This window comes from Podarcis cretensis (genome assembly GCF_951804945.1).
Source record: "Podarcis cretensis genome assembly, chromosome: 1".
In the NCBI taxonomy this organism is placed as follows: domain Eukaryota; kingdom Metazoa; phylum Chordata; class Lepidosauria; order Squamata; family Lacertidae; genus Podarcis; species Podarcis cretensis.
This window is the reverse complement of record NC_137170.1, coordinates 127,227,033-127,714,619: the sequence shown is the minus strand read 5'-3', so window position 1 is coordinate 127,714,619 and position 487,587 is coordinate 127,227,033. Positions and strand designations below refer to the sequence as shown.

Below are 487,587 nucleotides of genomic sequence, written 5' to 3'. Positions count from 1 at the left end.
TACAAGGCAAGCTGTGTGTGTTGCATGTAGTATTTAATGAAGAATGACAAAACAGTTCAAGTGGACTTACTTCCAAGTAAGCGTGCACTGGAAACCAGAAGCATTCTTACTGGGCATTGTAGGAACTGATATAAATAGAAAAGAATGTAAGCTGTTTTTATATGCAACAACGGCAGCAAGAATATTATTGGCACAAAAATGGAAGCAAGAAGAATTACCGACGAAAGAAGAAGGGAGGATGAAATTAATGGACTATGCAGAACTAGATAAACTAACAGGAAGGATTCGAAATCTGCGGGACCAGAAATTCACAGAAGACTGGTGTAAATTTACAGACTATTTGAAAAGTAATTGTGATGATCAGACTACGTTTGTAGGTTTGCAAGAAGTTTTGTGAGGTGAACTATTGGAACTATTGCAAAAATGGATAAAGGGGAGGATGGTTAGTTAAGATAATTAAAGGCAATATGAATTTTAAGAAATGTATAAGTGGTTAAAACGGTGGATCATCAGAGGTGCTGATGGAAGTCCAAAAAAAAAAGAAAAAGAAAAAAAGATTGTATAAGTGGTGAAGTTTTGTGGTATGTATTATAATTTATATGTTAAAAGTAATAAAAATGATTTTAAGAAGTAAGTAAGCGTGCACTGGATTACTAACCATTCTTACTATTAATTCTGCAGATGCAAACCAATAAAATGGGAATTGCCCTATTGCAGCCTTTAGATCCACTGACCTGGGATAGCTCAGGTACAGCAAGAGACCCCTCAACCTCAAGGTGGCGGGTTCGAGCCCAAAAGATTCCTGCACTGCAGGGGGTTGAACTACATGACACTTGTGGTCCCTTCCATCTCTACAATTTACAAATATTTAGTAACAGATTTAGGGCAGTGTGTGGACCTCCCCTCCCCCCACCCCCAAACAGGGCACCAATCCGAAGGGGTGCAAAATCGAGAATATTAATAGTTAAGAAGATCCATTTGAGGGTGCCAAATTTTGGCCCTGCTTAAGGCCATATATTACCTTTACCTTTACCAAAGTTTACCACTGGATTCTGATATCAAGCTTAGATTTTAGAATCAACATGATTAAGACAGAGCTGCAAGCTGCAGGGTCTAAAAATAAAATAAAGAAACCCACATTGTTGAGCTTACAGTATATGCAATATATACATAGATGGATGGATGGATGGATAGAGGCAGTGTTTTTTTTCTAGGGGGATGCAGGGGTACGCATACCCCTAAACATTTTGTGCATCTTTGTACTTTTGTCCATTTACTATATTTATTTCCCCCGGTTTGGACTATAAAACGGTGATTTTCTTGAGCCAAAATTGACCCCCGAAAATTTTTTTAAAGCACTGTATGTAGGCTTATATTATATATATATATAATTATTATTCTTTTGCATGTGTGAGATACCTATAGCTGACTGAAGGATCTTCAGCAGTGGAAATGGAAAATGCAAAGGGCAGGCTTCGGGGTGGTGGTGGGGGGGTGGGTAAGGGGGCGAAAGCTGAGAGAGGAACAAAGGATATAGAACGGGAGCAGCAGGCGGCAGCAGATTTCCGGAAACGAAAGGGAAAGCGGGGAGGCAAGGGTGCAAGTGGCCAGAGGTGCTTTTCGCGGCTCTGGCCGGCAGGGGGTGGCTTTGCGCGCAGCGGTGCGCGCCCGCGGCTGGCCGGGTTTTGTGCAGCCAGCACTTCCTGCATCCGAGCAGGCTGGGCTTGCAAGACCAGCAGCCTTTTTCTGCTCCTGATCTAACAAGCGGCAATCGCAGCAGCAGGAGGCGGCTTGTCCAGCGCCGGTCTCCCTTTCTGGACCCTCCCGACCCAGCGGATCTGCATGCTCCCGGAGGGACAGAATGGCCGTGCTCAAGCTCGCCGACCAGGTAGCAGGAGAGGCGAAGGGAGAAGAAGCTACAATGGGGAGGCTGTGGCGGGGAGGGGATCCAAGGAGCAAGCGGCAAGCGGGCGATCGGCTGCCCTCCGTTGCTGTCGAGGGCCGGAGAGGAGAAGTCGCAGGGGAAAAGATGGGGGGCGGGCGGGTCATGGATTCCCCTCCTTCCATTTAACTGAACGCCAGCCCTGCCCGCCCCTGCGAGCAGCATTTTTTCATTCCTTGCAAGCGTCGAGCCCCGTTGTCCTTTCCCAGGCGGTTTTGCATTGTTGTTGTTTTGCAAAGGCCTTTCCCCCTTTTGCAGAAGCGGCATGTTTCTGTCTAATGTAAATCCAGAGAGAGAGAGAGAGAGAGAGAGGAGGGCCGGGGGTGGATTATTCTTTTCAAAAGGCCCTTTTGCAGAAGCGACATGGTTGGGGTTGATTTTTGCTCCGAAGCAAACATACACACAGAGTCAAGTTTCTCATTGTCTTGGGGGGGAAACGAGCAGTTGTCAAAATACTCTTGCGCGGAGGGGAATCTCACGACATCCGTGCATTTGTGGGTTTTGTTGCCCTTCTTTTCGGAGGAGGAGAGATGGCTGTTGGGAATCGCATCGCCCAGCCATCGCGGCCTTTTGTCCTGCTTTGCGGCGAGGGAGCATTTGTTGCCTCCCCCCCCCCCCGGACGAGAGATTCCGCCACATTTTCCTCCTGGTCCCTCTTCTTCCTCCTCCTGCTCCACGATTTACCTGCGCAGGGAGGTGGCGGTGCGGATGTCGGGTTTTAAACGCGCGACAAGGGGAGAGAGACTGATGCTGTCAGTTGCAGCGCCCCGTCAAGCCAGCCTTTGGCATGGCTGGCTTCCCCCCGAGGTTTCTAACCTCCCTCATTGTTGTCCCCCCCCCGGTTCCCCCCTTTTAAAAACGTGACACTTTACAGCTGGCTGCATTCAGGGCTGTTAATTGGCTGCTCAATCAGGGCCAGTCCCCAGTCGCTGGAGAAGCTCAAATATTTATGCAGCCTTTTATAAGCGAGAACTCCAAAGGGGAGCCTCTAATAGGCTGTTTGTTTAACCAATCCACGGAACTGTTGGATCCATTTAATCCCCAAGTCTGGGACTACTGGGTTTTAGTGGCGTTAAACTGTATTAATATTTGTGTTTTTAGAGGGTGCTTGTTGCTTTCCAACTCGTAGAACAGTGTTATGGCAACAAGATCAACAGCCTTGCTCCTTCCCGCCCCCCCCCCCCCCGTAAAAAGAAAAATGAAAAATTGAGCAGCATGATTTGTGCGTTTGGTGTGGGATACCTAGTATGAAGGCCCATTAAATTGCTTAACACAATATATAAGCAGTGAGTTAGTCAGAGATAGGTGCTCCTTATTCAATTGACGGGCTACATCATGGAATGGGGAACGTCAGCTCATCATCTGCTTTCGCTGTATGTTCCACAATGCAGATATGTGTACTTTTAATTATTATGCTGGCACCTTGAAGTCAGATTCCTCAGTGAGTATTGCGTGTCACTGAGCATACCCCTTTACAATTATTTCTACGATTGCAAATTACCCTCTTACATTTGCAGAGTAGGATGAATACTGTAATGTGATACGAAAACCACATTATAAGTGTTCCTGGTGTCTTTTAAAGTTCTGTTGTTGACTGTGCAAACAATATTTGTTTTTGTAGCTATTTTTGGATTTGAATAGCACTTCAGAAGGCATATGGATTTTATTGCTTACTCCTTCACTGCATATCTTGATTGAACCGGTACTTCCATAGCTCACTTTTTTTCTTACCAAGGCTTCAGTTCTCTGTTGACCCACCCATTGAATTGAATGGGTCTTGCTTCCGAGTAGGCGCGTGTGGGATTGCGCTGCAAATCTCTTACCATTAATAGCACAAAGCATTAAAAAGGGACATTGTGGCTCTTATATATAGTGGCCTCATTTATCTACTGACTGTACCAACTGTTTCAAGCTTGCCTGGTTTAATCTGCTAATTTTGGTTTAACTTGGTCTGTTTATAATCAGTAGCATGGATATCAGCCGAAATCCCCCACTGCTTCTTAAACGGATTATCAAGTTCTTCTTAGATAAAGACCACTGTGGTGCACCTTTCTCAATTTATTGCTTTTTAAAAGTATATTGCCTGCTGAAATCCGTTGTTTCGTTGCTTCTGCCATGCGTGGAAAGTTTGGAATGGAAAGTTTCCTTTCGATCTGATAAAATAAAGGCAGATATTGAAAGTAGACTGCGTTGTCTTCTAATAGCCAGATGTGTGTTTGTAATTGTGCAGTAAGCAATGTTTATAGCGCTCTCTGTGGCACATGCCCCTTGATGCTGCCTTGTCTTCATATTTGATGCTTCTCACTAATGGCGAAATTGTTTCACGCCAAGAGACTTTCTCTGTGCGCTGCAGGGTAGCACAGAGCCTCATAAATCAGAAGAGCCAGGTAGGCTCTGCAAATTGAACATCCCGGCTGCAGTTAATATTGGAGGTGTCTGTGCTCTGGCTGATAAAGCGCGGCGTTTCAGCAGCGCTTAAAGTCTTAGCCTGAAATCATGTCTTCAGTGCAGTCCTCTGGGGAATTATGGCTCTAAAGGTTTTAAACCTTTACTAAACCTGGGGGTGGGGGGCAGAAGAGAGAAAATGAAATTTGCTTCTGACACACTTTTGTGATAGGGAGAAACTGGCTTTGCTTCTGCTTTAAGAGGCCTATGTTGTAGGGCAAACCCTGTGCCCCTTCTCCTGTCAGCCGACTGGCCAGCTTCCCGCTTGGATTATCGTTTCCCCCACCTTTTTACCTTGTTGGAAATGGAAGCTATGAAGACGGCCAGGAGTAAGGAGGTGTGTCGCGTGATCCACACCATGCATTTCAAACCCTCTCGCACCATTTTGACAGTCCTGGCTTCCCCCAAAGGATCCTGGAAGTTTGCTAAAGAATATTGTCGTTTGTGAAAGGTTGTTAGGAGAATCTTCATACAGTTACAGTTTCATAATAATAATAATTTATTATTTATACCCCGCCCATCTGGCTGGGCTTCCCCAGCCACTCTGGGCGGCTTCCAACAGAACACTAAAATACCATAACCTATCAAACATTAAAAGCTTCCCTAAACAGGGCTGCCTTCAGATGTCTTCTAAAAGTTTGGTAATTATTTTTCTCTTTGACATCTGGTGGGAGGGCGTTCCACAGGGCGGGTGCCACTACCGAGAAGGCCCTCTGCCTGGTTCCCTGTAACTTGGCTTCTTGTAGCAAGGGAACCGCCAGAAGGCCCTCGGCGCTGGACGTCAGTGTCCGGGCAGAACGATGGGGGTGGAGACGCTCCTTCATTGGTATACTGGACCGAAGCTGTTTAGGGCTTTCAAGGTCAGCACCAACACTTTGAACTGTGCTCGGAAACGTACTGGGAACCAGTGTTTCAAGACCGGTGTTATATGGTCTCGGCGGCCGCTCCCAGTCACCAGTCTAGATGCCACATAACTACAGTTTCCAGAACAGTGAGGAAATGCAGGTGCTCTTGCTGAGAGCCCCTGTAGTTCTATCTCCATTAAGACTGCACTATAACAGAAATTAATTATTGGCCATTATCGACACTGGGCTTGTCTGCACTGGATTTTACAGTGTTTTTGCAGCTGTTTGCATACCTGTTCAAATTTGCGCAGCCCGCATGATGTTACCTTCAATATCAATATTTATGCTATATTTATGCAATCTTTATGCTTTATGTGTAAATTTGGGTCTACCTGATAATGGGGATAATATGATAATTTGGGGAAAATTGGGCTGCAGTCTGCTCCGTAAAGAGTGTCTCCATCGTTCAGCCCAGGCACTGAGGTCCACCTCCAAGGGCCTTCTGGCGGTTCCTAGGGAACTAGGCAAAGGGCCTTATTGGTAGTGGCACCCTCCCTGTGGAACGCTCTCCCATCAGATATCAAGGAAATGAACAACTTTAGATGTCTTCTAAAAGCCAGATAGTTGTTCATTCTGCAGTGCTTCCATTTCTTTTCCAGCTGTGCTTTTAACTGTTTCCTGTGTGCTCCTGATCCTGAAGAATATTTTTCTTTTGATTCCTCAGTTTTGCACAAAGGCACAAAGCTGCACAGGCAAACCATTTTTTTTAAAAAAAGTCTACACCAGATTTATTGCGCAACAATTTGAAAAGTGTGCGCTGAGAATTTACAATTGCTTTCATTTCTTTTCTACAGTGCCAGCAAGCATGTGCCAGGAATATAGCGATACATAGATAGATAGATAGATTGATAGATAGATAGATATTTGTTTGATCCCTCATATTTGCCCCAAAGCAGAAAACTGTAGAAGCAGATTAACAGTTTCCTGACTGTGTACTTATGCACACTTCCTGCGGAGGGAAATTGTTTAAAAAACAAGATGTACAAGCAGATACTTGTGCGCATGCCCGTCAGTACTTCATCAGCATAATTAGACACACAATAGACACATACAAATTTTGATATAGAATTGGCATGGGGGAAATCCTTTTGCATATCAGCGCTGCAGGAAATCTGCAAAATAAGAAAACAAGTACAGTCACACCTCATGTTGCGTCCGCTTCAGGTTATGTGTTTTCGTGTTGCGTCCCATGGCAACCCGGAAGTACTGGAACGGGTTACTTCCAGGTTTCGCCACTCGCGCATGTGCAATTCCAGAATTAGCCCTATTAAAGATCTTCCAGGACAACAACGCACATTCACACGACGAGGAACTCATTAAGTCACGTACTCTCAGAAGCTAGAAGCATCATAACTAGAAACTGGAAAAACCTATCAGGAGTGAACATACACCACTGGTACGAAAATGTATGGGAAACCACCTTATTAGAAAAGTTAACCAACAAACTTGAACTGGCACGGGGACAAGTAAAGGAGGACTCCGCCCCCCCCCCCCGGTGTGGCTCCCCTTTATCACATATACAGCACAACAGCATACAAATTGATATGGCTAATCTGACACAACAATGCCGCCCCCAATACAAACAAGCCACACAGCAACCAACCGAATGCAACTAACCACGTTCTAGCAATGCCAACAAAAATAAATAAATGTACATAAAGGACCTGTCCATGTGACACTGACAGAAATATCATAATCGCCCTCCATCTCTCTTTCCCTCCCCACCACATAATGCATATGAGAGGGTGGGAGAGTGACATGTATGTACATCACCCCCAAAAACCCCAGAGAAGACATATTTTCCTTCTCAAAACAGTACATTTCCTTCATAGGCAAATGAAAAGGGATTTCAAGGAAGAATCGGCTAAAATTCATACTGTGAATCGACCAAGATTTCTGTAATTGGCAGGCAGTCCATGTTTCCACTGAGCTAACATCACATTGTGCAATAGAAAAGACCTACCTAGAGTTATTAGTCTGTGATGGCTTATTATTTGCATGTGTGAGACATGAATGCATGCCACATTCAACAAGTGGCGAACATATACGTGTGAACCGGCCCCTCGGGGCTCCTAGCTACTGTTAGTGGTAGTCAGCATCTTTTAATCTTGCTGAAGTAATGGGTTTCATCAGGTGCTTTTTTTGGGCCGCAGGCATCTGGTCTTTGATTGCTCAGCGTTTGTTTCAGCACAGCTGAGTCAAGTGTCAGGTTGAAGGTTAAACCCTAGCCCCACTGAACTCAATAGTGAGAAACGCAGGAGTGTGCTGCAAGTCTCCTTTAGAAGCCATGGGCCCAATCTTAGAACCCACTTCTGCTTGTTGCTGAGGGTGAAGGACGAGTGGTTTCTGCAAACATCCTGCTTGTGGGCTGTTGCACGGAGGTTGACGCAAACCCTCTTGTGACTAATCACTGGTTACAGCAATGTGTGTTTCCATGCAAAACAAGACACTTCACCCTCTCTGCTCCACAAGCAAACAGCCTGAATTTTATCTGAGGCACGTGGCTTGCGGCGCAATTGTGTGCAGGTTGTTGTTGTTGTTTAGTCGTGGAGCCCAAAGCATCTGCAAAATTCATTTCTTCCAACAAGTCACAGATGAAAATGTTGTTGTTGTTTAGTCGTTTAGTCGTGTCCGACTCTTCGTGACCCCATGGACCAGAGCACACCAGGCACTCCTGTCTTCCACTGCCTCCCGCAGTTTGGTCAAACTCATGCTGGCAGCTTCGAGAACACTGTCCAACCATCTCGTCCTCTGTCGTCCCCTTCTCCTTGTGCCCTCCATCTTTCCCAACATCAGTGTCTTTTCCAGGGAGTCTTCTCTTCTCATGAGGTGGAGTCTCAGCTTCAGGATCTGTCCTTCCAGTGAGCACTCAGGGCTGATTTCCTCCAGAATGGATAGGTTTGATCTTCTTGCAGTCCATGGGACTCTCAAGAGTCTCCTCCAGCACCATAATTCAAAAGCATCAATTCTTCGGCAATCAGCCGCCTTTATGGTCCAGCTCTCACTTCCATACATCACTACTGGGAAAACCATAGCTTTAACTATACGGACCTTTGTTGGCAAGGTGATGTCTCTGCTTTTTAAGATGCTGTCTAGGTTTGTCATTGCTTTCCTCCCAAGAAGCAGGCGTCTTTTAATTTCGTGACTGCTGTCACCATCGTGTGCAGGTTTACTGAGAAGTAAATGGTGGTTATTTCTATTTCCCAAGTAGGTTGATTGCATCCATAAACTGTGTTTGCTAGTGTTTCTTCTCCCTTTCCTCTGAAGAGTCCGTCCCATTCTCGCCCCACTGCCCCCTGGACACTATGTGTTGAACCTAAAGTGCAGGAAAATTTTCAGACAGTAGTAAAGCACATGGCTGCTACATGTTGCAATAACTGATGCAATTCAGTTCAGCTCTTTTGCAGAAGGAGCAGCGAAAATAAATCTTCTTTTCCTCCAGCTCTGTCATAACAATGCATTGGGGTTTTTTTTGGGGGGGATAGCTTGAGAGGATTTGAGGTGTATAAATTAAAGAAGCTTGCAGCAGTGCTCATTTCTGTTAGTGCTGTTTAGGATGCTTACTCACTCGGGTTTTGAAAATACGGCCGTGTTCTATGTTCAAAAGGTTCCACTTCTGCTTCCTCATGCACAAGACAGTTGCACAAGTGAAATTGAGCCACCTCCTGAAGTCCCCTTCTGCATGCAAAGGCACAAGCTACGTGCACAGGACAACCAGTTCTGCACACAGAGGGTGCAAGCGTATGCACTCTCAGGTAGAACTGTGCACGTGATACTTTTCTGTTTCCCCAGCCCTTTCATTCCCAGTCTGAATACTAATTTAGAAAGCAATGAGCAGTCCTTGCTCTGTGTCATGGTTTTTGAACTGTGCTCTGCAGCTGCCCCTTTAACTGCAGTTTGAGTGGCATCAATTAGCAAGGTAATAGTGCCCATGAAAGTGTCACCTGCTGCTTTCTGCATATCAGACCCCTGCTAATGGCTCAGGAACAGCTATAAGCCCAGGGTAGGCCTTTTTTCACCTCCTTCTGGTCAGCTGGCAAGCTTACTCTGTGGATCAGACATAAAAATACAGTGGTACCTCAGGTTACATATGCTTCAGGTTACAGACTCCGCTAACTCAGAAATAGTGCTTTAGGTTAAGAACTTTGCTTCAGGATGAGAACAGAAATTGTGCTCCGGCGGCGCGGTGGCAGCAGCAGGAGACCAGATGTCAAAGAGAAAAATAATTACCAAAGGGGCCTGGAATTGTTAGACAGAAGCTGCTGCCCGGGTACAGACTAGAAGTCATGTTTCCCTGATGGCCCACATGACACAGTCCGACCCTACCATTAGGAGTGAGGAGCAGTGGCAAAAAGTTGGTGGAGCAGGACTTGACCTGCACTCCTTAAGCCAGGCACAGTGGAAGGCGCCAAATGATGGTGTGGAATATATAGCCGGTTCGATTGGCTTCTGTACATGAAAGGAGGTGCTTCTCCTTAACCTTGCAGAGCAGAATGTCTTGGACCAGACTTGGGAAAAACGTACCCTTCTTTCTCCCTCATTTTAACATGCACTTTGCTGCTGTCACGGAACTGCTTGTGCAAATAATAATAATAATAATAATAATAATAATAATAATAAAATAACCATGCAACCTGATCACGAATGCAACTTTTCTTTGTCTTCGTTACTTTTTCGGACTACAGTTGGTTCTAGTTTCAGGGTTCCCTGCAGTTTGGCAACCTTACTAACCAAGAAGGCTTCCGTCACCATCTTTGCTACTTGTGCCCAGTGTGATTTGTTCTCACGCTCTCAATTAAAGCTGTCATTGTGTGGAACCAATGGCTATCCCAAAAGGAATCGAACCAGGAGATATGCCTCTTCCAGAAAGCGACCGCATGAACCCCCCAGAAACAGTTATAATTGGACAAATGGGGGGGGGGGGTTTGAGAAGTGATCTATACAAATCTGTTATGTTGCGTACTTAAGTCTCCCTGGGTGTGTATGTCATGAGGTTTCACTGGCTCTTGAAATATGAGTGGCATCCAGCAAAACCGCATGCTTCTCAAGGTGTGGTATTTCATCTCCGCATGACATGTGGCTTTCAACCTTCTCCTGCTCAACTACAAAATAGGGACATGGTTGTCATGGTGACACAGGAGCTCTGTCCTGCCTGAAAGCTTATAGCTGCCCAGCGGTGATCTAAGGGTTGTGGTTGACCTTAGGATTTGTGCATGTTGGATAGGACCGGGGCAGAAAGGTAAAGCTTGCTTATTCCTGCTTTGTCCAAGGTTCATTCTTCTGGAAGAATTCAGTACATCTTGACCTTTTGAAAATCAAACCATGGGGACTGCAGGGTGGGGGAGAATGTTCTACTTCTCCTTTCAGCTGTGCCAGTCTGGGTCAACGGTAGACCTTGCCAGTAGTGGTGAGAGCCAGTGTGGTGTAGTGGTTAAGAGCGGTAGTCTCGTAATCTGGTGAACCGGGTTCGCTTCCCCGCTCCTCCACATGCAGCTGCTGGGTGACCTTGGGCTAGTCACACTTCTCTGAAGACTCTCAGCCTCATTCACCTCACAGAGTGTTTGTTGTGGGGGAGGAAGGAAAAGGAGAATGTTAGCCGCTTTGAGACTCCTTCAGGTAGTGATAAAGCGGGATATCAAATCCAAACGCTTCTCTAAAAAGAGAGCCAGTGTGGTGCAGTGGTTAAGAGTGGTGGACTCGTAATCTGGTGAACCGGGTTCGCTTCCCCGCTCCTCCACATGCAGCTGCTGGGTGACCTTGGGCTAGTCACACTTCTCTGAAGACTCTCAGCCTCACTCACCTCACAGAGTGTTTGTTGTGGGGGAGGAAGGGAAAGGAGAATGTGAGCCGCTTTGAGACTCCTTCGGGTAGTGATAAAGCAGGATATCAAATCCAAACTCTTCTTCTCTAGGCTCTGGGGGCTTCTGTAAGTCAGGGGCAGCCCGCTACGGCTCCCAAAACCCCTGACCGTTGGTGGCACCTGGTGGCAGTGAAGGCCAATGATAGCTTTGAAAGAGGATTAGTCAAATTCATGGAGGATAAAGCTATTGTCAGGGAACTGTCATCAGCTCCGAGGCGAGAGGTGGAAGGGCAGTTGTGTTATAGGGAGCCTCCAAAGCTCTTCCTCCTGCGAGGAGGGGAGCCCCGCCTCCAGTGGGGAAGGGATGCAGGGATCAGAAGATGCTAGAGAGAGCCGCAACACTGAGCCTGAGCAAAGCGGAGGGGAGGCAAGTCCCCCTTTGCCAATGCCCTCTCTGCACAGTTGATTTGTGCGCAGAGAGGGGAGGAGAAGGATGGGGGTCAAAAGACTGTTATGCTGGGGAAGGTTTAAGGACCGCTCACTCCCAAATTCTGCTAGCAACTGAGCAGACATGGACTTGAGACGCTCTGCACTGTAAATGGTTTTGTACGGATAATAAAGCCTGGAAAAGACAGGTGGGAGTCTTGCCTGTTCTCTCTCGAGCAACCACGCCGGCACATAACAGCTATCACTAGCTTCTAACCCTGATGGTTATGTCCCACTGTTGGAGGAAGTATGTTTAGGATACCAGTCTCTGGAAACCACAAGAGGGGAGAGCGGTGATTGGGTCCTGTTGTGGTTGGCCATAACAAAAAGTTCCAGGCTTAGGAACTCAGATATATAACCTAAGCACCAGCTGGCCCCTTAAACCAAGGTTGCAATTGCTAAAATGGAATGTCTACTTACCACTTTGGGGCAAAACTGCTCCAAAGTCTTATTTTTCAAAGGATGGACTGACTGTGGTTGATTATCAGTTAAACATCTAGCTAGTTCAGAGGTCCCTCCTTGAGCTCAGTCAAGAGCTTTGAGAACTTAGAGAAGAAAAGTCACTTGATCCCGGGACAGTTCACATATACATTGGCCTACCCCCAACCTCTTTTTCTTGATGGCGACTGCTCCTTCTCAGGCTGCACAGAAAAAGAATTTTGGTTTCAGAAATACACTCTGATTGCGGAGATAAAATATAACTGATAGAATTCTACAGTGTCGGAGTACAGCATGTGAGAAGTCCAGATCCAATGATCCTCAGACAGTGGAGATATCAGGCACTATCTTGGTGCCCAGGAATCTTCACTTGGTCACAAATGGTTGGTAGTCAGGTGCAAAATTGATGCTTTTGAGTTATGGTGCTGGAGGAGACTCTTGAGAGTCCCATGGACTGCAAGAAGATCAGACCTCTCCATTCTGAAGGAAATCAGCCCTGAGTGCTCACTGGAAGGTCAGATCCTGAAGCTGAGGCTCCAATACTTTGGCCACCTCATGAGAAGAGAAGACTCCCTGGAAAAGACCCTGATGTTGGGATAGCTGGAGGGCACAAGGAGAAGGGGACGACAGAGGATGAGATGGTTGGATAGTGTTCTTGAAGCTACGAACATGAGTTTGACCAAACTGCGGGAGGCAGTGGAAGACAGAAGTGCCTGGTGTGCTCTGGTCCATGGGGTCACGAAGAGTCGGACACGACTAAACGATTAAACAACAACAACAAGGGCCTCATTCACTCTCAGCTAATTCTCGAAGAATCACGTGTCAGCTGTGTGTGTGGCCAAAACTCTAGCTTTTTGACTTTCTTTCTTTTTTGCTGCCCCCAAAGTCAGTAAAGGTCTATGGGTCCTGAGAAATTTGCTTTGGGGTAGGGGCTGAATGAGCCCCACCCCCAAAACTTTGATTCACCAGCTTAGGTTTTAGAATGAAACATGCACATGTCGCAATAGGCGTGATTTTCAAAGAGAGATGGGAGAAGGAATCTTTTGACATAGTCCTTCCATCTGCAGTTTTAATAAGTCCTTGCATCATCATCATCATCATCATCATTATATTATAAAAAAAGCTTTTAAAAAATCTGTTGCCTAATTAATTAGGGTTATCTTTTGAGTCAATCCGAATGTTCCTAATGAATTAATCAACTCCATTAATTGGCCAAGATGTTTTTCCCCCCCTTTAAAGTCATTTGATGTGAAATGGTAGGGTAAATGTTGTGAAAGCTGACCCAAATCTCATGCGCTGGTAAATTGAGTTCACTTACAGGTCTTGCAACAGAAGCTGAGTTTAAGTCAGCACTGTGCCATTTGTCGTCCTCAATTATATAAAGCTCTAAGAATTTCCTCCCTCCCCACCCAAAAAACCCTCATTTTCTGCTTCCTCAAAAAGATAATTTGGTATGCAAGTGTAAAAGAGGAAGTCGAGGTTCTGCAAAAACATTTTGTCAAAGTGAGTTTCCCCAAGTCTTGTGATGCCTTAAAGATGAGCAAGTACATGACAACACTGTATTTTACAGGCCATTTCATCAAAAGCAGCCATTGTGAGGTGGTTATGAATAGCGTGAAGCTATTTAGAAATCACTAATAACTTGCACAGTAAGGATCTCACTTACTTTGAGTTTGTGTCTGTAGCCGTGAAGGCCTGGTTTAATGCCCTGAACCCACCCCACTGTTCACTGATGCTTTTATGCACTTACAGATTTTTTAAACCACAGCTTCTTAATTTCCCTTCTGCAGAACCATGGCTGATTTGATAGCTTGCGTATATCTCAGCTGGACGAAACCAAATGAAACAGCAGAAGTCGAAAGATCCTTGTTGACTCTGCTTTATGCCTTCAACTTATTTCAATTATCTCCGCCCTGGATCCTTTCTCTTTCTTCTTTTTTTTTAATCCTAAATTTATTAAGCGAATGGATTCTTTGTATATTCATCTTTGGTCCTTCATTCACATGGATGGATTAGGCAAACTAGAATTTCTGTTATGCTCCCGCCCAGTGCTATTTTTCTAGAAAAAGAGGTGCCGGAACTCACCACAAACACCTCTCCTCGTTCCCTTAGAATGGCAATGGCGCCCACCTCAAAGGTGCCGGAACTGAGTTCTGGTGAGTTCCCCCTGAAAAAAAGCCCTGCTCCCACCCCCTCTATTGCTGTGTGCGCATTACTGGCATAAAATGTTGTGAGGTTGGCATCTCCTGCTGGGTTTCAAGTCAGATTTGCATGATGTTGAACACGTCAGTACGGTTTGATGTGCCTGTTCACTTTCTGTCTTCACCCAGTGGATGCAGAGGGGGCTGGGATGTAATCTATCAGGAACTCCTATTAGCGAAGCTCTCATCTGCACATGTGCAGCAGCTCTCTCAACTGTACACACCTCAGTTGAACTGTGACTTGAATGTGCCTTTAAGTTTCCAGGTCAAATCAAAGCTGCTTTGAGGGGAGGGAAGTCCATCACATTGCAGCCCTTCACAAGACACTAGGATAGCTCTGCATGGCGGATAACAACATGGGTAAAGGTAAAGGGACCCCTGACCGCTAGGTCCAGTCGCGGACGACTCGGGTTGCGGTGCTCATCTCGCTTTACTGGCCGAGGGAGCCGGCGTTCAGCTTCCAGGTCATGTGGCCAGCATGACTAAGTCGCTTCTGACGAACCAGAGCAGCACATGGAAACACCGTTTACCTTCCCGCCAGAGCGGTACCTATTTATCTACTTGCACTTTGACGTGCTTTTGAAACTGCTAGGTTGGCAGAGGCAGGGACCGAGCAACGGGAGCTCACCCTGTCGCGGGGATTCGAACCGCCGACCTTCTGATTGGCAAGCCCTAGGCTCTGTGGTTTAGACCACACCACCACCCGTGTCCCTTAACAACATGTGTGTACAGATTCAAAAACCTGCAGTGGGAGTACTCTGAAGTCAGAGTAAATGGTGATATGTACACAGTCTCTCTCTCTTTCTCTCTCTCTGTCTCCTTGGGCAGATGGAAGCTTTCCTGTAATGCAGTACAGTCATACCTCGGGTCGAATGTGCTTCAGGTTGAGCACTTTCAGGTTGCCCTCCGCGGAAACCTGGAAGTAATGGAGCGCGTTACTTCCGGGTTTCGCCGCTCGCAGACGCTCAAAATGATGTCACGTGCATGTGCGGAAATGGCAAAACGCGACCCGTGCACGTGCCGACGCACCATCGCGTCTTATGTTCCATTCAGGATGCGAACGGGGCTCCGGAACGGATCCTGTTCACATCCTGAGATACCACTGTATAGTGGTACCTCAGGTTAAGTACTTAATTCGTTCCGGAGGTCTGTTCTTAACCTGAAACTGTTCTTAACCTGAAGCGCTACTTTAGCTAATGGTTTTATGGCAGACTAGGGAAACCACAGAGCCTAGGACTTGCTGATCAGAAGGTCGCTGGTTCGAATCCTCGCAACGGGTGAGCTCCCGTTGCTCGGTCCCTGCTCCTGCCAACCTAGCAGTTCGAAAGCACGTCAAAGTGCAAGTAGATCAATAGGTACCACTCTGGCGGGAAGGTAAACAGCATTTCTGTGCGCTGCTCTGGTTCGCCAGAAGCGGCTTAGTCATGCTGGCCACATGACCCAGAAGCTGTATGCCGGCTCCCTCGGCCAATAAAGCGAGATGAGCGCCGCAACCCCAGAGTCGGTCACGACTGGACTTAATGGTCAGGGGCCCCTTTACCTAGGGAAGCAGTAGCCCTACCTTACCCTTGTTAGACCTAGGCCTGTTGTCAGACATGGTGGGAGTTGATAGGTGTAGATCAGTATCTGGTGGGTGCTGGGTTGGAGAAGAGTTGCTCACATCTCCAGTTCAGATAGTGTTGTCATTTGCCAAGAGTGGATGCTTAGAGACAGCAGTGTGGTGCTCGTCTAGTAAACCCTAGCAGTGGTACATCCAGTTATAGATGTAAGTTTCCACTGAGATGAAAGTGGAAGCTATTGTTCTGTGCAGCCGATAATATCCTCTGTATCTCTGTCCTGATTGAAATGCTGAGGTTCACATATGGCTCCTGGACCTTTTGCAGAGACCACCCAGAGCCAGCGGTGAAATCGGAATCTCTCTCTGATTCTTTTACACCGTACATTAAAACCTGCTGACCTGAAAGAGGGATGTGTGGGGCCTCCTGGGGGGCTTCGTTGTAACAAAGGAAAGCCAGAAATAAAATACAATAGGAAGAACTATGCCACGCGTGTGTCAAGGAACAGGTTTGAAACAGCGTGCACCAATGCGAAAAAAGGCTGTAATTCGGGCAGCGTATTTGCAGCACAGCACACACCACCAGTGAATGGATTCTACCCCACCCCTCTTACAATTTGTAAAGATAATATTAGCAATACACTCGGCACACAAGTTTTGGCTGCCTGACATCTGCTTGCAGTAATCTGCTTTCAATATGTGGTAGGCAGAGTTTAGATTTCAAGCCGCAAATGTAGCACAGAGAACTGTTTACGGGTGTAGAGACACACACACTGTCTGGCCATGTGTGCTCATTCTTAGGTGGGGAGACTATACATAATTATCTGTGTAGATGTGTACTGTGCCTGAGCTGCAGGGCAGTGGTAGAGTTGTCAGCTTTGCATGCGGAAGGTTTCAGGTTCAACCTCTGGCGTAATAATAATAATAATAATAATTTATTATTTAAACCCTGTTCATCTGGCTGGGTTTCCCTAGCCACTCTGGGCAGCTTCCAGCAAAATATTAAAATACAATAATTCATCAAATATTAAAAGCTTCCCTAAACAGGACTGCCTTCAGATGTCTTCTAAAAGTTAGATAGTTGTTTATTTCCTTGACATCAGATGGGAGGGTGTTCCACAGGGCGGGTGCCACTACCGAGAAGGCCCTCTTCCTGGTTCCCAGTGAGGGAACCGCCAGAAGGCCCTCGGAGCTGGACCTCAGTGACTGGGCAGAATGATGGGGGTGGAGACGCTCCTTCAGGTATACTGGGCCGAGGCCTTTTAGGGCTTTAAAGGTCAGCACCAATTGAATTGTGCCCGGAAACATACTGGGAGCCAATGTAGGTCTTTCAGGACCGGTGTTATGTGGTCTCGGTGGCCACTTCAAGTCACCGGTAGGTAGGGCTGCAAGAGTCTTTTGTGAATGACATTCTGGAGAGGCACTGCCAAAAAGGCAGCTTCCTATGTTTTTTGTTGTTGAACTCTGTGGACTTTAAGAAATGCAGCTTCGGTTAAAACAGGGTGCAGTGTCCAGCCAGATGTTGTTGGGCTACAACTCCCTGGTCCAGCTCTGACCATTGGCTATGCACCCTGGTTACCGTAATAGGATGGCATGGCATCACCACAGACTGCAGTGCGGCTTATGGCAGTAAGTCGCCGGACAGCCTGGAACAGTTTTGCACATCAAATCAAGTACTCAGCACTTTCATCAGTGACTAAGTGGTAGAAAGGATCTTCTCTTGAATACCTTGGAGAATTTCCATGACTCTCAATATATGGCCAAGAGGCTTTTGAAGTTTGGGCCTCATTACTCCGCAATCTCCATAAAGCGAACACAGTAATTGTCCATATGCTAAAATATGTGTTTGCTGGCTCGTTTTCCTGTCCGAGGAGTGTTGGCTTTCAAAGTTAACTTCCTATAAAAACCCCAAACAAAGAGTAAGTCATTCCTCTAAGGTTGTTCTAACTGCTCCAACATAACTAGGTGACCTAGTTATGATTCAAGGAATCAACAGCCTTCCAATATAATCAAGGAGGCACATTCTTAAATTAAAGGAGATGAGCTGCTGTTACCTGAATCAAGGGTAGCTAATAAACAAAAACCAAGTTTGAAAATTCCTTACGCAACTTAACTTTGAATCTAGTAGGAATAGCCAGAATTGCAAGGTTCCAGTATTTTCTTTTAGAGGCTATTGTACACATCCTGCAGTGGTTTCTGAATAAATATGTTTTGATTAACTAAGCTTTGAGCTCTGAAGGATTCTAGTTTAAAAGTTCAATGTCTTAAAAGAGAATATTATGAAAATGATGTACAGGTGGTACATGACCCCAGTCAAGCTCGCAAAAATTTATCATTTGCCCGATAATAAATGCTGGAAATGTAAAGAGACTGAAGGTACATTCTTTCACCTTTGGTGGACGTGCCCAAGGATTAAGGCTTTCTGGGAAATGATCTATAATGAAATGAAAAAGGTATTTAAATATACCTTTCTGAAGAAACCAGAGGCTTTTCTCCTGGGCATGGTTGGCCAATTGGTGTCAAAGAAAGATAGATTTTTTTTTATGTATGCTACAACAGCAGCAAGAATACTCATTGCAAAATATTGGAAGACACAAGATCTACCCACTCTGGAAGAATGGCAGATGAAGATGATGGACTATATGGGACTGGCAGAAATGACCGGCAGAATCCGAGACCAGGGAAAAGAGTCGGCGGAAGAAGACTGGAAGAAATTTAAAGACTATCTACAGAAATACTGTAAAATTAATGAATGTTAGAGTGATGTTGGACAGAAAATAAGTGGTTTCCAGCTGTAATGCTTAAGAATATGAAAAAAAAGGTTTAGAAATAAGTAAAAACTAATGGTGAGGATTTGCTGAACTAACAATTTGAATTGGAATACAAGAAAGGGAGGTATGAGGAGGTTGGGAAAATAAGTTAAAAGAAAATAAGTAATGGAAATTCTATTTGTTTTTAATTATTTTTGTATTTTTGTTGTTTTTTCTCTTTTATTTTTTACTTTATATTGTATTATTTTCTGAAAACCTTAATAAATATTTTATAAAAAAATAAAAATAAAAGTTCATTCTATCCAACGTTTGCGTGGGACTTTTCACCCACCTCCCAATAAAGTGAACGATGGTGATCTAATTGCATGTTCAATTCTGGGGGGCAGGGAGCCCATAACTTTCCACAGGGGATGGGAATTATTATTTCACCATGGCTTTATGGAAGGTTTAGCCATAGCAGTAAAGCAAAGTCATTCAATCCGTTGTAACCCAGAGCTGCATTTCTGTCACAATTCCATTGCTTTCTCGGTTCAACTTAACTGTAGGAGCCAGATGTTGCCACATCTGGCTGTGTTGCTTTTCTTCCGTTGTGGTTGCTCTGCATCATCGTTTGCTTGTTGTCTTGGAGCTGCCCAAATAGTCTAAATCCTCTCACACGTGCATATTTTGCGAAGTTGGCTACACTGTGCCGGGAAAAGAGTACTTCCAAGTTGTTGCCCTTACGCGAGAGACAATGGAGCAGCAGTACGTTGGGGATTAAATAACTACTAGACGTTGAAATTCCATCTTGAGATGGAAATATGCTATCGTTGAACATTACAGGACATCGTTAGTCATGAGCGGGGTTTAAAAATACTGTGCGACTCCAGAGTGTGCTTTGTTCTGGAACCGAAACGCTAATAAAGTTATTCCTGGAAAATGTGCAAAGGAATCCTTGAGCTTTGTGGGATTCAGTAAGGCTGTCTGCAGTTTCAGAACAATATTATGATTAAACCGAATTTGGGTCAAAATATGCGGTTTGCTGTTTTAATTCCACAGCAGTCCTTGCTCCTCAAGAGAGGTAGGCGAAGCAGCAGGACTGCTGTTATTACTCATGCCAGCTGCTGAACAGTCTGCAGAAGTTATTTGCAAATGCAATTAATCCAAGAGAGAAGTCTTCGCAGGCAATGCTTTTGTTTTGCATGATGATCGGGAACACTCACGGGGTGCCCTGGTCACAATTTCAGATCTGTACCTGCTACTATTCCTGCTTTATGTCAGGACCTCACACTTTTCCTTCCCTCACTTGTGGTACTGTGGATATTGGCCTTCCTCTTCTTCCTGATATTGCATTTCTACCTGTGAGAAGCATGCTACTCTGGTCGCAGCAGCCCCATTGGATTCGTCAATGAATTTTCCTTGGTTAATGCTAAAGAGGATAATAAGACTTGTTTTGTGCAAGAGGAGGGGACGCTGAAGACCTCCATGTCATTGAAATTCTATTCAGTAGTGATCCAGACTAGATTCCAATGTATAGTTAGCAGAGTAAAACTTAAACACGTTGCAGGATTCCCCAAAAATAGACCAGAGGCAATTATATTTCATTCAGCAGAGCTTTACTGCTACTGAAGGCAAATGAGCATAATGGTTATAAATCCAAAACATTCAGGATTGGCACTGTCCATAAGAAGTCCTCAGCTTCCGTACTCAGCTTCTCTTATGAGTTTGACTAAACTGCGGGAGGCAGTGGAAGACAGAAGTGCCTGGCGTGCTCTGGTCCATGGGGTCACGAAGAGTCGGACACGACTAAACAACTAAACAACAATAAGAAGTCCATTTGCAGCAGACTTACGGTAACTTAAACTTACAGTAACTTATAACAAGACTAAACCTTAACACTATATACATAACACCACACCAGAAGGAAAGAGAGATAGAAAAGAGTGAAACCCAGGCTCCTTCTGGCCTTACTATTATAGTCAACATGACCTTGACAGAAGAGGTAAGAGAACCAGTTTAAGCCAACTGTACTCAGCTTCTCTGAAGGAATAACCCAAACACCATGAACCTTCTGTTTGCTTCCACAGACAAGCTTCCAGAACCCTCTTGAATTAATTAGAATAGGAAAGATCTCTACACATCAGATCAGTCCTTTCTGCACCAAGAAATGCAAACTGACACTCTATCACTCTAATCCAGCCCAGCCAGCAAGGTCAGTGGTCCGACATGCTGGGAGTTGAAACTATTGTTGGCATTCCTTAATGGATTATTGCAGGTTGGCTCTGGTTACATTCCACCATTAGGTTAATTGTTTGTTCCTCGAAGGGTTTGAGCTCCAAAAGGTACCTTTCCAAGCTATCCCGTTGCAGTTCGAACCAACAGTGAAAGTTGCGTAGGTTGTTTCTTGCACTGCTGATAGGGAGCCGTTGTGACTTGTTATCTAACCCCTCAGGGGGAGAAGTCAGTTCTGCTTTACTTCCTATTTATTCCTCCCCCCCCCCCCCCGCCGGCAAAGGAAGTCTGAGTGAAGTATAGTCATACCTTGGATTCCGAACGCCTTGGCACTCAAACGTTTTGGCTCCTGAACGCCGCAAACCTGGAAGTGAGTGTTCCGGTTTGCGAACGTTCTTTTCGAACCCAAATGTCTGGCACGGCTTCCGATTGGCTGCAAGAGCTTCCTGCAGCCAATCGCAAGCCGCGCCTTGGTTTCCGAGCGTTTTGGAAGTCGAACGGACTTCTGGAACGGCTTCTGTTCGGCTTCCAAGGTACGACTGTATTTTCCCCCCGGGACCTTGCTCTGGTGATGGTGACAGCAGTCTATTTGGGGTCAGCAGCATCTGATTAGTTCAGTTTAATATTGGGATAATGAACTTCTTCCAGTGCTTAGGAAACGTACTCTGTGTTCATAAATACACGGCTCGCTCCAGTAACTCTTAATTGAGACGGCTTATAGCAGCATCATTAAACTAACCATGTTATCTTTTAACAGCAGTCATCTATATGAACCTGATAAAATTAAATGATCACGGCTGTAAACACTTCCAGGAGCAAACAAATTGCTGCTAATATCAGTTATGGCTGTAAGAACTGTAACTTCAGGAACTTCTGTTTGAGATGGCTTTCCCCTACTCTTCCTTTTCCCTTATTCATCAAATCTTTATAGAGATTGTGCCTTTGTAGTACAAACCTTCTTAGGAATGATTTCTGTAAGTCATTCTGAGAGCTAAAGGGCAGGGTATAAATTCTATTAATAAATAAAAAATGATAATAAAGAAACAATTGTATAGATATCCTGTCAGGACAGGTTTAGCAGCAGCATAAAAGTGACTAACCAGTGTGGTTTTTATGCATGTTTACACAGGTGGCGCTGTGGGTTAAACCACAGAGCCTAGGACTTGCCGATCAGAAGATCGGCGGTTCGAATCCCTGTGATGGGGTGAGCTCTCATTGTTTGGTCCCAGCTCCTGCCAACCTAGCAGTTTGAAAGCACCTCAAAGTGCAAGTAGATAAATAGGTACCGCTCCATCAGGAAGGTAAACGGCGTTTCCATGTGCTGCTCTGGTTCGCCAGAAGTGGCTTAGTCATGCTGGCCACATAACCCGGAAGCTGTACGCCGGCTCCCTCGGCCAGTAAAGCGAGATGAGCGCCGCAACCCCAGAGTCGGTCACAATTGGACCTAATGGTCAGGGGTCCCTTTACCTTTACCTTACAATTTCCTTGGTAAGTGCATACCGTCAAAGCCTGGAACCAAAAAGTTGCTAGCATAACTTCCCCAGTGACTGGTGAAATAGACTGTGTAGCTATAACTGCTTGAAAACCCAGTATGGCGTTTGTGCTTAAGAGCATGAAGAGCACCTTTCAGTATTGCAACATTGACCCTCTGCTTGCGCAGCACCATAATAACATCCACAAACAGGAAGCAACACATGGCGTCCGCATGCAGTTGGGAGATCTCTGGGGGGAAGGAACCCTGAGACATGCAAGAAATTTCTGCTTAACCCCTTCCCCATATTACCTCTTTAAAAAACTGGTAGGGATCAAGCCTGTGTAGATGCTTTGGCAGAAGAGAACAACACAGAGATGTGAACCAGCAGTTATTTTGAAAGGAACCAGGTATGGCAACAACCACTTAACACATCACAAGAAGTCCGCTTCCACCATGTTGGACTTTGCTGAATGGGTTGACACTTCCTATTTTGCGTTTGGCAAATAGGAATTTGTGTATTGCTTTGGAGCGTCTGATTTTTAATAAGTGCTAGGGTATTTTTTTAACAGACAAGCAACTAAATTTGTTAATAAGTACTAAATGCCACTACATAATAAACATCACTGCTTACCAACTGTCAGAACATTGAAATCTTATGTTGGTCAATGAAAGTCGAAGTTAAATAACCAATTCCGAAACACAGATACTATATCATCCTTGAGTATGCAGCAGATATTCCGGTTGTCAGAAAATACCAGAATATTTGACATCAAGTTTTATAGAGGTGAATTTTTTAAGGCCAAGATTGTTTAAGCTCGGACTGCATAAAAAATTTCCACCAGGTGTTGAGCAAACATTAAACATGGTTTCGTACAGTGGAGAAGAGAGACGTTGATTCACCAAGTTTCCTACTTCAAAGAGGCTTAGGAGCATCCTGCAAGTTTCTATGTTGAGTAAAATATCACGGTGTGAGAGGATATTTCAGACAGAGAAGTTGGTAAGGGTTAAAAACGTTTAACCTGAGAAGTGGCCCTGAATCCTCTGAAATAGTACTTTTCCATCCCAAATGTGAGCAAAATGAATTAAACTCATTACGTTACTGATGATAAATGGAGATAAATGGCTTTTTAACTCCTGTGAGTTTTGAGCGATGGTTCACAATGTATTTTTAAAGCCATAGTGCGCTCTGACAAAGGAAACTTATGTCTCTAATGTTATACTTCCCTGGGTGCAGTTTTATATAAGTAATGAATTCAGGGAGCAGAACTGCAAACTCCAGAGCGCCTTCAATCTTCTGCCGCGTGTAGAATCTGAAGCTTTGTGGAAATGTGATGCAGTAAAGATCATACAGAAATACGTGTCTTGTATGACGTTGGCACAACTCCTTTGACTTCCCATTAAAGGTAAAGGTAAAGGGACCCCTGACCATTAGGTCCAGTCGTGGCCGACTCTGGGGTTGTGGTGCTCATCTCGCTTTATTGGCCGAGGGAGCCGGCGTACAGCTTCCGGGTCATGTGGCTGGCATGACTAAGCCGCTTCTGGCGAACCAGAGCAGTGCACGGAAACACCGTTTACCTTCCCGCCGGAGTGGTACCTATTTATCTACTTGCACTTTGAGGTGCTTTCGAACTGCTAGGTTGGCAGGAGCAGGGACCGAGCAACGGGAGCTCACCCCGTCACGGGGATTTGAACTGCCGACCTTCTGATCGGCAAGCCCTAGGCTCTGTGGTTTAACCCACAGCGCCACCTGCATCCCATTGACTTCCCATTACACTCTCACAAATCTCTTCCTGGAAAAGGAATTCTTCTGTCCAGGATCCTGGAGAACTACTGCCAGAACATAGTAGACAACGCGGAGTTAGTCTATATAAGTCGGCTTCCTGTATTCTTGCAAGGTTCCAACTTTATGGATATCCAATGCATGCATATCCGTAAAATGTAACTTGCAAAGGGTCCTCTGAGAAAGGATATTGCACTCGTACAATATATTTGCATGGTTTTGGTTTCACATTTGCGGTGTGCTGGCGATCAGCCAGTTAGAACCTTTGCATCATGTTGCTGTCTTGCTTTGTGTGCTGGGATAGCTCTGTTGGAAGAGCATAAAGCTCTTAATCTCAGGGCTGTGGGTTTGAGCCCCAAGTTGGGCCAATTTGCTAATCCAGCCTTCCACAACCGAGTGTTCAGTTTTTGGATTACAGCTCTCATTATCCCTGACCATTTGCTCTAATGTCTGGGGCTGACAAGAAGTGACGTTTAACGACATCTAAATGACAAGAAGTCCAGGAAGGTTGTACTGAAACACTACTTATTGAATACTAATTGGTTTCTTTTTGAAACAATAAATATTTCTTTCCTTTTATTAATGTTACATAATAAAGGTAAAGGTAAAGGGACCCCTAACCATTAGGTCCAGTCGTGACCGACTCTGGGGTTGCAGTGCTCATCTCGCTTTATTGGCCGAGGGAGCCGGCATACAGCTTCTGGGCCATGTGGCCAGCATGACTAAGCTGCTTCTGGCGAACCAGAGCAGCGCACGGAAACGCCGTTTACCTTCCCGCTGGAGAGGTACCTATTGATCTACTTGCACTGGCATGCTTTCAAACTGCTAGGTTGGCAGGAGCAGGGACCGAGCAACGGGAGCTCACCCCATTGTGGGGATTCGAACCGCCGACCTTGTGATTGGCAAGTCTTCGGCTCTGTGGTTTAACCCACAGCGCCACCCGTGTCCCTTATGTTACATAATAGGTGTTACCTAACATCCTAGTTTACTAAGAAGATGAAAGACAAAGTAGGAAAGAAAGGCTACCCAAATGTGTGTCTGAGTTATAATCTATTGCAGAGAACTCTGGAATGTCAATGATGGAAGAAACCAACAACTTTTTTTGCAGTGTATGAATGAGTTCTTCTGTGTTTGTGGAATGTTGGGTGCCGATAGCGAGTTAATAGAAAATTTAATATAGGATTTCTTTTTGGTAATTCCAACGGTGGGGAAAACTGACATTGAGAGCAGACGCCTCCTTCTGGGTAGCCCATAGGCTTTTGTTATCGGTAGGATGATGACAGGACTTGCACAGGTTCAGGCGACCGTGACCAAATGCATTATTTGTGACTTGCAGATATAGCAGTTTGGAGAGGCGGTTGTCAAGATAAGGAGAAAATCCGCTAATGCCTGCCATTTGCTATTGAAGTACATATAGCAGAAGTATATTTGAATCCAGAAAGTCAAACCTATAATTATCTTTATTGGAAAGAATAAAGTTATAGAATTGGCCAGGGCTAGCACCAGGGGGTGGCATTCTTGGCCACCTGTTGAGCCCAGCAGGGGCCTCAGTTGCTGCTCTCCAGAGCCTTCCAGCCCAGTTGCTTCCAATTGAGCCCACAGGGAGGGCAATTACATGCACAGAAAAAGCATTTTGGTTCCTGAAATTCATTTTGATTGTGGAGATAAAATATAACTGATCCCCAAGGCATGCACCTCCAGATGTCAGGCGCCCTCCTGGGGCCCAGGCATCTTCACCTGGTCGCAAGTGGCCAATAAAAAGGTAAAGGGACCCCTGACCGTTAGGTCCAGTCATGGCCGACTCTGGGGTTGCGGCACTCATCTCAATTTATTGGCCGGGGGAGCCGGCGTACAGCTTCCAGGTCATGTGGCCAGCATGACTAAACTGCTTCTGGCAAACCAGAGCAGCGCACGGAAATGCCGTTTACCTTCCCGCCGGAGTGGTACCTATTTATCTACTTGCACTTTGACGTGCTTTTGAACTGCTAGGTGGGCATGAGCAGAGACTGAGCAACTGGAGCTTACCCTGTTGCGGGGATTCGAACCGCTGACCTTCTGATCGGCAAGTCCTAGGCTCTGTGGTTTAACCCACAGCGCCACCCGCATCCCTCAAGTGGCCAATAGCCAGGTGCAAGATGCGCCTGGCGCCTGGCTAATTTCAAACACAGATGAAGAACATGAGCAACAGCGGGGCAGTTGCTGTACCTTCCATTAAGGACAAGTCGGTGGGTAGAGAGAAGTGTGTCTTCTTGAGGAGGGAAATAATTGGCCTTGTGGGGGAAGGAATGAGAGGGCTTCGGAGAGCAAATTTCCGCCTCTGTATCTGAATCTTGGTTTGTCCACATTTGGCTGTTTTTGATGTAAGCAATGCTCACTGCGAGGAACTGACAAGTCGCTTACAACTCATGTACGTTCCCATTTCTGGCTGTCAGTCTGGGTCAGTAGGAGAGCCCCGTGTATCTCTGAACTGCTGATTACCTTGCTCAGTTACATAGCGTATCTCTGCTTACAGTTCATGGGACAATCCATCATTTAGTTGGAAAAATCAATCACTATGGCAGAATGCTGCTGCCTTTTAATATTAAGGGGGCACTGTGTACGGTATGTCGGCCACACTGCGATGACAGCATTGATTGTAATCCAGTATTGATGCTGTAAGTATATAGAAGCAAGCAGGCTGCTGGGAGATGCTCCTGTAGAACCTGCGTTGCAAATCTGTTGGATTGCTTCTCCAAAATGAGATCTGCCTCATAGCTTTAATAATAATAATAATTTATTTGTACCCTGCCCATCTGGCTGGGTTTTCCCAGCCACTCTGGGCGGCTTCCAACAAAGACCAAAAATACAGTAAAATGTCACACTTTAAAAACCTCCCTGAATAATAATAGGTTTTAAAGGTCTGCGAATACCAGGGCTCCCCCCCCCAACTTGCCAGAATTCAGTTCCAGCACCTCTCAGGTGGGCACCCTTGTCATTATAAGAGAGCATGGGAGGTGTTCATGGTGAGTTCCGGCACCTCTTTTTCTAGAAAAATAGCACTGGTGAAAACTATATATGCCTGGATTTTTAATTGCTATGGTTTTGCATGAGGTGTGCGGCTTGTTTAGGAAATGTCTCCACAACATTTGTTGTTGTTGTTTAGTGTTTAGTCATGTCCGACTCTTCATGACCCCATGGACCAGAGCACGCCAGGCACTCCTGTCTTCCACTGCCTCCCGCAGTTTGGTCAAACTCATGTTAGCAGAACACTGTCCAACCATCTCGTCCTCTGTCATCCCCTTCTCCTTGTGCCCTCAATCTTTCCCAACATCGGGGTCTTTTCCAGGGAGTCTTCTCATGAGGGGGGCAAAGTATTGGAGCCTCAGCTTCAGGATCTGTCCTTCCAGTGAGCACTCAGGGCTGATTTCCTTAAGAATGGATAGGTTTGATCTTCTTGCAGTCCATGGGACTCTCAAGAGTCTCCTCCAGCTCCATAATTCAAAAGCATCAATTCTTCGGCGACCAGCCTTCTTTATGGTCCAGCTCTCACTTCCATACATCACTACTGGGAAAACCATAGCTTTAACTATACGGATCTTTGTCGGCAAGGTGATGTCTCTGCTTTTTAAGATGCTGTCTAGGTTTGTCATTGCAGTGATCATGGAGCCCAAGAAAGTAAAATCTCTCACTGTCTCCATTTCTTCCCCTTCTATTTGCCAGGAGGTGAAGGGATCAATGGCCATGATGTTCGTTTTTTTGATGTTGAGCTTCAAACCACATTTTGCGCTCTCCTCTTTCACCCTCATTAAAAGGTTCTTTAATTCCTCCTCACTTTCAACACACCTTGGTCCAATCCAGTGAGATGTTCCCATTGTGGTGATGTCAAGCAGATCAGGGCAGAACCTCACACGACCGTGTTAAATGTGGATTCTTGAGCCCCGTCCCCTACATCATGTCCCTGTTCCATCGTGTGCTGGAGGACAAAGGTCTTCAGCAAGGAACTTCCTCTATTTGCGGAAGCTCCTCATAAAATTGAAAACCTTGATCATGTGGGGTTCTTAATCATCCCTGCCCTCCTGCATGCAATTCTAACCACGTGGTGCTACTGAATTGAGGGACATCACCTGACCATTCCAGACTCCTTGGTCAAATCCAAGACTCTGGGCAGGAATTATTTGGGGCTGGAATTGTCAAGGTGGCATGCCTGCAGCAATACAGTGGTTCCTCGGGTTAAGTACTTAATTCATTCCGGAGGTCCGTTCTTAACCTGAAACTGTTCTTAACCTTAAGCACCACTTTAGCTAATGGGGCCTCCTGCTGCTGCCGCTCCACCGGAGCACGATTTCTGTTCACATCCTGAAGCAAAGTTCTTAATCCGAGGTACTATTTCTAGGTTAGCGGAAACAAAATAAAAAAATTCCTTCCAGTAGCACCTTAAAGACCAACTAAGTTAGTTCTTGGTATGAGCTTTCGTGTGCATGCACACTTCTTCAGATACACTGAAACAGAAGTCACCAGACCCTTCTATATAGTGAGAAGGTGGGGAGGGGTATTACTCAGTAGGGTGGTGGGATTGGGTGATTGACAGATAGCCATTTTTCACCTTCTCACCCCTTGCTTTTTCCTGTAAGACCTATTGCAGTCGTTAAGAGTCGTCAACAGGCTCATCACAGCTATCTGCCAATCACCCAATCCCACCACCCTTCTGAGTAATACCCCTCCCCACCTTCTCACTATATAGAAGGGTCTGGCAGACCAACACGGCTACCTATCTGTAACTAGGTTAGCGGAGTCTGTAACCTGAAGCGTCTGTAACCCGAAGTACTACTGTATTCCTGTTTTGCAGAAATCTGATAGCAAAGCTCCCAAAGAACCATTGTGTTGCTTTTCCAGCAACTGAAAGCAAAACATCAAAACAAAATTACCCAGTGCAGCAGCTATTCGTCCCAGAAGGCGATGCTAATGGGGCTGATAGCCATTTTTCTCGGTACCGCGGTGGGGGAGAAGACTTAAACCCATCCCCTCCCATGCACTGTGGTCCCAGTAACAAACCCCTGACAAACCCAGCAACTCACATATCCACAGCGGCCATCTAACCACAATAAAAACCCGGCATCAGCACTTTAAGCAATGTTGTTTAGTAGCCGAGTTTGGCTCCAAAATGAGCTCATACCTCAGTTTCATTTCAGAGCTCTTGTGTGTTTTTGTCTAAAGTGGCTTGCCCGAGGCTGCTTGCCAAATTTCCTCTGCCCAAAGGCTGCCCTGTGTGCAACAGCTGAATGGGCCCTGCTTGAAGCAAGGTCTCTGCCCTGCCAATAACGCTGTGCTTTGTGAGGCCTGCTCTCTTTTGAAGAGAGAACCCTTCTGTATTTCGTACATATGGAACATATTTTATATGTTTACCTGCTGCTCCGGCGCTTTTGTCTCACAGCGACTCTTTAATAATGAACGGTATAAATAATAGATTGGGCTAACAGCCCTGCGTGAGGCTCTCTAAACAGAGAGGCCTGGATCTAATATGCCAGGCTTACAGGAGGGAGCAATGCCCTTGTTTCTGAAGCCCAATTTAAGCTACGCAGCCCCCTGATGTTAATCACATCTGTGATGGGGCAGGACATAGTGTGCGCATCTCACCCTCTCTGTTGCATGTCTGGGTATCCAGTTGGGGGGCAGGGACTCATCTGTAGCCCAAGGCCTGCTGTGTGATATAGGCTCCCCCCGTCCTGATATTTTAGAACAAGATTAAATTGCCTTTACTAAGAAACCGGCTGCCTTTCGACCTTCCGTCAACGGCTGCCTCGCAGCAGCTGTTTCATCAGACTGCCTAACTGTTCCCATCTCAGTGGTTTGTTCTGTTTAGTTTGTTTTGTGTTTTATTATTGTGGGTGTTATTGTATGGAAGCTGTTTTGGGAAGGTAAAAAGGTAAAAGGTAAAGGTACCCCTGCCCGTACGGGCCAGTCTTGACAGACTCTGGGGTTGTGCGCCCATCTCACTTAAGAGGCCAGGGGCCAGCGCTGTCCGGAGACACTTCCGGGTCACGTGGCCAGCGTGACATCGCTGCTCTGGCGAGCCAGAGCCACACACGGAAACGCCGTTTACCTTCCCGCTGGTAAGCGGTCCCTATTTATCTACTTGCACCCGGAGGTGCTTTCGAACTGCTAGGTTGGCAGGCGCTGGGACCGAGCAGCGGGAGCGCACCCCGCCGCAGGGATTCGAACCGCCGACCTTTCGATCGGCAAGCCCTAGGCGCTGAGGCTTTAACCCACAGCGCCACCTGCGTCCCTCGTTTTGGGAAGGTAGCTACCCTAAAAGGTGCCTGAGCTTGCCCTTTTCTTTTTCTCCTCCCTCCCCATCCTTTTTCCTTTGTGCATCATTTTTTTTATTATTATAAGCCTGTCGACAGGGACTGGCGACATATCGCCATAACACATCATGATTTGCAATATATTGCCAGGTCAAAAACTATGAAACTGATATCACAATATGAACTTCAAACCGGTTTTGGACGATATATCAAGATATCGCTCAGCCCTAGAAAGCACCAATCTGAACGGTTTTCCCCTTTGCCCCGCTCCTTTCCCAGGAAAAACCTGCTCTTTACTGCTAGATCGGAGTAAACGACAGTCTGGAGAAAACCCAAATTGCCATTTGTTTCCATTGAGCACAAAAGAGCAGTTTTCCCTGAGGGGATAGCAGAGGGACAAGAGGTTTTCATGTCAGAGTGTCCTGGCTGTCAGAAACAACCAGTGTGGCACCTTTGACGGAAGGTCGAAAGGTCTGGTTAACAGAAGGAAGACAGCATGTAAAATAGGTAAAATTAAATAATTTTACGTAAGCACAATATGGCCACTCCTTGCCCTGCTTTAAGCAGTTATCTTTTAAAAGGTAAAGGTAAAGGTACCCCTGACCATTAGGTCCAGTCGTGGCCGACTCTGGGGTTCTGGCGCTCATCTCGCTTTATTGGCCAAGGGAGCCGGCATACAGCTTCCAGGTCATATGGCTTCTGGCGAACCAGAGCAGTGCACGCAAAAGCCGTTTACCTTCCTGCCGGAGCGGTACCTATTTATCTACTTGCACTTTGATGTGCTTTCGAACTGCTAGGTTGGCAGGAGCAGGGACCGATCAACGGGAGCTCACACCGTCACGGGGATTTGAACCGCTGACCTTCTGATCGGCAAGTCCTAGGCTCTGTTGTTTAACCCACACCGCCACCCCTGTCCCAGTTATCTTTTAGCCAGGTTCTAATACAGGGAGAAAATGGCTTAAAGCAGCAGAGCCCAGCAAGGTCAGAAGGCAGCCAGGTGAACACTCTGCTCCCTTCCCTGCATTCTCCTTTCAATAGAAAAACTTAATCCCACATATTACTGTTTGATAGCCAGATAGGCAAGCATAATGTGAATGAATAAACAGGCATAAATCTGATTTGGTAATAGTAACAACAACAACAACAACAACAACAACAACAACAACAACAACAACAATACAGAACTGGATCTTGTTTGTTGCTTATTGGGATGAGGAAAAATTGTGATCATGTAAATACAGTATTTTAATGTTGGAATCCACTTGTTGCATTTAAACAGTAAAACAAATGTTACTAATAACTTACATAATAAAAACCACACAAGGAGCTCTTTACGGCATAAACAGAAGAGGAACGCGCTGAAATTATTATATAAATACCCCTTGAGTGTTTTTCAATTAAGAGGTTTTTGTGAGGTGTTTTTAGGAGCCAAAATGCGTTTAAATTAAAATAACTCCTGTCCTAAATGAGTTTTTTCTATAAGCAAGAATAACAAGCCTTGTCACGTGATCCTTAATGGATTTAGCATTACTTCCAATACTTCCTTGTGGATGTGTGGGTGTCTGTTTTTGTAAATTTGGAACTTAGAACTTTGGATGTGCAGGGAATGTCTTAATGATAAAAGCCTAGGTCTAGGAAGAAAGTTAACCAATCTTTCCCAAGATGGAAGCTTTGGAGCATTCTATTTAATTGCACTCCATCCATCTTTCTTTCTTTCTTTCTTTCTTTCTTTCTTTCTTTCTTTCTTTCTTTCTTTCTTTCTTTCTTTCTTTCTTTCCCTCCCTCCCTTCCTCCCTCCCTCCCTCCCTCCCTCCCTCCCTCCCTCCCTCTAGAGAAATCATGGATGAGCACAAACAGGAAATAGTATTAAACAATCAGGTCCCTTCACCCTCCGAGTTCATGTTCTATTTTAGGATCAGGCTTGAGTTCAACAGAATACGCTGTTCCCATAGGAGCGAACTTTCTTTACATAATAGACAAACAGGCAATTTTAATAGTAGGCAAGCGGAATCATACACTTCCATGAGGTGGGAACAAAACAGTCTGGAGTTCTATGGGGCTTCCATGGGGTGTCCACCCATTCCTTGTTACACTGTTCGCTATTATTAATTTTTTTCAGTTATATTTGTGTTTGCATTAATCCCGTAACACTTGGATTGCTTGTTGCCTACTTTGCAAACCTGAGATGGTTAAAAACCCGTATCTCCCAAGACAGAATCCATCCTTCTTCTCCCTTCTGGTCTCCCCAACTTCTCTTCGATGAAGGCAGCATGTTGACTTGGTACAGTGGTACCTTGGGTTACAGACGCTTCAGGTTAAAGACTCCGCTAACCCAGAAATATTACTTCAGGTTAAGAGCTGATCTAGTCCATACCCTCCCAGCTTTTCTCTCCGATGTTAATAGAGACGTCCTGTTCCATTATAAGTATTCGGCCCAACGGATTGGGTTGCCCCATCCACAGTGGGTGGCTTCCAACATACACAAAAACATAATAAAACATTAAACATTTTTTAAAAAGTTTCCCTATACAGTGGTACCTCAGGTTATAGACACTTCAGGTTACAGATGCTTCAGGTTACAGACTCCGCTAAGCCAGAAATAGTACCTCGGGTTAAGAACTTTGCTTCAGGATGAGAACAGAAATTGTGCGGCGGCGGCGGAAGGCCCCATTAGCTAAAGTGGTACCTCAGGTTAAGAACAGTTTCAGGTTAAGAACGGACCTCCAGAACAAATTAAGTTCTTAACCCGAGGTACCACTGTACTTGGGTATCCATGATGCTATTTCCTTTTGCAAGCTAACGTAGCAGACAGAAAGGACCACGCGAATGTTGTGCGAGTGCTTATGAGCAGGTGAGGTGCCAGTGAAGACCATTTTAGAAACAGGATGTTGGCAACCCTATAGTTGCACCAGACTACCAGGTCTCTAAAAAGCTATGACCTGGGCACATGGTCAGGAATTGGTAAAAGGAAGCAAGAGAATGTTGCAACTTTTGAAGAAAGGATTTGTGTTTTTTCGGTGCTGAGCATGGGATGTTTTTCTCAGATCATCAGGCCTTGTTTCTGCTTTTTTTCTGCTTTGCTGTACAGTACTTAGAAAGAGAACCCTGCTTCAGTGGCGGAAGTAGTTTTCAACCTAACTACCACATGTCAACACTGTTTGGTCTGTTGCTAATCCTGGCTATTTTCAGAGATCCAATATAACTAGAAGCTCAGGAAGGCCTTGGGTCATGCACCCTGCAAACGAGGCATCTGGCCAAATTGAGGATTTTTACATATATATAATGTGTGTAGAGTGGTCTGTGCTGTTGAATGGATTATTAATGTTGTCAGAAGACAAAATGTACTACAGGAAATGGCATCAAATGGCTTCGTTTATTCCTGTAGTCCTTACTTGCCCTTGCCAGCTCCTTTATTTCTTTTTTACATTGCTATGAAAGAAGAATGTGTTCATGGTTGGGGGGGGGGACTGCAAGCGCTAACAGTTTGTCGGTTTCAATAGTCTGGCTTTTCTGGTTGTTAGCATCATTTTTTACTGAGGGCTTTGATCTCAGAAGGTGTGTCTTCATGTTAACACAAGTTTTAAAGGGGAAAGCTATTCATCAATATACCTGCTGTAATCATCGTGTAAATTATCTGGAATAATTTAAAAAGTGTGTAGGCAGGGTTAAAGGTGAAGAGCCAAATTAATATATAGGATCTAGTTTCATATTAAGTTGCTTACTTGCATGTATAAAATGGACACACAAACTTTAATAAAAGAAACTGATTATTTTGATTGGAATGGCTCAAATTGGATTGGAATACACCAGTTTTAATTAGGGGTTGACTACCCCTGCTCTAACCACTATACCATATAGTGCAATACAATAAAAATTATTTTGTAGCTGCTGCTCAATATGTTCTGCAATTTTAAAAAAATAATAATGACAACAACCCAGGAACTTCTTCTTGGACAATTTGGCATGTTTGGTTGATGGGTGTGAATACCTATGCTTTTAAAAAAGTTCCTAATTCTTTGGACACTTTTAATGTCTCTAGATTAGTAAGGCATATACTTTAAAGACTTTGGACAAATTTATGTGCACATTTGGAGCCTCAATGCTTTCTACAGCCAAGGTTTATTTTGGAACAGTTTCTCCCCTTTCTTGGCTTCTTGACAGCAGCTATGATCACTTCAGTTCCCTCTTGAAATAAAAATGCATGTTCAGTGGCGCTCAAGAGTCTGTAGCTGAACTCTTCAGACATGATAAGGCGTCATCCTGCCAAATTAATGAGAGCAAAGTCCACTGCTGTACTTCTGCAAAGGAGCAGCTTTGGTTTCCAGTTTTGAGGCACTTAAGGCAAGGGTCGGGAACCTGTGGCTTTCCAGATGTTCCTGCAGCTCCCATAATCCTTGACCCATTGGCCATGCTGGCCAGGACTGATGGACACTGGAATCCACCAACATGGCATGAGCTCTCCACCCTTGCGCTAGTGGCAGAGAACGCTTGATCTGTAAAGTTTTGGCTGAGTTCCCCCCAGAGAGTTGCGATGTTCTGTTTACCTCTTAAAACATTTTATGTTTCTGGGTGTGTGTGTAATACGCTCCGAAATCTGCCCACGCTCCTCGTGCCAGAATGCTGGAGAGAGAACCTTCTGTACTTGCTCTAATCCGTGTTTGTGAGATGGTGATTGTACTGGACCAAAGGAAGAAAAGGGAGGCCTTTTAAGGCACCTGAGGCCCAGCATGGCTGCATCCACACTGGTACATTTAAAGCATGGGAGTGGGTGGCACTGTGGTATAAACCACTGAGCCTCTTGGGCTTGCTGATCTGAAGGTTGGCGGTTTGAATCCCCGTGATGGGGTGAGCTCCTGTTGCTCTGTCCCAGCTCCTGCCAAGCTAGCAGTTTGAAAGCACGCCAGCGCAAGTAGATAAATAGATACCGCTGCGGCGGGAAGGTAAACGGCATTTCTGTGAGCTCTGGTTTCCGTCACGGTGTCTCGTTGTGCCAGAAGCGGTTTAGTCATGCTGGCCACATGACCTGGAAAGCTGTCTGTGGACAAACGCTGGCTCTCTTGGCCTGAAAGCGAGATGAGCGCTACAACTCCATAGTCACCTTTGACTGGACATAACCGTCCAGGGATCCTTTACCTTTTACCTACATTTAAAGCATGCCCTCCTCTAAAAAAGCATCATGAGAACTCAAGTTGACCCTTCACAGAGTCACAGTTCCCAGCACCCGTGTATACAGCCTAAAACAATATTGAATGCTTTTACTCCCAGTAATCCAAAAAAATCCAAAGCATTCTAATGTCTTGAATCAAATGATAATTTTTGTGATTATGTATGATAGCTATAATCACAGTCCTTCCCAATTCATCAAGAAACTGTAGCCTGTGTCCGTTACAGTGGTACCTCAGGTTACATACGCTTCAGGTTACATACACTTCAGGTTACAGACTCTGCTAACCCAGAAATAGTGCTTCAGGTTAAGAACTTTGCTTCAAGATGAGAACAGAAATCGTGCTCCGGCGGCGTGGCAGCAGCAGGAGGCCCCATTAGCTAAAGTGGTGCTTCAGGTTAAGAACAGCTTCAGGTTAAGTACGGACCTCCGGAACGAATTAAGTACTTAAGCTGAGGTACTACTGTACTTCTATTCATAGACATAAGAGAGCCTAGCTCAGCAATAATGCCTTGCATAGACCTGTAAATTAAGGAGGTTTTGGAATGCCAAATTCAGGGACATATTATGAGCCTTTCTAATTGAAGAAGTTAATTGCCATTTATACAGGGTTCAGAGGACAAACTATGGGTCTCTATGGATTAACTGCTTGTTGTATTATCTAATGCACATTGCCCTAGATTCCCCACCTCCCCAGCAGAGCTCTTTAAAGTGTGACTAATCACAAATCTTAAGAGTAACCCTGCTAGTCTGGAAAAATTGGTTCTGCAAATTGGCTCCTTCAGTTTCTTCCTTAATATCTTTCCTGAAACATCCATTATTATATGACCCGAATAAGCTTCTGCAATTTAAGGGCAATGAAGTAGATGTTCAGATTTAAGGGCTTATGTGCATTCAGAACTTACTGCCTTCCTCCCCCTCCTTCTTCTTTTGTCTATATGTCTATCTACTACCAACTTTTTCAGCAGGGGGCCGGTCCATTGTCCCTCAGACCTTGTGGGGGGCCAGATTATACTTTGAAAAGAAAAAAAAAAAAGAACGAATTCCTATGCCCCACAAATAAGCCAGAGATGCATTTTAAATAAAAGAACACATTCTACTCATGTAAAAACACCAGGCAGGCCCCACAAATAACCCGGAGATGCATTTTAAATAAAAGGACACATTTTACTCATGTAAAAACGCGCTGATTCCAAGGCCGTTCGTGGGTCGGATTTAGAAGGCCTGAGTTTGCCTACCCATGGACTAACCCCTTAGTTTGTTGCAGGGTGGATAAAAATCAATGATTTTTTTTTTAAATCGATTTTTTAAAATCGGATTTTTTCGATTTAAATTGGTTTTTTTAAAAATAAAATGCTTTTGGAGGAAAAATATTTCTAAAGATAGTTTTCTATTTATATTACATTGTAGTCCAAAGGCTATTCCTCAGGAAATAAGGATTTGCTTTTAATTATGTAGCATGAGGCTTTAAATGCAATGTTTAAATTGTTTGGTAAATGAATTCTATTAATCCATTCACAATGTCATGCTGTTACAGAGGTTTCTGTAAGATTATTTGGGGAAGTTTTTCTAACGAGAAGGTATGTATTTTTTTAAGCGAATTAATACGGAAACAAAATGCAGCTATGTAAAAATATGTGGAAATGACATGGATAGGAAACAAACAGACTTGCCCTTCCCTACTGTTAAAATATTGTAAAGACCAGCCATCATCAATCAGGTATGGGTGTGTGTGTTTGCATGTGAAAGGTCCCCGTTTCAGTTGCCAGTGTATCCAGTGAAAAGTGTTCAAGGTTTGCCTATCTTCCTATATATATATAAATGTAAGGCTGTTGTCACTCTGCAGTTGGCATGGCCACCAATATGCAGCCATGCCAACTGTAGCATAAGGAGCAGTAGGCAAGCAAGTTAGCATTGCTATTTAACAGTGGGGGAACCACTGTGACATGCCTCCCCCTCTGTCAAGTGTGCCTAGCAATTTAGCAAACAGCTGTGTGACGTGCCGGCCCCCTCCATTAAACATGTGGAGGGGAAAACACATTTAAAGATGTGGGGAGTTAGTGAGAGGTGAGTGAGGTGTAAAGGGAGGAGGGGGTTGGTCAGGCACAAGGCAAGGGAGGTTGGCAAAGGGTAAGCGGAACTGGTGAGTCGAGTGAGCATTGGTGGCATTCCCTAGTGTTTGCATTTGTGTGTTTTGTGTGTTTAAAGTAATAGGGGACGCAGGTGGCTCTGTGGTCTAAACCACAGAGCCTAGGGCCAGCTCATTTTGATATGGGTTTTAATTTATGTGTTACCAGAAGATTATTACTGGTGATTAAATATGACCCAAGTACCAAAACACATTGACTTTTAAGGCCTTGGTATAATTGTTGTATGGGACGCAGGTGGCGCTGTGGGTTAAACCACAGAGCCTAGGACTTGCTGATCAGAAGGTCAGCGGTTCGAATCCCCGTGACGGGGTGAGCTCCTGTTGCTCGGTCCCAGCTCCTGCCAACCTAACAGTTCGAAAGCACGTCAAAGTGCAAGTAGATAAATAGGGACCGCTCCAGCGGGAAGGTAAACGGCGTTTCTGTGCGCTGCTCTGGTTTCGCCAGAAGCAGCTTAGTCATGCTGGCCACATGACCCGGAAAAACTGTCTGCGGACAAACGTCGGCTCCCTCGGCCAGCAAAGCGAGATGAGCGCCACAACCCCAGAGTCGTTCGTGACTGGACTTAACTGTCAGGGGTCCTTTACCTTTTTATTCCTGCTAGGGTGGAGGATTTCTTTCTCAAATGCGGAAATGTTCCTAAAACTACACTCAGGATATTTTACGGTTGGGAAAACTCCAGTCTTCCCTTTTCAGTTTGCAGCTATTTTTAAAACGTTTTAATGTTTTGCAAGTTCAGCAAATTCAGTTATTCCAGTTTACTTGTCATGCATAGCAAAAGCGGGAAGTTTGGTTCCCACCCTGCCCTGTGACCTCTTTTGCCTGGTGAACATGGCATTTCAGTGTCCCAGAGAGGTAGCCACGCTGCAGCAAATGTATAAGGTGCCACAAGACATTTTTCTAAGATGAAATGAGCTATTGTGGCACATGCTTTCATGGAATACAGCCCACTTCATCAGAAGCATGAAGTCTTATCTGCAGTTGGCAGGTTTTATATAAATATATCTTATGTACGATGTGTAAAAATTGTAAACAGTGTGGCCAGAAGACCATGAAATGCAAAGCTCAGTTGTGTGCAAGATAAGCACAGTGACCATTCTCCAGTGATTTCATGCTGTCTCCTTTTCAAGCTCTGTAGCAGAATTTATCAGTAAGTTTAATTCTATTTGTTTAGAACTTGTCTGAGGCCAAGGTTTCTGTCTCTCATACACATTGCATATGCTAAATTAGCAAAGCTCTCGTTGCATCACGCCTCTTCCTGTTTGGTGCAGTGAATCGATCTTGTGAAATTGCAGCTTCTTCCGTGGTGGAAAGTGCTCCAAAACTAACAACTTTTGAGGTTGTTGGAAATGCATGATCTGGTCATGCACACCAGCACTTGTAACACGAGACCTGTTACTGACCTTGTGGCATCTTCCACCTCGAAATTCAGCTATGTCCATCAAGTGTACAGTGGCAGGGAAGACGATGGGAATAGCCTTCAAAGTGCATCTGCTTTATGATGTCACCAAACAAGTAGGAAACTAATAAAATATCATGGACTTCTCTTGGCAGCTCTCAATAGAAGCAATTTGGCTTGCATCCCCTTGGTTTTTTTCTTGGTGGTTTGAGATTTGCAGCAGGAAGAACCCTGATTGAAAGAAAAGTGGATATTTGTGTGCTGTCTTGTAGTTTATATATGCTGTCGTGTCTCTTCTTTTTCTGCTGCTGCTGTTCCAGAAATTGCATTTTATTATGTATTTATTATAATTGTATTTATATAATTGGTTTGATTTTATACTGTACAGATATTATGTTATGTAGTGACATATGTTGTATATTGTAATTTTCCCCTGTGGTCTTCTACAGCTTTCAAAATTCGCATTTTGCATCTTTCTAGGTGCTGTTTGGACGCGGGTGGCGCTGTGGGTTAAACCACAGAGCCTAGGACTTGCCGATCAGAAGGTCGGTGGTTCAAATCCCTGCGATGGGGTGAGCTCCCGTTGCTCGGTCCCTGCTCCTGCCAACCTAGCAGTTTGAAAGCACGTCAAAGTGCAAGTAGATAAATAGGTACCGCTCCGGCGGGAAGGTAAACGGTGTTTCCGTGCACTGCTCTGGTTCGCCAGAAGCGGCTTAGTCATGTTGGCCACATGACCCGGAAGCTGTACGCCGGCTCCCTCGGCCAATAAAGTGAGATGAGCACCGCAACCCCAGAGTCATCCGCGACTGGACCTAATGGTCAGGGGTCCCTTTACCTTTTTATCAGCCACTTGCAACCAAGTGAAGATGCCCAGGCCCCAGGATGCCACCAAATGTCTCCCCCATCTGCAGGTGCATGCCTGGGGATCCTTGGATCAAGACCGTTTTCAGACACTAGCAACACATCTTATAGGATTCTATCCACGATGTTTTATCTGCACAATCAGAAAGAATTTCAGGAACCCAAAAGTCTTATTGAAAAATACAGTATGACTTTCGAGCCATCTGGCCCGAAAAATGGCAACTAGGCATTCCGTTTTGGCGACTGAAACCCTGGTTTAAGGAATCGTTTGGCGCCTAGCTTTTATATCTTGAGTTTCTAACACTGGTTCTGATAATGGTGATAGTGAATTAGGGGACAGCATAATGCAAATATTTTAAAGGATGTTGTCAAAAAGGTGGTTTTTATATCATAAGTGCATGTAGGTTTACAAACATTTTTTATACAGTGGTACCTCGGGTTACATACGCTTCAGGTTACAGACTCTGCTAACGCAGAAATAGTACCTCTGGTTAAGAGATTTGCTTCAGGATGAGAACAGAAATCGTGCTCTGGTGGTGCGGCGGCAGCGGGAGGTCCCATTAGCTAAAGTGGTGCTTCAGGTTAAGAACAGTTTCAGGTTAAGAACGGACCTCCGGAATGAATTAAGTACTTAACCTGAGGTACCACTGTACTGTAAAATGGCCTATCTTCCTTATCCATTGTTTATACAAGTTGATAGAATTTGTATGTTGCTATACTGAAAAATAATAATAAGGGACGCAGGGGGCACTGTGGGTTAAACCACAGGGCCTAGGACTTGCTGATCAGAAGGTCGGCAGTTCCAATCCTTGCAACGGGGTGAGCTCCCGTTGCTCAGTCCCAGCTTCTGCCCACCTAGCAGTTCGAAAGCACGTCAAAGTGCAAGTAGATAAATAGGTACCCCTCTGGCGGGAAGGTAAACGGCATTTCTGTGCATTGCTCTGGTTCGCCAGAAGCGGCTTAGTACCACTGTAGTTTGCTGCCATTTAGGTATGTATCCAGGCTTTTCAACATTGGACTCTAGTATAGGGTTCCTGGAAATTCCCTTCATATGACCTTGGAGGTTCCCATTCTCTAAACCGTCTTTAAACCGTGCAACATCAAATCCTCTCCTGGATTTTCTTAAGGGTGGTGATGTATCAGGAATTTTGTGTGATGAGAAAAGAGAGAGACAGACAGACAGACAGACTCTGGCAGACTCTGAATGGCAGTGCTGATATTTTTTCCTTTGGAAGGGAGTAAAGAATAGAGGAAAGTGGGAGGTTTTATTCTCCTGCAGATGGGAGACTGCACATGTGGAAAGGCGTTTGGACTGAGCACAGGAAGGAAGCCATAATGAGAGGCAAATCTGGTCATGTGGCTTGTGAGGTGGCAAAATGATAAATTGCTTGGGAGAGACTAGTTGAAATGATCTGATGCCCCTTCAGACTTTCTGGAATCCATCCAGCATTTGTGGCAAGCATGTGTTATGCTTAAAAAAAACCCCCAAACACCCACACACAGCCCCCATCATGAGAATTCATTTCTTAAAAATGAATTCCATGCTAAGAGAGAGAGAGATTATTATCATCATTCTTGGCAAGGCCTTGCTCTTACATAGTTGCTCTTTTACAACCTATAGCCAAATATTGTTCCTATTCCCCTTTCTGCCTTTCCAGAAAGATTTGCTAAATAAGCCAGCATGTTGCAAGGAGAGTTGCCGGTGGCTGACTCTCCTCGCTTAATGGTTTTAACCTCAGTAGATTTAATCCTGGAATCAGTTAAGTGGGAACACTACACAAGGCTATGTAATAGTGCAGTACAGTCATACCTTGGGTTACAGACGCTTCAAGTTGTGCGTTTTCGGGTTGTGCACTGCGCCAAACCCAGAAGTACCCGGAAGTGCTAAATCGGGCTTTGCACATGTGCAGACGCGCTGCATTGCGACCCGCGAGTGAGCAGACACGGTGCTGCGGGTTGCAAACGTGCCTCTCGCACGGATCAGGTTTGCAACCCGAGCGTCCCCTGTCTTCGCTCTTCTCTGTCCAGAAAGAAATTCTGAAGAGCTGTTTTTACTAGTTTTCTTGAGGTTGGGGGGGAATGGCTGGGCTGGGGGGGTGATCATTACACGCTTGGAGGGGGCATTTAGAATGGTCTAAGGGATATGGAACAGTATAAAGATGTTCAAAGGTACAGATTTAGAAGGAATACCACAGTAAGCATTGGTGACTATGTTATTGCATCAGTGCAGGATGCCATAATGGTTGGAAATGTTTTCCAAAGCCTCATTACACATCAAAGAGGTTCAGTCCCAGTGCAGGTTTTATTAGGACTTCAGGTCTAAAACTGAACTAGTACCCTACTTCAGTTTTCCCTACAAAGCGTATGGGTCTTTCACGACAGAGGTATCAAAGGAAAATGTGACTCCACTTTAAAAAGGTAAAGGGTAAAGGGACCCCTGACCATTAGATCCAGTCATGGCCGACTCTGGGGTTGCGGCGCTCATCTCGCTTTACTGGCCGAGGGAGCCGGCGTACAGCTTCCGGGTCATGTGAGCAGCATGACTAAGCCGCTTCTGGCGAACCAGAGCAGAGCACGGAAACGCCGTTTACCTTCCCGCCAGAGCGGTACCTATTTATCTACTTGCACTTTGACGTGCTTTCGAACTGCTAGGTTGGCAGGAGCAGGGACCGAGCAACGGGAGCTCACCCTGTCACGGGGATTCGAACCGCCGACCTTCTGATCGGCTAGTCCTAGGCTCTGTGGTTTAACCCACAGCGCCACCCGCGTCCCTCCCTTTACTTCCATTAAAAACACAGGCCACGGCAGCTTTGGCTTTTTATTAGATGATCGGGCTGTGTGTGACTTTCCTCATTTTCTATCTCTATGTCAAACACAGCCAGTACAAAATGAATTCATTTCTCTTTCTCCACTTACTTGTGCACCACTTACAGGAAAGTCATATATATTACCTGCAGGCTGGATAGCCAGAGTACAGTTGGAAGGTCACTCCCATCAATTTCAGTTGCTCTCCTTAACACATGGCCCCACCTTTGTGAGATGAGGATCTCAAAGAAAGAAGGCAAGATCTAGCTGTGGTGTTAACACTATTGTTTATGAATTTGGAAGCAAATTACTATGCAAAGTCCCTGCTATTCTTATAATCATTTTCAGTCTTGAATTCAGTTTTCTGTGAGGCATAAAATAAACAGTACATTCGGATATGGAGGTGACTTCTGGGTTCTTTTAAACATGCCGTCTGAATCCATAAATATTCTTCATCCAAATGCAGAGGTGACATTTCTTTCAGGACTATCTTGCCAGTATATTACTTCATCACTCGGGGTTTTTTTCCCCAAATAAGGAGAAGGTAACTGCTCCTGGAAAGAATTTAATTAGTCCTTAATGCACATCTTGGGCATACTGCGTAAAGTAGTAGAAAGAGCCTTCACTTCTCCCTCTCTGTTTCCCTAATCATCTTAAAGAGAAAGGCCCTGAAAATGAAAGTGTCTGAGCAATAAACCAAAATTAGAAGTTTTATTTCCCCCTTACGTTTGCAAACCGTATTGACAATTTGAACTAGGTTCATGTTGACGTATCACAAATGGCTTCCTAGCCTTTCATGCCAAAGCTGTAGGATCTGCAGAAGGTGATTTTGAACCTTAAAACCATTTTGGCTCATTCTCTCTGTAAATATCATCGGAACGTTTCTTGAGCACTGCGGCTTAGTAATGCTGGCCACTTGACCCGGAAGCTGTACGCCGGCTCCCTCGGCCAATAAAGCGAGATGAGCGCCGCAACACCAGTCGGCCATGACTGGACCTAATGGTCAGGGGTCCCTTTACCTTTACCTTTACTGTGGGTGGTGCTGTGGTCTAAACCACTGAGCCTAGGGCTTGCCGATCAGAAGGTTGGCGGTTCGAATCCCCGCAATGGGGTGAGCTCCCGTTGTTCGGTCCCAGCTCCTGCCCACCTAGCAGTTTGAAAGCACGTCAATGTGCAAGTAGATAAATAGGTACCGCTCTGGCGGGAAAGTAAATGGCATTTCCATGCACTGCTCTGGTTCGCCAGAAGCGGCTTAGTCATGCTGGCCACATGACCCAGAAGCTGTCTGCGGACAAATGCCGGCTCCCTCGGCCTATAGATTGAGATGAGCGCGCAACCCCAGAGTCATCTGCAACTGGAGCTAACGGTCAGGGGTACCTTTACCTTTATTGTGGGTGAAAAGGGAAAGGAAGGCCTCTGAATGGTGTGGGGCCTTATTGGTTTTAGGCCTTTGGCCTTCTGTAAGGTTCCCTTTCCCCAACTTTTATTTTATTTTTGCAACATCAAAGACTAGCCACATAAGCCTAGTGATGGTTATATCTCCGGAGTGATGGGCTCATCCTATTACAAGGGCACACATGGCTGCGAAGTTACAGAGGAGACCCTGGAACTGCAAAATAGATTAATCAGGAGAGAATGCATATGTAATTTAAGCTGGGGAAGTTAGCAGGTGCACTGAGAAGTAGGAATTTAAAACATCAGTCCTCTCCTTGTACCAAGATTCCAGTATAAATCCCTGCAGTAAATATATTCTCTCCTTTTTATAGCAAAACACCCACTGCCAATGGTAATGAGTAAATGCTCACTGGGAAGGCGAGACTCAGGAGGAGCAGAAAATAGCAGCTAATATAAACGCTTGCAGTGGAGTCTGTTGCTAGTCATGCAGATCACACATTCATCATGGACTGCCTTTGGATGATGTTCCATTTGAATGCATTTGGATTAGTGACCTACCCCCCCCCAACAATTAGTGGTGATGGAACTAGGGAGGTATGTGGGATTTCTCCATCCAACTCTGCCAACCATCTGGCTTGTATCATCTATGACCCATTACGTTGAATGCTGCCCTACCAACAACAACATACTGTGGACCTGCTATAGACTTGACAACCCCATTGAGGTCCTCTATTAATACATAGCTGTCAACCGTCCCTTATTTGGCAGGAAGTCCCTTATCCCAGCGCCATGTCCCGCTGCTGTCCCTTATTGATGATGTCCCTTAAGTTTCCCGGGTTTCAAAGGAAGCAGCTCCTCTCCCTCCCTCCCCGCCGGCCAGGGAGGAGGGAGGCTCCAACTGTGTTGCTTGGCTGCATTGCTCACCCAATAAGGAGTCTAAGAAAGACTGGGGGGCGGAGCTTGCATGCCTTGTGCCAATCAAATAGGCCGCGTTGCCTGGGGACTTGCCTTTGCTCAGCGCTTCCCAGCGGAGAGGTGATGGTGGTTTTCCTTGCTGCATCCCCTTTGCCGGGTTGCTGCGCTGTGGGAACCACTGCTTGAGGCTTCATTTGGCTGCTGGCTGGGCTTTCTGCCTTTGGCTCAGAGGGGCTCAGAAGCTGAAACGGAAAATCCCTTATTTTGGCTGCTGATCCCTTATTTCGAGGCTGCTGCTCCCTTATTTTCAAATCTGTAAGTTGACAGCTATGTGTTAATAGTCAGAGGCCTCCGTTTGGGTTGGTCGATCACAAGTTGTACAAGCTGGTGTTGCCTCCTGATCTGTAAGGCCTCTGCCTTCCTCCCTGGAGACCACTCCTCCACTTCCTTGAACTAACCTTGTTTTTGCTAGAGCACAGGTCTTTCATTCCTTGTATGTGGTCACTAGACATCTCCATGGAGTTGCCTTTTATGTTAATAGAAAAGGCTCATGCTGGTGTGATTTACATAATTAGGTAGCCAGAACTGTGCAAACATATCTGAAGGTTAAATGCAGCTACTCTGCCATCCATGCAGAACCATGAAATTTATTTTACTGGTGATGGTAGATTCTTTCAGGTATGGCAGGCAGGTGCAGCTATGACAATATATTGCTGTAGTGCATTTATCTTGGTTGCGACTGCATCCTTTCAAAAACTTGTAAATGTCTCTGACTGTATTCCTGAAACTTAGTATATAAAAGCTAAAAATAATGTGTATTATTTTTAACAGAATTCATGTACCCCACTGAGTATATGTTCCTGTATTGATTCCCTTGTGACTGGGAAAATTAGGAAGTACGTTGTGAGTAGTAGTTTTATCATAATCAGGGTTAGGAATATAAAGTTTTAATTAAAAACTCAACATAACACCTTAATGGGCATTACAGACCGTGAATATCCTTATTTCACAAAAAGCTTACACATTTTGGGCATCAGATTGTAATTTGTGAACCACCAGTGTTCTGAGGTGTGTCTGTGGATTTGGTTGAAGGTGGGAATCAACTGTTGCATTAAATATCTAATGGTTTAATAATCAGTGTTTTTTCTCATGGAACTCTGGGAATTGTCACTCTGTTAGGGGAATAGGTGTCCCCTAGAAACTCCCAGCACCCATAACAAATTGCAGCTCCCAGGATTCTCTGAAGGAAGCCATGTCTGCATAGCCTCCAACATTTCTCTGATGAAATTAGGGAAGTCCTATTCCATAATTATTGTTATTGTTATGATTGTTTTATTTATACCCCACCCATCTGACTGGGTTGCCCCAGCCACTCTGGGCAGCTTCCAACACATATTAAAACATAAAAAAACATTAAGCATAAAAGAACTTTCCTATGTAGGGCTGCCTTCAGATGTCTTCTAAAGGTTGAATAGTTACTTATCTCATTGGCTTGGAGATTGCATAACTCCATGTCCTCCGACATATCTCCAATGAAAATAGGGATGTTTAAACCCATCTGATAACTCCAGGAAGAGAGGGCTGTACACACCACAATAAGGAGTGTATCTTTTGATTTAATTGTGATCCGTAGCTTATTTTTTTTAAGTTGTTGCTTTTTTATATAGGTTGTTATCGTTTTACTGATGATTTGTTAATTGTTCTATAAGATTTATGCTGCATTTGTGATGTCCTATCATGTTAGTTATTGCTACTTAATTGTTTTTAAGCCACTTTGGGATTCATTTGAATGAAAAGCGGCGTAGAAATATAATAAGTCAAATCAGACAAATCAATTAAATGCATAGAAAACAACAACATGGACAATGACTCGCTTGAGCAGGTTAACATTTTTCATGTCGGAGGCTTTCTATAGACAAGGACAAGGATTGTGTTATAGGTGTTGTGTCCACAATTCATGAGGTGCTCAGCAATGAATGTTCTGGTGTGTGTGGGTGTGTGTGTAAGAAAGAAAGAGAGAGAGAGAGAGAGAGAGAGAGAGAGAGAGAGAGATAGATATGTTTCATGCTCCATTGACCTGTATACACCTTGCCCAATTTAAGAGTTGACTTGGTGTGGTCTCGGTGACATTTCACTGGGGCAAAAAGTGCAGTGTGTCCCTTTAAATACTTGTCCTCTCTCTGTGGTTGTTGTGCCCATGCTGTGTTGGACTCAGGGACCTGATTCAGACAAGTATTCCTCATTTGTGAAAAGGCTCCGTCAGCCACCATACCAATTGGGGCTTTTACCCCTGTGCATGTGGCTGTTGTGCTACAAGCGTGGCCTCTACTGCAAGGAAAGCTCAGATAAGTGGATAAAACCTTTCCTCCGTTTTAACTCTGTTTGACAAGCTCTAATTACAAAGGGCTGCAGTGTATCATCAGCAGCACTTGGTGCAAATGCAAGATTGCAGAGGTTTGATGATCTGAGACAAGGCTTAGGTCTTGTGTGGGAAGAAGGAAAGGCATACAGATGTGTGAGATCCGGCGCTCAAAGTTTCTTGAGTTTCCTGAGGGTTTTTCTCTGAAATTTTGAGAAGAAATCTCTACGAGGAGTTGGGTGTGTGTGTGTGTCAGTAATATTGTTAACAGCTGAGGGCAATAAGAGCACCAGTCCCCCTTTGCAGCTTGGACCCAGGTGCAAAAGTGGAACCTCAGGGTTTCTGTACTAATATTTTATGTTATTTACAATAGCGATAAATTGATTTCATGCGTTCGGTTTTGAATAACTAGAGGCCTTTAAGAGATAGCACCAAGCAGAACGATAGGATGGCAGCTTCTCATTGACTCTATTTCTGCCCTGTAACACAATATAGCCATTGACTATGGCTTGAATACGTTCAGTCGTTGAATACAGCGCTCATAATCCCTGATCATTGGCCATGCTGGCTGGGGCTGATGGGAGTTGGAGTTCAGCAATCACTGGAGGAACACAGGTTTCTCACTCCTGCATTAATGTAGTTAACAGTTTCATGACTTGCATGAAATCCTGTCAATTACAGTTCACAGCAGTCAGTCTAGAAATACCCGGTCTTGATATTTTAGTAAATTTCCATATTGAAAATTTTGCATACAGGCAAACCTCATGTTGTGTTAGGTTCATGTTGCGTCTTTTCGGCTTGCAAACGCGGCAAACCCAAAAGTGTATACTTCCAAGTTTTGCTGTGCATGTGTGCACAGAAGTGCTCTATTGTTCCACGCGCATGCGCAGAAGCGGTGCTCTAGTTACAGACTTTTCTGTGAATGGCACCCCGAAACGGGTCAAGTCCATAACTAGAGGTACCACTGTATTTATGTTCATCCAGAAGGTAAAATGAATGTGTATACAGCCGTACCTCGGAAGTTGAACGCCTTGTGAGTCGAACATTTTCGCTCCCCAACACCGCAAACCCAGAAGTGAGTGTTCCAGTTTGCAAACGTTCTTTGGAACCCAAACATCCAACGCAGGTTACGATTGGCTGCAGGAGCTTCCCGCAGCCAATTGGAAGCCGCGCCTTGGTTTCTAAACATTTTGGAAGTCGAACGGACTTGCGGAACAGATTCTGTTAGACTTCCGAGGTACGACTGTATTGCTAGGTCCTGGGGGAGAACGAGCAGGATTGGAACCCCGCTGTGTAAAAATGTAACAGTGACTGCACAAGACCCCCCCCCCCAAGAGAATAACTTTGCTGCAGTTCACAAATAACCCAGAGCCAGCTGCTGAGCTTTTCGATGTATATTTTCTATACTGTTGCTTGAAACTTTTGCTAGGAGTGGAATGGCGGAGAAAAGACAAAATGGGATTTGTAGTCTCAGCTGAACACCAGCGCAACTCTTTTTCAGGGATTTGTTTGTGCTGAGTACATCTGATACCTGCAGTGTATTTGGCCAGAGGTTTTGTGGGGAGCTGTGAAGATCTCCTGCCTGGAGGTGATTGCAAGCTGGGCAGTTTGCAAGGTGGTGGTTTCCTGGTTTCAGCGTTGAGGGGTCGTGGGATGAAAAGTTACTACTTCCGTGGCTAAATTAGCTGTGGCACTAAATGCCTGGCTGCCCCTGAAAATGGCATCTGTTTTTTCTTTCCCCTCGGTAACATCTGGTAGAACTGATCCAATGCCTGGTATGAGGCTGCTAGTAGTGTTATTGCAAAGAGCTTAAGTTTATAACGCTGTGCTGGAGTCATGCGAGTCTACGACGCACATGAGCTGTAGCATTGTTTATAATTTCTCTATGGCTTTGCGGTGCCCAAAGTGTGTGAACACATCTTATTTAATGACTTAGGTCTGCAAGGGGACCAGGCAGCTTAATGGGCAAATAAAGAGATTAGTCTTGACATATCTCATTAAGCTGTGGTGCACACATTCTTGGTGTGAAAGAAAACTGTCCGCTTGCAAAATAATCTCTACATTTGAATCTTGTTAGAACTGGTGATCTTTATGACTCCCCTCTCCCCTCTCATTGAATGTAGGGCAAATTGACACCAGGTGTTCTCAGAGATGGTATAAGATTGGTTTTACGGCATGAGTCCAGTGCAGAATTACGTCTTGAAAGGTTTTTAATAAAAACTCTGTTATGTGTTGCTGCTTTCCATTCAATTACTTTTTCTCCCCCCCCCAGCTAAGATTTGAACCCCAAATTCTTTCCTCCACAAAATGACTAGTTACAGCTAGTCCAAGACATTTTGTTTTTTTAAAGTAATATTTATTAAAATTTCCACAAGAAAAAGTTACAAAAAAGATAAAAAGAAAACACAAAAAATACAAATACTAAGAAAAACAAAAACAATTAAAAACAAATCCCTCTTTCTATATCTTAGAGTTCATTTACTTATTTTCCTGACTTCCTCACACCTCCCTTTTTTGTATTCCAATTCAAATATTTAATTCAGCAAATCCATACCCTCTCTATTTTCTCTTAATTCTTTATCTTCACATATTATAATTTCAAATTTTCATCTAATATCAATCCCTTTTTACATATTCCTTATATTCTGTTATTCAATTTACCGTTGTTTTCTTTAACCTTGTCTTACCTTAAAAACCATAAAATTTCAAAATTTAAACCATATTTGTGCATACCTCCTTCAAACCTTTCTACTAAAGCCAATTAATTCCTTTCCAGCATATTTTGATATTTCATTAGTATCACACTAATTCCAAAAAGTAAATATATAAAAAGAAGTTCTCTTCTAATTAAATCCAACGTCCCTTCTTCCTGGTTTCCGAAACTAGTCCAAGACATTTTGGTGCCTGAGGCAGAGATCAGGATGGTGCCTTCCCCCATCTCATGTGCAAAAGCCAACTAGATTGGCAATTGCTTCAATGCTGGTGATGCGACAGTAGCCTTGGCCTCTACTGTACAAGAGGGCAGCAATGTAGCTGAGGGGACACAGGGCACACTGCCCAATACAGCTCTGTCTGCCCCCTATCTGTCTGCCTAAGGAAGCTGCTTCTCTCTGCCTAATGACAGAGCCGGCCTTGCGTTTGCATTCTTCTTTATTTGTGTTTTGGGTTTGCCATTGAAGGGAGGGGAGGGAGACTCAATTCTCAGTACAGTTGTACCTCGGGTTAAGAACTTAATTCGTTCTGGAAGGAACAAAATCATCTTTAGGTGGGAGTTTCCCCAAGGTCTATCCTTCAGTTTCAAAGGAAGGAAAATAAAAATAAGATCAGTAGAAGATAAAGTAAAGTTTTTGTATAAATATGAAGAAGATCTGCAGAAGGGACTTGGAAAAGAGCCAAGAGCATCAGATAGAAGATCACCAGGATGAAGTTGATGGACTATACGGACTATACGGAACTGGCGGAAATGACTGGCAGATTCCGAGACCAGGGAGAAGAGTCGGCGGAAGAAGACTGGAAAAAGTTTAAAGATTATTTACGGAAATACTGTAAATTTAATGAATGTTAGAAAAATGTTGGAATGAAGTTATATGGCTTTAGTAGAAATGTTATAAGGAATTAAGTATAAATAGATTAATAGAGTATTAAAGATGAATGTTAGAAAAATGTTGGAATGAAGTTATATGGCTTTAGTAGAAATGTTATAAGGAATTAAGTATAAACAGATTAATAGAGTATTAAAGGTAAAATAAGGTTAGAATGTGCTAAGATAATTATAGGATAGAAAACAGAGGAAGATGGAAAGGAATTGTTGAAACAATTAACAGAAGTGGAATACAAAAAGGGAGGTGTGAGGAGGTCGTGGAAATAAGATATTGAAATTATTTGATGTGCTTTAGATTGTTTTTGTTTTGTTTTGTTAGTTTAATGTGTTGGTGTTGTGTGGTGTTTGTGTATTGTATTGTATTATATTATATTGTTCTTGTTTTTTGTGGTGTTTAAATTGTTGGAAAAGTAATAAATATTATTTTTTAAAAAAGGAAAAAAAGAACTTAATTCGTTCTGGAGGTCTGTTCTTAACCTGAAACTGTTCTTAACCCGAGGTACCACTTTAGCTAATGGGGCCTCCCGCTGCCCCTGCGCGATTTCTGTTCTCATCCTGAAGCAAAGTTCTGAACCCGAGGTACTATTTCTGGTTAGCGGAGTCTGTAACCTGAAGCGTCTGTAACCTGAAACTGTTCTTAACCCGAGGTACCACTGTAGATTCCGTGGAGTTGTAGAGGACCAAGTAAATTTGCTGCACGTGGCTGGCAAGATAGAGAAACTTGTCTTTCTTCCAGAAAACTGAGGTCATCAGGGTCAGGTTATACCCCTCCAAAATGGTGTCCTGGAGTACTCTTCTTTGCTTTCTCTCATTTTCTCCTTTTGGGGAAAGATACAGCACAACATTTGGCGATGCAAAATTTATTATACGTTCCCCCACATGCACCAGTTGCGATGTGTCTTAGTGGGTGTCCTTGACCCATGTGTGAAGGGTGTTTTGCTAATTAAGGAATAGCTGCCACTGGGGAATCCCAAAAATGGATAGGACGGCTGGGTGCAGAAGCTATCGGTAAGAGATCTCCTTGTGTTGTTGGTGCTTGGGGCTGCATTAACAGGTTTTTGTCATTGTAGTTTTTCTTGTGGGTTTAGGTGCTGAATGTTCCTCATTCTATCAGAGCCCTGATGTGAAAATTTGGCTTTGGTTTTTGCTCCCCATGGGTCTCTTGAGTCCCCTAAGTCCATCATTGGTCAGAGAAGAATGGATGGAGGCAGGATCCAGTTGAAAGCAAGGCAGATATTTATTTTTCCGTTGCATTGCAACAGAGTTCCCTCCCCTCCTTCAAAGGAGGGAGCGACACTGAACAAAAGTGTGCAGGAACCTTTAAAGACTTTTAACACTGCCCAACCCCCTTAGTCAAAGACCACCCCAAAATCATCATACAGTGGTGCCTCGCAAGACAAAATTAATCCGTTCCGTGAGGCTCTTTGTATAGCGGTTTCTTCGTCTTGTGAAGCAAGCCCATTGACAGCTTAGCGGATTAGCGCTATTAGCGGTTTAGCGGCTTTTAGCGATCAGCTGTTAAGCGGCTTAGCGGCTTAGGAAAAGGGGGGAAAAGGGGGGGGAAACCCGCAGGAACTCGCAAGACATTTTCGTCTTGCGAAGCAAGCCCATAGGAAATTCGTTTTGCGAAGCACCTCCAAAACGGAAAACCCTTTCGTCTAGCGGGTTTTCCGTCTTGCGAGGCGTTCGTCTTGCGGGGCACCACTGTACATACATCACAGGAGCTGGTCTACAGCAGAAATCCTGTCTGCCAGGATACCTGATAATGGTCACTAATTGCATTACCTGGGCAGCCTGGCCATTTTTTTTGCAATGGTTAATACTTTAGTTCCTGAATCCAGGTCACAGGCTGTCTTTATTCATACACAAATATGCCCTTAAGACAGGATTGGTAAGCAAAAAGACAATGGGAAGACTTTCCCCATTTGCCTCCCTTACTGCAGAGGAATATTTGAGGTCATTGGGAGAGTCAAAATGGCTTCAGGATTGCTCTTCTGTACTATTTCAGACACGTGGTTTATATCATGGGTAGGCAAACTAAGGCCCGGGGGCCGGATTTGGCTCAATCGACTTCTAAATCCGGCCCGCGGACGATCCAGGAATCAGCGTGCTTTTACATGAGTAGAATGCGTGCTTTTATTTAAAATGCATCTCTGGGTTATTTGTGGGGCCTGCCTGGTGATTTTACATGAGTAGAATGTGTGATTTTATTTAAATGCATCTCTGGGTTATTTGTGGGGCATAGGAATTCATTCTTTTTTTTCTTTTCAAAATATAGTTTGGCCCCCCACAAGGTCTGAGGGACAGTGGACCGGCCCCCTGCTGAAAAGTTTGCTGACCCCTGGTTTATATATTTAGATATGTGTGCATTTATGAATATTTATTCTATATTTGAGATCTTAAAATTCTTATAACGGCCCCAAGTAAATAGCGGAACTGTGTTGCAAGATCACACCTTGCAGCTGTTGCTCACAAATTTTCTCTCAAAGGCAAACATTCTCCATGATGTCTGTAGCACAAAGCATGGAAAGCTGGTTGGCTGGAAACTTGCTAGTCTTTTTAATGCCCTTTGCAACTCTGAGGAAGAAGTGGGGAGGGAGGAGATTGGTCAAGCACTGAGTCAGCTTCGCCACAGAGTCTGAGGTGACCCTCACCACATATGGCTTAACAGAGCAACCATATAGGATATTTTCAAATTATTGCTATACGTCAGCCGGGTGCTTCCTGGGTATGCTGTTCTTAAAATCACATTGCACCCATTTGCTATTAAATTTCAAAATCAAAAGCTTGCCGAAGAGGTTTATAGGGTGTTGTAGTCTTCTTACAAGGGGCGCGGGTGGTGCTGTGGGTTAAACCACAGAGCCTAGGACTTGCCGATCAGAATGTTGGCGGTTCGAATCCCCCGACGGGGTGATCTCCCGTTGCTCGGTCCCTGCTCCTGCCAACCTAGCAGTTCAAAAGCACGTCAAAGTGCAAGTAGATAAATAGGTACCACTCCAGCGGGAAGGTAAATGGCGTTTCTGTGCGCTGCTCTGGTTCGCCAGAAGTGGCGTAGTCATGCTGGCCACATGACCCGGAAGCTGTATGCCGGCTCCCTCGGCCAATAAAGCGAGATGAGCGCCGCAACCCCAGAGTCGGCCACGACTGGACCTAATGGTCAGGGGTCCCTTTATCTTTTCTATTCTTCTTACAATCAAGTCAGTGGGTGGGTTCCTCAAGTGGGGGCATCAAACCTTTAAAGCACATGGCTCCCACAAAGAATCCTGGGAACTGTAGTTTACCACTCACAGAGCTACAACTCCCAGCACCCTGAGCAAACCACAGTTCCCAGGATTCTGTGCAGGAAGTCGTCTGCTTTCAGTGAAAGGTGTTCGCTGTCCCCAGTTTACATTTCCATGACCCCTGTGAGTAAGACACTAGTAGGACACTTCAAAATGGCTGCCGTACATTAACTTTTTATGTGAGCCGATTGTTGAGTTTTCTGGATTTCTAACAACTGAGCTCAAGGCCTGTGAACATTAAACTTACGATAAATCTCTCCACTTCTATTCATTTCCTGCCTAAATGTGTTATGCTTAAGGAATAAGCAGAAACTGTATTCTCCCAAATTGCTGCCATTTGGAGATTGGGATAAGTAGAGAGTAGTAGTAGTAATAATAATAATAATAATAATAATAATAATAATAATAATACAGCTGCTTTAATGCTTCAGTCAGTCTTTCTCCGCCTCTGCGCATGCATTTTAAACATGGACTGGTGGTTTTTTTTTTTAAAAAAAAAACATTACTGAGAGAAAAGCCATACATATGGCATTAGTGTAAAACTAAAATGCTCAGCTTGTAGTCTTTAGTTAGAGAAAACCTCATTGCGTTAATTTCCTGTTATCACTGAACTAAGCAGAGAAGAGTGAAGCATCGGTTCCTAGTTTCCGGAGTTGAAACATTCTGAGAGAACCATATGTGCCAAATATCTGTGGCCTGGCTTTTAAAAATGTCTGTCAGGTTGCTGCTCAGCACAGTAGATAAAGGAAAAAATATATAGGGAGTTTAAAAAGAAATTACAGAGAGGAGTGGGCGTTGAGACTTCTTTGGGGAGCACGGCTTGCAAGAAAAATGAACTTGTCTTATTCACGACAGGATAATTCCCTTCAATATTATTGACAGCTCTTCTAGACTTTGAGATTTGTTTGCTTTACAGATAACATGTTACTGGGATTTATGTTTTTTAACTTCTCCATTCTTGGCACTAATCTCAAGTTGCATTCATTATTTGCTTCCATTTATAGCCCACCTTGTGATCAATATTCCAGACTGGTATGAGAAAGAAAAAGCAGAATAAAATTATTGAGATTGAAAGGAAGGTCACTACTGAGCCTCTTTTGTAGGAGGAGGAACAGATAACCACAAACTAACTCACTAAGATAACAGCTGAACTGGGATCTGAATCTACCTTTTCCAAGTCTAGCACTTTACCCAATGAAGTAAATATACATTTTCTGTATCTAAGATATGTAGTCTACTGTTCTCTATTTATTTTTTTATGAGAAAAAGAGTGTGTAATCTCTCTCTCTCTCTCCCTCTCTCAGTATATAGAGATCTCTATATAAATACAACTTTAATGAATAATAATAACAATCAGTGCTATTTTTATTGAAAAAGAGGTGCTGGAATTCACCGTGAACACCTCCTTTGTTCTCTTATACAGTGGTGCCCCGCAAGACGAACGCCTCGCAAGACAGAAAACCCGCTAGACAAAAGGGTTTTCCGTTTTGGAGGCGCTTTGCAAAACGAATTTCCCTATGGGCTTGCTTTGCAAGACGAAATGTCTTGCGAGTTTTTCCGACTTTTTTCCCCTCCCCCCCCTTTTCTAAGCCGCTAAGCCACTTATCAGCTGATCCGATAAGCCGCTAAGCCGCTAATAGTGCTAATCTGCTAAGCCGTCAATGGGCTTGCTTCGCAGGACAAAAAAACCGCTAGACGAAGAGAATCGCGGAACGGATTCTTTTCGTCTTGCGAGGCACCACTGTAATGGCAATGGCACCCAACTGAGAGGTGCCAGAACTGAGTTCTGTCGAGTTCCGGCTGAAAATATATTGCCTTCTCTTCTCCCTGTGCTCTCTTGAAAAGACTGGATGTTTGCAGAAATTGTCTTTGCTCATTTCTTCGGGGGGGGACTTGGAATGATGATGAGGAATAGGAGATCCCCTTGGCCCAAGTGCTGCTCTGGCCGGCTGCAACCCATAGTTATTACTACTGTGGAAAAGGAAACAGGATGGAGTTGGCAGCAGGAGCACACCATTAATGGAAAGGAGCGAAAGTGGCTGAAATGGTCTGGGATTTCCTGCCCCAGTAAATGAATAAAACCTCCGAAACAGCATCCCGTATTCCCGATTTGTGTAAACGAATCTTGCTTCAGTTTGCAGATTTCACTGGGGGGGGGGGGGAAACCGCTCCCGAGTTAGAGCAACGCATTTTTATAACAACAGGAAGCCCAAGATTAGGGAAGTTAAAGCCTTTTTTTGCCATGGGTCCTATTTCTCAAGAGACTTTCTCAGCCGACATGCTTTCAAACCCAGCAGATGAAACCCAACTTGACCACAGGGGGATTTCAGTGCAAACGGGCCTTGCCGAGGAGATTTCTTATGCCTTCAGAGTGTTGCTGCCTCTCCTGCATCTGGCAAAGCAAGTGGAAAATGTTCTTGTTGGCTTTTAGTGGGTCACTAGAGAGCAAAATGTTTACATCCTACCCTTTAAAGAGAGGAGGTGGAGGGGAGAGAGAGACAGAGAGGTTTCCAGATCGTGTTAATAGAAGCAACACAATGCACTTTAGTTAACTGCAGTAGTCTGCGCTTGTGAAGAAGGCAAGATTGATGTGATATGATGTGTATCACAGCTCTCTTATTCGCTTCAACTTGCTTTTCCTTTAAACTCTCCGTACCATCCAAAGTTTTACAGAGACACTTTCAAGGATCCTAAGCACCCCTCCTCATCTTATCTCCTGAACATTGCATTGCATTCATTTTCTCCCTATTAGCCTGTCTTGTGTTGGCTTCTGAATCAGAGTGTTTTGGCAAACTAAACTGTTAGGGTTTATTTATTTATATTGACTAAACTTATTAAGACAGGAGTGCCTGGCGTGCTCTGGTTCATGGGGTCACAAAGAGTCGGACACGACTAAACGACTAAACAACACAAAACTTACTAGTTCACTGGTCACCCGAAGCTTTCCAAGCAGCTTGCATTATAGAAAAATACACAACAAATGCAAAAATGAGGGGAATCCTATGATACATTAACATTTCAGACATCCTGCAACTTAGGGTTCTAGCTACTGCTAGGCCTAGTCAGAGTAGGCCTATTGAAATCACTGGGCATGACTAATTTAGGCCTATTAATTTCAGTGGGTCTACTCAATGAGTAGGGCTCAGTTGGCTACAACCCATTATCTTTTTTTCTTTTTAAACCTACAACAATCTCACAATGAACATGATTGTACACGACTACTTAATAGAGATCAGATGTAAGCTTTTTGCAAGCCAAGCAGGACGAATGATTAAAAAAACAGGTTTCTGGAGGGGTGTGTGTTTGTGTGTTTAAATAACAGTTTGGAAACTAGATTTTCATGCTATAGTGTACTTTTATTTCCTTTTCCTTTTGGATCCTTTTGGATTGGTTGCCGTCATCCTTCGAAGCTCCTAATAAGGCTGGTAGCTTTAAAAGAGATTAGCAAGAGATTAACAAAGCTGGTGGCTTTAAAAAAAAAGGGGGGGGGTTGGGAAATCTTGTGAGGAAAGGCCAGCCAAAATGTCCAGTGAAACATTTTCCTGGTGAAGAAAAGTGTCAGTGAGAGGATAATGATTCTCAAGGCCAAAAGACTAGATATCTCAAGAAGGAGGAAAGCAGAGTGTTGTGTTGTTGTCATCGTCAAGGTTGTTTATATTGTGTTTGCTGATAATACATGGTGGATCATTCCCCTGCCTGGGAAACAAGAAATCGTGGGTGGGGAGAGACCCTGAGTTTTACTCCTTAAAGTGCCTGGGCCATAAATGCTCTGCTTTTCATTATCCAGCTGTTGGAAGAGCAGAATTGACATGGACCGCTTTGGGGGGGGGGGCTTTGGCTGTGGGCGTACCTGGTGACATTGGTAGATAGCCATTTTTTAGATTAAAAAAAAAAACAACCACAGTGCCTCAGGACAACCAGTGTTGCGTTGCTCTGGGGCATACTGGAAAATCCTAAGCAATTTTAAATGCTATTCGTAGTTACCCAGGGAAGGCGATGGGTGGACTCTGTTGGAGCCCTAGAGTGCTGGTTGTGGATGGTGAGGCCTGGCAAGGAAAGGGGCAAAATACAGGTTAAACAAGCTGGGTATGTTAGTTATAGTTAGCCCATTCATTTCCCAGGTGAACCTGGGTTGTATTTTAAAAAATAAATTGTACAGTTAAAGGTTCTCATGAGCCCAAAACCATGTATGGTGTCTCCAGCCATTTTCTTCTGGGGGCAGGGGGTGCTGTGTGAGAGAGAGATTTTCCCTGCTTGCGACTTCTCCCCTCAAAATCTCTCCATCCTCCCCTGAGCTGACATTTTGCTTCTGTAAGGTGGATAATGTTGTGGTGCAGATTTGAAGCAAAAAAAGAAGTTGGAGGTAGACGGATTAAACGCCCCCTCCTTCCTCCTCCCCGTCTTCTCTGTTCAGAATGACATCCTCCCAAAGCTGCTTAGTTCTGTTTTTGGTTACTGTACTGTACTTCGGATTCTAATTCGTCTTGAATGCTTTATAAATACCTGATTTTCACTGTGCTTTCTTGATAATTTCAATCTTGGCGTGTGAACCGTTTCATTGTGTTATCACAACCAAGTTGGTATATAAATCATGTCAAATAAATCTCTCTCTCTGTTGTTAAAAGTTTGGAATTAACTGCCCTAAAACATTTTCTTTGAATTTTCTGAGGTCCGCCGCCCCCGCCCTTAAAGATTTTAGAATTGGAGATGATATTTTAAGAGTGGATCATAATTACATTTATTCCACTCCTTCGCCTATTGAACTACCATAAACTATGGGAGAGGGTTGGAATTGCCATCATGAAAAAGAGTGAGTTGAAAATGGAATGGAAATTCATCTCTGCTCTTTTTCCTTTTCAGAAGTGGCACACACACTTCAAAAATGCCTATTTTCAGAACCCCACCCGCTTGGTTTGAAAAATGTATGCCTGTCTTGTTGTCAAAACACACACAGCTCAGTTGTTGCAATTTTCTGTGGTAGGAGAATGGCCAGATTCCAGGGGGAGAGTGCAGGAATTGGCCTCTGTTTCACCTGGAAACATTAGCAATCCTGAGGGCAGGAGTCTGGTTATACACAGAAAAATGGAAATGAGCCATTTTGAAGCCAAGCTTCTGGCCAAAATTAGCTCAGAAAGCCGAAGGGGAAAATCTGTATTTACTCAGTGTACACCTCTAGCATACTGAGCAACCTGACTGAAGATCTATAATGTTATTTATAGGGCTTCAAGACCTATTATTATGAGGTCTTATTATTAGGCTTGCTCTTTAAGGGCTTACAGACTTTTGTGTATGTGTAAAGGATGCGTCAGCAACTAAGCAAAGGCCCTCTATGAACATCATGCTCCCTGTTAGCCAATTTGTGGTTTTAGATTAGGGGGTCAGTGTTACTCCAAGTTAAGGGGTGAGATGAACAGTTACTAGCAGCTTGAGTAAATAACCAGGTTTTAACCAGGCACCAAACTGAATAAGGTTGTTGCCAAGCAAATATCAGATGGGAGGGCATTCCACAAGTGGGGTGCTGTCGCAGAGAAGGCCCTGTCCGGTGTCACTAAGTAATGTGTAATACCCAAAGGTGGGACTTTAAGGAGGGACTCCCCAGAAGATTTCAGGACACTCAGGTACCAAGGTGACTTCAGTGATCCACTATATTAGATGACTTTAATGATACATTTTACATCCCTGGGTAATACTGGCCAGATCTGATAGAACGGGGAAAGCATAAAATTATTTATTTTAAAAAAGGTGTAGCACAGCACTGATTGTCAGCTGATCATGGCCTCCCAAGCGCCAACCATCAGCTGATAGTGCTTGGGAAGCATTTGATGTCAAATGGCATACAGGTGAAACTCGTAAAATTAGAATATCGTGGAAAAGTTCATTTACTTCAGTAATTCGACTAAAAAGGTGAAACTAATATATGAGATAGACTCATGACATGCAAAGCGAGATATGTCAAGCCTTTATTTGTTATAATTGTGATGATGAAAACCCCAAATTAACAATCTCAGAAAATTAGAATATTAAATGAAATCAGCAGAACAAGGATTGCTAATAGGGCAATATTGGATCTCTGAGAAGTAGAAGCATGCCTATGTACTCAGTACTTGGTTTGGGCCCCTTTTGCATCAATTACTGCCTCAATGCGGCATGGCATGGATGCTATCAGCCTGTGGCTCTGCTGAGGTGTTATGGAAGACCAGGAAGCTTCAATAGCAGCCTTCAGCTCTTCTACATTGCTCGGTCTCATGTCTCTCATCTTTCTCTTGGCAATGCCCCATAGATTCTCTATGGGGTTCATGTCAGGCGAGTTTGCTGGCCAATCAAGCACAGTACTCCCATGGGCATTGAACCAGGTTTTGGTACTTTTGGGAGTGTGGGCAGGGGCCAAAGTCCTGCTGGAAAATGAAGTCAGCATCCCCATAAAGATTGTCTGTGGAAGGAAGCATGAAGTGCTCCAAAATCTCCTGGTAGATTGCTGCGTTGACCCTGGACTTAATGAAGCACAGTGTACCAACACCAGCTGATGACATGGCTCTCCAAATCTCTTTTCTAATGAGAGCAGCTTTTGCATCTCATTTGAAAACCAAGGACCCAGAGTCTGGAGGAAGAATGGAGAGGCACACAATGCCAGATGCTTGAAGTCCAGTTTGAAGTTTCCACAGTCTGTGTTGATTAAAAGATGCCTGCTTCTTGGGAGAAAAGCAATGACAAACCTAGACAGCATCTTAAAAAGCAGAGACATCACCTTGCCAACAAAGGTCCGTATAGTTAAAGCTATGGTTTTCCCAGTAGTGATGTATGGAAGTTGAGAGCTGGACCATAAAGAAGGCTGGTCACGGAAGAATTGATGCTTTTGAATTGTGGTGCTGGAGGAGACTCTTGAGAGTCCCGTGGACTGCAAGAAGATCAAACCTATCCATTCTTAAGGAAATCATCCCTGAGTGCTCACTGGAAGGACAGATCCTGAAGCTGAGGCTCAAATACTTTGGGCACCTCATGAGAAGAGAAGGCTTCCTGGAAAAGACCCTGATGTTGGGAAAGATTGAGGGCACTAGGAAAAGGGGATGACAGAAGACGAGATGGTTGGACAGTGTTCTCGAAGCCACCAGCATGAGTCTGACCAAACTGTGGCAGGAAGTGGAAGACAGGAGTGCCTGGCGTGCTCTGGTCCATGGGGTCACGAAGAGTCGGACACGACTAAATGACTAAACAACAACAACTTCTCAGAGGTCCAATATTGCTCTATTTGCAGTCCTTGTTTTGCTGATTTCATTTAATATTCTAATTTCTGAGAATGTTAATTTGGGGTTTTCATCAGCTGTACGCCATAATCATCACAATTATAACAAATAAAGGCTTGACATATCTCGCTTTGCATGTCATGAGTCTATCTCATATATTAGTTGCACCTTTTAAGTCGAATTACTGAAATAAACTAACTTTTCCACGATATTCTAATTTTCCGAGTTTCACCTGTAGGCAAACATATGTTACCTGGTGTCATTAGGGCAGGAGGTGAAATGGCATGTGGGTGGCTTTGCCCATGTGCCAGACTTGGTCCTCGGGGGTGAACGGAGATAAGGATCTGGCGCCCCAGCCCCAGCCAGCTCCCCACCTCTGCTTCATGATCATGCTTTTAAATAAGTTTAAAGGATGTTAAGAACCACGGATAGATCTCGCCTCTAAATATAGACTGAAATGGGCAGCTTATGGTGAACTCTCGGAGCAGATGTTTCTTTCAGTCTCATCAGTAATAGTTTCCAACTACTGAAGGACCAGCTGCTTAATTATTTCCTGCTTTAGCCATTCACACTATACCCTAGATTCCATGAATGCAACAGCAATGATGTCAGTTTCCCAAGCACCCTTCCACTGCATAGAAACATATGAACATTGTGTGTGCGCACTTATGGTTGTAAGTGCTGTGCAAAGGCAAATGCTGCTTTTTCTCCGGGGACAGGCTATGGGTTCAAGTGCCCCCTTTCTTACTCCAGTGCAAAATCACTCTCCCTTCTCTGGCCTTTGTTAGCAGACAGCCAGGAAAATATGGTATTTAGAGTGCATATATTTTTAAAGTTGCAGAAGGATGTTGACCAGTTTTCAGAAATCTAGCAAGCAGTTATAAAGAACCATTGTTAGCAGCTGAGATAGTAGCGCATAGAGGGTTGTTGGTGTAAGTCAGTCTTGGCCTGTTACAGGGTTCAAGTTGGTTCACAAGATCATTTCCCCCAAGCCACCCAACCATCAGTTGATGTCACTTGCGATGTCTTATTGTTTCCACTGATGTATGTTTTGCACTTTAATTGTATATTTATTTTGTATTAATATGGTACAAGGTTGCCGACTGATTTTTTGGGGGGAAGGATTTGCACTAAAAAGCAGTATATACCATATTTTTCGCTCTATAAGACTCACTTGACCATAAGACGCATCTAGTTTTTAGAGGAAGAAAACAAGAAAAAAAATATTCTGAATCAAATGTTGTTGAAGAGGCTTTGCGCGGCTATCCCTGAAGCCAGAACAGGAAGAGGGACTGCTGCGCAGCAATCCCTCTTGCTGTTCTGGCTTCAGCGAAAGCAACACAAAGCCTCTTCAGTGCAGTGGGAGGAATGCTCCCGCTGCGCTGAAGAGGCTTCGCGCAGCATTCGCTCCATAAGACGCACACACACTTCCCCTTACTTTTTAGGAGAGAAAAAGTGCGTCTTATAGAGCGAAAAATACGGTAAATAAACCAGGCCATATCAAAACCATGCCATCTGATGGGCAGAAGAGCAGCTAAAATCCTGTGTTGGTTGCATGCCTCTTTCCCTTGCAGGAAACGGGTGTGGGCCAAAGCAGCAGGATTTAATGCCCCCAATCCTCACCCGACTAGCGGGCAGTTGATTTAGATTTCAGGGCAGTCTAGTGTAAATACAACATTTAACATGGCTGGAAATATCTTGGAGCGTGTAATGGCTTTGACATTCAATCATTCCCCCTTCTCTTATTTTTTGTCTCTTCTAGCCCCCGCTGGTCCAAGCAATTTTCAATGGTGATCCTGATGAGATACGTATGTTGATCTACAAAACAGAAGATGTCAATGCTCTGGTAAGTGACTGTGTCTAATCCCCCCACCAAAAAAACCTCGTCTTACAAGATTTGACCAGCAGAAATGCTGATTCATATTTTTTTTGAGGTGCAGAGGTGTTCCTCTACCCAAAGTCTAGAGGCCTATTCTCAAGATTTTGGGCCCCATCCCCAACAAAGTACACTTGGGATCATTTTTATACCGTAATAGCTAATGGGACCAACAGTCAAGAAGGCGGTTTCTGACACATAAAACACGAAAAAAGAATTAATAAAAGGCAAAAAAGAAAAAAAAAAGGGAAAACATTGAACATTTACATTACAGTATACATTTCAGTATACATTTCATATGTGTAAGTGTACTTGTTTTCTAATTCACTTTTTTTTTCTACGTTTATGTCGAGGTCTATGTTTATGTTATGTACGTGGCAAATGAAAATTAATAAAAATATTTGTAAAAAAAAAAGAAGGCGGTTTCTGCATGTGCTGCAGAGAGAAGTCAGGGGCAGATGAGCCTCATCAATCTGAGAAGGTAGCCTATCTAGGAGAAGGAAAACTCTGATCCTCAACCTCTGCTTCCTTGTGGGACATCTTTGGGAGAAGAAAAGGCTAAAGAGTAAATTCTACACAAATTCGGAGTGGAGTCCCTAACATGGTTGGATGACATCTTGTATACCTCCTGGCAACTCTTGCAGCCAAGCTGGTGTTAAACGTATTGCTGTGCTTTCCTTTGGACCACACCAGCAAGGCCGAGCGGGGTGGGGTGGGGTGGGGTGGGGGTCGTGTTGTCTGGGCAGGCCAGGGCCTCCATACACACTGCCCAGGCTTGCGCACTTTGAAAGGTCAGTGCAGCAAAGGCAGACTCCATTGTCTCTTGAGACAGACAGATGCCAAAGACAAGCTATGACAATTCTTCCTTCCCTGCTTTTTTTCAGTGGAGAGATTTATGTAGGAGTGGCTTGCCTAAGGAATAATCCCAAGTGGTATGAAATTCTCCCACTGGTGTTGGCCAGAGAGAGAGACTTAGTTGTTGTACTTAATCAGCAGCTGAAAAATGCAATTCTCTAATTATCATGATTTTCAAATTCCAAGTCTAGCAACAGCCCTGTTGGAAAGTGTGAGTGGAAGATGAGATGATCATTTTCATCCATTTTCATGTGTCTGGGTTTGACTGTCACCTGTGATCTGTTTTTACTGGCTTTCTGCTTTCCTCTCTGTGAGGAATTTGCTGCAGTTTTCCTGATAGTCCAGTATAGCAGGGTTGGGGAATTTTTCTCCTGGATCAACTTAGACAGGTGAGTGGGACGATCCAGTTGTTTAAATTCCACGGTGAGGTTCCCAAGTTCCTGGCAGCCAGGCCACCACAGAATAAAACTTTGTCATTTCAAGCCATGTGAGAAAAGGCTGCTGTTCCTTTAACCGATGAAGAACTGTTGTACGGTTTAAAACTACAATATAATTGTGGTGTGTCGTTTTTGTTCTTTAGAGTGGTCATTGTCGTGTTTGCTGCTTAATGTGCATGACTGCCCTGGGGAAATTGGAACAGAATTCTTTGTTTTCCTCCCTAATCTGCTTGCATGGGTTAAAAATATTACCGTATGTGGACATAAAACAGGCTTCTCCTTCGGCAACATACTTGTTGGGGTTTGGAAAACCACTTGTTTCGTTCATGCAGTTAAGACGGCTCCATTTTTCTTACTGAACATGAGGAGAAATGAGATGCTGGTTTTTCGTTTATGGCATTGTTGATTTCTTATCTGTCCACTCGTCGTTGTAAACACACTGTTCCTGCATGTGGCTTCACTGGCCCACTGCCCACAGCTACAAGGAAGTTTTGAATTCCTGTTATCGAGTTTTGTAGAGCATTATTGTCTTGTGCCCAACCTAAATAATGTGGATAGTTCAGGGAGCCAGCTAAGTAGACTCCCTGACTTTATGAAGGCTGCCAGCTAGCCTAATTAAACCACATCTCGTCCTATATCTTAAGGAACCAATGCTTCATGGCTAGATTAACCTTCTTTATCAGTATCACAGACCCAATTTTCTGATCTGTTGTTTTCCCAGTCTGACTTAGACAGCATGTGCACCATAGCTTTAAAACAAATTATTTCCCTCAAAGAATTCTGGCCCTTTAAATCTCCCCCTCACAGAGTTACAATTCTCAGCAGCCCTTTATATCAAACTGCAGTGCCCTGAATTTCTGGGGAGAAATGTGCTTTAAAGGTGCAAAGTCTATGCAAGTTCAAAAAAAAATTTGTGTTTCTGAGAGAACACAAATTAGGTATTTTGTGTGCATGTAGTGGCTGCTCATTCAATTTCTTTAATGTGTCAAACTGGCAGTGCCCCTCTTTGACATGCATAACAATGTATGAAAGGTGCTGAGTTTGAGTCATTTTGATGGAAGCCAACCACCAAAACGCAATACATGTTTTGGAGCATTCTTGTGATTAGTTCCCAACTCGTCATCACAAAATGATTTTTGTTGTTGACTGTGCCCTGAAAATTGCCACCTTGATATAGTTTTGTGGATTGTGCCAGCTTTAGGTTTATTTTCCCCAGCCATGACTGTAAAAATTAAAATAATGAAGTAGCCATTTAGCTAGTAACCTTAGAGTTTCTCGTTCTACAGCTGATTTTAAAAACGACACCGAGAAATCTCCATTTTGGAAATTTTCTTGGTTTGTTGACACCTTGCTTGAAACAATGGCAGGACTGATCGTCTTTACACATATTACTGTTCTAATTAAACAATTAGACAGTTAGGCGCAGGGATAATCAAAGACTTGCCTACCTTTCAGAAGAAGAAAGTATACAAATGCTGTTTTTCATGAACTGCTTTTCACTACTGTTTATTGTCAGCAAGAAAAATAGTCATTGTGATGCATCAGTCTTGAGACAGAACAATGAAAAAGTTCAGCAAGGCCAAGAGATAAATTAATCCTGCCTCTTCCTTCAACAACTATATATTTAGCCTTGTTTAATGGTATCTATTGTCTTGGACAGGCCTTTTTTGTTCTTTTTTTAAAGGACTGTATACTTGAAACATGGCTCTACTTACACTAACAACATGTGCAGTCCTTCCTTCTTCTGTTGTTTTAGACCTTTTTGTGTGTGTGGGGGGGTGGTCATTTATCTGGTGGAATCACCTTCTTATGTTGGAAGGAAAAGGTTTGCACTATTTTGGAGATTGTGAGATATTCTAGAGAAGGGGAAAGCAGCTTCCCAGCTGCCAGACTTAACTTTTTTGGGTTCTGGTGGCTACTGAATGTCTGAAGTTTTGCAACCCTCACAATAAATGTGCATGCACAGAACTGAGTTTATGGAACGAACCATTGACTGCTTGGCCCTCGTACCTACGGGACTGCCTCTCCTGGTATGCCCCACAGAGGACCTTAAGGTCCATAAATAGCAACACTCTAGAGGCCCTAAAGAAGTTAGATTAGCCTCAACCAGAGCCAGGGCCTTTTCAACACTGGCTCCAGCCTGGTAGAACGCTCTGTCTTATGAGACCAGGGCCCTGCAGGATCTGATTTTTTTCCGCAGGGCCTGTAAGACAGAGTTGTTCCACCTGGCCTTTGGCTTGGAGTCAGTTTGATTCCCTCCCCCTCTTTCTTTTTCTTTTCTCCTCCTGTGATGAGGCTGCATTTTAATTGTTTTAATGTTGTATTTTAATCTTGTTTTTAAGTTGTATTCATTCAACTCATTTTTATTATTGGTTGTTGGCTGCCCTGATTCCGGCCTTGGCTGGGGAGGGCGGGGTATAAATAAAAATTATTATTATTATTATTATTATTATTATTATTATTATTATTATTAGATTGGACTTTGGGCTGATCCAGCAGGATCTTACTTGTTGGTTGTCCTTTATAATTTTTGCATGAGATTAATAGTGAGAGCAAGACAGTGTGGCAAACCTAGACATCAACATCTCTGCTGCTTGTTGTAGCCACCAACTGCTTTCAGGAGAGCCTTTCTCCTTTCACAGCAGGGTTAGCATCAGGTGTGGGTATTGCTGGGCACCAGCTAAGGCCCACACCTCAGCAGGGAACCCACTGCCAACCCTTCGGGGCCCCTGGCTCTGTCGTTCCTTCTCCATACTGTTGCTGCCTGCACACCTGTCTCCTCCAAGTGAGTTCGCAATAGAAGGAACAAGAAGAAGGAGCAGCAACTTCCACTCATTTTGCCCTCTCCCGAAGCTCCCAAACAGAAGAGGGCAAGCAAATGAGCAGCAGGGACAACAGCAAGGAGGAGCTGGGCTCACTTAGGGAGGTATCCGTTTGAGGACATTTTGTCCATCTTGCCTCCCAAAACCCTGGAGCTAATACCATTGTCACAAAGGCACCATGCTGTAGAACCTTGCCTAAATCAACAGCAACAAAGGTTTATCCAGAAATCATGTCTACTTGCTCAGTGCTTCATAAGCGGTTATTTTTCTTCTGCTTGCTGCCTTTTCCTTCATAATTACCATTCTGCTATCATAATTATCATTATGTTTAGGTGGAATACAGGTGGAGAGTAAGATGCAGATAATTGCAGAAACCTTTTGGCAAACGCTTGAAATTTAGTTTTTTTTTTTTTTCAAATAATATTTATTAAAGTTTCAACCATTACAGAAAGAAAAAGTAAACATACCACATTAAACATTAAACAAAAACAAAACAACACATCTCAATATATATAAAAAAGGGGGGGGGAACAGAGAAATAAAGCCCATTAAACAAAAGAAAAAACACAAAGAAAAATACATCAGATCTCCTCATTACTATTCTTTCATTAACTTAATTCCTTGACCTCCTCACACCTCCCTTTTTTGTATTCTAGGTCGATTATCTATTTCAGCAAATCCTTTCCCTCTTTTAAAATTTCTGTCCTGTAAATTGTCTTAATATAATGTAGCTTTACTTTTCCTCCTTTCACCAATTAACAGTCAGTTATTCCCAAATCCTTTATATCATTCCTGCTAAAATCATATAATATTATTCCAACATCCTTCTAGCAAATATTAATTTTACAATGTTTCTGTAAATAGTCTTTAATTTTCCTTCGCAAACGCTTGAAATTTTGTGCTCCAGCTAATGCAGATCATTGCTACTTAAAAAATGAGACCCAGCGTGGATGAATGCTAGGTACATGGATATGGAAGCGAAGTCTCCGTTACTCATAGGGAAATTCAGTATTCATGATAAATTTAAATATCACTGTTGTATTTCCCACACATCTTACTCTCATTTCCTTCAGTTTAGATCCCACTTTCATAATCAAAGTGGTCAGAAGTGAACCAGTCTGGTGTGACCAATCAAAAGTTGGTCAGGGGGCAACCTGAATTACAAAATGTAAAAAGCCTATAAAAAAATGCTGCCCCACACCCGTTGGATCTCTGACTTCTACAGTTTTAAGTCATAAAGTGAAAAGGCTGTATTGTGAGCAAAATATTGCTAACAAATCTGTTCTCCCATCTGCAAAAGTGCAAGAGGCCCAAAAAGAGCAGGTCTGGATTTGATATCAGCCAAAGTTAATGTGAAGGGAAAATGAGGTGAAAAAAAACATATAAACAAATGCATTATATTAGGAAAATTGCATTGCAAACACTTGTGTATTAAGCAAAATTGCATACAAAAATGTGTATGGTAGGAGAAATGAATTTTCATGAGGCCTTAGAAAAAATGCCAACTGGTGTGGAAACGTTCATGAGGTTGGAAAATGAGAAACTGAAACCCAAATTGACAAATTTGCCCATCTCTACAAAAGACCCAACGCTGTCCCAAGAATGCTGCCATATTCACACTGTGTGGAGGATCGAAGGAGTTCAGAAGTGGCATGATAGAAATATCTGTTTTGTGTGCCTAACATAAAGACCCCTACCCCCTCAAGTCCCAGAGCCAACTCTGTAGGCGGCAGCAATTGCCCCATCTTCACACTTGGGGCACCCTGACTGGAAGCAGTAGAGGGTGAAGCAAAACGAAATTTGAAGACCATCTGCTGGCAATCCCTAAATCTTGAACTGCATTGAGGGAGCTTCCCAGGAGTGGCTGCAGTCCACAGACCTGCTACAACGGCAGCCTGTAGGCCTTTGGTTAGTAATTCTGGGATGACCATGTCTCTTTTGCTTTTTAGGACACAGAGAAGAGGACCCCTCTTCACGTTGCTGCTTTCCTGGGGGATGCAGAGATAATTGAGCTTCTAATCTTGTCAGGTACGTAGTTCCTGTGTCACCATTAGGAAAGTAAAATGGCCATCGGTGCGTGTAGATGTTGGCTGTATATCACAAACAGCTCATTCAGATCTGAGTTTTCTGTGTGCATGCTCCGCACCTTGTCCCATCAGCTGTGATAGTCCCATAAGTCATAATATTCATTGCCCTCCTCCTGGTCACTGTCCACACAAGTAGGTGGAGCTTGATATTCAGGCTGAGTTTCTTTTGTTCCTCTCCTCAGTCATTTCGAGAGCCAGTGTGGTGTAGTGGTTAAGAGCGGTAGATTCGTAATCTGGGGAACCGGGTTCGCTTCCCCGCTACTCCACAGGCAGCTGCTGGGTGACCTTGGGCTAGTCACACTTCTCTGAAGTCTCTCAGCCCCACTCACCTCACAGAGTGTTGGTTGTGGGGGAGGAAGGGAAAGGAGAATGTTAGCCGCTTTGAGACTCCTTTGGGTAGTGATAAAGCGGGATATCAAATCCAAACTCTTTCTGGCGAGAGGCAGAGGCCAGAGGGCCCAGCAGGCTGGGAAATTATCCCTACTCTGGGCATGCGAGGCAAAACGCCACCATTGGCCAGTTGGTCCCACGCCCCGGGGAACACTCTTTCCTGCTGCCATTGGCCAATTTGGTGGCAGGAGGACAATCCGGCCTGCAATAGTCCAGTTCACAGAGGAGGCCTGGGGGCCTGCCCGCAAAGTCACCCACCCAAGAAGGGGCAAACAGACTTCTCCCCTTCTCTTCACTACCCTTTCCCGAATTTTGGTGTTCCTCTGCCTGTGTACATGCATCTTTTTTAAAGAGAAAATTCATTTTTAAAACAATTTTTAAAAAGAACATTCCCAGGGAAGTACACAAGACCTCAAGAGCAAATGTTACCAGCCTTGAGTAACCTGCTCCCTCAATGGACAAAACTGAGGTTTGTGTTTTTCAGGGGGTAGAATGGAGGCAATCTCCATTCCTATGATTCTGTTTTTTAAAAGGGAGGGAAGCCTTTTGGAACTGTGATATTGACCTGACCATGGCTTGCACCAGAGGTAAGACCTCTATATTTACAAAATAAATAAATCTCGATGTATACACCGTGATGACAGTCTTCAAGATCACATGTGTTGAGATCTTGCTTCTTCAAACTGGGTTGTTGATCTTTGGACGTGCCTTCAATATGCAGCAGTCGGTAGAAATATGCATGAAATACTGCAAAATTAATGAATGCTAGGAAAATGTTGGAATGAAGTTAGTAGAAATGTTATAAGGAATTAAGGATAAATAGATTAAATAGATTAAAGGGAAAATAAGGTTAGAATGTGTTAAGATAATTATAGGATTAAAAATAGAGGAAGATGGAAAGGAATTTCTGAAAAAATTAATAGAAGTGGAATACAAAAAGGGAGGTGTGAGGAGGTCACGGAAATAAGTGAATGAAAGATAAGATATTGAAATTATTTGATGTGTTTTAAATTGTGTTTGTTTTGTTTTGTTAGTTTAATGTTAGTGTTTTGTTAGTGTAGTGTAGTTTGTTTTTTTTTGGTATTGTATTGTATGGTTTTTCTTTTTTGTAGTGTTTAAATTGTTGGAAAAGGTAATAAATATTATTTAAATATTATTTAAAAGAAAGAAAGAAAGAAATATGCATGCTTGTATTGTTTGGGATTTGTTACCTTGCTCAAGGTGATTTTCTGAATGATGTGGATACATTTTGGATAGCGATGGGGTGATAGTTGGCCGCCATACCCTCCCAACATTCCTCAGATGAAAATGACCCTACTTCACCTGAGGAACGTTGGCAGGGTATGGATCACACATCTCAAAAAGGAAAGTGAACTGCAGTACAGCTCTATCTGTGCCACCAATATTCCCCTTCATCTGTGACCCAGAGTGCAGACTGCATACAGTACAGCTTTGATGGACCTGGTGGAAACATTGTTTGTATAGGTTGTTGGAAAACTCAGAGTTGGTGCAAAGTCTTTGTTCTGAGCAGTGGTACAAGTAATGTTGGACTTTGAAGTTACTGTTCCTATGTACCACCTCTTTAGGTGGTAATGTGTGTTACCTCAGTTACTGCAAAATGTGGTAAGTCTGGAGGCCCTCCTCCTCATTCTGCTGAGTCGGCCCTTTCCTCCTTCTCTCTTTGCTTGTTACCTACGGAGGCCTTGTCCTGCTTGGGCTACACAATCTTTATTTGAGATCCTTTAGTTCGGGGTGAGAATCCTCAAGCCCTCAGGCCTAATGAGGCCTGCCAAGCCTTCTGAATTGGCTTTTGAATTATGGTGCTGGAGAAGACTCTTGAGAGTCCCATGGACTGCAAGAAGATCAAACCTCTCCATTCTGAAGGAAATCAGCCCTGAGTTCTCACTGGAAGGACAGATTGTGAAGCTGAGACTCTAATACTTTGGCCACCTCATGAGAAGAGAAGACTCCCTGGAAAAGACCCTGATGCTGGGAAAGATGGAGGGCACAAGGAGAAGGGAACGACAGAGGACGAGATGGTTGGACAGTGTTCTCAAAGCTACCAGCATGAGTTTGACTAAACTGCAGGAGGCAGTGGAAGACAGAAGTGCCTGGCGTGCTCTGGTCCATGGGGTCACGAAGAGTTGGACACAATGAAATGACTAAACAACAACAAAGTGTTTTGGCCAAGCCACACCAACTTGTAGTGCTCCTAATGCCACCAAGCATCCCTGGGCACAGGCCGTAGAGTCCAGTTCAGCAAGGCAACTTTTAACTTCAGACCCTTTGAAGCCTTGGTGGTAATTTGAAACACTGGTGGTAACGCTACATCTGACATGGGGTCTTCTTTCATATGGACATGATGCATGTATTAGCATGGAATTGTTTGTCTCACACAGTTTGTGCCACCATGGCTTGGATTTGAAGATGTGGATGACCACATCTATGCCTTGGAGACAGTGAAGCTGGCAGCTGTTGTACCAGTACAAACTATGGGGATCAGATATGCAATGCAGAAATACAACACAAGGGCCATGTTTTCTTTACCGAAGGTGTTAGAAACAATTATTTCCCCTCCCTGTCAAATCCTTTGCACAGAAATCAAGGACATGTGAGAAAGCCTTTTGACAATTAGTGCTGGTCTTAAACATATGCTATTAGACTTCATAAAACATGTTTAAATGTGTAGTGTCTTTGGCAATGTACAACATTTCCTGTTTCTTGAAAGCTTTAATTTTTAAACAGCATTTTTCATGATACAATTACAGTGGGATTATCTGCAAAGCTTAAAGACAATCTCTATCTGCTTTATAAAAAAAATATATTCCAGCTGTTGCTACTTCATCAATGAGCCTAGCTGCAAAAATGGACTGGAAGGGCATGAAGTGATAGAAACATAAATTTTGAGAAACGTTAGAATAGAATACAGCAACTATGAAATTGGTGGCGCACCCAGGACGTGTTGTGTTCTTTAAAGGATTTCGACACACACATAGGCAAATGTATGTGTCGTCGTCTGTTATTCCTAGTAACATAAGATCAAATGCTCAAAATTATAAGCAGAAGACTGATCTTGAATGTCAGAGAGTCACACACCTACATTATAGTTATTGTTTAAATTACGGCAATATTCGAAAACAGAAACATCTCATAAGACACATGTCAGATCCTACCAATACAAACACCCGCAAAAGTCTGGAAGCAAATAAATGACATCTGTTAAATAATAACCAAATATAATAATTTACCGAAACTTGTAAAATATGCAGGCAAATCAGAGTAGACTTCTGAAAAACTATTATTAGTTGTAACTTTTATTTGCTTGCCTCTTGCCGGCCAGGGAGGAGGGAGGCTCCAACTGTGTTGCTTGGCTGTGTTGCTCACCCAATAAGAAATCTAAGAACGACTGGGGGGTGGAGCTTGCATGCCTTGTGTGTGGCTAGTTAATGCAAGCTAGGGGTTTTTTGAATGCTGGACGCCATTTTGTTGCACATGCTGCTGCAAACTTTGCAGTGCAAAGCCAGGCGGGGGAGCCATCTTAAGTTGAGGCTGCATAGGCCTTGTGGTGCATGTGATTCAGATTCTATTCAGTTGAACCTCTGGTTACAAAGTTGGTTGGACAGTGTTCTCAAAGCTACCAGCATGAGTTTGACCAGACTGCAGGAGGAGAGGAAGACTGGAGTGCCTGGAACAGGTGAGGCTGCAGGTCCCTTATTTTGGCTGCTGGTCCCTTATTTTCAAGGCCGCTGTTCCCTTATTTTCAAATCTGTAAGTTGACAGCTATGCATATAGACAGGACTTAAAAACCCACAAACCCCTCTCTTCCTGCCCTACTTCATCATTTCACTCCAACTAGGCCATAGAAGACCCTCAGACAGCATGAACTCACATCGCCACAGTGACTTCATTTTCACAGTGCCATTTCAACACAACTGGCCGCAGGTCTTCTACTTTACCCCTGAATAATTTCTCTTTTAATGGAAACCTAGAGGCCCATTCCTGACATGTTTCAGTGCACAGGACATATGCTTTATTCATTAGATGCTATGTTTATTTGTACTGCCACCAGTTCATGTGCCACAAGTCTAACTATGAGCATATTTCACAGAATGTCTCTCCTGAGCCTTGTAGGAAATTCAATGGGCTGATTCTTTTTGCAGCGCCTAGCCCCGCCGACAATATCGCTGCTGGTTGTAAATCTTTCTTGCGCTCCCTTTAAATTAAAAAACAAAAGATGCAGAGAGTTATGCCGCCTGCTGTTCAGACTTGCCACATTCATCCAATTCCAACCTTTCTGAAGCATCGTTGAAAACGTAGGCCTAAAAAGAAAGAAATTTGGCTTTGCTTCTCATCTAACAGGTTGCTGCAGCAAATAAATTCAAAAGTCATATAACCTTGGTGGTATTCCAGAGGGGCATGAGCAGCAATGTGCTGTGTGAGAAATAATACTTCAGAGGTTTTTTTAAAAAACAGCAGCTAGGAAACACACAGAGAATATATAGCATCAGTCCCAGCGCTATTTTGCACAAGGCCTCATAAAACATGATTGTGTCAAATTTCTTGCTCACAAAGGAGCTGAATCATTCAGGCCCGAATTCCACACAGTGCTCTGCACACCAATAATAATAATAATAATAATAATAATAATAATAACAACAACAACAACAACAACAACAACAACAACAACAATAATAACTATTATTATTATTATTATTATTATTATTATTATTATTATTATTTATGTATACCTCACCCATCTGGCTGGGTTTCCCCAGCCACTCTTGCCAAAGTTGCTGGTAAAAAAAATTGATCCCCCCCTCCGAATTATGTTTGAAATAATCTTTATTACGTTTCTAATCCTTATGCTTTCAAAAACATGCCTAAATAAAGAAACGAAGGCATCTTACTTAATTATCTAAGATACTGGGCAAATATAATCCCCACATATTGAAAGTACATGTTATCTATTTTTTGAGATCCACTGCACAACACCCACCACAAACTAGAGGGCGCTAGAGGGTTTTAAGAAGGCTAATTATTTGTGTAGAAGGTGGCATTGCAGCAATGGGCTCCGCCCTCCATAGGATGCATGCAGAGTAGAGGGCATGTATGTAGAGAAAACTCTATTCACATATCTGGGAAACTCTGCAGAAGTCAGGAGTGGCATGTTAATCATGTTTAGTGTTTGAAAAGGGCTCCTTTCCTTCTCCAACAGCCTCCTGGAGGTTAACTTGGTGCAGCAGCTAAAGACCAGTTCATAAGCTGCTTCCTGATGTCAGTTTCCTCTTACGCAAGCAGTGAGCAACATTACAAATGGACACTCGCAGGTTTTGGCTGCAGCAGCTTCTTTGATCAGTGAGCTTCACGGTGGTGCTGAATGAATGCAGTTGCTGTGCCTGACATCCACACGTTCCCCACTCACTTATTACTCTATCCATGCATGTAGACTCCTTGTGTGAAAGGAACATTTTTTTAAAAGCTTAAGGCAGGACTGCAGAATCTGTGTGTCCTTCCAGATGTGGTTGGAGTCCTGTTCTCATCAGCCCTAGCCAGCCTGACCAGTATTCAAGGACGATAGGGAGTTGTAGTTCAGCAATTTCTGGAGGGCATCGTATTGGATGCCCTGAATTGGAGTGTAGGATTGTGGAAACCCAAGTTCAGCTTCTTACTCAGCCATGGAGATCTGCAGATAACCTTGGGCCCGTCAACTACCACCAGCCCCTGCCATCATGGCCAATGGTCAGGGATGTTGGAAGTTGTAGTCCAGCTGGAGCAGTGGGTTAAACCACAGAGCCCTAGGATTTCCTGATCAGAAGGTCGGCGGTTCGAATCTCCATCATGGTGTGAGCTCCCGTTGCTTGGTCCCTACTCCTGCCAACCTAGCAGTTCGAAAGCACATCAAAGTGCAAGTAGATAAATAGGTACCGCTCTGGCGGGAAGGTAAACGGCGTTTCCATGCACTGCTCTGGTTCGCCAGAAGCGGCTTAGTCATGCTGGCCACATGACCCGGAAGCTGTACGTCGGCTCTCTCGGCCAATAAAGCCAGATGAGCGCCACAACCCCAAAGTCGGTCACGACTGGACCTAATGGTCAGGGGTTCCTTTACTTTACATTTGAAGTGCCACAGGATTGCTATCCATCCTGTAGCCCAATACTGACTTCTCCAATGGGTGGTATCAGCAGTTTTCTTCCGGCAGAAGTCTAGACACAATCTGCTACCTGATCTTTTTTATAAAAACAACAACAACACCTAGAGATTCAAAACATTTAACATGGGACTAGTGAGCTACAGCTCTGCTCCAAAGTAATCAAAATTACTTTGCAAAAATCCAGAGGGTGGAGAACAGATTCAACTGCATGCTGCTACTCTACTTGAGTTCAGTCTACCCTGTCCCAAGAGTGGCCTACGTCTTGAGTGAGGGACTAAGTAGCTCAAACTCTTAACTACCTTGAGTGAGGGACTTAATAATAATAATAATAATAATAATAATAATAATAATAATAATAATTTTTTATTTATACCCTGCCCTCCCCAGCCAAGGCCAGGCTCAGGGCGGCTAACAAGCAATAATAAAAACAAGCTGAATGAATACAACTTAAAAACAAGATTAAAATACAATATTAAAATATTAAAATGCAGCCTCATCACAGGAGGAGAAAGGAAAAAGAAAACAGAAAGAGGGGGAGGGAATCAAATTGGCTCCAAGCCAAAGGCCAGGCGGAACAACTCTTGTCTTACAGGCCCTGCGGGAAAGAAATCAGATCCTGCAGGGCCCTGGTCTTGAGACAGAGCGTTCCACCAGGCCGGAGCCAGTGTTGAAAAGGCCCTGGCTCTGGTTGAAGCTAATCTAACTTCCTTAGGGCCCAGGACCACTAGGGTGTTGCTATTTATGGACCTTGAGGCTCTCCGTGGGGCATACCAGGAGAGGCGGTCCCATAGGTACGAGGCTCCTTGGCCGTGAAGGGCTTTAAAGGTCAAAACCAGCACCTTAAATCTGACCCTGTACTCCACCGGGAGCCAGTGGAGCTGGAAAAGCACTGGGTGAATATGCTCCCATGGCAGAAACCCCGTGAGGAGCCTCGCTGCAGCATTCTGCACGCGCTGGAGTTTCTGGGACAGCTTCAAGGGCAGCCCCGCGTAGAGCGAATTACAGTAGTCAGGTGACCGTCACATGGATCACTGTGGCCAGGTCGGGGCGGGAAAGTAGCTTAGTAGCTCAAACTCTTAACTACCATACCAGCTCTCCAGTGAGGATGGCTTTGCTATACTAAGCAGTCTCCCGTGTGTAAACCAATCGTGTAAAGAAGTTATCAAGTTCAACACAAGTTCTGAACGATAGTCATGCAGGTCAGTAGTGCAAACAAAGAGGAATAGTTCTGCTTCCTCTCTTCAAAGCCGTTCATGAACAAACATTGCGAAGTCGGAGAAAAGGCATGGTTTATGACTGCAACTATCCTGTCATGGCTACCTCCTTTCTTCGCATTATTGTGGCAAATCCTGGGCCTGCTCATAACGAAAGCACGCAGAAACAGAAGAGAGGTGCAAGTCTCGAGTGAATTCACAAGGAAACCACTGTGGAATATCAGTTGCCTAGCATGGGCTGAAGTTTCCTGCAAGCCTAGTAAAGAGATTTTATAAATATTAACCTTCAAAACAGTAATGGCCCTATGGAGACATAACCACAGTTAAGTCTTATGTCTAAGGCATGGTTGCCTACAAAGCAGACTCACTTTCAATAATAATACAGTGGTACCTCAGGTTAAGTACTTAATTCGTTCCGGAGGTCCGTTCTTAACCTGAAACTGTTGTTAACCTGAAGCACCACTTTAGCTAATGGGGCCTCCTGCTGCTGCCGCGCCGCTGGAGCATGATTTCTGTTCTCATCCTGAAGCAAAGTTCTTAACCTGAAGCACTATTTCTGGGTTAGCGGAGTCTATAACCTGAAGCGTGTGTAACCTGTAAGCGTGTGTAGTGGTGGAAATATATGAAGATATATTTTGGGTTGTTGTGCCCACATCCTGCTTGAAGACTTCTCAAAGGCTGCTGTAAAAACTGGACCAGATGAGTTTGGGAGCTGATCTAGCAGGACTTTTCTCACGTTCCTATGACTTCTGCTCATAGGAATAAACACATCCAAGCACACCCAGTGATAAATAGATCTTCTGAATTTTAAAACTCTTACTTAAATAGCCTTATTAAATGGGCCACGTTCCTCTGGGGAAATTAAATTAATGAATCTAAGTTTGTCATGTCCATTAACTTCAAAGGAGTCTTGGTAGAACAAGTATTGACTACCACTCATAGGATGTGTCCAATGCTAGCTCTACTCAGAGTAAACCCATGGACAGTAGTGGACATAACGATCTTATACATACATCCTTTTATGTCCATTAATTGCAGTGAGTCTGCTCTGAGTAAGGATAATGTTGGCTCAAGTGATTGGTGAGGCTGCAGATCTTGAGATGAGGGTCAAGGAACCTCTTTGGCTTTTAAAGAAGGTGGTAATGAACTGCAATGCCTCTTTTGTGCTTGACTGAATTTTTCATAGGCTATAATAATTGCTTTACAAATACATGTCGATTGAACGTGCAGATCATTCCTCTCGGTTAGGTAAACGGCACCTTGCAAAACGGGAAGGAAGAGGATGTGGAAGCCAGAATGCGATGAAACAGATAGTGTAGTAGCTTATTTCAGGACTGTGGTCGTTTGACTGTTATAGTTTACCGTATTTTTTGCTCTATAAGACTCACTTTTTCCTTCCTAAAAAGTAAGGGGAAATGTGTGTGTGTCTTATGGAGCGAATGCAAGCTGCGCAGCTATCCCAGAAGCCAGAACAGGAAGAGGGATCGCTGCTTTTGTTGCGCAACAATCCCTCTTGCTGTTCTGGCTTCTGAGATTCAGAATATTTTTTTTTCTTGTTTTCCTCCTCCAAAAACTTGTGGTCTGGTGCGTCTGATAGAGCGAAAAATATGGTAATCTGTTTTCTTTTTTGGCAATAGAACTGCAGCAACCAACGTTAAACTTATTATTGTTGTTTTTTTGAAGGGCCTACCAAATGATAAGTGAACAAATGTCACAACCACCTTATAAGGCAGTCTTCAAATTCCTCTTCAACGACAACAGCATGCTGTTCAGTTTGAACATAGGGTTTGAGGTGGGGATTATGGTCTAGGTAACTTCTTCCCCCTCCTATTCAGTACTAAACAACAAAAACCACCCTGAATTCACTGTGGTGAAGCCGTATGCTTTATACAGGCAGTAAATAACATTTAGAAACCGTCCTGAGAAGAGTTTTTTAAAAAAATACAATAAAATAAAACCCACAGAATGGTAAGGCTTTTCTTGACAGGTGGGGTAGAGGATAGTATTGCTGGAGGATAAGTGCACTTTTATAAAAATGTTAGATGCAGGAGTGCCAACTTGGCCCCACAGTCGTGGGTGCCATGCGGCGTGCAGGGCCCTGGCACCAAAATTTGTGGGTGCTCGAGCACCCAGGGCCCCAGGGAGTTGGCACCTAGGGTTAAATGTACATATTTACATGGGAGTGGTAGAAGCAGGATGTGTTCAGCCTCTTAAAAGCTTTAGCCTTAAAGCATTCGCTTTATATCCAGCCAACAAAAAGTGGTGTGGGTTGAAATACTTGCCCCTTCTTTGTCTTTTGCACTCTCTGCTGTTGCCCAGTCGCCTGGCCCCAGGTACGGATGGCCACATAATAGGAGCAACTTGGCTAGCTGTGTGAGCATTCAAGCTGCCTACGCCAAGGGCCTTCTCGGTGGCTGCTCCCAGACTTTGGAGCTCCTTCCCTGGAGAAGTTAGACTGGCTCTCCTCCCTTGTTGTCCTTCCATCGGCAGGTGAAGACCTCTTCTTATTGCAGCAGGCTTTTGGGAACTGACTACTTTTATTGAAATGGCTGGTGCTGTGCTCTTTTTATTGTAATCACCTGTATGTTTTTAACAGTTCTTTCACATTTCTATAATTTTTTATTCTATGTTTATTTGGTCTTCAGTTATTGTTTCCACCCCTGTTTTTAGCTGTTCCTGTTTTATCTGTAAGCCGCCTTGGGTCCCTGTCAGGGGGGAAAGGTGGGGTATAAATAAATAAATAAACGACTACTAGGATCATAAGGGACACGGGTGGTGCTGTGGATTAAACCACAGAGCCTAGGACTTGCCAGTCTGAAGGTCGGCGGTTCACATCCCCGCGACGGGGTGAGCTCCCGTTGCTCGGTCCCTGCTCCTGCCAACCTAGCAGTTTGAAAGCACGTCAAAGTGCAAGTAGTTAAATAGGCACCGCTCCGGCGGGAAGGTAAACAGCGTTTCCGTGCGCTGCGCTGCTTCGCTAGAAGCGGCTTAGTCATGCTGGCCACATGACCCGGAAGATGTACGCCGGCTCCCTCAGCCAATAAAGCAAGATGAGCGCCGCAACCCCAGAGTCGGTCACGACTGGACCTAATGGTCAGGGGTCCCTTTACCTTTACTTTTACTAGGATCATAGAATTGTAGAGTTGGAAGGGACCCTGAGGATCATCAAGTCCAACCCCCTGCAAGAATAATGATACAACGCTGGTTTCTGAGCTTCCCATGCAGCTTTCAAAGGGAACAGTTGGTTCTTAGCTGCTCAGTCCTCTTCAGATTGCTTGAAATATGATGAGTGAGCTTTTTGGATGTCTTTGCAATCATTCAACTTGAGTTGGGCCATAGCTGTCAACTTACAGATTTGAAAATAAGGGAACAGCGGCCTTGAAAATAAGGGACCTGCAGCCTCACCTGTTCCAGGCACTCCATCTTCCTGTCCTCCTGCAGTCTGGTCAAACTCATGCTGGTAGCTTCGAGAACACTGTCCAATCAACTTTGTAACCAGAGGTTCAACTGAATAGAATCTGAATCACATGCACCACAAGGCCTATGCAGCCTCAACTTAAGATGGCTCCCCGGCCTGGCTTTGCACTGCAAAGTTTGCAGCAGCACGTGCAACAAAATGGCATCCAGCATTCAAAAAACCCCTCAGCTTGCATTAACTAGCCACACACAAGGCATGCAAGCTCCACCCCCCCAGTTGTTCTTAGACTTCTTATTGGGTGAGCAACACAGCCAAGCAACACAGTTGGAGCCTCCCTGCTCCCTGGCCGGCAGGGAGAGAGGGAGAGGAGCTGCTTCCTTTGAAATTTAAGGGACATCATTTAAGGGACATCCATCAATAAGGGACAGCAGTGGGACATGGCGCTGGAATAAGGGACTGTCCCTTCAAATAAGGGACACTTGACAGCTATGAGCTGGGCCGTTCTTTCCTTCTGTCTTCCCACCACCACACGCATACAAACATGCTCATCTCCAGGAGGAGGCGCTTATATTAGGGATGGCGGAACCAATCTAACTTGTTCGTCTTTTCTGTTGAGCTCTTCCTAGTTGAATTCTCTATAGAGGATCCCCTGAGGGCAAATTAGCTGTGCTATCAACCCTGTCAATGTTAAAAATGAAGCTGCAAAGTCTGGAGCGCAATCCTGCATCGTTCTGCACCCCAACTTACATGTGTGCAATGGAATTATTACCAGTTTTGTTTCAGATGGTCTGAAAGATGTTTCTCTTTCCATTTTAGGGGCACGTGTCAATGCCAAGGACAACATGTGGCTGACCCCTCTGCACCGAGCAGTTGCTTCAAGGAGCGAAGTGAGTGATATATATATAAACCATTGAGCCTCTAGGGCTTGCCGATCAGAAGGTCGGCGGTTCGAATCCCCGCAACAGGGTGAGCTCCTGTTGCTCTGTCCCAGGTCCTGCCATCGTAGCAGTTCGAAAGCACACCAGCGCAAGTAGATAAATAGGTACCACTGTGGCGGGAAAGTAAACACCGTTTTCATGCGCTCTGGTTTCTGTCACGGTGTTCCATTGCGCCAGAAGTGGCTTAGTCATGCTGGCCACATGACCCGGAAACCTGTCTGTGGACAAACGCTGTCTCCCTTGGCCTGAAAGCGAGATGAGTGCTGCAACCCCATAGTCACCTTTGACTGGACTTAACTGTCCAGGCATCCTTTACCTTTTAGCTTTATATATCCAAGATATTGTGAAGTGTTGGTTTCATGTATTTCGTTGACAAAGTAAACCTCAGCTGGTTCAGTAGCAGAAGCGGGGATATATTTGCCTGCTTCCACCTGGTTGGTTAATTACCGTATTTTTCGTCCCATAGGACGCTCCGTCCCATAGGACGCACCTAGTTCCCTTTATTCCCCCCCCCCAAACCAGGTCGGGGAAACCGAACCAGGTCGAGGAACAGCGGGATGGCGGCGCTGCGCCTCCCTGCTGTCCCCCGAGCTTGTGGGGGTGGCCGATGTCTGCCCGGCGCGCAGGGCGCTCTGCTTAAGCGCGCCCTGCCCGCCGGGCGGCAGGCTGCTATCCGCAGTGTGGGGAGCCCTGCGGGGAACTCCTGCAGGTCTCCCCACGCTGCGGATGTCTGCCCAGCGGATGTCTGCCCGGTGCGAGGGGTGCTCTGCTTCAGGGCGCTTTTCGCGCCGGGTGGCAGGCTGCTATCCGCAGTGTGGGGAGCCCTGCGGGGAACTCCTGCAGGGCTCCCCACGCTGCGGATGTGTTCCCGAAGCGCCGGGTGCTCTGCTTTCAGTGTGCCTGGCGCTCCGGGAAGCAGGCTGCTATCCGCAGCCTAGACAGCCCTGCGGGAGTTCCCGCAGGGCTGCCTAGGCTGCGGATGTCTTCCTGAAGCCTGGAGAGCGAGAGGGGTCGGTGCACACCAACCCCTCTCGCTCTCCAAGCTTCAGCGAAAGCCTGCATTCGCCCCATAGGACGCACCCAGATTTCCCCTTCATTTTTGGAGGGGGAAAAGTGCGTCCTATAGGGCGAAATATATGGTAATTAGCTGTAATCAAGGCCTCAGGCCACGAGGCTATAGCTAAAATTTCAGCTGGAACATTTAAGAAAGATATACCTTTGCGATGCTCGCTGGTCACCCATTACTTACCTTGTATTATCTTTTTCCTGTCCACTGCCACTAAGGCGCACAGTCAAAAGCTGCAGGAAGGAAAAGTGTAGGTTTTGCTGAAAGCAAATTTTATTTTTAACTGAAACAGAAATAGTTAGCCACTGCCTTCCAACATCCCAGCAGAGGACCTTCGTTAATGTGACACTTGATTTGTAGCGTAGCAGGAAGCAGAACACGGAAGATAATAAGACGCTGGAATAACCTTGACATAAATGGGACATTCCCTAGAGATTTGCTGGCTTAGGCTGCAGCCCTGTGCACAGTTAGGTTGGAGGCACACAGCAGTTTTCCAGACAGAGGGTATGATATAGCTGTTTTCCTACATACACGTTTCATTTGTCCAGAGTTGTCTGTCATCAGGCTGGTTTTAGAAGCACTGGGAAACCTTGCACAGCCTGTTTGAGAAGGATGATACTGAGCTGAGTGTGCACATCCTAAATCAGGTCACCTTCAACTCTGGGCAACCCCACCCCACCCCGATCCCCATCGTGATCTGGCTCCAGCCTTGGACTGCCTTAAATGCTATTGATGTCTAAGGGAGTTAAGTGGTTTAGCTGCATGCAAGACTACTGCCATCAGCATTGCTAGCTTTTAGGAACAATGAGTGCCGCATGCTTTTAACTAGTTTGTTTTTATTACTCTGTATTCTATAACTGATATTTTTTAATGGTGTAAGCCACCGCAAATCCCAGCTTGGAAGAAAGGCAGGATATAAATACAGTAGTAACTCTGGTTACGGACGGGATCTGTTCTGAAGGCCCGGCCATATCCCGAAAAGTCCGTAAACAGAAGTGCCTTTCTGCGCATGCGTGCGTTGCGATAGAACACTTCTGCGCACACACACAGTGCACAGATCGCTTATGCGCATGTGCGCTGTGTGCATATTTCTTGTGTACATGCGCGCTGCACGCAGATTGTGCACATGCACGCACAGCAAAACCCAGAAGTATACACTTCCAGGTTTGCCGTGTTCACAACCCGAAGATTACGTACCCAGAGGGATACATAACCCAAGGTACCACTGTATATTAAATTATTATTTATTTATTTGTACTTTCTGAACCAACGCATGAACCAAAATTATGCTCTCCTTTTAAATTTTTCCTTTCTCTAAATTTTGCAAAATGTGTAAATGTGTACAAAAAAAAGCATATTTAGGGGAAGTGGGCACAAAACGTTTATGTTAGTGAAAACAGCATATGAAAATGTGTTATATTAGGAAAAAATGACCTGAAAAGGGGATATCTTAGGAGCAATACATATACAAATGTGTACAAATTTTCATGTGAACTTAAAAAAAAATATATTCACAAGTGAAGTGGAAATGGAGGAAGCCGAATTTAAGATTGAGAAAAATGAGAGGCTGAGAGAAGAACTGGACAAGATTTGTCCATTCCTAAGAAAAACACAAAACAACCAAGCAGGACAGAATTTTCAATGATTCCATCCTCTCATTCTAAGCTGTCGTTTTTGTGTTTGTGTTTTCATCATCCAAACACTGAGTCGAGGCAATGCGTGCCGGTGAATTGGCTGCTGAGTGTGTCTTCTTTTGAAAAAGTTGCTAGCTGGCTTTTCTCCAGAGATGGATGGAATTGCTTCAGCGACCATTGGAGCACTTGCCAAGCCTGGAGGCACAAATCCTTGGAGCTCATTTCTGAAGTCGAGGACTGTCAGGTCACTCCTGGAGTTTCCCAGCTGCTGGCTTCTGACAAAAGTCCAGTGAAAGAAATCTCTAATGGAATACAAATGCTTGGAAAGAAATGAAAGTTGGGGGGGGGGGTCTACACACATTAATAGCAAAGGTTAAACATCCAGCTATAAAAAGCAAAGAGGTACAGCTATTATCTTTATGACCCAGAATTGCAACCTACTGGGTTTGTTTCGTATGTCAGAGCTGATGATTTCAATTTAATATGACAAGTCTGGCTGACAAGATGGATTTGTAAACCCTTTAATATATATTGATTCTGAAGTGTAACCCTCCCTTTGCTGTGAAACACTAAAATAGTGATGGGGAATGCACATTGTGTGACATAGGTGACAACTCCCTGGGGCCCTGGATGCCCGAACACCCACAAAATTCCCCATGAAGGGGCAGGGCACCCACAAATTTCAGTGCCAGGGCTATGCACGCTGCATGGCACCCACAGCCCGGGGCACCCACAGTTGCTGGGCTAAGTTGGCACTCCAGTTGTGTGCACACTTTAGGCATAGCCTTCTTCCTTTCAGTACATGCATTCATGTTCACTTATCAGTCTCCTTGTGGAGGGCAGTTGGGCGTGCTGTTCTCCCGGTCCATGAGGTCGCACAGCTCCCCAGGCCTGTCCCACCAAACATCCATCAATATTAAGGTGCTTGATGTGTGATGGTGGCACACGACTAGAGGCTGTGTACACATACCGTATTATTCGCTCTGTAAGACGCACTTTCCCCCTTCAAAAATTAAGGGAAAATATGTGTGCATCTTATGGAGCGAATGCAGGCTCCTCGGCTTCAGTGATAGCAACGCGTAGCCTCCGAAGCGCAGAGGGAGAGCTCCCCCTGTGCTCCGGAGGCTTCGCGTTGCTTTCACTGAAGCTGCCTGAAGCCTCCGGAGCGCAGCGGGAGCTCTCCCTCTGCGCTTCGGAGGCTTGCGGATAGCCGCCTGAAGCCTGGAGAGGCGCTGCACAGTTTTCCCTCTCTGCTCAGCGCCCCTTCAGTGAAGCAGGAGGAGAAATGGAAGGGGCTCCGTTTCTCCTGCCGCTTCGCTGAAGGGGCGCTGAGCAGAGAGGGGGAGATTTTTTTTTTCTGTTCTCTCCCTCCTATGGTCCGGTGCATCCTATGGTCCGGTGCGTTTGGAATTACCTTATTTTTTGCTCTATGACTCACCTTTTCCCTCCTAAAAAATAAGGGGAAATATGTGTACGTCTTATGGAGCGAATGCAGGCTGCACAGCTATCCCAGAAGCCAGAACAGCAAGAGGGATTGCTGCTTTCACTGCGCAGCGATCCTCTTGCTATTCTGGCTTCTGAGATTCAGAATATTTTTTTTCTTGTTTTCCTCCTCCAAAAACTAGGTGCGTCTTGTGGTCTGGTGCGTCTTATAGAGCGAAAAATACGGTAACTCAAAATTCAGCTAGGTCCTTTTTCTCAGTTCGGATCGAAGCTGGGTGGTGGTGGAAGGGGGGGACCCCACACATCAAAATGCAACATTTGATGAGAAATGACAGGATAGATACAGAATAGATATGGATTGTGGCTCACATCATGTGGCTTCCCAGCGCATTGGATGCAAAGTGAATGGGTTGTGTGCACAGCCGTTATCTCGAATACCAAAGGGTTTTTTGGGTTTTTTTATAGCGGTGGAATGATGTGGCCACAGTGCAGGAGATTTGAATGTCTGATTTGCATTTATAATAAACGCTTGCTTGTAAGAATTTAACTGTGCTGCCTTTGTAGGAAGCAGTGCAAGTATTGATTAAACATTCGGCTGATGTGAATGCCCGGGACAAGAACTGGCAGACACCCCTGCATGTAGCAGCTGCGAATAAAGCCGTGAAGTGTGCCGAAGTGATCATTCCGCTTCTGAGCGGCGTCAACGTCTCTGACAGAGGGGGTCGGACCGCGTTACACCATGCAGCTCTGAATGGCCATGTCGAAGTGAGTGGGCTTAATATCGTGGGCTGCTATAGCTCGGGGCCTTTTCATGTCAGTGCGTGGGAAGGCAAGCATTCTTCTTAGTTGCTATTCGTGGTACTAGCCCTGAGTTGAGTGCCAGCATTATTTTATCGCTCCCCATGTAATGGATCAGGGGATAACTTTGTTGCAGGGGATAATAATAATAATACAACATCTGCTCTCTTTGGTCATAATTGGCCAATGACAAATTGTGATGAGCTTGATGTGGAAGTTATAGAAACTCTCCATGGAATCTCAAAGGTTCCTCTAGAATGAAGAGGGGAAAGAACCCCTACCTTTCCCACCCCGACCTGGCCACAGTGATCCATGCAACGGTCACTTTCAGGCTTGACTACTGTAATTCGCTCTATGCGGGGCTGCCCTTGAAACTGTCCCAGAAACTCCAGCGGGTGCAGAATGCTGCAGCGAGGCTCCTCACGGGGTCTCTGCCATGGGAGCATATTCACCCAGTGCTTTTCCAGCTGCACTGGCTCCCGGTGGAGTACAGGGTCAGATTTAAGGTGCTGGTTTTGACCTTTAAAGCCCTTCACGGCCAAGGAGCCTCGTACCTATGGGACCGCCTCTCCTGGTATGCCCCACGGAGAGCCTCAAGGTCCCTATATAGCAACACCCTAGAGGTCCCAGGCCCGAAGGAAGTTAGATTAGCCTCAACCAGAGCCAGGGCCTTCTCAACACTGGTTCCGGCCTGGTGGAACGCTCTGTCTCATGAGACCAGGGCCTTGCGGGATCTGATTTCTTTCCGCAGGGCCTGTAAGATAGAGTTGTTCTACCTGGCCTTTGGCTTAGAATCAGTTTGATTCCCTTCCCTTCTTTCTTTTTCCTTTCTCCTCCTATGAAGAGGCTGCATCCTAATGTTTTAATGTTGTATTTTAATCTTTTTTAAATTGTATTTTAATCAACTTGTTTTTATTATTGCTTCTTAGCCGCCCTGAGCCTGGTCTTGGCTAGGGAGGGCAGGGTATAAATAAATTTTTATTATTATTATTGCTTAACTGTAAAGGTTTGGCTTATTTACAGGAAAAGCTTTAGTCAAAAGATAACCGGCACAGTTGAGCTGCACTTTTCTAGAAGTTTTTAAAGCCTCACCTAAGACTGATTGGATGCTCTAAAATTTTGCTCATAAGAACTGATTGAATACTATATTATAAGAATTGATATTATGTTTCACAGCTATTTTTCATCAGAGCATTACATCACAAGCACCTCTATGACATAGCAGTCTTCATTAAATGGATTCCTGTGCTGTCCACAACAACTGATAATCGCTTCTTCTTTTTTTGACGTTCCTTTGTTTGCTTGCTTTAGATGGTGAACTTGCTTTTGGCTAAAGCGGCAAACATCAATGCCTTTGACAAAAAGGACCGGAGAGCTTTGCACTGGGCTGCGTACATGGGTAAGAGCTTCTTTTTAACTCTTTGACAAAAATGGCAATAACAGGAGAGGCAATGAGATTCTTTTAAACCCATTTAGAAATATGCAGATTGAAAGTTGCAAGCTCTTGAGAATTTGCACCATCGATATACTAGCCAAAACAGCTGGAAAACGTGGATTGCATTCCTTTAGAAAAAAATCCTTAGCATGAAAAGAAAGATGGTAATGGACACTACTGAGCAGCTGTCAGTTGAGCCTTCATGCAAGTTGTGCTTAAAAAAAATCCCAACTCTTCTTTCTTGAACTTAATTAGCACATTTCTCGCACTTTTCATTGTTTATGTCTTACTGCAGTTCATGTTACGGACGTGATGATTTTTCCAAGGCCATCTTCTGACTTGGATGGTTTCATAGTGACCCCAGTCTGATTCTTCAGTTTTTAGCCATTGAACTACAGTGATATTTGAATGGGGAAGTAGGGTTAGGGATGGATCACGCATACACATTCATTACTTGTTGACAGTAGCCTCATGTGCGAACTTGTATGAGTCCTTGTAGATTAATCCACACAAATTGAATTTTCGTATTATTTCATGCCAGCTCAAGCACAAAGGTATTGAAATAATATCTTTCAACTGAGACAGTTAACACATTTGGCTGAGGACTGTCAAGACAGAGCAACCAGGTTACGATAGATTGAAGAATGTTGTGAGAGTTGCCCTGTACTTACGTGAATGTTAGCAAGCTGAGTGTGTAAGGTTAATACAGTGGTGCCCCGCAAGACGAATGCCTCGCAAGACAAAAACCCGCTAGACAAAAGGGTTTTCCGTTTTTTGAGGCGCTTCGCAAGACGAATTTCCCTATGGGCTTGCTTCGCAAGATGAAAATGTCTTGCGAGTCTTGCGAGTTTTTTCGCTCCCCCCCTTTTTCTAAGCCGCTAAGCCGCTAATAGGGATGCTTCGCAAGACGAAAAAACCGCTAGACGAAGAGACTCGCGGAACGGATTATTTTCGTCTTGCAAGGCACCACTGTAATTAAAGCAGGGGTCAGCAAACTTTTTCAGGAGGGGGCTGGTCCACTGTCTTTAAGACCTTGTGGGGGGCCAGACCCACCCCCTCCCGAAATGACCCCCCCCTAAAAGGACCCCCTGCTGCCACTCACGCTGCAGCTGCCGCTGACGCCTCGTCTTTCTTTGGCAGCGTCATCGTCGTCCTCTGCCTCGGCCAGGGGTCCGCGGGATGCACAGCCCATGCCGCTGGCCTGGGCAGTGGAGGCAGCCTCCTCGCCGCCACCGCTTCCTCCTGCTCGGCTCTTGGCCATACGCAGCCTTCTCAGCGCGAAAGAAGGGGCTTCGCCCAGAGGCGTCGCAGCTTTGGATTGGCCGCAGGAGCTTCCTGCAGCCAATCCAAAGCCGCGCCAGCATCGCAGAAGTCAGTCTTCGCGTGGCGAGGCTGCCGCACCGGTTTAGCCCAGGGACTGACTGAGCGGGCGTCAGGGTCCGCAAGGTTTGCAGGCCGGATTAACGAGCCCAGTAGGCCACATCTGGCCCACAGACCTTAGTTTGCCAAACCCTGAATTAAAGGAACATGTTGGTTCTACCAGTGCTCAGCTTGGGGCTCAGGCAGAAATCACAGATTGTACAAACGCAAGTCACTTACGTCTCTGTATAATCTGGGTAGGTACAAAGTGAGGACGGAAATTAGATGCAGTGACAAATGGGGGTCTTGCTACAAAAAGAGCAATTCTCCCTCGTTCACCCATAATGTGTACTTGTATGATATCATCATGTAAAAGTTACCTATTGCATTTCATCGCCTCTGCTCTAGTCTTTTTGTTGCTGCTTGGGTCTTAACATGGTGATGTCATATCACACATATCTTTAACTATTTATTATGGACACAGAAGAGGTGGAACTTATCCATGGATGGCCTTTTCTTTTTGGTGGAATGTTTGTATTTATTGTTGGGTTCAGTTCTGCCTTCACTCATTGGCAGACCCAGGTAGGTAGCCATGTTGGTCTGATGCAGTTGAAATAAAATTAAAATTTTTTTAAAAAAAATTGTGAAAGCTTATACCCAGAACAAACTTAGTTGGTCTCTAAGGTGCTACTGGACATTTTTTTAATTCATTGCCAGACCTTCGGAGATGGTTTAATAATTCGGTCTTTAAGTCTTGCTAGTTGATCAGTGCAGCAGCCATACTAAAAAGCACTTGCACTCATTGTTTGGACCAGCTAAGCTCAGTGTATGTGGACAGCAGGGACAACATTCGCTGCTTAAGGACTTGTCGTGAGCCTACCTGGCTCCTCACTGGCACAGAGCAATCTTCACAGTGGGAATGATCATTTGTCCATTATTGCTGGGCTGTTTCAGAGAAAATGTGCCCATGTCTCCCAGGGAGACTTCCACTTTCTGTGGTAGTTTATTTCTGGGCTCAGCGGGTACAAAACCATCAACTAGGTGGATGTCAAAGATATGCTAGTGTACAGAAACACTGGAGGGGAAATGCACCATTAATTCAAAATCATTGCCATCCTTTGAACGCTTCTAATTTTAGAATGCTAGGGAACTCAGTCAGTAACCAACCTTTAAGGGTTAGCGGTAATTAACAAGAGCATCGTCGATAAATAAAATAAGAAACAAAACGAAAACCCTCTATATCTGTGCACTGTGAAATTTAGCAGAACAAAAGCAAGTCATTAGTAATCCTTTTCTGAAATCTTTACTTTTCCAGCTGTGCATTCAGCACATTCCCTCGCAGTTTTACTGCTAAGGCCATATGTTACCAGTCTTGCCGTTATTAGAAAAATAATCCAAGTATTTTGCTAGGAATATTTGGTAACAGCGAGGGTGTTTTGATTGAAGTTTGAAGCTTTTGGGGGACCTTTTCGTGAATAGACTTTCTGCATGCGAAAAGAAAAGCCTCATTATTGGGATAGTTCTGTGTTGTGTATGTGACTTGAGGAGAGGCTGAAACCAGAAAGACACAGTTAATGATAACCAGCTGTGAGCGTTTCTTTGTCTGAATGAATGAGTTCTTGAATCTGAGTTGCATTGAAACATGAAGCAAAGCTGAAGGTGGAATTCAGTAGATGACTACTTAAAATTATTTCTATATTTCTATATGCACATACTCATTCATAGGAATACCTGTTTTAGTTCTTTGAAACGTGTTGGTTTTGCACCCCTTTTTTCCTTGGCTTAGGATTCTGCATGTTCATTCCACCAAAAGTTCCTTTAGACAAAACTGTTCAAGAGAGAGGGCTACAAAAGTGTCTTTGTCTTGACTGATGCCATTCATGCAGCTGGTTCAATAGATGATATTAATAATGTACTATTTTTGGAGCCTCCTAATGTTGTCATACTAGGACGCAGGTGGCGCTGTGGGTTAAAGCCTCAGCGCCTAGGGCTTGCCGATCGAAAGGTCGGCGGTTCGAATCCCTGTGGCGGGGTGCGCTCCCGCTGCTCGGTCCCAGCGCCTGCCAACCTAGCAGTTCGAAAGCACCTCCGGGTGCAAGTAGATAAATAGGGACCGCTTACCAGCGGGAAGGTAAACGGCGTTTCCGTGTGCGGCTCTGGCTCTGGCCAGAGCAGCGATGTCACGCTGGCCACGTGACCCGGAAGTGTCTCCGGACAGCGCTGGCCCCTGGCCTCTTGAGTGAGATGGGCGCACAACCCCAGAGTCTGTCAAGACTGGCCCGTATGGGCAGGGGTACCTTTACCTTTACCTTTAATGTTGTCATGCTGACTTGTCACTGGCCCATTGAATAAAGGGAAAAGTAAGAAAAGATTGTCAGCAAAATAAACAGAGGGAATATGGAAGAACTGGGTAATATAGACCTGCTCTATGGGTCTGTGTCCCCCTCTCACCCTCCAGACAAGGCATGACACCTGTGATTATTATTTTATGCCTGGTGTACACACCCCCACACCCCCCCATCCACACCCCAATCTTGTGTTAATAGAGTTGGCCAAAGTATTTCACTACCCTAGACAGAGAAGCAAATCTCTCTCTCTCTCTCTCTCTCTCTCTCTCTCTCTCTCTCTCTCTCTCCATGAAAGGACCATAGTTCCCAATGCTACTGAATATATTTTGACATCTAAGGCAGAAAACCTCCCTCCCTGGCAGTAAAAATACAATAAGAAAGAAATGAACAATGAAGAATTTGCTGCCCTTTCATGACTTCTACAATCTGTGTTAATGAGAAATACATTCAGCTTGCTTCCTAGTCAACCTGTGAACACACTAGAATGTGGTTTGACATTTCTCCAAGGCAAATACAGTGTGTTTATTCAAAACATTTGCCCCCGTTTCGAAGTTTCTTGCTTCCGGACTGTGTAGAAGGGAGAAGGTCCAACAGTGACCCACAATACAATTTTTGATGGATTATCTAGTAACTACAGATTTTTGCATTTTGCTACATTGGAGGACCTTGATCAGAGCCACGACATAACTTCAAAGAAAGATTTTAAGCAGGAATGTATACAAAGGATCACAATTATATCTGCTATGCGTGTTGGAAGATTGTTTGCTCCGTATACATTTGGGCAGCTCTTGACATATCATAACCAAATTTTGTATGGTGGTTCCTGAGATCAAGGAGCAAGTTTTTGTCTGTTTGGATATAACAGGATGCCATTTTAAATCAAGATGGCAGACTGAAACTTTCAAAACTGCACTGGTTTTTTGTTTTCTAAGAATTCCCAGGTAATGCTGGGTACGAGGCTGCCAGTTTGTTGTAACTTGATTGTTAAGAGATCTCTTCTTTGTGAATTAAAAAAACCGCAGTGGTGGACCACTGGAATTTTTGTTTCAATCAAATGGGTGGTAGACCACATAAGTGGTGGTATGCCCCTTCTGCCAATCTTAGCACCCAAGAGGGTGTGCAGGGAAGGAGGTGGAAATTTTGGGTTTGGGGGTCTGAGTCGTTTAGGGCTTGAAACGCTAACATGATCACCTTGAGTTACTTGATTTACGAGTAATTCCCCATTTCTCTTTTCCAAGGCCACTTGGAAGTTGTTGCATTGCTGATCAGTCACGGTGCGGAGGTGACATGTAAAGATAAGAAGGGTTACACTCCACTTCATGCTGCTGCGTCGAATGGACAGATCACTGTGGTGAAACACTTTCTCAATCTTGGTGTGGAGGTAAGAAGCAATTAATAATATTTTTTTAACAGCTAGTGAACACAGGGCACACTCTGATTTTAATCGACATAATTCCTTCCCGTTGGAATTTTCATCCTGCTATGAAATTAGATTCTCACTGCCTTTTTAAAATTTATTCTCTCATTGGTAAGGTTTATGGAGGAACCCATTTTGTCACCTGGGTTATTGGTTTTCTCATATTTCTTGCCCATGATGCTAATATACCATAGCAGTTGAGAGTGACAGGTTTAGGTGTGATTATCTTGCCTTCCTTTCTCCACCAGGCTTGAAATAAAAATTGGAATTCAGAGTGTGGGTGAATACATAGGGGGAGGTACCTCTGAAACCTATTATATATACCAGTTGTACTTCTGGAAAATGAGGGTAATAACTTCCATGTTGATGGGCAGACTTTTTCCATATTTTGGAGTGTCATTCCCTCATCTGACCAAGTAGATAATCTATTCAGCAATGAGCTAGAGTTCTTTTACCTAGATGAAGTGTGAGGACAGGGAAACCTCTTTTTTCTAATTATTTTTCTTCAAAATTTATATTGAAGGCCAGAAAAGATCAGGCAGTCTAAAGATTCTCCTTGATGATTTCCATCAAAACATTGAAGACACACGTTCCATCAAAAAAGATAAGCAACACAATGGATTTTGTTTAAAAAGTTGCATCATGAAATAAAAGGTTCGAATAAAAAGAGAGGGAGAGGTTTCAGAACAAATATTTCCTTGTTAGGGGCATTAAAGTTCAATTGTCTCATTTGGAAATAAACTAGAACAATGGGAGTTGACACCCCTAGCAAAGTAAGTTCTTTACAATTATCACATTTATTTCGTAGTGTGATTTTGATATTTCCTAGTGTTGGTTTCTGATTTTCTTGAAATAATGCTTTCTTCCACTTAGAAAATTTTCAAGACTTGTTGTTGTTTAGTCGTTTAGTCATGTCCGACTCTTCGTGACCCCATGGACCAGAGCACGCCAGGCACTTCTGTCTTCCACTGCCTCCCGCAGTTTGGTCAGACTCATGTTTGTAGCTTCGGATACACTATCCAACCATCTCGTCCTCTGTCGTCCCCTTCTCCTTGTGCCCTCCATCTTTCCCAACATCAGGGTCTTTTCCAGGGAGTCTTCTCTTCTCATGAGGTGGCCAAAGTATTGGAGCCTCAGCTTCACGATCTGTCCTTCCAGTGAGCACTCAGGGCTGATTTCCTTCAGAATGGATAGGTTTGATCTTCTTGCAGTCCATGGGACTCTCAAGAGTCTCCTCCAGCACCATAATTCAAAAGCATCAATTCTTCAGCGATCAGCCTTCTTTATGGTCCAGCTCTCACTTCCATACATCGCTACTGGGAAAACCATAGCTTTTACTATACGGACCTTTGTTGGCAAGGTGTTGTCTCTACTTTTTAAGGTGCTGTCTAGGTTGGTCATTGCTTTCCTCCCAAGAAGCAGGCGTCTCTTAATTTCGTGGCTGCTGTCACCATCTGCAGTGAGAGCCGTGGAGCCCAAGAAAGTAAAATCTCTCACTGCCTCCATTTCTTCTCCTTCTATTTGCCAGGAGGTGATGGGACCAGTGGCCATGATCTTCGTTTTTTTGATGTTGAGTTTCAGACCATATTTTGCGCTCTCCTCTTTCACCCTCAATAAAAGGTTATTTAATTCCTCCTCACTTTCTGCCATCAAGGTTGTTGTCATCTGCATATCTGAGGTTGTTGATATTTCTTCCAGCAATCTTAATTCCAGCTAGGGATTCATCCAGCTCAGCCTTTCGCATGATGAATTCTGCATATAAGTTAAATAACCAGGGAGACAATATACAGCCTTGTTGTACTCCTTTCCCAAGACTTATGGCTTGTTATTCTTCACTGTCATTTCACATAATTTTTGAAGGGGAAAAAAACCTCCTCCCCCACCCCCTATTTATGGGTCTAGTTAAAAGCTTTCTAGTTCATAGCTACATTGATTTATTTATTATTTTCCACGGGGAACTAACTCTCTCTCTCTCTCTCTCTCTCTCTCTCTCTCTTGTCTAAAGGGAACTACATACCTAATTAATTGCTATTTACTGGAGTATTTTTGTCAATGAAATCTCTCACATACAGTAAAAAATCATGTCCTGGAACTCTCTTGCTATGTCAACATGCAGTCAGCGGTGGGTTAGGCAAGGCCAGGGAGCTGATGTCTGTAATTTAATTAAACTGGCCTTGTTTTGTTGCAGATTGATGAAATGAACGTCTACGGAAATACTGCTCTTCATATTGCTTGTTATAACGGGCAGGATTCTGTGGCTAACGAGCTGATTGACTATGGAGCTAATGTCAACCAACCTAATAACAGTGGATTCACTCCTCTGCATTTTGCTGCTGCTTCTACACATGGAGCTCTTTGTCTGGAATTGTTAGTGAATAATGGAGCAGATGTTAACATTCAGGTAAAACAATAGATTTTACACCTTTAGTTTTAATTGCCTGAACTTGATCTCGGCACACTGGGTGAAAATGGAAGCAGAAGCCCAGAGGCAACTGTTGGCTACCTCCTGGGATGCTTCCACACATTGCATTTCCTTCTCATTCCACTTTTAACAGAATATGGGATTGCGATTCGAGGACCTTCCCCCCACGCTTGTGGATAAGAAAGACACACGGACACAGGTTTAAAGGTTAATGGGCTAGAAAAGGCCACAACTTTATTGATTACAGTATGTGAGAGGTATGGGCTTAGGCATTGGAAGAACACCAGCGTTGACTCCGCCCCCTCAGGGAGGGGCGAGTCTTCCAGGGGTTATCCACCAGTTGGGGGAGCCTGCTGATGCAAATACAACTGTAAGCTCTCCCCTGATGTCACCAGCGGTCGTGCCATGGCCCCCAGCCACAGTAGGGCATCGGACAGGATCCACGACCGCCGGATTCCTTTAATGGAATACCCATAAGGAAGGGGTAGGCGATGGCCACACCCTGCCCTTCCATACACCAACCACAGATTCAAATGCCTAACTGCCAAATACCGTAAAGCTCTGACGAGTTGCTACGAGGTAGGCGAACAAACCAAGAGGCCGGTGCCAATTTGTCAATTGGGGAAAAATTCCTACCAGGCCCCTTGGACAACCAAGGCAACCGACCAAAGGTCCATAGCAAAGTCAATCGCAAAGAACTAAACTAAAGGGAGGGTGGGTGACCTGAAAGAAACTGGCAGCACAATGAGGGAAAAAGCTGCCGCAGCCACGGCGGCATTTAGGCGGCTAAACCCCGCCCCTGAGCTCCTAGCCGATTGGAGGACTAGCCAGGGACAGGGTGCGACAGCATAGATGACGGGCAGGGGGCTGATACGCCCCCTGCGAAGCACGGGAAAAGGCTCCCGATCACAACCCCTCCCCTCCGGGAGGAGGAGAGGCTTAGTCACACCATCATCCACACCTCTTTGCATTTTATGTTTTTACGTCCATGGTATCCCATCCACGCCACTGGGGCAGTTCATGTCTGAAACGGCCTGTTTTTCTCATGCACAGACTGTCCCCTTTCTCCATGCTTCCCATCTGCTACACCTCACTTGTATCCGTAAATACGCCAAAACCAGCACTTTGTGCTTAGCCCGGTGGTTCATTAGCAGCCTATGCAATTCTTTCAACAGTGGGGTGACATGTTGGCAATATTCTGCTCCGGTGAGCAGTTGAGCCCCTGCATTTTGTACCAGTTGCAGCTTATGGACTAACCTCAAGGGCAACCCCACTTAGATCACGTTGCAGTAATTGGCCTGAAGGTTGCCACCGCGTGGATGACTGTGGCGAGGTCATCCCGGTCCAGAAACAGACGTAGTTTTCTTTCTGGCCAAAGCTGGGGAAAGGCACTCCTAGCTACTGAGGTCACAGGGGTCTGTAGGGAAAGAGGGGGGATTAGGAACCTCCTCCTTCAGGGGGAATACGACCTTAACTAAAGTAGGGAATTGACCAATTATCCAGACTTGAGAACCACCCACCCACAGCCCCTCTGTCTTTCCAGGATTCAGTTGTAGCTGATAGATTCACGTAGTTTGCCCAGCCTGTGATTCTTTTTATCCCTTTTGGGTAGAAGTGAGAGCAGCCTGTAGAAAACAATGGAGAAATCCAGGATTTTATCGTAGCTGCGGTATTCTCCCTCACAGCAAAGGTGAGGGCTCTTTCCAGGAAATATCTCTGCGCCCTCAACGTTCTGTAGGTCCGGGAAGCATACAATACCATTTGGCTGGTGCCTTTAATTTACAAATCAAATAAAACACAAACTTATGTGTTTTCTGCACACCTAGGGAGACCTCTGAATGAAACCACTACCTTACTTTTGGGTGGCTCTTTTTCACTTCAAAACTGATAGATTTCAGGTTTCCTCAACCTCGGCCCTCCATATGTTTTTGGCCTACAACTCCCATGATCCCTAGCTAGCAGGACCAGTGGTCAGGGATGATGGGAGTTGTAGTCTCAAAACATCTGGAGGGCCGAGTTTGAGGAAGCCTGTTTTAGGTGGTCAAAGATGAATGGCTGGATTTACTAACAACTCGTAACATTTCGGGACACCTTGCAACCCCGTGCTTCTGATTAAACTGAATTGTGGTCAAATGGCAGCGGTCAGTTTGGGGCATTTTGTTTTGTTTTTGACAGAGTAAAGATGGGAAGAGTCCGCTGCACATGACAGCCGTGCATGGGAGGTTTACGCGGTCTCAAACTCTCATTCAGAATGGTAAGAAGGTTCTTCCTGTTTTCTTCCTGATCCAAATAAAGCATTAATTGGGGGGGGGGGTTCATTGAGTTTCAATTAATTTGAATTTATTTATAAGTTTCTTTTCTGCAAAAGTTTTCAGATCGGTGTACAACTCCCTCCCAGTTCAAATCAGATCAGCCAAAAGACACAGCAGAAGCTGCAGATAAGATTGAATGATCTTCAGCTTTTAAGTTTTTCAGACAAGCCTGTTACAATTCAAAACTCAAAGCAGCTAAATCATCACATTACAAAAGTAACCCATTACAAAAGCAACCCTGGGAATTGAATTCAATGGGGCATAATTCTGAGTAGGCATATATAAGATCACCCTAAAAACCCTACTGAGCAACCAAGTTTTGACTTCCTTCCTGAATTAAGAAAGAGCTGGTGGCTCCCTATCTTTCTACCCGGACACTGAGGTCCAGTGCCAAGGGCCTTCTGGAGGTTCCCTCGCAAGAAGCCAAGTTACAGGGAACCAGGCAGAGGGCCTTCTTGGTAGTGGCACCCGCCCTGTGGAACGCCCTCCCACCAGATGTCAAAGAGAAAAATAACTACCAAACTTTTAGAAGACATCTGAAAGCAGCCCTGTTTAGAGAAGCTTTTAATGTTTAATAGGTTATTGTATTTTAGTGTTTTGTTGGAAGCCGCCCAGAGTGGCTGGGGAAACCCAGCCAGATGGGCGGGGTATAAATAATAAATTATTATTATTATTATTATTATTATTATTATTATTATTATTATATCTTGTTCAGGTAGGGCATCCCACAGATTAGTAGAATGATTGTATATTGGATTGTGTTGTTGTGACCATTTATCAGCAGCAGACTGTGGAATGCTTTCCATTCGTAGGCGATGACATGCAGTCTTATTTTCTAATACAGAGCATAAGCCCTTCCCAGTTGAGTAATTCTAGCAGTCTTCTACCTGCTGCTTTGCTTTATCTTGCCACTTCCTCTTAACAGTTGTGAATCAATACAGTCAGTACAGGCCAATCGGAGTCAGTTTAACAAGATAGTACACCCAGGTATGGAAGTGTTATTGCCTGATGGTTTAGTTGTATGCAGGCTTGGCCATAGATAAACCAGATGACAGAGGTGGTTCTTTCTAATTTTGTCAGTTCGTCGTCTGACAAAGCTGCCGAGGGGCATGATAAAGAATGAGTTTTATGATGTATATATGGACATTGTAGGTCAGCCTCCCCTAACTTTGTGCCCTCCATGGTAGATTGGGGGTTTAGATTAAAGCCATCATACCTAGTTCTGCCCTCAAAAAATATTTTCTGCCAAAGAAAATTTAAGACAAAAAACTTAGATATTCATTTTGCCTAAATCTGAAAAAGAAATTTTATAGCATCCTTTACTGATGAGTAGAACATGTTGTTGTTGTTGATGATGATGATGATGGTGATGAATTATAATGTACCATAAGATGTGTTACCAATGTATTGACACTTACTGGAGAAGCAACGTGAATAAAATATCTCAGCCTATTTGGTAGAAATGTGATACACACACACACACACACACACACACACACACAGAGAGAGAGAGAGAGAGAGAGAGAGCTAAATAACTTCCACAAAAGAAGAAATCTTACCTAGAAAGTTGCAAGACAGAGCTAGAGGTGAACTTGCTAAGTGCATTCAAAACTTAGCATATATCATTAAAAGTATGTTAGCTTTCTATCGAAAGAGATTATTAAATGCTCTGAAGTTGAACGGATATATTTGCCCTATTTATATGAGTGAGAGGGGAATTATTAAGTAAACTTTCACAATTGCATGGCAATAATTTTCTGGTGTGTCTGTATAATAGAACATCACACACTCACTCATTATTTCTGCTGTAGGAACACAGTGAGTGCGTGGCTAATGCCTAGCTTACCCTGCCCCTGAAATAGTTTATATTGTGACTAGTGAGAAGACTTAAAATAACTTGCATCATCTCTTCAGGCAGGTGTTGATGAGTGACCTATATTCCTAGTGAGTAAGGTGAAATCTTTGGTAGCTGAATTGCACTTGATCCTTACGTGTTATTTCTGCGTTAAAAATGTCATTTCCAGGAGGTGAAATTGACTGTGTTGATAAGGATGGCAACACCCCTCTCCACGTGGCTGCAAGATATGGACATGAGCTTTTGATTAACACCCTAATAACCAGTGGAGCTGATGCTGCCAGGTACGTTGCTTTTTGGATGGTTTAGCAATGACTGACTGTATAAGGTTTGTTGTGAATATGCTAGCACAGGGGTAGGCAACCTAAGGCCCGGGGGCCAGATGCGGCCCAATCGCCTTCTCAATCCGGCCTGTGGATGGTGCGGGAGTCAGCGTGTTTTTATATGAGTAGAATGTGTGCTTTTATTTAAAATGCATCTGTGGGTTATTTGTGGGGCATAGGAATTCATTCCCCACCCCAATATAGTCTGGGCCCCCCCCCCCACATGGTCTGAGGGACAGTGGACCGGCTCCCTGCTGAAAAAGTTTGCTGACCCCTGCCCTAGAATATAGGATCTATGTTTACCAATAATTCATTGGAAAATACTAGATTTTTGGTTTTACTAATCTCTCTAGAGCATGGGTAGGCAACCTAAGGCCCGGGGGCCAGATGCGGCCCAATCGCCTTCTCAATCCGGCCCGTGGGCGGTGCGGGAATCAGCGTGTTTTTACATGAGTAGAATGTGTCTTTTTATTTAAAATGCATCTCTAGGTTATTTGTGGGGCCTGCCTGGTGTTTTGACACAAGTAGAATGTGTGCTTTTATTTAAAATGCATCTCTGGGTTATTTGTGAGGCATAGGAATTCGTTCATTCCCCCCCCCCCACAAAAATATATAGTCCGGCCCCCCACATGGTCTGAGGGACAGTGGACCGACCCATGGCTGAAAAAGGTTGCTGACCCCTGTGCTAGCACATAAGTCCTCATTCAACATGTAACCATATGGATTCCGCAGTTGCAAATTCTTGTTTTTTAAGATACCTAATTCCTGGCTGATACCAAATAAATGTCGATAAAACCACAGAAGGTACAGAATAGCATATGCTTAACTATCTTTACTGAAACCACTGTGAATTAAAATGGGTGTTTAACTTTGGTTGGATTATATCAGGGGTCAGCAAACTTTTTCAGCAGGGAGCCAGTCCACTGTAACCTCAGACCTTGTGGGGGGCCATATTTATTTTAGAAAAATAAATAAAAAATAACAAATTCCTAGGCCCCACAAATAACTCAGAGATGCATTTTAAATAAAAGGACACATTCTACTCATGTAAAAACATGCTGATTCCCGACTGTCCACGGGTCAGATTTAGAAGGCGATTGGGCCGGATCCGGCCCCCGGCCTTAGTTTGCCTACCCATGGATTATACTGTATATAACATTTGCAAAGCTAATTTAGTTATGTCGCTGTCTTTTGGATCGCACAGTTTAAGAACTTTTTATGCTTCTATTTGCAGTGGAAAACGGAAAATTATATAGTGTTTAGATCGTTGCTCTATATAGATTTAGAGGCGAGGTTGGTCGGGAGATGACCATTTTGAGAACTGCAACCTTTTTGGCTTCTTCCTTTATAAATTTCAATCTACTCCTTTTCTAAGTGTTTAAGGTTAAAAAAAAAAAAAAATGGAGAGAAGAACGCCAGCATGAAATGAAAACTAGGTTGAGCAATCTGGGTTATCTGCTCAAAATTTCTATTACACGCTTCAGTGACCTGTAGGTTGATCAAATAAAACACCTCTGTCAGTGGCTGAAATGCCCAGTGAAGTGAAAAGCCGGCTTGGAAGTATTGGGAAGACAGCCATTATAGAAGGAAATTAGTTGCCAGGGATCTAGAATGAAATTCTGAGACACCCATTTGTCAAGATCCTATTGTGATCTTCTAAGTAGATGTCGAGCAGTAGGGATTTTGCTGTGGAATGAGCAGAAAACAAAGCAGAAGGTCATTAATTAAGATAGTTATGTGTTATAAAGGGATATGGGATAAAATCAAGACGCGGACAGCTGGGTCATCAGCTTATCCTTGGTGTAGCAGAGGGAGCGCATTGCAGGAGAAAGACCGGTTTATATTCAGATGGGAATATTTTTAGGCTGTAGACAGAAATTATGCAATAGCTGGTCGATCAGAGGACAAAAGCTGCGTTGGACCATTTATTTATTTTTTGCAACATATGGAAGAGCTCTGCAGATTATTGCAATGGTTTTGCCAGCCTGTCTGGCCTCATATTTGTGTGTCACAGAGATTTCAAAGTGTTTGATATGGCAGACTTCTTGCTAGGAGTTGCGTTAGCATGAAAGTGGTCTATTAAACTCAGAGCCGAATAAGGCACCATTAGGAAACTCACGGTGCTTGTTTGCTGCATTCAACCTAGCATTAAGCAGATCATTCTGTCGGGCAAGGATTCCAGATTGTATATTAGAATAGTCTCCCCCCTCTCCTCCTCCAGTTCACCCCCTAAATTTCTTCTGGGGATTCCCCTGACTCTCCAGAGCAGATTCGAGGACAATAGGGGGGCATGTCTGGGGAGAGGAGAGGGACAAATTCCAGTTGTTTTAGTTCTGGCACAACTATTTACCGTATTTTTTGCTCTATAAGACTCACTTTTTCCCTCCTAAAAAGTAAGGGGAAATGTGTGTGCATTCTATGGAGCAAATGCAGGCTGCACAGCTATCCCAGAAGCCAGAACAGCAAGAGGGATTGCTGCTTTCACTGCGCAGCGATCCCTCTTGCTATTCTGGCTTCTGGGATTCAAAATATTTTTTTTCTTGTTTTCTTCCTCCAAAAACTAGGTGCGTCTTGTGGTCTGGTGCGTCTTATAGAGCGAAAAATACGGGTAGTTGAATACTACTCCCTGACTGTTGAATTTGCCTAGGTTTCCCTGAGATGACAGCCAACACTTACCGTATTTTTCGCTCTATAAGACGCACCAGACCACAAGACGCACCTAGTTTTTGGAGGAGGAAAACAAGAAAAAAAAATCTGAATCTCAGAAGCCAGAACAGCAAGAGGGATTGCTGTGCAGTGAAAGCAGCAATCCCTCTTGCTGTTCTGGCTTCTGGGATAGCTGCACAGCCTGCATTCGCTCCATAAGACGTACACACATTCCCCCTTACTTTTTAGGAGGGAAAAAGTGAGTCTTATAGATCAAAAAATACGGTAAATAACTTCCCTCTTGAGTAGATTAAAAAAACAACAACTTTTGAGATGGCTCCACCTGATTTCTTTCTGAAAGGGTTTGCACAGAGGTTCCTTTGTGTTTTTCAGATGCGGCGTCCACAGAATGTTCCCCTTACACTTGGCAGCACTAAACGCCCATGCCGACTGCTGTAGGAAGTTGCTGTCATCAGGTAAGCAAATGAGGAAGAAAATGCAAAGCTCAGTTAACGTTGCAAGTGAGCTGCTTATGGGTCCTTCTTTTGGTTAGCGTTGTGTGCTCATGTTACTAAAATTTAAAGGCCTCATTTCCTGTTTCATGTTTGTGGTGCTAGCTGCATGTGCTTATGTGTGCAAACCCATACCTATGTGCATGCATGTGAATTCCTATCATCTGCTTGTGTTTGAAGCACAATGTATGCTTTTTTCTTCCCTGATGGCCATAGGGAATTAGGAACTTTTGTCTATGGTATGTTCCTGGTGGTGGAAGTGGGGAGCAATTTTCAAGACTTCACCCTGCAGTAGCCTGAAAATCTGCTCCATAGGGCTAGAAGACCCTGCTCCAAGAGCGTGGTGGCATGCTGCAAGGAGGAGAAATTGGAAAAAAAATTGCTACCCCCGCTTCCCTGCCATTGGAAACCTGCAATGGAACAGCAACTTGGGATCCAAGGCTTAGATTTCAATTCTGCATCCACATAATCTGGAAGTAAATCTCACTGGATTTAGGCCCCACCTGTACTTCATATCTAAAGCAGTATCATACCACTTGAAACAGTCATGGCTCCCCCCCCCAAAGAATTCTGGGCATTGTAGTTTCTTCAGGGTGCTGAGAGTTCTTAGGAGACCCCTGTTCCCCTCACAGAGCTATAATTATCAGAGTGGCTTAATAATCAGTCCTTCTCCAAAGAGAACTCTGGGAATCGCAGCTCTGTGAGGGGAGTTAGGGGTCTCCTAATACCTAAGGGACGCAGGTGGCGCTGTGGGTTAAAGCCTCAGCGCCTACGGCTTGCCGATCGAAAGGTCGGCGGTTCGAATCCCTGCGGCGGGGTGCGCTCCCGCTGCTCGGTCCCAGCGCCTGCCAACCTAGCAGTTCGAAAGCACCTCCGGGTGCAAGTAGATAAATAGGGACCGCTTACCAGCGGGAAGGTAAATGGCGTTTCCGTGTGCGGCTCTGGCTCGCCAGAGCAGCGATGTCACGCTGGCCACGTGACCCGGAAGTGTCTCCGGACAGCGCTGGCCCCTGGCCTCTTAAGTGAGATGGGCGCACAACCCCAGAGTCTGTCAAGACTGGCCCGTACGGGCAGGGGTACCTTTACCTTTACCTTTACCTTTAATACCTAACAACTCTCAGCAGACAAGTATAGGATCATGTTGCTCTTGTATTTTCAGAGTGAATGATAAAACTTCGGTGCATTGTAAGATTAGGAAATTGGTTTTCCCTTGCTGCCTTTTTTTTTTAAAAGCTAATATTTTAGATTTCTAATTTGGATGTAATACAATTTTTATTATTATCTTATGGATGTGTAAGAGCTCAGAAATATTATAATCCATATTATTTATATAATATTAATATTATTTATAGATGAAGTTGGCTAAAAGGATATAGAAACCTTGCGTTGTACCAGTTTTAATGTCTCTGACTGCATATATCAAGTCTTAAGCTCAAATGCAGTGGGTGGGAACCAAATCCATCGCCATCAGTTTTGATGTGTGAGTGGAGGCCAGTAATAGAAGCAGTGACTTGGTTAAATTTTATTAAAAATGCCCCAACTATCCCAAGCCAATATCCCACCTTTCTACCACATCTGACAAAATTCCTTTATTAGCATTAGCACTATTGGTGTCTTCATGTGTTGACTCCCCACATCTCGGCCTGCAGCGTCAGTTGCCCCACCATTTTCAGCCCCCCCCCCAAAATGTACTGCTCCTCCTCCTCAAAATTACTAAAACAACCGAACCCTTCTTGCCAATCTAAATAGATCTTGAATCTTAGTTTTGTTTCCTGCTTTTTGCACTTGGCTGCAAAGGTTGGCAAACAGCAAGACTCCACGCTCCTGGATCATCATAATCACTGCAAATTTAAATGGAATGGAGAAGAGAGCAATGCGCTCTGCGTGGGGCTACCTTTGAAGGTGACCCGGAAACTGCAATTAATCCAGAATGTGGCAGCTAGACTGGTGACTGGGAGCTGCCGCCGGGACCACATAACACTGGTCCTGAGAGATCTGCATTGGCTCCCAGTACGTTTCCAAGCACAATTCAAAGTGTTGGTGCTGACCTTTAAAGCCCTAAACGGCCTCGGTCCTGTATACCTGAAGGAGCGTCTCCACCTCCATCTTTCAGCCCGGACACTGAAGTCCAGCGCCGAGGGCCTTCTAGCAGTTCCCTCATTGCGAGAAGTGAGGTTACAGGAAACCAAACAGAAGGCCTTCTCGGTAGTGGCGCCCGCCCTGTGGAGCGCCCTCCCTTCAGATGTGAAGGAAATAAGCAGCTATCCTATCTTTAAAAGACATCTGAAGGCAGCCCTGTTTAGGGAAGTTTTTAATATTTAATGCTGTATTGTTTTTAACACTTGATTGGAAGCCGCCCAGAGTGGCTGGGGAAACTCAGCCAGATGGGCGGGGTATGTATGTATGAATGAATGAATGAATAAATAAATAAATAAATATTATGATGATGTTAGTTGAGGCAGGTTCAAATGCTGCTGTAGGACAGCCCCTGCTTCTGAACGTAAAGGTTCAGTAACTGGTGTGGAAATGGCATCGTGAACTGCCATTCGGGCTTTTATTTCTGACAGCCCTTTCAAAAACCATAAGCCACGCTTACGAAGCCACGCTACTGGCTTCGCATCCAGAAAGTTGGTGCCACGCAAATGTGATCACACATGGTTTCATCCAGCTCCACACCCGAAACCTTTGCACAGGCAGCGGCCTCTCCTTCCTGGTGACTAGGCCACGGATGTTCTACATTTTCCGGTGGCGAAAACGTTGGGGAAGTAGGCCATTTTGTAATGCGGGAACAACCTCTGCGTTACGAAAACGGAGCTTCTCTTCCCTCTGGGGGAAAAACGTGTCGTTTAAAACGCCCCACGTGTTGTTCAGTGTATGGTTAGAAACTTGTCAGCATGAATCATTGACGTTCCAGCTTCCTAAGCATGGATAGAAGTTCTTTGTTTAATCTGAGGTACAATGGCAGCTTGCCTTTCTCTGAAGAGGCCACCTCTGTGATTTGACTGTTCCTTTTTAAAGCTGCTGCGCTGAGGGAGGCATAAGCCACTCTCACTCCTTGTCCTTGCATTTTTAGCAGCCCAGCTGTCTGCTTAATTTTAAGACCACCAATACTAGAGCGAACCGCACTGGCAGAGAGTAACTGGGCAGCTGCACCTCCAAATTTAGGAGAGTAGTGCAAGAGTATTAGAAACATGGTTTAGGATTGCACCTCTCCATATCTCTTAGGGATCGTCCATACTTTCCCCAGGGAGACCCACTCGAATGCTGAATCGCAACAAACATCACTCTACACCAGTGTTTCCCAACCTTGGGCCTCCAGCTGCTTTTGAACTACAATTCCCATCATCCCTGACCACTGGTCTTGCTAGCTAGGGATGATGGGAGTTGTAGGCCAAAAACATCTGGAGGCCCAAGGTTGGGAAAAACTGCTCTACACTATTGATGTTTGCTCTGATTCAGTGGTAAAGAGCAGGTTTGTTATCCCCCCCCCCCCATTTTTTTAAATTCATTTTATAACAAATAAAAAACACAAACAGAAAAGACAAACAAATTCTTGTCATATCCTTATTTTTCTAAACATTGTTAAGTGGGCTTCCCCAAGTCCCACCTATCTGATTTTCATTTTACTTCATCTTTAGCAGTTTACACATATGATAATTTCTAACCACCTTTTAGGTTTGTCATTGTTATTGTTATTTATTAGATTTATGTACCGTCCTTCATCCATAATATCTCAGGGCGGTTCACAGAATAAAATACAGGATAAAGACGAGTAAATAAGTAAAGCCAAGCAGCCAAATAATAACCTCCCCCGCCCTTCCTACAGAGCCATTTAAAAGGCTGTGGAATATTAATCCGCCAAAGGCCTAGTTGAAGAGGAATGCCTTCGCCTGGCGCCTGAAATATATGTAATGCAGGTGCCATTCTAATCTCCCTGGGGAGAGCATTCCACAAACGGGGAGCCACCACAGAGAAGGCCATGTTGTCACCCTCTGGGCCACATGTGGACGAGGAGGCACACAAAGAAGGGCTTCAGATTAAGATGGTTTATATGAGGAGATGTGGTCCAGGTATCCTGAGCTATTGAAGGCTTTTAAGCCATTTAAGGTTTCCCTGTGGGAAAGTGGCCGGGCAAGCAAAAGTGTGGACGAGTCCATAGGTGACTCAGAAGCATATAAGCTGCCTTATACTGACACAGGCTTTTGGTTCATCTAACTGAATAGTGTCTACACTGATTGACAGTGGCTCTCCAGGATGTGTTTATTTATTTCATAAAATCTATACATCACTTGATTGTAAAAAACACACAAAAAAACCCCACCTCAAAGCGGTTTACAAACAGGAGTCTTTTTTGGGATGCAAAACATATGTTGTACAACTGTACTACTATATTCTTTATAGAGATGGTAACAGTAGTATGATTATTATTGTGCTTGGGTGTAGCCTTTTACTGCCCTCGCCCCCACCCCGATCACTGAGGAAACACTAAAGGTAAAAGTAAAGGTACCCCTGCCCGTACGGGCCAGTCTTGACAGACTCTGGGGTTGTGCGCCCATCTCACTCAAGAGGCCAGGGGCCAGCGCTGTCCGGAGACACTTCCGGGTCACGTGGCCAGCGTGACATCGCTGCTCTGGCCAGAGCCCGAGCCAGAGCCGCACACGGAAACGCCGTTTACCTTCCCGCTGGTAAGCGGTCCCTATTTATCTACTTGCACCCAGAGGTGCTTTCGAACTGCTAGGTTGGCAGGCGCTGGGACCGAGCAGCGGGAGCGCACCCCGCCGCAGGGATTCGAACCGCCGACCTTTCGATCGGCACTAGTCTTCTACTAAACTTAAAAAAATAAAATAAAAAATCAGTTTACAACTTTTCCAAAAATAGTTCCAAAACTGCTCAAGCATAAGAGGGAATTGTCCGCTCGCCCATCAGTTAATATGGTGTCACAGGCATATAAATATGACAAGGACAGTAACAGTAAAAACGTACCATATTTTTTCCACAGTAGCACCAATTGAGCTGTGTTTGGGATTTTTATTAGGTACCTCCTCAAAAAACAAACAAACAAACAAACAAACAAACAAACACCCTTTCCAAGGAGTAAAAATGGACAAAAACCTTTCTCCCAGCAATAGGAAATAAAAAATAAGCCCATGCGCATGATGCACAAAACAAAGCAGACAGAAATATTTCCACATCTGTGAGAATGTACTGTCCGTATGCACCCTTAGGGAAAAATAATCGCAATCCCTTTCCCAAAGAATATCCATCCACTCTACAACTTAACGGTGAATTTTTTGCCGTGCCCTTGCTTCAATAAACTTTTGCTGTTTTCCATATAAAGCGTTCGCATTTTCCTAGAAAGTCACCCTTTCGCCCCTGCCCCCCCCCCCCGGCACAGAATCTGAAGCCATCAATAAATAAAAATCCTATTTGAGGCCTGCTGAGGCAATCTCTGCGACTCCCTTGTTTCCTTTGCAGAGCTTTCTGCCTTCGTGCCCTGCTGTCAGTTCTCTCGATAGCAATCTGCCTCATAAATGCCTGCTGCATGATTTAAATACTTATTTAGCACAGGGCTGAATGTGAAAATAGATTCTTTCTGACTTTACGGTTCTTCTTTATGCAGCTGCCAAGCTTGAGCAGCCCCTGTCCGTTTCCATGACAACCTCTTGCTGACTACAGTTGTGTCTGCATTCTCTAATTTTTGTGTTGTTGGGGTTTTTTTCTGACTAACTGATTTTTCTGTCTCTGCAATGTTTCTTGCGGTTTAACTAGGACAAAAGTATAGCATAGTATCCATGTTTAGTAATGAGCACGTGCTGTCTGCAGGCTTTGAAATAGACACCCCAGATAAATTTGGAAGAACGTGCCTCCATGCCGCTGCTGCAGGAGGGTAAGTGGTTTTGAAATCGTAACTGCCAAGTTATATATAATTTCAGTTCTGTGGCCTCTCCGCAAAATAAATTGGTTCCAAATAAGGAATAGCGAAAGACTGCATAAAAACGTCGTTTCCGAGGATTGGTATTTTGTGTTTCACGCATGCGAACTCACACTTGAGGGAAAAATAAACTCTGTGCCTGTTTAAGCAAACACCACCTTTCTCCTATCATAGATTGCTCAGCCCTCATTTGAGTCTTCCCTCCTCTCCTGAGTCATTGTATTCTCAAGCACTCATGTGACTGCTGTGGTTTATCATGCAGGAGATCCTATCTGCAAAGCTTAATCTTGCAAATGAATTGTGTGGCCCGCGCAGTAAATTGGGTTTTGTGGGAGCAGCATTAAATTAAAAGATCCGAGGCCTACTTGGAATTCCATCTTCTCCCTGTCCCATTTGTCCATAAATGCAGAAAAGAGAGCACCATATCCTATACAGTGGTACCTCGGGTTAAGTACTTAATTCGTTCCGGAGGTCCGTTCTTAACCTGAAACTGTTCTTAACCTGAAGCACTACTTTAGCTAATGGGGCCTCCAGCTGCCGCCGCACTGCCGGAGCACGATTTCTGTTCTCACCCTGAAGCAAAGTTCTTAACCTGAAGCACTATTTATGGGTTATCGGAGCCTGTAACCTGAAGCGTATGTAACTTGAAGCGTATGTAACCCGAGGTACCACTGTAATCCTAAACCACAGCATAGAATGCATTGCTTCTCAGCCGGCTGCTAGTTTAATACATCATTTTTCTCTCTCAGCGGGGAACAGTACAGTGGTACCTCGTCGAGCGTCCGGTATCCATTCTGGAGCCCCGGACGCTCGACGAAAGAGTCGCTAGGCAGAGCATCGCTCTGGACGTGTGTGTGGAGCGGTTTTGCACTTCTACACATGCATGAAGCAGCAAACCCGGAAGTAACCCGTTCCGGTACTTCCGGGTTTGATGCGGTCGTCTGCCGAAATGGACTATCGAAGGAGCAGACATTCGCAGAGGTATGACTGTAGCTACTCCTTCCATGACAAGGGAGTTGCCACCATGACCTGATCTATGTGATACTATGTGAGACCTAGCATGTCTACTGTGTTAGACAAGGAACTATATTTTAACCTGGGCCCTCTGCTATACCATACTTAAATACAGTGGTACCTCGCAAGACGAAATTAATTCGTTCTGCGAGTTTTTTCGTCTTGCAATTTTTTCGTCTTGCGAAGCACGGATTTTGGAAAAGCTTCAAAAATCACCAAAGTCTTCAAAAACCTCAAAAAAGGCTACCACACCGCGTGCTATGAGTTGCTCCTCGAAGTCAAGTCGCAACTGCACCCCCTGAATGCACGGTTTTAAGAAAAAGGAAACAAACTTGCAAGACAAAGGAAACAAACTTGCAAGACGTTTTCATCTCGCGAAGCAAGCCCATAGGGAAATTCGTCTTGTGAAACAACTCAAAAAACGAAAAACTTTTTCGTCTTGCGAGTTTTTCGTCTTACGAGGCATTCGTCTTGCGAGGTACCACTGTACCCTAAAGGTTGATTTAAACCTGGATGAGAATTAATAATAATTGGCCTTGTGTTAGAGGGCACAAGTTGCACTAGATAGTTGTTTACTACCTCTTCTGCCTGAGCAGATTTTTTTTTTGTCCTGTCTTATCCAGGCCAGACCAGCTCAAAGAAGTGAACACTTTGTTCTTTTTTCATACAGGCCAAATAACTAAATTGCCATTCTGGAAGGCAAGTTGCCAGAAAGAGGGGAAAGCAATCTTTATCCTGTAATTCTGTAGCCAAATTTTTCATTTTAACAGACTGTGCCCTCCCCTTGTATCAAAGACTAGCCGTAAAACAAGTCTTAACTTCCACCGTTCCCACATTTGTGCATATCAGGACTTAGGTTTTAGCATGAGAGAGGCTAAACAGGCAACAGATTTCAAGGAGTTTGGTACAGTTCTGATGTTTAAGAGACAGACCGATTGAAAAAGGATGTCAGCTTAATTCCATCTCTTCCATTCATAATAAGCCTTGCATCCAACAAACGTCAATACTGGGGGAGCCAACATACTGCTCCCCAAATGTTGGGGAGCTGAATGGTATGAGATGATGGCAGTTGCAGTCATCTGAAGGGCACTGCCTGAGATACCCATTTAGCAAACTGAAGGCACCTCCCACATTGAAGGAAGTTCTCTTGCACATAATAAACTTGCAGCAATGAATGGGGACTGTGATTTCTTGACCACAGTGAGGGTTGCGAAGGAGAACTTCCTGATAGAACGTGCCTTTAATGTCTTAACAAAGTTTTGAAATGAATTGGCTGCAGTGGTTCTTTCTGATTAAACGGTTGGGGTTAAATTTGTATAGATTAATTTAAAATAGTCCTTTGTTATATGCTCTGAAGAAAATCACATTGGTTTATTCAGTGGCATGTATTATGACTTAAAGTAGGTTAACCGGGGCTCCCAATCCTTTGGAAGAATTATTCATTCATTATTCACTGGTTCTTCCCAGTCAAATGGAGAAACTCCCTGCCCCTCCATCAATGCGAAGTGTCTGTTTTATTTCAATTCATGCATTCTCTTCCTTTCTTTGTCTTTTCAGTAACGTTGATTGTGTAAAACTCTTGCAGAGCAGTGGAGCAGATTTCAATAAAAAAGACAAACATGGAAGGTTTGTAATTTACTGCACTTAAAAAAAAACCGAAAGACAAGAACTTTAGCCTTAACAATACATGAGTACAACAGAGAAAACTAAAGGAAGCTCATCCTTGACTTCTAAAACTCCATCCTTGATGAAAGCCACATAGCACAATTCCTGATGCTGGCTGTTAAGTTGTGGGTGAACATATCAGACGACACAGCGATTCTTCAAACAGCTCTTGTTTGTTCACAGGCCAGAACAGAACTGAACTGAAGGGTTCAGTCAGCCTGCTTATATGGAGCTCCAGTACAACGTAACTGTAACAATTTTCTAAAACTATCCAATCACTGAACGTCACTTTCGATCCCTTATTTGCATAACTATCTACAGTATCCCCCTGCTGTCCCAGGATGAGAACTTCAATACATAACACTGGCATATTTCTGCTCAGATCTAGAATGCCACAGAGAAACATTGGGCTTCTGCATCCAGATCTCAAATCTGCCTAAGGGCTCTGAGTATGTAGCACGGTCCTGATTTCGTAGCACTGGGTTTTTTCCTCCCCTTCCTCCCTCCTGAAGTTTTAGGTTATTTTTGATAGGCTGAAGTGTGAGCAGAATGTGACTGAGAAACTGAGACAGATGGTGGCAGTGGTTATACTTTGCTGTGGGGCTGCCCCTTATTTACATATCCGCCTGAGCAGGACAGGGAAAAGGCATCCCCTGTAGTATATTGCTGCCTCAAGTGTAATGCCAAAAAATACAGGTGCAGTCTACACTGAATCCATAAAATAGATTTTTGTTCTTTCTATTAAAAAAATCACCTGCCACCAATGGCTTATACTTTCCTCTTTCTTTCCCAATACAGTTTGGATTCTTGAATGCTTTTAACTGCAAGTGCTTTTAGAATACTTTTGACTGCAACAGTGTTTTGAATGTTTTAACTGGTTTATAATGTTTCTGCTCTTAAATTGTGTCTCTGTTTGCTTCTCTGGGCTCCTTCCGGAGGAAGCTTGGGATATAGATTTGATAAATAAAAACTAAGCAATTTTTGTTTTGCTTTTGCCCCAAACTGCATTAATGTGCCAATGTATAAAGAGGTCATTGAGCAGCACTGATTTTTTAAAATATTGCCAAGCGTATGTATAACCAGTGTTCCCTAACCTTACATGCAGTGCTTTTTTTCTGGGGGGGGGGTACGCAGGGGTATGCATACCCCTAAACATTTTGTGAATCTAAGTTTGGCCTCATTGAGGGGCAGTATTTCAGTATGATTAGGAAAATGAGAGTACCCCTAAACATTTTTTTTAAAGAAAAAAAGCACTGCTTAAATGTGTTTCTGGATGTAAGATATACTTTTCACAAGTCTTGGTGGAGAAAATGGCTAAGTTCCTGCCCTAAGTCAAGCAGCAAAGTAAGAGGGCAAGCTTTGTTGGAAAGGCTAACAAAGAGTCACAGTGAAGAAAGGCTTCATAGGGGAGGGATAGAGAACCCATGGCCTCCCGCATGTTCTGGGTTACAATCCCATCTCTAGGAGGATGGCCACTGGTTCTCTACCCCCACCACAGAGAAAGCTCCTGGATCTGCAGTTGTTATTATGGTGAGTACAGTGGGACTTCGGGTTAAGAACTTAATTCGTTCTGGAGGTCCGTTCTTAACCTGAAACTGTTCTTAACCTGAAGCACCACTTTAGCTAATGGGGCCTCCTGCTGCCGCCGCGCTATTTCTGTTCTCATCCTGAAGCAAAGTTCTTAACCCGAGGTACTATTTCTGGGTTAGCGGAGTCTGTAACCTGAAGCATCTGTAACCTGAAGTACCACTGTACAGAACTAAGCAGGAGGGTGCTCCCCTCTCAGTGAATGCACAGGTGCTGAAAATAATGTTTACATCCTCAACAAGATAGAGAGGAGACCAGCTCTGGAATGCCCTTATAGAGTTGGCGTATTGCAGGTGCAAAACCTATAAAGGGAATTCACAGGCACAGCGTAGGAGAAGAATCATCATTATTTTTCCCTATCCTCCCTCCTCCCTTTCAGAAGTGTGCCTTGTTTCTTGTTTCTTTTTAGTTTTTAGTGGGTTTTTTTGTGAATAACATTCCACATCCCTCTGTTTGTTCAATTCTTCTCCCCATACCCCCCACCCCCCTTTGCAGCCCATGGTCTTTTGCATATCCCAAGTGCCTACTTCTAATCTTCACTGCAGGAGAAAGAATATGTTCTGCATTCAATTAAATAGCTGCTATTGTTACCTCGAAATGGGATGCCCCTATAGTAATGTTGCTGTCAGGAGCAGTTAATGTAACGCACGCTGTTACTCAAGGTAGTGTCTGAGCTAATTCGTTTCTATTTCTTTTTCAGGACACCTCTGCACTACGCAGCTGCAAATTGTCATTTCCAATGTATGGAGACGCTGGTGACCACGGGGGCCAATATTAACGAAACAGATGACTGGGGACGGACGGCTTTACACTATGCTGCTGCCTCAGACATGGACAGAAAGTAAACAAGCCTATTTGCATTCCTTGTTTCAACTTCAGCGCTAAGCCAGTGTCATTTCTGGTCTCTTTATGCAACAGTCTTATTTCAGAAAAAATACTCCCAGAACCAAAAGTATTCCCTTTCCCCTTCATGAATGCATTCAGCTACTTTGATTACTTTGAATAACTTATGTCCTCTGTGTATTGAGAAGCCTCACAGTTCCCTTCAAGTTGCCGTCATATCTGCAAATGCAGCAGCTTGGACTTTATTTATTTATTTATTTCATAAAATTTTGATTGTAAAAAACAAAACAAAAAAACCCTCAAAGCGGTTTACAAAAAGGATAAAATGATAAAACCGGGGGAGAAAAATCGCAACCATACATACAAAAGTTAAAATGCTAAAACAAATTGAAATCGCCTCACTTTCATTCTGTCTAAACAGATTAAAATTACCCCACTTCTTTCTAATACCATCTTTCCATAGAATTGTTCCCTCTTGAGGTTAGTTCCTCACACAGGTAAAAGCTGTGTGTGATATGTAAAAAATTCACCTAGAGCCATTTTAGATTTCATGAGCCTATTGGTAAAACCAGGTCCTTAGTTACTAAGTTATATAGGGCCTTTTTTCATGCAGACAGAAACAAGAGGGACTCTGTTTACTGGAGAGGAGCACTGTGGATGTTTTCTCCCTATGGTAATGTTGCTGTGATGCCATTCCTCAAGTTTCTGATGTCAAAGTGGTGGGTGGGTTTGCGGTATATGGCTGCTCTTCTCAAAAGGAGAGAACACAAAGGGCCACAAGTGTGTGGCAGCAAAGATGATTCAGTCATTTGATAATTCAGGTATTCGAGCCCTGCATTAGGCCGTAAATTCCTAGGTGACCCTCATGGTCCTTTCCAACCCTACAATCCTTGGGTTCTGATTCTAAGAACCCATTGCAATTCAGAATATTTGTTGTATACCTGGAGATGCAGAAATATCAGCCGAAACATGCATTAGGGGAGGCATTGAGACTATTCTGTCATAGGGCCCCATCATATCCATGCACTCAGGAGATGGCAGAAGGATTCGGCAGGAACCTTGCACTGTGGCAGAAATTAAAATATCCCCATAATACTGCTCTTCCTCAAATCTCCTGGCCCAATGACTGAGGGCAGGTCCACTCCACACGTTTAAAGCACATCCAACTCACATTTGAAGCATGTGGCTTCTCTCAAAGAATTATGGGAACTGTAGTTTTCCCCACACAGGGTTACCATTCACAGCAACCTTAGTATACTACAGTTCCCAGGATTCTTGGGGGGGGGTGTCATGTGCTCTAAACGTGCATCGGATGTGCTTTAAACAGTTGGTGTAGATCTGCCTGAATTCTCTTTTTTCTTGTGTATGTATGTGTGTAAAATTTACCACATATAATAGTCACAGCTGGGTGAATTTGTATCTTTGTAGCCTGCCATGATGTATTGGTACCAGAGGATTTGATTATAATCTCTCTTCCTGTAATACCCAAGTCAACGTAACATGATTCCTTTCTACCTAGCTTGCTACAGATTCCATAGCACCCGGGGACGTACCCTGTGCTTAAAGTCTCCAGCAAAGATAATCTCAAAAGCTATGCCAAAGGAATGGATCTATCTGGACTGCCTATGAATATCAAAGAAAGAAAAGGGGTGGTGTGGGACCTGATGGAATAGATTTCCATGATGTAGAGACAGAAAGGAGTGTGGTGGAGTCTCCTTCTTTGGAGGTCTTTAAGCAGAGGCTTGACAACCATATGTCAGGAGTGCTCTGATGGTGTTTCCTGCTTGGCAGGGGGTTGGACTCGATTGCCCTTGTGGTCTCTTCCAACTCTATGATTCTATGAGAAAATATTTTTAGGGGGGAAAGGAAAGGATAAGATGAATGCTCTTTCAAATTGGCTCCATACAGCAAGTATTGGTACCACTTGTACTTACAAGCAAGAGGTTTAGCCAGTCCCAGTTCCCTGGCACATGCAAATATCCGACACACGTATCTGAAAACATCAGTGTGCGCTGTACCTGTGCATGCTACTTACATGGGGGCATTTTAAAATGTTTTAGCTGTAAAAGGGGGGGGGGCAAGTTGTGATGGGCCTTAAAAACTGGACATAGTCATTTTTCTCCAGTCAAGGGTTTGCAAACAGAAATATTTTAAGTGGACTTAAAATGTTAAGGTATATACTGTGGCAGAATTCTTTCCTCGGGTATTTAAAACATTCCACTGTGATTGATTGATTGAGTGAGTGAGTGAGTGAATGGTATGGTTCAAGTGTTTGCTGCCTTTAGTTTTGTGGCATCAACCCTTTGGAATTCGCTTCCCTTAAATATTAGATTGGCACCACCTCTTTTGTCATTTTGGCGCCTGATGAAGACCTTCCTCTTTCAACAGACCTTTTAAGTTGAGATATTTACCTTTCTGCATTGTATTGGATATGCTTTTTATAAGTTTCTATAATTTTATCATTTGTTACTTGCTGCCCTAGACTCTTTGGGAGGAAAGGTGGGATATAAATTTAATAATGAATAAGGTTCTTACCAACTACTGAAGTGGCAAATGCCACAAACAACAGCACTGGGTGCTTAAGAGAGAAGACCAGACCTTCTGGAGAAACAATTCTGAAAATAGGAGTGCTGAACTTTTTGTGCTTTTTCTTCTTTTGCCTCTCTTTATAAAAATGGACATACCAAGCTTCTCATTTCTGCTGACCTGATTCGTTAACGATACTCCTGGACAGGGAGCCAATTATGTATGAGGAAATGCTTTTGGGCCGCATTCAGGATTTCTGCTAATGAAACAGAATGCATTCATATTTTAATAGTGATAAACCCCAAGTCCTCATTTCTTCCATTCTATTTTAAGAACAGGAACATTCTGAACTCCCAGGGAAGAGTCTAGTTAGAACAGGTTTGCTGCTAGTGGCATCATGAGCTACCATAGAGTTTAACTTTCTTGTTTTGTGAATCTTCTTTAAGAATGGAAAAGGCCAGGAACAAGTCCATCAGTGGTAGATTAGGTAGATCTCGGTTAAACATGAAGAATACAAAAGCAACCTTAGGGAGTCAAACCCATGGTGCATCTAGCCCAGGAACCTCAGTGAAACATCAGTTTAAAGTGGTTGATATAGGATAGCTGGTTGATCAGCTGCTACAATTCTAGGAGACACATATTTCTCCAGACAGGAGTTGCTGGATTACAGCTCCTTTTATCCCTAACCATTGGCTATGCAGGCAGAAGTTGATAGGAACTGCAGTCCAAAAATACCTGGAGGTATTGAAACAGTTGTGCAGGCACTTACAGCCAACATGACAGTAACACCTGCCCTGTGACAATAATTTTGCAAAATTTCTGGAACGTTTGTTGTGGAAGCTTGATGTGACTCTTAGCCTTGTCCATAGGTCAGACAGTCAGTTATTATTATTATTATTATTATTATTATTATTATTATTATTATTAAGATTTCCTGGTGGCACCCATAAGTATGTACACTGCTCTGAAGTGAAAATGATGGCTGGTCGCTTATGCGAATCTCTGAAGTGTCAGTTTTCAAAATGAGTTGCGTTTTTCTGTCCCTTATGTTAAGAAGAAAGAATATTTTGGGTAACTCCCATGAAAATGCTGAAGAACTTGAAAGAGCCAATGAAATGAAGGAAAAAGCAGCTGCATTGTAAGTTTGGTGTCAATAAAGCAGTTTGACTCCATCTCCGTATAATGCTTTTGCTTTTGTGGGTTGCAGTTATGTGCGTTCCTTATTTTTGCTCACCTGCTGTGCTGCCGCATACAACCGCTGAGGCGATGAATCGCTAACCTTTGAATTATGGTCTATAGCTATTTGTGTATGTGTGTGTGTGTTTGTGTGTCTTTTTAACTTTTCCGTTCTGGCTGCCGCTGTAGCGTTCCGAGGCACTTTAAACGTGGTGTGCTGTTGTCCAAATCAAATGCATTGTGATATCATGCTGCAAGGAATATATGTCCTTCACAAATTTAATATTCATAGCTGATGTTCCTTATGCTGTGGTTTTTGTGGTAGTGTTTGTGTCGATTGTCAACGAGGTAGAATATGCATGAAAGGAAGGGACACAGAAAATGTTGTCGAATCTCTTTCCTATGGAGTTGTTCCCAAGTAAATAGACAACATGAGGAAAGCTGTTGGTTTTGAGAAATGCATAGGTTGACATTTAGAATGTGTGGGGTTCTGTAGCTGAAGCAGCGACTCTACTACAGCAGCTGATTCTTCCAAAAGAATGGGTTTTAGAATCTAGAGCAGTAGTGGAGCTGATCATAAGGGATCTTATGACTTACAACTTTTAGAAGACATCTAAAGGCAGCCCTGTTTAGGGAAGTTTTTAATGTTTGATATTTTATCGCTTTATTATTATTATTATTATTCTGTTAGGATTGTCCTACTCACATGTAGGACCCTGGCAGAGACACATGCCTGATTGGCATGTTCTCTCCCTCCTGGTCGGTTGTTCGGGAGCTTCAAAACCTTTCTCCAGCCCGAACATCACAGCGACTGATACCAAGTGGCATTAGCACGCTTAAGGATCCTGCAGATTGTTAGCAGTTTGCGTTACAAACTCAGTAGCAACATTTTGGCTAATCTTCTTTATTTACATATAATACACTCTGAGCATTCTGACTTAGCTCCTTCCCCTTTCTCATCAGACAGCAAAGAGAAAGAACAAAGGACAATAGTCCCGCATCATGGAAACACAGTAACATAAACATCCTGTTTCCATTACTTCCCACTATGTGGAATGAAAACATACACCGTTATGTGATAGAAAACAATCCCATGACTGCAAGCACGGAGCAGGAATCCTTACAGGGAGCTGCCAAGAGTGGCTGGCGAAACCCAGCCGGATGGATGGGGCATAAATAATAAATTATTATTATTATTATTATTATTATTATTATTATTATTTCCCGGAACATTGGTTATTTCTGTGCAAAATCTAAGTGAATATGAAAGAAAAGCCAGCATATAACAGGTGCAAGATTCTGTGCACAATGAAAAAGCTAGCTAGTTTATACTCAACACCAGAAAATGTTGTCATCTTGGCATCAGTGTTTATGTCCAATCAGCTGGTACAACTTAGCACTTATACTTACAAATATTCCACAGGTGTCTAGAATTCCTTCTTCAGAATGAAGCCAACCCGTCAATCCAGGACAAAGATGGGTACAATACCGTGCATTACGCTGCTGCTTATGGACACCGGCAGTGTTTAGAACTGGTGAGTAGGCTCTGACTGCTACTGAGATGCTGCATGCCAAATGTTAGCTTCTGACAAAACACAGTTTGTCATGTTCTTAACTCTGAAGGGCTGTGGCGGTTGTTTTTGAGTCCTATTAGACTTTAATACTGGGTATGGGAAGGGAAGGGTGGTTTCCTAGAACAGAAAGAATTCCAGACTGCATCCTCATAAAGTAGAGCTTGGAAATGGGGAGATAAGTGGCTGGCTAATCAGCACGAAATCTCTCAAAACCCTTTTAGACTGCAGATGCTGAGTGGAAATGCCTGAGGCCAACTCTGCTGATTGATGGCCACAGTCAACAACTGCTTCTGTAGTTTGACAGTACCATTGGCATACCAGCTGCCAAAAGTGAAGTGTTGTTTTCCATATAGGGTTGTTGATTCCACGACTCTTCATGAACGGGCTAGGTATTGTGGGCCACTACAGAGCCTAGGACTTGCCGATCAGAAGGTCAGCGGTTCGAATCCCCGCAACGGGGAGTTCCCATTGCTCGGTCCCTGCTCCTGCCAACCTAGCAGTTCGAAAGCACAAAGTGCAAGTAGATAAATAGGTACCACTCCGGCGGGAAGGTAAACTGCGTTTCCGTGCGCTGCTCTGGTTCGCCAGAAGCGGCTTAGTCATGCTGGCCACATGACCCGGAAGCTGTATGCCGGCTCCCTTGGCCAATAAAGCAAGATGAGCGCCGCAACCCCAGAGTTGGCCACGACTGGACCTAACGGTCTAGGGTCCCTTTACCTTTACTTACAGCAAAAGGCACATGGAGGGGAAGCCTCGTTTTCTTGAGTTACACCGTAATGACTCTCTTCCCTCAACGCTCCTTGTCACAGAGCACGTGTTGAAGTCCCCATTGCAATAAATGTGGTATGCACCATGCTATCTATGAAACTTAATTGACTAATAAGCTTCATTGCGGTGGGGAAACCAGTTCATTTCCATGCCACAGTCCGTCCGTCCCCCCCCCCCCCGCTCCAAAGCAAGTCTTCTGTGCGTTAAGTTTTGCTGTTCCTCAGTAGAGAAGCGGTGATATTTAAAATACTGACAGATGCAGCCTTTAGCAGAGTTTCACAAGTAACGGCATTTGTTATCACGGTACTTCAGTTTTAATATAAAAAGTGTCGAGAAGGCTTTGTCTACCAGACTTCGCGTAGTCTGGGAAGTAAATGAGGCAGCGACACCATCTTAAATAACATGTCACAAAAGGAAAAGGAGTGATGCTGATACTTGGATCTCATTCATCTCTATCTGTGGTCAACCATTCATAAAGCGTTTGAGTGACAGTCCCATGTATTAATGGATAAATGAGTGCCAGTCATTCCCGCTTGCTTTTGCTATACTAAAAATAGCCTCTCCCCCTAGTGTATTCATTCCTCTTTGGGCTAATTCTTTTGAGCCTTCATTAATCAGAAATAGAAACTGAGATCATTTGATAATATTTCATGGTTGTGATAAGATTAACATCCTTGAACTGTATTGGTTTTTTCCTAAGCTGCCATTCCAAAGAAAAATCTAATTATAAGTCTGATAAGTATGACATGTTGATTGCTGTCAAATGATACATGGAAGGCTATTGAACTGATAAAATAGCCTTTTATATTGTGTATAAAATAAATGTCTTTCTGCAGTGCTTCTTAGCTGGCCTATAGGACATACTGTATTTTTCCATCTATAAGACACCCCCATGTATAAGACGCCCCCTATTTTGGGGGCAACAACCAATTGCCAGTCCACCCTTGGCACTATCCGTGTATAAGACGCCCACTGATTTTTAAATTTTTTGAGGGGGGCCCTAGTCTTATACATGGAAAAATACTGTACTTCTCCTGCCCTGTATCCCCTATATTTTCTGTGTCAATATAGTATAAATAAACTTAAAATATACTTTCTTGACATATAATTCCCCATTTTTTTGGCTCTTGGAGAAAGAAAGTGCAGCTGAAACAGTCAAGACTTTGGGACAATATGAGAGAATAAGTTCAAATATATCAGTTTTAATGAGAAATAAGATTAAATAAAGTAAAAATGGATGGATAATTGGTGAAAGAGAGAATGAAAAATTACAGGATATCAAATTATTAGGATAAAAACAAGATGAAGGATTTGCTGAAATACCTATCTGAACTAGAATATAAAGAGGGGAGGTGTGAGGAAGTCAAGGAAATAAGTTAAAAAAAGGAAAATATGTAAAGGTTTGATTTGTTCTTTTTTCCTTTGGACTTTTTGATTGTATGTATTTTTAACTTTTTTTTTTCCTGTTTTCGCTCTTTTACTTTTTCCTGGATGTGATTTGCTTTTATGTACTGTTTTCTTTTCTTTTTTGATTCTTTTTGTAACCTTTAAAATTTGAATAAATATTATTTATACAAGACTTTGGGACAATATGATGGAGGCATGAAATCACTTGTGAGCTAGTAAATCAACCAAGTTTGTTGAGCTGTGCATTTGGACATTTCAGTCAACATAATATTTTCAAAACTGCAAATTATGTAGATTTACATTTAAATGTGAACTGAGTCAAATTCCGCCCCGCCACATCCCTAGGATAGGATGAGCGATGTACGTGGCTAACTAAGCAAATTTAGTTACAGATAGGTAGCCGTGTTGGTCTGCTATAGTCAAAACAAAATAAAAAAATTCGTTCCAGTAGCACCTTAAAGACCAACTAAGTTAGTTCTTGGTATGAGCTTTCGTGTGCATGCGCTCATACCAAGAACTAACTTAGTTGGTCTTTAAGGTGCTACTGGAACGAATTTTTTTATTTTGTTTTAAGCAAATTTAGATTGGCCTTGCAACTTTTTAATTATATTTTTTACTTGCTTGCTAAAGTATGTAGTAAGTAATCTAGTTACCAACTGCCAAAATGAAGAAATGTTCAGAGGAAGGGGAGAAGACAGGAAAACAAAATTAGAGAAAAGGGAAGAACAGGATCGTGTTTGACACTGCAGTTTTAAAACACACTGACTAGAGAAATAATGAAAATAATAATTTTATTTAAAATATAATTTTTTCCCTATACCCTTTTAAAATGTGGGGGTTTGGGGGGGGGGTTATTGGGTTGTTGTTTTTATTTTGATTATGTATTTTGTGGTATCATATTTTGATTTTGTTCTGTGAACCACCCTGAGACTTCCAGGTATAGGGCAGTTTAATAATAAAATAATAATAATAATAATAATAATAAAATAATAATAATAATAATAATAATAATAATAATAATAATAATAATTGTAATGGTTATGAGGGGGTTACTTGTGTGTAAATTGCCTTCAGCTTAGTCAGCTTGTTTGCTCAACCATGTTTAGGGTTAGAGCTCGCCCTCCGTGACCTGTTAGTCACTTGCAGAATCCGTCAGTGGGCGTTCCTTGAATCTCTTCCAGCATAAAAGCTGTTTGACCCCAAGTCTCCTCCTATGTTCCCTGCGCGGAACGCGTCTGCGCAAGTAAGGGGAGGGCAGGGGCGTGCCAGCACTCTCTCCGCTAGTTTCGTTTGAAGGGTCTTGGAGCCCTGACACCGATTCCTCCACCTCCCTCTCCTCTCTATTGGTGTCACGCTGAATTCCTTCCCCCCTGCTGGTTCCCTCTCCGGCATCGCTCTGGAGCCCTGCCTCCGCCTCTCACTTTGATGTCAGTTCCCTGACAATAATAATAATAATAATAATATGGCTGGGTGGCTTCCAACATATATAAAAACATTAAAAAAAAACATTAAAAGGCTTCCTGATACAGGGCTGCCTTCAGATGTCTTCTAAAGGTTATATAGTTACTCATCTCCTTGACATCTGATGGGAGGGCGTTCCACAGGGCGAGTGCCACTACCAAGAAGGCCCTCTGCCTGGTTCTCTGTAGCTTCACTTCTCACAGTGAGGGATCCACCAGAAGGCCCCCAGAACTGGACCTCAGTGCCCGGGCAGAACGATGGAAGAGACACTCCTTCAGGTATACATTAGACACAGTGCCATTGGACTTAACGGGAATAATAATAATAATAATAATAATAATAATAATAATAATTTTATTTATTTCCTTCCCATCTGGCTGGGTTTCCCCAGCCACTCTGGGCGGCTTAAAGCACATAGAAAAATTGTAAAACATTAGACATTAAACATTTCCCGATACGGGGTTGCCTTCAGATGTCTTCTAAAAGTCAGATAGTTGTTTATTTCCTTGATGTCTGATGGGAGGGCGTTCCACATGGCTCAGAAATCATGATGTTGAAAATCAGATATCGCTCAGCCCTGTTAGGTGCTTTGGAAGCTAAGTTTGAGAGAACTGGTGAGATTAGGAGGCTGATACCTTTGTCCCCGTCACTGGCTATAATCCACAACTGTCAGGAGTGGCAAAATGCATTGGCAAGGACCCATCTCATAAAAACCCACTTTTAGAAAATTGGAATGCAGGTTTTATTAATTGAAACAGCCAATCTGACAATTTTAGCATAGTCTTAATACAGATAATTAATTTTAGTGTTATTATATTTGAGAATCAGATATCGTGGAATGAGTTAGAATCATAGCTGCATTCCCTAAAGGCAACCCATTATTCCATCACTTGTTTGTTCCTCTATCAAATGTGGCAATACAGTCATACCTCGGGCTGAAGTAGCTTCAGGATAAGTATTTTTGGGTTGCGCTCTGCGGTGACCCGGAAGTAATGGAGTGCGTTACTTCCAGGTTTCACCACTCGTGCATGCGCAGACGGTCAAAATGACGTCATGCGCAGAAGCGGCGAATTGCAACCCGCGCATGTGCAGATGTGGGTTGCGTTCGCTTCTGGATGCGAACGGGGCTCCGGAACGGATCCCGTTTGCATCCAGAGGTACCACTGTAATAATAATAATAATAATAATAATAATAATAATAATAATAATAATAATTTTTATTTATACCCCGCCCTCCCCAGCCAAGGCCGGGCTCAGGGCAGCTACTATCAGCAAGTGTTGAACCCTGTATAGACTGGTAGACTTGAAGCTTGAAGGCATTTACATAGTAACAGATATAAGCATTTCTCCACCGTGTCTGTTTCTCTGGCGCAATATATACCGTATTTTTTGCTCTACAAGACTCACTTTTCCACTCCTAAAAAGTAAGAGGAAATGTGTGTGCGTCTTATGGAGTGAATGTAGGCTTCCCAGCTATCCCAGAAGCCAGAACAGCAAGAGGGATTGCTGCTTTCACTGCACAGCGATTCCTCTTGCTGTTCTGGCTTCTGAGATCCAGAATATTTTTTTTCTTGTTTTCCTCCTCCAAAAACTTGTGGTCTGGTGCGTCTTATAGAGCGAAAAATACGGTAATTATAGAAAATCCCCATGGTAATTTATCCTCAATTAGCATGAAGAATTACGCCTGGCAAGAAGTACTGTAAGCTAGAGAGCTATCAGTTTTGCTGGCAAATTTTGTGTTGACGTTAGAGCAGAGGAATTTAGCATTCTGGGTAGTAATCTCATTAGCCTTTCGTTTCCTCCCCCCACCCCCGCATTCTAATCAGGGTTAAGATTAAAAACCAGCGCCACTCCCCAATCCTGCCTTTTCTTAAATAATAAACTCCCCACCCGCATTATATTTCAAATTGCCGTCTCCCCAGTTACTCTGAAGTAAGGAACTTTTAGCTGCTTTGCTTGGAAAATAGTTTTCAAGTTTCTGGGTTAATCTTTGAACGATTGGGTGATGCGCTGATAAATGTTATCACCTTGGTAATTGAGATAAAATTAACTTTTCATTTCAGAAGGCCTCTTGGAAGAAGTGCATGCTAAGATGACAAAGAGAATACAGTTTACAGTCATTTTATTTATGTGCCCACTAGAGAGTGATATTGTCATAGCCCATGTAGTTGAAGACAAGCAGTCAATTGCTTACATATAGGCAAAATCTAATCACTCATCTGGTTGGTGATGAGGGCAGCTTTGCCAAGGATTTTAACAGGAAAGGAAATACTTGTTAAATTTGGGGACTAACAAGGGTTTGCAATCAAGAGTCAAATAGCCTATAAAGCAATGAGAGTCAGAACCTTATAACTTCAAAAAATAGTGACAAATAGTATAGTACAGTGGTACCTCGGGTTACATACGCTTCAGGTTACAGACTCTGCTAACCCAGAAATAGTACCTTGGATTAAGAACTTTGCTTCAGGATGAGCACAGAAATCGTGCAGCAGCGGCAGCTGGAGGCCCCATTAGCTAAAGTGGTGCTTCAGGTTAAGAACAGTTTCAGGTTAAGAACAGACTTCCAGAACGAATTAAGTTCTTAACCCAAGGTACCACTGTATTCCGAAAGGTTAAGCATATAGCCTTTGTTTCAATTTTTTACAAAGGTTGGGATCTAGGAACAAGCATGCTGGTGCTAGGGATGCCAAAAATACTGTTGGAACATCTATAGTAGTAGTAGTAGTAGTAGTAATAAATCTTATTATTTATTCAGTGAAAATTCTGGCCCGAGTTGGGCAAACCTTCTCAATTTTGGTTTCTCTCAGGTTCTCATTCTTCCAGCCTTATGCTGAGTTCTATACATTTCTGATGCAGTTTGCGAATTATTTTTTAAAGACCTTGTGAAATCCTGACTGGATTGTAGTGCAAATTTCGTCTAATATACGCATTATTTTTAGGCTCACTTTCCCCTAATACACACATTTTGGTACGGTTGGAGAATCACTCTGCAAAATTCAGAGAAGCACAGATTTCAAAAGATAGCTGGGTTTCAGATATTGTTTCAGGAAGTGCAAAATGTGTATGTTTGCATTAAAATCCTAAAGGAAGCAAATTTCTCCTCCATCCATGGCTCTGGCTGCCTGTCTCTGTGATATGTGTGTGTTCCTTTTCTCAATTCTAGCTGAAGACTTAAAGTTCACTGAATAGTAGATAGCATTCCTATGTGTGGTAACTTATAAGGAAATGGTTATAGGAATGAAGCTTATACACAGGCAAAAAGTTCATAACAATAACATTAGTGTTGAGTATAATCATAACGCTGGCTTTATTTTTTGTTTTGGAAAAGTGCCACCATTAACGGTGAAGATTCATTACGAGATAAGCTGATTAAAGGCTCTGTCCTGCTGTCACTGAAGTCAGTAGTATCTAAATCCAGTTGTCTGTGTGGTTTTGGTTTATATTATACATTTTTTAAAAATATTATTTTTAGGTACTTGCACTCCTCTTTCCTTAGCCCAAAGCAGCTTACAATATCAAACTGGTATAAATACAATATAAAATAACAGCAGCAGCATCAACAACAGGTGTTTTCCGTTAACTCAGGGGGGTATTATTTAGCCTGAAGACTAAATAAAATTAATCTTTTCTGATATGCCCGCTTCCCCCAAACATGCATGTTTTGTCAATCATCCTCTTTCATGTGCATTATCATTTCAGCAGAGGTACAAAGCTCTGTCACTTCTTTATTTGTTGTAGCTTCTGGAGAAAACGAGCCACATTTTTGAGGAATCCGATTCAACAGCTACAAAAAGCCCTTTGCACTTAGCTGTAAGTACACAGTTTCAGTATTATATTGCTGCCTAACTCAAATAACAACGTACAAGGTGTTTGGCTGTTCCCTCCCCTCTCCTTAGGATTCTCCCCCATCCCACCCCCGCCAGTATTTTGTTTTTTGTACTTCTACAAACCTTGGGGGTTCTGATCCCTTTTTCAAGTACATGGTCGGTGCCATCTTGGTGACAGCAGCACACGTGCACTTGAGAATACATTTGCTATCAATATATAGGATTTCTTGCTGGAAAGAAAAAGGAGGATACTAAATGAGGTACTCAAAATGCCCATTCCCCCAGTGTTCCTTTTGTGTATGGTCATAGAATCATAGAATTGTAGTGTCTGAAGGGACCACAAGGGTCATCTAGTACAACCCCCTGCAATGCAGGAATATTTTGCCCAAGGTGGGACTTGAACTCCCAACCCTGAGATAAAGAGCCTCATGTACCAACTGAGCTATCCTGACCACCGACCATATTAGCTGGATGTCAGGAATGAGCCAGCTCCAAGCAATGCTTTGCAGCCAACTACAGAAAGCAGCCCGGAACAGAGAAGCTTAGATTTTACTCAGGCAGGAGAGAGCCGACAGCTGCAAACTTCGGCTCTTCCTGATCTTGAATGGCAAACTGATAAGGCAGTAGGTGAGAGCAGGCTGGAACATAGCCAAAGCTCTCAGGAAGCACAAACAGGTGTGAACGAGAGACAGTCTTTCTGAACAGGAAGAGGCTGGAGCTGATCTACTAAGTCTGAAGAGTCGGCGAATGGGAGGGCTGCTAGATAGGAAGCTAAACAAGAGATGTAAGGGTCCTAAATTCAGTATCTTCTGTTGACACCGGAAGGAGTCTTCAGAAGGGTCATCTTGAGTGATGCTGCCAGAGGCTTTGTTAGAGCTGTCCGGAGCTATCTGTTTGTTTTTGCAATTAAATCCTCCTTTTTAATTAGCTATGCTCACTGTGTCATCAAGCTGGAAACCTGGACTCCTGACACTGGGACTCATGGTAATTGTAGTCCAATTCCTTCCTCTGTACAATGAGTACACTATGCTAAGCTTTGTAGTGCCCTCTTAAGCATCAACAAATAAGGGGGTATCCCGTTTTGCAGCCTGCAAACAAGGCTACAAATTTTGTTTTGATGCAGCCCTAAAATAAAAATTAACTTTAATCTCAGGTGGTGCTGGGAATCAGATTGCACATTTTTAATACCCTATTATCACATTGAAGGCCTCGTTTTCTTTTTCATCTAGTTTATGTCGCTACTTGAAATAAAGGAATGTAAATTGAGTTAATATGAATATACTTCCCCGCAGAAAAGGATATGAACATGAACACATGTCATCTTTAACCAACAGTCTATCTCATATGCTTAAAACATAAAATTCAATATGAATTTTAATGCATACCTTCCTGCATATTCTGTTCTCATTAACATTCATAGGAATTGCACATCAATGAAATAATTAGAATTTTTAATCCTATTTGAAATGCTGCAGCTTTTAGCTTTGATGAAAATAAGATTTTAGAATGAATGTAAGATAGAAATAATTTTGTATTTGCCTCTTCAGCATTAAAGCCCTATTTTGTCAACTGAACGGACAAACCCAAAATTACAACAACACTACAATTACAAGCTACCCTGGATAAATGCAGAGAATACACATCCAAATTTAATTTTCATAAGAGATCTTCATCTACACTTGTGCTGCAGTTGTATGCAGTGACCATTTCATTTTTTAAAAACCCTTTTAAAATGAGAGTTGAAATGTCAGATAACAAAATACGTGAATTTCAATGATAATTTCACAAATTTTCATGTCTGTAAAGGAGCATTGTTCTTGTTCAACTGAGAACCAGAAAAATTGTGTTAAGCTGTATCTAGCCACAACTGCATGCAAACTAAGCTCAGTGCTTCTTAGATATCCAGTAGCAGCTCCACTAAACGCTCCCATAGGCAACCCATTTGTTGAGCACCCTTTCTGATTTGCATCCGTTCCTTATTGAGCATTCTTTCTGATTTTTTTGCTAGGTGGCTATATGAAAATGAGCATTCACCCCACATTCATCCTGATTTGCTTGCAGGATGTCTTGCCATTCATTCATCCCACACTTTCCCTGTCACTTTCCTAACTGCAAAAAGTCTGCTCCTTTTTAAAAGTGTATCTGTTGTGCTAGGGTGACAGAGCCAATTAATGCACTTTAATTGTGTAAAACTGAAGTCTGGTGTGTGCTTGGATCCCACCTACAAAACATTGAAAGTCTGGAGGTGCCCTTAGGCTGCAATCTTAAACATAGGATTGCATAGGATTAGTAAGACTACCAGAACATAGTGGAGTAGACAAGCACAGGATTGTGCTGTTAAAAGTATCTGTTGTTTAGCTTCTGACCATTTCCCATTTTGTTTTGTTTTTTTAAATTAACCTAAAGTTGATCAAGATAATATAGAACTGGCCATTATATAACCTAAATCTCTTGCAACATAGATCTCATAACTTGTATGTGGATTGTTTGCAATTGTACGTACTTAGACTCCCGGCCTCTAGAGTGAGATGAGCGCACAACCCTAGAGTCTGTCAAGACTGGCCCGTACGGGCAGGGGTACCTTTACCTTTTTATGCTTCTAGAGGAGAGTATTTGTAACTTGATGTGTTTCCTGTAATCACTACGACCCAGTTTTCACTAAGTCATTGCATAATGATTTTAATCAGTTTTTCATGGTATCTTGCAATAGTGTCATGTCAGATAAAAGCATTAGAAACTAAAAGTTGGTGTGGTAAATACTAAATGCAATGAAACCGGATGCTTCAAGACAAAACAGGATGAAATGAGCTATATCACCGGTATAATGACTTGTGTTCACTGTTTAAATAAATAAATAAATAAATAAATAAATAAATAAATAAAATTGTCCAGTAGCACCTTAGAGACCAACTAAGTTTGTTCTGGGTGTAAGCTTTCGTGTGCATGCACACTTCTTCAGATACACTGAAACAGAAGTCACCAGACCCTTATACATAGTGGGAGGGTGAGGTGGGGTTTTTCTTCACTGTGTTCATTTTTGATTATTATAATAAGGACTATTTGTGGTTCGAGGACCCGACACCCGCAATGTGAAATGAATATGCAAGGACACGTGATATAAGGTTAATGGGCAAGAAAAGGCCACAACTTTATTGATTACAGCAGTGAAAAGGTATTGGCTTAGGCATTGGATGTCTAAAACAAGGGGGTTTATTCACCAGTAGGTGGAGCCTGTTGATGCTAATCCAACTATAAGCTCTCCCCTGATGTCACCGAGGGTCATGCCATAGCCTCCCGCCAAGCAGGCATTGGACAGAATACACGACCGCCAGATTCCTTTAACGGAATACCCAAAAATTGAAGGCATAGGCGATGGCCACACCTAGCCCTTCAACACCACAACACATTATTCCAATGCCTAACCTACCCACCAATACCACAAAAGTTGTGACGATTGCTACGAGGTAGGCGAAAAAACCAAAAAGCCTAATGCCAAATGGAAAAACGCCCCCTGCTAGGGGCGGAGCTCGGGCTCCCGCCCACAACCACTCCCCCTCTCTTCCAGGGAGGAGAGTCTCTCCCATACATAAAATGCTTATGAAGTGCTTTGGCCTGAAGTAGTAATTTTTTGACCTCTAGGCCTATAATGGTCATCATCAAACCTTGGAGGTACTTCTCCAGTCTCTGGGAGATCTGGATATTAAGGATGAGAAAGGACATACTGCCTTGGACCTGGCTGCATTCAAGGGACACACTGAATGTGTGGAAGCGCTCATCAACCAGGGTGCTTCTGTTATGGTGAAAGATAACGTCACCCAACGGACCCCACTTCATGCCGCAGGTCAGTGAGATGCTGTAATTTGTATGTGTTGGCTGCAGGGCAAGTAAGCTGCATGCAGAGAAGAGAAGAATGGGCTAGGGTTGTAGCCTGGTGATAGTGCAGCTACTTAGCTTGAGAAGAGATCCCTGTAGGGAGTGCTGAGTCAGATGGACCGATGAGCGTGACTCAGCGCAAGGCAGCTTCCGATGTTGCTAAGAACATGTACAGTGGTGCCTCGCAAGACGAAAAGAATCCGTTCCGCGAGTCTCTTCGTCTTGCGGTTTTTTCGTCTTGCGAAGCAACCCTATTAGCGGCTTAGCGGATTAGCGCTATTAGCGGCTTAGAAAAAGGAAGAAAAACGAAAAAAATCGCAAGACTCGCAAGACGTTTTCGTCTTGCGAAGCGCCTCGAAAAACGGAAAACCCTTTGGTCTAGCAGGTTTTTCGTCTTGCGAGGCATTCGTTTTGTGGGGCACCACTGTATAGAGTGTTTGCTGTTGAAGAGGCAAGTCGCTTTTTTAGACCAAAGGGTACCTTACCTCTTCAGCAGTGGGAAACAAATCCAGCAGACACCGAAGCTATGGTTGGGCCCCTTCCAGTAGTAACATAGATTGAACCTATTTCATTGCCTGTGCTAGAAATCTTGATCAAAGATCTTCAATGAATTGTACTCCTTCCTTACCCCCTTGAGACTATTACCAGTTATCATTACTTACTGAACTGGCTATTAGGCCTTTTTTGAAGCAGTCCATTCTGTATTCACACAAACTCACTTGTAATTGATGACTAAGTGCTGACATGTTACTTTTTCCTATGTTCTGGTTTGGTATGGAATACATGCTGCTGTTTCTCCAGTGTGTTTATCTGCATTGTACCAAACAGACAAGTGCAATCTTTTGTACTGACATATTGCAGCACCTCAGCATGGTCTGACAGAGACCTCTATTGGCTGAATAAAATTTGTACACCATACACTAGTGGCCAGACTTGTAGAAACCTTTTGGAAGTGCATTTCCAATCAGGTGTCATCTTGTTTTGGCAATGATGGCTCATAAATTCTAGCATTTAGACCATATTCCTGCAGACTGCGCCAAACAGTCCTTGCACTCAACTTCGTATTACATTGCGCCATGTCATCTTGTATACACCCAGATGATTTTCTTATATCACATAGGCACAGTCTCTCAATTCTTCTATCGTCACTTGCTGTTGTGCACCTTTTCCTGCCTTTACCAGTTTGATTTTGTAGTGACTGAGTCTCCTTATACCTCTTAAGAAATTTAGAAATGCCACCTCTGGTTAAGTTTCCACCAATTTTTCTTCTAATTTATTCACAGCTGTGAGCCTTGCTCACTTAATATTACTATTTTACATCACTTTCTGGGTGACCAGTCAATGCTTTGCGCCATTTCTTTAATTTTATTACGTTTTACAAGCTCACTAAATGAAAGAACAAAAAACCCCAACCAACTTGATAGCAATCACATAACACACTGACAAATGGCCTCCTTATTTATGTTGTAATAAATAATCCTCCATAAAAGTTATTGTATTGTATTGTATTGTATTGTATTCTTCATTAAACTATCTTTCCATTGATATATAATTTTATTGAATTACTCCCCCCACCCCAAAAGTGGTGTTATGAGCCATCATTGCCAAAACAAGATGACACCTGATTGGCTCTCTAAACACTCCTTTTTCTGATTATTTGGCTATAACATTTGATAGAATACAGATAATTGAAGAATCCTTGTTGAATTACATTCTTCATTAAATTATCTTTCCATTGGTATATAATTTTATGGTATTACTCCCCAAAAAGTGGTGTTATGAGCCATCAAACTTCAGAAATAAACTTTTTCTAAAAGGTTTCCACAATTTTTGCCACTAGTGTATGATAATATCAGTTCACTCAGACCGAGTTTGAGCATGCTGTGTATGTGCAGGCACACACTCAACATTTTGATGCTCTCTTTATTACAACTGGTGGCGCAATGCTACGTTTTTTGACGTCAGGAGCTTGTTGTGGCTCTTTGGGGACACTGTCCCCCACAAGATGTTTCCATTGCTATGCCACCAAGGACAGTCAAAAAATGCAGGCACCTGTGTTGACCCACTATATACAAATAGGTACATTCTCTACCTATATCTGGGACGCAGGTGGTGCTGTGGGTTAAACCACAGAGCCTAGGACTTGCCGATCAGAAGGTCAGTGGTTCGAATCCCTGCGATGGGGTGAGCTCCCGTTGCTTGGTCCCTGCTCCTGCCAACCTAGCAGTTCGAAAGCACGTCAAAGTGCAAGTACATAAATAGGTACCACTCCGGTGGGAAGGTAAACACCGTTTCCGTGCACTGCTCTGCTTCGCCAGAAGCAGCTTAGTCATGCTCGCCACATGACCTGGAAGTTGTACGCCGGCTCCCTCGGCCAATAAAGCGAGATGAGCACCGCAACCCCAGAGTCGGCCACAACTGGACCTAATGGTCAGGGGTCCCTTTACCTTTATACCTATATCTACTGGGGGAGTGCCCTCTTGTTCAGCAGGCCCCCTCTCCCTGACTCAGTCGCGCCCCCCCCCATTTCCTTTTCCATCTCTACAATATCTCCTTGTCTGCCTTCGTTTCCCCTCCATATGTGTTCCCCCTGCACTATACCAACTGATCTTTTGGTCATTTGATTCCCGCTAGATATAAATCCATATATTCAAGTGCTAAAGGGAACATCTCTTTCTTCCTTTGGGGTACACTTTAGGAGAAAACGCCTAGAATCTGGGACAGCTGTGAATAACTAGATGTAAGAGTGCATGAGCTTCTAGGCTTTATTTTCAGAATGCTAAAATGTTTTCCCTTTTTGTAGTTATCAACGGACACACTCCATGTTTGCGGCTTTTGTTAGAAGTAGCAGATAACCCTGATGTGACCGATGCAAAAGGACAGTAAGTCGACTTTGTTTTTATCTGTTTGCGTGACATGTGTGGTATTGGGAACACCTTAAGCACTAGCGTTCAGATCATAATCAAAATAATGTAATAGACTCTTGGTAGTCGCTGCTTCTGTTTCTTATAAAGTTAGCTGCAGCACGGAAGCAGCTTTGGGTTTGGAATTGTGCATTTTGCACTAATTATTTCAGTCTTGGAAGCACACAGATTAATTCTGTGTTTAGAGGATATTCTGATCTTTCCAGACTTAGGCAAAACAGCTACGCTGAAAATGATTGGGGGGGACAGTACCTCGACAACCTGCTTCTGAAGCTACCAGCAAAGATTCCCACAGGCAGGAAGAGCCGGGGGGGGGGTTGCCAAGACCCCAAGGGGGAAGCATGAGTACTGTTCTTGCATCTCCATTACAACCTCTCTGTGTGGTCTTTTGTCAATGGAGACCAGGCCACTGCTGGTAAATGGGGTGCAGGTGCTAAACGTTTTGCAACGGTCTCCCTGAGGGCAATGCTTTATTTACTTTTGCACATTAAGAACGTACAGAGGCAAGAGTAAGGGGGTGCATTGAAGGATGTTGTTGACATAGTTGGGATCTGTTTCCAAGGCTGGCCCTTATCAGGAGGCTGAGTGAGGTTTCCGACACTGGGGAAAGTGGGGTAGCCATAGCATCACTTCTGATGTTTCCTCCTGAGCCTCCAGGCTTTTGGTTGGAGGCAGAGCAGTTTGTGTGAGTGATGGCCTGCTCTGCACTCTCTGATCTGTTTCTTGGGGCTAGTTTATTCAATGAGCATATGTAGTAGTTTCCTGAAATGTGCTACTTTAGGCTCTGGCTGGGTGGGAAATTTATGTGCAAATGTTGCTCTGCGAAAAGAAAGAAAGAAAGAAAGAAAGAAAGAAAGAAAGAAAGAAAGAAAGAAATAATGAAAGACCCCAGCACTTGGAAATATAACATGCCAGGGAGAAAGGGTTTAGCCTGTTTCTCTCTCTTCCCCCACACTCCCATGGGACAATATCAGTAAAACTCTGAAATTGTTGCAGTGTATAAATACCTTCACCACTTGATTTTCCTGATTGAATAAACAGACTCTGATTCATATTAGAGTTTGGAGTTTGGATTTGATATCCTACTTTATCACTACCCTAAAGGTAAAGGTAAAGGTACCCCTGCCCATACGGGCCAGTCTTGACAGACTCTGGGGTTGTGCGCCCATCTCACTTAAGAGGCCAGGGGCCAGCGCTGTCCGGAGACACTTCCGGGTCACGTGGCCAGCGTGACATCGCTGCTCTGGCCAGAGCCAGAGCCGCACACGGAAACGCCTTCCCACTGGTAAGCGGTCCCTATTTATCTACTTGCACCCGGAGGTGCTTTCGAACTGCTAGGTTGGCAGGCGCTGGGACCGAGCAGCGGGAGCGCACCCCGCCGCAGGGATTCGAACCACCGACCTTTCGATCGGCAAGCCCTAGGCGCTGAGGCTTTAACCCACAGCGCCACCTGCGTCCCCTTTATCACTACCCTAAGGACTCTCAAAGCAGCTAGCATTCTCCTTTCCCTTCCTCCCCCACAACAAACACTCTGTGAGGTGAGTGGGGCTGAGAGACTTCAGAGAAGTGTGACTGGCCCAAGGTCACCCAGCAGCTGCAGGCGGAGGAGCGGGGAAGTGAACCCGGTTCACCAGATTACGAGTCCACCGCTCTTAACCACCACACCATGCAGGGGTAACCCAATACGATGGCCCTATGTGTTGTTGGTCTTCAGTACCTATTAGCCCCAGGCAACGAGGCCAGGAATGATGGGGATTGTAGTCTGTGGAAGGCTACACTAGCTGCTCAGTTTAGAAATATCTGTGGATCGGATATCTGGAATTATGTGTAGCAAGTATGTGATGCAATAAGAATGTTGGAAAGAGGGAGTATCATTGCAAAGTCTGGTGAAAATGGCAGGTCCTTTTGGATAGCATGTTGAATAAAAAAAACCCACAGAAGTAAGATTAAAACTGCTGTTGTCTCTCATTTCTTAGAACTCCCTTGATGCTAGCTGTGGCTTATGGGCACATAGATGCCGTCGCCTTGTTACTTGAAAAAGAAGCATCAGTGGATGTAGCTGATTCCTTAGGATGCACTGCTTTACATCGAGGGGTAACTGCTGATTTTAGAACATTTTGTCCTATGTGTCTGCTGCATGCCTTTTGAAATTCTGCCTGAAACATACATAATAGTGTCCAACATGAGCACAGACCACCAAAACAAAGTATAAATGTTGTTGGATCAACTCCCATCACCCCAACAACTAAAGTACCAACATCTAGAGGACAATAGGTTCCTCATTCCTGATCTTCCAGATGCATCTGGGTCCAGTTCAGCCAAGCAACTTTTATGTTCTAATAAAAAAAACCAAGGCAATTATTTAAAAGAGAAGGAGAAGGAGAAAAACAACAACAATCAGGGATATGGAATATATGTAGTAAAATGAACTTTTCTTCTTAAACAAAAAACTCCACAAGTCGTGTTTTCTATTGAAAAGTTGTGTGTGTGTGTGTGTGTGTGTGTGTGTATGTGTTTAAATTGCTGACAATTAAAAGCTTCAACATTTTTAACTGGAGGAGAGAATAATAGGTAACAAAAACTATGGGAGGAATCCAACATAGTGCCATGGCAATTGTGCATCACCACAAGCTTTTCAGCATGCCAGATGGAATTGTCTGCCCTCTTTCCCTCCGTATGCTGTTCTCAAGGTTACCCTGAGCCCCCCAAGCCATTTTGGGGGAGTGGGTGGCTCAGGGGAGACAAGAAGGAGAGTCCAATTGCGCACACTTCCATTAGCAGTATACGTTACTTGAATCCCGCCCAGTATGTGTACATGTAACAGTATGTTGTGGTTTGAGGACCCGACCCCCGCGAAGTAAAATGAAGACACAGGGACACATGATATAAGGTTAATGGGCTAGAAAAGGCCACAACTTTATTGATTACAGCAATGAAAAGGTATTGGCTTAGGCATTGGATCGCGAAACAAGTGGGTTTATTCACCAGGGGTTCATCACCTGTTGATGCTAATCCAACTATAGGCTCACCCCTGATGTCACCGAGGGTCGTGCCATGGCCTCCCGCCAAGCAGGCTTCGGACGGAATACACGACCGCCAGATTCCATTAATGGAATACCCCTAGAAATTGAAGGCATAGGCGATGGCCACACCTAGCACTTCGACACACCACAACACATTATTCCAATGCCTAACCTACCCACCAATACCACCAAAAAGTTGTGACGATTGCTACGAGGTAGGCGAAAAAACCAAAAAGCCTAATGCCAAATGGAAAAACTCCTACCAGGCCCCCCGGGCAACCGGGGCAACCAACTTAAGGTCCATAGCAAGGCCAATGACCTAAGCCCTAACTCAAAGGGAGTGGAGGGTGGGTGACTCGCCCAGGACGACAAAGAGAAATGAGGCCGGGGGGGGGAGGCTGGCACTGCAGCATAAAGGCTGCTGGACACGCCCCCCCATGGCACCTGGTTGGACGGCCACCGGGGGGGGGGGCGTGAGTGCCAGCCAGGTGAGCTGGAGGCAGGGGGCAACGCCCCCTGCTAGGAGCAGTGCTTGGGCTCCCGTCCACAACCACTCCCCTCTCTTTCAGGGAGGAGAGTCTCTCTTGAGAAGTGGACTTGGGCTTGTTGTTTTGGTGCTGACACTGTGGAACACGGTCCCAGCATTTCCTGTCCCTAAGAAATGTTTTATGTGCATTACCCTCAACATTCTTGTTGGGTTGTAATCTCTTGTTTGAGGTGGTAACCTCTCTCTGAGGTGGTAACCACAATGATCTGTGTTGAGTCACCATGTGGTGTGGCTGCTGACGCTACCAATTTAATTCATTTAGGCAAGCAAAGTGGTAACTTCACTGGCCACATAATTTGTGTAAAGTGTGGGTGTATACTTATAAACAACACTATAAAGAAGCCAGGGATAACATTTATCAGAAATGCAGACATGGTGCTTTCTTTTGCATTGAGCTCTTTAAGTCAGGCAGTAGTATCCTTAAAAAGGCAAAAGCCATGTTTTCCATGCATGTGAAACAAATGGGCAACAGGTGGCTTATTTGTGTATGCCGCTCCACTACATTTGCTATGATGAATCTTTCCTTTTATTTTTAAATTAATTTTCTTACATAATTTTCTTACAACAATGGAACAGGAATATAGAACTGGATTGCATGTGATGGCCATCAATACTTATCACATTAGCCATTTCTAACCATGCTGCCACTACTTCTTGGACAAAATTGATTTGTTACATCTTTCAAACATACTAAGCAGGACTATGTTTAAGGGTCTCTGTGAGTAATGGATGTATTTTTGCTGTGATTTCTGGCCTGCCCCTGTAGCTCACCCACCACTGGACTCTTCCCACCACATATGAAAACAAGTTGTTTGCAACCTCTCCATCATTCTCATTTAGTTTCCCTCATGATTTAACTTCAGGGGCACAATCTTCACGAAGTTGCCCCCTTAACTGTGTCAAACACCAATTTAAAATGTTTTTCTTACATATCCCCATCCAGTTCTCTTCTGAATGTCCTCCCCCACCATATATTTATGCATGTGTGTTTTAAATCAGATTATGACAGGGCATGAGGAGTGTGTTCAAATGCTGTTGGAACAAGAAGCATTGATAATGTGTAAGGACGCCAGAGGCAGGACACCTCTACATTACGCAGCAGCTCGTGGTCATGCCACATGGCTGAGTGAATTGTTGCAGTTGGCGCTTTCAGAAGGGGACTACAATTTTAAAGATAATCAGAGTTATACACCTTTGCACTGGGCTTCTTATAATGGTAAGTCCCCCCCCCTGCAGCGTACTATTGTTAAGGTTGATGTGGAGTTCAAAGTAAAGTTGAAGCCAGGATTGCAGCCTTTTCTAAACTCAGAAGAGCAGTCAGGCAATCTTGTAGGTGTGAGACTGCGAGTGTGAATAAATGCCAGGCACCACATTCTAATAATCACAACACAAAGCAGAATTAAGGAGGGATGGAGCAGCTTGTTCCATGTCACTTTAGCGTGGACTCAGTCATAGCTCCATTCTGTCTCTTTGTTATTCCTGCATTTCAGGGGGTTGAACAATTCTATGTTAAAAGGTACTGTATTTCTATTTTTTCAAAAGCACCAAAACTTGCACTTCTTTCCGGTCATTCATTCCCCTAAAATACACATTTTTACATGTTTCACAGTGCAAATGTATGCACTTTTATGTGCATCTTTTGAACCAAAGCTTCATCAGAAAATTTGGAGAACATAATCAAAGCGATAGCTGTGTTCCAATCTGAATACAGGTAGATGAACCAGCAGTTTGACTCTGTATGAGGCACCTTAGTACAGTGGAACCTCGGAAGCCGAACACCTTTGAACTCAAACATTTCGGCTCCCGATCGAAAACTGAAAGTGATTGTTCCGGTTTTTGAATGATTTTCGGAAGCTGAACGTCCGGCGCAGCTTCTGATTGGCTGCAGGACGTTCCTGCAGCCAATTGGAAGCCGCACCTTGGTTTTCGAACTGTTCCGGGAGCCAAACGGATTCCCATAATGGATTAAATTTGAAAACCAAGGTACGACTGTATGCTGAAGTGCTAATTTGCGTTATATAAGCTATTTCATTTATTAAAATAAGCTATTTTAATGTTTCAATATTTTAATGTTGTATTTTAATCTTGTTTTTTAAGTTGTATTCATTCAATTTGTTTTTATTATTGCTTGTTAGCTGCCCTGAGCCTGGCCTTGGCTGGGGAGGGTGGGGTATAAATAAAAATTATTATTATTATTATTATTATTCAGTTGCAAGCAATCCTGAAGCACTTTTGTAACATGAAATCACCCAATTTGTTACAGGTAATGAAGGCTGTATAGAGGTACTGTTGGAACAGAAACCTTTCCGCAACTTTATCGGGAACCCTTTCTCTCCATTGCACTGTGCTGTGTAAGTAGAAACAGCTGCATCAAATCTTACTTCTTGTGGCTTTAACGGAAGGTCAAGCTAAACTAGGGATACAGCAGCAGAAAATTTCTAGAGACGATATGGATCATGTCCAAAAATACATATATCTGTCTGGTGTTAAAATTCTCCCCTTCTCAAATCATTGGCGTAGGAATGTACATTTGTCACATAATAACCTCAAGGCATTTGGTGTTAACTAAAATTAGGGCAAATTCATAAATGCGGGTTTAGTCACTCTAGGGACAAAAGGAATAAAGGTTGCAGAATGTCACAGCCCTGCCTAATTCCCCTGCTTGTCAATTATTGTGTTATGAACTCTTCACTCTGTCACGTCAATAAATATAATCTAGAAATGATTATAGTGTTCGTATTTGAGAACACACCACCATAATTTTCGGATTTGATTGTCAGCTTTTCTGTTACATGCTATGTTCCTAGATTTCACATTGTGCTCTGATCTTTTAAATAGAAACGGTATAAAGCCCTCTGTAGAACCAGTAATTTTACTTTTGCCGGGGATGTGTTGGATAACATTACTGCTACCTCCCCACACTGGCCATGTTAACTTGTCACACTAAACTTAGTGCAGCATGCATGGGCTCTAGAATGAGCCTCAGGCTTGCACCCTCCTTGCCACCCTTCTTTCTCCCACGTAGCTGGAAGGTGAACTTTGGAAAAAGTTACTGTTTCCTTTAAAATCAGCTTGTTGCTGCATCTGAACTGGGGGTTGTGGTTTACCTTAATTAGGGTCAGTTTAAACAAGCCAGCTTCATGGCCAGTGGTTTGAAGTTAGCATGTTTCAAAACTGACCAGAATTCTAGTTCGTACATATCACACTAAACTATGGTTTAGTGGGAAATGTGAATGTGGACAGTGTCTCTTTTTTAATAACTAGAAGGAACTAACATCTCTTGGTGTGAAGTACCAAGAAAAGTCAAATGCCATGACTGCGATCCTATACATATTTACCCATGACAAAAACCCACTGAAATTAATAGCATGTACTAATTAGTAGCATGTAGCACCCACGCGGGTGGCGCTGTGGGTTAAACCACAGAACCTAGGACTTGCCGATCAGAAGGTCGGTGGTTCGAATCCCCGCGACGGGGTGAGCTCCTGTTGCTCGGTCCCTGCTCCTGCCAACCTATCAGTTCGAAAGCATGTCAAAGTGCAAGTAGATAAATAGGTACCGCTCCGGCAGGAAGGTAAACGGCAATTCCGTGCGCTGCTCTGGTTCGCCAGAAGCAGCTTAGTCATGCTGGCCACATGACCCGGAAGCTGTACGCCGGCTCCCTCGGCCAATAAAGCGAGATGAGCGCCACAACCCCAGAGTCGGCCACGACTGGACCTAATGGTCAGGGGTCCCTTTACCTTTACTTTACCCATCAGAAATGGCGGTATTAGTATTGCCTGAAATCTTTACTTGCACAGAGAAGCTTAGGAATAAAGAATGACATTTGAACACTACAACTTATTCAAGTTCATATAAAACTAGCTTCTAATTCATCAGGAGAAGAAAAGCACTTCAGTCAGATTCCTGCCAGAGTTTTTACTGAATGTGAATCCTCATCTGTGTGTCAGAGCTATACACAGGGAGCACATTAAAAAAAAAGAGAGTGGGACTGTGCCTACATACCTTTGCTGGCTCCTTATACGCATTCATCATAACTTGTGGAAGAGCTTTTCAGGTACAGTTTATATCCGCAGGTGCAAACTCCCTCCTCTATGCATATTTTTCTATGCAGGAACTGAGTGCTACAGCATTGGAAGCACACAGCCTCTGACATTGACAGTAGCCCTTGATGTAGACTTGTTGCCTAGGCTTTGTTGAGTCAGAAGTACAACCAGGGGGAAAGGATGTATGTTTATGAAATGAATGACTTATTAAAGGAGAGTTCCAATTTGCAAACCTGTTTTCTCAATAGAATCAATGATCATGAAAATTGTGCGTCGCTACTCATTGGGACCATTGGTGTTGGCATTGTCAATTGTAAAGATGACAAAGGAAGGTAAGGACTGCTCGGATAATGATTGTGTGTTTGTTTTCAACTGAACCCATTAAGATATGTTCAAAATACATTATTGATGGTCCCCTGAAAATATCAGGGCTTACAGATTTCTCAGTTCTCGAAGATAAGACTTAGGCCCAACCATACTTTCTTTGGTCCCGCGATTTCAAGTCAAGGGACTGAGAGTGGGTTTGTTTGTTTTTGTCCTGTCACTTTCCCTGTGATAGCCAGCTGTTTACTGCTGAAATGGGGGGGGGGACTTCAATCCACAGAAAACCCAATTGATATTTGTTCCGTTTCAGCAGTAAACCACGGGATTTTCCGGATAAAGCAGTGGGACAAAACAAGCAAACAAAAAAACCTTCTTGAACTCATTACTTGAAATCATGGGAGAAATGAAAGTGGACTTGATGCATCCCGTGTGTTCATGTTTCTTGTGTCATCCACAGAACAATGCTCTCATCCGAGTAGCAGCCTGCCATCCCACCCCCTTTAATGTTGAATTATTGGGTTCATTGTTTTGAAAAGTTGTTAGCTTGGACTTAGCAGTGGAATAGAACTACCGTATTTTTCTGTGTATAAGATGCCCCCATGTATAAGAAGCCCCCTACTTTTGTGGTCCCCAAATTTAGAAAACGGGCATATGCACTATCTGTGTATAAGACGCCCCCAGATTTTTAACCTTATTTTAAAGTAAAAGAACCTAGTCTTACACACGGAAAAGTACGGTAAGTAATAATACTAGTAAAAAATTCTCTAGTGTCTAAAAAAAAGGTGTTATTTCTTCTTAGAACACCACTTCACGCAGCAGCCTTCGCGGACCACGTAGAATGCTTGCAGCTTCTCTTAAGCCACAATGCACAAGTGAATGCTGCGGATAATTCAGGGAAAACACCACTTACGATGGCTGCTGAAAAAGGACACGTAGGTGCTGTAGGTAAGTACCTGGCTGCTGGGAACTGATGAGAATGAATACCTTTGTACAGGTCTACAGATATTCTGTATGCGTGTTTAGCAAGAAAAAGCCATCTTCGTACAGCGCTGCTGCTGCTGCTGCTGCTTATGTCACCGGCAGACACTCCAGATTTCACTTCAAAACACTACTTTGCCAAGACTTTCATTAGGGTGTACAGGACTAGAGTCTCGTTAGTTTTAGGAAATGCAAAGAGCACACTAGGAAATGGGATATTCTGTGAACGGAGATTGAAGGTAATTTAACTGCCTGAGAGTAATTGTGTGGTCTGTTTTCTTTCTGTATCTTAGATTTTTTGGTGAACAGCGCGAAGGCTGATCTAACTTTGAAAGATAAGAACTCGAATACATCCTTGCACTTGGCTAGCAGTAAAGTATGTTTAAAAGCATTTGTGTGTGTTTGTGTGTGTGCATGTGTGTAGAAGACATTATTAAAAGTGTGGCAAAATAATGATACTTGTATCAGAGGCACTTGGTACTCAGTAAAGTCATCCCATGGACTTTTGATTACAAACTTCCCCTCTTTCTTCTCTCCCTGTGCACCCCCACCCTGAATTCCCTCTCCCTGACTGTCCAGAGCAAATTTTGGGGTGACAGGTGGGGAGGGGAGGGGAGATGGAGTGGAAGTTGCATTGCACATATGGAAATCCTTTCGCAAACCCAGATTTACCACGTGAATTGGGCTGTGTGTGCAATGAAGACATGATAAAAAGTAGTTTCATTGTTTGTTGCTTGCCCTTCATCATAAGGCCTAGAGTGGGTTACAACATGAAAAACAATTTTAAAAAAACCCAACACCATAAAAACAAGGGGGGTGTACCCCTCTGATTGTGTAGTTAGTTTCTTCCTAACGCTTTTTGCAAATCTCAGTGAACCAACTGAATGCTAAACTTAGCCAGTATATCTTCTGAACACTGGGAATAATTTTGAAAACTAGTACTGTCTTACGAAGGAGGGTTATGGAAAATCAATCAGTGACTGACATGGGTGAGTAGGTGGGGAAGAGATCAAAAGTGCAAACAAATAAGCCTAAAACAACACTGCTCCAAAATCATTACCCTTTATTTTTGGTGCATTTTGAGATAAACTGAAGAGGAAATTGTATTTTATTGTTGACTTTTGCTATTTGCTAGTGGCAACACCAAAGGCCAGAGAATAAACTGGGCCGAAGGATTCCGCTCATAGTTGTTGTTTTTTTTTCATTTTGGGGAGTAGGCGGAAAGTGGAATAATCATCACAGATTGGATAAAATATACTCATATTTATTTTTTCAGTATATTGGGGCTCACCATTGTATATGGAGTGGCAGAGGATATTTACCGTATGTTCTGGCATACAAGACGACTTTTTATCCCTGGAAAATCACCCCAAAAGTTGGGGGTCGTCTTATACGCCGGGTATACATGTTGGGAAGGAGGAGAGGGAGCCGGTGAGCAGAGGTGCTCCTTCTGCCGTCGCTCCTCCTCCCTCCCCACAGAAGGGGGCGCGAAAAGTCCTTCGGAGCGCGGCGCTCCCCCGCTAAACGCCTCGCCTGGGCTGCTGCTGCAACGGCAGAGAGGTGCGCGCTCTGCCCCTGGTGGCGCTCAAACTCTATAACTCTAAAACTGAACAGCAAAAGTTGGGGGTCGTCTTATACACCCAGTTGCCTAATACGCCGGAATCTACGGTACCGTATTTTTTGCTCTATAATACTCACTTTTTCCCTCCTAAAAAGTAAGGGGAAATGTGTGTGCATCTTATGGAGCGAATGCAGGCTGCGCAGCTATTCCAGAAGCCAGAACAGGAAGAGGGATCGCTGCTTTCACTGCACAGCGATCTTTCTCGCTGTTCTGGCTGCTGAGATTCAGAATATTTTTTTTCTTGTTTTCCTCCTCCAAAAACTAGGTGCGTCTTGTGGTCTGGTGCGTCTTATAGAGCGAAAAATACGGCACTTTCTTTCTCAGATTTATTCTCGGATAAAAGCTTTGTTGCAACTTGACACAGTGGCAGAGCTGGTACCAGCAGCCCAGTGGCTTTCTTCGTACTTTGCGATGGAAAAAACCAATGGGAATGAAGCTGGCGGTAGCATTGTCCCCCTGACACTGTTGCCAATTAGGGGGGAATCCCCTGGGGTGCTGAGGGCAGCTCTGTCGCCTCGTCAAGCTGGTGGCACAGTTTTTTGCTGGGGGGAAAACATAAAATGGTTGCAACTTGACCGTGTCTCCAAAATATGGTTCCATGACTTTGGCTGGGGAGTGAACAACAGGCTTGTGGTTAGCATATGTGCTGATCTGAGGTTAGCACTGCTCAGAGATTACACACACTTACAGATAAAAGATCCACCAGGTGTTCTTGCTCTCATTCTAATAAATTTCCCCAGTTTTCGTATGCAATTCACTCCTCGTCTGCTCATATCTGATAGCGTTCCTTAAAAATTGGCCTGGATCAGATTACAGAAAGCTAACCTGTGATGGCATAAAAGGGGGCTGTGCATACTGATTCTTAAATACTGTCAGATTCTCATCATTTCCTAAAGCGAGAAGATAAATGCATTTATGTATTCCAGGGACATGAAAAATGTGCCTTGTTGATACTTGACAAGATACAAGAACAGAGCCTTATCAATGCAAAAAATAATGCATTACAAACGTAAGTATAACCTAATGAAATTTTATTTTTTGTTGACCCAAACTGACATTTAGTGTTTTTAAAAGTCTACTTATTTTTTGCGTTCTATAAATATGGCGTTCATGTTTGGGTTTTGTTTTTGGGATGTTTTTAAGCAGAGGTTGGGTGGCCACCCCTCATGGATGCTTTAGCTGAGATTTCTGCATTGCAGGGGGTTGGACTAGATGACCCTTGGGTCCCTTCCAACTCTTAAGATTCTATGATAAGTACATGTTGAAATTGTCCAGAAAAGAATTTCTGGTATCCTATACTTTAAGCACGTGAGAATGCTCTGCATAATATCCCAACAGACCTTTTGAAATGCATCAAGCCTACTTGAATCTAGATGTTATGTTTTCTAGACCTCTTCATATTGCTGCACAGAATGGCTTGAAGATGGTAGTTGAGGAGTTGCTAGCGAAAGGGGCATGTGTACGAGCCGTAGATGAAAATGGTAAGTGAAAACACTCATGAAGAATAACTGTCCATCATTATTCAACACGTGTGTGTTTCTAAAATACAGACCAGTAGGTTAGACAATGCTGATTGTAATAAGATGTTCAGTATGACTTTGTTAAACAGTTATTTTTATCATCACCAAAGCACATTTTTCTTTAGCGTAGATAAAACACAATAGCTTATTTTCCTTCTTTGCTTCGTTTTGCCCTCCCTGACGGTTACCAGTCATTCTTTAACGCAGTAAGAATTAGAATCTTCTAGTTGCACAAAAGGCATCAAAAATTTTTAACTTCTTTGACTGAAGAGTGCTGTGTTTTAAATGCCTAATCAAAGCATGCTCAGGAGAGGGGAGAGATCCAGCAGTTTAACTGTTTCCTTATTCATTCTGAGATCATACTGTCTCCAATTCTGACCACATGTGGTACGCAAAGAAAGTTACTGCCACCCTATGGACGTAGATGCAGAAAATATGACGTGATTTTAAGTATTCAAATAGCGCTGCCATTCATTGAAAGCCTCTTTTGAGTTCCATCTCTCAGTAGTATTATGTCAAACTGAATTCTGTACAGCCAATCACTTTTTGCTTTGAACTTTTTGCACTGAAGCAAATTGCTGGATGGATGGCGATCTGATACTGAAAACGCCTTGAGCAGGATCCAAAATGCCATGCGATAAACTCTACACACTCACGGTGGTTTTGGATGTAGGTTTCTTATACAAAAGTCCTCCAGTGCTGCATGGCAAACCACTTTTAAGTTTGAAGGAAGTTTCAAAACCCTTTGAGGTATGGTGTAAGGGGTTTTGGCATAAAAATATAAATATTAAATGCGCACTGGACACATGCAAGTCTCTGAGCACACTTAAGGCCACGCTTTCTATCCCATCCTTGAACACCTAGAGATGGCCAGTATTAATGATGTAACTAAATGCAGGCCAAATGCAGGCCAAATAACAGAGTAATTTGGAATTTAATCTCATACGAATATTTTTGTAAATATTTTTTAAAACAAACATATAGTTTTCTTACAAATTGAACCTGCATAGTATTCACACATGAACACTAATTCAGATACAAATGGATATGCACAGAATGAGATGGTATGCCTACTAATAAAGAGGAAAATAAAGGGAATCAGTCAAGCAGGGGTCTTTTGTAGTAAAGCAAAAGGAGATCATGGCCGAACGTTATCATGATGCTTGCTGTTCTAAAACTTCTCAGAATCCATTTCTCAACAGACTTACTCATTCCATGCTCATTTGGCAATCTTCTGTAATAAATTAGCTTAGATAATATTGTCATGTTCCATACTTTCCTATAACAGACCAAAATGAACAAAACAGCTCCCCCCCCCACCCACAAATTTGCCACAGTGCACATTTGAGCAGCTGTAAGTGGGTTAACATGGGTTAACCTGACACGAGTGGTGCTGTGGGTTAAGCCACAGAGCCTAGGACTTGCCAATCAGAAGGTCGGTGGTTCGAATCCTTGCAACGGGGTGAGCTCCTGTTGCTTGGTCCCTGCTCCTGCCAACCTAGCAGTTCGAAAGCACGTCAAAGTGCAAGTAGATAAATAGGTACCGCTCTGGCGGGAAGGTAAACGGCGTTTCCGTGCGCTGCTCTGGTTCGCCAGAAGCGGCTTAGTCATGCTGGCCACATGACCCGGAAGCTGTACACCGGCTCCCTTGGCCAATACAGCAAGATGAGCAACCCCAGAGTCGGTCACGACTGGACCTAATGGTCAGGGGTCCTTTTACCTTTACCTAAGTAGGTTAACAACCACTTCTAAGTCGGTGACATTGACTGGAGCCTTAAGATAACCTAAAAATATAACACTAGGTTCCTTTGGTAATAAATATCTTGTAATTTCCTTAATTAAGAGCAGAAAGTGTTAAAAAAAAGTGTATTTTAGAACATTCCCAAAAGATAAGTAGAGCACCAATAGGTGCCCTGTATGAATGGATAATTCTTGCTCAATCTATGGAGGTTCATGTACCATTGGTCCTGGGATTTTAAATTCATTGGCTTAATTAAAAACCTTTATATAGTCTTGTTGTGGGGAGGACCACAGCCAAGCTCCCTAAAAACTTGTGCAGCATTCTCGTCATGTAGATAATGCTTGCCCACAGCCCACCAAACATAACCGTGAACTGTAAAGGATGACATTTTTGCTGGCAGAAAACTCTCTCCATTGCATCACAGGGTTTAAAAACTAGAAAGTTGAATTATTTTCATGAAGAATTCATCAGCATATACCAAAGCCTGGTTCACAATGTATATAAGCAGTTTATTATTGTATTGTTTCTACACTTTACAACACAATAATAATCTGCTTGAGTACAAAGAGATCCAGCTCTTATCACATTTTGTTTAAAATTACTCAGCTCTAGTTGAGATTAAGTATTTGGATTCTGTGCAATGGGTTCCATGTAGGCTTCAGTAGGGCCTATGTTACATTTACTGTGTATTTCAATAAGTTTTGCAATCTTCCTTAATGAAAATACTGTTTGCTTAATGGCAGTGTAAATAGCCTAGAATTAATCATCCATCCATTCCTCTCAAACGACTTACTTTCTGAAATTATTTGCCCATAAAAATAAATGCCTCTATGATTCTAAAACAGTCAAATATCATTACGCAGTTGCTTTGGAATGAAAGTCATTGTTCTCAGAATGAGAGTTAACTCACATGATATTTGAGGCTAAATACGTTTGATGCATTAAAGTTGCTTTCAATTTATATTGTCCTCGTGGAATGTTGGTTCACCTGTGTTTATTTCATTTTCGTGGAGGCTGTAAGTTGCCTGCTGTTTTTCTTTTTTAAAAAAATAAAATTGCTTGTAATGAGATTAGCTTAAAACCTCTTTGTGAATTGTGTACGTCCCCAGCATGCCTAATTTCAAAGTGTAACACTGCCTTGCCTGCTGTGATTTGTGACTAAACATACATCTCCAGGCTATAAACCCATCTGGAGATGTATCTGAGGAATGCTCAGGTCTTCTTTTCGTAGTTCCCCAGTACTAACCATTGCTTTGTCTGCATTTGTGCCCAGGTCATACGCCAGCCCTGGCTTGCGCTCCTAACAAAGACGTGGCTGACTGCCTGGCACTCATTTTGGCTACCATGATGCCTTTTTCTCCTTCCAGTACAATGACGGCTCTCAACTTCGTTTCTTTTAAAAAAGACAATTTGAGCAGGACTCACCTCTGCAATAGCTCAAATGCGAGCAGCGCCATTGACTCCTATAGCAAACCCTTAAGTAACGATGTAGGAGCAGAAAATGGATACAATGAAAACGATTCTGATTCGGAAACATTTTGACTTCGGCATTCAATGCCCTTTTCCTCAGTTGCATTTGGGATCTAAGTTGGTATTCTCCTTTAAAAATAAAAAAAGAATAAAAAAGGACAATGAATCCCAGAATTACAGTTGACCTTCACTTTTGACTGGAATGAGTACAGTTAGGCAACGGAAGGCTTACAGTTGCCGTTAAACAGAGCCTTTAAGAAAACTGGTTTTTATTGAAATGCATTCATGTTAATGTTCTGCTCCTTCCAGCTGTCCTGCTTTCCATAGGTCCTCGTGACTCCTGTGGAAGTCTCTACCTCCTATTGTATGCAGAAAGCGAAAGCTGCCCTATTCCTTTTGACAGCACAAGTAAACAGGGGAACTGTTGTGTACATATCACGGTGTTAGCTAGGGTATACTGCTAATATGAAGACATTTTTTTCCAGTACAGTATTTCTAGATCATGGGAAGAAACTCTCCATCTCTCTTCACTTTTATTACCTATAGTTATCTAGCCTTCGTTTTTAGATATCTTTGTTATACAAACCAAAGATAAAGCCACAGGTTGTTTTTTTCGTTTCGTTTGTTGTTTGCAAGCACTGCACTGCCAGTATCACCACTTTCTACGGAAATTAAAACTTCTAAATTCTACATTAGATGTATTAAGCACTTAAGTACACAAAAGGCACTTTTAAAAGACTTCAGCCACAATTTCATTTGCAATTTGAAAGTTTTAGGACCAAATCTTGCTTGCCTCAGTCATTGCACATATCCACCCGCAGCAAAGAGATTATCGGTAAAGCAGACATTATTTGCCTTCCTTTTTCATTATTTGGCACAATCTTGCTTGGCTATTTGCACTTCGCAGTTAAGAATCCCTGGAAATGTGTTGCCTGTGCTGTCAAGGCAATGATATGTTTGAGAAAAATCAGCTATACATTTATAATGCACCTAAATGTTTGTTGTTTGCCAAAATGAATTATCCCCCCCCTTTACTTTAGTGTTTATAAGTTGTATTTTTTTTTATCTTGAGCATTTTCTGGTTTTAAAATTCTGCAACATCTGGGCTACATCATGTTGCTGTTGTCTCTAATTACTATTACTGTGCTTAAGCTATACACAGCAGATAAAACCAAAACAGGCAAAGTAAAAAAAAAAAAAAGCCAATCATCTGGAACTACATAAGGCAATTGCAATATATTAAAAAGGCCTGCTGACATCAGCTTTCTTATTAAACATCTGCATTACGAATATCTACTCCTTCTGCCAAAGTTTCTAGGTCAAATGGACCCTGTTCCTCGCCTGAGAAAGATGTACGGAAAGAAGACTGAGACTCTTAAAATACAAAGAACTAACCAGCTATACCACGAGGACCAAAAGGCTTCAGTATCTTAAATGGGAAGATGTATTATTTTTTTAATAATGCAAGTGAAAATTCAAATAACTTTTCTAATCACACGTGCACACAAAAGTCTTTTATGTAATTAAAGAGTCTTCTTTGGCTGTATTGTACACTTTAAGACACAAATTTCTAGTAGACATTTTGACATTTGTAACTGATGGATGATGTGTTGATCACAGTTTATTTTTCCAGACTAGAAAATGTTCATACTTTTAATGTTAAATGTGTTTATATTTATTTGAAATGAAACAAGTGCCCAGAAAAAAAAGACCATGGTTTGTTCCTCTTTTTTTTTTTTTAGTTTTTTTTATGTCTTATTAGCTATACATATAGGCAAGCCTAGCTACTGAGTTTTTTGTTTTTTGGTTCTCATATAGCAAGCTGGGTGAAATGTGAAAGCAAAGCTCTGTTTGTGCCCAGTATGGCTTGGGGAATGGAGGTGTATATTGCATGATGCAGTAGAATTGGATGCCAGAGTAGAGGGGTCTGCATTTAAAAAAGTCTATAGTGTATTGGTTTTCCCGGTGAGGAAATGGTGTTCCACATCTCATACCAATTTGAAGACTAAGGAACCAGGAGGTTCTCATGAAAACAAGTTATATTTTGGGTCTGGGGTGGAAAACCTCAGGCCCAGGGACTATATGTGGCCTTGCAACCGCCTCCATCCTGCCCTTGAGACTCACCCCAGGCTATACCTTCTCATCCCTTCTCCCTGGGCTGTACAATTTGCTGGCCCTACTTGCACCCTATGTGTAGAAACGTAAGCTACCATTAAAAGGTAATATTTGCATTCCTGGCTCCTCCCACTTTTGCTTCTGGCCTTGCTCACTGCAGGTATATGACCTCCCCTTGGGAAGTTGCCCAGAGGGGAATGTAACCCTTGGTCTGGAAAAGGTCCCCCATCGTTGCTTCAGATCAGGGTTTCTAGCTGTTTTTTGACTACAACTCCCATCATCCCTAGCTTGCAGCCAGCCTCTTTCCACCACCTCCTTTCCTCGGCCCTCTTTCACTCATTCCTGCCTTTCCTCATCTTCTCTTCCTGCGCTCCGTATTCCTTCAGAAGCTGGAGGGTTTCATGCTACGTGTGCAGAGCATGAAAAATGGGTGTTGAGTGGCTAGGACTAAGGGGGACATGTTTTCTTCTCCTTAGTCCTTGTCCTGGTTTTGAGCTGTCTTCCTCTTATCTTCTCCCTAGGCTCCTGCCTAAGAACTCCTGCCTGTCTTTCCTCCTCCTGGCTTCTTCGGAAGTCTTACCTGTTTCTCCAGCCCACATTCCTGGAAGTGCAGTTAGCTGAAGAACCTTGTTAGCTGGAGAACTTATGCTTTTTTCCTTTTTTTTTTAAGGAAAAAAAGAGGCTTCCTTTCTCTAGGATCAGATGGTACTGAGGGCCACAGCACCCAGAACATTATTTATGTTGCCACGGGCCACTTATGCCAGCAGGTTCCCCATCCTAATACAGTGGTACCTCAGGTTAAGTACTTAATTTGTTCCGGAGGTCCGTACTTAAGCTGAAACTGTTCTTAACCTGAAGCACCACTTTAGCTAATGGGGCCTCCTGCTGCTGCCGCTCCGCCGGAGCACGATTTCTGTTCTCATCCTGAAGCAAAGTTCTTAACCTGAAGCACTATTTCTGGGTTAGCGGAGTCTGTAACCTGAAGCGTATGTAACCTGAAGTGTATGTAACCTGAGGTACCACTGTGTGTACTTCTGCAGTAGGAAATGTAGTGTGAGAGCTCTCCCCCAGTTACAGGTCTGGTCTCCAATAACATCCAAAGAAAACCGACACAGGATGATTCATAACCCTCACTGTTAGGCTCGACAAGGAATAATCTACCTGCAAGTTCACAGGCTGACCAAGTAGTCAGCAATTAGAGCTCCTGCTTTTATGGAAAACAACAACCTTCCAAGCTTTCTTTGAGCAGAACAGTTCTGGTAGATGTGTGATACTACTGGGAGGTTGTGCCGAAAGGGAACAGGCTAATGTGAGGCTCTAATAATTTCTGTCTACGCTGACCATGCATCTTAGTCTGTTTTGTCTGGAAGGACTTGAGACTGTACTACATCAGATCCTGTAACAGGCATGGCGAAAAACTCAGAGGTTTTGCCACAATCGGGTGGTAAAGAAATTTTGTTAAGGGAATAAAACAAAGGAGCATCATATAGACTGGGAGGCCACTGATTACCTACTTAGGGCCCTCGTATTTACGGGACCGCCTCTCCTGGTATGCCCCGCAGAGGATCTTAAGGTCCATGAATAATCATAGTTTTAGAGGTCCTGGGCCCCAAGGAAGTCAGATTATCCTCCACCAGGGCCAGGGCCTTCTCAGTGATGGCTCCGACCTGGTGGAATGCTCTGTTCCATGAGACCAGGGCCCTGCAGGATTTAACTTCCTTCTGCAGGGCCTGTAAGACAGAGCTATTTCACCTGGCTTTCAATTTGAACTTAGCCTGATTTTTTATTCCCCTTCCCTCCCCTTCCCCTTTTTATGAAAATTACCCAGTCTGGGATCCCACAGCTAATTCTCCCCTGGTCTCCTTGCTGGCCCAGATAGGACTAATTTAGCCAGCTAGCCCATCTAATGTTTATTGGATGGATTTTCCCCCTAAATTGATTTTTGAATTCTGAATTTATTGTTATTCACGTTTTATACTGTATTTTATTCTGTTTTTTGTTGCATCAAGTAAGTGTTTTAAATTTGTTGTTAGCCGCCCTAAGCCCGGTTTTCTGAACCGGGAAGGGCGGGGTATAAATAAAAATTTATTATTATTATTATTATACTAACAATATTCCGTAAGTCATGTCTGAAAATCCCTTTTTAATGAGTGGTAAGAATGTTTACTGCTCAGAGCCATAGGCCTCAATACATACAGAAATACAAAGTAGATATAAAAATGCACCTCAATCTAACATATTGCATCAAACTTATTCCATCAAACAATACACATAAAAAAGAACAAATAAAATAAAATAAGGTTTATCCTCCAGAACAAAAGGGACACTGGGCCTCCCTGTAAATTAGCGCATAGGTACTAGAGCAATCTTACTCCTTAGAAATTACCTAATTAAAATATGCATTGTCAGAGTAGGGCCCGAGTAGAACAGAAATATAATTTAGTGCCAGTGAAAGACAAACAATCAGTAATCCAATGTACTGTATTTTTACCAGCTATTATGGATCAGATCGGTGGTGATTGTAAAATGGAACATTTCCAACCCTTTAAAACTGAAATGCAAAAACCTCTTTTTTAAAGATTCCTGTTTCCTTCTTTCTTTCTGGGTCAGCCGCACTGGGAAAACTGAGCATCTAAACCATGAGTTTTCCCTCTCAGTACTGTAACTTTTTATAACCGAAAAAACAACAACATTCTAGTATATTGCTGAACAGAAATAACTGATACTTGGAGCACTTAAAATGAAAGGTGTCTGCGTAGAACTGAGCAGAAACCGCATACCTGCTTCTTCTTATTTCTAGGCTGATCACTTGTTTAAAGAGCAGGGGTGTGGTATTGCTTTACAGCAGATAGAATATTTACTCTTCTTTATTTCTTCTTTAGAGCATCGAGGTGTGAAATCCAACTTTGTGTGAGCCGACTTCTCCTCCTTCTCCCATGTGCCCTCCAGATCTGCTGTAGAGGGCATCCCAATCCTCTGGAACAGATCCTAAGGTTGTGCAGCGGGAGCAGAGGAAGGAGAAGCCCCCTTATACAAACAGAAGTCTGGCAGCACTAGATGCCATCCCACTGTTTACTGACAGCAGCTGGAAGTACCGTATTTTTTGCACTATAGGACGCACTTTTCCCCCTCCAAAAATTAAGGGGAAATGTGTGTGCGTCCTATGGAGCGAATGCAGGCTCCTTGGCTTCAGCGATAGCAACGCGAAGCCTCCAAAGTGCAGAGGGAGCGCTCCCTCAGCGCTCCGGAGGCTTCGCATTGCTTTCGCTGAAGCCTGGAGAGCGAGAGGGGTCAGTGCGCACCGACCCCTCTCGCTCTCCAGGCTTCAGGAATAGCTGCCTGAAGCCCTCGGAGCACAGCATGAGTTCCCGCTGCACTCCGCAGGTTTCAGGTTCCTTTTGCTGAAGCCGGGAGAACAAGACTCTCCTGGCTTCAGCAGAGAGGGAGAGCTGCGCAGCGCCCCTCCAGCCAAGTGGGAGGAGAAATGGAAGGGGCTCCGTTTCTCCTGCCGCTTCGCTGAATGGGCGCTGAGCAGAGAGGGGGAGAATTTTTTTTTTTCTTGTTCTCCCCCTCTAAAACAAGGTGCGTCCTATGGTCGGGTGCGTCCTATAGAGCGAAAAATATGGTACTTGCAGGATTGCCTTTTCGGCTGCAACCCTTTGCATCCTTACATGGAAGTAAGCCCCGCTGAACCAAGTGGAACTTGCTTCTAAGTTCATGTGTTTAGGTCTTGGCTGCATATTAGGAACCTAAGACACTGCCTTATATCTAGCTCCGCAATGTTCTCTGGGGTTTCGTCTTCTCCAGCATGGGACCAATCTACGCTGGTCAATTTAAAACATTATAGATGCGTTATAAGCGTGTGGCCACCAGAGGGCTCTGTAGAGCAATGTAAAACCATCAATGTAAAATTCCATTGAGAGCTACGTAACGTTTCTTTTTTTACCGTTTTTACAATCAGTATAGATCCAGCCTTGGAGAACCCAGTGGGCTGTCTTTCTACCCCAGATGCCTTTCTCCCCTACCGCTAATTCCAAGCCTATTGGAAAGACAATGTTTTAAATTAGACCCAATATTTTTGATAGTGTACCATTAAAGTGTAAAAGAACAGTGCAATCCACAGCCATTTAAAGAAAAATATAAGCGAGATACTGGCAATCAACTTCAGTGCGATGCGGATTACACTGTTAACTATTCTCTAATCTGAATGGCAATACTGTTTTGTAGCAGACAAGGTACTGTATTTAAACTATAGGTAAGATCAGGTTTGATCTGGTTTTTTTATTTGCTAAATCTGTCAGAGGCTAAGCGCTCTGTCTGTTCCATTGAAATTGGTGGGACTTGCTTTCAATTAAATGTGTTTATGACTGAGAAGCATGAACTTGATTGTGAGTAGTAATGCATGCGTCCCCTTCAATGCCCACATTTCTGTGTTGACAACTAGTATTTAATTCTTGTGAAACTTCAACTGCAGGGTTATATTGCATGGCACTTACCGCTTGCTGGTCTCTATTGTTTCAATTGTAAGATGAACTAGCTCAGGGTTTGGTTTGGTTTTTATCACTACTAAAAGGGCACCACATTATGTTTTGGTACTTTTCCGCAGCAAACATCTGCTGTACTGAACTATGAATCAAATGCTTAAACTCAATTTCTTGTCTACTCTTGTTCAGAAACTTGACAATGTGTTTGGGTTTTTATCATCTAAGAAACTTTTTAGAGTGCCTTTTTATATTTGTGTATGCTGGTATGTTTTGTGACTTGTCTTTCATTTGAGTGATACTGAAGCAATATAATACATGTACATTTTCATTTCAAACCTTTCTTTGAATGTTTCTTTTTTAAATCTTGTGTTAAACATGGGAATTAATATGCTAAATTTGTATAGAAATTGTGCATAACTTTCTGCAGTGCTGCAAACACTTTCTTATTACACAAAACAAACCTTAGGTTAGTGTTATTGAGAAGGGTGTTTTAAAATGGTGACAATCTTGAGTGTGTATAAAATACAATTATACATGGTTGTAATGCAGTGATATAAATATTTAAAAAGCCAATATCTAATGTTTTTTGTAGTTTTGTCTTCATATTCTATGCTTTTAGCATGTGCAATATATCTTTACAAACCATGGTGATATGAATCTGGTGCCAGTGTTACATTTTGTAAGAACTGTTTGTAATAAACAATATGAAATATTGTTGAATGGTTTCAGTGTGTTTGTTGCTGGTTATTTTTTTTTAAACATAAACTGAACTTCAGTGACATAACTATGTAATTAAATGACATGGTTGCACAAAATGGGTATAAGAGATCAATTTAGACCCTAGGCACAGTTCAATATCTTTTTCAGCTACTGAATGCTGTGTTAGTTGTAACTGAATAGCTTGATTCAGATGGATATTTTTACAACTAAATGGTACGAGTATCATGGCAAAGCTTGAGTCCATTTGTTAGTACTTCTGCATATTTTCAGGTTTCTATAAACATGCACACATAAAATTAAGCAGGAAAATGCTGATCCAATCCCAGGATTAAAGACTGCTAGACAACAAATAAAAATGTATTTATATAAGCACAATCAAAATGTGTGAAAACATAATTAAAAAGCATGAACTATCATTATGATAAAATCATCAGTGTTCTATGGAACCAATAATGATTAATAATAAAAGCACATCTAAATTAGGATATTTATTTACATAAAATACATACCCTCGATAATAAAACAGCAATCTGAAAACTCAAAACTCAAAATCTACCAAGGCATTCAATTAAAAATCCAAAACATATAGAAGAACAACTGTCCTTACGTGCTGAGCTGAAGGGGACCAAATGAAGAAGGGAATTTTCATGGTCTACAGAATGTCCTGCTCCTCATAATCATTGATTTAACCTTGGATGGAAGTGGGATGCAGAACAGAGTGTCTCCTGAAAATCTTAATGCATTGGCATTGGCAGAATTGTGTAAAAGCAGGCAAATAAGTACATGTTAGACTGAAAATGTTTAGGGTAGGGCATGGGACGCGGGTGGCACTGTGGGTTAAACCACAGAGCCTAGGACCTGCCAATCAGGAGGTCGGCGGTTCGAATCCCCGCGACGGGGTGAGCTCCTGTTGTTTGGTCCCTGCTCCTGCCAACCTAGCAGTTCGAAAGCACGTCAAAGTGCAAGTAGATAAATACCGTATTTTTCGCTGTATAGGACGCACTTTTTCCCCTCCAAAAATTAAGGGGAAATGTGTGTGCGTCCTATAGAGCGAATGCAGGCTGTGCGGCTAAGCCCAAAGCCAGAACGGGGAGACGGAGCTCTGCAGAGCGCTTCGTATCGCTGTTCTAGCTTGGGGTTAGCTGCGCAAAGCCTCTGCAGGGCAGCGGGGTGGGGAATTCCCCCACCTCGTAGAAAAGCCCGCAGGAGCTGCGCACCCTTTAAAGAGCGTGCCACTCTCGGGGGCTTTTCCCCGAGGGGGGACAAGGGACTGACTGGCCGCGTCAGTCCCTTCTCCCTCCTCGTAGAAAAGCCCGCAGGAGCTCTGCACTCCTTAAAGGGTGCGCGGCTCCTGTGGGCTTTCGCTGGAGATGGGGGAATTCCCCCACCTCCCGCAAAAGCAGGGGGAAGGCCTGTCCGCTGCTCCCAGAGCTGGGGGGGGGATCATATTTTCCCCCTTGATTTCCCCCTCTGAAAACTTTGTTTAGTCGTTTAGTCGTGTCCGACTCTTCGTGACCCCATGGACCAGAGAACGCCAGGCACTCCTGTCCTCCACTGCCCCCCGCAGCTTGGTCAGACTCATGCTGCTAACCTCGAAAACACTATCCAACCATCTCGTCCTCTGTCGCCCCCTTCTCCTTGTGCCCTCCATCTTTCCCAACATCAGGGTCTTCTCCAGGGAGTCTTCTCTTCTCATGAGGTGGCCAAAGTACTGGAGCCTCAGCTTCACGATCTGTCCTTCCAGTGAGCACTCAGGGCTGATTTCCTTCAGAATGGAGAGGTTTGATCTTCTTGCAGTCCATGGGACTCTCAAGAGTCTCCTCCAGCACCATAATTCAAAAGCATCAATTCTTCGGCGATCAGCCTTCTTTATGGTCCAGCTCTCACTTCCATACATCACTACTGGGAAAACCATAGCTTTAACTATACGGACCTTTGTTGGCAAGGTGATGTCTCTACTTCTCAAGATGCTGTCTAGGCCTGTCTGAAGCTCAACATCAAAAAACGAAGATCATGGCTACTGGTCCCATCACCTCCTGGCAAATAGAAGGGGAAGAAATGGAGGCAGTGAGAGATTTTACTCTGAAAACTAGGTGCGCCCTATGGTCAGGTGCGCCCTATGAAGCGAAAAATACAGTAGGTACCGCTCCAGCAGGAAGGTAAACAGTGTTTCCGTACACTATGGTTCGCCAGAAGCGGCTTAGTCATGCTGGCCTCATGACCTGGAATCTGTACGCCGGCTCCCTCGGCCAATAAAGCGAGATGAGCGCCGCAACCCCAGAGTCGGTCACGACCGGACCTAATGGTCAGGGGTCCCCTTACCTTTTAATGGATATAATGGAAAAAACAGATTTAAAAAAATGAATACAGAATATTTGTTAAAGAGAAGCATCGAAGCCACAAAGAGAGAGAGGGAAGTCAGCTAATATAATAGGGATCCAAACTAGTTTTCCGCAGCAGAAATAGTGACCGGAAAGAAAAGAAGGATTAAAAACCTGAGAACCTGCTGTATAGAATATTCAAATTAGTGTTTGTGTCCTTTGAACAATTTTATGTACTTGACTAATTCTTTTTCGTTTTTCCTTATTATTTATCAATTTTCTCCCCCCCCCCCCCTCATTTTTCCTTTTTCATTTTCGGATGTTTGGAGGTCATGTTTAATTTATGCTTTCTTTGTAATTCTTTTAAAAATGCAGTAAAGGTAATTAAAAAGGAAAAAAAAAAAGAAACTATTACTATTATCTTCTTATGCTGGCGGAATATATATATAAGCGCGGCCCCTTTAAACGCCGACCCTGCCAAGTAGCTCTCTCTCCTTCCCCCCCCCCCACCCAGTATTGCCAGCCCTCCGGGAATCCCAACATGGCGCCTAAGCCGGCCCCTCGGCCCTCATCCGACCTTCCAAACATGGCGACGGGTCCACCCACGCTTTTCTCCTTTACGCTTCGAAGCCGGCCCCGCCCCTGGCCCCGCCCCAAAGAGCTTGGCCCCGCCCCCACGCGGGGCGTCTGTGTGTAGCCCAGTGAGGCGAACCGGGGGAGAGGAAGCGGAGGGAGACCCGGCGAGCGGAGACGCGGCGGCGGCGGGGGGCGGCATGTGGCTGGAGGCGGGCAAGGTCCCCGGAGCCGCGGCGGTCTTCTACGGGGCTCTGGCGGCGCTCGTCCTGCTGGGCGTCCGGGACGTGCTCTTCCAGTACGAGGAAAACCGGTGCAGCATGACCTACATGTTCGAGTACCCCGAGTATTTGGTGAGGGGCCGGTCGGAGAGGGAGCGGCGGGCCGGTTAGCGGGGGTGTTTTTTTTTGGGGGGGGGAGTCGCCTTCTCCTCAGAAAGGGCGGCCGGTGCTTCGCCAGGAACAAGACCCTGGACGGTTTCAAGGCGGGGGGGGGGGAGGAGGGGAGGCAGGACCTCGCTTGACGCCTTCCACCCCCCTGCTTCCACAATTATTATTATTACTACTACTACTATTATTATTTATTAATTTTGTTATTTATACCCCCCGCCCGCCCATCTGGCTGCGTTTCCTCAGCCGCTCTGGGGCGGAGAACTGGGCAAAAGAAACAATCTGACTTTTTAAAAGGCAGCCCCCCACTGTGTCGGGAGCTTTTTAATGTTTGATGCGTTACTATGTTCGCATATGGACTGTAAGCCAGCCCAGAGTGAGATTAATAATAATAATAATAATAATAATAATAATAATAATAATAAAAAATTTGTAAGCATGCACTTCCCTCTCTGTTCGTGTGAGAGAAGTACGTACTAAGATTCCACTGTCTGCATACCAGCCTTCCTGCATTTAGGGGGCACACCTTATTATTATGATTTTGAGAAGCAATGAGATGTCACTGTCTTTATATCAACTTTTTTCCATTTTCTGGTGTGCCTTTCCTATTATTATTATTATTAGCAGCACTAAGATCCCACTGTCTGTAAATCAACTTTTTCCATTTTTTGCCGTGCCTTTCCTATTATTAATATTATTATTAGTAGTAGTAGTAGTACTAAGATGCCACTGTCTGTATACCAACCTTGCTGCATTTGGGGGGCACATCTTATTATTATGATTTTGAGAAGCACTAACACTCTGCTCGGGGACGCAGGTGGCGCTGTGGGTTAAAGCCTCAGCGCCTAGGACTTGCCGATCGAAAGGTCGGCGGTTCGAATCCCTGCAGCGGGGTGCGCTCCCGCTGCTCGGTCCCAGCGCCTGCCAACCTAGCAGTTCGAAAGCACCTCCGGGTGCAAGTAGATAAATAGGGACCGCTTACCAGCGGGAAGGTAAACGGCGTTTCCGTGTGCGGCTCTGGCTCGCCAGAGCAGCGATGTCACGCTGGCCACGTGACCCGGAAGTGTCTCCGGACAGCGCTGGCCCCTGGCCTCTTAAGTGAGATGGGCGCACAACCCCAGAGTCTGTCAAGACTGGCCCGTACGGGCAGGGGTACCTTTACCTTTACCTTTAACACTCTGCTGTCTATACGTCAACCTTTTTCCATTTTTTGGTGTGCCTTCCCTATTATTATTCTTATAATTGTTATGAGAAGTACTAAGATGCCACTGTCTGTATATCACCCTTCTTGCATTTTTGTGCAAGGAACATGAATCATGTTCAATAACATCAAAGGGAACTGTCAACAGGGGTGTGGGTGGGTGTGTCAATCTGAAGTTATTGTATGGTTTATCTCTGCAGATCATAGCACAAGTATAAAGATGGACCTAACTGAAATATGACAGGGGGCCCTTCATGATGAGCTCTGGCGACCTTGGTACAAGTCTGGTTCCAGCCTCATGTCCTGAAAGGCATTCAGGCATATCTTGAGTTCCTCACATGTTGCATAAAGGTCAACACATGCAGATTTGGTTACCAAGTACAGTCTACAAGATAATTTCATAGAATCATAGAGTTGGAAGAGACCACAAGGGCCATCGAGTCCAACCCCCTGCCAAGCAGGAAACACCATCAGAGCACTCCTGACATATGATTGTCAAGCCTCTGCTTAAAGACCTCCAAAGAAGGAGACTCCACCACACTCCTTGGCAGCAAATTCCACTGTCAAACAGCTCTTACTGTCAGGAAGTTCTTCCTAATGTTTAGGTGGAATCTTCTTTCTTGTAGTTTGGAACCATTGCTCCGTGTCCGCTTCTCTGGAGCAGCAGAAAACAACCTTTCTCCCTCCTCTATGTGACATCCTTTTGTATATTTGAACATGGCTATCATATCACCCCTTAACCTCCTCTTCTCCAGGCTAAACATGCCCAGCTCCCTTAGCCGTTCCTCATAAGGCATCGTTTCCAGGCCTTTGACCATTTTGGTTGCCCTCCTCTGGACACGTTCCAGTTTGTCAGTGTCCTTCTTGAACTGTGGTGCCCAGAACTGGACACAGTACTCCAGGTGAGGTCTGACCAGAGCAGCATACAGTGGCACTATTACTTCCCTTGATCTAGATGCAATACTCCTATTGAAGCAGCCTATTTGAGGGCAGGCAAAAGATAGCCAGTTCAAGTCACAGCCCACCAGGGTCATTTTCATTCAATTCCATTATTCTTTCTAGTTGAGATTCCTGCATTTCAGGGGGTTGGACTAGATGACCCTTGGGATTCCTTCCAGCTCTACAATTCTTTGATTCTTATCATGAGAAGTACTAAGATGCTACTGGCTATATATTAACCTTGCGTTTTTATGGCACGCCTTTCTTTTTATTCCTCACTTCCAATATATCCTCTCCTTGATTTGGTATGGTCTCAGTTGCCACAATCCCAGACATGACTGTTCAGAAGTGAGCTCCATTGATTTCAGTGGGGACTTCTTCCCTAGGATGCATGTGTTGGATCGCAGCCCGAAACACACATTCAGGTTGGAGTCCTGAACATGCTTGCCAGTCTTGATTCCGGGGTGCTAAACCCGCTGATATTTTTCTCTTCTTCATAATATTTTATTAAAGCTTTTTATAATACAATAATATAAAAGAAACTAATCTAAAATGAAAACAAGAACCAAGAAAGAAAGAGAAAACAGAGTCCTCTCTCAAAGGTAGCTGTTAACCAGTGTCACGTACAGAAAGTGGTGGACCCTCCCAGTCTCTCACCCTGGGAGATCTTCCCTTCCTTGTGTCTTCCCTTCCTTGTGTCTTTCCACCAACCATCCACCACATTCATAGGTGTGTTAGGGATTTTCTTCAAAGGGTGTCTCAAATTGCACTGCAAGGCTACATCCCTGAAAACTCTTGCTTGTAAGTTTCATTGAACTCAGTGGAACTTCAAAGTAAACATAAATGGGGCCTTCTCATTTTGCACAGAAGTGTGTGTCCATCTACTCTGTTTGGAGTGTGGTTTGGATGGTTTTTGGGGTTTTTTTTACCAAAATTCACCTGTGTAACCTGTTCCAAGGTTGTTCAATTCAACACATGGAGTTGTCTCCAACAAATTGCTTCGGTCTGTGAAAAGACAACAGGCTCTACCTGCCACAGTTCCCAGACAACATGTCTCCAAGGTTTTATTGAACCCTGCCATCTCTCCAACCAGAAACTGAATGCTGTATTTACCGCTTTGTAGCTTCCTTGATTGTGAGGCTGCAGGGTTCTTAAAGGTATGAATGTTGCTAAAAGCATATTCTTTGCTCCCAGAGTGTACTCCAGCATTCTACTTCTGGTACAACAGGCTTTTCCAGTGCTGGCATCGCTCAAAACGATCACATTTTTTCACACCCAGGTGGATCCTGAGATCTGCTGCTGATGGTTAGTGCTACACGGCATTGCAATTTAACAACTATATGAAGCCACTTAGGAAATGTGAAGCACAGTGTTGTCTGTACACTAACGACACACAACTCTGCGATATCTGAATCTGGAGATGCTGTGCAGGTCCTGAACCAGGGTCTGGACCCATACTGGACTGAATGAGAGCCAACAAACTGAAACTGAATCATATATAGACAAGGGCCCCCCTGTGGGTGAGTGGATTCCAGGTTTGGGAAATTGGTCAGTTACCTGCACTTCTTGTGAATTCCTTGAAGGGTGCTCCTTGATCCAGCATTGTCACTGTAGACCATAGCTGTCAACCGTCCCTTATTTGGTGGGAAAGTCCCTTATCCGAGCGCCGTGTCCCGCTGCTGTCCCTTATTGATGATGTCCCTTAAATTTCCTAGGTTTCAAAGGAAGCAGCTCTTTTCCCTCCCTCCCTGCCGGCTAGGGAGGAGGGAGGCTCCAACTGTGTTGCTTGGCTGTGTTGCTCACCCAATAAGGAGTCTAAGAACGACTGGGGGGTGGAGCTTGCATGCCTTGTGCCGATCAAATCGGCCGCGTTGCCTGGGGACTTGCCTTTGCTCAGCGCTTCCCAGCGGAGAGGTGATGGTGGTTTTCCTTGCTGCATTCCCTTTGCCGGGGTGCTGCGCTGTGGGAACCACCGCTTGAGGCTTCGTTTGGCTGCTGGCTGGGCTTTCTGCCTTTGGCTCGGAGGGGCTCAGAAGTTGAACATACCTGTGCTGGGAAAATCCCTTATTTTCGAGGCTGCTGGTCCCTTATTTTCAAATCTGTAAGATGACAGCTATGTCTCACAGCAGCCAAACGGATGCCTCTGGGAAGTCTGTAAGCAGAAGCTAAGTGTAACAGCACTCTCCCCACTTGTGATTCCCAGAAACTTGGTATACAGAGTTATATTGCCTCTGACCGTGAAGGTAGAACATAGCTGCCCGGCTGGTAGCCGTTGTATAATGTAGAGTGGTCTATAAATTATGATACAAAGCCATGGTAAAATATTGTGCCAGTTTGCACACAGCGATAAACTACGGTTAATGGCTTATCAGCTGTGTGCTAAGTGCTCTCTCCTTGATTGCTTCTGCTTTGCTCTTTCCCCCTTTCTTTAGTGCAGGCAGGAGCAGTGAGCCACGAAGCCTTGACTTGGTGTTACACGCAAACTGAGATTGTGCTTTGTTTCTCCCTAGCAGACAATGGTTAGCAAGTGAGCAGCCTTCCTGTCGACTTCCTCGTTGCGTTTTGTTGGGGAGAAGCAAACTGTGATTCCGGTTCGAATATCTTGTTGCTTGCTCCAGCAGAGGAGCAAATCACAAGCCATCAGGCATCCTGAATTAGCGTGCTGTTCTGTCTCAAAAATCCTGACTTTCCGTTATGTGGAAACAAGACCATTGTTCATTAATATCTAGATCAGCCCATCTCTCCCAGTCACTCTTTCTGCTGGCCTTTCCCCCTTCGGTCTTCAGAAAATGGCTGTGGTGCTAGCAATCCGACCTGTTGTAGGTAAGATCATGCTCCCATTTGTGGACCAAGATCTACCCAATGGAGACAGTTGCTGCAGAGGATAGTACTCCTGAACCTTGAAAAGAGAGAATTTTGCAACTTGTTATTGCGTAACATGGCAAGCACGAGAAAAGCTGAACCTGCCAACATTTTCTCCTCCACAGCAATCTTCTATTAATTGGGTCATATTAGGCACAAGAGGTCACCCATTTTATTTCAGCCGCCAGTTTATTCTGGAGTGCTGATTGTTTCTCGGATGTGCGTTAGGTTTCCATTCTGTCTGCTTACATACCTCTGTTTCAATAAGGATTCGGGGGCAGGGAACCAGCTTCAGCACAGAGTAGGGAGAACCATGAGAATTTTAATAGGCTTGAGAAAGGACACCCACACAGTTTTCTGCACCTGACTTGGGTTGCAATTTGGGTGTTGAAATCTGTTTTATCCTCAGGATATTCAGTGCGATAATAGCTAGGTTTCATGTGCAATGGGTGTGGGAGTGCCAACTATAAATACTGTATTTGCTGCATGTTGGAAATGGAGGGGAGTGGGGACTGGTTATCTGATGATTTAAGCGTATTGGTCTTTATCTCTGCATTCCTAAAACCCTTCAAATAGTGGATGAACTGAAATAAAGTAAAAGATAACAGCTGTTTTAATATAGAAAGGGCTGATCCTTAACTTTCACATTGCTGTGATTTTGCTGAGCCCAGTTGTTGGGTTGGAGGGGAAAAATTGTTACAACTTCTTTTAGGTGTGCAATAGGATCACATCCTGTGCTGCAATGACAGGTATATGCAAAATCGTGTATACTCTAATTGCCCCCAAGCAAGCATCCTTACCTTCTGGAGCTGGCACTCCAAGTGGGCCTTGCCCCCCAAAAGTTTACTGGGCAAGTCCTGCTCAGCACATGGGCGCTGGAATGCTATCTATCGCAACTTCTCAGAAATAAAGAAATAAGACTATCCTACATTGAGGTTAGCCGAGTATCTAAGTCAGAAGCTCCTAAAACCTGAGAAGCCTAGGGTCTAACAAATACAAATATGTCTTGTACAGAATAACCATCTTGTCCAGGGGCTTTCCCGGACGTCATAAGTAACATCCCTAATTTCTTTGACCTGTAGTGGTTTTGTGAGAATTTCATTTTGAGAAATCTAACAACTGATGGAGAACCAGCTGCAGGAGGGAGAAAATTCAACGTCACAGCTCATAGGATCCTTAACCTTAATTTAGAATAATACTTTGAGAAATGTAAATTTATTTCTTTTGATGTTGTCTATACTATATTATACCCACCAATAATCAAAGGAATAACATTCTGGTTTTTTTCTTTGCTTTAAGCAATAAGACAAAATTTTACCCTGCCTCTGTCCACTCTCCCAATAGCTGTGGTGCAAAAATACCAGAGTAAATTCAGCTCTAGCAGAACGTAGATTATCCAATTCATATTTAATGTGTTGCAACCTTCAGTGTAGATCCAAAGAATGGAGTGCTGCAAATTGTCTTAAAAGATAGTTCACGATTTTCTCCAAATTTTCCTCTTGCGAAATTCTAATTCATTTCTCATGAGAAGCTTATGCTATAAAATCTTACCTCAGTTATAGGCTTTACATTCTTCCCATTCAGTAGCCTAAAAGTAGTCCCGTCATTATATTCAAAATACTCTTGGCGTTCAACACTAATTTGTGTTTTAAAGCAACCATAATTCAAAAGTAAAATTTTATCAGTTTGACATCCTGTTTGTTGTTGTTGTTTAGTCGTTTAGTCGTGTCCGACTCTTCGTGACTCCATGGACCAGAGCACGCCAGGCACTTCTGTCTTCCACTGCCTCCCGCACTTTGGTCAGACTCATGTTTGTAGCTTCGAAGACACTATCCAACCATCTCGTCCTCTGTTGTCCCCTTCTCCTTGTGCCCTCCATCTTTCCCAACATCAGGGTCCTTTCCAGGGAGTCTTCTATTCTCATCAGGTGGCCAAAGTATTGGAGCCTCAGCTTCAGGATCTGTCCTTCTAGTGAGCACTCAGGGCTGATTTCCCTAAGAATGGAGAGGTTTTATCTTCTTGCAGTCCATGGGACTCTCAAGAGTCTCCTCCAGCACCATAATTCAAAAGCACCAATTCTTCAGCGATCAGCCTCCTGTAAAATATTGTAAAAAAGGATACGAAACAGAAAAGCAATGCAACCTAAAACAACATTGGTCTACTTATGTGGGGCGGTGGGGAGGGTAGGTGGGTAAATTCCTGTTGTGCCCCATGTAATACATGCCAAACACCAACCAATCCCGATTCAGCCATACATCCCTTCAACAATCCTATCTAAAACTGGATCTAATTAACACAATTTAGGGCCATAATATATATCTACTGGTATACCCAAAACCTTCAGGACACCTCTTAGGGCCTCAGCTAAAAACAACAGCCACCCCCATATAAGTCATACTTCCCCTCCCAAATATATTTGTAGGCACCCATAAGAATGTGTAAACTGGCTCTATGATATATAACGATTCTTAAATCAGGAATATTTTCTTTTGTTTTATGCCGCTGTACCTGGCTGCTTATTGCACATCCCAGAACAGCTTGGTTTGTTGTTGTTTTTTTAAAAAATCCATTTGCCTATCGGCTGTTCTCCATTTTATGTGATTATGATTTAGCAAGTTATTTAATCAGTCTAATCTTGTGGCATGAAATAAATGGTAGACTTTGCTCATAATCTTAAAGCTGGGACCTCCCCCCTGTTTTGTAGTGCTTTGAAAGTATAAAGCTTTTATCAAGGGTATAACTGTAAAGGCTAATTGCTGGAGAGCTTATCTTCATTAAACAAAACCATTCAGGTGATTAGGCTGTACAAAAATACACAATGCTACAAAAGGGGAATACTACTGATATCTCAAAAGCCGAAGTGTCTAATTTCATTTACATCAGAACAATTATAAATTGAATCTGACAATCCTGAACATTCAGTACAGTTATCTTTTAAGCAAATCTGACCATACTCAAATAAAAACGCATAGTAATGGATTGAAATTTCTTATTTTGCATTAATTGGTAAATTATCATTAGTATTCATATAGATATTGTTCAAGTTTCATAACTTGCCAATCCTTATCTGCTTTGTGAAGCATAAACCACTTCATATCTTCCTAATCGCTTTGTAAGGTAGGCAAATATTCTCCATACAAGGCTAGAGTCTGGAAGAAAATTGTGTGAGCTTAGACAAGGCACTCAGTTGAAAGCTGAACTGGGATTCCAGTGCATAGCTCATGCTTTAAACCATTGATTCATAAAGTAAGCCCCCTTGGGAGGCATGGGACAATGATTCCTTCCTTCCTTCCTAGCCAAGACCTGAGTTGATTGTATCTCACTTGCCAATGGACTCTCACTCGTTTGGGGAAGAAAAAGAGCTGCTGTTCATAGCTAGTTTAGGATGAGGCCAGAAAGATCCTGTACAGCTTTCTGTTAACGCTCTGCAGGGCATCACATGCAGCAGCAGGCTGTATTCTGTATTCTGGGGAGCAATCCCTAGAAAATAGCAGAATTGTAGGTGAGGGACAGGTTCAAAAGGGTTGAGAAACCTTTCCAAACTAAACCACCCCTGTTTATACTTTTGTGGCTTCTGAAAAGTGATTCATTTGGTGGAGAACTTAAGCATATACGGTGGTACCTCAGGTTACATACGCTTCAGGTTACATACGCTTCAGGTTAGAGACTCTGCTAACCCAGAAATACTACCTCGGGTTAAGAACTTTGCTACAGGATGAGAACAGAAATCGTGCTCCGGCGGCTCGGCAGCAGTGGGAAGCCCCATTAGCTAAAGTGGTGCTTCAGGTTAAGAACAGTTTCAGGTTGAGAACGGACCTCCGGAACGAATTAAGTACTTAACCCGAGGTACCACTGTACTCATTTCTACCCCACCTTTCTACAAAAATATTCAAGGAGGCTTCCAATCAAAGTGGTAAAATAGTGGTAAAAACAAAGCTAAAAGAGACTGAAATGTTAGCAACAGCAGTCACCCAAGTTAATGACAAAATTCTAACAAAGGTCCCTGAAATTGCACTGTCGGCTGTTCACCTGAAGGCAAGCAGTAATGGCCCAGCCAGGTGTACCCCAAATTGAAAGCTATTATAGAATTTAGGGGTCACGGCTGAGAGGGGCTTCTTGGGTAGCTGCCAACTGTGATTCCCGCTGCAGGGAGACCTCAGGAAGGAACTCCAAAGTAAGTTTCTGGACACGTTTGCATGGGAAAAAGCAATGTGATTCTTGAGATGTTCTGCAGAGAGTTAAGAGTAACGTAAGCGTTTTAGCCAGAAGAAATGAGGTATATCTGGCTAGGCTCCTAAGACTCAAGATAGAATTACAAGGCCACGACAGGTTATCTAAGCCAGAGGTGGGCAGAAGATTAGGCACAATCTAATGGTTGGCTACTGACCAGTTTCTGAGTTTCTCACAAAGAATGCTGGACAAGCTGAACCACAGTTCTTAACCAAGAGTGCGCATTCAAGATCATTTAACCATAGCTGTCATCTTACAGATTTGAAAATAAGGGACCAGCAGCCTCGAAAATAAGGGATCAGCAGCCAAAATAAGAGATTTTCAGAGCACATGTATGTTCAATTTCTGAGCCCCTCCGAGCCAAAGGCAGAAAGCCCAGCCAGCAGCCAAACAAAACCTCAAGCGGTGGTTCCTACAGCGCAGCAACCCGGCAAAGGGGATGCAGCAAGGAAAACCACCGTCAACCCTCCACTGGGAAGCGCTGAGCAAAGGCGAGTCCCCAAGCAACGCGGCCGATTTGATCGGCACAAGGCATGCAGGCTCCACCCCCCAGTTGTTCTTAGACTCCTTATTGGGTGAGCAACGCAGCCAAGCAACACAGTTGGAGCCTCCCTCCTCCCTAGCCGGTGGGGAGGGAGGGAGAGGAGCTGCTTCCTTTGAAACCCGGGAAATTTCAGGGACACCATCAATAAGGGACAGCAGTGGGACACAGTGCTGGGATAAGGGACTTACCCGCCAAATAAGGGACGGCTGACGGCTATGCACATAACACATGCTATAGCTTAAGATATCCTGACAACACCTCTTGCATTTAAAACACATTGGTTAACCATGAAGATTCTAACAAATCAAAAAGGTAGACCACACACAAATAAGCAAACCCCAGCCTAATTGATTCCTTTTTCTTCTTATTTCAACCATAGGTACCGCTATCATAAAAAGTAGCAAAACTGTACTCTAAAAAACAGAGAAATCAAATTGTTTAGAACATCAATGTAACTGTCCAGTGAAAGATTAATCCATAGGTGTTGTTTTGTTCCTGATCTGATCTTGCACATATGGATGTGTTATATGTATATACGCACACATGTCCTTGCCATCTGTAAACATGACCAAACAGCAACAGTTACACTGCTGTATTTAGAACACAGTTCTTACTCTAATATCTAAGTAACTGCTAAGATGCATTGAGAGGATTTGAAGTGGAAATAAGGTCTCCTTCCTTTACTGTACCAGGAATTCTTGTACTATACTGGTGCATGTTCGCTGTACATGTCTGTTTTAGCCTTGGGTGGGACAGATATGAAAGGTGTGAAGAAGTGTGCATGCACACGAAAGCTCATACCAAAAACTAACTTAGTTGGTCTTTAAGGTGCTACTGGAAGGAATTTTTTTATTTTGTTTTGACTATGGCAGACCAACACGGCTACCTATCTGTAACTAGATATGAAAGGTGTTTGTCTTATAGTGAAATCCTAACCATATATTCTCAGAAGTGGCGTTGGTTCCTAGAGTAGGTGGGGTTAGTATTGTATTGTAGCTCTAGTTGCTACCTTTTAAAGGAATTCTAGCTAGAACTACTTAAATCTGTTAAAACCTTACAATGTCTAAGATCCAGGTGTTTATTGGTCCACCTCAAACAAAGGTAATTATCTGAGTCTTTCTTCTGGGTGCCCACATCTTCTGAAGTGTGATGGGTAGTGACCAAAGAAAGGGCTTTTTAAATATAATGGCACATTGCTTCTGGAATGCCCTTACATTTTTTCCATGACCTGGAAAAGAACTTATTTTCCCTGACTACTTTTTAATTGGAATGTGTAACTCTCCTTGACTGGCTGATTTGGTTTTTCCACTTATGTCTTTTTTATTGATTGTATTGATTTGTTTACTTTGGAAGGTGCCCTGAGAGCTCCTATTCCTGAAATTCTGGGGTATAAATTTAATGATAGCTAAGGACGCAGGTGGCGCTGTGGGTTAAAGCCTCAGCGCCTAGGGCTTGCCGATCGAAAGGTCGGCGGTTCGAATCCCTGCGGCGGGGTGCGCTCCCGCTGCTCGGTCCCAGCGCCTGCCAACCTAGCAGTTCGAAAGCACCTCCGGGTGCAAGTAGATAAATAAGGACCGCTTACCAGTGGGAAGGTAAACGGCGTTTCCGTGTGCGACTCTGGCTCGCCAGAGCAGCGATGTCACGCTGGCCACGTGACCCGGAAGTGTCTCCGGACAGCGCTGGCCCCTGGCCTCTTAAGTGAGATGGGCGCACAACCCCAGAGTCTGTCAAGACTGGCCCATACGGGCAGGGGTACCTTTACCTTTACCTTTAAAGAAAATAAGCAAAAACCCTATGGTACTTCGGCTATATTTATTGGCTTTCAAATATAATAACTTACCCACCTGCCCTTTTTCAAGACAAACAAGCCACCGCGAGGTTCAGATTGTCCCATTTGGTTTCCATGTCTGCTACTTCCGCATCTGATACTTAATATTTTATTTGAAAAATAGGCTAAGAGATAAAGAAGGAGTAGTGCATATGCCAAGCATATTGGGCTTTTACCCGAAAAGCATCATGAAAGGAGGCCAAAAACGAGATGCATAACAAAACAACTTCAACGTAAAACTGTTATGGAGGAAACGAAAACATGCAGCAGCTTTCCTGATTGCAGTGCAGAACTGAAAGTAAACTGCAGAACCTGAGGGCTGACCTGGCAGTTCCTGGTTTGGCAAGCCAGGTGGGCCAATGCACAGCATCATCTGTGCAATTGGGGAACAGAATTTAGTTGCTTTACTTTTACATCTTTCAGGCTTGGATTCCCCCCCCCCCCCCAAAATAAAAAATAAAAAATTATGGCTTTCTCCATAATAATTTATTGCTTATATTTGGTATGCTGCACTTATTGTGCTCAGATGTGTCACTAGAGCAGGGCTGAGAAACCTCAGGGTCTGGATCTCTCCCGAGCCACCCCCCCCCCACACACGTATTTGCACCCTCCATGATTGCTTTAGCTTGGCTGGAATGTGACCTTGAATTCTGTTAATGACTTGCTTGCCTAGCAGAAGGATTGAGTGGGGTGTGTGAGTGTTATTAGAAATTACCCTTCCGTACAAAGGCAAAATGCCATATAGTGGTTCCCTGGCCAGGGCAGAAATAAACCCAACTCTGTTTAAGCACATGTAAGAATGTGTACAGCTAAACCCAGGGGTCACCAACGTGGCAGGCACCAAGGTGCCTGAGAAAGCTTTTGTTGGCATCCCCAGGCAGGAGTCTTACTCTGAACTTTCATTTTTTTAAAAGTAAGTTTCTAGCCCTCCTAGAAACCATGTTATGGAGCAAAATGTGCAGATACCCTTCTAAGTGATTTCTGTGAAATGAGCAAGCCTGGCTGCTTCCCTTGGCAGTATTTTTAAGCAATGAATGAAGTCAGGGCTGTGATTCGTAAGCGAGTTGTTCTGACACTCGGCCAGGGGTAGGCAACCTAAGGCCGGGGGGGCCGGATGCGGCCCAATCGCCTTCTAAATCCGGCCTGTGGACGGTCCGGGAATCATTGTGTTTTTACATGAGTAGAATGTGTCATTTTATTTAAAATGCATCTCTGGGTTATTTGTGGGGCATAGGAATTTGTTCACCCCCCCCCCCAAAAAAAAATATAGCCCGGCCCACCACATGTTCTGAGGACGCTGGACCGGTCCACGGCTGAAAAAGGTTGCTGAACCCTTCACTAGGCAATGGAAGCCCCCTGTGTTCCGAAGACCTGCTTTTCTCATTCCCCTTTAATGTACTTTTTCTGCTTCGAATTTCCTAGGCTGAAATTCAGTAGGTTAAGCCTTTTCTCATATGGAAATGCAATTCTGGGGAAAGCGTTACAGAGACCCAAATCTCTAATTTTGTGTTGTGCCGCGCCTCCCTTGGCACCCATTTTGTAACTGGTGCTTCCAGCACTCTCAAAATTCAAAATGCATCCTCTCGTCCAAAAAGGTTTGCTGCCCCTGACCTAAATTTTTGAGAAGTATATTACTTTGATTTTCACACACATATCGCCGTCACCCATTTATAGTCTATAAAATTCAGGGGTTGGCAGCAACCTTTAGCATTTTTAGAGCAAATGTCTTTCAAGCTAGCTGCTAAGTTATGATGTGCTTGTATTGCAAGAAGAAGCTGAAAGGCTGCGTCCTGAATTGTTATAAGTGTTTGAATTCATCTGCAATTCATGTGTTGGCTGATATTTATCTAGCTGATGACGTACGTATATGCAGTTGACTGGTGCCAAAGCAGCAAATTTTAAATGAATCCAATTTCACCTCCCCTGACATTTTATTCGTTATGATGTAAGCCTATTAAGTTAGTCAGACAAAATTACATTCTCAAAGTCAACACTTTTTTGTATTCCTTCTGGTATGCAAAATGCTTTTGGATTTTTATTTCACTCATTGTTGCAACAACTTCCAAGTAGGCCCCCTGTATTTCTTATATACATCTGTGTGTGTGTGTGTGCGCGCACACACGTTCATGTGCACACACACACATACAGAGACTAAGATATAAATAGAAGTGATTTGCTGGTCCAGGAGTCATGGGGTTGAAATGGGCCTTGTACCTAGATTTCCTACATAAGAGAACCAGAATGTCTTCCTTTTCAGCGAGATAAGTACAGTGGTGCCCCGCAAGACGAATGCCTCGCAAGACGAAAAACTCGCTAGACGAAAGAGTTTTCCGTTTTTTGAGGTGCTTCGCAAGACAAATTTCCCTATGGGCTTGCTTCGCAAGACGAAACGTCTTGCGAGTTTTTTTCCTTTTTCTAAGGCGCTAAGCCGCTAATAGCGCTAAGCCGCTAATAGCCGTGCTTCGCAAGACGAAAAAACCGCAAGACGAAGAGACTCGCGGAACGAATTAATTTCGTCTTGCGAGGCACCACTGTACTGCATTGAAACTGGTGGATAAACTGATGTCGGTGGAAATAACTTTCCTGGCTTCTAACGCTATCCTATTAGTAGGTTCAGTTTCTTGTGTGTAGTTGAGCTGAAATGGGGTGGAGGGGTTGAGAGCAAGATCGTTTAGGGTGATGAAAAAGCATCTGCATCATTTCAAAACTCCCAAAGCTGTCTCTGCTAAATACAAATATACCCCAGCTTGAAGTTGCCCAGCTACCTCCTTTTGTAGTTAACCGTTTCTGTACTTAAGATGTACATTTCAGATTTGAACAATAAATTATTACCTCTGGCATGCATAAAATATTATTTAAGTATAATTGTATTTTAGAATTATAATTGTATGCATAATTGTATTTTACAGAAAATAAAACTTCCTAGGAAAGTATCCAGGCGTTATCCAGCCTATGAGCTCTATCTTTACGGGGAAGGAAGTTATGCAGAAGAAAATAGAAATCTGCTCTTAACTGGGATTCCAGTACTCTTCCTCCCTGGCAATGCTGGGAGTTACAAACAAGGTAAGCTATATCTGAAGCAATACTGATGTGTGTCTTTCATAAAGCAGGAAATGCATGAAGATCTATAGAATGTTACCTTTTTTTAACATAGGCCTTTGTGGAAGTATGTATTCTGAATATTTTGTTTATACTTATAGGATTACCAACTTTCTTTGTTGATGTATTTGCATCATTTAATAGCGTAGGGTAAAATGTGACATCATCTGAACAGTTAGAATACCCACATTATGTAAAATCGCATAAGATAAGCTAAAAACAATCAAAACTACAAATCAACAAAATATATTGAGACTGATCACTATATTTACACTATATCTTGATTGGCATTTATTTTGTTGCACATCAAGCATGTAAAAGAGTTGTCAAGGAAAGTGGTATTGGGCAAGGTTTTAGAGATTTATCAGGAAGCGATCCTTAGCCCTGGGCTTCTAAATAGATTGAGAGCTAGGCAAACCAGCTCTGCTACAGGCGTCAAAGAGGATTATTCAAATAATCACAGAAGATACCATATGGGCATCTGGAAAATGAACAAAATCCCATGTGAATCATGCTCCCAACTGCCATTTGGAGAAACAGAATGTGATTTCAACCTGCCAAAGATGGAATTTTATCTGAGAACTGGGGAAATATATTTTACAAGCGTAATACAAAAATTAGTGGTACAGGCAACTCCTGTTTTAGGCATGTGAGCGCAATTGCACAGATGCGCACAGCGCTGAACCCAGAAACATAATAAAGATGTCACTAAAAAGGGCGGGGCAGGGAGTTTGCAGGCTTTTTCAATGGGTTTCCGATTTCACGAAGATGCACAGTGACCCCGGAACGCAAACCCCACGTAAATGGGAGTTGTGTGCACTTGACTTAGCTTCAGTTTATGTAAGTGGCTTGAATGAATGAATGAAATCTTTGTTGCTAAAAGCTATAATCCGCCACAATTGGTCACAATGCGTAGAATATAAATAATTGATTTAAAACTGAACAACAACAGCAGCTAAGCAAACATACAAAAATGCGAAAATCACAGCTGTATAAGTTAAGCGCTCCACGTCTCACACTCTCCCTTATGATACTTATCTTGTTGCCTAGCTCTCAACTTACTTGCAGCCAAGGCAAATTTTGCAACCAGTTCAGTAATAAATGTAAGTGGCTTGACCACCCAGTGCCAGAGGGCCATGAGCAACTATGTTGATATGTACGTTGCGATGTCTCAGAAGTGCCATATGAAACCAAGAGGCTATAGCAGTCAAATTGGAGGATGGGCAAATATAAACTTGGACCACCCTCTGACTGCATATCATCAAGAGATCTACCAGTCGAGTTCAAATACTACAAGGTGTAAGACCTGTATTCCTTACTGTTTGTATTATTTTTGCCCTCATAATCCATAAATACATTCAAGGAGTGCTCTCCATTCATAATTCAGTTTCCGTAATAAAAGCTAGGGCAGGAATAGCAAACATGATGCCCTCCAGCTGCGGTTATCACTGGCAATAGGCCATGCTAGCTCAGGGTAATAGAAGTTGTAGTCCAAAAACATCTAGAAGCACCACTCCTGATCTAGAATAATTAAATCTTGACCATGGATTCCGCCCCCCTCCCAGTGTATTCTGGGTAAGGGTTAAACTCTTTAGAATTTGTCTCTGTCTTCCAAGAACATGTTAGTGTTTTAATATGATGGACCAGTATCCTGTTAATTATGCTGTTTTAAATGTGTATTTTATATTTGATTTCATTTAGCAGTGTGGGGTTTTTTTCTTTTTGAAATGTTTTAAGTTTTTTTTGTTAACTTTGTTTTAAAGGTGTATACTGCAGTTGACCTCCTTTGTAATATTATGTTTAAGATAATATTTTAATTTTCTGTTAATTATGTTGTTTTGACTGTATACTCTATATTTGACTTTCTTCAGAAATGTTTGATTCTGGATTGTTTTATTGATGTTTTAATATGCTGTAAACTGCTTTGAGATTTTTCTAAATAAATAATCTCTACTATTTATAAGAATTTCCGAAGTAGCTGCTGTGACGAGAGCCTCTTGTCATTAGTTCTTGTCTTCATGGAAGTAAATGCCGATCAGCAGCTATGTTGTGGTTTTTTTAATCAAACTATAGATCAGTATAGGGTTATGAAAAGAAATGGGTATCAGAACGCATTTGAGAATGGTGCCGATCTCTGTGGTGGAAAAACACCTTTCCCATGCTTCTGTATTGTGAGCAATATTGATGCAGAGGCAGCAAGGCTTTTTCATGATCTGTTCCAAAGCTCCTTGCATAAATAATATCCTTCTCAGGTAATACCTCCATATTGTATGTTAGGCCAGGGTTTCTCTAGCATGGAGTTTGGTGACACCAAATTACAACCAGTTGCGTATTCCATTCCATTTTAACAACAGATCTGTATCTTTTCTGTCCCCTGAGGCCAAATTTTAGTGATCTGCCCTAGCATCCAAATTTAGAGATATTAAACTACTTGCTGCTAATAATTCATGTGTGCTTTTTCAGTACGTTCCCTTGGGTCAATAGCACTCAGAAAGGCAGAAGATGCTGACTTCAAGTATCATTTTGATGTCTTCAGCGTCAACTTCAATGAGGAACTTGTTGCACTCTATGGTGGAAGTCTACAAAGGCAAACTAGATTTGTGCATGAGTGTATTAAAGTAATTCTTAAATTGTATAAGGTATGGAGATAAGCATTGTGCACTTATTTAATTCTGTCAAATTATTAGCTGTATTGGATATGACAGCTGCAGGTTGGGAAAGAAATAACTGTTGCTCTGTGTTTTATGGTTGGGATACCTATCTATATCTATCTATCATCTATCTATCTATCTATCTATCTATCTATCTATCTATCATCCATCAGCTCCATGATTTGGTATAGGGCCGTGTTTCCCAAACCTGAGTCTCCAACAACAACTTCTTCTTCTTCTCCTCCTCCTCCTCCTCCTCCTCCTCCTTCTTCTTCTTCTTTTGAACTACAATCCCCATCATCCCTGACCACTGGTCCTGGTCAGGGATGGTAGAAGTTGTAGTCCAAAAACAGCTGGAGACCCAAGTCTGGGAAACACAGTGTTTGAAATTCTCTCTCTCCCTCTACATTCAGTAGCATTATTTGAAAGTTGGGTCCTTGTCTATCTATACTGGTACCACCCACACTAAAGCGGGGAGCTATCCACAGCCTCAGAGCCTCAACATTTGCATAAATACAGCCATGAGGATTTTCGTATGCTTATTGTGTATACGATATCAGTGGGACATTGGTGGACTGTTGAGAGAGGGGAAAGTAGAAAATGAGTATGGGTGCGGCGTGAAGCATCTAGGGAGATGGTAAGGAACCCTGGTGCTCCTTTCTATCAGCTTGCAGGTTGGTACATTCAAACATTAGGGTTGTGCATTTCTGATACTGCATTTCTGAAACCTTTCTGCCTTTTTAAAAAAATCAGTAAGACATTTCTATATTGGGGTGCTCAGCTTAATAGTACAAATTATGAAACAAAACAGATTTCTCATGCTATTCACAAGATGCCAGTAAAAGGGTTTAAAAAAACCTTTTATTGTCATCTTGTGATTAGCATAAGAAATTTGCTTTCTTTCACAATTTGTACTACAGTGGTACCTCAGGTTACAGACGCTTCAGGTTACAGACTCCGCTAACCCAGAAATAGTACAGTGGTACCTCGGGTTAAGAACTTAATTCGTTCTGGAGGTCTGTTCTTAATCTGAAACTGTTCTTAACCTGAGGTACCACTTTAGCTAATGGAACCTCCTGCTGTTCTGCTGCTGCTGCTGCGCCGCTGCAGCATGATTTCTGTTCTTATCCTGAAGCAAAGTTTTAACCTGAGGTAATATTTCTGGGTTAGCGGAGTCTACTATACCTCAGGTTAAGAACTTTGCTTCAGGATGAGAACAGAAATCGCGCAGCAGCGGCAGCAGGAGGCCCCATTAGCTAAAATGATACCTCAGGTTAAGAACGGACCTCCAGAATGAATTAAGTTCTTAACCTGAGGTACCACTGTATTATGCTGAGCACCCTCAATATAGAAATGTCTTAGATTTAGATTCAAAATCCAAATAACTGTACTTGAATTGCAGTCTTAGTCTTTATAAAAACTTGATTTTCGGCGAACGACAATAAAGTACATCGGAATTCAAATACATCAGCTATTAAGCAGGAGGGTGCCTGTGATTTCATACAATCTCAGTGTGTTTGATGTCAAATCATTTCTTCCTTATGCTTCCCTTTTCTTTTTTTTAAGGGCCAGGGGTTTGCTCCACGTAGCGTTGCAATAGTAGGTCATTCCATGGGTGGCCTTGTTGCAAGAGCACTGCTGACGCTTAAAAATTTCAAGGTGGAACTCCTCAATGTCCTCGTTACTCAGGCCACACCTCACATTGCACCTGTAATGCCTTTAGACCGATATCTTACTGGTAAGTTTACTCCTAATATGACCACTCGGTAGACATCAGCGAGATTGCTATACCTTAAAGCGCTATAAAAAAATTGTTAATGTGAATCAATATCCTTTTTATGTCATAATACAGTGGTACCTCGGGCTAAGTACTTAATTCGTTCTGGAGGTCCATTCTTAACCTGAAACTGTTCTTAACCTGAAGCACCACTTTAGCTAATGGGGCCTCCTGCTGCCGTCGCGCCGCCAGAGCACGATTTCTGTTCTTATCCTGAAGCAAAGTTCTTAACCTGAAGCACTATTTCTGAGTTAGCGGAGTCTGTAACCTGAAGTGTATGTAACCTGAAGCGTATGTAACCTGAGGTACCACTGTAATTTTAAAAGGGTACTAGATAACTCTGATATTAGTCCTCCTAATGCTTTTTAATGTCAGCTCAGGCAAAAATATCTTGCAGTTCCCCTGACAAAGCTCTGACGAACTCCCAAGGGAAGGTTTCTTTCAGTGTAAGAGGGGCAAGGCGCCAAGAATGTCTCTACTTGCCCTCGTTGTTTGATCATGGCATAGGAGTGGAGCTGGTGGGTCTTCTTTTTTAAAAATTTAACTAAGAAAAGAAATGGCAATCTTCAGTTTTGGAAGGCCCAGTCCATTCAGGGTTTCATAGGTCAAAACCTTGCATCGTACCTGGAGCAGCCAAGGAAAGCTCTACAGGCCACACAATGTTTCATATAAAATGCTTTTGGAACTTGGCAGTCCTAGGAGGTGAGGTATTGCCTTCAACATCAGCCACCAAGCGTTTTCGTACAGCAGTTCTGTGCGTCTTGCGCTTGCCATCCTTTCTTAAATTATAAGTGGTGACAGTAATATCTTAACCCAAGAAGGCGAGCAGAGAGCATTGCTTTCGATCGGGTTCAGCAAACTTTTTTCAGCAGGGGACCGGTCCACTGTCCCTCAGACCTTGTGGGGGGCCGGACAGTATTTTGGGAAAAACAATAATAACGAATTCCTGTGCCCCACAAATAACCCAGAGATGCATTTTAAATAAAAGGGCACATTCTACTCATGTAAAAACACGCTGATTCCCAGACCGTCCGTTGGCCGGATTTAGAAGGAAATTGGGCTGGATCTGGCCCCCGGGGCTTAGTTTGCCTACCCATCCTTAAGATGGAGCTGGTAAAAAGCTTTCCTAGATTCTGCTATTACTTGGACACTGGGGTGGACAAGGAGTGTACTGTCCAAGGGAGTTCTCTCTCTTTTCTCTGGCTCACTGTGTTTGTCAGTCATAAACACTTTGGTCTTCTCCAGATTTGGCTTCCTTGATTTGCCTGCAGCTTAGGGCTTGCTGATCGGAAGGTCGGCGGTTCGAATCCCCACAACAGGGTGAGCTCCCGTTGCTCAGTCCCAGCTCCTGCCAACCTAGCAGTTTGAAAGCACATCAAAGTGCAAGTAGATAAATAGGTACCGCTCCGGCGGGAAGGTAAACGGCATTTCCGTGCGCTGCTCTGGTTTGCCAGAAGCGGCTTAGTCATGCTGACCACATGACCCAGAAGCTGTCTGCGGACAAACGCCGGCTCCCTTGGTCTATAGAGCGAGATGAGCGCCGCAACCCCAGAGTTGTTCGCGACTGGACCTAACGGTCAGGGGTACCTTTGCCTTTGAGCTTTGAGCTAGGCACTGGAGGCAGGACTGGGGCTAGGATGAGAAGGGAGACATAGGATGGAGTAGTATCAGCATATGGGTGGAATCTTGCCCCAAATCTTCTGTTAGTTTCAGCTGGTAGCTTTTTGCACCTTAAACAGGAGCAGGGGCAAACAAGAGCAAGAACAAGGGAAGCAGTCCAAGAATTATCCTGTGAGCAACCCTCCTTAAAGTTCATAACAAAGTTCCCAGAATATCAGCAGCTTGCTCTTCTGATTTCTAAGCATATAAATTATCAACCAGGATCGCATTCAGTATCAAGCCTACAAAGCCAGCGTAATCTACGCTCGGGTAAATCGTGCCGGTGCAACTTAACCCTATTCCAAACATTTCAGGAGTGCGGCTACTGACAACTGAGCCAGCCCAAACTTGGCAGAAGGAAAAGAAGCCTTTACTGTAGAACATTGCTTTTAGAAGGCGGCATTTAAACGTGGGCATTAAACAGCTATAGTTTAGCTTCCATTTAGAAACCTGTATTTCCTGTACAATACCATGTTCTTAATAGGTTTTGCTCAAAGCCTTTGGAATGAGTTCAGTCAATGTGTAATAAATGAAATGTTTTGGCTGCAGGCTACACTGGCAGTGGGCCTGAGAATCCCAATGTGTCCCAGCTTAAACGTTAAGCTTAATTGTCGGTTTCATTTTGGGGAAGTGTTGGTAACTGGCAGAGAGACTTAAACACAAGAGTTGGTTATTTGGTCATTTGTGGCAAGTTGGTTATCTGAGTTTTCTCGTATGTGTGGATGCTCTGATTATTCTATTATCCTGATGCCTGAGCTTTGACAGAACTGGGACACTGAGAGAATCCCTTGAATATCAAAGTCTAATGGAATGACTTGCAGCTTTCTAAACTCAGATTCTTGACTAATGGAAGTATTACAAAAAAATGAGGGACTTTGAAATCTAGGCCACTTGAAGGTTTTGCCAAGTGTTTTTGATGCAGTTTCCTCTGTGCAGGATTCTTTTGTGTTAGAATTCTGATGGCCAAGACCTCTGTCACCTTGACTAATCCTGTGCATTGTTTTTCATGAGCTTACCCCTCATTCCCCAAGCAGCTTGAAAGTTAGGCAATAGCCGATATGCATAATTGCTAGCATCAGGTTTATTGCAGCATGAGTGTAAACGAAAGACTCCGAATGGAGCAGGAGTCCGTTAGTATGGTTGCCATGGCGAATTTATGAATTTATTTCTCACAATCAGAATTTGGAAGCAGCATCCAACAAGAAGCAGCTGTGCTATTTTGCCCTATAAAAAATAAAAGCAATCTGCCAGCATTTTCTCTCTCTTTAAAAAAAATAACTTTTTTATTCAAAATTAAAACAAAACATATTATCCAGAAACATACCATCCTTATCCCCCCCATTTTTCCTCCCTCCCCTCCCTCCACCCACAGAACCCACCCACCCCCACCCCCCGACTTCCCTCAGTTCCAGTCTTTGATTTCTCTAAAAGTGCTGTTTTCTGCATGTTACACAGTTGTATAGATCCTCAAACTATTTAGCTGATTATTATCAATAAAAAGTTTGTGAATGTTTATTCAAAACCAGCCAAGGAGTCCAGTTCGCTTTGTTACGTCTTTCAAATACTTTGTAAAGGGTTCCCATTCATCTTTAAAGTCACAGTTATCCTTGTCCCGTAGCTTGTATGTCAGTTTTGCCAGTTCTGCATAGTCCATCAATTTTTCTTGCCATGATTCTTTAGTTGGGGTCTCTTCAGTCTTCCATCTTTGTGCTATTAAAACTCTCGTGGCCGTAGTTGCATACATGAAGATGTTTTTCAGCTTTTTTGGCAGATCTTTCCCTACAACTGCCAGCATTTTCTCGATTGAGCAGGTAGCCCCCAGGCTGCCAGCAGTGGCGGAGGGCCAGTCCACCCTGGGTGCCATCTCTAAGGGGGGTGACAAGAAGGCACCCCGTGGAGGGCTCGCCCCGCCGCTCCCGGACGCGGCGGCGTAAGCTGCCACCATCGCACAGCCGCATGCAGAGGATCCTCCGTTCATGGCAGGGCGGCGGAATCCTGCAACTGTCCATACGGCGCTCGGGCGGCACCATTAGCAAACCACCCAGCTGCACATGCGCTGTTCGTAGCAGTGCTGTGCATGCACCGCAGGGCGGTTCGCCGCCACCGCCGCTTGAGTGCCGTACGGATGGCGGCAGGATCCCTCCGATGCTGCTGCAGCTGTGAGCTGAGGATCCCGCTGCCGTCCATACGGCCCTGCGGCATATGTGTGGCGCTGCTACGTACTGTGCATGCGCGGCACCGCTGTGTGCGGTGCATGCACCACCGGGCAGTTTGCTCCAACACCCCACACCAGGTGCTGGTTAGCCTTCCTTCGCTCCTGGCTGCCAGGTCAACCTCCGCCATTGTGTTGTTAATGCTGCCACACCTTACAGTGTGGGAACTGTTTGCATCATTTTTGTTTAATGGCATCTGTGCCCTTTTTGCTGCTGCTTCCTGTCACTTCAGCAGTCCTCTTCTCCTCCTTCAAGTCTCCTTTTCTTTCTCCCGGACTTTTGCCTGCAGCCACAAGGGAAGAGTTGCCTCAGTGGTTGGCCTCTTTCCCAACCTCTCATTTATGTCTGAGAAAATGGAAGGTTTTTTGTACTCCCAAAAAAGAGAAATAAAATTCCCCAAAAGGAGAAGTAAAACATAGCATACTGGTTTTATTACTTAAATATACCTAAATATACAGTCATACCTAGGGTTAAAGACGCTTCAGGTTGCATTTTTTTCAGGTTGTGGACCGCCAAAACCTGGAAGAACCAGAATGGGTTATAGTGGTACCTCGGGTTAAGGACTTAATTTGTTCCGGAGGTCCATTCTTAACCTGAAACTGTTCTTAACCTGAAGCACCACTTTAGCTAATGGGGCCTCCTGCTGCTGCTGCGCCGTTGGAGCACGATTTCTGTTCTCATCCTGAAGCAAAGTTCTTAACCTGAGGTACTATTTCTGGGTTAGCGGAGTCTGTACCCTGAAGCGTCTGTAGCCTGAAGCATATGTAACCCGAGGTACCGCTGTACTTCAGGGTTTTGGCGGTCGCGCATGCGCAGAAGACACGCCGCTGCGGGTTGCGAATGTGCATTCCGCACGGATCACGTTCGCAACCTGAGCGTCCGCTGTACTGCTCGTTTTTGTTTTTTTAAAAAAAGCCTGCTTGACATTTACAATTTCCGAAATTGTATTGGGAAGTCTTTGCAGCCTCATTCTAAACACATTCCCTCCGAGCTAATACTGATTTTTAGTTGGGACTGCTAAAGCTGCTGCCTTAATTTGCATTGTGTGGGCTGATTCACATGTCATCTGTTGATGGTTTTGCATAAGTGGGAGCCAGCCTCGTCTCTGCATTCCCAGAAAAAAGGTACTGTTTGAGGTGCTAATATATGGATCTCACTTTTGGATAGATTCCTATCCATTATTGAGTATGTGGGCCTGATCAGGAAAGAGGGAGATGTACTGAAACCTCAATTATTATTTTCTTTCCAAGTATGCAGACGTGAGAGTGACTCTCATTTGTGCTAACCAAGAAGAATGCCGTGTCTGAATCAGCCGTGAGACTCGAAAATAAATTGTGCTCATTTCGTTTGAGTAGCTCGCCTTCCTTTCCCTTTTACTGTGTATTATTTAGCTGGTGGTTTTGATACATATCTTTTTGATGCTGCTGTCCTCAGATGATTCTTAATATCCGGTGTGAAAGTATAGCTTTTAATGTACGTTGTGGTTGATCACTTCAATTATTCCAGATTCAAAATTTGGACTTCTCTAAACAAATGCTGCTAAACTAATGTTTAAAACAATTTTTTTCCTCTGGAAGATTTTTACAGAGCGATAAACCAGAAATGGATTCAGAAGGCTAAAGAAATAAAGAATCTAACGACTCTTTCTGTGGCGGGAGGATTTCGAGATTATCAAGTTCGTTCAGGACTGGCTTTTCTGCCCCGAACAAGTCATCAAAGCAGTGCCTTATGTGTTGTGGTAAACTAAGCACCCATTCTTTTAAAATTAAAGTAATATTTACAGATTTGGGGAAAAGTAATTTGCAACCCTGGGGCTCTTGTACATACTGAAGGATTCTTGTTTAAGGTATTGCATATTTAATCCTTGCCCTGGCATTTACTATAACTGGAATAAGTTGTATTCTAGATTTAGCTCTCGGTCCCAGTGGAAACAGTGACACTTGTTACCAAACAAATGTGGATTCCCTATAAGATTAGAAGTGTAATGCTTGGGCCAGTATATAAACATTTTTCTCCCAAATCCTTTTTCTGATAAAAGGGACTAGCAGGAAGAAATAAGAAATCCTACTGGACATGACTAAGAGATTGGGCTTTCCTAAAGTACCGTATTTTTCGCTCTATAAGACGCACCGGACCACAAGACGCATCTAGTTTTTGGAGGAGGAAAACAAGAACAAAAATATTCTGAATCTCAGAAGCCAGAACAGCAAGGGGGATCGCTGCGCAGTGAAAGCAGCGATCCCTCTTGCTGTTCTGGCTTCTGTGATAGCTGCGCAGCCGGCATTCACTCCATAAGACACACACACATTTCCTATTACTTTTTAGGAGGGAAAAAGTGAGTCTTATAGAGCAAAAAATACGGTAAATTTTTGGATTCTGTCTAAAGACTGCAATCCTGCATTCAGCTGGCTGAACAGAAGGATCCAAAGAACCACACATCAAATTTTACATATCCAAGGACACTTTTAGCGTTCCCCTTCCCGAACAGCCGCTCTCCGTTCTACATGCCAAACCAATTTTGACATTGAGTCACAATTCTGAGGCATAGTGATCTGCTATTACGGGACGAAAGGGAGAAGTTCTGCTGTGCTGTGCTGTGCATGTCTAAACTAGCCCTTTGAATCCCTGCCGTTGGGATCTTAGCCGTGGGCAGGATTTCAGCAATGTGCTTTCTTCATTAAGATAATATTTAATGTTTCTCATTAGTAATTTTTGAAAAGAAGTAACAGAAATCTCTTCTTAAATAGACTTCAGCCATTCCTCGTGTTTGGGCTTCAACAGACCATCTCTCCATAGTTTGGTAAGCAGCTTGAACCAGACTAGGTACCCAAATTGACTTCTTTTGTTGCTTGATTTCATCTTTATCTGTAGTTTTTATAACTAGCCTTTTCCCCTTACACTCTTTTTATAGGTGTAAAGAATTGATCTTGGCTACCATCCGAGCATTTTTTGACCTTATTGATGAAAACACTAAGCAGGTTTGTATTTCTCTTGTAAATAGTGATGGCATTAATGTTAATTTGAATCCATATTCTGTCTTGGGTTTAGTACAACTAATCCAGAATGCGGCAGCCAGACTGGTGACTGGGGGCGGCCGCCGAGACCATATAACACCAGTCCTGAGAGATCTGCATTGGCTCCCAGTACGTTTCCGAGCACAATTCAAAGTGTTGGTGCTGACCTTTAAAGCCCTAAACGGCCTCGGCCCAGTATACCTGAAGGAGCGTCTCCACCCCCATCGTTCTGCCCGGACGCTGAGGTCCAGCTCCGAGGGCCTTCTGGCGGTTCCCTCATTGCGAGAAGCAAAGCTACAGGGAACCAGGCAGAGGGCCTTCTCGGTAGTGGCGCCTGCCCTGTGGAATGCCCTCCCATCAGATGTCAAAGTGATAAATAACTACCTGACATTCAGAAGACATCTTAAGGCAGCCCTGTTCAGGGAAGTTTTTAATCTGTGATATTTTAGTGTATTTTTGGTTTCTATGGAAGCTGCCCAGAGTGGCTGGGGAAACCCAGCCAGATGGGTGGGGTACAAATAATAAATTGTTGTTGTTGTTGTTGTTGTTGTTGTTGTTGTTGTTGTTGTATAAATATGCTTCATTGCGACCAAAACCTAAGTTAAAATTCTTCTGAAATCACGTGTTAATTCTTAGATAACAGAAGATCCACAGAAGAGAATGCTAGTGTTAAATCATCACTTTCTGAGGCACCCTGCAAAATTATATGAAGAGAGCCCTGAATCTGTTGCTGAACTAACAGGTTAGCTTATCTTTTTTTTTTTAAATACAAGATCAGGGTTAGTAGTGAGTCTAAGCAAAATGGGTTTGAAATAAGCTGAGATCTCTGGTGAAACTAAACACTGGCAGCTCCTTCTCCCACCTGCTGCTTTACTTGGGCTTTTCCCATTTTGTGCACATAGCACCAAACCATGGTTTAGCATTGTATATGTCAGGCTCCTAGGTCTCGGCTTCCTCCCCCCCTTTGGCCGTAGATAAGCAGGACAAAGCAAAAAGAGTCCCTTACCATGTAATGATCACAGCAAATGAACAAAGCATCCATTCTCGGAATGAAGGTGTTCCCAATTAAGGATACCACCCACTTCCTTCCTAGTCACTTCCGCATCTTGCAACCTGATCTTGCAACCACCCTGCTGTTTGTGTAGCCATCTTATCTGTTGTACGTGATCTTGGACTGATAGGCTGAATACTTTCCAGCGAGACAGAGTCTGTTAGCTCTCTCTCTTCCTGTTCTTCTTCACTTTGTTGTTCACCCCCCAGCTCTTCCCAACTTTTGTCTTCAGAACTGTGCCCCTCTGTAAACCGCTGTTCCAAATCTATACTGCTCCACTGATCCTGGGCAGCCTCAGAATCCTGGTCAGAGGGAGGGGGAGACTCCCACCATTCCCCATCAGAGTAGTACTCCTCAGCCTGGTCTCTGACAGTATATGAACATGGCCTGTGTGTGGCTTCTCTAACTTCTTGAACCAACTTCATACTGCATCATCACCACCACATTATTTTAGGGGGAGAGTTCGCAGAACGAACTAGTTCTAAGTTGGTGCTATACTTTTATGTCACTAAATATTGGGTGGTTTAGTACAACACCATCAGGGAAATGGGTCTTCATATATTCTTAAGCTTATTCCTTATTTGTATGAAGTCCGGTCCTCGGCAGATATCATGGCTTGATACTATTTGAAGTTAGAAAGTGAAAAAAACCAAAACGGTGGTGGTAATTTTGTAGGAAGTGAGGAAGAATTTTATTCCTGGATGTGTGAAGAGTGATGTTGCTTGATTGCAGGAGAAGTAAACTGGATCCAGATTAAAACTTCAAAATGGTCCTATACAGTGTACAATGTGAGTTGCGTTGATTTCTTCTTTTAACTGTAAGTTATTTAATTTGGGATAGATGATATGGGAAGCTGCCCAGCGGGCAAATGCAGCAACTTAAGGCCTCCTTATTTGGTCCCTGGAACTCTTCACGGACCACAACTCCACTCCACCAGCCAAACTCTTCACTGGCCTTGGTCCACACTCACGTGTTTTCTGCCTGCCTGAAATGCTTGTTTGGATGGAGAATAGGTGTGTGTGTGTGTGTGTAGAAACCAGCCTACTGTTGTACTGCCCATTTTTGCCTTTGGCCCCACTCGCCTCTAGCATACGGCCCTTGTAAGGTGGCCCAGAAGGGAGTTTAGCCTTGGGCTGCTTTGATGAGGTCTCCAACCCTAGGTAAAGGTAAAGGGACCCCTGACCATTAGGTCCAGTCGTGGCCAACTCTGGGGTTGCGGCGCTCATCTCGCTTTATTGGCCGAGGGAGCCGGCGTACAGCTTCCAGGTCATGTGGCCAGCATGACTAAGCCGCTTCTGGCGAACCAGAGCAGCACACGGAAACGCTGTTTACCTTCCCGCTGGAGTGGTACCTATTTATCTACTTGCACTTTGACGTGCTTTCGAACTGCTAGGTGGGCAGGAGCAGGGACCGAGCAAGAGGAGCTCACCCCGTTGCGGGGATTCGAACCGCTGACCTTCTGATCGGCAAGTCCTAGGCTCTGTGGTTTAACCCACAGCGCCACCCGCATCTCCAACCCTACTTTATACCAAATCAGACTCTCCAGGGTTTCAGACGGGTCTTGTTTCACAGCCCTACCTGGAGGTACTAAGTATTGAACCTGAGACCGTCTCCCTGCAAAGTATGTGCTCTACTTCTGAGCTTTTGGCCCACCCCCAGTAGACTCTCCTAAGACTGTACATGGCTGTACATGACTGTCCCCCCTAGACTGTACATGGCTAATGGTGATTGGAAACCATGTCTGCTCGATCCCATTCCAGCAGTTCTCCAAACTACTACAGTTTCAGTTCAGCATGTTTTTGTCCTTTTCTGAACAGGAATCGGATGGAAAATACTTTACTTTCCCTCTCTCAGGCCATCGAAAACCATACAGTCATGTCTACTGTCAAAGCAGTATGTTGGTGAGAAATTGCTTTCCTTTGCGGCTCGACTTAACTTATGTATTTATAGTAAGAAAATGATTTAAATGCTTTCACTATTTTGTATGCCAAGCTATAATGTGTATTCTTACCTCTCTTTCTCCCCCACATACCTGTTTTATCTATCAGGACACAAATAGTTGGATATATGGCTGTATAAACAGTTCCTCACCTGTGTGGTAAATATATTTTACGTTTCATAAACAAGTAGAATAGAACTTTGCAGAAGATACTTGTGCAAATTATTGCTGTTTTTAATGTTCTTTTAAAAATAAGGTTTGGTTTTGTATTTGCTTAAAACGAGTAGTGCTTAGTTCTGTTTTGTTTTCATTTTTGTGTTATATTTTCTGGCCTCTTCCGACTGTTGTGACATACTAGGAATTTAAGCCACCCTTAAACCTGCCTTAATCCACTTCTTGGATTAGGAGAATCCCTATAATCCCACGGTTAGCTGTGTATTTGGCTTTAATGAATAGGATTCCCCAGGGGACTGGTGGATTTTGAACATATTCAAAATTAGCTTAAGCACCCTGCAGTTATATTTAAATACTGAAGAAAGAGGAGAAAAGATCATTAATATAGCCATATTATAATACCACATTTAGCACTGTAACACTTTCATATGGTTTAGCTAGTACATGAGAAAGCATTTCCAGTGCTCAAAATAGTTCTTGCTTAAGGAAAGGCCTTCCAGTATTTGTTTGCGATATGCCAATTTATATATTAACAGTCTTCCATGTATTCCTTAGCTATTATTTTATTATTTCCACTGACCGGTAATCAAAATGTTTGCACAAAATAGCAAGTTAAGAATTTTTAATTTTTTTGTTTTTTGGTAAAACATCCTTAAACTTTCCCTAAGAGGATGTCAACAATATATAGAGGGAGTTTATGTCTGCTTGCTGCCTTCCCTTTATAACTTCCATGTAGAAATCTGCAGAACAGCTTATTTGCTAATTAGCTGTTGTGCAGGAACATCAGACACAGTCAATGTCTGGACCAGTGGTAAAGGGTCGTTTCTGCAGAGAAGGAAGGGAATAAAAGCTTGGGGGGGGGGCAAAGTTGTTGTGTTTGTTTTAGTTTTGCCAAAAGTTATTGAGCTTTTTGGGCAAAATTGCAAAAAGGAAAAAGGACATTTTTGAGCTTTTTAAAAAGTAAAAACGCCCAAAACAACACTGCTGACATGAGGTGCCATACACCCACATATCCCTGGACATTTTGCCGATTTCCGCCTAGACACTGCTTCCGACAGCAGTATTCCGGTTATGTCTGGGAAATTCCGAACGTATGGCAACCCTATTCACTATGGTTTGCTGAAACAAGCCAACTTCACAAATTACAGTTGGAAGGTGGCTTATTTCAGCAAAGCACAGTTAAAATTAACCACAGTTAGTCCAGATTAAAAAATTGCAACATGTTACAGTGAATCTGAATTGATGCTTTTGAATTATGCTGCTGGAGGAGACTCTTGATAGTCCCATGGACTGCAAGAAGATCAAACCAATCCATTCTTAAGGAAATTAGCCCTGAGTGCTCACTGGAAGGACAGATCCTGAAGCTGAGGCTCCAATACTTTGGCCACCTCATGAGAAGAGAAGACTCCCTGGAAAAGACCCTGATGTTGGGAAAGATGGAGGGCACAAGGAGAAGGGGACGACAGAGGACGAGATGGTTGGATAGTGTTCCCGAAGCTACCAACATGAGTTTGACTAAACTGCGGGAGGCAGTGGAAGACAGGAGTGCCTGGCGTGCTCTGGTCCATAGGGTCACGAAGAGTCGGACACGACTAAATGACTAAACAACAGTGAATCCAAAATGGAAGTGAAAGCTTCTAAACACTTCAGAATTGTGGCCAGAGTCAAACTTTTTATGTCTTATCTCCATAATTTTAGAATGTGGTTATTGTGTTACAGTTTCTTGCCTGAGGGCATTTAGACCTTACCTTTCCACAAAGGCCTAATTTGACACTCTGGCCACTACACCACATTAGCTATAGGTATCAATAATAGTGATATTAGAGTTGCTTTCTAAACTTGCTTAACAATTAAAATATAGCATTGTGCATAAGAAACTTGAAATAAATATTCATGAGCATCAACTCGCACGATTCTCTAATCTCTAATAATTTTTATCTTAATTTTCTACAGTCTGCAAGGTGTTGATTTGAGTTGGAAAACTGAATTACTGCCAACAGTTAAGGTAAAAATTGCACCATTTCCTTGAAAACCAAATTTATTATTTATTTATTTATTTATTTATTCATTATTTATTTATTTATTCATTATTTAAGAGAATATAAATGTATTGTGCACTGAAACACTGCTGAATCCTCTTAATCCACTGAAACACATTTTGAAGAGCTTCTGTGATAAAATTAACAGTTCCAGTTTTTCCTTGTGGTTTAAGTGCTCTGTTGGAGACTTCAAAATTATTTTCGCCATGATTTTTTTAAAAGACTCAAAATACACTTTGCAGGCCAGTTAAACATTGCTTTTGCATGTATTGTCTTTCTAGACTGTGACTCTGAAGCTTCAAGACTATCCTTCTTTGTCTCACCTTGTGCTTCATATACCAGCCGTCAATGGTAATAAGGTAATAGAGAGGGGTGTCTAGTTTGTGTGCGTTTAAAGCCAATACACCTGCGTATTTTACGTAACTTTTCCTGAAATGTTGTATTTTTTAGCGCATGCTATAACTTGTGATGAGAACTGTTGCTTTCTTTTAACAAATGAGCCAAGTCTGTGCTGTTAGACCAGGCATAGGCAAACTCAGCCCTCCAGATGTTTTGAGACTACAATTCCTATCATCCCTGACCACTGGTCCTGTTAGCTAGGGATGATGGGAGTTGTAGTCCCAAAACATCTGGAGGGCCAAGTTTGCCTGTGCCTGTGTTAGACTATTGATGGATTGACTGCAAGAGTTGTTTGCCTCTGTAGTATCTGGGCTAAAGCACAAACCATGCTTTAGGCTCCACAAGAGAGCCTAAAATACGCCTTAGTTCCAAATGACATGTTTGAGAATCTGCAGAACATTTGCAGGTAATACAGAAATGACCACTATGCTTATTTCTGTTTACTAATACAGTGGTACCTCGGGTTAAGTACTTAATTCGTTCCAGAGATCTGTACTTAACCTGAAACTGTTCTTAACCTGAAGCACCACTTTAGCTAATGGGGCCGCCGCGCTGCCAGAGCACAATTTCTGTTCTCATCCTGAAGCAAAGTTCTTATCCCGAGGTAATATTTCTGGGTTAGCGGAGTCTGTAACCTGAAGCGTCTGTAACCCGAGGTACCACTGTAAGGTGATTTGTTAAGTTTATAGTTGAGTCAGTTCCTGAACCCAGTTCTCCTGGTGTGAAGTTTAACACAGTGGAACCTCAGTTGCCGAACATAATCTGTTCTGGAAGACCGTTCGACTTCCTAAACGTTCGACAACCAAGGCGCAATTGCCAGTCGGTAAAATCTATTGAAAAAATGGAGAAACGCACCTCTGAAGCCGTTCGACTTCTGAGGCGCGTTCAAAAATGGAAGCGTTCACTTCCGGGTTGTCAGCGTTCAAAAGCCGAAACATTCAACTTCCGAAGCGTTCGACAATTGAGGTTCCACTGTACCTTGTCTTGGTTTTCGACTTTGTGAGGATGAAATGCTATGTGGACCACTGCCAGAAATTCTAGAAATCACATTGTATTTCTTTGTTGCAGTTTACTTTGGACTGCGAGTTCTTTAACGAAGCTTCAAGAACAGTACAGCTTCCTGTGACCCACCTTTTTTCATTTGGTAGGCCTCCTTCGCTGCATTTGGCAAAAGCACGATTCTGGTTTCCGTGTATTTAAATAATTATTTCTTGTTAATTGTGACTCTAAAGACTGAAATCTTTAAGATATTATATTAGTTTTCTGTTATGTTGCTTTGACTGTATACTTTATCTTTGACTTTCCTCAGATTGTTTTATTGATGTTTTAATATTCTGTATACCAGTTTGCGATTTTTCTTAAAAATATAAAGCGTTATAGAAATGAAATAAGTAATAATGATAATGTACTGACTACTTCTGACATGAGGCATTAATTTCTACAGGGCTTTCTTCAAGCAAAATCGTATTAAATTCAACTGGCCTTATTCACAAGGTTCAGCTTCAACATTTTGGTCAGGTATAAATGCTTATTATTATTATTATTATTATTATTATTATTTCAGGTAGTTAAGTTTTCTGTTTTGGGTTACTTCTTTTGGGGAGTTCTAGTAAACTAACATGTATTGCATTGTTACGTTTGTTTAGATATACCAAGCTTTTAACATCCTTATAGAGAGCCGCTGCCAGTCGCTTAAAGGTAAATTTATTTCCAAAAATCACTTTTAAACCAGTGTTGGGGGGCGCACGCGAATCCTTTGCATGTACCTCATTACTCACATATTTTTATTTTTGTAATGTCATTCATTATGTAGTCTTCAGTTCTAAGGTCATTTTGTAGTCTGACTTGCTTGTAAAATTAACCTTATTTGATTTTTTAGGGGCTTTGTTTACTGATGTGTACAGTACAACTCCATGTACTATATTGAAACCTACTGATTCACATTTGAGCAAGGCACATCCAATATTAAGGCTCACCTTGCTCTTCCCTGCTGTTAAAATCTCCCAATTTTTGTTCATTTTTCTTCTGTTTTGCTGAGATTTCATAAGTCGTCTTCTTTTCTTGAAGTATAGTTTCAGTAGCTGAGCTTGCCACTTCATTACAAAGCACTCTACCGTTCAGTTCAACTTTTCTGCAGTATCCCAGCTTGATTTCATATTATGTTAACTCTTTTAGCTGATAGATATATATCAGGTCTGAAAGGTCTGTTAATCTAGAAGATTTGATCTGAACTATTATCTCAAGTTTAGCAGGTGAACTAGTGAACTACAAATAAGCTAAGGTATCAGCATGTGGAGATGTTTGCTTAAATCAGCCATTTAGAGTGTGTGTTTCAGAATCCATTATTTTTTGTTTGCTCTGATCATGGGTAAGGGGGGAAAGGACTCTGTTACAATAACTTTTTTTTTTTAATCGGTTGATTTAAAAATTGATGGGTACTTGAGAGGCAAATTTAAGCTTAGTTTTAATGCAAAGGCAAAATTCATTTTAGTCCATAGATTTTAATATTATTAATCCCTTATTTATTGGGGTATTTCCTGAGCATCACAAGATTAGGGTGAAATGTTTGAAAGAAAATAAGGGGTTGGTGTGGGTGTTTCTTCACCCCAAATGGAGCTAAAATATTTTCTAATGTAAGTGGTAACTGAGATGTGACAGTTGATTCAGGACTCTGCTTCATTAATGGGGTGTGGACTGAGAATTTTATTTGATGATTTTATCACTGGTGAGCACCTGGTGTGTCCTGGTAAACCAGCTAAATGTGTGATGCCACTGAGCTAAGTTTTATTCTAAACTCTGTTCTGATTGTTTAGATGTGGTATATATAGATCCCTGTGTGGGCAAAAGAGTAATTAAATGTGTGCAAATGTAGGTGGTATCCCTAAGATGCCTAAATTTGTTTTCTAATCTGCTTACCGTATTTTTCGTCCCATAGGACGCTCCGTCTCATAGGACGCACCTAGTTTTTTGGGGGGGAAATAAAGGAAAAAATTTTTTCCTTTATTTCCCCACCAAAAGCAGGTCGGGGAAACCGCCTCCCTGCGCCTCCCTGCTGTCCCCGAGCTTGTGGGCCTGGCCGATGTCTGTCCAGCGCACGGGGCCCTCTGCTTCAGGGCGCCTTGCCCGCCGGGCGGCAGGCTGCTATCCGCAGCGTGGGGAGCCCTGTGGGGAACTCCCGCAGGGCTCCCCACGCTGCGGATGTGTTCCCGAAGCGCCGGGCACTCTGCTTTCAGGGCGCCCGACGCTCCGGGAAGCAGGCTGCTATCCGCAGCCTAGACATCCCTGCGGGAACTCCTGCAGGGCTGCCTAGGCTGCGGATGTCTTCCTGAAGCCTGGAGAGCGAGAGGGGTCGGTGCGCACGACCCCTCTCGCTCTCCAAGCTTCAGCGAAAGCCTGTATTCGCCCCATAGGACGCACCCAGATTTCCCCTTCATTTCTGGAGGGGGAAAAGTGCGTCCTATAGGGCGAAAAATACGGTATGTTTCAGAGGGAAGCTTTCAGTTCATATGTATGAGATGGTATATGTGCTGTGTGTGTGTGTGTGTGTGTGTGTGAGAGAGAGAGAGAGAGAGAGAGAGAGAGAGAGAGAGACCCCCATTGGAAACATGGTGATGTGGATAGTGTGAAACGATCTTGATAAGATCTTAATTGCACTGGCCATCTAATTGCTTTATGGCCCCAATTAGCCCCAGCATAATGCGGTCCGGCACGCTTCCCAGCCAAGCTGCTCTCAGACCTTCGTCTTCTCCGGTTTCGTCTAGCAGAGTAAAAACACAGCGGATCAAAACTGTCGCAGTCTGCTTCAGATCCAGACAAACACACGAAGCACCTGTGTGTGTCCAAATTTCGTCAGTTCTTTATTGTAGCAAATATTTACAGCTCAGCATTTCCCAAAATCTCCTGGACTGCTAGCATTCATGGCTTCCGTCCGTCTCTCTCAGAGACACAGAGAGAACAACAAGTAGAACTCCTCCCTCTTTCCACACGTCAGAATGTGAGGCGTCACAGAACATCTTAACCCTATAAGTTCTGAATCCCAACACCCCCTCTCGCTGAGCATTCTGACAAGACCTGTGGATGTACCTTTGCAGACCTCTGTGAGATCAATCCCTTCCCCAATGCCTTGCGCCCTCTCCTGGCGTCCCTGTCAGGCATCTGTGGAACATCCTCACAACTCTCAGATTCGCACTGTGCGAAACTTACCCACGCACCTGTGGCCTGATACCTCTCAGGTGGAATTCCCTTCGTTGTGCGACTGGACCTCCTGGGCACAAACTCAGGCACTGCCTCTGACTCACTGTGGTCAGCAGGTGTGTCCTTTGCATCCTGGGATTCCCCCTCTGACTTAACGCGTCTTCGAACCCTTGGAATTACCCTCACAGGAGAACTAGGCTCACTCTTGGGCTCTCTTTGTACAACTTGCGGAGATGCCCCATCCTGCTCCTGACTTTGGTCAGTGAGCTGATCGTCATCAGCAGACTCAGCCCCTGGCTCTCCTTCCTCCTCATCAGAACCTTCCTGCTCTGAATCAGAAAGACATTCTGAAAGAATATCGCGTCTGGCAGGGGTCTTTGACCTTTCCTCCTGCTTACAGAACTCAGCGTGTTTACTGATCAGCAGCTTACTCTGATCACCTGACGGGTACGCAAACCTCCACGCACGAGCCGTTGGCTCATACCCACAGAAGATCATTTTCTGGAACTTGGGTTCACCTGGCCCTCGCAAAGCTTCAGGCACCAGCAGCGAGGCCGTTGATCCGAACTCACGGAGGAAGTGAACCTGTGGCTTCCTCCCGTGAAGCATGAAAAACGGTGTGTCTCCTACCACTGAATTGTAGGACCTATTCCAGGTGAAGCTCACATATTTAACTGCCTCCATCCAAAACTTTGGAGGTAACCCAGAATCTAACAGCATCACCTGTGCAGCTTTAACCAGAGCCTCACTTCTTAGCTCTGCCACCCCCCTCTGTTGAGGAGAAGTCACTGTGTGACTTATCCCTTTCTTGTGAAAGAACTTCTGCAAAGCAGACCCAGTAAACTGTGAACCTCTGTCACTAGCAATTTCCCTGACTCTGGTGGAGAACCTTAGTTCCACCTCTTCAATCCAACGACTAATCAGCTGTGCTGCATCTTCCTTGGATTTGAGACCATGTGTCCAGGTGTTCTGCGAGAAATCATCCTGCAGTGTCAGCAGAAACCTGGCCCCTCCCAAACTTGGTTCCTTCATGGGACCCAACAGATCTATGTGCACAAGATCAAAAGGTTTTGTGGTTACCCTCTCCACCCTGGGGTAACTGCACCCTCTTACCTTTGCCTGTCTGCAAGCCTGACAATCTAGGACTCTTGCACATTCCGCAATTCTACAGCCTTTGGAAACCTCAGGTAGCACCTGTAGTTCTTCAAGACAAGCATGAGCTGTCTTCTTATGCCACACACACGAACATGAAACATGAGTGGGAACTGTAGCACGCAGGGCTTGTGCTTTCTCAACCTTCCCCTCACCCTCCAGAGACGTTTTAAGAATGAAGAGATCATTCTGCCCCTTTGCAACTCTGACCAGTTGCTTCCCTCCTTTGGAGATTGTACAAACATCGTGTTCAAAGCAAACCTTAAACCCCTTTTTCAACAAATAAGGCACAGATAAAATACAGTGTTGCACTCCCGGCACAATGCAAACTTCCATCTGCTCCTGCAAAACAGAAAACAATACATTTGCAATGTTAGTCACATTTTTCTTTGTCCCATTTGCAAACTGAACAGTTTTCCCAGCCGGAATTGCCTTGCAATTCCACATCTCGACTGCAGGGGTCTCTGGGATCAGGTGGCAGTTCGCTCCTGAGTCGATTAGAAAACGAAAAACAGTGTGTCCCTCAGAGCTGTCCTCAAACAAAGCCATACTGGCAACAAACGTATCGCTGCCCCCTGTCTTTGGGCTTCTGCAGCAGTTCTGTCTGGTTGTCTTGGCAACCAACTCCCCCTTGCTCAGGACCTTGGCAGCTTCCGTAGAAGTAGCCTCCTCCGTTACCTTGGAGACCGGCCTGGCCTCTGCGTTCCCACACGACTCTTTAGGCCTTATCTTCACTTTGTCCAGGTGGCCGACCTTGAAGCGTCTAGCTCTCCGGAGCTTCCCAGCCTTTGGCTGACGAAGACGATCACCAGTGGAAAAATACTGCCCAGGGCTCCTTTCAGCTGGCCTGGCCCCCCTTCTTCCGGAAGAGCACTCTGTGCCAGCCCTGCCCTCGCTGAAACTGCGTTTCACTTCAGCACTCACAGTGGAAAACTTTTGAAACTTGCCTTTGGAATTCTCAGCCCCCCCGACTTGCACTTCAGGGACTGGGGCTACAGCCATTTCTAGGCTCTTCGTGACTCCTCCAGGGCTCTGGCATCCTGCTGAAGTTTCACACAAACTTCTCAGCACCTCCCAGGCAGCCCTTGCTGACTTTACGCCCTCCAAACTGGGCAAAAGTGATGCATGTACGCATGCTTTTAGCATAGCAAGCTCTCTTTGCATTCTCTGCTGGCTTTCTTCAGGCAACTCAGCCTCAAAGCCTGTAATGTCTGTCCCTTCAGGACCTGAATTTAGGGGACGTGGTTCTCTCTGGCTTACATTCCAAAGCCCAGTAACCAGAAACCAACCCCTTACTCTTCTGGACCAGGTTGCCCAACTTCTTAAAGTGAGCTTTTCAAGCGGAACGTCTTCAAAGACCAGGCTGTCTGCCATTCTCTCCTCTTTCCCGGGGCCCAGCTGTACTCACGTTTCACCAGTCAGCCCTCCGGCACCCGATTTCTCAGCTGCTTTTTCAGCTCTCTGCCTCAGCAACTCTTGCCTCTTAGAAGCAGGCAAAACACAGAACGCAGACCTCTGCCCTGCTTCAGTAGCGTCTTCCAGCTATTGTGAAGCTGACTTCAAGACTTCAAAGCTCACCGGCAGACTCTTAGCAACAGTTTTATTAGCGGTAATTAGGTCCTCCCATAACCTGTGAAACGATCTTGATAAGATCTTAATTGCACTGGCCATCTAATTGCTTTATGGCCCCAATTAGCCCCAGCATAATGCGGTCCGGCACGCTTCCCAGCCAAGCTGCTCTCAGACCTTCGTCTTCTCCGGTTTCGTCTAGCAGAGTAAAAACACAGCGGATCAAAACTGTCGCAGTCTGCTTCAGATCCAGACAAACACACGAAGCACCTGTGTGTGTCCAAATTTCGTCAGTTCTTTATTGTAGCAAATATTTACAGCTCAGCATTTCCCAAAATCTCCTGGACTGCTAGCATTCATGGCTTCCGTCCGTCTCTCTCAGAGACACAGAGAGAACAACAAGTAGAACTCCTCCCTCTTTCCACACGTCAGAATGTGAGGCGTCACAGAACATCTTAACCCTATAAGTTCTGAATCCCAACAGATAGGATGCAAATATTATTCCTTTTGTTAAAGTCAGCAGCTTTCAGGGTTCACAGTGGTAAAATGACCAGTTCATTATGCTGCAGGCACACAACATTTAAAATGAAGCTGGATTTCTCTTGAAGTTCTCCTCTTGCCCCCGCCCCAGATGTTGCAGGTTAGCGTTAATAACAAGGCATGGTCTTTCGTTGTCCATTGTGTTAGCAGACTACCAGTTTGTTACTTGATCTTTTGTAGTTATCCTTTCCATAATCCAAACTGATTTGCTTTGTCTTGGGTAGTACTTGGATGTTAGGCATTACAAAGGCAGATTTATGTGGCTGGGTTTTTTCACTTTATGATAACAATCGCACACCAGCTTGGCGTCTTGAAATCTCCCATTTATGCCAGCAAGGATGAGTAGAACCTTAATCATCCTCATGCCCAAGAAGTGCCTGTCAGTGCAGAGAGGAAGCTTATGCATTGTAAGCCTGACATTTTTAAATTGCCACTTGAACTGGGTGCACGACACTCTCCTTAAAGTTGGCAATCTAATGCCACTTAAGAGTGAAAACGGATGAAGTGAACATACATTTCCTGTTCTGTGAATGACCTTCCCATTTATCTTGCTAAGTGGCAGTTACCGTTTCTCTTTGCTCTTGTCGTACTTCATAAGCCTCTTTCTATTTCTTTCACTGTGCCTGCCTGCAGAGTTGGAATCGGGTAAATGATGATATCACACAGCCCTAATATTAAGTCTGCCGTGCTGCTTGAGTCTGCAGTGTGACGTGAATAATGAGAAGTGTGGCTCAATACAAAATTGAGATAGACGAGACACATTGGCAAAGAAGCAAAAAAATTAAAATGCCGATCATTAGAGATTGTGAGCAACTGGGAGATGGTTATTGGAAAAAGAGAATTACACATTATCGTTATTTCAGTTGTTGTTACATTTCAGTATAATTCTACAACCTTACATTATAGCTGTTTTATGACAAAAAGAGAGTCAAATGACATTTGGGCCTCATTCTTGGTCTCTCATGTCACAGCAGAACCTAAGGTGTTGCAAAATACTCCTTGGACTTGCTTTTTGATAGCGTGATACGTTTTGAGAAGTTTCTTTGTTTGTTGTAGCAGAGTCCTTTTGTAGTGGCCTGATTTAAACTGTATTTCATCACGTGCTTGGCTCTTTGTTTTATTATGTACTTTCATTTGCTTCTTTCAGAAAGGAAACCTTCTGTGTACCAGCTTCATATACCATGGTCCTATGAAGACTCTTTAACTTTGTCACAGTAAGAGTTTAACATTATTTGATTTCTTTACATCACTGAAAAGTGTCACACCTTAGGACTTCCATATATGATATGAATGCGTTCTCACAATATGCAGGTGAATAGGACCACAAAATTTGGGATAGCAAATGATCTTAACGTCAGAGTTTTTCAGGAAGGGTGAAGGTTTCGTGTGTAACAACTAAACACCGAATAATAGTTAAGTAGCCAGAAGATTCCTACTAATGCCCGTTTCTTCACAAGTCCACATGAGACATGGGTTTGTCATGATGCTTCCATGTGTATGCCTCTCCTAGAATAATTCCAAAAAGGTATCAATTGGAAGAAGCTTGAGCAATGATCTGGAAAAGATATGTTGCATAGGTTCAAGTAGTCTCTTCACTGCCTTGCTGACAGTGTTATCTCCACTGGTTAAAACCACGGCCCCTATCCTAATCAGAGTTTGCAAACTAGCTTCAACCATAGTTTCAAAGTCTGAATGATATGGGAACTTTGATAAGCGGTAGATAGTGCCACTTGTTAAATAAATGACAGTTCTGAATGTCTCATTTTTAGCTCGTCATTAAAAAACAACCACCAGTGGAACATGCAGCAAAAGCTAGCAACGTATCCTCCTGCACAAAATGAGTTCTCCTGTCTCATAATGCCATGCAGACTTAACAGGATCGCATCAGACTTTATTTTAGATTGGACAAGTGTTCATTGCAGACCAATATTTTAAAAAACATAACCTAACCACCACAGGGTTCCATCTTCGACTGAGATTTCTGCAAAGCTGCACATTGCCCAGCCTGAAAATGACACTGCTGTTCCATCGTTGAACATTTATTCATCTTCAGATTGCCAATATGAAGTAAGTAAAAGCCTATATGAAGTAAGTATAAAAAAGAGTTACATTTCTCCTGCTTTCCTTCAAAACAAGGGGGGCCATTTTCTGTATTGTAGTAAAAGACAGTCAGTGGAAGACTTTTGATGCACAACTGAAGTGAAGTTCCCTTGGTTGTATTATAGCCAACTGATGTTTGTTATATGTCAGAGTAGGAGAGGGCCTTCTTGGTAATGGCACCCCAGTTTGGGAATTCTTTATTTTCCCTGGTCTTTGCTCAGTAATTAGTGCCTAGGCCTGTTGTTCAGTGTTTCCTTATGATTGCAAATGGACTGCCTTGTTTTACCAGATATGGTTGCATCATTTTACATGGATCCGAATTTTAAATCGTAACCCGCTCTGGAATTGCTTTGCAGTGAAGTGCGGGTAATAAAATATTTTAAATAAGATCAATCGAGCTTTCACCTTTTGTGAAGTGAGCATTTTAAGAGTGCTGTATTTATTTATATTCCACTAAAATGCACATTTTGCTATTGTTAGTAATTCTGAGGATAAAAAAAATAAAATATAGTTGCCTGTCATTTAAAAAAAACATAAAATGACACTTAACTAGGTGACGCTTAACAAAGGCCTGGGCAAATATTCTGGTGCTGGAAAAAAATCTTACCATGTTACTGAAAAGGCATAATGATTGTACTAGGTGGACCTCGCAGGGAGGGACATTGCTACACACAATGCTAGTAATCCCCCACCAGACCTTAGATTGTTGTTGTTGTTCAGTCGTTTAGTCGTGTCCGACTCTTCGTGGCCCCATGGACCAAAGCACGCCAGGCACTTCTGTCTTCCACTGCCTCCCGCAGTTTGATCAGACTCATGCTGGTAGCTTCGAGAACACTGTCCAACCACCTCGTCCTCTGTCGTCCCCTTCTCCTTGTGCCCTCCATCTTTCCCAACATCAGGGTTTTTTCCAGGGAGTCTTCTTTTCTCATGAGGTGGCCAAAGTATTGGAGCCATAGCTTTAGGATCTGTCCTTCCAGTGAGCACTCAGGGCTGATTTCCTTCAGAATGGATAGGTTTGATCTTCTTGCAGTCCATGGGACTCTCAAGAGTCTCCTCCAGCACCATAATTCAAAAGCATCAATTCTTCGGCGATCAGCCTTCTTTATTGTCCAGCTTTCACTTCCATACATCACTACCGGGAAAACCATAGCTTTTACTATACGGACCTTTGTTGGCAAGGTGATGTCTCTACTTTTTAAGACAGCATCTTAAAAAGTAGACCTTAGATACTTGGGTACAAACATGTGGTAATTGGGCAAGCTTTCAGGTTCCTGAGTCCTAAACTGTTTAGATCTTACCCATTAACACCAGATGTTTAAGAACTATGATCTTAATGGCCAGTCCACATAGGAGCTTAGCATCTGTATTTTAAGTTTCCAAACAGTCTTCCGAGGCTGAACAATACATTGCAGCAGCCTGATCTGGAGCCCATAAGAGCATGGGTCCTTGTGGCCCAGCAGTCAGTGTCTAGGAGGGATTGCAGTTGGTTCACCAGCTGAAAATAATGCAAGGCACTTTGTACAAACCAAGGCTATTTGGGCCTCCAGGGATGCTTCTGGGTTGTTAAACTGCACACCTTATTTTATCATAGTAACTGAGAGTATTCTCATTATTTTGTTTTTATGCTATATTATTGTTTTGTGTAAAAAAAAAGCTACTTTTTTAAAATGTGTGTTGCAACTAGGTAACCGTCAAGACCTCTTTTCTGCAAGTCCTTGGTCAGGTAAGAAAGTTTTCTTTCACTTAACCTTAAGCTGATAATGCGTAAAGATAACAAAACAAAAATAATGTACCTGGATCTGATAAAATGTATTCTGTGTGTGTGTGGCATGCATCTGTAACAATAGGGTGTACAGTGGTACCTCAGGTTAAGTATTTAATTCATTCCAAGGCCCGTACTTAACCTGAAACCTGAAGCACCACTTTAGCTAATGGGGCCTCCTGCTGCCGCCGTGCTGCCAGAGCACGATTTCTGTTCTCATCCTGAAGCAAAGTTCTTAACCTGAAGCACTATTTCTGGGTTAGCGGAGTCTGTAACCTGAAGCGTATGTAACCTGAGGTACCACTGTAGTTCATAAAAGATAGTCCCAACTGTTCTAACAGATGCCTCCCCAAAATAGGGGTGTGGTGTCTACATTGCCAAATAATTCCCATCCATGGAGCCTGGTGGGTCGGGTTGGGTGGGTGGAAGCAGAAAATGGTCCAGCTATTGCATGTGTTTACAGGTTTCCTGCCGCCAGGCAATACCATCCACGCATCCCGTCAAGAACAAACAGTACTGTCTACATCTGTGGGAATTTCTTGGGAAGCAAGAAATAACTTGAATGTAGACCAAACAAATGACTTGCTCAAGGCCATATTCTCAATTCAGTTCCCAGAACATCAGACCGCACCTCTCAGCCAGCACTTGCTGCTACTGCACTGTGCCTTTTTTAAAAGAAGACAAAGCAGTTATGAAAAATCGGAAGCAGACTGAAAAGCCTTAAATAGCTGTCTCTAAAGCAGGGCAGGTGGGACATGGGTGGCGCTGTGGGTTAAACCACAGAGCCTAGGACTTGCCGATCAGAAGGTCGGCGGTTCGAATCCCCGCGACGGGGTGAGCTCCTGTTGCTCGGTCCCTGCTCCTGCCAACCTAGCAGTTCGAAAGCACGTCAATGTGCAAGTAGATAAATAGGTACCGTTCCGGCGGGAAGGTAAACAGTGTTTCCGTGCACTGCTCTGGTTCGCCAGAAGCGTCTTAGTCATGCTGGCCACATGACCCGGAAGCTGCACGCCGGCTCCCTTGGACAATAAAGCGAGATGAGCACCGCAACCCCAGAGTCGGTCACGACTGCACCTTATGGTCAGGGGTCCCTTTACCTTTTTTTAAGCAGGGCAAGTCAGCAACAGAATAGCAAATGAAACTTATTTGTGCAAATTCAGTTTTGCTTAAATCCTATTAACTTAAACCAGGTCAACACAGCTTGTCATGCTTCAGACCAGCCATGATTTATTGTGTTGGTAATTTATTTTTTTGCCGCCTGCCTTAGATGGGTAAACAACCAGCAAGTCAGAACACATGTTTGTGGATCGCAAGATAATTCAGGCCTGATTTGCCCAGGCGGCTAAAGCTACAGTTCTGATTATAAAGTGGCCATCTTTAATCACAGTCTGAAACTTGATTGTGCTAAATTTGATGTGTACAATTATGGGAGCCTTGCTGCTTTCACATCCCTACCCCTTCATGCTAATGCTGATGTACTTGATTGCAACTTGAGATTTGAGTAACAGATTGATATGTCTGCGTGCTTTTTCTTGGCACTAGAATGTGTGGTACTCATACCTGTGGAAAAGAAACTGAGCCCATTTTTATCTTGAAAAAAAGATATCCTGAGAGCTAGCGTAGCATATTGGTTAAGAATATAAATTGGGAGTTTTTAATGAAATTTAATGAATTTGCTAAGTGGTATTGAGCAAGCCATTTTGTTGTCTCAGCCCTTCCACCTGTTATATAAGCACGTCTCACAGGTTTTTAATAATTACTCAGATAATGTATGTGAAGTATTTAGAAAAAAGCACTATGTAAGTACTGAATTGTTGTGGACATTGGGTGATATTTGCATGCTCCATTTTTTTCCATAAACATTCTTGTTTTGTAGGTAATAAGATTCCATGGTGGCACCCTACCAGTGTACATAGTTTCTAATATTCTTCTTGCTTATGGAAGCCAGTTAAGATCCCTAATTTCAACAGGTAACATTTCGTGAAAAGATTTTTAAGCGCAGGTTTGTTTATTATTATAAAACTAGAAAACAGAGTTTCATTGTACATTTCATTTGTAGTTCGGCAATCGTTTCGTTATTATTATTATTTTTTTAATGCTGAGATTTGTTGTAAAATGGTTGATAATCACGTAGATACTGATAGGAATCTGGGGAGGGGAGCTATTAACTGGCAAGAATAAACAATAGTTATTGTATAGCTTATTGACTTGAATTTATTTTAAAGCAAACTCTTTACAATGCTAAGTAGCACTTTTAAAAGTCAGTACATTTTTAAATCTTGAGTTATATTTGATTTCCCAAATCATTAGGGAAATATCCACCAGGAGCTTCATTTTGGTCAGACCTGCAAGCTGGGGGGAAAACACATTTAAATATATTCATGGAACTGAGAATTCTGTGTCACAAATATTCAGTGTCTAAAATTGAATACAACTATTACTGTAAATAATTTCTGTCGGTCTGTTTCCCCACATCATCAGTGCATTATTAATGACATTATATGACAAATAGAAGTTTTACTGCAGTGGAATTAGCATTTAACAATGGTTATAATATATCCTGAATTTTGGAACATTTATGATTTTTCTGTTAATATTTTAATTTACTGGCCACATCTGATTCTTGATATACGTTTTTCTTGTTCTAGGTCATTGCACAGATTTTGTACCTGCGCTTACTAAAGCAGCCAGGCCCTATAAAGTAGAACCAATAGTGAATATTGTTAAATTCTTGTTGGGGTAAGTTCCTTGCTTGTATATTTTTCCACTACACAATGGAATTCTTCATGCAGCAATAAAGGTCCTCATCAGTAACATGCATACTAAAAAAATATAGCATTTGAAATTAGGATTAATTATAAATTTTTGATAAGCAAGCAAAGCAAACAACTATAATCTTGTGTTTTCACCCCCCACAGGCTTAACTGGTTTAAAGGAATCTGGGATATATTATCCTTGCCAGAATTGGATGCTGTTACACCGAACAACCAGAACTTGTGGTTTCCTTTTGTATCTCTAATCCTATTTATGTTTGGGACCGGCATAGCCTATTGGTGTGGCAAACTCTTCAGTTCATTTCTAAGGATCTCATCCTCATTGCATGTAGCTTTGACCAGGTAAAAAAACCACCAACTGCTCTTATTTTATGCGTGTGAAATGATAAAAGATGAAAATATCATGCCTACTTATTCAACAGTGATTATACTAAACCTGGGGATAGTTCTTAACTAGCTGAGAGAATGGGTTAACTTTCATGGGGACTGTAGAACATTGTACAATATTTTACTAGCTTTTAGTGGCATCTTTGTGAGATGGTGGCTGTAAGGGAAATTTGGTTAACTTGCATTTAAAGAGAGGTTTTTCTGCGTAAGGTAGAACCTTATCAAGTGCTACCAAAGAATACTAAATGGTCAGAGGTAATAGGGTTAATAGTTGGGTACTTGTTTAGTCCAGGACATTATTCACAAACTGACCATTGCCAGTTTGTAATTTTCCTTTCCAATTGAAATGCCATTCTTTTTCAATCAAATTCTGAACAGGGCATAAATGCTTTTTTCATTTCATGAAGGAATAAACCATTTATTACATTTCTGTTCTAGTTCTGCGGTGGTTTTCTTCCGTTTTTGTTCCTTGGCCTAATCATATCAGATTGTGTTTATTATCCTTTTATTTTTTTAAAGGTTAGATAGGATAGATATCATTTGTGGGCTTAAGGATGTCTTTGATTTTGCTTTCAATTTTAGTTCTTGGAAACTGGAGCAAATTTCTGCACTTATACTTATTATACCAGGCAGAATGAAACATACAGCTGCCAAAATTCATGGCCCTTGACTTGATTAAACTTGATTTTTCCTTTTTCTTTCTGTCAAATTACTCTTTTTAAATTCTTGGATTGTACGGTTGATCTTTCTATTTAGGACTCCTCTTTTTCAAAGTAACTTTGCTCATCTTATCCGGGCAAAGTAAAAAGTAATCATGCTTTAATTTAGACTTTGACCCAGAAAGCCACAGAATGCTTGATTCCTATCTCAGCGTTTGTCCATGAAACATTTTTTTCTAGAAACTGCCCCCCCCCCCAAAGTAGCTAAACCATTCCAATGTGTTTGTGCTGTTATAATTCTGTAGTACTAACATCTGCTTTGGGAAATATACATAATTGAAAAACAGACTGGATTCACTAAACTTCAATATACAAAAGAGATATTTGGTAATACTGTAACTCCTTTTCCTGAAAGGTGAAATGTTTAGGGGTAACATTATTTTCATAAAACTAGGATGTGACATCTATAAGTAGTATTCATAAATACCAAAACTGTTAGTTTAAAAAAGAAATGGAAGGGAAAGAATACAAAAAACAGCAAATTCGGGACTCTGTGAAATGAATTGTCCCTCATAGTTATGGATTTTGGTAAGCCTCCAGATGCAGCTGCATTATAGATGTTGTGCCAGAGTGAAATTGTAACTTTTCCCTATGGACACCAGGACACCCTCCGAAGGGCAATGTGTACCTCCTTTTGCTTGAGCCAGGAAAATGTCTATTTCATGTGTTCTAAACTATGGTTAGCACAGATCGTAGTTTGGCAAGGTGTCTGAGCTGATCCGTTATACTTTATACATGATTAATGTTTGGCTTCTCAGGGTGTGAGCGGGCGGGTGAGGGGGATTCCCTGGTCCTGAATGGGGTAACTGTGCCCCTGAAGGACCAGGTGCGCAGCCTGGGAGTCATTCTGGACCCACAGCTGTCCATGGAGGTGCAGCTTAATTCTGTGTCCAGGGCAGCTGTCTACCAGCTCCACCTGGAATGCAATCTAAGACCCTACCTGCCTGCAGACTGTCTCGCCAGAGTGGTGCATGCTCTAGTTATCTCCCTCTTGGACTACTGCAACGTGCTCTACGTAGGGCTACCTTTGAAGGTGACCTGGAAACTGCAATTAACCCAGAATGCGGCAGCTAGACTGGTGACTGGGAGTGGCTGCCGGGACCACATAACACCGGTCCTGAGAGATCTGCATTGGCTCCCAGTACATTTCCGAGCACAATTCAAAGTGTTGGTGCTGACCTTTAAAGCCCTAAATGGCCTCGGTCCTGTATACCTGAAGCAGCGTCTCCACCCCCATCGTTCAGCCCGGACACTGAGATCCAGCGCCAAGGGCCTTCTGGCGGTTCCCTCATTGCGAGAAGTGAGGTTACAGGGAACCAGACAGAGGGCCTTCTCGGTAGTGGCGCCCACCCTGTGGAACACCCTCCCTTCAGATGTGAAGGAAATAAGCAGCTATCCTATCTTTAAAAGAAATCTGAAGGCAGCCCTGTTCAGAGAAATTTTTAATATTTAATGCTGTACAGTTTTTAACATTTGATTGGGAGCCGCCCAGAGTGGCTGGGGAAACTCAGCCAGATGGGCGGGGTATAAATATTATTTTATTATTATTATTATTATTATTATTATTATTATTATTATTAGAATTAAATTATGGCTGTTTGCATTTGCCAGACCCTCTCGACTTCCACCAGAGCCCAGTTTGATTACGCGAAGAACGTTGTGCATAGCTGTTTGCATGTTTTTCCTTAGCTGGACTACATGTGGAGCGTTGGCTATATTAATGACATATGCTCATTACACCTTCAAGGTATTTAACCAGCATGTGGCAAATACAGTGTGTGAATAAAATGCTTTTAAAGTTTTTAAATCATGGGTTGGTCTGGGCAGTCTTCACATAGGTTTGGTGCCGAGTGTGATGTGGCGTGGAAAATGAGAGGAAAAGATGGCCAAGCCATGCCTCCAAGTCATCCAGCTACCCCTGTTTTTGGTGCACAAAAAATCCAACACATTTTGCTCAGATTTTCTTGGTTGAATACTTTTTTTACTGTTACCGTCCCCCTGGCCTTCTGTGCCAACTGAAAACCTACTTCAGAGGGTTGGGGAACCCTTCAGAACAACATGGGAGGTAGTACTGGGGGTGGGAGGGCAAGCCCAGGTTTCAAACCCCGTCTTTCTCAAGTTGCCCAAGTTTGAAAGAACGAGAAAGGAATTACCGTATTTTTCGCTCTATAAGAAGCACCAGACCACAAGACGCACCTAGTTTTTTGGAGGAGGAAAACAAGAAAAAAAATATTCTGAATCTCAGAAGCCAGAACAGCAAGAGGGATCGCTGCGCAGCGAAAGCAGCAATCCCTCTCACTCTTCTGGCTTCTGGGATAGCTGCGCAGCCTGCATTCGCTCCAAAAGATGCACACACATTTCCCCTTACTTTTTAGGAGGGAAAAAGTGAGTCTTATAGAGCAAAAAATACGGTATGTTTTAGTTGGATTATGCAGAATTGGCAAAGTTGACAGCTAAAATAAGAAAACCCTAGTGATATAGGTTTTGTGGAAGAGCGGAAACCCTTTTCAAATTATTTAAAGAAATATTATTATGTGATGAACTCGCGAGCAGGATTGGGACTATGAGCAACAGAAGAGAGTAAAGATAACAGTAGTTTTGTTAAGGGTTAAGAGATAGAAGGAAGGGTGTGACAGAGTGAGAGAAACAAAACCATGGAGAAGGGGGTGGGAAGTAAAAGAAAAAAAGTTTTTATTATGTACTGAAATGTATGTGTGAAATTTTTGAAAACTTAATTTAAAAACTTTAAAAAGGGAATTATGTTTTAGTCTCGGTGATGAAGATAAGTTGCACTTACAAGTTGATACACTGCAATTCAAAAAGACTTTTTTTTTTACAGGTTATTAAACTGCATTCAAATGTCAGAACAGAACTAAGTGTCCTTGATACGGTAGGTTTGTTCAGTTAAAGTTATCAATTTAAAACATTGGAAGTTAATTTAAACCAAAAGTAAAAGAAACATAAAAACATCTCAAAATTTATATGTCTGGATAGGCTTGCCTAAACAAAAGTAGTTTTGGCATTTAATGTTTTCAAGTGTTTGTGTTCCCCCACAAGTCTCTCCTCTTCTACCTTTTGTTTCCTTTGTGATGATGATGATAATAATAATAAAGCCCACTGGGTGACTTTTGGCCAGCCAGTCTCTCTCAGCCTCACAGAGTTGTTGGTGAGGGTGTTGGACTACAACTCCCATCATCCCTAGCAAAAGGACCACTGGTCAGGGATGATGGGGATTGTAGTCCAAAAACAGCTGGAGAGACCCAAGTTTGAGGAACCCTGGTGTAGTGGTTAGAGTTCTGGATTAGGACCTGGGAGACCAGGGTTGAAATCCTGAGTCAGCCATGAAGCCCACTGGGTGACTTTTGGCCGGCCAGTCTCTCTCAGCCTCACAGAGTTGTTGGTGAGGGTGAAACGGAGACAGGGAGGGTGCGTATCCCACCTTGAGCTCCTTGGAGAAAGAGGTGGGATATAAATTAAATAAATAGCACTACAGTGGGACCTTGGGTTACGTACGCTTCAGGTTACGTACGCTTCAGGTTACAGACTCCGCTAACCCAGAAATATTACCTCGGGTTAAGAACTTTGCTTCAGGATGAGAAGAGAAATCGCGGCGCGGCAGCAGCAGGAGGCCCCATTAGCTAAAGTGGTGCTTCAGGTTAAGAACAGTTTCAGGTTAAGAACAGACCTCCGGAACGAATTAAGTATGTAACCAGAATTACCACTGTACTTGATATTTTTTTTTTTACCTTCCCCATGAAGCACTTTTAAGTTCACGGTTAAACTTTTTATCAACCTATTAATGCCTACGCTTGTATTTTATAGTGCCCAAAGAACTCGGAACAAAGCTCCGCTTGTTCCAAAAGAGAAACGGAAGAGAGCTGTGCATCATCAGCAGATGGCCTTTCAGAAGCAGCAGCAGCAGCAGCAACATCATCACCTACGGGCAGCGCAGCCGTTGACAGCGTTGTAGACAGTCTTAAGATGCACGTCACCGTCCTCAACTTGCTCACGTTGATTGTGCTGCTCAGTTGCCCGTCTTTAATTTACTGGCTGAAAAATCTCAGGTAACCGCCAGAAGAACTGGCAGGTTTTATACAAGAATCCACGACGGGTTGGTTTCAAACTCAGCTACTCCATCAAAAGGCGTTGATTTTAAAATTGGGGAAGCTCATAGCAGCATCAGTATATGAAGTTTGTTGTATTATCTTTTACTGCGTTGCATATTGTTGTTCCTTCCCATGCCATAAAATCTATTTCTGCTTGTGTAATCATTTAGAATCATAGAATTGGAAGGAACTCTGGGGGGCATCTAGGCCATGGGTAGGCAAACTAAGGCCTGGGGGCCGGATCCGGCCCAGTCGCCTTGTAAATCCGGCCTGCGGACGGTCCGGGAATCAGCATGTTTTTACATGAGTAGAATGTGTCCTTTTATTTAAAAATGCATCTCTGGGTTATTTGTGGGGCCTTCCTGGTGTTTTTACATGAGTAGAGTGTGTGCTTTTATTTAAAATGCATTTCTGGGTTATTTGTGGGGCATAGGAATTCGTTCTTTTTTTCTTTCCAAAATATAGTCCGCCCCCCCACAAGGTCTGAGGAACAGTGGACCAGCCCCCTACTGAAAAAGTTTGCTGACCCCTGATTTAGTCCAACTACCGTATTTTTCTCCCTATAGGACGCACTTTTCCCCCTCCAAAAATGAAGGGGAAATGTGTGTGCGTCCTATGGGGCGAATGCAGGCTTTCGCTGAAGCCTGGAAAGCGAGAGGGGTCGGTGCGCACTGACCCCTCTCGCTCTCCAGGCTTTGCGCAGCTCTCCGCAAGCCATGGGAGCCCGCGCTGGGCTCCCACGGCTTGCGGAGAGTTGCCTGCATGCCGAAGGCTGGGCGCGCTGAGCTCAGCGCACCCCAGGCTTCGAGCTTCGCGCAGCTCTCCGCAAGCGGTAGGAGCCCGGCGCTGGGCTCTCACTGCTTGCGGAGAGCTGCCTGTTCTGGGGGCTGGGGTCGAGGGCAGCTTGGGCTTCCCCCGCCCCAGCCCCGTGCTGGGGGGGAAATAATTTTTCCCCCTTTATTTCCCCCCCCCCCAAAAAAAAACCTAGGTGCGCCTTATGGGCCGGTGCGTCCTATGGGGCGAAAAATACGGTTTATCATACATGACAGATGGCCATCCATCCTCTGCTTATGCATTATCTACCACTTGTGTCTACAATATTCTGTTGCTGCTACTTTGTGTTTCCTTTGCAAAATTTGATTTTCAGTTTATTACCATGCTCTTTGTTTTTTTCTCCCCCAAATAGGTACCATATCAAGCTTGATCCTGATCCATGTAGATCAACTGCTTTTCTGCTCATAGCCATTTTGGGTATACTCATGAACGCAAGCACTACAAAAGTTAAAACAAGGTACCTTAGTTCATTATCTTCATTTCCCCCACAGTTTTGGTGTGTGAAGGTGCAGTTTGGGGGGGGGTGTTTTAAAACAAAACAATCACAATTATTTTAGTCACATACAGTACAAGCCTTTAAGAGCATCTTCTGCCTGTTCCCACCCTACCTACTATGTATTATCAGGATCACTTAGCAGTTCTTCCCAGACTTGGGTCTCCAGCTGTTTTTGGATTACAGTTCCCATCATCCCTGACCACTGAGTCCTGCTAGCTAGGGATGATGGGAGTTTTGTGTTTTCAAGCTGTTTCCTTACTCTTTACTGTTTGGCGGGTGCAATTCAGAGAGGCTTCTCAAAATTGGAGTGTCGGGGAAGATGTCTTCTGCCAATTTCCCCCATGCGAGCCCCACATGTTCTTATGGGGCATGCACCCCTGACTCTGTAAACCAAAAACAAGCCATGGTTGCAGCTCACCACCTATTTGGAGTGAGACAAACCACAAGCCTATGTTTGTGCATACAGTGGTGCCTTGCAAGACGAAAAGAATCCGTTCCGCGAGTCTCTTCGTTTAGCGTTTTTTTCGTCTTGCGAAGCAAGCCCATTGACAGCTTAGCGGATTAGCGCTATTAGCGGTTTAGCGGCTTTTAGCGGATAAGCGGCTTACCGGCTTAGAAAAAGGAGGGGGAAAGGGGGAAAAACCCGCAGGAACTCGCAAGACATTTTCGTCTTGCGAAGCAAGCCCATAGGAAATTCGTTTTGCGAAGCACCTCCAAAACGGAAAACTCTTTCGTCTAGCGAGTTTTCCGTCTTGCGAGGCATTCGTCTTGCGGGGTACCACTGTAATGCTAAGCTGAACTGTGGCTTAGCTCTGGGTAGTGTGGCAACAGCAGGACCCAGGGAAGAGCAAATAAGCTGTGATTTTTCTCTTCCAGCACCAAAAGGCTTGCACATTCATGATAAACCATAGTTTGGGTTACTGTTACGTGCCAGGCCCTGAGTGCCCCCCCTACATCCCCATTTTCAGGGGTGATGATGGTTCAGGTCAACGCTTGCCATGTTAAGCCTCCATTTAAATGAGACTGGGATATTGAAATGTCAGGCTAGGATATGCCAGAAGCTTGGGTGGTTCAGTCCGAGTCTTTCTTTCCTTTTTCGATTTTTTATGTGTTTATTAAAAGTACATTCAGTGCATGGGAGTAGCCAAGAGGGGGGAAGGGAGGCAGCTGCCCCCCCCAATCAATAAAAATACATAGCAAGCTGAGGTTCTGCCCCCTTCTAACAAAAGGCCTGCCCCCCCCCAACAAAAATCTTGGCTACGCCTCTGATTCAGTGTCTCTGTTTTCAAGTCTTCAAGTAGTTCATGCAGGCCAGTTACATTCAGTTTGAGACGTTTTGTTATGGGGTTGCTGGGAGAAGAAGTGGGGAGACAGAGAGCTGAGGAAATAGGGGGGAAAGAAACTTTCATTTTTTTCCATAATATATGAGCGGACCTTTTGTGTCAGCCCCGCGTGGGCAGGTATCTTAATTTTGCTGGCTTAACGAAAGATCAGACGGCCCAGGAGATGGTCTGTTGCAGTTGATGGGTTGCCGTGCACTTTGTTTATGTAATATGCAGAAGTACTAGATACTCCCTGGTATTTTCCTGGAAATATCTGCACTCTTTATTATGCCACACAGCTTGCAGCCTTAATAATGGCAGAATTGTTTTACCTTGTTTCCCCTTTCTCCACAGTAAACTGCTGAAGATTGCTGCACATCTCCCACTTCCTTTGTCTGTCGCCGCTGTGGTGTTTGCACCAATGCACTTAGACAGAATGCCATACTTCGTAATCATTCCCCTTTTTCTTCACGCGTTATGCTGCATTGTGTAAAGACTTGAGTTTACCAAAGCACCAAGCACACCAGGAAGCGCTGGCGGGAGGGAGTTGAACCAAGGATAATCTGGGACAACGTGAAAATATCATAAACATTATCTTCTGTCCGTGGCAGAAGTGAAAACAATGCTGGGCACATATTGTGAAGGTTGATCCAGTTAGAAAGCATAGGGTTTTGTACCTTACTGTTAAAAAAAGAATCCTTGTAGAAACTTACAGCTCAGTTCTGAATCTGCCTCTGACAATGATGCTTTATTTTCATGGTGTTGGAGCAAAGTTTCGGGGTTTTTTTAAAAAACAAATGTGCACTTGTGTGTCCCATATGCTCTTCGGGATGAAGCACCTTTACTGTTGGCAAAATCCATAACCAATAAGACAATCCGAAAGTTCTTATTCCGTTAAAGGCAGCGGAAGTTATGTTTGGTTCTTCCTTGGGTCTGTACTAAGCTACAATGCCGATGCTGCTCAACTTGGTGACAAATCAAAAACTACTTCCCAGCTTCCATGTTTGTGAGATTATTGAAAGTGGTGGTGGCCCAGTACATCGATACATATTCAGCGTAACATAGTTTACTAAGTATATCAGCAGACGTGTATGCTCTTTGTACTGTTACACTGCAGTGTGAAGCTCAGGGCAGATTCTCGGGCGACTTTTTGTACATAGAGATTCATGCTAGTGTACATGGAAACACGTAGACAGTTACACGGATACCTACTTTAGCAATACTTTGTGTCGGGAATAACACACCCATATGAGCATCCCAGTATGTGCATATGTTCAAGACCAAAATATGTATCTGTGCAGCTATTTAAATGTGAGTGTTTTAGTAAGGCACTTCTGGCTTCAGTAATCATCATCACAATCATACGGCTTCCAGCCGAATAAAAACACAGCAAAACATCACACATTAAAACTTCCCGATACAGGACTGCCTTCACATGTCTTCAGAAAGTTGTTTATATAATTTGACATTGATGGGAGCCACTGCTGAGAAGGCCCTGTGCCTGCTTCCCTGTAACTTCATTTCTCACAGTGAGGGAACCTCCAGAAGGTCCTCAGAGCTGGACCTCAGTTGTCTGGGCTGAATGATGGGGGTTGGAGACACTCCTTCAGGGCCAAGGCCATTTAGGGCTTTAAAGGTCAGCATCAACACCTTGGAATTGTGCTTGGAAGCCAGTGTAGAAGCTCAGATGACTAGGAGATGCTTCCCACATATATAGGCAGTTTCCTTGAAGGGCAATGAAATCCTGTACCATGTAAGCAATTTCTCTGCCTCAAGATCATATCAGTCACCCACAATATTAGCTTTAATTCTACTGTACTGAGCTTGTTTTCTTTCGTCCGTAACAAAAGGCCCCCAGAAAGCCGTCGGCCTGAATTCTGGACAACCTCCAGTGGTTTCGTACAGACATTATTAAAACAAAATGGACCCCTGAGGTACTCGGTAAGATAATGTCCTACTGATAAGCTGCTCAACACCATGGCGGTAACAGGAATCACTTGAAGGCAGAACTACACATTGGCACTCCCATCTCAACAAGTAGTCGGTGGATATGAGAAGCAAGTATTTATCTCTATGTACAAAGAAGTTTTAAAGGAATCTGCCTTTGGGCATAACTGTTGAGTGGCAAATACAGATCACCTATATAACCATTTATAAAGGAGCAGCACGTTTTCTGGTACCTTCTGGTGAATTGTACTGGGTATGAATCCAACAGCAAATGTTGCTCCCCTTGCATTGCACCATCACCTTGGGGGAAAAACTGCAGTCATTTTGCAAATGTAGCCACTTACCTGCAAGCCTAGCTGGTCGGCTTACCTGCATAGACACTTGTATATTTCGTTATTTATTTCTGATGCAACCATTGCCTTGAGACCTGAGTGCTGATCTTACACGATGGCTCGCTTCCTCTCCCTTTTGTAATCGGGGAAGAGAGCCATTCCTCTGAACCAAGTTAACAGTGTACACATGTCTGTCTTGCCTTTAACCAGTTTGTACCATTCCTGCCTGAAGTGCCTCAGTTAATTCTGGCTTGTATATATAGATATATATATATTAATCATTCAGTTTTCTTGGATGCAAAACCTCTGGATTTAAAAAGAAATTCTTTTAACTGTAGAACTGGTACCGCAAGCCTGCTAACAAGTTTAGTACTTCAAAGCTGTTGTATGAACCATGAAGAGCTTTATAACTAGATCAAGTATTTTAAAACACTTCAGCTAGTTTTATGGTCTCAGTATCTTTACATAATTTTTATCCTATAAAAATTATATCCTTGCTACTCTTAAGAGGCCTTCGGGCAAACAGTACTCTTATTTCTTGAGATCTAATTTCCAGCTGATTACATGGAATTTAACTTGGTGTGCAAGTGACAAAAATTGAGCTGTTGGTGTCCTCTGTGTGTGCACCTGTCCCTTGTTAGCTGGATTACTTAATAGGCTGTGCTAGGAGTTAGTCCTGATTGCTAAGTAGGGCTTCTTGCTTGCCATAGCTGGCGATGTGAAGAGAAGCTACAAGGCCTCCTGTGTCTCTTAATAGCTGTATGCTAGGGAGAATTTTGGCAGAGGCTTTTGCTCTCCTGTCAAAGTACTGCTCCGATAGAAAAGACGCTTGCCAAATGTTCCGTTGTACCAAGGGCACCACAGTGCTCTTCAAATCCATGTGTTGGCCTGGGTACTTGGAAGCCTGCTGCTTCCACTCGCGATGCTGACAAGAGCTTCTCCTTCATAACAGGTCCAGGTGCTTCTGAATCACCTGGCTTCGCTTCACAACTTTTATGCTGCAGTTGGGGCAGGGGCAAAGCCACGCCCAGTTCCTAATTAGGTCATAACGGCACTGAACATAAGTTCATCTGTGAAATGGGTGAGTTGACTGCTCTTTGAATTAACTTCATATATCCTGTGTGGGTTCTACGTAGTTCAGATACGTAAGCCTTTTTAATTACCTTTTCTATGCGAATCAGTATGTTTGTAGTACGGCAGTGTGGCTTTTGCAATTTGGGTCTCTGATGTCGTTTGCCTTTTTTGCACATGGGACCATTTTCTGCAACCCATAAATAACACACACACCCCTTTTTGGCTTTTTTATTTGGAATTGCTGCTGTTCGAGAATTGAAAGACACCCGGTAGCACAAGCCTGTCCCAGGAGTTCAGTGTAGTTTACTCCCAGATAAGTCTGCAGGTGTGCATAAGGCATAGCTGTCAACCGTCCCTTATTTGGCGGGAAAGTCCCTTATCCCAGCGCCGTGTCCCGCTGCTGTCTCTTATTGATGATGTCCCTTAAATTTCCCGGGTTTCAAAGGAAGCAGCTCCTCTCCCTCCCTCCCTGCCGGCCAGGGAGGAGGGAGGCTCCAACTGTGTTGCTTGGCTGCGTTGCTCACCCAATAAGGAGTCTAAGAACGACTGGGGGGTGGAGCTTGCATGCCTTGTGCCGATCAAATCGGCTGCGTTGCCTGGGGACTTGCCTTTGCTCAGTGCTTCCCAGCAGAGAGGTGGCGGTGGTTTTCCTTGCTGCATTCCCTTTGCCGGGTTGCTGCGCTGTGGGAACCACCGCTTGAGGCTTTGTTTGGCTGCTGGTTGACTAAAATCCCTTATTTTGGCTGCTGATCCCTTATTTTCGAGGCTGCTGGTCCCTTATTTTCAAATCTGTAAGTTGACAGCGATGGCATAAGGTTGCTATCCTACACAGCACTGGGTAGTGAAGGCCCAGACTAGGTGAGTCCTTACGAGGCCACTTAAAGTGGCCTGCCAGTCCCTATCTTCCTTCCCACTGCAGCACATGGCTGAGAGGATAGCCTTAAATCTCTGCACCAAGCCCAGCACTGATTGGGAACGAGTGTGATGGGTACCTGTATCTACATTTGAATTCTGCTCTCTGTACGTGGCGATACATGTGTAAGTGCAGAGCATGTACTTTGGCAACGGCCACCATTGTTGGCGTGTGGCCCTCAAGAGGGTGGGCCCAACCTTAAAGTGGCCCTCAGCAAAAAAAAAATCTGCTTATACGAGCTACCCAGGGAGTAAGTCTCATGGAACATCACACACTTCTGAGTAGACATGCATAGTGTTGCACTGTGAAAGGAATATGGAAATTCTGCAACTGAGTATTTTGTTTAAATGGAAACATCACTGAACTTTAAGCCACATCCAAGGTAGCATGTGTCTGTCTGGTTCCCCCTTGCTGCCGCCATCGCTGCAATTTAAGAAAATGCTCCCCTGAAAACATTTGAATTGCTTTTTGTATGTTCAGAAAGCAGTTTGGGGATTATGAACGATAGCTGCCTAAAGACGAAGTGGTGGGGGTTTATTCCCCCCTTCCCTTTGGACTGTTAGGTATGGGAAGTCAAAAGTGGTGGGGATTTTTTTGAGGACAACCAGGAGTGCCTGTCATCCACAACTTTGCATAACTAGTTCCTTTGCCCCAAAGAGGTTCTTCTTGACTTAGGTTTCTCAGAAAGCAACCCCTTTCCCCCTCACCACTGCATAGCAAACCATTTTTGAAACTTGGGGAGAGGCTTTCAAAAATAAATTTATGGTGGTTTGAAGCCCTGCTATTCAAAGGAAGGATGCCTGAGTTCTTAAACATTCCCAGAATAGTTCTTTGGATCCCAGCCTAGGAATCCTTTATTATTATTATATTATTATTGACCAAATTTGAGCATATTGCTTTGCCATTAGGTTATATGCCTCAAAAAATGATTTGTTACCTCCACAAAGAGATGCTATGTATATCTAAGTTGTGATCACAAATTCTGCTCTGGTGCCTGTGAACAAATGTCAGAAGTACATGGAAACCATGTACTTTGTGATGATGAAATCACTTTAAGCAAAGTGATGACTTGCTTGCGCACTTGAACCTCAATGTCATTTTACGATGCAAGCATTTCATAAACTTCAGTTCTTAAGATATGGTGTGTGCGCTCTGTACTATTAGTACAGCAATGCTTTGTCTGCTCGCTGCTGTATATGCTATGAACAACTTGAGAACTGTTAGCCACTAAGCAGCCTAAAAAGTTCATTTTGTAATTCATTTATGTTTAATATGATAGGTTCTTACTTAGTTTAGTATTAGATTTTTATATCCCTTTTTAGAAAGAAAGAAAAAGCTAGATCGCAACAGGAATTAGCATTCTCTATAATAACACTACAAAGTTTTCATTTCCTAGAAACTCATGTTCTTTACTAAATTACCATCAATTAACATACCTCTGAATATTTTTGCCAATGAACTATGCTTGATAAATGGATTTGTACTTTTGAAGCAATGTGGCAAGTGGATTCTTTATTCATCTTTACAAGTGCCTGGTATTCTGATACCAGTCTGCATAATAAGGATTTATGATAGTTCAGATTATCTACAGGAAAACCTTCCTTAGGAAGCATCTTGTTTATATACTTGATATAGAGTTTTACAGAGCACTTTCACGCATATCTACTTAGAGGGATGCTCCATTAAGTTTAATAGAACTTACTCACAAGTGAGCAGAGTCTGTAGGATTTCAGTCTTAGCCCAGTTTTACCAAAAGTTTAAATTCAAAACGGCAGCGCTTTCCATATCCCAAATAATGCACGTTATATAGGAGCAAATTCTACAGTCTTTCAGTAATGTGTGAAGATTGTATGAAAGCCCAGGTACCCTAAGTCCCAATCCATAGAACCGACACATTCAGACGCACTTTTTAAATAGCGGCTCCCCTTACTGTGCATGACATACTACTAAAACCAAGTAGCATTTTCATGCAGAACGGAGAGGCATTTGTAAAGATGGAAAGTCAGAACTACAGCAGTCGTGTGTGAAGGTCCTGGAACACACCTTACAAAGCTCTCTCAGTTGTAGTCATTATTCCACCAAAATGAGTTGGCTGTTCATGTATTTAAGCAAGACACAAAGCTTAATTTAAGGAACTCGGCCCAATTCTGTGCAGCCCTCTGTAATACAGGCCATTACTTGTTGATGTGACACTTGAGGAATTGGCAACCTTGTCTAAAAGAATTTCTTGTTTTAGAATCTCACTAAAATGTCTTAAGAGTTTTACAGTAGGCCTTTGCAACGTGTAACCCGCCAGCCACATATGGCTTCTTTATTAGGAGCTTGCAAAATTTACTGGTTTTGACGCCGGCCTTGTGATAGCAAAAAACCGGGGTGGGAGGAAGTAGTAGAAGGAGAAACAACTGACAAGCTGTGGCGTATAGGTCTTTGTTGAGTTTGGACCCGTGTCTTGCTCTTAAACTGCATGCTGATAAACCTAATGCGTTTTGTATGAAGAAATAGCTCCACTTCAGTGTGTGGATTCAGAAGTGAAATAAATATGTGAGAATACCGTGCAAAACCCTAAAGAGTGAAACCTGATTTAAATCCCCACTTTTCCAGTCAAGCGCATGCCTTAAATTAACTAATTGCATTTGTAAATATCTGTAGCACTAGACTGAATTGTTTGAGTCCAGTTTAAAGCTGAATGTATTGTGCCACCATTTGGTAATAGGAAACAGGGACTTCATAAATGCCCTGATCCCTGATGCATTATCAAAGTTGGGCCACCCTGTTTCAACACTTGGTTATGGGCATGGTCACTACAGTGCACATACAGACCTACCACGCCCAAAATGTCTTGTTCCTCCAGTGGGTTTTCTGTAGATGGAGTCAATCCATACATGTATTTCATGGTATGTGCAAATTTGCCCCCCCCCAAAAAAAAACACATTGAAAACATTGACGGCTAACATAAACAGGAGGTCTGTGTTTACACCTGAGACACAGATCTGTTAAACTTCTGAGTCAGTATTGCACAAAAGATGTGTTCCGTTATCACAGTGAGCTACGGTTTATTGTGAAATGAACGAGCCCAGGCAAGTCTTAGGCTCCTATCGCCCTCCTTTAGCGCAATCACGAGTAGGTGATTGAAAGCTTTCACTTTGTCCAAATCCGACAAACCAGTTCATCTTAACGATGCTTTGTTTGCAAATAAATCAGCTTCGTAGCACATGGTTTGAAGGTGGCCTGTTTCAAACAGGCCATAGCTTAAGCGCCTCATAGTTTGCTGGGTTCAGATGAGATCGTAAACTGCAGTTTATCAAAAACGAACACAAAGGCTTCCTCAGCTGCGCCAGAAGGGGAAAAGAGCACAGAAGCCCGCGGCTAATTATTTCTATACTGTCTTTCAATCAATAATAAAACAGTTAAAGTGCCAATACAAAAAGAAAAAAAACAGGACGAAAATTGCATCTTAAAAGTTCTGAAAGTAAGAAGGCCTTTGCTTGTTGCCAAATGGACAATTAAGTTGATGAACCTCTGAGGAGAGCATTCCATATACAGGGGAACCTCACTGAAATTGCCCATCTCAGATGGCATGGGCACCTACACGATTGTTGCCAAATACTGCTTTAAAATCTTATGTTTAACCTTTCAAGTTCTTCACAAACTTCGTTAACAGCTGTGTTCTGGGGGGGGGAAAGTGGGGTGTATTTTTAAAACCCTCTTATTGCAAATAGTTCCTAAAGTTTAAATGCATTTGTGTTGGATTCTTCTTCATCTGTTTGCTTCCAACATTTCTTTAAAATACTAAGCTTATTTATTCTCTTCATTTGTCTCCTTTCTCTATAAAACAATCCCTTTCAGTGTTTCATCTCTTCTAAGCATCTTTTTTAAAGTAGATATTCACTAAAGATGCGTATGTTCATTCTTATATCTGAAATAATTAAAAGAAATGAATGGAACAACAACAACAACTTTTGCCAAACTATATTATCATTCCATTTTATTAACTTGATAATTTTCAATACAAGAATGAATTAAAGATGTATGGTTATTTAGTGGAGTATCCAGGAAAGAGTTGTGGCAGAAATGATCTTGAAACATTTTGATGATAATTTCAGTTTTAAAAAGCTGATGTGATCCCTTTCAAAATTATTTTTTCCATACAATTTAAAGACAATCATTGGCTTGGAAGCAGCAATGTTCTTGTGTGACCAATGGTGTCTTCTACTGGTGTAAGATCCAAGCTCCATTCCACGCCTCCAAATTTCTTCCAGTTCCTTCTCTCTGCAGCCAGCCTTGCGCTGCATCCCACACGATTGCGTGGCGTCTCTCATGCTCTACTTAACATGGTCAAAGTGACCTGGGGGAATAGGTCAACTTGTGGGGATATCTTTTTAAAAAAAAAAAAATATTTATTTATTTTCCAAAAAACAAAAAAACATCAAAGTAACACATAACAACAAAAACAACAGATACAAAATAATTTTTTTTAAAAAACCCAAAATCTCCAGTTTTCAAAACTCACACTTACAAAAGCTTACTTTCTTGACCTCCTCACACCTCCCTTCTTTGTGTTCCTCTTTGTCCAAACAGATACAGCAAATCCTTACCCTCCTTCGAAACTCATTTCTAATTATTGTAATCGCTTCTATTATGTCTCCAATCTTTCCTCCTAATAGTTAAACACCTTTAACATATTATTTACTTTGACATAATATAACCTTGTTTTTCCACCCTTTTTCTATTACATTTTTTGCATATTTTTTAACACTGTATCACTGATGCCACATTAATTCATATCCTACATCATTTAACATTCATACACTTTACAGTGTTTCTGCAGATAGTTCTTAAACTTCTTCCAGTCCTCTTCCACCGCTTCTTCTCCCTGGTCTCGGATTCTGCCAGTCATTTCTGCCAATTCCATGTAGTCTATTACTTGCATCTGCCATTCTTCCAGGGTGGGCAAATCTTGTGTCTTCCAGAACTTGTGGGGATATCAAAGCAGTGTAATTTTGCAAATTTATATTGGGAGTGGGGGAGTTGGTATGAATGTTGATGGAATTGGGCATAGGCACAATCAGTATGACTGATGTGCGCGTGACTCTGTTGATGAACCTACATGAAATGGTAATGAACACCTTTTGCACTAGTGGAAAACTGCACATGCGCTTTGACACTGATTTTGGGAGTGAACCGTTCATGTGTTCCATAACAGGCTTACTTCTACTGTATACATAAACATTTGTTTTTTAAGATGTGCATACATTATACAAAATTTTGTACAATCTGTTACGACAAAACATTCATGCTCTCTTTGTACTGTATAGTGATACTTGTCCTAAATTATACTGTTTTTATTTGAAAAGTGTCATTCAACTGACCATATGCTGTCGTCTGAATATTATTGACTGTATTTCTACTTTGCTCAAGTGCTTTTAGGTGTCATAATGTACATTTTTTTGCCTTCAGTCTTTGCTCAGGTACTTTGTGTTGGAGCATTTGGGTGCTTTTCTTTTTCTCATATGTGGTATTTTGTGTCATGAGGAAATAAAATACCGAAAAGGAAAGAAGTGTGTTAACAGCATTGTTAAGCTATTTTATTTAGAAGTTTCTATAGCACACCATAAACAAAGCATCTAGTTGGTGAACACGGCACATTCATAAAACAGCATACAAATATTTAATCAGCATTTAGACAGTATTACACAGTAACAAATAATTGAGCCATGCAATACGATTGCATCTTAGGTGTGTAACTTGCAATGTTTCAGCCATACATAGTTGAAGGCCGCTGGTTAAAATCTGACAAGTTAAATGCAAGCGAGGCATGGAGCTTTAAAGCTCTTTCTGTGCTGGGCAAACCTAGTGCAAAAATAGCTTTCAAGCTCTCTGCTTTGCTTGTGGGAGAACAAAGCCCTATTGGTGTGCAGGCTTAGTTCCAGTTCACCTCTGCCAAAAAGGAACTAATTCCATTCCAGTTCAATTCATTCATGTGGTCCTCCACATTTTTTCACAGCCTTCAGTGTGTTACAAGCAGCTCTGCTAAACTATAAAATATCAAGACGACCATGGGTCGGCAAACTAAGGCCCAGATCCGTTCCAATAGCCTTCTAAATCCGGCCTGCGGGCGGTCCGGGAATCGGCGTGGATCTGATCGTTTGGGCTGCACCAGCACGCGCATTCTTTCCCTCGTGACGGTGGCACCTCCTCCCTCCCTCCCGGCTTCTCCCCACCCTGCGGAGGAAGGGGGCTGGGCTTTGATTGGTGCCAGCAGATACAATATGTGTAGTGGGGGTAGGGATTTGTTCATTTTCCCCCTTCAAAATATAGTCCGCCCCCCCCCCCAAGGCCTGAGGGACAATGAACCGGCCCCCTGCTGAAAACGTTTGAGGATCCCTGAAGAAGACGGAGAAAACATCACTGCACACTTAGGGTGCTATTCACCTAATGAACTTCGTCAGCAGGTGTCCTAGGCAAGAATTTCTGCTTGTGCAATGCCCCCCCCCCCAGTCCAAAACACCTATCATGTGTTCGTGCAAAGAATATGGAAGTAATGTTAAAATGTGTCCATCTTTAACGTTTGTGTCCCTCATTCAAACCTCTGAAATTAAAATGTTCCTTATTTCCCCCCCAAAAAACACCTCTGTATGATTCTATAATAAATCTCATCCTTTTTCCTGTTGACTATTACCTTGCTCCAAAATTTTGAAAGCCATATGTTTTCTGTCTTCTACTGCTTTTTCAGTTACATTTTCTTTAAAAAAAATAAATAAATCCATATTTATTTTCGGACTATAAATTGATTCTCCAATATTGCCAGTCTGTTACCCAGTCTGTTTTCTGCCGCCTTAATCGTTGTGACTGTATCTTGCTTTAAAAAATAATTTTCAAAACTCTGAAATTCCCAAGAAATTAATTTCCTCATATTTTTGCTAGTGTTAATCTGTTTCCATATCTCCTGTTACTTTTCAAAGATGTCTTCTTGCCATCTTTATTTTTCTGGGGGAAACAAATCTGTTGTGTTGTTGCGTTCTCCTTCTACTCATTCCTTGCAGCAGTCAAGCCAAAAAACAGCAAATGTTGTCTGTCCCCTTTCTTTCCCTTCTCGCACAGGAATGGTGGGGACGATAGCATTAATCAGCAAGGCAAGCAATGAAAATAAGGGGCAGGAGAAAACCCCCACAGGGTCCTGGTTTACTCTTCTCAGCCCTGTGTATCCCAGTCTCCTCCAGCCATTTCTTGAGGGCCACCTTCTGGTGGTCTGGACAGAAGCAGTAAAATGTGTCCCCCTTTCCCAGAGGGATGGTGGGATTACATTTACCCAGCCAGCAAGGTGATGAAAAATGCTGCCAGGAAGACACATTGGAGCTGATGGGGCGGAAGGCAAGGAGCCCGACAGTAGATGGCGCCAGAGCCAACGAAAGGCAGAGCCAGCTGATTCTAGTTTTGTCCCCATCCTCCACTACACGAAGTCCTACAGTGGCAACACACAAAGGAGAGGTAAGCTTGATACGAAGTACCACCACTGGATTAAATGTGCACAAGAAGACAGGCAGGTGGCTGCTGGCTAAGGGCAGACTGAGATTAGTTGGACAGTTCTTGCCCTAATAGACCAGCCGCCTCTGGGCCCCAACTGAGCATAAGAAGTGGATATCTGCCCCTCTTCTTGGTGGGGCTACCTGGATCCAGCAAGCAAGGGATGCTTTTTGTTCTTGCCCCTATGCACATCAGGCTTTTTCCGGAAAGCAACTCTGAATGTGACCCAGGAGGGGGAAGCAGCAGCAGCAACAGCATCCAATATGCTAAAAGGTAAAGGGACCCCTGACCGTTAGGTCCAGTCATGGCCGACTCTAGGGTTGCGGTGCTCAGCTCATCTCGCTTTATTGGCCAAGGGAGCCGGCGTACAGCTTCCAGGTCATGTGGCCAGCATGACTAAGCCGCTTCTGGCGAACCAGAGCAGCGCACGGAAACGCCGTTTACCTTCCCGCCAGAGCGGTACCTATTTATCTACTTGCACTATGACGTGCTTTCGAACAGCTAGGTTGGCAGGAGCAGGGACCGAGCAACGGGAGCTCACCTAGTCACAGGGATTCGAACTGCCGATCTTCTGATCGGCAAGTCCTAGGCTCTGTGGTTTAACCCACAGAATGCCCATCCTAGAGACTGGAGGTTTGGACACCTCCCACAGAAGGGATGAAACACTCGCAAGCCAAAAGATGGGAGAGAAAAGTCTCACCTCTTCCCAAAAGGAAGCTGTTCCATCTGTCCAGAGGGAAGAAAATCCATCTCCGTGGAGAATAGGGGAATTTTTTTTTTTCTTTTAAGGGAGCTCTGGAGATCCTGTGAAACCCAAAAGCTCTGGCCCCACATAGCCACCTGGAGAAAACATAAGGAAGAGGGAAAGGGGAAGGGAGAAAGGAAGAGGGGAGGGGGACAGAAAGTAGAGAGATGTGGGCGGTTGTTTTACAACTGTACGTAATCATCAAGATCCTCCATCAGCACGTCACCTGAGTGGAAACGAAGAGAAGGCAGATTGAATGATACCAGCTTCATTTGACTTAGGAAAATGTTTGGGAGGGGTCCGTATAGATCGTCAACATCATCCCAACCCTCCAAGGAGATCACAAACGGTAAATTAGGTGGAGAGAGAATGATTGGCCCAAGGTCACCCACAGACTTGATTGGAGGTTTGAACCCGGCTCTCCTTGGTTCTAGTCCAAACCTCTAACCAGTTGGCCACCGTGGATTGGTGCTAAAATGTGGACGCGTCTGTTATGGGTTGATGTTAGCAGGCATGCATTTTTATGCACACTTTACCTGAGTGCATACCTTTTTGTACACATTGCGTGGTGTGATAGGAATTTTGAGGTCTTAGATATATGGTAATGTTCATAACCGCACATACATAGATCAGCACAGGAAGACCGACCTGAAGCCATTTTGATTCCTAAAATGAGCAAATGTTTTCTCTGCAAGGTCAAAGTGGAAAAGCCTCCCCATTGTCTTTTCCTTCACAAATCCTGTCTTAAGGGTATGTCTGTATTTGAGTAGGGCGTGAGCCTGTGACCTGGCCCAGGAACTAAGTATTTATCGTTACAAAAGACTGGCCAGGCTCCCCAGGCAATCCAATCAAGTAACCTGCTAGACAGGAGATAAACAAGGACAGGAGAAAAACAACATTCAAATTTCTGTTTAGACCGCCTTTTCTGTGATGTAAGTATGATGTATCGGAGGGGTGGTCTTAGGTTATACCCCTTCTGTGATGTATGTATGATGTTTCTGGGGGTGGTCTTGATCTACAGGGTGGCAATTTCAAAAGTCTTTATAAGGCCTTGCAGCCATTTTTCTGGGTTCCTCCTCTCTCCTGCGGGTGAGGGGAGCACCCTGTTGCAACAGATCAATAAAGATCAAGCTTACTAGCTGCTTTTCTCTGGTTGGCCTCTGTTATTTTCTCCTACCAATAGGGAACCTATGTAAGGACTCTATATGGGCTCTTGGATACTCCATAAGGGAAAAGGGCAATTTTTATTTACAACAGTGGCTAGAAAATGGCACTGCAAAATTTGGAGAAACTGAATTTCAACTGTTTTGAAAAGTGTGAATTAGATAGATTCGCCTTTAATTGCACACCGAACCTAATTCCTCCTCTATCTGGCTCACACACAATACAACAATAAATTTAGGCAATTTGTGTCTTAAGAGACTGGTTGAAGCTATGGATAGTGGTCTTTTATAAGTAGATAATTACAGCTTGTAATTATTCCATATCTTTGGTAGTGTTCCCCGTAACTGGAAATAGACATTACCTTTGCTTGCAGAGAGGCTTTGTACCGCCACAGGCAACTCATTGCAAACTCGAAATTTGTGGAGCTGATGCCATATTTTTTTCTTTACTTGTTTTTCCTGGAGAGATTGAGGGGTGAGGGGAATCCCAAAACAGTCAGAAGTCTTTTTTTCCCATCATCCTGAAAGAAGACTTGTCCTTTATAATATACTTTTTCACAGAAAGCTTAATTTAGTAACTTACCTCCACATCCATTAGTTCTTCTGCATTCCCAAGGATAGAATAAACAAGGAGGATCCCTGCTTCACTGACCCTCCGGTCCGGACTATAAATAGCTAACAAAGCTGTTCTTAGAAAGGATCTTCTTTGCTGTTCATTGAAGAACGTCCCAAACACCTAAAAGCAAAGAAACCAAAATGAAGCAATCTTTGGATTGCTGCATGTTCATTAAACGATCCCTGCTTCTTCTTTCCCCCTCTCTGTTATCACAACTTTGACATCCTTGAGACAGGATACTGTCATGATACTGTCAAGGACTGCATTGCAATTATATCTCCCAATGTGTCTCTTCACACAATTCTGCCAACAACCCCTTAAGCTGATCCTGGTATTTCCTGGAGGCAGAGAAGGGTAAAAGAAAACAACCCACATTTCTCAGGTAGAGCAAGAAATCTTATCAGACACTTGAGTGGTTTCGTATTGAAAGGGGGGCTTCTAGCATCGAAGGGACACCTTTACCTCTCCAACTTTCATCATGTTTATGTAAGAGAGCATCTTCTTCTCTTCTTGGTACCTCCTGCACCAGAGTTCTTCGGCATTATTCATGCGTATCCCTGACAGTAAGACACCAGGAGTTAAAAGCTTTGTCGTTCCATACTTAAAGGTTTGGGGCAGGGCTGGGGAATCTGAGAGCCTTCAAGTATTTTTTTTTTAAATATATAAAATTTTTATTAGTTTTTTTTTAACATATCATTTTCAACAGTAATTAAACATACTTTTACATCTTATTGAAATTTTTGACTTCCATCAATCCTGTCTGGAAATTTTCCAATCTAATCTCTCAGTATGCATTTCTTATCTTCCCTATTACATTTCAAACTCATAACCAATATCTCTATCTTTTTCTACTTTGTAACACTTCGTATATTTCTCCTTACAAAACTTCTTGTAGTCCTACTAGCGTAATTTGTTGATTACTGTTGCTCTTCAAATAATTCATATACTTCTTCCAATCTTCTGTAAATCTCTGGTCCCGCAGGTTTCGAATCCTTCCTATCATTTTGTCCAACTCTGCATAGTCCATTAATTTCGTCTTCTTCAAGTATTGTTGAGCTACATGTTGCGACTGACCACTGGGCATGCTGGCTGGGGTTCCTGGGGATAGGATTCTTAACAATATCTGAAAGAGCCACAAGCTCCCCATTTCTGGGTTTAGGCTTTTCAGACCTATAATTTATTCTGATGGCTTTGGAAACATTTTTTAGACTGGTGGGATTATATGTTAACGTCAGCTGGTTCCTTAAAATCCTTTTTTTATTGTATTGTATTTTTATGAGCAGTAGTCAACAAAGTAGTCCCATTAGAACAAGGATGTCTTTTGCGCAACAGGACTTCCTCCCCTCTCTTTTTCCTGTACACCCCTTGTGCCCTCCCCAATCTCCTCTGGAGCATTAAGGAAGCCCCGAGAAAGAGATTTAGGGGGCACACAGGTAGAGGAGGTGAGGGAGTCCTGTAGAGCAGGCAGAAGACTCTGCCAGAGCACAACTACGTACTTTGGTGGATACCTGTTCTTACAATTTGTTCACCACCTTGGGTGCATTTAGTCAAGATTATAAGTATTTAAATGAATTAATGAAAATGAATTTAGTCCTTTCTGTTTCCTTTGGATAATATTCGATTAAATTTTTTTATGAAAATGTTTGCAAGATGTATCTCGAGAGTTCCCTCCTAGGGAATTTCTCTGGCAACCTTGCTTCTCATTTTGGTATCAGCCTTTGAGGCAAGTCTCAAGAAATGAAGGTCAAATTCTGGCTTATATGGAGGAATGTCAAATGCTCTTGCATGCTGATCTCCCACCAGCTTTGCTCAAAGGGTGGGCTCTTTTACTGGCAAAGGGGAGAGTATAGCATTGTGAAATACAACTGAACAAGACAACAGCTTCTTCCTTGCCAGCTGAGTCAACTTTGTGGGAAATGCACCATTACCAGAGAGTCAACATGAGACTCAACTGATATTAATGGAATGGGAAAACACACTATGAACTGAGACCAGAAGTTCTAATCTTATTTCACTAGCGCGTAAAACTAAGGTGTTTAATGTATTCCATCATGTTTAAGCATGGAACTGCTGTTGCAACTTTTCCAGCTTACTTGCCTTTCTGGTGCAGGAGCAGCTCATAGAGACGGAAGATACTCTCCCTGGCATGTCGGCTGACTGCTGCTTGGGGATCCCCAATACAAATTGCCAGCTCTGCCACATGGTGCCCCAGTTCTGGGAGTTTGCAGGTAGCCTAGCAAGAAGGAAAACCAGAGAGATCTTTGTCCCCCACTTCTTTCTCGGATCCTCTCTGTCTTTAATGGGTACGCCTAGCCTCAAAATCTAAACCCTTCTCAGAAACTCTTAAAATAATACTTTGCATCTCCAAAATGGGCAGACTAGGTCATAGCTGTCAACTTACAGATTTGAAAATAAGGGACCAGCAGCCTCGAAAATAAGGGATCAGCAGCCAAAATAAGAGATTTTCCAGGCACAGGTATGTTCAACTTCTGAGCCCCTCGGAGCCAAAGGCAGAAAGCCCAGCCAGCAGCCAAACGAAGCCTCAAGCGGTGGTTCCCACAGCGCAGCAACCCGGCAAAGGGGATGCAACAAGGAAAACCACCGTCACCTCTCCGCTGGGAAGCGCTGAGCAAAGGCGAGTCCCCAGGCAACGCGGCCGATTTGATCGGCACAAGGCATGCAAGCTCCACCCCCCCAGTCGTTCTTAGACTCCTTATTGGGTGAGCAACGCAGCCAAGCAACACAGTTGGAGCCTCCCTCCTCCCTGGCCGGCAGGGAGGGAGGGAGAGGAGCTGCTTCCTTTGAAACCCGGGAAATTTAAGGGACATCATCAATAAGGGACAGCAGCGGGACATGGCGCTGGGATAAGGGACTTTCCTGCCAAATAAGGGATGGTTGACAGCTATGGACTAGGTTAGACAGATACTTCCAGAGAACATGGCCTCCTCTCTGTCCTTTGGATGGGACTCTGAGAAGATGGATGTAGGGCCTCTGTGTATTTTGCCAGAACAGCAAATCCACACAGTTCAAGCCAAAAGAGGAACCCCAATGCACCTATCAACAACCTGGAATGCCAGGAACAACTCAGTGGTATGGATGGGAGCAGAGAGGTAAAAAGGTAAAGGACCCCGGGACAGTTAAGTCCAGTCAAATTCGATTATGGGGTGTGGCACCCATCTCCGCTTTCAGGCCAAGGGAGCCGGCGTTTGTCCACAGACAGCTTTCCGGGTCGTGGCCAGCAGGACTAAACCGCTTCTGGTGCAACGGGACACTGTGACAGAAACCAGAGCGCACAGAACCACCGTTTACCTTCCCGCCGCAGCAGTACCTATTTATCTACTTGCACTGGCGTGCTTTCAAACTGCTAGGTTGGCAGGAGCTGGGACAGAGCAATGGGAACTCACCCCATTATGGGGATTCGAACTGCCGACCTTCTGATCGACAAGCTCAAGAGGCTCAGTGGTTTAGACCCCAGCGCCACCCGCATCCCTGCGAGATATGGGCTATCACTCAAAGGGACCCAAGAAGAGCATACTAGTTTCATGCAAACAAAGCCATTCCTAGCTGCCCCCACCCCTACTATTATTGGCTTCCCCCTCTCCTATTCCTCTAAGACTAAGATACTGAAAATAACATTCAGCTCTCAATATGAATTGGCTCTGGAGGGTGGGATAAATCTAAAAATCAGTTGTAGCGACAAAGACCAGCTCTCACATTTGCTCCCTAGAGCAAAAGGGGGCAGCGTATGAGGTCACACTTACATCAAAATCTGGCATAAGGACAGCGAAACGTAGGAGCGCAGCACTGCTTTTGATAGCTCTGATTCTCTCCACTTTGTATTTCGAGTGTATCCAAAAATGGATGTGCTGCAGGAGGAAGCAACACCTCAGGAATATCGCACTGGTACAATGTCTCATGCAACCCTTTTGCTCAAAACAAAGGAAGCAGCAGTGATCCATAATCCAAAATCCACAAGCAGTGGGGTTTTTTGGTTTTGTTTTTAAGGTAAAGGTAAAGGGACCCCTGACCATTAGGTCCAGTCGTGGTCGACTCTGGGGTTGCGGTGCTCATCTCGCTTTATTGGCCAACGGAGCCGGCGTACAGCTTCTGGGTCATGAGGCCAGCATGACTAAACCGCTTCTGGCGAAACCAGAGCAGCGCACAGAAACGCTGTTTACCTTCCCGCCAGAGCGGTACCTATTTATCTACTTGCACTTTGAGATGCTTTCAAACTGCTAGGTTGGCAGGAGCAGGGACCGAGCAACGGGAGCTCACCCCGTTGCGGGGATTCGAACCGCCGACCTTCTGATTGGCAGGTCCTAGGCTCTGTGGTTTAACCCACAGCGCCACCCAGTTTTGTTTTTAGGACCAACCAAAATGTCTCAAGATGGAAGATTGTGCATCTGACACATGAGTTCTCCTAGGATTAATTGTTCCTCTTCATAGATATGCCTTAGTTCAGGAATGGGCAGGAAGTAGATCAGGATCTACTGTTTTATCTCTGGACGATTTGTGGTGGACTTGCAATGCTTCGTGCCTGATGAACAATGTGCCATTTTAGCTTGGATGTACCCTATTGGCATGAAATATACTCGGAATCCAGAGTGGATTTCATGCTCTTTATTCAGCTCATAGTGGTGAGGAGGAATGGAAGTTCCCCCAGGATATCTGCTTTATATACATTATTTACACAATGGGCCCCACATGATTGGCTAATTGCGGGATTCACCTGTAGACCAATCAGGTTGCGGATTCACTTCCACCTGGAGCTGGATTGCGTGGCTCCTGTGGACCAATCAGACTGCTGCATTCTGAATCCTATTGTTCTAGGGCTAATCAGACTGCTGCATTTTGGATCCTATTGTTCTAGGGCCAATCAGACTGCTGCATTCTGAATCCTATTGTTCTAGGGCCAATCAGACTGCTGCATTTTGGATCCTATTCAACTCAGTACATATCATAGCATGTGGCCACATATGCCAGGGATAAGGCTTGGCAGAATCCTCGTAAACGCACTAATTTTCTGTGTTCAAGCATTTTTTTTAAATAAATATTATAGGAGAGCAGCTATTTGGTTGCCCGAGGTGGGGCAGCAGACAGTGCTGTCCCACTCAGTCAAGGTAGAAAAGAACGAGTGCCCTTCCCTGGCAACAAAAATAGAATAATCTTAATTGTTAATTTAATGTGCCATTGAGGTAAGCTGGGGGATATGCCAAGAGCATTGATTTTGAGGAGATATGGAGGGTGTTTGTAGAATATGTACTGTTAAAACGGAAAGGGGTGTTGAAATTTTGGGAGGTGGGATAGTTACAATGGAATGGTCTCTTAGGTGGGGTGCACATTTTTATTCTCATTTATATATGGTTATTACCTTGTGAAAATAAAATAATAATAAATAAATGAATAGAATAGAATAGAATAAAAATAAATTAAATGACTAACTATTCGTTGCCATTCTGTGAAGGCCAAAGCCAGCTACCTAATGGCAGGGGCAGCTCTGCTAGGGTATAATCTCTCACCTGCACCCTAAAGCTTCACCACTGTTTGATTCTGTGAGTGTGTAAGTGGCCCTGTGTGCCCAAGGGCCAGTGTGGTGTAGTGGTTAAGAGCGACAGACTTGTAATCTGGTGAACCGGGTTCACGTCTCCGCTCCTCCACCTGCAGCTGCTGGGTGACCTTGAGCCAGTCACACTTCTCTGAAGTCTCTCAGCCCCCACTCACCTCACAGAGTGTTTGTTGTGGGGGAGGAAGGGAAAGGAGATTGTTAGCCGCTTTGAGACTCCTTCGGGTAGTGATAAAGCGGGATATCAAATCCAAACTCCTCCTCCTCCTCCTCCAAGGGAGAAAATAATACCTCCTAATAGACTGGAATGGGAGATATTAGTCTACTTGGTTGTTTCTCCCCTGAATCTTTGTTTTGAAACCTGTCTCAGTTCAGTCAGTTATTCATGGGCCTGGAGATCACAATATTATGCCCAAACTCTGCCAATGGAGGAAACCCTACAATAATGCATGGCGGGTGATTTTGCAGACCAACTGTTGCTTAGGTTGCGATATCTCCTTGCCAGGCCTTCCTTTGCTGCAATTTCTCTTAGATGCACTTACTTTTAAGATCCTCAGCAGATGCTTGGTGGTCGGATCCTCTGCTAATAATGACCTGAGCAGGATTTCGAGTGTCGCTGAAGTTGTTCTATACAGCGCCTGGAAGAAAAGGGAAATCCCTGCGTGAGAGCTGGATTTTCTCCCCCAAAAAGCATGCCTGCAAATAGGCTTCATCCCAGAGCCGTTGAGGTCTGGCCATCAAAGGGAGAACCTCTCACTAGAAGTGGTTCCACAGATAACATGCTGTTATTGTTTAGCCCGGAGACTGAGATCCAGGGCCGAGGGCCTTCTGGCGGTTCCCTCATTGCGAGAAGTGAGGTTACAGGGAAGCAGGCAGAGGGCCTTCTCGGTAGTGGCGCCCTCCCTGTGGAACACCCTCCCTTCAGATGTGAAGGAAATAAGCAGCTATCCTATCTTTAAAATACATCTGAAGGCAGCCCTGTTTAGGGAAGTTTTTAATATTTAACACTGTACTGTTTTTAACACTTGATTGGGAGCCGCCCAGAGTGGCTGGGGAAACTCAGCCAGATGGGCGGGGTATAAATAATAAATTATTATTATTATTATTATTATTATTATTATTATTATTGAGTAACAACTTTGGGAACAACACACACTGCAGCCTATTCTGTTGGGTACAATAGAATGCTTCTTTCAAGTCTAATTTCAATAAGGGGCCGAGGAGATGACCCTGTGGGTGCCAGGGAATGCCATGCTGGCAACCCCATGGTTCGTGGGTTCAGCAAGAATTTACATACATAAGAGCATAAAAAGAACCTGCTGAATCAGGCCAATGGCCCATCTAGGCCAGTATCCCTGTGCTCACAGTGGCCAACCAGATGCCTGTGGGAACCAGGGAGCAGAACATGAGCACAAGAGCCCTCTTCCCCTTTCCAGCAGTTGGTATTTGGAAGCATGGCAGCCTCCAACTGGGGAGGCAGAGCCATAAAGGTGGTGGCCCATCGCTGCCTACCTGTTTGGTGGCGTCCCCAGTCCCAAAGTCCATCGTGAAAACCCCATGCATAGCCAACCGCAGGACACACGACTCCAGTTCTGGATCAAGTGGAGGCTTGATTTTACTGGTGGGGTGGAGGAAAAAATATTAGATTATGCACTGCCAGAATTTCCTAATCTCCCGCAGGGAGGCTCCTCCTGGAACCTGAGAAGCAAAGGACTTCAGATCCCAAATGCCAGGATGAGCACTGAGGATGGGAGGAGAACAGGCTCCCCTCCTTGGGCTTGGAGACTACCGTATTTTTCGCTCCACAAGACGCACCAGACCATAAGGCGCACCTGGGTTTGGGAGGAGGAAAACAAGAAAAAAAATATTCTGAATCCCAGAAGCCAGAACAGCAAGAGGGATCTGGCTTCTGGGATACCGTGTGGCTGTTCTGGCTTCTAGGATAACCACGCCAAGCCTCTTCAGGGCAGCGAGATGAAGGCTCCCCCTGCCCGAAGAGGCTGCCTGTGGCTAAGGCAGAAGCCAGGACAGGCACGTCGCTGAAGGGGTGCTGCGCAGTTCTCTTTCTCTGCGCAGCACCTCTCCTTCGCAGGAGAGGCGCTGCACAGAGAGGGAGAGCTGCGCAGCGCCCCTTCAGCGAAGTGGGAGGAGGAACAGAAGGGTCTCCTTCTGTTCCTCCTCCCACTTCACTGAACAGGCGTTGCGCAGCTCTCCCTCTCTGCACAGCGCCATTCGCTCCATAAGACGCACTCACATTTCCCCTTACCTTTTAGGAGGAAAAAAGTGCATCTTATGGAGCGAAAAATACGGTATATTTCCCAAGGTGTGGAGAAAACAAATGCCTTCTAAGATCTGTGTGGGCACTTCCAAGGGGAGTCAGTTGCTCCTTTCTGGAGCCTCAGAGTACCAGCCTCTCCACTTCTTCTTTCAACCATTTCTGTTTCGAAAGTCTTTGACCTATTGTATTCGATTGTCTGGGCTTCTCCCGGGCCGTTTACCATGTTGCATCTGCTTTCCTGGAAATACATTATTTTCTACCCTCATTCATCACCAATACAACGGTCTTCGCACGCGCTAATTGCTTCTTAGTAGGATCAGGAATCCCTGGTCTTCAAGAGGCATACCTCAAGTTGTAAATGGCCACCATGCAGCATGGTAGAACTGATGTGGGCACAGAGTGAATCGGGAGTTTCTCCATCACCACCTGGAAGAGACCAAGGGCCAGAACAGAGCAGGTGAATGACCTCTTTCTACAGATTTCAATGGGGCACTTTCATCCCAAATGGTTTCGTCTAAGCTCTTTCTCATTCACGAGCCTGTTACCAGCATGCTCCCATTTTGTCCCCGCACCTCTATCTTGTCTCACAATCCGTATTAGCCCAACAGGCAAGTATAAACCCGCATTCCTTTCTGGCCATTTACCCAAAGCACCCATAAAACATCGGATGCTCCCTTTACAAAGAGGGTCCCTAGAATCTCCACCTCCTTTCCCTGGAAAATCTCCTGCCTGGATCTAAGCCTGCCGTCGAGAATTCCTCATTTCCCGGCTTTCCTCTATGCATTTTAGTAGACTTAAGGATATAGAAACTCTCTCTGTTTCTCCTTTCCAACCATCTGATCTTTCATCTCCCTCCCTCCCTCATCAATGCAGGAATGTTGCTGAATAGGCTTAGAGCCACTGTAGGCCTCCCCACTTTTTAAATTCATTTAAATAATTTATACCCCATCTTTCTATCAAATTATTCTCAAGGCAACTTAGAAGCAAAAGGAAATACCCCCACCCTCTCTCTCACACACATTTTGTCACCCACCCACCACTCATTTTCTTTTTTCTTTTAAAATCATTTTTATTGATTTTCCAATAAAAATAGCCAATTAACATATCCATATCATAATTCATCCTTGATGAGCGAGAGAAAGGGCTGAATGGATGTCTAGCAACCCCCCTTCTAGGGCCCAAAGGGGGGGATTGTGTGGTCTCTGGGAAGGCTGATCGATCGCTAGATAACTTATATCTGTGGAATACAGTTCATTTACATTGCAATATTGCAAACAGTATGCTCAACAATTTACAGTAACATCTTAACAAGGTGGAAGTTACTACACCATTAAATTTCAAACGAAAGGCTTGGACAACAGCCCGGAATAGAATGATTTAACAACTTGGGAGTTGTTGAGTCATTAAACTTCAGACGATAGACTTGGACAACAGCCCGGATTGGAAGATTGGAATGAAGTCAGGAAAAGCTGCGCTGGTTAAGTAGACAGTTGAAAAAAATATACATACACAAATAAAGCTGTACTCAATGAATGAAAGGATATATGATTTCTGACATGATTGAGAATCACATAGCCAGCGATGGAGAACTTTAAAGTGTTAAGATCGGATTGTGGAAAATATGAAAACAACAAGAAGAGGCAGGAACGAAGATATAGGAGATACACTTCATAGGTCCAGACTATGGGGAGCCCGAATTTCCCCCCCATAATTAATAATTTGGACTGTAATTTGGTCGTTTTTTAAATTTTAGTTTATTGTTTTTAATTGGCTCATTTTCCACCACCACCCCCTTTCTGGGATGGTTTTCAGAAACATGGCTGTGCTTCGTCTTGTTCTTCTTTGAATAGAAACTTCTTTGGGGAATTAAGTCCTGTAGTCTCAGCTTTGTTTTCCCACCTTCGGAACTTGAGGGGAATGCTTCACTATCCAAACAAAGACTGGGCCAGCTCTGCCATGCCGATTAACTGTCTGTCCTCTGTCAGGAACAGAGCCAAGAGCTGCACGGAGCAGAGGTTTCCCTGGCAGCCAACTCAATTTCCCCCAGCCACCTATTACCCCAGAAGGACTTGTTGCTGAAACATGGGTTTCAGACACAGAGACAAATACAACTACAGAGAAATACAGAGACAAGGGTGTCCCAAGCAAGCTTAGCAAGGGGGTCCTCTGCAGAACACCTTGGGGAAGGAATTACAACTGCATGCTTGTAGGGTGTGGTGTTTTCAAGAGGATTTAGTGACCCTATTCCAAATGGTTTCATAGTCCTTCCACGCTTGCCAGGTTTATTTCCACAGAACTAACCCCAAATCCAGAACTCGTGCCTCTCATCTACTAGCTAGCTGCCACCTCCTGACTGGATTTCTGATGCTGCACCTCACTTACCACGACAGCCTCTGTTAATTCGTCTTTGGTGTACAGAAGTTTCAGTTTGTTCCGTCGTTTATGCTGTGTAGCAATGCATAAAGCGGAGATGGCGCTGAGGAAACTAATGTCCCCGTTCTCATCCTGTTTGCTCTGTAAGTTGAGAGAGAACCGGGGCTGTTAGGAGAGGGCAATATCGAGCCTTTCTTGATGTTTCCTAGACATCCTTCCTGGTTGGCTCGGAATGAGAACTGAACTGCAGAATTAACCCACCTATTTCACAACTGCTCAGAGACGCTACAGAACTAGAAAAGAGATGAGCAATAAAGAGAGTAACTGGGATCTTGCATTCCCACTTTGTAGCGAAAACAGTTCATTCCTTTTTTTGATGGTTATAGCTACACAACCCTCCACGAGAAAGAAAATAAGTCCGTGTCACTGTGCATTCCTTGGGAGAGCAGATCTACTGCCACCTGAGGCAGTCGCCTCATCTTGCATGACGGGTGGGCCGGCCCTGTATCTTCCTATGTTTCGGCCTAGTGGAACTCCTACTATGGCTAGATTTATTTTCTCCTGCATGGTGGATGCCCCACTGCTGCCTGGGATTCTTGACCTTCCTGCATGGGTCCAAGCCTGCCCCTGTGGAGCCTGCTCATCCTCCCTCCCTCTGTGCATCTCAGCAAACTCAGGGCTAGGTAAAAGCTCTCTCTTTCACTCATCCTCCCTCCTGCCCCATCTTTCTGGTCACTTCTCACCCAAACCCCCTATTCTCATCCTCTCTGGGTGTGGTCCCTTCTGGGAGAACCTTCAGTAAGGTGAATGTAATCTTGTAGAAGAAGAGCTTGGATTTGATATCCCACTTTATCACTACCCTAAGGAGTCTCAAAGCGGCTAACAATCTCCTTTCCCTTCCTCCCCCACAACAAACACTCTGTGAGGTGAGTGGGGCTGAGAGACTTCAAAGAAGTGTGACTGGCCCAAGGTCACCCAGCAGCTGCATGTGGGCGAGCGGAGACGCGAACGTGGTTCACCAGATTACGAGACTACCACTCTTAACCATTACACTACACTGGCTATTGTATACTATTTCCTTTAAGCAAGTACTCCTTTCCTGGTTAAGTCCTCAGATCCCGGCTCCGTTTTCTGTCCCAAGACTCTACATTACTGGTGATGTGTTCGTGTTCATTTGGCCAAAACATGCTTGTTTCTGGGCCAGCTCTTCCAGACTTGACAACAGCCTGGCAAGGATATTACAGTAGGAGCTGCTACTAGCATCCAACTTAAGTCTCCCAAGCAGCTGCTATTTGTGAAGAACTCACTGCATGAACAAAGAAATAGGCTTCAGACATCTGTAGAATCACGTTTCCCAAGCAAGCGCATTAGTAGTACTATAGAAGTACCATGTGCAGGAAGCATCATGTGCTGAGGGGTTTTGTACCTTGTCTTCCTCCTCCATGCGCTTGAGGATGATGTTGACAGCATCACCATCTAGTTCAATGCTGTCATTCACATCCGACCCGTTGGAAGTAGATGAAAAGACAGAGGAGGTGGAGAAGTGGTTGAGGCTTGTTGATGTTGAATCTAGGAATTGAGAGAGGTAAACAGAGAACAGGAAGGCATATTAGTATCTCCTACGTTCTTATTAGTATCTCCTACCTTCTTGAAATGGGACATGGGTGGCGCTGTGGGTTAAACCACAGAGCCTAGGGCTTGCCGATCAGAAGGTCAGCGGTTCGAATCCCCGCAACGGGGTGAGCTCCAGTTGCTTGGTCCCTGCTCCTGCCCACCTAGCAGTTCGAAAGCACATCAAAGTGCAAGTAGATAAATAGGTACCGCTCTGGTGGGAAGGTAAACGGTGTTTCCGTGTGCTGCTCTGGTTCGCCAGAAGCGGCTTAGTCATGCTGGCCACATGACCCGGAAGCTGTCTGCGGACAACGCCGGCTCCCTCGGCCAATAAAGCGAGATGAGCACCGCAACCCCAGAGTTGGCCACGACTGGACCTAACGGTCAGGGGTCCCTTTACCTTTACCTTCTTGAAAGAGACCTAGCTTCTTCTCGTTGAATAATTTGCACATTCCTGACAACACCCTAAGCCTCTGGCATCTTCATAAAATCCTCCACCTCACCCACCCTAGGGATGGGTGAATCCATTTCAGTTTCTCTCGGTTTCTCATTTTTCTAATCCTAAATTAGGTTCCCCAAATTTCCACACCAGTTTGCAAATTTTGTTTTTAAATTCCTTGGGGAAATTTGTTAACGTTATAGTGCAAATTTCTCCTAATACAGTCGTACCTTGGGTCTCGGACAGAATGCGTTCCAGGAGTTCGTTAGACTTCCAGAACTGTTTGAAAACCAAGACGCGGCTTCCAATTGGCTGCAAGAGCATCCTGCAGCCAATCAGAAGCTGCAGAAGCCGCACCAGACGTTCAGTTTCCGAAAATCATTTGAAAACCTGAACACTCACTTCTGGTTTTCGGTCGTTTGGGAGCTGAAATGTACAAGTTCCAAGGCGGCAACCAAGGTATGACTGTAGACACATCTTTTTAAAGGAAGTTACTGTAACACAATAGATTTGTATCTTATCTCCACTAATATATACATTTGTATACACACTTTATCCTAGTACATGCATTTTTGTACACTTTACTGCAAAATTCAGAGAAGTGTGAATTTCAAAAGATGGTTGTGTTCCAGTTCACATATTGTTTCAGATAAGTGTGAATTAGGTAATTCCATTTCTCTTCCAACCCTCTCCTCCCGTGCAGAACCCCTCTCAAGAACCCTGGGCACCTCCTCACCTAAAACCGTGGACAAGCTCCTTGACTCTTGCTTAGTTTCCAGAACCTTACATTCTTGGGACCAGACCTTTTGGGTTCCACAGCAGCTCCAGAACGTGCTTAATTTATCCCAATTCCTCAGCGTGATAGAATTCTTTCTCCTGGACAGATGGAACCATTTCAGCTTGGGAAGGGAAGAGAACGCAACTTTGCCCACACTGCTTTCCTTATGGCTATAGAAATGTTCAAACCTCCGGTCCTGGGACTTGGCTTTCGATGAAGCTGCAGCATCTTGGCTGTCGCTTCCTCCTTTCCCCAGATCTTGCTTGGAGTTGCTCTTTGAAAACAACTTCTGCAGCTTTGACAGCCTAAAACAGAGTGGGAGAAGATAGGCAGTATCCTCATACTCTACACACCTAGATTGAACCGGGGCCACATGTGCTTGCTATCATAGGCAAATAGGCTATCTTGTGAAGGAAGTGCTTGAAGGTCTAGAGCAGGGCAGCAGGGAGCTAATACATTGTTGGACTACAACTCCCATCATCCCTGGTCGTGCTGGCTGCGGATGATGGCAGTCGGAGTCCAACGACATCTGGAAGGCACTGTGGTGGTAACCATGGTTAGGATTATTGACTATTTGCTATCGCTAGCTATGCTGTGCACAGAACCTGCATTGCCTGGGGAGAAAGGAGCTCCCCATAGACTGCCCTAGACAAAGCTGGAACCAGAAGGCAGAATCAGCTAAGAAATGCAACTTACATTTCCACCCCCCTCACACACTCAGTCACACACACTCTCTCTGTCTCAATATAGAAATGTTAGAAGCGGTCACAAAATGGCCAACAGAAGCATGAAGCTTCTCTCTTGCCAAATCACCTTGGCTCACCTGACATGTTCATGAGGCGTGTAGGGTGTGTCACAATGACCTTAGCAACCTAGCAACCGCGGCCATTGTTCCTGTGACATTACATTCATTGATACAGTGAGGGGGAAAGTATTTGATCCCCTGCTAAAATTGCCCGTTTGCAAAGAAATGACCAGTCCATAATTTTAATGGTAGGTTTATTGTAGCTGTGAGAGACAGAATAACAACAGGAAAAACCCCAGAAACCCAGAAAACAAAAGTAAGAGTTTGATACACTGCTGTATGTATCAATATGGAGAACTGCAAGAAAGTTGAGAAAAGAAGAAAGGGGAAAGACAAGAAAAAACAAGAGGTAAAAAAGAAGGACTCCTGTTTGTCTATGAAATCTAATAAATGTTAATTAATTGACAAGCCACTATTTCCCCTAAATATACTACATATAGAAGCCTACATTTTGCTTATGGTTTTTATTTGCTTGACTCTAAATAAAGTAGAAATTCAGATTATACCCAGCAAATATCTGTGACTTGAATATAAATAAATTGCACCTCAGATATAGTAAATTGCTATGCGAATGAATGTTTTTAAACAGATATCACCTGTTTCATAATTAAGTTACAGTCCAGATGCCTTCTGAATATAAATCAAAACATCTCTGGCCAAATTGTTGAGTTTTACAATTCCATAAAATTTTGTGTGTGGTGACAAAACTCTTAACAGGAGAGCAGGGGTGCCAACTTTAATAAAATATGGGGGGGCAGGCCATGTTCACATGACACCATGCATGCACACCATTTGAATGGCAGTGCCCATCAACTGGGGGGGGCAGTCCCCTCAAATATTTTATAGGTGTGAAGCCCCTTGATCCCTAGAAGTTGACTCCTCTGCGTGGGAGAAGCTTCCTGCCCTTGCACAAAGGCATGCTTATTTTTTTGCCTTCACTCCAGATGCTTCAAGGACTTGGGCTGTGTAAAAGGTAACCATTTCAAATATGGTTGTTGCATAAAGTTATTTATCCCCCCCACCTCCCAGGACAAGACACCAATACAACTCCTAGGTACACCTCTGTGCTTGGTTGCACTGTACAATTTTTATTGAATTTTCTGTTCTACATTTTAGAACATTCATCTAAACTACCTTAAAACATTATTTATTATTAATATTAATACCCACCCATCTGGCTGGGTTTCCCTAGCTACTCTCCTTCTCTTTCCATGGTTCATTTTGCATAACATAAATCTCAGCATATTTTATATAAACTAAACCACGGCGTGTGACATTTCTGGCCAGGTCAGGTCATTTCTGCCCAGGGGAAAAAGGTGGCCATTCTCTTGGGGAAGGGGAAGAAATGGAGGCAGTGAGAGATTTTACTTTCTTGGGTTCCATGATCACTGCAGATGGTGACAGGAGTCACGAAATTAAAAGACGCCTGCTTCTTGGGAGAAAAGCAATGACAAACCTAGACAGCATCTCAAAAAGCAGAGACATCACCTTGCTGACAAAGGTCTGTATAGTTAAAGCTATGGTTTTCCAAGTACAGTGGTACCTCGGCTTAAGTACTTAATTCGTTCCGGAGGTCTGTTCTTAACCTGAAACTGTTCTTAATCTGAAGCACCACTTTAGATAATGGGGCCTCTTGCTGCTGCTGCACCGCCAGAGCACAATTTCTGTTCTCAGCCTGAAGCAAAGTTCTTAACCTGAGGCACTATTTCTGGGTTAGCGGAGTCTGTAACCTGAAGCGTATGTAACCCAAGGTACCACTGTAGTGATGTATGGAAGTGAGACCTGGACCATAAAGAAGGCTGATCGCCGAAGAATGGATGCTTTTGAATTCTGGTGCTGGAAGAGACTCTTGAGAGTCCCATGGACTGCAAGGAGATGAAACCTATCCATTCTTAAGAAAATCAGCCCTGAGTGCTCACTGGAAGGACAGATCCTGAAGCTGAGACTCCAACAAAGAGTCGGACACAACTAAACGACTAAACAACAATAGAGTTGTGCATGGCTTGGCCATCCTTGCCTCTCTATCCATATTGCCCTTTCACTCCTCCTCCTAGCCTTAGTAACTTGGTTGTCTCCTGCCCTCTGAAACAAGAAGTCAGTGTGGTGTAGTGGTTAGAGTATCAGTCTAGGATCTGGGAGACCAGGGTTCAAATCCCAACAGAGCACGTTACTTCTGGGTTTTGGTGCTTCCGCGCATGTGCAGACGCTCAAAATGAGACTCCAATACTTTGGCCACCTCATGAGAAGAGAAGACTCCCTGGAAAAGACCCTGATGTTGGGAAAGATGGAGGGCACAAGGAGAAGGGGGCGACAGAGGACGAGATGGTTGGATGGTGTTCTCAAAGCTATCAGCATGAGTTTGACCAAACTGCGGGAGGCAGTGGAAGACAGGAGTGCCTGGCGTGCTCTGGTCCATGGGGTCACGAAGAGTCGGACATGACTAAACAATAACAACAAATTTAACTTTCATCCCACCATGAGTGGGGCCAAGAACTTAACAACCAGCAGAGCTGACTTAGAATAGATGGATGGCAACCCAGCCAGATCAGTGAGGTATTAATAATTCTTCTTCTTCTTCTTCACTGTCACCCTTAACCTCTACCAGCATTGATAGCCCTGTTTATGGCTGACTGTGGAGAAAAGGCGTTTTGCAAAAGTCTTCGTAAGAGTAGCACGACTGTTGTTGTTGTTTAGTCATTTAGTCGTGTCTGACTCTTCGTGACCCCATGGACCAGAGAACGCCAGGCACTCCTGTCCTCCACTGCCCCCCGCAGCTTGGTCAGACTCATGCTGGTAACCTCGAAAACACTATCCAACCATCTCGTCCTCTGTCGCCCCCTTCTCCTTGTGCCCTCCATCTTTCCCAACATCAGGGTCTTCTCCAGGGAGTCTTCTCTTCACTGCCTTGCCGTGGCGAAGGGGCTTGAAGAACTCAGAGAAGCTATGAACTATGCCGAGCAGTAGCACGACTAAACAACAACAAAACCACGGCGTGTGACATTTCTGCCCAGGTCAGATCATTTCTTCCCAGGGGAAAAAGGTGGCCATTCTCTTCCAAACACCAAGCTTCAGTAATATAAACGCTGATCACGATGTGCTACTGACGTCCCCATCTTCCCAGGGCAGAGAAAAGCTGCCCTCTTCTCTCTTCCTAGCGCAGGTTTACAGAAGTGCGTGAAACGACGGCCCTTCACGTGCAGTAGTGGCGCATGCGCAGACAGTCGCCGGCGTCCTCCACGCTCCCGGCGTCCTTCCTTGTTTCAGCCCGGACTACTTTCAGTGCCGGACCGTTTGGTCCCTCGCATTAATAACTCCCCCAGCCTCCTCGCTCTTTGCGGAAACCAGGCTTTCTGGATTGTTGTTTCCTTCGCCCCTCGCTGCAAAAATGTCGGGGTTCAGCCCCGAACTTATCGAGTACCTGGAAGGGAAAATCTCCTTCGAGGAGTTTGAGAGGCGCAGGGAAGAGCGCAAAAGCCGAGAGAGGAAGGTGAGATTTCACGACACCCCCCCCCCATTACCTTCATGTTTTGGTTGGGGTGGGGGTTTTTTTTTTGGCGGGGTGGACTCCACCCTTCTATCCCCGAGTCCCCTCCCTCAGTATTTTCAGCTATCGTGGCAACTTTTAAAGTCACTCAAGACAGACAGTCGTTTGCAAGCAAGCCTTGCAATAAAACCCAGCTAAAACCGGGGGTGGGCGGAAAGGATGATGATGGTGATTTTTGGTAAATTTATTTATTTGTGGGTTTTTCAAATTAAATTTTTACTATCACAAATCAACATAAAATATAGAAACAATATTCCACATAATCTCCTGGACTTCCCTCTTCTGCTTTGTGGGTCCTATTGTTACTCATTTCCCCCTGCATCTTTTATAATGATCCATATCTTTTGCATCTCCCTTATGTCCAAAATTCACCATTAAACTGTAAGTGTTATTCCATTCCCCCAAACGAATTTTGGCTGTTTACAATGGTTTTTAAGATAGATTATAAATTTTCCCGAAATGCATTGTGCCCATCATAATTTTTTTAATTATCTGCATTACAGATACAAAGTTGCACACTTGTACTTTGGGATAACGACTCCTGTTTTTATACTGGCAATTACAGAGTGGTTTTCAAATCCCACTTCATCTGCTAGGAACACACATTGAAAGGATTAGTAAAATACACTCACTCACAGCTCGGATGCATTAAGTGCCTTGATTACAACTACCTGCTTTTTGCCCAGCTACCCACCCCAATTGGGTGATTTAATTTGAAGTACCTTATTTATCTGACTGCAAGCAAAGTGATAGCTTTTGGGTTCTGGCTTTTTAGGATAATATAACTGAATAGTAGGGATACCTTGATAAAAGGCACTGTTTATGATACTCTGTATTAAGTGTAATACACAGGGTAATGGACTGTGCTGATTTGGTTGTTGCAACTGAGTCTAGCAGAAAGTGAGCCTCCAGTTTTTCCCAGCCTAAGTGGGCAATGTAGTTTTAATTTTTAAAATAGATAAAAAGTGGTAGTTGAACTGGCCTGCTGGGGGGGGGGGGAGGGAATGAAAAGTAACTAGATATTCCCCTTACAGATATACATATGAATAGCATCATTCAATATGCTGAAAAGACAAAATATACAACACACTATCCAGAAGCAAATATAGTATTCTAGGATCAAAAACTTTTGGTTAAGAGGGGAGGCAAGATGCTTACCAATTTATGCTTGTATCAAAGATAATGGACTGGATCTCAAGCATATGGGTTTTGTCTTGGAAACAGAAATCTGTGTGGCAAGTCTCATGTTATTTTTTTCACATAGATTTATGCAACTAGCTACACTAGTGTACACAGTGCTTTTTTCTAAAAAAGCACTTCTCGTGTTTTGGTTGGGGTGGGGGGTGTTTTTTTTGGCGGGGTGGACTCCTCCCTTCTATCCCCGAGTCCCCTCCCTCAGTATTTTCAGCTATCGTGGGAACTTTTAAAGTCACTCAAGGCAGACAGTCGTTTGCAAGCAAGCCTTGCAACAAAACCCAGATTTTCCTTCTCATATTGAAATACTGCCCCTCAATGAGGCCAAACTTGGATTCACAAAATGTTTAGGGGTATGCATACCCCTGTGTCCCCCCAGAAAAAAGCACTGAGTGTACAAGTTTTTAATGATATTCAGTGGAGTAGAATAATGTGTGTTTAAAAATTTGTAGGGCTACATTCATACAACTGTCTTAAAGACTAGTGATACGTAAGCTTATATGATTTATTCTGGGGAGCAAAAAACCCCAGCAACTATACAATGAAAGAGGTGGGAAAGGGAAATGTGTATGTCTTACCCATATATATTTCCTGGAAGTAAAGGTAAAGGTACCCCTGCCCGTACGGGCCAGTCTTGCCAGACTCTAGGGTTGTGCGCTCATCTCACTCTATAGGCCGGGAGCCAGCGCTGTCCGTAGACACTTCCGGGTCACGTGGCCAGCGTGACAAGCTGCATCTGGCGAGCCAGCGCAGCACACGGAATGCCGTTTACCTTCCCGCTAGTAAGCGGTCCCTATTTATCTACTTGCACCCGTGGGTACTTTCGAACTGCTAGGTTGGCAGGCGCTGGGACCGAACGACGGGAGCGCACCCCGCCGCGGGGATTCAAACAGCCGACCATGCGATCGGCAAGTCCTAGGCGCTGAGGTTTTACCCACAGCACCACCCGCGTCCCTTCCTGGAAGTAGTTCACTACAAATTTTTGTTCACAATTTCAATGGAACAATTTATTCCAGCATGTGCAATGTACACCTTTGATAAATGAGTTTCAATTTAATTTTGAATAACAGTCCCTGATTCAATTGTACAACAGCAAACCAAAGTCTAATTGCCCAAAATCAGTCCCATCGCCTATGCAGGTAAGTTGTTTTGGAACTGCAGTAATGTTATAAAGTTCATATTTTCTCTTCATCGCATTTTGCTGATCTTTACAGGATGGAGAAAATGCACTTACTGAAGAAAATGTAGAAGATCCTGACGCTCCTTCTACATCTGCACAAGGACCATCTGTTGGACCTCAGGGTCACAATGAAGCAGAAGGTACATGTTAAATGAAATGTTTAACTGGAAGGATTTAAAAATGCCATACCTGTTCAGTGGTAGCTTTTAGGTGTAACAATAAGCATTGTTAAGCAAAATATTGAGTGTGCAAGCTCTCCAGCTTTGCTTCTCCTTTAGGCAAGCAGGAAAACAAACCCAGGAGCAGCTTGCTTAGACTAATGTACCAGCCAGTACTTATGGTTTATTTTTCTCCAAGCAAATCATGATCCAAAGTCAAGGTTTGCTCTTGGCTTCCCTATAATGATTTGTGTGAGAGAAACAATGTTTGCTGGTACATGCTTTGTATACAAAAGCACCTAGGTTCAATCTCTGCTGTTCAGTGTGTAGTAGAGAATACTTCTACGGGAACCCTTAACCAACAACACTACAGCATTTGATGCTTCCAGACTATTCACTGATTTTCTTATAAGACTGGAGTTGGGGGTAGGTCTTCTTAGGCTTGCTTTCAGGTGCCAAGTTGCCTTCAGCTACTGGTGAAGAAGGCATTACTTGTTATTGACTATAGCCAAAAGTGATCCATAGAACCAGATTGTTTGGAGATTCAATCACAAAAGATCTTGTTACCGTACTTTTCTGTGTATAACACGCCCCCATGTATAAGACGCAATTTTCAGGACCAAAAATTAAGAAAATAGGGGAAGAGAGATTACCCAGAGTTGTTGAGCTTTTTTACGGAAGATTGCAGAGAGTTGTTGAGCTTTTTTTTTTGGGGGGGGGGCGGATTGCCAAAAATCACTCACTCACCCGCCTGGCCAACTCTAACACTCACACACGTTGCAACAGCCTCCTAACATCTGTCACCTCGCCAGCAGAAGCAGCCTATTGCCCGCCCCTTGCTTCTGATACCAATAACACGCAGCAGACCATCTCCGGCTCACGGCATCAACCAACCCCACTTCCCCCCAGGCACTACCCTTGTATAAGACAACTCCCTATTTTAAATATATTTTTTCAGTAAAAAAAAACCCTAGTCTTATACACAGAAAAGTATGGTCCGTTTCATGAAATAGATATTTGTTGGTTCAATCACTGTTTCTAGTAATTGGCTTCTCCATTATTTTCACAGACTTAGGAAATATATCAGTGGGCCCTCTGTAATTATTGAAAAGGTCTTAATGGCTCAGGCTGTATACAAATAATGTTTTTCAAGCAAAGGGAGCAATTTCTTCTCAACTACTACCCATATTCCTATCTCTGGCGTGGTAGGACCTACACGAATGCAATGTGGCAATTTCCCCAAATACAGGCACTTCCAATAACTTCCATGAGTCTGTGGAATTGATGGCAGCAGATTGTAGGAAGTGTCAGTTGCAGTCAATTTGTGCAACTTTTTTTTTTTAAAAAAAGAAAATGTTATTAAATAGGGAAAGATTGCTGAGAGGAGGAGGTAATTTTGCATGATTTCTCATTGTAGAACATTGTAACCTTTTCTCCCTCCCAACCAGAAGAGACATCGGATGGAGTCAGTAAATCTGTCCATCGAGTTTTTGCTTCTATGATGGGAGAGAATGAAGAGGAGGAAGAGGATGAGGAAGAAGAGGATGAAGATGAAGAGATCTCTGAACAGCCTACAGCGGGAGATGTTTTTGCCCTGGAGATGGTGCTTAACAGAGAGACGAAGAAAATGATGAAGGCAAGGGTTTTCAGACTGAAGAACCTCCAGGGGACTTGGCTATTGCTGAAATGCAGCGGTGAAAGTTACACTTTGAAAGAGATACTCTTTCAGCAAGAAATGTCTGCAAGAGATGAAAGGGGGCTTCTCACACAACTGTTGCATATATCTTTGTTTTACTGGACATGTATTCTGATAGTCATTTCAGCTCCATTGAATTCATTCTGTATTCTGAGGGGAATTCTCATTTCTCCCCCCGAAGTTACTAATTGTTGCGTATGACTCAGGTGTGGTCAGGCCACAGTATCTAATATTAATTTCCCAATGGAGATTTTATCATATAACATCTCCCCTGAGCCTGATATGTTCACGTTTTAAAAACTAAATGCTGATTGCAGGCGTCTGATTAAGGTGGGGCTGGTGACGGGGAGAATCACCCTAAATTTTTGTTTCGTTTTCTGAGTAATTTGTGGCGTCAGCCCAAAATACCAGAATTTAATTAAGGGATACTCTTGGTTCATGCGCTATTCTTATTAAGAAAAAAATAACTTACATACCATTGCAAGTTGCAACTTAATGCAAGTTGAACTCTAATGTCTAGTCGCCTTATTGAAATAAAAAACTGTTAATCTTTTTACTAGGAAAAACGTCCCCGCAGTAAATTGCCCCGTGCCCTTAGAGGCCTCATGGGTGAAGCAAACATCAGGTTTGCTCGCGGCGAGCATGAAGAAGCCATTCTGATGTGCATGGAAATCATAAGACAAGGTATTGTTTGGGGAGGGGTGTTGAGTGATGTTTTTGAACTGGCGACAACTTGAAAGGACCAATGAAATAAATTTAATACATAAAGTGCAGTGTATATGAGTGTAAACATTAGCAGCAGATACAGTGGTACCTTGGTTTAAGAACAGATTAGTTTATGAACAACTTGGATTAAGAACACTGCAAACCCGGAAGTAGGTGTTTTGGTTTGTGAACTTTGCCTTGGAAGCACAACATGTTCCGCTTCCTGTTGAGTGTAAATTGAGTCCCCCGCTGCTATGGGAAAGCACGCCTTGGTTTAAGAATATTTTGGTTTAAGAACGGACTTCTGGAACGGATTAAGTTCGTAAACCAAGGTACCACTGTACTGTGTTTGAACATCTTTCTTTGTTTAGCATATATTGTATTGGCTTACCTAATTATATTAGTTAGGATCTAAGGAGATCGTCAGGACGCGGGTGGCGCTGTGGGTAAAACCTCAGTGCCTAGGACTTGCCGATTGTATGGTTGGTGGTTCGAATCCCCACGGCGGGGTGAGCTCCCGTCTTTCGGTCCCAGCTCCTGCCCACCTAGCAGTTCGAAAGCACCCCTAAGTGCAAGTAGATAAATAGGTACCGCTTTATAGCGGGAAGGTAAACGGCGTTTCTGTGTGCTGCGCTGGTGCTGGCTCGCCAGAGCAGCTTCGTCACGCTGGCCACGTGACCCGGAAGTGTCTCCGGACAGCGCTGGCCCCCGGCCTCTTAAGTGAGATGGGCGCACAACCCTAGAGTCGGACACGATTGGCCCATACCTTTACCTTTAAGGAGATCATCAGTAGCATGCTGTGAGTACCTACAGATAATCTGGGACTTTTCAATTTTATTTTCTCCCTATAGCTTCCTATATTTAATTGGATACCTTTCCCAGAGATTACCTTAAGAAGAAACTGAGTTTAAAACCTCTAGTTGGTGTGTGTGCATTTTTTTGGGTGGGGGGCGAATTTTCTGCACAACCTTATAAATTTTTAAATTGACTTTACACAGATTTCTTCTTATGTATGTTCTTTAGTCATATATTCTAGGACAAGAAACAGGAACTGATTTAGGTTGTCTTGCCATATTATAATGCACCAGTTTGTAGGCCCATCTGTGAACTACTTATTGTTAAATACATTTTTATCTGACCTTTCAACCCATATGGTCCTCAGATAGCTAACAAAACTTATTTGAAACAAAATCACAATCTAAATAAAATCTGAAGAGACCGATAACTTTAAAACATTTCAAAAGGGAGCACAAAACAGCAAATTAAAATGTTGCTTTGAGATAAGGTAAACAACATCTTTTCATCTGGTGCAAAAAAAGAGATAACAATGTCAGCAAACAGGTTTCGGAAATGGTCGTCACAGGTAATTAACCACTTCTTCTCAAGGCTGGGCAGCCAGAAGAGGAAATGCTGCGAAACAGCACCTGAGTATAACAGCACTTAACTCCTCAGGGCCTCGGATAATGATCTTAACAATTTGGCAGGTATATATATAAGACCTTCAGATACTTTCTGAGTCTCACACCTTGGCTTACAGGTCAAAACCAGCTGTTTGAATGGCATTCAGAAACAAATTAGTAGACAAGGAATGTTTGAGCAGCGGCAGAATATGCGCAGTCCTGGTTGTATGTACTAATGTTATACAGAGAGATGAGTTTCTTTAATGTGCTAGCACGTTTCTGTTTTTGATCTGAGCAGCGCCTCTTGCTTATGAACCATTCTCAACCCTCGCCATGATTTATGAAGACCAAGGAGACATGGAGAAATCATTGCAGTTTGAATTGATTGCCGCTCACTTAAACCCCAGCGACACTGAAGAGTGGGTTAGGCTAGCTGAAATGTCTCTTGAGCAAGACAATATTAAGCAGGCTATCTTCTGCTATGGAAAAGGTAAAGAAATGGATTTTTAAGAAATAGAACATCCTTTAGTTGCATTTTCTTTTCTACTATTGATAGTTTTGCATTACTTACAACAGCAAGTTTATTAGCTGCTAGAATTTGGTTGTTGGCAGTGTTGTTGAACCTATTTTCACTTTGGATGATTCTCCCAGTCCCTCTCGAATCAGATTTCGGGTTGTGTGTGTTGGGCGGGGGGGGGGGGGAATGCACAAGTGAGATGGGGGGGGGGGAGCTATGTCTCACAAGCAGGTCCTTTTCCAAGGCTTCTGCTGAGGGGTAAACCACACCCAGTGTATTTATATGCAAGCTAGTTTAACAGCTTAGCTGGTTTAGCTAAAAAGTAACAAGACTTATCATCAAATCATTCCTCTTGGTGTTCTGATAAAATGACCCATGAGAGCTAATCCTTGATAGCAACTTCATAATTTCAAGAATTACTGATAGGCTGCATGATAGTTTGAAACCACAACGCATCTTCCCCAACGTTATACTGTATGCAACAATAATGTCTCACAACAAATATAACTGATCTGTAGAAAAGACTCTAAAACCTGAAAAAGGAGACAATGCACGTACTTTTGTAAATCAAGAAAATCTTTAATAAAAATTATGTTTGTGTGTATATGATTTTCTCGATTTACAATATATAAAATAAACTTGACCATGTTGTAGTGGGTTAGCATTCTTCTATAAACCTTTATTTCAATTTTTTTAATGAAATACTGGGAGAAAGATGATTATAGTGATGCAAAGAGATGCAATATTACATGTGTGAGAAAGAAAAACCACCTGCCATAAATTGCACTGGAGCCTAAGAACATATTTTGCTGGTTCAGACAAACCTGTCTGCCAAACCTAGAATTCTGTTTCCAATGGAGACAAGTCCAGATTCCTTTGTGAGCTCATAGCATTTGATACATAGAGGTATAGCGCTTCTGAAAATTGGTGTTTCCACTTAGCAACTAATGGGAACAGTTTCCTCAGGCTGTAAAAATCTGATTTTGTGCCTGTTTGTCTTGGCAGAGTTCTTAATACTGTAGTAGTAGTAGTAGTAGTAGTAGTAGTAGTAGTAATACAATTGTTTTGTTATGTTAGTTTTGGTATTATCATAATTATTATAACATTATTGAATATAATAATGCCTCTTCTTATTTTTATAGCTCTGAAGTATGACCCTACCAATGTGCGTTACTTGTGGGAGCGATCGAGTCTCTATGAGCAGCTGGGAGAACATAAACTGGCGATGGATGGCTACAGACGCATTTTAAATCTTCTAACTCCTTTTGATGGGGATCGCTTTATGCATCTGGCTAGGGATATGGCAAAGTAAGCATTTAGTCAAACATTTTACAGCGTGCCAAGGCGAAATGTTGCATTGCTGCTGCTGTCCCAAGAATGTGTGTGCTTCTTGAGGCAAACAAGGGTGACCCCAGTTTTTGGGATTGAGACACACCAGGAAGGCAGGAAAGAGGTGAAGGAAGAAAATAGCACTTGATAATGTATAAATGACAAGAGGATGCAAGGGTGTTAGAACAGAATGGTTCTCTTTATTATTTACATGTCAGATTTATTGCACAATAGAACCCAAGGAATACATGAGATTCCCAGGTTGTCTCCCAGCCGGGCACTGACCAGAGTTGGGCCGGCTTAGCTGACTGGGCCATGTGCCCTAAAACCATGTCGTGATCCTTTGGCGTGGGGACAGTTTTATAGAAATGAGCTTTAAGGGAGACGGCTTTATACAGAAGGCTAATCGCACGCAAAAAGAAATGGATATTGCTGAAGTCATAACCATTAGATGGAAATTGGCAGAAATTAGTGAAATGCCAACTTCTCAGCTCATCAGGAACCGCTCTAGACTGCTTGCAATAAAACTCCTGAGAGCCAGGGTGGCACTGGGGTTCCAGAGCATCTGGGGGTCAAGGGCTCAAACTTTCAGCCTTCCAGGAAGCTCAGTGGGCAATGCTGGACCTCTTGGTACATTTCAGCCCGAGCCTACCCCACAGGGTTGTACTGATGATAAAATAGGGGGTTAACAGCTTTGTTAGTTAATCAAATAATCTCAAGGCTAATTGCATGTAGGCAAGATACATACATCGGAGAGGAATAAAAATGTGGTTTGTGGACCAGGAGCAGATGGTCAACACATTTCTTTTATTTTTATTTATTCAATTTATACACCGCCCTATAAGGGACGCGGGTGGTGCTGTGGGTTAAACCACAGAGCCTAGGACTTGCTGATCAGAAGATCGGTGGTTTGAATCCCCACGACGGGGTGAGCTCCCGTTGCTCGGCCCCTGCTTCTGCCAACCTAGCAGTTCGAAAGCACTTCAAAGTAGATAAAAAGCACTATTAAGTAGATAAATAGGTACTGCTCCGGTGGGAAGGTAAACGGCGTTTCCGTGCGCTGCTCTGGTTCGCCAGAAGCGGCTTAGTCATGCTGGCCACATGACCCGGAAGCTATAGACTGGCTCCCTCGGCCAGTAAAGCGAGATGAGCGCCGCAACCCCAGAGTCGGCCACGACTGGACCTAATGGTCAGGGGTCCCTTTACCTACCTTTAGGGACGCAAACAGTAAAGATGGACACATTTTAACATTACTTCCATATACTTTGCACGAACACATGATAGGTGTTTTGGACTGGGGGGCATTTTGCTTTACGGCTTGCCTAGAAAATTCTCTAATGGCTTTATATGTTTTCTTTTAATTTTTAAAACAAATTACAACCTGCATTTAACTATATTACCTTACTGCCGTTTCTCATAGGAGCTATTACGAGGCCAATGACATCACTGCTGCTATTGAGATAATGGAAGAAGCCTTTGGTAAACACCAGAACCTCGTATCCATGGAAGATGTCAATATAGCTGCCGAGCTGTATATCTCTAACAAACAGTATGACAAAGCCTTGGCCGTAAGCATGTTAAATTAATTTCCTGTAAGGGCTAGCTGTGTTAGGCACATTGGAAGGGGCAAAATTTATAGCTGTCCTTGCATTTATACCCCACCTTTCTGGTGTCATGGGGACCAAGGCAGCTAGGTGGGCCTCCCAGGTGGCCAGTTATCCAGGTACTGGCCAGACTCATACTTGCATGGCTCCAGAAAATTGGTGGCCTTGCATTCCTTCAGACCATACCCCCCTTTTTTAGGGTCTTGGGGTCACATCCGCACCATACCTTTCAAGTACTATTATACAACAGTCATGGAGAATCTAGAGTACTATAATGTGTTAAGCATGCTGGGAATTGTAGTTCTGAGAGATCAGCGCCCATAACAAACTACAGTTCCCAGGATTCTCCAGGATGGTTGAAGCAGTATAATAGTGCTTTATGCATATCATGTGTATGTACCTGACACTCGCCATCCAAGAAGCCGGATAGCAAGCAATACGTTAAACAATTAATGCAATGTCTCCAAAATAAAACCAATTTACTATTGTAACCTCCTGTACTGCCTTAACTCCTGACCATTCAAAACAGGCTGAACAAAAAGTGGTTGCGAAGCTTCCAGAATATTCTTGAGCTTTCGTAATTAGGCAGATGAAGGAGTTGTACAATAGTCAAGAGGAGCGCTTAACTTTGTGCCCTTGCTGGTGTTGGGAGAAATTTTTAAAAGGGTTGCTAGACTGGAGATATCCCTCCCAGAAACCACAAAGGAAAAGAGGCAGGCTCCAAATGAAAATATAGGCCTTTACTGAAATGCAAATGCACTCTGGGGCAGCCTCAAAAATAAGGAGGAAGGCTGCAGAGAACCATATCCAAAGCAATGTTTCTTATACACTTCCAGATCGCACACATGATTTCTGTTCACCAATCTTAACAGTTGCATCCCTGTGTCATCATCCTGAACCAATCAAAATCATTTGGCTCTTCAGATCAGCCTTCATCATTAATATGTGATTACATATAATCTTCCTTTATTAAGACTCTGACTAATTTTCCTGTTCTTTAAACGTCTCCCTATATCCTTTTTCACCTGTATACAAAACAATTCAAGATAAATCACAATGGCCATACCTGGCTGATTCTCTCTTCATGCATACAATGGCCACCATAGATCATAACAGTTTATTCTTTTCAGAGTTCTGTGGCGGACATTCGCTGCATACAGTACCTAAAAACAGCTAGTTCTGTTTTGTGAAAGATAGGCAGGGGTAGGCCTGTTCAGTGTAGCTAGGCGATAGGCTCCAAAGAAAATGGAATGGTCAAAACGATAACAGTTTGACGAAATCTCTATTTGCTCCATCGTTGGCACAGCGTTCTTGGCTGAGCTTAGGGAAGGTTGCTGTCCTTTAGTTACATTGAGCCTGAGCAGGGATCTAAGAACCATCTAAGACAGGAGTCAGCAACCTTTTTCAGCTGTGGGCCGGTCCACCGTCCCTTAGACCATGTGGTGGGCCAGACTATATTTTTTAGGGGGGGGGGGCCGAAATGAATGAATTCCTATGCCCCACAAATAACCCAGAGATGCATTTTATAATAATAATAATTAATAATAAAAAATTATTTATACCCCGGCCTCCCCAGCCAAGGCTGGGCTCAGGGCGGCTAACAACCAATAATAAAAATGAGTTGAATGAATACAACTTAAAAACAAGATTAAAATACAACATAAATCATTAAAACAATTAAAATGCAGCCTCATCACAGGAGAAAGGAAAAAGAAAGAGGGGGAGGGAATCAGGGAATCAAATTGACTCCAAGCCAAAGGCCAGGTGGAACAACTCTGTATTACAGGTCCTGCGGAAAGAAATCAGATCCTGCAGGGCCCTGGTCTCATGAGGCAGAGCGTTCCACCAGGCTGGAGCCAGAGTTGAAAAGGCCCTGGCTCTGGTTGAGGCTAATCTGACTTCCTTAGGGCCCCGGGACCTCTAGACCTTAAGGTCCTCCGTGGGGCATACCAGGAGAGGTGGTCCCTAGGTACGAGGGTCCTAGGCTGTGAAGGGCTTTAAAGGTCAAAACCAGCACCTTAAATCTGACCCTGTACTCCACCGGGAGCCAGTGGAGCTGGAAAAGCACTGGGTGAATATGCTACCATGGCAGAGACCCCGTGAGGAGCCTCGCTGCAGCATTCTGCAGCCGCTGGAGTTTCTGGGACAGCTTCAAGGGAAGAGCGAATTGCAGTAGTCAAGCTTGGAGGTGACTGTCCCATGGATCACTGTGGCCAGGTCGGGGTGGGAAAGGTAAGGGACCAACTGCTTGATGCGGCGAAGGTGGAAAAATGTTGCCTTGGCTATTGCTGTAACCTGCACCTGCATGGAAAGGGAGGCGTCAAGGATTGCACCCAAACTCTTAACGGAAGGCAATGGCACTAATTGGGCCCCCGCAAGAGAAGGGAGTTGGTCCCTCATCCCCATACCATCCTGACCCAGCCAGAGGACCTCTGGATTTAGTTTCCTAAATTTATTTTAAATAAAAACACACATTCTACTCATGTAAAAACACGCGGATTCCCGGACCAGCCATGGGTCAGACCGAGAAGGTGATCGGGCCGCATCTGGCCCCTGGGCCTTAGGTTGCCTACCCCTGATCTTAAGATGTTCAAGGAAATGCATGGTATAGGCCTCCTTACTGCTATGTTTCTCCTGTAATCTCTGCCCTTGGTGGGGGGCAGAGAGGGGCAAGATTGCATAGCTCCAACATCTAACATTTCTTGATTTTGTGGTCATTTCAAACCGTGACTCCTCCACTTACGTTCTGAGTTGGTGTAGTCCTATGACAGGACTGTACCGTTAGTCGCTTCCAGCTGTGGTAGGCATCGTGGGGCAGTACCACAGGGCCGCACTCCCAACTGTGGCATCACTTCTGATTATCAGAGGGGAGGGGAGGGGTGGGTGGCAACTAGGATAGGGCTGTCTGGTTTATCCCTGGAACCCCACCCCCTTCCCATAGCTGTCAACTTACAAATTTGAAAATAAGGGACCAGCAGCCTCGAAAATAAGGGATCAGCAGCCAAAAGAAGGGATTTTCAGAGCACATGTATGTTCAATTTCTGAGCCCCTCCGAGCCGAAGGCAGAAAACCCAGCCAGCAGCCAAACGAAGCCTCAAGCGGTAGTCCCCACAGCACAGCAGCCCGGCAAAGGGGATGCAGCAAGGAAAACCACCGTCACCTCTCCGCTGGGAAGCGCTGAGCAAAGGCGAGTCCCCAGGCAACGCGGCCGATTTGATCGGCACAAGGCATGCAAGCTCCACCCCCAGTCGTTCTTAGACTCCTTATTGGGTGAGCAACGCAGCCAAGCAACACAGTTGGAGCCTCCCTCCTCCCTGGCCGGCAGGGAGGGAGGGAGAGGAGCTGCTTCCTTTGAAACCCGGGAAGCTTAAGGGACATCATCAATAAGGGACAGCAGCGGGACATGGCGCTGGGATAAGGGACTTTCCTGCCAAATAAGGGACGGTTGACAGCTATGCCCCTTCCCCAAGCTCACTTACCCTTGTCCAGGTAAATTTCTGGTGGCCTTATTTTAAAAAGTGTCCCCCCCCTCATGCCTCCCACTGCCCCAGGAAAGCTGGTTTTCTTTTCAAATGTCAATGATTGCTTTCTGTTTTTTTAGGTCATTACAGATTTTTCAGGAATTGTACTGGAGAAGACAGAGGGACCAAACGATTCTTCAGAGAATCAAGGTACAGTACTAAGGTTATCGGTTCTTTCCGCAGTGAGCTGCACCAATGGTACATAATCTCCCCAAGTATTCTGGTTTTCTGGTGTGACTTGGAAGATAATGTCATTAGATTCACAATGGCATTGTGTCGGTTCACATTTTGCCTTTATTTTTAAATGCCTTGGAAAACGAACGACTTGGCAGCACATCTGTACTGGAGCCAATGATGCCTCTGGCCACTCTTTCCATCTGCTAGATGAAGCATTGTTATTATTTGAGTAAATAGGGGGGATGGAAATTGAATTGCAAGCCCAATTATGTTATGGAGACATCCTGTTTATAGAGCAGTAGATCAGTCCCTTATAGCATTTGCAGGAAAGGAACTATTGGTTGGTTTGTTTTCATTTGGAAATTTTATTTCAAGTGCCTTCAGTGACTTACCTACCCTTCTGGATTTCAATGTCCTTCAGTTTCTGATATTTTCCTTTACCTAACGCAGTTGCTGCAAAGCAGGCGTCACAATTTACCAGCTAAATGTGAGATCTGCTCCTGCACTGCCTTCAGATACAAAACCTTGCCTTAAGCGATTGGGATACTGACTTTCAGCTGCCATGGGATGGCAGGATAGATAGAAAATCCAGTTAATAATCATGTTATTAATAATGAATTTGAACTGTTTCTCCCCTTCCCCTCCATCCCGAATCAGTGTTTTAACTGGACTTTGTCTTCTGTCATGTACTCTAAGAGCAAAAACATTTTTAAATTGGTTATTTAACAAACCATATACAGTGGTACCTCGGGTTAAGTACTTAATTTGTTCCGGAGGTCTGTTCTTAACCTGAAACTGTTCTTAACCTGAAGCACCACATTAGCTAATGGGGCCTCCCGCTGCCACTGCGCCACCAGAGCACAATTTCTGTTCTCATCCTGAAGCAAAGTTCTTAACCTGAAGCACTATTTCTGGGTTAGCGGAGTCTGTAACCTGAAGCGTATGTAACCTGAAGCGTATGTAACTTGAGATACCACTGTATACTGCTTGGTTGTAGTAAAAGCTCCAAGTGAAGGATTGGAATAATCTGGAAATATAACCTAGGTCCCACTTGTAAACGATACCATGCTGGTTAGAAAAAAAAACCTGCTGTTATCTTCTAGTTTCAGAAAAGGTTACCTGCTCCATACCTGAGGGTGTTCCCATAGACATCACAGTGAAACTTATGGTATGCTTGGTGCACCTGAATATTTTGGAGCCCCTCAATGTAAGTCCAAAAGTGAATGAAGAAAAACAGAGAGGCTTTCTTGGGAGTCAGTGAGATTCCAATGAAGTTACAGTAAAGACAGGGGTGGGTTTTTTTGCTTCTATAAAAATATGATCTGGGATCCAAGGAGCAGCTTGGGCAAATTGTACTAGCTGTGCGGACAGTTTCTCGTTTTAATGTTTCTCTGTAAAGGTTATCCTCTTGCCAAATCACAAATTGTTTTTCAATCTTCCTTTGTCATGGGGCATTCTGGGGCTGTAACTTCTTTTAAAAAGAGGAGAGGTCTAAAGTCCATTTGAGCTCATGAATTGGATTTAAAAAAAATGATTTTTAAGGGAATTTTATTTTAAAAGGCGGGGGGTGGCGAGGTTCTGTCCATGAGCTATAATAATGCATAGCCTTTATAGCTTTGTTATGTCAAGGGATATTACCATGAGTGTTCTAGAATGTAAGCGATTCAGTTGACATTGGGAATATTTGCACCCTATGTGCTATGGCTCATTCCTAGTCCAGCTATACAAGTCTAAGCCATAGAAATGTGGTCAAAGCCTATCATTCAACCTCTGACCCTCTTGCTGTTGTTGGAATCCAGCTCCTATTATTATTATTATTATTATTATTATTATTATTATTATTATTTATATGCCGCTCTATACTCAGGAGTCTCAGGATGATTCACAGAATAAAATCAAAATATAAAACCATGAAATACATAATAAAAATAAAAACAACAACCCAATAGCCGTTCCCCCGCTCCGCACATTTTAAAAGGGCATAGGATGTAAATTAGGTCAACCAAAGGCATGGTTAAAAAGGAAGGTTTTTGCCTGGCGCCTAAAGGTGGCGCCTAAAGGTGTATAATGAAAGTGCCAGGCAAACTTCCCTGGGAAGAGCATTCCACAGACGAGGAGCCACTGCAGAGAAGGCCCCGTTCTCATGTTGCCGCCCTCCGGCCCTCTTGACCTTTGGCCATGATGTCTGGGGGTGAAGGGAGCTTGTGTCCAACAACATTTGGGGGGAGCATAGGTCCCCTGGCTCAAATCCCTCTCTTCCATTATCATGGTTTCCTCTACAAGGGTTCTTTGGAAAAGCTTGAAGGATGTATTTCACTGGATAGTTTTCGCCACACGGGCGTTTTTGTCCATCTGATGGGTCGGATCCTACAGGAATCCACCATCTTGCGTATGGAAAATCTCTGGAGAAAAGCCTGCATCTTGCCATACCCTAAAGCAGGCGTAGGCAAACTCGGCCCTCCAGATCTTTTGGGACTACAACTCCCATCACCCCAAGCTAACAGGACCAGTGGTCAGGGATGATGGGTGTTGTAGTCCCAAAACATTTGGGGGGGCCAAGTTTGCCTATGCCGGCCCTAAATCAGGGCTGTGGAACCTTTGTCTCTTCCGATGTTGTCAGACTCCAGTTCCCATAAGCCCCTGCTTTCATGGTAATAGTTAGGGATGATGGGAGTTGTAGTCTTGTAGCATCTGGAGGAACTAAAAGTTCCCAAGTCCTCCCTTAAATAGTTAGGGTCCTTTCATGACATTTAAAAAAATTAGTTGGTTTTTAGGAGAATGGGATGCTTCAATACATGGTTGGGATGTTTAGTCTGCATTTAATGTTTTCAATTAGAAATCCAGTTAATCGATCATTTTATTATAATTTTTGTATCTGTTTACGATTAATGTTTTCGTTTTCATTTTTTTGTGCTTGATTTTGTTGTTGTTGTTCTGCCAGCTCCTATTGACCACACTAGTGGAGCAGAACCCAGAGGATATGGGAGATTTGTATCTCGATGTTGCAGAAGCCTTCCTTGATGTCGGAGAATACAATTCTGCACTCCCCCTTCTGAGTTCCCTGGTGTGTTCAGAAAGATACAATTTGGCGGTTGTTTGGCTCCGTCATGCAGGTAACAACGCTGCTAAAATTGCTAGAAAGCTCTTCTGACACGCTAGATGGGTCGCATTTCGTAGTGGAAGATAAGGTGGCTGGGTTTTTTGGGACCCTAATACTAGGAGTGCCGATTTCAGGGGTGGCAAGATTCACAGTGAGGCTGAAAGACCCCGTCCTGGATAGATTCAAGAGTCTCTTGCAGAAAAGCAATTTATTTAGGAGCATTCCTTTTAATACCTTATAATGATTACCGTATTTTTTGCTCTATAAGATTCACTTTTTCCCTCCTAAAAAGCAAGGGGAAATGTGTGTGCATCTTATGGAGCGAGTGCAGGCTGCGCAGCTATCCCAGAAGCCAGAACAGTGAGAGGGATTGCTGCTTTCGCTGCACAGTGATCCTTCTTGCTGTTCTGGCTTCTGGGATTCAGAATATTTTTTTCTTGTTTTCCTCCTCCAAAAACTAGGTGCATCTTATGGTCTGGTGTGTCTTATAGAGCAAAAAATACGGTAGATTTTATGTATTTATTAATCCTTATATTTATATGCCACTGGTCTCCTAAAAATGCATCATAGCTGTTTACAACAGAATAAAAACATAAAACCAGAAAGTAAACTAATAAAAGCTAAAAAACAAGCTAAGGTGCAAATCTGAAACGCATGTATGTTGGGAATGTAAGGAAACGAAAGGAACATTTTTTCATATGTGGTGGGCATGCAAAATAGTTAAAGAGTATTGGGAAAGGATATATATTGAGATGACAAATGTTTTTAAAAAACATTTCCCCCCAAACCAGAGGCATTTCTTTTGGGAATGGTGCAGACATCAGAAGTACCCATATGTCAGAAAAATTTATTCTTGTATGTAACGATAGCGGCTCGGATTTTGCTAGCCCCAAAATGGTGAGTGAGTGAGGACCCCAATAAGGAAGATTGGCAACTTAAAATGATAGAATATGCAGAACTAGCAGGTCTAACGAATAAAATGAGAGAGCGAGAAGATCAAGTATATAAAGAGGAGTGGGAAATCTTTGTGGAGTATTTGGAAAATAAATGTAAACAAGTGAAAACAAGGTAGCAGGATCAATTCAACAGTGTAATGTAAATACAGGGAGAAATTGAATTAAATGGATACATAAGAATATGCAGGAGTGGAGGGAAATACAGTGGTACCTCGGGTTAAGAACTTAATTCGTAGTAGCAGGATCAATTCAACAGTGTAATGTAAATACAGGGAGAAATTGAATTAAATGGATACATAAGAATATGCAGGAGTGGAGGGAAATACAGTGGTACCTCAGGTTAAGAACTTAATTCGTTCGGGAGGTCCGTTCTTAACCTGAAACTGTTTTTAACCTGAAGCACCACTTTAGCTAATGGGGCCTCCTGCTGCCACCGCGCCGCTGCTGCACGATTTCTGTTCTCACCCTGAAGCAAAGTTCTTAACCCGAGGTACGTTTTCTGGGTTAGCAGAGTCTGTAACCTGAAGCGCCTGTAACCTGAAGCGCCTGTAACCCGAGGTACCACTGTAAATAATAATTTACTTAGCTGTACCTCACCCATCTGGCTGGGTTGAGTGAGGCAGCAATTCTTTGCTTTTCTTTCCAGAGTGCTTGAAAGCCTTGGGCTACATCGATCGTGCGGCGGAGAGCTATGGCAGAGTTGTCGAACTCGCCCCTTTGCACCTGGATGCCAGGATCTCTCTTTCTACCCTTCAGCAGCAATTGGGCCGGCCTGAGAAAGCCCTGGAAGCACTCGAGCCCATGTATGACCCAGACACGCTGGCACAAGATGCCAACGCAGCTCAGCAAGTAAGCGCTGGTCTCTCCTTTGCCCGCCTGCCTGCCTGTCTCTTACTTCATTTATTTTTTCTAAAAATCCAGCCACAATTGCCTATCAAACCTGCTTCTATGGATGTGGAGCACACACCTTTTGCCTGTTTCCAAACAGCATATATAACTGAAAAAGCCAAACTCCTACCTCCCCGGCACTGATCCAATAGAAGACACTGACTTACCAGCTTTTATCTGTGCTGAAAATGCAAAGGAAACTTAAGAGATTACGTATCAGTGCAATTTAGCACTGTGTAGCGCAAACTTCGGGAGGCAGTGGAAGACAGGGGTGCCTGGCGTGCTCCGGTCCATGGGGTCACAAAGAGTTGGACACGATTAGACGACTAAACAACAACAAGCACTAATCTACTTTAGCAGGAGCCAGTTGGTTTGCAGTTGCAATGGAAACTTGGCTAAACACATTCTCCTCCCGGAACATAGTGAACAGGTCCCTTTCAAGTCTCCGTTTCAATAATCAATCTGGTATCAGTTTGATATTGAGGAGTGGAGAGGGAAACTTTCAAAATGGTAGATTGCAGGCTGTGTTAAAATCATTTGCCTCAGTCCTGTATACCTGAAGGAGCGTCTCCACCCCCATCGTTCAGCCCGGACACTGAGATCCAGCGCCGAGGGCCTTCTGGCAGTTCCCTCATTGCGAGAAGCGAGGTTACAGGGAACCAGACAGAGGGCCTTCTCGGTAGTGGCGCCCACCCTGTGGAACAGCCTCCCTTCAGATGTGAAGGAAATAAGTAGCTATCTTCTTTTTAAAAGGCATCTGAAGGCAGCCCTGTTTAGGGAAGTTTTTAATATTTAATGCTGTATTGTTTTTAACACTCGATTGGAAGCAGCCCAGAGTGGCTGGGGCAACTCAGCCAGATTGGTGGGGTATAAATAATAAATTATTATTATTATTATTGCATTCCTATCTCAACCTTTTCTCCAAGGAGATCGGCTTGAGCTGCCTTTTGCATCTGCGCAGTCGCCACGCGCCCAGCAGTTCAGCATCTCCATGTGGACAGGCCAGCACTTCAGTGCTGCATGAGATCTGTTCAGCCAGGCAGCCAGAAGCACACAAAAGGGAACAATTGTAGACATCTGTTCCTACTTCCTGCATTGACATTGAGATTGTGACTTGAGAATTCTGATCTTGGCAGTCAGGCAGATTTTTGTGGTTTGCAGCCAACAGTCATTGCATCTCCTTATTAGGAACAGGGCAAAATAGTAACCCTCTCCTTTCATTTTTACAATCCACCTTGCTGTCTCTTGAGCTTTCTTGTTTACATTGCTCTTCTGCGTTTAAATTATTTGGAAGATGCTGTGCTGTGTAATTCAGTTGTTTTCTTTACCATATGGATAAATGCAATAGCTGTTGCAAGTAAAAATATACTTCTCTTTCTGGTCCCTAAGTCATTGGGGGATGGAAGGGGACAAACTTCTTTCTAATGCCAGTAGTCTATTGTTAATGTTTGTAAAGTACTAATAGATGGAAGAGAGGACTTAGTGCAATCTAACTATCTCCATGTGGCGCTCAGGAACTGAAACTGCTGCTTCATCGTTCAACGCTGCTGTACTCTCAAGGCAACACATATGGCTACGTTGATTCGTTGCTCACCATGTTAGCCATGCTGTTAAAGGTAAGCGAATTATTGAATCTCCTCTTTCACATCTTGTCTAAAAAAAACCCTGCTAAGTACATGATATTAAGTGTTTATGGACATGATGACAACTGGGAAATTGCTATTACTATTTTTAAAAGAACGTGTGCTGTGTTTGTTGACCGCCTTATAGACATTACCCCTTGTTTGGGCCCAGTTTCTTTGGTTTCATGCAACAGGAACCTGTGGATAATGTTCAACTGTTGACAGCTATCTGATTCAATTACACCAGTTTTATTTATTTTACATAAACCTTATTCGGCACCAGCAGACTTTTCAGCTTGAGTTTGGAATACTTTCACAAGTTAAAACGGTTGTCTGTACCTAGCCATGAAATTGACTGCAGCATGGCTATTCAACTAGCTTCCAATGTGCTCAACATCTTTAGACTCTCCTTGACTGTCTTCCAGGTTGCCATGAACCGAGCTCAGGTGTGTTTAATATCTAGTTCCAAGTCTGGCGAAAGGCACCTGTATCTTATTAAAGTGTCGAGGGATAAAATATCCGATAACGATGATCAGGAAACTACGAACTGTGATGCAAAAGGTAACGGCAGTGTGTGTTTGTATGTGTTTTTGTTTTTAAAGAAGAGCTTTGTCCTAGAAAGCACTTTTGGCATGATAAAATTGCCTCTTGCCTCCTCCTCCTTGTATTGTGAAGGTAGGGAATCCGACTTCTGATATATGAGGCTAGGCTATTTCTGACCTGTAATGTTCTGATTCTGTGTTGTTCTGGAGTTTTGCAGAGGCCTACATCTTTTAAATTGTGCATGTTTGTCAGAGGTATATTTCTGCTCTTCAATTGCAAGAATGGATAACTACCTGGTAGTTCTGTCAACTGGGTTGGATGCCATTATGAAGGTTTTCTTCTTATTGACAAGCATGTTATGGAAACAATTGTCTATAGATTATTTCTGCCAACAGTAGGCTTGCCTCCTTCAGATAGTTTTATTTGTAGCTTTTATCGCCTTAGGTTTTATTTTTGTTTTCCGCCCTGAGATTTGTCATACTGAATGATGAGCTCTTGATGTTCTGAGTGGATTAAGATATTGCTTATAATTCTATTGCAGCAATATTTGTGGTGCTTACAAGCGTGCTGACGAAAGACGACTGGTGGAGCCTCCTTCTGAAGGCAATCTATGCTTTGTGCGATCTTTCTCGCTACAAGGAAGCAGAACTCCTAGTGGACTCCTCGCTGGAATACTATTCGTTCTACGACGACCGGCAGAAGCGTAAAGAACTGGAATACTTTGGTCTCTCGGCTGCAATCCTGGACAAGAATTTCCGAAAAGCTTACAATTACATCAGGTGAGTCGCTCCGAAGGGCTTCATTGGGCTGAAGGTTGACTGCACAAATAGCTCTGCCTGTCTGGCATGCATCTGAACCAGACTCTTGTATTTAGTGATTAAAGAACGATTCCTTTGGTCACTGTGTGCAGTGTGACTGGTGTTTGCTTCCTCCATAGGATAATGGTCATGGAACATGTCAACAAACCTCAGCTTTGGAATATCTTCAACCAAATCACCATGCACTCGCAAGATGTGCGGCATCATCGCTTCTGCCTTCGATTGATGCTGAAGAACCCTGACAATCATGCACTCTGCGTCTTGAATGGCCACAATGCCTTCGTATCTGGTAGCTTTAAGCATGCTCTTGGTAAGAGAACATTAGTATTGCTTGATAAACATCACAAATGCAAACTCTGATGAAAGTGTGTGATGTTGAACTTCTCCACCCATCCTTTAGAATGCAGTGTTTCTCAAACTTGGTTCCCCAGACATGGTTGGACTACGACTCCCATCATCCATCCCTAGCTAGCAGGGTTGATCCAAGTGGTCAGGGTTGATCGAGGTTCTAGTCCAATGGTCAGCAGACCTTTTCAGTAGGGGGCCGGTCCACTGTCCCTCTGACCTTGTCAGGGGCTGGACTATATTTTGATTTTTTTTTTAAAAAAAGAACCAATTCCTATGCCCCACGAATAACCCAGAGATGCGTTTTAAATAAAAGCACACATTCTACTCATGTAAGAACACCAGGCAGGCCCCACAAATAACCCAGAGGTGCATTTTAAATAAAAGAACACATTCTACTCATGTAAAAACAGGCTGATTCTCGGACCGTCCGCGGGCCGGATTTAGAAGGCGATGGGGCCTTCTAAACATGCCTACCCATGTTCTAGTCCAACAAGTGCTGGGAACCGAGGTTTGACAAACAATGCTTGAGAGAGTGAGTGGGCTTAATGTCCCTGATTAGGACACTGGAAGCCCTGCAGAAGTCTGCATGTCTGTGGGTATGCTCAAGAAGCTCTTATCCACTCAGATCTGATGAGCATTGTCAAAACCGATTGCCTGTTAGGCAGATACCTGATAAACAAGACTCTAAACCAAAATAGCCTTTGCCATAATTAATCCGTTAGCCTTTTAAAGTGCCACACAACGCTGCGTGCTTTTGTTGCACAGCTACCCCTCTGAGCAGAGGTGAAAGGGGATGCTGGTTTGCTTTCATCATTTAGCTAAATAATTGTTAATGGACATAGTGTAAATCGGAACCTATATGTGTGTGAACATTTGTGAAGAATCTATAGGGAGTTTTTAGTAAGTAAAAAAAGCATAGCAACTTATGGTCAGGAATTAAAAGGAATTTGCTGTTCGTAACTCACGAGCTGTGCAAGTTGAACCGTAAGCAGAATGCAGGCGTCTCCCCACTTCTGTGTGATCAGCACATGCACTCCCACTGACAGCAACGCGTGGTTTTTGGCGCCAAAAGGGGGCAGGTGTGGAGGCAGAATGGGCGGCCGGGAACAGAACCCCTGCGTAAGTAGGGATTCCACTGAATCTGATGCTTGAAAAAACAGTGTAATCCACATATGTAAGAAATCCATGGGTTGGATTACAGAGCTGTTATGTTCCCTTTGCCATCTCCACCTCCTCCCTAGTAGGAGCCCTGCTGAAAAAGTTCCCCGGAAGGTCAGGGGTTCCTGCTGAATAGTGGGGTGGCTAGGGAAGAGGGACGCAGGTGGCGATGGGACGCAGGTGGCGCTGTGGGTTAAAGCCTCAGCGCCTAGGACTTGCCGATCGAAAGGTCGGCGGTTCGAATCCCTGCGGCGGGGTGCGCTCCCGCTGCTCGGTCCCAGCGCCTGCCAACCTAGCAGTTCGAAAGCACCTCCGGGTGCAAGTAGATAAATAGGGACCGCTTACCAGCGGGAAGGTAAACGGCGTTTCCGTGTGCAGCTCTGGCTCGCCAGAGCAGCGATGTCACGCTGGCCACGTGACCCGGAAGTGTCTCCGGACAGCGCTGGCCCCCGGCCTCTTGAGTGAGATGGGCGCACCAACCCCAGAGTCTGGCAAGACTGGCCCCTACGGGCAGGGGTACCTTTACCTTTACCTTTAGGAAAGAGGGGGTTCAGGCAAAGGCAACTTCAGTGAGATGTGTTCTTTATGGAAGTATTCGAAAGCCTTTTTGTTAAGCATGTGGTTTTAATAAACAGTATTTCAAAGCCATTCGCTGTTTCCTCCTAGGGCAGTACGTACAAGCTTTCCGTAGTAATCCCAACGAGCCTCTCTATAGCCTTTGTATAGGCCTGACTTTCATCCACATGGCCTCTCAGAAGTATGTGTTAAAAAGGCATGCGCTTATAGTACAGGTGAGTTTATTTTTTTGGATTTTTATCCCACTCTTCCTCTTTTGTAGCACATGCTTGCATAATAGCATGTTCTCATGCTATGATGTTTTATTGTGTTATTAATATTCTGTTGGGAGCCGCCCAGAGTGGCTGAGGAAACCCAGCCAGATGGGCAGGGTATAAATAATAAATTCTATCTATCTATCTATCTATCTATCTATCTATCTATCTATCTATCATGTTGAGTGGCAAGGGTTGAAATGGGTCTTATTATGGTTTCCCCTGAGTGCAGCTTACTCTGAAGTCATTATTGTTACAGTTTTACACACACGTATGGCTATTCTCTCTGTTTAAATACTTGGGTTTGCTGTGGAGAATATATGGGTTAAGAACATTGTGGGCAAATAGCCTCGGACATTTTGTCTTGTTTCACCTCTATACCATTTTTCTACCACAGCTATGAGCTCCCAGAATGTATTTTCTGCTGGGATTTATCAAACAGACCTTTGCAACCATAGGTCTCTTAACACACAAATTGTACTGGAAGTACTAAAAACAAACCACTGTAGGCTTCGTTTTTCTTAACTACATAATAATTTTATTCTGCCTTTCCCCCATTCAAAACCAAAGCAGAATTTTCTTCCCTTATATTGATTTTATAACTCCTAAATGCCCTAAGATTAAGGCTGCAGTTCTATTTTCACTTCCTTGGGAATGAATCTCATTGAACTCAGTGGGGTTTTGAATATGTCAACAGAAACCTAACAAAATGTTGCTGGTGTTTAAGATTCCTAGCTTACTGCCTAAAGTCTAAGTTAATATATATAGAGATGGAATGGAATCCAGTCCCAGTGAAACACTTTTTAAGTCCCACTGATTTTTAGGGGAGACAATTTGATGAATGTGAGCTCAACTCTCTCCCATTCCAGCTAATGAGAATGAAAACATCTATGCCTTGACTGGATTGTATTCTACCTTTATACAGCTTGAAAACTATTTACCTGTTTGGATTTTTAGCCTTCTCTGAGTGGAATAGCTGACAAAACAAAATACTGTACATTACATCAAGTCTGTTCTACTGCTTGTCTGTCACCTTGGCAGAGGAGTGTGTATTTTGCCTTCTCTTGTGTTTTCTTTAATCCAGTTCTCTTTGTTCCGTTGGTCTCTTACATTTGGATGTGGCTGGCCCACCCTTCTGGATTTAAGTCTGAAATCACAGCGATCAATCCCATTCTGGATGCAATTCTTCCAGCAGAATGAGCACTATTCACAGTGCTCATGGGGAACAAGATAGTTAGGCACTCTTGGCTTCCTTGGTTACAGGGATAGGCTGAGATTCTTAAGAGAAAATGGGCATGTTAAAAAAGAAGGGAGACTGGAGACTTGACAACTCAAGCATTGTCAAGTGAATTTGGCCTGGTAATTATCATTATGGTTTTAAAGAACTTTTCCATGCGTTTTATTCTCCTATGTTGGAAGAAATAACGTTTTGCCAGGGTTTTTTGCTTCGTTTTCCCAAACAAATTGGGACTGCAAGTATAGTTATGTATTAAGATTTAGGGCAGGATGCAGAGAGAAGAAACATATGTATTGGAATTGCCACTTTGTGGGTTTTTTCCAAAAGACCCAGTAAGCAAACAATATGATCAGAATGCAATATAAGATGGACTACAGATAGAGCAGATAACATTGGGCAGGATCCAGGGTGAGGGGCTTGTGTTTTCTCTTCCTAGGGCCATAGTCAATCTGTATTCTTCAACTCCTCATCCTTGTACTGTATGCTAGCATCTGACCAAGTCCTAGTTTTGAGAGTTGGGAGAATGGTGGACTTAAAAACAGCCGCCTGCTCATCCAGAGAGAATGGCCCTGGGAATCCTTTTGACTTCCATTGCAACCTGCTCTTGACTCTTTCAGATTATTTTAATCTTGGACAACATTTTTAAACAACATGGGAATGGCTGGTTTTAAAATTCCATTCTCATTCAAAGTACAGTCGTACCTTGGTTTTGGAACAGCTTAGTTCCTGAATCTTTTGGCTCCCGAACACTGCAAACCCAGAAGTGACTGTTCTGGTTTTGTGAACTATTTTTGGAAGCTGAACATCTGACGGGGCTTCCGATTGGCTTCAGGAGCTTCCTGCAGCCAACCAGAAGCCGTGCTTTGGTTTCCAAACATTTTGGAATTCAAAGACTTCTGGAATGGATTCTGTTCGACTTCCAAGGTACGACTGTATTCAAAATTGGGGCAAGAAATCTTACTGGGGGCAAAGGCAGCTCTACATTTGACTTACTGCTCCTTGTTCCTTAGAATTTCTGGTTTTCACACGAGACCTTTCTCCCTCTCCCACCTTGTACACAGGGCTTCTCGTTCCTCCAGCAATATCTGAGCCTCCGTGGTTCCTGCCAAGAATCTTTTTACAACTTAGGCCGTGGCCTTCATCAGCTGGGATTGGTACATTTGGCAATTCACTATTACCAGAAGGCACTGGAGCTTCCCCCTCTGGTCCTAGAGGTAATGTATGGAAATCTTAGCCCATTACAATTGAAACACAGACACTTGAGCCAGGCTTGCAAAGTGCAGGGTTCTCCATTAATGGTTTTAGCATGCTATGCTCCGTTTCCTGACATTGTGGAAGGCCAAGGGAGGTAATCCAAAGTGGTACAGCTTTTAATAAGAGATGTTAAAGATTTGCAAAATAAATAAATAAATTGGAAGCACAAAACGTAATTTTGGGTGGTTAGCTGGAAGGTTTCTTGCTGAAAAAGCAGGACAAATAGTGCAAAACACCAACAATAGAGCTTTTCTAGGAAGTGTGCTTACACTCCCCAGGCAGCTAAAAATGCTAACACCGCCAGCCCCAAGAGACAGCAAGGTTGAGATTTGTGCCCAAGGGACTCCATTCGAAATGGGTTATCGATAAATTGTGCCCCTTGATGCATTTCATGACCGGGTCAGGCCTAGTTGCCTGATTGTATTTGAAAATCATGACCATACCAAGCAAATGCTGGCAAATTCCATCTCTCTCTCTCTTTCTCCCCCCCCCCCCCCCCCGCAGCACTGGCTTTAAAAATGGCAAACCTGCCTCCTAAAACAGCACATAATTCTGATCATTAAGTCTTGCATAAACGTATGAGGAATTAAGACAATACCGCCCTCCGCAGACAGGAAATCTATTCTTGTATGCATTGAAAAGTTGACTTTTGCATCTCATAGAAGCCGCCCGGGCTTCAGTTTGCATGTTGCACTGCTTTGAGATGAGTAGACCACTAGTCCCATCTGAAGTGGCCTTAATGTTACTGCTGCTGGAAGGAAAGGAACAGTTGGCATTTCCTATGAAAAATCCTGTCCTTCCATTTCCCTAGCAGGTTGTGCACTAAGGAGGAGCTTGCTGCTTCAGAACGTACTTCATCTGCCACACAAAGACTCAGCTATGTTGCTGGGCTTTAAAAAATAATAAGTTTGACCACCTTGACACACAGTTTCAGAGTCATCCCAGGGGTTTGCCTGCGTATATAATAAACTTTATAATTTCTCGAGAAGTGTAGCAAATTCAAAATCTGTGTTAAAAGAGAGCTGCCTACCACCGCTTGCCTTCTGAAAGAGGTTTGGAGACCTTTTAGAATGCGAGCTTGGCAGGCTGGAATGTCTGCGATAAAACTGCTGGATTTTCAAAAAATCTAAGAGAGGTATTCTTGTATGCAACCGCAGCGGCTCGTATACTTGTGGCCAAGGGATGGAAAGATCACGAGGCTCCAAAAATAACAGATTGGCAAATCAAATTACAGGAATTGGTGGAGACGGCTCAATTGACTAGCAAACTCAGAGGAAACTCAAAGCAAAAATTTGCGGAAAAACGGCATGGTTATAGAAGATATGTTCAAAAATACAATAATAGTTTTGACTCTGTGCTAGCATTCAAGTGATAAAGGAACTAAAAGGAGGTGGACGACAATTAAGGATTTATTATGTTTTCAGAATGTATTAGAAAAATTATATAGAAAGGTTTATTGTTTTGTGTACACTCAAATGTAAGATAAAATATATGCAGAGGGACTTGACAGGAAGTCAAAGTTGAAGAAAAGATTTTGGAAGATAAAAAGGGAAAAAATATTTACTTTCATTATTATCATTTTGTGTGTGGGTGTGGGTGTCTGCACATATGTGTGTTGTATGCAATGTTTGGGAGGAAATAAGACGGTAGATAACAAATAAACTAAATATTGATGTATGTATTTTTTATTTCTTAATTATATTTAGTGGTAGTATGGCTGTATTGTTTTTTGTAACATAAAATCATTCAATAAAAATTATTAAAAAAACAAACAAAACTGCTGGATTGTCATGTATGCAATATGTGACAAGTACCCCTTTTGTTGCGCTTGTTCAGGCAAGTTGTTTTTCTTCCCTCAACTAGGGAATAGAAGCAGACCAGACGGACTTGCGAAGGGATATTGCCTTCAATTTATCGCTCATCTACCAGAGCAGCGGAAATATTAGAATGGCTCGGAAAATGCTGTACACGTACGGAATTGTGTGAGGTGGAAGCCGGCATTGAAAACTAATTGAATGAAATCAGACGTATTACTTTCCTTGCTTTCGAGGGGATGGGAACCTGGAAACATGCTGCTGCCTTACATGGATCGGAGGCTTTGTGACACCGGGCAAACCTATGCTTAAAGATTTCTCCAGATTGGCTGAACGTGAAGCAGCCAAGTAGATGGTGCAAGTTTTCACAAAGAGGATCCTTTCTACGGATTAAGCAGATCTGAGGCGTGACACTGACCCCAACCTGACAGGTGTGCTGGAACGTGCAGTTTTTTTTAACATACACATTGTGAACTGAGCATATCTTAATAGCCAAGCACATGGAATTTGGGACATTTTGCTCAGGATGTACAATTGGGAGAGAGCACGAGTAAACGAAATGTGCTAGATAACTCACCAGCAAAAAGGCTTCTACCTCTTCAGTGGAAGAAGATCAGCTGCCTGCTTTCAAGGATATACCCCATAATCGGGAATACCCCATAATCGACGAACCTAGCGAAACCTTTGGATCCTTTTTCTGTGTGCGTGTTTGTCCAACGGTTCATTACTAAGGAGATTCTGAAGTTACTGTATTGTTTGTCTGCACCCATGTGAACTTGTCTGTGAAATCTAACCATTTTCTTGCTTTTCTGAAACCGGAGAGACAGAGATGGTTTGAACTAAAGCTATATCTGCTCACCTTGAAGCAAGACCCATTGTGACTTATTTCTGAGCAGACATATACGGGATTGTGCTGTAACGTGCTAACTCTACCAAGCCACTCTTGATTGCCAGTATACTGCAAAGAAGGATCCATCTAGTTACCCTTCAGAAACACAATCAACAAGGCAGCCCTGTGTATAGACGTTTTTAATATTTGATGTCTTAATGTGTTTCAGTTTGTTGGAAGCTGCCCAGAGTGGCTGGGGCAACGCAGTCAGATGGGTGGCATATAAATATTATTATTATTATTAAGGGTATCTACAACCACTCCTATGCACAGGACTGCAGTCTTAAACTATCCCGTCACAAGCTCTTATTGCCTCTACCCTGTCCTTTATATATATATATATATATATATATATATATATATATATATATTGCTCTTATAAATGAGTTATTGGCTGCTTGATGCTGGTTTTAAAAAAAATTGTGGTTCCAGAAAGGAGTTAAGGCTAGTTTGATTAAATTTATACATTACTATATTTCCAACTGTCATTACTTCTCGTATACGCAACATGTCACCCTACAGGTGAGCTCACTTCATGCTCGTGTATTGCAGCTTAAAGAGGAAGAAGAGGTTGTTCAACAGGGAGAGAAACACAGACTGTTGTAGAAAACAAGAAGTATGCTTTAATTTTTAAATACACACACGCCCCTCCTCCCTACACACACACATCAATTACACGGTAGTGGTCAAAAACAAGAGGAAAGATACCAGAAGTACAGTACATTTTTGCCCATGATTTAGGGTGGCTTTGAGGCCAGTTCTGCTTGGTGCCCAAGCAACTGTTCCTAGCTGTGTGAATTTGTCACCTGCCCCTTCCACTTTAACGATTCTAGAATAGAGTAATCACCGTTTGCATAATATTTCATCACCAATGATATACTGGATTGTTTTGTGCCTTTGGGTTTGCCTTACCTAATAGTTAAAGAGCAGAGCAAGGCACCCACAACCTCTTGATACTCAGGGAAGTGGATAAGGTTCAGTACATAGCAGGAATAGCCAACATAGTGCTGTTCAGATGTTTTGGGCTACAGCTCCCATTATTCCTGCCCTGTCGTCCATGCCGCCTGAGGCTGCTGTGGGTTCGAGCCCACCATCCTGACGACATCATATTTGCTCCCCCTGCAAGATATAGGTGCGGACTGTTATTGTCTGAGTAGTTATGTTAGAGGAAAAGCATTTTCAGCAAGCTCTGCACTTTTATAAGCAGGAGAAGATGTGCTCGCTCAAAGCTACCCTTCAACATACAAGTCCTATCCCATGGAACATGGCAAGTTGATGAAGGGAGACATAGACATTTCAGAAACCAGCATTGGTGCGTTTAAATAACCTACGACACTGCCCCGTTTTAGGATTCAGCTCTGCTATTCTTCCAAAAGTCCCCAAGGCCTTTACCTACAGAGAAGCCTATCCTGTAGCAGTTATACCCTCTGGGCTGCTTGTGCATGTATTTGGCACAAGCTTGCCCTTCACTGTGTGCAGAGATGTAATTGCAGGGGTTTAAAGACCCCAGGGGGAAGCATTTAGCACGATGGGGGGCTGTAGGAAACAGTTTTTTTAATAAAACAGTTTGAAAGTTCCCCAGAGGCGTTATAAGAATCAGAAAGCCAAACCCAAAGATTTAGAGGATTCCTAGCTGCCAGTCAAGTTTGTGTGTCTCTGTGTGTGTATATATATATATATACACTTTTTAAAAAGGACTTTTTCTTCATTCCTATAGAGCACAGCTAGTTCACACAGGAGCTCTTCCTCTGCTAGCTTCAGGAAGTAGATGGATGCTCACATAATAGGTCCAGCCTTAGGCTCTGCCTAGGTATAGCATCACCGGCAGCCTGAGAAGTGGTGTTCACAGGTACAGGATTATACCTTGCAGCCTGGAACCTCCTGGCAAAGCAGCCCTTCACTTGTTCAGCTCACTTAGATATTTCCTCTTGATGAACTGCAGGTGGTTCTTGGTCTCCCAGCGCTTCAGGCATGCCTGAGAAGGAAGCTTGGTCGGCCTTTCCTGTTGACACATAGGATGCTTAGTCAGCGCAGCAAGTAACTCACAGAACATGCAAGAGAAAATATTGATGTAAGGCGAGCAGATCAGCCTTTTGGATTGATAGGGCCAGGTCGTAACTCTTGGCTACGCCTAAAACACACGAACCTCTAAGATCCACTAATCTAGTAAGAGGATGCCTTCATCTATCAGAGGAAAGTCAGTCCAGCAATAAATATCTGGAACAGCCAGATAATCTGTTACCGTATTTTTCGCTCTATTGGACGCAGTTTTTCCCCTCCAAAAATTGAGGGGAAATGTGTGTGCGTCCTATGGAGCGAATGCAGGCTTCTGCCATAGCCGCGCGCAACCCCTCTAGCAGGGAGAAGCTGCACGGGGCTATGGCTTCTTTAGCCCTGCGCAGCGTCTCCCGGCAAGGAGAGGCTGCACGGGGCTAAATGGGAAGCCAAAGCAGCGAGCGGGATCCATCCCGCTCGCTGCCTTGCCTTCTTCCATAGCTGCGCGCAACCCCTCCGCAAGGAGAGGCTGCACGGGGCTATGGATTCTTTAGCCCCACGCAGCCTCTCAAGGAAAATATTATTTTCTTTGATTTCCCCTCCTAAAAACTGGGTGCGCCCTATGGTCCGGTGCGCCCTATGGTGCGAAAAATACGGTAAGTTCAGAACGGAGGTGAGTTTTCAGTGAGGGACTGTCTCTCATGGAGGATGAAGGCTGAAGGGTTTGAGGAAGAAAGCTGATAAAAGCTTCAACATCTACAATCCTTTGCATTTGTTATGATTATTCTTCCAATTAAGGTACCAACTTCCTTCCTCTTGGAAGCCTCTATGCCTCTGGAAGGCACATGAAATGAAGGACATTGGCAGCCCACCTTAAGAAAGCTTCACCTGTTGGATTTCTTCCCCCAGACAGCTAGTAAAATGAGCCATGAGTAAAAAAAGGGCGCTCTCTCATGAATTCTCCACACTGCCATTTTAAAAACGAACAAATCTTGAGGTCTCTTGGCACACGCATAAAGATTGATTGCAACCATCTTTCATAGCGCATAAAACTGAATTTTTACAGGCACTCCCAGTGTACTACTGCTCTCAGCAGCAGCACAAACAAGGGAACAAACCATTAGCGAGCCTGTGTCATGACACCTTTTTTGTCTGCGGAAGGTGTTCCCTTACTGACCTCTTTCTCATGCTCCTCACAGAAGTATTCTCCAAGGTTCTTCTGCCTGTTTTTCACCAGTTCACGCTGCAGACTATCGAACTTGGACTTGAACCAGTGGTGAGCTTCCTCAAGGTTAGCAGTTATCTGCAGCAGGGAAGGCATTCAAACTCAGTTACATTCCAACCTCAAGGTCCAGGGATCCTTTGAAACAAATCACCTTGTCAAAAGGTTTTTACATCTTTGAACATCTTTCTGTAAAGACATCAGGTTAATTCATCATGAGGTGCCTTCCTTGTTCCCAGTCATCAGAACAAGTCTGATAAGGATCAGACATATATCGTACTCCCCAAAACAGGATCGGATCCCGTTTTGTATTATTGTTATATAAAGCAAAATAAATGCTTATCATCTTTTAAGGACCCCTCTTACTGTACCTGGGACGCAGGTGGCGCTGTGGGTTAAAGCCTCAGCGCCTAGGGCTTGCCGATCGAAAGGTCGGCGGTTCGAATCCCTGCGGCGGGGTGCGCTCCCGCTGCTCGGTCCCAGCGCCTGCCAACCTAGCAGTTCGAAAGCACCTCCGGGTGCAAGTAGATAAATAGGGACCGCTTACCAGCGGGAAGGTAAACGGCGTTTCCGTGTGCGGCTCTGGCTCGCCAGAGCAGCGATGTCACGCTGGCCACGTGACCCGGAAGTGTCTCCGGACAGCGCTGGCCCCTGGCCTCTTAAGTGAGATGGGCGCACAACCCCAGAGTCTGTCAAGACTGGCCCGTACGGGCAGGGGTACCTTTACCTTACTGTACCTACCGAGCTCGGCCTCTTAAATATCTTGCTTGCAACTTAATTAACAAAACAATAATATCATTTATGAAAGCAAGACCATTAAATAGGTTTTGTGAAAACCAGAGTGCACATTTGTGGACACATTACAATGTTAGCACGCAAATGCATAACCAATATTTTGTAATGTTAAGGTTAGGCATGGCTGGGTAAAGTGAATATAGTTGTATGTAGAGTAGCCTAGAATACGAGAAATTGTGCACCCATCCTTTGCACAGTAAGGATTTAACAGCAGTGCTGTAATCTGAGGCACAACTCTTAGGAATGTGTCTCCTCCAGCTGATTTGCAACAACATTCATACAAGTGTGTGTATATTTCATGTGAATTCCCCCTCGCATGCTCAGAAGTCTCTACAGCTATCATACCAAACTCTCTTTTTCTTTGATACGGTTACACCTCTCGCTGCTCAGCTGCGATACTGTCGTGTTATACTGACACGGCAATCCCTCTCCCTCTCTGCTTTGATACTTACATGTTCTGACTCTTTGCTGGCTTCTTTCAATTTCTGTTCAGTCTCCTCTTTGCATTTCTTCAAGTGCCTGACTGCGTCTTCCAAAGCCTTGAATGTTACGGAAAAGTCAGAATGAAATCATTTGCCATTCTTCTGCAGAGCAATTTGCTCTTAGGTCTAGATGCCCCACACCCAACCTGGAAAACAGAAGCTCACTTCTATGGACCTCTTTGCTTCTAACGATGTACAGAGCTAGGGGCTGGGGAAGAGAGCCGATGATAGAGGCCTGAGCAGCTGCTGCCATGGAGACAAATACCAAAGGGTGCTCAGCATCCACAAAGCGACTTCTGACATAAGGAGGAGGTGGTGTTGCTGCGGGCTCACGCCCCCAACAATCGCGCGATCAGGGGAATCCTCGGGCCGCGTCAGCACCTCGGGCCACGTCAGCACCAGAGCCAGCCAATCAGCTGGCTCCGGGGGCGTGGCCTAGGTCATTAAAGGCTGGCGGGGCCCTGGGATCTCCCCTTTTCGTCCCAGCTGCAGATTCGGTTTCCCACCCACCCACCCTTTAGGTTTTCCTTCTGACCTTGCTATGGACTTCGGTTGGTCGCCGTTAAGGGGCCTGGTAGGAATTTTTTCCACTTGGCGAATTAGCACTGGCCATTGGGTTTTTTTCGCCTACCTCGTAGCAAATCGTCACAACATCTCTTGGTTATGGCAGTTAGGCATTGGTAGGGGTATTATTATGTAGATGGGTCGGGGGGGGGGAGAGGAGTGCCATCACCTCCCCCAAATATTTAAGGGTAATCCGGTAAAGGATTCTGGGGGGCGTTGCCTCGTCCGAAACCTATGGCGGCCAGGGCCGAAAGCACACCCCCTAGCGGTGACCCCTGGGGGAGTTCCTGGTGATGTGCATCCCAGGGCCCCCCTTTCCAGTTTTCATGCTAACAGGCTGAAGCCGTATAGTCTGATAGGACCAGTGCCTAAGCCAATCAGCTGTAACCAATAAAGTAGTGGCCAATTTTTGCCCATTAACCTTAATCAATGGTGCCCCGTGTCTTTATTTATTCCAATCGCCATGCAACCCTTTAGCTGGGTGGCGCCATTACCTGACACTCTTCCTGAATCCGCTGCCTTTGCTTCTGTTCTGCGACCAGCTGGTTCTCAAGGTTTCTGTTTTCCGTTTCCATCGCTTGCTGATTTCTGGCTAGCTGCTGCATCTCGCCTTGCAGGGTTGTTAACTCAGCGACAAATTCTTTGATCCTAAGGGACTATGGCATGAAAAGATATCAGATCCCGTGACGCCATGCACGCGTTTCAATCTGGTCTCCAGTCCCAGCTGCTGCACAGAAAAGAGATTCTACCTGCTCGTGGTTTTTCTTCTGGTACTGCTGCTTTATCTCTTCCATTTGCCTCAATTCCGTTTCAATCTCCTGGAAATAAATCACAAAAGTGAATAGAGGAATGTCCCAAGAAAATGCCTTGCTTCCATGACAGAATGCAGTTATTAAGCGGCGCCTGCCTCTCTCCTGAAGTTTTGTTCTAATGCAATTCAACAACAGGAAGTACAGTGGTACCTCGGGTTACAGATGCTTCAGGTTACAGACACTTCAGGTTACAGCCTCCACTAACCCAGAAATAGTACCTCAGGTTAAGAACTTTGCTTCAGGATGAGAACAGAAATCGCGCGGCGGAAGCAGGAGGCCCCATTAGCTAAAGTGGTGCTTCAGGTTAAGCAGAGTTTCAGGTTAAGAACCGACCTCCAGAACGAATTAAGTTCTTAACCCGAGGTACCACTGTATAGTTAAATCTCACTGGATTGTGCCCACAAATAGTAAGCCCAGGAGGGAGAGGCTATAGCACTGCCCTCCAAAATAAAGCAATGTTGCACAGCTGTCGTCTTGCTTCCCCTTGGACATAAAAAGTGGGACAGGGTGTTGGGCAGCAAAAAGGGCTATGAAGCAAAGGCAGATCATGGGGACAGTCAACTAAAGGCCCAGGAATTTTAAGCGCTAGCATTGACGGCCCTAAGCAAATTCCTTGTTGCACCTAGGGCTGGGCAATATCTGGTTTTCAGCTTCGTGATATATCACCAGCTAAACATTGTGATATACAGTGGTACCTCAGGTTAAGTACGGTACTTAATTCGTTCTGGAGGTCTGTACTTAACCTGAAACTGTTCTTAACCTGAAGCACCACTTTAGCTAATGGGGCCTCCTGCTGCTGCCGCACCGCTAGAACACAATTTCTGTTCTCATCCTGAAGCAAAGTTCTTAACCTGAAGCACTATTTCTGGGTTAGCGGAGTCTGTAACCTGAAGCGTATGTAACCTGAGGTACCACTGTACCGATATATCACAACATGTGAAATAAGGATGGAACTATGTAGAGGCATTGGCTGACTTCACAGTTTTCCCCACATCGCGATTTTTGCAAAACACACACATACATCTTGATTCGAAATACATTGCCAGGTCAAAAATTATGAAATCAGTATCAGGATATGGACTTCAAACGGCTTTGGGACGATATATCAATATGGCACCCATCCCTAGATGCAACTTATCCTTAAATTTTCCTACTCCCTCAAAATCATTTGACAAGTGGTACCTGGTGAGAAAAGCAGGTAACAGTGGTCTGCAGTAATGAGAGTAATCATGATCCATGTTTTATTACAGTGGTACCTTGGTTTACAACAGTAATCCATTCCGGAGGTCAGTTTAAACCAAAACAGGTTGTAACCCAAGGCGCGCTTTCGCCAATGGGGCCTCCAAAAAAAATAATAATTGTTTGTCATCTAAAAAAAGGTTGCAAACTGCGACACACACTTCCGGGTTTGACGTGTTTGTCATCCAAAACATATGCAAACCAAGGTTCCACTGTACTTAATACTTTTAATGCAGCAATTTCTAAAAATCCAGCCACAATTGCCTATCAAACCTGCTTCTATGGATGTGGAGCACACACCTTTTGCCTGTTTCCAAACAGCATATATAACTGAAAAAGCCAAACTCCTACCTCCCCGGCACTGATCCAATAGAAGACACTGACTTACCAGCTTTATCTGTGCTGAAAATGCAAAGGAAATTTAAGAGATTACGTATCAGTGCAATTTAGCACTGTGTAGCGCAAACTGCGGGAGGCAGTGGAAGACAGGGGTGCCTGGCGTGCTCCGGTCCATGGGGTCACAAAGAGTCGGATACGACTAGACGACTAAACAACAACAAGCATTAATCTACTTTAGCAGGAGCCAGTTGGTTTGCAGTTGCAATGTAAACAGGTCCCTTTGAAGTCTCCGTTTCAATTATCTATCTGGTATCAGTTTGATAGTGAGGAGTGGAGAGGGCAACTTTCAAAATGGTAGATTGCAGGCTGTGTTAAAATCATTTGCCTCAGTCCTGTATACCTGAAGGAGCATCTCCACCCCCATCGTTCAGCCCGGACACTGAGATCCAGCGCCGAGGGCCTTCTGGTGGTTCCCTCATTGCAAGAAGTGAGGTTACAGGGAACCAGACAGAGGGCCTTCTCGGTAGTGGCGCCCTACCTGTGGAACGCCCTCCCTTCAGATGTGAAGGAAATAAGCAGCTATCCTATCTTTAAAAGAAATCTGAAGGCAGCCCTGTTCAGGGAAGTTTTTAATATTTAACGCTGTACTGTTTTTAACACTTGATTGGGAACCGCCCAGAGTGGCTGGGGAAACTCAGCCAGATGGGCAGAGTAGAAATAAATTATTTTTTGCATGAAACACACACACACCCTCGCACAGCGGCTCACCTTTATCCTTCCTGCATTTTGCGCATTGTTAGTCCTGGCATTGAAGTACTGCGTGATTAACGCTTTCTGTCTCTTCAGCTTCTCCTTCTGACTGGCCAGCGCTGCCTCCTGCTCGGCGACCTTTGCCCGCAGTTCCCTGTTAAGGCGTGACATTTCTCCAGATTTAGTGCAGGCCTCCTCCAGGGCTTTCTTCAGCTACAGGGCACCAAGAAAGGGCAAGTTCATGCTCACTTCAAGAAGAAGAAAAAAGGGGGCTCAACACTGACTTCTAAACGACGGTTCTGCTCCCATCATCCCAAGAGCTTTCCAGGTCTTGGTTTGTCCAGGGCTTGTTGGTGGAAAGGTGGAATATTTTCAGCCCAGGGGCCACATGAGTAGGGCTAGAAGCAAACATGGGTGTGGCCAGAGGAGGCAGGACTTGGGTGAAGAGGTGTTGCCCAGGGAGTTGCCAGACCGAGGGGCGGGGCTTGGACAGCCATGTTTGATACATGGGTCTCAGGTTCCTCACCCCTGCTCTAGGGCTGTTATTATTTCTTGAGAGTAAGACAAGTCCCTGGTTAAAACTCCGGGTAAACTGGATCAGGGTTTCCCAAACTCTGGTTTCCAGCTGTTTTTGGACTATAACTCCTATCATCCCTAGGTAGCAGGACCAGTGGTCAGGGATGATGGGAATTGTAGTCCAAAACCATCTGGAGACCCAAGTTTGGGGAACCCTGAGCTAGATGGACAAAAAGTGTGAGCTAGTCTCAAAGCTGCGGTCAATGTTCTTGTGATTTTAGCCAGCTGCAGCCTCATGAAAATTCACAGGGGTGCATATATCCATGGTGGAATTGAAAAGTGATGTCTGCCATCTGAACCTTGGTTGACACCTTTAGGTCAGTTCTGAATGAAAAAGCCACCCTAGGGAAAGAACACACATTTTATCTTCCTCTATCAAGGTAAAGGTACCCCTGACCGTTAGGTCCAGTCGCAAACGACTCTGGGGTTGACACGCTCATCTTGCTCTATAAGCCGAGGGTGCCGGCGTTTGTCCACAGACAGCTTCCGGGTCATATGGCTAGCATGACTAAGCCGCTTCTGGCGAACCAGAGCAGCACATGGAAATGCTGTTTACCTTCCCGCCAGAGCGGTACCTATTTATCTACTTGCACTCTGACGTGCTTTCGAACGGCTAGGTGGGCAGGAGCAGGGATCGAGCAACGGGAGCTCACCCCGTCGCGGGGATTCGAACAGCCAACCGTCTGATCGGCAAGCCCTAGGCTCTGTGATTTAGACCACAGCACCACCCGTGTCCCATCTTCCTCTATAAGGTAAAGGGTAAAGGGACCCCTGGCCATTAGGTCCAGTCGTGGCCGACTCGGAGGTTGCGGCGCTCATCTCGCTTTATTGGCCGAGGGAGCTGGCGTACAGCTTCCGGGTCATGTGGCTAGCATGACTAAGCCACTTCTGGCGAACCAGAGCAGCACACGGAAATGCCATTTACCTTCCCACTGGAGCAGTACCTATTTATCTACTTGCACTTTGACGTGCTTTCGAACTGCTAGGTTGGCAGGAGCAGGGACCGAGCAATGGGAGCTCACCCTGTCGTTGGGATTTGAACCGCCGACCTTCTGATCGGCAAGTCCTAGGCTCTGTGGTTTAAGCCACAGCGCCACCCACGTCCCATCTTCCTGTATACAACCCCACAAAACCTAGAAAATAAAATAACTGGCTGTTAAGTTGGGGGGGGGGGCATTTCTTCTAATCATAGCCCTCTTTGCTTCCCTAGGAGCAGTTTCCATCCAAACAATTTTGCTCATGGTTGTTTAAGCAGTGGGTTGCTTTACAAACCATGAATTAACCATGAGCTGTCTCACAAAAATTCCAACGAATAGCTTACTTCTCCAACTTTGTTTTGTTTTCCACCCGCTCTTTCATCACGTCTTAAGAGGCAATGCTGGGTTCTCACAATTCCAAGCCACAGTTCAAACAAGCCATGGTTAGTAAGCCAACAGCAAACCGTGGCTTCGAATTATTATTTTGTTGACAGTAAACAAACCAGTTATGTGTGAATACTGCCCAGCAGCCATGGTTAGTAAGCCAACAGCAAACCGTGGCTTCGAATTATTATTTTGTTGACAGTAAACAAACCAGTTATGTGTGAATACTGCCCAGCAGCCATGGTTTAACAAATGCTCAGCCACAGCTTAAGAAACAACAATTTAGCATTATGTGCAAACTAGGCTTGAAGGACGTTAGCAAAAGAGGAAAAGAAAATCAGAGTGATGGCACTTATGCTGAAATTAACTTATTATAGTAATACTGGACTCAGCTAAGCACATTTATTTATTGAGAGTTGGAAACTCATATATATGGGAAAATATTCAGTTTCTGGGTAGGATAAAAGCTTTTCCTTCCTGGCATGTTTGTATTTTGTAAAAAATAAATAAAGGGAGAATGAAAAGAAGAACAATTCTAGGAGAATTAGAAAGAGAACACATAAAGAAAAACATCAGTTTGGGTAAGAAGGTGGAAAGAAGAGTGAAGGGAGAGGTACAACATATCGAGAGAGTATCAAAAATTGAATGTGAGGGTGGGGAGAATGATCCATGATTTAAAGTTTGCTTGCTTGGAAGCCATTAACCGTAGTTTTCCAGGTTCATACGTAACAGGAAGCAATGGCTAAGTGATGAATCCTGGCTTGTTCAGCTACTTGCCCAAAGGGAGCCCGTGCATATCCTGGCTTATGAAGCCAGGATTTTCACCGTAGCATTTACGTGCAACCGTGACCACCGAGAAAAACTCAAAACTCTTCCACCTCCTCACACCTCAGCCGATTCCTTTTGAGCAGCCTTCTTGGTTACTTCCCGCTCAGTCTGAAACTGTTTCTTCAGAGTCTCAAGGCGATCTGCATACAACTTTACTTCCAACTTGGTTTCCTCAATTAACTGGTCCCTTTAGCAAGGCAGAGGGAAATAGATTAACAGGAGGTCGCTCGCTTTTTCAGGAAAGTAAAGTCTGAAAACATGCAGCACTGATGCTTCCCAAATATAATAATAATAATAATAATAATAATAATAATAATAACAATAATAATTTTTTTTAATTTATACCCCACCCTTCCCGGTTCAAAAACTGGGCTCAGGGCAGCTAACAACAAATTTAAAACACTTTATTATAAAAGCATAAAATACAGTATAAAAGCATGAATAACAATAAAATTCAAAAATCAAAAAGATAATCCCCAGGGCTGAATTGCTTCTACTTGGGCTAGCAAGGAGGCCAGGGGAGAATTAGCTGTGGGGTCTCAGAGTGAGTGATCTTCATAAAAGGGGAGGGGGAGGGAAGAGAAGGGAAATAAAAGATCAGGCTGAATTCAAATTAAAGGCCAGGCGGAATAGCTCTGTCTTACAGGCCAGACGGAAGGGGGTTAAATCCTTTTTCTTCCCTTTGCAATTCATTCCCCATTGAGACCCTGGGTTCCTCAGACAAATTTCAAAGCTGCAGACCCCCTCTGCACATTTAGGGCCCTGCCTTGCCAAGTTGATGGCTCAGCAGGTAACAAGTTTCTACTGCCTTAAAAGTCAGATCCGGACTTCAGCTGTTCAGACTGGAAAGGCAAAATCTCCTGCCTAGCTAAGTCTTACCTGCATTCCATTAGTTCCTGGCACTCGGCTTCTTTGCTTTCCAGTTCATCTCGAATAAGCATAAGCTTGCTTTGCAGAGCACTGTTGGTCTGCAGCGTTTGCTCTAAATTTTGGGCAAGTTTCTTGTTGTCTGCTTTGGAGGCCTCCAGAATTTTACAAAGAGCTTCCATCTTTTAGGGGGAGAAAAAGCACAGGGTAGCAATGATTCTCTTTATGAAGCATACAGTTGTGAAACAACAATTTTATTCAGATGATTAAACAAACTTATGCAGCTGTCGCTACGAATCTTAATTTGGAAATGGCTTCATGGATGGGAAAAAACCCCAGTAAAATGAACAGTCAGTTGCCAAATATACATTATGCTCAAAATAATTACACCAACTATTTACGGACAAATGAACTTTGTTCCTGCTTTGCAGGATACAGTCCTTCCAGACATGCTATCCATGCTGAATGTATTGCTGGTTTTAGTCTATGATAGCCACTGGAAGATGCTGATTTTTACCTTAAAGCTGTGTTGAGATTGCAAGGTCATTTTGCTGTGGCATTCCTCCAGCTCTGCCTCTAGCATCAGAATTCTTTGCTGGCTTTGGGTCCTGCAAAAGGAAGCAAGGAGACGATGCAAGAGAGAACAAACAAAGCAAAGGGCAATAGGGAAGCTTCCTCCGTGTTTTTTTTTTTATTCCATCAAAGAAGAGCCTCAACTATGATTGAATTAATTCCACTCTGCTCTTGAGGCATACACAGTTGAAAGACTCCTTGAATATTATCAGACAATGGTTTGGTTTGCACATAATGCTAAGCCGTGGTTTGCTTAGCAAACCACATTTTAACCACGAGTTGCCCCACAGACGATCCAACCATAGCTTGTTTCTTCAAAGTTTGAATTGTTTTCCAGCTGCTGCTTCCTCGTGCCTTTGTAGTTTGCCAAGCTTCCGAGGTGGGGAGACACACCAAAGCCTAGGACTAACGCTGTAACACCAAGCCGTGGTTAAAGCAAACCAGGGTTCATATATCAGCAACACACCAAGGCATCAGACTGTGGTTTCATGGTGCTGAACAAACATGTTAGGCTGCTGGGCAAGGTTCACACACAGCACTAGGTTATGGTTTAATAAACTGTCATTTAGATAAGCAATGGCTTGTACTGTTTTGCTTTCAAAGCAAATACTTCTCATTTTACATAAAGCATCCAAATTAATTACTCCTGAATCTTCCAATGGCATGAGTACAAACAGCATTCAAGTTCCACCTTTTCCTTTCCCTTTTCCCTTTTCTTTTCTTCAAACGTATTGTCTTTCTTCCATTCATTTTCAGCCTAGTCAATGGTTATCATCATTCCCTCATTTGATCTTGATCTATCTGAAGTTAAGTACCTCTCTCACAATTTCTACCCACTCTGCAGCCAGTTTCTTATTTTTAAATGGAGACCATAAATCACACAGTGTTTCGGGGAAGACCATTCGTAAAAAAGCAGATAGTTTGAAATGATTCCCCCCGAAATGATTCCTTATATTATTGTCTGCAATTCTCATCTCCCCCCTTATATTATCCAACTCAGTTTTTTTTTTAAAAGTTGCCACTAAATGTGTGTTTGAATGTCATACAAAGCAGGCAGCCAAGTTACCTGTCCTTCTTCAGCTCCGCCACCTCAGAATCCTTCCGTCCCAGCTCAGTCTGAATCTTCTCCAGAGCCACCTGCATTTTGTTATGAGAGCCCAACACATTCTCCAACATAGCTGTCACTTTGGCATTGTCTTCCTTTGACTCTTCCAGCTTGCGTCGCAGATTAGTCATCTGAAGTACGAAAGGGGAATGCGAAAGAAAGAGCAAGGGGTCTCAATCACGATTACTTGGGATGGTATTGGGTCACAAGCGACAGCAGAGGGCCTACTTTGCTTGCTGAAGGTCCCAGGTTCCGTTCCTGACATTTCTACTTCAAGGATATATCAGGTATCCTTGGCAAGACCTTTGAAACACTGGATGGCAAGACAAAGGCCAAACCCTGCCAGACAAAAATAGGGTAGGCAAGATGGACCAGTGGTGTGATTCTGTATAAATGCAGCTTTGTGCGCTCAGCAAACGACACCTTTACAGTCGTACCTTGGATCCCAAATGCCTTGCGAGTCAAACGTTTCGGCTCCTGAACGCCGCAAACCTGGAAGTAAGTGTTCCAGTTTATGAATGTTCTTTGGAACCCAAACGTCTGATGCGGCTTCCGATTGGCTGCAGGAGCTTCCTGCAGCCAATCGGAAGCCGCAATTTGAAAATCAAACGTTTCAGAAGTCGAACGGACTTCCAGAACGGATTTCGTTCGACTTCTGAAGGACCACTGTACTTTGGGCTCTGAGAACGTCACCTCAATCTCCTTCACCCTTGATAATAAGCATTTATAAAATGTCTTTCCTGAAAATTGAACTGTAGTGCAGAGCCAAAATCAATGGGAATGAGATTGGCAGCTGTGTGCTGTTTGTCAATGTTTGCATGGGTAAACATACAAATTGGTCAGATTTTCTCTTCCTTCCCCCTGTTTTATATAGAGATGTTTAATTTTTTAAAACTGGATTAGACTTATATCCCATTCTTCCTTCAAAAAGCTCCACCAAGCTCGCACAAAGTTTGCCAAAGTATTCTCTCATCCAGACACCAAAAAGGAGACCTACTTGGCTTTAACAACATTGACAGCACCGCTTCCCCTCAAATTATTGTTTGTGCTCCCGATTTTGTACCTTGGTACCTCACAGACCAATATGAAAAACAAAAATCAGGCCTCAACGGCCGAATCATTTCATTCATTCATTCCAGAGATTTCTATCCTGCCTTTCAAGACATATGTTTTCTCAAGGCAGCTCACAACAAATATAAAACAATTTTCAAACAGCAAACATCAATATCTAAACTATTAAAAACATTTTTTTCCTAAATAGCAAGCATCAATATCTAAATTACAGTAGTACCTCAGGTTACAAACACCTTGGGTTACAAACACTTCAGGTTACAGACTCTGCTAACCCTAAAGTAGTACATCGGGTTAAGAACTTTACCTCAGGATGAGAACAGAAATTGTGCACCAGCGGCACAGCGGTGGTGAGAGGCCCCATTAGCTAAAGTGGTACCTCAGGTTAAGAACGGTTTCAGGATAAGAACAGACCTCCGGAATGAATTAAGTTCGTAACCAGAAGTACCACTGTATTAAAAACTAACACAACAGCATCAATGAGATCAGCAAACCAATACAAGGAATGACAGAATGATTTAAAATTTAAAAATGATTTAAAACAAAGAGGATCGTTAATTGAAAATCCATCCATCTTCTCTCTAAACTGGCCCTGAGTATGATTGTATCCTCTTACACCATGTTGTTTTTTTACTTCTTAGATGGGGCCAACTCTAATAAAATGATTCCAATCTCTAATAATGATTCTTACTCAGAAATAAGGCAAGGTTTCTATCTGGGGAATTAACACTTGAAAGGCATCCGTATCTCAGGATAGGAGTGACAGGTGATGTGGAGGAGAAATTTCAAAACACACATTGTGGTAGGTTTGCTGCAACGAAGTCCGGACAAAGCTAAAGCACCCAAAGAACATTTGCTACCTTGTGTTTTTCTCTCTCTTCAGTTGCACTTATTTGCCCTTTGAGCTTCTGGTTCTCTCTCAGCGCTTCATCACGGGTTTTGACGGTCACAGAAAAATCGTCCTCTCTGCAGACAAGGGCAGACTGTGTCTTTTACAAAAACAGAGGGGGAAGGAAGGAGAAATGTGCTTCTAAGTGCCAAGAACTGGTTCCAAGAGTACAGAAAAGATTTTCAGAGCATTTGGGCCTCCTTGTCTTTTCAGCCCTGTAGATAAAAGTACAAGACAAATGGCCTGACCAGGCCCGTTGAAAGCACTGATAGGGCTGCCATACAACCAGTAGTTTCTGAAAAGCGGTGCTTCATCCTGGATCTTAGACAAGTCAATCAAAGAATCGCGTGCCCTGGTTTTTACTTTTTGAAATATGGCGACCCTAAACACTGACCAGCCCATTCTCCTACCTGCGTGCCACAGAGTTGTAAGGGGTTTGATGAGCTATTTGCTCAGAGGTTTTCCAGTAAAAAGGTAAAGGTAAAGGACCCTGGACGGTTAAGTCCAGTCAAAGGCGACTATGGGGTTGTGGCGCTCATCTCGCTTTCAGGCCAAGGGAGCCGGCATTTGTCCACAGAGAGCTTTCCGGATCATGTGGCCAGCATGACTAAACCTCTTCTGGCACAACGGGACACCATGACGGAAAGCAGAGCGCACGAAAACACCATTTACCTTCCCGCTGCAGTGGTACCTATTTATCTACTTGCACTGGCATGCTTTCGAACTGCTAGGTTGGCAGGAGCTGGGACAGACCAATGGGAGCTCACCCCTTTGCGGGGATTTGAACCACCGACCTTCTGATCGGCAAGCCGAAGAGGCTTGGTGGTTTAGACCACAGTGCCACCCACGTCACAATTTTCCAGGACCTCCATTTCCCCAGTTCATATTAGATCTAAGGCGCACACAGTACATGGAACATCTTTTAACATACTGCCAGGTTTCTCAATTTGGATCGGACCTGGTTTGGGGAGATGGGGGGAACTCATCCATCGAAACACAGTATTTCGTAAGTAACAATAGGATAGGTACACCGCTTCCCAAACCACTGGGGACACACTGAACACAGAGTATATGGGAATTATGTACATGGCCTCAGTTATTAGGTTCGGTTACATTTTATGCCTCTTAGACATTTTGTACATTTATGCATTTTATACATTTAGGGACGCAGGTGGCGCTGTGGGTTAAACCACAGAGCCTAGGACTTGCCGATCAGAAGGTCGGCGGTTCTAATCCCTGCAATGGGGTGAGCTCCCGTTGCTTGGTCCCTGCTCCTGCCCACTTAGCAGTTCGAAAGCACGTCAAAGCGCAAGTAGATAAATAGGTACCGCTCTGGCGGGAAGGTAAACGGCGTTTCCATGCGCTGCTCTGGTTCGCCAGAAGTGGCTTAGTCATGCTGGCCACATGACCCGGAAGCTGTACTCCCTCGGCCAATGAAGCGAGATGAGCGCCGCAACCCCAGAGTCGGCCACGACTGGACCTAATGGTCAGGGGTCCCTTTACCTTTTACGCAAACCTCTCCATCTTCACCATTTTCAGGCTTGGCACTCACCCTCTGAAGATCTGTCCCCTCACTGGTTATATCCCACTCAGTTTCTAAGTCGGTGGTATCTTTTTTAGTGTCCAGCTTTTCTTTCATGGCCTTTATAGCCTTGAAGAGAACCCTCGGAGAGGCAGGGGGACAATCCCCACACTCAGATGCAGCTTCCCTTCCGGGCAGATCTATCATGAAACGAACTCTGCGCTCAGGGGAGCACGCAGTAGAAGGTCGCCCACGAAGTCCCTTGGTCTCACAGGCCAGGCATGATCTAAAACGCTCATTGGATTTCTGCGGCCAGCAATTCTCAGATGACTTTCTTTTTTGGAGAGGCATTTTTACTATAGCACTAGCTGCCCGAGCAGGGGAAACCAAGCAACTGGAGAAGGCAATGCGAGACGAAAACAGATGCCCCTAACGTCTAGCAACTTAATGGTTGGCAAGGGCTCCATTTGCAAATCCTGCCACTCAGCCCAACGACGAGTCAATTTATAAGAGTTATTGCGTCACTGAGGGAGTCTAAAGGAAGCCATCTTAAATCTGTGCTTCTTGGTGGCTGTTTGAAGTTTAAATGCTCAACAAAGCCTCCTATCCAAAGATAAATCAACATGTGTTCTCTCTGAAGTCACTAAGACATCACCCTGCTCTGTTTGTGATGTCACGAGGCCTAACCTCTGAGCTCAAAGTGTGACCCAAGCAGAGCAGAACAGCCCACCAATCCGGTTTCTTCCATTTAAATTAGGGGGAGGAGTTGCACAGACCGGTAAGTAGACCATAGCTGTCAACTTTTCCCTTTTCTTGCGAGGAATCCTATTCGGAATAAGGGAATTTCCCTTAAAAAAAGGGAAGAGTTGACAGCTATGAAGTAGACCTGAATTCCATTCCTGATTCTGTGTTTTTAAAACTACCTCTACACCTAATATCTTTTTCGTTGTATGCTTGGTTTAGACTCCTTGAGAGCATAGATGCTCCTCTCCTGATCTTGTATCAACACCACTCACCTGATTACTTAGGAATTAACAACAATGGCATACCTTACAATTTTCCTGGGTTGTATTAACCAAGTCCTGTGTGGGGCAGACTCACTGAAATTAATGAACCTAAGTTAGTTGTGCTCATTAGCTTCAATAGGTCTATTGTGAGTAGGACTAGCTTTTAAAATCACCCTCTGTAATTGTTACACATGGACAAGGTGCGTTTGAGTGATTAATCTCACACCGTGTTTCTTCCTAAAATTTAACGTAAAGGTAAAGGGACCCCTGACCATTAGGTCCAGTTGTGGCTGACTCTGCAGTTGCGGCGCTCATATCGCTTTATTGGCTGAGGGAGCCAGCATACAGCTTCTGGGTCATGTGGCCAGCACGACTAAGCCGCTTCTGGCAAACCAGAGCAGCGCACAGAAATGCCGTTTACCTTCCCGCCGGAGTGGTACCTATTTATCTACTTGCACTTTGACGTGCTTTCGAACTGCTAGGTTGGCAGGAGCAGGGACCAAGCAACGGGAGCTCACCCCGTCGCGGGGATTCGAACCGCCGACCTTCTGATCAGCAAGTCCTAGGCTCTATGGTTTAACCCACAGCGCCACCCCCGTCCCAAAAATTTAACATAGGCACATACATATTAACAGAACATAAGCCAAAGTGTCTCTACTTTCAGATATTGAGGTTTTCAAAATGGGGGGGGGGGGAGGAGAGGGTGCCAGGGACCTACCACTGTCTATGTTTATTTAAATATTGTGCATGGACTGAAGATTGTGCAGACATATTGCCTTCATCCTGAGCAGCAAACAGGAACTAAATGTGGAACAGCCTGCCTGGGAGTCAATTTTGTCAAATCTGCTAATCAAATGCTTTCTTTCCACTTGCTTCCCTTCAAGCCAGCACCAACCCTGAGATAATGATGATGATGATGACGACTACAATTTATTATCCACCACTTCGCCCTAAGGTCCCAGGGTGAATCGCAACAATTAGGACGCAACATTGCACAATGTTTAAAAGCAGTTTTGAGAAACTTAAAATTACAAAAATAATGTGAGTCCCACAAATATGCATCTGAAGTGTTGGGGGGATAACTGTGTACACTTGAAAACATGGGCAGCATTCAGATAAATTCAACAGTGTAAATAAGTTTTGATTGCAGAAACAATGGAATACTGAATGGTTTAGTTTATGTAAAATATGCAGGCATTTATTGCTATGCAAAATGAACCATGGAAAGAGAAGAAGGGAAGTTATTGATATTTTAAGGTTTTCTAAATGAATATTCTAAATTATAAAACAGAAAATTTAATAAAAAAATATTTTATACACACACACACACACACACACACACACACACACACAGAGCCTAGGGCTTGCCGATCAGAAGGTCGGCGGTTCGAATCCTGGCAACAGGGTGAGCTCCCGTTGTTCGGTCCCAGCTCCTGCCAACCTAGCAGTTCGAAAGCATGTCAAAGTGCAAGTAGATAAATGGGTACCGCTACGGTGGGAAGGTAAACAGCATTTCTGTAAGGTGCTCTGGTTCGCCAGAAGTGGCTTAGTCATGCTGGCCACATGACCCGAAAGCTGTACGCCGGCACCCTCAGCCAATAAAGCGAGATGAGTGCCGCAACCCCAGAGTCGGCCACGACTGGACCTAATGGTCAGGGGTCCCTTTACCTTTACACACACACACACACCCCTAAAGTGGGAAACAGCTTCTGGGCAGGAGGTTGTGTGTGTGTGTCAGAACAAGCTAACCACCCCCCTCCCTTTGGCACCACAGCCATCCTGGAGGCAGTAGCGCCTCGCATTCAAGCGCTCTAGTCCTCATGACAACTCTGGGCATGCCCAAGCAAGCACAAGCCTTTGCTATGGCTTTGGGAGCTATAGAAAGTGATGAACCCTCAAAGCCATCTCTTTGGCCCAGAGGCAACTGTGCAGGAAGAGAGTGGACTTGGAGAAAGGACAAGGTGGAAAGCCTTGTCTTCCTTGGCCGAGTTTCTCCCCTTCCCCCTGCAATATTTCTTCACTTACTAGCCGTACCGAGAAATCATATATTCAGGTGAGGCTGAATATAAAGTCCCAGCACAGGTAATGCAGTTTGAAAGCAGGCAGGCAGGCCTTACAACGCCAGAACGATGATCTGAACAGCCACCGTTTATTCTTATTCTGTATATTTGTCAGAAAGAATACAGTCCTTTGCTGTGGACCCTTTGCTGTCCAAAACATGAGGGTGTTAACTGAAGGGCATTGCCATTGTTCCAGTACCTGTTTTAGCTTTGCTTCCATCCTCTGCGTGTTGATCCTAATGGAGGCAAGTTCGGCATTCATCTGAAAAGTGAGGCAATAAAAAGCTGAAATGAGGCTCTTCAAAGACAGCTCGTTTCCACCAGCAATTTCTCCTGAGCTCTCTGCGTTCCATGCATCCATTAATGCCCACGGAATCTGGACACTGGCACAGAATTTAGTTTTTTTGAAAAACCGAATTACAGTGGTACCTTGGGTTACATAAGCTTCAGGTTACATACGCTTCAGGTTACAGACTCAGCTAACCCAGAAATAGTACCTTGGGTTAAGAACTTTGCTTCAGGATGAGAACAGAAATCGTGCTCTGGCGGCGCAGTGGCAGCAGGAGGCCCCATAAGCTAAAATAGTGCTTCAGGTTAAGAACAGTTTCAGGTTAAGAATGGACCTCCGGAACGAATTAAGTACTTAACCCCAGGTATCACTGTATTCTAGGGACGCGGGTGGTGCTGTGGGTTAAACCACAGAACCTAGGACTTGCTGATCAGAAGGTCGTCGGTTCAAATCCCCGCGACGGGGTGAGCTCCCGTTGCTCGGTCCCAGCTCCTGCTAACCTAGCAGTTCGAAGGCACGTCAAAGTGCAAGTAGATAAATCTGGCGGGAAGGTAAACGGTGTTTCCGTGCGCTGCTCTGGTTCGCCAGAATCGGATTAGTCATGCTGGCCACATGACCTGGAAGCTGTACACAGGCTCCCTCAGCCAATAAAGCGAGATGAGCGCGGCAACCCCAGAGTCGGCCACGACTGGACCTAATGGTCAGGGGTCCCTTTACCTTTTACCTTTACCACTGTATTGTTTTCCAATCCTAATGTTAGTGCAGAGTAGCTGCAAAATACAGTGGTGCCCCGCAAGACGAACGCCTCGCAAGACGGAAAACCCGCTAGACGAAAGGGTTTTCCGTTTTGGAGGCGCTTCGCAAAACGAATTTCCCTATGGGCTTGCTTCGCAAGACAAAAATATCTTGCGAGTTCCTGTGGGTTCCCCCCCCCTTTTCCTAAGGCGCTAAGCCGCTTATCAGCTGATCTGCTGATAAGCCGCTTAACAGCTGATCGCTAAAAGCCGCTAAACCGCTAATAGCGCTAATCCGCTAAGCTGTCAATGGGCTTGCTTCGCAAGACGAAAAAACCGCTATACGAAGAGCCTCACAGAACGGATTAATTTCGTCTTGCGAGGCACCACTGTAGAATAACAATACCTGACCAATGCTCAGAAAGCTTGATTAAGACTTCTAGCACTCTGCTTCCAAATGCCAGGAAAGCCAAAATATTGCTGTTTCATGAATGTAGGTCAGTGTTTCCCAACCTTGTGCCTCCAGCTGTTTTTGAACTACAACTCCCATCATCCCTGACTAGCAAGACCAGTGGCAAGGGATGATGGGAATTGTAGTCCAAAAACAGCTGGAGGCACAAGGTTGGGAAACACTGATGTAGGTAATATGTAAATATGCACCAAGCATAATGGGCAGTATTCTACTATCAGTGCAAGGATTTCCATGAGCACAGTGGGACTCCCCACCCCTTCTCCTGAGTGCATCCTGCACCCTTCCCAAATCTGCTCTAAATTATTAGGGGGACCCCTAGGACAGATTTGGGGGGAACACAGGGGGAGGAGGAGGAGAGTGGGAAGCTCTGTTGCGCAAGCAGAAATCTTTGTGCCGACTTTCTGAGTACAGAATCTAATTATGTCATGGCACAAAGAGGAATTTCCCCAGCTTGTCCTTCAGCCCAGAAGACTGGCAACCCACACTGTATGTCAATATAACTGGATGGTACCTGGTTACACTTTGTCTCCAAGGCGGTGTTCAGCTTGCGAAGCCGGCTGTTTTCCGAGTGTGTGTCCAGGAGGGACTGCGCCTTTTCTTCCAGCTGCTTCACTCTGGTCTATGATAAACGAAAGATGACACGTGTTCCAGAGCCTTCTAAAATACGCGCCTGCGATCTGGAAACAGCAATGGCGTTTGCCAAACTCGGAGGCAAAAGGGTTCCAATAAAGGCACAATCCAGGTGGTATTTAAATAAAACCCACACCGGCCGCTTACAGCTACTTTTCTGCCAGTTTGTGCAGGTGCCTTGTTTTCAACTGAGGAAAGCTCATTTATGAATGCTGTCCTAAAGATACTTACATGAAAGCTAAGACCCATTTAAATGAATGAGACATATTTCCAAGTGAATGGGGTCTGACGCGATACCTGGCAGCTCCCTGTGACCTTGAAAATGTATGCTGCCTAGCTGGTCATTTATTTCTGTCTCCATCCTCGTCTTCCTGTCTAAATAGTCATAAAGACTCCAAAATGCAAGGCACCGTTTAAATCAGGCATAGGCAAACTCTGGCCCTCCAGATGTTTTGGAACTACAACTCCCATCATCCCTGGCTAACAGTGGTCAGGGATGATGGGAATTGTAGTCTCAAAACATCTGGAGGGCCAGAGTTTGCCTATGCCTGGCTTAAATTAAGACTCTTCCCCTTCCTTCTGCCTCTGTAAAGCCCTACCTGTTAATTTCTGATGCTGGGAGATGGGCAGCGCGTGGGGGGGGGGGAATGTATATTATATATTTATACACACAAAAAACACCCCTAGGGGTTTCATTTTCACCCCCTGCATGCCACACCAGTGAGGCCGAGTTGTTGATTACTGGGGCCAGATATCAGACAGCAATGTTCAAGGCCATGTTAAGGAGGAATGTGTGTATGTTGTTTGGGAGGAAGCAAGATCTGTTTTTCTCCGGCAAAGTGTTACTCAAGAGGTATCAGAAGGAAAAGTTTGAAGACTTACGAACGACTATTATAGATAGATAGAAGAGGATTTACTCTACCCTCGACTATTTTGAGGACAGGCTATAACAAAGAATAAAAAGGCATAGCAGAAATTGGTAACTGAACAGGTGATGTGTAGGGAATGTATTTTGAAATGATAGTTGGTAAAATGTTGTTGTTTTTGGAAGCAGCAAAGGAAGGAGGAAAATAGAGGGGACACCTGGGGTGGGAGGGAAGCCCAACTTTCAAATTTGTATTGAATTTGTATTGATTTGGTGACAATTTGTTTAAAATTATGGAACGTCAATAAAAATAACTGGCAAAAGGGGGAAAAATCTGGTTGCTTTGTTGTTTATAGGCACACTTGGAACTGAAAAAGAAAAAAAGAACATAGCAGAAGCCCAGTGCAGTCTGGCTGGAGCCAAAATCAAATTTCAGGCTCCCTTTGAAAGCTTGAGGGGTGCCTTGGGGGCAAGGTTCCCACTGATCCATCTCCAGATGCTATGTTAAACAACCACATCAGAAAACCACATCAGAAGGACCAGTTGCTCCGTTTCTTACCATAGAAGCACCACCTGAGTTGGATTTTGCCGAAAAGTAGTTTACATGGTACTCCTGTAACGCTTTGAAGCAGGGCTGAGGAGCCTCCAGGTGCTGTTTAACACCCCATCAACCCCAGCTGGCATGGCTAATGGGCAGAGATGATGGGAGTTGTAGTCCACCACCATCGAGAGCCACAGACTCCCCCACCCCCGATTTAAAGGGTCCCTGCGCACACCGCTTTCAAAATAACAAGCTCAAATGCATTCAGCATGATGGAGCCTTCTTTCCTTTTCCTTTCTTAAAAAATAATAATTTTATCTCATAACAATACAAAGCTACCTCAGAGGTACAATCTGCCATTTTGCTTGGATGAAGAGCCTTTTTAATGATGCACACATGCACTTGCGAGTTCCCTCTCTGCAAATAATTGCTGTTTGGGTTTTAATTATTTACTTGTTCGTATCCTGTATTTCATTCTGTGAACCGCCCTGAGATCTTATGAAGAAGGGCAACAATGTTCTGCAGAGCCTGTAAGGAATTGACTCCAGTCACTCAACGCCACAGTAACATATGCGGATCCACCAATAATGAGCCCCCCGGGAGACAGTTAACTAGCAATTCTGCCTTCTGTCAGGAAAATGTGTGCTTTTAAGTAGCCAATTTTACGCTTCTAGCAAACCCTTCAGGAATGCCGAGTCCTGGACGTTCAGAGTTACTGTTTCCAAGAGCAACTGGTTGGGTCCAAGATGGCTGCCCTCTCATCCTCTTCCAAAATGCCTGCCAGTTCTCCTATTCAGAGTGCCCCCAGAAGCGCAAACGGGAGACGCCTCTCACTCAAGCTTTTTTATGCTTCTGAAGTTTGGTTAAGGTAAAAAGGTAGGATGGTTAAGTCCAGTCAGAGGCAGCTATGGGGTTTCGGCGCTCAAACTACAAGAAGGAAGAGTCCACCTAAACATTAGGAAGAACTTCCTGACAGTAAGAGCTGTTTGACAGTGGAATTTGCTGCCAAGGAGTGTGGTGGAGTCTCCTTCTTTGGAGGTCTTTAAGCAGAGGCTTGACAACCATATGTCAGGAGTGCTCTGATGGTGTTTCCTGCTTGGCAGGGGGTTGGACTCGATGGCCCTTGTAGTCTCTTCCAACTCTATGATTCTATATAAATTTTAATAATAATAATAATAATAATAATTGTCAGGGGTTCAGGAGCAGAGACACAGGGGAGAGAGGAAACGGAGAGCGAAGGGGAAGAATCTGAGGGCAGCGTAGGGGAGTATGAGAGTGGCCCGAGAGATTCCATGAGCCTCTCCAGCGATTCAGAAGATTCCCAGAGGGGGGCGCCGATGGCCAGGGCAAGGGGGGCGCCGATGGCCAGGGCAAGGGGGGTCCCAGGGGGGACACACCAGAAGCAAGGGGCCAGCGGGGACTCCCAAAGCAGCAGCGGGAGATCAGGACCAGTTCCCCCACCAGAGCGTAGCGGGGGGGAAGAGTCTCATGAATCAGGGCCAGCGTCTCCTCCAGTAGGGAGAGAAGATGAGTCAGAGCTGGCCACGCCTCCATCGCAGAGTGAGGGAACGGAGGGGAAGTCAGGTCCAGCTAGCCCCCCCAGAGGGGGGAAGCAGTGACAGGAGCAGTGTAACGGTCTGTAGAAAGGTTGCTGGCTGGGCGCGCGCGCCAAGTTCAAATGTACAGGCACGCGGGACAGCAGGAAGCACGGATTGGGAGCCAGGTCCTAAAGCACGCCGGAGGCAGGGGGAAGAATCCGGGGACTCAGCATCAGAAGAGTCCAGAAAGGGCGACACCCCAGCGGACAGGCGGACCCAGAGGAGGAAAGAGCAGAGGAGGAGGTGGAGCAAGGCTAGAGTCTTAAACTGGTGTCTGGGGGGAGGAGATTCAGACGGAGCTTCAGCGGTCTAGAGTTTGAGACGTAGTGCTGCGCGCCGCGGCTTTGAAATCGAAACTGAACTTCAATAAAGACTTTTGTATATAACCACGGACTGGCGTTGGTCCTCTGTGAGCTGGGACCTTGGGCAGCACTGACAATAATAATAAATCATACTAAACAGTGCCATTTTTCTAGAAAAAGAGGTGCCGGAACTCAACCTGAACATCTCCCTTGTTCTCTTAGAATGGCAATGGCGCTCCTTAATTCCTTAAGGAATACATCAAAATTTATGTGGAAAAAGTAGAATTTTTGACAGATATTGAGTGAATACAGAAAATGATTAGAATGAAAGGAGAGTAAAGTCAAGATAGAAGAAGAGATTAAAGAAAAATAAAATAGCGTAACAAGAACGGCTGGAAGTCAAGTCGCTTGGTGGGTGTCCGTGTGGGGTAGGTGTGTAGGTAGGTTGGTATGTACAGTATAGGTAGGTATTATATAGAGCAATGTAGGTATGTTTTATGTTATGAAAATAAGGTAGTGTGTTGTGTATGTGCATTGTGTAAATGTGTATGTATGTGTTTTATATCTTAATAAAATAAAATTAAAAAATAGAATGGCAATGGCGCCACCTGAGAGGTGCCGGAACCGAATTCTGGTGAGTTCCGGCTGAAAAAAAGCCCTGATAAAGTACAAAAGCCTGAGAACTAAAACAAAACAGCCAAGTGGCCCTCAGCAATAAAACCACAGTTGGCCCCAGGATTTTGCTGCTCTTCTGCATAGTCATCACTCAGCTGCCTTTCAAAGAGACAAAAGGATGGCTGCATGATCAGCACTACTACAACTTGGGCTGTGTTAACACCAAAAGACTAAAGCTCTAGTATTCTGATGCATTCTGCTCTTGAGTCCTTTTAAGCTGGGTGGGAGCAGGGCTGAGATAGTTGTTCATCCCCACCCAGGAAACAGCAGCACTGAAAAGAGCAAAGGTCTATCAGCAGGGAAGAACTGAGAGCCAGTGTGGTGTAGTGGTTAAGAGCGGTGGACTTGTAATCTGGTGAACCGGGTTCGCTTCCCTGCTCCTCCACATGCAGCTGCTGGGTGACCTTGGGCTAGTCACACTTCTCTGAAGTCTCTCAGCCTCACTCACCTCACAGAGTGTTGGTTGTGGGGGAGGAAGGGAAAGGAGAATGTTGGCCGCTTTGAGACTCCTTCGGGTAGTGATAAAGCAGATTATCAAATCCAAACTCTTCTTCTCTTCAGAGAAGGCGAACAGCCAGTGGCTGGCCTTACTCCACAAGGCTGACATACCTGAAGTTTCCCTTTCTCATAAGCCAATTTATTTTTGGTGTCCGTCAGCTCTTCCAGAACTTGCTTTACTTGCTGTTGGGCATGCTGGGGGAAGACAAAAGCAGAGGTCATTCTCATTCACTCACAAACACACACACACACACACACACACACACACACTCACTCACTCAAAAAGCTTCTTAGTTTGAGGAGGTGCTTCTGGCGAGCTGCGATGGAGGATGGCTGAATTCCATCACCGCCGTACGTTCCAGAATCAGAGGCTGAGATGGGAGTACCGTATTTTTCGCTCTATAGGACGCACTTTTTCCCCTTCAAAAATTAAGCGGGAATGTGTGTGTGTCCTATGGAGCGAATGCAGGCTCCTTGGCTGCAGCGATAGCAACACGAAGCCTCCAAAGTGCAGAGGGAGCGCTCCTTCCGCACTCCTTGGCTTCGCGTTGTTTTTGCTGAATCCTGGAGAGCGAGAGGGGTCGGTGTGCACCGACCCCTCTCGCTCTCCAGGCTTCAGGGATAGCCACCTGAAGCCTCTGGAGCGCAGTGGGACCTCGCACTGTGCTCCAAAGGCTTCGGGTTCCTTTTGCTGAAGCCGGGAGATCAAGACTCTCCTGGCTTCAGCAGAGAGGGAGAGCTGTGCAGTGCCCCTTAAGTGAAGCGGGAGGAGAAATGGAAGGGGCTCCGTTTCTCCTGCCGCTTCGCTGAAGGGGCGCTGAGCAGAGAGGGGGAGAATTTTTTTCCCCTGTTCTCCCCCTCTAAAACAAGGTGCGTCCTATGGTCGGGTGTGTCCTACAGAGCGAAAAATACGGTAATCAGCCTCCCTACACTCCCTGGGCTGGGGAGTGGCAGCTCATCTGCAGATCACCCAACACCTAGCCCCAAATTCAAAAGGAAGGAGGGGCTGGGGGGCGCTGGGACGTTTCTTCGCAACTCTCCAAAGTCGCCTCCATTTAGCAGCAAGCTTCCAATTCTTAAGATGAAAAATTGGACTTAGGTTTTGGACATGATCTGAGCGAAGGGGGAGAAACTACTCTGCTAATTAATTCAGCCACTGAGGTGCTAAAAAGGATTTGAACGGAAAAAGGATTAACATCTACGTAGACTTGGTATGTTGGAATTGAAAGGGGGGGGTGAGCCTCCTTTGTTTTTATATTTTGTTTTGCTATGTTATATGGCAAAATCCTCCTCTGAAAGAACCAACTGCCCGATTATTTATAGCAAGCGAGACTGGAGAGGTGGTGTATTTGGTGATATAATATGACTCTAATAATCATTAACTGTGTGGAAATAACAATTATTCAAAAGTGGAAAGCCAAGTTCAAAGTATTCGTCTGCAGATATATTTGGAAGAGGACAAAGAGTTTCCCAACTTTGATTTGGAGAATGACTGGAGAGACGCCAAAAAAAACTTTGGAAGTTTGCCTGGAATTAGAATCGGAATGACACAGCTCCAATTAACCGAGCGGCCATGAACAGAAGTAGATCAGCTTGTAGAATTAAATGTGGATCCTTAGGGGGATAGATGCCTTTTAATCTCTTACTTAATATTTGCATTCCCAGTTTTATATGGCAAAACCTTCCCTGCACAGGTAAACCATTTGAAGGACAGCTGGTCTTAAAAGCATTGGGGCAGATGCCTTGATTTGATTTTATCTGGACTGACTTGGCTGCTTCCCGAGGTGAGAAGATTTTTGGACTGGCTTGCTGGAAACATCATTTTGTGAAGTGATAGCGTGAACATACAGAGGGAACTCTGGACGTAAATTTCACACAGAATATATTGTTTAGTTTTATCTCGCTTGTTTGATAAACTCAGAGACTGTGAAAAGTAATGAGGATTAACACCGGAATGATTTATGGGAACTATCAAGAAAATTATGAAAGCAGTAGAAGTATGAGATGATCAGACCCCCCCTCTCAGAAAATGGGAAGATACCTCCAAAAAATTTTATAATTTGGCATAATATTTGGACTGTTTGATTATAATATGTATAATTTGGAATATTTAATATGGTTTGATTGGATTGTTAAAGTGGAAAAGAAAAAAAGAAAAAAAAAGAGGAGAAGAGAGAACATCAAGAACAACAAGAAAAACAAGAACTGGACAAAGTCGGAAGATAGACCCTTTCTAAGATTGGACATTTGAAATTAAAGATGATTAAAAGACGGTAAAGATTACTAAAAAGACGGCAAAGCAGACTGGTGAAGGATTATGGCTTAGATTATGGTTCAGATGTGGGAGCTCCAGGAGACAGTGGATTTGATGGACATTGGGAACGCAACCGGGAAAGGGGGGAGGGAAATTTGGAATCCAAAGGGTGTTAAATTATATTTTATTCTTTTTTTAATTCTTTTATGTTAATCTGTATCTTATATTAAAGAGGGGAACTCGTGAAAGGGAACAGGTCGATTTTAGGGGATGGGAAAATATTTTTTTAAATTGGGTTAATGATAATAATTTTAAAATTTGGGGTAAGAATTTGTTGAATCTATTTGAAAGAATTGGAATATAAGAGGGGGTGGGGAGGGGGAAGTCCTGGAAAGATGATATTGAAAATAAGGCCTTAAATTTGGATGCTTTTCTTTTTTTTGTTATATTTGAAAATCTTTAATAAATATTATTAAAAAAAAAAAGTGGAAAATTTAATAAATAGTATTTTTTTTAACAAGCATCTTAGTCTTTGTTTAGTCAGGCCCAGTATTCCCCCCCCCCCATGAATGGAAGAAAAACACGTGTTTCAGGAGCTTTCAGTTGTGTATTTCAGTAGCCAAAAGGAGGAGAGATGCAGAGATCATACTCTCCGACTCTAGGAAAGTTGAGCCTCAGTATGACTTGACTATCCAGAGGATTTCAAGGACAGAAAGCCTTTTTGAAATATAGGCAGGTTGAAAGCAGGGGCCATCAGAACACACAGTCTGCGTAACAGAGAGGTCAAACACATGGGATGAGCAGCCAAACGGCCCATTCAAGAGATGCCCAGGAATTTATTTCCACCAGAAATGTTGATTCCACTTGAACGCAACAGTGGACTATCAGCTCCACCTCTTAACAACATAAAGTCCCCTGTTTTGTTTTCATGCTACACCCACTGATGTCTGCATTGCTCATTTAGAAGAAAAGGGAGAAGAGGCCGAGGCTGTGGTGTGCAACAGCAGCAACCATTACCGGGTCGTTCTCTTTCCCTTTCAAAAAGAGAATCCTAACTGTAGCATTGTCTTTGTCCATGGAGTTTTCTTGACAGGGATACTGGGGTGTCTTGCCGGCTCCTGCTCCAGTGAGAGCTGGACCATCAAGAAGGCTGATCGCCGAAGAATTGATGCTTTTGAATTATGGTGCTGGAGGAGACTCTTTAAGAGTCCCACGGACTGCAAGAAGATCAAACCTCTCCATTCTGAAGGAAATCAGCCCTGAGTGCTCACTGGAAGGACAGATCCTGAAGCTGAAGCTCCAATACTTTGGCCACCTCATGAGAAGAGAAGACTCCCTGGAAAAGACCCTGATGTTGGGAAAGATGGAGGGCACAAGGAGACGGGGATGACAGAGGACGAGATGATTAGACAGTGTTCTCGAAGCTACCAGCATGAGTTTGACTAAACTGCGGGAGGCAGTGGAAGACAGGAGTGCCTGGCGTGCTCTGGTCCATGGGGTCATGAAGAGTCGGACACGACTAAACAACAACAACAACTGTAGCATTGTTCAATAATTTGTGAGCAGCCATCTAAAGGGCCACTTCCTGGGCCTGGTAAGAGCCCTCAGATCTCAGGTTCTGATTCTCTCGCTGGACAGAGATGGAGAAACCAAGAGCTTCACTGTGGTGGAACACTTGAAATAACAGAAGCAAGCCAAATGAAACCGGCCATTTGCCTTAGCTCAGGAGCAGCCAGTGTCGGGACTACCAGCAGATGTTGTGGGACTACAATTCCCATCATCCCCAGCCAGTATTATGGTCAATGGTCAGGGATGATGGGAGCTGTAGTCCAACAACATCTGGGGCCACCAACATCTGGGCTGTCTGTCCCACCTTAACTAATTAAAGATATATTGAACATGGATGTTAAAGATTGGTTTCCCAAAGAAACAACAAAACTCTTAGCACATTGGTTCTGTGTTGCTTACTATTCATTCTTTTTACAGATTACTTTTCTTTTTTTAAAGGAGAAGCTTGTTCTAATATTATGAAAATATTATGAAATTATTTCTGCTGAGACTGAAAATTACATGTTGGTGTTCCAAGGCAGCTTCCCGCTCCATTAATTTCTTGTTCTCTTCTTCCAACACCTTCATGGTATCTTTGAGAGGACCGATTTCCAACTTGAAAAAAAGAAGGGAAATTGCCATTATTTGCTTGCTTCTTTATTTCACCAGGCGAATTCAAGGCAGCTCACAAAAAGAGTCTTATCTACTCACACTGGTGTGCTTTTGAACTGCTAGGTTGGCAGGAGCTGGGACAGAGCAACAGGAGCTCCCCCCATCGTGGGGATTCGAACCGCCGACCTTTCGATCAGCAAGCCCAAGAGGCTCAGTGGTTTAGACCACAGTGCCACCTGCGTCCCAGTTGCTGGTACACCACCAACAAAGGCTGTTGATGTCCCAAGCCAAGTGAGGTCACATATGGCTTTGTATTCATTTTAACTTCAGTTATTCTAACTGAATTTATTTAGAAGAACTGTACTGGATCCAGAACCGACCGCTACAATCCAGTTAATTCTGATGCATCCCAAATACCAACAGAGTGTAAACCAGTCTTGTCGGCAGCCGTGGTATGAATGACCACCATACCTTGTGTTCTGTTAGTTCCGCTTCCAATCTTTTGTTCTCTTCCGTTATTTCATGTATTGTTTTCTGCATCTGCCACCAAGGATTAAAAAACAGCTCCATCATCAACCTCACCAAAGGAGGATCCAAGCTGTTCTATTTTACCTCCCTAGGTATTTGAGAGAGAGAAAATAAACTTACCAAACCCCAGACTGCCAGCTTTTAACTCTGTTCCTAACATTTCCTTTTATGCCTCATTGCTCCGCTATTGATCTACACACACAATCCATTTGCCCGCACTTCCTCCCTGGAGGACAGTGGGCTCCCCTTGCATTTTTACAAAATAATCTTGAATTGGTGGAATTAAATATGTTGCCCTCCCATCAAGGGTTGTTTACCAATATGCTTGAAGCCCCAAAAAGGTTAACAAGAAAAACCGTCATGTGCACATCACACATTCCACAACCAAATACACACAGCAACCTAGCTCTACTGGCTAATAGTAATAATAAAAATAAAATTTATTTATATGCCGCCCTCCCCGGCCAGAACTGGGCTCAGGACGGCTAACATCAAAATATACAATACATTAAGACATTAATGCAGAATGCTTCTTTCTGGCCTAATTTCTGGCCTAATTTCAGGTGGCGGGGGGGGGAGTGGGGGACACGACCCTGCGGGGGTGTCAGGGAAAGCCTCTGCAGACACACCTGTGGGTCCCAGGTGGGCAATCAATAACTCTGAGGTATTTTTTTGAAATTAAAAGCAACTTTTTTAAAAAAACATACTACTGTAGAAATTTCCCTAACCCTTTGAAACAGCTATGATGAAAGGGTACAGCTAGCTTTTTAGTTAAGAAAGGACAGTAACAAGGAAGGGCATATTACTGGCCAGGAACAGAGACCTTTGTGCAAATGAAACACACGATTCGTGTATCTTTAATGACCTGTCAAATTCATGTCAATCTTCATTTCCCAGGGGTGAGGCGACTCCCAGATATCATTGACAGCTCATAAACTGATGTGCTAAATATACCAGTTCTTTGTGCTGCTTTCAGCGACAGGCTGCACAAAATTGAGTTAAAATAATAACAACAACAACAACAACAATAATAATAATTATAATAAATATAATACTAATTTATTATTTATACCCTGCCCATCTGGCTGGGCTTCCCCAGCCACTCTGGGCAGCTTCCAACAAAATATTAAAATACTGTAATACATCAAACATTAAAAGCTTCCCTAAACAGGGCTGCCTTCAGATGTCTTCCAAAAGTCTGGTAGTTGTTGTTCTCTTTGACATATGATGGGAAGGTGTTCCACAGGGCAGGTGCCACTACCGAGAAGGCCCTCTGCCTGGTTCCCTGTAACTTGGCTTCTCACAGTGAAGGAACCGCCAGAAGGCCCTCGACGCTGGACCTCAGTGTCCGGGCTGAACAATGGGGGTGGAGACACTCCTTCAGATATACTGGACCGAGGCCATTTAGGGTTTAAAGGTCAGCACCAACACTTTGAATTGTGCTCGGAAACGTACTGGGAGTCAATGTAGGTCTTTCAAGACCGGTGTTATGTGGTCTCGGCGTTATATGGTCTCGGAGTTAGTACAGAAATGTCCCCCTCTCCGTTATAAACCATAGCATTCTGTGGCAGTACATCTTGGTCCTTGTAGGCTGCTATTGGAGGAATGCCACACATTTCTCTAAAGAGTGTTTAATGCCCAAACAGACATTTAATATAATGGCTTGTCACCAACCAAGAGTGGGGCCACTGAGATTAAACAGACCTAAGTCAGCCATCCCCATTAAATTCAGCGGGTTTACTCTAGGTAACACTAGGATGCAACCCAGTATTTTAAAAATAAGAACATGGCAAATGTGGATGGTACCTGTTCCTCTAGCCTCTCCTTCTCCTTCAGCAGAGAGTCCCTCTCCTGCAGAGCTGCCTCCAGTTCGCTTCGGATCCTGGCAACTGTGGACTCCAGAAGCTCCTTTTGAGCGGTTGTGGTCTCCTGGAGTTCGGATGCTTCATGTCCGCAGGCAGCGTGCGCTACACGCAAAGCTTCTCTGTGGAGCAAAGCAGCAAACACAAATGCATTACACACCTTTAAAGGTGACCCGGAAACTACAACTAATCCAGAATGTGGCAGCTAGACTGGCGACTGGGAGTGGCCACCGAGACCACATAACACCGGTCCTGAAATTCCTACATTGGCTCCTGGTACGTTTCCGAGCACAATTCAAAGTGCTGGTGTTGACCTTTAAAGCCCTAAACGGCCTCGGCCCAGTATACCTGAAGGAGCGTCTCCACCCCATCATTCAGCCCAGACACTGAGGTCCAGCTCCGAGGGCCTTCTGGCGGTTCCCTCACTGCGAGAAGTGAGGTTACAGGGAACCAAGCAGAGGGCCTTCTTGGTAGTGGCACCCGCCTCTTCAGATATCAAGGAGAGAAATAATTATCTGACTTTTAGAAGACATCTGAAGGCAGCCCTATACTGGGAAGTTTTTAATGTTTGGCATTGTATTGTGCTTTTAACATTCTGTTGGGAGCCACCCAGAGTGGCTGGAGAAACCCAGCCAGATGGGTGGGGATAAATAGTAAATTATTATTATTATTATTATTATTATTATTATTATTATTATTATTTCTGCAACCTTCAAAAGCAGCCAAAGGCCTCACATTTCAGACAGCAGATGTACGCCACAGAATGAGACGCCTTGCATTTAAGAATTTAAGACTGAAGTACAGCTTGTATTAAGATTTTATATACCGTATTTTTCGCTCCATAGGATGCACCTAGTTTTTTGGGGGGAAATAAAGAAAAAAAAATTTGTTTTCCCCCCAGGTGTGGGGCTGGGGCGGGGGAAGCCCGAGCTTCCCCCGACCCCAGCCCCCAGAACAGGCTGCTATCTGCAAGCCGTGGGAGAGCTGTGCGACTTCGCGCAGCTCTCCCACGGCTGGCGGAGAGCTGCGCGAAGACCAAAGCCTGGGGCGTGCTGAGCTCAGCGCGCCCCAAGCTTCTGGGTGCAGGCAAGCTCTCCGCTAGCCGTGGGAGAGCTGCACGACTTCGCGCAGGTCTCCCATGGCTAGCGGAGAGCTTCCTGAAGCCTGGAGAGCGAGAGGGGTCGGTGCGCACCGACCCCCCTCGTCTCCAAGCTTCAGCGAAAGCCTGCATTCACCCCATAGGACGCATACACATTTCCCCTTCATTTTTGGAGGGGGGAAAGTGCGTCCTATAGGGCGAAAAATATGGTACACACACACACACACACACACACACATGAATATGACATAAAAGGAAGCCAGGCCACACGTAGGAAAGCAATACTTTGGCTCTCACATCTCTCTCTGGAGCTGAGCTTTTTCATTCTGCACAATCTGCAGTTCCGCCGTAATACTGGCCCGGGCAGCATCCAGAATCAGGTCTTGCTCTTGCAGCTTCTGATTGATTTTATCCTGCTCCACCTAAAAAAGAAAGGAGGAATTATGAAGGCGTTTATAATGATAAAACGAAGACCCACCGTTTTCAGCGTGAAAATCTTGGCTGCGAAGAGCTGGAAGAGCCGCTCCCTGGTTTGCAGGCCTCTTTCCACCTGGCCTGAGAGGGCAGGGCTCAGACTGATTCCAGCTACAAAAGCGGAGGCTGGTGAAGAGGCCAGACCACCTTGGCTGCTTCTTAGTGCAGACTCAGGCTATTGAGCTTCCACAGTGTTGCCTCCAGATGTTTTGAGACTACAGTTCCCAGCATCCCTGACCACTGGTCCTGCTAGCTAGGGATCATGGGAGTTGTAGTCCGACAAATTCTGGCGACCTAAGTTTGAGGAAACACTGTGTTACACGAAGCCCACTTGACATATTACAAAATATTAGTTGGTACAAAAGTCCGTCAGGAAGGGGGAAAACTGAGGAGAACGGGCTTGCCTCCCACAATTTTGCTCCTACCTTTGTCACATGCTCAGAGATAGAACCCAACCCAGATAACCCCTCACCAACCTATGGAAATTGTGTATGGCATACACATCAATAGGACGGTTTCTGAAAATGGCTCCATACCTTTAGGGCGGCCTGGTGATCCGAGATGAGTTGAGCGTTCTCCACGGTAACACGTCGAAGGGTGTCGTTCATTTCTGCACACTGTTGGGTCAACTGCTCATTCAGCGCCTTGAGGAAGGACACAAGAGTCACAAGAAGTGTCTATCAATTCATTATTCCCAGCTTTCTTCCTTAAGTATATATGGTAAAATATTGCTCAAAAAAAGATATGCTAATATGCCTAGATTAAAATGTAAAGTATCTGAGGGCAGGTAAATTAGCAAGGAAATATAATAAGAATATATAGAAGATTTGAGGAGATTGTAAATGCAAAGATAAGTGTAATCTCAGAATGTAGAGGAAATCGAGTGGGGGCAGAGGGATGCGGGGGGTGGGAACGACAAAATAATATTAGGTTTGATTGATGGATATATGGGGGGGATGGGGAGGATGTGGTGATGGCTTTGGTTTATTTATATTGTGATGTAATATGGAAAAATCCAGTAAAATATTGTATTGGAAATTAATAATAATAATAATAATAGGGGATTCTATGGGCCTTAGGAAGCTAGGTCATACAGTCAATGTCAGGCAGGATTCAACTTGTTCTAGTTTTGTCTTCATCCTCCTCGCTGCCAAGTTCAATAAGGGCAAAACTGAGACTAAACAGGTGGTTGTAGGAGTAGCACCGCATTTGCCCTCAAGGAAAGACCTCGACCAGACATTCCTGGGTGACTGTTCCCCAGCCTCTAGTTCTTCAGCACCCATATTCCACACACATGCAAAATGGCACATGCAAAATTTACCCAGACCTTGGCAAAGCAATCTCTCTTTTCTGCTAGGCATGATTTTGAACCGAGTCCTTAAAAAAATAAAACAAAATCCCATTACTTGCACTTTTTCTGCCACCTCTCGCAGAGAGGCTATTTCTGATCGCAGCTGCGTGTTCTCCTCGTGTTCCCTGCTCAGAGACAGCCGTGCAGCCTAAAGGAAAAGAAGAGAAAAGAAAGGATTCACGAAATGCTTCAAACACACAAAGCATTGCAGGTAGTTCAACCAGGTGTGTCAATACATCCCGTTTTTCCATCTCATTTTTCATGTAATGGGGCAGTCCAGTTAAATTAGTACAGCTCTTGAATAATTAGCCTCATGCCCTTGCTGTATCAGCTGCACATACCAGAACTGTAGATATATATGGGGTCAAGACATTAAGGGGGTGGGGGTGGGAATCCTGCCGAGTTCCAAAATTCCTGTTTTTAAACTTACTTTCCCTTCTTTACTGAGCCTGGAGATGGTATTCTCTCGGGATTCTAGAACAGAACCCACAAAAAGAAAGAGTCATTGGATTTTGAAATTATTAATCAAAATGCTAACCATCATCACTTAGGTGTTGGGTTTTTTCCCAAATCAAAATACCAAATATAGAAACCTGCTACAGAAACTGCTGCGCCAGGCTCTTTTTTTCCCTAGAATACTGTTTCGGACTGACAAGCAAGGACAAATATTAAGATAGATGACTTTCCTTATGGTAAACCTAAGAAAGGGTTAGCTCAGGGGTCAGCAAACTAAGGCCCGGGGGCCAGATCAGGCCCAATTGCCTTCAGGATCCGGCCTGCGGACTGTCCGTGGACTGGTGTGGGGATTCTGTTCATTCGGGCTGCGCCATTCCCCCCCCCCCCCGCGCCATTCCATTTCCCCCCTCTCCCTCACACACACCGTGGCGGCACCTCCTCCCTCCCTCCTCCTGGCTTCTCCCCGCCCTGCCTAGAGGAGGAAAGGGGGTGGGCTAAGCCGGCTGAGCGCCATTTTAAGCAGCCCCTCTCCGGAGCCAGCCATTTTGCGCTGCTCATCTTCCCTCTGCCGCCGCCACCCTGGTGCTCCTGTGGGCCAGAGAGTGGAGAGGACGAGCTTACTTTGCCTACCCACGAGAAGCGGCGGTGGCAGCAGCTCCAGGGGAGGTAAGCGCAGCGGCTGGAGGTGGGGAGAAGGACTACTTGCCTCCCTCACCTCTTCTTCCAGTGGCTAAATTTTTTTGCCAACCCCTGGATTAGCTGCTGAAACCTTAAGCAGGCTAACGTGCAAATACTTTCCATTGGACTCAGAGGGAATCCCTCCTGAGTAAGATCTATAGGGCTGGGCTGTGGACTGTTAATGCTTTCACAAAAGCCAAAGCAGTACAGTGGTACCTCAGGTTACATACGCTTCAGGTTACAGACTCCGCTCACCCAGAAATAGTGCTTCAGGTTTAGAACTTTGCTTCAGGATGAGAACAGAAATCGTGCTCCGGCGGCGTGGCAGCAGCGGGAGGCCCCATTAGCTAAAGTGGTGCTTCAGGTTAAGAACAGACCTCTAGAACAAATTAAGTACTTAACCCGAAGTACCACTGTAGTTTGTGTCTTTCATTTTTTTAATAAAGAGGTCTTTAAACTCATAAAATGAACCTGGTGAGACTAATTCTGTTGCATTCTATGACAGCACTGCGGTTTATCATGTAAAAGATTACCTGGCCCTGTTAAGTGTTGATGACAGTAACAGTTACTGCAGATGAAACCGATCATCTGTAATTTTTTGTTGTTGAAATGTCCCAATAGCTATGCAGCCAGCAAAATAACAACTCCCTCAAAGCTCAATCAACTCTCTTTTCAGCATCTCCAACAATCGCTACAAAATCCTTAGGAGTCAGCTGCATAGCCACTTGCTACGTTTTGTGTCATCGCTAAATATTTTTGTTCTCATTCAGTTTGTCAATGCCTATCCCACTATTATTGCAGTTACTTCACTCCAATGTTAATGTTTGTTTTAGTTGGTGCTGACCTTTAAAGCCCTCAACAGCCTCGGCCCAGAATACCTGAAGGAGCATCTCGACCGCCATCGTTCAGCGCGGACCCTGAGGTCCAGCTCTGAGGGCCTTCTGGTGGTTCCCTCACTGCAAGAAGTAAGGTTGCATGGAACCAGACAGAGGGCCTTCTTAGTAGTGGCACCCACTGCGTGGAATGCCCTCCCAGCAGATGTCAAGGAAATAAACAACTACTGTATCTGACATTTAGAAGACATCTGAAGGCAGCCCTGTTTAGGGAAGTTTTAAATGACTGATGTTTTAATGTATTTTTAATCTTTCGTTGGAAGCCACCCAGATGGGCGGGGTATAAGTAATCAATTTATTATTATTATTCACATTTATAGGCCATCCTATGTTTAGGCTCCAGACCTGCTAAGACATACTTTTCTATTTCGTCAAGCAGGATGGAAAGACATCCAAAAGGCCCATTCTTAAGACTTGAGCTGGTCTCACAGTCCTTTCACATGGGAGCAAATTTAATACCACAGGCAGAGCTTACACACTGCAATGGTTTTTAGCGAGTCACTTCACACATTAAACTGCCGACTGTCACAGGTGGAGCGCATGAAGAAGAAGAGTTTGGATTTGATATCCCGCTTTATCACTACCCAAAGGAGTCTCAAAGCGGCCAACATTCTCCTTTCCCTTCCTCCCTCACAACAAACACTCTGTGAGGTGAGTGGGGCTGAGAGACTTCAGAGAAGTGTGACTAGCCCAAGTTCACCCAGCAGCTGCATGTGGAGGAGCGGAGACGCGAACCCGATTCACCAGATTACGAGTCCACCGCTCTTAACCACTACACCACACTGGCTCTCATGGAGTGTGTACTAGTCTTAAGGCATGAAGAAGATCCAAAAATACTTGCATACCTAGATCAGATTTAAGCTGTGCGCACTGCTGTTCCAGCTGAAGAGCTCTCTTTTCCTCCCTTTGCAGCCTCTCCCGAGATATCTCAATATCTTGGCGGAGGTTGTTACAGTCCTCTTGCAGAATGTGAACCTGTAAAGGCATCCACATAACGCATTCAGTAATTTCTTCTTAAAAATAAAAATTAAAAGTAACTGCCAACAAAGCCTTTCATTGAGCTAGACAGCTGAAGAATGAACAAGCTATAGCTGTACTGTTTGCAACCAAAAAAGTTTTATTTTTTAAATTTCATTTATTTGGTTTTTCAAATTACAGTTTTACAATCCCAACGTACAAGATAAAAACAAGATTCCTTAGAATCTCCTGGACTTCCCTCCTCCCCTTTGTGGGTCCTATTGTTAGCCATTCCCTCCTGCATCTTTTGCGATAATCCAAATCTTTTACATCTCCATTTTGTCCAAAACTCACCATTAAACTACAAGTGTTATTCCAATCCTGCTAACAATTTTAACTGTTTACAATGGTCTTTAAGATAAGTTATAAATTCCCCCCACTCCTTATTAAAATTTTGGTCTTCCTGATTTCGGATTCTTCTGGCCATTTTTTGCCATTTCGGCAAAGTTGTTTTTAATATTGCTTTTAATACTGTAACCTGCCCTGGGGCCTTATAGTGAAGGGAAGGTAATAAACAATTTCACACCCTTAATCTCCCCTCCCGCACAGACCCTTAAGGCTCAAGGAGAGAACACTGGAAATCATGGACTGTGATTCAGTGGCGGAGGCCATCTTTTGCATGCAAAAGATACCAGATTCAACCCCATGCAACTTCAAAAAGGGCTGGAAAAGAACCCTGCATGAATCTGCAAATGGTTACAGGGAACCAGGCAGAGGGCCTTCTCGGTAGTGGCACCTGCCCTGTGGAACGCCCTCCCACCAGATGTCAAAGAGAAAAACAACTACCAGACTTTTATAAGACATCTGAAGGCAGCCCTGGTTAGGGAAGCTTTTAATGTTTAACGGACTACTGTATTTTATTATTTTGTTGGAAGCTGCCCAGAGTTGCTGGGGAAGCCCAGCCAGATGGGCAGGGTATAAATAATAAATAATAATAATAATAATAATAATAATAATAATAATTCCATTTACCAGTATGCAAAAATGTGTATATATTCTTGCCTGCACAGCAGGGGACGGTAATGCAGTAAGTCTGGAGAAAAGCTGTAGACCTTCCTTTTTAAATTGTGTATTATTATTATTATTATTACTATAATACTAAAGACTTGCTATATTATTGTTATTACAGTGGTACCTCGGGTTACATACGCTTCACATTACATATGCTTCAGGTTACAGACTCCGCTAACCCAGAAATAGTACCTCGGGTTAAGAACTTTGCTTCAGGATGAGAACAGAAATCGTGCAGCGGCAGCAGGAGGCCCCATTAGCTAAAGTGGTGCTTCAGGTTAAGAACAGTTTCAGGTTAAGAACGGACCTCTGGAACGAATTAAGTACATAACCAGAGGTACCGCTGCATTAATTTTTTACACCTCCCCATACCTGCAGGTCACAGGGCAATTCACTACATAGAATCACAATATTAAAAACACAAAATACTAATAAAAAACAAGAAGAATCCAATAATTCCCCCCCCCCAGCACATTTTGAAAAGGCATTTGATGTCCATCAGCCAAAGGTCTGGTTAAAGAGGAACCTTTTTTTGCCTGGCACCTAAATGAAGGCCCCAGCCAAGCCTCCCTGCCGTAGTAGGAGGAGCAGCATTTTGATATTTAAATCTGCTGCGGAAGGGGAGATTGTTGGTTTGCTTCTGTACTTACTATATATTATGTATTTATTATATTGTAATTACCGTATTTCTTGCTCTATAAGACTCACTTTTTCCCTCCTAAAAAGTAAGGGGAAATGTGTGCGCGTCTTATGGAGCGAATGCAGGCTGCGCAACTATCACAGAAGCCAGAACAGCAAGAGGGATCGCTGCTTTCACTGCGCAGCAATCCCTCTTGCTGTTCTGGCTTCTGAGATTCAGAATATTTTTTTTCTTGTTTTCCTCCTCCAAAAACTAGGTGCGTCTTGTGGTCTGTTACATCTTATAGAGCGAAAAATACGGTATATGTTGCAAACCACCCTGAGATCTACAGGTATAGGGAGGTATGCAAACTTAATCGATTAATTAATAATATGAATAGTATGCTGTGGAAACAATAGTCTGTCAATAGCCTGCAAAACTGTATTGTTCTGGTGGAATCCTAAAACGAGAACGGACGCTTCACCCACCTGCTTCCTTTCGTTTTCCACTGTCGCTTCCATTTCATGCATCCGATAAAGAAGGACTGCTTGGGATTCTTCCAAGGACTGCCGCCTGCTGGACTCCTTAGACAGCTTCTCTGTCAGCTGCAAGCGACAAACCAGGCGTTTGGATAACCAGTTCCGTTTCAAACCAGGGCAACAAGAGTGTGAGACTCTATGCTTCTCTTTCTAGGATAAGCAACTTGCTTGGCATTGGAAGGGAGCACCGGAAACGCGAGCCTGAGGGCCACACTGCGTGCAATTGTCTCTACAGTGGTACCTCAGAAGTCAAACAGAGTCCATTTGACTACCGAAAACGTTTGGAAACCAAGGCGCAGCTTCCGATTGCCCGCAGGAGCTTCCTGAAGCCAATCAGAAGCTGCGGAAGTCGCGCAGGACGTTCGGGTTCCAAAGAACGTTTGCAAACCGGAACGCTCCGGGTTTGCGGCATTCGGGAGCCAAAACGTTCGAGTCGCAAGGCGTTCAGGATCCAAGGTATGGCTCTATTTGCCTATCGCAACGTGGACGACAGCAGAACAGTCTTAGCAAATACAGCGGTACCTCAGGTTACACACGCTTCAGGTTACATACGCTTCAGGTTACAGACTCCGCTAACCCAGAAATATTACCTCAGGTTAAGAACTTTGCTTCAGGATGAGAACAGAAATTGTGCTCCGGCGGCGTGGTGACAGCAGGAGGCCCCATTAGCTAAAGTGGTGCTTCAGGTTAACAGTTTCAGCTTAAGAACAGACCTCCAGAACGAATTAAGTACGTAATCAGAGGTACCACTGTATTCTACACCTGTCCATAGCTTGAAACAGTTTCATCTCAAATATTCAAAACACGTGCTGGCCTTCGAAATGGAAGCAACCTCTCCAGGCAGAGAGGCACCTCATGGAGAATGTTCTGAGCACTGCCAAAAGATTTATTTCCTTGTTTCAATTGCCATGCCATCTTAATTTTTTAGGGGGCTCATCTTCTTCACTCCCTGCCCCCCCGCGGTAACCCAAATACCCTTCTGTCCTTACCTCTTGCAGTTTATGGTTCATCTTATTTTTCGCTGCCCTCAACTCATCTGCAGCAACCGTTACATCTCTCTGCAAAAACCAACAGCAGGACATGGGTGGGCTGGATGTGCAAATGTTTTTGGTTGTTTTCAAAGCTGGGCTCTTTGTAACGCATCCCGATTGCTCTTCAACTGATCTGCATTTCCAACACACATTTTCTGACACTTGATGTGGCGGTAAACAACTTTCGCAGCGCTCTGAGCCTGGTGTCTTAAGCCACATCATCAGACAGCTTAGAAATGGGGAAGACAGTTATCAGACTACACTTCCTCTACCCCCAAGTTTATAATATATATATAAGTCTGAGTATAGTAAAGGTAAAGGGACCCCTGACCATTAGGTCCAGTCGTGACCGACTCTGGGGTTGCGGCGCTCATCTCACTTTATTGGTTGAAGGAGCCAGCGTACAGCTTCCAGGTCATGTGGCCAGCATGATTAAGCCGCTTCTGGCAAACCAGAGCAGCACACAGAAACACCGTTTACCTTCCCGCTGGAGCGGTACCTATTTATCTACTTGCACTTTGATGTGCTTTTGAACTGCTAGGTTGGCAGGAGCAGGGACCGAGCAACGGAAGCTCACCCCGTCGCGGGGATTCGAACCGCTGGCCTTCTGATCAGCAAGTCCTAGGCTCTGTGGTTTAACCCACAGCACCACCCGTGTCCCTATGTTTAACATTAAGGGCAATTCCCTCCCCCCCCCCCCCCGTATTTGGAACTAGAATGAAGTCTAGCTCCCCGGAAAATAAAATAGGATTAATAATTGGGACTGGTGTTGTGTGATAAGAGGAGCTAAGCCAGAATGCTGTTTAAGAGAGGAAGCCTACCTTCCTAGTAACAGCTAGCACGTTTGCAAAGCTAAGCAGGGTCTGGTATGGTTGCAATACTGGATGGGGGACCACATGTTGAGATTCCTGTATTGCAGGGGGCTGGACTAGATGATTTTCTGGCTCTCTTCCAACTGAAGAATGTCCGCCCCCCATCCTTTCCATATAAGCAACCAAACCGCTAAGACCGTGAGTTCTGCAATCTACCCTTCGGTCCAGCTGCCGCCGTATGATTTCTACCCCATTTTGATTTTAAATCTGGAGGTCTAAGTATAACATGTTGGTATGGGAAACTGTCGTGTAACGGGCCAATGGCCGTAATAAAGATCAATCCAATCCAATCCAATACCCCATTTTGAGAGATACAGCAAAATAGTAGCACCTCTCAATCGTTCCCATTTTTGGTCTAAGACGCACGTATAAACCTTACAGCATATTAACATTTAGCAATCCTTTCGAAGTCCGCAGCATAACAACAGTGATCTACAAAACGGCAGATCTGTTAACAGCAGGGTGGATAAAAATCAATTATTTTTTTAAAATAATACTAAAAAAAAATCAGATTTTTAAAAATTTAAATTGGATTTTAAAGGATTTGTTTTAAGTTTTTCATGTGTGCTAAAACTCAGTCTGGTTTTTTAAAAAAACATTTAACCACATCAGTTAGCAAATATGGATACCTATGATATGATGTGTGTTTTTTAGTTAAATAGTTTGTTTAAATTGTTATTAAGGAAATGATTATTTTTCTCCTTCCAATAAAGTACAGCAGAAAAGTTGCCCAAATATAAACAGTTAACTTATTAAACCTCTCAATAATTTCATAATTATCTGTCTATGTATTTCTAATAGCATAACCAAATCAGTACTTTTTGATATGACTGTAAAAACTACTCTGAAAATTTATTATTCCAAAAATGATACCTTCATCTGGTTGTAAATATTAAGATTATACCAGCAAGAATAAGCCTTTCAGTAAAAAAAAGAGAGATTTAAATCAAGTCTTACTGACTAGTTTCAAATCAAATCTACCAGTTAACAGACTAGACCAGGTTTCCTCAACCTTGGCCCTCCAGATGTTTTTGGCCTACAACTCCCATGATCCCTAGCTAGCAGGACCAGTGGCCAGGGATGATGGGAACTGTAGTCCCAAAACATCTGGAGGCCCAAGGTTGAGGAAGCCTGGACTAGATAACCACAAGTTTCAGTACCTTTGTGGCAGTTGCAATCTCCAGAGCGGCGCTCAGCTTTTGAACTTGACCTCTGGCTTTTTCCTCCTCTTCCCAGGACTCCCTCAGCTGCTGGCATAGCACCCTTCCCTCCATCTGAAGCACCTTCAGTTCTCCGATGTGCTCCTCCTGTATCGCGTTCAGGCGCTGCTCTAAATTGGCTGCAAGACAGCAAGGCAGAAACAGAGGTGCATTGCAATGAGCCCGGTTTCTCAGGCTTCCGAGAGCAGACACCATGTTAAAGGTTTCTTTGCCCGATTTGAAATGCGAAGTAGGCTTCAATGCCGCACCCAAAAATGGTTCAGAGCAAAGGTGGGAGACTGGTGGCCTGCCGTTTGGAACCAGCCAGTGGGAGTGGCCACCATGACCATCTAACACCGGTCCTGAAAGACCTACATTGGCTCCCAGTACGTTTCCGAGCACAATTCAAAGTGTTGGTGCTGAGCTTTAAAGCCCTAAACTGCCTCAGCCCAGTATACCTGAAGGAATCAGCCTTCTTTATGGTCCAGCTCTCACTTCCATACATCACTACTGGGAAACCATAGCTTTAACTATACGGATACTATATGGATTCATGGGTAGGCAAACTTAAGGCCCGGGGGCCGGATCCAGCCCAATCGCCTTCTCAGTTCAGTCCATGGACGGTCCGGGAATCAAAGTGTTTTTACATAAGTACAATGTGCCCTTTCATTTAAAATGCATCTCTGGATTATTTGTGGGGCATAGGAATTCATTCATTTATTTTTTTTCAGAATAAAGTCTGGCCCCCACAAGGTCTGAGGGATAGTGGACTGGCCCCCTGCTGAAACAGTTTGCTGACCCCTGCGTTAGATAAAGAAGGCTGACTGCCGAAGAATTGATGCTTTTGAATTATGGTGCTGGAGGAGACTCTTGAGAGTCCCATGGGCTGCAAGAAGATCAAACCTATCCATTCTGAAGGAAATCAGCCCTGAGTGCTCACTGGAAGGACAGATTCTGAAGCTGAGGCTCCAATACTTTGGCCACCTCATGAGAAGAGAAGACTCCCTGGAAAAGACCCTGATGTTGGGAAAGATGGAGGGCACAAGGAGAAGGGGACGACAGAGGACAAGATGGTTGGATGGTGTTCTCAAAGCTACCAGCATGTGTTTGACCAAACTGCGGGAGGCAGTGGAAGACAGGAGTGCCTGGCGTGCTCTGATCCATGGGGTCACGAAGAGTCAGACACGACTAAACAACAACCCATGAATCTAACATCATTGCATGCACCAGCCTTTGGTTCCCACCCTCTGAAGTTACCTGCATGCTTTGGGTTCAGCTCTTTTTCCGTCTGCAGCCGGAACATACTCAACTTCATGGTTTGCACAACGCTTTCGAGCCGGCACATCCGATTCACGAGAGTTTCGCAGGTCTGCCACAGCGTGTCCTTTGCTCCACCAAATGCCGTTCTGGCACGGACGGGACTGATGGTCTGGTGGCCTTCAGAGTTCTCCGTGGGTTTCGAAGGGAAGAGTTCCATGCTGGAAGAAACAAGATGCCCATTCATTGCTGCGATTCCACATGTGCATATTAATATGCTTGGTATTATGCGCACATTATCTGCCTGCATGGCTGCAACCTGGAACACAGCTAAGAGGCAAAACCCATTTCTCGCTGCAAATTGCGTAGGACAGGGGTCCCTGAATTCACCTCCTTCCCTTTTTGCCATACAAGTGAACTGTGGAAAATCCCACAGTTGGGGACTACAGTTACTCATCACCCCTAAAACGTGGGTGTAGCCCCCATCAAGTAAAACAATAGAAATACTTACCTAACTGACCAATCACGTCGGTTCTCCCCGCCAAAACAAAAGTTCTGCCCCTCCCCAGCAAAAATCCTGGCTACGCCCAGGTCCCTCATTTTGATACAAAGCTCAACTTCGGTTTAGCATCACAGGCCAAAGTGTCACAGGCTCAACTGCTTCCTCGCCATCACCTCCTGCTTCCAGCACAGCCACAAAGAGGAGATCAGAGACTTTCTCCTCTGTTTTTAATTACAGCAGTTTATTATTATATCCAAACATGGTAAAACTGTGGTTAGTCTCAGCTATGGTTTCTTGAAACAAGCCAACTCTTACAGGTTATGGCAGGAGTCAACACGTCCAGGTACGTGTGGATTCCAACTCCCATCAGCACCAGGCAGAATGGCCAATGGACAGGGATGATGGGAGTTGTAGTCCAGCAACATCAGTAGGGCACCACCACTGCACTAGGGCAGTTTCCCAAACTTGGGTCTCCAGCCGTTTTTGGACTACAATTGCCACCATCCCTGACCCGTGGTCCTACTAGCTAGAGATGATGGGAGTTGTAGTCCAAAAGCAGCTGGAGCCTCAAGTTTGGGAAACCCTGTATTAGCGTTTCTCAAACTTGAATCCCCAACTGTTGTTCGACTACAACTCCCATCATCCCTAGCTGGCAAGACCACTGGTGGGCACACTTGCCAGTGATCAATTAAGCAAAGGCATTTGATCAGCAGCCCCTGTCTGCTACTTAGCCTCTTAATGCCTACGGAAGTAGTAACGATGTATTTACTTCTTCACACATGACTTCTCCATCTTTATTTCTGTTAAATAAATCATGACACGGTATAATATGTCATGTGTTGTTGTTTTTGTTCATCTGAGGTTGCATTTACCTAATTTTAAGACCTGCTAAGTAACAAATAGGGACGCGGGTGGTGCTGTGGGTTAAACCACAGAGCCTAGGACTTGCCGATCAGAAGGTCGGCGGTTCGAATCCCCGCGACAGGGTGAGCTCTCGTCGCTCGGTCCCTGCTCCTGCCCACCTAGCAGTTCGAAAGCACGTCAAAAGTGCAAGTAGATAAATAGGTACTGCTCCAGCGGGAAGTTAAACGGCGTTTCCGTGCGCTGCTCTGGTTCGCCAGAAGCGGCTTAGTCATGCTGGCCACATGACCTGGAAGCTGTACGCTGGCTCCCTTGGCCAATAAAGCGAGATGAGCGCCGCAACCCCAGAGTCGGCCACGACCGGACCTAATGGTCGGGGGTCCCTTTACCTTTAAGTAACAAATGATTGCGATTATGTCCTGATATGTAAACCCACAGAATTCAAATAATTCACTTTCTTTTTCCCCATGACTGTAAATAAAAATGTCTGATCTTTATGTCAATACCTCATTCACTTCAGTGCCCTTCACCTGCAACAAAACTTAACTACATCGACTCAAAACAATACGGTATTGTTTCAGAAGACTGATTAAAATGAGAATACATTAACTTCTTAATAACTTGGATGCTGGTAGCAAAGGCCAGTCAGACGTTCAGAGAGAGAGAGAGATCACACAAATAAAGGAAAATGCCGAATGAAGGTTGCAGTCCTGTGTTTACATCCCTGGAAATTACCGTGGAACTTACTTCCATGTAAACATTCATACATTTGTGCTTCAAAGCAGTTATTTTGACTATACCTTTGTCCATCAATGCCCAGCGTATGCAGTTCCTTCAAAAGCGCATTTGTCTGCTCTTCAACTACTTTCATCCTCTGGTTCAGCACCACAAAGGTTTCAGGAGCTGTTGAATGGACACTCACTGGGAAGATTATTGGCCTTGCCATCATGGTCTCAGCATTCAACATTTAACTGCAAACAAAGTCAGAGATACCTCTTGATCATCCAATGAAAAGAGAGAGAAGCAGAACTACAAAAAAAAAGAGAGAGAACCGAGTCAATGAGATTAAAAGGTAAAGGGACCCCTGACCATTAGGCCCAGTCGCGGCCGACTCTGGGGTTGCGGCGCTCATTTCACTTTACTGGCCGAGGTACAGCTTCCGGGTCATGTGGCCAGCATGACTAAGCTGCTTCTGGCGAACCAGAGCAGTGCACGGAAACGCCGTTTACCTTCATGCCGGAGCGGTACCTATTTATCTACTTGCACTTTGATGTGCTTTCGAACTGCTAGGTGGGCAGGAGCAGGGACCGAGCAACAGGAGCTCACCCCGTTGCGGGGATTCGAACTGCCGACCTTCTGATCAGCAAGTCCTAGGCTCTGTGGTTTAACCCACAGCGCCACCCGCATCCCGTCAATGAGATTACTCCATCCCTAATAGGGCCCAGAGGATTATCTATGCCATGGCTTACCCTTAAGAGTCCTGGTAATTTTGAATCTGGTGAAGATGCTAAAAATTCTCTATTTAAAATCCCAGTCTCCACTTTCACAAAACGAATGGTCTCTCCAAACTAGAACTGATTGGCAGTAGATGGAGCATAATGAACCAAAGAAAGGACTTCCGATAACATGCAATTAATTTAAACCAGTGGCTGTGATTTGGAACACCTTCTGCAGAAGCAGCGCACCTCCCATTTATCAGAGGAATGGGACAGGCTTCGTGGCAGACTTTTCGTCTGCTGACAGCTCCCCCCCCCACACACTTTCAATCCCAGATGTTTCCACTGAAAAGGACTAGTTAAGCAGGTGGCAATGCCTCTAAGTGAGTGAGTGAGTGAGAGAGAGAGAGACACTTCAAGTCAAAGCAGACAACACAGCTGAAACATCCTAGGTGTTCAAAGGCAGCTTCACATGTTCCTTACGAAACAGATCCCAGGGAGAAACAACTGAGTGGAAGTCAGCTACTGTCACCTGGATGCCTTTGCTTTTAGGGTTCCAGGGCCACCTGGTGGGCCCCTGTTTGCAGGCAGAAGCGATATCAGGAAGAAACATCACGGACAGAATAATTGCCAAACACAGGAAGAATAAGGTTATAGATTGCGTGCCGCACTTGTAGTTTCATAAATCATTTAATGCGTCAATAAGAATGGAAGTTGTTGTTGTATAAGGGATTGATATCTTGACTTTAGTGTAACTGAAACTAATAAGATTTTGGAATGCAGAAATGAAGAAAACAATCAAACCATCCATTCTAGCGCGGGGGGGGGGGGCACCTGAACTATATAATTTGATATCCAAATGATTGGTATTAGTAATTGTATTATAATTTGGCATTGTTATAATGAGGCTATTATTGGACTGTAATTGAAAACTAATAAGAATTATCATTTTCAATCTATCCCAGTGATATCATTCCCCGTGTTCTTCCAACCATTCCCTGCAGCCAAGACTCCAACCCACCGACCCCTCTCTCTTCCTAGTGACCCACTCTATTCTTTTGGTGTACAGTATATAATTTAGTTTTGAAAAAAATACTATTAATATAAACTTGAAAACATGGGTGTAGCCAGGATTTGGGGGGGGCGGCAGAACTGAGCTATCTGCAACAAGATTGGTCAGTTAGTTATTTTTATTTATTTACTTGATTGGGGAGGGGGTGCAGCTGCCCCCCCTTAGCTACGCCCATGCTTACAAAACCCATATTGCCAAGATGCAGAAACAACAAAACCGTCACTTAAGAAGTGAAAGCGGTCACCATTTTCAAATCCCCAAGACTTGCTGCAAAAGGCCAATACAAATGATAACAAAACAGATAACCTCACCTATCTCTAATCCCCACCCCTTAATTAAATTACCATTATTATTATTATTATTATTAGCAACCCCTAAGCAGCGCACCCAGTGTGCTGGTGCCTGGATATTTTGTGCCCTAGGGGAGGATAACTTATTTGCACTCACCTCAACCTGGAGGGGGGGGGAATAAAAAAAAATGCTAACTTCCATTTCCAAAAAAACCAGAAGCGATAGGATTCTTGGAAATCTAAAAGCAAAAAAATCACCAGTTGTTTTTTTTTAAAACATAGTGCAAAAGCTAATCTGTATAGAAACGGTGCCCCTCAACGGTCAATAAACGAGGTCTGCGTCCCAGATGGCCTAATTGATGGATTATTGATTAATGATCGCACCGGCTCCGAGATGTGCAGCTGATCCTCCTTTTTCCTCGCCCTCCACACTCCGGATCCACTTCACTTTCTTCCTTCTTTGCAACTTACCGCTTTCCCTAGAGGCGGCGGGAGCGCCCCGGCTCTCTCTCCCCGGCTACCTCCGGAGCGCAGCGGCCACGGACCCCTCCTCCTCTCCGCCCCGCGCCGCTGCGCGCGGAATATGTTTCCATGGAGCTCCTCCCCGGCTTCAAACCGACATGCTTTGCCCAAAAGGGGCGGCCACTTTCGCTGCATCATGGGACTTGTAGTCTCCCCCCCTTTCCCAACGTAGCAGGATCTTAAAAGGGAAATGATTGCGCGCGGGGAAGCTGCGCGCAGGATCAAGTTCAATGCAAACCAAAACACCGCCTTGGCGCAGAGAAGCGCACCGGGATGGGTCGTTTTGGGGTGTGCGCGTTTTTGTTTTTTGTCGCTGCAGCTCTTGCTGGATTTCGGAAAGTGTTGTTTCCTGTCTGTCTGTTTCTCTGCCTGGAACTCAAGAGCTGATGGTCGCCCACGGTAAATATGGGGTGGGCTCATGTTGTTGTTGTTTAGTCGTTTAGTCGTGTCCGACCCTTCGTGACCCCCTGGACCAGAGCACGCCTGTTAAGTTGTGGGTTGACATAGCAGACGACACAGCGATTTCTCCAAGTAGCTCTTTATTCTTGTAAACTGGAATAGAACTGCCTGCAAACAGCTCAGCCAGCCTGCTTTTATAGGCAGCTGGCTGTCAACATTGTAACAACAACAGCCCAGAGTTCCTGCCTAAAATAACTGACGTGGACCTGAGGGAAAACTATCTACAGACCTGAGTGAAAACTATATACAGTATCCCCCTGCTGGCCCAGGGTGAAACTTCACTACATAACAACGCCAGGCACTCCTGTCTTCCACTGCCTCCCGCAGTCTGGTCAAACTCATGCTGGTAGCTGTCATGCTGTCCAGCCATCTCGCCCTCTGTCGTCCCCTTCTCCTTGTGCCCTCCATCTTTCCCAACATCAGGGTCTTTTCCAGGGAGTCTTCTCTTCTCATGAGGTGGCCAAAGTATTGGAGCCTCAGCTTCAGGATCTGTCCTTCCAGTGAGCACTCAGGGCTATACCCCTCCAACATTTCCCCGATGTCGGGATGTCCTAAGGAAAAGCGGGAAATTCTGGGATCAGATCAGAAACTGGGACGGCTTCTATAAATCCGGGACTGTCCCTAGAAAAAAGGGACACTTGGATGGTCTGTGATAAGAGCTGTAGTCAAGTAGCATCTGGAGGGCTACAGGTTGCCTGCCACTATTTAAAGGGTTGTCAGATAACAGATAACACATGAATTTGGCAGTGGAAGACAGGAGTGCCTGGCGTGCTCTGGTCCATGGGGTCACGGCGAGTCGGACACGACTAAACGACTAAACAACAACAACCACAAATGGAGTTATGGGGTCCCTAAGACAAGGAGAAAAGAAAGTATACAACCTTTTGAAGAAATCTGAAGGCAGTCCTGTTTAGGGAAGTTTTTAAAAAATGTTTTATTATATGTGTTGGAAGCCACCCAGAGTGACTGGGGGCAACCCAGTCAGATATGGGTGGGGTATAAATAAAATTATTATTATTATTATTATTATTATTATTAAAGGTAAAGGTACCCCTGCCCGTACGGGCCAGTCTTGACAGACTCTGGGGTTGTGCGCCCATCTCACTTAAGAGGCCAGGGGCCAGCGCTGTCTGGAGACACTTCCGGGTCACGTGGCCAGCGTGACAAAGCTGCATCTGGCGAGCCAGAGCTGCACACGGAAACGCCGTTTACCTTCCCACCAGTAAGTGGTCCCTATTTATCTACTTGCACCCGGGGGTGCTTTCGAACTGCTAGGTTGGCAGGCGCTGGGACCGAGCAGCGGGAGCGCACCCCGCTGCGGGGATTCGAACCGCCGACCTTCCGATCGGCAAGCCCTAGGCGCTGAGGCTTTTACCCACAGCGCCACCCGCGTCCCTATTATTATTATTATTTATTATTAAATAGGAAGTCCCTATTTTAATAGGGACCCCCGGGTATAGGCGGTATGTAAATTATAATAATAATAATAATAATAATAATAATAATAATAATTATTCATCAGAGAAATGTTGGAAGGTATGCTATTATTCCTAGCCACGGCTGGCCCAAGACATTTTGGCACCTGAGGGGAACCACGAAATGGTGTTCCCCCTCCTCAAGAGATCAGGAACGAGAGGGGGAAGAAATATCTATCTTGGGATCTGCTGCCTCTGTGGATTCTGCCACCTGAGGCGGTCGCCTCACCTTGCCTCATGTGTGGGCCAGCCCCCTTCCTAGCCATGCTGGCTGGAGGTCATCCCTGCACTGCTCACTTGCAGTCAACTGCAACACTGTTGTGAGCAGGAGTTGTGCCTTCCGAAAAACCAGCCCTCCATTTCAGGAGAAAGAGACAGAAGACGTCTTCTTATTGACATACATTCACCTCCCTTGCTGCTGGGATATAACATGTTCCTGGTCAATCTGAGTACTGTGAACGTTAAGAGTTGAAAATTATTTTTCAATGTGGATCTCTACAGATGCTCTTTAGATGGCAGGAGAGAGCAATCAGAACTGGGAGGAAAAGCTACAGATTACAATATGCTGACTATATTTCTCCATGTATGGTAGCTTGACATTAATATGGGGGAGTGGAATTAAGGATATCTCTAAAGTAATACTTGGAAATTTGAAGCATCGTTGCCGCTGTAGAAGTGCAGTCTGGCATAGTAGCAGAAGGCTGGTTCACACAGACAGAAATATAAATGGTTTGTACTGTGCTGGGTTTCCCCAGATGTATACTTAGCACTGTTTATTGAGGGTTTGCCCAGCGCATAGTTAACTTAGGGAAATAGGAGCTGCATGATAAGGTGAGTGCAACTAGCTTCAATGGTTTTATAAGTGGGATGGGGGGGGGACACTTGCTGATCTACTGAAAATCACCTAGTAGGTTGAGATCCACCTTTTGTTTACCCCTATATGTATGGCTCTGAATAAAGGTAAAGGTAAAGGGACCCCTGACCATTAGGTCCAGTCGTGACCGACTCTGGGGTTGCGGCACTCATCTCGCTTTATTGGCCGGCTAATGTGGCCAGCATGACTAAGCTGCTTCTGGTGAACCAGAGCAGCGCACAGAAACGCCGTTTACCTTACTGCCGGAGCGGTACCTATTTATCTACTTGCACTTTGACGTGCTTTCGAACTGGTAGGTGGGCAGGAGCAGGGACTGAGCAACAAGAGCTCACCCTGTCGCGGGGATTCAAACCGCCGACCTTCCAATCGGCAAGCCCTAGGCTCTGGTTTAACCCACAGAGCCACCCGCGTCCCTATGGCTCTGAATATCAGGGGGCAATTCAAGCGGTGAAAATAACATCCAGGAGGAATTTGGGAAATCAGCAAAATGTCTGACAACAGATCCAGGAAGTGCCTTTTCAAGAATTTTACTTCTTGAAAGATGGCAGTCCTACTTTATGGCCTGCATCTGATCACCCGCTATGAGGGAAAAGGTGCTGGTTTAGACACAGGTGTAGCCAGGATTTATGTTACAAGGGGCAGGAAAGATACCCTTTGCCACAGGCCCAAGTTGATGGGCACATCCCAGACCTCACATTTCTTCCTGTAAACAAAAAGTACTCTCTCATACAAACACAAACACAAATGTAACTGATACGGAAGGGGGGGGGGATGTCTTCTTCACCTTCTTCTTCGCTACAATATATCAGTTTATTTCCGAGTCCAATTGTCAATGTCAAAAGGGACTAAAATCTATAAAATTCATAGAAAATCAACGTGCCAACTTGCTCAATTTCTCTAGGACTCCATGACACCTCCCCTGTCCTCCATAATCCCTCAAGCAAGGTGTCAAGACCCTAATCCTGTCAAATCACTCTGCCAAGCCTTTCCTCCGGGAAATGCCAGGTGGCAGACTATGCATACATGGACCATTGTCTTCTCATCACCGGTACTCAGGATGTGCTTATCTGCGCATATCTCCAGCTCTGCATATTCCCCCTCCCTCCTCCATATGTTAATCCTGTGTAACCCAACCTCTTCTTAATGTATTCATGATGTAATCTGTGTAACCCAACCTCTTATTAATGTATTCATGATGTAACTGGGATGTATTTTGCACTGTATTCTGGGACATGGAGGGAAGTTTCAAAAGTTCATGTCACCCCTTTTCTTGCTGTTCAATCTCGCCTTGAACCTGTTGTGCAATAAACTTGGATCTTCTGCAGCTTGCTCCTGCCTCCGGCTGAGCTCATTTTCCTTCGCAGGGACCCGCGGACTTAGTCCGAGGAGCAGAGCAGCCTCGCACCCAGATTTTACCATAACAGTAACCCTCTCTGTTCTGGGTACCGAGCAGTTGCCAAGGCTTGAGCTACAATTGTACCTTGGAAGTTGAAGAGAAATCCATTCCAGGAGTCCATTCGACTTCCAAAACATTCAAAAACCAAACTGTGGCTTCTGATTGGCTGCAGGAAGCTCCTGCAGCCAATCAGAAGCCATAGAAGCCCCGTTAGTCATTCGACTTCCAAAAATAGTTTGCAAACCGGAACAGTCACTTCTGGGTTTGCGATGTTTGGGAGCCAAAACTTTCGGGAACTAAGCTGTTCGAAAACCAAGGTATGACTTTGTATTTCTTATAAAAATTGATATATTCTGCTCTGCAAAGTTCACAACTTAAGTTTTCAATCCAAGTGGTTTAAAAACATAGCTTACTGAACTTTTAAAAATAAAAGGGTAGAATAAAGAGGTTTGATACATTTTTTGAAAAAAAGCATGATATACAAATATAAGCATAAATGTTTCTAATAAACAATTAGCTTTCTTGGTTGCCAAATACAAAAGTTGTCTCTAGTGCTTCTGCTGATTAGATTTGCAAACTTCCTAAAGTCATGTTTAAAATTACAAAACGCATTCTAGAGTGGCAAGACTTGCCAGAATATTCTGTGTACATTTCATTTTCACTTCATGGAAAGTAGTTGGCAGAGTCAATATGTTGACGTTTTAGAATAGTCTATTTCATGGGAAAACCATCAAGTTACCCCGGGGCTTAGAAAAATTTGCAACAGTTTGGCACTATTTTTGAGTGAATTGAAGAATTTCATATTTTTCCTAAAATTGTGACCCCGGGGCTTAGAATTTTTTTCCCCACAGGTTTTGTCTTCGAGGTCTGATTTCATTTCCTATGATAAAAAGCCTTCTGTTTCCACCGCCAAACCTTTCAGGGGAGAATTTGCAACAGTTTGGCACCATTTTTGAGTGAATTGGAAAATTTCAGATTTTTGCTGAAATTGTGACCCCAGGGCTTAGAAAAGTTTTTTTTGACAGGTTAAGTTTTTGAGGGATGGTTTCTAGGCCTATAATAAAAAGCCTTCTCTTTCCACCGGCAAACCTTTCAGTGGAGAATTTGCAACAGTTTGGCACTATTTTTGTGTGAATTGGAGAATTTCAGATTTTTGCTAAAATAGTGACCCTGGGGCTTAGGAATTTTTTCCCCCACAGGTTTTGTCTTCGAGGTCTGATTTCATTTCCTAACATCAAAAGCCTTCTTTTTCCACCGCCAAACATTTCAGGGGAGAATTTGCAACAGTTTGGAACCATTTTTGAGTGAATTGGAGAATTTCAGATTTTTGCTGAAAATGTGACCCCGGGGCTTAGAATTTTTTTTTTCAAAGGTTTTGTCTTCGAGGTCTGATTTCATTTCCTATGATAGAAAGCCTTCTGTTTCCACCGCCAAACCTTTCAGAGGAGGATTTGCACCAGTTTTGCACTATTTTTGTCTGAATTAGAGAATTTCAGATTTTTAGAAAAAAAAATTTTCACAGGTGAAGTTGTCGAGGGCTGATTTCTTGGCCTATGATAAAAAGGCTTCTCTTTCCACAACCAAACCTTTCAGGGAAGAATTTGCGACAGTTTGGCACCATTTTTGAGTGAATGGGAGAATTTCAGATTTTTGCTGAAATTGTGACCCCAGGGCTTAGAAATTCTTTTTTCGCAGGTTTTTTCTACGAGGTTTAATTTCATTTCCTATGATAAAAAGCCTTCTGTTTCCACCGCCAAACCTTTCAGGGGAGGATTTGCAACAGTTTGGCACTATTTTTGAGTGAATTGGAGAATTTCAGATTTTTGCTGAAATTGTGACCCCGGGGCTTAGAAATTTTTTTCCCCACAGGTTAAGTTGTCGAGGGCTGATTTCTTGGCCTATGATAAAAATGCTTCTGTTTCCACCGCCAAACCTTTCAGGGGAGAATTTGCAGCAGATTGGCACTATTTTTGTGTGAATTGGAGAATTTCAGATTTTTGATGAAATTGTTATTCCGGGGCTTAAGAATTTTTCTTTTCACAGGTTTTTTCTTCGAGGTCTGATTTCATTTCCTATGATAAAAAGGCTTCTCTTTCCACAACCAAACCTTTCAGGGAAGAATTTGCAACAGTTTGGCACCATTTTTGAGTGAATGGGAGAATTTCAGATTTTTGCTGAAATTGTGACCCCGGGGCTTAGAAATTTTTTTTCACAGGTTTTGTCTTCGAGGTCGGATTTCATTTCTTATGATGAAAAGCCTTCTGTTTCCACCGCCAAACCTATCAGGGGAGAATTTGCAACAGTTTGACACCATTTTTGAGTGAATTGGAGAATTTCAGATTTTTACTGAAATTGTGACCCCTGGGCTTAGAAAAAAATTTTTTCACAGGTTTTGTCTTCGAGGTCTGATTTCATTTCCTATGATAAAAAGCCTTCTTTTTCCACCGCCAAACCTTTCAGGGGAGAATTTACAACAGTTTGGCACTATTTTTGTGTGAATTGGAGAATTTAAGATTTTTGCTGAAATTGTGACCCCGGGGCTTAGGAATTTTTTTTTCACAGGTTAAGTTGTTGAGGGCTGATTTCTTGGCCTATGATAAAAAAACCTTCTCTTTCCACGGGCAAACCATTCAGGGGAGAATTTGCAACAGTTTGGCACTATTTTTGTGTGAATTGGAGAATTTCAGATTTTTGCTGAAATTGTGACCCCGGGGCTTAGAAAAATTTTTTTTCACAGGTTTTGTCTTCGAGGGCTGATTTATATTTCCTATTGTAAAAAGGCTTCTGTTTCCACCGCCAAATCTTTCAGGGGAGAATTTGCAACAGTTTGGCACCATTTTTGAGTGAATTGGAGAATTTAAGATTTTTGCTGAAATTGTGACCCCGGGGCTTAGAAATTTTTTTTTCAAAGGTTTTGTCTTCGAGGTCTGATTTCATTTCCTATGAGAAAAGGGCTTCTGTTTCCACCGCCAAACCTTTCAGGGGAGAATTTGCAACAGTTTGGCACCATTTTTGAGTGAATTGGAGAATTTCAGATTTTTGCTGAAAATGTGACCCCGGGGCTTAGAAATTTTTTTTCAAAGGTTTTGTCTTCGAGGTCTGATTTCATTTCCTATGATAGAAAGCCTTCTGTTTCCACCGCCAAACCTTTCAGAGGAGGATTTGCACCAGTTTTGCACTATTTTTGTCTGAATTAGAGAATTTCAGATTTTTAGAAAAAAAAATTTTCACAGGTGAAGTTGAGGGCTGATCTTTTGACCTATGATAAAAAGGCTTCTCTTTCCACCGCCAAACCTATCAGGGGAGAATTTGCAACAGTTTGACACCATTTTTGAGTGAATTGGAGAATTTCAGATTTTTACTGAAATTGTGACGCCTGGGCTCAGAAAATTTTTTTTTCACAGGTTTTGTCTTCGAGGTCTGATTTCATTTCCTATGATAAAAAGCCTTCTTTTTCCACCGCCAAACCTATCAGGGGAGAATTTGCAACAGTTTGGCACCATTTTTGAGTGAATTGGAGATTTTCAGATTTCTGCTGAAATTGTGACCCCGGGGCTTAGGAATTTTTTTTTTCACTGGTTAAGTTTTCGAGGCCTGATTTCATTTCCTATTGTAAAAAGGCTTCTGTTTCCACCGCCAAACCTTTCAGGGGAGAATTTGCAACACTTTGGCACTATTTTTGTGTGAATTGGAGAATTTCAGATTTTTGCTGAAATTGTGACCCCGGGGCTTAGAAAAATTTTTTTTCACAGGTTTTGTCTTCGAGGCCTGATTTCTTGGCCTATGATAAAAAGCCTTCTCTTTCCACCGCCGAACCTTTCAGGGGAGAATTTGCAACAGTTTGGCACCATTTTTGTGTGAATTGGAGATTTTCAGATTTTTGCTGAAATTGTGACCCCGGGGCTTAGAAAATTTTTTTTTCACAGGTTTTGTCTTCGAGGGCTGATTTCATTTCCTATGATGAAAAGCCTTCTGTTTCCACCGCCAAACCTTTCAGGGGAGAATTTGCAACAGTTTGGCACTATTTTTGTGTGAATTGGAGAATTTCAGATTTTTGCTGAAATTGTGACCCCGGGGCTTAGAAAAAATTTTTTTCACAGGTTTTGTCTTCGAGGTCTGATTTCAATTCCTATGATGAAAAGCCTTCTGTTTCCACCGCCAAACCTTTCAGGGGAGAATTTGCAACAGTTTGGCACCATTTTTGTGTGAATTGGAGAATTTAAGATTTTTGCTGAAATTGTGACCCCGGGGCTTAGAAATTTTTTTTTTCACTGGTTAAGTTTTCGAGGCCTGATTTCTTGGCCTATGATAAAAAGCCTTCTCTTTCCACCGCCGAACCTTTCAGGGGAGAATTTGCAACAGTTTGGCACCATTTTTGAGTGAATTGGAGATTTTCAGATTTTTGCTGAAATTGTGACCCCGGGACTTAGAAAATTTTTTTTTCACAGGTTTTGTCTTCGAGGGCTGGTTTCATTTCCTATTGTAAAACGGATTCTGTTTCCACCGCCAAACCTTTCAGGGGAGAATTTGCAACAGTTTGGCACCATTTTTGAGTGAATTGGAGATTTTCAGATTTTTGCTGAAATTGTGACCCCGGGGCTTAGAAAATTTTTTTTTCACAGGTTTTGTCTTCGAGGTCTGATTTCAATTCCTATGATGAAAAGCCTTCTGTTTCCACCGCCGAACCTTTCAGGGGAGAATTTGCAACAGTTTGGCACCATTTTTGTGTGAATTGGAGAATTTCAGATTTTTGCTGAAATTGTGACCCCGGGGCTTAGAAATTTTTTTTTTCACTGGTTAAGTTTTCGAGGCCTGATTTCTTGGCCTATGATAAAAAGCCTTCTCTTTCCACCGCCGAACCTTTCAGGGGAGAATTTGCAACAGTTTGGCACCATTTTTGAGTGAATTGGAGATTTTCAGATTTTTGCTGAATTTTGCTTAGAATTTTTTTTTTTCACAGGTTTTGTCTTCGAGGGCTGATTTCATTTCCTATGATGAAAAGCCTTCTGTTTCCACCGCCAAACCTTTCAGGGGAGAATTTGCAACAGTTTGGCACCATTTTTGAGTGAATTGGAGAATTTAAGATTTTTGCTGAAATTGTGACCCCAGGGCTTAGAAATTTTTTTTTTCACTGGTTAAGTTTTCGAGGCCTGATTTCTTGGCCTAGGATAAAAAGCCTTCTCTTTCCACCGCCGAACCTTTCAGGGGAGAATTTGCAACAGTTTGGCACCATTTTTGAGTGAATTGGAGAATTTCAGATTTTTGCTGAAATTGTGACCCCGGGGCTTAGAAATTTTTTTTTCCACAGGTTTTGTCTTCGAGGGCTGATTTCATTTCCTATTGTAAAAAGGCTTCTGTTTCCACCGCCAAACCTTTCAGGGGAGAATTTGCAACAGTTTGGCACCATTTTTGAGTGAATTGGAGAATTTCAGATTTTTGCTGAAATTGTGACCCCGGGGCTTAGAAAAAATTTTTTTCACAGGTTTTGTCTTCGAGGTCTGATTTCAATTCCTATGATGAAAAGCCTTCTGTTTCCACCGCCAAACCTTTCAGGGGAGAATTTGCAACAGTTTGGCACCATTTTTGTGTGAATTGGAGAATTTAAGATTTTTGCTGAAATTGTGACCCCGGGGCTTAGAAATTTTTTTTTTCACTGGTTAAGTTTTCGAGGCCTGATTTCTTGGCCTATGATAAAAAGCCTTCTCTTTCCACCGCCAAACCTTTCAGGGGAGAATTTGCAACAGTTTGGCACCATTTTTGAGTGAATTGGAGAATTTAAGATTTTTGCTGAAATTGTGACCCCGGGGCTTAGAAATTTTTTTTTTCACTGGTTAAGTTTTCGAGGCCTGATTTCTTGGCCTAGGATAAAAAGCCTTCTCTTTCCACCGCCGAACCTTTCAGGGGAGAATTTGCAACAGTTTGGCACCATTTTTGAGTGAATTGGAGAATTTCAGATTTTTGCTGAAATTGTGACCCCGGGGCTTAGAAATTTTTTTTTCCACAGGTTTTGTCTTCGAGGGCTGATTTCATTTCCTATTGTAAAAAGGCTTCTGTTTCCACCGCCAAACCTTTCAGGGGAGAATTTGCAACAGTTTGGCACCATTTTTGTGTGAATTGGAGAATTTAAGATTTTTGCTGAAATTGTGACCCCGGGGCTTAGAAATTTTTTTTCCCACTGGTTAAGTTTTCGAGGCCTGATTTCTTGGCCTATGATAAAAAGCCTTCTCTTTCCACCGCCGAACCTTTCAGGGGAGAATTTGCAACAGTTTGGCACCATTTTTGTGTGAATTGGAGAATTTAAGATTTTTGCTGAAATTGTGACCCCGGGGCTTAGAAATTTTTTTTTTTACTGGTTAAGTTTACGAGGCCTGATTTCTTGGCCTATGATAAAAAGCCTTCTCTTTCCACCGCCGAACCTTTCAGGGGAGAATTTGCCACAGTTTGGCACCATTTTTGAGTGAATTGGAGAATTTCAGATTTTTGCTGAAATTGTGACCCCGGGGCTTAGAAAATTTTTTTTTCACAGGTTTTGTCTTCGAGGGCTGATTTCATTTCCTATTGTAAAAAGGCTTCTGTTTCCACCGCCAAATCTTTCAGGGGAGAATTTGCAACAGTTTGGCACCATTTTTGAGTGAATTGGAGATTTTCAGATTTTTGCTGAAATTGTGACCCCGGGGCTTAGAAATTTTTTTTTTTACTGGTTAAGTTTACGAGGCCTGATTTCTTGGCCTATGATAAAAAGCCTTCTCTTTCCACCGCCGAACCTTTCAGGGGAGAATTTGCAACAGTTTGGCACCATTTTTGAGTGAATTGGAGAATTTAAGATTTTTGCTGAAATTGTGACCCCAGGGCTTAGAAATTTTTTTTTTCACTGGTTAAGTTTTCGAGGCCTGATTTCTTGGCCTAGGATAAAAAGCCTTCTCTTTCCACCGCCGAACCTTTCAGGGGAGAATTTGCAACAGTTTGGCACCATTTTTGAGTGAATTGGAGAATTTCAGATTTTTGCTGAAATTGTGACCCCGGGGCTTAGAAATTTTTTTTTCCACAGGTTTTGTCTTCGAGGGCTGATTTCATTTCCTATTGTAAAAAGGCTTCTGTTTCCACCGCCAAACCTTTCAGGGGAGAATTTGCAACAGTTTGGCACCATTTTTGAGTGAATTGGAGAATTTCAGATTTTTGCTGAAATTGTGACCCCGGGGCTTAGAAAAAATTTTTTTCACAGGTTTTGTCTTCGACGTCTGATTTCAATTCCTATGATGAAAAGCCTTCTGTTTCCACCGCCAAACCTTTCAGGGGAGAATTTGCAACAGTTTGGCACCATTTTTGTGTGAATTGGAGAATTTAAGATTTTTGCTGAAATTGTGACCCCGGGGCTTAGAAATTTTTTTTTTCACTGGTTAAGTTTTCGAGGCCTGATTTCTTGGCCTATGATAAAAAGCCTTCTCTTTCCACCGCCAAACCTTTCAGGGGAGAATTTGCAACAGTTTGGCACCATTTTTGAGTGAATTGGAGAATTTAAGATTTTTGCTGAAATTGTGACCCCGGGGCTTAGAAATTTTTTTTTTCACTGGTTAAGTTTTCGAGGCCTGATTTCTTGGCCTAGGATAAAAAGCCTTCTCTTTCCACCGCCGAACCTTTCAGGGGAGAATTTGCAACAGTTTGGCACCATTTTTGAGTGAATTGGAGAATTTCAGATTTTTGCTGAAATTGTGACCCCGGGGCTTAGAAATTTTTTTTTCCACAGGTTTTGTCTTCGAGGGCTGATTTCATTTCCTATTGTAAAAAGGCTTCTGTTTCCACCGCCAAACCTTTCAGGGGAGAATTTGCAACAGTTTGGCACCATTTTTGTGTGAATTGGAGAATTTAAGATTTTTGCTGAAATTGTGACCCCGGGGCTTAGAAATTTTTTTTCCCACTGGTTAAGTTTTCGAGGCCTGATTTCTTGGCCTATGATAAAAAGCCTTCTCTTTCCACCGCCGAACCTTTCAGGGGAGAATTTGCAACAGTTTGGCACCATTTTTGTGTGAATTGGAGAATTTAAGATTTTTGCTGAAATTGTGACCCCGGGGCTTAGAAATTTTTTTTTTTACTGGTTAAGTTTACGAGGCCTGATTTCTTGGCCTATGATAAAAAGGCTTCTCTTTCCACCGCCGAACCTTTCAGGGGAGAATTTGCCACAGTTTGGCACCATTTTTGAGTGAATTGGAGAATTTCAGATTTTTGCTGAAATTGTGACCCCGGGGCTTAGAAAATTTTTTTTTCACAGGTTTTGTCTTCGAGGGCTGATTTCATTTCCTATTGTAAAAAGGCTTCTGTTTCCACCGCCAAATCTTTCAGGGGAGAATTTGCAACAGTTTGGCACCATTTTTGAGTGAATTGGAGATTTTCAGATTTTTGCTGAAATTGTGACCCCGGGGCTTAGAAATTTTTTTTTTTACTGGTTAAGTTTACGAGGCCTGATTTCTTGGCCTATGATAAAAAGCCTTCTCTTTCCACCGCCGAACCTTTCAGGGGAGAATTTGCAACAGTTTGGCACCATTTTTGAGTGAATTGGAGAATTTAAGATTTTTGCTGAAATTGTGACCCCAGGGCTTAGAAATTTTTTTTTTCACTGGTTAAGTTTTCGAGGCCTGATTTCTTGGCCTAGGATAAAAAGCCTTCTGTTTCCACCGCCAAACCTTTCAGGGGAGAATTTGCAACAGTTTGGCACCATTTTTGTGTGAATTGGAGAATTTAAGATTTTTGCTGAAATTGTGACCCCGGGGCTTAGAAATTTTTTTTTTCACTGGTTAAGTTTTCGAGGCCTGATTTCTTGGCCTATGATAAAAAGCCTTCTCTTTCCACCGCCAAACCTTTCAGGGGAGAATTTGCAACAGTTTGGCACCATTTTTGAGTGAATTGGAGAATTTAAGATTTTTGCTGAAATTGTGACCCCGGGGCTTAGAAATTTTTTTTTCACTGGTTAAGTTTTCGAGGCCTGATTTCTTGGCCTAGGATAAAAAGCCTTCTCTTTCCACCGCCGAACCTTTCAGGGGAGAATTTGCAACAGTTTGGCACCATTTTTGAGTGAATTGGAGAATTTCAGATTTTTGCTGAAATTGTGACCCCGGGGCTTAGAAATTTTTTTTTCCACAGGTTTTGTCTTCGAGGGCTGATTTCATTTCCTATTGTAAAAAGGCTTCTGTTTCCACCGCCAAACCTTTCAGGGGAGAATTTGCAACAGTTTGGCACCATTTTTGAGTGAATTGGAGAATTTCAGATTTTTGCTGAAATTGTGACCCCGGGGCTTAGAAAAAATTTTTTTCACAGGTTTTGTCTTTGAGGTCTGATTTCAATTCCTATGATGAAAAGCCTTCTGTTTCCACCGCCAAACCTTTCAGGGGAGAATTTGCAACAGTTTGGCACCATTTTTGTGTGAATTGGAGAATTTAAGATTTTTGCTGAAATTGTGACCCCGGGGCTTAGAAATTTTTTTTCCCACTGGTTAAGTTTTCGAGGCCTGATTTCTTGGCCTATGATAAAAAGCCTTCTCTTTCCACCGCCGAACCTTTCAGGGGAGAATTTGCAACAGTTTGGCACCATTTTTGTGTGAATTGGAGAATTTAAGATTTTTGCTGAAATTGTGACCCCGGGGCTTAGAAATTTTTTTTTTACTGGTTAAGTTTACGAGGCCTGATTTCTTGGCCTATGATAAAAAGCCTTCTCTTTCCACCGCCGAACCTTTCAGGGGAGAATTTGCCACAGTTTGGCACCATTTTTGAGTGAATTGGAGAATTTCAGATTTTTGCTGAAATTGTGACCCCGGGGCTTAGAAAATTTTTTTTTCACAGGTTTTGTCTTCGAGGGCTGATTTCATTTCCTATTGTAAAAAGGCTTCTGTTTCCACCGCCAAATCTTTCAGGGGAGAATTTGCAACAGTTTGGCACCATTTTTGAGTGAATTGGAGATTTTCAGATTTTTGCTGAAATTGTGACCCCGGGGCTTAGAAATTTTTTTTTTTACTGGTTAAGTTTACGAGGCCTGATTTCTTGGCCTATGATAAAAAGCCTTCTCTTTCCACCGCCGAACCTTTCAGGGGAGAATTTGTAACAGTTTGGCACTATTTTTGTGTGAATTGGAGAATTTCAGATTTTTGCTGAAATTGTGACCCCGGGGCTTAGAAAATTTTTTTTTCACAGGTTTTGTCTTCGAGGGCTGATTTCATTTGCTATGATGAAAAGCCTTCTGTTTCCACCGCCAAACCTTTCAGGGGAGAATTTGTAACAGTTTGGCACTATTTTTGTGTGAATTGGAGAATTTCAGATTTTTGCTGAAATTGTGACCCCGGGGCTTAGAAATTTTTTTTTCCACAGGTTTTGTCTTCGAGGGCTGATTTCATTTCCTATTGTAAAAAGGCTTCTGTTTCCACCGCCAAATCTTTCAGGGGAGAATTTGCAACAGTTTGGCACCATTTTTGAGTGAATTGGAGATTTTCAGATTTTTGCTGAAATTGTGACCCCGGGGCTTAGAATTTTTTTTTTTCACAGGTTTTGTCTTCGAGGGCTGATTTCATTTCCTATTGTAAAAAGGCTTCTGTTTCCACTGCCAAATCTTTCAGGGGAGAATTTGCAACAGTTTGGCACCATTTTTGAGTGAATTGGAGATTTTCAGATTTTCAGGTTTTGTCTTCGAGGTCTGATTTCATTTCCTATTGTAAAACGGCTTCTGTTTCCACTGCCAAATCTTTCAGGGGAGAATTTGCAACAGTTTGGCACCATTTTTGTGTGAATTGGAGCTTTTCAGATTTTTGCTGAAATTGTGACCCCGGGGCTTAGGAATTTTTTTTTTCACAGGTTTTGTCTTCGAGGGCTGATTTCATTTCCTATTGTAAAAAGGCTTCTGTTTACACCGCCAAACCTTTCAGGGGAGAATTTGCAACAGTTAGGCACGTTTTTTGTGTGAATTGGAGAATTTCAGATTTTTGCTGAAATTGTGACCCCGGGGCTTAGAAAAAATTTTTTTCACAGGTTTTGTCTTCGTGGTCTGATTTCAATTCCTATGATGAAAAGCCTTCTGTTTCCACCGCCAAACCTTTCAGGGGAGAATTTGCAACAGTTTGGCACCATTTTTGAGTGAATTGGAGAATTTCAGATTTTTGCTGAAATTGTGACCCCGGGGCTTAGAAATTTTTTTTTTTACTGGTTAAGTTTACGAGGCCTGATTTCTTGGCCTATGATAAAAAGCCTTCTCTTTCCACCGCCGAACCTTTCAGGGGAGAATTTGTAACAGTTTGGCACTATTTTTGTGTGAATTGGAGAATTTCAGATTTTTGCTGAAATTGTGACCCCGGGGCTTAGAAAAAATTTTTTTCACAGGTTTTGTCTTCGAGGTCTGATTTCAATTCCTATGAAGAAAAGCCTTCTCTTTCCACCGCCGAACCTTTCAGGGGAGAATTTGCAACAGTTTGGCACCATTTTTGAGTGAATTGGAGAATTTCAGATTTTTGCTGAAATTGTGACCCCGGGGCTTAGAATTTTTTTTTTTCACAGGTTTTGTCTTCGAGGGCTGATTTCATTTCCTATTGTAAAAAGGCTTCTGTTTCCACTGCCAAATCTTTCAGGGGAGAATTTGCAACAGTTTGGCACCATTTTTGAGTGAATTGGAGATTTTCAGATTTTTGCTGAAATTGTGACCCCGGGGCTTAGGAATTTTTTTCCCACAGGTTTTGTCTTCGAGGTCTGATTTCATTTCCTATTGTAAAAAGGCTTCTGTTTACACCGCCAAACCTTTCAGGGGAGAATTTGCAACAGTTTGGCACGTTTTTTGTGTGAATTGGAGAATTTAAGATTTTTGCTGAAATTGTGACCCCGGGGCTTAGAAAAAAATTTTTTCACAGGTTTTGTCTTCGAGGTCTGATTTCAATTCCTATGATGAAAAGCCTTCTGTTTCCACCGCCAAACCTTTCAGGGGAGAATTTGCAACAGTTTGGCACCATTTTTGTGTGAATTGGAGAATTTCAGATTTTTGCTGAAATTGTGACCCCGGGGCTTAGAATTTTTTTTTTTACTGGTTAAGTTTACGAGGCCTGATTTCTTGGCCTATGATAAAAAGCCTTCTCTTTCCACCGCCGAACCTTTCAGGGGAGAATTTGCAACAGTTTGGCACCATTTTTGAGTGAATTGGAGAATTTCAGATTTTTGCTGAAATTGTGACCCCGGGGCTTAGAAAATTTTTTTTTCACAGGTTTTGTCTTCGAGGTCTGATTTCATTTCCTATTGTAAAACGGCTTCTGTTTCCACCGCCAAACCTTTCAGGGGAGAATTTGCAACAGTTTGGCACGTTTTTTGTGTGAATTGGAGAATTTCAGATTTTTGCTGAAATTGTGACCCCGGGGCGTAGAAAAAATTTTTTTCACAGGTTTTGTCTTCGAGGTCTGATTTCAATTCCTATGATGAAAAGCCTTCTGTTTCCACCGCCAAACCTTTCAGGGGAGAATTTGCAACAGTTTGGCACCATTTTTGAGTGAATTGGAGATTTTCAGATTTTTGCTGAAATTGTGACCCCGGGGCTTAGGAATTTTTTTTTTCACAGGTTTTGTCTTCGAGGCCTGATTTCATTTCCTATTGTAAAAAGGCGTCTGTTTACACCGCCAAACCTTTCAGGGGAGAATTTGCAACAGTTTGGCACGTTTTTTGTGTGAATTGGAGAATTTAAGATTTTTGCTGAAATTGTGACCCCGGGGCTTAGAAAAAATTTTTTTCACAGGTTTTGTCTTCGAGGTCTGATTTCAATTCCTATGATGAAAAGCCTTCTGTTTCCACCGCCAAACCTTTCAGGGGAGAATTTGCAACAGTTTGGCACCATTTTTGAGTGAATTGGAGATTTTCAGATTTTTGCTGAAATTGTGACCCCGGGGCTTAGGAATTTTTTTTTCACAGGTTTTGTCTTCGAGGTCTGATTTCATTTCCTATTGTAAAACGGCTTCTGTTTCCACCGCCAAACCTTTCAGGGGAGAATTTGCAACAGTTTGGCACGTTTTTTGTGTGAATTGGAGAATTTCAGATTTTTGCTGAAATTGTGACCCCGGGGCTTAGAAAAAATTTTTTTCACAGGTTTTGTCTTCGAGGTCTGATTTCAATTCCTATGATGAAAAGCCTTCTGTTTCCACCGCCAAACCTTTCAGGGGAGAATTTGCAACAGTTTGGCACCATTTTTGAGTGAATTGGAGATTTTCAGATTTTTGCTGAAATTGTGACCCCGGGGCTTAGGAATTTTTTTTTTCACAGGTTTTGTCTTCGAGGCCTGATTTCATTTCCTATTGTAAAAAGGCGTCTGTTTACACCGCCAAACCTTTCAGGGGAGAATTTGCAACAGTTTGGCACGTTTTTTGTGTGAATTGGAGAATTTAAGATTTTTGCTGAAATTGTGACCCCGGGGCTTAGAATTTTTTTTTTTCACTGGTTAAGTTTTCGAGGCCTGATTTCTTGGCCTATGATAAAAAGCCTTCTCTTTCCACCGCCGAACCTTTCAGGGGAGAATTTGCAACAGTTTGGCACCATTTTTGAGTGAATTGGAGAATTTCAGATTTTTGCTGAAATTGTGACCCCGGGGCTTAGAAATTTTTTTTTCCACTGGTTAAGTTTTCGAGGCCTGATTTCATTTCCTATTGTAAAAAGGCTTCTGTTTCCACTGCCAAATCTTTCAGGGGAGAATTTGCAACAGTTTGGCACCATTTTTGTGTGAATTGGAGATTTTCAGATTTTTGCTGAAATTGTGACCCCGGGGCTTAGGAATTTTTTTTTCCACAGGTTTTGTCTTCGAGGCCTGATTTCATTTCCTATTGTAAAACGGCTTCTGTTTCCACCGCCAAACCTTTCAGGGGAGAATTTGCAACAGTTTGGCACCATTTTTGAGTGAATTGGAGATTTTCAGATTTTTGCTGAAATTGTGACCCCGGGGCTTAGAAAAATTTTTTTTCACAGGTTTTGTCTTCGAGGTCTGATTTAATTTCCTATTGTAAAACGGCTTCTGTTTCAAACCGCCAAACCTTTCAGGGGAGAATTTGCAACAGTTTGGCACTATTTTTGTGTGAATTGGAGAATTTAAGATTTTTGCTGAAATTGTGACCCCAGGGGCTTAGAAAATTTTTTTTCACAGGTTTTGTCTTCGTGGTCTGATTTCAATTCCTATGATGAAAAGCCTTCTGTTTCCACCGCCAAACCTTTCAGGGGAGAATTTGCAACAGTTTGGCACCATTTTTGTGTGAATTGGAGATTTTCAGATTTTTGCTGAAATTGTGACCCCGGGGCTTAGAATTTTTTTTTTCACTGGTTAAGTTTTCGAGGCCTGATTTCTTGGCCTATGATAAAAAGCCTTCTCTTTCCACCGCCGAACCTTTCAGGGGAGAATTTGCAACAGTTTGGCACCATTTTTGAGTGAATTGGAGAATTTCAGATTTTTGCTGAAATTGTGACCCCGGGGCTTAGAAATTTTTTTTTCCACTGGTTAAGTTTTCGAGGCCTGATTTCATTTCCTATTGTAAAAAGGCTTCTGTTTCCACTGCCAAATCTTTCAGGGGAGAATTTGCAACAGTTTGGCACCATTTTTGTGTGAATTGGAGATTTTCAGATTTTTGCTGAAATTGTGACCCCGGGGCTTAGGAATTTTTTTTTCCACAGGTTTTGTCTTCGAGGCCTGATTTCATTTCCTATTGTAAAAAGGCTTCTGTTTACACCGCCAAACCTTTCAGGGGAGAATTTGCAACAGTTTGGCACGTTTTTTGTGTGAATTGGAGAATTTACGATTTTTGCTGAAATTGTGACCCCGGGGCTTAGAAAAAAAATTTTCACAGGTTTTGTCTTCGAGGTCTGATTTCAATTCCTATGATGAAAAGCCTTCTGTTTCCACCGCCAAACCTTTCAGGGGAGAATTTGCAACAGTTTGGCACCATTTTTGAGTGAATTGGAGAATTTAAGATTTTTGCTGAAATTGTGACCCCGGGGCTTAGAAAATTTTTTTTCACAGGTTTTGTCTTCGAGGGCTGATTTCATTTCCTATGATGAAAAGCCTTCTGTTTCCACCGCCAAACCTTTCAGGGGAGAATTTGCAACAGTTTGGCACCATTTTTGTGTGAATTGGAGAATTTCAGATTTTTGCTGAAATTTTGACCCCGGGGCTTAGAAAATTTTTTTTTCACAGGTTTTGTCTTCGTGGTCTGATTTCAATTCCTATGATGAAAAGCCTTCTGTTTCCACCGCCAAACCTTTCAGGGGAGAATTTGCAACAGTTTGGCACGTTTTTTGTGTGAATTGGAGAATTTAAGATTTTTGCTGAAATTTTTTTTCCACTGGTTAAGTTTTCGAGGCCTGATTTCTTGGCCTATGATAAAAAGCCTTCTCTTTCCACCGCCGAACCTTGCAGGGGAGAATTTGCAACAGTTTGGCACCATTTTTGAGTGACTTGGAGATTTTCAGATTTTTGCTGAAATTGTGACCCCGGGGCTTAGGAATTTTTTTTCCCACAGGTTTTGTCTTCGAGGTCTGATTTCATTTCCTATTGTAAAAAGGCTTCTGTTTACACCGCCAAACCTTTCAGGGGAGAATTTGCAACAGTTTGGCACGTTTTTTGTGTGAATTGGAGAATTTAAGATTTTTGCTGAAATTGTGACCCCGGGGCTTAGAAAAAAAATTTTTTCACAGGTTTTGTCTTCGAGGTCTGATTTCAATTCCTATGATGAAAAGCCTTCTGTTTCCACCGCCAAACCTTTCAGGGGAGAATTTGCAACAGTTTGGCACCATTTTTGTGTGAATTGGAGAATTTCAGATTTTTGCTGAAATTGTGACCCCGGGGCTTAGAAATTTTTTTTTTTACTGGTTAAGTTTACGAGGCCTGATTTCTTGGCCTATGATAAAAAGCCTTCTCTTTCCACCGCCGAACCTTTCAGGGGAGAATTTGCAACAGTTTGGCACCATTTTTGAGTGAATTGGAGAATTTCAGATTTTTGCTGAAATTGTGACCCCGGGGCTTAGGAATTTTTTTTTTCACAGGTTTTGTCTTCGAGGCCTGATTTCATTTCCTATTGTAAAAAGGCGTCTGTTTACACCGCCAAACCTTTCAGGGGAGAATTTGCAACAGTTTGGCACGTTTTTTGTGTGAATTGGAGAATTTAAGATTTTTGCTGAAATTGTGACCCCGGGGCTTAGAATTTTTTTTTTTCACAGGTTTTGTCTTCGAGGGCTGATTTCATTTCCTATTGTAAAAAGGCTTCTGTTTCCACTGCCAAATCTTTCAGGGGAGGAATTTGCAACAGTTTGGCACCATTTTTGAGTGAATTGGAGATTTTCAGATTTTTGCTGAAATTGTGACCCCGGGGCTTAGGAATTTTTTTTTTCACAGGTTTTGTCTTCGAGGGCTGATTTCATTTCCTATTGTAAAAAGGCGTCTGTTTACACCGCCAAACCTTTCAGGGGAGAATTTGGAACAGTTTGGCACGTTTTTTGTGTGAATTGGAGAATTTCAGATTTTTGCTGAAATTGTGACCCCGGGGCTTAGAAAAATTTTTTTTCACAGGTTTTGTCTTCGAGGTCTGATTTCAATTCCTATGATGAAAAGCCTTCTGTTTCCACCGCCAAACCTTTCAGGGGAGAATTTGCAACAGTTTGGCACCATTTTTGTGTGAATTGGAGAATTTCAGATTTTTGCTGAAATTGTGACCCCGGGGCTTAGAAATTTTTTTTTTACTGGTTAAGTTTACGAGGCCTGATTTCTTGGCCTATGATAAAAAGCCTTCTCTTTCCACCGCCGAACCTTTCAGGGGAGAATTTGCAACAGTTTGGCACCATTTTTGAGTGAATTGGAGAATTTCAGATTTTTGCTGAAATTGTGACCCCGGGACTTAGAAAATTTTTTTTTCACAGGTTTTGTCTTCGAGGTCTGATTTCATTTCCTATTGTAAAACGGCTTCTGTTTCCACCGCCAAACCTTTCAGGGGAGAATTTGCAACAGTTTGGCACGTTTTTTGTGTGAATTGGAGAATTTCAGATTTTTGCTGAAATTGTGATCCCGGGGCTTAGAAAAAATTTTTTTCACAGGTTTTGTCTTCGAGGTCTGATTTCAATTCCTATGATGAAAAGCCTTCTGTTTCCACCGCCAAACCTTTCAGGGGAGAATTTGCAACAGTTTGGCACCATTTTTGAGTGAATTGGAGATTTTCAGATTTTTGCTGAAATTGTGACCCCGGGGCTTAGAAAAATTTTTTTTCACAGGTTTTGTCTTCGAGGTCTGATTTAATTTCCTATTGTAAAACGGCTTCTGTTTCAAACCGCCAAACCTTTCAGGGGAGAATTTGCAACAGTTTGGCACTATTTTTGTGTGAATTGGAGAATTTAAGATTTTTGCTGAAATTGTGACCCCAGGGGCTTAGAAAATTTTTTTTCACAGGTTTTGTCTTCGTGGTCTGATTTCAATTCCTATGATGAAAAGCCTTCTGTTTCCACCGCCAAACCTTTCAGGGGAGAATTTGCAACAGTTTGGCACCATTTTTGTGTGAATTGGAGATTTTCAGATTTTTGCTGAAATTGTGACCCCGGGGCTTAGAATTTTTTTTTTTCACTGGTTAAGTTTTCGAGGCCTGATTTCTTGGCCTATGATAAAAAGCCTTCTCTTTCCACCGCCGAACCTTTCAGGGGAGAATTTGCAACAGTTTGGCACCATTTTTGTGTGAATTGGAGATTTTCAGATTTTTGCTGAAATTGTGACCCCGGGGCTTAGGAATTTTTTTTTCCACAGGTTTTGTCTTCGAGGCCTGATTTCATTTCCTATTGTAAAAAGGCTTCTGTTTACACCGCCAAACCTTTCAGGGGAGAATTTGCAACAGTTTGGCACGTTTTTTGTGTGAATTGGAGAATTTAAGATTTTTGCTGAAATTGTGACCCCGGGGCTTAGAAAAAAAATTTTTCACAGGTTTTGTCTTCGAGGTCTGATTTCAATTCCTATGATGAAAAGCCTTCTGTTTCCACCGCCAAACCTTTCAGGGGAGAATTTGCAACAGTTTGGCACCATTTTGAGTGAATTGGAGAATTTAAGATTTTTGCTGAAATTGTGACCCCGGGGCTTAGAAAATTTTTTTTCACAGGTTTTGTCTTCGAGGGCTGATTTCATTTCCTATGATGAAAAGCCTTCTGTTTCCACCGCCAAACCTTTCAGGGGAGAATTTGCAACAGTTTGGCACCATTTTTGTGTGAATTGGAGAATTTCAGATTTTTGCTGAAATTTTGACCCCGGGGCTTAGAAAAATTTTTTTTCACAGGTTTTGTCTTCGTGGTCTGATTTCAATTCCTATGATGAAAAGCCTTCTGTTTCCACCGCCAAACCTTTCAGGGGAGAATTTGCAACAGTTTGGCACGTTTTTTGTGTGAATTGGAGAATTTAAGATTTTTGCTGAAATTTTTTTCCCACTGGTTAAGTTTTCGAGGCCTGATTTCTTGGCCTATGATAAAAAGCCTTCTCTTTCCACCGCCGAACCTTTCAGGGGAGAATTTGCAACAGTTTGGCACCATTTTTGAGTGACTTGGAGATTTTCAGATTTTTGCTGAAATTGTGACCCCGGGGCTTAGAAAATTTTTTTTTCACAGTTTTTGTCTTCGAGGGCTGATTTCATTTCCTATTGTAAAAAGGCTTCTGTTTCCACCGCCAAATCTTTCAGGGGAGAATTTGCAACAGTTTGGCACCATTTTTGAGTGAATTGGAGATTTTCAGATTTTTGCTGAAATTGTGACCCCGGGGCTTAGGAAATTTTTTTTTCACAGGTTTTGTCTTCGAGGTCTGATTTCATTTCCTATGAGAAAAGGGCTTCTGTTTCCACCACCGAACCTTTCAGGGGAGAATTTGCAACAGTTTGGCACCATTTTAGAGTGAATTTGAGATTTTCAGATTTTTGCTGAAATTGTGACCCCGGGGCTTAGAAATTTTTTTTTCCACAGGTTTTGTCTTCGAGGTCTGATTTCATTTCCTATGAGAAAAGGGCTTCTGTTCCACCGCCAAACCTTTCAGGTGAGAATTTGCAACAGTTTGGCACCATTTTTGAGTGAATTGGAGAATTTCAGATTTTCCGGGGCTTAGAAATTTTTTTTTTCACAGGTTTTGTCTTCGAGGTCTGATTTCAATTCCTATGATGAAATGCCTTCTGTTTCCACCGCCAAACCTTTCAGGGGAGAATTTGCAACAGTTTGGCACCATTTTTGTGTGAATTGGAGAATTTCAGATTTTTGCTGAAATTGTGACCCCGGGGCTTAGAAAATTTTTTTTTCACAGGTTTTGTCTTCAAGGTCTGATTTCATTTCTTATGATGAAAAGCCTTCTGTTTCCACCGCCAAACCTTTCAGGGGAGAATTTGCAACAGTTTGGCACCATTTTTGTGTGATTTGGAGAATTTCAGATTTTTGCTGAAATTGTGACCCCGGGGCTTAGAAAAATTTTTTTTCACAGGTTTTGTCTTCGAGGTCTGATTTCATTTCTTATGATGAAAAGCCTTCTGTTTCCACCGCCAAATCTTTCAGGGGAGAATTTGCAACAGTTTGGCACCATTTTTGTGTGAATTGGAGAATTTCAGATTTTTGCTGAAATTGTGACCCCGGGGCTTAGAAATTTTTTTTTTCACAGGTTTTGTCTTCGAGGTCTGATTTCATTTCTTATGATGAAAAGCCTTCTGTTTCCACCGCCGAACCTTTCAGGGGAGAATTTGCAACAGTTTGGCACCATTTTTCAGTGAATTGGAGATTTTCAGATTTTTGCTGAAATTGTGACTCCGGGGCTTAGGAATTTTTTTTTTCACAGGTTAAGTTTTCGAGGCCTGATTTCATTTCCTATTGTAAAACGGCTTCTGTTTCCACCGCCAAACCTTTCAGGGGAGAATTTGCAACAGTTTGGCACCATTTTTGTGTGAATTGGAGAATTTCAGATTTTTGCTGAAATTGTGACCCCGGGGCTTAGAAATTTTTTTTTTTACTGGTTAAGTTTACGAGGCCTGATTTCTTGGCCTATGATGAAAAGGCTTCTGTTTCCACCGCCGAACCTTTCAGGGGAGAATTTGCAACAGTTTGGCACCATTTTTGAGTGAATTGGAGATTTTCAGATTTTTGCTGAAATTGTGACCCTGGGGCTTAGAAATTTTTTTTTTCACTGGTTAAGTTTTCGAGGCCTGATTTCTTGGCCTATGATAAAAAGCCTTCTCTTTCCACCGCCGAACCTTTCAGGGGAGAATTTGCAACAGTTTGGCACCATTTTTGAGTGAATTGGAGATTTTCAGATTTTTGCTGAAATTGTGACCCCGGGGCTTAGAAAATTTTTTTTTCACAGGTTTTGTCTTCGAGGTCTGATTTAATTTCCTATTGTAAAACGGCTTCTCTTTCCACCGCCGAACCTTTCAGGGGCGAATTTGCAACAACTTGGCACCATTTTTGTGTGAATTGGAGAATTTCAGATTTTTGCTGAAATTGTGACCCCGGGGCTTAGAAAATTTTTTTTTCACAGGTTTTGTCTTCGAGGTCTGATTTCATTTCCTATTGTAAAACGGCTTCTGTTTCCACCGCCAAACCTTTCAGGGGAGAATTTGCAACAGTTTGGCACCATTTTTGTGTGAATTGGAGAATTTAAGATTTTTGCTGAAATTGTGACCCCGGGGCTTAGAAAAAATTTTTTTCACAGTTTTTGTCTTCCAGGTCTGATTTCAATTCCTATCATGAAAAGCCTTCTGTTTCCACCGCCAAACCTTTCAGGGGAGAATTTGCAACAGTTTGGCACCATTTTTGTGTGAATTGGAGAATTTCAGATTTTTGCTGAAATTGTGACACCGGGGCTTAGAAAATTTTTTTCACAGGTTTTGTCTTCGAGGTCTGATTTCATTTCTTATGATGAAAAGCCTTCTGTTTCCACCGCCAAACCTTTCAGGGGAGAATTTGCAACAGTTTGGCACCATTTTTGTGTGAATTGGAGAATTTAAGATTTTTGCTGAAATTGTGACCCCGGGGCTTAGAAATTTTTTTTTCCACAGGTTTGGTCTTCGAGGGCTGATTTCATTTCCTATTGTAAAAAGGCTTCTGTTTCCACCGCCAAATCTTTCAGGGGAGAATTTGGAACAGTTTGGCACCATTTTTGAGTGAATTGGAGATTTTCAGATTTTTGCTGAAATTGTGACCCCGGGGCTTAGGAATTTTTTTTTTCACTGGTTAAGTTTTCGAGGCCTGATTTCTTGGCCTATGATAAAAAGGCTTCTGTTTCCACCGCCAAATCTTTCAGGGGAGAATTTGCAACAGTTTGGCACCATTTTTGAGTGAATTGGAGAATTTCAGATTTTTGCTGAAATTGTGACCCCGGGGCTTAGGAATTTTTTTTTTCACTGGTTAAGTTTTCGAGGCCTGATTTCATTTCCTATTGTAAAAAGGCTTCTGTTTCCACCGCCAAACCTTTCAGGGGAGAATTTACAACAGTTTGGCACTATTTTTGTGTGAATTGGAGAATTTAAGATTTTTGCTGAAATTGTGACCCCCGGGGCTTAGGAAATTTTTTTTTCACAGGTTTTTTCTTCGAGGTTTGATTTCATTTCCTATGAGAAAAGGGCTTCTGTTCCACCGCCAAACCTTTCAGGTGAGAATTTGCAACAGTTTGGCACCATTTTTGAGTGAATTGGAGATTTTCAGATTTTTGCTGAAATTGTGACCCCGGGGCTTAGAAAATTTTTTTTTCACAGGTTTTGTCTTCAAGGTCTGATTTCATTTCTTATGATGAAAAGCCTTCTGTTTCCACCGCCAAACCTTTCAGGGGAGAATTTGCAACAGTTTGGCACCATTTTTGTGTGAATTGGAGAATTTACGATTTTTGCTGAAATTGTGACCCCGGAGCTTAGAAATTTTTTTTTTCACTGGTTAAGTTTTCGAGGCCTGATTTCTTGGCCTATGATAAAAAGCCTTCTCTTTCCACCGCCGAACCTTTCAGGGGAGAATTTGCAACAGTTTGGCACCATTTTTGTGTGAATTGGAGAATTTAAGATTTTTGCTGAAATTGTGACCCTGGGGCTTAGAAAATTTTTTTTTCACAGGTTTTGTCTTCGAGGTCTGATTTCATTTCCTATTGTAAAACGGCTTCTGTTTCCACCGCCAAACCTTTCAGGGGAGAATTTGCAACAGTTTGGCACTATTTTTGTGTGAATTGGAGAATTTCAGATTTTTGCTGAAATTGTGAACCCAGGGCTTAGAAATTTTTTTTTTTCACTGGTTAACTTTTCGAGGCCTGATTTCTTGGCCTATGATAAAAAGCCTTCTCTTTCCACCGCCGAACCTTTCAGGGGAGAATTTGCAACAGTTTGGCACCATTTTAGAGTGAATTGGAGATTTTCAGATTTTTGCTGAAATTGTGACCCCGGGGCTTAGAAATTTTTTTTTCACAGGTTTTGTCTTCGAGGTCTGATTTCATTTCCTATTGTAAAACGGCTTCTGTTTCCACCGCCAAACCTTTCAGGGGAGAATTTGCAACAGTTTGGCACTATTTTTGTGTGAATTGGAAAATTTAAGATTTTTGCTGAAATTGTGACCCCGGGGCTTAGAAAAATTTTTTTTCACAGGTTTTGTCTTCCAGGTCTGATTTCATTTCCTATTGTAAAACGGCTTTTGTTTCCACCGCCAAACCTTTCAGGGGAGAATTTGCAACAGTTTGGCACCATTTTTGAGTGAATTGGAGATTTTCAGATTTTTGCTGAAATTGTGACCCCGGGGCTTAGAAAAAATTTTTTTTCACAGGTTTTGTCTTCGAGGTCTGATTTCATTTCCTATTGTAAAACGGCTTCTGTTTCCACCGCCAAACCTTTCAGGGGAGAATTTGCAACAGTTTGGCACCATTTTTGTGTGAATTGGAGAATTTAAGATTTTTGCTGAAATTGTGACCCCGGGGCTTTGAAAATTTTTTTTTCACAGGTTTTGTCTTCAAGGTCTGATTTCATTTCTTATGATGAAAAGCCTTCTGTTTCCACCGCCAAACCTTTCAGGGGAGAATTTGCAACAGTTTGGCACCATTTTTGTGTGAATTGGAGAATTTACGATTTTTGCTGAAATTGTGACCCCGGGGCTTAGAAATTTTTTTTTTCACTGGTTAAGTTTTCGAGGCCTGATTTCTTGGCCTATGATAAAAAGCCTTCTCTTTCCACCGCCGAACCTTTCAGGGGAGAATTTGCAAAGGTTTGGCACCATTTTTGTGTGAATTGGAGAATTTAAGATTTTTGCTGAAATTGTGACACCGGGGCTTAGAAATTTTTTTTTCACAGGTTTTGTCTTCGAGGGCTGATTTCATTTCCTATGATGAAAAGCCTTCTGTTTCCACCGCCAAACCTTTCAGGGGAGAATTTGCAACAGTTTGGCACTATTTTTGTGTTAATTGGAGAATTTAAGATTTTTGCTGAAATTGTGACCCTGGGGCTTAGAAAATTTTTTTTCCACAGGTTTTGTCTTCGAGGTCTGATTTCATTTCCTATTGTAAAACGGCTTCTGTTTCCACCGCCAAACCTTTCAGGGGAGAATTTGCAACAGTTAGGCACGTTTTTTGTGTGAATTGGAGAATTTCAGATTTTTGCTGAAATTGTGACCCCAGGGCTTAGAAATTTTTTTTTTTCACTGGTTAACTTTTCGAGGCCTGATTTCTTGGCCTATGATAAAAAGCCTTCTCTTTCCACAGCCGAACCTTTCAGGGGAGAATTTGCAACAGTTTGGCACCATTTTTGTGTGAATTGGAGAATTTCAGATTTTTGCTGAAATTGTGACCCCGGGGCTTAGAAAAATTTTTTTCACAGGTTTTGTCTTCGAGGTCTGATTTCATTTCTTATGATGAAAAGCCTTCTGTTTCCACCGCCAAACCTTTCAGGGGAGAATTTGCAACAGTTTGGCACCATTTTTGTGTGAATTGGAGAATTTAAGATTTTTGCTGAAATTGTGACCCCGGGGCTTAGAAATTTTTTTTTTCACTGGTTAAGTTTTCGAGGCCTGATTTCTTGGCCTATGATAAAAAGCCTTCTCTTTCCACCGCCGAACCTTTCAGGGGAGAATTTGCAAAGGTTTGGCACCATTTTTGTGTGAATTGGAGAATTTAAGATTTTTGCTGAAATTGTGACACCGGGGCTTAGAAATTTTTTTTTCACAGGTTTTGTCTTCGAGGGCTGATTTCATTTCCTATGATGAAAAGCCTTCTGTTTCCACCGCCAAACCTTTCAGGGGAGAATTTGCAACAGTTTGGCACTATTTTTGTGTTAATTGGAGAATTTAAGATTTTTGCTGAAATTGTGACCCTGGGGCTTAGAAAATTTTTTTTCCACAGGTTTTGTCTTCGAGGTCTGATTTCATTTCCTATTGTAAAACGGCTTCTGTTTCCACCGCCAAACCTTTCAGGGGAGAATTTGCAACAGTTAGGCACGTTTTTTGTGTGAATTGGAGAATTTCAGATTTTTGCTGAAATTGTGACCCCAGGGCTTAGAAATTTTTTTTTTTCACTGGTTAACTTTTCGAGGCCTGATTTCTTGGCCTATGATAAAAAGCCTTCTCTTTCCACAGCCGAACCTTTCAGGGGAGAATTTGCAACAGTTTGGCACCATTTTTGTGTGAATTGGAGAATTTCAGATTTTTGCTGAAATTGTGACCCCGGGGCTTAGAAAAATTTTTTTCACAGGTTTTGTCTTCGAGGTCTGATTTCATTTCTTATGATGAAAAGCCTTCTGTTTCCACCGCCAAACCTTTCAGGGGAGAATTTGCAACAGTTTGGCACCATTTTTGTGTGAATTGGAGAATTTAAGATTTTTGCTGAAATTGTGACCCCGGGGCTTAGAAAATTTTTTTTTCACAGGTTTGGTCTTCGAGGGCTGATTTCATTTCCTATTGTAAAAAGGCTTCTGTTTCCACCGCCAAATCTTTCAGGGGAGAATTTGGAACAGTTTGGCACCATTTTTGAGTGAATTGGAGATTTTCAGATTTTTGCTGAAATTGTGACCCCGGGGCTTAGGAATTTTTTTTTTCACTGGTTAAGTTTTCGAGGCCAGATTTCATTTCCTATTGTAAAAAGGCTTCTGTTTCCACCGCCAAACCTTTCAGGGGAGAATTTACAACAGTTTGGCACTATTTTTGTGTGAATTGGAGAATTTAAGATTTTTGCTGAAATTGTGACCCCGGGGCTTAGGAAATTTTTTTTTCACAGGTTTTTTCTTCGAGGTTTGATTTCATTTCCTATGAGAAAAGGGCTTCTGTTCCACCGCCAAACCTTTCAGGGGAGAATTTGCAACAGTTTGGCACCATTTTTGTGTGAATTGGAGAATTTAATATTTTTGCTGAAATTGTGACCCCGGGGCTTAGAAAATTTTTTTTTCACAGGTTTTGTCTTCAAGGTCTGATTTCATTTCTTATGATGAAAAGCCTTCTGTTTCCACCGCCAAACCTTTCAGGGGAGAATTTGCAACAGTTTGGCACCATTTTTGTGTGAATTGGAGAATTTAATATTTTTGCTGAAATTGTGACCCCGGGGCTTAGAAAATTTTTTTTTCACAGGTTTTGTCTTCAAGGTCTGATTTCATTTCTTATGATGAAAAGCCTTCTGTTTCCACCGCCAAACCTTTCAGGGGAGAATTTGCAACAGTTTGGCACCATTTTTGTGTGAATTGGAGAATTTACGATTTTTGCTGAAATTGTGACCCCGGGGCTTAGAAATTTTTTTTTTCACTGGTTAAGTTTTCGAGGCCTGATTTCTTGGCCTATGATAAAAAGCCTTCTCTTTCCACCGCCGAACCTTTCAGGGGAGAATTTGCAACAGTTTGGCACCATTTTTGTGTGAATTGGAGAATTTAAGATTTTTGCTGAAATTGTGACCCCGGGGCTTAGAAATTTTTTTTTCACAGGTTTTGTCTTCGAGGGCTGATTTCATTTCCTATGATGAAAAGCCTTCTGTTTCCACCGCCAAACCTTTCAGGGGAGAAATTGCAATAGTTTGGCACCATTTTTGTGTGAATTGGAGAATTTAAGATTTTTGCTGAAATTGTGACCCCGGGGCTTAGGAATTTTTTTTTCACAGGTTTTGTCTTCGAGGTCTGATTTCATTTCCTATTGTAAAACGGCTTCTCTTTCCACCGCCGAACCTTTCAGGGGAGAATTTGCAACAACTTGGCACCATTTTTGTGTGAATTGGAGAATTTCAGATTTTTGCTGAAATTGTGACCCCGGGGCTTAGAAAATTTTTTTTTCACAGGTTTTGTCTTCGAGGTCTGATTTCATTTCCTATTGTAAAACGGCTTCTGTTTCCACCGCCGAACCTTTCAGGGGAGAATTTGCAACAGTTTGGCACCATTTTTGTGTGAATTGGAGAATTTAAGATTTTTGCTGAAATTGTGACCCCGGGGCTTAGAAAAAATTTTTTTCACAGGTTTTGTCTTCCAGGTCTGATTTCAATTCCTATCATGAAAAGCCTTCTGTTTCCACCGCCAAACCTTTCAGGGGAGAATTTGCAACAGTTTGGCACCATTTTTGTGTGAATTGGAGAATTTCAGATTTTTGCTGAAATTGTGACACCGGGGCTTAGAAAATTTTTTTTCACAGGTTTTGTCTTCGAGGTCTGATTTCATTTCTTATGATGAAAAGCCTTCTGTTTCCACCGCCAAACCTTTCAGGGGAGAATTTGCAACAGTTTGGCACCATTTTTGTGTGAATTGGAGAATTTAAGATTTTTGCTGAAATTGTGACCCCGGGGCTTAGAAATTTTTTTTTTCACAGGTTTGGTCTTCGAGGGCTGATTTCATTTCTTATGATGAAAAGCCTTCTGTTTCCACCGCCAAATCTTTCAGGGGAGAATTTGCAACAGTTTGGCACCATTTTTGTGTGAATTGGAGAATTTCAGATTTTTGCTGAAATTGTGACCCCGGGGCTTAGAAATTTTTTTTTTCACAGGTTTGGTCTTCGAGGGCTGATTTCATTTCTTATGATGAAAAGCCTTCTGTTTCCACCGCCAAATCTTTCAGGGGAGAATTTGCAACAGTTTGGCACCATTTTTGTGTGAATTGGAGAATTTCAGATTTTTGCTGAAATTGTGACCCCGGGGCTTAGAAATTTTTTTTTTCACAGGTTTTGTCTTCGAGGTCTGATTTCATTTCTTATGATGAAAAGCCTTCTGTTTCCACCGCCGAACCTTTCAGGGGAGAATTTGCAACAGTTTGGCACCATTTTTCAGTGAATTGGAGATTTTCAGATTTTTGCTGAAATTGTGACTCCGGGGCTTAGGAATTTTTTTTTCCACAGGTTAAGTTTTCGAGGCCTGATTTCATTTCCTATTGTAAACGGCTTCTGTTTCCACCGCCAAACCTTTCAGGGGAGAATTTGCAACAGTTTGGCACCATTTTTGTGTGAATTGGAGAATTTCAGATTTTTGCTGAAATTGTGACCCTGGGGCTTAGAAATTTTTTTTTTCACTGGTTAAGTTTTCGAGGCCTGATTTCTTGGCCTATGATAAAAAGCCTTCTCTTTCCACCGCCGAACCTTTCAGGGGAGAATTTGCAACAGTTTGGCACCATTTTTGAGTGAATTGGAGATTTTCAGATTTTTGCTGAAATTGTGACCCCGGGGCTTAGAAAATTTTTTTTTCACAGGTTTTGTCTTCGAGGTCTGATTTCATTTCCTATTGTAAAATGGCTTCTCTTTCCACCGCCGAACCTTTCAGGGGAGAATTTGCAACAACTTGGCACCATTTTTGTGTGAATTGGAGAATTTCAGATTTTTGCTGAAATTGTGACCCCGGGGCTTAGAAAAATTTTTTTCCACAGGTTTTGTCTTCGAGGTCTGATTTCATTTCCTATTGTAAAACGGCTTCTGTTTCCACCGCCAAACCTTTCAGGGGAGAATTTGCAACAGTTTGGCACCATTTTTGTGTGAATTGGAGAATTTAAGATTTTTGCTGAAATTGTGACCCCGGGGCTTAGAAAAAATTTTTTTCACAGGTTTTGTCTTCCAGGTCTGATTTCAATTCCTATCATGAAAAGCCTTCTGTTTCCACCGCCAAACCTTTCAGGGGAGAATTTGCAACAGTTTGGCACCATTTTTGTGTGAATTGGAGAATTTCAGATTTTTGCTGAAATTGTGACACCGGGGCTTAGAAAATTTTTTTTCACAGGTTTTGTCTTCGAGGTCTGATTTCATTTCTTATGATGAAAAGCCTTCTGTTTCCACCGCCAAACCTTTCAGGGGAGAATTTGCAACAGTTTGGCACCATTTTTGTGTGAATTGGAGAATTTAAGATTTTTGCTGAAATTGTGACCCCGGGGCTTAGAAATTTTTTTTTTCACAGGTTTGGTCTTCGAGGGCTGATTTCATTTCCTATTGTAAAAAGGCTTCTTTTTCCACCGCCAAATCTTTCAGGGGAGAATTTGGAACAGTTTGGCACCATTTTTGAGTGAATTGGAGATTTTCAGATTTTTGCTGAAATTGTGACCCCGGGGCTTAGGAATTTTTTTTTTCACTGGTTAAGTTTTCGAGGCCTGATTTCTTGGCCTATGATAAAAAGGCTTCTGTTTCCACCGCCAAATCTTTCAGGGGAGAATTTGCAACAGTTTGGCACCATTTTTGAGTGAATTGGAGAATTTCAGATTTTTGCTGAAATTGTGACCCCGGGGCTTAGGAATTTTTTTTTTCACTGGTTAAGTTTTCGAGGCCTGATTTCATTTCCTATTGTAAAAAGGCTTCTGTTTCCACCGCCAAACCTTTCAGGGGAGAATTTACAACAGTTTGGCACTATTTTTGTGTGAATTGGAGAATTTAAGATTTTTGCTGAAATTGTGACCCCGGGGCTTAGGAAATTTTTTTTTCACAGGTTTTTTCTTCGAGGTTTGATTTCATTTCCTATGAGAAAAGGGCTTCTGTTCCACCGCCAAACCTTTCAGGTGAGAATTTGCAACAGTTTGGCACCATTTTTGTGTGAATTGGAGAATTTAAGATTTTTGCTGAAATTGTGACCCCGGGGCTTAGAAAATTTTTTTTTCACAGGTTTTGTCTTCAAGGTCTGATTTCATTTCTTATGATGAAAAGCCTTCTGTTTCCACCGCCAAACCTTTCAGGGGAGAATTTGCAACAGTTTGGCACCATTTTTGAGTGAATTGGAGAATTTCAGGTTTTTGCTGAAATTGTGACCCCGGGGCTTAGAAATTTTTTTTTTCACAGGTTTTGTCTTCGAGGGCTGATTTCATTTCCTATTGTAAAAAGGCTTCTGTTTCCACCGCCAAACCTTTCAGGGGAGAATTTACAACAGTTTGGCACCATTTTTGTGTTAATTGGAGAATTTAAGATTTTTGCTGAAATTGTGACCCCGGGGCTTAGAAATTTTTTTTTTCACAGGTTTTGTCTTCGAGGGCTGATTTCATTTCCTATTGTAAAAAGGCTTCTGTTTCCACCGCCAAACCTTTCAGGGGAGAATTTGCAACAGTTTGGCACTATTTTTGTGTGAATTGGAGAATTTAAGATTTTTGCTGAAATTGTGACCCTGGGGCTTAGAAAAATTTTTTTCCACAGGTTTTGTCTTCGAGGTCTGATTTCATTTCCTATTGTGAAACGGCTTCTGTTTCCACCGCCAAACCTTTCAGGGGAGAATTTGCAACAGTTTGGCACTATTTTTGTGTGAATTGGAGAATTTAAGATTTTTGCTGAAATTGTGACCCCAGGGCTTAGAAATTTTTTTCTCAAGCTCTGATTTCATTTCCTATTATAAAAAGGTTTCTGTTTCCACCGCCAAACCTTTCAGGGGAGAATTTGCAACAGTTTGGCACCATTTTTGTGTGAATTGGAGAATTTACGATTTTTGCTGAAATTGTGACCCCGGGGCTTAGAAAAAATTTTTTTCACAGGTTTTGTCTTCGAGGGCTGATTTCATTTCTTATGATGAAAAGCCTTCTTTTTCCACCGCCAAACCTTTCAGGGGAGAATTTGCAACAGTTTGGCACTATTTTTGTGTGAATTGGAGAATTTCAGATTTTTGCTGAAATTGTGACCCCGGGGCTTAGAAATTTTTTTTTTCACAGGTTTTGTCTTCGAGGCCTGATTTCTTGGCCTATGATAAAAAGCCTTCTCTTTCCACCGCCGAACCTTTCAGGGGAGAATTTGCAACAGTTTGGCACCATTTTAGAGTGAATTGGAGATTTTCAGATTTTTGCTGAAATTGTGACCCCGGGGCTTAGAAAATTTTTTTTTCACAGGTTTTGTCTTCGAGGGCTGATTTCATTTCCTATTGTAAAAAGGCTTCTGTTTCCACCGCCAAATCTTTCAGGGGAGAATTTGCAACAGTTTGGCACCATTTTTGAGTGAATTGGAGATTTTCAGATTTTTGCTGAAATTGTGACCCCGGGGCATAGGAAATTTTTTTTTCACAGGTTTTGTCTTCGAGGTCTGATTTCATTTCCTATGAGAAAAGGGCTTCTGTTCCACCGCCAAACCTTTCAGGGCAGAATTTGCAACAGTTTGGCACCATTTTTGAGTGAATTGGAGAATTTCAGATTTTTGCTGAAATTGTGACCCCGGGGCTTAGAAATTTTTTTTTTCACAGGTTTTGTCTTCGAGGGCTGATTTCATTTCCTATTGTAAAAAGCCTTCTCTTTCCACAGCCGAACCTTTCAGGGGAGAATTTGCAACAGTTTGGCACCATTTTTGAGTGAATTGGAGAATTTCAGATTTTTGCTGAAATTGTGACCCCGGGGCTTAGAAAAAATTTTTTTTGTGAAATTTTTTTCACAGGTTTTGTCTTCGAGGTCTGATTTCATTTCCTATTGTAAAACGGCTTCTGTTTCCACCGCCAAACCTTTCAGGGGAGAATTTGCAACAGTTTGGCACGTTTTTTGTGTGAATTGGAGAATTTCAGATTTTTGCTGAAATTGTGACCCCGGGGCTTAGAAAAAATTTTTTTCACAGGTTTTGTCTTCGAGGTCTGATTTCAATTCCTATAATGAAAAGCCTTCTGTTTCCACTGCCAAACCTTTCAGGGCAGAATTTGCAACAGTTTGGCACCATTTTTGTGTGAATTGGAGATTTTCAGATTTTTGCTGAAATTGTGACCCCGGGGCTTAGAAAAAATTTTTTTCACAGGTTTTGTCTTCGAGGTCTGATTTCATTTCCTATGAGAAAAGGGCTTCTGTTCCACCGCCAAACCTTTCAGGGCAGAATTTGCAACAGTTTGGCACCATTTTTGAGTGAATTGGAGAATTTCAGATTTTTGCTGAAATTGTGACCCCGGGGCTTAGAAATTTTTTTTTTCACAGGTTTTGTCTTCGAGGGCTGATTTCATTTCCTATTGTAAAAAGCCTTCTCTTTCCACAGCCGAACCTTTCAGGGGAGAATTTGCAACAGTTTGGCACCATTTTTGAGTGAATTGGAGAATTTCAGATTTTTGCTGAAATTGTGACCCCGGGGCTTAGAAAAAATTTTTTTTGTGAAATTTTTTTCACAGGTTTTGTCTTCGAGGTCTGATTTCATTTCCTATTGTAAAACGGCTTCTGTTTCCACCGCCAAACCTTTCAGGGGAGAATTTGCAACAGTTTGGCACGTTTTTTGTGTGAATTGGAGAATTTCAGATTTTTGCTGAAATTGTGACCCCGGGGCTTAGAAAAAATTTTTTTCACAGGTTTTGTCTTCGAGGTCTGATTTCAATTCCTATAATGAAAAGCCTTCTGTTTCCACTGCCAAACCTTTCAGGGCAGAATTTGCAACAGTTTGGCACCATTTTTGTGTGAATTGGAGATTTTCAGATTTTTGCTGAAATTGTGACCCCGGGGCTTAGAAAAAATTTTTTTCACAGGTTTTGTCTTCGAGGGCTGATTTCATTTCTTATGATGAAAAGCCTTCTTTTTCCACCGCCAAACCTTTCAGGGGAGAATTTTCAACAGTTTGGCACCATTTTTGTGTGAATTGGAGAATTTAAGATTTTTGCTGAAATTGTGACCCCGGGGCTTAGAAATTTTTTTTTTCACAGGTTTTGTCTTCGAGGCCTGATTTCTTGGCCTATGATAAAAAGCCTTCTCTTTCCACCGACGAACCTTTCAGGGGAGAATTTGCAACAGTTTGGCACCATTTTTGAGTGAATTGGAGAATTTCAGATTTTTGCTGAAATTGTGACCCCGGGGCTTAGAAATTTTTTTTTTCACAGGTTTTGTCTTCGAGGGCTGATTTCATTTCCTATTGTAAAAAGGCTTCTGTTTCCACCGCCAAATCTTTCAGGGGAGAATTTGCAACAGTTTGGCACCATTTTTGAGTGAATTGGAGATTTTCAGATTTTTGCTGAAATTGTGACCCCGGGGCATAGGAAATTTTTTTTTCACAGGTTTTGTCTTCGAGGTCTGATTTCATTTCCTATGAGAAAAGGGCTTCTGTTCCACCGCCAAACCTTTCAGGGCAGAATTTGCAACAGTTTGGCACCATTTTTGAGTGAATTGGAGAATTTCAGATTTTTGCTGAAATTGTGACCCCGGGGCTTAGAAATTTTTTTTTTCACAGGTTTTGTCTTCGAGGGCTGATTTCATTTCCTATTGTAAAAAGGCTTCTGTTTCCACTGCCAAACCTTTCAGGGGAGAATTTGCAACAGTTTGGCACTATTTTTGTGTGAATTTGAGATTTTCAGATTTTTGCTGAAATTGTGACCCCGGGGCTTAGGAAATTTTTTTTTCACAGGTTTTTTCTTCGAGGTTTGATTTCATTTCCTATGAGAAAAGGGCTTCTGTTACACCACCAAACCTTTCAGGTGAGAATTTGCAACAGTTTGGCACCATTTTTGTGTGAATTGGAGAATTTCAGATTTTTGCTGAAATTGTGACCCCGGGGCTTAGAAATTTTTTTTTTCACAGGTTTTGTCTTCGAGGGCTGATTTCATTTCCTATTGTAAAAAGGCTTCTGTTTCCACCGCCAAATCTTTCAGGGGAGAATTTGCAACAGTTTGGCACCATTTTTGAGTCAATTGGAGATTTTCAGATTTTTGCTGAAATTGTGACCCCGGGGCATAGGAAATTTTTTTTTCACAGGTTTTGTCTTCGAGGTCTGATTTCATTTCCTATGAGAAAAGGGCTTCTGTTCCACCGCCAAACCTTTCAGGGCAGAATTTGCAACAGTTTGGCACCATTTTTGTGTTAATTGGAGAATTTCAGATTTTTGCTGAAATTGTGACCCCGGGGCTTAGAAATTTTTTTTTTCACAGGTTTTGTCTTCGAGGGCTGATTTCATTTCCTATTGTAAAAAGGCTTCTGTTTCCACCGCCAAACCTTTCAGGGGAGAATTTGCAACAGTTTCGCACCATTTTTGTGTGATTTGGAGAATTTCAGATTTTTGCTGAAATTGTGACCCCGGGGCTTAGAAATTTTTTTTTTTACTGGTTAAGTTTACGAGGCCTGATTTCTTGGCCTATGATAAAAAGCCTTCTCTTTCCACCGCCGAACCTTTCAGGGGAGAATTTGCAACAGTTTGGCACCATTTTTGTGTGAATTGGAGAATTTCAGATTTTTGCTGAAATTGTGACCCCGGGGCTTAGAAAAATTTTTTTTCACAGGTTTTGTCTTCGAGGTCAGATTTCATTTCTTATGATGAAAAGCCTTCTGTTTCCACCGCCAAATCTTTCAGGGGAGAATTTGCAACAGTTTGGCACCATTTTTGTGTGAATTGGAGAATTTCAGATTTTTGCTGAAATTGTGACCCCGGGGCTTAGAAAATTTTTTTTTCACAGGTTTTGTCTTCGAGGTCTGATTTCATTTCTTATGATGAAAAGCCTTCTGTTTCCACCGCCGAACCTTTCAGGGGAGAATTTGCAACAGTTTGGCACCATTTTTCAGTGAATTGGAGATTTTCAGATTTTTGCTGAAATTGTGACCCCGGGGCATAGGAAATTTTTTTTTCACAGGTTTTGTCTTCGAGGTCTGATTTCATTTCCTATGAGAAAAGGGCTTCTGTTCCACCGCCAAACCTTTCAGGGCAGAATTTGCAACAGTTTGGCACCATTTTTGAGTGAATTGGAGAATTTCAGATTTTTGCTGAAATTGTGACCCCGGGGCTTAGAAATTTTTTTTTTCACAGGTTTTGTCTTCGAGGGCTGATTTCATTTCCTATTGTAAAAAGGCTTCTGTTTCCACCGCCAAACCTTTCAGGGGAGAATTTGCAACAGTTTGGCACTATTTTTGTGTGAATTTGAGATTTTCAGATTTTTGCTGAAATTGTGACCCCGGGGCTTAGGAAATTTTTTTTTCACAGGTTTTTTCTTCGAGGTTTGATTTCATTTCCTATGAGAAAAGGGCTTCTGTTACACCGCCAAACCTTTCAGGTGAGAATTTGCAACAGTTTGGCACCATTTTTGTGTGAATTGGAGAATTTCAGATTTTTGCTGAAATTGTGACCCCGGGGCTTAGAAATTTTTTTTTTCACAGGTTTTGTCTTCGAGGGCTGATTTCATTTCCTATTGTAAAAAGGCTTCTGTTTCCACCGCCAAATCTTTCAGGGGAGAATTTGCAACAGTTTGGCACCATTTTTGAGTGAATTGGAGATTTTCAGATTTTTGCTGAAATTGTGACCCCGGGGCATAGGAAATTTTTTTTTCACAGGTTTTGTCTTCGAGGTCTGATTTCATTTCCTATGAGAAAAGGGCTTCTGTTCCACCGCCAAACCTTTCAGGGCAGAATTTGCAACAGTTTCGCACCATTTTTGAGTGAATTGGAGAATTTCAGATTTTTGCTGAAATTGTGACCCCGGGGCTTAGAAATTTTTTTTTTCACAGGTTTTGTCTTCGAGGGCTGATTTCATTTCCTATTGTAAAAAGGCTTCTGTTTCCACCGCCAAACCTTTCAGGGGAGAATTTGCAACAGTTTCGCACCATTTTTGTGTGATTTGGAGAATTTCAGATTTTTGCTGAAATTGTGACCCCGGGGCTTAGAAATTTTTTTTTTTACTGGTTAAGTTTACGAGGCCTGATTTCTTGGCCTATGATAAAAAGCCTTCTCTTTCCACCGCCGAACCTTTCAGGGGAGAATTTGCAACAGTTTGGCACCATTTTTGAGTGAATTGGAGATTTTCAGATTTTTGCTGAAATTGTGACCCCGGGGCTTAGAAAAATTTTTTTTCACAGGTTTTGTCTTCCAGGTCTGATTTCAATTCCTATCATGAAAAGCCTTCTGTTTCCACCGCCAAACCTTTCAGGGGAGAATTTGCAACAGTTTGGCACCATTTTTGTGTGAATTGGAGAATTTCAGATTTTTGCTGAAATTGTGACACCGGGGCTTAGAAAATTTTTTTTCACAGGTTTTGTCTTCGAGGTCTGATTTCATTTCTTATGATGAAAAGCCTTCTGTTTCCACCGCCAAACCTTTCAGGGGAGAATTTGCAACAGTTTGGCACCATTTTTGTGTGAATTGGAGAATTTAAGATTTTTGCTGAAATTGTGACCCCGGGGCTTAGAAATTTTTTTTTTCACAGGTTTGGTCTTCGAGGGCTGATTTCATTTCCTATTGTAAAAAGGCTTCTTTTTCCACCGCCAAATCTTTCAGGGGAGAATTTGGAACAGTTTGGCACCATTTTTGAGTGAATTGGAGATTTTCAGATTTTTGCTGAAATTGTGACCCCGGGGCTTAGGAATTTTTTTTTTCACTGGTTAAGTTTTCGAGGCCTGATTTCTTGGCCTATGATAAAAAGGCTTCTGTTTCCACCGCCAAATCTTTCAGGGGAGAATTTGCAACAGTTTGGCACCATTTTTGAGTGAATTGGAGAATTTCAGATTTTTGCTGAAATTGTGACCCCGGGGCTTAGGAATTTTTTTTTTCACTGGTTAAGTTTTCGAGGCCTGATTTCATTTCCTATTGTAAAAAGGCTTCTGTTTCCACCGCCAAACCTTTCAGGGGAGAATTTACAACAGTTTGGCACTATTTTTGTGTGAATTGGAGAATTTAAGATTTTTGCTGAAATTGTGACCCCGGGGCTTAGGAAATTTTTTTTTCACAGGTTTTTTCTTCGAGGTTTGATTTCATTTCCTATGAGAAAAGGGCTTCTGTTCCACCGCCAAACCTTTCAGGTGAGAATTTGCAACAGTTTGGCACCATTTTTGTGTGAATTGGAGAATTTAAGATTTTTGCTGAAATTGTGACCCCGGGGCTTAGAAAATTTTTTTTTCACAGGTTTTGTCTTCAAGGTCTGATTTCATTTCTTATGATGAAAAGCCTTCTGTTTCCACCGCCAAACCTTTCAGGGGAGAATTTGCAACAGTTTGGCACCATTTTTGAGTGAATTGGAGAATTTCAGGTTTTTGCTGAAATTGTGACCCCGGGGCTTAGAAATTTTTTTTTTCACAGGTTTTGTCTTCGAGGGCTGATTTCATTTCCTATTGTAAAAAGGCTTCTGTTTCCACCGCCAAACCTTTCAGGGGAGAATTTACAACAGTTTGGCACCATTTTTGTGTTAATTGGAGAATTTAAGATTTTTGCTGAAATTGTGACCCCGGGGCTTAGAAATTTTTTTTTTCACAGGTTTTGTCTTCGAGGGCTGATTTCATTTCCTATTGTAAAAAGGCTTCTGTTTCCACCGCCAAACCTTTCAGGGGAGAATTTGCAACAGTTTGGCACTATTTTTGTGTGAATTGGAGAATTTAAGATTTTTGCTGAAATTGTGACCCTGGGGCTTAGAAAAATTTTTTTCCACAGGTTTTGTCTTCGAGGTCTGATTTCATTTCCTATTGTGAAACGGCTTCTGTTTCCACCGCCAAACCTTTCAGGGGAGAATTTGCAACAGTTTGGCACTATTTTTGTGTGAATTGGAGAATTTCAGATTTTTGCTGAAATTGTGACCCCAGGGCTTAGAAATTTTTTTCTTCAAGCTCTGATTTCATTTCCTATTATAAAAAGGTTTCTGTTTCCACCGCCAAACCTTTCAGGGGAGAATTTGCAACAGTTTGGCACCATTTTTGTGTGAATTGGAGAATTTACGATTTTTGCTGAAATTGTGACCCCGGGGCTTAGAAAAATTTTTTTTCACAGGTTTTGTCTTCGAGGGCTGATTTCATTTCTTATGATGAAAAGCCTTCTTTTTCCACCGCCAAACCTTTCAGGGGAGAATTTGCAACAGTTTGGCACTATTTTTGTGTGAATTGGAGAATTTCAGATTTTTGCTGAAATTGTGACCCCGGGGCTTAGAAATTTTTTTTTTCACAGGTTTTGTCTTCGAGGCCTGATTTCTTGGCCTATGATAAAAAGCCTTCTCTTTCCACCGCCGAACCTTTCAGGGGAGAATTTGCAACAGTTTGGCACCATTTTAGAGTGAATTGGAGATTTTCAGATTTTTGCTGAAATTGTGACCCCGGGGCTTAGAAAATTTTTTTTTCACAGGTTTTGTCTTCGAGGGCTGATTTCATTTCCTATTGTAAAAAGGCTTCTGTTTCCACCGCCAAATCTTTCAGGGGAGAATTTGCAACAGTTTGGCACCATTTTTGAGTGAATTGGAGATTTTCAGATTTTTGCTGAAATTGTGACCCCGGGGCATAGGAAATTTTTTTTTCACAGGTTTTGTCTTCGAGGTCTGATTTCATTTCCTATGAGAAAAGGGCTTCTGTTCCACCGCCAAACCTTTCAGGGCAGAATTTGCAACAGTTTGGCACCATTTTTGAGTGAATTGGAGAATTTCAGATTTTTGCTGAAATTGTGACCCCGGGGCTTAGAAATTTTTTTTTTCACAGGTTTTGTCTTCGAGGGCTGATTTCATTTCCTATTGTAAAAAGGCTTCTGTTTCCACCGCCAAATCTTTCAGGGAAGAATTTGCAACAGTTTGGCACTATTTTTGTGTGAATTGGAGAATTTAAGATTTTTGCTGAAATTGTGACCCTGGGGCTTAGAAAAATTTTTTTTTTCACTGGTTAACTATTCGAGGCCTGATTTCTTGGCCTATGATAAAAAGCCTTCTCTTTCCACAGCCGAACCTTTCAGGGGAGAATTTGCAACATTTTTGTCACCATTTTTGAGTGAATTGGAGATTTTCAGATTTTTGCTGAAATTGTGACCCCGGGGCTTAGAAAAAAATTTTTTTCACAGGTTTTGTCTTCGAGGTCTGATTTCATTTCCTATTGTAAAACGGCTTCTGTTTCCACCGCCAAACCTTTCAGGGGAGAATTTGCAACAGTTTGGCACGTTTTTTGTGTGAATTGGAGAATTTCAGATTTTTGCTGAAATTGTGACCCCGGGGCTTAGAAAAAATTTTTTTCACAGGTTTTGTCTTCGAGGTCTGATTTCAATTCCTATAATGAAAAGCCTTCTGTTTCCACTGCCAAACCTTTCAGGGCAGAATTTGCAACAGTTTGGCACCATTTTTGTGTGAATTGGAGATTTTCAGATTTTTGCTGAAATTGTGACCCCGGGGCTTAGAAAAAATTTTTTTCACAGGTTTTGTCTTCGAGGGCTGATTTCATTTCTTATGATGAAAAGCCTTCTTTTTCCACCGCCAAACCTTTCAGGGGAGAATTTGCAACAGTTTGGCACCATTTTTGTGTGAATTGGAGAATTTAAGATTTTTGCTGAAATTGTGACCCCGGGGCTTAGAAATTTTTTTTTTCACAGGTTTTGTCTTCGAGGCCTGATTTCTTGGCCTATGATAAAAAGCCTTCTCTTTCCACCGACGAACCTTTCAGGGGAGAATTTGCAACAGTTTGGCACCATTTTTGAGTGAATTGGAGAATTTCAGATTTTTGCTGAAATTGTGACCCCGGGGCTTAGAAATTTTTTTTTTCACAGGTTTTGTCTTCGAGGGCTGATTTCATTTCCTATTGTAAAAAGGCTTCTGTTTCCACCGCCAAATCTTTCAGGGGAGAATTTGCAACAGTTTGGCACCATTTTTGAGTGAATTGGAGATTTTCAGATTTTTGCTGAAATTGTGACCCCGGGGCATAGGAAATTTTTTTTTCACAGGTTTTGTCTTCGAGGTCTGATTTCATTTCCTATGAGAAAAGGGCTTCTGTTCCACCGCCAAACCTTTCAGGGCAGAATTTGCAACAGTTTGGCACCATTTTTGAGTGAATTGGAGAATTTCAGATTTTTGCTGAAATTGTGACCCCGGGGCTTAGAATTTTTTTTTTTCACAGGTTTTGTCTTCGAGGGCTGATTTCATTTCCTATTGTAAAAAGGCTTCTGTTTCCACTGCCAAACCTTTCAGGGGAGAATTTGCAACAGTTTGGCACTATTTTTGTGTGAATTTGAGATTTTCAGATTTTTGCTGAAATTGTGACCCCGGGGCTTAGGAAATTTTTTTTTCACAGGTTTTTTCTTCGAGGTTTGATTTCATTTCCTATGAGAAAAGGGCTTCTGTTACACCACCAAACCTTTCAGGTGAGAATTTGCAACAGTTTGGCACCATTTTTGTGTGAATTGGAGAATTTCAGATTTTTGCTGAAATTGTGACCCCGGGGCTTAGAAATTTTTTTTTTCACAGGTTTTGTCTTCGAGGGCTGATTTCATTTCCTATTGTAAAAAGGCTTCTGTTTCCACCGCCAAATCTTTCAGGGGAGAATTTGCAACAGTTTGGCACCATTTTTGAGTCAATTGGAGATTTTCAGATTTTTGCTGAAATTGTGACCCCGGGGCATAGGAAATTTTTTTTTCACAGGTTTTGTCTTCGAGGTCTGATTTCATTTCCTATGAGAAAAGGGCTTCTGTTCCACCGCCAAACCTTTCAGGGCAGAATTTGCAACAGTTTCGCACCATTTTTGAGTGAATTGGAGAATTTCAGATTTTTGCTGAAATTGTGACCCCGGGGCTTAGAAATTTTTTTTTTCACAGGTTTTGTCTTCGAGGGCTGATTTCATTTCCTATTGTAAAAAGGCTTCTGTTTCCACCGCCAAACCTTTCAGGGGAGAATTTGCAACAGTTTCGCACCATTTTTGTGTGATTTGGAGAATTTCAGATTTTTGCTGAAATTGTGACCCCGGGGCTTAGAAATTTTTTTTTTTACTGGTTAAGTTTACGAGGCCTGATTTCTTGGCCTATGATAAAAAGCCTTCTCTTTCCACCGCCGAACCTTTCAGGGGAGAATTTGCAACAGTTTGGCACCATTTTTGTGTGAATTGGAGAATTTCAGATTTTTGCTGAAATTGTGACCCCGGGGCTTAGAAAAATTTTTTTTCACAGGTTTTGTCTTCGAGGTCAGATTTCATTTCTTATGATGAAAAGCCTTCTGTTTCCACCGCCAAAGCTTTCAGGGGAGAATTTGCAACAGTTTGGCACTATTTTTGTGTGAATTGGAGAATTTCAGATTTTTGCTGAAATTGTGACCCCGGGGCTTAGAAAAATTTTTTTTCACAGGTTTTGTCTTCGAGGTCTGATTTCATTTCCTATGATGAAAAGCCTTCTGTTTCCACCGCCAAACCTTTCAGGGGAGAACTTGCAACAGTTTGGCACCATTTTTGTGTGAATTGGAGAATTTCAGATTTTTGCTGAAATTGTGACCCCGGGGCTTAGAAATTTTTTTTTTCACAGGTTTTGTCTTCGAGGGCTGATTTCATTTCCTATTGTAAAACGGCTTCTGTTTCCACCGCCAAACCTTTCAGGGGAGAATTTGCAACAGTTTGGCACGTTTTTTGTGTGAATCGGAGAATTTAAGATTTTTGCTGAAATTGTGACCCCGGGGCTTAGAAAAAATTTTTTTCACAGGTTTTGTCTTCGAGGTCTGATTTCAATTCCTATGATGAAAAGCCTTCTGTTTCCACCGCCAAACCTTTCAGGGGAGAACTTGGAACAGTTTGGCACCATTTTTGTGTGAATTGGAGAATTTCAGATTTTTGCTGAAATTGTGACCCCGGGGCTTAGAAAAAATTTTTTTCACAGGTTTTGTCTTCGAGGTCTGATTTCATTTCTTATGATGAAAAGCCTTCTGTTTCCACCGCCAAACCTTTCAGGGGAGAATTTGCAACTGTTTGGCACTATTTTTGTGTGAATTGGAGAATTTCAGATTTTTGCTGAAATTGTGACCCCGGGGCTTAGAAATTTTTTTTTTTACTGGTTAAGTTTACGAGGCCTGATTTCTTGGCCTATGATAAAAAGCCTTCTCTTTCCACCGCCGAACCTTTCAGGGGAGAATTTGCAACAGTTTGGCACCATTTTTGTGTGAATTGGAGAATTTCAGATTTTTGCTGAAATTGTGACCCCGGGGCTTAGAAAAATTTTTTTTCACAGGTTTTGTCTTCCAGGTCTGATTTCAATTCCTATCATGAAAAGCCTTCTGTTTCCACCGCCAAATCTTTCAGGGGAGAATTTGCAACAGTTTGGCACCATTTTTGTGTGAATTGGAGAATTTCAGATTTTTGCTGAAATTGTGACCCCGGGGCTTAGAAAATTTTTTTTTCACAGGTTTTGTCTTCGAGGTCTGATTTCATTTCTTATGATGAAAAGCCTTCTGTTTCCACCGCCGAACCTTTCAGGGGAGAATTTGCAACAGTTTGGCACCATTTTTCAGTGAATTGGAGATTTTCAGATTTTTGCTGAAATTGTGACTCCGGGGCTTAGGAATTTTTTTTTTCACAGGTTAAGTTTTCGAGGCCTGATTTCATTTCCTATTGTAAAACGGCTTCTGTTTCCACCGCCAAACCTTTCAGGGGAGAATTTGCAACAGTTTGGCACCATTTTTGTGTGAATTGGAGAATTTCAGATTTTTGCTGAAATTGTGACCCCGGGGCTTAGAAATTTTTTTTTTTACTGGTTAAGTTTACGAGGCCTGATTTCTTGGCCTATGATGAAAAGCCTTCTCTTTCCACCGCCGAACCTTTCAGGGGAGAATTTGCAACAGTTTGGCACCATTTTTGAGTGAATTGGAGATTTTCAGATTTTTGCTGAAATTGTGACCCTGGGGCTTAGAAATTTTTTTTTTCACTGGTTAAGTTTTCGAGGCCTGATTTCTTGGCCTATGATAAAAAGCCTTCTCTTTCCACCGCCGAACCTTTCAGGGGAGAATTTGCAACAGTTTGGCACCATTTTTGAGTGAATTGGAGATTTTCAGATTTTTGCTGAAATTGTGACCCCGGGGCTTAGAAAATTTTTTTTTCACAGGTTTTTTCTTCGAGGTTTGATTTCATTTCCTATGAGAAAAGGGCATCTGTTCCACCGCCAAACCTTTCAGGGGAGAATTTGCAACAGTTTGGCACCATTTTTGTGTGAATTGGAGAATTTCAGATTTTTGCTGAAATTGTGACCCCGGGGCTTAGAAAATTTTTTTTTCACAGGTTTTGTCTTCGAGGTCTGATTTCATTTCCTATTGTAAAACGGCTTCTGTTTCCACCGCCAAACCTTTCAGGGGAGAATTTGCAACAGTTTGGCACCATTTTTGTGTGAATTGGAGAATTTAAGATTTTTGCTGAAATTGTGACCCCGGGGCTTAGAAAAATTTTTTTTCACAGGTTTTGTCTTCCAGGTCTGATTTCAATTCCTATCATGAAAAGCCTTCTGTTTCCACCGCCAAACCTTTCAGGGGAGAATTTGCAACAGTTTGGCACCATTTTTGTGTGAATTGGAGATTTTCAGATTTTTGCTGAAATTGTGACACCGGGGCTTAGAAAATTTTTTTTCACAGGTTTTGTCTTCGAGGTCTGATTTCATTTCTTATGATGAAAAGCCTTCTGTTTCCACCGCCAAACCTTTCAGGGGAGAATTTGCAACAGTTTGGCACCATTTTTGTGTGAATTGGAGAATTTAAGATTTTTGCTGAAATTGTGACCCCGGGGCTTAGAAATTTTTTTTTTCACAGGTTTGGTCTTCGAGGGCTGATTTCATTTCCTATTGTAAAAAGGCTTCTGTTTCCACCGCCAAATCTTTCAGGGGAGAATTTGGAACAGTTTGGCACCATTTTTGAGTGAATTGGAGATTTTCAGATTTTTGCTGAAATTGTGACCCCGGGGCTTAGGAATTTTTTTTTTCACTGGTTAAGTTTTCGAGGCCTGATTTCTTGGCCTATGATAAAAAGCCTTCTCTTTCCACCGCCGAACCTTTCAGGGGAGAATTTGCAACGGTTTGGCACCATTTTTGAGTGAATTGGAGAATTTCAGATTTTTGTTGAAATTGTGACCCCGGGGCTTAGAAATTTTTTTTTTTCACAGGTTTTGTCTTCGAGGGCTGATTTCATTTCCTATTGTAAAAAGGCTTCTGTTTCCACCGCCAAATCTTTCAGGGGAGAATTTGCAACAGTTTGGCACCATTTTTGAGTGAATTGGAGATTTTCAGATTTTTTCTGAAATTGTGACCCCGGGGCTTAGGAATTTTTTTTTTCACTGGTTAAGTTTTCGAGGCCTGATTTCATTTCCTATTGTAAAAAGGCTTCTGTTTCCACCGCCAAACCTTTCAGGGGAGAATTTACAACAGTTTGGCACTATTTTTGTGTGAATTGGAGAATTTAAGATTTTTGCTGAAATTGTGACCCCGGGGCTTAGGAAATTTTTTTTTCACAGGTTTTTTCTTCGAGGTTTGATTTCATTTCCTATGAGAAAAGGGCTTCTGTTCCACCGCCAAACCTTTCAGGTGAGAATTTGCAACAGTTTGGCACCATTTTTGTGTGAATTGGAGAATATAAGATTTTTGCTGAAATTGTGACCCCGGGGCTTAGAAAAAATTTTTTTCACAGGTTTTGTCTTCAAGGTCTGATTTCATTTCTTATGATGAAAAGCCTTCTGTTTCCACCGCCAAACCTTTCAGGGGAGAATTTGCAACAGTTTGGCACCATTTTTGTGTGAATTGGAGAATTTACGATTTTTGCTGAAATTGTGACCCCGGAGCTTAGAAATTTTTTTTTTCACTGGTTAAGTTTTCGAGGCCTGATTTCTTGGCCTATGATAAAAAGCCTTCTCTTTCCACCGCCGAACCTTTCAGGGGAGAATTTGCAACAGTTTGGCACCATTTTTGTGTGAATTGGAGAATTTAAGATTTTTGCTGAAATTGTGACCCCGGGGCTTAGAAATTTTTTTTTTCACAGGTTTTGTCTTCGAGGGCTGATTTCATTTCCTATGATGAAAAGCCTTCTGTTTCCACCGCCAAACCTTTCAGGGGAGAATTTGCAACAGTTTGGCACTATTTTTGTGTGAATTGGAGAATTTAAGATTTTTGCTGAAATTGTGACCCTGGGGCTTAGAAAATTTTTTTTTCACAGGTTTTGTCTTCGAGGTCTGATTTCATTTCCTATTGTAAAACGGCTTCTGTTTCCACCGCCAAACCTTTCAGGGGAGAATTTGCAACAGTTTGGCACTATTTTTGTGTGAATTGGAGAATTTCAGATTTTTGCTGAAATTGTGAACCCAGGGCTTAGAAATTTTTTTTTCACTGGTTAACTTTTCGAGGCCTGATTTCTTGGCCTATGATAAAAAGCCTTCTCTTTCCACCGCCGAACCTTTCAGGGGAGAATTTGCAACAGTTTGGCACCATTTTAGAGTGAATTGGAGATTTTCAGATTTTTGCTGAAATTGTGACCCCGGGGCTTAGAAATATTTTTTTTCACAGGTTTTGTCTTCGAGGTCTGATTTCATTTCCTATTGTAAAACGGCTTCTGTTTCCACCGCCAAACCTTTCAGGGGAGAATTTGCAACAGTTTGGCACTATTTTTGTGTGAATTGGAGAATTTAAGATTTTTGCTGAAATTGTGACCCCGGGGCTTAGAAATTTTTTTTTCAGAGGTTTTGTCTTCGAGGGCTGATTTCATTTCCTATGATGAAAAGCCTTCTGTTTCCACCGCCAAACCTTTCAGGGGAGAATTTGCAACAGTTTGGCACTATTTTTGTGTGAATTGGAGAATTTAAGATTTTTGCTGAAATTGTGACCCTGGGGCTTAGAAAATTTTTTTTCCACAGGTTTTGTCTTCGAGGTCTGATTTCATTTCCTATTGTAAAACGGCTTCTGTTTCCACCGCCAAACCTTTCAGGGGAGAATTTGCAACAGTTTGGCACTATTTTTGTGTGAATTGGAGAATTTCAGATTTTTGCTGAAATTGTGACCCCAGGGCTTAGAAATTTTTTTTTTTCACTGGTTAACTTTTCGAGGCCTGATTTCTTGGCCTATGATAAAAAGCCTTCTCTTTCCACAGCCGAACCTTTCAGGGGAGAATTTGCAACAGTTTGGCACCATTTTTGTGTGAATTGGAGAATTTCAGATTTTTGCTGAAATTGTGACACCGGGGCTTAGAAAAATTTTTTTCACAGGTTTTGTCTTCGAGGTCTGATTTCATTTCTTATGATGAAAAGCCTTCTGTTTCCACCGCCAAACCTTTCAGGGGAGAATTTGCAACAGTTTGGCACCATTTTTGTGTGAATTGGAGAATTTAAGATTTTTGCTGAAATTGTGACCCCGGGGCTTAGAAAATTTTTTTTTCACAGGTTTGGTCTTCGAGGGCTGATTTCATTTCCTATTGTAAAAAGGCTTCTGTTTCCACCGCCAAATCTTTCAGGGGAGAATTTGGAACAGTTTGGCACCATTTTTGAGTGAATTGGAGATTTTCAGATTTTTGCTGAAATTGTGACCCCGGGGCTTAGGAATTTTTTTTTTCACTGGTTATGTTTTCGAGGCCAGATTTCATTTCCTATTGTAAAAAGGCTTCTGTTTCCACCGCCAAACCTTTCAGGGGAGAATTTGCAACAGTTTGGCACCATTTTTGTGTGAATTGGAGAATTTAAGATTTTTGCTGAAATTGTGACCCCGGGGCTTAGAAAATTTTTTTTTCACAGGTTTTGTCTTCAAGGTCTGATTTCATTTCTTATGATGAAAAGCCTTCTGTTTCGACCGCCAAACCTTTCAGGGGAGAATTTGCAACAGTTTGGCACCATTTTTGTGTGAATTGGAGAATTTACGATTTTTGCTGAAATTGTGACCCCGGGGCTTAGAAATTTTTTTTTTCACTGGTTAAGTTTTCGAGGCCTGATTTCTTGGCCTATGATAAAAAGCCTTCTCTTTCCACCGCCGAACCTTTCAGGGGAGAATTTGCAACAGTTTGGCACCATTTTAGAGTGAATTGGAGATTTTCAGATTTTTGCTGAAATTGTGACCCCGGGGCTTAGAAATTTTTTTTTCACAGGTTTTGTCTTCGAGGGCTGATTTCATTTCCTATGATGAAAAGCCTTCTGTTTCCACCGCCAAACCTTTCAGGGGAGAATTTGCAACAGTTTGGCACTATTTTTGTGTGAATTGGAGAATTTCAGATTTTTGCTGAAATTGTGACCCCGGGGCTTAGAAAATTTTTTTTTCACAGGTTTTGTCTTCGAGGTCTGATTTCATTTCTTATGATCAAAAGCCTTCTGTTTCCACCGCCAAACCTTTCAGGGGAGAAATTGCAATAGTTTGGCACCATTTTTGTGTGAATTGGAGAATTTAAGATTTTTGCTGAAATTGTGACCCCGGGGCTTAGAAAAATTTTTTTTCACAGGTTTTGTCTTCGAGGCCTGATTTCTTGGCCTATGATAAAAAGCCTTCTCTTTCCACCGCGAACCTTTCAGGGGAGAATTTGCAACAGTTTGGCACCATTTTTGAGTGAATTGGAGAATTTCAGATTTTTGCTGAAATTGTGACCCCGGGGCTTAGAAATTTTTTTTTTCACAGGTTTTGTCTTCGAGGGCTGATTTCATTTCCTATTGTAAAAAGGCTTCTGTTTCCACCGCCAAATCTTTCAGGGGAGAATTTGCAACAGTTTGGCACCATTTTTGAGTGAATTGGAGATTTTCAGATTTTTGCTGAAATTGTGACCCCGGGGCTTAGGAATTTTTTTTTTCACTGGTTAAGTTTTCGAGGCCTGATTTCATTTCCTATGGTAAAAAGGCTTCTGTTTCCACCGCCAAACCTTTCAGGGGAGAATTTGCAACAGTTTGGCACCATTTTTGTGTGAATTGGAGAATTTAAGATTTTTGCTGAAATTGTGACCCCGGGGCTTAGAAAATTTTTTTTCACAGGTTTTGTCTTTGAGGTCTGATTTCATTTCCTATTACAAAAGGGCTTCTGTTCCACCGCCAAACCTTTCAGGGGAGAATTTGCAACAGTTTGGCACCATTTTTGAGTGAATTGGAGAATTTCAGATTTTTGCTGAAATTGTGACCCCGGGGCTTAGAATTTTTTTTTTTCACAGGTTTTGTCTTCGAGGGCTGATTTCATTTCCTATTGTAAAAAGGCTTCTGTTTCCACCGCCAAACCTTTCAGGGGAGAATTTGCAACAGTTTGGCACTATTTTTGTGTGAATTGGAGAATTTCAGATTTTTGCTGAAATTGTGACCCCGGGGCTTAGAAATTTTTTTTTTCACAGGTTTTGTCTTCGAGGCCTGATTTCTTGGCCTATGATAAAAAGCCTTCTCTTTCCACCGCCGAACCTTTCAGGGGAGAATTTGCAACAGTTTGGCACCATTTTAGAGTGAATTGGAGATTTTCAGATTTTTGCTGAAATTGTGACCCCGGGGCTTAGAATTTTTTTTTTTCACAGGTTTGGTCTTCGAGGGCTGATTTCATTTCCTATTGTAAAAAGGCTTCTGTTTCCACCGCCAAACCTTTCAGGGGAGAATTTGCAACAGTTTGGCACTATTTTTGTGTGAATTGGAGAATTTAAGATTTTTGCTGAAATTGTGACCCTGGGGCTTAGAAAAATTTTTTTCCACAGGTTTTGTCTTCGAGGTCTGATTTCATTTCCTATTGTGAAACGGCTTCTGTTTCCACCGCCAAACCTTTCAGGGGAGAATTTGCAACAGTTTGGCACTATTTTTGTGTGAATTGGAGAATTTCAGATTTTTGCTGAAATTGTGACCCCAGGGCTTAGAAATTTTTTTTTTTTCACTGGTTAACTTTTCGAGGCCTGATTTCTTGGCCTATGATAAAAAGCCTTCTCTTTCCACAGCCGAACCTTTCAGGGGAGAATTTGCAACAGTTTGGCACCATTTTTGAGTGAATTGGAGATTTTCAGATTTTTGCTGAAATTGTGACCCCGGGGCTTAGAAAATTTTTTTTCACAGGTTTTGTCTTCGAGGTCTGATTTCATTTCCTATTACAAAAGGGCTTCTGTTCCACCGCCAAACCTTTCAGGGGAGAATTTGCAACAGTTTGGCACCATTTTTGAGTGAATTGGAGAATTTCAGATTTTTGCTGAAATTGTGACCCCGGGGCTTAGAATTTTTTTTTTTCACAGGTTTTGTCTTCGAGGGCTGATTTCATTTCCTATTGTAAAAAGGCTTCTGTTTCCACCGCCAAACCTTTCAGGGGAGAATTTGCAACAGTTTGGCACTATTTTTGTGTGAATTGGAGAATTTCAGATTTTTGCTGAAATTGTGACCCCGGGGCTTAGAAATTTTTTTTTTCACAGGTTTTGTCTTCGAGGCCTGATTTCTTGGCCTATGATAAAAAGCCTTCTCTTTCCACCGCCGAACCTTTCAGGGGAGAATTTGCAACAGTTTGGCACCATTTTAGAGTGAATTGGAGATTTTCAGATTTTTGCTGAAATTGTGACCCCGGGGCTTAGAAAATTTTTTTTTCACAGGTTTTGTCTTCGAGGGCTGATTTCATTTCCTATTGTAAAAAGGCTTCTGTTTCCACCGCCAAATCTTTCAGGGGAGAATTTGCAACAGTTTGGCACCATTTTTGAGTGAATTGGAGATTTTCAGATTTTTGCTGAAATTGTGACACCGGGGCTTAGAAAAAATTTTTTCACAGGTTTTGTCTTCGAGGTCTGATTTCATTTCCTATGAGAAAAGGGCTTCTGTTCCACCGCCAAACCTTTCAGGGGAGAATTTGCAACAGTTTGGCACCATTTTTGAGTGGATTGGAGATTTTCAGATTTTTGCTGAAATTGTGACCCCGGGGCATAGGAAATTTTTTTTTCACAGGTTTTGTCTTCGAGGTCTGATTTCATTTCCTATGAGAAAAGGGCTTCTGTTCCACCGCCAAACCTTTCAGGGCAGAATTTGCAACAGTTTGGCACCATTTTTGAGTGAATTGGAGAATTTCAGGTTTTTGCTGAAATTGTGACCCCGGGGCTTAGAAATTTTTTTTTTCACAGGTTTTGTCTTCGAGGGCTGATTTCATTTCCTATTGTAAAAAGGCTTCTGTTTCCACCGCCAAACCTTTCAGGGGAGAATTTACAACAGTTTGGCACCATTTTTGTGTTAATTGGAGAATTTAAGATTTTTGCTGAAATTGTGACCCCGGGGCTTAGAAATTTTCTTTTTCACAGGTTTTGTCTTCGAGGGCTGATTTCATTTCCTATTGTAAAAAGGCTTCTGTTTCCACCGCCAAACCTTTCAGGGGAGAATTTGCAACAGTTTGGCACTATTTTTGTGTGAATTGGAGAATTTAAGATTTTTGCTGAAATTGTGACCCTGGGGCTTAGAAAAATTTTTTTCCACAGGTTTTGTCTTCGAGGTCTGATTTCATTTCCTATTGTGAAACGGCTTCTGTTTCCACCGCCAAACCTTTCAGGGGAGAATTTGCAACAGTTTGGCACTATTTTTGTGTGAATTGGAGAATTTCAGATTTTTGCTGTAATTGTGACCCCAGGGCTTAGAAATTTTTTTTTTTTCACTGCTTAACTTTTCGAGGCCTGATTTCTTGGCCTATGATAAAAAGCCTTCTCTTTCCACAGCCGAACCTTTCAGGGGAGAATTTGCAACAGTTTGGCACCATTTTTGAGTGAATTGGAGATTTTCAGATTTTTGCTGAAATTGTGACCCCGGGGCTTAGAAAAAATTTTTTTTCACAGGTTTTGTCTTCGAGGTCTGATTTCATTTCCTATTGTAAAACGGCTTCTGTTTCCACCGCCAAACCTTTCAGGGGAGAATTTGCAACAGTTTGGCACGTTTTTTGTGTGAATTGGAGAATTTCAGATTTTTGCTGAAATTGTGACCCCGGGGCTTAGAAAAAATTTTTTTCACAGGTTTTGTCTTCGAGGTCTGATTTCAATTCCTGTAATGAAAAGCCTTCTGTTTCCACTGCCAAACCTTTCAGGGCAGAATTTGCAACAGTTTGGCACCATTTTTGTGTGAATTGGAGATTTTCAGATTTTTGCTGAAATTGTGACCCCGGGGCTTAGAAAAAATTTTTTTCACAGGTTTTGTCTTCGAGGGCTGATTTCATTTCTTATGATGAAAAGCCTTCTTTTTCCACCGCCAAACCTTTCAGGGGAGAATTTGCAACAGTTTGGCACCATTTTTGTGTGAATTGGAGAATTTAAGATTTTTGCTGAAATTGTGACCCCGGGGCTTAGAAATTTTTTTTTTCACAGGTTTGGTCTTCGAGGGCTGATTTCATTTCCTATTGTAAAAAGGCTTCTGTTTCCACCGCCAAATCTTTCAGGGGAGAATTTGCAACAGTTTGGCACCATTTTTGAGTGAATTGGAGATTTTCAGATTTTTGCTGAAATTGTGACCCCGGGGCTTAGAAATTTTTTTTTTACAGGTTTTGTCTTCGAGGTCTGATTTCATTTCCTATGAGAAAAGGGCTTCTGTTCCACCGCCAAACCTTTCAGGGCAGAATTTGCAACAGTTTGGCACCATTTTTGAGTGAATTGGAGAATTTCAGATTTTTGCTGAAATTGTGACCCCGGGGCTTAGAAATTTTTTTTTCACAGGTTTTGTCTTCGAGGGCTGATTTCATTTCCTATTGTAAAAAGGCTTCTGTTTCCACCGCCAAACCTTTCAGGGGAGAATTTGCAACAGTTTGGCACTATTTTTGTGTGAATTTGAGATTTTCAGATTTTTGCTGAAATTGTGACACCGGGGCTTAGAAAAATTTTTTTCACAGGTTTTGTCTTCGAGGTCTGATTTCATTTCTTATGATGAAAAGGCTTCTGTTTCCACCGCCAAACCTTTCAGGGGAGAATTTGCAACAGTTTGGCACCATTTTTGTGTGAATTGGAGAATTTAAGATTTTTGCTGAAATTGTGACCCCGGGGCTTAGAAATTTTTTTTTTCACAGGTTTGGTCTTCGAGGGCTGATTTCATTTCCTATTGTAAAAAGGCTTCTGTTTCCACCGCCAAATCTTTCAGGGGAGAATTTGGAACAGTTTGGCACCATTTTTGAGTGAATTGGAGATTTTCAGATTTTTGCTGAAATTGTGACCCCGGGGCTTAGGAATTTTTTTTTTCACTGGTTAAGTTTTCGAGGCCAGATTTCATTTCCTATTGTAAAAAGGCTTCTGTTTCCACCGCCAAACCTTTCAGGGGAGAATTTACAACAGTTTGGCACTATTTTTGTGTGAATTGGAGAATTTAAGATTTTTGCTGAAATTGTGACCCCGGGGCTTAGGAAATTTTTTTTTCACAGGTTTTTTCTTCGAGGTTTGATTTCATTTCCTATGAGAAAAGGGCTTCTGTTCCACCGCCAAACCTTTCAGGTGAGAATTTGCAACAGTTTGGCACCATTTTTGTGTGAATTGGAGAATTTCAGATTTTTGCTGAAATTGTGACCCCGGGGCTTAGGAATTTTTTTTTTCACAGGTTTTGTCTTCGAGGGCTGATTTCATTTCCTATTGTAAAAAGGCTTCTGTTTCCACCGCCAAATCTTTCAGGGGAGAATTTGCAACAGTTTGGCACCATTTTTGAGTGAATTGGAGATTTTCAGATTTTTGCTGAAATTGTGACCCCGGGGCATAGGAAATTTTTTTCCCACAGGTTTTGTCTTCGAGGTCTGATTTCATTTCCTATGAGAAAAGGGCTTCTGTTCCACCGCCAAACCTTTCAGGGCAGAATTTGCAACAGTTTGGCACCATTTTTGAGTGAATTGGAGAATTTCAGATTTTTGCTGAAATTGTGACCCCGGGGCTTAGAAATTTTTTTTTTCACAGGTTTTGTCTTCGAGGGCTGATTTCATTTCCTATTGTAAAAAGGCTTCTGTTTCCACCGCCAAATCTTTCAGGGGAGAATTTGCAACAGTTTGGCACCATTTTTGAGTGGATTGGAGATTTTCAGATTTTTGCTGAAATTGTGACACCGGGGCATAGGAAATTTTTTTTTCACAGGTTTTGTCTTCGAGGTCTGATTTCATTTCCTATGAGAAAAGGGCTTCTGTTCCACCGCCAAACCTTTCAGGGCAGAATTTGCAACAGTTTGGCACCATTTTTGAGTGAATTGGAGAATTTAAGATTTTTGCTGAAATTGTGACCCCGGGGCTTAGAAATTTTTTTTTTCACAGGTTTTGTCTTCGAGGGCTGATTTCATTTCCTATTGTAAAAAGGCTTCTGTTTCCACCGCCAAACCTTTCAGGGGAGAATTTACAACAGTTTGGCACCATTTTTGTGTTAATTGGAGAATTTAAGATTTTTGCTGAAATTGTGACCCCGGGGCTTAGAAATTTTTTTTTTCACAGGTTTTGTCTTCGAGGGCTGATTTCATTTCCTATTGTAAAAAGGCTTCTGTTTCCACCGCCAAACCTTTCAGGGGAGAATTTGCAACAGTTTGGCACTATTTTTGTGTGAATTGGAGAATTTAAGATTTTTGCTGAAATTGTTACCCTGGGGCTTAGAAAAATTTTTTTTTTTACTGGTTAAGTTTACGAGGTCTGATTTCATTTCCTATTGTGAAACGGCTTCTGTTTCCACCGCCAAACCTTTCAGGGGAGAATTTGCAACAGTTTGGCACTATTTTTGTGTGAATTGGAGAATTTCAGATTTTTGCTGAAATTGTGACCCCAGGGCTTAGAAATTTTTTTTTTTCACTGGTTAACTTTTCGAGGCCTGATTTCTTGGCCTATGATAAAAAGCCTTCTCTTTCCACAGCCGAACCTTTCAGGGGAGAATTTGCAACAGTTTGGCACCATTTTTGAGTGAATTGGAGATTTTCAGATTTTTGCTGAAATTGTGACCCCGGGGCTTAGAAAAAATTTTTTTTCACAGGTTTTGTCTTCGAGGTCTGATTTCATTTCCTATTGTAAAACGGCTTCTGTTTCCACCGCCAAACCTTTCAGGGGAGAATTTGCAACAGTTTGGCACGTTTTTTGTGTGAATTGGAGAATTTCAGATTTTTGCTGAAATTGTGACCCCGGGGCTTAGAAAAAATTTTTTTCACAGGTTTTGTCTTCGAGGTCTGATTTCAATTCCTATAATGAAAAGCCTTCTGTTTCCACTGCCAAACCTTTCAGGGCAGAATTTGCAACAGTTTGGCACCATTTTTGTGTGAATTGGAGATTTTCAGATTTTTGCTGAAATTGTGACCCCGGGGCTTAGAAAAATTTTTTTTCACAGGTTTTGTCTTCGAGGGCTGATTTCATTTCTTATGATGAAAAGCCTTCTTTTTCCACCGCCAAACCTTTCAGGGGAGAATTTGCAACAGTTTGGCACCATTTTTGTGTGAATTGGAGAATTTAAGATTTTTGCTGAAATTGTGACCCCGGGGCTTAGAATTTTTTTTTTTCACAGGTTTTGTCTTCGAGGCCTGATTTCTTGGCCTATGATAAAAAGCCTTCTCTTTCCACCGCCGAACCTTTCAGGGGAGAATTTGCAACAGTTTGGCACCATTTTAGAGTGAATTGGAGATTTTCAGATTTTTGCTGAAATTGTGACCCCGGGGCTTAGAAAAATTTTTTTTCACAGGTTTTGTCTTCGAGGGCTGATTTCATTTCCTATTGTAAAAAGGCTTCTGTTTCCACCGCCAAATCTTTCAGGGGAGAATTTGCAACAGTTTGGCACCATTTTTGAGTGAATTGGAGATTTTCAGATTTTTGCTGAAATTGTGACCCCGGGGCATAGGAAATTTTTTTTTTCACAGGTTTTGTCTTCGAGGTCTGATTTCATTTCCTATGAGAAAAGGGCTTCTGTTTCCACCGCCAAACCTTTCAGGGCAGAATTTGCAACAGTTTGGCACCATTTTTGAGTGAATTGGAGAATTTCAGATTTTTGCTGAAATTGTGACCCCGGGGCTTCGAAATTTTTTTTTTCACAGGTTTTGTCTTCGAGGGCTGATTTCATTTCCTATTGTAAAAAGGCTTCTGTTTCCACCGCCAAATCTTTCAGGGGAGAATTTGCAACAGTTTGGCACCATTTTTGAGTGAATTGGAGATTTTCAGATTTTTGCTGAAATTGTGACCCCGGGGCATAGGAAAGTTTTTTTTTCACAGGTTTTGTCTTCGAGGTCTGATTTCATTTCCTATGAGAAAAGGGCTTCTGTTCCACCGCCAAACCTTTCAGGGCAGAATTTGCAACAGTTTGGCACCATTTTTGAGTGAATTGGAGAATTTCAGATTTTTGCTGAAATTGTGACCCCGGGGCTTAGAAATTTTTTTTTTCACAGGTTTTGTCTTCGAGGGCTGATTTCATTTCCTATTGTAAAAAGGCTTCTGTTTCCACCGCCAAACCTTTCAGGGGAGAATTTGCAACAGTTTGGCACTATTTTTGTGTGAATTTGAGATTTTCAGATTTTTGCTGAAATTGTGACACCGGGGCTTAGAAAAATTTTTTTCACAGGTTTTGTCTTCGAGGTCTGATTTCATTTCTTATGATCAAAAGCCTTCTGTTTCCACCGCCAAACCTTTCAGGGGAGAAATTGCAATAGTTTGGCACCATTTTTGTGTGAATTGGAGAATTTAAGATTTTTGCTGAAATTGTGACCCCGGGGCTTAGAAAAAATTTTTTTCACAGGTTTTGTCTTCGAGGCCTGATTTCTTGGCCTATGATAAAAAGCCTTCTCTTTCCACCGCGAACCTTTCAGGGGAGAATTTGCAACAGTTTGGCACCATTTTTGAGTGAATTGGAGAATTTCAGATTTTTGCTGAAATTGTGACCCCGGGGCTTAGAAATTTTTTTTTTCACAGGTTTTGTCTTCGAGGCCTGATTTCTTGGCCTATGATAAAAAGCCTTCTCTTTCCACCGCCGAACCTTTCAGGGGAGAATTTGCAACAGTTTGGCACCATTTTAGAGTGAATTGGAGATTTTCAGATTTTTGCTGAAATTGTGACCCCGGGGCTTAGAAAATTTTTTTTCACAGGTTTTGTCTTCGAGGGCTGATTTCATTTCCTATTGTAAAAAGGCTTCTGTTTCCACCGCCAAATCTTTCAGGGGAGAATTTGCAACAGTTTGGCACCATTTTTGAGTGAATTGGAGATTTTCAGATTTTTGCTGAAATTGTGACCCCGGGGCATAGGAAATTTTTTTTTCACAGGTTTTGTCATCGAGGTCTGATTTCATTTCCTATGAGAAAAGGGCTTCTGTTCCACCGCCAAACCTTTCAGGGCAGAATTTGCAACAGTTTGGCACCATTTTTGAGTGAATTGGAGAATTTCAGATTTTTGCTGAAATTGTGACCCCGGGGCTTAGAAATTTTTTTTTTCACAGGTTTTGTCTTCGAGGGCTGATTTCATTTCCTATTGTAAAAAGGCTTCTGTTTCCACCGCCAAATCTTTCAGGGGAGAATTTGCAACAGTTTGGCACCATTTTTGAGTGAATTGGAGATTTTCAGATTTTTGCTGAAATTGTGACCCCGGGGCATAGGAAATTTTTTTTTCACAGGTTTTGTCTTCGAGGTCTGATTTCATTTCCTATGAGAAAAGGGCTTCTGTTCCACCGCCAAACCTTTCAGGGCAGAATTTGCAACAGTTTGGCACCATTTTTGAGTGAATTGGAGAATTTCAGATTTTTGCTGAAATTGTGACCCCGGGGCTTAGAAATTTTTTTTTTCACAGGTTTTGTCTTCGAGGGCTGATTTCATTTCCTATTGTAAAAAGGCTTCTGTTTCCACCGCCAAACCTTTCAGGGGAGAATTTACAACAGTTTGGCACCATTTTTGTGTTAATTGGAGAATTTAAGATTTTTGCTGAAATTGTGACCCCGGGGCTTAGAATTTTTTTTTTTTACAGGTTTTGTCTTCGAGGGCTGATTTCATTTCCTATTGTAAAAAGGCTTCTGTTTCCACCGCCAAACCTTTCAGGGGAGAATTTGCAACAGTTTGGCACTATTTTTGTGTGAATTGGAGAATTTAAGATTTTTGCTGAAATTGTGACCCTGGGGCTTAGAAAAATTTTTTTCCACAGGTTTTGTCTTCGAGGTCTGATTTCATTTCCTATTGTGAAACGGCTTCTGTTTCCACCGCCAAACCTTTCAGGGGAGAATTTGCAACAGTTTGGCACTATTTTTGTGTGAATTGGAGAATTTCAGATTTTTGCTGAAATTGTGACCCCAGGGCTTAGAAATTTTTTTTTTTCACTGGTTAACTTTTCGAGGCCTGATTTCTTGGGCTATGATAAAAAGCCTTCTCTTTCCACAGCCGAACCTTTCAGGGGAGAATTTGCAACAGTTTGGCACCATTTTTGAGTGAATTGGAGATTTTCAGATTTTTGCTGAAATTGTGACCCCGGGGCTTAGAAATTTTTTTTTTCACAGGTTTTGTCTTCGAGGCCTGATTTCTTGGCCTATGATAAAAAGCCTTCTCTTTCCACCGCCGAACCTTTCAGGGGAGAATTTGCAACAGTTTGGCACCATTTTAGAGTGAATTGGAGATTTTCAGATTTTTGCTGAAATTGTGACCCCGGGGCTTAGAAATTTTTTTTTTCACAGGTTTTGTCTTCGAGGGCTGATTTCATTTCCTATTGTAAAAAGGCTTCTGTTTCCACCGCCAAACCTTTCAGGGGAGAATTTACAACAGTTTGGCACCATTTTTGTGTTAATTGGAGAATTTAAGATTTTTGCTGAAATTGTGACCCCGGGGCTTAGAAATTTTTTTTTTCATAGGTTTTGTCTTCGAGGGCTGATTTCATTTCCTATTGTAAAAAGGCTTCTGTTTCCACCGCCAAACCTTTCAGGGGAGAATTTGCAACAGTTTGGCACTATTTTTGTGTGAATTGGAGAATTTAAGATTTTTGCTGAAATTGTGACCCTGGGGCTTAGAAAAATTTTTTTTTTTACTGGTTAAGTTTACGAGGTCTGATTTCATTTCCTATTGTGAAACGGCTTCTGTTTCCACCGCCAAACCTTTCAGGGGAGAATTTGCAACAGTTTGGCACTATTTTTGTGTGAATTGGAGAATTTCAGATTTTTGCTGAAATTGTGACCCCAGGGCTTAGAAATTTTTTTTTTTCACTGGTTAACTTTTCGAGGCCTGATTTCTTGGCCTATGATAAAAAGCCTTCTCTTTCCACAGCCGAACCTTTCAGGGGAGAATTTGCAACAGTTTGGCACCATTTTTGAGTGAATTGGAGATTTTCAGATTTTTGCTGAAATTGTGACCCCGGGGCTTAGAAAAAAATTTTTTTCACAGGTTTTGTCTTCGAGGTCTGATTTCATTTCCTATTGTAAAACGGCTTCTGTTTCCACCGCCAAACCTTTCAGGGGAGAATTTGCAACAGTTTGGCACGTTTTTTGTGTGAATTGGAGAATTTCAGATTTTTGCTGAAATTGTGACCCCGGGGCTTAGAAAAAATTTTTTTCACAGGTTTTGTCTTCGAGGTCTGATTTCAATTCCTATAATGAAAAGCCTTCTGTTTCCACTGCCAAACCTTTCAGGGCAGAATTTGCAACAGTTTGGCACCATTTTTGTATGAATTGGAGATTTTCAGATTTTTGCTGAAATTGTGACCCCGGGGCTTAGAAAAATTTTTTTTCACAGGTTTTGTCTTCGAGGGCTGATTTCATTTCTTATGATGAAAAGCCTTCTTTTTCCACCGCCAAACCTTTCAGGGGAGAATTTGCAACAGTTTGGCACCATTTTTGTGTGAATTGGAGAATTTAAGATTTTTGCTGAAATTGTGACCCCGGGGCTTTGAAATTTTTTTTTTTTTACTGGTTAAGTTTACGAGGTCTGATTTCTTGGCCTATGATAAAAAGCCTTCTCTTTCCACCGCTGAACCTTTCAGGGGAGAATTTGCAACAGTTTGGCACCATTTTTGAGTGAATTGGAGATTTTCAGATTTTTGCTGAAATTGTGACCCCGGCGCTTAGAAAATTTTTTTTTCACAGGTTTTGTCTTCGAGGGCTGATTTCATTTCCTATTGTAAAAAGGCTTCTGTTTCCACCGCCAAATCTTTCAGGGGAGAAATTGCAATAGTTTGGCACCATTTTTGTGTGAATTGGAGAATTTAAGATTTTTGCTGAAATTGTGACCCCGGGGCTTAGAAAATTTTTTTTTCACAGGTTTTGTCTTCGAGGTCTGATTTCATTTCCTATTACAAAAGGGCTTCTGTTCCACCGCCAAACCTTTCAGGGGAGAATTTGCAACAGTTTGGCACCATTTTTGAGTGAATTGGAGAATTTCAGATTTTTGCTGAAATTGTGACCCCGGGGCTTAGAAATTTTTTTTTTCACAGGTTTTGTCTTCGAGGGCTGATTTCATTTCCTATTGTAAAAAGGCTTCTGTTTCCACCGCCAAACCTTTCAGGGGAGAATTTGCAACAGTTTGGCACCATTTTTGTGTGAATTGGAGAATTTAAGATTTTTGCTGAAATTGTGACCCCGGGGCTTAGAAATTTTTTTTTTTCACAGGTTTTGTCTTCGAGGCCTGATTTCTTGGCCTATGATAAAAAGCCTTCTCTTTCCACCGCCGAACCTTTCAGGGGAGAATTTGCAACAGTTTGGCACCATTTTTGAGTGAATTGGAGATTTTCAGATTTTTGCTGAAATTGTGACCCCGGGGCTTAGAAATTTTTTTTTCCCACAGGTTTTGTCTTCGAGGGCTGATTTCAATTCCTATGATGAAAAGCCTTCTTTTTCCACCGCCAAACCTTTCAGGGGAGAATTTGCAACAGTTTGGCACTATTTTTGTGTGAATTGGAGAATTTCAGATTTTTGCTGAAATTGTGACCAGGGGCTTAGAAAATTTTTTTTTCACAGGTTTTGTCTTCGAGAGCTGATTTCATTTCCTATGATGAAAAGCCTTCTGTTTCCACCGCCAAACCTTTCAGGGGAGAATTTGCAACAGTTTGGCACCATTTTTGTGTGAATTGGAGAATTTCAGATTTTTGCTGAAATTGTGACCCCGGGGCTTAGAAAATTTTTTTTTCACAGGTTTTGTCTTTTAGGTCTGATTTCATTTCCTATGATGAAAAGGCTTCTGTTTCCACCGCCAAACCTTTCAGGGGAGAATTTGCAACAGTTTGGCACCATTTTTGTGTGAATTGGAGAATTTAAGATTTTTGCTGAAATTGTGACCCCGGGGCTTAGAAAATTTTTTTTCCACAGGTTTTGTCTTCGAGGGCTGATTTCATTTCCTATTGTAAAAAGGCTTCTGTTTCCACCGCCAAATCTTTCAGGGGAGAATTTGCAACAGTTTGGCACCATTTTTGAGTGAATTGGAGATTTTCAGATTTTTGCTGAAATTGTGACCCCGGGGCATAGGAAATTTTTTTTCACAGGTTTTGTCTTCGAGGGCTGATTTCATTTCCTATGATGAAAAGCCTTCTCTTTCCACCGCCAAACCTTTCAGGGGAGAATTTGCAACAGTTTGGCACCATTTTTGTGTGAATTGGAGAATTTAAGATTTTTGCTGAAATTGTGACCCCGGGGCTTAGAAAATTTTTTTTTCACTGGTTAAGTTTTCGAGGCCTGATTTCTTGGCCTATGATAAAAAGCCTTCTCTTTCCACCGCCAAACCTTTCAGGGGAGAATTTGCAACAGTTTGGCACCATTTTTGAGTGAATTGGAGAATTTCAGATTTTTGCTGAAATTGTGACCCCGGGGCTTAGAAAAAATTTTTTTCACAGGTTTTGTCTTCGAGGGCTGATTTCATTTCCTATTGTAAAAAGGCTTCTGTTTCCACCGCCAAATCTTTCAGGGGAGAATTTGCAACATTTTGGCACCATTTTTGAGTGAATTGGAGATTTTCAGATTTTTGCTGAAATTGTGACCCCGGGGCTTAGAAAATTTTTTTTTCACAGGTTTTGTCTTCGAGAGCTGATTTCATTTCCTATGATGAACAGCCTTCTGTTTCCACCGCCAAACCTTTCAGGGGAGAATTTGCAACAGTTTGGCACGTTTTTTGTGTGAATTGGAGAATTTAAGATTTTTGCTGAAATTGTGACCCCGGGGCTTAGAAAAACTTTTTTTCACAGGTTTTGTCTTCGAGGTCTGATTTCATTTCCTATGATGAAAATGCTTCTGTTTCCACCGCCAAACCTTTCAGGGGAGAATTTGCAACAGTTTGGCACCATTTTTGTGTGAATTGGAGAATTTAAGATTTTTGCTGAAATTGTGACCCCGGGGCTTAGAATTTTTTTTTTTTCACTGGTTAAGTTTTCGAGGCCTGATTTCTTGGCCTATGATAAAAAGCCTTCTCTTTCCACCGCCGAACCTTTCAGGGGAGAATTTGCAACGGTTTGGCACCATTTTTGAGTGAATTGGAGAATTTCAGATTTTTGCTGAAATTGTGACCCCGGGGCTTAGAAAATTTTTTTTCACAGGTTTTGTCTTCGAGGGCTGATTTCATTTCCTATTGTAAAAAGGCTTCTGTTTCCACCGCCAAACCTTTCAGGGGAGAATTTGCAACAGTTTGGCACGTTTTTTGTGTGAATTGGAGAATTTAAGATTTTTGCTGAAATTGTGACCCCGGGGCTTAGAAAAAATTTTTTTCACAGGTTTTGTCTTCCAGGTCTGATTTCAATTCCTATCATGAAAAGCCTTCTGTTTCCACCGCCAAACCTTTCAGGGGAGAATTTGCAACAGTTTGGCACCATTTTTGTGTGAATTGGAGAATTTAAGATTTTTGCTGAAATTGTGACCCCGGGGCTTAGAATTTTTTTTTTCACTGGTTAAGTTTTCGAGGCCTGATTTCTTGGCCTATGATAAAAAGCCTTCTCTTTCCACCGCGAACCTTTCAGGGGAGAATTTGCAACAGTGTGGCACCATTTTTGTGTGAATTGGAGAATTTAAGATTTTTGCTGAAATTGTGACCCCGGGGCTTAGAAAAATTTTTTTTCACAGGTTTTGTCTTCGAGGGCTGATTTCATTTCCTATTGTAAAAAGGCTTCTGTTTCCACCGCCAAACCTTTCAGGGGAGAATTTGCAACAGTTTGGCACCATTTTTGTGTGAATTGGAGAATTTCAGATTTTTGCTGAAATTGTGACCCCGGGGCTTAGAAAATTTTTTTTTCACTGGCTAAGTTTTCGAGGCCTGATTTCTAGGCCTATGATAAAAAGCCTTCTGTTTCCACCGCCAAACCTTTCAGGGGAGAATTTGCAACAGTTTGGCACCATTTTTGAGTGAATTGGAGAATTTCAGATTTTTGCTGAAATTGTGACCCCGGGGCTTAGAATTTTTTTTTTTTCACAGGTTTTGTCTTCGAGGCCTGATTTCTTGGCCTATGATAAAAAGCCTTCTCTTTCCACCGCCGAACCTTTCAGGGGAGAATTTGCAACAGTTTGGCACCATTTTAGAGTGAATTGGAGATTTTCAGATTTTTGCTGAAATTGTGACCCCGGGGCTTAGAAATTTTTTTTTCACAGGTTTTGTCTTCGAGGTCTGATTTCAATTCCTATGATGAAAAGCCTTCTGTTTCCACCGCCAAACCTTTCAGGGGAGAATTTGCAACAGTTTGGCACTATTTTTGTGTGAATTGGAGAATTTCAGATTTTTGCTGAAATTGTGACCCCGGGGCTTAGAAAATTTTTTTTTCACAGGTTTTGTCTTTGAGGTCTGATTTCATTTCCTATGATGAAAAGCCTTCTGTTTCCACCGCCAAACCTTTCAGGGGAGAATTTGCAACAGTTTGGCACTATTTTTGTGTGAATTGGAGAATTTAAGATTTTTGCTGAAATTGTGACCCCGGGGCTTAGAAAAAATTTTTTTCACAGGTTTTGTCTTTTAGGTCTGATTTCATTTCCTATGATGAAAAGGCTTCTGTTTCCACCGCCAAACCTTTCAGGGGAGAATTTGCAACAGTTTGGCACCATTTTTGTGTGAATTGGAGAATTTAAGATTTTTGCTGAAATTGTGACCCCGGGGCTTAGAAAATTTTTTTTTCACAGGTTTTGTCTTCGAGGCCTGATTTCTTGGCCTATGATAAAAAGCCTTCTCTTTCCACCGCCGAACCTTTCAGGGGAGAATTTGCAACAGTTTGGCACCATTTTTGAGTGAATTGGAGAATTTAAGATTTTTGCTGAAATTGTGACCCCGGGGCTTAGAAAAATTTTTTTTCACAGGTTTTGTCTTCAAGGTCTGATTTCAATTCCTATGATGAAAAGCCTTCTGTTTCCACCGCCAAACCTTTCAGGGGAGAATTTGCAACAGTTTGGCACCATTTTTGTGTGAATTGGAGAATTTCAGATTTTTGCTGAAATTGTGAGCCCGGGGCTTGGAAAATTTTTTTTCCACAGGTTTTGTCTTCGAGAGCTGATTTCATTTCCTATGATGAAAAGCCTTCTGTTTCCACCGCCAAACCTCTCAGGGGAGAATTTGCAACAGTTTGGCACTATTTTTGTGTGAATTGGAGAATTTCAGATTTTTGCTGAAATTGTGACCCCGGGGCTTAGAAAAACTTTTTTTCACAGGTTTTGTCTTCGAGGTCTGATTTCATTTCCTATGATGAAAAGGCTTCTGTTTCCACCGCCAAACCTTTCAGGGGAGAATTTGCAACAGTTTGGCACCATTTTTGTGTGAATTGGAGAATTTAAGATTTTTGCTGAAATTGTGACCCCGGGGCTTAGAAATTTTTTTTTTCACTGGTTAAGTTTTCGAGGCCTGATTTCTTGGCCTATGATAAAAAGCCTTCTCTTTCCACCGCCGAACCTTTCAGGGGAGAATTTGCAACAGTTTGGCACCATTTTTGAATGAATTGGAGATTTTCAGATTTTTGCTGTAATTGTGACCCCGGGGCTTAGAAAATTTTTTTTTTCACAGGTTTTGTCTTCGAGGCCTGATTTCTTGGCCTATGATAAAAAGCCTTCTCTTTCCACCGCCGAACCTTTCAGGGGATAATTTGCAACAGTTTGGCACCATTTTTGAGTGAATTGGAGATTTTCAGATTTTTGCTGAAATTGTGACCCCGGGGCTTAGAAAATTTTTTTTTCACAGGTTTTGTCTTCGAGAGCTGATTTCATTTCCTATGATGAACAGCCTTCTGTTTCCACCGCCAAACCTTTCAGGGCAGAATTTGCAACAGTTTGGCACCATTTTTGTGTGAATTGGAGAATTTCAGATTTTTGCTGAAATTGTGACCCCGGGGCTTAGAATTTTTTTTTTTCACAGGTTTTGTCTTCGAGAGCTGATTTCATTTCCTATGATGAAAAGCCTTCTGTTTCCACCGCCAAACCTTTCAGGTGAGAATTTGCAACAGTTTGGCACTATTTTTGTGTGAATTGGAGAATTTCAGATTTTTGCTGAAATTGTGACCCCGGGGCTTAGAAAAATTTTTTTTCACAGGTTTTGTCTTCGAGGGCTGATTTCAATTCCTATGATGAAAAGCCTTCTGTTTCCACCGCCAAACCTTTCAGGGGAGAATTTGCAACAGTTTGGCACCATTTTTGTGTGAATTGGAGAATTTAAGATTTTTGCTGAAATTGTGACCCCGGGGCTTAGAAATTTTTTATTTCACTGGTTAAGTTTTTGAGGCCTGATTTCTTGGCCTATGATAAAAAGCCTTCTCTTTCCACCACGAACCTTTCAGGGGAGAATTTGCAACAGTGTGGCACCATTTTTGTGTGAATTTGAGATTTTCAGATTTTTGCTGAAATTGTGACCCTGGGGCTTAGAAAAATTTTTTTTCACAGGTTTTGTCTTCGAAGTCTGATTTCAATTCCTATGATGAAAAGCCTTCTGTTTCCACCGCCAAACCTTTCAGGGGAGAATTTGCAACAGTTTGGCACCATTTTTGAGTGAATTGGAGATTTTCAGATTTTTGCTGAAATTGTGACCCCGGGGCTTAGAAAATTTTTTTTCACAGGTTTTGTCTTCGAGGTCTGATTTCATTTCTTATGATGAAAAGCCTTCTGTTTCCACCGCCAAACCTTTCAGGGGAGAATTTGCAACAGTTTGGCACCATTTTTGTGTGAATTGGAGAATTTAAGATTTTTGCTGAAATTGTGACCCCGGGGCTTAGAAAAAAATTTTTTCACAGGTTTTGTCTTCCAGGTCTGATTTCAATTCCTATCATGAAAAGCCTTCTGTTTCCACCGCCAAACCTTTCAGGGGAGAATTTGCAACAGTTTGGCACCATTTTTGAGTGAATTGGAGATTTTCAGATTTTTGCTGAAATTGTGACCCCGGGGCTTAGAAAATTTTTTTTTCACAGGTTTTGTCTTCGAGGTCTGATTTCATTTCCTATTGTAAAACGGCTTCTCTTTCCACCGCCGAACCTTTCAGGGGAGAATATGGAACAGTTTGGCACCATTTTTGAGTGAATTGGAGAATTTCAGATTTTTGCTGAAATTGTGACCCCGGGGCTTAGAAAATTTTTTTTTCACAGGTTTTGTCTTCGAGGTCTGATTTCATTTCCTATTGTAAAACGGCTTCTGTTTCCACCGCCAAACCTTTCAGGGGAGAATTTGCAACAGTTTGGCACGTTTTTTGTGGAAATTGGAGAATTTAAGATTTTTGCTGAAATTGTGACCCCGGGGGTTAGAAAAATTTTTTTTCACAGGTTTTGTCTTCGAGGTCTGATTTCAATTCCTATGATGAAAAGCCTTCTGTTTCCACCGCCAAACCTTTCAGGGGAGAACTTGCAACAGTTTGGCACCATTTTTGTGTGAATTGGAGAATTTCAGATTTTTGCTGAAATTGTGACCCCGGGGCTTAGAAAATTTTTTTTTTACTGGTTAAGTTTACGAGGCCTGGTTTCTTGGCCTATGATAAAAAGCCTTCTCTTTCCACCGCCGAACCTTTCAGGGGAGAATTTGCAACAGTTTGGCACCATTTTTGTGTGAATTGGAGAATTTCAGATTTTTGCTGAAATTGTGACCCCGGGGCTTAGAAAATTTTTTTTTCACAGGTTTTGTCTTCGAGGGCTGATTTCATTTCCTATTGTAAAAAGGCTTCTGTTTCCACCGCCAAATCTTTCAGGGGAGAATTTGCAACAGTTTGGCACCATTTTTGAGTGAATTGGAGATTTTCAGATTTTTGCTGAAATTGTGACCCCGGGGCTTAGGAATTTTTTTTTCACTGGTTAAGTTTTCGAGGCCTGATTTCATTTCCTATGAGAAAAGGGCTTCTGTTCCACCGCCAAACCTTTCAGGGGAGAATTTGCAACAGTTTGGCACCATTTTTGAGTGAATTGGAGAATTTAAGTTTTTTGCTGAAATTGTGACCCCGGGGCTTAGGAAATTTTTTTTTCACAGGTTTTGTCTTCGAGGTCTGATTTCATTTCCTATGAGAAAAGGGCTTCTGTTCCACCGCCAAACCTTTCAGGGGAGAATTTGCAACAGTTTGGCACCATTTTTGAGTGAATTGGAGAATTTAAGATTTTTGCTGAAATTGTGACCCCGGGGCTTAGAAAATTTTTTTTTCACAGGTTTTGTCTTCGAGGTCTGAATTCAATTCCTATGATGAAAAGCCTTCTGTTTCCACCGCCAAACCTTTCAGGGGAGAATTTGCAACAGTTTGGCACCATTTTTGAGTGAATTGGAGAATTTAAGATTTCTGCTGAAATTGTGACCCCGGGGCTTAGAAATTTTTTATTTCACTGGTTAAGTTTTTGAGGCCTGATTTCTTGGCCTATGATAAAAAGCCTTCTCTTTCCACCACGAACCTTTCAGGGGAGAATTTGCAACAGTGTGGCACCATTTTTGTGTGAATTTGAGATTTTCAGATTTTTGCTGAAATTGTGACCCTGGGGCTTAGAAAAATTTTTTTTCACAGGTTTTGTCTTCGAAGTCTGATTTCAATTCCTATGATGAAAAGCCTTCTGTTTCCACCGCCAAACCTTTCAGGGGAGAATTTGCAACAGTTTGGCACCATTTTTGAGTGAATTGGAGATTTTCAGATTTTTGCTGAAATTGTGACCCCGGGGCTTAGAAAATTTTTTTTCACAGGTTTTGTCTTCGAGGTCTGATTTCATTTCTTATGATGAAAAGCCTTCTGTTTCCACCGCCAAACCTTTCAGGGGAGAATTTGCAACAGTTTGGCACCATTTTTGTGTGAATTGGAGAATTTAAGATTTTTGCTGAAATTGTGACCCCGGGGCTTAGAAAAAATTTTTTTCACAGGTTTTGTCTTCCAGGTCTGATTTCAATTCCTATCATGAAAAGCCTTCTGTTTCCACCGCCAAACCTTTCAGGGGAGAATTTGCAACAGTTTGGCACCATTTTTGAGTGAATTGGAGATTTTCAGATTTTTGCTGAAATTGTGACCCCGGGGCTTAGAAAATTTTTTTTTCACAGGTTTTGTCTTCGAGGTCTGATTTCATTTCCTATTGTAAAACGGCTTCTCTTTCCACCGCCGAACCTTTCAGGGGAGAATATGGAACAGTTTGGCACCATTTTTGAGTGAATTGGAGAATTTCAGATTTTTGCTGAAATTGTGACCCCGGGGCTTAGAAAATTTTTTTTTCACAGGTTTTGTCTTCGAGGTCTGATTTCATTTCCTATTGTAAAACGGCTTCTGTTTCCACCGCCAAACCTTTCAGGGGAGAATTTGCAACAGTTTGGCACGTTTTTTGTGGAAATTGGAGAATTTAAGATTTTTGCTGAAATTGTGACCCCGGGGGTTAGAAAAATTTTTTTTCACAGGTTTTGTCTTCGAGGTCTGATTTCAATTCCTATGATGAAAAGCCTTCTGTTTCCACCGCCAAACCTTTCAGGGGAGAACTTGCAACAGTTTGGCACCATTTTTGTGTGAATTGGAGAATTTCAGATTTTTGCTGAAATTGTGACCCCGGGGCTTAGAAAATTTTTTTTTTACTGGTTAAGTTTACGAGGCCTGGTTTCTTGGCCTATGATAAAAAGCCTTCTCTTTCCACCGCCGAACCTTTCAGGGGAGAATTTGCAACAGTTTGGCACCATTTTTGTGTGAATTGGAGAATTTCAGATTTTTGCTGAAATTGTGACCCCGGGGCTTAGAAAATTTTTTTTTCACAGGTTTTGTCTTCGAGGGCTGATTTCATTTCCTATTGTAAAAAGGCTTCTGTTTCCACCGCCAAATCTTTCAGGGGAGAATTTGCAACAGTTTGGCACCATTTTTGAGTGAATTGGAGATTTTCAGATTTTTGCTGAAATTGTGACCCCGGGGCTTAGGAATTTTTTTTTCACTGGTTAAGTTTTCGAGGCCTGATTTCATTTCCTATGAGAAAAGGGCTTCTGTTCCACCGCCAAACCTTTCAGGGGAGAATTTGCAACAGTTTGGCACCATTTTTGAGTGAATTGGAGAATTTAAGTTTTTTGCTGAAATTGTGACCCCGGGGCTTAGGAAATTTTTTTTTCACAGGTTTTGTCTTCGAGGTCTGATTTCATTTCCTATGAGAAAAGGGCTTCTGTTCCACCGCCAAACCTTTCAGGGGAGAATTTGCAACAGTTTGGCACCATTTTTGAGTGAATTGGAGAATTTAAGATTTTTGCTGAAATTGTGACCCCGGGGCTTAGAAAATTTTTTTTTCACAGGTTTTGTCTTCGAGGTCTGAATTCAATTCCTATGATGAAAAGCCTTCTGTTTCCACCGCCAAACCTTTCAGGGGAGAATTTGCAACAGTTTGGCACCATTTTTGTGTGAATTGGAGAATTTCAGATTTTTGCTGAAATTGTGACCCCGGGGCTTAGAAAATTTTTTTTTCACAAGTTTTGTCTTCGAGGGCTGATTTCATTTCCTATTGTAAAAAGGCTTCTGTTTCCACCGCCAAATCTTTCAGGGGAGAATTTGCAACAGTTTGGCACCATTTTTGAGTGAATTGGAGATTTTCAGATTTTTGCTGAAATTGTGACCCCGGGGCATAGGAATTTTTTTTTCACTGGTTAAGTTTTCGAGGCCTGATTTCATTTCCTATGAGAAAAGGGCTTCTGTTCCACCGCCAAATCTTTCAGGGGAGAATTTGCAACAGTTTGGCACCATTTTTGATTGATTGGAGAATTTAAGATTTTTGCTGAAATTGTGACCCCGGGGCTTAGAAAATTTTTTTTTCACAGGTTTTGTCTTCGAGAGCTGATTTCATTTCCTATGATGAACAGCCTTCTGTTTCCACTGCCAAACATTTCAGGGCAGAATTTGCAACAGTTTGGCACCATTTTTGTGTGAATTGGAGAATTTCAGATTTTTGCTGAAATTGTGACCCCGGGGCTTAGAAATTTTTTTTTTCACAGGTTTTGTCTTCGAGGCCTGATTTCTTGGCCTATGATAAAAAGCCTTCTCTTTCCACCGCCGAACCTTTCAGGGGAGAATTTGCAACGGTTTGGCACCATTTTTGAGTGAATTGGAGATTTTCAGATTTTTGCTGAAATTGTGACCCCGGGGCTTAGAAAAAAATTTTTTCACAGGTTTTGTCTTCGAGGGCAGATTTCAATTCCTATGATAAAAAGCCTTCTGTTTCCACCGCCAAACCTTTCAGGGGAGAACTTGCAACAGTTTGGCACCATTTTTGTGTGAATTGGAGAATTTCAGATTTTTGCTGAAATTGTGACCCCGGGGCTTAGAAATTTTTTTTTTTACTGGTTAAGTTTACGAGGCCTGGTTTCTTGGCCTATGATAAAAAGCCTTCTCTTTCCACCGCCGAACCTTTCAGGGGAGAATTTGCAACAGTTTGGCACCATTTTTGTGTGAATTGGAGAATTTCAGATTTTTGCTGAAATTGTGACCCCGGGGCTTAGAAAATTTTTTTTTCACAGGTTTTGTCTTCGAGGGCTGATTTCATTTCCTATTGTAAAAAGGCTTCTGTTTCCACCGCCAAATCTTTCAGGGGAGAATTTGCAACAGTTTGGCACCATTTTTGAGTGAATTGGAGATTTTCAGATTTTTGCTGAAATTGTGACCCCGGGGCTTAGGAATTTTTTTTTCACTGGTTAAGTTTTCGAGGCCTGATTTCATTTCCTATGAGAAAAGGGCTTCTGTTCCACCGCCAAACCTTTCAGGGGAGAATTTGCAACAGTTTGGCACCATTTTTGAGTGAATTGGAGAATTTAAGATTTTTGCTGAAATTGTGACCCCGGGGCTTAGAAATTTTTTTTTCACAGGTTTTGTCTTCGAGGTCTGATTTCATTTCCTATGAGAAAAGGGCTTCTGTTTCCACCGCCAAACCTTTCAGGGGAGAATTTGCAACAGTTTGGCACGTTTTTTGTGTAAATTGGAGAATTTAAGATTTTGCTGAAATTGTGACCCCGGGGGTTAGAAAAAATTTTTTTCACAGGTTTTGTCTTCGAGGTCTGATTTCATTTCCTATGACAAAAGGGCTTCTGTTCCACCGCCAAACCTTTCAGGGGAGAATTTGCAACAGTTTGGCACCATTTTTAAGTGAATTGGAGAATTTAAGATTTTTGCTGAAATTGTGACCCCGGGGCTTAGAAAAAATTTTTTCACAGGTTTTGTCTTCGAGGTCTGATTTCAATTCCTATGATGAAAAGCCTTCTGTTTCCACCGCCAAACCTTTCAGGGGAGAATTTGCAACAGTTTGGCACCATTTTTGTGTGAATTGGAGAATTTAAGATTTTTGCTGAAATTGTGACCCCGGGGCTTAGAAATTTTTTTTTTCACTGGTTAAGTTTTCGAGGCCTGATTTCTTGGCCTATGATAAAAAGCCTTCTCTTTCCAGCGCCGAACCTTTCAGGGGAGAATATGCAACAGTTTGGCACCATTTTTGAGTGAATTGGAGATTTTCAGATTTTTGCTGAAATGGTGACCCCGGGGCTTAGGAAATTTTTTTTTCACAGGTTTTGTCTTCGAGGTCTGATTTCATTTCCTATGAGAAAAGGGCTTCTGTTCCACCGCCAAACCTTTCAGGGGAGAATTTGCAACAGTTTGGCACCATTTTTGAGTGAATTGGAGAATTTAAGATTTTTGCTGAAATTGTGACCCCGGGGCTTAGGAAATTTTTTTTTCACAGGTTTTGTCTTCGAGGTCTGATTTCATTTCCTATGAGAAAAGGGCTTCTGTTCCACCGCCAAAGCTTTCAGGGGAGAATTTGCAACAGTTTGGCACCATTTTTGTGTGAATTGGAGAATTTCAGATTTTTGCTGAAATGGTGACCCCGGGGCTTAGAAAATTTTTTTTTCACAAGTTTTGTCTTCGAGGGCTGATTTCATTTCCTATTGTAAAAAGGCTTCTGTTTCCACCGCCAAATCTTTCAGGGGAGAATTTGCAACAGTTTGGCACCATTTTTGAGTGAATTGGAGATTTTCAGATTTTTGCTGAAATGGTGACCCCGGGGCTTAGGAATTTTTTTTTCACTGGTTAAGTTTTCGAGGCCTGATTTCATTTCCTATGAGAAAAGGGCTTCTGTTCCACCGCCAAACCTTTCAGGGGAGAATTTGCAACAGTTTGGCACCATTTTTGAGTGAATTGGAGAATTTAAGATTTTTGCTGAAATTGTGACCCCGGGGCTTAGGAAATTTTTTTTTCACAGGTTTTGTCTTCGAGGTCTGATTTCATTTCCTATGAGAAAAGGGCTTCTGTTCCACCGCCAAACCTTTCAGGGGAGAATTTGCAACAGTTTGGCACCATTTTTGTGTGAATTGGAGAATTTCAGATTTTTGCTGAAATGGTGACCCCGGGGCTTAGAAAATTTTTTTTTCACAAGTTTTGTCTTCGAGGGCTGATTTCATTTCCTATTGTAAAAAGGCTTCTGTTTCCACCGCCAAATCTTTCAGGGGAGAATTTGCAACAGTTTGGCACCATTTTTGAGTGAATTGGAGATTTTCAGATTTTTGCTGAAATTGTGACCCCGGGGCTTAGGAATTTTTTTTTCACTGGTTAAGTTTTCGAGGTCTGATTTCATTTCCTATGAGAAAAGGGCTTCTGTTTCCACCGCCAAACCTTTCAGGGGAGAATTTGCAACAGTTTGGCACTATTTTTGTGTGAATTGGAGAATTTAAGATTTTTGCTGAAATTGTGACCCCGGGGCTTAGAAAAAATTTTTTTCACAGGTTTTGTCTTCGAGGTCTGATTTCAATTCCTATGATGAAAAGCCTTCTGTTTCCACCGCCAAACCTTTCAGGGGAGAATTTGCAACAGTTTGGCACTATTTTTGTGTGAATTGGAGAATTTCAGATTTTTGCTGAAATTGTGACCCCGGGGCTTAGAAAAACTTTTTTTCACAGGTTTTGTCTTCGAGGGCTGATTTCATTTCCTATGATGAAAAGGCTTCTGTTTCCACCGCCAAACCTTTCAGGGGAGAATTTGCAACAGTTTGGCACCATTTTTTAGTGAATTGGAGAATTTAAGATTTTTGCTGAAATTGTGACCCCGGGGCTTAGAAATTTTTTTTTTCACTGGTTAAGTTTTCGAGGCCTGATATCTTGGCCTATGATAAAAAGCCTTCTCTTTCCTCCGCCGAACCTTTCAGGGGAGAATTTGCAACAGTTTGGCACCATTTTTGAGTGAATTGGAGAATTTCAGATTTTTGCTGAAATTGTGACCCCGGGGCTTAGAAAATTTGTTTTTCACAGGTTTTGTCTTCGAGGGCTGATTTCATTTCCTATGATGAACAGCCTTCTGTTTCCACCGCCAAACATTTCAGGGCAGAATTTGCAACAGTTTGGCACGTTTTTTGTGTGAATTGGAGAATTTAAGATTTTTGCTGAAATTGTGACCCCGGGGCTTAGAAAAACTTTTTTTCACAGGTTTTGTCTTCGAGGTCTGATTTCATTTCCTATGATGAAAAGGCTTCTGTTTCCACCGCCAAACCTTTCAGGGGAGAATTTGCAACAGTTTGGCACCATTTTTGAGTGAATTGGAGAATTTAAGATTTCTGCTGAAATTGTGACCCCGGGGCTTAGAAATTTTTTTTTTCACTGGTTAAGTTTTCGAGGCCTGATTTCTTGGCCTATGATAAAAAGCCTTCTCTTTCCACCGCCGAACCTTTCAGGGGAGAATTTGCAACAGTTTGGCACCATTTTTGAGTGAATTGGAGAATTTCAGATTTTTGCTGAAATTGTGACCCCGGGGCTTAGAAAATTTTTTTTTCACAGGTTTTGTCTTCGAGGGCTGATTTCATTTCCTATTGTAAAAAGGCTTCTGTTTCCAACGCCAAATCTTTCAGGGGAGAATTTGCAACAGTTTGGCACCATTTTTGAGTGAATTGGAGATTTTCAGATTTTTGCTGAAATTGTGACCCCGGGGCTTAGGAAATTTTTCTTTCACAGGTTTTGTCTTCGAGGTCTGATTTCATTTCCTATGAGAAAAGGGCTTCTGTTCCACCGCCAAACCTTTCAGGGCAGAATTTGCAACAGTTTGGCACCATTTTTGAGTGAATTGGAGAATTTCAGATTTGTGCTGAAATTGTGACCCCGGGGCTTAGAAATTTTTTTTTTCACAGGTTTTGTCTTCGAGGCCTGATTTCTTGGCCTATGATAAAAAGCCTTCTCTTTCCACCGCCGAACCTTTCAGGGGAGAATTTGCAACAGTTTGGCACCATTTTTGAGTGAATTGGAGATTTTCAGATTTTTGCTGAAATTGTGACCCCGGGGCTTAGAAAAACTTTTTTTCACAGGTTTTGTCTTCGAGGTCTGATTTCATTTCCTATGATGAAAAGGCTTCTGTTTCCACCGCCAAACCTTTCAGGGGAGAATTTGCAACAGTTTGGCACCATTTTTGTGTGAATTGGAGAATTTAAGATTTTTGCTGAAATTGTGACCCCGGGGCTTAGAAATTTTTTTTTTCACAGGTTTTGTCTTCGAGAGCTGATTTCATTTCCTATGATGAACAGCCTTCTGTTTCCACCGCCAAACCTTTCAGGGCAGAATTTGCAACAGTTTGGCACCATTTTTGTGTGAATTGGAGAATTTCAGATTTTTGCTGAAATTGTGACCCCGGGGCTTAGAAAATTTTTTTTTTCACAGGTTTTGTCTTCGAGGCCTGATTTCTTGGCCTATGATAAAAAGCCTTCTCTTTCCACCGCCGAACCTTTCAGGGGAGAATTTGCAACGGTTTGGCACCATTTTAGAGTGAATTGGAGATTTTCAGATTTTTGCTGAAATTGTGACACCGGGGCTTAGAAAAATTTTTTTTCACAGGTTTTGTCTTCGAGGGCAGATTTCAATTCCTATGATAAAAAGCCTTCTGTTTCCACCGCCAAACCTTTCAGGGGAGAATTTGCAACAGTTTGGCACGTTTTTTGTGTGAATTGGAGAATTTCAGATTTTTGCTGAAATTGTGACCCCGGGGCTTAGAAATTTTTTTTTTCACAGGTTTTGTCTTCGAGGCCTGATTTCTTGGCCTATGATAAAAAGCCTTCTCTTTCCACCGCCGAACCTTTCAGGGGAGAATTTGCAACAGTTTGGCACCATTTTTGAGTGAATTGGAGATTTTCAGATTTTTGCTGAAATTGTGACCCCGGGGCTTAGAAAAACTTTTTTTCACAGGTTTTGTCTTCGAGGTCTGATTTCATTTCCTATGATGAAAAGGCTTCTGTTTCCACCGCCAAACCTTTCAGGGGAGAATTTGCAACAGTTTGGCACCATTTTTGTGTGAATTGGAGAATTTAAGATTTTTGCTGAAATTGTGACCCCGGGGCTTAGAAATTTTTTTTTTCACAGGTTTTGTCTTCGAGAGCTGATTTCATTTCCTATGATGAACAGCCTTCTGTTTCCACCGCCAAACCTTTCAGGGCAGAATTTGCAACAGTTTGGCACCATTTTTGTGTGAATTGGAGAATTTCAGATTTTTGCTGAAATTGTGACCCCGGGGCTTAGAAAATTTTTTTTTTCACAGGTTTTGTCTTCGAGGCCTGATTTCTTGGCCTATGATAAAAAGCCTTCTCTTTCCACCGCCGAACCTTTCAGGGGAGAATTTGCAACGGTTTGGCACCATTTTAGAGTGAATTGGAGATTTTCAGATTTTTGCTGAAATTGTGACACCGGGGCTTAGAAAAATTTTTTTTCACAGGTTTTGTCTTCGAGGGCAGATTTCAATTCCTATGATAAAAAGCCTTCTGTTTCCACCGCCAAACCTTTCAGGGGAGAATTTGCAACAGTTTGGCACGTTTTTTGTGTGAATTGGAGAATTTCAGATTTTTGCTGAAATTGTGACCCCGGGGCTTAGAAAAACTTTTTTTCACAGGTTTTGTCTTCGAGGTCTGATTTCATTTCCTATGATGAAAAGGCTTCTGTTTCCACCGCCAAACCTTTCAGGGGAGAATTTGCAACAGCTTGGCACCATTTTTGTGTGAATTGGAGAATTTAAGATTTTTGCTGAAATTGTGACCCCGGGGCTTAGAAATTTTTTTTTTCACTGGTTAAGTTTTCGAGGCCTGATTTCTTGGCCTATGATAAAAAGCCTTCTCTTTCCACCGCCAAACCTTTCAGGGGAGAATTTGCAACAGTTTGGCACCATTTTTGAGTGAATTGGAGAATTTCAGATTTTTGCTGAAATTGTGACCCCGGGGCTTAGAAAATTTTTTTTTCACAGGTTTTGTCTTCGAGGTCTGATTTCATTTCCTATTGTAAAACGGCTTCTGTTTCCACCGCCAAACCTTTCAGGGGAGAATTTGCAACAGTTTGGCACGTTTTTTGTGGAAATTGGAGAATTTAAGATTTTTGCTGAAATTGTGACCCCGGGGGTTAGAAAAATTTTTTTTCACAGGTTTTGTCTTCGAGGTCTGATTTCAATTCCTATGATGAAAAGCCTTCTGTTTCCACCGCCAAACCTTTCAGGGGAGAACTTGCAACAGTTTGGCACCATTTTTGTGTGAATTGGAGAATTTCAGATTTTTGCTGAAATTGTGACCCCGGGGCTTAGAAAATTTTTTTTTTACTGGTTAAGTTTACGAGGCCTGGTTTCTTGGCCTATGATAAAAAGCCTTCTCTTTCCACCGCCGAACCTTTCAGGGGAGAATTTGCAACAGTTTGGCACCATTTTTGTGTGAATTGGAGAATTTCAGATTTTTGCTGAAATTGTGACCCCGGGGCTTAGAAAATTTTTTTTTCACAGGTTTTGTCTTCGAGGGCTGATTTCATTTCCTATTGTAAAAAGGCTTCTGTTTCCACCGCCAAATCTTTCAGGGGAGAATTTGCAACAGTTTGGCACCATTTTTGAGTGAATTGGAGATTTTCAGATTTTTGCTGAAATTGTGACCCCGGGGCTTAGGAATTTTTTTTTCACTGGTTAAGTTTTCGAGGCCTGATTTCATTTCCTATGAGAAAAGGGCTTCTGTTCCACCGCCAAACCTTTCAGGGGAGAATTTGCAACAGTTTGGCACCATTTTTGAGTGAATTGGAGAATTTAAGTTTTTTGCTGAAATTGTGACCCCGGGGCTTAGGAAATTTTTTTTTCACAGGTTTTGTCTTCGAGGTCTGATTTCATTTCCTATGAGAAAAGGGCTTCTGTTCCACCGCCAAACCTTTCAGGGGAGAATTTGCAACAGTTTGGCACCATTTTTGAGTGAATTGGAGAATTTAAGATTTTTGCTGAAATTGTGACCCCGGGGCTTAGAAAATTTTTTTTTCACAGGTTTTGTCTTCGAGGTCTGAATTCAATTCCTATGATGAAAAGCCTTCTGTTTCCACCGCCAAACCTTTCAGGGGAGAATTTGCAACAGTTTGGCACCATTTTTGTGTGAATTGGAGAATTTCAGATTTTTGCTGAAATTGTGACCCCGGGGCTTAGAAAATTTTTTTTTCACAAGTTTTGTCTTCGAGGGCTGATTTCATTTCCTATTGTAAAAAGGCTTCTGTTTCCACCGCCAAATCTTTCAGGGGAGAATTTGCAACAGTTTGGCACCATTTTTGAGTGAATTGGAGATTTTCAGATTTTTGCTGAAATTGTGACCCCGGGGCATAGGAATTTTTTTTTCACTGGTTAAGTTTTCGAGGCCTGATTTCATTTCCTATGAGAAAAGGGCTTCTGTTCCACCGCCAAATCTTTCAGGGGAGAATTTGCAACAGTTTGGCACCATTTTTGATTGATTGGAGAATTTAAGATTTTTGCTGAAATTGTGACCCCGGGGCTTAGAAAATTTTTTTTTCACAGGTTTTGTCTTCGAGAGCTGATTTCATTTCCTATGATGAACAGCCTTCTGTTTCCACTGCCAAACATTTCAGGGCAGAATTTGCAACAGTTTGGCACCATTTTTGTGTGAATTGGAGAATTTCAGATTTTTGCTGAAATTGTGACCCCGGGGCTTAGAAATTTTTTTTTTCACAGGTTTTGTCTTCGAGGCCTGATTTCTTGGCCTATGATAAAAAGCCTTCTCTTTCCACCGCCGAACCTTTCAGGGGAGAATTTGCAACGGTTTGGCACCATTTTTGAGTGAATTGGAGATTTTCAGATTTTTGCTGAAATTGTGACCCCGGGGCTTAGAAAAAAATTTTTTCACAGGTTTTGTCTTCGAGGGCAGATTTCAATTCCTATGATAAAAAGCCTTCTGTTTCCACCGCCAAACCTTTCAGGGGAGAACTTGCAACAGTTTGGCACCATTTTTGTGTGAATTGGAGAATTTCAGATTTTTGCTGAAATTGTGACCCCGGGGCTTAGAAATTTTTTTTTTTACTGGTTAAGTTTACGAGGCCTGGTTTCTTGGCCTATGATAAAAAGCCTTCTCTTTCCACCGCCGAACCTTTCAGGGGAGAATTTGCAACAGTTTGGCACCATTTTTGTGTGAATTGGAGAATTTCAGATTTTTGCTGAAATTGTGACCCCGGGGCTTAGAAAATTTTTTTTTCACAGGTTTTGTCTTCGAGGGCTGATTTCATTTCCTATTGTAAAAAGGCTTCTGTTTCCACCGCCAAATCTTTCAGGGGAGAATTTGCAACAGTTTGGCACCATTTTTGAGTGAATTGGAGATTTTCAGATTTTTGCTGAAATTGTGACCCCGGGGCTTAGGAATTTTTTTTTCACTGGTTAAGTTTTCGAGGCCTGATTTCATTTCCTATGAGAAAAGGGCTTCTGTTCCACCGCCAAACCTTTCAGGGGAGAATTTGCAACAGTTTGGCACCATTTTTGAGTGAATTGGAGAATTTAAGATTTTTGCTGAAATTGTGACCCCGGGGCTTAGAAATTTTTTTTTCACAGGTTTTGTCTTCGAGGTCTGATTTCATTTCCTATGAGAAAAGGGCTTCTGTTTCCACCGCCAAACCTTTCAGGGGAGAATTTGCAACAGTTTGGCACGTTTTTTGTGTAAATTGGAGAATTTAAGATTTTTGCTGAAATTGTGACCCCGGGGGTTAGAAAAAATTTTTTTCACAGGTTTTGTCTTCGAGGTCTGATTTCATTTCCTATGACAAAAGGGCTTCTGTTCCACCGCCAAACCTTTCAGGGGAGAATTTGCAACAGTTTGGCACCATTTTTAAGTGAATTGGAGAATTTAAGATTTTTGCTGAAATTGTGACCCCGGGGCTTAGAAAAAATTTTTTTCACAGGTTTTGTCTTCGAGGTCTGATTTCAATTCCTATGATGAAAAGCCTTCTGTTTCCACCGCCAAACCTTTCAGGGGAGAATTTGCAACAGTTTGGCACCATTTTTGTGTGAATTGGAGAATTTAAGATTTTTGCTGAAATTGTGACCCCGGGGCTTAGAAATTTTTTTTTTCACTGGTTAAGTTTTCGAGGCCTGATTTCTTGGCCTATGATAAAAAGCCTTCTCTTTCCAGCGCCGAACCTTTCAGGGGAGAATATGCAACAGTTTGGCACCATTTTTGAGTGAATTGGAGATTTTCAGATTTTTGCTGAAATGGTGACCCCGGGGCTTAGGAAATTTTTTTTTCACAGGTTTTGTCTTCGAGGTCTGATTTCATTTCCTATGAGAAAAGGGCTTCTGTTCCACCGCCAAACCTTTCAGGGGAGAATTTGCAACAGTTTGGCACCATTTTTGAGTGAATTGGAGAATTTAAGATTTTTGCTGAAATTGTGACCCCGGGGCTTAGGAAATTTTTTTTTCACAGGTTTTGTCTTCGAGGTCTGATTTCATTTCCTATGAGAAAAGGGCTTCTGTTCCACCGCCAAAGCTTTCAGGGGAGAATTTGCAACAGTTTGGCACCATTTTTGTGTGAATTGGAGAATTTCAGATTTTTGCTGAAATGGTGACCCCGGGGCTTAGAAAATTTTTTTTTCACAAGTTTTGTCTTCGAGGGCTGATTTCATTTCCTATTGTAAAAAGGCTTCTGTTTCCACCGCCAAATCTTTCAGGGGAGAATTTGCAACAGTTTGGCACCATTTTTGAGTGAATTGGAGATTTTCAGATTTTTGCTGAAATGGTGACCCCGGGGCTTAGGAATTTTTTTTTCACTGGTTAAGTTTTCGAGGCCTGATTTCATTTCCTATGAGAAAAGGGCTTCTGTTCCACCGCCAAACCTTTCAGGGGAGAATTTGCAACAGTTTGGCACCATTTTTGAGTGAATTGGAGAATTTAAGATTTTTGCTGAAATTGTGACCCCGGGGCTTAGGAAATTTTTTTTTCACAGGTTTTGTCTTCGAGGTCTGATTTCATTTCCTATGAGAAAAGGGCTTCTGTTCCACCGCCAAACCTTTCAGGGGAGAATTTGCAACAGTTTGGCACCATTTTTGTGTGAATTGGAGAATTTCAGATTTTTGCTGAAATGGTGACCCCGGGGCTTAGAAAATTTTTTTTTCACAAGTTTTGTCTTCGAGGGCTGATTTCATTTCCTATTGTAAAAAGGCTTCTGTTTCCACCGCCAAATCTTTCAGGGGAGAATTTGCAACAGTTTGGCACCATTTTTGAGTGAATTGGAGATTTTCAGATTTTTGCTGAAATGGTGACCCCGGGGCTTAGGAATTTTTTTTTCACTGGTTAAGTTTTCGAGGCCTGATTTCATTTCCTATGAGAAAAGGGCTTCTGTTCCACCGCCAAACCTTTCAGGGGAGAATTTGCAACAGTTTGGCACCATTTTTGAGTGAATTGGAGAATTTAAGTTTTTTGCTGAAATTGTGACCCCGGGGCTTAGGAAATTTTTTTTTCACAGGTTTTGTCTTCGAGGTCTGATTTCATTTCCTATGAGAAAAGGGCTTCTGTTCCACCGCCAAACCTTTCAGGGGAGAATTTGCAACAGTTTGGCACCATTTTTGAGTGAATTGGAGAATTTAAGATTTTTGCTGAAATTGTGACCCCGGGGCTTAGAAAATTTTTTTTTCACAGGTTTTGTCTTCGAGGTCTGAATTCAATTCCTATGATGAAAAGCCTTCTGTTTCCACCGCCAAACCTTTCAGGGGAGAATTTGCAACAGTTTGGCACCATTTTTGAGTGAATTGGAGAATTTAAGATTTCTGCTGAAATTGTGACCCCGGGGCTTAGAAATTTTTTATTTCACTGGTTAAGTTTTTGAGGCCTGATTTCTTGGCCTATGATAAAAAGCCTTCTCTTTCCACCACGAACCTTTCAGGGGAGAATTTGCAACAGTGTGGCACCATTTTTGTGTGAATTTGAGATTTTCAGATTTTTGCTGAAATTGTGACCCTGGGGCTTAGAAAAATTTTTTTTCACAGGTTTTGTCTTCGAAGTCTGATTTCAATTCCTATGATGAAAAGCCTTCTGTTTCCACCGCCAAACCTTTCAGGGGAGAATTTGCAACAGTTTGGCACCATTTTTGAGTGAATTGGAGATTTTCAGATTTTTGCTGAAATTGTGACCCCGGGGCTTAGAAAATTTTTTTTCACAGGTTTTGTCTTCGAGGTCTGATTTCATTTCTTATGATGAAAAGCCTTCTGTTTCCACCGCCAAACCTTTCAGGGGAGAATTTGCAACAGTTTGGCACCATTTTTGTGTGAATTGGAGAATTTAAGATTTTTGCTGAAATTGTGACCCCGGGGCTTAGAAAAAATTTTTTTCACAGGTTTTGTCTTCCAGGTCTGATTTCAATTCCTATCATGAAAAGCCTTCTGTTTCCACCGCCAAACCTTTCAGGGGAGAATTTGCAACAGTTTGGCACCATTTTTGAGTGAATTGGAGATTTTCAGATTTTTGCTGAAATTGTGACCCCGGGGCTTAGAAAATTTTTTTTTCACAGGTTTTGTCTTCGAGGTCTGATTTCATTTCCTATTGTAAAACGGCTTCTCTTTCCACCGCCGAACCTTTCAGGGGAGAATATGGAACAGTTTGGCACCATTTTTGAGTGAATTGGAGAATTTCAGATTTTTGCTGAAATTGTGACCCCGGGGCTTAGAAAATTTTTTTTTCACAGGTTTTGTCTTCGAGGTCTGATTTCATTTCCTATTGTAAAACGGCTTCTGTTTCCACCGCCAAACCTTTCAGGGGAGAATTTGCAACAGTTTGGCACGTTTTTTGTGGAAATTGGAGAATTTAAGATTTTTGCTGAAATTGTGACCCCGGGGGTTAGAAAAATTTTTTTTCACAGGTTTTGTCTTCGAGGTCTGATTTCAATTCCTATGATGAAAAGCCTTCTGTTTCCACCGCCAAACCTTTCAGGGGAGAACTTGCAACAGTTTGGCACCATTTTTGTGTGAATTGGAGAATTTCAGATTTTTGCTGAAATTGTGACCCCGGGGCTTAGAAAATTTTTTTTTTACTGGTTAAGTTTACGAGGCCTGGTTTCTTGGCCTATGATAAAAAGCCTTCTCTTTCCACCGCCGAACCTTTCAGGGGAGAATTTGCAACAGTTTGGCACCATTTTTGTGTGAATTGGAGAATTTCAGATTTTTGCTGAAATTGTGACCCCGGGGCTTAGAAAATTTTTTTTTCACAGGTTTTGTCTTCGAGGGCTGATTTCATTTCCTATTGTAAAAAGGCTTCTGTTTCCACCGCCAAATCTTTCAGGGGAGAATTTGCAACAGTTTGGCACCATTTTTGAGTGAATTGGAGATTTTCAGATTTTTGCTGAAATTGTGACCCCGGGGCTTAGGAATTTTTTTTTCACTGGTTAAGTTTTCGAGGCCTGATTTCATTTCCTATGAGAAAAGGGCTTCTGTTCCACCGCCAAACCTTTCAGGGGAGAATTTGCAACAGTTTGGCACCATTTTTGAGTGAATTGGAGAATTTAAGTTTTTTGCTGAAATTGTGACCCCGGGGCTTAGGAAATTTTTTTTTCACAGGTTTTGTCTTCGAGGTCTGATTTCATTTCCTATGAGAAAAGGGCTTCTGTTCCACCGCCAAACCTTTCAGGGGAGAATTTGCAACAGTTTGGCACCATTTTTGAGTGAATTGGAGAATTTAAGATTTTTGCTGAAATTGTGACCCCGGGGCTTAGAAAATTTTTTTTTCACAGGTTTTGTCTTCGAGGTCTGAATTCAATTCCTATGATGAAAAGCCTTCTGTTTCCACCGCCAAACCTTTCAGGGGAGAATTTGCAACAGTTTGGCACCATTTTTGTGTGAATTGGAGAATTTCAGATTTTTGCTGAAATTGTGACCCCGGGGCTTAGAAAATTTTTTTTTCACAAGTTTTGTCTTCGAGGGCTGATTTCATTTCCTATTGTAAAAAGGCTTCTGTTTCCACCGCCAAATCTTTCAGGGGAGAATTTGCAACAGTTTGGCACCATTTTTGAGTGAATTGGAGATTTTCAGATTTTTGCTGAAATTGTGACCCCGGGGCATAGGAATTTTTTTTTCACTGGTTAAGTTTTCGAGGCCTGATTTCATTTCCTATGAGAAAAGGGCTTCTGTTCCACCGCCAAATCTTTCAGGGGAGAATTTGCAACAGTTTGGCACCATTTTTGATTGATTGGAGAATTTAAGATTTTTGCTGAAATTGTGACCCCGGGGCTTAGAAAATTTTTTTTTCACAGGTTTTGTCTTCGAGAGCTGATTTCATTTCCTATGATGAACAGCCTTCTGTTTCCACTGCCAAACATTTCAGGGCAGAATTTGCAACAGTTTGGCACCATTTTTGTGTGAATTGGAGAATTTCAGATTTTTGCTGAAATTGTGACCCCGGGGCTTAGAAATTTTTTTTTTCACAGGTTTTGTCTTCGAGGCCTGATTTCTTGGCCTATGATAAAAAGCCTTCTCTTTCCACCGCCGAACCTTTCAGGGGAGAATTTGCAACGGTTTGGCACCATTTTTGAGTGAATTGGAGATTTTCAGATTTTTGCTGAAATTGTGACCCCGGGGCTTAGAAAAAAATTTTTTCACAGGTTTTGTCTTCGAGGGCAGATTTCAATTCCTATGATAAAAAGCCTTCTGTTTCCACCGCCAAACCTTTCAGGGGAGAACTTGCAACAGTTTGGCACCATTTTTGTGTGAATTGGAGAATTTCAGATTTTTGCTGAAATTGTGACCCCGGGGCTTAGAAATTTTTTTTTTTACTGGTTAAGTTTACGAGGCCTGGTTTCTTGGCCTATGATAAAAAGCCTTCTCTTTCCACCGCCGAACCTTTCAGGGGAGAATTTGCAACAGTTTGGCACCATTTTTGTGTGAATTGGAGAATTTCAGATTTTTGCTGAAATTGTGACCCCGGGGCTTAGAAAATTTTTTTTTCACAGGTTTTGTCTTCGAGGGCTGATTTCATTTCCTATTGTAAAAAGGCTTCTGTTTCCACCGCCAAATCTTTCAGGGGAGAATTTGCAACAGTTTGGCACCATTTTTGAGTGAATTGGAGATTTTCAGATTTTTGCTGAAATTGTGACCCCGGGGCTTAGGAATTTTTTTTTCACTGGTTAAGTTTTCGAGGCCTGATTTCATTTCCTATGAGAAAAGGGCTTCTGTTCCACCGCCAAACCTTTCAGGGGAGAATTTGCAACAGTTTGGCACCATTTTTGAGTGAATTGGAGAATTTAAGATTTTTGCTGAAATTGTGACCCCGGGGCTTAGAAATTTTTTTTTCACAGGTTTTGTCTTCGAGGTCTGATTTCATTTCCTATGAGAAAAGGGCTTCTGTTTCCACCGCCAAACCTTTCAGGGGAGAATTTGCAACAGTTTGGCACGTTTTTTGTGTAAATTGGAGAATTTAAGATTTTTGCTGAAATTGTGACCCCGGGGGTTAGAAAAAATTTTTTTCACAGGTTTTGTCTTCGAGGTCTGATTTCATTTCCTATGACAAAAGGGCTTCTGTTCCACCGCCAAACCTTTCAGGGGAGAATTTGCAACAGTTTGGCACCATTTTTAAGTGAATTGGAGAATTTAAGATTTTTGCTGAAATTGTGACCCCGGGGCTTAGAAAAAATTTTTTTCACAGGTTTTGTCTTCGAGGTCTGATTTCAATTCCTATGATGAAAAGCCTTCTGTTTCCACCGCCAAACCTTTCAGGGGAGAATTTGCAACAGTTTGGCACCATTTTTGTGTGAATTGGAGAATTTAAGATTTTTGCTGAAATTGTGACCCCGGGGCTTAGAAATTTTTTTTTTCACTGGTTAAGTTTTCGAGGCCTGATTTCTTGGCCTATGATAAAAAGCCTTCTCTTTCCAGCGCCGAACCTTTCAGGGGAGAATATGCAACAGTTTGGCACCATTTTTGAGTGAATTGGAGATTTTCAGATTTTTGCTGAAATGGTGACCCCGGGGCTTAGGAAATTTTTTTTTCACAGGTTTTGTCTTCGAGGTCTGATTTCATTTCCTATGAGAAAAGGGCTTCTGTTCCACCGCCAAACCTTTCAGGGGAGAATTTGCAACAGTTTGGCACCATTTTTGAGTGAATTGGAGAATTTAAGATTTTTGCTGAAATTGTGACCCCGGGGCTTAGGAAATTTTTTTTTCACAGGTTTTGTCTTCGAGGTCTGATTTCATTTCCTATGAGAAAAGGGCTTCTGTTCCACCGCCAAAGCTTTCAGGGGAGAATTTGCAACAGTTTGGCACCATTTTTGTGTGAATTGGAGAATTTCAGATTTTTGCTGAAATGGTGACCCCGGGGCTTAGAAAATTTTTTTTTCACAAGTTTTGTCTTCGAGGGCTGATTTCATTTCCTATTGTAAAAAGGCTTCTGTTTCCACCGCCAAATCTTTCAGGGGAGAATTTGCAACAGTTTGGCACCATTTTTGAGTGAATTGGAGATTTTCAGATTTTTGCTGAAATGGTGACCCCGGGGCTTAGGAATTTTTTTTTCACTGGTTAAGTTTTCGAGGCCTGATTTCATTTCCTATGAGAAAAGGGCTTCTGTTCCACCGCCAAACCTTTCAGGGGAGAATTTGCAACAGTTTGGCACCATTTTTGAGTGAATTGGAGAATTTAAGATTTTTGCTGAAATTGTGACCCCGGGGCTTAGGAAATTTTTTTTTCACAGGTTTTGTCTTCGAGGTCTGATTTCATTTCCTATGAGAAAAGGGCTTCTGTTCCACCGCCAAACCTTTCAGGGGAGAATTTGCAACAGTTTGGCACCATTTTTGTGTGAATTGGAGAATTTCAGATTTTTGCTGAAATGGTGACCCCGGGGCTTAGAAAATTTTTTTTTCACAAGTTTTGTCTTCGAGGGCTGATTTCATTTCCTATTGTAAAAAGGCTTCTGTTTCCACCGCCAAATCTTTCAGGGGAGAATTTGCAACAGTTTGGCACCATTTTTGAGTGAATTGGAGATTTTCAGATTTTTGCTGAAATTGTGACCCCGGGGCTTAGGAATTTTTTTTTCACTGGTTAAGTTTTCGAGGTCTGATTTCATTTCCTATGAGAAAAGGGCTTCTGTTTCCACCGCCAAACCTTTCAGGGGAGAATTTGCAACAGTTTGGCACTATTTTTGTGTGAATTGGAGAATTTAAGATTTTTGCTGAAATTGTGACCCCGGGGCTTAGAAAAAATTTTTTTCACAGGTTTTGTCTTCGAGGTCTGATTTCAATTCCTATGATGAAAAGCCTTCTGTTTCCACCGCCAAACCTTTCAGGGGAGAATTTGCAACAGTTTGGCACTATTTTTGTGTGAATTGGAGAATTTCAGATTTTTGCTGAAATTGTGACCCCGGGGCTTAGAAAAACTTTTTTTCACAGGTTTTGTCTTCGAGGGCTGATTTCATTTCCTATGATGAAAAGGCTTCTGTTTCCACCGCCAAACCTTTCAGGGGAGAATTTGCAACAGTTTGGCACCATTTTTTAGTGAATTGGAGAATTTAAGATTTTTGCTGAAATTGTGACCCCGGGGCTTAGAAATTTTTTTTTTCACTGGTTAAGTTTTCGAGGCCTGATATCTTGGCCTATGATAAAAAGCCTTCTCTTTCCTCCGCCGAACCTTTCAGGGGAGAATTTGCAACAGTTTGGCACCATTTTTGAGTGAATTGGAGAATTTCAGATTTTTGCTGAAATTGTGACCCCGGGGCTTAGAAAATTTGTTTTTCACAGGTTTTGTCTTCGAGGGCTGATTTCATTTCCTATGATGAACAGCCTTCTGTTTCCACCGCCAAACATTTCAGGGCAGAATTTGCAACAGTTTGGCACGTTTTTTGTGTGAATTGGAGAATTTAAGATTTTTGCTGAAATTGTGACCCCGGGGCTTAGAAAAACTTTTTTTCACAGGTTTTGTCTTCGAGGTCTGATTTCATTTCCTATGATGAAAAGGCTTCTGTTTCCACCGCCAAACCTTTCAGGGGAGAATTTGCAACAGTTTGGCACCATTTTTGAGTGAATTGGAGAATTTAAGATTTCTGCTGAAATTGTGACCCCGGGGCTTAGAAATTTTTTTTTTCACTGGTTAAGTTTTCGAGGCCTGATTTCTTGGCCTATGATAAAAAGCCTTCTCTTTCCACCGCCGAACCTTTCAGGGGAGAATTTGCAACAGTTTGGCACCATTTTTGAGTGAATTGGAGAATTTCAGATTTTTGCTGAAATTGTGACCCCGGGGCTTAGAAAATTTTTTTTTCACAGGTTTTGTCTTCGAGGGCTGATTTCATTTCCTATTGTAAAAAGGCTTCTGTTTCCAACGCCAAATCTTTCAGGGGAGAATTTGCAACAGTTTGGCACCATTTTTGAGTGAATTGGAGATTTTCAGATTTTTGCTGAAATTGTGACCCCGGGGCTTAGGAAATTTTTCTTTCACAGGTTTTGTCTTCGAGGTCTGATTTCATTTCCTATGAGAAAAGGGCTTCTGTTCCACCGCCAAACCTTTCAGGGCAGAATTTGCAACAGTTTGGCACCATTTTTGAGTGAATTGGAGAATTTCAGATTTGTGCTGAAATTGTGACCCCGGGGCTTAGAAATTTTTTTTTTCACAGGTTTTGTCTTCGAGGCCTGATTTCTTGGCCTATGATAAAAAGCCTTCTCTTTCCACCGCCGAACCTTTCAGGGGAGAATTTGCAACAGTTTGGCACCATTTTTGAGTGAATTGGAGATTTTCAGATTTTTGCTGAAATTGTGACCCCGGGGCTTAGAAAAACTTTTTTTCACAGGTTTTGTCTTCGAGGTCTGATTTCATTTCCTATGATGAAAAGGCTTCTGTTTCCACCGCCAAACCTTTCAGGGGAGAATTTGCAACAGTTTGGCACCATTTTTGTGTGAATTGGAGAATTTAAGATTTTTGCTGAAATTGTGACCCCGGGGCTTAGAAATTTTTTTTTTCACAGGTTTTGTCTTCGAGAGCTGATTTCATTTCCTATGATGAACAGCCTTCTGTTTCCACCGCCAAACCTTTCAGGGCAGAATTTGCAACAGTTTGGCACCATTTTTGTGTGAATTGGAGAATTTCAGATTTTTGCTGAAATTGTGACCCCGGGGCTTAGAAAATTTTTTTTTTCACAGGTTTTGTCTTCGAGGCCTGATTTCTTGGCCTATGATAAAAAGCCTTCTCTTTCCACCGCCGAACCTTTCAGGGGAGAATTTGCAACGGTTTGGCACCATTTTAGAGTGAATTGGAGATTTTCAGATTTTTGCTGAAATTGTGACACCGGGGCTTAGAAAAATTTTTTTTCACAGGTTTTGTCTTCGAGGGCAGATTTCAATTCCTATGATAAAAAGCCTTCTGTTTCCACCGCCAAACCTTTCAGGGGAGAATTTGCAACAGTTTGGCACGTTTTTTGTGTGAATTGGAGAATTTCAGATTTTTGCTGAAATTGTGACCCCGGGGCTTAGAAATTTTTTTTTTCACAGGTTTTGTCTTCGAGGCCTGATTTCTTGGCCTATGATAAAAAGCCTTCTCTTTCCACCGCCGAACCTTTCAGGGGAGAATTTGCAACAGTTTGGCACCATTTTTGAGTGAATTGGAGATTTTCAGATTTTTGCTGAAATTGTGACCCCGGGGCTTAGAAAAACTTTTTTTCACAGGTTTTGTCTTCGAGGTCTGATTTCATTTCCTATGATGAAAAGGCTTCTGTTTCCACCGCCAAACCTTTCAGGGGAGAATTTGCAACAGTTTGGCACCATTTTTGTGTGAATTGGAGAATTTAAGATTTTTGCTGAAATTGTGACCCCGGGGCTTAGAAATTTTTTTTTTCACAGGTTTTGTCTTCGAGAGCTGATTTCATTTCCTATGATGAACAGCCTTCTGTTTCCACCGCCAAACCTTTCAGGGCAGAATTTGCAACAGTTTGGCACCATTTTTGTGTGAATTGGAGAATTTCAGATTTTTGCTGAAATTGTGACCCCGGGGCTTAGAAAATTTTTTTTTTCACAGGTTTTGTCTTCGAGGCCTGATTTCTTGGCCTATGATAAAAAGCCTTCTCTTTCCACCGCCGAACCTTTCAGGGGAGAATTTGCAACGGTTTGGCACCATTTTAGAGTGAATTGGAGATTTTCAGATTTTTGCTGAAATTGTGACACCGGGGCTTAGAAAAATTTTTTTTCACAGGTTTTGTCTTCGAGGGCAGATTTCAATTCCTATGATAAAAAGCCTTCTGTTTCCACCGCCAAACCTTTCAGGGGAGAATTTGCAACAGTTTGGCACGTTTTTTGTGTGAATTGGAGAATTTCAGATTTTTGCTGAAATTGTGACCCCGGGGCTTAGAAAAACTTTTTTTCACAGGTTTTGTCTTCGAGGTCTGATTTCATTTCCTATGATGAAAAGGCTTCTGTTTCCACCGCCAAACCTTTCAGGGGAGAATTTGCAACAGCTTGGCACCATTTTTGTGTGAATTGGAGAATTTAAGATTTTTGCTGAAATTGTGACCCCGGGGCTTAGAAATTTTTTTTTTCACTGGTTAAGTTTTCGAGGCCTGATTTCTTGGCCTATGATAAAAAGCCTTCTCTTTCCACCGCCAAACCTTTCAGGGGAGAATTTGCAACAGTTTGGCACCATTTTTGAGTGAATTGGAGAATTTCAGATTTTTGCTGAAATTGTGACCCCGGGGCTTAGAAAATTTTTTTTTCACAGGTTTTGTCTTCGAGGTCTGATTTCATTTCCTATTGTAAAACGGCTTCTGTTTCCACCGCCAAACCTTTCAGGGGAGAATTTGCAACAGTTTGGCACGTTTTTTGTGGAAATTGGAGAATTTAAGATTTTTGCTGAAATTGTGACCCCGGGGGTTAGAAAAATTTTTTTTCACAGGTTTTGTCTTCGAGGTCTGATTTCAATTCCTATGATGAAAAGCCTTCTGTTTCCACCGCCAAACCTTTCAGGGGAGAACTTGCAACAGTTTGGCACCATTTTTGTGTGAATTGGAGAATTTCAGATTTTTGCTGAAATTGTGACCCCGGGGCTTAGAAAATTTTTTTTTTACTGGTTAAGTTTACGAGGCCTGGTTTCTTGGCCTATGATAAAAAGCCTTCTCTTTCCACCGCCGAACCTTTCAGGGGAGAATTTGCAACAGTTTGGCACCATTTTTGTGTGAATTGGAGAATTTCAGATTTTTGCTGAAATTGTGACCCCGGGGCTTAGAAAATTTTTTTTTCACAGGTTTTGTCTTCGAGGGCTGATTTCATTTCCTATTGTAAAAAGGCTTCTGTTTCCACCGCCAAATCTTTCAGGGGAGAATTTGCAACAGTTTGGCACCATTTTTGAGTGAATTGGAGATTTTCAGATTTTTGCTGAAATTGTGACCCCGGGGCTTAGGAATTTTTTTTTCACTGGTTAAGTTTTCGAGGCCTGATTTCATTTCCTATGAGAAAAGGGCTTCTGTTCCACCGCCAAACCTTTCAGGGGAGAATTTGCAACAGTTTGGCACCATTTTTGAGTGAATTGGAGAATTTAAGTTTTTTGCTGAAATTGTGACCCCGGGGCTTAGGAAATTTTTTTTTCACAGGTTTTGTCTTCGAGGTCTGATTTCATTTCCTATGAGAAAAGGGCTTCTGTTCCACCGCCAAACCTTTCAGGGGAGAATTTGCAACAGTTTGGCACCATTTTTGAGTGAATTGGAGAATTTCAGATTTTTGCTGAAATTGTGACCCCGGGGCTTAGAAAATTTTTTTTTCACAGGTTTTGTCTTCGAGGTCTGAATTCAATTCCTATGATGAAAAGCCTTCTGTTTCCACCGCCAAACCTTTCAGGGGAGAATTTGCAACAGTTTGGCACCATTTTTGTGTGAATTGGAGAATTTCAGATTTTTGCTGAAATTGTGACCCCGGGGCTTAGAAAATTTTTTTTTCACAAGTTTTGTCTCCGAGGGCTGATTTCATTTCCTATTGTAAAAAGGCTTCTGTTTCCACCGCCAAATCTTTCAGGGGAGAATTTGCAACAGTTTGGCACCATTTTTGAGTGAATTGGAGATTTTCAGATTTTTGCTGAAATTGTGACCCCGGGGCATAGGAATTTTTTTTTCACTGGTTAAGTTTTCGAGGCCTGATTTCATTTCCTATGAGAAAAGGGCTTCTGTTCCACCGCCAAATCTTTCAGGGGAGAATTTGCAACAGTTTGGCACCATTTTTGATTGATTGGAGAATTTAAGATTTTTGCTGAAATTGTGACCCCGGGGCTTAGAAAATTTTTTTTTCACAGGTTTTGTCTTCGAGAGCTGATTTCATTTCCTATGATGAACAGCCTTCTGTTTCCACTGCCAAACATTTCAGGGCAGAATTTGCAACAGTTTGGCACCATTTTTGTGTGAATTGGAGAATTTCAGATTTTTGCTGAAATTGTGACCCCGGGGCTTAGAAATTTTTTTTTTCACAGGTTTTGTCTTCGAGGCCTGATTTCTTGGCCTATGATAAAAAGCCTTCTCTTTCCACCGCCGAACCTTTCAGGGGAGAATTTGCAACGGTTTGGCACCATTTTTGAGTGAATTGGAGATTTTCAGATTTTTGCTGAAATTGTGACCCCGGGGCTTAGAAAAAAATTTTTTCACAGGTTTTGTCTTCGAGGGCAGATTTCAATTCCTATGATAAAAAGCCTTCTGTTTCCACCGCCAAACCTTTCAGGGGAGAACTTGCAACAGTTTGGCACCATTTTTGTGTGAATTGGAGAATTTCAGATTTTTGCTGAAATTGTGACCCCGGGGCTTAGAAATTTTTTTTTTTACTGGTTAAGTTTACGAGGCCTGGTTTCTTGGCCTATGATAAAAAGCCTTCTCTTTCCACCGCCGAACCTTTCAGGGGAGAATTTGCAACAGTTTGGCACCATTTTTGTGTGAATTGGAGAATTTCAGATTTTTGCTGAAATTGTGACCCCGGGGCTTAGAAAATTTTTTTTTCACAGGTTTTGTCTTCGAGGGCTGATTTCATTTCCTATTGTAAAAAGGCTTCTGTTTCCACCGCCAAATCTTTCAGGGGAGAATTTGCAACAGTTTGGCACCATTTTTGAGTGAATTGGAGATTTTCAGATTTTTGCTGAAATTGTGACCCCGGGGCTTAGGAATTTTTTTTTCACTGGTTAAGTTTTCGAGGCCTGATTTCATTTCCTATGAGAAAAGGGCTTCTGTTCCACCGCCAAACCTTTCAGGGGAGAATTTGCAACAGTTTGGCACCATTTTTGAGTGAATTGGAGAATTTAAGATTTTTGCTGAAATTGTGACCCCGGGGCTTAGAAATTTTTTTTTCACAGGTTTTGTCTTCGAGGTCTGATTTCATTTCCTATGAGAAAAGGGCTTCTGTTTCCACCGCCAAACCTTTCAGGGGAGAATTTGCAACAGTTTGGCACGTTTTTTGTGTAAATTGGAGAATTTAAGATTTTTGCTGAAATTGTGACCCCGGGGGTTAGAAAAAATTTTTTTCACAGGTTTTGTCTTCGAGGTCTGATTTCATTTCCTATGACAAAAGGGCTTCTGTTCCACCGCCAAACCTTTCAGGGGAGAATTTGCAACAGTTTGGCACCATTTTTAAGTGAATTGGAGAATTTAAGATTTTTGCTGAAATTGTGACCCCGGGGCTTAGAAAAAATTTTTTTCACAGGTTTTGTCTTCGAGGTCTGATTTCAATTCCTATGATGAAAAGCCTTCTGTTTCCACCGCCAAACCTTTCAGGGGAGAATTTGCAACAGTTTGGCACCATTTTTGTGTGAATTGGAGAATTTAAGATTTTTGCTGAAATTGTGACCCCGGGGCTTAGAAATTTTTTTTTTCACTGGTTAAGTTTTCGAGGCCTGATTTCTTGGCCTATGATAAAAAGCCTTCTCTTTCCAGCGCCGAACCTTTCAGGGGAGAATATGCAACAGTTTGGCACCATTTTTGAGTGAATTGGAGATTTTCAGATTTTTGCTGAAATGGTGACCCCGGGGCTTAGGAAATTTTTTTTTCACAGGTTTTGTCTTCGAGGTCTGATTTCATTTCCTATGAGAAAAGGGCTTCTGTTCCACCGCCAAACCTTTCAGGGGAGAATTTGCAACAGTTTGGCACCATTTTTGAGTGAATTGGAGAATTTAAGATTTTTGCTGAAATTGTGACCCCGGGGCTTAGGAAATTTTTTTTTCACAGGTTTTGTCTTCGAGGTCTGATTTCATTTCCTATGAGAAAAGGGCTTCTGTTCCACCGCCAAAGCTTTCAGGGGAGAATTTGCAACAGTTTGGCACCATTTTTGTGTGAATTGGAGAATTTCAGATTTTTGCTGAAATGGTGACCCCGGGGCTTAGAAAATTTTTTTTTCACAAGTTTTGTCTTCGAGGGCTGATTTCATTTCCTATTGTAAAAAGGCTTCTGTTTCCACCGCCAAATCTTTCAGGGGAGAATTTGCAACAGTTTGGCACCATTTTTGAGTGAATTGGAGATTTTCAGATTTTTGCTGAAATGGTGACCCCGGGGCTTAGGAATTTTTTTTTCACTGGTTAAGTTTTCGAGGCCTGATTTCATTTCCTATGAGAAAAGGGCTTCTGTTCCACCGCCAAACCTTTCAGGGGAGAATTTGCAACAGTTTGGCACCATTTTTGAGTGAATTGGAGAATTTAAGATTTTTGCTGAAATTGTGACCCCGGGGCTTAGGAAATTTTTTTTTCACAGGTTTTGTCTTCGAGGTCTGATTTCATTTCCTATGAGAAAAGGGCTTCTGTTCCACCGCCAAACCTTTCAGGGGAGAATTTGCAACAGTTTGGCACCATTTTTGTGTGAATTGGAGAATTTCAGATTTTTGCTGAAATGGTGACCCCGGGGCTTAGAAAATTTTTTTTTCACAAGTTTTGTCTTCGAGGGCTGATTTCATTTCCTATTGTAAAAAGGCTTCTGTTTCCACCGCCAAATCTTTCAGGGGAGAATTTGCAACAGTTTGGCACCATTTTTGAGTGAATTGGAGATTTTCAGATTTTTGCTGAAATTGTGACCCCGGGGCTTAGGAATTTTTTTTTCACTGGTTAAGTTTTCGAGGTCTGATTTCATTTCCTATGAGAAAAGGGCTTCTGTTTCCACCGCCAAACCTTTCAGGGGAGAATTTGCAACAGTTTGGCACTATTTTTGTGTGAATTGGAGAATTTAAGATTTTTGCTGAAATTGTGACCCCGGGGCTTAGAAAAAATTTTTTTCACAGGTTTTGTCTTCGAGGTCTGATTTCAATTCCTATGATGAAAAGCCTTCTGTTTCCACCGCCAAACCTTTCAGGGGAGAATTTGCAACAGTTTGGCACTATTTTTGTGTGAATTGGAGAATTTCAGATTTTTGCTGAAATTGTGACCCCGGGGCTTAGAAAAACTTTTTTTCACAGGTTTTGTCTTCGAGGGCTGATTTCATTTCCTATGATGAAAAGGCTTCTGTTTCCACCGCCAAACCTTTCAGGGGAGAATTTGCAACAGTTTGGCACCATTTTTTAGTGAATTGGAGAATTTAAGATTTTTGCTGAAATTGTGACCCCGGGGCTTAGAAATTTTTTTTTTCACTGGTTAAGTTTTCGAGGCCTGATATCTTGGCCTATGATAAAAAGCCTTCTCTTTCCTCCGCCGAACCTTTCAGGGGAGAATTTGCAACAGTTTGGCACCATTTTTGAGTGAATTGGAGAATTTCAGATTTTTGCTGAAATTGTGACCCCGGGGCTTAGAAAATTTGTTTTTCACAGGTTTTGTCTTCGAGGGCTGATTTCATTTCCTATGATGAACAGCCTTCTGTTTCCACCGCCAAACATTTCAGGGCAGAATTTGCAACAGTTTGGCACGTTTTTTGTGTGAATTGGAGAATTTAAGATTTTTGCTGAAATTGTGACCCCGGGGCTTAGAAAAACTTTTTTTCACAGGTTTTGTCTTCGAGGTCTGATTTCATTTCCTATGATGAAAAGGCTTCTGTTTCCACCGCCAAACCTTTCAGGGGAGAATTTGCAACAGTTTGGCACCATTTTTGAGTGAATTGGAGAATTTAAGATTTCTGCTGAAATTGTGACCCCGGGGCTTAGAAATTTTTTTTTTCACTGGTTAAGTTTTCGAGGCCTGATTTCTTGGCCTATGATAAAAAGCCTTCTCTTTCCACCGCCGAACCTTTCAGGGGAGAATTTGCAACAGTTTGGCACCATTTTTGAGTGAATTGGAGAATTTCAGATTTTTGCTGAAATTGTGACCCCGGGGCTTAGAAAATTTTTTTTTCACAGGTTTTGTCTTCGAGGGCTGATTTCATTTCCTATTGTAAAAAGGCTTCTGTTTCCAACGCCAAATCTTTCAGGGGAGAATTTGCAACAGTTTGGCACCATTTTTGAGTGAATTGGAGATTTTCAGATTTTTGCTGAAATTGTGACCCCGGGGCTTAGGAAATTTTTCTTTCACAGGTTTTGTCTTCGAGGTCTGATTTCATTTCCTATGAGAAAAGGGCTTCTGTTCCACCGCCAAACCTTTCAGGGCAGAATTTGCAACAGTTTGGCACCATTTTTGAGTGAATTGGAGAATTTCAGATTTGTGCTGAAATTGTGACCCCGGGGCTTAGAAATTTTTTTTTTCACAGGTTTTGTCTTCGAGGCCTGATTTCTTGGCCTATGATAAAAAGCCTTCTCTTTCCACCGCCGAACCTTTCAGGGGAGAATTTGCAACAGTTTGGCACCATTTTTGAGTGAATTGGAGATTTTCAGATTTTTGCTGAAATTGTGACCCCGGGGCTTAGAAAAACTTTTTTTCACAGGTTTTGTCTTCGAGGTCTGATTTCATTTCCTATGATGAAAAGGCTTCTGTTTCCACCGCCAAACCTTTCAGGGGAGAATTTGCAACAGTTTGGCACCATTTTTGTGTGAATTGGAGAATTTAAGATTTTTGCTGAAATTGTGACCCCGGGGCTTAGAAATTTTTTTTTTCACAGGTTTTGTCTTCGAGAGCTGATTTCATTTCCTATGATGAACAGCCTTCTGTTTCCACCGCCAAACCTTTCAGGGCAGAATTTGCAACAGTTTGGCACCATTTTTGTGTGAATTGGAGAATTTCAGATTTTTGCTGAAATTGTGACCCCGGGGCTTAGAAAATTTTTTTTTTCACAGGTTTTGTCTTCGAGGCCTGATTTCTTGGCCTATGATAAAAAGCCTTCTCTTTCCACCGCCGAACCTTTCAGGGGAGAATTTGCAACGGTTTGGCACCATTTTAGAGTGAATTGGAGATTTTCAGATTTTTGCTGAAATTGTGACACCGGGGCTTAGAAAAATTTTTTTTCACAGGTTTTGTCTTCGAGGGCAGATTTCAATTCCTATGATAAAAAGCCTTCTGTTTCCACCGCCAAACCTTTCAGGGGAGAATTTGCAACAGTTTGGCACGTTTTTTGTGTGAATTGGAGAATTTCAGATTTTTGCTGAAATTGTGACCCCGGGGCTTAGAAATTTTTTTTTTCACAGGTTTTGTCTTCGAGGCCTGATTTCTTGGCCTATGATAAAAAGCCTTCTCTTTCCACCGCCGAACCTTTCAGGGGAGAATTTGCAACAGTTTGGCACCATTTTTGAGTGAATTGGAGATTTTCAGATTTTTGCTGAAATTGTGACCCCGGGGCTTAGAAAAACTTTTTTTCACAGGTTTTGTCTTCGAGGTCTGATTTCATTTCCTATGATGAAAAGGCTTCTGTTTCCACCGCCAAACCTTTCAGGGGAGAATTTGCAACAGTTTGGCACCATTTTTGTGTGAATTGGAGAATTTAAGATTTTTGCTGAAATTGTGACCCCGGGGCTTAGAAATTTTTTTTTTCACAGGTTTTGTCTTCGAGAGCTGATTTCATTTCCTATGATGAACAGCCTTCTGTTTCCACCGCCAAACCTTTCAGGGCAGAATTTGCAACAGTTTGGCACCATTTTTGTGTGAATTGGAGAATTTCAGATTTTTGCTGAAATTGTGACCCCGGGGCTTAGAAAATTTTTTTTTTCACAGGTTTTGTCTTCGAGGCCTGATTTCTTGGCCTATGATAAAAAGCCTTCTCTTTCCACCGCCGAACCTTTCAGGGGAGAATTTGCAACGGTTTGGCACCATTTTAGAGTGAATTGGAGATTTTCAGATTTTTGCTGAAATTGTGACACCGGGGCTTAGAAAAATTTTTTTTCACAGGTTTTGTCTTCGAGGGCAGATTTCAATTCCTATGATAAAAAGCCTTCTGTTTCCACCGCCAAACCTTTCAGGGGAGAATTTGCAACAGTTTGGCACGTTTTTTGTGTGAATTGGAGAATTTCAGATTTTTGCTGAAATTGTGACCCCGGGGCTTAGAAAAACTTTTTTTCACAGGTTTTGTCTTCGAGGTCTGATTTCATTTCCTATGATGAAAAGGCTTCTGTTTCCACCGCCAAACCTTTCAGGGGAGAATTTGCAACAGCTTGGCACCATTTTTGTGTGAATTGGAGAATTTAAGATTTTTGCTGAAATTGTGACCCCGGGGCTTAGAAATTTTTTTTTTCACTGGTTAAGTTTTCGAGGCCTGATTTCTTGGCCTATGATAAAAAGCCTTCTCTTTCCACCGCCAAACCTTTCAGGGGAGAATTTGCAACAGTTTGGCACCATTTTTGAGTGAATTGGAGAATTTCAGATTTTTGCTGAAATTGTGACCCCGGGGCTTAGGAAATTTTTTTTTCACAGGTTTTGTCTTCGAGGGCTGATTTCATTTCCTATTGTAAAAAGGCTTCTGTTTCCACCGCCAAATCTTTCAGGGGAGAATTTGCAACAGTTTGGCACCATTTTTGAGTGAATTGGAGATTTTCAGATTTTTGCTGAAATTGTGACCCCGGGGCTTAGGAAATTTTTCTTTCACAGGTTTTGTCTTCGAGGTCTGATTTCATTTCCTATGAGAAAAGGGCTTCTGTTCCACCGCCAAACCTTTCAGGGCAGAATTTGCAACAGTTTGGCACCATTTTTGAGTGAATTGGAGAATTTCAGATTTTTGCTGAAATTGTGATCCCGGGGCTCAGAAAATTTTTTTTTTCACAGGTTTTGTCTTCGAGGGCTGATTTCATTTCCTATTGTAAAAAGGCTTCTGTTTCCACCGCCAAACCTTTCAGGGGAGAATTTGCAACAGTTTGGCACCATTTTTGTGTGAATTGGAGAATTTAAGATTTTTGCTGAAATTGTGACCCCGGGGCTTAGAAAATTTTTTTTTCACAGGTTTTGTCTTCGAGAGCTGATTTCATTTCCTATGATGAACAGCCTTCTGTTTCCACCGCCAAACATTTCAGGGCAGAATTTGCAACAGTTTGGCACCATTTTTGTGTGAATTGGAGAATTTCAGATTTTTGCTGAAATTGTGACCCCGGGGCTTAGAAATTTTTTTTTTCACAGGTTTTGTCTTCGAGGGCTGATTTCATTTCCTATGATGAAAAGGCTTCTGTTTCCACCGCCAAATCTTTCAGGGGAGAATTTGCAACAGTTTGGCACCATTTTTGAGTGAATTGGAGAATTTAAGATTTTTGCTGAAATTGTGACCCCGGGGCTTAGAAATTTTTTTTTTCACTGGTTAAGTTTTCGAGGCCTGATTTCTTGGCCTATGATAAAAAGCCTTCTCTTTCCACCGCCGAACCTTTCAGGGGAGAATTTGCAACAGTTTGGCACCATTTTTGAGTGAATTGGAGAATTTCAGATTTTTGCTGAAATTGTGACCCCTGGGCTTAGAAAATTTTTTTTCACAGGTTTTGTCTTCGAGGGCTGATTTCATTTCCTATTGTAAAAAGGCTTCTGTTTCCACCGCCAAACCTTTCAGGGGAGAATTTGCAACAGTTTGGCACCATTTTTGTGTGAATTGGAGATTTTCAGATTTTTGCTGAAATTGTGACACCGGGGCTTAGAAAAAAATTTTTTCACAGGTTTTGTCTTCGAGGGCAGATTTCAATTCCTATGATAAAAAGCCTTCTGTTTCCACCGCCAAACCTTTCAGGGGAGAATTTGCAACAGTTTGGCACTATTTTTGTGTGAATTGGAGAATTTCAGATTTTTGCTGAAATTGTGACCCCGGGGCTTAGAAAAACTTTCTTTCACAGGTTTTGTCTTCGAGGTCTGATTTCATTTCCTATGATGAAAAGGCTTCTGTTTCCACCGCCAAACCTTTCAGGGGAGAATTTGCAACAGTTTGGCACCATTTTTTAGTGAATTGGAGAATTTAAGATTTTTGCTGAAATTGTGACCCCGGGGCTTAGAAATTTTTTTTTTCACTGGTTAAGTTTTCGAGGCCTGATATCTTGGCCTATGATAAAAAGCCTTCTCTTTACTCCGCCGAACCTTTCAGGGGAGAATTTGCAACAGTTTGGCACCATTTTTGAGTGAATTGGAGAATTTCAGATTTTTGCTGAAATTGTGACCCCGGGGCTTAGAAAATTTGTTTTTCACAGGTTTTGTCTTCGAGGGCTGATTTCATTTCCTATGATGAACAGCCTTCTGTTTCCACCGCCAAACATTTCAGGGCAGAATTTGCAACAGTTTGGCACGTTTTTTGTGTGAATTGGAGAATTTAAGATTTTTGCTGAAATTGTGACCCCGGGGCTTAGAAAAACTTTTTTTCACAGGTTTTGTCTTCGAGGTCTGATTTCATTTCCTATGATGAAAAGGCTTCTGTTTCCACCGCCAAACCTTTCAGGGGAGAATTTGCAACAGTTTGGCACCATTTTTGAGTGAATTGGAGAATTTAAGATTTCTGCTGAAATTGTGACCCCGGGGCTTAGAAATTTTTTTTTTCACTGGTTAAGTTTTCGAGGCCTGATTTCTTGGCCTATGATAAAAAGCCTTCTCTTTCCACCGCCGAACCTTTCAGGGGAGAATTTGCAACAGTTTGGCACCATTTTTGAGTGAATTGGAGAATTTCAGATTTTTGCTGAAATTGTGACCCCGGGGCTTAGAAAATTTTTTTTCCACAGGTTTTGTCTTCGAGGGCTGATTTCATTTCCTATTGTAAAAAGGCTTCTGTTTCCAACGCCAAATCTTTCAGGGGAGAATTTGCAACAGTTTGGCACCATTTTTGAGTGAATTGGAGATTTTCAGATTTTTGCTGAAATTGTGACCCCGGGGCTTAGGAAATTTTTCTTTCACAGGTTTTGTCTTCGAGGTCTGATTTCATTTCCTATGAGAAAAGGGCTTCTGTTCCACCGCCAAACCTTTCAGGGCAGAATTTGCAACAGTTTGGCACCATTTTTGAGTGAATTGGAGAATTTCAGATTTTTGCTGAAATTGTGACCCCGGGGCTTAGAAATTTTTTTTTTCACAGGTTTTGTCTTCGAGGCCTGATTTCTTGGCCTATGATAAAAAGCCTTCTCTTTCCACCGCCGAACCTTTCAGGGGAGAATTTGCAACAGTTTGGCACCATTTTTGAGTGAATTGGAGATTTTCAGATTTTTGCTGAAATTGTGACCCCGGGGCTTAGAAAAACTTTTTTTCACAGGTTTTGTCTTCGAGGTCTGATTTCATTTCCTATGATGAAAAGGCTTCTGTTTCCACCGCCAAACCTTTCAGGGCAGAATTTGCAACAGTTTGGCACCATTTTTGTGTGAATTGGAGAATTTCAGATTTTTGCTGAAATTGTGACCCCGGGGCTTAGAAATTTTTTTTTTCACAGGTTTTGTCTTCGAGGGCTGATTTCATTTCCTATGATGAAAAGGCTTCTGTTTCCACCGCCAAACCTTTCAGGGGAGAATTTGCAACAGTTTGGCACCATTTTTGAGTGAATTGGAGAATTTAAGATTTTTGCTGAAATTGTGACCCCGGGGCTTAGAAATTTTTTTTTTCACTGGTTAAGTTTTCGAGGCCTGATTTCTTGGCCTATGATAAAAAGCCTTCTCTTTCCACCGCCGAACCTTTCAGGGGAGAATTTGCAACAGTTTGGCACCATTTTTGAGTGAATTGGAGAATTTCAGATTTTTGCTGAAATTGTGACCCCTGGGCTTAGAAAATTTTTTTTCACAGGTTTTGTCTTCGAGGGCTGATTTCATTTCCTATTGTAAAAAGGCTTCTGTTTCCACCGCCAAACCTTTCAGGGGAGAATTTGCAACAGTTTGGCACCATTTTTGTGTGAATTGGAGATTTTCAGATTTTTGCTGAAATTGTGACACCGGGGCTTAGAAAAAAATTTTTTCACAGGTTTTGTCTTCGAGGGCAGATTTCAATTCCTATGATAAAAAGCCTTCTGTTTCCACCGCCAAACCTTTCAGGGGAGAATTTGCAACAGTTTGGCACCATTTTTTAGTGAATTGGAGAATTTAAGATTTTTGCTGAAATTGTGACCCCGGGGCTTAGAAATTTTTTTTTTCACTGGTTAAGTTTTCGAGGCCTGATATCTTGGCCTATGATAAAAAGCCTTCTCTTTCCTCCGCCGAACCTTTCAGGGGAGAATTTGCAACAGTTTGGCACCATTTTTGAGTGAATTGGAGAATTTCAGATTTTTGCTGAAATTGTGACCCCGGGGCTTAGAAAATTTGTTTTTCACAGGTTTTGTCTTCGAGGGCTGATTTCATTTCCTATGATGAACAGCCTTCTGTTTCCACCGCCAAACATTTCAGGGCAGAATTTGCAACAGTTTGGCACGTTTTTTGTGTGAATTGGAGAATTTAAGATTTTTGCTGAAATTGTGACCCCGGGGCTTAGAAAAACTTTTTTTCACAGGTTTTGTCTTCGAGGTCTGATTTCATTTCCTATGATGAAAAGGCTTCTGTTTCCACCGCCAAACCTTTCAGGGGAGAATTTGCAACAGTTTGGCACCATTTTTGAGTGAATTGGAGAATTTAAGATTTCTGCTGAAATTGTGACCCCGGGGCTTAGAAATTTTTTTTTTCACTGGTTAAGTTTTCGAGGCCTGATTTCTTGGCCTATGATAAAAAGCCTTCTCTTTCCACCGCCGAACCTTTCAGGGGAGAATTTGCAACAGTTTGGCACCATTTTTGAGTGAATTGGAGAATTTCAGATTTTTGCTGAAATTGTGACCCCGGGGCTTAGAAAATTTTTTTTTCACAGGTTTTGTCTTCGAGGGCTGATTTCATTTCCTATTGTAAAAAGGCTTCTGTTTCCAACGCCAAATCTTTCAGGGGAGAATTTGCAACAGTTTGGCACCATTTTTGAGTGAATTGGAGATTTTCAGATTTTTGCTGAAATTGTGACCCCGGGGCTTAGGAAATTTTTCTTTCACAGGTTTTGTCTTCGAGGTCTGATTTCATTTCCTATGAGAAAAGGGCTTCTGTTCCACCGCCAAACCTTTCAGGGCAGAATTTGCAACAGTTTGGCACCATTTTTGAGTGAATTGGAGAATTTCAGATTTTTGCTGAAATTGTGACCCCGGGGCTTAGAAATTTTTTTTTTCACAGGTTTTGTCTTCGAGGCCTGATTTCTTGGCCTATGATAAAAAGCCTTCTCTTTCCACCGCCGAACCTTTCAGGGGAGAATTTGCAACAGTTTGGCACCATTTTTGAGTGAATTGGAGATTTTCAGATTTTTGCTGAAATTGTGACCCCGGGGCTTAGAAAAACTTTTTTTCACAGGTTTTGTCTTCGAGGTCTGATTTCATTTCCTATGATGAAAAGGCTTCTGTTTCCACCGCCAAACCTTTCAGGGGAGAATTTGCAACAGTTTGGCACCATTTTTGTGTGAATTGGAGAATTTAAGATTTTTGCTGAAATTGTGACCCCGGGGCTTAGAAATTTTTTTTTTCACAGGTTTTGTCTTCGAGAGCTGATTTCATTTCCTATGATGAACAGCCTTCTGTTTCCACCGCCAAACCTTTCAGGGCAGAATTTGCAACAGTTTGGCACCATTTTTGTGTGAATTGGAGAATTTCAGATTTTTGCTGAAATTGTGACCCCGGGGCTTAGAAAATTTTTTTTTTCACAGGTTTTGTCTTCGAGGCCTGATTTCTTGGCCTATGATAAAAAGCCTTCTCTTTCCACCGCCGAACCTTTCAGGGGAGAATTTGCAACGGTTTGGCACCATTTTAGAGTGAATTGGAGATTTTCAGATTTTTGCTGAAATTGTGACACCGGGGCTTAGAAAAATTTTTTTTCACAGGTTTTGTCTTCGAGGGCAGATTTCAATTCCTATGATAAAAAGCCTTCTGTTTCCACCGCCAAACCTTTCAGGGGAGAATTTGCAACAGTTTGGCACGTTTTTTGTGTGAATTGGAGAATTTCAGATTTTTGCTGAAATTGTGACCCCGGGGCTTAGAAAAACTTTTTTTCACAGGTTTTGTCTTCGAGGTCTGATTTCATTTCCTATGATGAAAAGGCTTCTGTTTCCACCGCCAAACCTTTCAGGGGAGAATTTGCAACAGCTTGGCACCATTTTTGTGTGAATTGGAGAATTTAAGATTTTTGCTGAAATTGTGACCCCGGGGCTTAGAAAATTTTTTTTTCACTGGTTAAGTTTTCGAGGCCTGATTTCTTGGCCTATGATAAAAAGCCTTCTCTTTCCACCGCCAAACCTTTCAGGGGAGAATTTGCAACAGTTTGGCACCATTTTTGAGTGAATTGGAGAATTTCAGATTTTTGCTGAAATTGTGACCCCGGGGCTTAGGAAATTTTTTTTTCACAGGTTTTGTCTTCGAGGGCTGATTTCATTTCCTATTGTAAAAAGGCTTCTGTTTCCACCGCCAAATCTTTCAGGGGAGAATTTGCAACAGTTTGGCACCATTTTTGAGTGAATTGGAGATTTTCAGATTTTTGCTGAAATTGTGACCCCGGGGCTTAGGAAATTTTTCTTTCACAGGTTTTGTCTTCGAGGTCTGATTTCATTTCCTATGAGAAAAGGGCTTCTGTTCCACCGCCAAACCTTTCAGGGCAGAATTTGCAACAGTTTGGCACCATTTTTGAGTGAATTGGAGAATTTCAGATTTTTGCTGAAATTGTGATCCCGGGGCTCAGAAAATTTTTTTTTTCACAGGTTTTGTCTTCGAGGGCTGATTTCATTTCCTATTGTAAAAAGGCTTCTGTTTCCACCGCCAAACCTTTCAGGGGAGAATTTGCAACAGTTTGGCACCATTTTTGTGTGAATTGGAGAATTTAAGATTTTTGCTGAAATTGTGACCCCGGGGCTTAGAAAATTTTTTTTTCACAGGTTTTGTCTTCGAGAGCTGATTTCATTTCCTATGATGAACAGCCTTCTGTTTCCACCGCCAAACATTTCAGGGCAGAATTTGCAACAGTTTGGCACCATTTTTGTGTGAATTGGAGAATTTCAGATTTTTGCTGAAATTGTGACCCCGGGGCTTAGAAATTTTTTTTTTCACAGGTTTTGTCTTCGAGGGCTGATTTCATTTCCTATGATGAAAAGGCTTCTGTTTCCACCGCCAAACCTTTCAGGGGAGAATTTGCAACAGTTTGGCACCATTTTTGAGTGAATTGGAGAATTTAAGATTTTTGCTGAAATTGTGACCCCGGGGCTTAGAAATTTTTTTTTTCACTGGTTAAGTTTTCGAGGCCTGATTTCTTGGCCTATGATAAAAAGCCTTCTCTTTCCACCGCCGAACCTTTCAGGGGAGAATTTGCAACAGTTTGGCACCATTTTTGAGTGAATTGGAGAATTTCAGATTTTTGCTGAAATTGTGACCCCTGGGCTTAGAAAATTTTTTTTCACAGGTTTTGTCTTCGAGGGCTGATTTCATTTCCTATTGTAAAAAGGCTTCTGTTTCCACCGCCAAACCTTTCAGGGGAGAATTTGCAACAGTTTGGCACCATTTTTGTGTGAATTGGAGATTTTCAGATTTTTGCTGAAATTGTGACACCGGGGCTTAGAAAAAAATTTTTTCACAGGTTTTGTCTTCGAGGGCAGATTTCAATTCCTATGATAAAAAGCCTTCTGTTTCCACCGCCAAACCTTTCAGGGGAGAATTTGCAACAGTTTGGCACTATTTTTGTGTGAATTGGAGAATTTCAGATTTTTGCTGAAATTGTGACCCCGGGGCTTAGAAAAACTTTTTTTCACAGGTTTTGTCTTCGAGGTCTGATTTCATTTCCTATGATGAAAAGGCTTCTGTTTCCACCGCCAAACCTTTCAGGGGAGGATTTGCAACAGTTTGGCACCATTTTTGTGTGAATTGGAGAATTTAAGATTTTTGCTGAAATTGTGACCCCGGGGCTTAGAAATTTTTTTTTTCACTGGTTAAGTTTTCGAGGCCTGATTTCTTGGCCTATGATAAAAAGCCTTCTCTTTCCACCGCCAAACCTTTCAGGGGAGAATTTGCAACAGTTTGGCACCATTTTTGAGTGAATTGGAGAATTTCAGATTTTTGCTGAAATTGTGACCCCGGGGCTTAGGAAATTTTTCTTTCACAGGTTTTGTCTTCGAGGGATGATTTCATTTCCTATTGTAAAAAGGCTTCTGTTTCCACCGCCAAATCTTTCAGGGGAGAATTTGCAACAGTTTGGCACCATTTTTGAGTGAATTGGAGATTTTCAGATTTTTGCTGAAATTGTGACCCCGGGGCTTAGAAATTTTTTTTTTCACAGGTTTTGTCTTCGAGAGCTGATTTCATTTCCTATGATGAACAGCCTTCTGTTTCCACCGCCAAACCTTTCAGGGCAGAATTTGCAACAGTTTGGCACCATTTTTGTGTGAATTGGAGAATTTCAGATTTTTGCTGAAATTGTGACCCCGGGGCTTAGAAATTTTTTTTTTCACAGGTTTTGTCTTCGAGGGCTGATTTCATTTCCTATGATAAAAAGCCTTCTCTTTCCACCGCCGAACCTTTCAGGGGAGAATTTGCAACGGTTTGGCACCATTTTTGAGTGAATTGGAGATTTTCAGATTTTTGCTGAAATTGTGACCCCGGGGCTTAGAAAAAAATTTTTTCACAGGTTTTGTCTTCGAGGGCAGATTTCAATTCCTATGATAAAAAGCCTTCTGTTTCCACCGCCAAACCTTTCAGGGGAGAATTTGCAACAGTTTGGCACTATTTTTGTGTGAATTGGAGAATTTCAGATTTTTGCTGAAATTGTGACCCCGGGGCTTAGAAAAACTTTTTTTCACAGGTTTTGTCTTCGAGGTCTGATTTCATTTCCTATGATGAAAAGGCTTCTGTTTCCACCGCCAAACCTTTCAGGGGAGAATTTGCAACAGTTTGGCACCATTTTTGTGTGAATTGGAGAATTTAAGATTTTTGCTGAAATTGTGACCCCGGGGCTTAGAAATTTTTTTTTTTACTGGTTAAGTTTTCGAGGCCTGATTTCTTGGCCTATGATAAAAAGCCTTCTCTTTCCACCGCCGAACCTTTCAGGGCAGAATTTGCAACAGTTTGGCACCATTTTTGAGTGAATTGGAGAATTTCAGATTTTTGCTGAAATTGTGACCCCGGGGCTTAGAAAATTTTTTTTTCGCAGGTTTTGTCTTCGAGGGCTGATTTCATTTCCTATTGTAAAAAGGCTTCTGTTTCCACCGCCAAGCCTTTCAGGGCAGAATTTGCAACAGTTTGGCACCATTTTTGAGTGAATTGGAGAATTTAAGATTTCTGCTGAAATTGTGACCCCGGGGCTTAGAAATTTTTCTTTCACAGGTTTTGTCTTCGAGGTCTGATTTCATTTCCTATGAGAAAAGGGCTTCTGTTCCACCGCCAAACCTTTCAGGGCAGAATTTGCAACAGTTTGGCACCATTTTTGTGTGAATCGGAGAATTTCAGATTTTTGCTGAAATTGTGACCCCGGGGCTTAGAAAATTTTTTTTTTCACAGGTTTTGTCTTCGAGGCCTGATTTCTTGGCCTATGATAAAAAGCCTTCTCTTTCCACCGCCGAACCTTTCAGGGGAGAATTTGCAACGGTTTGGCACCATTTTAGAGTGAATTGGAGATTTTCAGATTTTTGCTGAAATTGTGACACCGGGGCTTAGAAAAAATTTTTTTCACAGGTTTTGTCTTCGAGGGCAGATTTCAATTCCTATGATAAAAAGCCTTCTGTTTCCACCGCCAAACCTTTCAGGGGAGAATTTGCAACAGTTTGGCACTATTTTTGCGTGAATTGGAGAATTTCAGATTTTTGCTGAAATTGTGACCCCGGGGCTTAGAAAAACTTTTTTTCACAGGTTTTGTCTTCGAGGTCTGATTTCATTTCCTATGATGAAAAGGCTTCTGTTTCCACCGCCAAACCTTTCAGGGGAGAATTTGCAACAGTTTGGCACCATTTTTGAGTGAATTGGAGAATTTAAGATTTTTGCTGAAATTGTGACCCCGGGGCTTAGAAATTTTTTTTTTCACTGGTTAAGTTTTCGAGGCCTGATTTCTTGTCCTATGATGAAAAGGCTTCTGTTTCCACCGCCAAACCTTTCAGGGGAGAATTTGCAACAGTTTGGCACCATTTTTGTGTGAATTGGAGAATTTAAGATTTTTGCTGAAATTGTGACCCCGGGGCTTAGAAATTTTTTTTTTCACTGGTTAAGTTTTCGAGGCCTGATTTCTTGGCCTATGATAAAAAGCCTTCTCTTTCCACCGCCGAACCTTTCAGGGGAGAATTTGCAACAGTTTGGCACCATTTTTGAGTGAATTGGAGAATTTCAGATTTTTGCTGAAATTGTGACCCCGGGGCTTAGGAAATTTTTCTTTCACAGGTTTTGTCTTCGAGGGATGATTTCATTTCCTATTGTAAAAAGGCTTCTGTTTCCACCGCCAAATCTTTCAGGGGAGAATTTGCAACAGTTTGGCACCACTTTTGAGTGAATTGGAGATTTTCAGATTTTTGCTGAAATTGTGACCCCGGGGCTTAGGAAATTTTTCTTTCACAGGTTTTGTCTTCGAGGTCTGATTTCATTTCCTATGAGAAAAGGGCTTCTGTTCCACCGCCAAACCTTTCAGGGCAGAATTTGCAACAGTTTGGCACCATTTTTGAGTGAATTGGAGAATTTCAGATTTTTGCTGAAATTGTGACCCCGGGGCTTAGAAAAATTTTTTTTTCACAGGTTTTGTCTTCGAGGCCTGATTTCTTGGCCTATGATAAAAAGCCTTCTCTTTCCACCGCCGAACCTTTCAGGGGAGAATTTGCAACGGTTTGGCACCATTTTAGAGTGAATTGGAGATTTTCAGATTTTTGCTGAAATTGTGACACCGGGGCTTAGAAAACATTTTTTTCACAGGTTTTGTCTTCGAGGGCAGATTTCAATTCCTATGATAAAAAGCCTTCTGTTTCCACCGCCAAACCTTTCAGGGGAGAATTTGCAACAGTTTGGCACTATTTTTGTGTGAATTGGAGAATTTCAGATTTTTGCTGAAATTGTGACCCCGGGGCTTAGAAAAACTTTTTTTCACAGGTTTTGTCTTCGAGGTCTGATTTTATTTCCTATGATGAAAAGGCTTCTGTTTCCACCGCCAAACCTTTCAGGGGAGAATTTGCAACAGTTTGGCACCATTTTTGTGTGAATTGGAGAATTTAAGATTTTTGCTGAAATTGTGACCCCGGGGCTTAGAAAATTTTTTTTTCACTGGTTAAGTTTTCGAGGCCTGATTTCTTGGCCTATGATAAAAAGCCTTCTCTTTCCACCGCCGAACCTTTCAGGGGAGAATTTGCAACAGTTTGGCACCATTTTTGAGTGAATTGGAGAATTTCAGATTTTTGCTGAAATTGTGACCCCGGGGCTTAGAAATTTTTTTTTTCACTGGTTAAGTTTTCGAGGCCTGATTTCTTGGCCTATGATAAAAAGCCTTCTCTTTCCACCGCCGAACCTTTCAGGGGAGAATTTGCAACAGTTTGGCACCATTTTTGAGTGAATTGGAGAATTTCAGATTTTTGCTGAAATTGTGACCCCGGGGCTTAGGAAATTTTTCTTTCACAGGTTTTGTCTTTGAGGGCTGATTTCATTTCCTATTGTAAAAAGGCTTCTGTTTCCACCGCCAAATCTTTCAGGGGAGAATTTGCAACAGTTTGGCACCATTTTTGAGTGAATTGGAGATTTTCAGATTTTTGCTGAAATTGTGACCCCGGGGCTTAGGAAATTTTTCTTTCACAGGTTTTGTCTTCGAGGTCTGATTTCATTTCCTATGAGAAAAGGGCTTCTGTTCCACCGCCAAACCTTTCAGGGCAGAATTTGCAACAGTTTGGCACCATTTTTGAGTGAATTGGAGAATTTCAGATTTTTGCTGAAATTGTGACCCCGGGGCTTAGAAAAATTTTTTTTTCACAGGTTTTGTCTTCGAGGCCTGATTTCTTGGCCTATGATAAAAAGCCTTCTCTTTCCACCGCCGAACCTTTCAGGGGAGAATTTGCAACGGTTTGGCACCATTTTTGTGTGAATTGGAGAATTTAAGATTTTTGCTGAAATTGTGACCCCGGGGCTTAGAAAATTTTTTTTTCACTGGTTAAGTTTTCGAGGCCTGATTTCTTGGCCTATGATAAAAAGCCTTCTCTTTCCACCGCCGAACCTTTCAGGGGAGAATTTGCAACAGTTTGGCACCATTTTTGAGTGAATTGGAGAATTTCAGATTTTTGCTGAAATTGTGACCCCGGGGCTTAGAAATTTTTTTTTTCACAGGTTTTGTCTTCGAGGGCTGATTTCATTTCCTATTGTAAAAAGGCTTCTGTTTCCACCGCCAAACCTTTCAGGGGAGAATTTGCAACAGTTTGGCACCATTTTTGTGTGAATTGGAGAATTTAAGATTTTTGCTGAAATTGTGACCCCGGGGCTTAGAAATTTTTTTTTTCACTGGTTAAGTTTTCGAGGCCTGATTTCTTGGCCTATGATAAAAAGCCTTCTCTTTCCACCGCCGAACCTTTCAGGGGAGAATTTGCAACAGTTTGGCACCATTTTTGAGTGAATTGGAGAATTTCAGATTTTTGCTGAAATTGTGACCCCGGGGCTTAGGAAATTTTTCTTTCACAGGTTTTGTCTTCGAGGTCTGATTTCATTTCCTATGAGAAAAGGGCTTCTGTTCCACCGCCAAACCTTTCAGGGCAGAATTTGCAACAGTTTGGCACCATTTTTGAGTGAATTGGAGAATTTCAGATTTTTGCTGAAATTGTGACCCCGGGGCTTAGAAATTTTTTTTTTCACAGGTTTTGTCCTCGAGGGCTGATTTCATTTCCTATTGTAAAAAGGCTTCTGTTTCCACCGCCAAACCTTTCAGGGGAGAATTTGCAACAGTTTGGCACTATTTTTGTGTGAATTGGAGAATTTCAGATTTTTGCTGAAATTGTGACCCCGGGGCTTAGGAAATTTTTCATTTCCTATTGTAAAAAGGCTTCTGTTTCCACCGCCAAACCTTTCAGGGGAGAATTTGCAACAGTTTGGCACCATTTTTGTGTGAATTGGAGATTTTCAGATTTTTGCTGAAATTGTGACCCCGGGGCTTAGAAAAAATTTTTTTCACAGGTTTTGTCTTCGAGGGCAGATTTCAATTCCTATGATAAAAAGCCTTCTGTTTCCACCGCCAAACCTTTCAGGGGAGAATTTGCAACAGTTTGGCACTATTTTTGTGTGAATTGGAGAATTTCAGATTTTTGCTGAAATTGTGACCCCGGGGCTTAGAAAAACTTTTTTTCACAGGTTTTGTCTTCGAGGTCTGATTTCATTTCCTATGATGAAAAGGCTTCTGTTTCCACCGCCAAACCTTTCAGGGGAGAATTTGCAACAGTTTGGCACCATTTTTGTGTGAATTGGAGAATTTAAGATTTTTGCTGAAATTGTGACCCCGGGGCTTAGAAAATTTTTTTTTCACTGGTTAAGTTTTCGAGGCCTGATTTCTTGGCCTATGATAAAAAGCCTTCTCTTTCCACCGCCGAACCTTTCAGGGGAGAATTTGCAACAGTTTGGCACCATTTTTGAGTGAATTGGAGAATTTCAGATTTTTGCTGAAATTGTGACCCCGGGGCTTAGAAATTTTTTTTTCCACAGGTTTTGTCCTCGAGGGCTGATTTCATTTCCTATTGTAAAAAGGCTTCTGTTTCCACCGCCAAACCTTTCAGGGGAGAATTTGCAACAGTTTGGCACTATTTTTGTGTGAATTGGAGAATTTCAGATTTTTGCTGAAATTGTGACCCCGGGGCTTAGGAAATTTTTCATTTCCTATTGTAAAAAGGCTTCTGTTTCCACCGCCAAACCTTTCAGGGGAGAATTTGCAACAGTTTGGCACAATTTTTGTGTGAATTGGAGAATTTCAGATTTTTGCTGAAATTGTGACCCCGGGGCTTAGAAAATTTTTTTTTTCACAGGTTTTGTCTTCGAGGCCTGATTTCTTGGCCTATGATAAAAAGCCTTCTCTTTCCACCGCCGAACCTTTCAGGGGAGAATTTGCAACGGTTTGGCACCATTTTAGAGTGAATTGGAGATTTTCAGATTTTTGCTGAAATTGTGACACCGGGGCTTAGAAAAAATTTTTTTCACAGGTTTTGTCTTCGAGGGCAGATTTCAATTCCTATGATAAAAAGCCTTCTGTTTCCACCGCCAAACCTTTCAGGGGAGAATTTGCAACGGTTTGGCACTATTTTTGTGTGAATTGGAGAATTTCAGATTTTTGCTGAAATTGTGACCCCGGGGCTTAGAAAAACTTTTTTTCACAGGTTTTGTCTTCGAGGTCTGATTTCATTTCCTATGATGAAAAGGCTTCTGTTTCCACCGCCAAACCTTTCAGGGGAGAATTTGCAACAGTTTGGCACCATTTTTGTGTGAATTGGAGAATTTAAGATTTTTGCTGAAATTGTGACCCCGGGGCTTAGAAAATTTTTTTTTCACTGGTTAAGTTTTCGAGGCCTGATTTCTTGGCCTATGATAAAAAGCCTTCTCTTTCCACCGCCAAACCTTTCAGGGGAGAATTTGCAACAGTTTGGCACCATTTTTGAGTGAATTGGAGAATTTCAGATTTTTGCTGAAATTGTGACACCGGGGCTTAGAAAAAATTTTTTTCACAGGTTTTGTCTTCGAGCCCAGATTTCATTTCCTATTGTAAAAAGGCTTCTGTTTCCACCGCCAAACCTTTCAGGGCAGAATTTGCAACAGTTTGGCACGTTTTTTGTGTGAATTGGAGAATTTAAGATTTTTGCTGAAATTGTGACCCCGGGGCTTAGAAAAACTTTTTTTCACAGGTTTTGTCTTCGAGGTCTGATTTCATTTCCTATGATGAAAAGGCTTCTGTTTCCACCGCCAAACCTTTCAGGGGAGAATTTGCAACAGTTTGGCACCATTTTTGAGTGAATTGGAGAATTTAAGATTTTTGCTGAAATTGTGACCCCGGGGCTTAGAAAATTTTTTTTTCACTGGTTAAGTTTTCGAGGCCTGATTTCTTGGCCTATGATAAAAAGCCTTCTCTTTCCACCGCCGAACCTTTCAGGGGAGAATTTGCAACAGTTTGGCACCATTTTTGAGTGAATTGGAGAATTTCAGATTTTTGCTGAAATTGTGACCCCGGGGCTTAGAAATTTTTTTTTTCACAGGTTTTGTCCTCGAGGGCTGATTTCATTTCCTATTGTAAAAAGGCTTCTGTTTCCACCGCCAAACCTTTCAGGGGAGAATTTGCAACAGTTTGGCACTATTTTTGTGTGAATTGGAGAATTTCAGATTTTTGCTGAAATTGTGACCCCGGGGCTTAGGAAATTTTTCATTTCCTATTGTAAAAAGGCTTCTGTTTCCACCGCCAAACCTTTCAGGGGAGAATTTGCAACAGTTTGGCACAATTTTTGTGTGAATTGGAGAATTTCAGATTTTTGCTGAAATTGTGACCCCGGGGCTTAGAAAATTTTTTTTTTCACAGGTTTTGTCTTCGAGGCCTGATTTCTTGGCCTATGATAAAAAGCCTTCTCTTTCCACCGCCGAACCTTTCAGGGGAGAATTTGCAACGGTTTGGCACCATTTTAGAGTGAATTGGAGATTTTCAGATTTTTGCTGAAATTGTGACACCGGGGCTTAGAAAAAATTTTTTTCACAGGTTTTGTCTTCGAGGGCAGATTTCAATTCCTATGATAAAAAGCCTTCTGTTTCCACCGCCAAACCTTTCAGGGGAGAATTTGCAACGGTTTGGCACTATTTTTGTGTGAATTGGAGAATTTCAGATTTTTGCTGAAATTGTGACCCCGGGGCTTAGAAAAACTTTTTTTCACAGGTTTTGTCTTCGAGGTCTGATTTCATTTCCTATGATGAAAAGGCTTCTGTTTCCACCGCCAAACCTTTCAGGGGAGAATTTGCAACAGTTTGGCACCATTTTTGTGTGAATTGGAGAATTTAAGATTTTTGCTGAAATTGTGACCCCGGGGCTTAGAAATTTTTTTTTTCACAGGTTTTGTCTTCGAGGGCTGATTTCATTTCCTATTGTAAAAAGGCTTCTGTTTCCACCGCCAAACCTTTCAGGGGAGAATTTGCAACAGTTTGGCACCATTTTTGTGTGAATTGGAGAATTTAAGATTTTTGCTGAAATTGTGACCCCGGGGCTTAGAAATTTTTTTTTTCACTGGTTAAGTTTTCGAGGCCTGATTTCTTGGCCTATGATAAAAAGCCTTCTCTTTCCACCGCCGAACCTTTCAGGGGAGAATTTGCAACAGTTTGGCACCATTTTTGAGTGAATTGGAGAATTTCAGATTTTTGCTGAAATTGTGACCCCGGGGCTTAGGAAATTTTTCTTTCACAGGTTTTGTCTTCGAGGTCTGATTTCATTTCCTATGAGAAAAGGGCTTCTGTTCCACCGCCAAACCTTTCAGGGCAGAATTTGCAACAGTTTGGCACCATTTTTGAGTGAATTGGAGAATTTCAGATTTTTGCTGAAATTGTGACCCCGGGGCTTAGAAATTTTTTTTTTCACAGGTTTTGTCCTCGAGGGCTGATTTCATTTCCTATTGTAAAAAGGCTTCTGTTTCCACCGCCAAACCTTTCAGGGGAGAATTTGCAACAGTTTGGCACTATTTTTGTGTGAATTGGAGAATTTCAGATTTTTGCTGAAATTGTGACCCCGGGGCTTAGGAAATTTTTCATTTCCTATTGTAAAAAGGCTTCTGTTTCCACCGCCAAACCTTTCAGGGGAGAATTTGCAACAGTTTGGCACCATTTTTGTGTGAATTGGAGATTTTCAGATTTTTGCTGAAATTGTGACCCCGGGGCTTAGAAAAAATTTTTTTCACAGGTTTTGTCTTCGAGGGCAGATTTCAATTCCTATGATAAAAAGCCTTCTGTTTCCACCGCCAAACCTTTCAGGGGAGAATTTGCAACAGTTTGGCACTATTTTTGTGTGAATTGGAGAATTTCAGATTTTTGCTGAAATTGTGACCCCGGGGCTTAGAAAAACTTTTTTTCACAGGTTTTGTCTTCGAGGTCTGATTTCATTTCCTATGATGAAAAGGCTTCTGTTTCCACCGCCAAACCTTTCAGGGGAGAATTTGCAACAGTTTGGCACCATTTTTGTGTGAATTGGAGAATTTAAGATTTTTGCTGAAATTGTGACCCCGGGGCTTAGAAAATTTTTTTTTCACTGGTTAAGTTTTCGAGGCCTGATTTCTTGGCCTATGATAAAAAGCCTTCTCTTTCCACCGCCGAACCTTTCAGGGGAGAATTTGCAACAGTTTGGCACCATTTTTGAGTGAATTGGAGAATTTCAGATTTTTGCTGAAATTGTGACCCCGGGGCTTAGAAATTTTTTTTTCCACAGGTTTTGTCCTCGAGGGCTGATTTCATTTCCTATTGTAAAAAGGCTTCTGTTTCCACCGCCAAACCTTTCAGGGGAGAATTTGCAACAGTTTGGCACTATTTTTGTGTGAATTGGAGAATTTCAGATTTTTGCTGAAATTGTGACCCCGGGGCTTAGGAAATTTTTCATTTCCTATTGTAAAAAGGCTTCTGTTTCCACCGCCAAACCTTTCAGGGGAGAATTTGCAACAGTTTGGCACAATTTTTGTGTGAATTGGAGAATTTCAGATTTTTGCTGAAATTGTGACCCCGGGGCTTAGAAAATTTTTTTTTTCACAGGTTTTGTCTTCGAGGCCTGATTTCTTGGCCTATGATAAAAAGCCTTCTCTTTCCACCGCCGAACCTTTCAGGGGAGAATTTGCAACGGTTTGGCACCATTTTAGAGTGAATTGGAGATTTTCAGATTTTTGCTGAAATTGTGACACCGGGGCTTAGAAAAAATTTTTTTCACAGGTTTTGTCTTCGAGGGCAGATTTCAATTCCTATGATAAAAAGCCTTCTGTTTCCACCGCCAAACCTTTCAGGGGAGAATTTGCAACGGTTTGGCACTATTTTTGTGTGAATTGGAGAATTTCAGATTTTTGCTGAAATTGTGACCCCGGGGCTTAGAAAAACTTTTTTTCACAGGTTTTGTCTTCGAGGTCTGATTTCATTTCCTATGATGAAAAGGCTTCTGTTTCCACCGCCAAACCTTTCAGGGGAGAATTTGCAACAGTTTGGCACCATTTTTGTGTGAATTGGAGAATTTAAGATTTTTGCTGAAATTGTGACCCCGGGGCTTAGAAAATTTTTTTTTCACTGGTTAAGTTTTCGAGGCCTGATTTCTTGGCCTATGATAAAAAGCCTTCTCTTTCCACCGCCAAACCTTTCAGGGGAGAATTTGCAACAGTTTGGCACCATTTTTGAGTGAATTGGAGAATTTCAGATTTTTGCTGAAATTGTGACACCGGGGCTTAGAAAAAATTTTTTTCACAGGTTTTGTCTTCGAGCCCAGATTTCATTTCCTATTGTAAAAAGGCTTCTGTTTCCACCGCCAAACCTTTCAGGGCAGAATTTGCAACAGTTTGGCACGTTTTTTGTGTGAATTGGAGAATTTAAGATTTTTGCTGAAATTGTGACCCCGGGGCTTAGAAAAACTTTTTTTCACAGGTTTTGTCTTCGAGGTCTGATTTCATTTCCTATGATGAAAAGGCTTCTGTTTCCACCGCCAAATCTTTCAGGGGAGAATTTGCAACAGTTTGGCACCATTTTAGAGTGAATTGGAGATTTTCAGATTTTTGCTGAAATTGTGACCCCGGGGCTTAGAAAATTTTTTTTTCACTGGTTAAGTTTTCGAGGCCTGATTTCTTGGCCTATGATAAAAAGCCTTCTCTTTCCACCGCCGAACCTTTCAGGGGAGAATTTGCAACAGTTTGGCACCATTTTTGAGTGAATTGGAGAATTTCAGATTTTTGCTGAAATTGTGACCCCGGGGCTTAGAAATTTTTTTTTTCACAGGTTTTGTCCTCGAGGGCTGATTTCATTTCCTATTGTAAAAAGGCTTCTGTTTCCACCGCCAAACCTTTCAGGGGAGAATTTGCAACAGTTTGGCACTATTTTTGTGTGAATTGGAGAATTTCAGATTTTTGCTGAAATTGTGACCCCGGGGCTTAGGAAATTTTTCATTTCCTATTGTAAAAAGGCTTCTGTTTCCACCGCCAAACCTTTCAGGGGAGAATTTGCAACAGTTTGGCACAATTTTTGTGTGAATTGGAGAATTTCAGATTTTTGCTGAAATTGTGACCCCGGGGCTTAGAAAATTTTTTTTTTCACAGGTTTTGTCTTCGAGGCCTGATTTCTTGGCCTATGATAAAAAGCCTTCTCTTTCCACCGCCGAACCTTTCAGGGGAGAATTTGCAACGGTTTGGCACCATTTTAGAGTGAATTGGAGATTTTCAGATTTTTGCTGAAATTGTGACACCGGGGCTTAGAAAAAATTTTTTTCACAGGTTTTGTCTTCGAGGGCAGATTTCAATTCCTATGATAAAAAGCCTTCTGTTTCCACCGCCAAACCTTTCAGGGGAGAATTTACAACGGTTTGGCACTATTTTTGTGTGAATTGGAGAATTTCAGATTTTTGCTGAAATTGTGACCCCGGGGCTTAGAAAAACTTTTTTTCACAGGTTTTGTCTTCGAGGTCTGATTTCATTTCCTATGATGAAAAGGCTTCTGTTTCCACCGCCAAACCTTTCAGGGGAGAATTTGCAACAGTTTGGCACCATTTTTGTGTGAATTGGAGAATTTAAGATTTTTGCTGAAATTGTGACCCCGGGGCTTAGAAAATTTTTTTTTCACTGGTTAAGTTTTCGAGGCCTGATTTCTTGGCCTATGATAAAAAGCCTTCTCTTTCCACCGCCAAACCTTTCAGGGGAGAATTTGCAACAGTTTGGCACCATTTTTGAGTGAATTGGAGAATTTCAGATTTTTGCTGAAATTGTGACCCCGGGGCTTAGAAAAAATTTTTTTCACAGGTTTTGTCTTCGAGCCCAGATTTCATTTCCTATTGTAAAAAGGCTTCTGTTTCCACCGCCAAACCTTTCAGGGCAGAATTTGCAACAGTTTGGCACGTTTTTTGTGTGAATTGGAGAATTTAAGATTTTTGCTGAAATTGTGACCCCGGGGCTTAGAAAAACTTTTTTTCACAGGTTTTGTCTTCGAGGTCTGATTTCATTTCCTATGATGAAAAGGCTTCTGTTTCCACCGCCAAACCTTTCAGGGGAGAATTTGCAACAGTTTGGCACCATTTTTGAGTGAATTGGAGAATTTAAGATTTTTGCTGAAATTGTGACCCCGGGGCTTAGAAATTTTTTTTTTCACTGGTTAAGTTTTCGAGGCCTGATTTCTTGGCCTATGATAAAAAGCCTTCTCTTTCCACCGCCGAACCTTTCAGGGGAGAATTTGCAACAGTTTGGCACCATTTTTGAGTGAATTGGAGAATTTCAGATTTTTGCTGAAATTGTGACCCCTGGGCTTAGAAAATTTTTTTTCACAGGTTTTGTCTTCGAGGGCTGATTTCATTTCCTATTGTAAAAAGGCTTCTGTTTCCACCGCCAAACCTTTCAGGGGAGAATTTGCAACAGTTTGGCACCATTTTTGTGTGAATTGGAGATTTTCAGATTTTTGCTGAAATTGTGACACCGGGGCTTAGAAAAAAATTTTTTCACAGGTTTTGTCTTCGAGGGCAGATTTCAATTCCTATGATAAAAAGCCTTCTGTTTCCACCGCCAAACCTTTCAGGGGAGAATTTGCAACAGTTTGGCACTATTTTTGTGTGAATTGGAGAATTTCAGATTTTTGCTGAAATTGTGACCCCGGGGCTTAGAAAAACTTTTTTTCACAGGTTTTGTCTTCGAGGTCTGATTTCATTTCCTATGATGAAAAGGCTTCTGTTTCCACCGCCAAACCTTTCAGGGGAGAATTTGCAACAGTTTGGCACCATTTTTGTGTGAATTGGAGAATTTAAGATTTTTGCTGAAATTGTGACCCCGGGGCTTAGAAATTTTTTTTTTCACTGGTTAAGTTTTCGAGGCCTGATTTCTTGGCCTATGATAAAAAGCCTTCTCTTTCCACCGCCAAACCTTTCAGGGGAGAATTTGCAACAGTTTGGCACCATTTTTGAGTGAATTGGAGAATTTCAGATTTTTGCTGAAATTGTGACCCCGGGGCTTAGGAAATTTTTCTTTCACAGGTTTTGTCTTCGAGGGATGATTTCATTTCCTATTGTAAAAAGGCTTCTGTTTCCACCGCCAAATCTTTCAGGGGAGAATTTGCAACAGTTTGGCACCATTTTTGAGTGAATTGGAGATTTTCAGATTTTTGCTGAAATTGTGACCCCGGGGCTTAGGAAATTTTTCTTTCACAGGTTTTGTCTTCGAGGTCTGATTTCATTTCCTATGAGAAAAGGGCTTCTGTTCCACCGCCAAACCTTTCAGGGCAGAATTTGCAACAGTTTGGCACCATTTTTGAGTGAATTGGAGAATTTAAGATTTTTGCTGAAATTGTGACCCTGGGGCTTAGAAATTTTTTTTTTCACAGGTTTTGTCTTCGAGAGCTGATTTCATTTCCTATGATGAACAGCCTTCTGTTTCCACCGCCAAACCTTTCAGGGCAGAATTTGCAACAGTTTGGCACCATTTTTGTGTGAATTGGAGAATTTCAGATTTTTGCTGAAATTGTGACCCCGGGGCTTAGAAATTTTTTTTTTTCACAGGTTTTGTCTTCGAGGCCTGATTTCTTGGCCTATGATAAAAAGCCTTCTCTTTCCACCGCCGAACCTTTCAGGGGAGAATTTGCAACGGTTTGGCACCATTTTAGAGTGAATTGGAGATTTTCAGATTTTTGCTGAAATTGTGACACCGGGGCTTAGAAAAAATTTTTTTCACAGGTTTTGTCTTCGAGGGCAGATTTCAATTCCTATGATAAAAAGCCTTCTGTTTCCACCGCCAAACCTTTCAGGGGAGAATTTGCAACAGTTTGGCACTATTTTTGTGTGAATTGGAGAATTTCAGATTTTTGCTGAAATTGTGACCCCGGGGCTTAGAAAAACTTTTTTTCACAGGTTTTGTCTTCGAGGTCTGATTTCATTTCCTATGATGAAAAGGCTTCTGTTTCCACCGCCAAACCTTTCAGGGGAGAATTTGCAACAGTTTGGCACCATTTTTGTGTGAATTGGAGAATTTAAGATTTTTGCTGAAATTGTGACCCCGGGGCTTAGAAAATTTTTTTTTCACTGGTTAAGTTTTCGAGGCCTGATTTCTTGGCCTATGATAAAAAGCCTTCTCTTTCCACCGCCGAACCTTTCAGGGGAGAATTTGCAACAGTTTGGCACCATTTTTGAGTGAATTGGAGAATTTCAGATTTTTGCTGAAATTGTGACCCCGGGGCTTAGGAAATTTTTCTTTCACAGGTTTTGTCTTCGAGGGATGATTTCATTTCCTATTGTAAAAAGGCTTCTGTTTCCACCGCCAAATCTTTCAGGGGAGAATTTGCAACAGTTTGGCACCATTTTAGAGTGAATTGGAGATTTTCAGATTTTTGCTGAAATTGTGACCCCGGGGCTTAGGAAATTTTTCTTTCACAGGTTTTGTCTTCGAGGTCTGATTTCATTTCCTATGAGAAAAGGGCTTCTGTTCCACCGCCAAACCTTTCAGGGCAGAATTTGCAACAGTTTGGCACCATTTTTGAGTGAATTGGAGAATTTCAGATTTTTGCTGAAATTGTGACCCCGGGGCTTAGAAATTTTTCTTTCACAGGTTTTGTCTTCGAGGTCTGATTTCATTTCCTATGAGAAAAGGGCTTCTGTTCCACCGCCAAACCTTTCAGGGCAGAATTTGCAACAGTTTGGCACCATTTTTGAGTGAATTGGAGATTTTCAGATTTTTGCTGAAATTGTGACCCCGGGGCTTAGAAAATTTTTTTTTCACAGGTTTTGTCTTCGAGGGCTGATTTCATTTCCTATTGTAAAAAGGCTTCTGTTTCCACCGCCAAATCTTTCAGGGGAGAATTTGCAACAGTTTGGCACCATTTTTGAGTGAATTGGAGATTTTCAGATTTTTGCTGAAATTGTGACCCCGGGGCTTAGGAAATTTTTCTTTCACAGGTTTTGTCTTCGAGGTCTGATTTCATTTCCTATGAGAAAAGGGCTTCTGTTCCACCGCCAAACCTTTCAGGGCAGAATTTGCAACAGTTTGGCACCATTTTTGAGTGAATTGGAGAATTTCAGATTTTTGCTGAAATTGTGACCCCGGGGCTTAGAAATTTTTTTTTTCACAGGTTTTGTCCTCGAGGGCTGATTTCATTTCCTATTGTAAAAAGGCTTCTGTTTCCACCGCCAAACCTTTCAGGGCAGAATTTGCAACAGTTTGGCACCATTTTTGTGTGAATTGGAGAATTTCAGATTTTTGCTGAAATTGTGACCCCGGGGCTTAGAAATTTTTTTTTTCACAGGTTTTGTCTTCGAGGGCTGATTTCATTTCCTATGATAAAACGCCTTCTCTTTCCACCGCCGAACCTTTCAGGGGAGAATTTGCAACGGTTTGGCACCATTTTTGAGTGAATTGGAGATTTTCAGATTTTTGCTGAAATTGTGACCCCGGGGCTTAGAAAAAATTTTTTTCACAGGTTTTGTCTTCGAGGGCAGATTTCAATTCCTATGATAAAAAGCCTTCTGTTTCCACCGCCAAACCTTTCAGGGGAGAATTTGCAACAGTTTGGCACTATTTTTGTGTGAATTGGAGAATTTCAGATTTTTGCTGAAATTGTGACCCCGGGGCTTAGAAAAACTTTTTTTCACAGGTTTTGTCTTCGAGGTCTGATTTCATTTCCTATGATGAAAAGGCTTCTGTTTCCACCGCCAAACCTTTCAGGGGAGAATTTGCAACAGTTTGGCACCATTTTTGTGTGAATTGGAGAATTTAAGATTTTTGCTGAAATTGTGACCCCGGGGCTTAGAAATTTTTTTTTTTACTGGTTAAGTTTTCGAGGCCTGATTGCTTGGCCTATGATAAAAAGCCTTCTCTTTCCACCGCCGAACCTTTCAGGGGAGAATTTGCAACAGTTTGGCACCATTTTTGAGTGAATTGGAGAATTTCAGATTTTTGCTGAAATTGTGACCCCGGGGCTTAGAAAATTTTTTTTCCACAGGTTTTGTCTTTGAGGGCTGATTTCATTTCCTATTGTAAAAAGGCTTCTGTTTCCTCCGCCAAATCTTTCAGGGGAGAATTTGCAACAGTTTGGCACCATTTTTGTGTGAATTGGAGAATTTAAGATTTTTGCTGAAATTGTGACCCCGGGGCTTAGGAAATTTTTCTTTCACAGGTTTTGTCTTCGAGGTCTGATTTCATTTCCTATGAGAAAAGGGCTTCTGTTCCACCGCCAAACCTTTCAGGGCAGAATTTGCAACAGTTTGGCACCATTTTTGAGTGAATTGGAGAATTTCAGATTTTTGCTGAAATTGTGACCCCGGGGCTTAGAAATTTTTCTTTCACAGGTTTTGTCTTCGAGGTCTGATTTCATTTCCTATGAGAAAAGGGCTTCTGTTCCACCGCCAAACCTTTCAGGGCAGAATTTGCAACAGTTTGGCACCATTTTTGAGTGAATTGGAGAATTTCAGATTTTTGCTGAAATTGTGACCCCGGGGCTTAGAAAATTTTTTTTTCACAGGTTTTGTCTTCGAGGGCTGATTTCATTTCCTATTGTAAAAAGGCTTCTGTTTCCACCGCCAAGCCTTTCAGGGCAGAATTTGCAACAGTTTGGCACCATTTTTGAGTGAATTGGAGAATTTAAGATTTCTGCTGAAATTGTGACCCCGGGGCTTAGAAATTTTTCTTTCACAGGTTTTGTCTTCGAGGTCTGATTTCATTTCCTATGAGAAAAGGGCTTCTGTTCCACCGCCAAACCTTTCAGGGCAGAATTTGCAACAGTTTGGCACCATTTTTGTGTGAATCGGAGAATTTCAGATTTTTGCTGAAATTGTGACCCCGGGGCTTAGAAAATTTTTTTTTCACAGGTTTTGTCTTCGAGGCCTGATTTCTTGGCCTATGATAAAAAGCCTTCTCTTTCCACCGCCGAACCTTTCAGGGGAGAATTTGCAACGGTTTGGCACCATTTTAGAGTGAATTGGAGATTTTCAGATTTTTGCTGAAATTGTGACACCGGGGCTTAGAAAAAATTTTTTTCACAGGTTTTGTCTTCGAGGGCAGATTTCAATTCCTATGATAAAAAGCCTTCTGTTTCCACCGCCAAACCTTTCAGGGGAGAATTTGCAACAGTTTGGCACTATTTTTGCGTGAATTGGAGAATTTCAGATTTTTGCTGAAATTGTGACCCCGGGGCTTAGAAAAACTTTTTTTCACAGGTTTTGTCTTCGAGGTCTGATTTCATTTCCTATGATGAAAAGGCTTCTGTTTCCACCGCCAAACCTTTCAGGGGAGAATTTGCAACAGTTTGGCACCATTTTTGAGTGAATTGGAGAATTTAAGATTTTTGCTGAAATTGTGACCCCGGGGCTTAGAAATTTTTTTTTTCACTGGTTAAGTTTTCGAGGCCTGATTTCTTGTCCTATGATGAAAAGGCTTCTGTTTCCACCGCCAAACCTTTCAGGGGAGAATTTGCAACAGTTTGGCACCATTTTTGTGTGAATTGGAGAATTTAAGATTTTTGCTGAAATTGTGACCCCGGGGCTTAGAAATTTTTTTTTTCACTGGTTAAGTTTTCGAGGCCTGATTTCTTGGCCTATGATAAAAAGCCTTCTCTTTCCACCGCCGAACCTTTCAGGGGAGAATTTGCAACAGTTTGGCACCATTTTTGAGTGAATTGGAGAATTTCAGATTTTTGCTGAAATTGTGACCCCGGGGCTTAGGAAATTTTTCTTTCACAGGTTTTGTCTTCGAGGGATGATTTCATTTCCTATTGTAAAAAGGCTTCTGTTTCCACCGCCAAATCTTTCAGGGGAGAATTTGCAACAGTTTGGCACCATTTTTGAGTGAATTGGAGATTTTCAGATTTTTGCTGAAATTGTGACCCCGGGGCTTAGGAAATTTTTCTTTCACAGGTTTTGTCTTCGAGGTCTGATTTCATTTCCTATGAGAAAAGGGCTTCTGTTCCACCGCCAAACCTTTCAGGGCAGAATTTGCAACAGTTTGGCACCATTTTTGAGTGAATTGGAGAATTTCAGATTTTTGCTGAAATTGTGACCCCGGGGCTTAGAAAAATTTTTTTTTCACAGGTTTTGTCTTCGAGGCCTGATTTCTTGGCCTATGATAAAAAGCCTTCTCTTTCCACCGCCGAACCTTTCAGGGGAGAATTTGCAACGGTTTGGCACCATTTTAGAGTGAATTGGAGATTTTCAGATTTTTGCTGAAATTGTGACACCGGGGCTTAGAAAAACTTTTTTTCACAGGTTTTGTCTTCGAGGTCTGATTTTATTTCCTATGATGAAAAGGCTTCTGTTTCCACCGCCAACCCTTTCAGGGGAGAATTTGCAACAGTTTGGCACCATTTTTGTGTGAATTGGAGAATTTAAGATTTTTGCTGAAATTGTGACCCCGGGGCTTAGAAAATTTTTTTTTCACTGGTTAAGTTTTCGAGGCCTGATTTCTTGGCCTATGATAAAAAGCCTTCTCTTTCCACCGCCGAACCTTTCAGGGGAGAATTTGCAACAGTTTGGCACCATTTTTGAGTGAATTGGAGAATTTCAGATTTTTGCTGAAATTGTGACCCCGGGGCTTAGAATTTTTTTTTTTCACAGGTTTTGTCTTCGAGGGCTGATTTCATTTCCTATTGTAAAAAGGCTTCTGTTTCCACCGCCAAACCTTTCAGGGGAGAATTTGCAACAGTTTGGCACCATTTTTGTGTGAATTGGAGAATTTAAGATTTTTGCTGAAATTGTGACACCGGGGCTTAGAAATTTTTTTTTTCACTGGTTAAGTTTTCGAGGCCTGATTTCTTGGCCTATGATAAAAAGCCTTCTCTTTCCACCGCCGAACCTTTCAGGGGAGAATTTGCAACAGTTTGGCAACATTTTTGAGTGAATTGGAGAATTTCAGATTTTTGCTGAAATTGTGACCCCGGGGCTTAGGAAATTTTTCTTTCACAGGTTTTGTCTTCGAGGGATGATTTCATTTCCTATTGTAAAAAGGCTTCTGTTTCCACCGCCAAATCTTTCAGGGGAGAATTTGCAACAGTTTGGCACCATTTTTGAGTGAATTGGAGATTTTCAGATTTTTGCTGAAATTGTGACCCCGGGGCTTAGGAAATTTTTCTTTCACAGGTTTTGTCTTCGAGGTCTGATTTCATTTCCTATGAGAAAAGGGCTTCTGTTCCACCGCCAAACCTTTCAGGGCAGAATTTGCAACAGTTTGGCACCATTTTTGAGTGAATTGGAGAATTTCAGATTTTTGCTGAAATTGTGACCCCGGGGCTTAGAAATTTTTTTTTTCACAGGTTTTGTCCTCGAGGGCTGATTTCATTTCCTATTGTAAAAAGGCTTCTGTTTCCACCGCCAAACCTTTCAGGGGAGAATTTGCAACAGTTTGGCACTATTTTTGTGTGAATTGGAGAATTTCAGATTTTTGCTGAAATTGTGACCCCGGGGCTTAGGAAATTTTTCATTTCCTATTGTAAAAAGGCTTCTGTTTCCACCGCCAAACCTTTCAGGGGAGAATTTGCAACAGTTTGGCACCATTTTTGTGTGAATTGGAGATTTTCAGATTTTTGCTGAAATTGTGACCCCGGGGCTTAGAAAAAATTTTTTTCACAGGTTTTGTCTTCGAGGGCAGATTTCAATTCCTATGATAAAAAGCCTTCTGTTTCCACCGCCAAACCTTTCAGGGGAGAATTTGCAACAGTTTGGCACTATTTTTGTGTGAATTGGAGAATTTCAGATTTTTGCTGAAATTGTGACCCCGGGGCTTAGAAAAACTTTTTTTCACAGGTTTTGTCTTCGAGGTCTGATTTCATTTCCTATGATGAAAAGGCTTCTGTTTCCACCGCCAACCCTTTCAGGGGAGAATTTGCAACAGTTTGGCACCATTTTTGTGTGAATTGGAGAATTTAAGATTTTTGCTGAAATTGTGACCCCGGGGCTTAGAAATTTTTTTTTTCACTGGTTAAGTTTTCGAGGCCTGATTTCTTGGCCTATGATGAAAAGGCTTCTCTTTCCACCGCCGAACCTTTCAGGGGAGAATTTGCAACAGTTTGGCACCATTTTTGAGTGAATTGGAGAATTTCAGATTTTTGCTGAAATTGTGACCCCGGGGCTTAGAATTTTTTTTTTTCACAGGTTTTGTCTTCGAGGGCTGATTTCATTTCCTATTGTAAAAAGGCTTCTGTTTCCACCGCCAAACCTTTCAGGGGAGAATTTGCAACAGTTTGGCACCATTTTTGTGTGAATTGGAGAATTTAAGATTTTTGCTGAAATTGTGACACCGGGGCTTAGAAATTTTTTTTTTCACTGGTTAAGTTTTCGAGGCCTGATTTCTTGGCCTATGATAAAAAGCCTTCTCTTTCCACCGCCGAACCTTTCAGGGGAGAATTTGCAACAGTTTGGCAACATTTTTGAGTGAATTGGAGAATTTCAGATTTTTGCTGAAATTGTGACCCCGGGGCTTAGGAAATTTTTCTTTCACAGGTTTTGTCTTCGAGGGATGATTTCATTTCCTATTGTAAAAAGGCTTCTGTTTCCACCGCCAAATCTTTCAGGGGAGAATTTGCAACAGTTTGGCACCATTTTTGAGTGAATTGGAGATTTTCAGATTTTTGCTGAAATTGTGACCCCGGGGCTTAGGAAATTTTTCTTTCACAGGTTTTGTCTTCGAGGTCTGATTTCATTTCCTATGAGAAAAGGGCTTCTGTTCCACCGCCAAACCTTTCAGGGCAGAATTTGCAACAGTTTGGCACCATTTTTGAGTGAATTGGAGAATTTCAGATTTTTGCTGAAATTGTGACCCCGGGGCTTAGAAATTTTTTTTTTCACAGGTTTTGTCCTCGAGGGCTGATTTCATTTCCTATTGTAAAAAGGCTTCTGTTTCCACCGCCAAACCTTTCAGGGGAGAATTTGCAACAGTTTGGCACTATTTTTGTGTGAATTGGAGAATTTCAGATTTTTGCTGAAATTGTGACCCCGGGGCTTAGGAAATTTTTCATTTCCTATTGTAAAAAGGCTTCTGTTTCCACCGCCAAACCTTTCAGGGGAGAATTTGCAACAGTTTGGCACCATTTTTGTGTGAATTGGAGATTTTCAGATTTTTGCTGAAATTGTGACCCCGGGGCTTAGAAAAAATTTTTTTCACAGGTTTTGTCTTCGAGGGCAGATTTCAATTCCTATGATAAAAAGCCTTCTGTTTCCACCGCCAAACCTTTCAGGGGAGAATTTGCAACAGTTTGGCACTATTTTTGTGTGAATTGGAGAATTTCAGATTTTTGCTGAAATTGTGACCCCGGGGCTTAGAAAAACTTTTTTTCACAGGTTTTGTCTTCGAGGTCTGATTTCATTTCCTATGATGAAAAGGCTTCTGTTTCCACCGCCAAACCTTTCAGGGGAGAATTTGCAACAGTTTGGCACCATTTTTGTGTGAATTGGAGAATTTAAGATTTTTGCTGAAATTGTGACCCCGGGGCTTAGAAATTTTTTTTTTCACTGGTTAAGTTTTCGAGGCCTGATTTCTTGGCCTATGATAAAAAGCCTTCTCTTTCCACCGCCGAACCTTTCAGGGGAGAATTTGCAACAGTTTGGCACCATTTTTGAGTGAATTGGAGAATTTCAGATTTTTGCTGAAATTGTGACCCCGGGGCTTAGAAATTTTTTTTTTCACAGGTTTTGTCCTCGAGGGCTAATTTCATTTCCTATTGTAAAAAGGCTTCTGTTTCCACCGCCAAACCTTTCAGGGGAGAATTTGCAACAGTTTGGCACTATTTTTGTGTGAATTGGAGAATTTCAGATTTTTGCTGAAATTGTGACCCCGGGGCTTAGGAAATTTTTCATTTCCTATTGTAAAAAGGCTTCTGTTTCCACCGCCAAACCTTTCAGGGGAGAATTTGCAACAGTTTGGCACAATTTTTGTGTGAATTGGAGAATTTCAGATTTTTGCTGAAATTGTGACCCCGGGGCTTAGAAAATTTTTTTTTTCACAGGTTTTGTCTTCGAGGCCTGATTTCTTGGCCTATGATAAAAAGCCTTCTCTTTCCACCGCCGAACCTTTCAGGGGAGAATTTGCAACGGTTTGGCACCATTTTAGAGTGAATTGGAGATTTTCAGATTTTTGCTGAAATTGTGACACCGGGGCTTAGAAAAAATTTTTTTCACAGGTTTTGTCTTCGAGGGCAGATTTCAATTCCTATGATAAAAAGCCTTCTGTTTCCACCGCCAAACCTTTCAGGGGAGAATTTGCAACGGTTTGGCACTATTTTTGTGTGAATTGGAGAATTTCAGATTTTTGCTGAAATTGTGACCCCGGGGCTTAGAAAAACTTTTTTTCACAGGTTTTGTCTTCGAGGTCTGATTTCATTTCCTATGATGAAAAGGCTTCTGTTTCCACCGCCAAACCTTTCAGGGGAGAATTTGCAACAGTTTGGCACCATTTTTGAGTGAATTGGAGAATTTCAGATTTTTGCTGAAATTGTGACCCTGGGGCTTAGAAAATTTTTTTTTCACTGGTTTTGTCTTCGAGGGCTGATTTCATTTCCTATGATAAAAAGCCTTCTGTTTCCACCGCCAAACCTTTCAGGGGAGAATTTGCAACAGTTTGGCACTATTTTTGTGTGAATTGGAGAATTTCAGATTTTTGCTGAAATTGTGACCCCGGGGCTTAGGAAATTTTTCATTTCCTATTGTAAAAAGGCTTCTGTTTCCACCGCCAAACCTTTCAGGGGAGAATTTGCAACAGTTTGGCACAATTTTTGTGTGAATTGGAGAATTTCAGATTTTTGCTGAAATTGTGACCCCGGGGCTTAGAAAATTTTTTTTTTCACAGGTTTTGTCTTCGAGGCCTGATTTCTTGGCCTATGATAAAAAGCCTTCTCTTTCCACCGCCGAACCTTTCAGGGGAGAATTTGCAACGGTTTGGCACCATTTTAGAGTGAATTGGAGATTTTCAGATTTTTGCTGAAATTGTGACACCGGGGCTTAGAAAAAATTTTTTTCACAGGTTTTGTCTTCGAGGGCAGATTTCAATTCCTATGATAAAAAGCCTTCTGTTTCCACCGCCAAACCTTTCAGGGGAGAATTTGCAACGGTTTGGCACTATTTTTGTGTGAATTGGAGAATTTCAGATTTTTGCTGAAATTGTGACCCCGGGGCTTAGAAAAACTTTTTTTCACAGGTTTTGTCTTCGAGGTCTGATTTCATTTCCTATGATGAAAAGGCTTCTGTTTCCACCGCCAAACCTTTCAGGGGAGAATTTGCAACAGTTTGGCACCATTTTTGTGTGAATTGGAGAATTTCAGATTTTTGCTGAAATTGTGACCCCGGGGCTTAGAAAATTTTTTTTTCACTGGTTAAGTTTTCGAGGCCTGATTTCTTGGCCTATGATAAAAAGCCTTCTCTTTCCACCGCCAAACCTTTCAGGGGAGAATTTGCAACAGTTTGGCACCATTTTTGAGTGAATTGGAGAATTTCAGATTTTTGCTGAAATTGTGACCCCGGGGCTTAGAAAATTTTTTTTTCACTGGTTTTGTCTTCGAGGGCTGATTTCATTTCCTATTGTAAAAAGGCTTCTGTTTCCACCGCCAAACCTTTCAGGGGAGAATTTGCAACAGTTTGGCACCATTTTTGTGTGAATTGGAGAATTTAAGATTTTTGCTGAAATTGTGACCCTGGGGCTTAGAAATTTTTTTTTTCACAGGTTTTGTCTTCGAGAGCTGATTTCATTTCCTATGATGAACAGCCTTCTGTTTCCACCGCCAAACCTTTCAGGGCAGAATTTGCAACAGTTTGGCACCATTTTTGTGTGAATTGGAGAATTTCAGATTTTTGCTGAAATTGTGACCCCGGGGCTTAGAAATTTTTTTTTTTCACAGGTTTTGTCTTCGAGGCCTGATTTCTTGGCCTATGATAAAAAGCCTTCTCTTTCCACCGCCGAACCTTTCAGGGGAGAATTTGCAACGGTTTGGCACCATTTTTGAGTGAATTGGAGATTTTCAGATTTTTGCTGAAATTGTGACACCGGGGCTTAGAAAAATTTTTTTTCACAGGTTTTGTCTTCGAGGGCAGATTTCAATTCCTATGATAAAAAGCCTTCTGTTTCCACCGCCAAACCTTTCAGGGGAGAATTTGCAACAGTTTGGCACCATTTTTGTGTGAATTGGAGAATTTAAGATTTTTGCTGAAATTGTGACCCTGGGGCTTAGAAATTTTTTTTTTCACAGGTTTTGTCTTCGAGAGCTGATTTCATTTCCTATGATGAACAGCCTTCTGTTTCCACCGCCAAACCTTTCAGGGCAGAATTTGCAACAGTTTGGCACCATTTTTGTGTGAATTGGAGAATTTCAGATTTTTGCTGAAATTGTGACCCCGGGGCTTAGAAATTTTTTTTTTTCACAGGTTTTGTCTTCGAGGCCTGATTTCTTGGCCTATGATAAAAAGCCTTCTCTTTCCACCGCCGAACCTTTCAGGGGAGAATTTGCAACGGTTTGGCACCATTTTTGAGTGAATTGGAGATTTTCAGATTTTTGCTGAAATTGTGACACCGGGGCTTAGAAAAATTTTTTTTCACAGGTTTTGTCTTCGAGGGCAGATTTCAATTCCTATGATAAAAAGCCTTCTGTTTCCACCGCCAAACCTTTCAGGGGAGAATTTGCAACAGTTTGGCACTATTTTTGTGTGAATTGGAGAATTTCAGATTTTTGCTGAAATTGTGACCCCGGGGCTTAGAAATTTTTTTTTTTCACAGGTTTTGTCTTCGAGGCCTGATTTCTTGGCCTATGATAAAAAGCCTTCTCTTTCCACCGCCGAACCTTTCAGGGGAGAATTTGCAACGGTTTGGCACCATTTTTGAGTGAATTGGAGATTTTCAGATTTTTGCTGAAATTGTGACACCGGGGCTTAGAAAAATTTTTTTTCACAGGTTTTGTCTTCGAGGGCAGATTTCAATTCCTATGATAAAAAGCCTTCTGTTTCCACCGCCAAACCTTTCAGGGGAGAATTTGCAACAGTTGGCACCATTTTTGAGTGAATTGGAGATTTTCAGATTTTTGCTGAAATTGTGACCCCGGGGCTTAGAAAATTTTTTTTTCACAGGTTTTGTCTTCGAGGTCTGATTTCATTTCTTATGATGAAAAGCCTTCTGTTTCCACCACCAAACCTTTCAGGGGAGAATTTGCAACAGTTTGGCACCATTTTTGTGTGAATTGGAGAATTTCAGATTTTTGCTGAAATTGTGATCCCGGGGCTTAGAAATTTTTTTTTTCACTGGTTAAGTTTTCGAGGCCTGATTTCTTGGCCTATGATAAAAAGCCTTCTCTTTCCACCGCCGAACCTTTCAGGGGAGAATTTGCAACAGTTTGGCACCATTTTAGAGTGAATTGAAGATTTTCAGATTTTTACTGAAATTGTGACCCCGGGGCTTAGAAAATTTTTTTTTCACAGGTTTTGTCTTCGAGGTCTGATTTCATTTCCTATTGTAAAAAGGCTTCTGTTTCCACCGCCAAATCTTTCAGGGGAGAATTTGCAACAGTTTGGCACCATTTTAGAGTGAATTGGAGATTTTCAGATTTTTGCTGAAATTGTGACCCCGGGGCTTAGAAAAATTTTGTTTCACAGGTTTTGTCTTCGAGGTCTGATTTCATTTCTTATGATGAAAAGCCTTCTGTTTCCACCGCCAAACCTTTCAGGGGAGAATTTGCAAGAGTTTGGCACCATTTTTGTGTGAATTGGAGAATTTCAGATTTTTGCTGAAATTGTGACCCCGGGGCTTAGAAAAATTTTTTTTCACAGGTTTTGTCTTCGAGAGCTGATTTCATTTCCTATGATGAAAAGCCTTCTGTTTCCACCGCCAAACCTTTCAGGGGAGAATTTGCAACAGTTTGGCACTATTTTTGTGTGAATTGGAGATTTTCAGATTTTTGCTGAAATTGTGACCCCGGGGCTTAGAAAAACTTTTTTTCACAGGTTTTGTCTTCGAGGTCTGATTTCATTTCCTATGATGAAAAGGCTTCTGTTTCCACCACCAAACCTTTCAGGGGAGAATTTGCAACAGTTTGGCACCATTTTTGTGTGAATTGGAGAATTTAAGATTTTTGCTGAAATTGTGACCCCGGGGCTTAGAAATTTTTTTTTTCACTGGTTAAGTTTTCGAGGCCTGATTTCTTGGCCTATGATAAAAAGCCTTCTCTTTCCACCGCCAAACCTTTCACGGGAGAATTTGCAACAGTTTGGCACCATTTTTGAGTGAATTGGAGAATTTCAGATTTTTGCTGAAATTGTGACCCCGGGGCTTAGAAATTTTTTTTTTCACTGGTTAAGTTTTCGAGGCCTGATTTCTTGGCCTATTGTAAAAAGGCTTCTGTTTCCACCGCCAAACCTTTCAGGGGAGAATTTGCAACAGTTTGGCACCATTTTTGTGTGAATTGGAGAATTTAAGATTTTTGCTGAAATTGTGACCACGGGGCTTAGAAATTTTTTTTTTCACTGGTTAAGTTTTCGAGGCCTGATTTCTTGGCTTATGATAAAAAGCCTTCTCTTTCCACCGCCGAACCTTTCAGGGGAGAATTTGCAACAGTTTGGCACCATTTTTGAGTGAATTGGAGAATTTCAGATTTTTGCTGAAATTGTGACCCCGGGGCTTAGGAAATTTTTCTTTCACAGGTTTTGTCTTCGAGGGATGATTTCATTTCCTATTGTAAAAAGGCTTCTGTTTCCACCGCCAAATCTTTCAGGGGAGAATTTGCAACAGTTTGGCACCATTTTTGAGTGAATTGGAGAATTTAAGATTTTTGCTGAAATTGTGACCCCGGGGCTTAGGAAATTTTTCTTTCACAGGTTTTGTCTTCGAGGTCTGATTTCATTTCCTATGAGAAAAGGGCTTCTGTTCCACCGCCAAACCTTTCAGGGCAGAATTTGCAACAGTTTGGCACCATTTTTGAGTGAATTGGAGAATTTCAGATTTTTGCTGAAATTGTGACCCCGGGGCTTAGAAATTTTTTTTTTCACAGGTTTTGTCCTCGAGGGCTGATTTCATTTCCTATTGTAAAAAGGCTTCTGTTTCCACCGCCAAACCTTTCAGGGGAGAATTTGCAACAGTTTGCCACTATTTTTGTGTGAATTGGAGAATTTCAGATTTTTGCTGAAATTGTGACCCCGGGGTTTAGGAAATTTTTCATTTCCTATTGTAAAAAGGCTTCTGTTTCCACCGCCAAACCTTTCAGGGGAGAATTTGCAACAGTTTGGCACCATTTTTGTGTGAATTGGAGATTTTCAGATTTTTACTGAAATTGTGACCCCGGGGCTTAGAAAAAATTTTTTTCACAGGTTTTGTCTTCGAGGGCAGATTTCAATTCCTATGATAAAAAGCCTTCTGTTTCCACCGCCAAACCTTTCAGGGGAGAATTTGCAACAGTTTGGCACTATTTTTGTGTGAATTGGAGAATTTCAGATTTTTGCTGAAATTGTGACCCCGGGGCTTAGAAAAACTTTTTTTCACAGGTTTTGTCTTCGAGGTCTGATTTCATTTCCTATGATGAAAAGGCTTCTGTTTCCACCGCCAAACCTTTCAGGGGAGAATTTGCAACAGTTTGGCACCATTTTTGTGTGAATTGGAGAATTTAAGATTTTTGCTGAAATTGTGACCCCGGGGCTTAGAAAAATTTTTTTTCACTGGTTAAGTTTTCGAGGCCTGATTTCTTGGCCTATGATAAAAAGCCTTCTCTTTCCACCGCCGAACCTTTCAGGGGAGAATTTGCAACAGTTTGGCACCATTTTTGAGTGAATTGGAGAATTTCAGATTTTTGCTGAAATTGTGACCCCGGGGCTTAGAAAATTTTTTTTTCACAGGTTTTGTCCTCGAGGGCTGATTTCATTTCCTATTGTAAAAAGGCTTCTGTTTCCACCGCCAAACCTTTCAGGGGAGAATTTGCAACAGTTTGGCACTATTTTTGTGTGAATTGGAGAATTTCAGATTTTTGCTGAAATTGTGACCCCGGGGCTTAGGAAATTTTTCATTTCCTATTGTAAAACGGCTTCTGTTTCCACCGCCAAACCTTTCAGGGGAGAATTTGCAACAGTTTGGCACAATTTTTGTGTGAATTGGAGAATTTCAGATTTTTGCTGAAATTGTGACCCCGGGGCTTAGAAAATTTTTTTTTTCACAGGTTTTGTCTTCGAGGCCTGATTTCTTGGCCTATGATAAAAAGCCTTCTCTTTCCACCGCCGAACCTTTCAGGGGAGAATTTGCAACGGTTTGGCACCATTTTAGAGTGAATTGGAGATTTTCAGATTTTTGCTGAAATTGTGACACCGGGGCTTAGAAAAAATTTTTTTCACAGGTTTTGTCTTCGAGGGCAGATTTCAATTCCTATGATAAAAAGCCTTCTGTTTCCACCGCCAAACCTTTCAGGGGAGAATTTGCAACGGTTTGGCACTATTTTTGTGTGAATTGGAGAATTTCAGATTTTTGCTGAAATTGTGACCCCGGGGCTTAGAAAAACTTTTTTTCACAGGTTTTGTCTTCGAGGTCTGATTTCATTTCCTATGATGAAAAGGCTTCTGTTTCCACCGCCAAACCTTTCAGGGGAGAATTTGCAACAGTTTGGCACCATTTTTGTGTGAATTGGAGAATTTAAGATTTTTGCTGAAATTGTGACCCCGGGGCTTAGAAAATTTTTTTTTCACTGGTTAAGTTTTCGAGGCCTGATTTCTTGGCCTATGATAAAAAGCCTTCTCTTTCCACCGCCAAACCTTTCAGGGGAGAATTTGCAACAGTTTGGCACCATTTTTGAGTGAATTGGAGAATTTCAGATTTTTGCTGAAATTGTGACCCCGGGGCTTAGAAAATTTTTTTTTCACTGGTTTTGTCTTCGAGGGCTGATTTCATTTCCTATTGTAAAAAGGCTTCTGTTTCCACCGCCAAACCTTTCAGGGGAGAATTTGCAACAGTTTGGCACCATTTTTGTGTGAATTGGAGAATTTAAGATTTTTGCTGAAATTGTGACCCTGGGGCTTAGAAATTTTTTTTTTCACGGGTTTTGTCTTCGAGAGCTGATTTCATTTCCTATGATGAACAGCCTTCTGTTTCCACCGCCAAACCTTTCAGGGCAGAATTTGCAACAGTTTGGCACCATTTTTGTGTGAATTGGAGAATTTCAGATTTTTGCTGAAATTGTGACCCCGGGGCTTAGAAATTTTTTTTTTTCACAGGTTTTGTCTTCGAGGCCTGATTTCTTGGCCTATGATAAAAAGCCTTCTCTTTCCACCGCCGAACCTTTCAGGGGAGAATTTGCAACGGTTTGGCACCATTTTTGAGTGAATTGGAGATTTTCAGATTTTTGCTGAAATTGTGACACCGGGGCTTAGAAAATTTTTTTTTCACAGGTTTTGTCTGCGAGAGCTGATTTCATTTCCTATGATGAAAAGCCTTCTGTTTCCACCGCCAAACCTTTCAGGGGAGAATTTGCAACAGTTTGGCACTATTTTTGTGTGAATTGGAGAATTTCAGATTTTTGCTGAAATTGTGACCCCAGGGCTTAGAAATTTTTTTTTTCACAGGTTTTGTCCTCGAGGTCTGATTTCATTTCCTATTGTAAAAAGGCTTCTGTTTCCACCGCCAAATCTTTCAGGGGAGAATTTGCAACAGTTTGGCACCATTTTTGAGTGAATTGGAGATTTTCAGATTTTTGCTGAAATTGTGACCCCGGGGCTTAGGAAATTTTTTTTTCACAGGTTTTGTCTTCGAGGTCTGATTTCATTTCCTATGAGAAAAGGGCTTCTGTTTCCACCGCCAAACCTTTCAGGGCAGAATTTGCAACAGTTTGGCACCATTTTTGTGTGAATTGGAGAATTTCAGATTTTTGCTGAAATTGTGACCCTGGGGCTTAGAAATTTTTTTTTTCACGGGTTTTGTCTTCGAGAGCTGATTTCATTTCCTATGATGAACAGCCTTCTGTTTCCACCGCCAAACCTTTCAGGGGAGAATTTGCAACAGTTTGGCACCATTTTTGTGTGACTTGGAGATTTTCAGATTTTTGCTGAAATTGTGACCCCGGGGCTTAGAAAATTTTTTTTTCACAGGTTTTGTCTTCGAGGTCTGATTTCAATTCCTATGATGAAATGCCTTCTGTTTCCACCGCCAAACCTTTCAGGGGAGAATTTGCAAGAGTTTGGCACCATTTTTGTGTGAATTGGAGAATTTCAGATTTTTGCTGAAATTGTGACCCCAGGGCTTAGAAATTTTTTTTTTCACTGGTTAAGTTTTCGAGGCCTGATTTCTTGGCCTATGATAAAAAGCCTTCTCTTTCCACCGCCGAACCTTTCAGGGGAGAATTTGCAACAGTTTGGCACCATTTTAGAGTGAATTGGAGATTTTCAGATTTTTGCTGAAATTGTGACCCTGGGGCTTAGAAATTTTTTTTTTCACAGGTTTTGTCTTCGAGGTCTGATTTCATTTCCTATTATAAAAAGGCTTCTGTTTCCACCGCCAAATCTTTCAGGGGAGAATTTGCAACAATTTGGCACCATTTTAGAGTGAATTGGAGATTTTCAGATTTTTGCTGAAACTGTGACCCCGGGGCTTAGAAAAATTTTTTTTCACAGGTTTTGTCTTCGAGGTCTGATTTCATTTCCTATTGTAAAACGGCTTCTGTTTCCACCGCCAAACCTTTCAGGGGAGAATTTGCAACAGTTTGACACTATTATTGTGAGAATTGGAGAATTTCAGATTTTTGCTGAAATTGTGACCCCGGGGCTTAGAAATTTTTTTTTTCACAGGTTCTGTCTTCGAGGGCTGATTTCATTTCCTATTGTAAAAAGTCTTCTGTTTCCACCGCCAAACCTTTCAGGGGAGAATTTGCAACAGTTTGGCACCATTTTTGTGTGAATTGGAGAATTTAAGATTTTTGCTGAAATTGTGACCCCGGGGCTTAGAAATTTTTTTTTTCACAGGTTTTGTCCTTGAGGGCTGATTTCATTTCCTATTGTAAAAAGGGCTCTGTTTCCACCGCCAAACCTTTCAGGGGAGAATTTGCAACAGTTTCGCACCATTTTTGTGTGAATTGGAGAATTTCAGATTTTTGCTGAAATTGTGACCCCGGGGCTTAGAAAATTTTTTTTTTCACAGGTTTTGTCTTCGAGGCCTGATTTCTTGGCCTATGATAAAATCCTTCTCTTTCCACCGCCGAACCTTTCAGGGGAGAATTTGCAACAGTTTGGCACCATTTTTGTGTGAATTGGAGAATTTCAGATTTTTGCTGAAATTGTGACCCCAGGGCTTAGAAATTTTTTTTTTCACAGGTTTTGTCCTCGAGGTCTGATTTCATTTCCTATTGTAAAAAGGCTTCTGTTTCCACCGCCAAATCTTTCAGGGGAGAATTTGCAACAGTTTGGCACCATTTTTGAGTGAATTGGAGATTTTCAGATTTTTGCTGAAATTGTGACCCCGGGGCTTAGGAAATTTTTTTTTCACAGGTTTTGTCTTCGAGGTCTGATTTCATTTCCTATGAGAAAAGGGCTTCTGTTTCCACCGCCAAACCTTTCAGGGCAGAATTTGCAACAGTTTGGCACCATTTTTGTGTGAATTGGAGAATTTCAGATTTTTGCTGAAATTGTGACCCTGGGGCTTAGAAATTTTTTTTTTCACGGGTTTTGTCTTCGAGAGCTGATTTCATTTCCTATGATGAACAGCCTTCTGTTTCCACCGCCAAACCTTTCAGGGGAGAATTTGCAACAGTTTGGCACCATTTTTGTGTGACTTGGAGATTTTCAGATTTTTGCTGAAATTGTGACCCCGGGGCTTAGAAAATTTTTTTTTCACAGGTTTTGTCTTCGAGGTCTGATTTCAATTCCTATGATGAAATGCCTTCTGTTTCCACCGCCAAACCTTTCAGGGGAGAATTTGCAAGAGTTTGGCACCATTTTTGTGTGAATTGGAGAATTTCAGATTTTTGCTGAAATTGTGACCCCAGGGCTTAGAAATTTTTTTTTTCACTGGTTAAGTTTTCGAGGCCTGATTTCTTGGCCTATGATAAAAAGCCTTCTCTTTCCACCGCCGAACCTTTCAGGGGAGAATTTGCAACAGTTTGGCACCATTTTAGAGTGAATTGGAGATTTTCAGATTTTTGCTGAAATTGTGACCCCGGGGCTTAGAAATTTTTTTTTTCACAGGTTTTGTCTTCGAGGTCTGATTTCATTTCCTATTATAAAAAGGCTTCTGTTTCCACCGCCAAATCTTTCAGGGGAGAATTTGCAACAATTTGGCACCATTTTAGAGTGAATTGGAGATTTTCAGATTTTTGCTGAAACTGTGACCCCGGGGCTTAGAAAAATTTTTTTTCACAGGTTTTGTCTTCGAGGTCTGATTTCATTTCCTATTGTAAAACGGCTTCTGTTTCCACCGCCAAACCTTTCAGGGGAGAATTTGCAACAGTTTGACACTATTATTGTGAGAATTGGAGAATTTCAGATTTTTGCTGAAATTGTGACCCCGGGGCTTAGAAATTTTTTTTTTCACAGGTTCTGTCTTCGAGGGCTGATTTCATTTCCTATTGTAAAAAGTCTTCTGTTTCCACCGCCAAACCTTTCAGGGGAGAATTTGCAACAGTTTGGCACCATTTTTGTGTGAATTGGAGAATTTAAGATTTTTGCTGAAATTGTGACCCCGGGGCTTAGAAATTTTTTTTTTCACAGGTTTTGTCCTTGAGGGCTGATTTCATTTCCTATTGTAAAAAGGGCTCTGTTTCCACCGCCAAACCTTTCAGGGGAGAATTTGCAACAGTTTCGCACCATTTTTGTGTGAATTGGAGAATTTCAGATTTTTGCTGAAATTGTGACCCCGGGGCTTAGAAAATTTTTTTTTTCACAGGTTTTGTCTTCGAGGCCTGATTTCTTGGCCTATGATAAAATCCTTCTCTTTCCACCGCCGAACCTTTCAGGGGAGAATTTGCAACAGTTTGGCACCATTTTAGAGTGAATTGGAGATTTTCAGATTTTTGCTGAAATTGTGACCCCGGGGCTTAGAAAATTTTTTTTTCACAGGTTTTGTCTTCGAGGTCTGATTTCATTTCTTATGATGAAAAGCCTTCTGTTTCCACCGCCAAACCTTTCAGGGGAGAATTTGCAACAGTTTGGCACCATTTTTGTGTGAAATGGAGAATTTCAGATTTTTGCTGAAATTGTGACCCCGGGGCTTAGAAAATTTTTTTTTCACAGGTTTTGTCTTCGAGGGCTGATTTCATTTCCTATTGTAAAAAGGCTTCTGTTTCCACCGCCAAATCTTTCAGGGGAGAATTTGCAACAGTTTGGCACCATTTTTGAGTGAATTGGAGATTTTCAGATTTTTGCTGAAATTGTGACCCCGGGGCTTAGGAAATTTTTTTTTCACAGGTTTTGTCTTCGAGGTCTGATTTCATTTCCTATTGTAAAACGGCTTCTGTTTCCACCGCCAAACCTTTCAGGGGAGAATTTGCAACAGTTTGGCACTATTTTTGTGTGAATTGGAGAATTTAAGATTTTTGCTGAAATTGTGACCCCGGGGCTTAGAAAAAATTTTTTTCACAGGTTTTGTCTTCGAGAGCTGATTTCATTTCTTATGATGAAATGCCTTCTGTTTCCACCGCCAAACCTTTCAGGGGAGAATTTGCAACAGTTTGGCACCATTTTTGAGTGAATTGGAGATTTTCAGATTTTTGCTGAAACTGTGACCCCGGGGCTTAGAAAAATTTTTTTTCACAGGTTTTGTCTTCGAGGTCTGATTTCATTTCCTATTGTAAAACGGCTTCTGTTTCCACCGCCAAACCTTTCAGGGGAGAATTTGCAACAGTTTGGCACTATTTTTGTGTGAATTGGAGAATTTAAGATTTTTGCTGAAATTGTGACCCCCGGGGCTTAGAAAAATTTTTTCCACAGTTTTTGTCTTCGAGGTCTGATTTCAATTCCTATGATGAAAAGCCTTCTGTTTCCACCGCCAAACCTTTCAGGGGAGAATTTGCAACAGTTTGGCACTATTTTTGTGTGAATTGGAGAATTTCAGATTTTTGCTGAAATTGTGACCCCGGGGCTTAGAAATTTTTTTTTTCACAGGTTTTGTCCTCGAGGGCTGATTTCATTTCCTATTGTAAAAAGGCTTCTGTTTCCACCGCCAAATCTTTCAGGGGAGAATTTGCAACAGTTTGGCACCATTTTTGAGTGAATTGGAGATTTTCAGATTTTTGCTGAAATTGTGACCCCGGGGCTTAGGAAATTTTTTTTTCACAGGTTTTGTCTTCGAGGTCTGATTTCATTTCCTATGAGAAAAGGGCTTCTGTTCCACCGCCAAACCTTTCAGGGCAGAATTTGCAACAGTTTGGCACCATTTTTGAGTGAATTGGAGAATTTCATATTTTTGCTGAAATTGTGACCCCGGGGCTTAGAAATTTTTTTTTTCACAGGTTTTGTCCTCGAGGGCTGATTTCATTTCCTATTGTAAAAAGGCTTCTGTTTCCACCGCCAAACCTTTCAGGGGAGAATTTGCAACAGTTTGGCACCATTTTTGAGTGAATTGGAGATTTTCAGATTTTTGCTGAAATTGTGACCCCGGGGCTTAGAAAATTTTTTTTTGACAGGTTTTGTCTTCGAGGTCTGATTTCATTTCTTATGATGAAAAGCCTTCTGTTTCCACCGCCAAACCTTTCAGGGGAGAATTTGCAACAGTTTGGCACCATTTTAGAGTGAATTGGAGATTTTCAGATTTTTGCTGAAATTGTGACCCCGGGGCTTAGAAAATTTTTTTTCACAGGTTTTGTCTTCGAGGTCTGATTTCATTTCTTATGATGAAAAGCCTTCTGTTTCCACCGCCAAACCTTTCAGGGGAGAATTTGCAACAGTTTGGCACCATTTTTGTGTGAATTAGATAATTTCAGATTTTTGCTGAAATTGTGACCCCGGGGCTTAGAAATTTTTTTTTTCACTGGTTAAGTTTTCGAGGCCTGATTTCTTGGCCTATGATAAAAAGCCTTCTCTTTCCACCGCCGAACCTTTCAGGGGAGAATTTGCAACAGTTTGGCACCATTTTTGAGTGAATTGGAGAATTTCAGATTTTTGCTGAAATTGTGACCCCGGGGCTTAGAAATTTTTTTTTCACAGGTTTTGTCTTCGAGGGCTGATTTCATTTCCTATTGTAAAACGGCTTCTGTTTCCACCGCCAAACCTTTCAGGGGAGAATTTGCAACAGTTTGGCACTATTTTTGTGTGAATTGGAGAATTTAAGATTTTTGCTGAAATTGTGACCCCGGGGCTTAGAAAATTTTTTTTTCACAGGTTTTGTCTTCGAGGTCTGATTTCAATTCCTATGATGAAAAGGCTTCTGTTTCCACCGCCAAACCTTTCAGGGGAGAATTTGCAACAGTTTGGCACCATTTTTGAGTGAATTGGAGATTTTCAGATTTTTGCTGAAATTGTGACCCCGGGGCTTAGAAAATTTTTTTTTCACAGGTTTTGTCTGCGAGAGCTGATTTCATTTCCTATGATGAAAAGCCTTCTGTTTCCACCGCCAAACCTTTCAGGGGAGAATTTGCAACAGTTTGGCACTATTTTTGTGTGAATTGGAGAATTTCAGATTTTTGCTGAAATTGTGACCCCGGGGCTTAGAAATTTTTTTTTTCACAGGTTTTGTCCTCGAGGGCTGATTTCATTTCCTATTGTAAAAAGGCTTCTGTTTCCACCGCCAAATCTTTCAGGGGAGAATTTGCAACAGTTTGGCACCATTTTTGAGTGAATTGGAGATTTTCAGATTTTTGCTGAAATTGTGACCCCGGGGCTTAGGAAATTTTTTTTTCACAGGTTTTGTCTTCGAGGTCTGATTTCATTTCCTATGAGAAAAGGGCTTCTGTTCCACCGCCAAACCTTTCAGGGCAGAATTTGCAACAGTTTGGCACCATTTTTGAGTGAATTGGAGATTTTCAGATTTTTGCTGAAATTGTGACCCCGGGGCTTAGAAAATTTTTTTTTCACAGGTTTTGTCTTCGAGGTCTGATTTCATTTCCTATTGTAAAACGGCTTCTGTTTCCACCGCCAAACCTTTCAGGGGAGAATTTGCAACAGTTTGGCACTATTTTTGTGTGAATTGGAGAATTTAAGATTTTTGCTGAAATTGTGACCCCCGGGGCTTAGAAAAATTTTTTCCACAGTTTTTGTCTTCGAGGTCTGATTTCAATTCCTATGATGAAAAGCCTTCTGTTTCCACCGCCAAACCTTTCAGGGGAGAATTTGCAACAGTTTGGCACCATTTTTGAGTGAATTGGAGATTTTCAGATTTTTGCTGAAATTGTGACCCCGGGGCTTAGAAAATTTTTTTTTCACAGGTTTTGTCTTCGAGGTCTGATTTCATTTCCTATTGTAAAACGGATTTTGTTTCCACCGCCAAACCTTTCAGGGGAGAATTTGCAACAGTTTGGCACTATTATTGTGAGAATTGGAGAATTTCAGATTTTTGCTGAAATTGTGACCCCGGGGCTTAGAAATTTTTTTTTTCACAGGTTCTGTCTTCGAGGGCTGATTTCATTTCCTATTGTAAAAAGTCTTCTGTTTCCACCGCCAAACCTTTCAGGGGAGAATTTGCAACAGTTTGGCACCATTTTTGTGTGACTTGGAGAATTTCAGATTTTTGCTGAAATTGTGACCCCGGGGCTTAGAAAATTTTTTTTTCACAGGTTTTGTCTTCGAGGGCTGATTTCATTTCCTATGATGAAAAGCCTTCTCTTTCCACCGCCGAACCTTTCAGGGGAGAATTTGCAACAGTTTGGCACCATTTTAGAGTGAATTGGAGATTTTCAGATTTTTGCTGAAATTGTGACCCCGGGGCTTAGAAAATTTTTTTTTTCACAGGTTTTGTCCTTGAGGGCTGATTTCATTTCCTATTGTAAAACGGCTTCTGTTTCCACCGCCAAACCTTTCAGGGGAGAATTTGCAACAGTTTGGCACCATTTTTGAGTGAATTGGAGATTTTCAGATTTTTGCTGAAATTGTGACCCCGGGGCTTAGAAAATTTTTTTTCACAGGTTTTGTCTTCGAGGTCTGATTTCATTTCTTATGATGAAAAGCCTTCTGTTTCCACCGCCAAACCTTTCAGGGGAGAATTTGCAACAGTTTGGCACCATTTTTGTTTGAATTAGATAATTTCAGATTTTTGCTGAAATTGTGACCCCGGGGCTTAGAAATTTTTTTTTTCACTGGTTAAGTTTTCGAGGCCTGATTTCTTGGCCTATGATAAAAAGCCTTCTCTTTCCACCGCCGAACCTTTCAGGGGAGAATTTGCAACAGTTTGGCACCATTTTTGAGTGAATTGGAGAATTTCAGATTTTTGCTGAAATTGTGACCCCGGGGCTTAGAAATTTTTTTTTCACAGGTTTTGTCTTCGAGGGCTGATTTCATTTCCTATTGTAAAACGGCTTCTGTTTCCACCGCCAAACCTTTCAGGGGAGAATTTGCAACAGTTTGGCACTATTTTTGTGTGAATTGGAGAATTTAAGATTTTTGCTGAAATTGTGACCCCGGGGCTTAGAAAATTTTTTTTTCACAGGTTTTGTCTTCGAGGTCTGATTTCAATTCCTATGATGAAAAGGCTTCTGTTTCCACCGCCAAACCTTTCAGGGGAGAATTTGCAACAGTTTGGCACCATTTTTGAGTGAATTGGAGATTTTCAGATTTTTGCTGAAATTGTGACCCCGGGGCTTAGAAAATTTTTTTTTCACAGGTTTTGTCTGCGAGAGCTGATTTCATTTCCTATGATGAAAAGCCTTCTGTTTCCACCGCCAAACCTTTCAGGGGAGAATTTGCAACAGTTTGGCACTATTTTTGTGTGAATTGGAGAATTTCAGATTTTTGCTGAAATTGTGACCCCGGGGCTTAGAAATTTTTTTTTTCACAGGTTTTGTCCTCGAGGGCTGATTTCATTTCCTATTGTAAAAAGGCTTCTGTTTCCACCGCCAAATCTTTCAGGGGAGAATTTGCAACAGTTTGGCACCATTTTTGAGTGAATTGGAGATTTTCAGATTTTTGCTGAAATTGTGACCCCGGGGCTTAGGAAATTTTTTTTTCACAGGTTTTGTCTTCGAGGTCTGATTTCATTTCCTATGAGAAAAGGGCTTCTGTTCCACCGCCAAACCTTTCAGGGCAGAATTTGCAACAGTTTGGCACCATTTTTGAGTGAATTGGAGATTTTCAGATTTTTGCTGAAATTGTGACCCCGGGGCTTAGAAAAATTTTTTTTCACAGGTTTTGTCTTCGAGGTCTGATTTCAATTCCTATGATGAAATGCCTTCTGTTTCCACCGCCAAACCTTTCAGGGGAGAATTTGCAACAGTTTGGCACCATTTTTGAGTGAATTGGCGATTTTCAGATTTTTGCTGAAATTGTGACCCCGGGGCTTAGAAAATTTTTTTTTCACAGGTTTTGTCTTCGAGGTCTGATTTCATTTCTTATGATGAAAAGCCTTCTGTTTCCACCGCCAAACCTTTCAGGGGAGAATTTGCAAGAGTTTGGCACCATTTTTGTGTGAATTGGAGAATTTCAGATTTTTGCTGAAATTGTGACCCCGGGGCTTAGAAATTTTTTTTTTCACTGGTTAAGTTTTCGAGGCCTGATTTCTTGGCCTATGATAAAAAGCCTTCTCTTTCCACCGCCGAACCTTTCAGGGGAGAATTTGCAACAGTTTGGCACCATTTTAGAGTGAATTGGAGATTTTCAGATTTTTGCTGAAATTGTGACCCCGGGGCTTAGAAATTTTTTTTTTCACAGGTTTTGTCTTCGAGGTCTGATTTCATTTCCTATTATAAAAAGGCTTCTGTTTCCACCGCCAAATCTTTCAGGGGAGAATTTGCAACAATTTGGCACCATTTTAGAGTGAATTGGAGATTTTCAGATTTTTGCTGAAACTGTGACCCCGGGGCTTAGAAAAATTTTTTTTCACAGGTTTTGTCTTCGAGGTCTGATTTCATTTCCTATTTTAAAACGGCTTCTGTTTCCACCGCCAAACCTTTCAGGGGAGAATTTGCAACAGTTTGGCACCATTTTTGAGTGAATTGGAGATTTTCAGATTTTTGCTGAAATTGTGACCCCGGGGCTTAGAAAAATTTTTTCCACAGGTTTTGTCTTCGAGGTCTGATTTCAATTCCTATGATGAAAAGCCTTCTGTTTCCACCGCCAAACCTTTCAGGGGAGAATTTGCAACAGTTTGGCACCATTTTTGAGTGAATTGGAGATTTTCAGATTTTTGCTGAAATTGTGACCCCGGGGCTTAGAAAATTTTTTTTTCACAGGTTTTGTCTTCGAGGTCTGATTTCATTTCTTATGATGAAAAGCCTTCTGTTTCCACCGCCAAACCTTTCAGGGGAGAATTTGCAACAGTTTGGCACCATTTTTGAGTGAATTGGAGATTTTCAGATTTTTGCTGAAATTGTGACCCCGGGGCTTAGAAAATTTTTTTTTCACAGGTTTTGTCTTTGAGGTCTGATTTCATTTCCTATGATGAAAAGGCTTCTGTTTCCACTGCCAAACCTTTCAGGGGAGAATTTGCAACAGTTTGGCACCATTTTTGAGTGAATTGGAGAATTTCAGATTTTTGCTGAAATTGTGACCCCGGGGCTTAGAAAATTTTTTTTTCACAGGTTTTGTCTTCGAGGGCTGATTTCATTTCCTATTGTAAAAAGGCTTCTGTTTCCACCGCCAAATCTTTCAGGGGAGAATTTGCAACAGTTTGGCACCATTTTTGAGTGAATTGGAGATTTTCAGATTTTTGCTGAAATTGTGACCCCGGGGCTTAGAAAATTTTTTTTTCACAGGTTTTGTCTTCGAGGTCTGATTTCATTTCTTATGATGAAAAGCCTTCTGTTTCCACCGCCAAACCTTTCAGGGGAGAATTTGCAACAGTTTGGCACCATTTTTGAGTGAATTGGAGATTTTCAGATTTTTGCTGAAATTGTGACCCCGGGGCTTAGAAAATTTTTTTTTCACAGGTTTTGTCTTTGAGGTCTGATTTCATTTCCTATGATGAAAAGGCTTCTGTTTCCACTGCCAAACCTTTCAGGGGAGAATTTGCAACAGTTTGGCACCATTTTTGAGTGAATTGGAGAATTTCAGATTTTTGCTGAAATTGTGACCCCGGGGCTTAGAAAATTTTTTTTTCACAGGTTTTGTCTTCGAGGGCTGATTTCATTTCCTATTGTAAAAAGGCTTCTGTTTCCACCGCCAAATCTTTCAGGGGAGAATTTGCAACAGTTTGGCACCATTTTTGAGTGAATTGGAGATTTTCAGATTTTTGCTGAAATTGTGACCCCGGGGCTTAGGAAATTTTTTTTTCACAGGTTTTGTCTTCGAGGTCTGATTTCATTTCCTATTGTAAAACGGCTTCTGTTTCCACCGCCAAACCTTTCAGGGGAGAATTTGCAACAGTTTGGCACTATTTTTGTGTGAATTGGAGAATTTAAGATTTTTGCTGAAATTGTGACCCCGGCGGGGCTTAGAAAAAATTTTTTTCACAGGTTTTGTCTTCGAGAGCTGATTTCATTTCTTATGATGAAATGCCTTCTGTTTCCACCGCCAAACCTTTCAGGGGAGAATTTGCAACAGTTTGGCACCATTTTTGAGTGAATTGGAGATTTTCAGATTTTTGCTGAAATTGTGACCCCGGGGCTTAGAAAATTTTTTTTTCACAGGTTTTGTCTTCGAGGTCTGATTTCATTTCTTATGATTAAAAGCCTTCTGTTTCCACCGCCAAACCTTTCAGGGGAGAATTTGCAAGAGTTTGGCACCATTTTTGTGTGAATTGGAGAATTTCAGATTTTTGCTGAAATTGTGACCCCGGGGCTTAGAAATTTTTTTTTTTCACTGGTTAAGTTTTCGAGTCCTGATTTCCTGGCCTATGATAAAAAGCCTTCTCTTTCCACCGCCGAACCTTTCAGGGGAGAATTTGCAACAGTTTGGCACCATTTTAGAGTGAATTGGAGATTTTCAGATTTTTGCTGAAACTGTGACCCCGGGGCTTAGAAAATTTTTTTTTCACAGGTTTTGTCTTCGAGGTCTGATTTCATTTCCTATTGTAAAACGGCTTCTGTTTCCACCGCCAAACCTTTCAGGGGAGAATTTGCAACAGTTTGGCACTATTTTTGTGTGAATTGGAGATTTTCAGATTTTTGCTGAAATTGTGACCCCGGGGCTTAGAAAATTTTTTTTTCACAGGTTTTGTCTTCGAGGTCTGATTTCATTTCCTATTGTAAAACGGATTTTGTTTCCACCGCCAAACCTTTCAGGGGAGAATTTGCAACAGTTTGGCACTATTATTGTGAGAATTGGAGAATTTCAGATTTTTGCTGAAATTGTGACCCCGGGGCTTAGAAATTTTTTTTTTCACAGGTTCTGTCTTCGAGGGCTGATTTCATTTCCTATTGTAAAAAGTCTTCTGTTTCCACCGCCAAACCTTTCAGGGGAGAATTTGCAACAGTTTGGCACCATTTTTGTGTGAATTGGAGAATTTAAGATTTTTGCTGAAATTGTGACCCCGGGGCTTAGAAATTTTTTTTTTCACAGGTTTTGTCCTTGAGGGCTGATTTCATTTCCTATTGTAAAAAGGGCTCTGTTTCCACCGCCAAACCTTTCAGGGGAGAATTTGCAACAGTTTCGCACCATTTTTGTGTGAATTGGAGAATTTCAGATTTTTGCTGAAATTGTGACCCCGGGGCTTAGAAAATTTTTTTTTTCACAGGTTTTGTCTTCGAGGCCTGATTTCTTGGCCTATGATAAAAAGCCTTCTCTTTCCACCGCCGAACCTTTCAGGGGAGAATTTGCAACAGTTTGGCACCATTTTAGAGTGAATTGGAGATTTTCAGATTTTTGCTGAAATTGTGACCCCGGGGCTTAGAAAATTTTTTTTTTCACAGGTTTTGTCTTCGAGGCCTGATTTCATTTCCTATTGTAAAACGGCTTCTGTTTCCACCGCCAAACCTTTCAGGGGAGAATTTGCAACAGTTTGGCACTATTTTTGTGTGAATTGGAGAGTTTCAGATTTTTGCTGAAATTGTGACCCCGGGGCTTAGAAATTTTTTTTTCCACAGGTTTTGTCTTCGAGGGCTGATTTCATTTCCTATTGTAAAAAGTCTTCTGTTTCCACCGCCAAACCTTTCAGGCGAGAATTTGCAACAGTTTGGCACCATTTTTGAGTGAATTGGAGATTTTCAGATTTTTGCTGAAATTGTGACCCCGGGGCTTAGAAATTTTTTTTTTCACAGGTTTTGGCTTCGAGGTCTGATTTCATTTCTTATGATGAAAAGCCTTCTGTTTCCACCGGCAAACCTTTCAGGGGAGAATTTGCAACAGTTTGGCACCATTTTTGTGTGAATTAGAGAATTTCAGATTTTTGCTGAAATTGTGACCCCGGGGCTTAGAAATTTTTTTTTTCACTGGTTAAGTTTTCGAGGCCTGATTTCTTGGCCTATGATAAAAAGCCTTCTCTTTCCACCGCCGAACCTTTCAGGGGAGAATTTGCAACAGTTTGGCACCATTTTTGAGTGAATTGGAGAATTTCAGATTTTTGCTGAAATTGTGACCCCGGGGCTTAGAAATTTTTTTTTTCACAGGTTTTGTCTTCGAGGGCTGATTTCATTTCCTATTGTAAAAAGGCTTCTGTTTCCACCGCCAAATCTTTCAGGGGAGAATTTGCAACAGTTTGGCACCATTTTAGAGTGAATTGGAGATTTTCAGATTTTTGCTGAAATTGTGACCCCGGGGCTTAGAAAATTTTTTTTTCACAGGTTTTGTCTTCGAGGTCTGATTTCATTTCCTATTGTAAAACGGCTTCTGTTTCCACCGCCAAACCTTTCAGGGGAGAATTTGCAACAGTTTGGCACTATTTTTGTGTGAATTGGAGAATTTAAGATTTTTGCTGAAATTGTGACCCCGGGGCTTAGAAAATTTTTTTTTCACAGGTTTTGTCTTCGAGGTCAGATTTCAATTCCTATGATGAAAAGCCTTCTGTTTCCACCGCCAAACCTTTCAGGGGAGAATTTGCAAGAGTTTGGCACCATTTTTGAGTGAATTGGAGATTTTCAGATTTTTGCTGAAATTGTCACCCCGGGGCTTAGAAATTTTTTTTTTCACAGGTTTTGTCTGCGAGAGCTGATTTCATTTCCTATGATGAAAAGCCTTCTGTTTCCACCGCCAAACCTTTCAGGGGAGAATTTGCAACAGTTTGGCACCATTTTTGAGTGAATTGGAGATTTTCAGATTTTTGCTGAAATTGTCACCCCGGGGCTTAGAAATTTTTTTTTTCACAGGTTTTGTCTTCGAGGTCTGATTTCATTTCCTATGAGAAAAGGGCTTCTGTTCCACCGCCAAACCTTTCAGGGCAGAATTTGCAACAGTTTGGCACCATTTTTGAGTGAATTGGAGAATTTCAGATTTTTGCTGAAATTGTGACCCCGGGGCTTAGAAATTTTTTTTTTCACAGGTTTTGTCCTCGAGGGCTGATTTCATTTCCTATTGTAAAAAGGCTTCTGTTTCCACCGCCGAACCTTTCAGGGGAGAATTTGCAACAGTTTGGCACCATTTTAGAGTGAATTGGAGATTTTCAGATTTTTGCTGAAATTGTGACCCCGGGGCTTAGAAAATTTTTTTTTCACAGGTTTTGTCTTCGAGGTCTGATTTCATTTCCTATTGTAAAACGGCTTCTGTTTCCACCGCCAAACCTTTCAGGGGAGAATTTTCAACAGTTTGGCACTATTTTTTTGTGAATTGGAGATTTTCAGATTTTTGCTGAAATTGTGACCCCGGGGCTTAGAAATTTTTTTTTTCACAGGTTTTGTCTTCGAGGTCTGATTTCAATTCCTATGATGAAATGCCTTCTGTTTCCACCGCCAAACCTTTCAGGGGAGAATTTGCAACAGTTTGGCACCATTTTTGAGTGAATTGGAGATTTTCAGATTTTTGCTGAAATTGTGACCCCGGGGCTTAGAATTTTTTTTTTTCACAGGTTTTGTCTTCGAGGGCTGATTTCATTTCCTATTGTAAAAAGGCTTCTGTTTCCACCGCCAAATCTTTCAGGGGAGAATTTGCAACAGTTTGGCACCATTTTAGAGTGAATTAGAGATTTTCAGATTTTTGCTGAAATTGTGACCCCGGGGCTTAGGAAATTTTTTTTTCACAGGTTTTGTCTTCGAGGTCTGATTTCATTTCCTATGAGAAAAGGGCTTCTGTTCCACCGCCAAACCTTTCAGGGCAGAATTTGCAACAGTTTGGCACCATTTTTGAGTGAATTGGAGAATTTCAGATTTTTGCTGAAATTGTGACCCCGGGGCTTAGAAATTTTTTTTTTCACAGGTTTTGTCCTCGAGGGCTGATTTCATTTCCTATTGTAAAAAGGCTTCTGTTTCCACCGCCAAACCTTTCAGGGGAGAATTTGCAACAGTTTGGCACCATTTTAGAGTGAATTGGAGATTTTCAGATTTTTGCTGAAATTGTGACCCCGGGGCTTAGAAAATTTTTTTTTCACAGGTTTTGTCTTCGAGGTCTGATTTCATTTCCTATTGTAAAACGGCTTCTGTTTCCACCGCCAAACCTTTCAGGGGAGAATTTGCAACAGTTTGGCACTATTTTTTTGTGAATTGGAGATTTTCAGATTTTTGCTGAAATTGTGACCCCGGGGCTTAGAATTTTTTTTTTTCACAGGTTTTGTCTTCGAGGTCTGATTTCAATTCCTATGATGAAATGCCTTCTGTTTCCACCGCCAAACCTTTCAGGGGAGAATTTGCAACAGTTTGGCACCATTTTTGAGTGAATTGGAGATTTTCAAATTTTTGCTGAAATTGTGACCCCGGGGCTTAGAAAATTTTTTTTTCACAGGTTTTGTCTTCGAGGTCTGATTTCATTTCTTATGATGAAAAGCCTTCTGTTTCCACCGCCAAACCTTTCAGGGGAGAATTTGCAAGAGTTTGGCACCATTTTTGTGTGAATTGGAGAATTTCAGATTTTTGCTGAAATTGTGACCCCGGGGCTTAGAAATTTTTTTTTTCACTGGTTAAGTTTTCGAGGCCTGATTTCTTGGCCTATGATAAAAAGCCTTCTCTTTCCACCGCCGAACCTTTCAGGGGAGAATTTGCAACAGTTTGGCACCATTTTAGAGTGAATTGGAGATTTTCAGATTTTTGCTGAAATTGTGACCCCGGGGCTTAGAAATTTTTTTTTTCACAGGTTTTGTCTTCGAGGTCTGATTTCATTTCCTATTGTAAAAAGGCTTCTGTTTCCACCGCCAAATCTTTCAGGGGAGAATTTGCAACAATTTGGCACCATTTTAGAGTGAATTGGAGATTTTCAGATTTTTGCTGAAACTGTGACCCCGGGGCTTAGAAACAATTTTTTTCACAGGTTTTGTCTTCGAGGTCTGATTTCATTTCCTATTGTAAAACGGCTTCTGTTTCCACCGCCAAACCTTTCAGGGGAGAATTTGCAACAGTTTGGCACTATTTTTGTGTGAATTGGAGAATTTAAGATTTTTGCTGAAATTGTGACCCCGGGGCTTAGAAAAAATTTTTCCACAGGTTTTGTCTTCGAGGTCTGATTTCAATTCCTATGATGAAAAGCCTTCTGTTTCCACCGCCAAACCTTTCAGGGGAGAATTTGCAACAGTTTGGCACCATATTTGAGTGAATTGGAGATTTTCAGATTTTTGCTGAAATTGTGACCCCGGGGCTTAGAAAATTTTTTTTTCACAGGTTTTGTCTTCGAGGTCTGATTTCATTTCTTATGATGAAAAGCCTTCTGTTTCCACCGCCAAACCTTTCAGGGGAGAATTTGCAACAGTTTGGCACCATTTTTGAGTGAATTGGAGATTTTCAGATTTTTGCTGAAATTGTGACCCCGGGGCTTAGAAAAATTTTTTTTCACAGGTTTTGTCTTTGAGGTCTGATTTCATTTCCTATGATGAAAAGGCTTCTGTTTCCACTGCCAAACCTTTCAGGGGAGAATTTGCAACAGTTTGGCACCATTTTTGAGTGAATTGGAGAATTTCAGATTTTTGCTGAAATTGTGACCCCGGGGCTTAGAAAAATTTTTTTTCACAGGTTTTGTCTTCGAGGGCTGATTTCATTTCCTATTGTAAAAAGGCTTCTGTTTCCACCGCCAAATCTTTCAGGGGAGAATTTGCAACAGTTTGGCACCATTTTTGAGTGAATTGGAGAATTTCAGATTTTTGCTGAAATTGTGACCCCGGGGCTTAGAAATTTTTTTTTCACAGGTTTTGTCTTCGAGGTCTGATTTCATTTCTTATGATGAAAAGCCTTCTGTTTCCACCGGCAAACCTTTCAGGGGAGAATTTGCAACAGTTTGGCACCATTTTTGAGTGAATTGGAGATTTTCAGATTTTTGCTGAAATTGTGACCCCGGGGCTTAGAAAATTTTTTTTTCACAGGTTTTGTCTTCGAGGTCTGATTTCATTTCTTATGATGAAAAGCCTTCTGTTTCCACCGCCAAACCTTTCAGAGGAGAACTTGCAAGAGTTTGGCACCATTTTTGAGTGAATTGGAGATTTTCAGATTTTTGCTGAAATTGTCACCCCGGGGCTTAGAAATTTTTTTTTTCACAGGTTTTTTCTGCGAGAGCTGATTTCATTTCCTATGATGAAAAGCCTTCTGTTTCCACCGCCAAACCTTTCAGGGGAGAATTTGCAACAGTTTGGCACCATTTTTGAGTGAATTGGAGATTTTCAGATTTTTGCTGAAATTGTCACCCCGGGGCTTAGAAATTTTTTTTTTCACTGGTTAAGTTTTCGAGGCCTGATTTCTTGGCCTATGATAAAAAGCCTTCTCTTTCCACCGCCGAACCTTTCAGGGGAGAATTTGCAACAGTTTGGCACCATTTTTGAGTGAATTGGAGAATTTCAGATTTTTGCTGAAATTGTGACCCCGGGGCTTAGAAATTTTTTTTTTCACAGGTTTTGTCTTCGAGGGCTGATTTCATTTCCTATTGTAAAAAGGCTTCTGTTTCCACCGCCAAATCTTTCAGGGGAGAATTTGCAACAGTTTGGCACCATTTTAGAGTGAATTGGAGATTTTCAGATTTTTGCTGAAATTGTGACCCCGGGGCTTAGAAAATTTTTTTTTCACAGGTTTTGTCTTCGAGGTCTGATTTCATTTCCTATTGTAAAACGGCTTCTGTTTCCACCGCCAAACCTTTCAGGGGAGAATTTGCAACAGTTTGGCACTATTTTTGTGTGAATTGGAGAATTTAAGATTTTTGCTGAAATTGTGACCCCGGGGCTTAGAAAATTTTTTTTTCACAGGTTTTGTCTTCGAGGTCTGATTTCAATTCCTATGATGAAAAGGCTTCTGTTTCCACCGCCAAACCTTTCAGGGGAGAATTTGCAACAGTTTGGCACCATTTTTGAGTGAATTGGAGATTTTCAGATTTTTGCTGAAATTGTGACCCCGGGGCTTAGAAAATTTTTTTTTCACAGGTTTTGTCTTTGAGGTCTGATTTCATTTCTTATGATGAAAAGCCTTCTGTTTCCACCGCCAAACCTTTCAGAGGAGAACTTGCAAGAGTTTGGCACCATTTTTGAGTGAATTGGAGATTTTCAGATTTTTGCTGAAATTGTGACCCCGGGGCTTAGAAAATTTTTTTTTCACAGGTTTTGTCTTTGAGGTCTGATTTCATTTCCTATGATGAAAAGGCTTCTGTTTCCACTGCCAAACCTTTCAGGGGAGAATTTGCAACAGTTTGGCACCATTTTTGAGTGAATTGGAGAATTTCAGATTTTTGCTGAAATTGTGACCCCGGGGCTTAGAAAATTTTTTTTTCACAGGTTTTGTCTTCGAGGGCTGATTTCATTTCCTATTGTAAAAAGGCTTCTGTTTCCACCGCCAAATCTTTCAGGGGAGAATTTGCAACAGTTTGGCACCATTTTTGAGTGAATTGGAGATTTTCAGATTTTTGCTGAAATTGTGACCCCGGGGCTTAGGAAATTTTTTTTTCACAGGTTTTGTCTTCGAGGTCTGATTTCATTTCCTATTGTAAAACGGCTTCTGTTTCCACCGCCAAACCTTTCAGGGGAGAATTTGCAACAGTTTGGCACTATTTTTGTGTGAATTGGAGAATTTAAGATTTTTGCTGAAATTGTGACCCCGGGGCTTAGAAAAAATTTTTTTCACAGGTTTTGTCTTCGAGAGCTGATTTCATTTCTTATGATGAAATGCCTTCTGTTTCCACCGCCAAACCTTTCAGGGGAGAATTTGCAACAGTTTGGCACCATTTTTGAGTGAATTGGAGATTTTCAGATTTTTGCTGAAATTGTGACCCCGGGGCTTAGAAAATTTTTTTTTCACAGGTTTTGTCTTCGAGGTCTGATTTCATTTCTTATGATGAAAAGCCTTCTGTTTCCACCGCCAAACCTTTCAGGGGAGAATTTGCAAGAGTTTGGCACCATTTTTGTGTGAATTGGAGAATTTCAGATTTTTGCTGAAATTGTGACCCCGGGGCTTAGAAATTTTTTTTTTCACTGGTTAAGTTTTCGAGTCCTGATTTCCTGGCCTATGATAAAAAGCCTTCTCTTTCCACCGCCGAACCTTTCAGGGGAGAATTTGCAACAGTTTGGCACCATTTTAGAGTGAATTGGAGATTTTCAGATTTTTGCTGAAACTGTGACCCCGGGGCTTAGAAAATTTTTTTTTCACAGGTTTTGTCTTCGAGGTCTGATTTCATTTCCTATTGTAAAACGGCTTCTGTTTCCACCGCCAAACCTTTCAGGGGAGAATTTGCAACAGTTTGGCACTATTTTTGTGTGAATTGGAGAATTTAAGATTTTTGCTGAAATTGTGACCCCGGGGCTTAGAAAAAATTTTTCCACAGTTTTTGTCTTCGAGGTCTGATTTCAATTCCTATGATGAAAAGCCGTCTGTTTCCACCGCCAAACCTTTCAGGGGAGAATTTGCAACAGTTTGGCACCATTTTTGAGTGAATTGGAGATTTTCAGATTTTTGCTGAAATTGTGACCCCGGCCGGGGCTTAGAAAATTTTTTTTTCACAGGTTTTGTCTTCGAGGTCTGATTTCATTTCCTATTGTAAAACGGATTTTGTTTCCACCGCCAAACCTTTCAGGGGAGAATTTGCAACAGTTTGGCACTATTATTGTGAGAATTGGAGAATTTCAGATTTTTGCTGAAATTGTGACCCCGGGGCTTAGAAATTTTTTTTTTCACAGGTTCTGTCTTCGAGGGCTGATTTCATTTCCTATTGTAAAAAGTCTTCTGTTTCCACCGCCAAACCTTTCAGGGGAGAATTTGCAACAGTTTGGCACCATTTTTGTGTGAATTGGAGAATTTAAGATTTTTGCTGAAATTGTGACCCCGGGGCTTAGAAATTTTTTTTTTCACAGGTTTTGTCCTTGAGGGCTGATTTCATTTCCTATTGTAAAAAGGGCTCTGTTTCCACCGCCAAACCTTTCAGGGGAGAATTTGCAACAGTTTCGCACCATTTTTGTGTGAATTGGAGAATTTCAGATTTTTGCTGAAATTGTGACCCCGGGGCTTAGAAAATTTTTTTTTTCACAGGTTTTGTCTTCGAGGCCTGATTTCTTGGCCTATGATAAAAAGCCTTCTCTTTCCACCGCCGAACCTTTCAGGGGAGAATTTGCAACAGTTTGGCACCATTTTAGAGTGAATTGGAGATTTTCAGATTTTTGCTGAAATTGTGACCCCGGGGCTTAGAAAATTTTTTTTTTCACAGGTTTTGTCTTCGAGGCCTGATTTCATTTCCTATTGTAAAACGGCTTCTGTTTCCACCGCCAAACCTTTCAGGGGAGAATTTGCAACAGTTTGGCACTATTTTTGTGTGAATTGGAGAATTTCAGATTTTTGCTGAAATTGTGACCCCGGGGCTTAGAAATTTTTTTTCCCACAGGTTTTGTCTTCGAGGGCTGATTTCATTTCCTATTGTAAAAAGTCTTCTGTTTCCACCGCCAAACCTTTCAGGCGAGAATTTGCAACAGTTTGGCACCATTTTTGAGTGAATTGGAGATTTTCAGATTTTTGCTGAAATTGTGACCCCGGGGCTTAGAAATTTTTTTTTTCACAGGTTTTGTCTTCGAGGTCTGATTTCATTTCTTATGATGAAAAGCCTTCTGTTTCCACCGGCAAACCTTTCAGGGGAGAATTTGCAACAGTTTGGCACCATTTTTGTGTGAATTAGAGAATTTCAGATTTTTGCTGAAATTGTGACCCCGGGGCTTAGAAATTTTTTTTTTCACTGGTTAAGTTTTCGAGGCCTGATTTCTTGGCCTATGATAAAAAGCCTTCTCTTTCCACCGCCGAACCTTTCAGGGGAGAATTTGCAACAGTTTGGCACCATTTTTGAGTGAATTGGAGAATTTCAGATTTTTGCTGAAATTGTGACCCCGGGGCTTAGAAATTTTTTTTTTCACAGGTTTTGTCTTCGAGGGCTGATTTCATTTCCTATTGTAAAAAGGCTTCTGTTTCCACCGCCAAATCTTTCAGGGGAGAATTTGCAACAGTTTGGCACCATTTTTGAGTGAATTGGAGATTTTCAGATTTTTGCTGAAATTGTGACCCCGGGGCTTAGAAAATTTTTTTTTCACAGGTTTTGTCTTCGAGGTCTGATTTCATTTCCTATTGTAAAACGGCTTCTGTTTCCACCGCCAAACCTTTCAGGGGAGAATTTGCAACAGTTTGGCACTATTTTTGTGTGAATTGGAGAATTTAAGATTTTTGCTGAAATTGTGACCCCGGGGCTTAGAAAATTTTTTTTTCACAGGTTTTGTCTTCGAGGTCAGATTTCAATTCCTATGATGAAAAGCCTTCTGTTTCCACCGCCAAACCTTTCAGGGGAGAATTTGCAAGAGTTTGGCACCATTTTTGAGTGAATTGGAGATTTTCAGATTTTTGCTGAAATTGTCACCCCGGGGCTTAGAAATTTTTTTTTTCACAGGTTTTGTCTGCGAGAGCTGATTTCATTTCCTATGATGAAAAGCCTTCTGTTTCCACCGCCAAACCTTTCAGGGGAGAATTTGCAACAGTTTGGCACCATTTTTGAGTGAATTGGAGATTTTCAGATTTTTGCTGAAATTGTCACCCCGGGGCTTAGAAATTTTTTTTTTCACAGGTTTTGTCTTCGAGGTCTGATTTCATTTCCTATGAGAAAAGGGCTTCTGTTCCACCGCCAAACCTTTCAGGGCAGAATTTGCAACAGTTTGGCACCATTTTTGAGTGAATTGGAGAATTTCAGATTTTTGCTGAAATTGTGACCCCGGGGCTTAGAAATTTTTTTTTTTCACAGGTTTTGTCCTCGAGGGCTGATTTCATTTCCTATTGTAAAAAGGCTTCTGTTTCCACCGCCGAACCTTTCAGGGGAGAATTTGCAACAGTTTGGCACCATTTTAGAGTGAATTGGAGATTTTCAGATTTTTGCTGAAATTGTGACCCCGGGGCTTAGAAAATTTTTTTTTCACAGGTTTTGTCTTCGAGGTCTGATTTCATTTCCTATTGTAAAACGGCTTCTGTTTCCACCGCCAAACCTTTCAGGGGAGAATTTGCAACAATTTGGCACCATTTTAGAGTGAATTGGAGATTTTCAGATTTTTGCTGAAACTGTGACCCCGGGGCTTAGAAACAATTTTTTTCACAGGTTTTGTCTTCGAGGTCTGATTTCAATTCCTATGATGAAATGCCTTCTGTTTCCACCGCCAAACCTTTCAGGGGAGAATTTGCAACAGTTTGGCACCATTTTTGAGTGAATTGGAGATTTTCAGATTTTTGCTGAAATTGTGACCCCGGGGCTTAGAAATTTTTTTTTCCACAGGTTTTGTCTTCGAGGTCTGATTTCATTTCCTATTGTAAAAAGGCTTCTGTTTCCACCGCCAAATCTTTCAGGGGAGAATTTGCAACAGTTTGGCACCATTTTAGAGTGAATTGGAGATTTTCAGATTTTTGCTGAAATTGTGACCCCGGGGCTTAGGAAATTTTTTTTTCACAGGTTTTGTCTTCGAGGTCTGATTTCATTTCCTATGAGAAAAGGGCTTCTGTTCCACCGCCAAACCTTTCAGGGCAGAATTTGCAACAGTTTGGCACCATTTTTGAGTGAATTGGAGAATTTCAGATTTTTGCTGAAATTGTGACCCCGGGGCTTAGAAATTTTTTTTTTCACAGGTTTTGTCCTCGAGGGCTGATTTCATTTCCTATTGTAAAAAGGCTTCTGTTTCCACCGCCGAACCTTTCAGGGGAGAATTTGCAACAGTTTGGCACCATTTTAGAGTGAATTGGAGATTTTCAGATTTTTGCTGAAATTGTGACCCCGGGGCTTAGAAAATTTTTTTTTCACAGGTTTTGTCTTCGAGGTCTGATTTCATTTCCTATTGTAAAACGGCTTCTGTTTCCACCGCCAAACCTTTCAGGGGAGAATTTGCAACAGTTTGGCACTATTTTTTTGTGAATTGGAGATTTTCAGATTTTTGCTGAAATTGTGACCCCGGGGCTTAGAATTTTTTTTTTTCACAGGTTTTGTCTTCGAGGTCTGATTTCAATTCCTATGATGAAATGCCTTCTGTTTCCACCGCCAAACCTTTCAGGGGAGAATTTGCAACAGTTTGGCACCATTTTTGAGTGAATTGGAGATTTTCAAATTTTTGCTGAAATTGTGACCCCGGGGCTTAGAAAATTTTTTTTTCACAGGTTTTGTCTTCGAGGTCTGATTTCATTTCTTATGATGAAAAGCCTTCTGTTTCCACCGCCAAACCTTTCAGGGGAGAATTTGCAAGAGTTTGGCACCATTTTTGTGTGAATTGGAGAATTTCAGATTTTTGCTGAAATTGTGACCCCGGGGCTTAGAAATTTTTTTTTTCACTGGTTAAGTTTTCGAGGCCTGATTTCTTGGCCTATGATAAAAAGCCTTCTCTTTCCACCGCCGAACCTTTCAGGGGAGAATTTGCAACAGTTTGGCACCATTTTAGAGTGAATTGGAGATTTTCAGATTTTTGCTGAAATTGTGACCCCGGGGCTTAGAAATTTTTTTTTCCACAGGTTTTGTCTTCGAGGTCTGATTTCATTTCCTATTGTAAAAAGGCTTCTGTTTCCACCGCCAAATCTTTCAGGGGAGAATTTGCAACAATTTGGCACCATTTTAGAGTGAATTGGAGATTTTCAGATTTTTGCTGAAATTGTGACCCCTGGGCTTAGAAACAATTTTTTTCACAGGTTTTGTCTTCGAGGTCTGATTTCATTTCCTATTGTAAAACGGCTTCTGTTTCCACCGCCAAACCTTTCAGGGGAGAATTTGCAACAGTTTGGCACTATTTTTGTGTGAATTGGAGAATTTAAGATTTTTGCTGAAATTGTGACCCCGGGGCTTAGAAAAAATTTTTCCACAGGTTTTGTCTTCGAGGTCTGATTTCAATTCCTATGATGAAAAGCCTTCTGTTTCCACCGCCAAACCTTTCAGGGGAGAATTTGCAACAGTTTGGCACCATATTTGAGTGAATTGGAGATTTTCAGATTTTTGCTGAAATTGTGACCCCGGGGCTTAGAAAATTTTTTTTTCACAGGTTTTGTCTTCGAGGTCTGATTTCATTTCTTATGATGAAAAGCCTTCTGTTTCCACCGCCAAACCTTTCAGGGGAGAATTTGCAACAGTTTGGCACCATTTTTGAGTGAATTGGAGATTTTCAGATTTTTGCTGAAATTGTGACCCCGGGGCTTAGAAAAATTTTTTTTCACAGGTTTTGTCTTTGAGGTCTGATTTCATTTCCTATGATGAAAAGGCTTCTGTTTCCACTGCCAAACCTTTCAGGGGAGAATTTGCAACAGTTTGGCACCATTTTTGAGTGAATTGGAGAATTTCAGATTTTTGCTGAAATTGTGACCCCGGGGCTTAGAAAATTTTTTTTTCACAGGTTTTGTCTTCGAGGGCTGATTTAATTTCCTATTGTAAAAAGGCTTCTGTTTCCACCGCCAAATCTTTCAGGGGAGAATTTGCAACAGTTTGGCACCATTTTTGAGTGAATTGGAGAATTTCAGATTTTTGCTGAAATTGTGACCCCGGGGCTTAGAAATTTTTTTTTCACAGGTTTTGTCTTCGAGGTCTGATTTCATTTCTTATGATGAAAAGCCTTCTGTTTCCACCGGCAAACCTTTCAGGGGAGAATTTGCAACAGTTTGGCACCATTTTTGAGTGAATTGGAGATTTTCAGATTTTTGCTGAAATTGTGACCCCGGGGCTTAGAAAATTTTTTTTTCACAGGTTTTGTCTTCGAGGTCTGATTTCATTTCTTATGATGAAAAGCCTTCTGTTTCCACCGCCAAACCTTTCAGAGGAGAACTTGCAAGAGTTTGGCACCATTTTTGAGTGAATTGGAGATTTTCAGATTTTTGCTGAAATTGTCACCCCGGGGCTTAGAAATTTTTTTTTTCACAGGTTTTTTCTGCGAGAGCTGATTTCATTTCCTATGATGAAAAGCCTTCTGTTTCCACCGCCAAACCTTTCAGGGGAGAATTTGCAACAGTTTGGCACCATTTTTGAGTGAATTGGAGATTTTCAGATTTTTGCTGAAATTGTCACCCCGGGGCTTAGAAATTTTTTTTTTCACTGGTTAAGTTTTCGAGGCCTGATTTCTTGGCCTATGATAAAAAGCCTTCTCTTTCCACCGCCGAACCTTTCAGGGGAGAATTTGCAACAGTTTGGCACCATTTTTGAGTGAATTGGAGAATTTCAGATTTTTGCTGAAATTGTGACCCCGGGGCTTAGAAATTTTTTTTTTCACAGGTTTTGTCTTCGAGGGCTGATTTCATTTCCTATTGTAAAAAGGCTTCTGTTTCCACCGCCAAATCTTTCAGGGGAGAATTTGCAACAGTTTGGCACCATTTTAGAGTGAATTGGAGATTTTCAGATTTTTGCTGAAATTGTGACCCCGGGGCTTAGAAAATTTTTTTTTCACAGGTTTTGTCTTCGAGGTCTGATTTCATTTCCTATTGTAAAACGGCTTCTGTTTCCACCGGCAAACCTTTCAGGGGAGAATTTGCAACACTTTGGCACTATTTTTGTGTGAATTGGAGAATTTAAGATTTTTGCTGAAATTGTGACCCCGGGGCTTAGAAAATTTTTTTTTCACAGG

General features: G+C 42.6%; 5 protein-coding genes across 18 annotated transcripts; 3 read left to right on the top strand and 2 right to left on the bottom strand.

Moving 5' to 3' along the window:
• Nucleotides 1-1,768: 1,768 nt before the first annotated feature.
• On the top strand, nucleotides 1,769-151,839 carry ANKRD44 (ankyrin repeat domain 44). 10 transcript variants are annotated; one of them, XM_079976874.1, is made up of 28 exons: nucleotides 1,769-1,888; nucleotides 63,223-63,306; nucleotides 69,400-69,478; nucleotides 81,525-81,595; nucleotides 86,354-86,554; nucleotides 87,899-87,986; nucleotides 92,968-93,110; nucleotides 95,335-95,547; nucleotides 97,744-97,822; nucleotides 99,905-100,019; nucleotides 103,098-103,180; nucleotides 109,040-109,103; nucleotides 111,720-111,788; nucleotides 114,115-114,255; nucleotides 117,838-117,921; nucleotides 119,383-119,494; nucleotides 126,908-126,979; nucleotides 130,636-130,837; nucleotides 133,673-133,751; nucleotides 135,770-135,887; nucleotides 138,363-138,579; nucleotides 139,627-139,714; nucleotides 141,658-141,741; nucleotides 142,533-142,678; nucleotides 143,005-143,087; nucleotides 145,259-145,341; nucleotides 145,722-145,813; nucleotides 148,867-151,839. In XM_079976874.1, exons 1-28 carry the CDS (start codon nucleotides 1,862-1,864, stop codon nucleotides 149,133-149,135), a joined length of 3,186 nt encoding a protein of 1,061 aa, XP_079833000.1. In that variant the 5' UTR covers nucleotides 1,769-1,861; the 3' UTR covers nucleotides 149,136-151,839. The 10 variants fall into 10 exon arrangements, with proteins under 10 accessions (XP_079833000.1, XP_079832998.1, XP_079833004.1 ...); XM_079976872.1 differs by having other exon boundaries at nucleotides 108,986-109,103; XM_079976875.1 differs by lacking the exon at nucleotides 1,769-1,888 and adding an exon at nucleotides 42,193-42,247 and having other exon boundaries at nucleotides 108,986-109,103.
• Nucleotides 151,840-159,414: 7,575 nt separating this feature from the next.
• PGAP1 (post-GPI attachment to proteins inositol deacylase 1) lies at nucleotides 159,415-223,072 on the top strand. Its single transcript, XM_079977285.1, has 27 exons — nucleotides 159,415-159,629; nucleotides 174,179-174,332; nucleotides 176,832-177,007; nucleotides 178,586-178,757; nucleotides 184,246-184,406; nucleotides 185,416-185,468; nucleotides 185,580-185,646; nucleotides 186,319-186,424; nucleotides 187,466-187,521; nucleotides 188,551-188,634; nucleotides 188,782-188,831; nucleotides 190,800-190,851; nucleotides 191,167-191,244; nucleotides 192,353-192,428; nucleotides 192,729-192,802; nucleotides 192,931-192,982; nucleotides 199,887-199,953; nucleotides 200,698-200,806; nucleotides 202,524-202,562; nucleotides 204,478-204,571; nucleotides 205,250-205,340; nucleotides 205,520-205,717; nucleotides 208,093-208,228; nucleotides 209,321-209,371; nucleotides 210,304-210,545; nucleotides 211,774-211,878; nucleotides 213,594-223,072. The coding sequence occupies exons 1-27, from the start codon at nucleotides 159,477-159,479 to the stop codon at nucleotides 213,730-213,732; spliced, it is 2,835 nt and encodes a 944-aa protein (XP_079833411.1). The 5' UTR covers nucleotides 159,415-159,476; the 3' UTR covers nucleotides 213,733-223,072.
• A 1,184-nt stretch (nucleotides 223,073-224,256) lies between these two features.
• On the bottom strand, nucleotides 224,257-241,755 carry LOC307219141 (maestro heat-like repeat-containing protein family member 7). 3 transcript variants are annotated; one of them, XM_079982131.1, is made up of 14 exons: nucleotides 240,784-240,910; nucleotides 240,554-240,693; nucleotides 239,194-239,336; nucleotides 237,777-237,908; nucleotides 235,741-235,820; nucleotides 234,629-234,734; nucleotides 233,659-233,754; nucleotides 231,315-231,419; nucleotides 229,651-229,786; nucleotides 228,016-228,110; nucleotides 227,521-227,673; nucleotides 227,300-227,396; nucleotides 225,730-225,869; nucleotides 224,257-224,967 (listed from the first exon to the last, which is right to left on the bottom strand). In XM_079982131.1, exons 3-13 carry the CDS (start codon nucleotides 239,209-239,211, stop codon nucleotides 225,814-225,816), a joined length of 1,074 nt encoding a protein of 357 aa, XP_079838257.1. In that variant the 5' UTR covers nucleotides 239,212-239,336; nucleotides 240,554-240,693; nucleotides 240,784-240,910; the 3' UTR covers nucleotides 224,257-224,967; nucleotides 225,730-225,813. The 3 variants fall into 3 exon arrangements, with proteins under 3 accessions (XP_079838257.1, XP_079838259.1, XP_079838258.1); XM_079982132.1 differs by lacking the exon at nucleotides 224,257-224,967 and having other exon boundaries at nucleotides 225,867-226,000; nucleotides 240,554-241,755; XM_079982133.1 differs by lacking the exons at nucleotides 228,016-228,110; nucleotides 229,651-229,786 and having other exon boundaries at nucleotides 240,554-240,917.
• A 2,923-nt stretch (nucleotides 241,756-244,678) lies between these two features.
• On the top strand, nucleotides 244,679-274,366 carry GTF3C3 (general transcription factor IIIC subunit 3). The gene is made up of 18 exons (XM_079977575.1): nucleotides 244,679-244,887; nucleotides 247,353-247,458; nucleotides 248,925-249,112; nucleotides 249,733-249,856; nucleotides 251,576-251,767; nucleotides 252,937-253,102; nucleotides 254,544-254,691; nucleotides 258,329-258,398; nucleotides 259,529-259,632; nucleotides 261,367-261,538; nucleotides 263,128-263,330; nucleotides 264,884-264,985; nucleotides 265,417-265,552; nucleotides 266,076-266,313; nucleotides 266,472-266,662; nucleotides 268,525-268,649; nucleotides 270,987-271,139; nucleotides 273,043-274,366. Exons 1-18 carry the CDS (start codon nucleotides 244,786-244,788, stop codon nucleotides 273,163-273,165), a joined length of 2,643 nt encoding a protein of 880 aa, XP_079833701.1. The 5' UTR covers nucleotides 244,679-244,785; the 3' UTR covers nucleotides 273,166-274,366.
• Nucleotides 274,298-324,573, bottom strand: CCDC150 (coiled-coil domain containing 150). 3 transcript variants are annotated; one of them, XM_079976797.1, is made up of 28 exons: nucleotides 322,007-322,205; nucleotides 319,844-320,064; nucleotides 318,548-318,726; nucleotides 316,474-316,542; nucleotides 315,434-315,550; nucleotides 313,144-313,273; nucleotides 310,702-310,745; nucleotides 310,327-310,419; nucleotides 309,457-309,564; nucleotides 308,744-308,868; nucleotides 307,292-307,469; nucleotides 305,429-305,497; nucleotides 304,868-304,960; nucleotides 300,655-300,738; nucleotides 295,946-296,053; nucleotides 294,139-294,201; nucleotides 289,322-289,450; nucleotides 287,352-287,521; nucleotides 286,230-286,320; nucleotides 285,725-285,894; nucleotides 284,906-285,032; nucleotides 282,099-282,293; nucleotides 279,690-279,758; nucleotides 279,435-279,596; nucleotides 278,347-278,433; nucleotides 277,055-277,180; nucleotides 275,746-275,884; nucleotides 274,298-274,479 (listed from the first exon to the last, which is right to left on the bottom strand). In XM_079976797.1, exons 1-27 carry the CDS (start codon nucleotides 322,171-322,173, stop codon nucleotides 275,780-275,782), a joined length of 3,279 nt encoding a protein of 1,092 aa, XP_079832923.1. In that variant the 5' UTR covers nucleotides 322,174-322,205; the 3' UTR covers nucleotides 274,298-274,479; nucleotides 275,746-275,779. The 3 variants fall into 3 exon arrangements, with proteins under 3 accessions (XP_079832923.1, XP_079832922.1, XP_079832921.1); XM_079976796.1 differs by having other exon boundaries at nucleotides 274,298-274,434; XM_079976795.1 differs by lacking the exon at nucleotides 274,298-274,479 and adding an exon at nucleotides 324,476-324,573 and having other exon boundaries at nucleotides 275,425-275,884; nucleotides 322,007-322,177.
• Between the last annotated feature and the right edge of the window lie 163,014 nt (nucleotides 324,574-487,587).

Coding starts and splice junctions, on each gene's coding strand:
- CCDC150 (XM_079976795.1), bottom strand. CDS start 322,173: ATGTTGAATGCTGAGACCATGATGGCAAGGCCAATAATCTTCCCAGTG. Junction 287,522..289,321: donor AAGAGAGAGAAAAACACAAG/GTAGCAAATGTT, acceptor TTCGTACTTCAG/ATGACTAATCTGCGACGCAA. Junction 285,895..286,229: donor AATCTCAACACAGCTTTAAG/GTAAAAATCAGC, acceptor TCCCCCTAAAAG/ATGGAAGCTCTTTGTAAAAT.
- LOC307219141 (XM_079982131.1), bottom strand. Junction 235,821..237,776: donor AATTAACAGAGGCTGTCGTG/GTAAGTGAGGTG, acceptor GGTCTCTTCCAG/GTGGTGATGGAGAAACTCCC. Junction 227,674..228,015: donor ACATGATGAAAGTTGGAGAG/GTAAAGGTGTCC, acceptor CTTTGCTTTTAG/GTGTTTGGGACGTTCTTCAA.
- PGAP1 (XM_079977285.1), top strand. CDS start 159,477: ATGTGGCTGGAGGCGGGCAAGGTCCCCGGAGCCGCGGCGGTCTTCTAC. Junction 192,429..192,728: donor GACCCACCTTTTTTCATTTG/GTAGGCCTCCTT, acceptor TAATTTCTACAG/GGCTTTCTTCAAGCAAAATC. Junction 199,954..200,697: donor GACTCTTTAACTTTGTCACA/GTAAGAGTTTAA, acceptor TAACCACCACAG/GGTTCCATCTTCGACTGAGA.
- ANKRD44 (XM_079976870.1), top strand. CDS start 58,308: ATGTTAGTTATAGTTAGCCCATTCATTTCCCAG. Junction 126,980..130,635: donor AAAGCCCTTTGCACTTAGCT/GTAAGTACACAG, acceptor TTTGACCTCTAG/GCCTATAATGGTCATCATCA. Junction 133,752..135,769: donor GTGACCGATGCAAAAGGACA/GTAAGTCGACTT, acceptor CTCATTTCTTAG/AACTCCCTTGATGCTAGCTG.
- GTF3C3 (XM_079977575.1), top strand. CDS start 244,786: ATGTCGGGGTTCAGCCCCGAACTTATCGAGTACCTGGAAGGGAAAATC. Junction 244,888..247,352: donor GCAAAAGCCGAGAGAGGAAG/GTGAGATTTCAC, acceptor TGATCTTTACAG/GATGGAGAAAATGCACTTAC. Junction 258,399..259,528: donor CGATTCTTCAGAGAATCAAG/GTACAGTACTAA, acceptor GTTATCTTCTAG/TTTCAGAAAAGGTTACCTGC.